Source organism: Balaenoptera physalus (genome assembly GCF_965194825.1).
Source record: "Balaenoptera physalus genome assembly, chromosome: 3".
Taxonomy (NCBI): Eukaryota; Metazoa; Chordata; class Mammalia; order Artiodactyla; family Balaenopteridae; genus Balaenoptera; species Balaenoptera physalus.
The window spans coordinates 163,797,931-164,374,646 of record NC_138890.1 but is presented as its reverse complement, the minus strand read 5'-3'; the positions used below and the strand labels follow the sequence as shown (position 1 = coordinate 164,374,646).

General features: G+C 39.9%; 2 protein-coding genes across 4 annotated transcripts; one reads left to right on the top strand and one right to left on the bottom strand.

Moving 5' to 3' along the window:
- Positions 1-55,934: 55,934 nt before the first annotated feature.
- LOC309656868 (uncharacterized protein) lies at positions 55,935-69,980 on the bottom strand. The gene is made up of 4 exons (XM_082453895.1): positions 66,998-69,980; positions 64,074-64,111; positions 62,369-62,491; positions 55,935-62,031 (listed from the first exon to the last, which is right to left on the bottom strand). The coding sequence occupies exons 1-4, from the start codon at positions 67,081-67,083 to the stop codon at positions 61,940-61,942; spliced, it is 339 nt and encodes a 112-aa protein (XP_082310021.1). The 5' UTR covers positions 67,084-69,980; the 3' UTR covers positions 55,935-61,939.
- A 42,621-nt stretch (positions 69,981-112,601) lies between these two features.
- On the top strand, positions 112,602-533,874 carry FBXL7 (F-box and leucine rich repeat protein 7). 3 transcript variants are annotated; one of them, XM_082453804.1, is made up of 5 exons: positions 112,602-113,136; positions 226,859-226,948; positions 516,719-516,790; positions 522,662-523,273; positions 530,524-533,874. In XM_082453804.1, exons 1-5 carry the CDS (start codon positions 113,100-113,102, stop codon positions 531,258-531,260), a joined length of 1,548 nt encoding a protein of 515 aa, XP_082309930.1. In that variant the 5' UTR covers positions 112,602-113,099; the 3' UTR covers positions 531,261-533,874. The 3 variants fall into 3 exon arrangements, with proteins under 3 accessions (XP_082309930.1, XP_082309932.1, XP_082309931.1); XM_082453806.1 differs by lacking the exon at positions 516,719-516,790 and adding an exon at positions 214,266-214,371 and having other exon boundaries at positions 112,605-113,136; XM_082453805.1 differs by lacking the exon at positions 516,719-516,790 and having other exon boundaries at positions 112,606-113,136.
- The last annotated feature ends 42,842 nt before the right edge of the window (positions 533,875-576,716 follow it).

The following is a 576,716-nucleotide window of genomic DNA, read 5'->3' as shown; positions in this document are numbered from 1 at the left end:
TGTTATAATGTATACATCATGTACTATTACCATCTTAGCCATTCTTAGGTGTACAATTCAGTGGCATTAGGTACATTCACAATGTCGTATGTACATGACTACTATCCATTTCCAGAATTTTTCTTCATCCCAAACAGAAGCTCTGTATCTATTAAACAATATTACCCCATTTCCACCTCTCCAGCCCTTGATAACCCCTATTTGCCTTTCTGTATCTATGAATTTGCCTATTCTCTGTAGCTTACATAGTGGAATCAGACAATATTAACTTTGTGTGTGTGTCTGGCTTATTTCACTTAGCATAATGTTTTCAAGATTCATCCATGTTGTAGCATGTATCAGAATTTTTTATGGCTGAATAATATTCCATCGTATGCATATACCTCATTTTGTATATCCATTCACCTGTTGATGCACACTTCAGTTGTTTCTACCTTTTGACTATTGTAAATAATATTGCTATTAACATTGGTGTACAGGTATCTGTTTGAGTCCCTGCTTTCGTTTCTTTTGTGTATATACTTAGGAGTAGAATTGCTGGATTATAGGGTAATTCTACATTGAACTTTTTGAGAAACTGCCAAATTGTTTTACACAGTGGCTGCACCATATTGCATTCCTACCAGTAGTATACAAGTGTTCCACTTTCTCCAGATCCTCACCAGTAGTTGTTATTTTCCAAATCTTTTTATATTATAGCCATCTGAATGTGTGTGACGTGGTACCCCATTGTGGTTTTGATTTGCATTTTTCTAATGACTAGAGATGCTAGCATATTTTTGTGTGCTTATTGGCCATTTGTATATCTTCTTTAGAAAAATATCTATTCAAGTTCTGTGGTCATTTTGAAATTGGGGTTTTTGGGTGTTTTATGGTGGGGTTTTGTTTTTTTTTTTGGTGTTAAGTTGTAGGAGTACTTATATGTTCCTGATGTTAGTGCTTTATCAGATATATGATTTGCAAGTATTTTCTTTCATTCTGTGAGTTGTCTTTTCACTTTTTTGATAGTCCTTTGATGCACAAATGTTTTTAATTTTGATGAAGTCCAATTTATCTATTTTTCTTTTGTTGCTTGTTTTTTGTTGTCATAAAAATCATTGCCAAATCTAACATCATGAAGATTTCCTTTATGGTTTCTTCTAAGAGTTTTTTAGTCTTATCTCTCAAGTTTAGACCTTTGATACATTTTGAGTTAATTTTTGTACATGGGGTAAGAAAGGGTTCAATTTCATTCTTTTGCATGTAGATATTCTGTTTTCCCAGAACTGTTTGTTGGGAAGACTATCCTTTCCACGTTGAATGGTCTTGGCATCCTTGCCAAAAATCAACTGACCACCTTAGTTCACTTTTGTGAAAAAGCTTATAGCTTTTGAAAAGAACAGAGAAGTCTTACTTTAAAGTATTTGCCTAAAATGGTCAAATCCAAAGTGTTAGTAGTATTGAATTGGCATGTGTTCAGACAGAACCTGAATCTAGTTGTTGGAATCAGGGTATGAGAGTGGGAATTGAGGCTTAAATAATTTTTTAAAATATATGTATGTATTAGTCTGCTTGGGCTGCCATAACAAAATATCATAGACTGGGTGGTTTAAACAACAGATGTTTATTTTTTCACAGTTCTGGAGCCTGAAAGTCTAAGTTTGAGGGGCCAGCAGGGTAAATGTCTGATGTGAGATCTCTCCTCGGGGTGCAAATGACTCTCTTCATGCTGTGGCCTCACATGGCAGAGAGAGAGAGGGAGAGAGAGAAAGATAGCGACCAAGCAAGTGCTCTCTTGTCTCTGGTGCCTCTTCTTGGGGGCACCAGCCCTATTAGATTAGGGCCCCACCCTTATGATCATTTAACCTTTATCTCCTCCAAATACAGTCACATTGGAGGCTAGGGTTTCAGCACATGAATTCTGGGAAGACACAACATTTCGTCTATAACGAGGTACATGGGTCATCTTTTTCGGTCTGCTTAAGTGTGTCTTCATGCAGGTGTTGTACAAAAGAAGGAAGAGCAGTTTCCCCAGTGCTTTGAAATCCAGTGTTGGGGATCTTAGCATCATAGAAATCGAGTGGTGGACGGGACCAGAGATGACCCAATGCACTAGTCCCATTAAATTGGGTGAGGAGACTTTGTACTTGAGAGGTGACACACTTTGCACAAGTCAGACAGCCAGTAACTCTTAGACACAATTTTTAATCAGTTTTTCCAATCTTAAACCTATTGCTCTTTCCAGGCTGAAACGTTCCAAGTTCCATGACTTAGAAATCCTGTGAAATTCACTTTGCCTAAATGGCATGTAACATGTTCAAGCAGGAAGAATGAGCCTATTTATTGCACCAACCATGATTTTTTTACATGAATATTATTCACAGATAGAATGTCAGCTGCCCAGTCAATTTATCTTCTTCCCTGCTGGCAAGAGTTCCAGACTCTTGGCTTCTACTTGCACGTGGGCAGGTATCAGAACTTCCACCACAAAAGAGAAAGAAAATGATTGAATATTATCAGTCTAAAGAGATCGTGGGAACCATTTTATTTCATGAAAACTTGGAAAGTCATTAAAAAATGTTGAGATGTCACAGTGTTAGCCCATTCTTTTAAATAAAAGCATGTCCCTACTTATTATCTGGAAGATTTAGGTTCTGTGTCTGCAGGAAGGTGTCCAACTATAGTCTATTTATTTCCTGTGTGGTGCACATTTTGGGGTCTCAGAGGCAGATCCACATATATCAAGTTCTTAATAGGGCTTTGCCACAGAACTCATTTGACAATGCAAATGAAGGACTTATTTCCCCTCACTTGCTCTTCACGTTTAATGAAAGTAATGTATAGATAAATACTCTAGCTAAGATCAGAGATCTTTTAAGTCTTCATTCAGTTTGAGGCAAATCCGAGAGTCCTCTGTTAGCTGGAGTGGGTAAGTTTGTTGGTTTTCCCCTGACATATAACAATCCCACTCTTTTCATCTTTCTGGCATGCAGTGATTCTGAACTTCTGCAGCGCGGGTCTGTGGATTGCTGATGTCATTCCAACACATGGTCGAAGCCCACTCTGCATACATTATGGAGAGCAGCTCGCGGCAGTATTCAAATTCAACTAGTCTCCCTCACCAAGGGAAATGCAGGGCCTCTAATAAGCCCCATGTGTGTGGAAAACTTGTTGGAAGTTTGGAATTTGCCAGTCTCTGCAGAGGAAATTTCTCTGAAAATACAGCTCTGTATTTGTCATTATGGCATCACCCTGTCACAATTCATGTGCATTTGGGGGTTTAATATTCTTTGAGGAACATCTCCTTTTTAACATACACATAATATTGTGCCATATTGGAAAAATAGGATGTCCAACTCATCTTGGTTTGCCAAGGACTCCCAGTCTTAGAACCTCTTGGGGCCTCAGTTTCTTCACCTGGATCCTTTAGGATTTTTTAGCAAGATGGGTTTTAAGATCTGCTAGTTATGAAAGGATGAGGTCATAAGGGTGGGGTTCCAGTCTGATAGGATTAGTGTCCTTATAAGAAGAGACACCAGAGAGCTCCTTCTCTCTCTCTCTCCATGTGAGGACACAGTGAGATAATGGTCAAGTGAAAGTCAAGAAGAGAGCTCTCACCAGATCCCAACCATGATGGCTCACTGAGCTCAGAATTTCAGCCTCCAGAACTGTGAGAGAGAGATTTCTGTTGTTTAACCATCCAATGTATGGTATTTTATTATGGCAGCCAGAGCCGATTAAGACAGTAGCATAAAATTGTAGGCAAGATCAACTGCTTAAAGTGGATCGATTGGCAGGCAGGTAAATGGCACATTTGGCATCCTAACACCTACGACTTAAAAGGAACAATCTATTTCTAGCAGAAAAAGCCTTTAAGGTTGAACATTTCTAAATGTCAAAGAGCCAGGTTAAAAAAAAAAAAAAACTGTGGGTTGGAAACATAGAGTTTTAATGAATAAATCAGTCCCTGGGAAGTAGATTCCATCTATTAAATGTGAGTCTGAGTCAGAGACCCTGGTATAGAGGAGTGATGTGGCAGTTTGCTACTAAGGTTCAGATCAAAAGCAGAGATCATCAGGGGTGATGCGTGCCTCTTACCAGTGGGTGGGACATTGTACACAACAGTGCTTACCAGCAGGGGCCAGCCATGAAAGAGGTCAAGACAGGACACTGCATAGGAAACACACATTGTGGTCAAGTGGTTGTATATGTCCTTGATCAACACATGAAATCAAAACCAAAAGAGGTATAGGTATAGAACTACTTTCATTACCAGTAGAACAAGTTAATAATTACCCACCAAAATTACTAGCCAGGAAATGATCACTCAGGCACAGAAGCTGAATGCTCTGATACTGTGTCATTGCCAAGTGCAGGGGAAGCCACCGATTCCTTGTCAACTTGTCTAAACAGACTGAAAAGAAGAGTTTTCCTCAAGCTGGGCCAATATCTATAAAATATTATTAGTCAGGGAGAGCTAAGGTTGGGACGTCCAAGTTTGTTGCTCAAATTTCTTAAAAATACTGTGGAGGGGCTTCCCTGGTGGCGCAGTGGTTGAGAATCTGCCTGCCAATGCAGGGGACACGGGTTCGAGCCCTGGTCTGGGAGGATCCCACATGCCGCGGAGCAACTAGACCCGTGAGCCACAATTACTGAGCCTGTGCGTCTGGAGCCTGTGCTCCGCAACAGGAGAGGCCGCGATAGTGAGAGGGCCGCGCACCGCGATGAAGAGTGGCCCCCGCACCGCGATGAAGAGTGGCCCCCACTTGCCACAACTAGAGAAAGCCGTTGCACAGAAACGAAGACCCAACACAGCCATAAATAAATAAATAAACAAATACTTTAAAAAAATATATGTGTTAAATGTTAAAAAAAAAAATACTGTGGAATAACATGCAAATGTACTAAAGTATCGTCCTGCAGTTTTGTTTCTAAAGACCTCATGATTTAATCCTGTGGTAACAGGGTGAAAAAGAACGGCCAAAGAGTGGAAAGTTAAAAATTGATTAGTGGGGAACATGTGGCCATTCATAGCAACCCTGTCTTCTCCCCAAGCATCTGTAGCCAGTGGGAGTGTTGGCAGCCTGGTTTCAGAAACACACTGAGCCCATGACTTCTACATTCTGAAGAAGTATTTTTCAGCCCGCAGCAACCAGGCTTAGCCTAAAAGTTTCTCTTTTTCCAGGGGGGAAATTAAGAAGGATATAAAATCCCCCTTCGTCAGCACCACAAGTTGGCAAAGACCTTATAGAACAGAGAGAGGCAAGAAGCTGATACAGTACAGCACCCACAGTCTGAAGTCAATTCCAGACAAGGAAATGGAGGGGACATTTCTGCGGAAAAGCGCACCTCAGAAGACAGCACCCCTCCTTAGAATTATAATGTCGCGTGACTTCCCTAGGGAGGAAGGGTATAAATTAATATCAGCTCCACATATACTATTTGCTACTTGTTTTAGGTAAATCTGTGATTAAACTATTTATTAAAACTGACACATGTTTGCATTTAAGCATTCCAAATTAATTGTTTTCTTAAAAAAAAAACTAAACTAGAAATTTGTTTTTATGTCGATTGACAAAGTTCACTGACCAGTTACTGTGAGCCAGGCTAAAGACTTTCTATGTCTTGGAAGTAGGGAATGAAGAAGAGGGAGAAATAAAGGTAAGCCTATGCTTTTAGCTTTTGTCCCTGGCTGTGACCGCTGACCCACTAGAACACACAGGAACATGAGGGTCATTTTGAGGGAAGATGATGAGTTCTCTTCTGCACATGTTGAGATTTAGGTCTGTGTGACAGTTAGGTGACAATATCTAGAAGATGGTAATATTTATTATGAGTCTGAAACTGGAAAAAAATGCTAAGGATATAGATTTGGGATTCATTGGCATACAAACATGAACTAGCTGAAAGTTGGGATCAGAGTACTTACATCATCCAGAGAAAGCATAGTGAAAATGAAATGAAGAAAATCCAAGATGGAACCCTGGGGAAAACAACATTTAAGAAAGTCCAGGAAGGAGGCAAAGAAAAATAACAGAGAGAGATGTGTGCAGAAACAAACAAATATTCTGTCACATGTACAAGACAAAGGAGAGGTGTTCTATAGTACAAAATGCTGTGGAATTTTCCAAAAAAGCCAAACCCATTGGCTTTGTGATCAAGCCATGGAGGAACTACAGTGAGAACGCTTTCAGCAGCATAGCGGGGACAGATGTCATGTCACAGCAGATTTAAGAATTACAGGGAGTGATGAAAGGAACACAGCAAGTGTAGAACACTGTTTAGAGGGATTTAGATGCAAAGTAAAGTCTGAAGTATAACTAGAGAATCAAGGGAGGGATTTTATTTTTAAGATAAGAGAAATTTCAGGTACCTATGACTCGAGGCGATATTCCGTTTGGTGACAACCAGATCTAGGATGTGAGCCTAGGGATGGTGAGTGATCAAAAGAGTAAAAGGCCATTGGAATTAAGGAGGCAAGGCTGGGTTTCCAAATGCACTTTCTACATGGCATTGACACGCAGGAGTAGAAAGAGATCACCTGGAGGTCATGTTTCTCCAGATGGGCAATACCTACATAGCTCTAGCATACATAGCAACTTACATAACCTACAGAACAACAGCATATGCTGGCTAAGTAGTTTAAGAATTGTCAGAGAAGAAGTAAGTGGATCAGGTCTTAAAGTATTCAGTGAGTGCAACTGACCAGGAGGTCAACAGACCACAGCAATGAAGAAACATAGGAGGCAATTATAGCTGCGTGGCCTGTATTTCAGAGGGACAGGAGCTCTTTTTTTTAATTAATTAATTAATTTTAAGGTTTTTTTAAAAAACTGAAGTATGGTTGACTTACACTGCATCAGGTGTACAGCAAAGTGATTCAGTTTTATATATATATATTTTTTGCATATACTATATATATATATTTTACATATATATGATATATTCTTTTTTAGATTCTTTTCCATTATAGGTTATTACAAGATATTAAATATAGTTCCCTGTGCTTTATAGTAGGTCCTTGTTGTTTATCTATTTTATGTATAGTAGTGTGTATATATTAATCCCAAACTGATAATTTATCCCTCTCCCCTTTCCCCTTTGGTAACCATAAGTTTGCTTTCTGTGTCTGTGAGTCTCTTTCTGTTTTTGGAAATAAGTCCATTTATATCTTTTTTTTTTTTTTATTCCACATATCATATAGTATTTGTCTTTCTCTGTCTGACTTACTTCACTTAGTATGATAATCTCTAGGTCCATCCATGTTGCTGTAAATGGCATTATTTCATTCTTTTTTATGGCTGACTAATATTCCATTGTCTATATGTACCACATCTTCTTTATCCATTCATCTGTCGATGGACATTTAGGTTGCTTCCATGTCTTGACTATTGTAAATAGCGCTGTTACGAACATTGGGGTTCATGTACCTTTCTGAATTAGAGTTTTCGTCTTTTCCAGATATATGCCCAGGAGTGGATTGCTGGGTCATATGGCAACTCTATTTTAGTTTTTTAAGGAACCTCCATACTGTTCTCCATAGTGGCTGCACCAATTTACATTCCCAGCAACAGTGCAGGAGGTAGAGGAAGGAGCTCTTGAATGAAGAAGTAAAGATGATGATATAGATGAGAGAGTGGCTGGTAGAGAAATGACAACCCTAACTTACTGCCCCTCCCCTCCACTGCCGCCACTGGTCCCTTTGTACAGATTCACTGGTGCCTGTCCAGAAGGGAAGAGTAATGCAGAGCACAGGAACCCTTCACTTATTTAATTATTTGGCATTCACTTACAAAACATTTCAAGGTTTACAGAAACAGTGTGTTTTGGGATAGTTTAAACTGAAAACTTACTGCTTTGTGGACTAAAAAAACAATTTTTGATTTCCTAGTCACTCATTCTGAATAAGAAAAACACAAATGGTTCTACATTCCCAAATGAGAGACATTGAGAATTTCTACTACACATTTTATTCCCCCCTGGAACCTTTCTGACCAGGGTAAGAGATTTTGTGGGAATTGCCAGCAGAGTGTGGATTCAGTTTTGTTTAAGGGGACATTTTAAAAACCCAAGCTTAGCGGGCCAAACCTCACAAAAGATTTAAAAGTTGAAATAAAGGCCCAGGCCTCCAGTGATTTCATTAGCACCCATGGATGCTTTGTATGTGTACATACTCAAGGATGAGCCCAACAGAACAGCTGTAAGCTCCCACCATTAACCTCTGTGCCTGGATATTGCACTTGAGGGGAAAAATAGTAAGAGGCTGCTGGCTTTAGAAAAGTGAACAAAGCAGGTATATCCAAAGGGAGAGCTTACATTGGAATTGTGAGGCCCAGGGCCATTCTCGGAACTGACGTGTCCTGCGGGGGACAAATCAGCTCAGGAGAGAGAATTCGTCCATGGTAATCTTGCATGAATGACATGGCACCTTAAGTGTTCCTAGGGCACCCAGGAAAAAGAATTATTCATGCCTCCCCCATTATTTCAGCCTAATGGCCTAAACCAGTACAGATAAAGGGCTGCCACGCAGCATTCTTGGGGCTGGAATGCTTTGCAGGGCATTTTTTCCCCCAGAGACTCTCTAAATGGAGCTGGGGTAGGGGAAATTGCTGTACATTAATTGGGAAGTGGTTCCAAGAATTAGAATTGGCATGTGGTCAGAGGGTATTGGAGGAGACAAAAAATAGGTGGGGAGATGTCTGGGCAGCTGGGAGGGGAAAGGGAGGAAAGGATAATAGTATAAAAGCCAGGATGTTGCAAAGGGCTTGCTTAGTTGTGAGGAGATCTGAAAGTGGGGAAAGGATGCATCGTCGAGGTAGAAACTCACTGAGATGCGAAGAGCAGAGAAAACATGCCATTCAAAACCAAAAGGATCGGGCTTCCCTGGTGGCGCAGTGGTTGAGAATCTGCCTGCCAATGCAGGGGACATGGGTTCGAGCCCTGGTCTGGGAAGATCCCACATACCGCGGAGCAGCTGGGCCCGTGAGCCACAACTGCTGAGCCTGTGCGTCTGGAGCCTGTGCTCCGTAACAAGAGAGACCGCGATAGTGAGAGGCCCGCGGACCGTGATGAAGAGTGGCCCCCGCTTGCCACAACTAGAGAAAGCCCTCGCACAGAAACGAAGACCCAACACAGCCAATAAATTAATTAATTAATTAATTTTTTTAAAAAAGAATAGTTTAAAACCAAAAGGATCAGTATAGCTGATTCACTTTGTTATAAAGCAGAAACTAACACACCATTGTAAAGCAATTATACTCCAATAAAGATGTTAAAAATAAATTAATTAATTAATTAAAAAAAAAAACCAAAAGGAACTTTGCTGATCAGACCAACTCAGGTGTGCATTCAAAGCATTATTATGCATAGTGAATAAACATGGAATCTCTTTTTATGAACTGCTGACTCTATAATTATTTCAACTCTGTTGCTTTCTGTTTAAGCCTCTTTCACTAATACCTGATGTTGAATGAACTTGTCTGTCACATAGTATATTCAGAGATGATCTATTCTTTGGAGCAGTCTGTAACTTTTAAATTTCTAAGAACTGTGCCTTTAAGATTATATTTTGTGTGTTTCCTATATTATTTTCATTCTCTGTAAAGCTGGAGAAGGTACTAAAAATAAAGCAGATGAGGATCTATTACACTGCTGAGCAAATCAGACAGCTTCTGTTTAGAGAAAAAATATTCTTTAGAGCAAAGTTGGAAAAAAAGGAATCTTCATAGATATTCATTATGCTTATAGAACAAAAAGTCCTATTTCTCATGCCAATTTTGCAGCAAAATATGGCATTTTTACCTCATCTCTGACTTTTGAAAAGTCAAATCAAATAAAAAGATGACACCTGTGAATTTCCATCTGCTTGTTTTGTTTATGTTCCTCCCTTTTGAAATAGCCTTTCCTCCTTTTTCTATGCATTCTGGTTCTTCAGAGCTCACTGACTTTTCACCTCCTCTATGAAGCTACTCTTTGTCATTACTGCCTTTAGTGATCCATCACTCTCACAACATTTATTTTCCTGCAGTCATTTGGTGTTTCATAAGTAAAGGTTCTGTCTTCATATCAAGAACAAAAAAAGCTCTTTGTGAAAAGAGAATGCTATAAAATGGTGACTATTTATTATTTACCTCTGAATTCTCCTCTCTATTTAGCTTTGCAATTTGATGATGCAAAGCTTTGGTGATGCAACTGGTTTACCAGTTGAGGTTAAACTCAACTGGTTTTTTGTTTGTTTTTTAAATTTATTTATGGCTGTGTTGGGTCTTCGTTTCTGTGCGAGGGCTTTCTCTAGTTGCGGCAAGCGGGGGCCACTCTTCATCACGGTCCGCGGGCCTCTCGCTATCGCGGCCTCTCTTGTTGCAGAGCACAGGCTCCAGACGCGCAGGCTCAGTAGTTGTGGCTCACGGGCCTAGTTGCTCCGTGGCATGTGGGATTCTCCCAGACGAGGGCTCGAACCCGTGTCCCCTGCATTGGCAGGCAGATTCTCAACCACTGCGCCACCAGGGAAGCCCTCAACTGGTATTTATTGATTGAACGTAAAAATGTAGTAGTAGCTTTAACATAATTTCTTTAACATAGTACATATATACCAAAGTTTCTTCTCTGCTAAGATATATGTTTTCTATCTGTATGATTCATTTTATTGCCTGAGGTTAAAGAGGCTTATTTTTTTTCCACTTGGGGAAGTCACTGAATAATAGACTGAATATTCGCGATTTTAGAGAATCTTAGGACCATGTTGTGCAACGTGCCTGTCTCCTCTGCTCCACATATTGGAGAGGTTTCATGGCACCTGCATGACTTCAGAAGCAAACTCTGTGGTACTTTTCACCCAATGAAACTGATTGTGGAGCAACAGCACTTTTTACTTTGCAAAGTTCACTTGCTTCATCGCTCGTGTGTTATGGTACAGGGTCCTCCTTACCCAAGTGGGCATTTAAAAGATTACATATAGAAGGAAGACATCATCATAACCAAAAGTATTGACTAAAGTGCTGAGACTGAGAAATATACTCTCTTATCTCCCTTTTGTAATCCACTTGTCCTCCAATTATGTCAGTTTCTCTGTCAGCGTTAGGCCTTCTTAGCTGATAGGCAAATCCTGAGTATTGTGCAAAATAAAATGTAAAAATTAGACAAATCCACTTTACTAAAAATCGCAAATCTTGCAAAAGATTCAGAATTTCATGAAGTCATAATGGATAAAATATGTTTCAATCCTTACATCACACCATACAGAAAAATAAATTCCATTTGGATTAAATATCTAAATTTTAAGTTAGGAAATTTAAGTTAGGGAAACAAATAAGAATATTCTTATATTATTTGAAAGTGGTAAAGATCTCAGGAAGACAGAGTATCCAGACCCCATAAAATAAAGACTAAGATACTTAATAACATGAAAGGATAAATAAATACCACTATGCAGTTAAAGATACAATAAATAAAAAGCAGTAGGGCAGGATAGAAGAGAGGATGAGTTATTAAAGTTTAGCTGTATATAATTTTAGCATCTTTAATGCAGAGTTCACATAGAGAAGCTATTCTACTTTCCATAGTCTAGGGAGGAAGGCTCATGTCATCTACTTATAAATAACTTGAGTCATCCACAAGAAGGGAAACACATTTAATTCCATGGTTAGTTGTCTGCTTGGCCATTATGCTTGCTAACCTTCACCCATTATTCCCTCAGGGAAACGTGCATTAGTGAGAAATTGTGTAAGGTATGACCACATGGAGAAGGAGCAAGGTTGTTCTTCCATTCCTTGTTCTTGAGTGATGTGGAAGACAGATCCCGCAAATTGTTAGGAGATTGAGATGGTAGATAAGATTGTGAAGGGTGGGAGAGAGTGTGATACAGGCTTGCTAGGGATGAAGGTAGCCTAAAGACAGAAAGGATCCCTGTTAAGAGGTCTGCAGTATGATGCTGTTAGCTAGTAATCAATTAGAGGTAGCTGAATCTCACCAATAGTCTCCAAGGCACGGGAGACCTGGCCGCCACCTTCCCTCATTGCCCAAAAAGACAATGAGTTAGAGTAGAAGTTATATTCAACCAAGGAAGATGGCAGCCTCATACATGCAGACAGATAAGGAGCACCATTTCCCCTTTCCCTCCTCCCTGCTCTGCAGGAAAGCCCAGGGAAAGGGAAAGTGGGTGTTGGAGATCAGACACCACCCTCCTTCGCTGCCCCAAGCCTCCTAGGATCTCTAAGTGTGAGAAGGGAGAGGAAGGAGAGTTTTAAGTGAAATATGAGACTGAAATTTCTCAGGAATCAGGACTGAGTCTTTAAAACCAGACATAGTTTTTCTGATAATTCAAAGTTACTAGAAAGTGATAGAAGTGAGCAAATATTGCTCATTAAGGAGTTAATTACTGAGCAGGGAAGAGATGAAGAGAAAGGGGTTCAAGCCTCCTCATTGAACAAATTTACATGTGTCATAACCTTTTGCTCTCTAAAAGAGTTGTTGGGACATCAACTTAGAACCACTAAGAGTAGTTCACCTAGGTAAGTAGCTGCAGGCACTTTAGCAGCACTTTGGTAGCCACTGTTGAGATGAGCAAAGCACCACTTAGAATCACAACTTTTCTCGAGAAGCTGGGCAGAAGGTTGGTTGCGGAAAGAATGTAAAATCAGATCCAAGTTTGGAAAGCACAAGCATCTGATCCTCCTCAGAAGACCCTCTGGAAATAAAGCTGGTGATGGTTATGGGTTTGTAAGGAGACCTCACCCTCTTGGGAACGCCCGCAAGGCTGGGGAGTCAGGAGCTGAGCACCACAAGCCAATCACAGGATCCCAAGCCTAGAGAAGTCAGGGCTGAGTTGGCACTACCGAGGGGTCCTTGCTTCCTCGGAACAAGGAGGTCTGTGATGGCATCTGGGCCAGCAAGGAATCATTGCAACTCAGAAAACAATTGTAGCTTTGAGACGTGACAAGTTTTGTGAGCTAATGAGACCCTAGTCTTTTCCTCACTTAGGCCTGGCAACTTGACAGAAGCCCTACCCATCAGGGAATTGCATCCATATTTGTGCGAGATGGTTCAAAAGTGACATACAGTCTTGCCCACTGAAAAGGCAAATGAGTGCTCAGCATTTAATTGAACAAATGAAAGAGAGAAAAACATTCGTGTAGCCTGCATTGGGAGGCAGTTCATGGAAGTTCCATGAGACAGCTCAAGACCCGGATTTAGGGATGCTCGGCAGTATGATTCTCTACCACTGACTAATTAAAAATCACTGCAGTGAGAGTCATCTGCGTTTGAAACAATGGCTATACAGTGTAGATTTTTTTTTAATACAGTTGGACGATGTTAAGAATGAGTGACTCAAAGTCTTTAGAAGATAAAATGAGGTTGGAAAAAAGGGATAAAGTACTGAGTCAAGTTGTTGAAAATAATTTCTCTGTGACTATACACCCTTTCTGGGAGATAACTGAGAAGGGGAATGCATGGAGAGATATTTTTAACACTCTTGTCTCAAACCATCACCCAAAGTCTGGAACGTCCATCAGAAACATGGCCGACACAGAGACAGGAGATAGGAAAGGTCATGTTGTCTGCACAAGAAATAGTGATGCACCAAAAATGGAAGTTGTTTTCAAGCAATAGAACATCAGCTCCAGGAGAAAAGATGTTTGAACCTTGGCTGACCTACCCTAACAGAAGCCTGCAAGAGTGGCAATGAGTGGATTGGGAGAATGTCAGGGGCTACTGGGACCCTTAAGTGGTCTGCCCTGGAGTCATCAAGTTTTCCCAGACAGGCAATACCTACATATCTCTAACCACAGATATGCTGGTTAAGTATTTTAAGAATTGTCAGAGAAGAGGAAAGAAGGCAACAGCCTGTCAAGGGCTTGGCTCAAAAAGTTTTAACGAATGTTTCCCTCACACGGCAGGATGCACTGCCGTGAAAGGGAAGTGTTTCTGAGATAACCCCTTGGGAGGCAGGGAAATGGACATACCTGTCCTGCTGTTTTGTTTCTGGAGAAGATGGTTATTTTCTTGTAGGCTTGGCACAGGAGACTCCACTGCTGATAGAAAAGTTAAGTTGAGCCTGAAAACTTCAAGAAATGAGAAGGACTCAGGCAGAGATGTCTTGGTTTTGCCAGAGATTAGACTCAGCAGTACTGAGGGCCTCTTATGGCGTAGACCATGGGAAGCTGAAGAAGGGGTGTGTGATTGGCTGAATCATGGCCTCAAAGATGTCCACATCTTAATCTCCAGAACCTGGGAATGTTACCTTACATGACAAAAGGGACTTTATAGAGGTAATCAAGTTAAAGATCATGAGATGGGGAGATAAGCTTGGTAGACCCAATGTAATCCCAAGGGTGCTTATAATTAGGGAGGTAGGAGCGTCAGAATCAGAGAAGGAGATGTCACAGTGAAAGCAGGGGTCAGAGCGATGCAAGACCACAAGCCAAGGAATACGGGCCGCATTGAGAAGCCGGAAAAGACAAGGAAATGAATTATTTCCTAGAATCTCCAGAAGGAGTGCAGCCCTACTGACTCGTTTAAGCCTCCAGAACTGTAAGTTAACAAAATTATATTGTTTTAGGTTGCTAAGCTTGTGGGAATGTGTCATGGAATCAATAATAGGAAATTAATGCAGGGTGGAAAAGACCTGAATGCCTGCCATGTGATCAGAGCTTGGCAGTGAGGGAGACTGGCCATGTCCACACCCGTCACCCTTATACTAGGCCACCTCTGGGTGAATTCAAAGTGAACCCCACCATTAATGCCCTGAGTCCCAAACAAGGAGTCGCGACCCCAAGAGGGACAAGAGCTGCTCATGTCCAGTTCTGTCCTGATGAAGAAGAAGCCAGAGGTCACCCTGGGCACCAGTCCACTCTGCTGGACACAACTAAATCGTGATATTGATATGTTTAATCTCAAGGAAGCAGTTCACCCTCAAGTCTTATGTAACTGATTAAAAACTCTCTCAATATCACAGAAATCCAAGCAGAAATTACAGCCCTTTGGGGCTGAATTATAGTTGAGGAGACTGCAAGGAAGGGTCTGCCCCATGAAGAGAGGCATAACACTGCAGAGTTACCTCAAGAGGCACCCAGGGATATATCTCATACCGGGTCAGACACTTCTGTGACCATAAGAGGTGTCCTGGAGAGGTGGACCAGTACCCCTGAATAAATAGATAACTTGACTGCATACGGAAACTGTAAATCAAGACTAGCTTCTGAATGAGTGCTGCCGAGACCTCCAAGTTCACCCCCAAAGCCCAGCCCCCCTTCTCTCCACCACTGAGTCTCCAAAATTTGTTCTGCACCCCACAAAATTTAGCTCTAGGTCAAAGTTTATTGATCCTACCCGGACAAAACATCATTCCTTAGAAAATAGCATCAGTGATTTCCCCTTAAGGACCTCACCTTCTCACCAAAGGGCTGTTGAAACACTCACCCACTCCCTAGCTGGTCCTGGAGCAGACTAGGGGAGCTGGTTGTGAAAGGGATGGAGGAGAAAAGGGGGAAAGGGAAGTCCGTAGGAATGGATTTTGTGAAAGAAGAGGCATTGGGAAACCCATTTACAATTTGCTATGTGATATCTGCTGCCCCATGAAATCGACGTTACTCGTGAATGGATCTTGGATTTAGGTTTCTCTTTGGGGGCTATAATAAAAATATGAGTCTTGGTCAATCAGGGTTACAGCAATGTTTGCATGGTACAAATATTTAAACTGTGGAGTGTAGCTTAAGAAGTTTTTCTTATGCATGATTTAAATGCACACTGGTTATCTCCTCTAATAATAAATAATAAACTTATTTATTTTTTAAAGTAATAGTTAAATTCTCAAGTCTTCATTTACTTAAATGAATTGAACAAATATGTACTGAGTACTCAGAAGTAGAAAGTGCTTTGTTTTCGTTTCTTAATTTATTGCAAGTTGATCAACCAGGCAGGGCAAACATCGAATGATTCACCTGGGCTGTGCATTTCCGCTGCTAGGGCCATTTTAAAACTGAGAAGCCAACATCTGGGTCAAAGTCACTTTGTGCCTCTCATTGCATCCATGGATCAGCCTTCTGTAAAGCAACCTATGGTCTAACTAGACATTTCTCAATTTCTATTTTCAAATTGCAAGACTCACACGTGTTTTGGGAACCTAGGCATAACCACATTTACAGTTAAATGAAGCATTTTCTATGTAATCCAACCACTAACAGTACTTTAAGTAGAAAGCAATAGCCACAAGGTGTGGTGTAAAGTTTGCAATGCCCTCCAGAGGCCAGTTTTCTCACAACAGGATAATTTCCTAGTGCATATTATCACCAAAATGGCCTGCATTTTTGCAGTGTATAAAAACAAGCATTCTGCCATTTGCAGCAACATAGATGGGCCTGGAGATTACCATACTAAGTGAAGTAAGTCAGACAAAGACAAATATCATGTGATATTGCTTATATGTGGAATCTAAAATAAAATGACACAAATCAACTTATTTTCAAGACAGAAAGAGACTCACAGACTTAGAGAACGAACTTATGGTTACTGGGGGAAGGGATAGTTAGGGAGTCTGGGATTGATATGTACACACTGCTATTTTTAAAATGGATAACCAACAAGGACCTACTGCATAGCACAGGGAAATCTGCTCAATATTATGTAACAACCTAAATGGGAAAAGAATATGAAAAAGAATAGATACATGTATATGTGTGACTGAATCACTTTGCTGTACACCTGAAGCTAACACAACATTGTTAATCAACTATGCGCCAATATAAAATAAAAATTTTTTTTAAAAAAGCAGAGCATCTCCTAAGGAAAAAGAATAGAACAATTTCAGAAAAATCCTGAAACAAAAATCTGATGGAATGCAATCCAAGAAGACCAACCAAATTCTAAAAGAGAAAAGAAAAAAATAAAGAAAAGAAGAAAGAAAACCAAATTTTTCCCCCAGAAATTGACAAAGCTCCTTCAAAATTCAGAAGTAAAATACCAATATAAAAATAAACTTAGGGGCTTCCCTGGTGGCGCAGTGGTTGAGAATCTGCCTGCCAAGGCAGGGGACACGGGTTTGAGCCCTGGTCTGGGAAGATCCCACATGCCGCGGAGCAACTAGGCCCGTGAGCCACAATTACTGAGCCTGCGCATCTGGAGCCTGTGCTCCGCAACGAGAGAGGCCGCGATAATGAGAGGCCCGCGCACCGCGATGAAGAGTGGCCCCCGGTTGCCACAACTAGAGACAGCCCTCACACAGAAATGAAGACCCAACACAGCCATAAAAAATAAATAAATAAATAAAATAAATAAAAAATAAATAAATAAATAAACTTATGTGAAAAGTGTGCCGTTCCCCCTAAATCCTTAAAACAATGTAGTCCAGCCATAGCTGAAAAGCATCGGTTCCTAACAGGGGCAGGACTCAAATTTAAAGAGTGATAAACTCAATTGCCAAACATCTTTGCATGTGAGACTGAAAACAGAGCAAGAACACACAGGGGCGTGCATCCCACAGAATGGGCCAACTGAGATAAATAAACTGCAACTGGCTGGGTTTAAATAAATTATGGTTGGGACCAACAGACAAAATGCAGGGCATTCCAATTTGTTCTTGGGAGGAGATCTCAAATGACCCACAGGTCAGGCAGTAGCATCTTAGTTTGTAACCACCGAGGAGGAAAGCCTCCAAGAATAATGCTGACAGAAATGGAAAGTTTATAAAAGAGAAATGTAACATGATGAGGCCACAGATATTTGTTGCTCCCTGCATCATCTACCACCCTATCCAGCTGGCAGCCAGAGCCCCTGAACCATCTCTAGATGAGAAAATCAGGAGGACCTGGAAGCTTTTACTCAGAAAGGGGTTTTCGGCCTCTTCCGCATGAAGGGACTTTGATGGACGTTCTGGGTGCAAGGAGGGAGGTTATGAACGTGCTATGAGATACGTCCTTGTGTTCAAGGGATTTATGAGATCAGATATATACACACACTCAAGTCTTTACTACAAAGCAGAGCCCATTCAGAGCCATACAAGAAGGAAAAACCCGGTGCCCTATAAGTTCAGGAAAGTCTTGGTCTCTCCGGGTAAAAGTAATTCTGTCCTCTTCTCAATTTCCATAGTACTCTGCCTGTCTTTGATTTCTTGATTTAGAAGAGAAATAACAGCAATGGTCTCACGTAAGAGAGAACAAATGTGTGGAGAATACTGAAAATAGATTCAGAAACAAATGTAATCAATTTCTTTTTTTTAATTAATTTTTTTTACTTTTTTTTGAATTTTATTTTATTTTTTATTCAGCAGGTTCTTATTAGTTATCTGTTTTATACATATTAGTGTATATATGTCAATCCCAATCTCCCAATTCATCCCACCACCACCCCCTCTCCTGCTTTCCCGCCTTGGTGTCCATACCTTTGTTCTCTACATCTGTGTCTCTATTTCTGCCTTGCAAACTGGTTCATCTGTGCCATTTTTCTAGATTCCACATATATGCGTTCATATATGATATTTGTTTTTCTCTTTCTGACTTACTTCACTCTGTATGACAGTCTCTAGGTCCATCCACATCTCTACAAATGACCCAATTTTGTTCCTTTTTATGGCTGAGTAATATTCCATTGTACATATGTACCACATCTTCTTTATCCATTCCTCTGTCATTTAACAAAATATTTATGGAGTGCCCACTACCTGTCAAGCATTGACCCAGACTCTGAGCCCAACATGAGTTTCCTTGTGCACCCTGTGATATAGCCTGCTAATAAAAATGCAACTTGGAAGAGTCTCAAGTTAAAAGTGGTAATATAAGTAAATGACAGTACTCCTTCTATAAGGAGAAAGTAGAGTTTCCTTTCTATCAGGGCTAAGACCTTCCGAAAACATGGAAGCCCCAGAACAATGCTTCCAGCTTGATATCCCCTTCCTCCTCAACTCTGAAAAAAACAAAATGGTGGCCTGATATTGATTTGCTGTATTTCAAAGTGTATAAGTGGGATTGTACATTTATCCACCAGCACAGGACTTCACAGATGACCTTTGCTTTACTGGGAGTCTAATCAAGTTTGGGGGGTTATCTCTTCTTGATCAGCAGATCCAAGGAGAGTCACATAAGGTGGAAATGAGTTATTAACAAATGCAGTTATTTCAACTGCCATTAATATTTTAAGTCATGTCTAAATGCAGAGTAGGTAAGGGAACCTACAGGAATGTAGGTCTATGAAAGACTCAGTTTACTATGGCTGCTGTAACAAATTACCACAAACCTGGTGGCTTAAAACTGTAGAAATTTATTTTCTCACAGTTCTGGAGGTCAGAAGTCTGAAATCAAGGTGTTGGTAGGACTAGAGTCCCTCCAGAGGCTCTGAGGAGAAGCCTTCTTGGCTCTTCCTCCTTCTAGGGGCTGTTGACATCCTTGACTTGTGGCCGCAAAACTCTACCTCTGCCTCTGTTTTCACATGGCCCTCTTCTCTGTGTGATCCTCTTCTGTTTCTTGTAAGGACACATCATTGGATTTAGGGTGCACCTAGATAATCCAGCATGATCTCATCTTGAGATGATAATGTAATTACATCTGCAAAAACCCTTTTTCCAAATAAGGTTACATTCATGGTTCCAGAAATTAGGACATGATCATATCTTTTATGAGACCAACATTAACCCTCTACAAAGACCAAGGAGCCTTGTGGAGAATAAATCATGCTATGGGAAGGAAGAATTCAGGCTTCTAAGTTTGGTCTCAGGACAATGGGTCAGAAGTGTGGTGTATTTAATAATATGCTGATTAAACATATTATTTAATGTATATCAGCTGTATACTGATCTAATTAATCCTTCTTCTAGCGCTGAATCATTGAAATTTCTGTAATGACATTTGAAAAGCTGGTTGAATGGAATGACAAAATGACATTTGTCCCCACTTAGGATGGAGGTTCGTTGGCTCATGGCTTAAAGACAGATGGAGTGAACCCGTCATAGCATCTTTTTATTCCCAGGGCTTAGCTCAGATCCTGATATAAGAGTGGTAGATAGCTAAATTAATCAGTGATCAAAACATAGATCCTAAACTCAGCACCATCTTCAAGCAGTATAGGAAACAGACTCACTTTAGAGCCGTTGGAAAGGAGTAAATGACTGGATGAACGGAAAATTCCTGAAACCAGCAGTTATTAATGACGGGTGTTCTGTAGTCCTCTATGCATGGAGAGTCAATTTCTGTATCTTATTTCATAGGAATGTCCCAGTGTGGTACAGTATCATTTTCATGTAGTGGGGAAGAGAACATAGCATTGCAAGTCAGGTGATGGGGGATCTAGTTCCATGCATTTCTAGTCATGCCACCTTGAGAAAGCAAGGTGTCTCCCTCTCTCCTCACAAGTCAGTGGATGGGTCTCAGTCCATACCCAGTGCAAGCGCACCTGAGACCTCCCACCTGCAGGTCCTAACATCATAGCGGCAACGCTACCCTTCCTGCAGTGTGTCCAGGCGTTTTCAGGGATGGTCCTGAGGCCAGAATCTGTCCTAGCTCTAGCCTAACTCTCTATGCTAACCATGAAGAAGATTGATGGCCGCTCAGTAGACTCTACGCTGACGAGTTGTGTCTTATATATGATGTGCTTCCCAACACTTGCAGTGGGAAGAGGGGTTGGGATATTTGGTCTCTTGTGGTTCTCATGGTGAAGGCTGGCACTGCTGTCCTTCAGATAGGGAACAGGACCCTGAGGTAGACACTAGGTCCTCTTTTCTGTCCAACTCTCAAAGCAACACCCTCTTGTACAAGTTACCTGCATAGCATGTTCTGACATGCAAAGTGAGACAAGATATCAGGATTGATGCCACCAACAGATCTAGAATCACTTCCCTTTCCTTTTCCCTGGCAATGCCCCTAGGTGCCATAAGAGTTTTCACATTAAGTCCTTGGCACATAAAATGGTTAATTACAACCATTTCCTTAAGTATCTACTCTTTCAAGCTGGGCTGGCACATGATGATATGGAATACCAGTTGTTTAAACACTGAAATACTTCTATGTTGGTTAGTGTATATGGCTTCTGCCTTGTGTTTCCCAGAAGCCCCATCCCTGGCGGCTCCACGCCCTCCCTTGTTCCCACCAGACATCCCCACTATTCAGTAGCTAAAATTTACTGCCCAACACAGCAGTTACCCAGAACCCAGCTCCAGGTGTGTGGCCAGTACCCATTCTGCTTGGTCACTGCCTGTACCACACTGCTTGTAATCTTTTGAATATCACCTCTGCTTCTGCGACCTCTGAGCACCCTGCCATTTCTACCTTCAAGGGGTAGTTAGTTGTTCCCCATGATCCAATGTGGTTTTCTGGCATCTTCCTTTCTGAAGAAGAAAGAAAAAAAGAAAAAAAACCCAGGTTAAATTAGTGTTGGGCCCCTGCTAACCCCATGTGTCCACTCTTTTTTTTTTTTTTTAAATTATTTATTTATTTATGGCTGTGTTGGGTCTTCGTTTCTGTGCGAGGGCTTTCTCCAGTTGCGGCAAGCGGGGGCCACTCTTCATCGCGGTACGCGGGCCTCTCATTATCGCGGCCTCTCTTGTTGCGGAGCACAGGCTCCAGACACGCAGGCTCAGTAGTTGTGGCTCACGGGCCTAGTTGCTCCGCGGCATGTGGGATCTTCCCAGACCAGGGCTCGAACCCGTGTGCCCTGCATTGGCAGGCAGATTCTCAACCACTGCGCCACCAGGGAAGCCCCATGTGTCCACTCTTGATCACAGATTTTTCATCTGTAAAATACAGGAGTTGAACTATGATTTCTAAGCCCTCCCCCACAGCTTGAAAATTCCACAATTCCATACTATTTCTAGAAAACACTCATCCTACAAATGTTAATGAATGATGGATCAACAATAGTCTAAAAGGAAAGCTGGCATTAGTTGATTTCTACAATACAGCCATGGAACCAGTGAGTGATGGAATTCTGAACTGGTAGGTAGGAGACAGATCCAGGGTGTTAATTCACTCTTCTGTGGACTGTTGCAAAGAACAGGAGTAAAGCACTGATTAAGGAAACACTCCTCGTTTACACTGCATCATGCCTTTTTGCAGGAGGTGGTAAAGTCAGAGTCTGACAACCTCCATAGGAAAACCACTAACAGACAGAATGTCCTTGAGTGGCACTGTTCCGATGGTTATTTGTTTGACACTTTCTAGACTCTGGGACTTTATACCTCTTTCTCTTATTTGCCCATAGCCTAAGTTTCTTGACCACAATATATCTTTTTTTTTTTTAATTTATTTATTTTTATTTTATTTTTGGCTGTGTTGGGTTTTCGTTTCTGTGCGAGGGCTTTCTCTAGTTGCAGCAAGCGGGGGCCACTCTTCATCGCGGTGCGCAGGCCTCTCACTATCGTGGCCTCTCTTGTTGCGGAGCACAGGCTCCAGACACGCAGGCTCAGTAGTTGTGGCTCACGGGCCTAGTTGCTCCGCGGCATGTGGGATCTTCCCAGCCCAGGGCTCGAACCCATGTCCCCTGCATTGGCAGGCAGACTCTCAACCACTGCACCACCAGGGAAGCCCGACCACAATATATCTTAAGTGACAAATAAGGGGAAGCTTTCATCAGGAAAGACAAAAATTAAAGGACTTGAAAAATCAAATCTTTGTGTAACGTGTAGCTCTCCTAACTTCTGGAACAGTTCTAGTTAAAGGCCTTCTATGCTGTGACCCCTAAACGTCAACTCCTCTTGGAAGTGGGAAACCTATTAATTCTCATGGTTCATCTTTGCTCTTTCCGTTTAAAGAACTCTGACTAGAATGCCAGGAATGCAGATATTTCCATCGCTGAACTGATGCAGAGCGACATAGAAAACAAAAAGAAGCGAAACCTTTAATAAAGACAATCGCTTCTCCTATATCATCCTGTCCTTTTAATTTTGCACTTCCCTAGCTCCTGCACAAAATGGGGTAGCTGAGAGACATAAGTAAATTGGTGGCATTTACTGTATAGAGATTCCAAATGTTTGTTGTAGTGGTGGTTTTCCATTATGAAAAAAGAAGAAAGGAAATGTGTCGGTATCTTATTATAATAGGGGTTGCACTTACAGCTGTTCACAAGTTGGAATATGACAAACAGCTAATTGAATCAAAATATTCTCAGAACCATATTTATGTTGGTTTAATGTATGATTAGCAGTCAATGAGCTTGAGCTCTTAACATCATTAACACTTTAAAAAACAACTGTATAGATTTTGAGAGATTAGTGGAGTTGGGCTCTATTGTAAATAAAAGTTCACTTGGATTGGGTATTTCATGCTTTCTCGAACAAAGGAGGCTGATTTTCCCATGCCCTCTGCTGGGTTCTATTGAGCAAGGGTGTTGTCAGAATTACTGTGTGTGGAACAATGCCGACAGCTGCCAAGTGCTCAACAGTCATCAGTAGAACAAATAAGATGCTTATTCATGTTTAAAAATAAATACCAAATAACACAGACCAGATGAAAGTGACATTTTACTGAACACATAGCATCTGGAATATTTTCTCCATTTTGGTAGGCTCATTTTGGGGTGGAGAAAGCTGAGACTAAAGAAATCCAAAAGAAAAGATGATAGAGTTGCTATAAAGCTGCATGTGTTCTATACCAGTTTGCTTCATCTCTGCGATAGTCAGCTAATAATTCTATAGTCTCAATGGGGAATGTGCCATTTCTCTTCCTTTGTTAGGCAATTCTTGGTGCTATTCCCAAATGGTGGCATGAGGACACTTTAAACTTCAGGCAATCAGTTATCTTCATCTCTTTCCTGTTTAGGATAGAGCAGTATTGCACTTGCAAAGAGTTAAACCAATTCACAGACATTCTCTGGTAGTAATCCTGTAGCACTAAGCTCAGACCTGTGAGAGGCAGATGTGGCTTCTTGTTTCAGGGACAAGTGCATAGGACAGCCCACACAGGGCGAGAGAGGGAAGTACCATCTTTTGAATGAAATCTCTCAGCCACCAAGGGACTGAGACAAAAGGACAGGTAAGGTTTTTTTGAGGAGAAAACCTGAGAATGGTTTAGATCCTGGAGTTAGGTTGACAAAACGGTCTTTCATATTAAGGAATGGGAGATCTAGGGAGTAGAGAATTCTAAAGAGCAGAAAGAGGCACCAGGAGACTCTGATGACACACTTTGCCTTAGGTCTAGTCCACAGGAGTAGCCCCTGAGAGACCACATTGTGATATTCATGGGCCATAGCCACCCTGATTCACAATAGTTCGATGAAACACTCTTCTCTTCTGCAAAGCCAAGGTGTGTAGGACTGACTAGAAACAAAAAGAACAGTAGGAAGTGAGAGGTGGGGAAGAGGGAAGAAAATGAGAAAGAATGCTGACACCCATAGTGTGGCAGGGGAGATAATAAGAACCTGAGTTGGGTGATGCACAGTGAACCCCATGATGATGATAATGATGGGAACCTGGGGTAGATGAAGCAGAGTGAACCCCATGATTACGATGGGAACCTGAGTTGGGTGATGCACAGTGAACCCCATGATGACGATAATGATGGGAACCTGGGGTAGATGAAGCAGAGTGAACCCCATGATTACAATGGGAGCCTGAGTTGGGTGATGCACAGCGGACCCCATGAGGTTGAGGCTCAAATGAGGTCAACCACAAGTACACAAGCCAGAGAGGATTTGTAAAGGAGCATGACGGTTGTGCAGCCATCTGCACTTTATAATTATATTCCTCTTTTTGTACATGGGTGTTGGAGTGCAGGAAGGGATGGGCAGGAGGAAGCCGTTCCTTCTGCCACACCTGAGGATTCCTCAGGGTCTGTTTCAATGAGAAGACATGGCATTTCAGCCCTGGGTGCATAGGCTCTAGCATGGGGCACTTCTAGAGTACATGCTTGAGTATCTGAATTCAGCACTGTATGTCAGGAAACTGAACACAGATGCATTCTCATAGAGAACTGCGGTGTAGCCAGGAATTCAGGTCATCCCAGAACAGCCGTCAGCAAAGACAGAAATTAGGTTGGAAAGAACTGAGTGTGGGGAAGTGAGATGAACTCATGGAGTGAGTTGCTATATCCCCCAAACTTAAATCCATTGTTTGCATTTGTTGCTCTCTTATTTCAATTCGTTATGTACATAATTTCTTCCCTCTGTTTGGTATAACTTTTAGCTGAATCTATATGTTGCCAAAAATCAAATAAAATCTTCATTGCTTTTGGCATGGAATACTAAACGAAACAAATTATCATTTGTTCCTACACAGCTAAAACAGAGATGAAATATATTGAATTTTACATTTAAAATTGCTTTATTGTGCACTATTTCACTCATTCGACAAATATTTAGTGAGCACCTACTATATGCCATGCAGTATTCTAGGGTTAAGGATAAAACAGTGCACAAAGATAGCAAAAATCCTTGTCATCATAAAGCTTATATTCTGGTAAATTTTGTTTCCATAGCTTTATCATAGATAGAAAAATATTCAGTGTATTTAGGGGGCCACCAAATTTTCTCTGCAGAAGGCCACATAGTAAATACATCAGGTTTTTGTGGGCTATCTTTTTGACTTGCCCTGAGGTTAAGCAAGCGTTGGAACGCAGGGAACCCTCCCCACAACAGCTTCTCCTGAGAATCATCTGGTCACAGAAGAGGGCATTTCCTACACAAGAGTCCCATCACCCCATGAATTCATCCCACTTCCCCACGCCCAGTTTTTTTTAACATTGCTTAGTCCTCCTTACAAAAGATAAGCCCTTGCTGCCTGGCCTTGAGACATTTTGGTGTACTATGGTATTACAATAGCATTTGTAGGGTACCTTCCGTTGCATTCATCATTTCAAATAGGGTCCCTCCTTACCTAAATCCAAATTTGGCTTTCATTTGACAGCTAAAAAAAGAGAATAGAAGACCTGTTTTCTCAGCCCACAGCAGCAGGCTCTATGTTTAACTGACATAACCGTCAGTTCTCTGACTCATGGTAGCGAAGAATCTACTCCAAAGAAACTGGGCCAAACTGCAAATAAGACCTGAAAATATGCCAAAAGCTATCATTCCTTCAGCTTTATAGATGTTAATAATGTACCTTATTGAGTCTTAGGCAACCACAGGTTTGTATATTATTATGACACTAGTTAGGTTGCAGCATAATTTTGAGATCAGTCATTTTGAGTTTCAAGAAAAAGTAATTGAATATTTTAAGTGTAGACATGACAAGTTCTTTAAAAGCCAAAAACTCTTACAGCTTTTCAAATTAGAAAGAAAAAAGCCACTGAAGAATCCTACAGGTTTTATTTTTAATACAATAAATGTAGACAGCTATTGTATAAAACAAATAACAAACAAAAAAACACAAAGCTCTTTGAAGTCCTCAATAATTTTTGAGTGTAAAAGGTTCTTGAGGTCAAAAACTGACAGGAAACCACTATTGTAGATGAAACTTGGGTTGATTGTCCCCAGTCCTTTTTGGTTGATTTTTGATATGTTTCATAAGGAGTCAATCCCTGTCTCGGCTTCAGGAAGGAACCCACTGTATAGGTTTGCATCCTTCTGGCTCAGGAAGCTCTTTGCACCAACCTGAAGGGTTTGACCAAAGTTTGCTTGTTTCTTCCTTCAAATATATCATATTGATATTGTAGGGATTTTGTCTTTTTAAACTTTTAAAAATTATTTTCTTCTTTATTTATCTTTCCTCCCTAATTTTGTCTTTATTCTTTTATTTTTCTCAATTTAAAATTTATTCTTTTTTAATTTTTCATTTGTTCTTTACTCTTTCCATTTTATTTCATATTTTTCTTTTCTTAATTCATTTTCTTTTTGTCTTTTCTCTCTTATTTTTTAATTTCTTAACTTTTTATTTATTTTCTTTTTTCTCATTCTTTTTTTTAACATCCTTATTGGAGTATAATTGCTTTACAATGCTGTGTTAGTTTCTGCTGTATAACAAAGTGAATCAACTATACATAAACATACATCCCCATATCTCCTCCCTCTTGCAGCTCCCTCCCACTCTCCCTATTCCACCCCTCTAGGTGGTCACAAAGCACCGAGCTGATCTCCCTGTGCTATGTGGCTGCTTCCCACTAGCTATCTGTTTTACATTTGGGAGTATATATTAGTCCATGCCACTCTCTCACTTCCTCCCAGCTTACCCTTCCCCCTCCCCATGTCCTCAAGTCCATTCTCTACGTCTGCGTCTTTATTCCTGTCCTGCCCCTATGTTCTTCAGAACCATTTTTTTTTCTTTTTTTTTAAGATTCCATATATATGTGTTAGCATACGGTATTTGTTTTTCTCTTTCTGACTTACTTCACTGTGTATGACACACTCTAGGTCCATCCACCTCACTACAAATAACTCAACTTCATTTCTTTTTATGGCTGAGTAATATTCCATTGTATACATGTGCCTTATCTTCTTTATCCAGTCATCTGTCGATGGACACTTCGGTGGCTTCCATGTCCTGGCTACTGTAAATAGAGCTGAAATGAACATTTTGGTACCTGACCCTTTTTGAATTATGATTTTTCTCAAGGTATAGACCCAGTAGTGGGATTGCTGGGTCATATGGTAGTTCTATTTTTAGTTTCTTAAGAGACCTCCATACTGTTCTCCATAGTGGCTGTATCAATTTACATTCCCACCAACAGTGCAAGAGGGTTCCCTTTTCTCCACACTCTCTCCAGCATTTACTGTTTGTAGATTTTTTTGATGATGGGCATTCTGACCAGTGTGAGGTGATACCTCATTGTAGTTTTGATTTAAATTTCTCTAATGATTAGTGATGTTGAGCATTCTTTCATGTGTTTGTTGACAATCTGTATAACTTCATTGGACAAATGTCTATTTAGGTCTTCTGCACATTTTTGGATTGGGTTGTTTGTTTTTTTGATATTGAGCTGCATGAGCTGCTAATGTATTTTGGAGATTAATCCTTTGTCCATTGCTTAAATCGCAAATATTTTCTCTCATTCTGAGGGTTGTCTTTTCGTCTTGTTTATGGATTCCTTTGTTGTGCAAAAGCTTTTAAGTTTCATTAGCTACCATTTGTTTATTTTTGTTTTTATTTCCATTTCTTTAGGAGGTAGGTCAAAAAGGATCTTGTTGTGATTTATGTCATGGAGTGTTCTGCCTATGTTTTCCTCTAAGAGTTTTAAAGGTTCTGTCCTTACATTTAGGACTTTAATTCATTTTGAGTTTATTTTTGTGTATGGTGTTAGGGAGTGTTCTAATTTCATTCTTTTACACATGTACCTGTCCAGTTTTCCCAGCACCACTTATTGAAGAAGCTGTCTTTTCTCCATTGTATATCCTTGCCTCCTTTATCAAAGATAAGGTGACCATGCGTGCATGGGTTTATCTCTGGGGTTTCTATCCTGTTCCATTGATCTATATTTCTGTTTTTGTGCCAGTACCAAACTGTCTTGATTACTGTAGCTTTGTAATATAGTCTGAAGTCAGGGAGCCTGATTCCTCCAGCACCATTTTTCTTTCTCAAGATTGCTTTGGCTATTTGGGGTCTTTTGTGTTTCCAAACAAATTGTGAAATTTTTTGTTCTAGTTCTGTGAAAAATGCCAGTGGTAGTTTGATAGGGATTGCATTGAATCTGTAGATTCCTTTGGGTAGTATAGTCATTTTCACAATGTTGATTCTTCCAATCCAAGAACGTGATATATCTCTCCATTTGTTTGTATCATCTTTAATTTCTTTCATCAGTGTCTCATAGTTTTCTGCATACAGGCCTTTTGTCTCCTTAGGTAGGTTTATTCCTAGGTATTTTATTCTTTTTTTGCAATGGTAAATGGGAGTGTTTTCTTAATTTCACTTTCAGATTTTTCATCATTAGTGTATAGGAATGCAAGAGATTTCTGTGCATTAATTTTGTATCCTGCTACTTTCCCAAATTCATTGATTAGCTCTAGTAGTTTTCTGGTAGCGTCTTTAGGATTCTCTATGTATAGTATCATGTCATCTCCAAACAGTGACAACTTTACTTCCTTTTTTCCGATTTGGATTCCTTTTATTTCTTTTCCTTCTCTGATTGCTGTGGCTAAAACTTACAAAATTATGTTGAATACTAGTGGTGAAAGTGGGCAACCTTGTCTTGTTCCTGATCTCAGTGGAAATGGTTTCAGTTTTTCACCATTGAGAACGATTTTGGCTATGGGTTTGTTGTATATGGCCTTTATTATGTTGAGGTATGTTCCCTCTATGCCTACTTTCTGGAGTGCTTTTATCATAAATGAGTGTTGAATTTTGTTGAAAGCTTTTTCTGCATCTATTGAGATGATCATATGGTTTTTCTGATTCAATTTGTTAATATGGTTTATCACGTGGATTGATTTGCATATATTGAAGAATCCTTGCATTCCTGGATTAAACCCCACTTGATTTTGGGGTATGATCCTTTTAACGTGCTGTTGGATTCTGTTTGCTAGTATTTTGTTTAGGATTTTTGCATCTATGTTCATCAGTGATATTGGCCTGTAGTTTTCTTTTTTTTGTGGCCTCTTTATCCTGTTTTGGTATCAGGGTGATGATACTCATTCTCAACTCATAGAATGAATTTGGGTGTATTCCTACATCTGCTATATTTTGGAAGAGTTTGAGAAGGATAGGTGTTAGCTCTTCTCTAAAGTTTGATAGAATTCGCCTGTGAAGCCATCTGGTCCTGGACTTTTGTTTGTTGGAAGATTTTTAATGACAGTTTCAATTTCAGTGCTTGTGATTGGTATGTTTATATTTTCTATTTCTTCCTGGTTCAGTCTCAGAAGGTTGTGCTTTTCTAAGAATTTGTCCATTTCTTCCAGATTGTCCATTTTATTGGCATATAGTTGCTTGTAGTAATCTCTCATGATCCTTTTATTTCTGCAGTGTCAGTTGCTACTTCTCCTTTTTCCTTTCTAATTCTATTGATTTGAGTCTTCTCCCTTTTTTTCTTGATGAGTCTGGCTAATGGTTTATCAATTTTGTTTATCTTCTCAAAGAACCAGCTTTTAGTTCTATTAATCTTTGCTATCATTTCTTTGTTTTCTTTTTCGTTTATTTCTGACCTGATCTTTATGATTTCTTTCCTTCTGCTAACTTTGGGGCTTTTTTGTTCTTCTTTCTCTAATTGATTTAGGTGTAAGATTAGATTGTTTATTTGAGATATTTCTTGTTTCTTGAAGTTGGATTGTATTGCTATAAACTTCCCTCTTAGAACTGCTTTTGCTGCATCCCATAGGTTTTGGGCCATCGGGTTTACACTGTCATTTGTTTGTAGGTATTTTTTGATTTCCTCTTTGATTTCTTGAGTGATCCCTTGGTTATTTTGTAGTGTCTTGTTTAGCCTCCATGTGTTTGTATTTTTTCCAGATTTTTTCTTGTAATTGACATCTAGCCTCATAACATTGTGATCAGAAAAGATACTTGATACAATTTCAATTTTCTTAATTTACCAAGGCTTGATTTGTGACCCAAGATATGATCTATCCTGGAGAATGTTCCATAAGCACTTGAGAAGAAAGTGTAATCTGCTGTTTTTGGATGGAATGTCCAATAAATATCAATTAAGTCCATCTTGTTTAATGTATCACTTAAAGCTTGTGTTTCCTTATTTATTTTCATTTTGGATGATCTGTCCATTGGTGAAAGTGGGGTGTTAAAGTCCCCTACTATGATTGTGTTACTATCGATTGTGTTTATGGCTGTTAGCATTTGCCTTATGTTTTGAGGTGCTCCTATGTTGGGTGTATAAATGTTCACAATTGCTGTATCTTCTTCTTGGATTGATCCCTTGATCATTATGTAGTGTCCTTCTTTGTCTCTTGTAATAGTCTTTATTTTAAAGCCATTTTTTTCTGATATGAGAATTGCTACTCCAGCTTTCTTTTGATTTCCATTTGCATGGAATATCTTTTTCCATCCCCTCCCTTTCAGTCTGTATGTGTCCCTAGGTCTAACGTGGGTCTCTTGTAGATAACATATGTATGGGTCTTGTTTGTGTATCCATTCAGCCAGTCTATGTTTTTTGGTTGGAGCATTTAATCCATCCACATTTAAGGTAGTTATTGATATGTATGTTCCTATTACCATTTTCTTAATTGTTTTGGGTTTGTTATTGTAGGTCTTTTCCTTCTCTTGTGTTTCCTGCCTAGAGAAGTTCCTTTAGCATTTGTTGTAAAGCTGGTTTGGTGGTGCTGAATTCTCTTAGCTCTTGCTTGCCTGTAAAGGTTTTAATTTCTCCATCAAACCTGAATGAGATCCTTGCTGGGTAGAGTAATCTTGGTTGTAGGTTTTTCCCTTTCATCACTTTAAATATGTCCTGCCACTCCCTTCTGACTTGCAGAGTTTCTGCTGAAAGATCAGCTGTGAACATTATGGGGATTCCCTTGTATGTTAATTGTTGCTTTTCCCTTGCTGCTGTTAATATTTTTTCTTTGTATTTAATTTCTGATAGTTTGATTAATATGTCTTGTGTTTCTCCTTGGATTTATCCTGTATGGGACTCTCTGTGTTTCCTGGACTTGGTTGACTATTTCCTTTCCCATATTAAGGAAGTTTTCAAGTATAATCTCTTCAAATATTTTCTCAGTCACTTTTTTTTCTCTTCTTCTTTCGGGACCCCCATAATTCAAATGTTGGTGTGTTTAGTGTTGTCCCAGAGGTCTCTGAGATTGTCCTCAATTCTTTTCATTCTTTTTTCTTTATTCTGCTCTGTGGTAGTTATTTCCACTGTTTTATCTTCCAGGTCATTATCCGTTCTTCTGCCTCAGTTATTCTGCTATTGATTCCTTCTAGAGAATTTTTAATTTCATTTATTGTGTTGTTCATCATTGTTTGTTTGCTCTTTAGTTCTTCTAGGTCCTCGTTAAACGTTTCTTGTATTTTCTCCAATCTATTTCCAAGATTTTGGATCATCTTTACTATCATTACTCTGAATTCTTTTTCAGGTAGACTGCCTATTTCCTCTTCATTTGTTTGGTCTAGTGGGTTTTCACCTTCCTCCTTCATCTGCTGTGTATTTCTCTGTCTTCTCATTTTGCTTAACTTACTGTGCTTGGGGTCTCCGTTTTACAGCTCCATGTTCGTAGTTCCTGTTGTTCTTCATGTCTGCTCCCAGAGGTTAAGGTTGGTTCAGTGGGTTGTGTAGGCTTCCTGGTGGAGGGGACTGGTGCCTGTGTTCTGGGGGATGAGGGTGGATCTTGTCTTTCTAGTGGGCAGGACCACATCCAGTGGTGTGTTTTGGGGTGTCTGTGAACTTATTATGATTTTAGGCAACCTCTCTGCTAATGGGTGGGGTTGTGTTCCTGTCTTGCTAGTTTTTTGGCATAAGGTGTCCAGCACTGTAGCTTGCTGGTCATTGAGTGGACCTGGGTCTTAGCATTGAGATGGAGATCTCTGGGAGAGCTTTTGCCATTTGATATTATGGGGGGTTGGGAGGCCTCTGGTGGACCAATGTCCTGAACTCGGCTCTCCCACCTCAGAGACTCAGGCCTGACACCGAGCTAGAGCACTAAGACCCTGTCAGCCACACTGCTCAGAAGAAAAGGGAGAGAAGGAAAGAAGGAAAGAAGGAAAGAAAGAAAGAAAGAAAGAAAGAAAGAAAGAAAGAAAGAAAGAAAGAGTAAAATAAAATAAAGTTATTAAAATAGAAAAAAATTATTAAAAATAAAAAAAATAATTTAAAAAAAGAAAGAAAGAAGAGAGCATCCAAACCAAAACACAAATTCACCAATGATAACAAGCACTAAAACCTATACTAAAAACAAAAAACAAAATAAACCAGACAGTCAGAACCCCAGGACAAATGGCAAAACAAAGCTATACAGACAAAATCACACAAAGAAGCATACACATACACACTCACAAAAAATGGAAAGGGAAGAGAGCAACCAAATCAATAAACAAATCTACCAATGGTAATAAGCTCTAAATACTAAACTAAGATAAACATAAAACCAGAAACAAATTAGATGCAGAAAGCAAACCCCAAGTCTACAGTTGCTCCCAAAGACCAACGCCTCAATTTTGGCATGATTCATTATCTGTTCAAGTATTCCAGAGATGCAGGGTACATCTAGTTGACTATGGAGATTTAATCCGCTGCTCCTGAGGCTGCTAGGAGAGATTTCCCTTTCTCTTCTCTGTTCGCACAGCTCCCGGGGTTCAGCTTTGGATTTGGCCCCACCTCTGCGTGTAGGTCGCCTCAGGGTGTCTGTTCCCCACCCAGACAGCATGGGGTTAAAGGAGCAGCTGATTAGGGGGCTCTGGCTCACTCAGGCCGGGGGGAGGGAGGAGTACAGAATGTGGGGCGAACCTGCGGTGGCAGAGGCTGGCGTGACATTACAACAGCCTGAGGCGCGCCGTGTGTTCTCCCGGGGAAGTTGTCCCTGGATCACGGGACCCTGGCAGTGGCAGGCTGCACAGGCTCCCGGGAGGGGCGGTGTGGAGAGTGACCTGTGCTCGCACACAGGCTTCTTGGTGGCGGCAGCAGCAGCCTTAGCGTCTCCTGCCCGTCTCTGGTGTCCTCGCTGATAGCCGCCGCTCGTGCCCGTCTCTGGAGCTCATTTAGGCAATACTCTGAATACCCTCTCCTTGCACACCCCGAAACAATGGTCTCTTGCCTCTTAGGCAGTTCCAGACTTTTTCCCTCCCGGCTAGCTGTGGTGCACTAGCTCCCTTCAGGCTGTGTTCACGCAGCCAACCCCAGTCCCCTCCCTGGTGTATGATCTCCAAAGCCCGAGCCTCAGCTCCCAGCCCCCGCCCATCCCGGTGGGTGAGCCAACAAGCCTCTCGGGCTGGTGAGTGCTGGTCGGCACTGACCCTCCATGTGGGAATCTCTCCGCTTTGCCCTCTGCACCCCTGTTGCTGTGCTCTCCTCCGTGGATCCGAATCTTCCCCCCCGCCACCCCCATCTTCTCCAGTGAAGGGGCTTCCTAGGGTGTGGAAACCTTTCCTCCTTCACAGCTCCCTCCCAGAGGTGCAGGTCCTGTCCCTATTCTTTTGTCTCTGTTTTTCCTTTTTTCTTTTGCCCTACCCAGGTACGTGCAGAGTTTCTTGCCTTTTGGGTAGTCTGAGGTCTTCCGCCAGCGTTCAGTAGTTGTTCTGCAGGGGTTGTTCCACATGTAGATGTATTTCTGATGTATTTCTGGGGAGGAAGGTGATCTCCACGTCTTACACTGCCACCATCTTGAAGGTGCCCCCTCATTCTTTCTTTATGCTCTCCCTTTCATTTCTCATTTTTCTTTTTCTCATTTTTTCATATTCTCTTTTTCTCATTTTTCTTTTTTGTTTTTCTTTTTCTTGTTTTTTATTTTTCTTTCTGTAATTTTTCTTAGTTATTTTTCTAATTTATTTTTTTCTCATTTTCTTAATTTTTCTCATTTTTTTCTTTTTTTATTTAGTTTCATGGAATCATTTTGGTATTTTTACTTTTGTCTGCCTTGTGTTTTGAAGTTATTGCAAAGATAAGTTCATGAAGTGGGCTTCCTTTGGAAGTGATTTTCTTTTGAGGTAATTTGGCCCAAGCCTCTCACCAGCTTTTTCCCATTTTAAGCCTCCTTTGGGACACCTTGACGAAGCTCAGCAGTAACCCCTACATGCAGTGAGGTTGCAAATCACCCACCTCAGTGGAAAGGAAGCTCCTTGAGACCATTGGCACAGGTCAGCTTTCCACATCCTGACCTGGGAAGGGGTAGATATGAATGAAGATCACTGAGAAAAGTAAGATTGAGGAAGGCAGTGTGTCAGCCCAACATAGTCAGATTCTTAGAAGTGACTAAGTGACACGCTATCTTACCATGGGCTACACCAATAGAGTAGAGGTGTTTGCGTACCTGGTGCCTGTGGAAGTATGAAAGAAAAAGAGGCTGAAGGCAAATTCCACCAGACAGAGTCTGCTGTGCAGTACTGACTGTGGAGCTTTATTGCTTGGAGAGGCTTGAAGGCAGAAAGCCTGCTCTTGGTTGGGGCTGAGGTGAATATCAAGATGGCTGACTTTGGCTTCAACGACAAATTCACCTTTGACAAAAAGCTGGCTACCTTCCGTGGCAGTACCCCTTTTATTTTTGTGGTAGTCACCCCGTTACTGCCCCAGAACTGTTGCAGCATAAAAATATGATGGGCCTGACAGTTGGAGCCTGGAAGTCCTGTTATATACACTGGTCAGCTGAGTCCTGCCTTCTGATGGACACAACCTCAAGGAACTATGGAAGCAGGTACTGAGGAACATGAAGTCCTGCACACCAAATCTCTTACTCCCAGTCTCACTACATTCGGGCAAATCATTATGGAAGTTTGTGGGTCATGAAGATGATGAATAAAGGCTTATGTGGATGCACTCTCTGCCTACAAGGACCCCCTGTGGACAAACTTGGTGGTGTCCATGTGTTACAATGGGAAGAGATCCCAGCCTTGCTGGTGGGTGGGCCAGAGGGACAGCAAAATAAAAGGCCATTCTGCTCCTGGGATTCAAGAGCTCAAAGCTGAAGGGCGACATCATCATCTTGAAACCAATCTTCAGCTGGGCTGACCAATAACCCCAGCCTGCAAAGTTCAGCACAGCGGGTCTACCAACCCCAAGCAGGAGGGCTTGCTTCAGCACTCAGGTGGCCCCTGCCGTTCTTACCCACAACCTGTGCTCTACGAAGACTCAGAGTAATCACGCCAGGGGCCCCTACCTGCACACCTTCCCCTTGCGCTGCTGTCTCCTGCTGGCCAGCCTCTAGCAGCAGTTGCTGCAGGCTTCAGTGCAACCCAGCTAGGCCCTTGGGTACCCCTCACAGAAAGCGGTTGAGAGGTGCCTGGGTGGCATGGCCCCCAGGCGAGCCTGTCTCCTCCCAGCTCTCCACCCTCAGCATCACAACCGTCATGGGGTCTCAGCTGGACCATTTTCCTCCTCGGTGAATCCAGTTGCAGCTTCCATAGTGGACAAGTGTAGACCCAGCAGAAATTGCCCTAAGGTGTGACCTCAACACCTTAGAGGCCAGCTGGAGGCATCTGGGGTTATCTTCATCAAGGTCACCTTCAAGTTTGTCCGCACCAATATACCTTTCAGGTATGCCGGAGGGCACCTGGATGAACCTGAACGCTGAAGGTGAAGGCCCAGGCCTCCCATGGTGGCAGTGGAGGTGATGATGAAGAAAAGGAAGATGTCCCGGAGGCCAGGCCACAGTCACTACACTTTCTGTGTAGCCAGAGACCACTTACTCCACAAAGCCCGTGAAGATGAGGTGGGAGATCCGTAGGTTCTAGACCCCCGCATGTGCAGCCACCTGGTATGGAGGCGTCAAACTGTCATGAGGTCTCTCAGCGGACATGGGGTACTTCCCTGGCCTTAGAAAACATTGCCTCCAAACTAGCCAACCAGCTGAAGTGTGGTGAAGCGTTTCACCTGGGTGAAACGGCACAGACTGGCCTGAACACTGTGTCACTCTTGCTCATCCTTCCCCCCCCCCAATCCTTCTCCAATTTTTCGTCGATATTGTTGGGGAGGGGAGCTAGATCTTTGCCCCACGTATCCACCTCTGTGCAGAAACCTCCCGTCCCCCGTCTCCTGATGAGGAGGCATGGGAGAGGGGGAGCAGGGCTTCCCCTTGGGGCTGCAGTTGAACAGAGTAAGCATCTTGCCTAAACTAATACATTGTTTATTAGCAAAAAGAAAAAAAGAAAGGAAAAAAATCCATTCCCTCAGCCACCTTTCCTCTTTACCCCATTGTCAGTCAAGACCAGATCTGTGGGTTTCCCAGGAGGGTGGCTCGGATACCAGGATAGTGAGTTCCCCGTCAGTCAGTGCCTTGGCCAGGCCCACTTCAGGTTTCTACCCTCTCGTCCCCTTCTCCCCTCCAGGCAGGCCAACCAGCAGATGTGGCCTTCGTGGGCTGGAGGCCTGGGCAGCTGGCGGCTGGGAGCCATGGGGTCTGCTCTGTGCTGCCGAGATAAGGGTGGCGGTCACTGCCATTCCTCCTTCCCTAGAGCTGGACATTTCCTTCCACAAGCTTCTGAGAGGCCTTTGATTCTCTCTCAAAAGTGGGCACCATCTCTCCCCGAATCCCCATCCTGGGAAAGAAGGGGGTGGAACCAGGATAGGGAGTGGGGTAGGGTCAGCTGTTCCCCTGGTGACAGGGACCTCGGAGAAGGCTTTGTCTGTAGCCCCCTCACACTTGCTCCCCCTCCCCCTCCCCCATCACCCCCTCCCCTTGCACACACCCTACTGCTTCCCCTTCATCATCTGGGCACCAGTTAATTCCACAGCCGTGACAGCTCCCCACCTCCACCCTGCTGTCTCATCTCTCGGCCTTGCCTTCTCTTCCTGGCACTGTCAGGGTGGGGACGTATGTGGCCCGTGGCTCCAGATGGCTCGCCTCTGTGTCCTGATGGCACTGGCTGGCTCTCAGGGCTTGACTGGGGGCCACATGGCATCTTTTCATTGTTTCCTTTTTTTTAAATTAATTTTTATTGGAGTATAGTTGATTTTCAATGGTGTGTTAATTTCAGGTGTACAGCAAGGTGAATCGGTTATACACATACATATATCCACTCCTTTTTTTTCAGATTCTTTTCCCATATAGGCCATTACAGAGTGTTGGGTAGAGTTCCCTGTGCTCTACAGTAGGTCCTTATCTATTTTATATATAGTAGTGTGTATACATTCCTTTTCTTCTATACTGTCTTTTTTTCTTGAGAAACTGCTGGAGGGAGTCTTGCACAGAGGTGGTCCCCACTGCCATCTGAGTTTTGCATTTTTTGGTGGTGTGTTTTGTTTTTTATTTTTCTTACTACATTTTTTGGATTTATGATGATCCTCCCTCAATTCATCATGCCCACTCCCAGCCCAGTCTCACCTGTGAGTTCAGCCTCTGGGTTCCAGGAAGGGGTCAGACCCTCTCTCCCCTCCGTACCCCGTCCCGCCCTGTGAGGCAGCTCGGTGCTCAGGGAGCAGGAGGGCTTGGCTGGCTTCCCACAGGGTGCGGGGCACAGGGCACCGGAGAGGTGGTCCACTCCCCGCTCCCAGCCTGCTGGCTCCTGCATTCAGTTTCTCTTCTGCATGAAACAGGCGATAAGGAGAATGTTGGGTGGCATAGCTATTCATGACGGTGTGTGGATTTTAGGGGTGCATGAGGTTGACGAGGGAAGCCAGTTACCGTCTGGGGGAGGGAAATGGCTTGAATGAGAATATCCAAGAAACAGCCAAGAGGGATGTTGGAAGTAGAACCAACAGGACTTATTAGATGTGGAGAACAGAGAGAGGGAGATACTCAGGTTAACTCCCAGGTGTCTGGCTAAGGCAACTGGGCAGGTGAGAGGGACCTGGACAGGCTCAGATTTAAGGGGGAAACCATCAGTCAGTTTAGGACACGGTGACACTGAGAACACCGTCACTTGGGCTTGTGACACTGCATGTTGGAGGCGAGGTCGGGGCTGAAGATCTGAAGATAAAGTTGGGGAGCTTCCGCACATGAATATTGGAGATCTGGCGATTGAGGAAATGACCTGATCAGAGAGGGCAGAGAGGAAGGGGGAAAGCGTCTGCACAGACTCCTGAGGAATTCTAACCTTTGAAGATGAGCAAAAGAACACTAAGGCTGAGAGAAACTGAGCGGAAAGGCAGGGACAAAATTCACGGTGCGGTGTCAACAGCCTGCGCTGTCAAGGGATCAGAGAAAGGGTTGAAGGGTCAAAGGTGCCTGTGGAGGGAGGGGTCACCCGGGAGGTTCGGCCTTTGAAGGGAGGAGAGGGCCTCTCTGTGTTCTGCTAGGAGGGAGAAAGGAGATTCCTCTGGATCAGGGGTCCGCAAACCTATAAAGGGCCAGAGAGTAAATATTTTCGGCTTTCCGTGCCATATGGTCAATTTCTCAACAGGCTGTTATAGCAGAGAACAGCCTTAGACAATCAGTGAACAAATGAGCATGGTCTGTTCCAAGAGCTCTTTATTTATGGACACTGAAATTTGAATTTCATATAATTTTCATGTGCCATGAAAGATGATTCATCTTTTTCTTTTCCCCCAATTATTTAAAAATGTAAAAACCACTGTAAGCTGGTTGGCCGTACAGAAACAGGCAGAAGGAGGAATTCGGCTCACTGGCCATTACATGCTGAGTCCTGGTCCGGATGCTGGAAAGGAAGGTGGAAATTTTTATTAAAAGTGGGGTGGGACATGGAGGTGGGGGGACCAGGGGGTCCTGCTCACAGAACTCTGTTCTTTCAGTGAAGTATGAAGCAAAGCCGTCCGCTGAAATTGAGGAATTGCGAAAGGCAGAGATTTCTCATGGAGGGGACCAGGAAGCTGGTGTACAGGAAAAACCCAGCAGCATGTAGAGCGGATGGAAATCCCACAGAGGCGTGACCGTGTTGACCAAGGGGAGGCTTCCCGGAGGCCCTGCATGTACGCTGGGTCTTAAAGAACGATCAGAGATCGTTAATTCATTTAAAAGTGAGAAGGACTATTAAAATCCTGAAGAGACAGAGCAGCGGCGACGACATCCCGCAACAGGCACGTTTTCAAGTGACAGTAACCACATTCCATAATTTTCATAATTTCTGTTTTAAGCAAATTGCCTTTTAATGATACTAAAACAAAAACTGACTGTAGTGTAAATGTCCAGACATCTCCAAACAGGCCAATGAACTGTAATACACACACATCTGGTCAGCATCTGGAGTGCACACAGGACAGAAATTCTTCAGATTTGCTCTGCATGTTAAACTTGGGTGTAGCCGGAGAAGTTCATGCTCATTTCAGGTTCAGGCAAATCTGGTCAATTTGGTAACAGGCTATTGACCTATATAAGGCCTTAAGAGGACCTCTCATTTATAGCTTTTTGTGGAGCCTCGTGTAAGCTCCTGGAGTATGATCTTACCTTTAAACAAGCTCAGCCTTCATTCCTTCTGGAATGCTGCCAAAAAAAAAGTAAGTTGAACTTTGAGTGAAGTTAAAATTTCAGAGAGTGATTCACAATACCACTTTTTTCTTTCAAAACATTTTTAGACTTTTAATTGTAGTAACATAAAATTGTGGTAACATAAAATTTACCATCTTAACCTTTCTTTTTTTAAGGCTTTATTTTTTTAGAACAGCTTTAGGTCCACAGCAAAATTAAGACAGTACAGAGATTTTCCCATATACCCCCTGACCCGACAGAAGCATGGCCTCCCGCATCATCAACATCCCCCGCCAGACGGGGACATATGTTACAACTGATAAACTTGCACTGACACATCGTAATCATCCAAAGGCCATAGCTTACGTTAGGGTTCAGTCTTGGTCCTGTATGTTCTGTGGGTTTGGATAAATGTATAATCACATGTATTCACCATTATAGTATCATGCAGAGTATTTTAAAATTTTAATAATATATTTTATTAAACCCAGTATATCTAAAATATTATTTCAACATGTAATCAATCTAAAAAAATTTTACACTCCTTTTGTAAAGGAATTTTACAAATTTTACATTTTTTTAATTTAATTTAGTTTTTTTATACAGCAGGTTCTTATTAGTTATCCATTTTATACATATTAGTGTATACATGTCAATCCCAATCTCCCAATTCATCCCACCACCACCACCCCCCACCACTTTCCCCCATTGGTGTCCATACGTTTGTTCTCTGCATCTGTGTCTCTATTTCTGCCCTGCAAACCGGTTCATCTGTACCATTTTTCTAGGTTCCACATATATGCGTTAATATACGATATTTGTTTTTCTCTTTCTGACTTACTTCACTCTGTTTTACCATGTCTTTAAAATCCAGTGTGTACTTTACACTTTCAGCCCATCCATCTGGTCACTAAAATTTTAACTGGAAATACTTGATCGATATTTAGGTATAAAATTTTCAGTTGAAAAAGATTCACATACTTCAGTTGTTCCAAACACACTTAAAACAAGCGTCCCAAACACACTTAAAAGATTCTAACAGCTGATTTGAATATCAGTTTTTAAATGAAAATGAAAAAAATTGAAAAAGAGGAAGGTCAGAGATTTCCCGTACACCCCCTGTCCCCTCACAAGTTCAGGCTCCCGCATTATCAACATCCCCACCAGAGTGGGTATTTTTCAGCTGATGAACCTACATTGTTAAGTTATAATCACCCAAAGTTGTAGTTTACATTAGGGTTCACTCCTGGTGTTGTACATCCTATGGGTTTCAATAAATGTATTATGACGTGTGCATAATTATAGTGTCATACAGAGTATTTCACTTCCCTAAAAATCCTCTGTGTTCCACCTGTTCATCCCTCCCTCCTCCCCTGGTTTTTATTTATATTTACATTTCATAAAATCTGTAAGCATTTTAGACCTTATGATACCTCTTTACAAACAACATCCGATTGGGTTCATGTCACATAAAAGAAAGGCAATCTAAACACACCTTTAGGAGGAGATGAAGACTTTTCAGATGATACTCCTGTTTTACAACTCAAAAAATAAACTGAATCATTTAGGGAGAGATCAGAGTTTAGAACTCTTCTTGCCACGTACCTCATATCAAAATAAATCCTGGCTTGTGTATTTTCCTTAGAGGAAGATCTATTATTGTCTCATTCTTATAATAAACTGTTTTCAGTCTTTTTCTTAAACAGGTAGAGCTACTAATAGCCTCAGGCTTTATAGAATTCCCACTCCAAAATGTCTATAATAAATCAAATTTCTTCACTCAGAGTGTACAGCCTCTGAAGGGCCAATGCTGATATGTTGGGTGCAGAGGGGCAGGTCAGACTTCCTAGGATTAGAAAGAAGTAATTAGTAACTAGAGTTAGTCTCCACACTTCCTCACTTTAGACCCCTTTTACCAACTGTTGGAACCAAAGGGAGAGAAGATCTTTCACCTTTCTTTAAACTTTGTTTTAGCTCTATTGAATATTAAAACAAATTAAAGTAAATAAAGGAAATTAAAATAAAGACCGTGGATTTTCCATGAGTACAGACGATGAAGCTGAATTCAAAGAGCTTCGTTTACTTTCCCCAGGCATCCTCAGAGGATTGGGGGTCACATGGGATGAAAATGGGAATTCTTATTTCCTAAACTGATCTCAGATCCCTAGACAGATGGTTTCTCAATGAGAAAACCCAACAAGATTTCAACAAATGTCTTTGTTTTACATCTTCTGAACTCAGGAACCTTAGAATAGCTTTGTGCTCATTTTTATTTCTGGCAAAAAGAAGCTGGTTTGGCCAAAGTGTTATTTTGGAGGGCATTGGCATATTCTTAGGTATAGGATTTGCCTTTTAACCCAAGCTAAATAAAGTCAGACAATTATGGTTTTGGGGTTCTCTTCCAGGAGACAAATCAATATTTTTTTAAAAGCAACATGTAGGCTCTAGTTATTAAAAGATTTGTTCAAGAACATTCATATTCCATAACCTCATGTCAGAAAAATTCAAGCAGTAAGACATCTAAAGAGGAGGCTTTTTGCAGTTTGACTCTTTTCCTTGTTAGCACTTCATAAAAAGTGACAAACCAAATATCCTTTGGCCTTCTTGCATTTACTTCAAACTCTGCCTTATAGTGATTTTTCTCTTTAGATGAGCCCTCATTTATACTTTCTATTTCTCTGAGTTTAAGAGTCTTTGAAACCTACTTTCCTTGTGAGGTACACCATCAGTCTTTCAAAAAAAAGGGGGAACTGAGTGATTTTTCACAGATACAGTACATAAGGCCAAAGAGTCACAACACTTTTCCTGCTTTTCTGTACATCATGCATGAATACGGATGCTATGAATTTCCTTGATTTGGTAACCATAATGCCAAGGAAACATTAATTTATATCTTAAGGGCCAATAGACTAAATGTGGCAGGAAATAAGGTTTTACTTTTATAAAAATCCATTGGGAGCAAAGACATAGCTCAGAACTATCTTGTTATAGGATCTTTTTTTTAAAATAAATTTATTTATTTTATTTATTTATTTTTGGCTGTGTTGGGTCTTTGTTGCTGCACACGGGCTTTCTCTAGTTGCAGTGAACAGGGGCTACGCTTCGTTGTGGTGCGCAGGCTTCTCATTGCGGTGGCTTCTCTTGCTGTGAAGCACGGACTTCAGTAGTTCTGGCTTGTGGGCTCAGTAGTTGCGGCTCGTGGGCTCTAGAGCACGGGCTCAGTAGTTGTGGCACACAGTCTTAGTTGCTCCGCAACATGTGGGATCTTCCTGGACCAGGGCTCGAACCCATGTCCCCTGCATTGACAGGCGGATTCCTAACCTCTGAGCCACCAGGGAAGCCCAAAACGATCTTCAAAATAGCATTCTTTTATATTTAGGGGTATAAATGGCTGGGATATAAAGGGGCAGATGGTGGTAAAATACCCCTACAGGTTGTTATTTTACACTTCCAACACTTGAAGTGTATTCCATCAAGAGTGAAATAAGTCATTTCTTATAATTAAAAGTAGAATAATATGTTTTCATGTATAATTGGATATGTCATGTGATTTTTAGTGGTTTAGACAAAATGAGAAATACAGTTAAACTTTCACTTGGATGGAGGAGATTTTTGCCTGTGATAAGGGAGAGGCAAAGGGAAGTCATACTATTTTACTTATAATTAACCAGTTAGAAAATTATAGAAGGATTATAACTTTCTCCAAACACAAAGATTGCAGCAATTCTCTGTTTTCACACAATTCAAAGCTAGCTCTCTCACAGTGGTAACTTTGCATAAGGAAATGAAATATTTTAAACCAAAAGAAAACCATTTTGAGCATTTCCATATTTTGTTGCTATAGAATGCTCTTTCTCTCTCTCTCTCCCTTCCTTCCTTCCTTCCTTCCTTTCTTTCCTTCTTTCTTTCTGTCTTCCTTCCTTCCTTCCTTCCTTTCTTCCTTTCTTCCTTCCTTCCTTCCTTTCTTTCTTTCTCTCTCTCTCCCTTTCTTCTTCTTTCTTTCTTTCTTTCTTTCTTTCTTTCTTTCTTTCTTTCTTTCTTTCTTTCTTTCTTTCTTTCTTTCTTTCTTTCTTTCTTTCTTTCTTTCTTTCTTTCTTTCTTTCTTTCTTTCCTCTCTTTCTAAAAAATGTTTTTCTTGGTTATTCAACCAAACTTCCAACTAGGCACATCTAGCAGCAATGATGAAAAATGTTTTTTTCAAAACTGAAAGGTTTAGCTGAGTTGGATATCCTGATTTTTGATAAGGCAGTCCCAATGAGGATGGCAGTGCTGTTTTTTTGCAGATAATTTCTCACTTTCTTGTTTCTATTGGCAGCCCAAAGTCCAACCAGGCTGTTGCCTGCAAAGCACCACAGGGGATGTGAAGAAACACGGGCTTTGGCATTCTTTGGGAGATTCCCTGGTGTTGGGAATTCTTTAGGCAATAATATTACAATTCTGACCTTTGAACTATGCAACTGGCAAAGGATTTTTAATTCTTTTCTCAACCGGAGAGACCCAAGATAATGATAGAAACTACAGGAATACCAGAGAGGAGGGGAAAAATGATACCTTTTTAATTTTACAATTTTGTGTATTTGAGCTTCACTTTCCTGAAAGCATATATAAAAAGATAGCCCTTCTATCCTTTTTATTTAAACTAAAGAATAAAAATAGTTCGGATTAACCACTATTGATGTCACTACTCTTAGAATGCATTCACAAGAAAAAGCAGAAGTCTTTTAAAAAACAGCATTATATTAAAATTTGTAACGTTGCTCGCATAAGAAAACTCTATTTTAACATATTTACAAATGATTTAGTTAATGAATTTAACATTTATCAATAAAATAAGTAAATGTAAGTTCCAGGACAGTAAGCACTTAATCTATTATATTTTATTTCCCGGTGTAACCTTAGCACTTGGTACAGTACCTGACATATGGAAAGATTTCAATAAATATTTTTGTATGTAAACAAATAAATGAATATTGAGATTGGCTTTGCATAAAAAGAAGAGATTCACAGGCCCCAAACTTTTTTTATTATTATTATCTTAGTCTTAATGTAACTATAACATTTAATTTGCTATTACTCTTTTTTTTTTTTTATTCAATAGAAGGCCTTTCCTTCCTGCTTTTCTTTTTTTCACCACTTTTCTGTTTTGCTTTGATGTTCTATGATGATTTTTCCCCAGGCCATGCCAATACTCACAATGAACAGGAATCTTTGACTTGCTTAAGCCAATTTGTTTGTTTGGCTTGTTTTTTTTTGGTTTTAATTTTTTTTTCTAGTTTCTGATCAAGCAATGACTTTTCTCTGTCAAGGTTGCTTTTCTGAGATGAAATTTGTCATCATCTTCATTTGAATCTGCTTTCTTAATTCTGATCGTTTTATTTTCAACTTTTAAAACATTTTCCTCCAATTCTTGCTAGCAGAAGTAAATATCAGTAATATCCAATCTTGTTACTTTTGTTTTAGGATAAATGTGAGAATTTCTCCATAAGTAAAAAGCGCATTCTTCCTTTTCTTTTGAACTCAGTTAGTAAATTATTTTGCACATCACAAATAGTTCAAGCTCTTTTCCATCTCTTTCCTGTCCAAATTTGCATATGTTTGTATTTGCAAATGTTGTTTGCAATTATCTGTGGTACTCTCATAAATCTCTTCTTATCCAGTATTTCTTTATATGAAAAAGCTTTCCTGAGATATAATTTATATAAAATAAACTGAACACTATGTTCAACTGTACACTTGAGTTTGAAGTACAATCAAGATAATAAGCCTGTCCATCACTCCTAAAAGTTTTCATGATCTTCTGCAGTCTCTTCATTGGGCCCCTTCCAACAACTTTAATCTTGTCCCCAGGTAACCACTGATCTGCTTTCTGTTACTATAGATTCGTTTGCATTTACTAGCATTTTATATAAATGGAACAACACCGATTGCAATGTCAATAAGAAATCTTAAAGTACCTCACACACAAGGCTCACAAACCAAAATTCATTATCTTTCCTCTACATTTGTGAGATTGCTAGTGTGCTTTCTATTTCTGTTAATAAAATTCTTTTGTTAAGATCCAAACTCTTTTATTCAAGATCAAAACTGGACTTGTCCTCAGTGTTCTTTTCCCTTTTGTCTAGAAATCAGTTTCCATGATGGCCAACTCTGCTTCTGAAAGGTTACTTTCCTATCTCTACATTTCTTTTCCCACTGCACTACCCCTGGCCCTCATCATTTCCTTGGATTATGGCAATATTTTCACAATTGTTCTCTTTGCCACCAATATTTCTTTTTCTCTATAGTCTGTCAGCCACACTGCCACCATTTATTGAGGATTTATTATATCAAGACAATAAAGGGAATTTGTTTCATTCATCTTGGTGTCCTTCCATAGCATCATGTTCTTTTTTGTCACAGCATTACTTTTATAATTATTTGCTCTGTTTCTCTGCCTACACTTCAAGCTTGATGAAGTCATGAGTCATGCCAGTTTGTTATTATCATTTTCTCTCTCCTCAACATGTATCGCAGCATCAGTTACAGGGTCGGTGTTCAACAAGTATTTGTTGAATAAATATGTAACATGTAACTTCTATATTATATCTTTAGATTATTTTTTTAGAGCTCCATTACCTACAGTATACATTTCATACCTATTATTGCTACATATAATGCTTTTAGGAAATTGGACTCAACAACCTTTTTAGATTTAATTCTTTTCACCCTTCCTATAACATCACGCCTTTTCCATTTTTCTGGAATACCTTTCCCTCTTCTCTCTGGCAAATATCTGTTTTTCTTTAAACTGGTCTCCAATGTTTCTCTCCATATTCTAAGACTCCCTGGCCCAACTCTGCATAATTAATCACTTCTTCCTTCATTCTTCTATACACCTGGCCATATTGTACTATGTTAGTAATTGTTTCAGTTTTCTATAACTACATAACAAAACATCCCCAGACTTAGTGGTTTAAAGAGCAACAATTTTTAGTCATCTGTTGTGGTTCTTTGGGTTGGCAGAGCTCAGCAGGATGGTTCTTCTACCCCACATGGTGCTGGCTGGGATTTCAATCATCTAAGAGTTTGACTGGTCTGGAATATCCAAGCTGGCTCACTCATAAGGCTGGAGGTTGATGCTTGCTTTCATTTGGAAGTTTAGATGAGGATGTCAGGTGGTGAGTTTTGGTCACCCACTATATATGTGCTCCATGAAGATTGGGCTTCTGGGAACATGGAACCTGGGTTCCAAAAAGACATGTTCATGTGGCAAAAAATAAAGCTAAAAATGTCTTAAGGTTGAGCCTTGAAAGTTCAGAGCTTCACTTTCACCGTGTAAGTCTCGGGGCTATCCCAGATCCACTATGGAGAGGAGCACACCAGGGCATGAATACCAGGCAGTGTAATCCATTAGGGTCCATCACTGTAGATTTTATGTGTTTATTCGCTTCTGCCAAATTATGAGACATTTGAAAACAGTCAATGTGTTTTATCTTTGTTTCCATAGCAGCTAACATAGTGCCTGAAATAATCATTGTTTGATGAATACTTGTAGAATGTAATGGTCTTACCCCATCCTTCTTTCCCCATTCATCACTGGTTGTAGGCATTCCCAGGGTTGATTTTTTTCACCCTTGTTTCTGTCTATCTTTTTCTTCCAACTTCAGCCATGACGTCTGTGTTTGCTATTCACATCTCTGTCACACGACCTTACACATCTTACACATTTTCCTTCACTCCAGAACAAGGCCTCTCCTCCAGCCACCATATGGGATCACTGGTAACAATAAACCTTCAATTCTTTGAAAGCAACACCATAGGGCCACTTCTACTTTTTTGCCCTCTTTCCTCACTATTCCTCCTCAAGATTAGACATGCTGTTGAGATGTCACAAACTCTGTTCTCATTTCTATTATGCTGACCCAGGCAATCATCCTTGAACAAGCAGAACAGGAACTTCTGGATTCTTCTCTATGCCCCTCTTCCCATCCAACCTAAACTCAAACTCTTTCCCAGTAGGTCTCATGGAAACACCAGCCTCATCAAAGGCTCTCTCCTGCCTCATCCCTCAGATCAGAAAATGCTGAAGGCAACTGGTTGCCTAGCAGTAAACTGTTTTTATCCTTTTTTTAAACTTTTTATTTTATATTGGAGTATAGTTGATTAACAATGTTGTGTTGGTTTCTGGGGTACAGCAGAGTGATTCAGTTATACATACACATGTATCTGTTCTTTTTCAAATTCTTTTCCCATTTAGTCTATTACAGAATATTCAGCCTCGTTTCCTGTGCTATACAGTAGGCCCTTGTTTGTTATCTATTTTAAATATAGCAGTGTGTACATGTCAATCCCAAACTCCCATTCTATCCCTCCCCCCCACCCTCCCCCCTGGTAACCATAAGTTCGTTCTCTAAGTCTGGGAATCTGTTTCTGTTTTGTAAATAAGTTCACTTGTATCATTCTTTGTTTTTTTAGAATCCACATATAAGTTATATCATACAATATTTGTCTTTCTCTGTCTGACCTACTTCATTCAGTATAACAATCTCTAGGTCCATCCATGCATGCTGCTGCAAATGGCATTATTTCATTCTTTTTAATGGCTGAGTAATATTCCATTGTAAACTGTTGAGTGTTACTCTAAGTGCCTTGGGGTAACATTCAACAGTTCTGTAGAATCTGTCTCCACTCCACCAGGACAGTCTCAACCTCTACCTTATCAGGAACCTCAGACAGGCCCGACTCCTCTCTGAGTCCCAAACTCTCTGTGATCATCATGGGCTCAAACATAGGCTTTTCCCAAGGATTTGAGGCAGTATTTTTTGGAATGCTTACAAGCTTTCTTTGAACACTAGAATATTAATAGATTATTTTAGGAGAAAGATATAGATCTGCAGTTAGAAGATTTGGGGAGGTATTCGATTAAAAAATTAGTTTTAATAATCATGAGAATTCTCAGAGATTTTGTTATGCTTATATGTATTGTATCTCTCCACAGAGGAAATTAATGTGTACCGTTCTCCAAATCTTCTTAAATGTAGAAACCCTTTTAAATCCATAAAACATGCCTAGGAAACTGCTGCTCCAGTGAATACTGATTCTAAATTTTTCTTAATGTTTCTGGCATTTATTACCTCTATGGCTAATTTGTGTACTTATTCATGTATTTCTTTCCTTCGGCATCTTTTTTTTATCACCTAGCTCAGTGTTGTTATGGAGAAGGTATAAAATAAATACTCATTAAATGAATGAATAAGCTTTCCATTTCATTGATGAAAAAAACTGGGAAACTTTGAGACTGGGCCAAAGTTTCCTGATTTTTATTCAAGTATAGCAAGGCATTTCCTAGCTAACTGGCTACCAAGAATGAAAGTTTTTACTGCTGAATCCCAATTTTGTGAGGCCTCTGGAATTTAGCTACTCATTTATCTTAAAGTACCATAAAAAGACCAGTTTATATAGCAGTCAGAGGAAGATTATTAAAGCATTCATTTTTCTTTGAAAACTTGAGCAATTTCCACTAAGATAGTCTTATTACATCCTCTAATTTACTTGAAATTACAGAACATCAGACAAATACGGAACTGTGATTTGGTATATTTGCAAGGGGACATAGATAAGAAAGGAGGTGATAAGTTGTTGTGGGTTTTTTTTTTTTTGACTACTTAAAACCATCTATTTCACCCTTCCAATTTAGTTGTAACTTTTATGTTCCATAACATGAAAACAAATAAGTAAATTAAGAACATTATATGTAGACTCTTCTTTTGATCAAGTACTATTTATTCAATCAATAAACAACTATTTATTGAGAAATCATTACCTCCCAGGCTCTGTGATAAGTGATGTGGTTACTGCCATGAATAAACTAAAGGCACTATTGAATATATGATCATGATAATGATAGATGCTAAAAAGGAAAAGTACAGGTTTCTATGCGTACAAATAACAGCAAGACCCTAACTTAGTCTTAGGGCCACAGAATGCTTTCTTAAGAAAGGTCCATTTGAATGAAACTTGAAGGGCAAGTTAAGACTCAGACAGAGAAAAATAGTGGGAAACTGGGAGAAGGCCCTGCCGTGAGAAGGGTCTTGGAGAGTTTGGGAAACTAAAATACAGTTGAAGAATGTTGAGCAAAGAAAGGGTAGCAAAGGCTAGCTTATGGGCCCACAAATGATGTCAATAGCTAATCTCACCCTTTCCTTTTTTTTTTTTTTTTCTCATCACTTTCCCCGAGTAAAAGTTTATATTTTTAGTTTTAAACTTCTTTAGGAAGCGTTTTATTGCAAAGCACTGCTGGTAAACAGAGTAAATGATTCTGAAGCTGATTGCCAACTTTTTAGAAAGCTTGGAATGATGAAGCTTCTGAACTTGGGAGTTTATAAAAGTTTCCTTGGCATTTGAGCATGATCGTCAAGTCAACTCGGATGCCTGGCTTAGGACCAGCATGAATGATTCCTGTCTGGCCGTAACTGCAGCGAGATGAAGGAGCATTCATTTTCTGCTTAAAATTACTCTCAGTGTTGTTCTGCACTGTTGAAATAGCGCTTGCCCTTCACCCCGGAGTGGAAGCTTATAGGTGCTGGGTGGGGTCCAGAGGACCCAGGCATTGCAGTACCACGAGATTCACCTCAGTGTGAAGATGTGATTAAAGTGATCACAGTCAAGGATATCATCTAAAAGAAAATGCGGAAACGTTCAAGCTAAACGAAATCAAATTTGAAGCTTCTGATAGATATTTTGGAAAATTCAGTTTTAGAAGTGATATTTTTAAAAGATTACCTTAAAGGCATTACCAATGGCTTGAGTATCTTTAAAAATTATAATGATGGCGAGATTAATCAAGGACCTAAACATTCAATAATTTTCATTAACCCATTATCTTAGAAAATGTGAAAAAAATTAAAGATTAATAAGAGAGAGTTTTCTGTCAAAAAGTCCCTGGGGTAGGAGAGAGAATGCCACACTCCTGCCCTCCTTTTCCCTTCCTCTCCTTTCTCTCTTCTTTCCTCTTTATCTACACTCATCTTTCCAGAAATTTTTCATGATGGCTTATAAAGTCACATTTGGTAAAGCACTTAATGAGGAAACTGGAGAAATGAGAGAAAAGAGAAGAAGAAAAAAAATAAAAGCAGGGACCACATTAACACCTTCCCCCCCACACTTCTGCACTTGGCTTGGCATTTCCTGGCACCCAGTACAACAGCCTTAGGACACAAATGAACCAAATGCTGGTTGGTGAGGCCAGGGCTCAGGGAAATTTCCCCGCTGGGTGGTTGGTAAAAGTGATGGTGAAAGGGAGCTCATGGAAAACACATGCAAGTGAGGGTAAAATGCTCAACAAAATCACTGTAATAGGTTCAATCACACATATGGTTGATCTGTTTTGAGTCATAGTTCCTGAAGTCCAGCAATGGCCTTGATTCTGGAGTGTAGTTCGGTGGGCCTGAGGGACCTGCTCCAGGTCTGCAATCTTCTGATGGTCAAGTGCAGTCCAAGGACCAAATTTAGTCCTTTTTTTTAGCACTTCAGGGGATAGACGGCTGGATGCACGATCTTCCCTTTGTCTTTACAAAGGCTGAAAAACAATCAGGGGAAAGGAAGTCGTTAGAGATCATTAAGACTTACATGAGAAAGAACATGAACATTGAAATAATGAAAGCAAAATCATAAGAAGGAGAAGCTATTACAGTGTTAGGAGGATATGTCTTATAAGTCAAACAAAGAAGAAAGGAAGAGAAAGAATAAACTGGAAGGAAGTCAGTGGTCCACGTGCGTGATAGAGGGGTTCCTCTGCACCACCTAGTCCCCAGCAGCTGCGAGTGACACAGACAGGGGGTGTTACAGGGCCATTTCCTCGTGACCTTAGTCAGGTAAACAATTGCCTTTTCGGGTCTTCTCACAGAGGCCATCCTGCCTTGATCAAAGAGCTGGCTTTGCAGCCAAGACTCCACCTGCGGAAATGAGTAGAATGGTCTTTTAGTCCTGCCCATGATCAAAACTTCCAGATCTCAGTAAATGAACAGCAGTGCAGGGTGGCAAGTTCCATGCTAGTGTTACGGGCAAAGTGCTAGAGGAGCCCTGGGAAGAACTGATTATTGGCCAATTTCTATGTTAGTTCTATAGTTTCAGAAAGTATTAGGTGCTAATGTTTCTTAGAGAATAAATAGATACAGTTTTGTCTTCAAGTTTAACTAAACAGAAAAATCTTTTAATGTTTATGTTTTCTTTGCAGTTTGAAAAATAATAACTTGCTCTCATAGGTAGTGTAAAGGTCCTGGTATTTTCATAAACGTGTTGCAGAAGATCCGCGGACAAATAAGATCTTCTCCTGAAAGATACGATCATAACTATGTTGATGGAGAATGAGAAACAAGAGTAATATAAAAATTTACATTCTTGCAAAATGCCAGAAATACATGATATGCTGTTAAGGAGACGTTAAAACGTCTGACAATTGCCACCAACAGCCTAGGCATCCGGCTCTGTCGGGGCACCCTACCCACAGAGCTGGTACAGAAGCAGTAGGACCTGAGCTCACACACCAAGGTTTTCACCTCAGCAAAGATTATTTTGTGGCAGGAAGTAGTGCACAGAACTGCCATTTGACAGATGCCCAGCAGCACTGGAGACTGCCATAGACTGAATGTTTTTTGTTCCCCCAAATTCGTATGTTGAAATAGAATCCCCAATGTAATGGTATTTGGAGGTGGAGACTTTGGAAGGTGATTAGATCACAAAGGCAGAGCCCTCATGGATGGCATTCATGCCCTTATAAAAGAGACCCCAGAGAGCTCCGTAACCCCTTCTGTCAAGTGAGGACACAACGAGAAGACTACTGTCTACGAACAAGGAAGTGGGTCGCCATCTATGTACCAGGAAGTAGGTCCGCACCAGACACCAATTCTTGATCTTGGACTTCCCAGCCTCCATAACTGTGAGAAATTAATTTCTGTGGTTCATAACCCACCCAGTCTGCACTATTTTTCTTAACAGCAGCCCAAACAGCCAAAGACTGATACATAGTCAAAATTATATTTATGCCCTATAACATTTCTAGTTTTCAATACGATATCACAGAATTTGTTATAAGCTGTAACTATGATGTTGAAGAACCCAATTTTCATCCCAGCATAGAGCTGTGAAAACCAAGCAGATTGGAATTGCAGTAGCACATTGTTTGCAAAGTTCTTTTAGACCAGTTGTTTTTCGAAAGAAAATGCCATGCTTTTTAAACAGGAAAAGAGAGCAGTGTGACGAACAACTATGGCAATAAGGTTAAATGTGATACACTTAGTATCAATGAATTAGAGGCCCCTTTGTGTTCCCAGTTATTTAGCACCTTGTGTGAGGGCTTCTCTTTGCTTTTATTGGAGGCAGTGTCTCCATTAGGATCAGGCCATGCTTGTTGAGTACAGCAGTAAGCTGAACCACATGCCTATGAACTCATGTTCCAAAGGCTGATGACTGAGTTTTCAATACTCTGAAGAACAAACGAGAATTGCAGACTTAAAACTGAGAACCAAAATGTTAGCACAGATATTTCCCTACTATTTAAAAAATAAATCTTAGATATGATTAAGTATATCATTATATAATATAATAATATATTAATGTATTAATAAAATTTATTAATATCTTAGATATTAGCTTGTTTATTGATATGTAAATAATCATCTATGCCCCTTCTTGAAGTAGCCACCAGATATGATGATTTTGGATTGAGAAGTGTAATGATTTGGGGGTGGATAAGTAAAAGCATCCAAAGATGCAGCAAAAATTTTTATGCAAGTCCCAACCTTGCTACTAATGAGAAACTGACATCATGTTTGTATTTTGAACAACAGTTTATATTGTTTTCTCTCTGAATGAACCCATCTCAAAAACTATAGAGAATCAATGACTTGAACTTGGGCTTCCCTGGTGGCACAGTGGTTGAGAGTCCGCCTGACAATGCAGGGGACGCGGGTTCGAGCCCTGGTCTGGGGGGATCCCACATGCTGTGGAGCAACTGGGCCTGTGCGCCGCAACTGCTGACCCTGCGCTCTGGAGCCTGCGAGCCACAACTGCTGAGCCCGCATGCCACAACTACTGAGGCCCGCACACCTAGAGCCACTGCTCTGCAACAGGAGAAGCCACTGCAGTGGGAAGCCGTGCACCACAAGGAAGAGTGGTCCCCAGTCTCAGCAACTAGAGAGGGCCCGTGCGCAGCAACGAAGACCCAACGCAGCCAAAAATAAACAAATAAATTTATAAAAAATAAAAAGAAAATCAATGACTTGAACTTGATATTCCTACAAAAGAAGAGAAAACCACCTGGAAGTATTTTGAAGTCCCCTGAAATCACTAATAGCCTACTGCAACATCTGGCCAACTTACTGGAACAGTCACTGCCTAAGACACATCATCAGACTGTCAACATTTAAGCCGAGCAGGGAGAAGTGCTAACCCACTGAGCCAATGACAGTTAATTGGTGTCAAAATGAGAAGAAAAATAAATAGGCACCCACCATTCCCATACAGAAGTCTTATCCCTCAAAACAGAGTAAAGAAAACCAGAAAGGATAAACAATTAATTATTATAACATACAATGAAAGAGCAAATTTACCTTACTCTAAATCAGCGATAGGCAATTTTTTTTCCATAAAACCCAGGTAGCAATATTTCCGGCTTTGCAGCCCTACAGTCTCCGTCACACTACCCCATTCTGCCATTGTAGCACAAAAGCGGTCAGAGACAATGCTGGAACAAATGGCATGATACTGTTCCAATACAGCTGTTGTGTTTTCTCTCTCTCTCTCTCTTTTTTTCAAAAACTGGCAGCAGACTGGATTTGCCTAGGACCTTAGTTTGTCAACTTCTGTTTTAGGTTATAAGAAGACTTAATTGTTAGCAAAACCAGATCAAGAGTATAGACAGTATAACAAGTATTTACCTGCAGTGAAGCCATCGAATTTCATAGCTATTTGTACCAATGGCAGAATCTCCAAACTTCTTGGAATAATAGTAATATAAAATTTTAGCACCTAAATGTCAACCAAGATCTGCACTGAATAATATGGTAGCTACTAGCCACGTGTGACTATTTACATTTAAATATACATTAAATTAAATTAAGTATAATTTAATTAAATATAAATGTAATATTGAATTTCTCAGTTGCATTAGCCACATTTCAAATGTTCAGTAGGTATATATGGGCTATAGCTGCCACATTGGACAGCACAGAATATAGGATATTTCTATCATGGTCAGAGTTTTATTGGATAACACCGATCTAGATTACACAGATACAGGTTAGACAAACAGAGAAACTGAAGCTTAACTGTGGACTGTCTTGCTATAAGCCACAGGGCAGTTCAATGGGAACATCAGAAGCCGATCTGAGTTCTTCCACCTCCCAGTATCCTGGGCATAACAGGAGATAATCAGCCAACAAAGAAAGAACAGCGCTCTGAGTATACAATGGGTAGCAACTCCAGACAGAAGTAACATCAGTTGAAGGCCAGGTTATTTAAAGATGTTATGGACCTACTCACCTGAGGCACCAGAATCTTGGTGAAGGCCACATGGATACAAATGCTTCTCTGTGAAAACGTTTAGAAAAGCTCCTTGACATGGGACATAGAGACAGTGGAAATATGAAGATAATCTCCTATTTAGTGAGTTTATATAAAAAGTGGGGTTTGTCTAATACTAATGTCAAATATTTCCCTTCGAAGGAGCAGAGAAACTCCCATCGAAGGGTGGATTAAATGGGATTGTTTCTGACCTGCTTTAAAAGGAGAGATGTCTGTTTTGCCTGTGTTCCTTAGGTTCTATGGGTCCCTTCTATCTGCCTCAAGCTGTTTGTGCTCAAGTTGGAGAGTCTTTTTCTTGCCTAGTTGTCCTTATTCCCAGTCTCTACATGTACATTTACTGAAAACTCACTGTTAAGATAACATCTGTAGTCCCTGGAGGTGTTGCTTCTACAAAATACCTACATCACTTCCCTTTTTACTCAGAAATGTCTTCTAGTACTTTCTTTTTGGATAGTTCTGCATTTTCAGCCTCAGTCATCTGAGTTTTCTCTTTATTGACTTCTGTATTCTGTTTTCACTCTGAAACTGGGGGAGCTCCATCAAACTCTATTCATTTTGGTAGAAAGAATCTCTTTCAAACTAGGTTGGAGCCAAAAGGTGGACCATCTGGAACATGGCACTTTCTGGAGAGCACTGTCTGCATGTGCCTGGGATGTTGCTGTGTAACAACTTGATTGTTACTGCCCAGTGAGTTTTAGCACACACTCCTTGAAAAGTTTTTTCCTGCTTAACTATTATCTTCATCCCAACTATTAAAAAAAAAGTGCCTGACTTGCCGTAAGACACCAAATAGTATGCAAATACCAAATGAGGGTCTTAGGTCAGATTCCCTGGAAAAGACATTGAGGTTGATTAAGTTGGAGGTTGATCCGGGCTGCACCAGCAATAACTCTTGTCCAGAAGTGAGGGAGGCAGTAAGAGACAGAGGGAGACATTGAACTGAGATGCAAAAGAGGCTGCAGCTGATCCAGGAGGAGCTCTCCAAGAACAGAGATGGTCTTCAGTTATCCCAAAGTGAGGCAAAGGGGGCAGGTCTTTGTCTAGCTATTGGATTGGGTTCCCCCAGGAAGGAGGCATAAACTTGAGTGGGGCAGCCCCTTTGGTCAAGGGCAATTTCTAGAGAAGGAAGTAGCTGCCAGCACAGTTGTCAACACTCCCAGCAGCCGGGGGAATGGGTGTGCCAGTCCTGAAGGGGCATCTGAGCAGGGCCTCACAGCATCCACTATAATGAGATGACGTAACAGGAGTTACCAGTACAAAGTAGGTGTTCAATAAATGTTTATTTTTAAAAAAATTCTACTTTAACTCATTTCAATGGAATTTTGTTTTGTTTTGGGCTCATCTCAAATCATGGAATCTTAGTCTGGGAAGATACCTTAAAGATTATTCAAACCAACCCAATGTAAGAATGCTTTCACAAATTTGCACAGTGCCTTGCACAAAGCTGGTGGTGCAAACATTTGCTAGGCGCTACAGACTGAATATTTGTATCCTCACCAAATTATGTTGAAACCTAATCCCCAACATGATGAAGTGTGGAGGTGAGGGCCTTTGGGAGGTGATTAGGTCTCTGCCCTCATGAATGAGATTTGTGCCCTTATGAAAGAGACCCCAAGGAGTTCCCTTGCCCTTTCTCATATGTGAGGACACAGTGAGAAGACTATGAACCAGGGAATTAGCCGCCCCCCCCCGCCCCCCCTCCCACCGCCAGACACCAATTCTGACTGTACCTTGATCTTGCACCTCCAGCTTCTGGAACTGTGAGAAATAAATTCCTGTTGTATATAAGCTACTCAATCTATGACATCTTGTTATAGTAGCCTGAACAGACTAATACGTAGTTATGTGGATAAATATCATGTCCCTGATTAGTGCTTGAAATCCTCAAGGGATAAAGTCTATCTACATGATGCCACACCCAATATAAAACACTTGAAAGAAAATTGAAACTTTTGGTCTAACTACATATGTCTGGAGTATATAACATCAAAAATACTTCTTTATAGCTATAACAATAAATTACTTCATTTTTAGGTGTCTTTTCCTTTCCAACTATTCGACATTGTGTAGATAGTCTTTAGATTCCTTTTAAGGGTGTATGAAGTGAAGCTACATGAATTTTAATTTAGCCTATTGCAACTGGCATTGTATAAAGTAACAGATTTATGCCTAACAGAATTTTTAAAATTACAATAAATTTCTTCAGCATATCATTTACATAAGGCACATCAGCCTGCTTACTGGTACTAAAACAGGAAGCAATATAGCAAATAGAAGTGGCTAAAGATAGCCAAAGAAATAGGAAGGCTCTATGTATAGAAATTTCATCTGCATTTTTACTCTGGTTTAAAAATAATTCATACTAATTATTTAAAATAGATTACTGAGTTCATTTAACTGATAAAAATGGACCTATTTTCAACTCAAGATTCTGTTTGAATGGATTAAAGCAAATAACTTTTGTCTGAATTTAGTTGATCCAAAAGCAGATAAAGAAATGTATTAAAAAATCTGCCAATGTACGAATATAGCGATCTTATTATATACTTAGAACTACCCTGAACTTATGGAGGATTCTGAAAATGCAGGAGGACATGACTGTGCAGAAATGTTGGGGAGTCAAATCTCATGCAGAGGAAGTAAAAACACACTGTAAGTCGGAATAAAAGAACTATCGCTGCAGGATTAACACTGTGGTTTTGTTTGCTAGACAGGTTCATGGAGGCTTTTTCATCCTCAGAGGTATGATTCTTCCAGGGCCCACCTTAGAAGACTGGTTCTTCTTTCAGAGATGCTCCATTTCTCAGCTCATTTCTAGAACTTCCTTAGGGAAATTGCCCTTACAACTGGTTTCACATTATTTTACTATGTTTATTATTTGTCTTTGGGTTTAATCTTGGGAAAGGCCAAAGTAATAAATAAAATCAAATTTAGAAATAATTCTTGTGATCCAAACTAAGTTATAATTAATGAATAATTACCTTTTTTTTTTTTCCTGGAATGGCTCATAGACTAGCCAATTCACTCACTTATACAATTTTATTTAAATTGAGGTATAATTGACATATAACATTGTGTAGTTTAGGGTGAACAATGTGTTGATTTGAGACTGATATATTATATCATATGTTGATATTACATTGATACAATATGATGACAACAGTTACATTAGTTTACATGTTAATCATGTCACATAGTGATCGTTTCTTTTTTTGTAATAAGAACACTTAAGATCTACTCTCTTAGCAACTTTGAAGTACATAACACAGCGTTGTTGACTATTATCACTTTGCTGTGCATTAGATCTCTGGAAATTATTCACCTTCTACTTGGAAGTTTGTGCCCTTTGACCAACAGGTAATCAATCTAAACTCTCTCCCTTTCTCTTCCATAGAAGTCACCCACGTGTGGATCCCAATACTGGGCATTCAAAGATGCCCACCTAACCTTGGACAGATAAGTTGCCAAAGAGTGTTTAAGGAGGAGTCTCTGGTGAGGCACACTGGATAAAGGAAAGCATGGAGCCAAACAATTAGTTGGGGGTCCAAAATGAGATCTAAATTTGAAAAATATGTGGTTTTGCTTTACTCAAATCCCCTATATATTTGCCTCAATTCTCCATTTCAATTGTGGGTTGAGGAAAACTATCTGACTCAGAAATAAGGAGGATAATGAACAAGAAGTTAAGCAAGAAGGAAGTTGAGAGAATGTGTAGATAATGCAAAATAGGGTCGCTAAAATACCACAGTAATTAGAATGGGAATAAATAAACATTCCAGAAGTCTCCAAAGGATTAATTTTTGACACAATTAATTTTATTTGCTCTGGAAACGTGAAGTGGATTTGGTCCTCATCTGGATGCAATTGAGTCTTCTCAATCCTAGGCTAGATAGCTATTTTTCTGCTGATTTTAATATGCTGCCAGTGCCAAAAGTCCTCTGGGTAAATATATCGGATTTATAAAAATGCCCAACAAAATCAAATTAACCAAACAATGTTGAATGAATGACTCACAAAATGTGACATTTTCACCAAAGAAATATTTTTCGCTTTCCACTATATTTAGCTAAGGAAAAAAAAAAAGAAAAATTTCACACAGATCTAAATACTTTGTGAGTTTATTATGAACACATGTACAATGCATTGTCAGAATTTTATATACAGGTAGGTGGCGTAGGTGACCGAAGTTTGGCGCTATTTAAACAATTCTCAAAATAGTTCTTTTTGGGCACTCCAAATTTTTTATACACCCTTCAGAGAGATTATCTGAAGGTTAAAATGCTATAGCATTTTGTTTAGAAAAGCATTGCATGACTCTCTGGTTAGATTGTAGAAAAAGTTTGGGAAACTTAAAATACGTTTTAAATCTGTAGTTCACCAGCTTTTAAAAGAGGGTCCTTTAAAAAAAGTGTTCACATTTATCACTGAAAATAGACCCAGTGTCTTGGGAGGAAGCAAGAAGTGAGAGCTGGTGCTGGTGATGACTTTTACAACAGACTGGAAAACTCTTGTATTAATAGTGATAGCTCAGGGAGGTGAAACTGTTATTATCACGTTGTTTAAACATGAATGGCTTGTTTCAATTACTTAAATCTCTGTGCCTATATTTATGTCAGTATCATAATCTCCTGTTGATACACACATTGACTTCCAACTTCAACAGGCTTGTGTTACATGAAGCTCTGTGAAGCCCTAAGGAGTCATAGAAGTGGGACAGAGGTCCAGGTGGAGAAAGACCGAACAGAATACAGGTGCTATATTGGGGAGAGTTAAGAAAGGATGAGATTTATCTGGGTTGTATGATGAAGATGTTTAGGTAGACCAGAGAGATGCCTCAATTAAGAACCTGGAGACAACTCTGAAATGGTTCTGCTTATAGCTTACCATGGAAGATACACTGTTTTCTTGAAAACCAAAGCTATCAACCATCAGAGGATAATTTAATAAGGCTCTACAAATGGTCACAGGACATTATTTGCCATCATAATCTTTTTCAGGGAAATTGCTTGAATATTTTCTGAGGACATTTCTGTGTAACTGAAAATTCAGAGCTGATTGTAAAAATGTATATTCTAGACTCTGTTTATGGAAGTAGGTGGGATGTAGATTACTCTAACAGTGAAATGGGTACAACCTTTCCTTTTTTTCTCAATTTACTTTTCTAATTGTTTGTTGCTGATATATGTAAATTAATTTAATTTTACACTGACCTTGATAAATTCACCTATTAATTTTAATAATTTATAAAACTCTTATTTGGCCAAGGAAAGAGTTGTATTTTCTTGGGATGATGTGGTCATCTGGGTAAAGTAACCCCATATTTGCTTTTGCCTTCTCTTTGTGCCCTGAATCACTTCCCCTTTCCCCTTATGCATGGGATTGCATAATTTGATAAAGTGTTAGCATGTAAACTTTTCTTCAGGCTCTGTTTTCCAGGGAGCCCAGGCAAAAAGAGTCTTCAAAATTCCTTTTCTGTTTAATGACTCCCAAGGCCCCTTCCAATTTTAATACACTTGCCCAAGGCCATAATGCTAGAAGGGCATGTAACTGAGAGCTAAACCAATCTGTCTGTCCGTTAGCTCCATATTCCCACTAGCCAAAACTTTACTCCAGGCATCTGTTCTTGCCCTGTTCTAGCCCCACTCCAAGAAGGCTTCCCTGTCTGTTCGTGAGAACCATCTGAAGAAGGAGAGAAAAATAGAATTGCCTTTTCATCATGAACCGCTGTGGGCAGAACTTGTCTTCTGCTGCTCTACAAATGGAAATAAACACTCAGGAGTTAATCCTCAGAACAAATGGAGATCTTGCTACAGAATGTTTATTGACAAGCCATTTCCCATTTGAAATTCTTTCCTCTCTCGGTCTCCATCTTGCCATATACTGTTTCCTTTGCTAACTTCTCTAGGCATGTATAATTATGGTCTCCACCAACCCTATCCTCTGGTTTCAAAAGTTACCCTGGGTGTTCAGTTCTAGCCCCACCCATATTGTTGGAAGTTTTCTCCATCAATTTCTTCTCCTCAGATCTCTTTAAAGTGCCCTTCCTAACCAGAAGACCACAAAGGCATTTTAAGTCTAAGTAGATCAATGGATGCTCAGATTCTGTATCTAACAGCTCTTTAATATTTGGGTATTCTTCTCTCCCCAATGCATGAGTGCTCTGAAAATTGGCCATGAGTCCCTTTGGGGAAGGATTGGGGAACTGTCTACCCTTCACTCCACTTACCATGCCTCCCTTTCAATGGCTCTGGGTCTGTGAGTTAACTTAGATCTCGAAATAGGGTGAGGAAACTTGAATTTCCACTGTAGCTGTTGACATCATCCTTCAGTTCATCAGACTTTGATATTTTTTAATTATACCACTCAAGCAACACCATGGTTATCTAAACACTTCTTTGTCTTTTCTGACTTTTCCAAACATAGTTGCTGTAAATTCCTGTGGATCAAACATTGTGATTCCCAGCCCCACTCCAACATCACTGTTAGAATAATTACATCTACTTTGCCTCAGACCAATAAGTGTTGTTACCTAGCCTGGTCACAGTGAGGAGTAGTAGGGACAGACCATTTGAGAAAAAAAAAAGATTCGTATTGAGAGACACATGCCTCAGGTGAAGTCTTTGTACAATCTCCAGGCAAGGGGGGTTTGTTGTCCTCCGGCAGGTGGGAAGGGGACTTCTTTTGCTGACCAATAGAGTTCTGGTAATTGAGGGATCAAGATTATTAGACGTGTTGATCTACTGACATATACACACTGCTATATTTAAAATAGATAACCAACAAGGACCTACGGTATAGCACAGGGAACACTGCTCAATATTCTGTAATAACCGAAATGGGAAAGGAACTTGAAAAAGAATAGGTACATGTATATGTATAACCAAATCACTTTGCTGTACACCTGAAACTAACACAACATTGTTAATCAACTGTACTTCAATATATTTCTGTAAGATCTTATGGAAAAACCCGAACGAACTTTGTGGCCAACCCAATAAAATAAAACTTTAAATAAAATAAAATTCCCCATTCTTACTCTTCATATCAGGTCTCAACTTCATTATGAAAGATCTACGGTGCGCATTTAGTTTCCTTTGCAATTCTGCCATGCTGGTAATCGGATACTGGGTCTGATTTTCAATTTTCATCTTCCCTGTGTCTGAAGGAAGGGAACATTCACTTTAAAGCTGCCAGAGGGGCCCTCGGGCTTTCAAAATGTGATTTAAGTTGGCAATTTGTTGCCCTAAGCCCATCATTTACTTCTTACAAGTCCTCTACTGGTAACAAAGTATCCCCCTCCTCACCATGATCTTTATTATTACGACATCCCTCTTACCAATCAAGAACAGAAGCCACATTGTCTCCTGATGCCCTGCTTTCCATTGACAGTACTTCAATTATCATTAGATGAAAGCTTTAGTAACTGTTACTACTCCATCTGTCCTCCATATCACCTCCAGACAAAGTCCTATCCCAAGGCATGGCTTTCTATGATTGGTTGTCTTAGCCTAGATGCCTAGAATTAGGGTAGAACAAAGTTTACCTTCCTATCTGGTGAAGCAAAAATGAGGGAAAAAAGCAAAGGAGGAAACAAATTCAAGTGTGTGCATTACCAAGCTGGCCACAGCTTTACAGGAAAACATAGCTGGCTATGTGGGTATATGAAATGTCTCCAGTAAGGCAAAATGGAACTCTTATCTCTCAGAACATTCCATTGGAGGTGGGGTGGGAAGATGAACAATGTATCAGCTGTGAAAAGGACACTCACAGTTGCTGCTTAGTTTGCAGTCTAGGATGAAATAGAAGAGAAATGAGAAAATAAATAGATATATGGATTTAAAATGATTTCAAGGTTTTGCCTGACAACTTCAAAAATCTGATATATATGGTGTAAATATCTACCATTTTTGTGATTGGGTTTTATAAAGCCATATAGAAGACTGCCTTTTCAGTAACAATGGTACTTAATGTGCCCAGAGATTGTTAACGTATAATGGAGATGGCATAGCCTCTGATGAAGTCTTAGAGATTTCAGTTTTCCGTGCTTTTGAATTTAACTCAGAGTCAGTTATAAGAGGCTTTCTCCTCTAATTGTTTCAGTAAGGAATATTTCCTTGAAAATACTGTTTAATATACCGTAGCAAAATTTCCACAACTGGACCTTGCTTTATGCTGTCTGATACCTTAAATATTCATGATTTTGTACCTGGGTACCTGAACTGACTGTACCTTCCAATATAAGTAGAAATGTACTTAGTGAGAAGGACAGTGCATAGCAAATACATACTGCATGGAAAAAACAGCTGTATTTTGGTTTATGAAATGTCTCAATTTATTTTTCAAATATTTTGGGTTAGATGAAACCCAACTAAGTTTTGCCAAGAACGTTTCCCCCTTAATTTTTGAAATCATGTGCAATTTTGCAGAAATTTACTCCATATGTTTCTGTTTCATTTACACTTAAATCACCAAAATATTGTTTTGTAAGATCTATTTGATGTCCAAGAAGCCATTTGAATTAGTCCAATACAGTGTTTTTAAACTGAGATATTACTCTCATACCATAAAATTCACCCTTTTGAAGTGTATAATTCACTACTTTTCAGTATTTTTTCAGAGTTGTGCAACCATTACCACTATCTAATTCCAGAACCCAATACAGGTTTTAAACATATTGCCTTAATCGGAAGCTGAACCGTAACGCTAGGAAATGCATGAACGGGCTGCATAGCGGAGTTTACCTTGAAGCTTCTTGACTGGAATTCGATGTGAGTCTTTTCTGGTAAAAAAAAAAAGAGAGAGAGAGAGAGAGAGAGAGAGACTTGTGCCAGCCCTAATACCACAGTCATAAATCAGAAAAATCTGTATTAAACAAAGTGGCTGCAGGACTCAGGGGTTATCACAAGGATGGCCCGAGTTGAAAATTCTACTGCTTTACGGCTCAGACCCATCCCCTTACTGATGGTATTTTTGACAGTTTTTTGACCTGGAAAATCCCAGACCACTGGGTCCTGATCACACAAATTTTGGCTCCAGAGTTCTCCTAGCTCGCAGTTACTACCACATCCAGCTAAGTCACTGCCAGAAAAATAAGAGACTACAGAAGGCTGACTTTGAAGACAGAATGTTCCCCTAGTGACCTCTGTGTATTGAATTTGGAACAGTCTGCTTAAGAAACAATGGGAATAGTGAGTCATAAAACTTAATTTGTTATCTCAGTGAGGCCCTCCAGATAGTATTTAAGGATATTGCTCTATCAGGTTCTTCAAGGATAAAATAGATTCCTGTTGAATACTAATATCCCTCTTTGTCAACTTTAGTTCTCAATTAGGTATACTGGATTTAGAACATGGAAAAAAATATATATATATATTACAATACACAAAACAAAATAGAATGACAGTGCATTTAGCCATATTTCCCAGCTTTTTAGGAATCGCAACACCAAACTCTAGAAATTTGGTCTTCTACGACTCTCGTTTCTTTATTCTACTCAAAATAAGTCATGCTAAATGAAAAAAAAATTTTTTTAGCACCATGCTATTTGTAGACATAATCAACCTGTGAGATTCTGGAGATTTTTCTTTATATTTAACACCCAGATTCCCATTTAAAACATGGGAATTACAATAGGAACCCCATAAAATTAATGTAGAATAAATTAAATGATGACTTACATATGAACAAGTGACCAGCATAGTACCTGGAACAGCAAAGGTAAATAATTATTGAATTTGAACTGAATCTGGGCTCATGAGTTGACCCATGATTAGACAACTAGAATTTATTTCTATATTTGTTCTTCCAGGATATAAATGAGTGCTTTAGTAGTCACTGTTCTTTTCTGTGAATGCATTGCTTCATTTGTAAAATAAACACAATGTTGTATAAAAAGTGGTTTGTGTGTTTTCTATTAAGTGTCTCAGAATGGAACCACCATTTATCATGATCACTGTGAACATGTAGTAAGAAGCTTATTCCAGTAAAGCCTAGCATTTTTAAAAATTAATTGATACAATATCTCATCAATTGTCCTCCTTTCCCATAATAAGCTAAGCAACAATTCTCGAACTCTACAAATCAGGCAAGTTTTGCTATATCCTGTTTTTTTCTTATGTCCCTCACTTGGCAGTACTTTTTGTCCACATGACAACAAACTGTCTGGATGAAAAGTAAAATATTCAATCATCTAGATGTTTTGTCTACACAGTGTTACATGTTTTGATATTATGTAGACAAAACATCCAGATAATTGATTTTTTTTTTCCATTTCATCCAGATGTTCTGGCATTATTTATACATAGCTCACATCTAGTTTACTATTCACTGAAACAGGAAGAGAACACAAACGTAAGAGGTGACTTCGAATGACATGAAAAATGTATCGGGCATTAGATCACAGGTGAGCATTTTCCTGCATGGGAATAATTCATTTCTTGAATATCTATGGTATCCACTTTGCATTTTTGTGGTTCACATATATGAAACATTACCTAGCAAAATATGGTTGGATATACACAATGTCTAAAATACTGATTACAAATTATTTTGGATGAAGAGGGACAAAGAGGAAAGTTTGTTTTGAGTAAACAAATCCCGCAATGTCATGAATGTGGGAGATACTGATGGTTACCTACACAAATCATTCTGAACCATCTTCTCTCCCTTTCTGCCCTCCAATACCAAGGCTGAAAGACCAGACACTTGATTTCTTGGCCTCTCAGTAAGGGGTGGGTGGCCAAATGGCCTAATTTTTGACAATGAGGTCATAAGGGAAAGTGTGCCATGGGATTTCTGAGTGTGCCTCTTGATTAAAAGAACAGCTCCAAAGGAGAGTTTAATTGGTTCTGTTCCTTCTTTATTCTTTTCTTTGTCAAGTGTGGATATGATACTGGAGCTGCAGCAGCCATTTTGCAACCATAAGACAACAAGGATGGAAAACCAGCAAATAGTGGATAGGGTACAATGGACATAAGAAAGAATGGGTCCTTGATACCGTTGTTGAGTTGCTGCTCTATTCTTAGGCCTCCCATCTCCAAACGTTTTATTAAATAAAGAATCAATATCCTTATGCTTTAACTACTGTTATTCATGTATTTTGTTGCTTGCAACTGAGAACATTCCTATCTGGTAAAGTAATGCAGATATTATGTCCCTTTGACACATAAAAAAACTGTAGCACAGACTGCTGAACTGACTTGTCTAATTTCACAACTGCAAAATTAATGTGAAAATAAAACTGGGGCCCAGGTCTCCTGGCTTAAATTGCTTTATGTTCTTGTCATCAGAATACACTTTCTGAAGGCACTAAATATTGACCAGCCAAATGTCCAGGACTTAAAACAAGTGAGATAAAATGTCACCAACTAATAAAGGTAACACTGAAAAACTGTTCAAAGATACTTAAATCAGCATAATGGATTCCTCTTATTTGCTACACATGGGGCATATCACAGCAGCTTATGAGGTTTTAAAAACTGTAGGGATTCAGAATCATAATTCAATATTCTAACACTTGGTTTCAACACAATAATCTCTGGGTCCTGTTTTAGTGTCAATGCAACATGTTGAATGGGAGAAAAAAACATGGGTTTTGAGAGCCAGACCTGTATTCAACTCCCACCTCCGTACTTGCCAGACATGCAATCTCAGGATTTGTACTCACCTGGTCAGTTTCCTCATCTGTAATACTGTGCCAATCCAATGCACCTCTTCAGTTCTTGTGAGGATTAAATGAGATAATACATACATAGCACCTACGTCAGTGCATGGCAAATAATTACAATTTAATAAGTAGTAGCTATTATTATTACTAGCAAATTAAGAAACTAACAGATCTAGATGATACAAATGCCCTGATCAAAGTCGGTGTTCACTACTCAAGTGGCCTTCCGAAGTACGGTCGTGATAACAGTAGATATAACTCCTGATGGTAGAGCTGGGCAAAGGTGTAACTGTGATGCCCCAAGATGTACTAATTTAATGTTAGTTGACTGTGGCTTGTGGCACTTCCATCACGTAAAACGTTCAGGTGAACATTGGGAATCATCTGATTATTTGGTCCTCTTGTTATATGAAAGATCCAAGTGAGTCATCAGACTATCTGAAAGATAAATTTTGGTTTTCATAGATACACTCAACACGGTGAATAACTTAGTTCCGGTCTACATTTAACAAGCCTCTTGTCAGCACCTTGGTAGCACCTTGGTGGTTTATAGCCTGAAAAAGGAAATTAAAGTAATAACAGGGAGCCAAATGCCATGACTTGTCACACATACACACACTGATTTCTAAATTTGAATGGGCTCTCGTTACAGTAAATTTAGCTTACTGTGTGTTTTCACAAAATAACAATTACCCGGGAAGTTCTTTCTGTCCTGAATTCTCAAATGCTAAATAAAACCTTGGGCTCTTGGCTGAAAGGTAGAAACTGCCATTCGAATCGATTCCCAACACAGGGAGTGCAGCTGGAGTTAGAGGACTCTAAGCCCAGCTCCATTATTTTTGCATCACATAATGTTTTCTATAAACCTGGCCGAGGCCCACAAAGTAAAGACAGTTGGTTTTTAGGAACCGGCCTTGATTTTCTGCTTGGGACAGTGAATACCAGGAATCCATTCCTAATGAAAAGCAAACAGAGAATCACTACTTTCCCCCATACATTCCTTACATAGTTATACTTGAACGTATTCTGTGGAGACAGTTTTTTCTACAAGTTCTACATGCAGAGAGTGTGCACAGGAAAGCCTCATCTGGAGGGCTGGAGCTAGAATAACTAACTGGAAGTTAACTCTTGTGTACTCATGAAGCCCTTGAACCTGCACTTCCTCTGCCTTCCCAGAGGTGTCCTGTCCAGACGCATCTTCAATCAAGGACCAGTCAAGTCAACTTTGACTACTCCTTGGGATTTGGAGAGTCACACTGCTCCTGATATTGTCGGCCTGGACCTAATATATTCCTATATAATTCTACATTGATCTTCACTCTATTCTTAGGGATATAGAGGCAGCTCATCCTCTTCGATGGCTAGGCAAACTCGTGATTCCCAAGGTAGGCTAGTTGTAATGGAAGAAGTCCCTGAGTCAGGGCCAAAGCCTCAACTCTTATCTGTTATGCAACTATTTTCCAGCTAGCTCATGTCTAGAAGTTGCAGGTTCCTCATGTCTAAAAGGGCAACCGTGGTTGCCCAGCAGGTAACCAAGTTCTGGTGAGAGGTATTGTCTAAAAACACCTGGAACAATGCCAAGAACCATATGAATGGGAGGTATTATGGAATGCAAAGACATTCTAAAAACAGTTTTAAAACAAGACTCATTTTCAGGGTATTTATGTAAAATTTTATTCTTTTTAATTAAACTTTTTATTTTGAGATGCTTGAAGATGATTCACATGAAGTTGTTAGAAATAATAGAGAAACCTGTGTACCCTTAACCCACTTTCTCCCTGGGTAGGCAGCTCAGGCTGCCATGACAAAATATAATAGACTGAGTGGTTTAAACAACAGAAATTGCGCTCTCATCATCTGGAGGCTAGAAGTCCAAAATCAAGATGCCAGTATGGTTGGTTTCTGCTTAATATTTCTTTTCTTTTAGCCCTTGAAAAATACTGTGGCACTTCCTTCTGGCTTCCGTGATATCTGGTCAGAGAAATCCATTGTCATTTGAATTATTTTTCCCCTATAGAAAAGGTATCATTTCCTTATTCACTGCTTTATAGATGTTGTCTTTGTCTTTAGTTTGCAGAAATTTGACTATAACATTTCTTGGTGTGGATTTGAGTTTATCCTGTTTGGGTTCTACTCAGTTTCTTGAATCTGTATTTTATGTCTTTTGCTAAATTTGTGAAGTTTTCCACCATCATTTCTTTCAGTACTTTCTCAGCCCTCTTTCCTGCCTATCTCTATCTATCTATCTACCTAGAGAGATTTTAAGGAGTTGACACACATATTTGTGGAGGTTTTGCAAGTCCAGAATCTGCAGGGTAGGCTGGCAGGCTGGAAACCCAGGGAAGAGTTGCAGCTCAAATCCAAAGTTGTTTGCTGGCAGAATTCCCTCTTTATCAGGGGAGGTAATTTTTTTCTATTAAGACCTTCAAATGACTGCATGCAGCCCACTCACATTATGGGGAGTAATTTGCCTCACTCAAAGTCTACTGATTTAAATGTTAATCTTATCTAAAAAATACCTTCACAAAAATATCTAAAATAATGTTTGACAAGTGATCTGGATACTATGGCCTAGGCAAGTAGCCACATACGATTAATTATGACAGTCTCCCAGGTCTCTGAGGCTTTGTTCATTTTCTTTTTTCAGTGTGTTTTATCCTTGTTGATGTTCAGATTGAGTAAATCCTATTGTTCTATCATCTTTTTACGCCTCCTTTTCTCTGTTCCCTCCATTCTGCTCTTCATATAGTCCTCTGAGTTTTTAATTTCTGTTATTGTATTTTTAGTTCTAAATTTCCATTTAGTTTTTCTTTGTATTTTCTACTTCTTTGCTGAGACTTTCTACTTCTTTGCTGAGGATCTGTATTTTTTATTTGCTTCAGTCATGTTCATAATTGTTCATCGATGCATTTGCATGATGACTGCTTTAAATCTTTGACAGATAACTGTAGCATCTGTCATCTTGGTGTTGGCATCTATTGATTGTCTTTTTATTCAGCTTGAGAGCCTCCTGATTCTCAGTATGCTGAGTAATTTTTCTGTTGAAATCTGGACATTTGGGGGACTACGTTATGAAAGTCTGGATTATTTAAACCTCTTGCTTTAGCTGCTTTCTCTGGCACCACTCTTGCAGGAGAAATGTGGAGGAGACTGCCTCATTACTTCTGGGTGGGAATAGACAGCCAGGTTCCCTTCTTTGATACTGAGGGGAGAGGAAGTTTGTTAGTGCTGGGCAGTTGTGGGAATTTTCACTCCCAACTAAGTATCTTAACTTGGCTGGAGGGATAGGAAGGTCCAGTACTCTCCCCACTTGGCCTCTAATGATACCACGCTGAGCAGGGGTGAAAGTTCTGACTCTCCACTCAGCCTCCTCTGACATCACTCCAGCTGGGTGGTGGAAGGCCCCTCATTACTACTGGGTTGGATAAAATTCAGCCTCCTACTTAGCCTTCTCTGAAACCACCCCAACAGGAATTTGGGGCATCCCATTAAGGCCTGGTGAGGATGGAAGTCTAGCCCCCCACTCACACTTTGCTGGCGAGAGACTCCCCACTTTCTGGTCTTTTGGCAGAGGAAGTGGGATTTGGGGGGGTGATGTTTGTATCCTTTGGTGTTTACAGGTTTCTGACTTCTTCACTTCCAATTGGGATGTACAAGGCAAGAAGACACCTCTATATTGGTCCCTTAGATCCTGAGATCCCACCCTGACCACCACCTTCTCTCTATCTTTCAAAGTATTCTTACATTTATTTTACATCTTATATTTAATTGTACTTAGCAGGTGAAATAGGGAAAAGTATACTTACTTCATATTCCTGGAAGCAGAAACTATAAAAACTCACTTTTAATGAAGAGAGGTAAGAGGGTAAATGATATAAAATAACAGTTTAATATTATAACTACAAAGGGATTATGGCTTGTCACTAAGCTAGAAATCATAAAAGCAGGTCTTAACCAGACTTTCTTAATAGAATTATAGTTTTACTTTGGGATTCCCCTGAATTCCCATCTCAAGTTTTCTCACAAATATTTTAAGTGTTTGATAGTAGTTGTATCTTTAGTTTATGATGACATTTCAATTTATTCCTTCTAAATTGTGGTATAGGACATGGAAAATATTTAGCACTGTGTTTCTTATCACTAATTCATACTTTCTCTGGAGGAAAGTGAGCTATTTGCCTTCCCTCCACATTCCTGGCCAGTTCCCAACTTTATCACCCATATTCATAAGCGAAAGAATTTAGGGTCACCTTGACTATATGTTTTCAATGAAGTCATAGCCTATACTAAGACCCTTTCTTTTACCCTTTAAAATATGAATAAAACTTTGCATTTTTGTTTGTCAAAACTTGAATTCCGGAAAATGCTTTCATTTCCAAATCCTGAAATCTTGGAATAATTTTATCAGTGAAAAAAATTATAAATTACATAGAAAAGTTTAGGTCTGAATTTTCTTATTCATAAATTAAAGGTACTAAAATTAATTAATTATAAGGTCCCCGCCAATGGTAATCTTTCCACACTTGCAGTTGACACAGCACATTAGTGGCTCAAATGCAATTAGAACTCTCACATCCTGACTTCTATTAATCTGACCATTCTTATGTCCCGCTGCTTCTCCCAGGACGCCTATGAGAAAGTTGGTTTTACCAACATTTTGCTGGTGAAGAAGCAAGTTCATTGATCTCTGTCACCTACTAAGTTACTAACTCATTAAAATTTCTAAGGCAACATAATTAGTAGCTGGCAGAACCAGGACTCACTCTCTTTAAGCATTCTAACTCCAAATGCAGTGTATGTTTGTTTGTTTGTTTGTTTTACTGCATCAAAGTTCCCTTTCTGGGACTGATGTCAAGCCCTGTTTCCTCTCAAAGGATGAACACTGACAAAGTCCTAGAGAAAGTGTCCAAACTCTTCTCCTAATTTTGCTCTGACTATGCCATCTTCTTTCTTAATATCTTACAGTGACTTATATTTACATTTGAGATAAAGTCAAAGATCCTTACAGCCCTCATTAAAGCTCTTTGTGAGGAGGTTTTTGCTCCTGCTTCTTCTCATGATACACTAATGGTTTTCCCTTGAACAACTAGAAAACTGGGCAATCTATATATTAGACAATGGATTTCAGACATTGGACAAAAGGCAGTGCAGCACTGTGATTCCCAAGAAAATACAAACCAATGAAGTGATCCATATAATGGCATCAGCTCACTATCTGGATAAAACTTTAGGGTGTAGCGAAGGGAAGAGGAACCCAAACAGAGCCAATCAGTCTTTCTGAGTTGGCAGGACAAAGTTTGGAGGCTTTGTCCCTTTCTTTTTTTTTTTTTTTCCTCCTCCCCGTCCCTCCCCCCCTGGCTTTGCCCCTTTCATGGGGACAGAGTTGACTAGCATCTTCAGGAAAGAATGCCAGAGAGGAGCGAATTCCATAAAGAAAGGTCTGGATATTTGTGGAGATAATACCTTAACTATTTCACTGAGTATTGATCCCCATATGCAGGAGAGCAAAATACCCAAGGCTGGAGGAAAAAAAAAACAAAACACTCACTGAAAAGCTACGGACAGAACAAATCCCTGAGTTCACACCGAGCTGAGAATAGTTCATGTGCCCACTGGCCAGAGTAGAAAGGCATGTAATAAATGACTGAGCAAGTAGAGTCCACAAAAGGGTATTGCCTTAGTAGTGGGATGAAATGAGCCTTAAACTGCAGGGTGCTCTGGCATGCCCTAACAAGGCACAGATGCATGCCTCAAAGGATCACGCTGATTTCAAATAATACTGAGTGTGAACGACAAAAGTCAAAACTGTACGAAGAAAAACGAAGAAATCTAGCGTCCCAAACCAAATTGTAAACTTCATGATATCCTGCATCCCCCCGCAACGCCCGCCACCAAATATTATTAGGTATGTGAGAAAAGAGGAAACTATAACCTATAACCATAAGAAAAAAACATCCAATAGACATAGACACAGAAATGGCAGAGATGACGGGACTAGACAACAAGAAGAATGTTAAGACAGTTATTGTAAATATGTTCCATATGTTCAAGAAGGTAGAGAAGAAACATCACTATGATAAAGAAATGAAAGATTAAAACAAGATGAAAGGGAACTTTTATAAAGTTGAAAAATATAACATCTAAAATGTATATTACACAGGATAGAATTAGATGAAATAGACACTAAATTTTTAAAAATTAGTGATTTTGAAGACATAGTAATGGAAGCACCCAAAATGAAGTACAGAGAGAAAAAATAATAATTTCAGTGAGTCAGTGACTTGAGTGACAATATCAAACAGTTTAGTAAACGTATAGTTGCAGTTCCAGAAGGAGAGACGGAGAAACAGAAAAAAATGGGGAAATTAACAGTCAAAGTTTTACAAATTTGATGAAACGTATAAAGCTACACATTCAAGAAGTTCAACAAACTCCTATAAAGGAATCATAAAGAAAATCATCCCAAGTGATATCATAATCAAATTCCTGGAAACCAATGAATAAAAGATAATTTCAAAAGCAGCCAGAAAGGAAAAGACCTGTTAAGTATAGAGGAACAAAGATAAGAATGACAGCATATTTCTTAGCAGAAAAAAATGCAAGCCAGAAAACAATGGCAAAATGTCTTTCAAGGACTGGATCAAAAAATGTTAGCTGAAAATTCTATACTTGGCAAAAAAATCTTTTAGAAATGAAGGCAAAATAAAAGCTTTTTTAGTTAAACCAAAATTTAAAAAGTAATTTCCAGCAAGTCTGTACTATAAGACCTCTTAAGGAAAATTTTTCAGTTAGGAGAAAAATAAGAGATGGAAATTTGAATCTGAAAAAAGGAATGAAGAGGCTTAGAGATTGTAAGTAAGTGGATAAAAAATAAATACAATGTATTTAAAATAAAAACAATGTATTGTATGGTTCAAAACATACGAAGAAATGAAATGCATGACAAAAATAGCATAAAAGATCAGAGGGGAAATGGAAGAAGTCTGTTTCAAGATTCATTTGATGTATAAAGAATGATGTAACAGTACTGGAAGGCAGAATGTGGTATGTTAAAGATGTGTGTTGTAAACCTGAGGGCGCCCACAAAAAATAAAAGCAATGAGTTATACATAAAAAGCTAGTTGTAGAGATCAAATCTAATCATTAAATATATAAAATTAATTAAAATAAATCAGAAAATTGAGGAAAAAGGAATGAACAAGAGATAGGACAAATAGAAAATGAATATCAAGGTGATAGATTTAATCACAATCCTATCAATTATCCCATTATTCGCACATGATCCAAACATTCCAATTACAAGGGAAAGATTTTTAGGTAGATTTAAAAAATACTATCCATATATCTAAAGACACACACAGGCCAAAATTAAAAGGATAAAAAATGTATATCATGAAAACCCTAATAAAAATATCTGGAGATGTTTTATTAATATCAAAGTAAATTTAAGAACAAGGAATATGATCAGGGACAAAGAGAGAGATTTTGTAGTAAAAAAAGGATCACTATATCAAGAGGACATAATAACCTTAAATGTAAATGGACTTACAGCAGAGCTTCAAAATGCATGAAACAAAAACTAATAGAAGTAAAAGGAAAAATTTGAAAAATCCAAAGTTATAGTTGCAGCCTTCAACATTCTTCTCGATAATTAATAGAAAGTAGGCAGAAAATGAATATGTATGTATATGACTTTAACTTGCCCTAGCTGAGATTTATAAAACATACCACCAGAAATAAAAGTAGAATACACACTATTTTTATGTACCCACAAAACATTCACAAAGATGGGCCATGTTCTGGGCCTTAAAAAAAAACTCATCAAATTTAGAAGGATTGTAATCATGCTAAACATGTTTTTTGGCCATAATGACTAGAAATCAATAGCAAATGGATATGTGGAAAATGTCAAAATATTTGGAAATTGAAACACACACTTCTAGATAATTCATGGGTCAAAAAAGCAATGAAACGAGTGATTAGAAAACATTATGAATTGACAGAAAATGAAAACATAACTCATCAAAATTTATAGTTACTTTGAGGGAAATATACAGAATTAAAAACAAAGAAGTTCTCAAGCCAGTGTTCTTAGATCCCACTTTAAAGAAACCAGGAAAAGAAAAGTAATTAAACTCAAAGTAATGACAGGGAAATAATAGAGATTTGGGCAGAAATCAATGAAATAGAAAGCAGAATATAATAGAGAAAATCAATGGAATCTAAACCTGGTCCTGTGACAAACATCAATAAAATTCATAAAATTCTAGCCAGATTGATCCAAAAATAGGGGAAAAGAGTCAAATTACCAATATCAGAAATAAAAGAAGGACATCACCACAGACGCTACAGACACTGCAAGACTAATGAGGGAATATTACCAACAAGTCTATAAACCAAAAAATGTGACAATTTTAACAAAATGGACACATTCTTTAAAAGACACAAACTACTAAAGGTCACCCAAGGAGAAACAATCTGAATAGCCTCACCATAGTAAAAACCTTCCCACAGAGAAAAACTCCCAGAATAGATGGCTTCACTAGTGAATTCTAGCAAACATTTAAGGAACAAAAGTGAATCTGCATAAATTCTTCCAGAAAATAGAAGAGGAAGCTATACTTTCCAACTCATTTTATGAAGCAAGCTTTACACTAGCATCACAATCAGCCAAATAGTTATAAGAGATGAAAACAATAGACAAATATTCAGATGAGCATACATCCAAAAATCCTTAACAAAACATAAAAAATTTAATCAAGGAACATATACATATTTATGTAACTATAAGCTATGACTAAGTGGACTTTACCCCCAAAATGCAAGATTGGTTTAACGTTGAAAAATTCTCTTAATAGATGCAGAAAAATTACTGAAAAAAAAATCAGCATCTATTCATGATAAAAAAATTTCAGTAACCTAAGAATAGAATTGATCGTCACGATAAAGGACAGCTATCAACAGCTAACATCAGTATAGTTGTGAGAGACTGCAGTTTTCCTCTTATAACTGAGAATGAGGCAATTGTTCACCCCTCCTATTCAACTTCATATTAGAGGTTCTGTTCAGTGAAATGAGGCAAGAAAAAGAAATAAAAGACATACAAATTGGAAAACTGAAATAAAACTGTACTTATTCACAGACAACATGACCATCTATGTAGCAAATTCTATGGAATCTAAAATAGCAAACTAGAGCTAATAAATAAATTTAGGAAACTCATAGAATCCAAAGTCAATATACAAAAATTAATTGTATTTCTATACACTAGGAAACGAACAACAAGCAACTGAAATTTTTAAAAATGTCATTCTCGGGCTTCCCTGGTGGCGCAGTGGTTGAGAGTCTGCCTGCCAATGCAGGAGACACGGGTTCGAGCCCTGGTCTGGGAAGATCCCACATGCCGCGGAGCAACTAAGCCCGTGAGCCACAACTACTGAGCCTGCGCGTCTGGAGCCTGTGCTCCGCAACGGGAGAGGCCACGACAGTGAGAGGCCCGCGCACCGCGATGAAGAGTGGCCCCCGCTCGCCGCAATTGGAGAAAGCCCTCGCACAGAAACGAAGACCCAACACAGCCAAAAATAAATAAACAAATAAATTTATAAAAAAAAAAAAAAAAAAAAAAAGTCACTCTCAAGAGAATTAAAAATATGAAATATTCAGCTGTAAGTTTAACAAAATTTATGCAAGACTATGTGCTGAAAACAATAAAACATTTCTGAGAGAACTTAAATAAGACTAAAAATAAATGGAGAGATATATCATGTTCCTGGCTCAGAAGACTGTCATTAAGATTTCAATTTTCCCCAAATTGAACTACATTTTCAATATAATCCCAGATAAAATCCCCACAGACTTTTTGTTACATTTAAAATACTCTTTTGTAGACAAGGAAACTCTTTATCATTATGGAAATTCACAGAACCTAGAATTGCCAGAACAATTTTGATAAAGAAGAAGAAGAAAGTTGGAGGGTTTATACAACCTGAATTCAAGCCTTATTATAAACTACAGTAATGAAAGCAGTGTGGTACTGGTGTAAGATAGATACCTAGTTCAATGGAACAGAATATATATAATATATTTAATTGATTTTTGACAAAACTGCCAAGGTAATCCAACAAGTAAAGGATAATCTTTTCAACAAATGATACTGGAAACATCAGCTATCTATATCTTAAAAACCTCAAATCTTAACACATACCATATATTTTATTTCAAATGAATCATGGACCTAAAGATAGGAGTCAAAACTATTAAAATTCCATAAGAAAACCTAAGAGAAAGTTTATAGAGACTCAAATTAGGTAAAGATTTTTAAGTAGGACAAAAACAGTACAAACTACAAAAGAAAAAATTTTAATTGGACTTTGTTAAAATTAAAAACATTTGTTCTCCAAAAACTCTGCAAACAAAATGAAGTCGAGTCACAGATTCGGATAAAATATTTGCAAAGCATTTATCTGGACTTATAATCGACATATATAAAAAAGTCTTATAACCCAATTAAAAAGGGAAAAAAGATTTGAATACACTTAAAATTAATATAAGCAAACAGTAAGGAGTAAATAAGCACATAAAGAGGTCCTCAACATCATTAGTGTTAGGAGAACGTCCATTAAAACCACAATGAGGTACTAATACAGACCCACTAGGTTAGCTAAAACCAAAAGGAGTAACAGCTAAAATTGAAAGGAATTAGTGTGTTGGTGAGGATGTGGAACAGGTGGAATCTTACACATGCACGATGCAAAAGACTACATGCTGTACGATTCCATTTGCACGGAACCCTAAAAAGGCAAAAACATAGGAATAGAGAGCAGATCAGTGGTTGATAGGGTTCAGTGATACGGGGAGGAAAGTGACATTAAAGGGCAAGCTGGGACTTGATGGGGTGAAGGAAATATTCTATATCATAACCATGATAGTGGTGAATGGTTGTATTCATTGATCAAAACTCTTCAAGTAATATTCCTAAAATTAGTGAATATTTTGTATGTAACTTGTACTTCAATAAAGCTGATTCTTTTCAAAGCAAAAGGATGGAAAAAGATATCCCATGTGAACACAAATCCAAAGATAGTTGAAGTGACTGTATTAATATCAGATTTCCAAACAAGGAATATTATTAGCAATAAAGAGGCACATTTCATCATATTAAAGGATTCATTCATCAAGAGAACATATTAAGGTTTACTTGACTGCCTACCCAGTTATTTTTAAGGCTGTTAAAATAGATCTTCCTGGCACAAGTTTACTTCCCTTTAGAAAGAGAGATTCTAAAATGACTTTTTTGTTGTTGATTTAGTGTGGTTTGGAGTGGGGGAGATTTTCTTTCTTCAAATGGTGTGCCTGAATGTTTTCAGCCAATTTCTCAAGTTCTACAGTAATTACATTGGCTGGCTTTGTTCATCTGCTAGATATATTATTAATCGCCTTTCATTCAGAAGTCTGAAACTTACTGGCTTCACTGACAGATTTCCCATGTTACTCAGTAAAAAAGTAACTCAATCTGTCAGAAAACTTCTTTCACTTTGCCACATATTGTAATATTTAGAAAGATTAACAAACTTGAATCACCACGATTGACTCAAATGATGGCCAAAACTAAGCTGGGTTTCCAAAAATGAGAGTTCAGTCTTAGAGCTTCCCCCCTTCAAAATTTTTCAACCTGATGATCAGAGAATCCGCAGCAACTCTGCCTGCTTTTCCACCACGCCATCACTCTCCAAAATGAATCCTCATGTTGTTACCACCATCGTGGTATCACTTGTCTCTACTTTCGCTTATGGCGTTGCCTAAGTTTCTCCCACTTTCCCTCAGCTCTAGTCTATTTCCCTCCCTGCTGCCCTGTCCATGTTCTTTCCAAGCTTCAACCACAGCATCTGGACCCCCCTCTTCTTGCCCAGGTCATGATAACATGGCACCATGGATTTGTAACTCACCTTTGCTGCATGAGGTTTGTAAAACATACTTTCTTCAAAAAGCTGAGGCTGACTTTCACGAAATGAGTGTAATTCAGATGTCCACTGAGGCCACGCAGTCTCTTGAAGTGGAGGAAATGCAATCTGGCTGTAACCCACACGTGGTGGGAAGTCCAAAGCCTCCCTAAATTTGTTACTTCCCGGAGGGCTCATGCTCTCCTGGTCACTTTTGGCTCCTACCGAACTCTTGTTCTCACCTCCCAGAATTTCTCTCATTTCTCTGCTCCATACTGGCTGAAGTGTGGAATGTTACTAATTTTCTGTGAGCCCCCTCACTCCAATAAAAACACTCACACCTAGCATTTAAATATGTAGCAGATCCTGCAAATGGAAAACTTTCGCATTATCCTCTTACTCCAAATTCCCCTCCCATTTTCCTCTTCTCTTCATTTCCCTAGATCCCAATCTTTAAAGGACTCCAGGAAACTCTTCTCCCTTCATTCTCCTAAGCAAACTAGTGCAGCTCATGGGCCCGTAATTAGCTCATGTCCTGCGTATCTAGAGAGGAGATATCTAATGCAACCTAAAGAGAACTATCAATCTCCCTAAGGCAGAATTCCATGATAGATGCTACTTCCTTGTCTTTTCCTACTTTGGGCACAAGATCCAAGGTTCTAGGAGATGAGCACAGTTAACCCGGGCCAGTCATCCTTACATAATAATACCCAGAGGAGGCTTTATACATTAGGGTGTTATGAAATTGACTGAAGATTTCAGACTGGCATTTTGCTGACCTTTGTGAATAGAGCTCAGAGCTCATGAACTGAGAATATGAAATGAAAAATACTGGCACTTGTTGACCTTTGAAGATTGTGTAGCTACTTGTATTCCTTACATTATGAATAACTGGACCCTGCTTTAGAATGAAAACTGGTTACAGAAGGGTGACATTAAAGGTTGTAGTGAGGTTCCTGATATCAGCATCAGTTTCCTCATGTGAAAGATGAAAGGATAATAGCTCTGGTCTAGTTTCCATTTTCTTCTGGGTGATTCAGGTTCTTTTCGTCCTTCAAAGTATGGCTATCATGGAGAGGTCCTTTTCTTAATTTGAGTTCTTACTTGCTACTAATCAGCGATATTTCCTAGTCTTCTAATTTTAACCTCAGAAGGAGGGGCTGCAGCCATCTGTTTCTCTACTCTTTTTGTGTATCTCTAATCTCTGTTAGATTCATCCTCTTTGTGAGACCAGGGTTCCCTAAGCCCTGCAATGACTGTGTGTGTGTGTGTGTGTGTGTGTGTGTGTGTGTGTTGGGATGGTGCACTGGCAGAAAGTACCTCTTTCTACTGGGAGTCTGGACTTGAAAATGATGTCCCAATTGTGCATCCCCATGACAGTTTTTATATTATATTGTTTTTAAAAAGAGCACCAGAAGGTGATATCTATTCAGCCACTTTATCCTAACCCTAGATAATCAGGTGTTGGAACATGAAGCAGGATAGATGTAGCTGCCACTTAGCATTCCTGGTTTGTGCATGAGCCAACAGGGCCATGAGACTAGAGCATAACATTCATTATTTATGTGAGGATCTTATTATCATTGTTATCAGTATTAATAGTAGTATCCGTATTAATTCTGATTTGGTTTTGACAAATCTGCTTTCTAATTACCTTAAGGTAATACATTTTTAATAGAATAAACGCTTTGTTATTGGAAAAGGCTGCATTTACATAATGCCAAACATAATTTTTCCAAACTGCATAGTTGAGATAATAATTTATTACAATTGATATCATGTAGGTTTTGCTTAAATCTTGCCCCCTCTAAATTATTAGTTACTTTATTGAAAGTAAATAGATCAACAGGTTGCTTTACTGGTGTATATTTTCAGCCTGAGAAAATTTTATCTTGAGTCATGATGGCAGAAGGATCCTAGCTCAAGGGTCTAACGTGTATCCACCCTAAGGATCCAGACACACATGGGCTTTCTGGTATGTTTTGTTAACATATCAAAACATATGATATCAAAACATATGATATCAAAACATCAGAGGGCTGATGTGAGAGGGCCCTCTCTGCACAAGAGCCTCCAGGAGAGAGAGTCATCCTTGGGAAAGATTGAGTAAAGGAGTATGAAATTTGTTCATAACAATTGACTAGTGACTATGGTCCACACAATAATGATAGGACAGAATATTCAGGGAATGCAGCCTTCAGTTCAGTGGGTGTGGCCCATGAGCCTGGGAAGCCAATGCATAAGAAGTAGGGCCACATGGCCCAAGTCCAAAGCCAGCCTCACCAACAAGGGTGGAGAAGTCCCTTCCCAGGGCCTCCATAGGCATCTGCACAGACTATGCACCTTATGGTAGGCTGAATAATGCCCCCGCCAAATATGCCTATATCCAGATCCCCTGTTTTGTGAATATGTCACCTTACGTGGTAAAGGGGACTTCGTGAAAGTCATTAAACTTGGTGTGATTATCCTGGATTATCTGGTTGAGGCCAATGTAATCACAAAGGTCATTTTAAGAGGGAAGCAGGAAGATCAGAGTCAGAATAAGAAGAAGCAAGGAAGAAAGCAGAGGTCAGAGAGAAGATGCTACGATGCTGGCTTTGAAGATGAAGGAAGCAGCCATGAGTCAGTGATGCAGGCCGCTCCTAGAAGCTGGAAAAGACGAGGAGACAGATTTTCCCCTAGAGCCTTCAAAAGGAGCACGGGCTCGCCGACACCTTGATTTCAGCCTCGTGAAAATGATTTTGGACTTCTGACCTACAGAACTGTAAGAAAATAAACTAGTATTGTTTTGATCCACTAAATTGTGGTAATCTGTTATACAGCAATACAAACAAATCCACATGTCATGCCCCCAGAGGCCACCATCTGCACAGACGCTGATCTGAACGCTGCTTCCGGGAACTAGGCAGCATGGCTGTCTCTGTAGCCACAGGGCAGGGGAAAGGGCAAGGAAACCGTGGTGCCGAGTGACTCAGGGACTCGAGTTGCATGCTCTTGGGAGTCTCATCCTCCTTCCATCTATTACTTTACTCTCCACCCTCATCTCCACCCTCCCGAGGCCCTTGTTCCCATCTGGCCAATCGGGAAACAGGTGTTGGGTCCTTCCTGGGTACCACCACCCCATCTTCCCAACCTCCATACACACTGACCCAGATGGAGGTAAAGCTGTTGTTTTATTGAAGAGCCAGGAGAGACACTCGTTTCCTCTGAGGATGGGAAACGTCTCACGGTGGGTCTGCAGAGAGTTTCAGGGGAACCCTCTCTTCCTCTCAATGTCCCTCTATCCCTTTGGTCCTCTTTTCTTTCTACATTTCCACTTCAAACCCATTGTCCCTCTCAGTCTGATGACCCAACCCACTTCCTCAAAAACGCCACTAGACCTATCTGCAAAGGAGCCGTGGTCTGCTGCCCCAGCATGGGATTTGCAAACCCTAACCCTTCAGGAGGTAGCTGGATGCTTCCCTTGGACTGGTTCTTTATGTCTCCAAGAGAATCCAGCACTGGCTCTGGACCCCAAAACGGAAGTGAAAGCAGATGCTCTGTATCCACTTTGGTGTCACAGAGTGAGGCCAGTTGGCTCCCAAATGACTTCCCAGCAAACATACCTCGGCCCACATTTGTTTTCTCCCTAAGAAGCACTCAGTCTGAAATCATGTGGGGCAAGGTCTTTTCCCAAACAGCACTTGGACCCCGTTCCTCAGGTAAGTATCACAAAAGTGTGCTGGGCCAAGGAGTCAGGAGCTCTTTGCCATGGCTGCTTTCGTTATCAAGAGGCCTGGTCAGCAGAGAATAATCCAGACACAGCTATCCGGGATACGTGGCACCATGTCCATAGACTGCTTCTGATTCCCAAACTTCTCTCTGGATAGAAGGCAGGGGGTGTCTCGGTAAGTGACCCAGAGAAGAAGCAGCAGAGCATAGTGAATAAGAATTGGTAGGCTTGGACTTCCCTGGTGGCACAGTGGGTTAAGAATCTGCCTGCCAGTGCAGGGGACACGGGTTTGAGCCCTGGTCCGGGAAGATCCCACACGCCGCGGAGCAACTAAGCCCATGTGCCACAACTACTGAGCCTGCGCTCTAGAGCCCGTGAGCCACAACTACTGAAGCCCGCACGCCTAGAGCCTGTGCTCCACAACAAGAGAAGCCACCGCAATGAGAAGCCCGTGCACCGCAACGAAGAGTGGCCCCCGCTCGCTGCAACTAGAGAAAGCCCGTGCACAGCAATGAAGACACAATGCAGCCAAAAATAAATAAATACATTAAAAAAAAAAAGAATTGGTAGGCTTAACGTGGAGCTAGAGGAATGAGAATATGTGCTTATATGAAATGCCCCCAGATAATCACTTTCTGAACTAGTTGGGAAGAATTTAAGGGAGGCTAAATTTCTTGCAATCCTGTGGGCAAGGCCTGAGTCAGAAAAATACTTCTCGATGCTGTTATTTCAAAACTGTTTTTCCTCCAGGCTGCTATATTCTCGAGAAACATATGTTAAATATGTTATTTTCACAAAGACCTAGTAAATCTAATTGTTTGCAATTTGCTTCTTTCTTATTTTTCCCCATTTTTATTCACTGTAACAACATATTGTAATAACAATAAAAGAAGTTAAAAATGAGGGAAATTACCCAGAAATCTGCCTACGAAAGCAATTCTTTTATATTTTCCGTGTTTCCTCCCAGGAATTATCTATATGCTGGCAAAACAGTTCTATGCTACTTCCCAGAATGGAAGATCTAGAGAAAGACAGAGCTCTGCTTCTAAAAAGTTATGAGACATTGGCCACATCACTTAAAATCTTGGGTATCAGTTTTTCATATTTAAAATGAAAAAATCAGACTAGTGGATTTTTTCATGGATCCTTCTAGTTCTAAAATTATTCGTACTTCGTTCCTTGCAACAGAATGAGTCTGCTTTGAAGCATCATGTTTGGGGAGCTGGACATTTTTAAAAGCTGAGAGAATGGTACTGGCAAGTAAAAATGGCAATTAGCAACACCACAAACAATAGACAGGAGCAGAAACTGAAACTTGATAGTAACCTTTCAATAAACATACTTTAAAATAACTGCTTGTTTTGTTCTAATTCTAGAATTCCCCAAACTTGTTTGCAAGACAAAGTTTTTCTAACTGTAACTTAGCCTTTTGTCCTGAAGGCAGGCTAGAGATAAGTATAGCTCCAACAAGAGTGCAGTATAGGGACAATGGCTACTTTGGTCATTAACCACAGAAATATTATATTAATGTCATTAAAAATCAACGAATGATGCGCCTCCTTTTACCATTTTGTGGTTGCATGCTATGCAATTTGGAATGGTGCTTGTCTTAGTCAATTTGGGCTGCTTTAACAAAAATATCATAGACTGGGTGGCTCAAACAACAAACATTTATTTCTCACAGTTCTGGAGGCTGGAAAGTCCAAGATCAAGGTGCTGGCAGATCCAGTGTCTGGTAAAAGCCTCTTCCTAGTTTTCAGAAAGCCTTCTCCCAGTGTACCCCCCATGGCAGAGAGCAGAGAGAGGAAGCCAGCTCTCAAGTCTCTTCTTACGAGGGCACTGATCCCATTCATGAGGGTTCCACCCTCACAACCTAAGTACCTCCCAAAGGCCCCAACTCTCTTAATATCCTCACATTGGGAGTTAGGATTTCAATATATGAATGGGGGCAGTACCCAAATATTCAGTAATTAGCAGAGCTGGACCAAAGCAGCTGTTGTCTCTATACTGGCCTGTCGTTGAAGACACACTTATCTTTAGTCTGCTTTCGCTACTACTTTGAACCAAGATATTCTGGCAATAAGCATGGGATCTTATTTTTAAAAGATGAAAATAACAGTTGGTAGAAATCTTCAAGTGCTTTTTCAAGCCACAGAGTATTTCCTCTCCCCAGCAATTTAAGGAGAACGTATGCTTAGATACATGGATCACAGACACATTCTAGAGCACAGCTTCCGTCAGTAAACCTGGTCTTAAACTTCATGTGCTTCATGACTTTCTACACTGGAGCAGAAAGCACAGAAGATACCGAGCCAGATTATTATTCTGTAATTCTGACCATTTGTGAGTTACATTATACACAGGTATTACGTATCAGAACCATGCCTTCACTTGGCACGGTGCAGTGACAATGCAGATTAAACCTCGGTTACCAAAGAATTGTGCAAAGCAAGGATGTAGTTCATGTGCACATGTTTTAGATAACATGGCACCATGCATAGTGAGAATTGCCTGTACTACAATCCGGACACTTTATTGCATCCTTATGAACTTGCGGTATATACACAAGATTTACCAACATTATTACTCACTGTTCTGTTCAGAGATCTAAAATCAGCAAACAGGACTAACAACGTGGTGAGGGTCATCTTAGCTTTATTGCCAAGCCGTGCTATTTATCTTGACATATGAGCTTTGGCAATTTCTTGGATGTTACAGTGCCTGTGATGCTTTTGATGAAACACTTTGGGATTGAGTAAATTTGATGATGCTAATAAAACAAGAAAATTTATTATACTCTAAATGGCAACTAAACTAGAATTAAAATGCCAACTTGGAGCACTGTGCTGAGAAGCATTCTGAGGTCCCATGTGGATCCCATAGGGAAGGGTATATAACTGAGAGGCTATATAGTCTATTGACAGTGGGAAACATATGTCACATATTTGCCATTCTTATATAAGGAAGACTGTATTACATATCATACTAATGTTAAATCAGCTTCTAACATAAATGCTGTTTATAAAACACAGATAGAGGGACTTCCCTGGCGGTCCAGTGGTTGAGACCCTGTGCTTCCACTGCAGGGGGCGGGGGTTTGATCCCTGTTCGGGGAACTAAGATCCCACATGCCTCGCGGCATGGCCAAAAAATTAAAAATTAAAAAAAACACAGATAGAGAGTTCTGGTGGGATTCACACTATATTCATGTGTCTTCAGGTATAGCAAACCCTGCTCAGGCTGCAGAGACTGAGAAAAGTATCTTGTATGCATTGATGGAGGATCACAAATAAACTCCAATTGCATTCAGCCCAGGAACTCTTAAAGTAGTTGTAATATGGCAATGACCTTTCAAAATAGGTTCTATAATCTTTTTCTCATAAGACATTTTGCCAAGACCAGTGCGTACTGGTCAGATGCATCAGGAGCTGACATCAGTCACCTGGACTGATATCTGATTTCAGCTGCAGATGCATTGGATAGTTTAAATTTAGGATCACCTCATGCTGACAGTTCTTTACCTCAAGCATGTTCAGGGCATCTTTTCTCCTCCGGGAGCCTGGTCATCTTTTCTTTGGGGCATCATTTCTTCTCTGACTCTGCAGGGACTTGCTCAGCCAGCTGGCACACACACGTGAAAAGCGGACGTAAAGTCCCCGAGGGAAATTGCTCAACCAACAGGCGAAAGGAGCCAGCTGGTAAATGGGTGTGATGAGAAAACAGTTATTTGAGTTACTGCCTGGGCATTTTACAGTATGGCAACCCTGCTCACACCCAGAGTCTGGACATTTAGATAAGGACCTGAGCAGGATCCCTGCCCCAAGTTCCTGCTTTGCTTTTCCTGAGACACCTTTTCCAGCCCATGAACAGTGAGTGAGTGACCTTTGTCCCAGCCACCTTATAAGTAGCAGGCGCTTGCTCTCTATCTCCTGCTCCCTCATGACCTGGAATAGAGGACTGCCCTTCCCCAAGCTCATTGCCCCATTCCTGGGATCTGTAAGTAATAAAGCTTGTGACTTGACATCTTTTGTGTGAATGTACTAAAACTCTGTCTTTAATCAAAATGACCCTGGGGTTTTCCCTTCCTCAAAGTGGGAGTACAGATGCTGAGGGACCTACTTGCTGACCCCGTGTGTGGGTGGCTTGAGCCTCCTCATTCATCAGGTCAACATATGCATATGCTTAATTTAATACACCAGCAATGGACCCCCAGTACAATGGGCATGCTGCCTCTCCTTCAGGTGGGCAATTCCAAGATGTATTTTGTACGTGTATCTTGAATTACCAGTGGAATTGAACCTCCACTGCCTGCAGTGATAACCTTGATAATGCACCATTTTGGCGAGTTTTTCTCCTTCCCTGTGTCATTCTCTTCCCCTGCTCACTCATGATTCCTAGGATTTTCTTCCAAATAAACTATCGCATATAAGTCCTTGTATCAGGCTCTGCTGTAGGGGAACTAATGATAAGACAATACTCTTTGAAACTGCAAGGACCATACAGTTAATGATGCTGAAAGTTGCATGATAAATGGATAGTCCTAGGCCTTAGTTTATGAAGAATATTCTAGATTCCATCAATGGAAATAGTATAAGATCCTATTAAGAAGGAAGAGAGCCATAGCTTGGGTCAAAATGGCACACCAACTGCTTGTCCACGCCTACTTGCCATTCCCACCCCAAATTAGCAATGACACAAAAGAGATTATTTATAACAGTGCTAGAAAACAAGGAAATGCCATCAAAGGATCAAAATTTTGGAGGAATCCTTGATTAACAGAAGGCAGACAAGTTTGATGGCACAACGGCCAATGGCACAAGCAGACAGGACTTCTGCAGAAGGTAGAGCCACTTTCACAGAAGCTCTAGCCGAGAGGTAATGGGTACAGGGAGTAGGAAGAGGACCTGCAGCAATTGCTTGGGTGATTGCTTTGGTAAACCACAGGAACAGCTAAGAATGTTCGTGCTTCTCCACCAACTGCTAACTTATATCTAGTGACACATAGACACAGCAGGGCTCTTTATTTCCACCTAGAACAGTGAGTGTGGGCACTAGATCCAGAGAATCAGAGAAGTGCCCAATATGTCTGAGGATACGTGTGAGTAGAGGGAGGGCCAGCACCAGACAATAAGGTACTGGCATTCCCTAGCAGAATAAGATTCTGCTCCTTCCATAACAAATGCTAGCAGCAGTTCCCAAGCAAATTCACAGTTAGGGGCACAGAGAATCTCAACTATAAAGCACATAACCAAGAATTACCAAATATTTCAGTATATCAATATGATCAGTCATCAAATTCAGCAAAGAATTAACACCCAAGGAAGCAGAGTTATTAGCAAATAGAAGAGGACATGAAAGAAATATAATCATATGATAATTTAGCATCTGATAAAAGTGCTAGTCAATTTGTGACAAATAGATGGAATACTCAATAGAGGAAAACATTATTTGACTTGCTTCTTCATTATTTACAACAGAAATAAATTTCATGTAAAATAATAGTAATAGGAGAAAACATGGCTGAATAGTTTTTCCAATTTTGGCATGAGAAAGACCTTTCTAAGAATGACAAAGATCTTACAAACAATGAAGAAAAGTATTAAATAACTGTATTGCAATAAAACTAAAAACAAAGTGAAAAAGTGGAAAAATTTGCAACCTACCTGGCAGAAAAAGAGCTAATCACTTTACACTATAAAGAGCTCTTACAAATCAATGAGAAATTACCAATAATCCAACAGACAAATAAGCAAAGACTACGTAATTAATTAATTTAATTAATAGAAAAAAAATCCAAATGACTTACAAATGTATGAAAAGATCATCCATAAAATTTAAAGCTCTCACTCATAATTACAGAAAAGCAAAATAAACAATGACACCATCTCTAACAATCAAATTTATAAAGATCAGAAAGTTTATAATACACAGTTTTGTTAAGGTTACAAGGAAATAGGCAAATTCTTAGTACAAGCTTTTGGAGGGCAATTTGGTAATCTTTGTCAATGTTTTAAATGTGTATACATTTAGACTTGGCAATTATACTTCCAGAAATTCATCCTACAACTTATATTCACATGATGAGTGTAAAAACAGATGTGTAGACATGTTTACTACAGCATTGTTTGTAATGGCAAAAAAAAGTCTAAATATTTATCAATAGGATAGTAAATGAATGATTCATGCTGATCCATATGGTGAATTATGAGAAAGTGTAGTTTAAAAAGGTAATTCTGTGTGTATGAATATGAAGTTAACCCCCCAAATTTTATGTGAAATAATGAAAAGAAATAACAAAAATAGGCATAATTCAGAAGTACATATAGTATGTCAACTTTTTTGTTTACAAATTTTTACATACCCACATAAAAATATATGCTTTTATATGCATGGAAAATTTCTGGAATTATATACCCACAAAAAAGAAACTGGTGACCACAGGCCTCTGCTGGTCCTAGATAAGAGGAAGATAATTTTCATTATTTGCTCATTGAGGCTACGTTTTTTTTTTTTTTTTTGCTCTTACCATGAGCATAAATCACTTTTTCAAGAAAAATTAAAAAAATAAGGTGTCATTATTAACCTGAGAAAGACAGGACAGGATAAATCAGGAGGAGGTTGCTACGTAAATAATCTGTTAGAGATCTCGGAGATGAAAAATTGCGGTCATTGAAATAAAAAAAAACTAAGAAGATGGAGCTGACTAAAAATACAGATTAGTTAATAAAGACTGAATTCAGAAGCTAAAACCTCAAGTTGTGAGTGTCCACAGAATATAGTGTTAAATAGCACAGAAATAGAAGAAATAGAAGAAAAAATTAAGCAATCTAGAAAATAGATCCAGAAATTCCATTATCTGTCTAATAGGAGTTCTGGTTAAAAAAGAAAAAAAAGAATAAATGCAAATGGAGAGGAAGAATTACTCAAATTAATAGAAGAATATTTTCCATGAGTTTTCAGATGGAAAGAACCATTTGACTGTCTAAGAGTTTGAATGAAATAACATCCACACCTAAACACACTATAGTGAGTCTGAAAGCCCAAAATAATGGGGGGGGGAAAAAATAAGAGCTTCCAAAAAGGGGGGAAATGTTTAACCTCTGAAGGAGCTGTAATTAAGTCACAGAAAGATTTAGGAATACCCACAAAACTTCAGCATGACACTACAGGTGTTCACTCAATAAAGATGTGTCAAAAACATAATATATATGCTCAAAACAACAAAAACAAAAATACCTTCAAACTACCCTAGATTTTCCATATGCTGTTGTTTTTCCCACAAAGATGATCATTCCTGAGCCTCTGCAGACCTGCTAGAAAGCCAGACTGTGGCACGCACTGGACTTATCTACTTGGTGGTACTATTTGGACTGTCAAATAGTATTGACTCCCAAGCCTATAGTGGAATGCTCCTGTAAAAAAATTTGTTTCTTAATCACCGACTCTTCATGATAGAGTAACGCTTAGCCATGCAATATCAAATAACTATGAGAATGGTAGAATGCCATAGAGCTGTATCAATATATTACCAGCTTTGAGTGATCCCATCAATGAACAGACCTCACACAAAGTGCAAAGATAAACATAGGAATAAAAATCTTTCAAATTTTCCTCTACATCTGGATTTTTTAGTACTGATCATACTATTCTTTGGAAACCATTTTATTAGAGTAGAAACACACCTTAATTATGTCACTATGTAGGCCATGCTACTTCCTTTTTCTCATTTCTTAGGTTTGCATGTTTTTTTCCCAAAGACTGGGAAAACAATAGTAAATGTTAACACAATCCACATGTGTCTTGGGAACATATGAAAAGTTTTGGTCAAGACACTGTACTGGGGGCTTCCCTGGTGGCGCAGTGGTTGAGAATCTGCCTGCCAATGCAGGGGACACGGGTTCGAGCCCTGGTCTGGGAAGATCCCACATGCCGCGGAGCGGCTGGGCCCGTGAGCCACAACTACTGAGCCTGCGCGTCTGGAGCCTGTGCTCCGCAACAAGAGAGGCCGCGACAGTGAGAGGCCCGCGCACCGCGATGAAGAGTGGCCCCCGCTCGCCGCAGCTAGAGAAAGCCCTCGCACAGAAACTAAGACCCAACACAGCCATAAATAAATAAGTAAAATTAAAAAAAAAAAAATTAAAAAAAAAAAGACACTGTACTGAATGTACATGTACATTATGGGGGCTGGGGGGGATTTCTTGACTGTGAACGGCTACTGTTGTGTACTGGTCTCAGCCTTTCAATAACTAATGTTGTGGCTGGACCAGCCCCTTGAGATTCATATGACTGCAAGATGCCCTTAACAATAACCACTAGGAAACTTTGACAAAAAGGTTTACTACCCACAGGTTCTGGAAATTACTTGGCATGTCTGGGGCCATGCATTGAATTCACGGGTGGGCAGGGGAAAGAGAGGGAGAGAGAGGGACAGAGAGTGAGCAGGGCCTGGGGTCTGCTTTTATTGGGGTCCAGGGTCCAGGGTGAAGGCCTAGGGTTTCTAGGGCTCATCCTTTATTGGTGATTTTAAAATATAAGAGTGGGAATTTAAAGCACAGGAAGAGAAGAAAGCAAATGGCCCAAATGGTCAGTTATCAAAATGAACCGAGATCTCTCAAAGAATGGGGTGAGGGGGCAGCCGGGCTCTTTACCTAGTAGAGTAGCTGGCGATGTGTTTATCTGAGATAGCCACATTTGAAGTGGATGCCTAGGTAGTCAAAGCTTAAGTTACTTGCATTACAAAAAGAAAAGCCAACTGTCAGGGCTTGCACTATAGCTACTCACAATAGCTCAAATAATCATAGCTCCATCTCAAGTCTTGATGACCATGTCTCTCTGCCAATTCTGTATAACTCAGGGATTGTGTCACCCTATCTGTTCTGAATATGTTCACCAACTCCATGAGCTAGGTTTGAGGAATTTTCTGACAAGGACCTTAGGTGATATATCACTATCTTATTTCATTACCCTTAAGTCAAGTTAAGTGCCCTACAGCTGGTGATTAGCAAATCAAATTTCTTTCCTTTGCTCAATTTAACTCTTTGTATAATAACAGAAGTCAGTTGTGCTGAAACAGTGTCTCAAGATGTGTCTTGACTGTCTTCACGTATACTTTTGGTATAAATGATGTGTATATTTTGTCCACTGAATCTCATTTCAAACAGTTTTATGGAGATGTAATTCACATACCATACATTCACTCATTTGAAGTGTACAATTGAATGGTTTTTAGTATATTCACAGATATGTGCAAGAATCACCAGAGTCACTTTTAAAACATTTTTATTACCTAAAAAAGACACCTTTTATCTGTCAATCCCCTATCACCCCATCACTTCTTCCAGCCCTGGGCAACTACTTTCTCTATACTGTTGTCCCTCAGTATCCACAGGGAATTGGTTCCAGGACCCCCACAGAAACCAAAATCCATAGACACTCAAGTCTCATACTAAAATACCATACCATTTGCATATAACCTATGCACATCCTCCCATATGTTTAAATCATCTCTAGATTACTTATAATACCTAATACAATGTAAATGCTATGTAAATAGTTGCCAACTCATGGCAAATTCAAGTTTTGCTTTTTGGAACTTCCCGAAAATTTTTTTGTTTGTTTGAATATTTTCAATCCAAGATTGATTGAATCCACAGATGTGGAACCCATGGTATGGAGGTCCAACTGTGTACAGATTTCCCTGTCCTGGACATTTTGTATGAATGAAGTCATATGTGGTCTTTTGTGACTGGCTTCTTTCACTTAGCTTAATCTGTTCAAGGTTCTTCCATGTTATAACATGTATCAGTACTTCATTCCTTATTATGGCTCAATAATATTCCAGTGTATGGATATACCATATTTTATCTATGTCTGTTGAGATTTAGTTTGTTTCCACCTTTTGGCTATTATGAATAATGCTGCTCTAAGTATTTGTGTACAAGATTTTGTGTGGGCATACGTTATCATTTCTCTTGGATATATACCTAAGGAGGGGAATTGGTGGGTCATCTAGTTTAAACTTTTGAGCAACTGCCAGACTTTTTCCCAAGGTGATGGCACCATCTTATGTTCCTGCCAACAATGTATGAGGGTTCTGATTTTTCTACATCATCACCAATACTTGTTATTGTCTGCCTTTTTTATCTTGCCACTCTAGAAGATGTGAAGTTGCATCTCATGTGTGATTCTGATTTGCATTTTCCTCATAACTAATGATATCAAGCATCTTATGTGGTTATTGGTCATGTGTATATTTTCCTTGGAGAAATGTCTATTTAGATCTTTTGCCTATTTTTTAATTGGGAGGTCTTTTCATTATTAAGTTGTAAGTGTTCTTTACATATTCTGTATACAAGTCCTTTATCAAAGATATGATTTGTAAATAATTTCTTTCATTCTGTGGATTGTTGTTTCACTTTCTGATGATGTCTTCTGAAACACAAAGGCTTTTAACTTTGATGAAGTCCAATTTATCTCTTTTCTTTTGTTGCTTGTGCTTTTGGTATCATATCCAAGAATCCTTCAAGAATCCAAGAATGGTCAAATCCAACATCATGAAGATTTATCCATTTCTTCTAAGAGATTTATAGTTTTAGTTCTTACAGTTAAATCTTTGATACATTTTGAGTTTTTAATATGATGTGAGGTAGGGGCACAACTTTACTCTTCTGCATGTGACTATTCAGTTGATCCAGTGCCATTTGTTGAAAAGATTACTGTTTCCCAATTGGATGGTCTTGGCATTCTTGCTGAAAATCAGTTCACCATAGATAGGTGGGCTCGTTTCTGAAATCTCAGTTCCATTAATCTACATGTATATCCTGGTGCGAGTACCACACCATCTTCATTACCATTGCTTTAATATAAGTTTTGAAATTGGGAAGTGTGGGTCCTCCTACTTCATTCTTCTTTTTAAAGGTTGTTTTGTGTATCTCATTTTGACCTAATGGTTGGTCTGCTTAAAACCAAAGCACTGGAAAGAGGCAGATTTTTGTAACTCTGTGATGAGCATTTCTGTGATACAAACCCTTACATGCAGATGTGCCAGGGCAACGCCATGTGTGTGTGTGTGTGTGTCTGTGTGTGTGTGTTTCATAATATAAGCATGGAGTGACATCTCACCACTTTTGCTATATTATTGGTTGGAAGCAAGTAACAGGTCCCTCCCACATTCAAGGGGAGCAGGTCTTCCAGAGCTTGAACATGAAACTGCCCTGGGGTCTGTCTGAGAAAACATCAGTGCATTTTTTCACATCTATTTAAATGTAAATAGCAGCAAATTGTCCTTTGCCAAATTATCTCTAAATTAAAAACTTTGATGATTTCAGTAAATATCTGGTAACACTAATTAAAATCAGGTGGGTAGTAAGTGTAGCCCAAACATTTCATTCTGACAAAGTACTTGCAAGCATACACATAAATATGTGTGCACAGAGACACACGCACAAATACATACCAAATTCCACCACCAGTACTATGAATCATCATGGCCCAAAGAGTTTAGCAAACAGAATTCTTCTTTATGCTGAAAAAGTATATTGAAGGCCAAAAATTATCCGAATAATTTATTCCAACATTTTCTCAAATCCTCCACCAGTTTTTCCAATTAAAATTCTTTTTGCCAAAATATCTGGATATCTGGGTCAACCATACATTTCATCTTGTCTTATAAAACTACCTTTTTTGCCATTGTTGATGTCACACTTGAGTCCCATATATGGGCTGCCCAAGTACGTAATAGGGAAGTTTTACCTTACATTAAAAATGTAACAGAAAATACTTGTCGTGGTAAGTATTGCAGCTCTAAATGTTTTGCACCCCCTTTTCTGTTGGTTGGAGTGTTTTACACTTCTTCCCTTTACTAAAATAGCAGAAACATCTGCATCTCCTTCCTCAATCAGAACAATACTTTATGAGTCCCAGATTTACAAACAGTATCAGTTACATGCAGTAAACCTTATTCTTGGTCTTATTAATTACTTTCCATCAACTTATCCCTCAGGCATTTTGGTTACAAAAGCATGCTGACAATCAACAGTAACGGTTTTAAGTTAGTTATTTGACAAGTAGGTCCCTTTGCAAAGAGTTTCTTGTTAATTATTTAAAGAATCAGTGCCATGGGGAGACTGCTTGTTCTCTTGTAAGTCATATTCATTCATCTATAGCTGTTTTTCTCCTCTCCTCTCTCTAATTCTCTACAGAATTTTTAGAAGTCTGAGATACAGACATTCTAAGGTACGTTAAATCGTTTTAATCTGTTATACGGCAAATTCACCCTAAGTCTTAAACCAGACTCTGATCTTAAAGACTCATGTCATTCCATGTACGATTCTCTGACATTAGGTAAAAAAAGAAATGTAAACAATAAGCGTATCACACACAATATATTTTAACAGACCTCTTCGATTGTATTCTTCTTGCATCTCAGTTTCTGGGAAAGATGATGATTGATGAATCATTAAATGCATATGATCTGAAGTTCACGTGGGAAAAAGGTAAATTGGGAAACCTTTTATTCAGAGGTTGTGGGCAAATGATGTGTGAAATTGTTGACAAATTGCCTTCATTAAGCTTTTGAAGTGGACATTTTTTTTTCATAAATTTGGCTTCCTTTCAAATATGACTATGCAGAGTTTCAAGACATTTCACTGTCAAGTTACAATCTGCAACAATATTTGTCCCTGAAAACCTTTATTCTTGAGCAAAGCGGCAGAAAGTTTAAAGTAGGGTTCTCCGTGACAGTACTTACATGGATAATACTCAATTTCCGAGCAAAACATGGAATTCAATGCTCTCCTATTATCCCGCAGATGAACAAAGGGAATAGGAGTGAAGTAGAAAGACCCTTTTTTTTGTCAACTATTGACCTCTCAATAACAAAGCCTTTTGACTAGGGGTCCCCTATTGACCCTTGAAATTATAGTAATTCCATTATAGTTGTCTCTTTTCAGCTCAGTGCCACACAGTATAGTAGATAAGACTGTGGTTTTATAGTCTAACTGTTGGGGGTTTAAATCCCAGTTCTGCTACTTTCTAGGCGTGGGACTTCAAACAACCAGCTCGTTTCTCTGTGCCTCAATATCCTCATCTGTAATTGAAAATAATAATATCTACTTAATAGGACTGGGCTAAAAATGAAAATTCAACATGAGAACATACATAAAGAACTTGTCCTTTACCTGACACACAATAGACTATCGAGAAATGATAACATGTATCATTACATATTTGGAGAATCAGCACAAATTTTGGTCTGAACTTTGGATTTGAAGACCAAACATTTATCTAGGTTTCTGTAAATGTCTGTATTTATCTCTAAGTCCATTATTTGGGGAATGCGCTTTTGGTTTCTATATGGCCTGCCCAATATTTAGGCCTTCTTTCCTCTGGGGATCTTTTTAGCAGAGGATAGATAATTTTGATAACATATTTTTTTCATTCAATGATTCCTGCTTCTTAAAAGGCTTTCCTGCAAATCATGTCTTTTCTTCCTCACACAATTCTGCAGCGTGTGAATAGCCAGACAGGTAATCAGTGCTCTGAGACAGGCATTGGACAAATGAATTCATTACAGACCTTTGTTTTTCCGGAAGAAGTAATCAAATCACTGAGAGGCAAAGTAACTTGGCCAATGGTACATCCAGCCAAATCAGAGCAAAGACTAAGATCCAGAAATCCTGCCACCCAGTCTCCAACTGTCTAAAAGTCTTTAAATATCAATAAATATAAACTGGTGTAGGTCTTATACAAGTGGGTTTATCTGATAGAGCCTGTCCTTCCTAATAGTTTATAATCTGAAAAACATAGAACTTTGACTCAGCTCTTTAAGGAATCTGGTATCATTTTCCAAAATTGGCTGCATTTTCCAGTCTTCAGTTTTGCCAATGAATATCCTGTAATGTGAGATGTGGGCTAGATGTAGTCTGAATCAGCAAGTGAAATATCAATTTGTTTTTAATCCATGGTAAGGAAGAGTTGTTTGGTAAATTCCTGTCCATTTCTCATTGTTTTAATCTACGCTCAGTTCATTTCTCCTTTTGTGTGGTATTCAGCAAGGATCTTATTTTGGAGCTTATGTTTCAAGATTGAATTCAGAGTTTGAACTCTACTGTTTGGCTTTTGGTGTGTTCTTCAGTGATAAAACTTGCTGTATGTCAGTTGGAGGAGAGCAGTCGTGATTGGGAAGTTAGTAACATCCAGCTTCAAGAAAGTCACTATTTGACCAACATGGCTATGGTGATCCCATCAACTCTTCTAAATTCAGACATCTGAATGTTAAAGCGGACTCTGAAGTCCAGACCTACGTGTCCCCTCGGCTTGAGAGTCAAGGTCAAGAGAGGATTCCAGAGATACAAACCACCCTTAGGGGTTGTGTTTCTCCTCTGGGCTACCTACCACCTGGAGGATTTCAGAGTATTGGTTCAGAAGAAAGATGGAACTGTGGTGATTTATGAGGGGCCACTAATCTCTAAGCGGTCTAGATGAGAAGAAGATCTACTCCAGTGATGGCTAGAGTTAGAAGCAGAGTCTCTCAAAATGCCTAATTCTCGATTCATATTCTAGGGAAGCTGAAGAGTATAAAGTCATCTCTATGGACCTGCATGTCCTCTACTGTCTCATGATGCTCTTGGGAGACTTGTTGCTGGACTGACTCACCATGTAACAGTTAGGGTGGAGGAACTGGGAATTGTCACACTCACACACACAAATAACTATACCAGAACCAGCTGCTTAATTGCAAAAAGTACTGAAAAGCACACTATTCTCTGCATCGAGTATCGGGGTGTTACTGTCCCAGCCCTGCTATTAACTGCTTTGCTTACTTTGCAGAAGGCGCTCCGTGGCTCTGGACCTCAGTTTCTTAGCATTTACAGTCTGTGATCATTGCTCCCTCCTCTTCTTCCACAAATCATCGTATAAGTGAAGGAAAAGAGTAAGAGCTATTTTCAGAATTTATTTCAATATTAAAGGAATGACTAGTGTCACTAAAACATAGGACACACATATAATTAATACAAGCTAGAAATGTGGGCTTTCTTTGGTTGCTCCAGATCAGACAAGACTAGCATTTGATGAGCTCTTCTCTTTGGTTACGGAATGTGTATGATAGGATGAACCTATATAAAATTTGAAAATATTTTTAAATGGATTCTACAAAACCAAAATGTTTTTTCTATTTGGGGCTTGATTTAAAATATTTAAAATATCTAAAATCAGTTTCAGTCCTGTCCAACTTTAACACAGATCAAGTGTTTTAAAATATTTATGATAAAGAAGATATTTCCATCTGGGCAGGGAATTTATTACTGGAATATCATACCAATTTGAATTGAAGCCACTGTGAGATTAATTTCTTCTCTGCCGCTGGAATATAAATGTGTTCTGACAGCTGCTTTCTGTAACTGAAGTGTACTTATTTGCATGCAGCATCTTCTACTTAATGAAATCACAAATATCGGAGGAATTTTGAATGGTTTAAGCAACAAACAAAGATTGATTATCAACGCAAGTGCCAACTAGGGGTTTACTATAGGTAACAAAGTATTGGCCAGTGCCTGTTTTGAAATCAACACCGGTTATTCAGAGCTTTCAGAGAGACAATCATGAATTTCAGAAGAACTTGCTGATGTTAAAAAAAAAAAAAAAGAATTACTCAAAGAGAAAAGATGGCCTTGATCAAACACATGTTTTTCAGATTTATTAATGATTAACACACCAGACACTCTCTTTTGGATTATATTGCCCTTTCACTCTGGCTAAGAGCTGAAAAGATGGACATTATTACAGAAATGACATGTCGCAAAAGATATGACACAATTTAGGCATTTATGTAATATAATTGGAGTCTGAGTAGGTACAGTTAGAGGCTATAATTTAGGCATTGATGATGATAAAAGAGAAGGATTTCAAAGTAAGAAGCCGAATTTGTCATGCTTTGCTCGGGGATAGTTGCATCTAATTGAGAGGCTATCGACTCAAGCAGAAGATCTGAAAGTCAGTATAGCTTTAATATAAGTAAAAGGACCAACTGCCCTCTAGAAGCAAATAAAGGTGAACAAACACCATTAAAATTGAGACTAACTGAGAATAAAAATGGTTTATAAACAAAATGATGCCAGATAAAATTCTCACTCTAAGTCTCAAAAATCATATTTTCTTATTTCCCCCTTCTAAGAAGAACTTTACAGCTAGCTGAATACGCTTTTGCCTAGAGAGCCTTCTATTCTAAGTACATCAGCTGCTGCCAGAAGGCATCTAAGGCAGCACTGGAGAGAGGAGAATACAGTCATGAAATCCAAGGTCTAGATGTCTGTATCTCTCTGCTAAGAGTGACTGTTGAGCCAAAAGGAACATCCTGGAAAGAAAAGAAAGGAGGAAGTATGGAAGAAGGGAAGGAACTGAAGGGGATTCTTTCTCTATGTGTATTTAAGTGAAAAAAAGAATTACGCTCAACTAACTGTAAAAGTCTATATTCCCTAAAAACGACCAAGCCGTTCTCAGATAAAAGATAATTATCCACTGTACCTAGTTACAGTGTATTCCTCTCTAGCAAAGTCTCTAATTCTACACTTCAGTAAGGACAGAGCGATTTTATAAACAATGAAAGAAAATTCCATGAGTGGCAAAGTCGAGTGAGAATTAGACAAAGGGGAAAGAGAACAATATTAGCAGGTTCTGTTGCTTGAAATCTAGAATGCTGTAGAATCCTACTGCACTCTTACATTCCAGGGACCGTCATTGTGCATGGTCAGTATTTTCCATACAAATGGTGTTTTTGAGTCGTTTTTGGGAGAAAAAAGAAGGAAGCTATTTTGAAGTATTCAATCACTTAGTTTCTGCATTTGTCAGAACATGGCGCTAAGTATGAGATTATGTGCGGGCTATATTACTCAGAGGTTTTCCTTTATAACAGAAAATCAGATGTTCTTAGGCTTTCTGCTGAGAGACTGGAAAAGTAATATTTAATGCTCGTTAACAGATATTTTCTTCTCCTCCCCCTTTCCTTCTCCCTCTTTTGAACTCCTAAGACCTAATTTTAGGTGGATCAAAAGCGGTCTCTCATAACGTGCCGCTCATCCAACCAAGAGTTACAGCATTATTGAGACTAGTGTTCTAAAAGGGCTGCTGCCTACCTGTCACGTCTGCTCTGGGCACCAGAACCTTCGGTGAAACTATTGTTTGAGGTTCACCTGAATCCCCTATGTGCCTTTACAGTTGCAGAAGAAATGGGCTTGTTTTTTATTTTTAACTTCAGCCTGCATAAAGACAAGGAAAAGTATGAGAATGCCCAGACACCTACAATAGAATAAGAAACATGTCTACTTTACTAAGTAGTTAATGTAAATAAAATATGAAACACACTCATATAAACTTACCCAACCACAAATGCCATGTGAAGCTATAAGTTTTACAATAAAAACTGGGGTTTTACTGTAGCCATGTCATCACCACCCTATGACTCTACCCTTGTTAATTAACAGTCTTATTTCTCTAAACTTGGATCTGCTATACCCACTGTTTTGGTTTTTTGTTTTTGTTTTTTTTAAGGAATATTTTGATCTTTTTTCAACAACATGGACCTCTTTGGAAATGCTATTTTCAATGGCTGCATTGTGTCTATCACATAGAAGGACTATATTATGATTTACGTACCCTTAACTCTCCTTATCCCTTTAACAATTAATGGTAGATTTTCTTCTATGTACCAAGCATAGTTCTTGGTTCTTGGTCTCCAGGAGCTCAAAACTGATTGGGAGACAGAAAAATAAAAAGAAGAGAGGAGCACAGACTTGTTGGTGGGTGAAAGGAGGAGGAGGACACAATGGTGACATTCTGGACTCAGTGATCCATCTCCTTTTTTCATGACTCAATGGAATGGATTAAATGGAGAGAAACCTCTGGTTTCAGCAACTATTGGGGAGATAATAGGACCAAGCTCATATTGTCCTTTTCAGCTGATAAAATCACATAATAGAGCCAATGCCCATTCTGACTACACGCTGTCTCTCAAGAAATTTGAACTTCAGATTTTGATAATTCTGGGAGGGAATTTCACCTTTTGTGTAAATTTTAACCATTTTATGAGGCTTAACATTAATAATCTTAGTTCCCTACTTAGAATATTATTTTTTAAAAATAAAAATACACAAATGTAAAATACCTGTCAAGCCAAAGATAATTTTATATTAGGGACTATTATTGACTTTTTAAATTAGCTATTTATATTTAAATTTCCTGTTCAGAATAAAACTTACGTTACAAAATGAAAGTAGACCAATCTGTTTCCTCAAGATTTATTTATTTATATTTATTGAGATATTACATATTTTTTCCTTCAAAACGTATTAGTCAGTACAGTGATTTTCAAAATTGTTTATAGCTAAGGGTCCTTTAAATTTCTCTAATGGTAATGTCCTGTGAATTAATTAGTAGAACAGCTGTATGAGCTGGTCCAAATTCTCCTCAAGACCTGCAAGATTTTGGGGGAAAGTATTAGGGAAACAAAGAGAATTAAGGCATAAGAAGTGCTGCTGGTTTTTCCTGATCAAGAAAACCAAACATTCTGGATTCTTAGCTTGACTGATAGGAAATAAGCCAGGGGTCCAAGAACAACTGGATTCCCAAGAACTTTGGTTTCAGAAATGTTATGACTTGGCAACTTTCTAATGTTTTATGGGGAAAATGGCAATGTCTCCAGCAGAAATCCCGCTGCTGGCCTTCAAATGGGAAAAGGTGACTGGTAGCTCAGAAAACATTTTCCATGACGGGTTAACTATATTAAAACCGTTTCCCATTTTCCATCCCCAGCAGTAGGGGCTGGGCTCAGCCTTACGTTGGTTGTAATTTGCTAGCGGATGATGCGTTTCCATCTTGGTGGGTGTTCTTCACTGAATTTCTGATTAACTGAATGAGTGAGATCTTTGGGGCCCTGCGTTACAGATGACATGTGAGAGATGTCTGTTTTCCTCTTTCATTTAGTTGCTGCTTGGTTGGAACAAATAAAAGTTAAGGGCAGTGTTGAGGGGGATGAGGATGGCATTGGAGAATGACAGTGCACATTAAAGCACTAAGAAACCCTGCAGAGCAGAATCCTCTTTAACCCAACGTTTACCCAAGAATATTTTTACCACACAGACCCTTTTGTCAATTCTATTTCTTTTCCTGTTCATTAAGCAACAAACTCCAATTCATTTACTCAGTTTGTCACCAATTTATTCATTTATTGTATGCTGAATATAACGTACTGAACATTAAAAAAAAACATGGTCTTTGCCCTCGAGAATCTCAGAATCCAGAAGAAATATATGTAAACAACTTAACAAAAATGATAAGTAGTAATATATAGAAAACATAGTGTGAACAGAAAAATAAGTGACTGGGTAGGAGAGGCATGGAAGGAAGTTACTGACACCCTCAACATGAAGAAATTATTAGAACTGTTCCTTGAAAGTAGAAATTCTTCATGTAAAGAAAGGTATATGGGTTTGTATGTATTTAAGGGGTAGAAATGAGGTTGGGGAAAAGAGGGAGAGAGTTGTTCTTTGGTTGTGAGCCATACTGCTTCTAATCTAAACAGTACTAATAGAGAAAAATGAAACTCAGAAGCAAATGTTCCCTCATATACTAACTCTTCTTTACCCCCAAATCCCTCTGAAGTGCCTTATACGTGTTTTTTATATTATGAGTTCATGAGAAAAGATAGGAGGAAATAAAAGAACAATCCCTTTACATCACAGAAAATAGTGTTTTGATAAAACTAGAAGCTACCATTTCCCAAAGAAAGTGCAAGTAGTATCTCCTTTTAACAAGCTGGTTAGTTCACCAGAATTACTCTGTTGTCACTTTATAGTTTTGCTAAATTGAATAGCCCACTGCTACACTGGAGCCAGGCTAAACTGAAACACTTACTGGAGCTTTAAAATTTTGTTTAGAGAATGCAAATGTTTAGTGTATCGTGTATTAGAAGACAACAACAAATGTTGCTGGGATGGATGGGAACAGGACTGATGTGAAAACGGGAATGCTTTCGCAGTTTAAAAACAGTGGCTTTACTCACTTTTCAGGACTCGTGAATATTTGAAGGCATTAAGAGATATTCAATCAAACTTGCCATGTATACATTATCAAAAATACTTAACTAAAGAATTCATATAGGCAAACTGCCAAAGCTTAGGAACTTCTGCAGAGGGGCCAAACACAACCATTAAACTATGAGGTTCAGTAAGTGGCTTTGTGAATTATCACATGTATGCTAAGTATCTGATTTGGTAACTGACAATGACAATACCAGGGATGCAGAGTGATTGGGCAGAGCAATTAAGCCAAGTGCCTGGGAATAACTTTGTGGAGGACTGGAGGAGAAGCCAGTAATTTCCAACTCTTGGGAACCCCAAACACTTTACAATGTAAGGGGTTTCTGAGAAATTTCTTATCCCTTTTAAACTTGTAGACTGTGATGAACATCCGTGAGGCATTCTCCCCCCGGGGTTTACCAGTCTGTGGGAAGATGTGATAGGCCATGCTGTTAGGAAACCACCCTGCAATTTGGTTGTTAGCCCCTGTGAATACAGATCTGCCTACCCCAAGTATAACCACAGTTATCTCGGAGTAAAAAGCAAAGCAGTAACTTTGGCAGCTGGATGTCAAGACAAACTCAGGAGAAGAGTTAGATAGGATTGGGGCTGGCAGTCCCCCTTCCCCAAACACAGAGGCTAAAAATAATCACTGGTGAAAGTTGGAAAAGTCAGGAAACACACAAAGCAAGAGGGTGGCTCCAGACAAGAAAAGGACTAAGTCACAGAAGATGCGGTGTTGGGGGAAATCATTGGTAACCCAGGTCTGGGGGAATAAGGAAGGCAGGGACAATAAGTTTGAAGAGCGAAAGTCAAGAATCCAGGTTGAGAGTCTGGGAGCAAAGCAGGTAACGAGTTCATATCAATAACAGAAAGAGTGGGTAAGAGTGGATATATGTATATGTATAACTGATTCACTTTGCTGTACACCTGAAACTAATACAATATTGTAAACGTCATGCCAATAAAAATTAAACAAAAAGAAAGAGTAAATACAGATGTGGCAATCTTTTTTTTAAATTTATTAATTATTTTTTGGCTGCGTTGGGTCTTCGTTGCTGCACGTGGGCTTTCTCTAGTTGCAGCAAGCGGGGGCTACTCTTCATTGTGGTGCGCGGGCTTCTCATTGCGGTGGCTTCTCTTGCTGTGGAGCACGAGCTCTAGGCTCGTGGGCTTCAGTAGTTGTGGCACCCAGGCTCAGTAGTTGTGGCTCACGGGCTTAGTTGCTCTGCAGCATGTGGGATCTTCCCAGACCAGGGCTTGAACCCATTTCCCCTGCATTGGCAGGTGGATTCTTAACCACTGCACCACCAGGGAAGTCCTAGATGTGGCTATTATAAGAACTTTGGCTATTTTTCTAAATGAGATGGGAAGACAGAGGAAAGCTTAGAACAGTGGAGGGACATGGCTTCATTTGTTCCAAAAGGGTCATTCTAGCTGACTTTTTCAGGGAATATATGCTAAAAATTATATATTGAAAGGAGAATCAGAGAGTCTAGTAAGGAGGCTATAGTAATATTTCTGGGGCAAGATAGTAGTGTCCTGGACTGCAGAATGGGGGTAGAGACATGAGAGGATGCAGTCTGAACATTTTTGAAGGTAGAGCAGGCATAATATTCTGATAGGTTGTGAGAAAAAGAGAGAGGCCAAGGATGATACCAAGAGTTTTTGCCTGAGCAAATATGAAGTTGGAGTTGCCATTTACTGAGAATACAATAGAAGAAACAAGTCTGGTTTTGGATATGTTGAGCTTGGGATATTTATTAGACTTTCAAGTGGGAATGCCAGAGTCACAGTTAGATATACTGATCTGGAATTCAAGGGAGACCTGGGCTAGAGAATTTGGAAATAATCCTTTTGAAGATCCTTTTAAATAGGAAATAATCCTTTTAAAGCCATGACACTGGGTGAGGTCACTAAGAAAATGAATGCAGATGAAGAAAAAAAGACAAAGACTGAGGCTTGTACTAATTACTCTGAAATCTAGAGGCTGGGAGATAAGTAGGAACACATTAACGTGAAGGAGAAGGGGCTGACATTAAGGTAGATGGAAAAAGAGGGAAGTGTAGGTTCTGGATGCCAAGAGAAGAGAGAGCCTCAAGAAGAAGGGGCAGATCAACTGAGTTGAATGGAACTGACAAGTCGAGCAAGAGAAGAACTGAAACTCAACCATTAGTAAGCAATGAGGGGCTTCCCTGGTGGCACAGTGGTTAGGAATCCGCCTGCCAATGCAGGGGACACGGGTTCGAGCCCTGGTTCAGGAAGATCCCACATGCCGAGGAGCAACTAAGCCCGTGCGCCACAACTACTGAGCCTGCGCTCTACAGCCCGTGCACCTAGAGCCCGTGCTCCAAGATGAAAGAGGCCACCGCAATGAGAGGCCCGCACACGGCAATGAAGAGTAGCCCCCGCTCACCGCAACTAAAAAGAAAGCCCACGCACAGCAACGAAGACCCAACGCAGCCAGAAATAAATTAACTAAAAAAAAAAAGAGAAAAGTAAGCAATGAGGACGCTGACAAGAGAGGCTTGGTGGAGCAGTGGAGGGGAGAACCCAGCTGTGAGAGGTCAAGACAGAATGGGCAGAGGGAAAAGTACAACAGCAACGCAAGAAAAGTCTTTAATGCTAGGCTTCTGGGGTCAAAGGATGGAAGGGAAATTATGCAGCTTGTTTAGAAGATCATAGGATGATCGAGCAAAGTAGGAGAAATTGATGTCTTAATTTAGGATTCTCCAGAACTGGACCCTGAAAAAAGGTTTTGAGTGCAAGTAACTTATTTGGTAAGTGTAGGAAACCCCAGAGAAAAGTGGGGTGGGGAAAGGGAAAGGCGTCTTATCAAGCCAGCTACCACTGTGGGTGCCTGGAGCTTAATCCCAGGGGCAAATGCTGGGAAACAGCATAAGACACAAGCTTCAGAATCATCCCACCCAACGACATGGGAGCAGGGGTATCTACACACTGTTTCTCATCTGTTGTTGCTTGAGGGCTGCCGGGGGTGGGAGGGATTGGTAATACCCAGGCACTTCCAGCCTGCCAAAGTGAGGGCAAAATTTGGGGAAAGACTTCACTTTCTATATGCTGAAGCTTTCCAAACAGATATATCCAGCGATGTTCTTCCCACAAGACCTGACTCATTAACTGAACTGTTGCCTAAAATCTCATTTTCTAGTTGTTCTAGTTGTGTCTAGTTGTTCTCTCAAGTTTAATGTGTCCAAAACAAATTTCTGGGTACCAAAATCCCCCTCCAGACAACCAGTTCTAAACTGCTTCTCCACCATCTGCCCTAACGACCCTCCACTCTCTCTTGCTCAAGCAAAGACCTAGACGCCATCTTTCATTTTCCTCTTTTTTCATAAAACACACAATCAGGTGAGTTTTGTTGGCTCTACCTCCAAAATACATCTTGAATCTAGCCATTTTTTACCTTCTTCACTACTGTGCTAACGGAAGTCAAAGTTCTCTCACCTCTTCTATAGCAGAAGCCTTTTAACACATCTCTGGGCTTCTAAGATCTGCCAGTTTTTCACAATAAACCCTGATGATTTGAAAAGTATCAGTCAGATCAAATTAGTTCTCAACTAATAATCTCTCTGTTTTCCTTATAATTAGAACAAAGTTCAAAATGATTATCATGCTTACAAAATCCTATATAATCTGACTTTTGCTCCTTTTCCAGCAAACCTGTAAAGTTTACATTTATTCACAACATTCTGTCCATATTGGCTGCAGTAGATGAGAATGTTTTTCTTAATTCCTCACTCCCTCCTTCTGTAAAGTGACCTTGCAATGCACAGAAGAGGGTCAAGCATCTCCCTCATCCATTGGATTTGGACTTGGCCATGTGACTTTGGTTTTGATGCTTGTGAAAGTTTAAAATGTGCTTGTAAGTTTTGGCCTGGCCTTTCTGAGTCCTAAGACGCACCATGAGGAGGGCATGCACTAGGGACCCTCAGCCTCCTTGGCCTGGGCTCCAGAGGGATTTTGAAACTTGACCTGAATTCTGGCACCAAGCTCAGCTCACCCACAAGCCTAAATTAAAGTGGCCCTTACAGACCTGCAGACTTGTGAGCAAAACAAATAAGAAATACATTGAGTTTGGGATAATCTGTTACATAACATTATCAGAGCAATAGCTGACTGCTACACTGGCCCCCTTCCTGGCCTTGGAATATGCCAAGCTCATTCGAGTCTTAGGGACTTTAGATTTGCTCTTTCCTCTGTCTGGAATATTCTTTCCATCAACTCTCACATGGTTACATCTCTTCAGAGTTCAAATCTCAGCACAAATGTTGCATCCACAGAAACACCTTCTCCGATCACTCTAGCCATAGCAGCCAGTCACAGAAATCACCTCCTATACACCATTATCTTGCTTTATTTTCTACATAGCATTTTTTTCACTATTTGAACTTATTTATTTATATGTGAATGTGCTTGTTGTCTGTCTCTACCCATGAATGATTCCACCTCCGTAAAAGCAGAGACTTGGTACCTTATTCACTGTAGTAGTTCTACGGCTTGGAACAGTGTTGAATTCCTGCTGATGTGAGTACTGGACCATCCTGGAACTTTGTGCAGCTGGGCTGCAACTACCAGTTATAAAACCATTGGCTATTATCCTAGTTTTCACAACCCTCAAGACCACAAGGCTGAAGTCACGAAGTCTTTTCCAATCACACCCTAAGTGCCCACTTACAGCTGGGAAATGGGGAGAGTTTGTCCAATAGTGAAAGCCCTTGGAGTTTTGTAGAGAAAGGTGACACATATGTGAAAACTGCTTATATCAGGGAATTAATTTATTGCTGCCAGAGAACAAATGCACACGTTTCCACTTTAAACAAATTATAAACTCTATTAAAACTTTTTTTTTTTCAAGAAAGTCACACTGAATTCCAGGAAAGTTTTATATTATCCATAGTTGAGAGAGAAATATTCCTTTGTTATTTTGCATCTTTTCTACATGACATAAGATTTTGGCTTTAAATACAGACTGAGTTTTGATAAAGACATTGAAAATACTATTTCTTCATGTTGAGCAAATGTATATTATTCATATATACAATAGTGTATTTAGATATGATGGAAAGTGAATAGAGTGACATTTTCAGGGGCAAGTAGTATGGAAAATTTTCTGTTTTGTGTATGTATATTTTCTACATAATTTAAAATTTCTCATTTAAGCATCAATGTATTTTAATACTGTTTTTAACTATTAAGGATGGAAATATTATATTATCTATTTTCTTCTTCCTTCTTAAATGAACAAAATGTGTTATCTCTTAGGTATGCAATTGGCTTTAAGTAACAGTTTTTATCCTTCCATTACAGGGACTTTGGAAGTACGAAGTTGCTGGCGTTGCCTCAGGGGCTCTGTATCTTCAGGACTCCAGGTCACCATCCTTACAATTCTCCTGGCATTTCCCTGAAGTTCACAAGATGCTGCCACAGTTTCAAACAACAGTGGAGTTGAAGGTAGGAAGAAGAGGGAAGAAATAGTGGCAGAACTATCTCTGGATTTTATTTCAATAGCAAAAATCTACTCCAGGTGCTCCAAGTGAATTTTGCTTACACTTCCTTGGCCAAGACATGGCCATATGGCCATTCTTAACTACTGGGGCTTTTGGGAAAATAAGTATTTAACTTTTGACCTAAAGAGAAGAGGAAGGCAAGGGAGAAGGGCAGATGTGGGTTGGGTGAGCCCACCAAAATGTATGACATGTAGTGGTTACATGTATTAGTAACAATAAAGTGTTATCTTCAGGGGCTATTCAAGAATGTTAAGCTACATGCATGTTCACCAATATCACTGCTCCCCCTCCCCCAGTGTGGGGTGTTGCTAGGGACAGCAGGCCAGTCAGAGACTACATTTTCTAGACTCCTTTGTGGCCAGATGAAGCCACTGAACGGGCTCTCATCAGTGGAATGTGAGCAGATGTGATGGGGTATGACTTTCCACTTACCCTTTGTGCCTTAAGCCAGCTGCACGTGGACGATGTTGTGGTTGGTGGAGCTATAAGAGCAGAAGCCTGGATACCTGAATCGCTGTGTGGAGCATAATCTCCAGTGGACTAGTCACATGTGCTTAGATTGCTTTATGAGTGAGAAATAGATTTCTATGGTATTAAGCCAAGTCACTAAAATTTGGAGGTTTATTTATTACAGGTGCTAATGTTACCTTACCTAAGACAATAACCCATGCTTATATCACCCCGGATTTTTCATCAGTTTCTTGTTTTTGTTTTCCTTATTCAGTTTTTCCATCTTCCATTTAGAGATTTTTCTCATTACCCTACTTTTAAGGAGCCGTAACTTTTCGTAGTTTCTCAAATATGTTGAGCAATACTCTTTCTAATGCCTTGCTTCTATTTTGCTGTGTTCTAAGATATCAGATAATTAAATATGTTAGGACTCCGAATGACTGCTATAATACTCTGAGCTAAGCACATGAACTTTGTGATGCTGGTTTGGGCTACTGTGGGATCTCGGGTGACTTACCTCCTGATATACAGGATGGTTGCCTGATAAAGGACAAAGCAATATGAAGTTGCATGCTAAATGTACAGTCAAGGGGGAAGTGCAATGGTTTGGTGGAGTATGTGAATATTGTAATATTTTGAATTAAAGCCAATTCAGTATATTAGAATTAGAGCTACTTTGTTTCCCAGAGCTGTTAAGGGAATTTTTGTGAGCAGAGAGAGCTTCAAGAGTCCTATATAAAGTGCCCATCCTATTAAGCTATCTGTTTACTTTATAATGATTAAAATATCTAAATTCTTTATCTAAAATATCCAGCCATTAATCATTATGGCTATGATGAAGATTCATGTGGCATAAATGAATACGTGTCTTGAAATCTAATTAAATTTAGCAGATTTCAAAAGATGTTACACTCTTTTTCAGTTAAATACATAGTATCTCCACTGAAAACCAGGCTTCCTCCAAAACTAGGGTGGCAAGTGATGGCACAAAAATTGGTAGCAGAAAGTAGTGAGAAATATCATAGGCTTTGTAAATAGATCTCAGTTCCAATCTTGCTGTCATCATTATAAGATTTACTAGAAGCACTGTCTGATTAAGTTATGAACATTAAGCGAAACATGCAAAACACTTAATTCAAAACAGCACAGTTGCAATAATAAAATTAATGCGTGTTCTTTGTTTTTCTTTTCTAATATTGCAGATTATGTAATAATATATTAAATGTTCTGGGGTGGGCATAATAATCACTTTTACCCTCATTTTCTATCTGAAACAAATATTAGTCTTGCCAAGAATCCAACTTTATATTTGGGTAATAAATTTATATTAATTAAAAAACAGTACTTCCGCTTTTGGATAATACAGGCATTTCAACACAAATCTATTTCAGAACTGAGTTTTAAAATATTTTCAATGATTGTGGCTTCTTGAAAAAGGCAGGGAGAGAGAGTGGAACAATATTTAAATCATTTTATCTCTTTGTTCAACATTCATTCCTTCTGCAGGTTTTTACTGAGTGAGTACATTGTGTTAGGAACTGTGCTAGTTATTCAGAACCCATTGGTGAAAAACCCGCCATCCTTTTCTCAAGAGGCTTGAAAGGTGGGGTTTCAGTTTGGCAGCTAGGTAAAAAGATTGGAATTTCTTGCTAAAATCATATATGTGTACAATATCTTACTTTTGAAATGCAAAACATATATACATGTGAATACACCTTTATTTTAAGCAGAAGTAGTGCTTTTCTTTCTTTTCTTCCCCAAGATTTTACAGTGACTATGACAACACGTATTTACAGTTTATAATCAGAAGGATGTTAAAAATCAAGTTATTTTTTCTATTTTTGTTTTATACTGGAATTTCTTAAACTGGATTGTCTCTCTTCCCTTTTACGGCAGGCAATAGAGCCTTGAAAATCTTTAGAGACTTTAATTTCAAAGGAGATATATGTGGTTACTCTCTACAATTTACTTTTCACTGTTACCTTTGCTTTGATGTTAAAGGTCCTGGAAGGTGACTCAACCAAAAGGGGAGACAGTGACTCCAAGTTGAATAATGGCCAGGTCAAGAGAAGTAGGGGAGTGGGGAGGAGAGGGCCTGAGAACATGAAGCCATGTGGCACTTACCACGTAGGTGACTTTAGACATTTGAACTGTTGGAGCTTCAGTTTCTTCTCTGATCACTTTCCTGATTTGTAGACGTCAAAAGAGGGACTGAGAGGATCAGGGAGATAAAAGCCTATAAGGAAGCAAGTTGTCAACTCAGTACCAAATATCAAGATGAGCGTCCATCGTTCCACTACTTTACAGTGGGTTAATCTTCAACTAAGTCTCCAAAGAATGATCTGATCCAGGGTTAGATCCAGGGCAAGTCCCTATATGGTGATGGAAAATCACAAGGACCAGGTGAGCAGGGACCCACTTTGGATGAAGCTAATGTAGACATCTGTTCATTTCTAGCTTGAGTTTATATTTTCAGGTGGAGTCTCTGAAAACCCATTTAACTCTTCCACAGTTTTGACACCCTTATTTCCTATACAGGGCCCGTGACACAAGTTTTTAATTTAACTCAACAGATATGGAAAACATATTATTGGCCAGGCAGTGTGCTAGATTATATATATGAAAAGATGAATTGAAATACAGCTCTTAATCTCTTTGAACTGGGACAGCTGAAGTGTTATCGGTACCACACAAAACTATTTAATCCTGTCCTTGAAAATAGATGAATTTATTATTTTTCTTTCAATATATGATCTCTCCGGAACAATAAATCTAGATTTCTAAATTTGGAAACATGATATTTTAGCTTATCTTTAAGAAAGAAGATTGTATTAAATGAAAGGAAATTACCCAAATAGAATCTACAGAAGGTCAAGTCACTGACAATTTCTGCATGTGGTCGCAAGCCTTTTAAGAAAAAGGTAATTACAAAATTCCTGGATCTCCATTCAGGTATCATAAATGCCTATATATATATATATATATATATATAAAATATATGTATCACTATATAAGTTTAATTTAACTTAAAACATCTAACACCTATAAGGAGAAATCGCGCTGTGTGCTTGCTTCCGTACAAAGTAATTTGTGCTGTGAATGCCCCGGTCTTCACTAAGATGCAATGTTATAAAAATCTAGGTATTTACATGGAAAGGGGATAAAACATTAAGCAGAATTTCCTTTTTCCATTTAAAGGAGGGAACACCAAAGGGCCATTTTAAGACTCTAGAAGTGCCATATAAATCTCCAAAAGAGGTTGTAATGTATTAAACAAAGGTTAACACCAACCACAAGAAGAAAAAAAAAAAAAATCATAGAAACGGGGAGAAAATACACTTCCTGGCTCGGAAGCTCTTAAAAGTTCTGAGCCAGGAAACCTTCCGCACCGGGGCGGGGAATCTCTTTGGCTCTGCAGTGACTCCCCGCTAAGCTCCCCTCAAGTTTTCCCTCCCTCGCGTCTCCCCGCCTCAGTCCCAAACGTGGGAGCCACAGGAGGATACCAGCACGCCTACCTGGAGTTGTCAGACAGACTCAGCCTCTGATGCGTGTTGATTTTAAATGCCACCACACCTAAAATAGGCCATATTTGCAGGCAAACGCAAGGGATTGCAAACGACGCCCGGAAGCTCATCTTACTAACTAGGGGCCCAGCCGGTAAAAGAACAATAGTAAAATAGAGCCAAGAGCGTGTTCCTTCGCTCGAAGCGATTCGCTGGTGGCGCGCAGGGCCTGCGCCGAGCCTGGGGCTGGAAGCCGGAGCCCCGAAAAGGCGCGCTGCCCCTTTAAAAGGCCGCGCATCTCCGGGCCGGCCTTCCTCCCCGGGGCTCCAGCTGTGATTGACGCTGGGCGGCGAGAGGAGGCGCCTGGCGCTAACAAAAGTCCGGCCCTTGGGCGAGCGGCGCCGGGCCGCGAGTCTCTGCTCGCTCCGGGCACCCGCAACAAGTGGCCGCCGCGCCCTCCCCCGGGAAGCCGCGGGTGCGCAGGAGCGCCCGGAGGAAGCGGCGGAGCCCGGGAGCCCCGGCCGCCCGCGCGGCTCAGCGTCCACCGCTGGGGGATCGGGGCGGGCGGATGGGGACCCGGCGGCGGCGGCGCGGCGAGCCTCTGGGCGGCCCCGGGGCGCGGGCTCTCCGCGGCGCTGCGCCCGCCGGCCCCGAACGCGGATTCTAAGGGCGGCGGCCGCCCCCCGGCCCCACCCGGCGCAGTCGGGGGTGCCAGGAGGGGACGGAGCGCCCCCTCCCACCGGAGTGCGGGGGCCGCCCCCGTCCGGAGGTCGGCCCCGGAGCGTGGGGTATGCGCAGCTAAAGGTCCCGTCGGGCGGGCTTTCCTCTGGCGGAGCGCGCAGGCGGTGCGCCCCACCTATGGAGTGTCCAGGGAGACGGCGGGCATGACGGCGGCAGGATGGGCGCGAACAATGGCAAACAGTACGGCAGTGAGGGTGAGTGGGCCGCCAGTCCTCACAACTCCCCAGTCGCGCCCCCCTCCCTTCCCCTCGCCCTCCCGTTTGGGAAGGAAGATTCTCGCACGCTGCCGGGGCGCATCCCCATTTGGCACCCTGTCTGGGCCGTCACCTTCCCTTTTGGCTCTGAGTACTTCGGCGCCCCGAGGATGCTTTCCCACCGCGGGGGTTTCTCTAAGCAACTTCCCAGGTTGCCTTTGGGACGGCTCGAGTTGCATTTCTGTCTCTTTCTGAAACCATGTGCCTCAGTTTCCCTTCCCTGGGCATCTGGGGTTTCGGATGATGGTTTGGCAGAGGGCGGAAGACGTTTTGGAAAAACAACGCAGTGAAAATTTTCCCAGGCCTTTGTGCACCAGTCCCCGGGACTCTCCTGTAGCAGGAAAAACTTCTGGAAGAAGTTAAGTTTCCATTCTCTGCTCACTGCCCCCCGAGCTGACAGCTTCGTAAAACTGACCACCTAGGGGCCGTGTGAGGCGAGGAGTGGCGGGGGGCTTTGTCTGGACTCTCTCGGGGCTCGAGACGGGCAGAGGACCATCTGTTACGTGGGGCTGGAAATTGCACAGAAATATTGCCTGTCAAGTGGGAACTTGGAAGTTGGGGAAACTTTAAACTCCACCTACTCCTAAAAGGATGATGGATATGTGGGTTGGCTTCTCCCTCGCCCCTCCCCGCCCTTTGCATAGAACCGTAGTGTTGTAACCCGGTTGATTAACTGCATGCCCCTCATATGCATACGGCAAAGGCATTTCCCGCAGTTCAGTAGTTAGGAAGGTTTGTCTTTTCGTGAACTTGGCTGGAGGGGAGTGGAAGAGACAGGGTCGGTTTTACAGCCTGCCCCCAGAGGACCGGCGGTTAGAAACGGGGTCCAGCGCCTGAAGACTGGTAGGAATGCAGAATGGCTCTTCAGCCTGTGGTGTTAGGGAAACTCCTATCATCCTCTTCAAAACTTTGAGCTGTGGCCGCAGAATGTGGACGCCTCTCCCCATGTTTGCGTCTGTGTTCTTTCTCAGCAGCTTTGTGGAATTACAGCAGAAACCGACACTAAAAAACCGTATCCACAAGAACCTTTTGTTTAAATCATTCTTTTCCAGAGCATCATGTTTTGAATTCCACATATATATATATGAAATATATATATTTCCTTATTCTGGGCAGTTATGTGAAAGAGGTTTTTTTTCCTGACAATTTCTTTTTTAAAAAGTTGAAAGGTGGTCTTTTTAGAGAGCAGCCGTGAAATTATGCCAAAAAAGATTATTGGAGAATCTTGGCCACCCCCCAAAACTTCTTGAAGTAAATGTTTTAAAAAATTGTGGAAAAAAGAAAGATTAAGCGTCCTTACTCTGAGTTATTAAAGAAGCTTTCAGGGAATGAAGTGTGTGCTTGTCAGTTCTGGGTGTGCATACATTATGCCATTTGAACACTGGTAGGGGGAATGGACACCCCAAGAGGAACACAGAGTCACTGCTCTGTGTTCTTCAACAAAACCCCTCACACTCTTCCTAATCCTCTGCAACTTGTTCTGAGATCCCAGCGTTCTCGCATTGTACAGTGTGTGGTGTGTGACTACTTCCTGTCTGAACAGTGGAGGTTTCAACCCTTGGGAGAGAAAAGGAGAGACAGAGAACTAATGTTCTCCAGCTGTTATCCGTAAATGCTACCTCTGCATTTTCACTTCAGCTGAAGCGAAATTTTACTGGGATCTGATTTAGATACACTGTGGACTTTTTATAGGAAAAATCTCTTGGGCTCAGCTGATTCAAGGGGACCAAAAGGAAGCTTTGGGAGGTAACTGAGTTTTGGCTGGAGGGACACGTTGTGTTCAGCGTTCATCAACTCTCTTCAAGTGCATCGCCATTCCTCTGTAATAGGTGGGGGGAAAATAGAGAAATCGAATAACAAGAGCTTTTCAAAAATCTTTTCTCTCCCGAGTTACACTGGGCCTCTCCTAATATATGTCATTATAATATATGTAATGTATTATATGGTTATAATATATGTAGTTGGGTATGGTCAGCTTTATTACATTGTGCTATTGGATGGTAAAATCTATGCAGATAAGCCTTTTGGAATTTGGTGTGTTAGTGCCACACCAAATCCTTATCTAAATCTTTCTTATCTAAAATGTCAACTTTCAAAGAAAGTGAAAGCAACCCCTAGACATAGTATTCCTATTATCAAAGCAGACTGAGAATTAAGAGAGTTTCATAGATTTAGTGCAATTTAGGTGTGGTATATTTCAAATTATCAACAAATGCATATCCACAGAATGGCTCAGTGAGAGATCCCCCAACTATAAAACATTGGTGTTTGTGTATACTTTAAAAAACTGTAACTTCAGTATATTTTACTTACTAGTGGAGCTGACACCACCATGTAAATGGCCCTGAAATTTTACAGATATTGTTGTGAATTATTAGAACTTTCAAAACTTCAGTATTTCATCTGTAATCTCACTTTCTCCTGCTCCTGGAAAATATCTTTTTTGTTAAAAAAAAATATTCCCAAGACTTACCTTAGCAGGTGCAATTCCTACTTCTGTATCATTCCAGGTCCCGCAGCAGCAGTATCACCTGGGAGCTTGTCAGAAATGCAGAATCTGAACCACTTATCACATGCATGTTAAAAGCTCGAGGCAGTTCTGGTATGGGATGCGAAGCATTGATTTGAGAGTCTAGAAATTTGATTCCAGCTTCAACTTAGCTACTGTGACCTTGCTCAGTTGTCCCCAAATCTTAAGGCCTTTCTTCTATAGAGTGAGAATTTTTTTTTTTAATTGGCTTTGTCATGCTCATCCTTGAACATGCAGTCCTTCATTTTAGTTTGCTCTTATAATGCCTTAAATGGACCACTTAACAGAGATTCGCCTTGGGAAGACATGTTGTAATAAATAGGGAAGTTAAGACTATTATTGCCCTGAAATCAGTAGATGCCCCAATCCCTTTGTTATCCCCTTTACCCTCATCTCTGTCTTCCTTACTCATTCCCACTTCCTCTCTTAACTCAATCAGTCTCTGCTTTTTCTCCTGAGATTGAAGTTATGTGTTTATCAATATTGGATGTTTCCAGTGTTTTGTTTTCCTAAATACTTAGTGAACATTCAGGTTGAGGATTTAGTTCACAGCCTTTAGACAGACTTGGATTTTGCTCCAGAAAAAAGTTGCCACACCACTGCTGATGTTCAGCTTTCTAGAAATATAAGCGAATGTCTAAATGATTAGTATGTTCCAGTAAACTCTTATTATGGAGGGCTGATTTTTTTCTCTTTGTCTTCTTTCATAAAATTTAAGTTACAGCCCATGTGTAGAAATCTGGAGAATAAGCTGGGGTGATTAAAAGCCATTAGAACCATTAGCTTTGACTCCAGTTAAACCAAATAAACAAATCTCTCTGTTCAAGTAGTGAGAGAGGAGCTGCCTTTCCTGCCTTTTAAGGTTTCCAGCCTCACCCTCACTCACTCGGTGGTTTCGTTGTTATGTTTATTCTACTCCAGCAGGGCTGAGTCTGTCGTCCTTACACTGTTAACAGCTTCTTTGTAAAATCCTGCCTGTCGTTGAATTGGAGCTGCTGAGGCCTTGTGATGGGGCTTGACCTTGGTAGCTCTGCTGCTCTATCAACGCCCTGAGTCCCTTTTCACCATCTCAGATCTGTGCTTCTCAGATATGTTGCCTGGGAGCATAAGTCATCGCCAGTCCATCACCACTTCGGGAAGCATATCTTGAAAGAATAATAACGATGGCAAGTAACATTTATTGAATGCTTACTTTGTCCAAGCATGATCCTGAGCCCTTCACGTACACTGGCTCTTGTTGTTACCGAGTCCAACCTGACTCTGCTTGCTGCACGACAGGCCAGTAAATCGGGAGACGAGGTACTGAGGCAAGGATAGCAACTTTATTCGGAAAGCCGGGCGCCCAAGAAGATGGCAGACTAGGGTCCCAGAGTACCATCTTATGGGGTCTGGATGCTAGTTTCTCTTATAGAACAGAGAAGGCGGGGAGGTGAGGAAGTAAAATAAAAAGGCCATAAGTCTTGCAAACCATCTCCTGGTTTGGCCAGCCTCAGGGAGGGGATGTGTTACTTTCTTCTTTCTTGCAGCCATTCACAGGTAGGCAGAATGTTTCCCTGTGAACTGAACAAAGGCACTTTAACATTTAGGCAGAGGGGCAGTGTTCCCTGAGGGAGGCCATTAGGTATGCTAATAGCTATAGACAACATCCTTTTAGTGATTATAGTAACAAAAAGCAACAGGAGAGCAAAGGTTAAAGTAAAAGAAACAGATCCGACAGGGAGTCAGATTTTGTTCTTCCCTGTTACAGTGTAATTCTCAGGACAATCCTGATCCTATGGGGCAGGTGTTCCTATGTCTCCATTTTACTGCTGAGGAAACAGAGTAGCGTAGGTGGAATTGGGATTCAGGGCCAAGTCTAAGCCCAGAGTTACTTATTCATTCTTTCATTCAACCAGTATATGTTGACTTCTTATTTCCTACCATGTGCCAGGAACTCCTCTAGATTTTTGGAATACAACAGTAAACAGATAAAGATCCTGTCCTGGTGAATCTTATCTTCATCTGTGTGCACGTGTCCACGTGTGTTGGGAGGGAGGTGAAATGGAACAGTTAACACGTGTGCACACACGCACAGTCATTTAGTAAACCACATGGTAAGTTCTAAGGGGCTAAGTCTCTGCATAAAGAAAATTGTCAAATTAAGACTGATGGGGGGGACTTCCCTGGTGGTCCAGTGGTTAAGACTTTGCCTTCCAATGCAGGGGGTGCCAGTTTCATCCCTGGTTGGGGAGCTAAGATCCCACATGCCTCCTGGCCAAAAAAACTGAAACATAAAAAACAGAAGCAATATTGTAACAAGTTGAATAAAGACTGTAAAAAAATGGTCCACAATTAAAAAGTCTTTAAAAAAAAAAAAAAAAGACTGATGGGAGTTGGGAAGAGAAGGGTGTGGCAATTTTAATTAGAGTGGTCACTGTGGGCCTTATGGAAAAATTGGCATTTAGACTGAAACTTAAAAGAAGTGAGGGACTAAGCCCTGAGGGTCCATGTAGCATGTTGACTGCTCCTTTCAACCACTGTGTTCTACCAGAGTGAATACTCTTTATGCCGCAGGGCTTGCATCATTTCATGCAGGTGTAAAAGTGTAACATCGTCAGTCTTCTGTAAGTAGTCCGCTAGAGTGGAACAGAGTCAGCCTGGCCACTGGGCATATTTTTTGCCTAGCGTCTTTACAAATGTGTTTTATCCAATGGTATTCTAGCAGATGGTTTGTGACTGCTTTTGTAGGGAGGGGAGGGGGAGGCTAGGAAATGCTCTTCATTCTGCAACCAGTAGATGTTGCCTGACTTACTGGATGTGTGACTGCTCAGCCGAAGATCTCTCCAAAGGTCTCTGTAATTCTTAGTTGGATGTAGCTCTTTATCTTTTGCCTCCAGTAAATAAATTCATTCTGATGAAAATCAGAAGATATATCATCGTGATTCCACTGTTTGGCTCAAATCAAAGCATTAGTGACGTTATCAGTACCATTTTTAGTCTGACTGTGTTTTCAGAGATTTGAGGAATCTTTTTGCATATTTTAAACAGAAAGAGAAGAGAGGTAACTTTTCGTTCTCCTTAAGAATCAACTCACGGCGACTTTGTATCAGCTCTCTCTGCCCTTTGAAACAGAATGAATTCTGGGTTGATGCTGAGTAATTGATAATCACTTTTACCCTTAGCCCTTATTGAGTGGTGTGTCTGGAAGTTGATTAGACTACTTGGCTTGGCTCTTTGACTGATGGAAACTCCTAGATATCACGCACCATGGCATTTGGAATGTCGTAAAATACGTGACAGTATCTTGAATAAAATCTAGAGTGAATTAATTCTCTGAATAATGAAGGGGATAAATGAAGTTTAGAAACTTAATACCTTAAAAAATAATATTTGAAGAGCTGTCATGATGAAGGTTAAATTTCAGAGTGCTGAGCAAAGACCAAGATATGTAAGTTACTAGCACGTAGGTGGGTTTGACTCAGTCTGAGGACGAGCTAATGATTAGAGCTGCCCGCATCTGAGACTGGCTGCGGAATGAGGAAGTGAGTCCTCCCACATGGGGAAGGGGGATCACAGTAAAGATTGTTGTGCTAGAGATTTCTGCATCAACTGAGGGGTCTACTATAGGACCCTACACCAAGATCCCTAGCAAACAATTTGCCATGTGCAGTTATTTATTTATTTTTTTAATTGAAGTATGATTGATTTACAATGTTGTGTTAGTTTCAGGTGTACAGCAAAGTGATTCAATTATACATACATACATATCTATTTTTTTCAGATTCTTTTCCATTATAGGTTATTACAGAACAGTTCCCTGTGCTCTACAAAACAGTCCCCTGTGCTCTGCAGTAGGTCCTTTTTGGTTATCTATTTTATATATAGTATTGTGTATATGTTAATCTCAAATTCCTAATTTATCCCTCCCCCCTTTCCCATTTGGTGACCATAAATTTGTGTTCTGTGTCTGTGGGTTGCAGTTATGTTTGATGAAGGGTTATTGTTTGATTTGAACTCATATTGCTACTTCCCCCCCTTAATACGTTTCTATCCTTGTAGTTGTTGAAAAGTACTATCCCCACTTCCTCTAGGTTAATTTTCTCTCTGTTACATGTATGTGTTTATGTCTTTTTAGATATATTTAGATATTAATTGGAAAATCAACTGATTTTGTTTCCCTGCCTTCAGTGGTACATAATCTCCTGAACCAAAAATTGGGTTTGATAAATGACATGTCCTGTTTTCAGTGCAGTAATGGATACGGACTCTACCTACTGTGCCTTTTATTATGACCCTAAAACATGTAGATCTCTTGAAGTTGAAGCAAGACCCTGAATTGCGCTTGTGTTGACTATCTTGAATTAATGTTTTAACTTTGTTGATAAGACTTAACTGGCATCATTGGTTAGTGACGTCTGATCAGAAGCTACAAATTGACTAGAACCTCACAAAGACATCGTCTTTCTCAAGGAGCCCTGACTCCTTTTTGTTCAGCACCATGTCTTCTGTGCATGAGCTAGATGGGCAGTTCTGCCACGTGGTGATAAAGTCCATATCTGCTGAACTTTCCCAGAATGTAGCATTTTTTGGGTTTTGGTTACAGAAATTTAAACCTCTTCTTCCATCTACTCACTGCGTTAAATCTCTAGATAGAATAAGACTTTTGCTTTAAGGAAGTTCAGTATCTAACTGAAAAGCTAGGCAGGGAGGCCAGTGATTTCAGAACAAGACGATAAATGCAGATTCACAGAGGGACCCTACTTTTCCGACGTGCTAAGTGTGAATGTAAGTGATAAGTGGGAAGTGGGCATAAGACTAGAGCAGCTCTAAATAATGACAGCACTGGACGATATCTGCAACTCCCCAAACATCTAAAGGATGCACATATTTTCTAAAACAACGCCAACAATAACAACATATACACACCACTATGTATAAAATAGATAACCAACAAGGACCTACTATATAGCACAGGGAACTATACTCAATATTTTGTAATAACCTATAAGGGAAGAGAGTCTGAAGGAAAAAAAAATATATATGTATACACATTATATAATATATGCATATATATATTATATATATATATATAAAACTGAATCACAGTGCTGTATGCCTGAAACTAACACGGTATTATAAATCAACTATACTTCAATTAAAAAAAGGAAACAGGTAAATTGGAGGGGGAGTCACTTACACTCTTGGGAGAAACTAAATCTTTTGTTAGGAGTCTCTCCCTAATTGTTCCCGAAAATCTTCATGTTCCATTTCGGATGTCGTTTATTCCATGGGAAGTGGTTCTTGTGGGACCTGTAAGCGAGGACCTTGGAAGGCTTCAGAGGAGGCGCAGGGGCATCTGACCAGCCTAGGTCCTCACCACACCTGTACCCTGCAACCAAGGAGAATGGGAGCCTGCAGGCAGATGCTTTTTAAATGTGCCAGTTCATACCCCAAAGACGTACAACTTTCAGACTTCTGACACGAATGATTATGAACCATCTCTGAATTTTCCTGAGTAATGAAATCTAAACACGTGGTCACCATTCTCCCCGTTCCCTGGGTGAAGGAGTGTCGACTTTGTCTGGAGCCGTAAATCTTTATTCGGTTGTGCATTAGATATGCTCACTCTATCAATCCCTATTTAACTTCTAAACCAGTAACAAAATGAAAAACAGTTGTTAACACCGCACGAACTCATAATGGTAACTTTAGAAGCCTTGAGCAGAAATGTTAGAACGTTATATATAACGTGTAGAAATGTTATTAAATGTTATTAAATGTTATAACGTGTAGAAATGTTATTAAAACATTTTTTTGTTTGCTACCCTTTCTGTGGTAAATTCCTGTGTTGCATTTTCCAAGCAGATGTAGCAGTGGAAAGGCAATCAGAATTTCTAGAGAAAAATTTCAGGAATTTTTCTTCTGCTCATGGATTGACCTTCTGGCTGCGAGTCACCCACTTTTTGGCAAGGCGGAGAAGTCAGGAAAAGGCTCCTTGTATGTGCAGTTGAACCTTTGACCCGACGGAGTACTCGAATTGAATCTCAGGAGTCTCTGGGTTAGGTCCAAGTCTAAGGCCAGGCCTTCCACGGTCCAGCTGTCGGAGGTGGCTCAGACCCCAGGGAGAGGATTAACAGGTATGAGACTGAGGGTGGAGGGGAAGAAACATAAATAAGAGGAGAGGAAAGAAGAGGAGAAATTAAGAGAGAATTGGTGTTAGGGCACTGATTGCCTTCTACCGTAAAGAATGGAATCACTGTTCTACTCAGTGCTCTTTTCTTACAAATATCTTAGCTCAAGGAACAAAAGCAATTACTAATAGATACTTGGTAGGCTTGGCTGTTGCCAAGTTTACTGTATTTTCGGTCCTTTCAGTAATAGTAACAATTACTGAGCAGTTAGTAGATGCTACTTCCCTCTCCGAGCATGTTACACACGCTCATTCCTGTAGTTCAAGGCAGCCTGGGATGCGGGCACAGATCATCCCATTTTGCAGTTGCCAACACAGGAGCTTCGAGGCAAGGCGGGCTGACTGCCCAGGGCACAGAGCTGGTGAGTGGTGCAGTCCGGTCTGAAATTCCTGTGGCTGTGCTGGCTTTTGTGCCCCTCTCCGCTGTGCCCCTGACCCCCTCCTGCGTGGGCATGTCAGTTGCAGCCAGAGTCTTTCCTGATCTTTGTTTTGTTTGTGTGTTTCAAAGGATTGCAGTGACTGCGAAGTAGCCCCTTAAAAATGAAAGTGACAGTTTTATGTATGGATGAGGTGAGCAAAAATGAGAAACATCTTTGGAAGGAAACTTTCAACTCACTTTACCTGGCTCTCCCAAGGGACAATTAACTGCTCATTAGGCACCAATCTGCTGACAAATTGGCAGGCTGACTAGTGTCTCTGAGAATGGCAGCCTGTAAAATAATTAGCATATTCTGTAGAGTCTTCAGAGCGCCCAGTAGAGCTGGGAGGCTGTCCCACTTCGCCCCAGAACGTTAGCAAATTATCTTGGTGCCGGGATAGCTTTTGACCTGGGACGGCCACCTGCTCACAAACAAAAGCTAACGGAGGACTGAAAGAGGTGTGCACGTTTTCCTTCCTAAATAGTTTGTAAGTTATATCTTGTATTTCCCTCTGGTTTCAAAAGTACGGATTTGAAACAGCCATTAATGTGGGGAATTATTCCAATATGTATTTGTATTTGCCTTTATCTTTGCTAGCCCCTGGGAGACTTCTCCATGAGGATGTCTAGGAAATTGCTTTGGAAACTATAAAGCGTTTCAGAAATTAATCTCATTTATCATCACAGGGACTGTGGGAGGGGTGTCTGCCATGATCCCCAGTTTGTAGATGAGGAAACTGAGGCCTTGGCAGGTTAAATGATTTGCCTTGATTTTACAGTTGAGAATAGATGGGGTCATTCCGATTCCAAATTTAGTACACTTTCCATCATAATATGGCTTCCCTTAAAATGCTACAAGAAAAAAGAATATAATCATCCTAGGGTTTTATTTTATTTTTTTATTTTAAAAAAAAATTATTTATTTATTTATTTTTGGGTGTGTTGGGTCTTCGTTTCTGTGTGAGGGCTTTCTCTAGTTGCGGCAAGCGGGGGCCAATCTTCATCGTGGTGCGCGGGCCTCTCACTGTCGTGGCCTCTTGTTGCGGAGCACAGGCTCCAGACGTGCAGGCTCAGTAGTTGTGGCTCACGGGCCCATTTGCTCCGCGTCATGTGGGATCTTCCCAGACCAGGGCTCGAACCCGTGTCCCCTGCATTGGCAGGCAGATTCTCAACCACTGCGCCACCCAGGGAAGCCCTGTGACAGTATTTTAAATTGCTTGCACCCAAGGATGAAAGGGGGGGTCTGCAAGCATCCATCCTGTCCTTTAATTGCTTTTGGAGCTCTAGTATTGATAGAAGCAGAGAAGCCTGCTCCCTCTTGGTCATCTCAGACCACAGAGCTGTGCCACTGCTCAAGGGAGCAGCCTTGCAGTGGTAAGATTATCATAATGAGAATGCAGAGTGAATTGTTAGATAAATATTCAGGACAAGATGGCCTTGTTTGTTAGGGTGTCACTTGCTAGCTGATAAAACTCAGCTGGGGCTGTGAGGGGTGTTTGCTTCTGAAAGCTTCTGCTCTAGATGCGTAGAGAAAGTTACTTTACTTTTGGGAGGATCAGAGAATCAACTCTACAATTGGGGCCCATCAGCATCTCTGGAGTCCTTATTGTCTTCAGTCTTCTGGTTTCCTTTGCTGTTGAAGAACCACATTGTTCAGAGGTCTTTGGAAGTGTTGAGGTCCTGGACAGGCCCTTTAGGATGAGTTGCTATCAGAGGTCACTGAGGTTCTGATGTTGGTGTGATAGAAATCCACACTGTCATGTAGCCTTCAATTGCTTTACTTTCCACTCATTGTCCTCTGGTTTACTGTCTATTTTTTTGTTTTTTTCTGTTTCTTGTTCCTTTGTATTTATTTATTGCTCATCCTACCACATGCTTACCTGACATGACTGTAACCCTGTTCACGTGTTAGGTCCTTAATATATTTTTGTTAAACAAATACATGAGGGTGAATCTGTAGCCATGATCTTTATTGGATCTAAAAAAGCCTATGAAAACCCTATCATATTTTCAGTGAACTTTTCTTAGACTTGAACATTTTACTCCTAAAAGAAAGTTTCTCTGGGCATGTTTTCTTCTGAGGATATTCTAACTTGGACTTTTATTTTGAACAGTGTGGATGTATCTTATGGATGAAAATAGTTTAGCTTGTGTACTTAAGGAAAAATGAAATATGTATTTTTTAGCATTGCTGAAAACAATTGCAGAAGACATTTCAACTTCACTGATTTACAGTATTGTGGACTTAATTATTTTCAATGAGAAAAATGAAATATGTATTTTTCAGCATTGCTAAAAACAATTGCAGAAGACATTTCAACTTCACTGATTTACAGTATTGTGGACTTAATTATTTTCAATGAGAAAAATGAAATGTATTTTTCAGCATTGCTAAAAACAATTGCAGAAGACATTTCAACTTCACTGATTTACAGTATTGTGGACTTTATTTTCAATGAGTATTGAGTAGAATGCTGTTTATTTTTTATTGCAAATTGTATTGTTTGGTAATATTTGTTTCAGCTGCTTTGGAAATTGAGTTTACGTGCCAATTTAAGTAAATCAATCTAGAAAGCATTTAAAAATTGATCTCTAAATTAATAAATTACTCCTTTGGCTCTGTTCTCTTCTCTGCATTAAAGGGTTATAGCATTATGAATCCTTTTAAGTTTCTATATTCATCTACTTCATGCTGGGGGCTCTGCATCTTTATTTTTCTCCTTTTTATTATGCAAAATATAAAAGTTATTAGATGTGTCTGGTATGATTGGAATGGTTTCTAGTAGGTCTTCTGTTTCTGGCTTCCCTCCTTACTAAAATCAGAAGTGAAATAATCAATTTCGGAAAAAAAGAAAAACATTATTGAGCTGTAGTGTGTGTATATGTGTATACATACACGAGACTATTTAAATAACCCTTTCTTATAAATTCAGCAAAATCTGTTATTCCTCACATCCGCTTTTTTCTGTAAATGAAGAGAAATATGTAACTTATACGGAATTAAAAAATACAATTAAAATTAAAGAGCCATTTTTTTTTAATAGTATGGTATCTGTTAGAGGAACAGCTTTAGACAAAGGGTCACCGTAAGAATCAAACTAAAGAAGAAGCAAATAGTCCAACACACGAGCTTTCTGAGATGGAACTTGGGATAGAGGTGTCTAGTTTATGAACAGACTTGAAATGGTTCTGTGACATGATATCCGCTTGGAACCGTATGTTTTAGTTTGTTTACCTGAATATGTGTTCAGCTAAGATGAGTGGATATAATCTCTGTTGCTGAGAATTGTATTCTGCATGGCACTGAGCCTGGTTGACGTTTGTTCTGAAGTGCCAGAGCATAAATTCAGATTCACAGGAGGCATTCATACACTCATTTTTGTCTTTTGGTTTCTGATTTTAAAGGTCAACAGCTGCTCCGCTGGTTGGAAAGATTTATGTAGCCCCATTTGGACAATGTATATTGTGGAGACTACTATAAATTTCAAGACTTGACATTTCTGTCCTGAACAGCTTACTTTTCACATCTCATTTTGCATCCACTTTGCCTACTTAATTATATTTTAATAATTTTCTCTATTTTCCATCTCTCCCAAAGACCTCTCCTGTTGACCACCCTGTGAGCTTGTTTTGAGAGACAGTATTTCCTTGGGGAGTCTTTCTCTATTCCTGAAGCCACAACATGAACTGAGCAATAAAAAGCCAGTTCCCTCCCCTTGGTTGTGCTTCAAATAGTCATTTCTTTGATACAGGCTAATAAAAACAGGAAAAGGATCATTTTTAAATGCTTTGGTTGGGGTTGCTTTACTTCCAATAAGGAAAATTGCCTCACAAGGGGGAGCATGGGTAATAAAGTTACAACTAACTGAGTAATTGTGTTCAGTCTAACGTCAAAATCTCCAAGCTGCTGCCTGCAAATCTAATTTAATCGTGGGATTGCTGTGTGTCCACTGTGGTGTGTAGATTTGAATTTGCTGCTGTTGATCAACTCTTCACAGTTAATGGAGTTGAATTTCAAATGCTCCTGGAGAGGTTTGATATGTGTGGGGGTTTTTCCTTCACAACCTTTGTAAGCCTTGAGGTAGGTAATAAAAAGGCCTTTGAGGGTAGACCAAGAATGAAACATGTAATAGAATCTTGGATGTGTTCATGGTGAAATTGACCACAGATCAGCTGACAGTGAAAGAGACTGAGGCACAAAGAAATGAAAGAATTTGGTTAAGGTCATACAGAGTCCAGGTGTTTCTTTTAAATACATTTCTTTCTTACTCACCATGCTTCATGCCCTTTTTTCTTACTTTCAGAAGATTTGAGGTGAATGTAGTCGCTGTTTTCCTTCTCTGTGCAGTTAGCCCCTCCGGGACTGACTCTCTCCTACCCCCAGCATGGCTCAGGGCTTCTCTGGAAATTACTCTCACTCAGGGCAAGGGAGCAGCCCCCATCGAATGACTTTTTGAGGCGGGGGTACAGTTTGGGACAACTCTGAAAAGCCATCTTTGGTCCGGAACTCTAGTTGGCTGAGTCCTATATTGCCCCTGCATCACAGACCAAATTCTGTCTCTGTCTGCCTTCTCCCTTGCCTTTCCTAAGTGTCATGCCAAGGGTACTTCCCAATAAAGCTCCTGTACTTCAAATCATATCAGAGACTATTTACTGGGGAAACCAATAGAAGACAACGGAGAAGCTGAATACGACGCTATTCTGGCAGTGGTCAAGGGCAGGATGCCACTGCTGGGAAAATCATCTTTCTGGGAATCCTGGCTGTTCTTAAAAGGGAGCCTTCATCTGACAGTTAAGAGACATGAATGGATTTTTGCTTGGGGACCTAGTCTAATCCTTTCATTGTATAGATTTAGGAAATAAAGCCCCATGCACTAAAGTAACTTGACCAAAAGTACATAGCTGGTTGGCAAAAGAGCAAAAACAGGCTTATAGTTCCAGGTGCTGTTTTTGAAGAGCCGTATTGGAATTTGTTCAGAGTTGTTTTGCTGCTGTAACTCAGAATTGACTGCAGATGGGTCTAGAGACCATTTATCTGTCTGATCCGTTTGTTCAACTCTGGCGCTGAAGTCAGACATCTCAATAATTTCTCCGTGGTTCTGTCTTGCTGCTTGTCTACTATTCTTTAAAGAGTGATCTCTGAAGCTCACCACAGTTGGTAGTTGAATAGTGAAGAAGAAATGGCGAAGTAGAAACAGATGGTCATAGTTATTACTGCCTGAAATCAGCGTTTTGTGATACTGGCTATTAAGAGAATTGGGAAATTGGCAAGGCTTATTACATGATAGGCCAGTGGCAAGTACAGATTCATTAGGGGAATGAAACATGCAGGGGTGGGTTGAAAGAATCGTAAGCAAAATGAAAAATGATGACAAATTAATATTTAGTCTCCTGATCATCCTAAATAGTTTATTAGTCATTTTATTATGCTCAAATAATGTTCCGTTGAGATTATCAAATGACTGTAAGCTCAGAGTCACTGCGGTCCTGAGAAATTTGGAAGGAATTGAAAAACAAATCATTAGTTTGTTATTATCACTACTACAAGGATCCAGATTTTATATAGTTTCCTTGGCATAATTAACCAGCTACTGTCTTAGAAAATATTCTTTGACTCCTATCATCTGTAAATGAAGTAGAAATTTATTTTATTTGGTACTCAAGGCCCTATGTGAGCTTAGACAGATTCCTTCTCTGGCTTTCTCTCAGGATGCTCTTCTGTATGTACTCCGTACCCTGGCTAAACTAGGAACCTCAGTGTTCCCCAGATGTATCTTTTATTTTCCTAGATTTGTGTCTTTTGTCATGGGTTTTGTTTTTCTTGGACTGTTCTTTCTATTTGATTACCAATCAAGTCCCGCTCAGTTCAGGCCCAATTCAATGTTAGCTTCTTAAATTAAAATTTTCTTTGATTTCCCTTAGATACATCTTTGTTCATAATGCTTATTAACCCCTTACTTTGAGGGAATATGTCAGGTGCTCTCAGCTGGATTTGCTTTTTCTTCCCTCTGATCCACTGTGGCATTTTATTTGTATGGAATTTTTATGTCCTACTTTGCATTTAGCTACTTGCATCTCTCTAATCCAGTAAATCTTTGTAGGTATCCATGTACCAAAATCTGTGCTCGGTTTTGAGGGGTAAAAAATATAAGAAATTGTTCTTGATTTAGGGGCCAGCAGTCTAGTAGATGGAATAAAGTACTGAAAGAGCCATGGGTGGCAAAACTAAAGCATGCGATGGGGGACAGACCTGGCTGTGGTGAGCTTTAGCTGGGGATGTTCACAAGGATTTCTTATCTGAGATGACCTTGAACTGGGTCTGGAAAAATGAGTCAGGGCTTGCCAGGCATGGCTATTAAGGAGGGAATGAGAGAAGGTCAGGCAAGGAGGCAGGAACCAGTGGGTCAACTACGAGGGGAGGAGAGGATGATCTGAGTTCAGACCCATACCGGGAGCAGTAGACCGGTGCACACGGCTGTGAAAGCAGCGTGAAGCCCTGTGAATGGCAGGAGGGCACATCAATGCTTAGCAAAAGGCAGCCAGCCTGGGACAGATTTAGAGAGATTGCTGGCCAGGCACATAGATTCCTCTTCTCTACTCCTTGAGAAGGGAGTGCCATTAATATAACTCCTGGCCTGGAGTATTTACCTGGTTGGTAAATTTAGAAGGAATAAAGTCGACATCTGAGCTCCATTCTGTTTTCCTCTTGGGGGAAGCTCTTCTGCCCAGAAGTAGACCGGCTTTGGTCTCATGCTTGCCAACACTTGGATTCAGTATTAGCCACTTGGCTGTAGACCTTAAGACTATATACAACCTCTGAACTAGAGTTCCTGGAAATAAAGGAGCCATTTTCCTCTCTCTGCCACTCCTCTTTTCTGATTTCCTCAGTTTGTTTTGAATCCGACTGGGAGAGAGGGGTGCTATTCCTGGAGCCCCATGAAGACCCCAACAGTAGTATACGTAGGAGGGAGAAGAACGGCTAAGTGAGGGCAGGTGAAAGCTTGAATTACAGCGGGGACATAATGACTGAGGAAGAAGGTATGGGTTTCAGCAGTGGAAAGAAGGTAGAAGGACTTGGGGACTCATTGGCTGAAGGGGATGAATGAGATGGAAGGTTCTAGAAAGACTCCGCCTTCTGGTTTGGGTGCTTGGGGGCCACATTAGCTCACAGACCTTAATGTTCTGATTGACCTGAGTTTCCCTGAATTGGTTGTGGAGGCCAGGACAGTTAATTTGGTCTTTGATCTCTCCTCTTGTCATCACCACCCAGGATCTGAAGGAATTTTTCAGGGACTGATACACTTGGGCATTTGCTCATCTAAATTGTTCAGTTCCTTTATTAATTCATTTAGCCAGCAGATATTTATTAATCTCCATCTGTCAGGCCCGGGCATGGCCTGCCCATGAGATATCGCGGTGAATAAAACATTCGCTTGTTATCTGCAGACTCAGGGTCTGGTGAGGAAGTCAGAGCATACAGTAGGGGGTTACAGGTTAAGCAGCTTTGGAGCCAAACAGCCCGAGTTAGAATCTGGATCCCACTACTTGCAAGACAGGCGACCTCATTAGAACCTCATTTTTAAGGGAGCTAAGTTGGTGTCTCCCTCAAATAGCTACTTCACACTATTTGTAACTTCTCCTGATTTGGCCCAGTAAACTGGTGGATTGGCTTTGAATAAATTCTTCCAGAAACTTAGAAAATTGAAAAAAAAAATTGCTTTTGGAATTCATTTTTTAAAACAGGAAATTCCTGTCTAAAGCTAGAAGAAGTTGTCACAGGAGCAGCATAAGTTATGCTCTATTTATCCCTCTTTTGGACGATCCCTTTAGATCAGCACTTGATGCAGGGAAGCTAGAGTGTGGTTTATTTTTTGGTAAAGTTTTCATTTTTGAGTTCTAATTGCATGAAGGATTTGAAAAAGAGTTGAGCTATTTTTTTTATTATGGCAAATCTGGATATTCCTGTGAAGTAGAGAGATCCAGTGTTTGTGGGATTTGAAGATAGACCTGGTATTAATAGGGGGTAATATTCTTTTTTTTATTGAAGTATGGTTAATTTACAGTGTTGTGTTAGTTTCAGGTGTACAGCAAAGTGATTCAGATTCTTTTCCATTATAGGTTATTACAAGATATTGAATATAGTTCCCTGTGCTATACAGTAGGTCACTGTTGTTTACCTATTTTGTATATAGTAGTGTATGTTAATCCTAAACTCCTAATTTATCTCCCCCACCCCAGCTATCCCCTTTGGTAACCGTAAGTTTGTTTTCTATGTCTGGAAGTCTATTTCTGTTTTGTAAATAAGTTCAGGGAGTAACACTCTGATTTGTAGTTTTCTATGCCATTTCATACAGTGATGGACATTTTCATGGTTCTAAAACTGGGGGAAAAATCCCATTGTTTCAAGAGTCTTCAATCAATGTGAAATACCATTCACACACACAAATTGGGGGTGTGTGTGTGCGCGTGCACGCGTGCGTGTGTGTGGTGTGTATATATATGTGCACTTTACTGTTCCTATTTTAAAAGTCACAAGATCAAATGATATGCTACGTGCCAGATTCTTGCACATTTATTTGCTATGATTTAGTTTGTCCACCAATGTCCAATCCTACAGAAATTGAAAAGGCTGAATTAGACAGAAGATGGCACAAAAGTAGTGGTCGGGTTTCCTAAAGGGTAATATTTGCTTTATTTAAAATTACTGATATTTAACCAAGAACAAAAATGCCTCAGTTTTGTCCTGTAAGCTTGTTTTCTTTTTCTTTTTTCTGCAAGTGAAGAGAAAAACAGTATCCTTCTGTAAGGAATTTAAGAAATCAATTATAAAGTAGCATTTGTTTCTTTAATAATATGGTATCAGCCCTACAAAGGGAAGTGATGTACTCTCTTTCATGTCAGGGCACCCTGAGTTTTAAAGATGGATTAGACCCTAGAGACGATTAGTATGATTAGTCCAATGCACTCCTTTGGAGATTAACAAGAAGCTTGGGTACCAAATGCTTGAAAAGATACGCAAAGTCCTGTATGAGGTACAGCAGTGAGCGTGGTGGCTAAGGGCACAGACCTGGGTGCCAGACTTCCTGGGTGTCAATTGGCTCTGCCAATTACTAGTCGTGTGATCTTGTGCAAGTTACTTAACCTCTCTGTGCCTCAGTTTCTGCATCTGGAAAATGGAGTTCGTAGCAGTTCTTCCCTCCAAGAGTTGTCAGAGAGTGGATTGAATTGGTAGATATAAAGTGCTAGTACTTGGCATGTCACAGATGCTACTTTCTGATTTACTGTAATCTGCAGTTCATCAAATCTAAGATGATTTGAAGCTGCTGATTTCTTGAACTCAGAACATATGACTGGAAGGTTTCACGAAATTACAGTATGATTTGCCAAAGTGATTTAAGATAATATTGGTTGTAAGATGAAGGTGTTAAGTGGGCAGTGGGAGGGGTGGGGAAAAGGAGCTTAGAGTCAATTAAATAGGTTGTTATTATTATTATTATTATTATTATTATTATTATTATTAACTGACTTAAGGCAGAGTTGGAATTGGAAGCCACGTGTCCTAGTCCAGCCCTTAGTCCATTGTTCTGCAATACATTGTATGTCTGGGCAATGTTTATAAACTAGAGTTTTAGACACTTCCACTTTGGGAAATAAAAATTTTAGCTGTTGATTCTGAGCACACAAAGTCTGCTCCTCTCTGGGTAGTATCATTTGACTTAAAACTATTGCAGCACTGAAGTATTGTAGTTCCAAGTCCTTAAGGACAACTGGGTGCGATTCTCCTAACTTATTAGAAAAAGCAGGATAAAGAAACACCCAAATTCCCGTGTAAGAATGAGCCTCCTCTCTCTGCACCTGCTTGCAGGCTCAGGGGTGATGGAGCTGCGTGTATCTTTCTCTGTTTGTTACTGGTTTGTATTTGGATAGGTTAAATCTTTAAACAGTTATAAATTTCTTCCTACTGAGTGAAGATTCAGATTCAGCTTTTAATAGTAGTTAGAAATACTGTTTTCATTGCTGGTCGAGTTCATCCAACAACGGAGGCTGGAGTGTCCCTTTCAGGTTACTACTAAACTGACTCTGGGGCAAAAAACTATGTCCATTTTATATGTGTCTATGTAAATCCTCCACAAAAGTGCTTAAATGGGAGCTCTTGTGAATACCTTTAAGACTTTGGGCCAGTCACTTCTCTTTGGTTTGCCCCTCCATTGCTAGTTGAGTATCTGTCCTGCTCTAGGCGACTTATCTTTCCTCCCCCTCCCTCCCCGCCCCTCCCTCTCCCTCACCCGTGGTTCCCCCTTCTCTCTTGCCCTTATCCCCCCTGCCACCCCCTTCTTGTCTCAGCACCCTCCCTTCATTTCTGTCTCTCTCCAAAGTTTATATTTGACTGTTGTCTCTGGGCAATGTGCCCAGTTTGGTTTATTTGTTTCTCATAATTGTATTCAGAGCCTCAGCTACAAGTTTCAGATGGACGTTTCCCATGGCATTTGTCTCCTTTATAACACAAGTCTTTTCTGGGAGTTTTGTAGTGTTTTACAATATAAATGCAAACTTGACCTCTCCAAAGTGGAGTTTTACAAAATGAGTACCCAAATTAATCAGAAGACGAGGTTCCAAATCTTAATCTCTCAATTAAGTTTTACTGTCCCAGGTCTCAGTGTAATGGAATAAAGATAGTAACTTATTGGTTAGCCTGATTGTTGCTAACTGCTTTGCATTTGTCTCTCCCACAAAAATATCTTCTGCTGAGTTTAGTTTTATGGAAGATAAATGTATTGATGGTAGTGTAAAAGAATCCCAAGTGTCCTTCATGTTGAAATATAAGCTAGTGTCAGCTTTAAAATGACAACCCTAAACACTGCATACTTTAGTCTCAGCCCAATGTCTACTTCTACTTTGAGAAAATTGTGGTTTGAGGCCTTCTGTTACTCTGTAAAATTCTAGCAAAAGCTCTAAGCTTTAAAATATGGGTCTTTCTATGATGATAATGGGTCTTGCTAATTGTTGTACATCACAACTTTACATGTTCCAGATACTACATTGTCCAATAAAGTAGTAACTGGCCACTGGCCTCATGTGGCTTTTAACTTTTTAATTAACTACAATTAAATAAAATCGTAGATTCAGTTCTTGAGGCACACTGGCCACATCACAAGGGCTCAGTCTCCCCATGCGGCTACCATATTGGGCCGTGCAGATACAGAACAATTCCATCATTGAGAAAGTCTCATTGGACTGTGCTGTTACAGAGGATTTCAGTTAGGGTAAGTGGGACTAACGGATCGATTTCAGTGAGTTTATTAGTTAGGGTAAAACTAAGCTGCTGTAATAAGAGACTACAAAAATACAGTAAATGAAAGAATTTTTAAAAATTATGTAATATTCAAGAGGTGAGCAGTCACGATGGCACATGATAAGTCATACCGGGATATGGTTCCTTCCATCTTTTTGACCCATCAGTCTCATGACATTATCTGCACCTATGTGTCCCGATTTCCGGGAAGATCAAAAAGAACTCCAGGGCAAGTGGCTTTCTTATAGGTTGAAAATGAACCAGACATTGTAGCATCACTTTTGTTCACATCCTGTTGACCCAGACAGAGCTGCACATTGACACCTTGCTGCCCGTGAGGCTTGGAAATGTGGCCTTTTAAAATTATTGCTGCGGAAGAGAGAATGGATTTTGGGGCAGAATCAGCAGTTTTTACCACAAGCTAATGCTCAACGTAAAGAGATGACGTTTAAGGTGACGCTTCCTTTGCCATCGTTAATTTGGGTGTTGGGAGAGATGATATGTGGATTTAATTTAGATGGTGCATGGCTCTCAGCGTTTACTATGTTGTCATTTAAGCAAATATGGGCGTAGAGTTCCAGTAAACTAAACTAGAAGGTTTTACCCAGCTGGTTTTGTTTCACCATCCAGTAAGTAACCTAGTGTGTGGAGTGGCTCCGTCTGGATTCTCATGAAGAACCGCAGACCTGTGACTCCCCGTGGGCTTTCAGCACTCAGTGGATTTGGGGATTTGGAAGATGTGCGCAATCTTGCTACTCTAAGCAAAAGGCTTGACTAAGGCAGTGAAGTGCACTTTGAAGGAATGGATTTTATGGTCCATTAGCGTGAGTAAATGGTGCTTCCTTCGTGGGAGATGGAAGGGCTCTTGTGTATAGTGAACTGATAAACCTCTTGTAGAGAGGCTGGAGACATTCTTCTCAAATTAGTGGAATTATATTTTACTTTCCCTTTTCTATTTTAGAATGAAAATGGGAAATGATTTGTATGTCTTTGTGTGTGATTTCTCTCCTCCTTGCTGCCGATGACCCTCCTCTCTTTTCACCCAGACGTGGTAGGATTATGAAGTTATTAGAATGTACTTTGGCGCATTGGTGTTATTATCAGTTATGGCTTGGAAGAATAACTCGTGCAATTTCGTTAATTTTGGCAGGTCAGTAAATTTCCTCTTTTTCTTATTATAACCAAACGTTGAATTTTATCTTTTCTCAGGTGGTGTGTTGGATTCTACTTTATCTATTTATCATAGGAGATTAAGTTATAATATAGGTAACCTTCAACTTGCCTACATTAATCTTTCTGCAGCTAATTGTACGTTGTAACTTATGTCCTGACCCATGAGGAAGGGACAGGAGTGGCCTCAGGCCTATGGAAAGAGAAGATGCCTGGGTGAGATGTTTGGTGGACCCCCTCCTCCCAGAGCCTGTTACGTTTATCATCTGTTCCACTGGGTTTAGAATTCGAGAGTGTTTTCTCGAATTTCTGATATTGTTTACCTCTCTGCAGAAGCCTCTTTCTATAGCATATATGTCTATCATCTCGTAGTTTGGATCCTGGCTCTGTCAGTTAATGAGCTATATGACCGTCAGCCAGAGAAATAACCTCCCTGTGCCTCAGTTTCCCCATCTTTAACATGAGAATAGCAGTACCTAGCTCAGAGGGCAATTGTGAGATTTTTAAATGAGTTAAAAAGTCCTAAATGAATTGAAAGTTCCTGGCACGTTGTAAGCCCACTCTTAAGTGGTGGCTCTTCTCTGTATTTACTCAATTTCGGTACATCTTTATGTAGAAAAGTAGAGAAACTGTCTCTCTTGGAAAAGGAACACTTGAAAAGGTACCTGTCTTCAAACTTTTAAATTATTTTTCATATAGTTACTAATGAATGAGTCTGACCTCATTCGTTTTTAAAAATCCATAGCAATGCCTTCTTTTTATCATGGTACTTTTAGAATGCGACCCCACCATCTCTAGAATGTTCCCGTCATATTTTTCCATTTTGCAAGTGGGATCATTGAAGCTGGTTAAGTGCAGTCACCTGTGCACATGGACAGAGTTAAGCTGTTGAGTTGTTCCTTAGCCCAGTTACCTGGCTTCCCGGTAGAATGCTTTTTCCTCTGTGCATTGCTCTGTGTGTGTGTGTGTGTGTGTGTATTTACATACCTACATATATATCCAAATACGTATACATCTGTAGCCGAGGGGTCTATTGTGTAAGAGAAGGAACAGGGGACAGAATTCATGACATGCAATATAAGAGGAGTCCACAGAATGTGATGAGAAGGGATTTTAGAACAATTTGAGTTTTGCCGATCTGGGTCCCATATTAAAGATCCTAGCCAGTCAGCAGCTCCCTGACTCAACTCTGGACACAGTCTCCTCCCCGCAAAGTGTTGCACAAGGTCACTTAAAATATAAGAAAACCATTAGAACATATATATGCCTCCTGCTGTTCCGGAGCCGGAATGCTTAGGTTTGGGGTTTCGTAGAGGACACCCACACTTGCACAAACACGGTGATCAGTTCTGAGCATGAAGTCACCCATCAAAAAGTAAAGTACTGTTCTGTGTGCTTGTTGGCAATGAAGTGGAAGTGACGAAAGGAACTGGGGAGATGAATGAGATCATCTGCGGTGGGCGGGGCGAAGGAGGGACTCCTGCTGGGGAACCTGGATTTGGAGTTGCTGTGTAAAGTCAAAGGGACTTTGGCTTGGCAGAGAGAAAGGGCAGCACTTTCTGCCGGTGGGACGGAATGTGTGATGGGGTTGGCATTTGGGAGTAAGTTCCATGTAGGGAATGGCAGGCAGGGTTAGTGGGATGGAGCAGAGATCCTGGGTAAGGGTTACCCAAGAAGAGTCCACATAGATCACCCAATTTACTTACTAGTAAAAACTCTCCTGCGATTTCTGTGTTACACTAGCCCATTCGCTCACACCTTGTCTAGGGAGAAAAGCAGAATGTCTGTTTGTGGGAACAAGAATTCCAAAGGCATCTTTTGGTTGCCCTTAAAGTTTTGGTTAACATCCAATCCTGGGAGGAATGATCAAGAAGCCATTTAATCAGTGTAAAACAATGAGTATCTCATGTCAGAATCTCAAAACAATTAGAGCCTTTTGATTCAAAACAGACCTGGGAGCTCCAAGGAACAGGGCAAGAGCTTGCTGTTCCAGTAGAGGGAAGCCTGCTTAAAAAGCACTGCATCCACAAATAGAAGAGGAACATTCCTGCATAAAATCAGATTCTAAGCAAATGAAGAGAATATGAGCATGTCATCATAGGGAATGGGAAAGCTCATAATCAAATCTAGACTGAGAGAGTTAAGGGGTGTAAAAAGTGTATACTCCACTTAGACAGTCCTGGACCACTTGCTTTCTGGTGCCTGTGAGGATTGTCTATGCCAAGAAAGGATTGTAGCCTTCCTAGAAAGTACTTGAAGCTATTGTCAGCTTCCTGGAGGGCTTACAATGCCCGGGCTCTCAATCTCATTCCTGGGTTTACTTCAGAACGAATCTCCGTTCTCTCAAGGTTGGGTGGAGTCGTGCTAAATCTTGCTTACCATTCACATCGCAGGAGTTCAGTTGGTTTATTGGCCTTTACAATATTGATTGCCCTTTTAGACTGGGTACACTTAGAATAGAAAAAAATACACAGTTTTGCATTTCTTCATTTTCAGGGTTTCTTTTTTCTTTTCTTTTTTTTTTGCTTTTAAACTGCCTTGAGCTTAAAGTAACTCAAAAGTGAGATGAGATTCTTGGAAAATGAGCATTCATCAGTAATGTAAGATATAATAAAACTATTAGGTCTATATGCTTTCCTGCCTTTAGTGATTATATTCTAGTATCACAGTGTCTAAATTTAATTTACAATAGCTGAAAGAGTCCATTGAGGAAGAAAATGAAATATCACTGATGGTTATTTTTTCTTAATATCAGCTTGAGAAATTATAAAATATTTATCTCTGTGACGTAACTGTTTCCAAAAATTACCTACAAATGTTACTATGCCGTGAAGATGTTTAAATTCAATTCATAAGAAATGAAAGCTAGTGTGGTTATCTGTTGCCAACTGGCCAAGTATACGTAGACAGAATATCTCCTTTTACCTTAAAGGAGTTTCTCTAAAATGTTCTCAGATATTTACTACAAAACATTTAGAGGATATAGCTGAGCAAAAAGTATAAAATTACAATTACCATAATCTCACGACCCAGAGATAATCACTGTTAACATTTTAATCCATTTCCTTCCAGTTGTATGCTTCATAAACTTTATTCAGAGAAGTGTTTTGGGGATATTTTAAAACAGAACGTCATAGAATCTTAGACTTGCAGGGTGTCGACTGAAAAAAAAAAAAAGCACAACCTAAAAGCTGAGAATTATATTTTATTCAATGGACTTTCTGAGGACTTAAGCCTGGAAGATGGCCTCTCGTATTGCTCTGGAAGACCGCTCTGAAGAGGTAAGGGTGGAGCCAGGATGCATAGGAGTTTTTGCAACAAAAAACCAGGTAGTTGGAACAGCAAAAGATTATTGTTAATTACAGGAAACCAGACAACTCAAGTTAATGAATTTGTTATTGTTAATTACAGGAAACCAGACAACTCAAGTTAATGAATTTGTTATTGTTAATTACAGGAAACCAGACAACTAGAGTTAATGAATTTAGTGCTTTTCTGTGTGTGGGAAGATGCAAGAGTCTGGGCTCATTGAAATCATTCCTTTGATATGCACCTTAGCTATCTTGGGCCAGTATTCTGCTTTCCTCCATCCTGAATCCCCTAAGGGTGCCCGGGTTGGGGTAGCTGTAGTGGCTGCTGGCTTAATGGCTACAACCTCCTTTGTTTAGTGATAATGGCAGGCAACATTTTTCATCCATAAGGGGATCCTTGATTATCTGGTACAGCCTCTTATCCAAGAAGGAATGTCTTCCATACTGCCTTGATTGGTATATATCCAATATTATGACTCTCAAATTTCTCCTGTTTCAAGGTGCTTTGCCTGTCAGTACAGATCACTTTTAAGGGTAGAATGGTTCTAATTCTTTAGGTATTCTTCGCTAAGACAAAAAGTGTTTTCTTGCAAATATCACTTAATGATCTTAAGAAACACATTCTACTTGGTTCCTTCTCTGGATAAACATTTCCCTTCTGTTTATTTCCATCTCCTCCATGGATTTTGTTAAAGAAAAAATTATGACATTTGTTAAAGAACTGGAAGGCAGGGGGACTATCAATAGGTGTAGAGATCAATCACTGCAATGGGACTTTGCAGTAGGAGAGAGAGATTGGGCTCAACTTGCAATACAACAAGGAAAAGTGGAAATTTATGGTCAAGGGGCAGGATGGGGAGTCAGTGGATGGAAAATTACTAAGAGGAAGCATGAGGGACAAGGGGGAGAGTCTGGCTAACCAACCTAACAGGATTCTTGCTGAGGGCAGAAAGGGTGATCAGCCATCACCTGGGGGACAGTGGGGGACAAAGAATTTGGTCACATATCAAGGGTGGAGGATTCTTGCTAAAATGACTTAACAGGATTCTTGTTAAAATTTGGCAATGCAAAGGATACAGAAGTTTAAAGTCGAGGCTTACTTAGGAAGAGGGTTCAGAGGAGCCTAATTAGAGTTTGGTCAAGGAGAGAATCTTTCACTTGAAGCCCCAGGATGCAAGGCAGGCATTGGATAGGAAAAGCCTTGGGCACCTTCACTAGTCTACTATGACTGTCTAAGAGGGAAGCCTCTGTATGAGCCCAGGAATTTCTTCTTAGCTCATTTACTCAGGACTCAGTTTCCTTAGCTTTCATGTTCCCCAGAATATGTTTAGGGCCCTGTTTGGTAGAATCCAGCCTGACATTTATGACCTTGCTCATCACCCTTCCTCACAAATTAACTCTCAGGTTCCCAACAAAAAGGATTAGAGTCCCCAGGCTAACTGTTTTAACCCAGCTTCTTCTACTTTTTCAAAGGCATGGTTGCAAAAATACTACTTTTCTTTTGTGTTTCCTATTACCTTCCTTCTTAATGCTCAGTTTTCTCTTTTTCTTATTTGCATCAGTATATGAATTATCCCTTTCATCGATAGTGTTATAGACACTATTGGTTGTCTACATATCCATGTCCCCAGCCATCTTGCTAGTAGAAACCCAAAATGGGGTGGTGGTGTGTCAAATTAAAGTAGTTTCCCTAGACTCCTTCATGATTGGAGTAGCTTCATGGCTGCTGTAGTCAGTGAAATGTAAATCAATATCTCTGGGAGTTTTGGGAAAACTTGGCTGAAATTGCAATGTCTGGAGCTGTGGCAACTGTCTTGCAACTCTTAGGTAATACGCATGGTGATGAGATCCAGTGTGCTGAGGAAGGTAGAACAGAATGACAGAAACAGTTTGGTTCCCTGATTGAAACAATAAGTAGTTGAATTAATGCTGCTATTCCTGACCATACTTTGTGTTATGTGAGGAAAATGGAGCTCTTACTAGTTTAAGCCATTTTTAGTGAGGTTTTTCCTTGTATTGTAACTGATACAGATGGTTTACAAAACTATCAACCATCCTGATTACCCTTCTCTGTCCAAACACCACACTGTTGATGTCCTTCTTAGAATATAGACACAGAATAAGACACCATCGTAAAACTACTGCCTCCTATTGTCTGGTGCATAATGGGACTTAATACATATTTGTTGAGTGAGTTACTAAATAAACCTTATGTGTCCATTAATAGGTCCTAAGAGTGTGCTCTTTGAATTTTTAAAATAAGTCAGGTACATGGTTGGGTTATATTAGAGTTTGGCTCAACTAAAGCTTACAGATTTCTCAGCTAAGCAAATTGTGTTAGAGGCCCCTAAGGCCACCTTCAGGCTTGATGATTCACAGGACCCAGAAAAGCTATTATACTCATGGTTACGGTTTATCACAGTGAAAGGATACAGATTAAAATCAGCAAAGAGAAGAGGCTTATGTGGCAAAGTCCAGAGGCAAGGCACAAGCTCCTAGGTGTCCTCTCCCAGTGGAGTCACATAGGATGCCTGATTCTCCCAGCAGTGATGTGTGACATCACGTGCAAAGTGGTGACAACCAGGGAAAGTGACTCTAGCCTTGGTACCAACCGGGAAAGCTCACCTGAACCTGGGTCTTTATTGGGGTTCAGTCATGTAGGCATACAGCACCCCCATGGCTGATGTCAGCTACTCAGATACCAGTCCCCCTGGAGCAAAAACAGGCATTCACCATAAATCCCTTTGTTAGAATAAATTTATCTGGTCACATTAGTCTGGAATGGCTCAAGGTCTCGGGCATACAAAAACATTCTTATCAGGCAGAATATTCTAAGGGCTCAGAGCTTATCTACTACGAGCCAAACAAGGGGCAGACACAGATAAGTAGGAAATGTATAAAACATATATAGTATACATGAAAAAGAACCTAAAGCAAGGGCATGGAAGTATTATGATTTCTGAGTTGTGAGATACATGATTTATTCTTTCCTAATCATACTTTTAATAATTTTCCAAAATTTCTTATTAGAATAAAGGATTATTATAATAAAAAATATTAAATGTAATTTAGGGTGATATGGTGACTTTATGACAACATGAAATGCAGCTCTAAAAATGTAATGTCAAGGTTTGCTAATAGTACTGCTGTTGGACCGCAAACTGAGTATTTTCAGGAATGTACTGGTGGTTTTGGGATGGCTATATGGGACGGGCTCTAGGACGGAGGCAAGTTGACTGGGGTCAGATGAGGGCTTGTGGGAGGCCCAAGTGGTCACGTATCCGGAATTGCTATTTACTCTGCATGTTCGTTATAATGTAATTTTCATTTCAGTTTTAAAAGTTCTGCTCAAGATGTTACCCCGTCTAACCCAATTTTCCGTAATTACTTACACATTCAGCTTAATCAGTCATAATTTATTGAAGCCTACTATGTACCTCAACACTAAATTGATCTTTGTACACTACCATTTTTCTCCCCCTGCTGTCTCTTCCCCTCACTGTTTTTAGGACATGAACTATATCAAATTGAATTTACATGCCTTCCCTTCTTGCCATTGCTCTACAACATGGAGTCGTACTCAGAGAAACCCTTTGTTGGTCTTGTTTGGCTTAGGGTCAGGAGTGTTTGATCTCTGATAAATTACCAACCTCCCTAGACCTTGGTGTTTCCAATCATAAAACGGAGGCGCTTTTAATAAGAATAGCATAGCTTCTGTGAGATGACATGTTCTGTAAAAAATGTTAACATATTGATTGGTATATAGGGAGAGCTAGGTAAAAGTTATTCCTGGTTGTTGTTAAACCTAAGCCATATGCGCCTGAATGTACTTGGTGAATACGTGTTCAGTACTGTGTAGTCCGATACGTCTTCTTTCAGTGTCTGCTTCTAGTAGACACTAGAATGAAGAGCTTTGGTTTCCTGAAAATTCTTAGCATATTCACAGAGTTCCCCATTTTATTTATTTATTTATAATTTTATTGGAGTATAGTTGATATACAATGTTGTGTTAGTTTCAGGTGTACAGCACAGTGAATCAGTTATACACATACATATATCCACTTTTGGTTTTTTTTTCAGATTCTTTTCCCATATAGGCCATTACAGAATATTGAGTACAGTTCCCTCTGCTGTACAGTAAGTCCTTATTAGTTACCTATTTTATATATAGTAGTGTGTACCTGACAATCCCAATCTCCCAATTTATCCCTCCCCCCCTTTCTCCCCTGGTATGCGTAAGTTTGTTTTCTGCATCTGTGACTCTTATTTCAGTTCCCCATTTTAATATTACTAATATTGCCTTCCACTGTTTAAAAAATATTTTGAAGTGAGGATGAACATTTCTTGAATAATCTGACCAAGACATTGTTTTAGTTTGTTGAGAAGAAATAGCTGTGACTGATGCTTCTTCAACAGCCTCTACTTTTCTGGATTTAGCACTTGGATAAAGGCCATATTTCTTTTTCTTTTTTTTTTTTTTTTAACAACTTTATTGGGGTATAAATGCTTTACAATGGTGTGTTAGTTTCTGCTTTAAAACAAAGTGAATCAGCTATACATATACATATATCCCCATATCTCCTCCCTCCTGCATCTCCCTCCCACCCTCCCTATCCCACCCCTCTAGGTGGTCAGAAAGCACTGAGCTGATCTCCCTGTGCCATGCAACTGCTTCCCACTAGCTATCTGTTTTACATTTGTTAGTGTATATATGTCCATGCCACTCTCTCACTTTGTCCCAGCTTACCCTTCCCCCTCCCCGTGTCCTCAAGTCCATTCTCTACGTCTGCGTCTTTATTCCTGTCCTACCCCTAGGTTCTTCAGAACCATTTTTTTTTTTTTTTAGATTCCATATATATGTGTTAGCATATGGTATTTGTTTTTCTCTTTCTGACTTACTTCACTCCGCATGACAGACACTATCTAGGTCCATCTACCTCACTACAACTAACTCAATTTCGTTTCTGTTTATGGCTGAGTAATATTCTGTTGTATATATGTGCCACCTCTTCTTTATCCATTCATCTGTCGATGGACACTTAGGTTGCTTCCATGTCCTGGCTATTGTAAATAGAGCTGCAGTGAACATTGTGGTACATGACTCTTTGAATTATGGTTTTCTCAGGGTATATGCCCAGTAGTGGGATTGCTGGGTCATATGGTAGTTCTACTTTTAGTTTTTTAAGGAACTTCCATGCTGTTCTCCATAGTGGCTGTATCAATGTACATTTCCAACAACAGTGCAAGAGGGTTCCCTTTCTCCACACCCTCTCCAGCATTTACTGTTTGTAGATTTTTTGATGATGGCCATTCTGACTGGTATGAGGTGACACCTCATTGTAATTTTGATTTGCATTTCTCTAATGAGTAGTGATGTTGAGCATTCCTTCATGTGTTTGTTGACAATCTGTATATCTTCTTTGGAGAAATGTCTGTTTAGGTCTCCTGCCCATTTTTGGATTGGGTTGTTTGTTTTTTTGATATTGAGCTGCATGAGCTGCTTGTAAATTTTGGGAGATTAATCCTTTGTCAGTTGCTTCATTTGCAGATATTTTCTCCCATTTTGAGTGTTGTCTTTTTGTCTTGTTTATGGTTCCTTTGCTGTGCAAAAGCTTTTAAGTTTCATTAGGTCCCATTTGTTTATTTTTGTTTTTATTTCCATTTCTCTAGGAGGTGTGTCCATAAGGATCTTGCCGTGATGTATGTCGTAGACTGTTCTGCCTATGTTTTCCTCTAAGAGTTTTATAGTGTCTGGCCTTCCCTTTAGGTCTTTGATCCATTTTGAGTTTATTTTTGTGTACGGTGTTAGGGAGTGTTCTAATTTCATTCTTTTACATGCAGCTGTCCAGTTTTCCCAGCACCACTTATTGAAGAGGGTGTCTTTTCTCCATTGTATATTCTTGCCTCCTTTATCAAAGATAAGGTGACCATGTGTGCGTGGGTTTATCTCTGGGCTTTCTATCCTGTTCCATTGATTTATATTTTTGGTTTTTTGCCAGTACCATACTATCTTGATTACTGTAGGTTTGTAGTATAGTCTGAAGTCTGGGAGCCTGATTTCACCAGCTCCGTTTTTCTTTCTCAAGATTGCTTTGGCTATTTGGAGTCTTTTGTGTTTCCATACAAATTGTGAAATGTTTTGTTCTAGTTCTGTGAAAAATGCCATTGGTAGTTTGATAGGGATTGCATTGAATCTGTACATTGCTTTGGATAGTATAGTCATTTTCACAATGTTGGTTCTTCCAATCGAAGAACATGGTATATACATCTCTCCATCTATTTGTATCATCTTTAATTTCTTCAATCAGTGTTCTATAGTTTTCTGCATACAGGTCTTTTGTTTCCTTAGATAGGTTTATTCCTAGGTATTTTAATTCTTTTTGTTGCAGTGGGGAAGGGGAGTGTTTCCTTAATTTCTCTTTCAGATTTTTCATCATTAGTGTATAGGGATGCAAGAGATTTCTGTGCATTAATTTTGTATCCTGCAACTTTACCAAATTCATTGATTAGTTCTAGTAGTTTTCTGGTAGCATCTTTAGGATTCTCTATGTATAGTATCATGTCATCTGCAAACAGTGACAGTTTTACTTCTTCTTTTCCGATTTGGATTCCTTTTATTTCTTTTCCTTCTCTGATTGCTGTGGCTAAAACTTCCAAAACTATGTTAAATAATAATGGTGAGACTGGACAACCTTGTCTTTTCCCTGATCTTAGAGGAAATGGTTTCAGGTTTTCACCATTGAGAACGATGTTGGCTATGTGTTTGTCATGTGTGGCCTTTATTATGTTGAGGTAAGTTCCCTCTATGCCTACTTTCTGGAGGGTTTTATCATAAATGGGTGTTGAATTTTGTTGAAAGCTTTTTCTGCATCTATTGAGATGATCATATGGTTTTTCTCCTTCAATTTGTTAATATGGTTTATCACACTGATTGATTTGCATATATTGAAAATTCCTTGCATTCCTGGGATAAACCCCACTTGATCATGGTGTATGATCCTCTTAATGTGCTGTTGGATTGTGTTTGTTAGTAATTTGTTGAGGATTTTTGCCTCTGTTGTTCATCAGTGATACTGGCCTGTAGTTTTCTTTCTTTGTGACATCTTTGTGTGGTTTTGGTATTAGGGTGATGTTGGCCTCGTAGAATGAGTTTGGGAGTATTCCTCTCTCTGTTGTATTTTGGAAGAGTTTGAGAAGGAGAGGTGTTAGCTCTTCTCTAAATGTTTGATAGAATCTGCCTGTGAAGCCATCTGGTCCAGGGCTTTTGTTTGTTGGAAGATTTTTAATCACAGTCTCAATTTCAGTGCTTGTGATTGGTCTGTTTGTATTTTCTATTTCTTCCTGGTTCAGTCTCAGAAGGTTGTGCTTTTCTAAGAATTTGTCCATTTCTTTCAGGTTGTCCATTTTATTGGCATAGAGTTGCTTGTAGTAATCTCTCATGATCCTTTGTATTTCTGCAGTGTCAGTTGTTACTTCTCCTTTTTCATTTCTAATTCTATTGATTTGAGTCTTCTCCCTTTTTTTCTTGATGAGTCTGGCTAATGGTTGATCAATTTTGTTTATCTTCTCAAAGAACCAGCTTTTACTTTTATTGATCTTTGCTATTGTTTCCTTCATATCTTTTTCATTTACTTCTGATCTGATCTTTATGATTTCTTTCCTTCTGCTAACATTGGGGTTGTTTTGTTGTTCTTCCTCTAATTGCTTTAGGTGTAAGGTTAGGTTGTTTACTTGAGATGTTTCTTGTTTCTTGAGGTAGGCTTGTATTGCTATAAACTTCCCTCTTAGAACTGCTTTTGCTGCATCCCATAGGTTTTGGATTGTCGTGTTTTCATTGTCATTTGTTTCTACGTATTTTTTGATTTCCTCTTTGACTTCTTCAGTGATCTCTTGGTTATTTAGTAGTGTATTGTTTAGCCTCCATGTGTTTGTATTTTTTACAGATTTTTTCCTGTAATTGGTGTCTAGTCTCATAGCATTGGGGTTTGAAAAGATACTTGATATGATTTCAATTTTCTTAAATTTACCTAGGCTTGATCTGTGACCCAGGATATGATCTATCCTGGAGAATGTTCCATGAACACTTGAGAATAAAGTGTATTCTGTTGTTTTTGGATGGAATGTCCTATAAATATCAGTTAAGTCCATCTTGTTTAATGTCTCATTTAATGCTTGTATTTCCTTATTTATTTTCATTCTACATGATCTGTCCATTGGTGAAAGTGGGATGTTAAATTCCCCTACTATGATTGTGTTACTGTTGATTTCCCCTTTTATGGCTGTTAGCATTTGCCTTATGTATTGAGGTGCTCCTTTGTTGGGTGTGTAAATATTTACAGTTGTTGTATCTTCTTCTTGGATTGATCCCTTGATCATTATGTAGTATCCTTCTTTGTCTCTTGTAGTAGTCTTTATTTTAAAGTCTATTTTGTCTGATATGAGAATTGCTACTCCAGCGTTCATTTTATTTCCATTTGCATGGAATATCTTTTTCCATCCCCTCACTTTCAGTCTGTATGTATCCCTAGGTCTGAAGTGGGTCTCTTGTAGACAGCATATATACAGGTCTTGTTTTTGTATCCATTCAGCCAGTCTGTGTCTTTTGGTTGGAGCATTTAATCCATTTACATTTGAGGTAGTTATGGATATGTATGTTCCTATTGCCATTTTCTTAATTGTTTTGGGTTTGTTATTGTAGGTCTTTTCCTTCTCTTGTGTTTCCTGCCTAGAGAAGTTCCTTTAGCATTTGTTGTAAAGCTGGTTTGGTGGTGCTGAATTCTCTTAGCTCTTGCTTGTCTGTAAAGGTTTTATTTTCTCCATTGAGTCTGAATGAGATCCTTGCTGGGTAGAGTAATCTTGGTTGTAGGTTTTTCCCTTTCATCACTTTAAATATGTCCTGCCACTCCCTTCTGGCTTGCAGAGTTTCTGCCGAAATATCAGCTGTTAACCTATGGGGGTTCCCTTGTATATTATTTGTTGCTGTTCCCTTGCTGCTTTTAATAGTTTTTCTTTGTGTTTAATTTTTGATAGTTTGATTAATATGTGTTTTCACGTGTTTCTCCTTGGATTTATCCTGTATGGGACTCTCTGCACTTGCTGGACTTGATTGAGTTTCCTTTCCCATATTAGGGACGTTTTCAACTATAATCTCTTCAAATATTTTCTCAGTCCCTTTCTTTTTCTCTTCTTCGTCTGGGTCCCCTATAATTCGAATGTTGTTGCGTTTAATGTTGTCCCAGAGGTCTCTGAGACTGTCCTCAATTCTTTTCATTCTTTTTTCTTTATTTTGCTCAGTGGTAGTTATTTCCACTATTTTATCTTCCAAGTCACTTATCCGGTCTTCTGCCTCAATTATTCTGCCATTGATTCCTTCTAGAGAATTTTTAATTTCATTTATTGTGTTGTTCATCATTGTTTGTTTCGTCTTTAGTTCTTCTAGGTCCTTGTTAAACGTTTCTTGTATTTTCTCTATTCTTCTTCCAAGATTTTGGATCATCTTTTCTATCATTACTCTGAATTCTTTTTCAGGTAGACTGCCTACTTCCTCTTCATTTGTGTAGTCTGGTGGGTTTTTACCTTGCTCCTTCATCTGCTTTGCGTTTCTCTGTCTTCTCATTTTGCTTAACTTATTGTGTTTGGGGGTCTCCTTTTTGCAGGCTGCAGGTTCATAGTTCCCGTTGTTTTTGGTGTCTGTCCCCAGTGGCTAAGGTTGGTTTAGTGGGTTGTGTAGGCTTCTTGGTGGAGGGGACTGGTGCCTGTGTTCTAGTGGATGAGGCTGGATCTTTTCTTTCTGGTGGGCAGGACCGCAACCTGTGGTGTGTTTTAGGGTGTCTGTGACCTTATTATGATTTTAGGCAGCCTCTCTGCTAATGGGTTGGGTTGTGTTCCTGTCTTGCTAGTTGTTTGGCATGGGGTGTCCAGCACTGTAGGTTGCTGGTCATTGAGTGGAGCTGGGTCTTAACGTTGAGATGGAGATCTCTAGGAGCGCTTTCGCCATTTTATATTACGTGGAGCTGGGAGGTCTCTAGTGGACCAATGTCCTGAACTTGGCTCTCCCACCTCAGAGGCACAGGAAAGGCCATATTTCTAAGATAATTCCTTGAAGATATATTCTGAAGTCCAAATTATTCTTTGTATCAGATATTTCCTTGGGTAAGTTGAAAATTAAAGGATTTAATTAAGGGTGAATAGAAATCATCCTTTCAAAAATCTTACTGACCACCTGGGACCAAAACTGCCTCATTGGGCTTCCCTGGTGGCGCAGTGGTTGAGAATCTGCCTGCCAATGCAGGGGATATGGGTTCGTGCCCTGGTCTGGGAAGACTGCACATGCCGCGGAGCAACTGGGCCCATGAGCCGCAATTACTGAGCCTGCGCGTCTGGAGACTGTGCTCTGCAACAAGAGAGGCCGCGATAGTGAGAGGCCCGCGCACCGCGATGAAGAGTGGCCCCACTTGCCACAACTAGAGAAAGCCCTCGCACAGAAACGAAGACCCAACATAGCCATAAGTAAATAGGGGCTTCCCTGGTGGCGCAGTGGTTGAGAATCTGCCTGCCAATGCAGGGAACACGGGTTTGAGCCCTGGTCTGGGAAGATCCCACATGCCGCGGAGCAACTAGGCCCGTGAGCCACAATTACTGAGCCTGCGCGTCTGGAGCCTGTGCTCCGCAACAAGAGAGGCCGCGATAATGAGAGGCCCGCGCACCGCAATGAAGAGTGGCCCCCACTTGCCACAACTAGAGAAAGCCCTCGCACAGAAACGAAGACCCAACACAGCCATAAATAAATAAATAAATAAATAAAATAAACCCAAAAGTTAAAAAAAAAAAAATTGCAAAGACAACCCACAGAATGGGAAAAAATATTAAAAAAAAATAAAATAAAATAAAAATAAATAAATAAAATAAATTAAAAAAAAAAACAAAAAAAAACCTGCCTCATTGCCAGAAATAAAATCTCAGTGACCAGTGTCCTTTCTCATGGGGGTCTGTTTCCTTTGGTTGTGTCTTCTAGATCTCTACCCAGAGAACAAAAGCTCTTATGCCTTTAGAGGGGGAAAGTCAGAGTTAAAGATAAACTCACTTCATATCAATGTTATGAATTAGATGCAACCAGACAGTGGTTATGGGGTGAGTGGTGGATTCAAGAACCACTTAGGACTTAACATTGGCAGAACTTCGTTGACTGTTTGGGTATCTGAATAAAGAAGAAGAGTGAAAGAGTATCCCACGTTTCTGACTTGGATGAAGGTTACGTGGGTGTGCCATTCACTGAGAGGCGAAATTCAGCAAGAAGAGCACGATTTGGGGGCAAGATAGTGTTTTCCCGATTTGTTGAGTTTGGGGTGACTGTGGGGTGCCCAAATGGGGATGTCCAGTGGGCTTTCAAGTTCGAAGCTTGGGAAGGAATCTGGGTCAGAGAGATTTTGGAGCGTGATCCTGGCGTTGAAATCACTCAAGTGCATGAAGTTGGCCAAGGAGAGCATTTCTTAGAGAATCACACTGTAAGTCCAGTGCAAGCCGTGCTCTTGTTTTAATGCTCTGCATACTGGGGCTGCTCTATAAACATTTGGTGAAAATGATGAAAAACTCATTGGCTCATGGGGATAAATTGTTTTCTCATTTTGGCTCCAAAGAAATGACAAAACATTTTTGTGGTAGGATAAAGAGGGCATGGCGTGTGGTTATGAGTGATATTAAGCATTGTTTACGTGTAGGGAGCTGAGGGAATTTATGAATGAGTTTCAGAAAGCCCACAGAGACAGGAAATTATATACAGAAATGGGTAAAGGAGACATAATTTTTATCAGATTCTCAAAGCGTCATGAAAGTGGTTGAATAAATGCCTGTTATCCTGGAGGCAAAGGGAACAAAGGTCACGTCGGAATAACTCAGAAAACCAGAAAAATCACCTAAACAACGAGGGATCCCATTTCCTCTGGGCTCTGCTTTTGTGTCCTGTGCTGGTATTGTACAATACTGGAGGAATTTGGGTCAGGAGTTTCATTGTGTGGCTTGGCAGAATCAAAGGCCAAAATATGATTAATTCTAGATGTGGATAATTTGGAAGGATAAGGAATGTAGGGAGGATTAGGGGTAATTTTCAAAATCTGGCTACTTCTTTAGCTAGCGTATCACTCTCTTGTTTACTATAGATGAGACAAGGAAGGTACTTTTGAGAATATTCAAGTATCACTAGTTAGTTAATGTAACCCCGCCCCCCTGCCACTCTTTTTGTTTCCTCTTAAATAGGTTTTATGTTTTAAAGCAGCTTTAGGTTCACCACAAAACTGAGAGGACGGTCTGGAGATATCTCAGGTACCGCCTGCCCCGCTACACTCACAGCCTCCCTCATTATCAGCATCCCCACCAGAGACGTGCATTTGTTACAGTTGGTGAGCTTACACTGACACATCGTTATCACTCGGAGTCCTTAGTTAACGTTAGGGTTCACTCGTGGTGTTGGACATTCTAGCGGTTTTGACAAATATATAATGGCATGTACCCACAATTACAGTATCCTACAGAATAGTTTCATTGCCCTAAAAAATCCTCTGTGCTCCACATGTTCATCCCTCCCTCCCCTCTAACCCCTGGCAGCTGCTGATCTTCTTACTGTCTCCGTAGTGTTGTCTTTTCCAGAATGTGAGATACAGCGGTTGAAATCATATAGTATAATTTGAAAGATCATACTATATGATCAGAAAGAAAAAGATCATCTTCTTTCACTTAGTAGTATGCATTTAAGTGTCCTCCGTGTGTTTTCATGGATTGATAGCTTATTGCTTTTGAACACTGAATGATATTCCAGTGTCTGGATGTACCACAGTTGTATCCATTCATCTACCGAAGGACATCTTGGTTGCTTCCAAGTTTCGACAGTGATGAATAAAGCTGCTATAAACATCCATGTGCGGGTTTTTGTGTGGACATAAGTTTTCAGCTCATTTGGGTGAATCCCAAGGAGTGTGATTGCTGGATCATATGGTAAGAGTATGTTTAGTTTTGTAAGAAACTGCCAAACTGTCTTCCAAAGTGGCCGTACCATTTTGCATTCCCACCAGCAGTGAACAAGACTTCCCGCTGCTCCGCATCCTCGCCAGCATTTGGTGTTTTCAGTGTTCTGGATTTTGGCTATCCTAATACATGTGTAGTGATATCTTACTATTGTTTTAATTTGCATTTCTCTAGTGACATATGATGTGTAGCATTTTTTTATGTCCTTATTTTCCATCCGTGTATCTTCTTTGGAGAGCAACATTTTTAACAAAATGTTAAATTGCAGGTTTTGACTGAGGCATGAAAACACAGTAGATATGACACACCAAAGACTCCAGAGCAAGTACAAATGTTTTTTTTTTTAAAATTATTTATTTATTTATTTTTGGCTGTGTTGGGTCTTCGTTTCTGCGTGAGGGCTTTCTCTAGTTGCGGCAAGCGGGGGCCACTCTTCATCGCGGTGCACGGGCCTCTCACTGTCGCGACCTCTCGTTGCGGAGCACAAGCTCCAGACACGCAGGCTCAGTAGTTGTGGCTCACGGGGCCTAGTTGCTCCGCGGCATGTGGGATCTTCCCAGACCAGGGCTCGAACCCGTCTCCCCTGCATTGGCAGGCAGACTCTCAACCACTGCGCCACCAGGGAAGCCCAGTACAAATGTTTTTAATGACATTTCAAAAACCGTTTTGTAATGCTTGAATCACTCACTGCGTAGGGTCTAAAAGAGTTGGGTTACTGAAGATAAAAAGAGAAGCTATGAAAGCAAATATCTTTAGAGAGAGCTATCAGTGTTACGTGGGCCTCCTCCCCTGGCGCAGAGGGGACAGGAAGGGTGCCTGCCCTTCCCTTCAAGGCCATTTGAAAAGCTTCAACCAGACAACTTGCAGTGTTCCCTGAAGAGTAGGAGGAGTGACAGAGATACAAGGGTCTTTCCTCTACTTGCAGAATCTTCCTGGCTAGCTACTTGAGTGCGTGACATGAGTTGATAGGGAAAAGAATGCTTGGAGTATTTCCCAAGGAGGTGAGGCTCACATGAGCGGAAGCTGAGGACTTAGATGCTGTCAGATAGGCAGCCCTGGGGTTGACTAGCTCTCAGCAGAGGGAAGCTGGCGTTTGGACCTTGGGCTGTAGGAGGAGTAAGTGGCCAGCTAGAGAAAGTGCTCTTCCATATGAGGGGCACTGCTGTGAGAGACACGGAGCTATGGTGAGGAGAGGTAGCCCCCAGAACCTGGAAAAGTGCGCTAAACATTAGCCAGACCCAGGTTCTTTCAGCGCCAGTAAAATAAGATCTTCCGTTCACCTTGTTTCTCCTCCTCGTAGGACTCAATTCCCTGTGTTTTTATCCAGGAGCAATGGGAAGTTTTTTTCCTTTATTGAATACATTCTAAAGGAGTAGTGGAGGACCAATGTAAATTTATACCTTGTGAGTCTTGCTTACTCAGTGTGCAGTTACATACTGAAAGGGTGGCACGATGAGAAAAACAGTTTGAAGGTTGTAACTATCTATAGGAAAAAGTTCTTGATCCTCTTTATTTCTGAGAACGTGATTTTCTTTTAGAAGCAAGTCACTAATATCCTACTATTCTTCATCTGCTAATAGAGAGTGGAAATACCCCAAATGATGCTTTTCCGTGGGTTTGTTATTCTTAGAAAATTCAAGCGAAGACAGAGTATCTTCAGGGGGTATAAACTGAAGATGGCAGCCTCCCCTCCCGTGTCTTATACACAGCATAATTGCACTGATAGGATTGGAGGAGGGAGAATAATTGGTTTTTGCTAAATCATAGGACAGAAACCAACAGATTCAAGTTGACATTGAAAGTCAAGTTTTCAAGAAATTACTGGCATTCATGAGTTCAGAATATTAATGGCAAATGTGCTCAGGGAACCTGATACTCTCTCTTCCCTGTATCCTGGCAGAGCCGCTCTTTAAATCTGTTTAAATGCATCGACTCTGATTATGAAAGGGCCCACACAGGCCAGTGTGCACTTGGAGGGGCTGGTGGGGAGCTGGTGGGTCAGTGACATTGTGTTGGTTCGATTCCAGCTGAAATGGGGGAATCAGTTTGTTTGCTTACTTGTGGGTTTACACAAACGCAGAAAGCATGTTTGGCTAATTCTTCTGTACAGATTTAGAGACAGCGTATATTAGAGGAGCCAGTAAAAAAATGTTGATGGAAGAGAAAATAAAAATGTATTCTTATGAGTGGTAGACAGAGGAAAAATTCTAGAGGATAACTCGGAGGAAAAAGCACATACACTTTTTATTAGCGTACAGAACGCAAATGATTTGCAGATGTTCGGCTGAGCGTTTCACATAAAACATACTTATATACCTGGGCTTTTTTCCCCCTCAGTTATTTTAATAGCTGAAGCATCTTTCTTTTGTGAACAATTTATTCTAATGGCAATAAAAATGCAGCAGCGCAACCTCATTATGCCCAATAGCAAATGACTTACGCGGCGTCTTAGCTTGCTTTGTAGGGTTGAACTCTGATGACTGATGGCAGCCCCGGCTAACCAGGCACTTGGATGAGTGACTTTGTAAGTAAGGAACCATAGGAAAATAGCTCAGCTCTTAAAGTGGTACTCGGCTGTCAAGTTTCTCCTCACCTACGCACAAACCTAAAGTTCAGAACAAGGACGTTGGGAAATCTTTTTGGAGTTTGCCGAAGAGCTTTTTTGTAAGCAGAGTCATTCTTGCTGGTCTGCATGGTACTTTGTTTACTTGCCACCATTTTTAAGTTGACTGTGAGTCATCTGTGCATTTACCAGTTGGGCTGTGATGCTTTTTATCTTCAGTAAAAGCTTCTGTTGATGAGGCAGACAGACTGGGGACTCTTGGTGTCCTAGGGACTCTTGGTGTCCTAGAAGAGGGATTTTATTGGACACTGTATATTTATGTTTTTGAGGGTGTGGGCAGATGCCCCTCCTGTAGTTCATCCCCCTGCCTTGGTGCATTCATGAAAGGAGCCATTTTTCTTTTGTTTTCTTTTTTTTTTAGTGGTAGCAATTTTTTATGTATTTATTTTTTCATCTTTATTGGAGTATAATTGCTTTACAATGTTGTGTTAGTTTCTGCTGTACAACAAAGTGAATCAGCTATATGTATACATATATCCCCATATCCCGTCACTCTTGAGCCTCCCTCCCATCCTCCCTATCCCACCCCTCTAGGTCGTCACAGAGCATCCAGCTGATCTCCCTGTGCTATGCGGCTGCTTCCCACTAGCTATCTGTTTTACGTTTGGTTGTGTATATATGTCACTGCTACTCTCTCACTTTGTCCTGGCTTCCCTTCCCACCCCGTGTCCTCAAGTCCATTCTCTACATCTGCGTCTTTATTCCTGCCCTGCCACTAGGTTCATCAGTATCATTTTTTTAAAATTAATTAATTAATTAATTAATTTTTGGCTGTGTTGGGTCTTCGTTTCTGTGCGAGGGCTTTCTGTAGTTGCGGCGAGCGGGGGCCACTCTTCATCGCGGTGCACGGGCCTCTCACTATCGTGGCCTCTCGTTGCGGAGCACAGGCTCCAGACGCGCAGGCTCAGTAGTTGTGGCTCACGGGCCCAGTTGCTCTGTGGCATGTGGGATCTTCCCAGACCAGGGCTCGAACCCGCGAACCCGTGTCCCCTGCATTGGCAGGCAGATTCTCAACCACTGTGCCACCAGGGAAGCTCCCAGTACCATTTTTTTTAGATTCCATATTCCATACTGCATTAGCATACGGTATTTGTTTTTCTTTTTTTGACTTACTTCACTCTGTATGACAGACTCTAGGTCCATCTACCTCACTACAAATAACTCAATTTCGTAAGGAGGCCATTTTCCCCATTTTTCCAACAGACAGCTCTTAGGCTTTCTTTTGCAAATTGAAGAATACTATGTAAATAATATTTTGATTATTCTATAAAATAATGGCATTCTGCATATAACTCAAATTATTCTTTTAAATTCATTAAAAAAATAGTTAACACTTAGAACTACCATATGATCCACCAATTCCACTCCTGGGTATATATCCGAAGAAAACGAAAATGCTAATCCAAAAAGATACATGCACCCCACTGTTCATAGCGGCAGCATTATTTACAGTAGCCAAGATATGGAAGCAACCTGAGTGTCCATCAGTAGACGAATGGATGAAGAAGATGTGGTGTGTATGTATGTATAGAACGGAATATTACTCAGTCATGAAAAAGAATGGAATTCTGCCATTTGCAACAATGTTTATAGACCTAGAGAGTATTATGCTCAATAAAATATGGTGGACAGAGAAAGACAAATACTCTATTTTATCACTTATATGTGGAATCTTAAAAAATAAAGCAAATGAGTGTATATATCAAAGTAGAAACAGATTCACAGATATTGAGAACAAACTAGTGGTTACCAGTGGGGAGAGGGAAGTGGGGAGGGACATTTAGGGGCAGGGGATTAAGAGCTACAAACTAGTAATATATAAAAAAAATAAGCAACAAGGATATATTGTACAGGGAAATATAGCCATTGCTTTGTAATAACTTTAAATGGAATATAATCTATAAAAGTAGTTTAAAATTTTTTTATTTGTATACAATTTTAAAGGTTACTTTCCAGTTACTACCAAAGATTAGCTATGTTCCCTGTGTGGTACAGTACACCCTTGGGCCTGTCTTACACCCAGTAGTTTGTACCTCCCACGCCCCCCACCCCTATATTGTCCCCCCCCACTCTGGCCACTGGTAGCCACTAGTTTGTTCTGTATATTTGTGGGTCTGCTTCTTTTGTGTTATATTCACTAGTTTGTTGTATTTTTTAGAGAATCTCTATGTTGTGCACCTGAAACTAATATAATATTGTAAATCAACTCTACTTTAATAAAAAATTTTGTTAAAATAAAAATATTTAATACAACTCTTAATTAAGGATCCTTCATTTTACTCTGTTTATGGGTTTTCAGGAAATACAAAGTTGGGTGAAAATCTGATTTCTTGGTTGTCTTTATCGTTGTTTCACGATAATAGCTTTTTCAGAATGACTTTATTATCCATTTTTCCCAGGTAAAGATGCAAATTAAGCATTCTGCTTGATTTAGCCATGGTCACTGGAGTAGACTATGGAGGAACCAGTTTGAGGGAGATGGAAAGCCCTGAAAAGAGCACTTTGCCTTAATTGACAGGGACGATGTCATTAAAAAGGTCGTGAGTCATCATCAATGTTAACTTTCTTTTCTTGCCCTTCTAATCAAGTATTTGTTTAACTTAAGGGAACCTTTTTAATAAAATAAAATGCCCAAAGTACATTTCACTGATTGGTTATATGGTCCTTTTGTAGGGCATCTTGTTATTGTAGCTTAAAATTCTAGATTTGTATATCTTTTTAAAAAATTAATTTTATTAGAGTATATTTGATTGACAGTGTTGTGTTAGTTTCAGGTATACAGCATAGCGATTCAGTTATACATGTACATATATTCATTCTTTTTCAGATTCTTTTCCCATATAGGTTATTACAGAATATTGAGCAGAGTTCCCTGTGCTCTACAGTAGGTCCTTGTTGGTTATCTATTTTATAAATAGTAGTGTGTGTATGTTAATCCCAAACTCCTAATTTATCCCTCCCCCTCAAGTTTCCCCTTTGGTGACTCACAGATTTCAAAAACAAACTTCTGGTTACCGAAGTAGATTTGCATACACCTTTTACTGAGCCATTTTGCCTCAAGGAATCTGACCTGCAGGAAGACTTGTTCCACGTTGTTTCTTTTCAGCCACATAGGACTAAGATGTTTCTTCGTAGGTTTAAAGTCTCCATGACCCAATCTCATCTCCCAAGGGGTAATCTCCTGACTGCCTCTCTGAGCCCCTGGCCCTCCAACCCCTGCCAGTGAGGCCAGTCAGCCCTTGGCAGCTCTCGAAGGCTCTGGGTAAAATCCTGTTCAGTGCTAGGAGAAAAAGAATGAAGGTAAAATGTTTTCTGGTAACCTTCCCCTGGGCTCATCAAGTTGTAAGATTCTGTCTCACTGTATCTCTCTCTCTTTCTCTACCTTCTCTCTCTGTGTGTGTGTGTGTGTGTGTGTGTGTGTGTGTGTGTTCTCATATGTGAGTATGCACTTGCATTTACATTTTCATTTGTCCGAACTATTTGCAAATAAAGCACAGGTGTAATAACGCCTCACTCCCAAATACTCCAGCGTGAATCTCTTAAGAATAAAGCCATTGGGCTTCCCTGGTGGTGCAGTGGTTAAGAATCCGCCTGCCAATGCAGGGGACATGGGTTCGAGCCCGGGTCTGGGAAGATCCCACATGCTGCAGAGCAACTAAGCCCGTGAGCCACAATTACTGAGACTGTGCTCTAGAGCCCGCGAGTCACAACTACTGAAGCCCACGTGCCTAGAGCCCGTGCTCTGCAGCAACAGAAGTCACCGCAATGAGAAGCCCGTGCACCGCAACGAAGAGTAGCCCCCGCTCGCCGCAACTAGAGAAAGCTCATGCACAGCAACGAAGACCCAACGCAGCCAAAAATAAATAAATAAAATAAATAAATTTATATATGTATAAAAAAGGAATAAAGCCATTCTCTTACATAATCACAATGCCAATATCCCACCCTTTCTAGTTGTATTCAAATATAGAGTTTATTTTTCTTTTCATTTTGGGGGATTGAATTATATTTTTTAATATGGGAAACAGTTAAAAGGTTCAAAAGTCAAAACTCTATGTATATAACAAGGTGTAGTGGGAGAAGCATTCCTCCCATCTCCATCCCTTACCCCCTCCCCCTGCTCATACTCATCCCTGTAGAAAGCCATTTTCATTACCTTCTAGTTTACCCTTCCTGTTTCTTTTTGTCCAAATAAGTGTGTGAGCGTGGAGTTCCTTTCTTCTTTCTTACTTACACAAAAGACAGCATGATTTTACATGGTGCTTTTTTTTTTTTAACTTAATACTCCTGGATATAACTCCCTGTATGTTCCTAGAGATCTTTCTCTAAATGAGGACTTGTTAGTTGAAAGGTAATACTTTTTAAGACATCACATAATTGAAATACACATGAGAATTGATGCATCATTATACTTTATACCAGTGACCTTGCTTTATTTAAATTTTTAGAAGAAAAAAATAGCAATTCTCTTAAATATTTATCTTTAGTTAATAACCAAACAGTATGGTTCTTTATATGTTTCCAAATAACTTCCATGTAGATTTTTTCATTTGCTTTCATGTAACTATGGGCATTAAGTGAGAGTGTGTGAATGCATCTGCATTTTCTTGGTTATCCCATTTAGCTGACTAATAAATGCAGGTCCAGAGGGTATAGGAGACTTTTTTTTTTTTTTTAAAGAATTTATTTATTTGGCTGCACCAGGTTTTTTTTTTTTTTTAAATATAATTATTTATTTATTTATTTATTTATTTATGGCTGTGTTGGGTCTTCGTTTCTGTGCGAGGGCTTTCTCTAGTTGCGGCAAGCAGGGGCCACTCTTCATCGCGGTGCGCGGGCCTCTCACTATCGCGGCCTCTCTTGTTGCGGAGCACAGGCTCCAGACGCGCAGGCTCAGTAGTTGTGGCTCACGGGCCTAGTTTCTCCGTGGCATGTGGGATCCTCCCAGACCAGGGCGCGAACCCGTGTCCCCTGCATTGGCAGGCAGATTCTCAACCACTGCGCCACCAGGGAAGCCCCTAGGAGACTTTTCTGCCATCACGCATCAGACCTTCCTATGAACATTCTGCAACCCTGCAATGACAAACTATTTTTAGTCACAATTTTAGCACATTCCGTAATTTTTTTTCCAATATAATTACTGTAACTATCTACCATGGGGCATATGATCATGCATTTCATGTACTTAGACCTATAACCATTGTTATTCCTTTGGCATAGTTTCAACATTTGTGAAGAGCCAGAAATTTCAAACTTCTAATTTTTTCTTGCCTAAATCATTAGTGACCCTTTGTGATGTTAGCAGACATGGGGCAGAGAGATAAACTTCAGAATCCATAAGACCTTTGGCATATTTTGATTGAGACAAATCTGAAGTGTTCCAAACTGCAAATTCCTTTTCTGCTTTTTAAATCATAGATTTAGATACACTAAAGCACGAACAAGGTTACTCTGTTTTCTGTTAATGTCCCCGTGATTTTTATGCCCCTTTATGCAAACAGGGAAGGTGACGTGCTTTCAGAATAGAGGAGAACTGGTTTCCTGAAGTAGAGACAGGTTGGGGATCAGTGCAGAGAATGGGGTGATCTACCAGATGCCCTTTCCATGCAGAAGGGAAATTTGAAGTTCCTAAGCAGTGAAAATCTAAACATAGGTTTAATGGATGACCATTTGTGAGTAATACAGAGGAGAGTTGGCCTTGGAAGAGAGACTTTTTCATCCAGTGTTTCCAAAAGACAATCAGCAACCCCAGTTTCGTCCAACAACTATTTATACAGTTTTTAATATCTAGCAGGCTTCAAGCTAGGCACTGGGGATAAACTGATGAATAAAGCACACTCCCTACTCTGAAGACTAGTCTAGCAAGGGCTAAATGTTTCTCTCAGATTTGGATCTTTATGACTTTGGAAACATGCAGGGAGGAACTGCTGGTGGTCAGTGGGGATTTGACAAGCCAGGGTCTGGTTATTAGTCACAGGCACAGAAGGGAGAAAAGTGAAGGGTCAAGCTCAGTGGGAAGGCTATTGGGTAGTGATGGTTATTGGGCTATTGAGCCATAGATGGGATATCTATTTCTTTTAAAGTCTTCCAAATGTTTTGAAAGGGTTCTCAAAACGAAATAGGCCCAGGAAAGAAATGTACTTGGCCTGCCAGATTTGCATTGGCTCTGTCCTCTGTCAGCAGTTAGACTGCCTCTGCTTATCCATCCATCCATGCTTCTCATCTGTTTCAGTAGGTCAGGGGAACATCAAATGAGCAGCCACTGGAAATACACTTAAGTCGGTCGGTAGATGTGACAGTCAAAGCGTCCTTGCAAAAATTAATTGTTCCCTAAGCCCATTTTTGACAATTACTCTTTTCATTGTATGGTTTGATTTTGTGGTTGTTTCTTATCTAATTTGTCATTTAGACATATGATAATGCCAGCTCACCCATTTTTTGGTGCAATGTCTGCAACACTCCACACACACGCACACACACACACACACAGACACACACACACACACACACCATCCTTCCACACATGCTTAAGTGCCACTAAAGATAAGCAGCAAAGAAGGAAAGATAAATTTACGTTAAGGATTGGGTCTAGGCTTATGCTCATGATTACTTTCAGAGTAAGGTGTAGGTACAGAATTTGCTCGTGAGTGGGGCAATTAAACAGCCCACCGGAGGTCACTTCTAGCCTTGAAACTCTTTATGGCTTCAGAGCACAGCGGAGTGTCCTGTTAACTACTCAGCAGAGTTTGCCTTCCTGCATGAAGCATGTGAACTTCACCTTCATCTGACCTCATTCGTTTTAGCCCATCTTATTTCTTAACTTGTTCAGTTTTTGATTCAGGGGGTCATTATGTATCTAGTGTGCCGAGTAAGATCTACTGACACTTTACTAAGAAGGATTATTGAGATGATCTCCATCCCGAGGAGGGAAGAGAAGGGTCTTCCTGGAGACATAGCCTCCACATTCTGCACGGCCTCTGTAAAGAGAGGTGATATCTCCCCAGTTTACTGTTTCTGATACACGGGAATATCCTTAGAACGATCAGGAAGACTTAAGTTTATTTCTCTCGTGCTGTCCTCTCTGCTCACACTGGTTCCATATTTCCCATCACATGCGTTGTCCTTATTTTCATCATCATGGTTCAGGTACCAATCCGATCTGTTACTCGTTCAGTCAATAAACCTTTATTGAGTACTGGTCCATGCCAGACACTTCACCGGCTCCTTTAGCCTACGTTAACAATAGATTACCTTATGAGGTGGTCTAATGTTTTATTAGCAGATATAATAGTTTATAATTTAGAAATGGAAATCAGGAGTAGTGGAGTAATGGAACTTACTGCCTCAGGACCAGGGATTCAACATGAACAAGACAGGCAGCCCGTCCTGTACACTAGGGTCTGCTGATGGCTTTACCAGCTAATCAGGGACCCCCTCCCCACCAAAACAGTGTGATAAAGAGCTTCTGTGCTATGTGTCTTTTTAATTTGTTATCTCTAATTTTTCTCTGGTGCTGTTCCCTCATGTTCTATGAGGATTGCAGGCATGGTATTAGTATGCCAGCATTTGAAACTTACACAAAAATACAGATTAAATTGAATAATAGCTCTATGCAAGGGTAAAAATATATTTTCATATGATCGTCATTTTCTTCAACCAAATGTCACTGTGTCTTTGCTGCTTTCGATTTTTTAATGATTCTATCCTCAATTTCTCCTTTTATTTACTACTGACACACAATTTGTTGGTTCCTTGTCAACAAATTAATACATATTTATTGAATGGCTATGTCTGGCATCATGGTAGATACTCTGTGGATAAAACAGATGTTTAATATGTTTGGAGCTTGGCTGTGAAGATAAAACTTTTGGTCATAAAATACGTGGAAAAAAGTGTCTAGCAGCTGTGTGTTGGTTATCATTATAATGGCAGTTCAAAGAAAAAGGTAAAGAGGGCTGCAGGAACTAGAGGAATCTTGCAGGAGGAAGGAGTTTAGCTGATCCTGAGTGCTGGGTAGAGTTTAGACCTGCACTGTCCGTGATGGTAGCTACTGGCCACATGTGGTTCCTGAGCACTGGAAATACGGCTAACTGGAGTCAAGACCTGCTGTAAGAGGAAAATGCACACTGGATTTTGAAAACTTAGTATGAAAACACATTTAAAATATCTCCCTCCTTAATATTTTGTATTGATTGCATATGGAAGTCATAGCCTTATGACTATATTGCATTAAATAAAATATATTAAAATTAGTTTTGCCTTTTTTCGCTATTTAAATACAGCTTCTAGAATATTTAAAATAACATGGAAGGCTGGCAGTTTGGCTTGCATCATCTTGTATAGATTCATCTATAGAGAGGAGGGGGCTTTGCAAATTGAATGAGGTGGAGGGGCAGGGAAGGGGGAGGCAGCTGGACCCTAGTCCTGTGGTGTGAGGATGTGATCACGGATGGAGTTGAGAGCCCGAAGAAAGAAGCTTTTGCGCACACTGTAGTTGACACACCGTTGGGAGAGTGGGCAACCCAGGTGGACATTACCGTTGGGCATGGTCTGGCAGATTAGATGTGTTTTTGACTGGGAGGAGAGATTTGGGTCAGAGAGATGGATTTGGAGATGTCATTTTGCACTTAAAATTCCGGAAGGTGCCTGAGGTTCTCACAGGAGAGAGGGGCCTTGGGATGGACCTCTAGGGCTCGGTTTATGAGCTCCTTCCTGGAGGTTTGCATCTGCTGCCCTGTGCCGCCTCTTCTGCTTCTGATGTTTGCCCTCTGGGAATGCATGTTTACAGCAAATGAAGAAAACTGGACTAGCTCTTGGGAAATGTTCCCCTTCAGTTTAGTTCCTAGGGACCAGCAGGGGACTACATAGATGCTTGGCGAGGAAGGTCTGGCAGCTTCGTGCAAAGGCTGGGGAGCCCGGGGACCCGTGAGAGCTGAGTGAAGGACCCATGGGCAGCAAAGGGGGTGTGCTGTCAGGCCGTGCGGGCTGGTTCCCTGGCCCGGACTCCTAGGGGATCCGGGGGGATCCTGGTAAAGGGACCAGGATGACAGACACTGACAAACTGGGAAACATCCTGGCCTGGCATTTTAGTTTCCTGTTTAACCAAGAAAGGACGCTGGGAGTTCTTTTCCTAAGTCAACAATAGACCATCTGATGAGGCAGTCTAATATTTTTAATTGATAGTTAGCTTATAATTTAGAAAGGGAAATGAGCAAGGGAGGAGTGAGTGAGTCTGAATGCTCCCTTGAAGTTAGTAAACTATGGTTTTGAAAGGTAAAACCAAGAACAGTTTGAACAGTGATGCTTTATTCGGAACACTGAAAACCTCCAAAGGTGGACTCCTTTGAAGGACAAAACTCATATCGATGTCTGTGTTCTGGAATGTACATTATAACTTCATCCTAATTACTTCATTGACATACCTCATTAGCAAGAATAAAAGTGATAATAGCTCACATCCATCAAACACAGCTCGCAGGCACTGGGAGGTGAAGAGTGCCCTCCCTCTCTGCTTGTGTTCATGCCTCGCTGGGTAACCATGGGCATTTTGCTTACCCTCTCTGTTCCATAGTCTCCTCACCTAAAAAATGGGTGAAAGAATTGTATCTACCTTCTAGGAATGTTTTGATGACCAAATGAGTTAATACCTAAGGGACATAGAACACATAGAATAATTTCCGGGACATAGGAGTTTGACAAACGTTAACTGTTCACTGAATGCTTACACTTATCTTCTTGGCCTCTAATATAAAGTGGAGAAAATTCTGTGTTGGAGAAGTCAAGCCAGAAGCTGGCAAGTATGTTGTGGAACCAGTATTCAACCCAAGCCTAGCCAGAGTCTCAAGCTTCTTCCCTAAACCTCCTTTTTAAAAAACTAAAAAAAAAAATTTTTAATTGAAGTATAGTTCATTTACAATGTTGTGTTAATTTCTGTTGTACAGCAAAGTGATTCAGTTATACATACATATACGTTCTTTTTTATATTCTTTTCCATTATGGTTTATCTCAGGGTACTGAATATAGTTCCCCATGCTATACAGTAGACCTCCTTGAATCAGTAAACTACAGCATGCGGGCCAAGTGGTGTCCTGCTGCCTGCCTCTGTAAGGCCCTAAAGCTGAGGATGGTTTTCAGGGATGAACACTGCAATTGAGTTAATCATAGGAAACACTACCTTTGAACCCAAATTAAGGGAAATGTTATCCCCACTCCCTCCCAAATAATTACAGTCTCTCATTAGTAGACTTGTGTTCTACAAGTGATTGTACTCAATCATTATTATTGTATTTTGGATTTCATGAATAAAAGACTTGGAAATGTGTTTTCTCTTTTGTAAGTATCTGCATAGTAACCTTGATTTTGACACTAGACCTGCAAAGCCTAAAAGACTCCTTGCTGGCCCTTTCTAGAAAAGGTTCGCTGGGTGCCACCCAAGCCACTCTTACTGCCTTCCTTTCTGCTAGCTACGAGGGCGCTCACTGTAGGAGAAAGTTTGGAAAACCAGAGACCTGGTCATTACAGATAGGGTGCAGGGGACTGAAGCTGGGTATCGGGGCGGGGAGGCGGGGGAGGAGTATGCTTGTAGAAGCAGGGCTGTGAGTGGCCACCGTGCTGTCGCATGTAACGTACCTACCGAGATTTTGGCCGGAACCTGTGCCCAGCAGGTGCTTCTGTGCAAAGGGCTGGGAGGGTATGTTTCTGAAGATCGCTTCTGCTCGGGGACATTGGCTAAATTTGTAGAAATAGGAACATTCTCCCAGATTACACTTTCCTTTCCACCTCTCAGGGATGCTCTAAATAAAACAGGTCCTCTAAAGATGTAAGGCTAGAAGCTTGGCAGGACTTTTCAAAAGCAACTTTAATATTTTTATTTTCCCTTGAAGGAGGCTTGGAAAACTCATTTCCACCACTGAGCTATTGGGAGATACCTGGTGCCTGGAATAAAAATCGTGTAACAACAACAACAACAAAAAATCGTGTAACAGATGGCTTCTGGGCGTGGTTAATGGGCTCTGGTAGCGGAGATGGTGGCATCTGGTGACAAGGAGCCCATGGTGATTTTGATTTTGTGAAATGAAAATAGACCAAAGTGTGTGGAATCTAAAAAAAGGGTACAAATGAACTTATTTACAAAACAGAAATAGAGTTACAGATATAGAAAGCAATCTTATGGTTACCAGGGGGGAAAAAGGGGGAGGAATAAATTGGGAGATTGGGATTGACATATATACACTGCTATTTATAAAATAGACAACTGATAAGAACCTACTGTACACCACAGGGAACTCTACTCAATACTCTGTAGTGACCTATATGGGAAAAGAATCTAAAAAAGAGCGGATATATGTATATGTATAAGTGATTCACTTTGCTGTACACCTGAAACTAACATAACATTGTAAATCAACTATACTCCAATTAAAAAAAAAAAAAATAGACCAAAGAGACGGAATTCTGGAGGGTGTGAGGCTTGAAAGGAGCCCTGAAGATGTTCAGGCTGTGTCAGCCCTTTCATGTCACAGGTGTGAAGATGGGGACTCAGAGATCTCAAATAACCTCTTGCCCAAGCTGGGGAGTGGCGCCGAGGTAGACGCAGGGCTTCTGGCCAACCTCCTCCTTTACTTTGTCGCCGAACTGCTTCAAACCTTTTTGTTTCTGAAACTTGTGTAACATTTAAAACAAGTCCAGATCTCTTCGTGAGGACCCCAGTTCTCCCAAACCCTTCACCAGAAATGCCTGGCCCTCTGTTCCAGAGACTGCCCGCAGGTAATGAGACCGCCGTCACCGTACACCTCACCTGGTTCCTGACTCAGGGCGCCCACCTGGCCTTGAGCTCGCCTAGCCACCATTTCTGCCCCCTGCTTTCGAGCAGCTGAAACAGTTCAAGACTTGACTTAAACAGTAGCCCACGAGCAAATGTTAAAATTGAAATCTGGGCTTTGGGCCATACAAAACAGGGTGGGAGTTTTTATTTTCTGCCAATTTTGAGTCAAATGAACATCCACTTTCTTTAGATTGGGAGAATGAGGCAGAAAACGTCTTACTGGGAAACCCCTGCCTTTCATCTCTAGATGTTTGTTGTCCTGGGCGCTGCTGCAGAATTGTCACTTTACGGCACAAGGACCTGATTAAGGAAAACCCCACCAGAGTAAGCTAAGCCCTGGTCCATTAGTTTGTGTTCATTTGCATGTCCCTTGCTTTCTCAGAACATGTACTTGACCCGGGAGCATCTGTGTTACCATGGAATGCTGTTTCTTTAGCTGTTAGACACCAACATTTGAATAGTTTCCCTCTCAAGGCAGAAAACCTTTGTGTTCTGCGGGCTTCTCTCTATAGAGCACGAGAACCGTGCCTTATTTCTGCACGATTATCCAACTGGTAGTCACACTAGGGGTCTGTCCTGTATGCGTTATGTGGCATATGACCAAGAGCAAGAATTCTACTCTTTCAGCCTTGGAAGGGGATTTTCGCAAGCGCAAGAGTAAACCGTTGCCTGAGTGGTTAAATGATCGCCCAGCCTCACACTGTGAAGTAGCAGCAGAAGGGTGACTGGTGTTCCAGGCTGGGCTTCCTGTTGATCTTTATCTGGTTATTAAAATAATTTGAACTTTTTTTGATATGGGGTAAGTCTTTAACAATTTCCAAAAAAATACATCTTAAGGATCTTTCCAAAGAAATTCATTTTATGCCTCTTCATTATTTTTCTGGATTTGAAGGTGGTGGTGTTTTTGTGTATGTGTGTTTATGTACGTGTGTGGAAATGCAGTACTTCTGACCTCTGCTTCCATCATCGGCTGGCACTGGGAGAAACTTGAAAATCAATTTCACTCTTGGCTTACACGTCCATTGTAAGTCCGGGTTTCTTTTGTGCCCGAGAGTCTCATCTCTTCCTGTTTCTTCAGTGTTCATCTCATTTTCATATCATCTTGCCTATTTCATGGTATCCCTTAGTCTTGGAGGAACTTGTAGACATAAAATAACTCATCCGATCTTCAAAAGGGGACAACGGGTTGCTACTTCCATCTGTTGAAAGCCTTCCTTCCGCTTGTGAGGTGCTCTGACATATGGATTGTCTAGTTTGGTGCTCACAAAATCTGTTGAGCCATTCATGATGGTAATTGCCTTTTTATTTTCAGAGCTCACTTCACTATGCCCTATACCGTCCTGGAGGTTTTGTCTGTTATCCAGTTTAATTCCATTAGCCATCCTCTCATTTGATGGACGCTATTGGCCACTTCCTCCTGTCCTTGTGGGAACACCTGTATCCTTGGCTCTTGACACATCAATCTCCCGGTCTTGCCTCTGCTTCCCCTGTGGACCATCCCGCTCTGTGCCAGTCACTACCCACTGGTCACCCTCTACCTCTCCTCTCCTCACACCATCATCTCTCCCTTGGCAAACTCACCTATGCCCGGGTTTTCCATTAGGTCTACTGGTTGGTCTCCTTGACTCACAAATATATATCTCTGGTCTAGACCTTCTCAGCAGGTCCTACACTCATAGGCACAGTAGCCTTCTGAGATGAAAAGTCAGTCTCATCTTGGCTCTTTCAAAGACACCTTGACTCAACACATCCTTAGTCAAAGTCATGACTTTTGCCCCTGTCTCTGGTCCTTTGCCCTGGACCTTTGAAGCAGCCTCTTACCTGGTCCACCCACATCCACTCCTGTCTCATCCAATACATTCTCCACGATGTGGCCAGTGTGATCTTTTCAAAGGCAGATCCGACTTAACATCTTTTTATCTAAAACTATTCATTAATCTTGGAATACGGATTTTAGAATAAAGATCAAAATACTTATCATGGCCCCCACAGCCCTTGGCATTTTGACCCCAGCCCTCTTATCCAGCTTCATTTCATATTACAGTTTCCCTTCTTTTCTCTGCAATGCCCCCTGCCCACTTGTTTTTTTTTTTGCAGCCATCATATTACCATGCTTCTTCTCTCCTAGGAATCTTTACAAATGATGCTCCTTTTGCCTAGAACGCTTTTCTCTTCCCTCTCTGCCTTGTTAATCTCTGCTTAGATTCCCTCTCAAAACTCCTCTTAAGTCAGCCCCTTTTGAATATATTTTTATCATATCAGGTACTTCTGCAGTTGTAACACTTACCCAGTTGTAATTTTATGTTTATCCTTATGATTGATGTATCCACTAAAGCTTGTATCTTTTTTTTTTTTTTTCTTTTTGGGTGATATGTACGTGAAGTTTATTTTGAACACTGTTATGATTTTGTTTAAAAACAAAAGGCGTACTGGAAAAACTTAAATACAGGAGTAAGCAAAGAACTAAAAACTGTTTCCCCTCGTATTTCATTGCCCTGAGATAACCCATAGTAACGTTTTGGTGTGGCTTTCCAGAAGTCAGTCTGCACGTACGTAAACATACGTGTGTTTATATAAATGGTTGTGGACACGTTTAGGGAAATGGGACCCTCTGTGTTGCTTGCCAGGCTGCTTGTTCTGTTCAGTGACATGCCGGAGACTTCCTTCCGTGTCGATGTACTCTGTATCACCATATTGGACGCCTGTATTGTTTCTGTGATACCCACGTACCGTGACTGACTTACAAGCTTATGTCTTCTACTCTACTGTGAACTCCACAAAGTTGGGGATACTTTCTGGAATATCTAACCATTGTTTTCCCCACTACTTAGCTAGTGTTTGGCAAATAGTAGACACTATATAAATATTTATTGAACAAATGAGTCCCGTTTTACAGATGAGGAAACCGAGGCTTAAAGAGGTTAATTGAAAGCTTACTCAAGTTTCTTAGACATGCATTGTTTAGTTGTAAGTTCTAGAATTCCCCACAAATTAGCCAAAGAAAAGGGGGAAAAAAGGACACAGGGTAATTATTGAAGAATACAAGTGCAGGACTTGAAGCAAGAAGAGAACTCTGTCAGCAACCAGGAGGGTGGTACAGTGTCTCTGTCCTTTCTCTCTGCCCCTGTTCACGGGCTCTTTCTCTCCCTCGGCGTGTGGGGTTCTCATCCTTGCTTCTCTCTGTTCATCTCTGTCCTGCTCGGTTGCAATGGCCATACAGCTCCTATTATATTATCATCCACGTTCAAGGTCTGGGGGCCACTGAACAACTGACTCACAGGGAAAACCATGGGAAAGTTGTCGTGTTCCAATTAAATTCCTGGGAGAGAGATCAGATTGCCTGGGACTTGCTTCCGAATCATTTCTGCCTAATAAGGTGTCCATCCCAGACCCACTCCCTATCCACTGTCCTCTGGGTGGGCCACCTGCTGCCAGTCCTCAGAATGGGTTGGAAGAGGTGATGTGTGGAGACAGCAGCCATCTTCCAAAGCATCTTCCATCACAAAGATGGCAGAGTGGAAATGCGAACTCTGTGGTCTTTGCATCATGCTTCCTGTGTGTGCCCCCAAAGTAAGCAGGTCTCTGTCAAATTCATTTGTGAACTTTGAAATTCTCAGTAAAATGTGTGCTTTGATGTATGACCATTATATCTACCAATGGTGAATGCTCCATATCTGCCAGGTATCTTAAATGCACTTAAATACTTCCTCTCATTAAACTTCATAATAGCCTGTTTTTATCCCCCTTTTGTTGGATGAGGAAACAGAACAGGAGAAGTTAGGTAATTTGATGAAAGATGTGGCACTCGAAATCTTCTGCTTGCAAACGGAAAAGAAATCCTTGCTAAGTTATGAGCTGAGAATATTGATACCTCTTTTACAGTGGCAAATCAGAAAGGAAGTAAGGTATACATGTAAACTTAGTTTTAGGATTTTCCCAATCTTGATGATATTAAGGAACAGCCAACATCTCTTTTGTTTGGAGCTTGAGTTACATGGCGCTCGAGTTACATGGAGCTCATCTCTTCTCAACTTTGAAGTGGCGTTTTAGAGCAATAACCAGTAACCAAAATGAGAAGTCATTAAAGAATCCATATTCTTAACTCTGCCTGAGATATACCATTCTGTCATTCATGTACAGGACTTTTTATTTATTAGGCTTTATTGGCATAGTTCCTAAGCCCTACTAACACGTTAAATACAGAAATGAGACCATTATAATGAGTAAAGGTCATATTAGGAGTCCCTGAAATGTATCATAGCAACAGCATAATGCAGTTTGATTCAGAGTTATACATAATTATATTTAAAGTGAGCTGTGGGTCATTTTAAACTGATATCCTATAGGGTAAGCCTTCTAGAAGTAAGAGGCGTAAGGCATATGACGGGCTTAAAATGACCCCACTTACACCTTTTATAAAAAAGAACCTTACTTTATGTTAGCTTCTCCATCGGTGTCTTGGACACAAGAGTCAGGCATGCTTTATCTGAAGTTATGGGGCCAGAAAGCCGTAGAGGTAATTGAAGGAAAGATGCATGAGAGTCTTGTATTCAGCCGAGTGGAGAAGGCATTTGGGTCTGCTGTTCCTGTTTGGTCACTGGAATTCTGTGGAACCTTGGCGGGGATGAGATGGCTTCTTGGAGACGAGCAGTGGGAGAGCTCTGAGGGCGCAGGTCTCCCCACTCTCCTGCCATCCAGTGTCGAGTGCCTGTAGTTGTGCTATGAAGAGAGAAACATAAAACCTTAAAATAAGGTGACACAAAAGGACAAATATTATATGATTCCACTTCTATGAAATCTCTAGAACAGGTAATTTCATAGAGACAGGAAGTAGATTAGAGGTGACTGGTGATTAGAGGGGCTGGGTGAAGGGGTCATGGGGAGTTTTTGCTTTATGGGGACAGAGCTTCTGTTTGGGGTGATGACAAATTTAGGAAATAGTGGTGACGGTGGTGCAACACTGTATATGCAATTAATGCCACTGAACTGCACACTTATGTTGAAAATGGCAAGTTTTTAATTAAAAGTTTTTAAAGAGTGAAAAAAGAAAAAAAAAAAAACCTGCAGTGGGATTTTTTGCACAGTGGAGATCTTACTTAGGGCATCAACGGCAGGTCGCAGGGCCTCGGCTACTCCCTTCAGGATCCTGAGGAGGTCGGGCTGGTTTTTCCTTTGGAGAGAATGAATCTTCACTTCCCTTCAGAACGCGGAGCACAGATTCTGGCTTCTGCCCTGTTATTTATTGCTGCCAGGCCAAGGGGAGCCAACCAAGGGCATCACACGGGTGCCAGGCTGGGTTTGACTCTAACTGACATATGAGGTTTCTGAGGACTCAGCGTGCTATGCCCAAGGGACTGAATATGGAAATAGCTCGTTTCCTGCATCTGGATTCCAAAAATAACCCCAAGACTCCTAAATAAACTGGAGTCCCTCATCAAGATCCACGCAATGGCACCTCCCTGTAGGTGAGGCCACATATGAGGCCCTTTGGGTACTTGGAATTAAACCCACATTGAATGGTCTCCAAGTCAGACTCGTTTTATAGAGAATTATTTTCTCCTCTTATACTGAGGTTGCTCTTTTATTCTTTAGAGTCTCAGACATAAATTTGTGTGTGTGTGTGTGTGTGTGTGTGAGTGTTCGCGCGAGTGCGGGTAAGAAAGCATCCACAGCTCTGGCATTTATAACGGCGGGTTAGGAGCAGGTACCCTAGAGCTGGACTGTCCAGATTCAAATCCTGCGTCCTCCATGCAGGAGCCATGTCATCTCCACAAGGAACTGAACTCCCCGGGGGTTGTTATAGGAATTAAACGAATTAATACAGATGAAATGCTCAGGACAGGGCCTGGCACATAGTAAGTACTCAGTGGATGTGAGCCATTATTATTAGCAGTCATAGTGGTGGTCTGAGTACTAGTGTGTTTGTTTGTTTGGATGCTATATAAGAAGCAAGTTGTGTTTTGGGAAAGAGAGTGCATAGGAAGATAACATAAAAGGTGGAAATTAAGGACACGTTAGGAAGACATGAAGTGCTGAGAGGTGACACGTGTCTGAAACAACTGGAATCCCTTCAACCTATTGCCATTCAGTTTAATCTAAAGTGAGAGTTGTAAATAAATTCATTTTTATCATTTTTTAGATTCCACATATAAATGATATCGTATGATATTTGTCTTGTCTGACTTACTTCACGTAGTATGATGATCTCTAGGTCCATCCGTGTTGCTGCAAGTGGCATTAATAGACTCACAGACATAGAAAACAAGCTTATGGTTACCAAAGGGGAAAGGGGGGAGGGATAAATTAGGAGTTTGGGATTAGCAGGTACAAACTACTACATATAAAATAGGTAATGCGTACCGCCAGGAAGAGTAGCCCCCGCTCGCGGCAACTAGAGAAAGCCCCTGCACAGCAACAAAGACCCAACGCAGCCAAAAATAAATAAATAAATAAATTTATAAAATAAATAAATAAACAAAATAGATAAACAACAAGGACCTACTGTACAGCACAGGGAACTATATTCAATACCTTGTAATAACCTATAATGGAAAACAATCTGAAAAAGAATGTACATATGTATATCTGAATCACTTTGCTGTACACGTGAAACTAACACAACATTGTAAATCAACTGTACTTCAGTAAACACGAATAGAGAGACAGATAGATTGTGGAAGGGCTATGGTAGTGAATAGATAACATAACCATTTGAAGACTGCAGTCGTGGAGCTAACGATGGAAAGTATCAGTGTGGTAGAAACTCATCTATATGCATACAAAGGGTGTGTGTTCAGTAAAAGGTCCCTGGCTAGGTAGTTGAACTTCCTGAATTTGTTTAAAAAAATGGCATCTGAGAACTTAAGTGACTTACCCTAAGTAATATTCACTTTAAAAGTGATCTGGAAATTTCTCATTGAAGGCCCTTTTCATTATTCTATGGGACAGTTTTCCACACATTTTGTGAACAAGGGATGAAAAAGTTATTTTGCCAAGTTCCTAATTGGTCAGAATGTACCTAGTATTTGATGAAGCAAAACATCTTTCAAAAACCAAAAAAAAGAGGAAGATTAGTGGAGTTAGGGCAAAGGTTTGAAAGATTTACAGCATATTTGTAATTGCTTTGGCACTAAAACACCTGGAGGCATGAATGATAACCGTTTACATTGATGTTAAGAGTTAGAACCGATACTGAATAATGTAAGGCAAAGCAGCATTCAGCAGTGAACACTGTGGGTTTTTTTCCTTGCATGAGAACAAACTGCTCATCCCCTCTTGTGACTTAATGCAGAAACTGACCCCGACATGCACAGTCACTTTCGTTGTTCAAGGGTAACCCTGGTACCTATGCCTATGGTAACGATTGTTATGTGTAAGCCTTAACACTAGCATATAAGCTCATTGACAACATCATTCAGACGTTTGTACCTTCCTGTATATCTAGCAAATATCTTTCATTTTGCTGCTACTCAGTAATTATTTCTGAATGAATAATGGATGAATATACAGTAGAACAAATAGTTCATGCCATTATAGACAATAGATTCTTTTTAATTTTTATTTTATATTGGAGTATAGTTGATTAACAATGTTGTGTTAGTTTCAGGTGTACAGCAAAGTGATTCAATTATACATATATCTATTCTTTTTTAAGTTCTTTTCCCATTTAGGTTATTACAGAATATTGAGCAGAGTTCCGTGTGCTATACAGTAGGTCCTTGTTGGTTATCTATTTTAAATATAGCAGTGTGTACATGTCAATCCCAAACTCCCAATCTATCTCTCCCCCCTACCCTTTCCCCCCAGTAACTGTAAGTTTGTTCTCTAAGTCTGTGAGTCTGTTTCTATTTTGTAAATAAGTTCATTTGTATCATTTTTTTTAGAGTCCACATATAAGTGATATCATATGATATTTGTCTTTCTCTGTCTGACTTAGTTCACTTAGTATGATAATCTCCAGGTCCATCCATGTTGCTGCACATGGCATTATTTAATCATTTTTATGGCTGAGTAATATTCCATTGTATATATGTACCACATCTTCTTTATCCATTCGTCTGTCAATGGACATTTAGGTTGCGTCCATGTCTTGGCTATTGTAAATTGTGCTACAGTGAACATTGGGGTGCATGTATCCTTTCGAACCATGTTTTTCTCTGGATATATGCCCAGGAGTGGGATTGTAGGATCATACAGTAGCTCTAGTTTTAGTTTCTTAAGGAAATTCCATACTGTTCTTCATAGTGGCTGTACCTATTTATCAATACATTCCCACCAACAGTGTAGGAGGGTTACCTTTTCTCCACACCCTCTCCAGCATTTATTGTTTGTAGGTTTTTTGGTGATAGCCATGACCATTGTGAGGTTATATCTCATTGTATTTTTGATTTGCATTTCCCTAATAATTAGCAATGTTGAGCATCTTTTCCTGCATCTCTTGGCCTTCTATATGTATAGACAATAGATTCATAATAGCACCTACCCAAATGACCTTAGTAATACTGAATAAAATGTTTTCTTCGGTTCCTGCTTCAACCTTCCAAATTCTGCTTAAGCTGGGTAAGATTTCTTCCTTAAAATATTGTTAACAATTATTTAAAACATTTCTCTTGATAATTGACAGTAGCCAGTGCACTATAGGTTTAAAAATATATAAATCAAGTGACACTTGGAGACCAGTTCCCTCAACTGCTGTCAAAAGAAACATTTAAAACTAAATGGTTCCAGTCTGACCAGCTGACTGGGCGCTGCACAGCCCACACTTGCTCCTTTGTCCAAGACCTCATCCCCGCCTGCTGATTCATCTCTTGTCAGGTTTGACTTTCTCACCAGATGGTAGGCTCCTTAGGTGACTTGATGTTTTTGTATTAATTATGAAAGTCATAATCGTCTTTACTACTTGTATGAAATATGGGGAATACTAATAAAGTGTAAACCCACAGCCCATCTTAAGGAATAGAATGTTACCAGCACATTCAAGTCCTCTCTGTGCTTTCTGCAATTCCATTGCCCACTGCACGACATCAACCCCGATTTTGTGCTTACCACATCTTTGTTATTCTCTTTCCAGTTTTTCTACTTATGTACGTATCATAATAGTAATTTTGCATGTTTGGAATCTACTGTAAATGGAAACATACTATATGTATTCTTTTATATCTTGTGTTTTTCAGTCAGCACTATAATCATGAGACTTGCTCATGTTGAAGCTGTAGCTATAGTTCTTCCATTTTCACTGTTTTTAGTAATTTCTTGCCTGTCTCTCTCCCTCCTTCCCTCCCTCCCTTTCGTCCATGTAGATTTATTGAATTCTTCTCATGTGCCAGACACTGTACTAGGCTCTGTGGAGAGACACAGCAGTAAATAAAGCAATCTCAAAATTCTTGCCCTCGTGGAATTTAAATTCCAGGTGGGGACACAGATACTAAACAAAATTAATTGTTACCATATTTGTATGTCAGATGTTTGTAATTGTTATACAGAAAGCTAAAGCATGACAGAGGTTAGGGAGCCTGGTATGCAGGGATGATTTTCAAGGGAAAATCATTGAAAGGGATGGTTAGGGAATATGGCACAACTCATTTAACTATTTTCCTGCTGCTGGCATTTGGTTGTTTCATTTTGAGGCCATTATGAACACTGCTTTGTGTGTCTTCAGCTGCAGAGGTACAGAGTTACCTCCCAGGTATATATTCCTAGGGATGGGACTGCTGAATTTTCTAAAGTGCCAAATGGTTTTTCGTTGATAATGATTTATTCGTCTTTGCATCTTTAGAAGCTAGCACAGCGCATGGCACAGAGTTGGGCTAATATTTGCTTGACTAAGTGGAACTTCATTGCAGAAACAGGAACAACAGGGGTTGATATTCAAAATCTCCTTCACCGTGTTGATTGTGCTCTGTTGTCAAGGTGTTGGACCTTGCGTGGAGAGCAGAAATTGGCCTTCCATTTGTCTTCTGTGCTAAATTATTCTTAGGGAATGCCTTCTGACATTTGCCAAGTTCATGTTGGCTGTGACAGTTGGAGTTGCTAAAGCCTCTTTAATAATGAAGGAACCCTGCAAGTAGATTCTAGCTGTTTATTGCAAGTATCTCTCACTCTCCTGTTTGAAACAACCCTTGAAGAAGCCAAGTCCTCTTTATAGGACACCCTCCCCGCCCTTCCTCTGTGCTCCTGGCTTCTGAAGCCTGAGGAGAGACTGTTCCAGCTTCTTGTATGGAATCACAAGTCTCCACTTGAACTTGCCCCTTTGTACATTCCTGTCTGGCTGATGTTTTGGCAAATAGAATGTTACACATTAAAATTGATCCTTGCTTGCTTGTGGAAAATGAATCTAAGGTACTTGGGGAATTATTTGGGCTTGGGAAGGCTTGATGCCTCATAAAATGAGGTTCTGGACTGACATACCCTTGAAATATGTCAAGCCCCAGAGTTGTGTCTCTACTTTCTAAATATTTAAAATAAAAATGGGTGGTTGTATCCAGTCACTCTGTGTATGAGTGTCTCATCATGTTATAAAATGTCCAGTCTCAGCATTTAATATAAACAAATTCATTTCTTATGAAGCCCTTTTGAGACGTGATCATTGGAAACTGTTCATCCTGGTTAGCATGTTTAACAGATGAATTGGGAGTGCTTTTTTTTTTTTTTTTTTTTTTTAACAGTCCTCATTCTTTCCGGTATATATTGAACCCTTTAGTTACCAGCTAACTTTTCTTTATTAAAAGTTGGGGTAAAATATTCTTCCTACCAAAGGGTTCTTGGCATATACGTTATAAGATTCCTGTGTACTTCTCTCTCTCCTCCATCATTACAAAAGTCGTAAAGTGCATTTTTGTCATATTAATGAAAACAACAGAACAGTTGGGCCTTTTTTTCTCATTTTAGTGTAATTGATCATTCTTAAATTTTGACTCTAGCTTTTAACAGTAATTTTCATCTTCAATCTGGTGGGTAGGTCAGTTATGATGTCAATAATATGTGTGTGTGTGTGTGTATATATATATATATGTGTGCATGTGTATGTGTGTATGCATATGACATATTTGGTGAAATTTATTCTAGGTTTTCTCAAAGAAGATGTTAAAAGTAAACGCCAGTGTTCGTGAGATTTATTGAATAAATACATAAAAAAGAGACACACACTCTCAGTATCAGTTAGAGCAAGAAATGAAAAAAGGAATAAAAAAAGCCTGAATTGCCGTTTAGTATAGAAAAAAGTATTAGTCACCATATGCCTGAAATACATTCAAAAGTTATAAGGTTTGCTCTTTTGGTTCCTGTACTTATGATGCACAGCACTGATATTAAAAGGCCTGGTAACAGTTATGTAGTCTTTATTAAAAAAAGTAAACATTTCAAGTCTATCAGCACATAAGAAAAAAGTTACATTGTATTTGTGTGTGGCTTCTTTTTGAAATAAAGATACAACTTGGGAAAAGTAAATAAAACTAAGCATTTATGGATGTTTCTAGTATGTCACTATTAAAATAACAGTAATAAAAATAGTACATTTCCCTATTTTTAGAGAGAAAAAGGCACATGATCTTTCCCATTAAAGTGAATGGCAGTTGGCTGCATCTCCCTATCTTTCTGATATGATTTTTCCATGCCATAAAAGTATGATTAGCTTGTGCTTAACAAAAATTTGTCAAGTTTCCATGGAGAAAATATCTAGTGAAACCTAGACTGTTTCTAACGTGACACCATATTTTTACAACAAAAATGTGAAGCTGAGGAAGGGTAATAGTCACGCTGAAGGAAACCTTCATCTTCATTCAACAAAACAGTTTGATTATATTTGTGAAAGTAGAAAAGGGAAAAATGCAGTCTTTGTTAGGGACCCTCCATGTCGTGTTGTGTAAGGCAAGGTTCTCTAGAGAAACAGAACCAACAGGATGTGTGTGTGTGTGTGTGTGTGTGTGTTTATGTCCACATGCGCCCACACGCATAGGAATTGGCTCACACAATTACAGAGTCTGACAGTCCCAAGATCTGCAGTTGGTAAGCTGAAGACCTAGCAGGGCAGGTGGTGTGGTTCCAGCCTGAGTTTGAAGGCCTGGGAACCAGGAGAGCCAATCGTACAGTTCTAGTGAATGCCTGCAGGTTCAGCACCCAGAAAGAGCCAGTGTTTTCTGTTCAAGTGTGAAGTCAGTGGGAAAACTGAAGTCCCAGCTCAAGGCAGTCAGGCAAGGAGGAGTTCCCTCGTACTCACTGGAAGGGAAGCCTTTTTGTTCTCTTCTCGTCTTCAACTGACTGGACGAGGCCCACCTACACTAGAGAGGGCAATCTTCTTTTCTCAGCCTACAGCTTCAAACGTTAACCTCATCCAACACACTGTCACAGACACATGAAGAATAATGTTAGACCAAATACCTGGGCACTGTGTGATTCAGTCAAAGTGACATAAAATTAACCATTATCCACATCAAAAAAAAAAAAAAAGATGTTATTTTTGAAGGCTAGGAAGAGAAAATCACAGAGGATGGGAGAATAAGGCATTTACAGGAATCTGTCCTGGAAAATTCACATCTCTTCTGTGTCCTGTATTGAAAATAGATTGAAGATGATGTAAAATGCTTCAGGCTGTAGACATTTTAATGTTTTAGTGAGAGAAGAGTGTGGGGTCCAGGTTCACTGTTACATTGAAAGAGAATTTGGATAGGAATAAGACTCAAATTGATCAGGTTTCCCAAAACCTGTGCTCCAGGACCTTTTTAAAACTTTGGAGCGTAAGTAGTAAAAAATAAACAGCTAGCATTTCAATTATAAGTGCATTTGGCAAAGAAGCACTGGCTTCTCTTGTTTTATTTAGGCCGGCAGACTTAGGAATACCAAACAATAGTTGAGTAATTTCCCCCAAGGATGCCTATAAAGCATTTAATTCAGTTTGGTGAACTTGAGTAAGCGCCATGTGCACGGCACTGAGCTGGGTGTGATTATATGGGACGTGACTCGGAGCAAACACTCAAGGACAGAAAGGACCTTGGCTTTCTAAATGTGAACATGACCTTTGGGAACTAGACGCTAGTTCCAACCCTGGAAACTGTGTTTTGTACAAGAAGCAGGCTTCTGAGAAACATATTTTACTGCAAATGAATAGATATTGCAAGCATTTGAAAAAACAAATGGCTACTTTTCTGCAGTCTCTGAAAGAGTTTTGAAGGCCAGGGGCTTCTTAGCACTGGTGTGTGAAATGCAGTGTCCTGCTTTGTATTGCCCTCTTTCGTGACCTATCTGTAGTGACTGGCCTTTCTCCTGGAAACTGGCAGTCGGTTCTGAAATAGATGTGGTATGTATACCAGAGAAAGGTTGTCAGAAAAGGTTTATGGCAGGACCACTTTTTCCCCCAAATTAGACATTGAGTCTCACAGGCTCCTTACAGTGGTGGAGCTGAGGAAACAGTCATTTTTATCAAAGTGACGTGTGTTTACTGCTGATCTGGTTGGTTCATACTGTACTGCCACACTTTCAACAGTTTTAAACCTATAGCACCCTGAGGGCACCAGCCGCTCGCTCTTCAGCATAACTCTTCAGGACTCTTTCCCCCTTGTTCCTTTTTTTTTAGACTTTATTTTTTAGAACAGTTTCAAGTTCACATCAAAATTGCGTGGCAAGTACAGAAATTTTCCATGTATCTTTTGACCCTACACCTGCGTAGCCTCCCCATTTTCAACATTCCCCACCAGAGTGGGACATTAGTTCCAACTGATGAGCGCACACTGATACATCATTAGCACCCGGAGTCGAAGGTTACATTAGGGTTCACATAGATGTTGTACGTTCTGTGAGTTTGTGTAATGACATGTATCCACAGTTACAGTATCATACAAAGTAGTTTCACTGCCCTGAAAATCTTCTGTGCTCTACCTGTTCATGCCTTCCTGCCCCCTAACTTTAGGGGACCTTTTTTTTTTTCCTGTGGCTAATTAATGACTTCCGTACTTTTAGATCTCTACTCAGTTCATACATTTCATCAATACAAAAAACAATTCACTTCTTTTTCATCCAGACTATAGAGGAGAATGTTAAATATTTCAAAATTTTAATATTCTACTGTACAGTTAGGAAGAAGGAAAAAAAAAACCCATTTTTTGTATTGCGAAAATGTATGAACTAAATAGAAATCTATAGAATCACAGAACTGGACTGGAGGGAAAGTTAGTGAATACTGAATTAATTTCTTTCATCTTATACATCAGGAAACGGAGGCCATGAAGAATTAAGGTGTTTGCCCAACTATATGTGAAATATGTCTAAAAATGTTTCCTGGTTTGTAGGAAAAGATGTCTCCAAAGTTTATTTTTCTTCCCAATAAAACTATACTAGTTGAATTGAACTAATTAGAAAATGTGAGCGTCTGCTTGCAGATCAGCTTCAGTGCCCATTACTTGGGGGTCTAGATGATCTTCATTAAGAGCTCCTTTCCTTTTCCTTAAGCCTGTCTCTTTCTTGTCATCAGAATTATGCTATTCTGCTGGATTCGGAGTGTGCACGTCCAAGGTGAAGGAGGTGACCAGGGTCTGTGGCTGTCCAGCTCTACTGAAGGCCATTGGATGGTCCACCTCTCACCTCACTCCAGGCAGCCCCTGCGCACTTGCCAGCTCTCAAAAAATGCCTTCCAGTGTCAGGCTGTAGGGTGTGTGTTTTCTGCTGTCCACACACCCCTCAGCTGAAACTTGGAAGACCAGTTGCCCCTCATCTGACTGTAACTGTGTGGGCTGGTTCCTTTTGAGCTTCTGGTTTATAGCTGTGCTTTCATTTAATGTCATTTATTAATGACATTTTAAATAAAACTTTAAAATGTCATTGTTTCAGCAGCTAAACATCTTTTCTGCACAGGCGATTCAAATCCCAAAACAGAACTGAAATCATAAAACCTAACCAAGAGTTTGATTCTACTATTTAAATCAGCGGCAGCTTAACATGTTTTCTCTCTTTCCAAATGATGCCTTTTAACTAGCAAAGTAGAAACTGAGGAATGCCGTAGCTTGGCCATCGTTTCTTTAAAATTATACTAGCAGCAATTGAAGTGACTTCTGGGGAATCTTCTAAGACCTCTAAACTGTGACCTACCCCACAGTAATTGGAAAATGAACAGGTGTGGCATGCCAGAAGATTAAAGTTTTTGCTTTAAAATAGAGAGGTGGAATAGGGCTTGAGACAGTGATTTGAGTCCAGTGACTTTTCCCCTCTACTAATATGTAAATAGTTTATAATAATAAAATTATTTGACCATGGTATAGACATACTTTTTCAGAGGAAGTATTTTCCTTTTTTTTTTTTTTCCTGTTCCTGTTTACATACATATGAGGTGGTAGCTTGGCATTTTGAGCTGATGACATTTGGATGGAGTTTGTGTGAGTGGGCATGGAATCACCCTGGAACCACCTGGGTGACATAAAGGAGAATAAGGCTTTTGGGTGAGATTCCCTCTGGCACTTGTAGACTTCTGTCTCTTGATCATTAATGTTTTCTCCCATTGTGACGGGGTTTAGCAGTGCCGTGACAAATTCAAGTGCCCTCATGGCTGGGCAGATAAGATGAATGACTAGTTCATCTGATCGGGGCAGGGAGGGAGGGGGGAGGGGTCTTTCACCCTGTTCTTAGCACAGAGATTTAGCCCAGAATTGTCAGAGCTTCCAGGTTGCATTTTCTCAGAATCCCATTTTTTCAAGGGATTCTAAAAAAAAAAAAAAAATCTGTATTTTTATGTGAAATATCCAACTTAAAAAATTTTAATTTAAAAAAAACCAAACACCACGTGGACCAAATCAAAGATGTCTGTGACTCCCTGGTTTGTGATTCTGGGTGTGAGGTTCCCAGGTCTGTCCAAATGTTTTTAACATTTACTACTGGAAGAAACTTGCCATAGTAATTTAACCTTTCTGGGGTGTAGTTTTTACTTTTTAAAGTTGAAGTAATGATGCTTGCTTTACAAAATGATGAGGATGAAATCAGAGAGGGAAAATGGAAACACTTCGTAATTGCAGAGTCTTTTAGAGGCTTTGAATATTACGTGCAAGGACAAAATGTGGTAACGTTCCGAATGGCTTCAGCAGAACCACCGGTAGTGGCCCCGGCTTGTGCCAGCTGCTTCACAGCTGTATCCCACTAGCTAAACGGTGAACGAGGCTAAAACGAGGAGGAACCAACCTAGCTCTTTTGCTGAAATACCAAACAGAGGCCAGTGACCAGCAGCTCTGTTTATTGTGTCCTCTTTGACTTTGAAGAAGAAGATGGGATTTAGGTGGTGGACAACTGACTTAAAGACAGATGTGTCCCTTGGGGGTGGGAATTTGAATTGATGGCTGCAATTCGGGGCTTTGAGGGGCTGGAAATGAGCCCCTGTCATGCTGGCTGGTATGGCTTCACCTTAACTCAGAAAGTAGACGGCCTAAAGCCAGGGTGAGGTGAGGGCGTAAATTCTGCAAACCTGCACTCTACTCCCTTCATGTCCACGCCAAGCATTGTGTACCCCATGCCCCCCGACCCACTCTTGTATAGTCCTTTCCCCTTTTTATACTTTTCCATTTTTGAGGCAAACTCTCTTGATTTATATTAACTCAAGTTTACCCAGGTAAACACAGAATTTTTGTTTGTTAGGGAAGGATCAGGAAGAGACCCAGAGAATATTGTCTGACTGTAGGTCTTGAAAAAAGCCTGCAGGACCCAGAGTTCATCAGGCAAAACTGACCATTCCCCCTCCTCCAGCTTGTGTCCCATAGAACCTGGGTAAGGCCTCTGTTATTGCACTTTTTTGTTTATAGCAGATGTTTGTCTTCTATAATAGACTGAAATCTTTCAAGGGACACTGCTCAAAGGTGATTTATTTTTAACTCTAAGGCCCAGTGAGCAATACAGCAGCTCAATAAATGTTTGCTCAATTGCATTGAGTGACTCTGAGCCCTCCATGTCTTCAAGTCTGTGGAGAATGTGTTTACAAAAGGAAAAGCATTCTCATTCACTCTAGAGAGGGCACAGGAAGGAGTGGCAAGGAATAATACTGCAGCAGAAAGTTTCAAGGAAGGCTTGAAACTGCCCTGCCAATAAGATGGTCAAGCTAGCTAGAAAAATATTTTTTTTCCTTTTTATAAAAAGTCACGGTGAGATGGTAGTTTTAATTTTCGTAGTAGAAGGGGGGAAGAGGGCAGCTGTGATGGCTTTTTTAGTGAAGGTGATGTTTGCTGAAGGGAGAATCCTGTAGTGGGGATCCCTCAGTACTGCAAAGAAGGGCAGTGTTACTGATGCACTGTGGGATTTTCTTTGTTTCCCCCAGAATCAAGATGGTCTTGTGTAAGCAGTGGCTTCTGCCAACGTAAACTAGATACTTTCTGATGCTAGACGATGCCCTGTTCCCCTCATGGGATACCCTTCTTCAGGTGGTCAGCACTAATGAGTAATGTCAACATGCCTCACATCTCTGTAGACCATGAATATAAGGTCATCCATCCAAATTGATAGTTTATTATGTGGTCCTTGATTTGTACTGTCATAAATATAGATAAACATTTGTTCCATTTACATCAACTCCCCCACCAAAGAAAAATAATATAGCTGGAAAAGTTTGAGTCATATAGACATGTCCTAAAGCTGATATATAGACTTGAGTGTTCCCCTACATTGGATATCTTGCTGAGACAGAATGAAGCCCATAATTTCTTTACTTCTAGGAAACTCTTTTAAGACTTCAGAAGGCAATTTATTTTTCCCAGAAATCCTTTGGTAGCTTTTTATTGTCTATACCTGTCCTTATTATTATTTCAAAAATATTGCAAATATTTGGCAAGTCTTATAGGTGCAATAACTCTGTAATAATATATATCTTTTAAAATTCAGAAATATTTTATGAATGCAGAAACTGTGCCATCTCCAGAGTCGTTTGTTATATAACAGCTTTGGCTTAAAAAATAAACTTTAATGCCTCTAGCGTAAAAGTGCAAAGGGAGAAAATATGGTTTGGTTTCACAACAGAAGTACTTACTGAGCAGGAACTTACCAGGTTCCATAAAATAATTCAGGTTCAACCCAATATTCACCAGTGTAAGAGAAGAGTGTTTTTTAGGGTGAAATAAATTCAAATCTTAGCAGCCTTTGGATGTGTCTTTCATTATTTTATGAAGAAATGTTTTGTGATGTGTTAATATTTCTGGACTATTGAAATTAGATTAAGACTAAACATAAACGATGAAGGATTGAAGTAATCCAGTATCTTCATTACTCATGCATGCCCTAGAAGTTTCCATGTGAAGAAAGTTTTGCTTGCCCTAAGGTAAAGTTTCACTCTCTGTTGGTGTTTAATATTTAATGCTGGAGAGAGTGAGAGCGCGGGCCTGATGGTGGGCTGCTCTTAAGCCTGCACTAATTATGGCACTTGGGCTTTCGGCTGGAATGTTCTGGTAGCAGCCAACCTTAGGTCATTTGCTTTAAATAAAACTAGGGCTTTTTGGTGTAGGAGTTGGGATGGTGGAAAGTAAAAAAAAGGAAAACAACATAAAAATGAAACAAATCAACTAGAATCAGGATAAGTACCAAACTAGTTGCTCATATTTCTTAGTTATCCAGACTTGGAATCTTTGTAGTCATCTTTGATTCTACCTTTTCCCTTTAAATTTAGCATATCTAAATTGGAAGATCTCTTGAATCTCTTCCCTGTCTCCTTTAATGGTCTTTCCGATATAATTTTTGTTCCCTGCAGCCCCGTGCTGGGATGATTTAGTGGTAAGACTGGTGGGAGAACAAGTATGACTCAAATACTTGCATCAAGTGTAAGTCAACCAAATGTACAATTGCATCCACGTCAGGAGCTTTCAAAGGAAAGATGTGCTGTAAGAGCCTGTTATAAGGCAGGGAGATCAGGGAGGCTGCCTGGGGGAAGTGATGACTTTACTGGGATCTGAAGGGTGGCTTAGAGTTTAACAGTCCAGATAAGGAGACCAAGCTCTTGGCGGATGGAACCGTGCATACAGTGGCCCTGTGGCGGGGTGAGCATGGCAAACTTGCAGGACTAAGTCATTGGTGGCTGGTTTCTGATGACAGTCAGGCCTTGCTGAGGCATTTTGTACATATCATAAGATCACTAGGAAGCCATTGAAGAAGTTTAAGTGAAGTGGTGATGTGGTTAGGTTTGGAATTTGACCTAATGACTTAGTGTTGGCAGTAGGGAAGCAAGAATGAATTTGGGTCAGTTAAGTCAAGACTGTTATGGAAACAGTTAAGCAAAGGAAAATGGCAGGTTGGGCTAAGGAGGTGCAGATAGAGGGCAGAGAACAGGAGAGATCTGAGAGATGCATGCAAGGTCATATCCACAGGACCTGCTGGTAGGTTGGGTCGGGGGATGAAAGTGTGACATGCAAGTATCTGGCCTGTGTGACTGGATAGGATGTGGTACCGTTTCCAGAGAGAAGGGACAGGACATAGAGAACACTAGGCTGTGTGGGGAATATCGTGAGTTCAGTTTGGGATGTGGTGAGTTTGAGGCGACTTCAACATGTCCAAGGGGGGGAGGTTAAATAGGCAGTGAGTGCTGCCACTCTGGCAGCGAGGTCCAGGAGGAGAATTTCCAGACCACGTGCATATAGATGAGAATTGAAAGAGCAGCCATGAGAACATCCAGGGAAAATAAATTAGAAGAAATGACTACAGGGTGCCCCGCCCCCTGGGGGAATCTGACCTGCGCTGGATGAGCCTGAAAGGGAGTCAATCAGGAGTATTCCCATGGCAACCAAGGGAAGCTGGTGTTTTATTTTGGGCTTCTTGCTTTAGACGTGAAACTCGACTTCCTGCCTTTGTCTCTTCCCTGGATCCTTTATTTTAAGAGCTTATGAGAGATTAATTTTTTGAATTACAGTTTTACTCTTTTCTCAGAAATGTTCAGAGGTTCTCCATTTTGTACACAGTTTAACACCCTCCAAGGTCCGGTTTCCATCCACTTTATTCTCCTTTACTACCCTAGTCAGATACTCTGAACGGAGGGAATTGAACCACTTGTTTTTATTTTCTGCTGTTATATGCCCTTGATTTTCCGTCATGGTGATTTTTTTCTCTTGTAATTTCAACTAGCAATGCCATCCCCACTCACCCACTGTCTATGTCCAAGTCCCCACCAACCTTCATGGTCTAGCTCAAAGGCTTTTAAGAACTGTCCAGGGATCCAGATGCTTATGTAACTGACCCGGATGTAAGCCTGGCCGTTGGTAATTTGAAGAAGCTCTCCCAGATGACTTGAATATACAGCCAGGTTTGAGAAGGACTAGTCTATATGTCTCAGATCTTAATGGGTCCCTAAACTCCCTAAAATGGCAGGACCCAGTTCTCTCTTATCTTTGTATCTCGTGCCTTGAATCCTGATAGGTGTCCAATGCGTATTTATCAAATGAATTGATGATTTATCATTTACAATATCTGAGGCATCTTGTAAACCTTTCTTCCAATATTTCTTATCTATTTTAGTTTCTTGATTATTTTTGGTGACTGTTAAATGTTTTCCCTGTCCTTTCCTTTCTGTGGGTTTCTAAAGTTTCTACATCATCTAGACGTGTCAAATAGACTTTGCTTATACAGGTAGCTCTGCTAAAGTCCCAGTGTATAAACGGAAAATGTCACTCTCAGAAGAGGAAATGCTCTGGAAGCATTTTGGGACAGTGTGAGCTTTGAAGTTTTCCCCCCTTTGCATTGGCCTGGACATACTGCCTCTTGAGCAGAGAACATAGTGGGCTCATTTGAGCACCTTGGACAGAGATAGGCTAATTGCATCTATGGCCATGCAGCATTGAAAGCTATTTGGCTTTATTTACCTTGTTGTCCTTGGGTTAGAATAGTGGTTCTCAATGGGGACGGTTTTGCTCCCTAGGTGACATTCGACTCTCTGGAGACATTTTTGGTTGTCACAACTTGGAGAGGGTACTCCTGGCCTCTAGCTGGTAGAAGCCATGGAGGCTGTTAAATGCAGAGGACAGGCCCTCAAAACAAAGAATTATTTGGCTTAACATCAAAATGTTAGAGTGCCAGGATTGAGAAGCCCTGGATTAGCAAAAGCCGGCTCAAAAAAAATCACTTGTCTGCTTTCTTCCAACCTGAGTTATGGAGCATTCCAGGCTTGCTGCTAACTCATTCTGACATGGAGATGTGTTTTCATATAAATTTCCTCCCGTTGTGCACTTATTTATGTGTTTTTTCGTTTGTGTGTGTGTACTTTGCCTTTTCTGTGAAATATGAAATACATCTAGAGTGTGATTCTTGGATGATCCCCACAAGAGGATTAAAAATCACGTGAAAGACAGTTATCTTCTTGGAGTTTTGTTGGTTCTTTTCAGTTATAACAGCTTTCTGTTTTGAATGATCAGAAAAGACATATGCTTTTGCATTAGAGGAACCTATGGTTAGCCTCATTATTTTAGGTTAGCTGTTTCTTTCTTGGTGGCTTCATATTTTAAGTCTGTGATAATAACTGAGTATTGCTTTACTTTAAAATACAGTTTTTGTTTCTTTGTCCTTAGTATTTGGACTGCTTAGCTGAACATTTCATCTCCTATGAAGAATGGCTGGTAACTATAGCTATCATTTTCTTATGTCTTGCACTTCAGTTGTTTTCAAGCTGGCATGCAATAATATAAGTTGAATGAAATATATTAAATATTGTTTATGTCTATTGGGAAATATGGTATAACCTCAGGCTACTTATTTTGTTTCTGTTTTAGCACATCCAGTATGCCTGTCTCATTGCACACCAGTCTAGGGGGCAAAGAGCTGCAGTTTTCTACAAAAGAACAACAAGAGACCTATAAACCTATAAATTATTGGCAACTCACATCCCTGGTCTTTTACGATACATTCTCAATTCCCTGCTTTAGTTTGTACCATAAGGTTTTGTGTTTGATTTATATTTTTAAATGGGAACTGGGTTTAGTGGTTTATTAAATAATGTCAAAAATAATGTTTGTCAGAGAAATTCTTAATATCATATTTTCTTTTAGGCATTAAAATTGGTTTATGGCTCACTACTTTCATAGCAACATGAAAGATGATGACTTTTGAATCTAATGGTTAAAGTTTCATAGTAGGATGATAACATTTAAGTAGCTAGACTTTATAAATAAGCAAGAAGCTATATCTTTGGAATTAAGAATAATATTTATGTTGTTAGTGCTTAGTGAATGGCAAAATTCACCAGGCAAAGTTGGTGTAGAGCCCTTGCTTAACTTAACAGCTGGTGTGGATCACTGGCATTTAAGATACATGCCTTTAAAAAGATTGATTTTTTTTTTTTTTTTTTTGTCCTTAATAACTTGTTGGAACCATAAAGTTTAGATGAGGTAGTTGGCTGTCTGAAGTTTGGTCCATCAGTTAGAAAAATCATTGCCAAGCGTGTATGCATCTCATTACAGTAGCCATCACTACATTTCTGACACTCTGATGATCTGTTTGTCTGACTTTCCTATTATTTTGTAACTACTTTGAGGGCAGGAAACTTTTTCTGATCATCTTTCTGTCCTGGGCATTTCCTAACACAGTGGTGTGCATATTAGCAAACATTAAAACATTTTTTAAAAAGTTGAATTGAATTGAAAGAAAACAGTATCCATTCTATTGCCATAAAGGCTTTGTGAAACAAAGTCTCCGAAGTTATGAGATTTTATGTAAAATACTTTGAGAAGCCACCTTGTTGACAGTGTCCCCTAAAAGACTTGCTTCATTTTAATCTGCCCACCATGAAGCCACTTGTGACAAGCGTGACTCACTTGCTCATTCCTCATGCTCCAGTACGTAGCTTCTCATTCCCAGATGCGCTGGCTTCATGTGGTTTCTGATGATGTCATCTCACAAGGCATTCATTTTCCGTATCACAGTATGTGGGTTCTTCAGAAGATTGGCTTCCATCATCCTCATTGGCATGAGGGCATTTATTTTCTTTCCCTGGCGTATGTGAGCTTCCTGTGGGCATCACTTATCTTCTAAGGAAAGTCAGACAATATGGAAAATATCTATTTGCTACATGACAAAGAGTAATTGGCTCTCCATTAGCTAGCTGCATTGCATCTTCGTTCTGTAAGACTTCTGAAAAAGATGTCTTCTGGGTGACATCATGATTTTCAAATAAATTAAAATGGTTTCTAGCTGTTTTTGTTTTTGCTCTGATTCAAATAATGAAACATTATTAATATGTAAAACATTGTGTGTGTGTATGTGTGTGTGTGTGTTTACAGGCTTAAAGATGTGATAGTTTAGAGGACTTGAGGTCTAAGTATACCCTTTGTTCAGATTTGTTTTAAAATTGTTAAGAAAAAAGAAGCTGGAAGGTCTGGCTAATTACTTTACAAATACAACCTGTTTTTCTTTGTCAGCTACCATATGTCTCCAAGGAACTCTGCCTTAGTGCTTTTAATCTGTGGTCATGTTTATTCCAAACCCCATATATTATAAAAATAATGATAGGTTATTGGGGTTGATGTCCATGTTTCCTAGCTATAATTATACCCTTATAATCTTGTTTTGAAGAAATTGGTGCTTATGGAGCTGTTTTTCTGCAGCACCTGTGGTTTTTGTCCTTTGGATTCTGTAAGTTGTTTACGGGATGAGTGATCATGGTTGTAATTTGGGTTGTACAGGTGTTTCCCTTGGCTGATAGGAATGCTGTACTTTGTCTGAAGATATACAAATGTTAACTGGCCATCACCCATAACATAAAAGCTTCTTTATTGTACTGGGAAAGTGCCTAGAACTATTCTTGTGAGAATAGAGAAATTTCTGGAACTTTCTGCCAGAAACAGAGAAAATCCTTATATAAAACAGAGGGGTGGAGAACAGCATCTGGGTCATGTTTTGAAATAACTAATGAATTTCTTGAGACAAGACACAACAATGAATTGCAAAAGATCCCCTTTGGGCAATAATTAGGAGGTGGTTTCCAGTAGGCAGAGACTTGATCTCTTAAGAAAAACAGTGTTGTTTCTAGACTGAGTCCAGATATCAAAAGGACATCAGTTGGTCGACTGGTCAGCCTTTCGGGTGGTTTTGTGTAAGCCCAGTGGATTTGGAACTTCTGTGTCTTCTTAGGAAAAGTCTAAACAAACTAACCCATAGCAATGGTCTCAGATGTAACTCTGGGAAGTCTGGAGTGCACTAAATACTCTAAATGCATCATACAGTACTTTCAGCATCAGACCCCTCATGAGATTTTCATGCCCCTCATGATGCTGCAAGAGATCCAAAGTACTTTCATAATTTAAGCAGGAAATAGCACAATCACCATATGTTTAGAAGGAAAATTGATACAATTCCAATCCAATATGAAGCAAACACAGGTGTACTAATTCTGCAAAACAAACATGTTCAACTTTTCTTGTCCCATCTTATTCCCCTCTGAAATTTTTTTTTAAGTTTGGTGGTTGAATTAACTTGGAATGTTTTGAAATGGGCTAAATGTTTATGTATGATTTTGTCATCCATGACATAGAACATCTTGATGAAAAATAAACGACTCAGCTGCTTTAGGCATTCACTGTTTCCAAGTGAGTTACATGTTTGTCATCAAATAGATACATATAGATATACAGCTGTTGCCAAAAAGTGCAGTGTATTAGTTTGGTGAGATTGAACAGTGTCACGTTCTTCGGCATTTTCATCTTTTCAGATTCTGGGTCTTAATGTCTTTAGGCTTAGAGGTTCCTACCTGCATGTGGGAGGGTTACAGTATGAAACAGGAAAGCAGTGGTATTCCTCATTTCATGAAAAGATATAGGAAGAGGTTTTATACCTCATTACTTATGTGTAACCACATTCAAGTTAAGACTCCCCCCTGCTGCCCAACCCCTGCCAGCAGTATTTGGCCATAAGCAGTATGGGAAGTAGATTTCTTCAGGGGAATTTGAATATTTTACCGTTGGGCTCTGTGAATAATTGGTATCCTAGGGGGATGTAGGATTCCAGGATGCTGCTTCTCCCACAGGCTATAATTTGTCCATTAATATGTGGCTTTAGAATATAGCCTGTAATTCCTTATCCAGAAAAACAACATGTCTGAAGGGAAATAATGAAAGTTATAAAACACAGATGCTTCCCTAAGCTAACCAAAATTGCTTAACAGAAGGGCAAGAAATCATATTTCACAATAAAGCATTTCTAGTCTCTTTATTATTATGTCACAGTGTGTTCTAGTTACTGCTGCTGCATAACAAATCACCTTAAAACTTAGTGGCTTAAAACAACAGACATCGTTTTATGATCTCTTTTAGTTTTTGTGGGTCAGGAATTTGGGAAGGCTTAGGCAGATTGGTTCTGGGGCCAAGCGGTGGCTGAAGCTGGAACATTAGGGCTGGAGCAGTTCTGGATGGGGCTGGCCTCTCTCTTTCTCTCTGTCTGTCTGTCTGTCTCTCCCTAGGGTCAGGGCCTCTCCTTGTGGTATCTCCACATGGGCTTCTTTGAGCTTCCTCACAAAATGGCAGTCTCAGAGCAGTCAGTCTGCTTACGTGGTAGAGAAAGTTCTCAAGAGTGGTTTATTCCAGTGAACAAGGTGGAAGCAGTGTTACCTTTCACAACCTACTCTCAGTGGTCATGCAGTGTCGCTTCCCACCAGGATTGAAGGGGAGGGGAATTAGATGCCACCACTTGATAGGGTCTAGAGGGCATGTGGACATAATGCGTCATCCTTTTTGGAAAAATACAGTCTACCATACTTTTCTTTTTTTTTTAAAGACTTTTTATTTATTTATTTTTGGCTGTGTTGGGTCTTCGTTTCTGTGCGAGGACTTTCTCCAGTTGCGGCGAGCGGGGGCCACTCTTCATCGCGGTGCGCGGGCCTCTCACCATCGCGGCCTCTCTTGTTGCGGAGCACAGGCTCCAGACGTGCAGGCTCAGTAATTGTGGCTCACGGGCCCAGCTGCTCCGCGGCATGTGAGATCTTCCCAGACCAGGGTTCGAACCTGTGTCCCCTGCATTGGCAGGCAGATTCTCAACCACTGCGCCACCAGCGAAGCCCCCTACTTTTCTTTATAATTACTTAAAAACAGAGTTTTAGTCTCTGTTCCTGGATAAGCAAACGGAGAAGCCATCCTTTTACAGTCTTTGAACAAGTCTTAGAATATTTAACTCCTTTCTTTTGTAACAGGCAAGTGCCAGGCCGTGCCTACCTGGGGGAAAATAACTGAAGGCAACATGAACATAAACCTCAGGGTCAGTGGGTGTCAGAGGTGCTAGAATAGGAAAGGCAGCTAATGATGATCGTAAGAATCTCACAAATTGCCCTTCCTGTGTGTGTCTCGAGCCCACGATGAGTCTCTTGGCTGCTCATGGTCTATCTCGGGTGTCCAGGTGAGCAGTCAGGAGTCTGAGAGAATGTCTCAGCGACACTTACAGATGCAGCAGTGTATTTAAATACATGGCTAGAAGGAGAAATGGCAGACAGGAGGGTGGAATCCTGGGGTAGTCCTACTTTGAGCTGGCAAGGTGACGCAGCAAATGTCTCTTCAAGATTACAAGTTATGCCAACCCCTAATCATGGTTGAAAAGTTCCAGCATCCAGGGACACATGCCACTAGCTGATGGGCACAGCATTCTTGCTTCCTCACATGTAACCAAGGTCACACTTTAATGGGCATCATATCTGAAAAATCCTCAAAAATCATAGGGGAGGCCACTTCAACATATTGACCAATTTTACCTTGATGCACACTGAGTATTACATTGGGCGTATCAAGTATCATTTGTAATGATCAGCATCAGCAATTTCCCTACTGAAACATTCACTGGCTATTGTTTATTATTTCAAATTAACCTAGAGAAAGCAGCCTCTAGGGCTTGTCTGGAACCAATGTAGCCATTTTTACCAGCTTTATGGGACCCGATCTCTCTGTTGTGGAAACTTCTCCCAGATTAAAACACTTAAGACTCCTCAACAGTCTGTCCCTTTTCAGCTGGAAGACTCTCAGACTTTGGTGTTATAAATAGAATCTCTTTTGCCTGTTTGCCTACTTTCCTCCTTCCCTCCCTCCCTCCTTGTGTTTGTTTATGTGCTTGTGTGAGCATTTATGGGTGTAGTTATGCCTGTGTGTGAATTTATGGGGTGGGAAGAAGGCATGAAGGGTGGGAAAACAAGATTGTTTCTGACAAATACCCAGCTCCCTCCCTGAAAGCCCACGTCTCACAAGGCTGACATAATCCCTCTTCACACAGGCTTGCTCACTCCTTGTGTTACTAACCGGGGTTCCTGGCCTTCCCCAATCAATAGAAACTGATTAGAGGCCAGACAAGAAATTCAGGCAAGGCTTTACTGGGGCCCCTGCTGCAGCAAGGGGGAGGGAGACCAAACAACAGGTTCCATTGCTTGCTTGCTCCCTGAGGGGAGAAGAGCTTGTTCCTTATATGGGGTGAGGATAGGGGTGTGTCCCGGGGTCGGGCTGCAGGGGTGGCTAAGGTGGTTTGCCCAGCACGTAGGTGGTGGTGTGTGCAGGGGGCGTGTACAGGATCCTGCTTTTGCTCCGGGCTCTTCAGAAGTGGCAGTTGGGCTTTTTTGGTCTTTTTGTATCTTTTTGGTTCAGAATTTGCCCCAACTGTGCATGCTTGTTATTTTTAGTCCCTTATAGTTTCTTTGTATTTTGTTGCTCAAGGAGAGGTTTGTCCAGGTGCAAGAACTGCAGCACTTCAGCAAAGGGTCCCAGGTCCCAGCCTGTCTCACTTAACACTAAAATATATTCCAGCTAGATGAGAGATCGAAATGCATACACTGAAAATTGAAGAGGTATTAGAAGAATGTCAGCATGAATTGTTTTCTACTCTGAAATCTAATTGAATGATATTAGGATATACTGAAAGCATACAGGACATGATGAATAAATTTGACCATCTGTGTTCTCCTATGTAGGAAAAGAGGAAGGAGAAATCTGTATGTTCATACAAAGGTAACTGACATGGGTATCACTCCACACATGTGAAATTATGCCACACATGCCATTCTGTAACCTAATTTCATTCGGTAGTGTCATTGACAGATTTCTACGTCAATGAATGCATCACATTTTAATGTTTGTATAATCTTCTTTTGGATGTAAGTGACAGTTTACTTAACCATTTCTGTATTGTTCTCTTTTTCTTAGAAACGATTAGATGCACAGCCTTAGGAATAAACGTTTTCAACTTGTGCAGTTCTTAGGCTAAATTCTGAGAAGTCTTCTTGGGTTAAAGACTATGCTCCTATTAAATTTTGATACATGTTGTCAAATTGGCCTCACACATGGTGACCAGCTTCCCCTCTTACTGAGTGCTGCAGAGTCCTTGTTGCCTGCCTCATCCCACAAATGTGGTTTGGTCAGTCTTTTCAAATCTTTTATGGTCTCACTAACACACACAATTTCTTCTTATTTTCATTTTCATTTTTATTATTACCACTGAGATGGAACATTTTCATATGTTCACTAACCACTTGTATGTTTTCTTTGCTAAATAGCCTAATCTTGTCCCTTGCTCATCATTATGTTGGAGCTTTTATTCTCAAGTATTACATGGTAACTGTTCTTTGTCCATAAAATGTGTTATTCATATTTTTTGTAGTTTTCTTAAAAGTCTTTCAACTTTCTATATGGTATTTTTAGGGTGAGTTTCTTTTTTTTTTTTTTCGTTTTTCTTTTCCTATTTCATTTCTTCTTGCATGTGCCTTATTCTGAGTTTTTCTCTCTCTTTCCTCTTTTTGCTACATAGAAGTTCTACCTTATTATTAGGTCTCCCTTATGCCTCATTTCCGTTAGGCTTTCTCTAATCCAGAGCAGAAAAGCTTTTACACTTGTGTTCTTTTTTTTTTTTTTTTAAAGAATTTCACATTCTTTTATTTATTTATTTATTTATTTATTTATTTATTTATGGCTGTGTTGGGTCTTCGTTTCTGTGCGAGGGCTTTCTCCAGCTGCGGCAAGTGGGGACCACTCTTCATCGCGGTGCGCGGGCCTCTCACTGTCGCGGCCTCTCTTGTTGCAGAGCACAGGCTCCAGACGCGCAGGCTCAGTAGTTGTGGCTCACGGGCCCAGTTGCTCCGTGGCATGTGGGATCTTCCCAGACCAGGGCTCGAACCCGTGTCCCCTGCATTGGCAGGCAGACTCCCAACCACTGCGCCACCAGGGAAGCCCTACACTTGTGTTCTTTTAAGCACCTCTTCAGTTTTCAGTTTATGCATTTTAATGATTCATTTGTCTGAAATATATTTTAGTGGAAGGAGTGAGGTCAAATCTAGTCTCATTATTTTTTTCTAAATTGTTCAATAGTTGTCCCAAAATATTAGTTGAAGCATCTGTAAGAGGGACGGGGTGGGTGTGCGTGCAGCCATTCGCGTGCCTGTGATCGCGAGACCATTACTGTGAGACCCTGAGCGCAGCAGTTAGGGGTCCCTCTTTGCCAACAGTCAGCTCGCAGCGGTCCTCGCGGTGGCAGAGAGTGCGGTGAGAGGTGGATCGGGGCCGGCGGGTGAGCTGGGGGACCCAGGGACAGGCTGAGGGCTGTGTCCTGCAGAGCCTCCGAGCCCTCGCCAGGCCACCCACTGGGCAGCCCAGGCCTTGAAGCAGCAGTGAACCTCTCCCCCATCCTCACCTCTGCGACCTATCGGCAGTGGCAGTCTCTGTGAGTCCATGGAGGCCTCAGCGACTGGAGTTAAGGTAACAGCTTTAACCAGCTTCGGTCTCTCCATTCGAGTTTCAAAAATTGGTCCAGCTTCCATCAGTTTTCTATCCCTAGGAGGTGTCCAGAGGTCAGGGTTAAGTTGCAAGGACACTGTACATCGTTACTTCAGGTCCACCTCTGTGATGGGGCTCTTCCCAAAGAAGAGCAATTGTTGTGAGCTGGGAATTCACCTGATGGGTATTTGCTACCACATGTATTCCTGTTGATCCTGTGCAAATGATTCTCTCCAGTTTACCTGTCAGAACAGAGAGTAACATTTGTTTTGGTGGAGGTTTACGAGAACATGGTGACCTGACCGAGACCTGACCTCAAGAACAGAGGATCTGACACCAAGAAGTTTGCAACCACTAATCACACCCCTCCCTCACCTTTCCTATAAAAGGGCGTTGCTGAAAGCTTTCGGGGAGTTTGGGGTTTTTAAGGCACGAGCCACCCATCTCCTTGCATGGCCCTGCAATAAACCTTTCCCTGTTCCATACTCCAACGTTTGGGTATTGTTTGGCCTCACTGTGTGTTGGGCACACGGACTTGCGTTGGAGAACACATTCACCTTTCCTCCTGTTGGTTCGAAATGCCACCCTTACAATGCACTGAATGTCCATGCAACTTTGAGTTTATTTTTAAACACTTGGATATTTCTCATTGCTTTTGGGACGAAGACTTCTGTCCATAATGGATTTTGAAAGTCTTGCATGATCTTCTTTCTGCCCATACCTTGTCACCGCCTGCTATGCGCCCCAGCATGTGAGCCTTTTTAACTCCTAAACACATTATGCTCCTTTTTTCTTGGGGCCTCTGCACAGGCTGTTCCCTCTGTCTGAGATTTTCTGGACCCAGATTCCTCTTTCACCTTCAGTTACCTCTTAATTATCAAGGGAGGCCTTCCTTGATTTCCAATCTTAGGTTGAGTTTTTTTCTGTCTTTTATTTCACTTTCACAGAACTATATTCATTTCCTTTAGAGTCTTCAGTTATAAACTATACATCTGTAAGTGTGATGCTTTGATTAGTACCTCCCTCCCTCAGTGGGCTGGAAACTTCACTGTGTCAGGACTCTGCCTGATTTTGCTTATACTTATATCCTCATTGCCAGCCACATGGTTGCATTTAACAGAGATTTCTTGGATGCCAAATGAGTAGATGAATGTATGGGTAGACATTCTTTCTACGACTCTTCTATGGGTATTAGATGTTATTGCCCGAGTATGTATATAAGACATAATGAGAAGTTCTGGGCTAAAGTCGATCTCTGGGATACCTTTGAAAAAGGGATTTGTGGTCAGGTCTGCCTGGGTCTTGAAATCTCCTTTGATTTTCAAGCCTGAGTCAGATGCAGATAATTCCTGCCCTTTTTTTGCCTCTTGAACCGGATGTGGTAATGAGGTTTCCTGGGGTCCTGGATGCTCTGGGATTGCCCGGTTCTTGAGGGTCTCTGCCCAGGCTTATGAATCCCGTGATAGATGTCCTGGTTGCTGATGCTGGACTTCAGCCAGAAGTAGTGAACTTCCTGGTCTCCTGGTTTTCCTGGGGGTTGGGGGAGAAAGAATGATCATCGAAGAATTCTGTCTTTATCCTGGGACCAAACTGCAACGCACTGAAACCATTTGATTGAAAAATCCAGGCTCCTGGGAGGATGTTTAATGCCTATGAGAAAAATTTTTCTTTTCTTTTTTTTTTTTTTTCACATCTTTATTGGCGTATACATGCTTTACCATGTCGTGTTAGCTTCTGCTGTACAACGAAGTGAATCAGCTATATGTATACATATGTCCCCATATCCCCTCCCTCTTTTGCCCACAGCCATATGCTATTAAACCAGTTGGTTCTGTGAAGTCATGAACACAGGTGTAGCCAAGCTTCCAAGTTGAATTCCCTTTGAGCCACGCCACTGTAGGGTACCAAAACAGTCAGATACATTTCTTTAAAAAGGTTCTGTGTTTTGTACTTAATTAGATTATGATTCCTCCCTCTTCTTAATTTAAAATGTGTATCTGTGTTTAGTAGTGGGGTTGAGGAGTTGAAGGGTTGCCCCTTGTGAGATTTAACAACTTCTAACATACCAAAAGGAAGGGAGTGCGTTTGTAATTTTTACTAGATAAATGAAAAGACTGAAAAGTATAATGAGGCCAAACCATGAACCTATTTGTACCACATGGTAACTCATTGTCTTTGCTTGTAGAGAGAGAGAGAGAGGAGAACAGTTAAGTGAATTATAGAAATGGTAAGATTTAGAAATGATGAAAAGTTGGAGAAGCCCAGGTTATTGTTAGTTCATGTGATTTCCCCAGGGATATAGAAGCCACCTGTTTACATGGAAAATTTGCCCTCTGAGATATTTTTCAGAGCAAAGAGGATAAGTGTTCACACTGAAAAGTTACACTTCAAAACTATCAATCGTTGTTGTTAGCGAATTTACCATACTATAAGCATAATTGTGGAAGTTAGACTTTTAAGCCTCGTTTACCTTTGGGTGTTATTGGTGGAGAAGACTGTGGATTGTGTGCCTAAGATATGTTGATAAGAAGAGGGAAAATTTGTATTCACTTTTCTTCCATCGAAGGTTCAGATAGCATTCGTTATACCTCCATCAGGTTGCCTAAGCTGTGCCTTATAAATCCTGGTGAGTTGTTAAAACTGATGTAGTTTTGTGCTAGAGTTGTATCACGTTAAGTATTTCTTGTCAAACTCACTGGTATGCATTACACGTGAGCATGTATCTTATTAAATCTAAATCCAGTTCTTGCTCCAGGCTGGTCACCCAAATGTGATCTTGTTTTTAATTGTGAAATGCCAATGAATGGCTGTTCTGGAGGAAGCTCCCCTTCGGCTTGTTTTAAAGTGGATGATGTAAAAATGATTAACTGAGGAACCAAGAAAATATGTGAAACTACAAGGCCTGGAGCCAGTCTCCTAAGTTAGATCCCAATAAGCTCTTACAAATATGTGCTGTCATTGCAAAGCTCATTTTTCCAAGCTAGAGTCTAATGTTAGAGTCTAGCTAAGAACTTTTCTTTTTCTGTGTTTGCTCTCTGCAGAATCTGGGGGATATTAAGATTGATGAAGGAATCAGAGCTTGAGGTTTGGGAGCCAATCGCACTTCTGGGCGATGACAAATCACGCCTTAGTTCCCTTCCTTTATTATATTTATCCTCTCTCTCTCTCCCTGCCTCCCTCCCTCCCTCTTTCTCCATCTCTCTCTTCCTCTTCTCTTTCCTTTTCCAAAGCACAACATGATAGGTTGGAATGGAAGCCCATAATTTTCACGAAGCATTCCCTATGTTAACCTTTGGATGGAAAGCTGAAAACAGAGTTACTGCTTTTGGGCCCTTTACCAGGAAGCTATGGTGGGGAAACCTCTCCTTCCTAGTCTTGGTTGGCATCAGACCTCTAGCTCATGTTCCAAAAGACAATTTACCATTTCATTCAAAGTGAAAACAATAAAGAATTTTCCACAACCCAGATTTAACATCATCATACATCTTGATTTCACTTTCTAAGTAATGGGGTCTTTCAGCTCTCCATCTAAACCACACCAAGCAGTCAGCCTGAACTGTCGAATCCATTCATGGCTATAAACTATCTTGGTAGTTTGTAAACTTCTCTGGCCACTGGCTTTCACAAAGAGAGCCATCTGAAGAACTTCAGTAAAATAGGGACTATTTAAGTTTTCTTTTTTTGCCATTTCTCTTGTGCATGTTTGCACCAGAGAAGAGACTACCAGGGCAGACATTTGGTGAGATTTCAGGAGGTGTCATAAGTTCTGTCTGTTTCTCTCCATCTTCCCTGTCACTGCCTAAGCCAGCGATCATCCTCTCCCACTAGAATTTCACTAGACCCCCAGTGCTTTCATTCTGAACCTCCCTAGTTCATTCAGTATCCAGCAGCTAGAATCGTCTTTCAGAGCAAAGATCTGTCATTCTCCCACTGGAAAACCATCCAGTGATTTCCTAATTCATATGGATAGACTCACTAAAGCCAAATTCTTTATTATTGCCTCTGGATACTGCATGATTTGCCCCTTCCCTACCTTTCCCCAGTTCCTGGAACACAGCTGGCCAATTCCAAGGTCAGGTCCTTTGTAGATCCCAAATCCTTGGCCTGAAGTGGGCTAGTCTCTTCTCTTTGCATGGCCCACTCCAGGGACCTTTAGATTTCAGATCAAAGATTCCCAACTCAGCAAAGCCTTCTATGATCCCTCTATCTAATAAGCTCCCCTTCATTTTATTCATTAGTACCCTATGCATTTCCTCCAGGTACTTGGTTGGTTTTCAAATTCTGTGTGTATTTATTTTTATTTCCTAATTATGTCCTCTGCCTCCCTGGAGGTGGGGATCTGGTTTGCTTTATTCACTGTTGTAAATCTCAGCTTTGGCATGGTGTCTGGTACAGAGGATGCATGGCCATGGTTTAAGTGTCTTGTAAGTTAGGTACAGGCATTGTCCCATTTTACAAATGACGAAACTGAGGTACAGTGAAGTTAAATAATTTCTTCAGAGTCCCAGAGCTAGTAGGAGATAAAAACACAATTTGTTGAACATTAATTGAATGAATGAATGAATGTATCTTTATTCATCTAACATGTGCCTTCTAGAGATAATAGTTTTAGAGATTAAAAAAGAAAATCTGAGAATGGGTCAGCTAAAAGAAAAAGTCATTAAATAGCATGTTTTCTTAGCTAAGGTGAAAGCTCTTCTCATCCTTTCATTCCCCCATCCCCAGCTGTTTAGCATATGTTTTTGTTTTCCAAACATTTTTTTGGTTCCTAAAAACTCTCTGAATTCTGGGATCCTTGACAAAGCCTCACTGTTATGCCAGGTTGAAACTCAGTCACCCATATTTGCTCATTTTGCATCAGATTTACTGTCCAGCAGAGGCAAAACTGAGGTCACTGAGTTAAAACTAGACTCCTACTTTACAGCATTATGTGTGGTGTAATGCTGAATTCAAAGATTTATTATTCAGTGTTGATAGGCTGTGGAGAGACCATCATGTGATTTATTTACTGTCAGAACTAAATGGTCAAGTTTTTCAACTGAATGCTATTATTCCCCAAGTAAGTTATCACTTTAAAAAAGATTTTAGGCTGATTTTACTACACATTTTATAGTATTGATGTGTAAATCCGTGACTCTGGGCATTACAGAAAAACTGTGGCACAAGACAAAATTAGTGTTATAATCTCAACTCAGTAATGGTTTATGTGCATGAAGATGGATATATATATATATACATAAAGTCATATATATACGATTTTGCTCCCAGTTGTAAAATGTCTCTCTGACCTCTATCCCTGTTACGTTTCCATGCAAACCATGGAATAATTACTTAAATATGAGTTTTTGAAGGCCAGTGCCACCAGAACCTCCCTTTGTTTAAACTTTGAAGATTTTAGTTCAATTTCTTTCCTTTTAAAACTCAATTATCTCCTTTTTCCTCTTTCTTTTGATATTGTTAATCTGTTGCCTCTTTATTCTTCATATGGAAATCATTGAACTACCGTGGATCACAAAAACCCCTTTCCTAACGGAAATTTCAAAAGGTTTCTTATTGTAAGTAATGGAATTACTTATAAAATATATTCAGTGAGAAAGAAGGATGAATATATAAGCAGAAGAATAGCAAGACACCCCATGTTCTTGACGCAGACACCCAGTGGCCTTGGGTATTAGTAAGCAGCCCATTTGCACCTGTGTTCCTGGGTGGACACGGTACCTGGGATGTGGGGAGCATGGTGCTGAGTATTTGCACTTAAAGAGCCTGGATGAGTTGCATTATTTCCCTATTAATTCTTTAAATCAGAAGGAATGGCTTTGGAAGCTGTCCTTAAAGAAACCTGGAAGACAGGGTACCTTCTGGTGGTAGTAGAGTCCGGCCAACATGTGGCCCAAGTAGCTGTTTTTGTTTTCTGAACATCCCTGTAGGGTTTCCCAAGCCAGCCTTGGGCTCAGCCAGCGATTCCTCCGTGCTGTCACCAGAGGTGATGACGCGCTGAAGAGATGCAGACGGCGGCTGTGGGCCCTGCAGCCACGTGTTCAAGGGGCTTCTTCATCTGCTCTACAGCGAATGAATAGGACTGTGAAGAACTGGCTAAAACTGGATCCTCTGCGTTTAAAAAGGGAACCAAGATTGGTACTTCATTCACCATCCTGAGGCCATGCCATGGTTTTTTTTCTTAAAGGATTGATCTCTCTTTACAACATGTTTTAAGTTGTCTTTGACCTTGAGAGACGACAGTGGTATATAGACATGTGTGGAAGAGGCAAGTGGAGGGGAGGGAAGCCATTGAGTCCCAGATGGACCTGATCTCTAGGGTGAAGAGGAAAAATAAGAGCGCTTGAGAATCCCACAGGCATGGGGAGAGTGCCAAGAGGGAGACAGATGTGTATGGCAGGGACTGGAGTCCGTTTTCTGGTTGCTTCTTGGTGCAGGCACGATTCAGAGAACCTTCCGTCTTCAACTGCTCAGACATGCAGGCTAGGCAGCGTTTACCCTTCTGAACACTTGAGAAGGTCATCTGGGTGTCACCTGTGACTGTTACACCTGCCTCACCCTGACTGTCCAATCACAAATTCCTGGTGTTTCTACTGGACTCACATCTCTCAGATCCATTCATCTCTCTGCACCCACCACTGCTGCTTTCAGTAACATCTTCCTGAGCAGTCTCACTGCCTCCAGTTGGTCCCTCTTTGGTCCATTCTCCACATGGCAGCTCAGTCTACCTTTCTGCACCTGATATGCCCCTCTGCTTGTTCAAACCCTTCAAAGGGGCCTCACTGCTCCCTGGATGTAGTTCAGTTTTCCCACCAGAATCTGTGAGATTTCAAGATTCATGACCATCTCCCACCTCCTTCCCTTCCTTCACCTTCTCTGGCCCCAGTAGATTATCTGTGGTTCCTGAATGCTCCGTGTTCTCTTTTGCATCTGGATCCTTCACTCTTCTTGGGATGTGCTCTCACCATTATCTAAATTTCCAGATCACCTTATTCCCCCAGCCAAGTCTGAACTAGGTGGGCATACGGTGAACTCCGGAGCACCTTGTCTTTATTCCTGGCATTTGTAGAGAGGATTACGTTGATTGGGTTAGTCCTTCATGAACTGTAAATGTCTTGAGAGCAGAGATGTTGTTGCTCTTAGGTTCCCAGCTCCTAATGTCTGGTCGTTAAAGCAGGGACCAAGTCAGTGTCTGTTGTATAAAGTAGTGAGTCAGATAGCTTTGTTTGGGGAAATGCTTCTAGTTAACAGTTGTATTATTGTTTTACTTCCTGCCTCTTTTCCCATTTGTCTTTACAGCATGAAGAATTCTGTAAAGAAGGCAGATTTTTAATTGTGTGAGCGAGTTTTGGACCACATTGACCACAGCTTGCCCTTTTTATTCCCTTAGTATGTCAAAGACTCGAATCTGGTTTTTCTGAGGCTCAGCGTCTCCCCCGACCTGAATGATTGAGACACCATTTTTTCCACAAGTAGAAGCAGGTTGTGATAGCTCTTGGTTAAGACTGGAGAATTGGGACTTCCCTGGTGGTCCAATGGTTAAGACTGTGTGCTCCCAATGCAGGGGACGCAGGTTCGATCCCTGGTCAGGGAACTAGATCCCACATGCTGCAACTAAGAACTGGTGCAGCCAAAAAACAAACAAACAAACAAACAAGACTGGAGACTTTTACAGGTCATGGGGCAAGCCATTAAAGTGCAAATTTCGCCTTAAAAAATGGAAATAATTTCCTTGTTTAGGACTAGGACAAAGGGGGAAGCTCAGAGTAGCGGAAGCCTTAGGAGTAGACCAGAGTTGACTCTGGAAGTGTCAGCTTCCATTTCTCTCTCCACTTGGCAGGTCCAGGAGCTCAATGACATCAGTCCCCTTTGGCCCAGACCTTGTAATGTGAGTCTTGAGATTTGTGAGAAATGAGATTGGCCCCCTACTTAGCCATCTGCCTACTGTGGAAGGAGGGCCTTCTGAAGGCCACTGCACTGAAGGCATCTCAGAGATTGATAGAAATATTTGGACTCAGTAGGTGCTCATTGACCGCCTGCTGTGTCCATGCCCTGAGGAAATTGGGGCTCAGAGAATCTAAATCGCTTAGCTAGAAAATTCTAGAACGTGGACTGGACTCTAGGTCTTCTTTCTGTTCATCCTCTGCTCCAATTTGATATAGTCCACCTGCAGACTTCATAGTTGTCCTTTTAATTTATGGTGGCTCAGGATTACAGAGAAAAGGTGGACCTGGTTCTGCTCTGGGATGGCATTGCACTGTGACCCTGGGAAAGTTAAACTTCTCTGCCCTGATTCTCTCACCTTGGGAATGAAGATAATAAGGCTTGGCTCATAAGCTTGTTGTGAAGATTAGATTAGATTTTGTATATAAAATCCCTGGTACACTGCCTGAAACCATCAGAGATATTCTTTCCTCCTATGTTTAGAATGCCTAAAATCCACACTGTTTAGCCATTTAATTTCAGGCTCCTCATGTAAAGTATGGGTGCCTCTGAAAGCTTTGTGGTTATGGTGTGTTATTCGCCCCTGCATATGTTTTATAGTAACTGATTTGGAGGCCTCAGTCATCAGAGGGAAGAGAACATCTGTCTACCCATTTAGTCCAAGCCCTTAGTCTTCGTATTTTTGCTTTCTACGTAGATTAAAAAACTGAAATTCTATTAAGTGAAGAAAGTCAGACAAAGACAAATATTGTATGATATCGCTTATATGTGGAATCTAAAAAAAAAAAAAAGATACAAATGAACTTATTTATAAAACAGAAACAGACCCACAGACATAGAAAACAAACTTAGGGTTATCAAAGGGGAAGGTGGGGGGAAGGGATAATTTAGGAGTTTGGGATTAAAATATATACACTACTGTATATAAAATAGGTAAACAACAAGGACCTGCTATATAGCACAGGGACCTATACTCAGTATCATGTAATAACCTATAATGGAAAAGAACCTGAAAAAGAATATGGAGAGATATATATATATATATATATATATATATATATATATATATATATATATATATATATATATATATATATATAAATGGGAATATGAGTAATATATATATATATGTATATGTATAACTGAATCACTTTGCTGTACACTTGAAACTAACACACTGTAAATTAACTATACTTTAATTTAAAAAAAACCCTGAAATTCTACTCCTAACATTTAGCTCAGCTTAACCACGTAGAAGGAAAAAAATTTGGCAGTGAGAGATTATTTTATTATTTGGAGAAATTTACAACTAATGCTGTACTTACTTCACATTTTAGCCTAGAGCTAAAAGTTTCTTTGTACTTGAAAACGAAAATGAAAAAGAATGCTGATGAACGACAGACTCCAGGATAAAATACGCATATTCAAACCCAAGGGAAGTGTCTTCCACATTATGCTGCTGCATGAGTATAATTCTCTTGAATGCTGGGAAGTATTCAAGGATAAGCAATAAAACCATTCTCCTTATAGGACAACAATACAAGCAAACATTTGAAATTTTAGAGCCTTTCAAATGAAAAATGACTGACTGAAGACTAGTTAGCTGCAGTAGAATCCAGCTGGTGAACATTTGCTTACCACTGTGTTCCCTTACGTGGCCCTTCCTCTCTCCCACTTCCTCCAAATACTTCTGTCACTTGCCTCTTCTTTGGAAATAAGCAGACCTTAGTCTTTCTGTGCTCTGCGTGGAATTCTCATTAAGTTTTCTGACACAAAGATTTAGGTTAGAAATTAATAAGCTGATTTTCCCAAGAGTTATGTAAGAAGTTAAATAGCATAGGAGATGGACTTAAAGATGTACAGCTTTGGTTGTTGTTTATTTAATTAGTATAACAAATATTTTTATGCTTATTGGAGGTTTGTGAATTTTCTCTCTTTAGGCTAAATATATGTTATTTCTCTAAACATGTTCGTTGGTAGCTCACTATGACACCGTATGCTGTAGAGGAGAATTCAGTATGTGGGACTCTATCTTGGGCACCATCCAATGAAATTTAGTTACCTCATGCTGATCACCACCCTTTTAGTGTAATCCCCTAGAAATGTTTATAATTAGGTCGAACCATGTCAAGTGGTTGACTTTTGACTCTTTTTTTCCCTACAAAAATGGTGGTTTTTTGGTAACTTATGCAATATTAAAGATCCAGTCGACTGATTTTTTTCCTTAAGCTAAATTATGTTGTCTGATGCCATAATATGTTCTATATACATAAGACACTTAATATTTAGTTGTTGATGGGATAGTGGGCCTGAGTTGATTTAGTGAGACTGATTAGGTAGGTTGTAAGGCATTTGCGTCCACCTCTACACCATGCAGTGAACATAAAACATCATGAGGCTGAGATGGCTGAGCTGGAGGTTTAATGTCTTGGTTGTATATAAAGGGAGGACATATTATGGGTCAAGGAGGTGAAGAATTTCGTAAGGCATTTGAAAAGTAAACAGTTGGAAAGGTTGAAAGTGTATCTGTTCTGATCTTGGAAGGTCAAGCCAGTAAACTTAACATCCACTCTTTGAAATGGTGTTTCTAGTCCTTCCTTGGCGTTGAAGGAGGTAGATTTTGCACGAAGGATGGGACTGCTCATAAGCCATCACCAGACAGTCTATATTCCTAATGCGTGTAATTCAGAGACAGGAAGAGGAGCGTGGATTGCCATTCCCAGCTCACACTGGGGATGGAGAGGAACGGTGCAGCGCATCTGTGGGCTCTGCCTTGGATAAAGAAGCTGAGGATGGGCTTAAGGGACTCATAGAGACTGATGCTTGAGAAGGGGCAGGTCCAAAATAGAGACTCACAGGTGGCCGTGGACATGTTCCAGAATTCCGGTTTTCAAAATTTTAGACCGACCATAATAATCTGTACTGTGGCACACTATATTCCAGCTGCTGCTGACAAAAATGCCAGACTCTCTTCTTTGCATATTACAAAAGTTCTCGATTGCAACAGAAATGCTGCGTCTATCCTCTAATTCTCTGTGTCCATCTGCATCACTAACTTTAGTTACTTGGTTATGCTTCTGCACGAATGTGCACACACTAATGTAGAATCTTGGTCAGTCTTTACATTTAAAAAATAGAACTGCATGTGACAAAGAAGTCCACTGTGACCTTCTTGTCTTCATTTCCCATTTTCTACAACATTGTCTAGAAAGTAGACTAAAGCAGTAAAAGTTTCCTGAGGGTGTAGTCTTTCTGCCACCTACAGTGTATGAGAGGCTATGATCCCAGGGTGTGTTAAGAAGATAGGAATGCCAGTGCAGTGAGAAAGTCTACATAAAAACAAATTGGTATATTCCTGTGATGGCTGTAAATATCTGTTGTGATTATTACATTTTAAGTGCCAAATGACTGTAAATGGTACCAAGTGGGGAGGGGCCCCCGAGACCTGGAGAAGGCTGTTGTGGAAGAGTTGATAATAGATAAGGGTCATGTTTAGGAAGGGAAGAGACGCCATTCTAGGCTAGCAAAAGCATGAAAACAAGGCACGAAGTGAGTTTGGGGAGTTATAGGCAGATCGAATTGGCCAATACAGGGACAAAAGAACCACTTAGAGAGACCTAGTCTGAATTCTTTATACTGATTATTACTGCAAAATAAATTGGACAAAGTGCTGATCTAGGACCTTAATTTTGAAGTATCGATTTACACTCTTGGAACATTATTAACGGATAGCATTTACTGAGCACTTATTATGGGCCAAGCATAGAACTAGGTGCTTTGTAGGTATTGATTCACCACTCTGGGACCTCATTTTATAAATAAGGCCACTGAGACAGAGTTAAGTATCTTTTCAAAGTCAAGGAGGTGATGAATGACAAGGGATTCAAATCCAAGTGCACTGATTCCTGCCCTTGGGCTTTTCCCCAAGAGCCTGTAATAAAAATCTAAGGGAATATAGTGTGGTGACCAAGGTCACTAATGCCTGGTGCTTTCATTTGCAAGCTTTGGGAAGATTACACAATCTATGCCTTAGTTTTCTTGTGTGGACCATGGGGATAGTAACATGGGTCCTATCTCACAGGGTGGCCGTGAGGATTCAGTAGAATAACGGGATGTCAGAACGTGCTCGGCAGGGGCTGGCTGCCATGAGAGAGTGGGGAATACTCAGCCCTAATCTTCCTGCAGGACAGAAGAAGCAATGGAGGCTCACAAATACGAACTGTTTGTTCAAGTACAAAGTTGGGATTAGAATGAAGCCCTCTTGTCTGAAAGAACAAGGGGTCTTGTCTCAACCCCTGCTAAATCAGGATGTGTGGTCATGCCAAAATGGCTGAGGATTGCTTTTGAAATAATAAGAAAAAGACATTTTAAGGTCAATTCTGATGCTTGTGGATGAACAAATTATTTAATTTTGTGTAATAGGAAGATACGTGTGTTTGTACAGAGTGCTTGTTTTGTTTTGTTAATAAATAGGCAACTAATTATTCAGAAGTAGTCACTAATTCTTCACTTCTGTATTTTTAAATACGTTTTTCCCTACATTAAAATAAAGATGGATTCAACTTTCAAATACTCACAAAATTTTATATACGATATATTGCTATTCCTAAACGACTTTTGTATGCTGAATTTATTCAACAACATACAAACAGTCTTGATGATTATCCGTTATCTCAAAATCCCTTTTTGATGGCCCTCCTTGATTTCAGAGACACCAAGAAATCAGGCTCCAGGGGCAAGGCCAGCCCCTCTGCTGGCCTGGCCACCCTACCCATCCAGTGGCAAGAGAGGGTTGGGCTGGAGGTGGGCAAAGCTGGTGAGGCTAAATATCTGACTTCCCTTGCAGCACAGGGGAAAGGGACAGTGACCAGACTCCCATTCTAGATGCTGACTAAGTTCCACGCAGAGATGAGAATGTCAAGGGCTGCCCTAGTAAATGCCCAGGCCTTGGTACCAGTGTCTACTCAGGTGCATCATCTCTAGGATCTTACTCTCACTCTCTCCTCAGGGAGAAAAGGGCCACTTCCTCTCAGCACCCACCCTCTCTTCCTACTGCCTCCCAAGGCTCTCATCCACTAAGCAGGATCAGAGGGGCAGTGCATGCGTGGACCTTCCCCTATCCCCATCCCAGCAATCTGGGTACAGATTTCCCCCTGACAGGGCCAGCTCCTTGAGTTTTCTGCCCTGTGTTCAAAAGGGCCCCATGCTTGGTTTGTTGCTCTGCTGTTGCCCTCTTGAAATTCCTAATCATTTTGTTTTTTTTTTTTGGCTGCACCGCACAGCCTTCGGGATCTTAGTTCCCCACCAGGGATTGAACCCGCGCCCCCTGCAGTGGAAGCTCGGAGTCTTAACCACTGGACCGCCAGGGAAGTCCCAATCATTTCTTAATGAGGGCCCCAGATTTTCGTTTTGCTCTGGGGCCCACAGATGATGTAGCCAGCCCGTGCTGCCTCCTAACATGCTCCTTGACTTTTGTATGTTTACTTTCAAAGGCAAGTTCAAGGATACAGTAGGTAAGAAAGGAGCAGACTGCTTCTGTTAATTTAAGGAGAAGTGGACTTGCTGGGATAAAAAGGTTTAAATCGTATCAAGGCTTTTTGATGTGCATGTTGCCGGATACTTTAAAGTCCTTGTATCTGTTTATTCTTGCAGCCATGCAATGGATATTCTCACTCAAACCATTTTGCAAAGGCATGGACTATAAGTGGTATCTTCTTGTTTTGTTTTGTCTCTTTATGAGCAAGTTAGACTATGTTTCAGCTTCTATTCCACCACTTGTGTTTCTTCGGTGAATAGCCTATTGTCATCTTTTTTAACAACTTATATGCTAGTCTTAGTGTCTTTCAAGTGATTCCTATGAGTTCTTTGGAGAATAAAGACATTTGCCCCTTGTGATTTTTTTCCCCCAAAGGGTTGTTTGGCTTCAATTACATTTGTTGCTATTTGTTTGTTTTTCTTATACGGAAGTTTGAAATTTTTATATGGTTGAATGTCCTGATAATTTTCTTTGTACTTTCTTCTGTTGGTTTTAGGTTAATAGGCTTATAACCTTCTAGAAATTTGATAAATATTTAGTTCTGTTTTCTTTTGAATTTATATCTTGTGAGTTTTATACTTTGTTTTTTGAGTAAGATGAGGATATGATTTTTAAAAAAATAGATACCTAATTGTCCCAGTACCAGTTATTAATTCTTCCTTCTTCACTGATTTTCAGGGTTAACTTTTCTGTCTTCGCTGTTTATATACGAATTTATTTCTGGGCTCTCCATTCCGTTCCACTGGTATTTCTGATTTAATTGGTGTACCTTTATATGCCATAAATGGTGTAGGACTGGTCCATTTCAAAATCCCTGCAAGTTTTGCACACATTTAATTATTACACCATTTATGGATATGATTGGATATTTCACCATATCCAAACGGTAAAATAAAAGCATAATAAACTTGCCCTCAAAAATATTGCAATATACAAAGCAACATTTTAAAAAAAATCAGCATTGTTTCCTTCCTGTCAAATACTGTAAATAAATGAAACCTTCTTTTGATGGCAAATACTGTGGTAAATCAAAGCACTGTCTAATGAATTCAGATTAAGTTCTGTGGTCTTCAGACACTTGCCAGCCTTCAAAAGAAAGAGTAAAATGGGGACTTTTCAAAAAGAAAAAAAAAAAGCATCCCCTTTCTGTACCTCCAAATAATTTTATTTTCTGGTCTATTCTCAGGTATCTGTTTTTCTCTTAACCACTGTCAGATTTAAGTAGTTTTCCTATGGATTTAAAGTATACAAGTGGCATTTTTTTAAAATGTTCAACATTCAGACTCTTTACTAAATCATTGTCTCATACTGATCTATGCTAAATTTATTTTTCTGTACTTGATTCTTTGTATTTTGAAAACTTGCTAGTTTTACAATTTGGATAAACTAAAAAGGCAAAGTCTGTGTTTACCTGATAGCTACTACCTTGTTCATTCAACAGGTCTGTATCGAGGGTCTTCAAGTAGCTGGCACTGTGGGTAGCAGTGATCTCCACAGACAGAGTCCTTCTCTGGGGAACCCTCAGGGTGCATTCCGGGAGGAGGGCAGTTGCTCCTGTCACACAGAGTCTCACGGGCCGTAGTAGAGAGTTTGGGCTTAAGCCAGAACCCAATGGGAAACTGTTAAGGGGTTTAAACTGGGCTGGTGATACGATCTGGTGATGTGTGTATCATCGTCTATGACACCTCAAGAAGATGGGGAAGGAGGGGTAAAAAGGGCAGAGGGGGAAGACAGGGCAAAATATTTAATTCCGTCTCTTTACTGTAAAAGATAGAAATCTGGAGGCAGGCAAGATTATTCTGCCCGTCTCTCACCATACATCTGAAAACATTTCCTTAGCTGTCATCACACTGAGAAAAACAGTACCATCACAAATGCCTGAAATGTTTACGTTTTATTTAAGTAAGTGAAGGCCCTGTAAGTTGCATTCCAACAAAGTCTTTATGAACATACTCGTATCATAAACATCCCCTAGAATTTCCATCAGGGTTCCACAAAATGTATTCGATTTTTAGGATGAGTATAATAATTTTACAAGAAGGTGAATGAAGAACGGCCTGGAGTAGAGGAAGACATTGATGCACAGCTTGAAATGTCAGATCCCCGTGACCTGTTCTTCCTTCAGACAAAATGGGATAGTCAGAATGTCCCTGTCACCTTCACGGATGAAGCGATGCCTTTGTACTAGAAGAATTTGGGACAAGAATTCTAGGGAATTTTACAGTTATTAATCAAGTATCTGTACGTCCAGAAAGAGAATGAAGTAAAGGAACAACAGCTGTTGGTGGAGTATTTGATCTATTTTGGCTAAAAGGCAAAGCTGTTATATTTTCAAAAGAGAGGAGAGATTAGCTCCTAAGTTGCTATATTCAAGAACTATTCTAGTTTCAGGCAGGATTTATTTTGCTTAACGTTTCTTGTTTTATGGAAGCCAGACGTTTCGCTTCACTGGCCCCTGCAAACCTTAAGTTAGGTTATGACCGCAATTTATATGATAAAAGGGCTGTAAATGCAAAATTTAGGGAGAGCGATTTTTTTTAATGCATAAAGCTTTGCAAAATACAACACAGATTGTAGGTGGAAGCTGAATTAAAGTTTTTAAAAGAAGAAAGACCTACCAAGTCATCTGTTCATTGCCCAGAGCAAATTAAACTATTTCACAGGGTCTGGAAGCCTTATCAAATTTATCATGTGGCTATATATACAGCTTCTTATTTTTACTTGGTTGTGCTTTTTTAAAAGTTACAATTCATCACTGTTAAAATAATTACTTTATGCTTATTCCACCTTTCACAGAGTCAGTCTCTACAGGAAAAAATTGCAGCATATTTTTTTCACGTAGAAAAAAAATCTTTAGGATGATTTTTTTTTTTCTTCTTTTTCTTTCTTTTTTTTTTTTGGCTGCACCAAGTGGCTTGCAGGATCCTAGTTCCCGGACCAGGGATAGAACCCAGGCCCTTGCACTGAAAACGCAGAGTCCTAACCACTGGACTGCGAGGGAATTCCCAATTTTTTTTTCTTGAATTCTAAGTTTTATCTTTGTTAAGCATACATTTCTGCAATTCCAACATTGATCACCAGGTGCAGCAGACAGACTCTTCCTTTGTTTCTTATTGGTTCACATAACAGAAATCCAGTAGCAGGGTGAGCGTCAGGACCGATTCGAACTGGTTTGTGTCTTGGGGATGTTCTTACCTGATTTCTTTCTGTCTTTCTGTTTTGCTGTATGCATCTTCATGGTAAGGTGGATGCTCCTTTTTGATACAATATGGTTGCTAACAACTCCTAGGGTTATAATCCAGAGAGAGAGAGCACCTTTTTCCCTACCATTGACTACTTTGACCATTTAACTCTCCCTCTGTATCTGCCTAGTCAATCACTGGTCAGTGAGGATAGGCTCATGTTGATTGGCTTAGGACAGGCAGAGCTCCCTGCTGGAGACAGAGGTGAATTCACTGTCACCCAATCATGAGAGAGCTACACAAAGGCAGGGGGATGGAATGGATTCAGGGTGGGGGCAATCACTGCACTCAATGTACTGCTTTGGCCTCTCCTCCCTTTCAGTTCTGATTTAGAAGGATTCTGGCTATCTGTGAAGTACTCTGTTGCTGCCATTCATATTTTCTCAGTTGCTTTGTGCTCAGAGATGCCTATTGGCAGAAATGGTTACCTCTCCTCCTATGAAATAGATTGGTGGCTTCCCACTGTGGTTCCAAGGGAACCTTCTCCCAACCCAAGGAAGGTGGAAGAGATGTAGGAGGAGAAGAATGATACTCTTAGGGAGCATGGCAGGTAATAAAATTGGGTCTTTCATTTGGGCACTAAGAAAGATCACACTGGACATGCAAGGTCAGAAGTGACACGCCCAAAGGGAAGACATGGCAGTGAAATAACCCAGGAAATTTTTATGTATAAGTTTCTTATATATATATAGAATTTCTATTCAGTTGAGGAAGGAGGAAGTTGGTTAACAACTCTAGCTCTTTCACTTGACCTTTAACTTTTAGGGTCCTGGTTTGTGGTTGTAAAGTGGTTTTTAGTTTTGCTAGAGGGTTGGTAACTTTTTGAGTCAAGGAGGAATAGAGAACGTGGGAGTGGAAAGGGATCTTGAAGACGACCTCCTCCGATATTCCTCTCCCCGGTCTGATAATGCCGCACTGATTGTTGCTGAAAAGTCTTGAGTAGCTTCAGGACCGCCCAGCTAGTCAGGGAGTAAGTGTGGATCCGAGCTATGAATTCTGGTTTCTTCACTTAAGTGATTTCTTAACGGTATTTAGTGCCTGTGTCTTCTCTGTGGCAGGAAAACCTGCTTGTTGTAATCTTCTTTGCCAAGCAGGGCTGTTTGGATCTTTCTTAATTCCCTTTACAGAATTTTGACAATAGACTTCTGCTCATGACTTTCTAATTAATGGGCCATGTGGGATGGGAAACATAATAAGATCCTAAGATTGTCTTGTATTAAACAAGATTAAGATCTGGAAGTATAGCCCTTTTTTTCTCCTTTCACCATTGGTAGACTTACTGCTTATGTGTGAAAGGAGGAGAGTCAATGCCTTTTAAGATTTATTATTCAGAATTTCCACGAATTTGGATAGATCATCACAGATAATTAAGGTAAACACAAATAAACATGCTTTGTATAAAATCCCTAAAATCAATGAGTGGCTATAGGGTACAAAGGTCTGTAATTGTCAGACACAGACTGGGTTTGGGTCCCCTAAAGCCACAAAATATTGCTGCCTGTCCCTTTACAACGCTTTCTGTTGAAAGGTGAAATTGGTATTTTCTCCACTCTTTCCCTGTCCTCAATGTCCTGCAGTTACGTAACCTCTGTCACCAAGATGGCTTGATTATGGAATTGTGTTGGACATGGTGTCTGGCACATGGGATGCTGAATGAATGAGTGGGTGAATCAAGAAGAGGCACTGGGCTTCCCTGGTGGCGCAGTGGTTGGGAGGCTGCCTGCCAGTGCAGGGGACACGGGTTCGAGCCCTGGTCTGGGAAGATCCCACATGCCGCAGAGCGGCTGGGCCCGTGAGCCACAACTGCTGAGCCTGCGCGTCTGGAGCCTGTGCTCCGCAACAAGAGAGGCCGCGATAGTGAGAGGCCCGTGCACCGTGATGAAGAGTGGCCCCCGCTTGCCACAACTGGAGAAAGCCCTTGCACAGAAACGAAGACCCAACACAGCCAAAAATAAATAATAAAATAAATAAATTAATTAAAAAAAAAAAAAAAAGGAAGAGGCACTTACTTACAACTTTATTGTCACTTGAGCCTCTTGATGCCAGGAAACAAGCATGTGGCTTTGAATTTACCCTCAGATCCTGCTGAAACAGCCTTGAACTTCAAAAAGAACTCTTGTCTTTCCCTGCCCATCTGGATTAAGCCAGGCACAGTCTTCTTCATGATCTTTGGGACATAGCAGTCCTTCAGAACTTTGGAGGAAAATCATCGGTGCAAATTGTAGTGAGGCTGTTATTAGCATAAAACTGCCTTGTGAATGACTTGCAGTATGATGGAAATTCTTGTGCCGACGCACTACCCTTTCGCCTGTCTGTGCTCTGATCCTCTCATTACTCTGCTCAGAAACCCAGCTGTGAAGCACCATCTGTCAGCAGCGGCAGCGGCATCGGTCTCAGTGTCAGCTGACATCTGTGTTAACTCTGGAGGACTTGCCTGAAGGCCCTTTCAGGTGGGTGTGAGGCTCGGGGGAGCCAGGCTCCGCCTTGGTGCCTTTGGTGAAATATTGCCTGGCCTTTTCAACTTAAAACCACCTGTGATGGAGCGCCAAGTGCTTGCTTTTCCGCGTGCTGGGAGACTCTTTCAGGACTTCTGCATTCCATGATGCATTAAACCCTATGGCTAATCTTCCTTCTCCTGTCAAAATAATACTGCCATGCAAGGAGACTGGAGTAAATGCTCATAGGATAGACTCAGGGTAGGATTTTCTGCTTTCTGCTTCATTCTGCAGAAAATGGTGTTGGGGAATCTACTGGGTTGAAGAGCGTCCTCCCCCTCCCTTCCTGAAACATCAGAATGTGACGTTATTTGGAAATAGGGTCGTTGCAGGTGTAATGATTAAGATGAGGGCACACTGGAGTAGGGTGGGCCCTTAATTCCATAAGGCTGGCGTCCTTCTAAGAAGGGATACAGAGTCACATAGAAGGAAGACGGCCATTTGATGACAGGCAGAGATTGGAGATATGCTGCCCCAAGCCAAGGAATGCCAAGGATTGCTGACAACTGCCAGAAGCCAAGAGAGATTCTTGGCATGGAGCAGATTCTCTCTAGAGCCCTTGGAGGGAGCACGGCCCTGCTGGCACCTCGATTTCAGACTTCTAGCTTCCAAGACTGTGAGACAATCCACTTCTCTTGTTTTAAGCCATCCAGATAGTGATAATTTGTTACAGCAGCCCTAGGAAGCTAATACAAAGTAGTATACAGTATGTCACCACTGGGAATCTGTATGGATTTTGTAAGTTCTGTTTTGCATGCTCAACACATAGCCATTATGTAAAGACTAACTTTTGGAGTAACATAGATATAACTGGTGCCCGTAAGGAAGGGATAGTGCTTTTTAGGAAATATTATGAGAACAGGGCTATTCCATTAGGAGTGAATTTCCAGTTTATTCACTCAGTCAGTCCTTCAGTCTTATGCCAATTCATTCAACACACATGTACTGATTGACCATAATATGCCAAGCACAGTGCTTGCTTTGGAGAGTAGAGCAGTGAACAAAATAGGTATGGAATCTACCCTTGTGAAGTTGAGAATCCAGTGGAGAAGACAGACTGAGTTTGTTTATAATCAACCTACATATATATATGTATATTTTAACATCTTTATTGGAGTACAATTGCTTTACAATGGTGTGTTAGTTTCTGCTTTATAACAAAGTGAATCAGTTATACATATACATATGTCCCCATATCTCTTCCCTCTTGCATCTCCCTCCCTCCCACCCTCCCTATCCCACCCCTCTAGGTGGTCACAAAGCACCGAGCTGATCTCCCTACATATTTTTAACATCATTATAAAAGAAAAAAGCAGTCATACTAAAAAGCAATGAAATTTTATGAATCAAATAGTATTTGGGAATATCACTTAATGATCCTATTTAAAAACTTAAACCTACTGCATTTATGTTCAATTCTATTTGTGTGTCTGTGTTTTATATCCTCACCCAGTATAGACTGTCTTGTTTTTTGTAGTGCTAATCATAATCCTTCACATACAGTAGGTTTAGCATGTAGTTGCTGAATTAAATTGAATTATTGATTAAGAATAAAAGTAGGGAGGATGGTTAATAATAGCTAACATCTAACATCTATTAAGTATCTATTATATGTATATGCCTTATAGAATTGACCTCATTTTACTCTCATAGCTGTTTCTATGAGTTTATATTTCCCAGTACACCATTTTACAGATGGAGAGACTGAGGGTCTCCAAAAGTAAAAAAACTTCCTCCAGCTCAACCAGCTAGTTAGTGGCAAAGCCAAGATGCGGGTCCGAGCAACGGGCAGTCGGGCTTCACGCCCTGGGCCGCACCTCCGGCTTTAGTCACACTTGCAGCCATCCTGCTGCCTTCCGTGGATTCGTTTAAGAGGGCTGTGTCGGAATCATGTGCCTTCCTTCTTTTTCTTTTTACTAATCACAGCCTCCGGGAGTAATGCAGAAAAGATTGGCTTTAATTGACATTTTGGCTAAGAAAACCTTCTTTCCTCACCAAGGTAAAAAGAGCGTGACACTAGAATGTGGAATGATTACTGATCACTTAAATCATTTCTATATAATTCTTTCTCTCTTTAGCCTTTGGCTTCTAAGCTAATGTTACTTAAATGACTAGATACCCTGCAGGGTCGTGTGTGGTTAAGCCCAGGCTTGCATTTCACATCATGGTTTCACTTGTGTGGTGTTGGAGCGGGGACTCCCGCTCCTGTGCTGTCTGCCTTGAGGCCGAAGCTCTTGCCTTTCCTAGAGAGAATGTGGACCATCCCCAGGTAGAGGGCAAAGGGGACGTCCCCAGGCCATCTCCTGGCTGTCCAGCTCCAATCAAAGTCCCATGGGCTTCGGGAGAGCCAAGCTTTGTGCAGCAGGTGTGTGTTCGGATCCCAAAGCCCTGTGCTGCTCTATTAGCCTCTGTGATGTCGGCCGGTTGGCAGCCCATCCTGGAAGCTGCTGCAGGATCGTAAGTAAGTGGCTCCGGAGGAGCTGCTGACTCAGCCGCGGGGTTGTCCCTGTTCCTCTCCTGGAAGAACTCTGTGTACTGTGTTCGCCTGCTCCAGCCGCAGCCCTCAGGATCTGATTTCAGCTGGAAACAAGCAGCACTAGAAGTTTCAAAGTTAAAAACCACAAGTATTGAATCCAGCACTCTGGCATGGCAGTATCATTCACAGTAGCTACAAGGTGGAAACACCCCAAGTGGCCGTCAGTATGCCCCCCAAAGTGGTACATACACACAGTGGAATACTATTCACCCATAAAAAGGAATGAAGTACTGATACAGGCTACAATCTGGATGAACCTTTGAAAACATGATACGTGAAAAAAGCCAGACACAAAAGGATGAAGATTGTATGATTCCATTTATATGAAGTATCTAGAATAAGCTTATTTGTGGAGATGGAAAGCAGGTTAGAGGTTATCAAGGGCTGGAGGACAGAGGAATGGGGAGTTACTGGGTAATTGTACAGAATTTCTGTGTCAGGTAATGGAAAAGTTTGTAAACAGTAGTGATGGGTGTACAACACTGTGAATGTAATGGATGCCACTGAATTGTACACGTAAAAAATAGTTAAGATGGCAAATTTTATGTTATATATGTTTTTAAAATAATGAAAAAAATGCCAACACCCTGAACCAGATCTTGCATCTCTCAGCAATGAGCTAAGTGTTGAAAAGCATCCTTGGCTTTTCTCAGGCTGGACATAAACCTATGAGAACTGTGGCCTTGTAGGGGAAGGGCCCAGCACACGGGCAGGGTGAAGGAGGTGCTCGGTTAACAGATGTTGTTCCCTGTTTCTGCCTAGACTGCCCCCCAGTTACAGCATGTGTGGCCTGCTCAGTGGCCCTGAGGTCACTTGTTAGGTGCTTTGGAAACTGGAGTAAAGAAAGTTCCAGTTAGGACATTAAATGGCTTGGAAGGGAAAAAAAATCAAAACATGACTGAGAGTTCTCTATTTCCTTTCCTTTCCTTTCTTTTTCTTGTCCTCCTGAGACTGTATTTCCAGTCTTCACCAGGAGAGAACAAAAAATGGAGAAGCAAAGCGAAGGACATCATCTACTGTTCTTCACTCACAATAAAGTGAAGCAGGGGCTCAGGATTTGATGGCCTCCTCATTTCACTCTAGTTCAGCGTCTCCGACTCTGGAGAACTCATCTATTAAATCCCCGCTGGCCTGCAAGAGCTAATACGCGTTCACAGTATGTGTTCAGTTTCTTTCCAAAAACTAATATGCACCTGGGCCAGGGATTAATCCAGATCATTTTTTGAGGTAACTAATATTATTATTCTGTATATACAGACATTTGAACTGTGGATCAAAGAAGATAAGAAAGTATCTCAAGATGACAATCAGGAAAATAACAGTGAATTCAACACACAAACATGACCCACTGCTCCCTTGATCTAATTCTGAGATACAGAAAAAAAAAGAGAAACTCTCTTTCCTTTGGTGTGGACATTTAATATTAAAGCAGACTCTCATGGTGCACCGGCAGCCGCTTGGAAACAAGGTGCCGGAGAGAAACAGGAAATAAGGGGCTAAGGCCCTCACCACGTGGGCCCACGTGCTCCTTTGTAGATTTCCTATCAGAGGTCTGTGGCTGAAATCTGCAGGAATGAGTTCAGTGCATATAGTCTGGAATTGATAAAGGGAGCCAATTTTGCAAGGGATTTCTTGGACTCTTAAGAAAATGTTAGAAATCATAGGACCCCACTGATTCATTTTTCTGTTATGTCTTGATTGATCTTTTCTGTCTTCCCCTTTACCTTCCTCATGTTATCAATAAATAACAACGGAATGTCTGACTGTCTTGTTTTAAACATCTGCATTTGCACAGTCAGCCTGGGCACTGGGAAAGAGAAGAGAGAAGAAACTTAGTGTTGCAATTTTATATATGGGGATTTTTATATTAAAAGAGACTTAGAATCTTATTCTAATAGGATCCCCATTTAATGAACATTTCTCCTTCTCTTCAGACATTGGGAAAACCTGTCACCCTCTAACAGAAAGCCTGAAGGAATCAATGATTGGAATCACATTCTTCTGCTAACATTCCCGGGTTAACAGTGTGCCCCAAGTGACCGAAATGATTGACCCACCAACTAATTTGTCCGTACAGTGGTTCACATTTACACGTGTGTATGTTCACCTGTTAACAGACAATGCTTACCAACTTCAGTGCATTATTAGTCTTCGCTTGCTTTGGTATTTGTATATTTGATACCTAATTGTTTGTTCAATTGCCCTCATTTGGGCCTCTAGCCCACTTGGGAGGAAATTCAATAAAAAGCCAAATTTTACTGTACCAAATCCAGCAGGCACAGTTTGGATATGCTAACAACTCCTAATGGGGGTTTTGGCCATTGGTCAAATAAACAAACTTTCATGTAGCAGTTGGATAGAAAGCAGAATTGCCAACTTTGTTTATGCTTGAGGGATTTTTTTACTGGATCTATAAGGCATGTAGAATTTAATTTATATGTGTATGTAATATTTACTTACTATTATATAATAGTAAAATAATAATCAGTGTTTTAAATTTCATTTCTTGTTTCCTGATAGAAATTGAACGGTGATAAATATGTCAGTAGTAAACAATCATGGTGGATTCTGGCCGGGACCGGATGTGATTGAATGCTTTACAGCCCTTATTAGCTCATAGCAACCTCTCCCACCCTGAAAGGTGGCGGTACAGTTCCCCTATTCTTAGTAGAGAAAATAGGTAGTTGGTTTTGTTTGTTTGTTTGTTTTTATCGGTATTTTATGGATGAAGGCAGTGAAGCTTAGAGAGTTTGAGAGGTCTTCTCCCGGGCATGGTGCACGGAAGTGGTAAACATGGATTTTAAACTCCCGTGGGTCTCACGTCGTGATGGACACTTGTATGTGTCAGCTGGGCCAGGCTGTAGTGCCCAGCTGTGGAATCAGACGCTAATCTAGGTGTTGCTGTGAAGGTGTTTTGTGAATGTGGTTAACATCTGCAATAGTTGACCTTAAGGAGACTACTTTTGACGATTACTGTAGACTGGACCGTGGGCCTTCAATCCAATCACTTGAAGGTCTTAAAAGCAAAATGTGAGATTTACTGGAAAAGAAGGAGTTCTGCCTCAAGGCTGCAGCATTAACTCCTTCCTGAGTTTCCATCCTGCTGGCCTGCCTACCCTACAGATTTCCAACTTGTCAGTTTCAACTATCCTGTGAGCCAATTCCTTTAAATCTCTCTCTGACTCTGTATCTATATATATTATATGTGTTGGTATTATATATATATATCTTTTTTTTTAAAATTAATAGCTACTTTATTTTTTATTTATTTTATTTATTTTTGGCTGTGTTGTCTCTTCGTTTCGTGCGAGGGCTTTCTCTAGTTGCGGCAAGCGGGGGCCACTCTTCATCGTGGTGCGCGGGCCTTTCACTATCGCGACCCCTCCCGTTGCGGGGCACAGGCTCCAGACAAGCAGGCTCAGCAGCTGTGGCTCACGGGCCCAGTTGCTCCGTGGCATGTGGGATCTTCCCAGACCAGGGCTTGAACCCGTGTCCCCTGCATTAGCAGGCAGATTCTCAACCACTGCGCCACCAGGGAAGCCCTATATGTATCTTACATATATGCATATATGAATAACCCTATATATTTATTTATTTATTTATTTATTTATTTACTTACTTACTTACTTATTTATTTATTTATTTATTTATTTATAGAAATAATGCCATAATTTTCCCTGGTCATTACATGTCTCCTGATAGGAGATATTTACACATCTCCTATCAGTTCTGTTTCTCTGGAGAAGGATGTCAAAGCCCGGGCACCATGACACCCATTTGCAAAAAGTGAAAGAGGTTTCCATCTCCACATTACAGGAGATGAAACAAGATTCAGAGTTTGAGAGACTTGCTCATAGATAACGCATGTGGCTTGGAGTTGGCAGAGCTGGGGTTTGAAGCCAGAGACTCCAGAGATGGTGCTCGAAACACTCAAACCCAGATCACTCCAGCTGCATGAGAAGTGGGCAGCCGTGATGGATACAGGACAGGGCGGCTGATGTCTGTTAAGCACTTGTGTGTGATGGTCACCGCACTGAGCACTTTGCCTGGTCCTCCTGGGCTCTTGGTACAGCTTTCTGTGGAGGTCAAGGCATCGGTCACCAGGAGAAGCTCCTGGCTGCTTCTCAGACCGTGTGGCAGATCTGAATCACCTGGAGGGCATGTGGAAACATAGGTGGCTGAGCCCTCCTCTCCCCCCCCCCCCCGCACCCCGTTTCCCATTTAAGGGCAGGGGAGATGAAGCTCCGCCTTCTGTAGTGGGGCTGTCACAGAATTTGTAGGTATATTTTGAAACCAGCGCACCTCAGTTCTTGCTGGTATTAGTGTTTTCTCAGGTCTGGCTGTGCCTCCCCTGCACCCCTCCGTGGTGATCAGCTCTCGTTCTGGCTGTAGAAGGATCACACCCGCTAAGCTGACTCCCCTAGGCGGGTCCCCAACAGACGCTCCTCTGCTTGGGGTCCTGTCGCTGCCACAAGGGATCCCAGGCGACTCCAGGAAGTCGCACCTCAGGAGCTCCCTGAGTCCAGCCAGACTACCCTGCAGCCTGCCGTGGCCGTGCGTCTGGTTGGTGCTGGGGTGTCTAAGGGTGATGCTCTCCGGTGTGCTAATTATAGGGAGCGAGGTGACAGCACCCCTCTGTCCCCAGAGCTGCTCGTCTTTATCTAACACACCGCCCCCTCTCTCTGAGGAAGCCCAGAGAGAGAAACAGGTTGCAATCTGGGTATGTCTTACCTGTGCTTCCCTTTCGCCTGGTCCTTTCCAGTTACTTCCCTAGGCTGGGCTTCCTGCCCCATCTTCCCACCACCTCCCTCTGGTCTGGACTTCCCTTATATAAAACTCCAGGATCTAATCTGACAGGTCTGGCCCTTGATTTGCTAAAGGAGGTGAGATATGTTGGCAGTCCCTTCCTAAGACAATAACTTAGCTTACAAAAACATTGTCACACAGCAGATTTGTTTTTGACCATTAGAAGCCAAGTATCACCTTGTTCTTTCCTTCTGAGTTCCTCCTGTGACAGTTCTTCTGTAAGTGCCCCCTCTCCTCCTGCCCCCAGCACACACACAACTTTTCCCTTTCCACTTGAGCTCACTGGGGAGATGGTTATGCTTCCATAAGCAAGGCAGAAGAGAAGAGCATATTAATAGTATCCAAAATATGCAACCCATTATACTAAGATTTATTGAGTATTTTCTAAATGCACTCTCCGAAGTGATATATCTGCATTATTGTATTTAATGTCACCCCACCCTGTTTATAGCTGAAAACACTAAAGCATCGAGAGGTTTTATAATTTGCTCAATACTAGTAAGTGGCAAATCCAGATATAAACCCCGGCCTCCTGACTCTAGATCCTACACCCTACCCACTTAAGTGTACGTGAAAGCTGGTTACAAGCTGTGAAACCAGATTTAATACAAGATTATATGTAGTTGATCCTCACTATTTGTGGATCCCGTATTTGCAGATTCGCCTACTAGCTGAAACTTATTTGTAACCCCAGAAGGGGACTCACGATGCTTTCATGGTCATCCTCGGATGTGCACAGAGGGTGAAGAATTTGAGTGGCCAGGCGTGCAGGATCCCAGCTGAGGTTGAACAAGGCGACTTCTTGTTTCAGCTCTCATGCTGCGAGTAAGGGTCCTTATAGTCTCCGTAGTGCCACGTGTTTCACATTTTCATGTTTTTATTGGTGAATTCACGATTTGAAATGTGTAGTGCCGAAGAGCTAGGTGTCTGGTGTTCCTAAGTGCAGGAAGGCTGTGATAGGCTTTACATGTGTTAGGTAAGCTTCCTTTAGGCTTGAGTCGCGGTGCTGTTGGCCTTGAGTTCAGCGTTAATGTATGAACAATAAGTAAGGTGTCTGTATTTTTTTTTCTTTTTAAAAAATTTTTTATCTTATATTGGAGTATAGTTGATTAACAATGTTGTGTTAGTTTCAGGTGTACAACAAATTGATTCAGTTATACATATACATGCATCTATTCTTTTTCAAATTCTTTTCCCATTTAGGTTATTACAGAATATTGAGCAGAGCTCCGTGTGCTATACAGTAGATCCTTGTTGGTTATCTAATTTAAATATTGCAGTGTGCACATGTCAATCCCAAACTCCAAGCTGTGTTTAAAAACACGCATAAAACAAGTTTACGTATTGATGGGGTTGACAAAAATGTGATCAGAGGCTCACAGACACCTAATCCTGTGTTTCCCCTCAGAGCAATGATTCCCTGTTGTTAATTCAGTGTTTGCAGAGACTTCAGGGAACATAACAAGAATGGACTGTATCGATCTCTCTGTTACCTTGCTTTCCTTAATTAGTTAATTCGTTAATAAATACTCAGGCATTTAAGAATGCTTTGCTTATCAAAAGGCATACATTCTTAATGGAGGTGATATCACCCCCAAGGGGACAAAAGTTGGTTCTTGGGGTGGAGGGGAGTGAAAATCTTACTCTTTCTATATAAAAAGCATATATATATATATATATATATATATATATATATATATATACACACACACACAGTACATAACAAATCTGCAGTACATCTTTGGTATTACAATTTCAGTTAGAGGGTGATAAGGAAAAATGTCTAAAAAGTTTCCTTGGAGGGAGGGCAATCATGAAACAAAGGTTGAGACACACAGATGTAGGGCACAGTGAATAATACGATGAAGCATCTCAAGTATTTACTAGACTACGCAGCACAGCATATGCGCTCAGTGTTAGCTGTTTATTAGAAAAATCATTATTAATAGTATTTGTTTCCCCAATCTTCTTCCCTTTCTTCACAGACCAGCATTTCCTATACTGCAGATTGTGGTCTTCTGAGGGATCTGCACACACATTTTCAGATCTGTCTGAAAATTTCTCCTGAAATTTGTTGTTTTCTTTTGTGCTTTCATTTTTATGATGATCTTAAAGATGATGCTTGCATACCGGTCCTCTTTGTAGCAGAGTCCCCCCACAAGATTTCATTGCCCAAGTTTGCACCTGGCTTTTAAGGAGGGAACTCTACTTCAGTGGTTATAGGCTAATAAGGAATAAAAGAAGAGCAGACTGAAAGCGCTTGAATGATACAGTCAGAGCAAGTGAGGGCCAACTGACGTGCACCCTGTTGTAGCAGGAAGGACTCCCCGAGTTCAAGTGGATGGAAGTGGTGGGCAGGGCGAGTCCCCACAGGGCCGGGGTAGTGTGGACATGCCCAAACCAAGAGCCCATTGGCTTCAGGAGCTAGTGCTGCATCTACGTTTTGAAAGGCAATGTAATCTCAGCAAAATAACATCATCTGCCAGGTTAAATTAATGCTGTTCATTTGAATTTTATGGGTTTTATTGTTTTCGTGTCCAATTCGTTAGTTTGTTTTGGTCTTACTGTTGAATCAGATCTAAGGCAGATGGAGGCCATCTCTAATTTTCCATTTGTGCATCACAAGTAACAATATGATAAAAATAATTTCTATAAGTTAGTGGTGCGCAGTAATTTTTGTTTGCCATATTACAGTAGTATTTGCTTGACTCAGGTTTGAGGAGAACGACCATGGACTCATAGAATCATAGACTATTTGAGCTGCTGGAAATCACTTAGTCCAACCATCTCCTCTATCAGATGTCGACACTGAGAAGTGAAATGTCCAAAGTCAGAGAACAAGGGAGCAGCAGACTGAGGTCAGAGACCAGCTTGACATACTTCTAACTAGGTACCAGGTCCAACATGTCAACCCCCACCAAGGGTGAACCATGGCAGATAAATGGTGCTTCCTGACTCACATAAATGCTGCCGCAAAGGCCTGACACATACTGATGGAGAGTTTCTGCACTGTCTGCTAACTCTGAGAGAGGAGGATGTGAAATGGGCAGAAATGATGGGAATAACAGAATTGTTTCAGAGCCATAAGTTATAATGAGCAGTGGTGAGAAGAAGCAAAAATCCTGAAGCTCTTTCAATTGAAACCCATTTGTGCTTTTCTACTTTGTCCTTTTTATAGACTATAAACTCACTCTACCTAACTGGGGTGTGTACACTGTGCAGGGAAGACTATTGGAAAACAGTGTTTCTCAGCTTAATGTAAGAGTTTAGATCATAACTTGTGGTGTGAAAAGAGTTCATCTGGGATGTAATTGGTTGGTGACTGTTTTAGTTTTCTATTGCTGCATAACAGATTACCATGAATTTAGCAGCGGCTTACCACAAGATACATCTATTATTTCACTGTTTCCTTGGGTCACAATTCTGGGCTTGGATCAGCTGGGTCTTTTGTTCAGGATCTTGCCAAGCTGCAGTCAAGGTGTTGACCAGAGCTGCTTTCTCATCTGAGGTTGGGGTCTTCGTCCAGGCTCATGTGGGATTGGTAGAATTCATTTCCTTGCAGCTGTGGAACTCATGGTGTTTTGCTTCTTCAAGACCAGTAGGAAGGATCTCTCTCCTCTAGGCTCTTTAAAAGGATTTACTTATGTATTTAGGTCAGGCCCACCCAGGATAATCACCCTTTTGATTAAAGTTAGTGCCATAGGAAATATAATTACATCTGCAAAATCCTCTCACCATTGCCATGTCCTGTTGCTTAGTGGCAAATTGCGAGTTCTATCCATACTCAAGGGGAGCAGGTTACCAAGGGCATGGACACTGGCTTAGCCTGTCCAGGTTGCTACCACAAAATACCATAGACTAGGTGGCTTATAACAACAGATATTTCATTCTCACAGTTTTGGAGGCTGAAAAGTTTGAGATCAAGGTGTCTGGTGAGGACCTGCTTCCTGGTTCGTAGACGGCCATCTTTTCCCTGTGTCCTCATGGTAGGAGGGGCAAGGGAGCACTCTGGGGTCTCTTCAATAAGGGCACTAATCCCATTCATGAGGGCTCTACCCTTATGACCTAATCACCTCCAAAGGCTAATCACCTCCTAATACCATGGCATTGGGGATTAGGTTTTAAGATATGAGTTTTAGGGAACATAAACATTCAGCCTGTAGCAGGTACCATGGGGATCATCTTAGAATGCCATCCACCATGGTCATTGGCACTTCCCTCCCGAGGCAGTGAGTGTGGTTCATATTTGTAGACTTTCATGTGCATTTGGAGAATGTCTGCAATATTAATGTATATGTTCAAATTAAAATTTAGAAGAGTAGAGACTCAGTTGTGAGCTGAGGTGAGGTTATTTAGACCAGGGTTTCTCAACTTCAGCAAATTGATGTCCTGGGCTGCATAATTCTTTCTTATGAGGTGCCGTTGTGTACGTTGTAAGATGTTGAGCAGCACCCCTGGCCTCTACCCACTGAATCCAGTAAGTAGCACACCTTCCCCAGTTGTGACAATTAAAAATACCACCAGTCATTACCAGATGTCCACTTGAGGGAGAGGCGCCCCCATTTGAGAAGTCCTGCATTAGAAAAACAAAGTGGGTTTTTTTTTTGTTCGTTTTAATGAAGAACCCAATAAAGCAGGGAATTTGTTTTTTAAGGTGATGCAGCTGTTTGGAGCCAGCAGGCTCTTGCTCCTTGGATAATGCCTCATTCTTAGATTTGTCTTAATCCTTTATTAGGAAACGTATAGTTTATAGTTGCAAAGAAAAACTTAATACTGTAGATGTGTTCCCCACATGGACTCTCTGATCCACATGTATGCCAAAACAAGATTACGTTATCATATTTGACTGTGTTTTATAATCTTTTCTGAGTTTATAGTCAAGCCATATTATAATAGGGCTTTAGTTCTACTATGACATGGGTCAGATATTTCCCAAAAGATATTTAATGCCTAAAGCAAGGAACCTAATGAACTCCGTTCTTGGTATTATGGCTTCTTTCTTGGAAACAAGTGATACGGCTTGGTAAGGGATGGAGTGCAAGGCACGGTCCAGTTCTGAAATTACAAAACTCAAAAGCTGCTCGTTCCTGTTTTCTCTAGGCAAAGGCAGCTCAAGCATCTCATCCGACGTGAGTTCAAGTACAGATCACACGCCGACCCAAGCCCAGAAGAATGTGGCTACCAGTGAAGGTAGGCATCTGCTCTTCATTATCTCTTGCCCTCTGGTCGCAGTATTGGCTGTGTTTGGAAGACACGTAAAAGGTGTGAGTTTCAGTTCTGTTCTATTGAGTGGAAGCATATGAGATTCTTAAATACGAGAAGGCCAAGGTTTTCCCAGGTTTCTTTTTTGTTGCATTGCTGTCACCGTCTACTAAAGTTGTTTTGATGCGGTTTAAGGTAAATGCTGTTATTTTGTGAAAATATAACAGGCTAACTTTTGGGAAGTGTTTGTGAATGACATAGCTTGTTTTTCAGTATGGAAAACATTATGATTGTAAAATCTTTGTGCTGCAGTTGAAAGTTCCTGCAAGAACTTTCAAAATAGGCACACCTGGAATTCAGGATTTTGATAATGGGAAGGTTATAGTCATGTGATTTGTAGAACCTGAACTAGTCACCAATACCCGGGGAGTAGGAAAACAGGTTTGTTTGATTCTTTAAAGAATAAGTGAAAAGTCCTGCTTGTCAGAACAAAGATTGGTTGCATTGATATTCTTGATAAAGAATTTGACTATATGTAGTAGCACGTGTTGGAATTTAATTGCTTCCCAATAGTTGAGAAGCTTTTCAGTTATTACTTACTCGTTTGAGTGTGGAAATCATTGTTTCTATTGTAGTTATTTAGTGGAAAGTTGACCCAATTATGGAATCGGCTCCTTTTATTTTAATGTGAAACACATTTAAATGACTTCTTTTCTGACGAAGGGTTCTTCCTAAATGAATTGTTGAATGAAGGTCCATGGAAGACACGAATGCCGTTTATAATGAAAGACTTGTGAGGTGTCAGCTGATTTTCTCACGACACTGTATAGAGCCTACTTTCCTAGTGTGCAGGGTGTTGTGGAAACAACATTTCCAGTCCTTGTTTCAGAGGCTTAAGTTCTGCTGCTTGTAATACCGGGAAACGCACTCAGAGCCTGGTGTTGGTCATCTCAGTTGTTCGATTGCTCTTGATCTGCATTACAGGATATGCATTAATGATGATGCTCTACTTCTGTTGTGTGTATCTTCTCTTTGGGTATTCTTTGACTTGGTGTGTTTCAAATAAGAATTACCTTCTCTGGGTTAATTATCCCCAGACTGATGGATAAATAGCTTTTACAACTGGATTGTATTCCCTTGTGTTTAGTGCCTTAGCGTTGTTTTTACCAGCATTCTGCGGCAAAACAGATTGGAGTGTTCTCCTTAATGTAGTGAAGAATCAGGTAGCAATCCAGCTTTAATTTTGTGCCTGTTCGTTCAAATATGGGGATTAGATCATTCTTGAAATTCAGTTAAGGTAATGTGCAAATCGGGTAAATTGATTTTAGACCTTTGCTTTGATTCTTAAAAGCCAGAGTGGAAATCACTTCAATTTAATTGATTTATGATCTGCTCTAATCAGAAATCTGTGTTTTGTAAGATTATCACTTCTTTCCACCATTATTTTACAGTCACGCTTGTCACAGTAATTTGTCTAATTTGAGTGGCTGTGAAAATAGAAAGTTAAAAGTATGTGAAATAATTCTTCTGGGTTTCCCTATCCGGATTTAAGTTCTCTTAATATTTTTTCTCCTTTTCAAAAATAGAAAATACAAAAATATATGAGCTCTGTTGCAAAGGTTGGGGGAAGGGGCCATGGGATTTCATGCATTTTAAAAATGTCTGCTTTTATGCTTCAAAAAAAACTATAAAACTATGAAAAATTTTTTCATTTTTGTTTTGCCATTTTCTTAGGAAGATCCTTTTGGTGTAGGCCCAGTCAGTGTTTCATACATTTTGGTCACAGTGTGTTTTCAGGAGAGAAAAATGGGAAAATGTGTGATGTTGATACGAAACAGAATTTTTAGCAACTGGGCTAAATTGATAGAGTTTTTTCCGAACTCGTTAAGTGGAAGTACCTCGTCGTTATGAAAGATGCGATCCATTTTTTGCTTATCTAAAAAATTTTTATAAGAATGTGTTGTTTTGCTATTTATTTGCATGAATCCATTTTGCCACTGTTTTTCAATCAATGAAAATTTTAAAATATTAAAAAATGAATTTGATGTGGGTATTAGTTACATTAAAATGTGTTTCAGGGTTGTTTGCCACAGAGTGGTCTCGTATTACGGGGTCTAGTTTTTCCAGATAGAAGCATAGTAGCCAGTGCTCATTTTCTCAGTGCACAGATGACAGAGCCCAGGTCCACCTCTCAGGACAAGCAGTCAGGGCATCACATTTTCTGACCTCCACAGGGTGGATTTACCTGATGGCATTAACGGTTCCTCCTACCGGAAAACACCTAGGTAACCACTGTATGCAACACACTGACAAAAGAAAAGAAAACAGAAAGTGGACACCGATTTCTTACACACGCTAAACAAGAGTACATTTAAAAATGCTTCTTTGATTCTCTTTCCACTGTTTTCTAGGACTATATTTAACCTTTGATGTTAAAAAGCATATTGGGTAAGTGGTGTGCCTGACTTTCTGGAAGCTGTATGATTACGGTTATTTTCTTCAGTTCTTGGATCCTCTTAGGATTTTTCATCTCTGAATTCATGGGTATTGTCTTCAAGAAGCACAGGGAGGATCTCAGTTTAAAGGTCTGAGTGATACTGAGTTCTAAACGTGATATCTTTTGTGGAGGATAATATTGTTTTCCCGCAGCTTTTGAAAACCGTGAGTGTACCTGTAATAGCTGGGTTGGAAGCATTTTGGAGCAGTGTTGGACTTCTCCCTGAGGGGCTGGATGAGGAGGTGGTATGTCAGCTCCCTGGGTGGTGGTGTGTGTGTGTCTGTGTGTGTGCACATGTGTGCATTTGTGTCCAACCTCCACAGGGTAGCTGATGGCCCAGGCACTGTCTCTTACTGGGAAACACGTGGGTAACCACTCTATGCAGCGTATGCTGGGAAATAATAAACTGAGGACCTGGGAGTGGAGGGAAGGGAAGGACACACAACATGTGCTAACCTGGGGCTGGCAACAGGGACGGTGATTAACTCTCTTATTGGGGAGACGGCAATGTTCTAAAATTGGATTGTGGTGATAGTTACACAGCTCAGTAAATTTACTAAAACTCATTGAATTTTACACATGAAAAAAGGATTTTGGGGAGCCGCCGCCTGACCTTCAGACTTATATCTAAACCATCACAAACCATTCTTTTAATATGCCACCTCCCAACTCTGAGAGGTGAGAGGCTGAGTCTTGGCCAGTACAAAGTGCAGGGCTGGAGGCTGGAAGCTTCTCCTGATTTGCTCTGGCCTTGGGGCCAGAACTGGCCTGAAAGCCATCATAACAAATCCCTGGACCAGGAGGGTTCATAGCCCAGCATGTGGTGCCCTGGCAGAGTTGACCTGTCATGGTACGTGCATATTCTCCCATGAAGCTCTGGAAGACGGGAGAGATTATAGACCCACAGATTTCCCAACCTTTTAATTAATTAATTTATTTTTCAGCTTTTCTTGGATAGTTGCTAACCTCAGTTCAGATTTTAAACATGTTAGCATCCAACCCTAATGGTTGAGGCATCACATTTATTCCCTCCAAGTCAGATTCTTTGCTAAGGGCTTATGTCTTTGCTATCTAAAGTTGCAGCGTATGATCCGCTTCGGGTCATAAGGCTATTCCCCTAGGATGGTGGGCCCAGATGATGATACAATTTGATTTTAATCCAAAAGAGAATGGCATTTTTTACCTGATGGTAGTGTTCTGTTCCAAAATCTCATGCGTCTTAATTTGTGACTCTAAAGCCACACCCCTTTCAAGCAGTTGGCAGCCTGCAGTGCTTTCTCTCTGATAAGGTATAGGCTTTCTTTAAGACCCATTATATTTCTTGTGACAGTTTAAGTTCCTGATTTCCTGATACTGTAGGGGGTCTGGGTTCAAGTGTAGAAAGCTGGAGAACTTTCCATTTTTTCCCCAACAAAATCTGCATTCCAACATCATAAACCATAGCTTAATTCTTTCCAGTTGTGTTAGTATTCTTTCTCTTCCATTTTTTTCTGTCTTTCTCACCCACAGGGTGTTTTCTCTTGTACTGGAAAGGATGGCCTTTGACCTTCAGCTCTTTGAAAGTCATGTCCAGCTGTGAGCAGAATCGGTTGGATTAGGTTAGATCATGAAGAAGCTTCCTAGAAATAGGAAGCTGAGCTTAGGCTTCTTTCATGGAATGGGCGGGCGGGAAGGGGGGGCAGTGGGCATGAGGGTGTGGCTTTAAGGGTGGTATCTCAACAACTCAGCCCTCTCTTGAGCTGGGGGAAAATGAAGTGGTTAGTTCAAAGGCCAGATGTAGTTGTGGCTGATGAAGAGTCAGCTTCACTCAGCTGCTCTTTAATCACGTTCAAGTTTAGATACTGAACTCATGGACAACACAATTTATAAGTGTGATGGCTGTTTAACCATGTTGGTTATCAAGCCGAGCAACCGTGGAATCCGAGAATTTTTAGAGCTACAAAAAGCCTTGGCAATTTTCTGATCTACTGCAGTCGTTCTACAAAGAAATTCCTGTGGCACAGAGAACTGAAGAGATTTGCTCAAGATTACACACCTAATACATTGTCAAGCAGGAGTCCGACACAGTAATGTTTTGGTGAAAGATGGTCCAATTAGAAAAAAGCATAACCTTTTAAAAAAGCTTTTGCCTTTGGAGCATGAAGCTGTTTAACCCTCATTTGTGCACCCGATCTCTCGCTGCCTATTTTGAGCTGGTTGCAAAGCTGAGGCGGGCTGTTTGGAAGAGTTTGAGAAAGACTGTTGAGCCCCAATAGATCAGTCCTTCCAGTGGGAGGAGGGGAGCTGCTTCAAATGGCAAAAGGATCTCAACCTACTTAAGTAGATTCGCTTCCAGAGATGGAGACACTACCTTTGTCAGCTCATGATTATAAAATAGCCTTTTAGTAGATCAGCATAACATTACATTGTGAAATTGCCCATTTAATTAACTCCCTGAAAGAAGTTCATTTTAAAATATTTCATCCGAAATGAGTTGATTTATGAAGAATTTGAGGTGATATTCTTTCCGTGAACCTAAAATCACCAGTTTATTTATACAGTCCTGGGTTCTCATGTTTTCAGTGTCCAATTTAGACCAATTCTAAATAGAGTTATTTTTAAAATGTCCAGGCATTTGGCTTTGCTTTTATTCTCTTTGTCTTCTTTATATTATCTTTTTACTTCTTGAATGTACTCCTCAGGCAAGATTCACATGAATCACTCAAGAAGAGAAAGATGATACTTTTAACTCAAGGTAGATTCTGTTTCCCAAAAAGGCTTTTTGACTATCCAACAAATTCAACAGACATTTCTCGGACACTTATTTCAGGCTCTTACTAGTACTTTCATGAGCATTATTCCATTCATCTTTGTTTCATCGTCACACTTCTCTTGTGACGTAGGCATAAATGTTTCCATTTGGCAGATGAAAACAGGGAGACTGGGGAAGAATCAGGGTGGCCCAAAGTCGTGTAAAACTGGTGAGTAGCAAAGATAGGCTTTGAGTGCTGAGTGCTAAGATTTATTCTTAATGCTTGTTTTGTAATTGTCATGCAAAAGTAATGAGAATTTCATACTAGTCATTGTTATAAGTTTATATCAAAGTATATTTTGAAAGTACTTATGAGAAGTACCTTTTCAAAAGCCAACTCATAATCGTGTCTAGATTGCTGATATTCTGCATGGAAACACTTTTGTGTCCATGTATAGTCTAGAAAATGACTTCAAATCCTCAGTTATAGAAAGCAAAAGTCAACATTCCAAGTTGCTTGTTACGGCACTGTTGAAGGCTTAGTTTTCCGGTTACCATAACTGTGCCCTTAACAGACTGCACCAGACAGAGTTAGGGTTTGAAATTGATATGTAAGTTAATCATGATATGGGGTCTATAGTGTATGTAATATAAAAGTACTGAATAGTTGTATTGCTTGTTTTCCCTTTAAAACTGAGCCATGGAATTATTCTTAAATTGGAAATGCACACAAGTGGTAGATACCAATCTCAGACCATGTGCCTTGGAAGAATGGAAATGTACCTTGAAGCAGTCTATTACAGTTGAATGAAATTCTATCTATGACACAGGAGCAAATAGAGTGATAACATAGGAAGAGGAATATAAAGAACTGGAGAAAGAAAATGACGCTGAAGAAATCTCTTTTGAAATAGTTATAAAGGGATGACTTCCCTGGCGGTCCAGTGCTTGACTCTGCGCTTTCATTGCAGGGGGCGCGGGTTCGCCCTTTGGTCGTGGAACTAAGATCCACATGCTGTGCGGCACAGATAGATAGATAAATAAATAAAATAGTTATAAAATGACATTTATCCAAATTGGAAGGTAGGGTGGAGGACCTTATGGGGAGGAAGAGATTCCAAAATCAAAAACTGGTGTTTAGGAACTTTTATTCAGTATATGAGGAAGGTGATGACTGATTATTATAGAGCTTTGTTTTGCCTTTAAAAATTAAATTTTAAACTTAACTATCTCTAAAATTTCAGGATCATTTAGGAATGCCTTGCAAGGCTTTAGCTTTGAAGCTTAATGTGTTTTGGTAATTAAATTAGCACCTTACTGCTTCCTGATCAAATTTCCTTTATGGTTGAAGCGACTGCTTAATTGTAAGTTAGGTGACTTTTGAAAAACTGCACCAATTACATCTGGCGATTTGAACATTTCATAGATTTAATGTGCCCAATTTAATAAGGAAGTCACATTTGCATCTGAGGGTTAGTTTAAGCAGAGGAAAGCTCATCAATTCAATATCCAGAAAATGGTTATGTAAGCCTAGAGATGTACATTAAAATTATAAATACCGTCTCAGACTCAAGAAATAAGTTTAATTTCTTGAGGGAATTATCTTCTCAAATGAATTATCCAGAATGGCAAAAATGTCATTTAATAGTCTCAGAAGGAAATTAAGTTTTTCTGTGAGTGTGTGTGTATGTGTTGTGTGTTTAAGGACATTTTAAAGTAATACTTGAGACAGCCAGAATTTCTCAGATCTTTAGTATTCTAATCTCATGTGCAAAATTCTATGTTTATTTCCTTCACCTACATCTTGTAACTTGTAAAAAGGCACTCAAATAATCAATATATTTCAACTATAGACATTCTGACTCATCTAAGTACAACTAAGTGTGTTTGTAATAAAAGCTTGGATCATTCTTAAGATATCAGTAATTTCAGTAATTTAACTAGATGGGAACTTATAAAAGGATGTAATCTAGGTTCAGATACATTTGTTTAGGCCCTGATTGGGGGCTACAAAATGTATGTTAGTCCCAAACTGGTAGCACAGAGAATGATCCCTACCCTTCTTCTGCCTGAAGAATTTTCAAAACTAACTTTGGGTTTAACGGATTTAATTGGAACCCCAACCTGCAGCTCTTGAGTCTCCATCATTCTCTAACACCATAAACAATCATCCTTCACAATATTGCTATTAGCTGTTTTGGTTCCCTGAGGGATTCGATTTTATGACAAGATCCACTGCTTCCAGAACTTTCACAATTACTGGGGGAAATAAACACTTATGAAACAGTTAAATAGTAGTTTGGGGTAGTATGGGATTGTGTCCCAACAAGTGATCTGAAGAAGTGCTGTAGCTGGAGGAGTTGGGAAAGGCATCCTGGGAACCCGGGACTTGGCTTTTGCTGTGTGGGTAGAAGGTGGAGGAGGGTGGAGAGGGTGATACAGCATGGCATGTTAGATTGTGAAGAAAAATCCATTTGGGCTTACGTGGGGGAAAGTGGAGGCTTCTGAACAGACCTTTCTCTGGCAGCGTTGAATAGGGTCAAAAAGTGCGTTGAACACCCACTCTTTCACTGAAACGGTTAGTTATGGAGTGACTGCACATTCTTTGTATTAGGTTTTCCGTGGATCCCATATAATTGGGGTTGTCAGTGACAAATAGGCTATCATTCTGTGACACTGTGCACCCACCTTCTTTGTTTGGGTTATTTGGAAGGTTTTACACTCAGGAACCAACTTCTGAGCTCATCTCAGGCAAAGAAAGAATATGGAGGAAGTTGGGAACCAACGTTTTAGGACAAATATCCTGATGTTGGAAATATTTGCCCTTTACAGTCATGGACAGAATCTGACCTTAAAACTCGGGTTAACATGTCTGTTTACTTCCTCTTTGACCAGGAAATAACTTCCTGAGGATAAACTAACTTCCTCAGGAAGTCCCTGACTTCCCAAGGCTGTTAGGCTGATTAATAAATGAGAGAAAAGCACTTGAGTTGTAAAGGACATTCCTGTACATTCTATGTATTCCTAAAAAATATAGAAAACCCACATTATGGAGGGAATAATATACAAGTAATTTAGAAATTCTTTGTGATCATTAAGAGGCGACTGAAGAATTGTTATAAGGATGCAGTCTGTGGGAAGCAGATAGTAATACAGTCAATAATTATAACTGGGGAGTTTTCAGCTGTTTATAACTGCTACTGCCTTCCAGGGTGGGGTTGGCCACTTGGTACACTGGAGGACATTTGTTCTTCCAAATAACTGCATGTGTTTGAGTGAGTTTCCCGATGTGGGCTTTAGAAAGCTAGATTCCTCTGCACAGTAGAGATTCTGAGCTTCAGAGGAAGGAGACACAGGGGGAATCCAGGGGAGGGAAGAGGGAGATGATGGAAAGAAGAAGGAATCGTGGAGCTGGGGAGATACTCCAACAACCTGTGGGGTAGTGGTGCCCAAAGTGACGCTGTCCTGTGTCCCTGAAAATCGCTAGTCAGTCTTTACCAAACTCACAAAATTCTTGGAGGGAGGGAATTTCCTAGAGAAATCAGTGATGGACTCACTCTTGAGACTGTTCGCTTGCCTTCTTTGTAGTCACTCGACTTACACAGATACAACTAAAGCCAACTTCTAAAGAATCCGTCAACGAACACTCCCTTACCATTAACTTTCGCCCAAATTTAAGTATTCTATTATGTTTATCTTCTGTTGTATATAACAGTATTTTATATAACTTATAGTGACTTATGCAACTTATATTACCTTTTCTCTTTTGACTCTAATTACAAACTCTCACTTTGTTCTGATTATTAATAATTATTATTCTCTTTTTGATCAAAAAGTGGATCTTTTTGGTCTTTGGCTTTTCACAACTTCTGTGAAAAACCTTTAAGCATCTCCTTTGCCCTTCCAGCCCTGTCCTTCATGCTATAAAACCATCCTTGCTTTCTGGCCACAAAAGAATGTCCATCCTATTTTCTTTTCTTCCGCCCAAGACACAGAATAAGTCATGCCCCAAAGAGTCTGGGGCCTTTTAGTGGAGAAATATATTCAAGACATAAATCTGGGAATCAAGCAAGGGGTTCCTGCTGCTGTGGGCTCACTTTGAGTAAAGTTAGAGCAGGGGTAAAAGTATTTCTTAAAGTAACAGTATACACTGATTTTACCAATTTATAGTATTGTATATTATAAATCATTGCTCTATACATATGTTCTTATAGTATGAAATTTCATTTGCTACTAAGAGTTTTCTACTACTCAGCAACCAAACCTATCACCTCTGTTGGGCCTGCCCCATCAGATCTCCAAATATGCTCAGATATGCATGCTCTGTAGCAGTGACAAGTAATAGGCTACAGCTCAATCGAGATGTCAACTGCATAAGCATTTTGTATATGCTTCAATTCATACCTCCACGGTGTCCTTCCTGCACTAGCTTGAACTTCTTTGAGGAAAGAACTGTGTTTTATCCAGCTTTGTATGCCCTGTGGCTACCACAGTATTTGACATGTAATAAACATTTAATACATGTTTATTGAATGAATGACTGGGTTGTTAGTCAAGATTTTAAGGAGGAGTAGACCTCTTGATTAACTTTCCAACTATAGTCATAAAGACCGTACCGACAAAAGCTGTGCAAAACCAAAGTAATCTGTGAGAAGCATAGTTACTTTTTAGAAAAAAGAGTAATGCTATTGCTTAGGGAAACTTGAGGTACATCATGGGAATATTTGCCATCGATGTGTTTTCAGTTGCCTTTTGTGTTAAAGGGACAAACAACTTTTTAGAGCAGAATAGGCATGTTGAAAGGAAGATAGAACAGAAGATATGTCTAGTTTCTATGTTTTCATATGTTTTACTATTTTAAACCAAAAGTTTAAGTTGTCTGAATACTAGCTCTATAAACAACCAGTTTCTCTCAGAAAGTTTTTTAACATTTTAGATCAGCAAATGAAATAAACTTAGAAATCTAAGAATTCTAGGGCTATTCAGCACCCCTCCTTGCAACCTCAATTTTAAGGGACGAGGAAAATATGTTCTTTCCCCTCACCAATTTAATTTTATTAAATCCCTTTTTAATCTCTTTTAACCTCAATACATTGAATTGTTTCAATTCTTCATTTACTGACATCTCAAAGTACCAAATTAGAGCCTGTGGTTCTTTAACTGATGAAATTGGAGAAGTAAGTTTCATTTTATTGGCACAAAATATGGCTGAATTGGCCACTTAACAAACGTGCTCATATTCTTTGGGTTCACTGACTTCTTATGAAGAAAATGTTAGAAAAACCATTCCTAAAAAAGAAAATAATATTGTTCTTTACTTTTTTAAAAAGAATTATCCTAGAACCAACCTTGACCTCAGATTATCTTTTGCCAGCTATATTCTATTTCCTAGAAACTAGGAAACTATAAAGTTCAGATGTTTTGTCTTGCTGGATTGGAACTGGTCAGGATGGAGATTGGGAAGTGAATTCATCCAATCGCAGAGATTTACAGAGCTAAATTCTGGTTAATGGATGTATTTGGAAAATGAAGTTGGAGATTGAACTCTTCATTTAATCTGAATGAGAGGGGAAAAAAACCTGTACAACAAAAATTTTGTGATTTTGTTAACTCCCCATATATATGTGACCCAAGTTACATAGCTTTAATTTTCTTCTCTGTGAACCAGGAATAATAATATTATCTACTTCATGTTGGTCATGCGGATTGAATTTAAAAATTATATTCAGTGTGAGTCCCTCTGCATATTAGCTGGTTTAATTTCATCAGCTTAATCACAGTCACTTTACGTAAGTTCCATATCCAGCCTTGTTCTGGGACAAGAGGACTTTGTATGGAAAAGTCTCCCCTAAATGAACTCAGCATAATTATTATGAAAATCCCAATGCGATTTTTAAAAATATATATTTGTTTATTTTTTGGCTGCATCAGGTCTTAGTTGTGGCACGCGGGCTCTTTCGCTGCAGTGTGCGGGCTCTTTGTTGCGGTGTGCGGGCTTCTCTCCAGTTGTGACACGAAAGCTCACTAGTTGTGGCACGTGGGCTTAGTTGCCTCGCGGCATGTGGGATCCTAGTTGCCCCACTGGGGATCGAACCGACATCCTCTGCGTTTGGAACCACTGGACCACCAGGGAAGTCCCCCAATATGATTTTAATTTTGAAACTTGACCAAATTCTACTTTCTTAACCTAGAAGAATAAATCCAACATCTATATGTACCTACCGTATGTGCATGATGAATTCAGTTCAATTACATATGTATCAGCGTATGGATGTTGAATTACTTATATGTTGAACTCATTTGTTGAATTCATACATGTGCATGTGAGACTATCCAAGAAAAATTTTGGAAACGAGTAATGAAAGTACCATTTCCTTAGTGTCACGAAAATATATTCTGCATTTACAAATATTTAAGAAGTGTGGTATGGTGGAGCTTGGTGTAATGGAACAGAGAGCTCAAGGTAGATTGAGTTATCTGTGGCCATTTAGGATATGATAAAGATGGCATTATAACTGGAGAAGGGAGATAAGCCTTGTCAGTATTCCTAACAGGAAAATCAGCTTCTTATTTTAAAAAAAAGGAACATGGAGAACCTAAGGTGCTCCTGATGCCAAAATAAATTCTTGATGGACGAAAGATTTAAAAGTTCAAATTATATATAGATGACTTGTTTTATGATCTTGGGGTAGAAGAACCTTTCAAAGCATAAAAACAGAAGTGGTCATAAAGCTAAAGGAGACCACCAGCACATTCATGGGGTAGTTCATGCCGTATGGGGTAGAAAATATATTGTTCAAAATATTTATCTTTCTATTAAGCTAAGTTCAACACAGGTTTCTTTTTTATTGCTGGACTTCTCAGAGCTTTTGATGTGTTAGTCTATGTTGTTAATCTTCAAGTAGCATATTTTATTTCTCAAACTTCTTTTATTATACCTCACAATCAGAAAATGCTGATACATGTGAATCAAGAGCCTTAAAAAATGTATACGGACTTTGATCTAGGAATTTCACACTAGGAAATTACCTTACAAGTCTTGAGTTTTATTTGTAGTTATAGTTTCTTAACTTTTATAATATAAACATGTTGGTAAAATATTTTATTGAGACATTTGTGTGTAAAAGTCCTGTTAAGCTATTAAAAACATGTTAGCAAACAATGTTTAATGATGTAAAAAAACATTTATGAAAAATGCAGATTCTGAAGCATCATTTCTTATGTGATCCCAATTGTCCCTAGGATTATATTCTTAAAGGAAAACGAGTGAGGGGGCATATTTCAAGATATCATCAAGGGTTATCGCTGAGAATCACAGATTACATACGATACCACTTTATGTAAGGGACTTGAGCATCCATGAATTTTGATACATGTGGGGACTCCGGGAACCAATCTCCTGCAGATACTGAGGGACAGTGTTTTCCAATATTGTCCAACTTTCCATGTTAAAGAGGCAATTTATAGAAAATTCAATTTGATTCTTTTTCTGTAAGGGTGTGAATGTCTCTTTGGTCAGTTTTTTTTTGTTTTTGGGGATTTTGCTGAATGTGATATGATCAAAAATTCAATTCTTTGATTTTTTTCACTGTTGGTTAATATTTTTGGGTAAAGGTCAACCTTGCTATTTTTTTCCTCCCTGATGCTCAAATATGCATTCAGCCCCCATCTAGGCAGCCATCACTTCCTTTCATGGACTTTTTTATAATAAGTTTTAAAAGAATTTTCTGTTCTTAAAACTTTTTTCCATTAGTTGAACACACTTCTAACAGTTTATCTTCTTTATGTACATTTACAAACTAAGGCTCCAATACATTATTTCATTTTTTTTGATGATGTGTTAATGTAAGGTTTTTTTTGAATTTTATTTTATTTTTTATACAGCAGGTTCTTATTAGTTGTCTATTTTAAACATATTACTGTATACATGTCAATCCCAATCTCCCAATTCATCCCCCCCCCCCCACTGCTTTCCCCCCTTGGTGTCCATATGTTTGTTCTCTACATCTGTGTCTCAATTTCTGCCTTGCAAACTGGTTCTTCTGTACCATTTCTCTAGATTCCACATATATGCATTAATATATGATATTTGTTTTTCTCATTCTGATTTACTTCAGTCTCTAGGTCCATCCACATCTCTACAAATGACCCAATTTCGTTCCTTTTTATGGCTGAGTAATATTCCATTGTATATATGTACCACATCTTCTTTATCCATTCGTTTGTCGATGGGCATTTAGGTTGCTTCCATGACCTGGCTATTGTAAATAGTGCTGCAGTGAACATTGGGGTGCATGTGTCTTTTTGAATTATGGTTTTCTTTGGGTATATGCCCAGTAGTGGGATTGCTGGGTCATGTAGTAATTCTGTTTTTAGTTTTTTAAGGAACCTCCATACTGTTCTCCATAGTGGCTGTATCAATTTACATTCCCATCAACAGTGCAAGAGGGTTCCCTTTTCTCCACACCCTCTCCAGCATTTGTTGTTTGTAGATTTTCTGATGATGCCCATTCTAACCGGTGTGAGGTGATACCTCATTGCTGTTTTGGTTTGCATTTCTCTAATAATTAGTGATGTTTAGCAGCTTTTCATGTGCCTCTTGGCCATCTTTATGTCTTCTTTGGAGAAATGTCTATTTAGGTCTTCTGCCCACTTTTTGACTGGGTTGTTTGTTTCTTTAATATTGAGCTGCATAAGCTGTTTATATATTTTGGAGATTAATGCTTTGTCCATTGATTCATTTGCAAATATTTTCTCCCATTCTGAGGGTTGTCTTTTCGTCTTGCTTATAGTTGCCTTTGCTCCAATACATTATTTATATTCTAATTCATTCTGTATTCATTTACATCGAATATTTACAGAATGCCAGGTATTGCACATGCAGAATGGGGATTCTTTGGTGAGCCAAATAGACCAAATAGACCTCACCTTCTGGAACTTTTCATCTTGTAGGGACTCAGATGTTATATAATCTCAGATATAAATTACATGCTGAGAATATATTCTTCAGTATATGCCTACAAGTAAAAATTTAAGCTGAGGTTCTGAATGATGAACAAGAATTAGCAAGGTAAAGATTTGTTTGAACATAGGCATGCAAGGAGGTGTGATGGCAGGGAGAGTTGTGTTCTGGTTGTCTATTATCGTGTAACAAACTACCCTAACACTTAATGCATTTATTTCCTGTTGCTATTGTAACAAATCACCACTAAACCTGTTATCTTACAGTCGTGGAGGTCAGAAGCCCTACATGAGTCTCAGAGGACTAAAATCAAGGTGTTGGCAGGGAGGTGTTTCTTCCAGAGTCTCTAGGGGAGAATCCACTCCATGTTTTTTCCAGCTTCGTTCATGGCCTCTTCCTTCATCTTCAAAGCCAGCATCATAACATCTTCAAATTTCCCTCTGTCTCTCTCTGTCTCTCTCTGATCCTTCTGCTTTTCTCTTATGAGGACCTTTGTGATGACTTTGGATCCACCTGGATAAACCAGGATAATCGTACCATCTCTAGATCTTAATCACATCTGCAAAGTCCTTTTTACCATGTAAAGTAACATGTTCAAGGTTCTGGGGATTAGGATGTGGACATCTTTGGGGAAGTCATTGTTCTGCTTTTACATTTAGTTACTTCAAACAACAACCATTGTAATATATTTCACAGTTTTATAGAGAGGTTTTTAAAAAAATTATTTATTTTATTTATTTATTTTTGGCTGTGGTGGGTCTTTGTTGCTGTGTGCAGGCTCTCTCTAGTTGCGGTGAGCGGGGGCTACTCTTCGTTGTGGTGCACAGGCTTCTCATTGTGGTGGCTTCTCTGGTTGCGGAGCACGGGCTCTAGGTGCACAGGCTTCAGTAGTTGTGACTCGTGGGCTTCAGTAGTTGTGACTCGCGGGCTCTAGAGTGCAGTCTCAGTAGTTGTGGCGCATGGGCTTAGTTGCTCCGCAGCATGTGGGATCTTCCTGGACCAGGGCTCGAACCTGTATCCCCTGAATTGGCAGGTGGATTCTTAACCACTGCGCCACCAGGGAAGCCCTATTTCACAGTTTTTGTTTTCCCCAATCAGACATTTGGACGGGGCTCGACTATAATTGTTTTGCTCCATGTGGCATGGACTGAGGTCACTGGTGGTATTCAGCTGGTGAATAGGCTAGTCTAGATGGTAACCAATGTGTGCCCAAACTTTGCCTAGGATGGCTAGACTGTCAGTTGGAGAGCCTACAGCTGACCTCTCTGGCAGGATGGTTTCAGGGTAACCAGACTCCTTATGTGGTTGCTCAGGGTTCCAGAAAGAGTCTTTCAAGAGACAGGAAGTGGAAGCTGCCAGTTTAAGTTCTGGGTTCAGATATAACACCACATTTATTCTGCCATATTCTGTTGGTCACAGTGGTCACAGAGTCATCTGGATTTGAAGGTAGGGGCATTGACTCTACCACTACATGGGATGAATGTTGATGTGTTTGCAGTCATTTATATATATATATTTTTATATATGTATTTTTTTAATATAAATTTATTTATTTATTTATTTTTGGCTGTGTTGGGTCTTCATTTCTGCACGCGGGGTTTCTCTAGTTGCGGCGAGCGGGGACTACTCTTTGTTGCGGTGTGCGGACTTCTCATTGCGGTGGCTTCTCTTGTTGCAGAGCACAGGCTCTAGGTGCACAGGCTTCAGTAGTTGTGGCACGCGGGCTCAGTAGTTGTGGCGCACGGGCTTAGTTGCTCCGCAGCATGTGGGATCTTCCCGGACCAGGGCTTGGACCAGTGACCCCTGCCTTGGCAGGCGGATTCTTAACCACTGTGCCACCAGGGAATTCCCTGCAGTCATTTTTAATCTTTAGGATGGATGGGTGGTGATGCATGATTCCATGAAGAGGGACCAACCTGTAGGAAGATCCTGGACCTAGAGGAAGCTGAGGGCTTTCCTGAGCAATGGCCCATGTGTATTTGCAAGACAGTGACAGAGGGGAGAAGGGATGACATCAGACAAGTAGGCACGGCCAGTTCTTGTAGGACCTTCTAGGCCATGTGTAGATTATGGATTTATTCTAAGAGCAAGGAGGAGCCCCTGAGGACCATGAACAGCGACAGACCTGCTCTGGCTGCTCTGTGACCCTGGGAGTGGGCAGTAAGGAAAGCCCATTAGATGTCAGTTGTGGGCCAGGTAAGAAATAAGAGTACTTGGGACTAGTCTGGCTCTGACCCATTTTCAGTCACGTTTTTTCCTAGTAACTTATGACAGAGGAGTGATAATCAAAGTGTAGTCAGCGATATTCTGTGAAACATTTGCTTCTATCAAAGTAGATGTAGAAATTAAGAATGATTAGAATCCTTTGTAACGACTTAACATGCTGCAACATCCAAAGGGATGCTCATGGGCTTGTAATTTGTACATCTGCCTTTAAAAAAAAAACAAAAAACTTTTATGTTTCTCTTCATTTTTGTTGCATTTTACAAAGTATTCATATGAATTGGAAACCTGAAAAAAAAAAGGGTTCTTTCTAACGCCTGGATTGAGAAGCATCTCCTCAAGACACAATCTCTTACTTTAACACATATAGCAGTCTGTTAAAACCCCTGATATTGTGCTGTTTCATAAAATCTTGTCAGTATTTATTTGTCATATGTCTAGTATTTGCATTTTAGAATTAAGTGTTCTCTGGTTGCAGTAAGCATGCAAGACTTCTTGCTCATGGTGACAGGGATGAATTTGTGGTTGGCAAATATTAGAAAAAAATAGATTAAAACAGGGAATCATTTAGAAATTAATATGTAGGCTATAAATGTTTTCTTTTAACTCAAAATATATTCATTCGTTTTCCAGTCTTTTGAAGTTAGGTTTAAAGCTTCTCTTTGGATACGTGACTACTGATTGGATTTCTGCAGTGTTTTTCCTTGCATAGATTATATAGCAGCATATCCTTTATGCTTTTCAGTTTTGATGTCTTTAAACTTGGTAGGATGAAATATACTTTTATTTTTTCAAAAGTAACGGATCCAATAGAAAGAATTGGGAGGAGTACAATTTAAAAATGATATGTTATATAATTAATAATAAATCCACATATTTAAAACTAGAAATGGTGTATTTTTGTTATGATAGAAGGAGAAAGAAGCAGAAATGTTTCATTTTTGCATGTACTGAATGCATAAAATGACACAGTCTTCTGTCTTGGCAGACAGAAAAGATAGGTGTGATGGGTCACCGAGCTCCTCAAATGCTTTATTCTCATTCTGCTAATAAAGAGCATCTGATAAGTTTAGGCACTCTGCTGATAGTTTTATCCCTCAGAAGTTAGAAAAAGTAATGATGGGGAAGATTATAAAATAAAAAAAAGTGAAGAATGAAATTCTGATAATTGCAACCCTTTCCAATGAGCAGAATTTGGAGCCAGTGTGAATGGATCTCATATGAGCTTAGATTTTAAAGCCCATATGAAAGGGATAAAGACAGGTGCAGAATCAAGGGAAAAATAGTACCAAAGCTCCAGGAATGGTGTCAGTGGGAGGAGCATCCCAAATGAGCTGAGAGACAAGAATGAAAAAGCAGAAAACTACACAATGGTATGTTGTTTGAAGTTATGTAAGAAGGTGAAGTGGGAAACATGTCAAAGAAAGCATAAGGCAATGACAGAAGATAGTATCATTTAACAGGTAAGACAGGGAAAGCAGAGCCACAGATGCTGGTCTTCAATTCTTTCAGTAGCAAGGAGCATGTTTTCATAAATGCTGAAAAGCATACATGATAGCAACAGCTAATCTTTCCACAGTGCTTACTCTGTGCCAACCATGGTTCTAAATGTGTTACATATATTATCTTATTTAACCCCCAGAATCAATGAGGCAGGTGCTATTATTGTTACCGAACCAATCCTGGGTCCGCTTGCCTGATGCACAGCAAAGGCAGTCTGCTGACACTGGGTTGTGATGAAGGAAAGCACAGCATTTGTTGCAGGGCCAAGCAAGGAGAACGGGCAGCTCGTGGTCAAAAGACCCAAACTCCCCAGTGACTTTTGGCAAAGGGTTTCTAAAGGCAAAGTGAAGGAGAGTGTCTCAGGTTGCCTGATCAGCTCCTGAACATTCTTCTGATTGGTTGGAGGTGAGGTAACCAGGTGGTATTTTGGGAGTCAACATCATCAACCTTCTGGTTCCAACCAGTCTGGGGTCTACATGCTGGTGGTTAGCAGTTAACTTCTTCCACCTGGTGGGGGGGTTTAGTACCTGCAAAAAAACTCAAGAATATGGCTCAAGATATTATCTATAGCCCTTGAGGAGGAACTAAAAGTCCTTGACTTTGTTTAATGGCTAAATATTATCACTTTGTCTTTCTTGACTGTTTTCCTTTGTTTCTGTATTTTCTCACTTCTCTGATTAAATTTGCTCTTTGAAACTCAGGGAGGGCAGGGCCTAAGAGGCTAAAGCTGTTTTACAAACAAGAGGCTGGGACATGATCTGTATCCGGGAATGCCCCAGAGGGTCCTGCTTTGTTCATTATTAAAACCATTTTAGAAGTGAGGGGATTCAGGGTGATACAGCTACTCAATGCCTTGAACTAAGGCATCCTTTTCTGGACTCCATTCTTTGTTGTAGGGCTCTGTGATTTAAAACTGCAGCTCACAAAAAGTGATGACATGTTTTTAAAAGAATCTTTAAAATGAGTACCAGTCAACAAGTCTGAACAAATCACAACACAAGGGACTGAAAGAACTGGAGATAAAACTAATTATCTGATTTTGAAAATTAAGGAAAGTGTAAAACTCTTGAAACCACAGCCCATTAAGTCTGCTGTATTTATTTGGCTAACCCAGTTTACCAGCTACCCTGTGACAGACCCTGTTCAGAGCATTAAGGATAAGAAGACACAGTAGATAATCATCCTTGCCCTCCAGAAACACAATCTATCACAACGACAAACAAATTAAGTAGAACTCTAGTTCTTTTTAATGTGTTATTTAGAAACCACAATGGACCTAGAGGAAGGAGAGGCCATGCCTGCCGATCTTCAGAAGCTTCTCAGAGGACCTGATGTTTGATCCAAGCTTGCATGATGAGGAAGGGTCCTCCAGTGGGTACTGGAAGAATGAATGGTACCCACCCATGAGGATAGCTAAGTGTGAAGCTGCCAGGGGGTTTGTGAACATTGGTCATCTAGCCCTGGGCTACTCAAAGTGGGACCCAGAACCAGCAACATCGCATCCTGGGAGCTTGTCAGAGATTTCAGGCTTCCCCCACACCTGCCAGATCTTCATTTTAATAAGCTGTCTGGGTGACTGATACGCACATTAAAGTTTGAGAAAGCACTGCTGTAGAGTGAGTGTGTAATTCTAGCGTTGAGTGCACGCAGTAGGTGTTGGTGGTGCTGAGGGGGCTGGACAGCCTGTCTCACCAGTCAGGCTGACTGCAGACCGTGTTTCAAGGGCAATGATGAAAAATCCCAGCGCAGCTCAGCAAGCAGTTTGCACACTTGCTCCTTGCCAGTCATCAGTCTGCTGATCGACCTGTTTATAGATTCCAGAAGCAGTCTTTCATCTGTGTCTGTAGAAAGTAATATTATATTTGTGATACTAGAAAATAGATTTAGAATAAAAACAATCCTCTGGCACTCTCCTTCTTACTTCTCTGAATCTTAACATACAGTCAGAGCCATAGAAACCAAAGTTTGACTCCCTACGCAGGCTGGTTTCCCAGGCAGAATCCGAAAATGATCCTTTAGTGGGAGTTCCCAGTAAGGAGTGCTATTTTGTGTTTTGATCATTGAGGACCTCTCATGTTTCGAGAAACAATCTGATGAATAATTATTGAGGAAGACTTGTATTTTTTTGTTCCTCTCTGGCACTGTGATTTATTCTTAAATTTCCAAATTGCAGAATCCATCTGGCTCTTCATGTCCAGAAATATCTCGAAGACTGAGCTGACATTTCAGACAGGCCTGGCTTCAAAATCAGGCTCCATGACTTATTGGACCTACGAAGCTCAGTCTCTCATTCCAGAAAATGAAGATAAAAATGTTCATCTCTCAAGTTGTTACAAGCATCAGAATATATTCTATGTAAAGACTGCTAAGTCACTGCCTGGCATAGGAGAATGCTTAATGAACAATTGTCATTACTCTGAATAGTTTACAGATTCGTGTCAGTTGAAGTAGACTAACTCAGTGAATAGTAGCAGTCCAAAGCTGGGCGTGGAGGGGAGACAGTGAGTGCCGTGTTGGTGAATTCGGATGTTGTTGCTGCCTCTGACCAGCCCTGCCCTGCTGCTGCACCTACAATGCTGAGGACCAGAGAAACACCTTGCCCCTAATTGGGGCAGGGGCATTTATCTTAGGCTATTTACAAAAAGGCTGGTTTCCTTGGATTGCCTCTTAGGGCATCATAAGGAACTTTGGTGCATGTCTTAGTGTTTGTCTAGAGGTTGGGATTTGGTGTCGGATTGATGTTACACTAGTCTCTATAGTTTCCCAGGGCCGCCAGAACAAAGTACCGTAAACTGAATGGCTGAAAACGACAGAAGTACATTGTCTCACAGTTCAGGAGGCTCGACGTCTGAAATCAAGGTGGTGGCCGGGCCATGGTCCCTCAGAAGCCTGTAGGGAAGAAGCGTTCCTTGCAATGCTGGGTGTTCCTTGGGCAGCAGCTGCAGGCTCTCAGTCTCTGCCACTGTCATCACCCTGCCTGCTTCCCGCACGTGTGTCTCCGCGTTCTTTCCCCTCCTCTATATGAATCAGGCGCCCATAGCTTCAGCACGACTTCATCCTAACTAATTGTGTCTTCATTGACCCCCAGCTCCAAATAAGGCCACACTCTGAGGTAACGGGGCTAGGACTTCCACAGATCTTTTGAGGGGGCACAATTTAACCCATAACAGAGTCTGGGGGTGGGGGGGCTAGTCTGCTGTCTTCCCTGTCCTCAGTGTTACCACCAGGGCAAGTGGAGCCTGTGTCGTTTAAGATGGAGCTGCAGCATCTCACACGCTGGAGCTGGAACGTTCCAGGGCAGATTGCAAAGGCTCCCACAGCTGGCACCTGCTGAGGCCCTGGGGCCTGAGCCTGGGAATACACCCCCGGAGTTCAGGCCCGCTTAAGGCAACCCCCCACTGTCCCCCAAAAGATTCTCCACACTCTCCAGGGATTATTTTACTTCCAGAGATCCATAATCTTTTTCTCTAGGTTCCCAGAAAATGCACCAAATATTAATGTTTTAAGGACCCCTTTAATTGAGCCAGTCCCTCCAGAACCGTCCCGCGGGGCTGCGAGCTGAGGATGGCGCATGCTCGCCCCGCAGGGAGGTGCGATCAAGGCCGAGGCCCAGAGGGGACGGAGTCCTGCACACAGGCTTCCTTCTCCCGGACTCTACAGCCATTTAATTCACTTCTCCTTCTCCCCTGGGTGTGATTAGGGAGGCAGCCGAGGGAAGCAGGGGGTTTTGCTTGCGTGGACCTTCCTTTCCAGGGAAACGGAGGGAATGGGGAGTAATGGTCTCTGACAGTGATGTGATGGTTCGCTTCACACATCCAACTTGACTGGGCCACAGAGGGGCCCAGACGTTTGGTTAAACGTTATTCTGGGTGTGTCTGTGAGGGTGTTCCTGGATGAGGTGAACATATGAATCGGTGGGCTCAGTAAAGCAGATTGCCCTCCCCAGTATGGGGGTGGGCCTCACCCCACCCACTAAAGGCCTGAATGGAATGAAAGGCTGAGTATAAAGGGTTTTCTCTCTCTGCCCGAGTATCTTGGAGCTGGGATGTCGGTCTTCTCCTGCCTTTGGACAAGGAGTCGGAATTGCAGCAGAACTTAAAGCATCAGCGCTCTTGGTTCTCAGGCCTTCGGTCTCAGACTGGAGCTACACCACCTGCCCTCCTGGGCCCCGGCTCACTGACTGCAGATCTTGGGATCTCTCAGCCTCTATAACCACTTGAGCTAATTCCTCATAATGAATCTGTTTACATTTATAATCTCCTATTGGGTGTGTTTCTCTGGAGAACCCTGACTGGATACATGAGTAAACGTGATCTCCCGTATGTTTGAAGATTCAATGAGACTTTGAAAGAGTATTGATTCTGACCCGATCTCAACAAGCTTAGCAGTTAAAATAATGGGCATTTTATAGCTTACAAGAGATTTAGAGACCTTCTACCCCAACCCTAGCCCAATGATCGCTTCCCATTTCTCCAGGCTGCTTTTATCTTCTGGTGAATGGAAAAATTAACATGAGGATGAGTTTTTAACGTTTCTCCAATGCTTCCTGTTTGTTGCAAAAAGAAAAAGAAAATCCCTCAAATCCATGTTGAAAGTGACAGGGTTGTGTAATCCTCCAAGAGCGCCACACGCAGCCAGTTTTGCTGCTGATTGGCCTCTGAGGGTCACAGATATCAGGGCTTGTGCACCTGCTCAACTCAAAACTAGAGAGAGACAGTCCTGCCTAGCCCTTGATGTCTGACTCAGAAGAGCTTGGCGTGGCTGGCGTGACCAGGAATTTGGGGCTATTTAGGAAGTAAAAATTTATGGTCTGTGAAACCTTCTCTTCCTTACCTAAACCCAAACCCTCAAGGGGTGGGGGAACTAACTAAGCCTTTCTCCATGAAGGGAAATTTGGTTGGCTCTAGACCCAGTTACTGCCGCGGAGCAAACCGGCTGAGCCTTCGTGCCCATAGAACAAGACAGACCTCGACAGGATTCCGTGTGGGAAGCAGAGGTCGAGAAAGTCTTAGGAGCACTGGAGTCCATCTCCGAGCTTCCCCTGGTGCTCATCTAACATGTCCCATTCTCGAATGTTCTTCTGTCACAACGTTCACTTGCCCACCCATTCAATTGATTTTGTGATTTTACTTAAAAGAAAAAAAGAACCGTTGCATCTCTCTTTCATACATGAAGTGCAAAACTCTGAGGGCTTCCTACCTGTCTTCTTGTGACCAGAGCACCATTTTACTCATCTCAGTTATAATTTATTTAACAGATTTCATTTGCTTTTCCCCACCTTGTGCATGCACCCTTTTATGTGTTTAACAGTTATTTGTTTAAGAGGGTCTGCAATGAATAATGCAGCGAGCAGCCACATTTTTCATGTAGTAATTTTTTACGAACCATGCAAAGACAGCTCGAGTTTATAAATCTAAATGAACTCTTGAGCAACAAGTGTCCCAATCCTCAAGCGTCCTCTTGGAGCTGCTTCTCTTTTTACATGTTTGAATTATTGATCTGGCCAATCTCATCATTTTCCTTTGCTGCAATATTTTAGGAGAGAGGAACCAGCTAAAAATCTAGCTAGAGATTTGCGTGAATTCTGAGTTTTGGGTGCCAAAAAATTTAGCCAAGAATCACCTTGTCCTGTGTACCATATTTGTATTCATAGGTCAGAACCTCTATGCAATGCCTGTTAAAAACAAACAAACAAACAAAAAAAACCAACAACAACTCACCGTGGCTTCCTCATGTGAAAGGCAGATGTATAGAAAGATCTTGGATGGAACAGCTGATCTTGGGTGGAACCACGTGGGAAGCCCTCGTTGTCCTCCTTTTTACTTTCTTTATCTCTTGCATTGTGGCCAGGGTTGGAAAGGTGGGTGGATGCAGGGTCTAACTTCTTTGAAATGTTAAGTATGGAACCTTGAACCATGCTTTATCTTCCTGGGTCAAGCAAGAATTGAAGGCTGAGCTCAGAGAGTTTGAGGGAGGCATTTGCTTCTCCACAATATAAAGTTGATGGAGATGAAGACTGGTTTGGTTGAGGAAGAGGAAGTGATCCCCACATGCTCAGTTGACATGATGTGCTTTGCGTGTCTCTTGATTGGAAGCGGTGATTGTCTCTGGAAGGATAATCTGTTTCTCACCTGTAGAGGTGGCTACTTGGGCTTGATCTGAGGCCATGTCAAGACCTAGCAAATGAGAGGAATTTAGTCCAAATGAACGCTTGGATGTGTGTATGATTCAATGTTTTCCTTTATTATAAAATCAAAATAAGTGATTTTTGAATTAAACATTATTTTGACAATTTATACTTTCATTCATTAACAGGGATGGTGAGCTTGTCGGGCCACAATATCCCTCCTGGAATTGTCCTTGTCAAATCCATCCTCGTTGATATTTTGCTATTTATACTTATAATTTGGAGCAGGGAGTTAAAAATAGTTGTATTATTGCCCTTATGTGGGAAATGATATAACAGTGATGTTAGAATGGTAACGAGTGCTTTCCAGACACATCAACAGAGATAGAGAGAGAGAGAGAGAGAGCGACTACTCTCTCTCAATATTAGGGGGAGAGAGAGAGCGCACAACTACTCTCTCTCAATATTAAGGGTTTTTAGTATTATTTAACGTTGAACTGAAATTCTTTTCCTCGACAACCAGCTGTCCCCTCTTCTTTATAAATCTTCTCACTATTTTGCCACATAGATGAGTTTGTTCTAGTAACTGTTGTTCATAAGTAGCTCATCTGGTTTCGGGTAGTTTAACTTAAGTCTCTTTGTTAAAATATTGCTAGTTAAATCATTATGCGAAAGGTACAAGGGATAAGCTTTGCTTTTTGTTACTTTTAATGTTTCTTTCCTCATTCCCTTAAGGTGTTTTTTTCTATGGCGCCATTAGTGTTTAAATTTCTATCTCCTATACTTTAGATGTTAGGTGAATGTTTTATTTGATTGGTTCGTGCTAGTGTGATGGGAGGGGTGTGGGCTAGATTTAGTTCAAGGCATTTATAGGCTATGAAATCTTCTAGGTGTAAATTAGGTGCTTTATTTAAGCTATGCTTTGGTTTATCCAAGCACACTTTCCAGTATGCTTACCTTGTTACGACTTATCTCCTCTCATGTAATTGACTAGTATATGTTAATAAATTGTGGTTTTGTCATAGTACTTGAGGAGGGTGAGGGGCGGTGTGTGCATGCTTCATAGCCTTATTCAATTAAGCGCTCTATTCTTAGTTTACTACTAAATCCTCCTTTGGTTTTTAGGTTTCATAAAAATTTTTGTACAGATAAAAGGGTGTTCTTGGTGTAGAAAATGTAGCCCATTTCTTCCCACCCCATGGGTTACACCTTGACCTAACGTTTTTATATGTTACAGTTGTGCTTACTTTTGCTCCTTTTTGGGGTTTGCTGAAGATGGCGGTATATAGACTGAATTAGCAAGGGCTGGTGAGGTTTATTGGGGTTTATCAATTATAGAACAGGCCCTTCTAGAGGGGTGTGAAGCACCGCCAAATCCTTTGAGTTTTAAGCTCTTGCTGGTAGTACTCTGGCGAATAATCTGGTTCCTCTGATTATTTGGGTTTAAGGCCAAGCATAGTGGGGTATCTAATCCCAGTTTGGGTCTTAGCTATCATGTAATCAGGGTATGTTAAAGTCACTTTCGTAGTCTATTTTTACTTTAGTTAGGGCTTTTTACAGCTTAATCAAGATTTAACTTTATTTTGTATTATTCTTTAATACGCTTTATGCCGTATTGCTATTAATTTGGGTCAATCGTATGACCACGGTGGCTGGCACTAAATTTACCAACCCCGTTGAATATGGCTTAGTCGAACTTTCGTTTATGGCTTAGTTCTTATCGCTGCTGTCTCCCGAGGGGGAGTGGTTGAGCCAGGTGTTGTGAGCTACTGGTATAGTGTGCTTGATACGTGCTCCTTTTAATCTTAGTGGTTTAGAGGGCATTCTCACCGCAGTGCAGATACTTGCATGTGTAATTCTATTAAAAACTAATAGCAAGGCTGGGACCAAACCTGTGTGTTTATGGGGCTAGTAGGCCCATCTAGGCATTTTTAGTGCCTTGCTTTAGAGGTTGTTTAAGCTACATCAACTTGCTGTGCACAGATGATGTTTATATGGCTGTGTTGTGTGGTTTGTATCAGATTTAGTATTAAATTTTTGATAAAATGGCTGATGAATCTAGGGGGATGTCTGTCTGTATGGGTGGTGAATATCTAAATAGTTTATTGGTATGATGGGGGTTTTCTGAGGCTGATTTGTTTTGATGGGTATATTATTTTAGACAGGGGAGGGAGAGTGGAATGCTATGTCTACTGCACGTATGTACACATATAATATAGTTATGTCCTGTAACCACTGACTGAATTGCACACCAGGGATTGTTGATGTTGGTAAATAATATTCAATTAAAGTACAGGTACAATTTGCTTGACTGTGTTAAGACCTTTTAAGATCATAGCTGAGTCCAAGCATCCCCCCTAAAAATTAAAAAATGCCAAATGCATGAAATCACAGTTATGTGTGAGCATGGGCTCATTAGTCCATCGAGATGTCTTATTTAAGGGGAAAGAGTGGGCGATTTTTGGTGAGATGACCTTGAAGTAAGAACCAGATGTCTGATAAAGTTCATCCATAGAAACCCCTACAAGTTATGGGCCCGGAGTGAGAAGAGGGACACCTGCCGAGTGGGTGATGGTTTCATGCGGCCTGGTGATTAAGCTCGTGGTCTAATGGACTGGATATGCATGTTGACTGGAATTGATTTGACTCAATGTGCTATGTACGATTAATAATCTGTATGGACTATGTAATGCTAATAATATGATGTACATGCTTAGAAGCATGGGGTAAATGGTGTAATGTACGATTATACGTATAATGTAATATGTACGTATGAGATACATGTACTTATTAATGTGGTAGTACAGATATGCACGATGTACATGGTAGTATGTGATAAAATGGACTGTTTTGATACTGATATAGTACTTAATAATTTTGTAAATGTCTTATAATACAATTTCAGGAAATAGTTTAAGGTAGAATTTCAGCTTTGGGTGCTGGTGGTGAAGTTTAGGGCTTCTTCCTTGAGTCTTAGGGAGGTGTGTCATTCTCCTTTTCTGGTTTACAAGACCAGGGTAAGGTGACATACCACAAAGACTCTTCATTTCAGTAAATTGTTTTCAATGACGCTAGTTACTGGCATTGGCACTAAAATTAAAAGAAAGTATAAAATAGATGCGAGTTGTCTGATAACGATGAAGGGGTGTTCTACAGGTTGTCCTCCAATCCATGTTAGTGTTAGTAGATCTGCCACTAGCCCTCAAAATAAGAACTGGCTGAGAGGTCGGAATATTATGCTTCGCTGTTTGGATGTGTGGAGTATTGGGATGAATGCTAGAATCAGGACTGAGAGTAATAGGGCTAAGACTCCTCCTAGTTTGTTGGGGATTGATCGTAAAATTGCATATGCGAATAGAAAGTATCTCTCTGGTTTGATGTGTGGTGGTGTGTTGAGTGAGTTTGCTGGGGTGTAGTTGTCCGGGTCGCCTAGCAAGTCGGGTGAGAATAGGACTAGTATTAGTGAGGCTAGGATTAGTAGTAGAGCGCCCAGGATATCTTTGATTGTGTAATAGGGGTGGAATGGGATTTTGTCTGTGTCAGATGGGATTCCTGTGGGGTTGTTGGATCCTGTTTCGTGGAGGAATAGTAGGTGGACAGCTGCTAGTGCTGTAATGATGAAGGGGAGACTGAAATGAAAAGCGAAGAATTGTGTGAGTGTTGCTTTGTCTACAGGAAAGCCGCCTCAGGTCCATTCGACAGGAGTGGTGCCGGTGTATGGGATTGCTGAGAGTAGGTTTGTAAAAACTGTCTCTCCTCAGAATGATATATGTCCTCTTGGTAGTACAGAGCCTATGAATGCAGTGGCTGTGACTGTAAGCGGTAGAATAATTCCGATGTTTCATGTTTCTTGAAAGGCATAGGATCCTAGGCCACGTCCTACGTGAATGTAAAGGCAGGTAAAGAACGTGGAAGCTCCCTTTGCAGCATGTATCGAATGATTCATCCGTAGTTTAATGATGTGGGCGTATTCTGCTAGGAAAAATATGGCGAAGGGGCCTGCTGTGTATTCTACATTGAAGCCGGAAACAAGTTTGGATTCTCCTTCTGTTAAGTTGAATGGGGCTCAGTTGGTTTCTGCTAGGGTAGAAATAAATCATATCATGGCTAGTGGTCATGATGGGAAGATCAGCCGTAGTTGCTCTTGTGTTGTGGTGAGGGTTGATAGGGTAAAAGACCTGTTTATTAGGAGTGCAGATAAGAGAATAATTGCTAGTGTTACTTTGTATGAGATCATTTGTGCTACTGCTCGTAGGACCCCAATTAGTGCATATTTTGAGCTGGAGGCTCATCCAGATCATAAGATAGAGTACACGGCTGGACTTGATATTGCTAATATGAATAATACTCCTAAGTTTATATTAATGAGGGGGTATGGCATGGGTAGGGGGATTCATATTGTTAGGGCTAGAGTTAGAGCTAAAATTGGTGTGATGATGAATATGGAGGTGGAGGATGTAGCTGGTCATAGTGGTTCTTTAGTGAATAGTTTGATTGCGTTGGTAATGGGTTGAAGTAGGCCGTGTGGTCCTACAATGTTGGGTCCTTTTCGGAGTTGTATGTAGCCTAGGATTTTTCGCTCTACTAATGTTAAGAATGCTACGGCTAAGAGAATAGGAATGACAAGCATTAGGATGTTGATTATAAACATTTTGTTGGGGAGAGGGTTTGAACCTCTTGAGTATAAAGGCTTAAGTTTTACACAATTACTGGGCTCTGCCACCCTAACCAAACCCTGGTCTCGGGTGGTTATTTTGTGTTTGCTTATTAAGTTGAGATTATGTCATTAATTGCTTTGAAGGCGCTTGTTTAAAGTGGGCCATTTCTCTTGTCCTTTTGTACTGGGAGAAATACATAACAGATAGAAACTGACCTGGATTGCTCCAGTCTGAACTCAGATCACGTAGGACTTTAATTGTTGAACAAGCGAACCTTTAATAGCGGTTACACCATTGGGGTGTCCTGATCCAACATCGAGGTCGTAAACCCTATTGTCGATATGGACTCTAGAATAGGATTGCGCTGTTATCCCTAGGGTAACTTATTCCATTGATCAATTTTTGGATCAATAAGTGATATTATGCTTTGGCTAGTGGGCCTAGGCTTGAATCACTCAGAGGTTTCTCTGTGCTCCGAGGTCACCCCAGTGGAAATTGTCAACTTGTGAAGTTCTGTTGTCCCTTGGTGGTTTCATTATGGCTTTTGAGGTTGATTAATTGAAGCTCCATAGGGTCTTCTTGTCTTATTTTGTTTTCCCCACCTCTTCATGGGGAGGTCACTTTCACTGATTAAAAGTAAGAGACAGTAAAACCCTCATGTAGCCATTCATAAAAGTCCTTATTTAGAGAACAAATGATTATGCTACCTTTGCACGGTCAGGATACTGCGGCCGTTTAACGATTGTCACTGGGCAGGGGGTGCCTCTAATACTGGTAATGCTAGAGGTGATGTTTTTGGTAAACAGGCGGGGTTTGTGTTTGCCGAGTTCCTTTCACTTATTTTAATCTTTCCTTGGCTGCACACCTGTGTTGGATTAACAGTGTATTTAATAAATAGTGTAGTGTTGGGTTATATTTATTTACTGTTAATTATCAGTATCTTATTAGTTGCTGATGTAAACTTGTGCAAGGAGAAATATTTCTTGTTACTCATATTAACAATATTGCTTCTAGAATTTTATAGATTAGTCCAGTAGTAAGACTAGGAGCTGATTTATTTAATATTGAAATTAAGATATACTTATTGTTGAGCTTGAACACTTTCTTAATTGGTGGCTGCTTTTAAGCCAACTATGGTGCTTCCCTGGTGGTGCAGTGGTTGAGAGTCTGCCTGCCAATGCAGGGGACACGGTCCGGGAAGATCCCACATGCTGAGGAGCAGCTAAGCCCATGTGCCACAACTACTGAGCCTGCACTCTAGAGCCCACATACCACAACTACTGAGCATGTGTGCCACAACTGCTGAAGCCTGCGCACCTAGAGCCTGTGCTCCGCAACAAGAGAAGCCAGTGCAATGAGAAGCCCGCACACTGCAACGAAGAGTAGCCCCCTCTCACCACAACTAGAGAAAGCCCACGCGCAGCAACAAGGACCCAACGCAGCCAAAAATAAAATAAATAAATTTATGAAAGTAAAATAAAATAAAATACGCTGAATTTTACAAGGCAAGATTTTACGTGAAGTGCTTTGAGGAAATAAATATTGATATAAAAGGAATATAAGCTGTAGATTTTTAGGGGAAAAGAAAATATTAAGTTTATTCTACCATAAAGGACTGATTTAGCATAGCCAAAGTTCTTTTTCTTATGCTAAAATACACCTAAAACTTTAAGGGCTTGCAGCAATACCTGCAGGATTTGTATATATGCTAAACATAGGTTCATCCATTTTTAGTAATAGATTAACAATATAAAGTCAATATTGGACATGGATTAAAGATAAACATATTAAGATTAGAAAATGAGCAGTAAGAGAGGGAGAGAGAACGCACTTATTCATTACTTTTGGCTACTCGAGTAATGCTTCATTTTTAAGGAAACACACCCTCAGTCTCCAGATGACTTTGGTTTGAGGTTTGCTTTAAGAGGCTGCATTTTAGCTCATCAGAAATGTGCAAGAAGCTTGATGCCTTAATGAGACATGCTGTCATAACAGAATTAATGGCATCTTTGAGATGCTCCTGAGTCAGTGGTTTTCAGATATAGGGAATCTAGTGTACTCGCGAGGAAGTAAACCCCTCCCTCACTACACTGGAAGGAAGAGAGCAACTGAAAACTTCCCTGGTGGCACAGTGGTTAAGAATCTGCCTGCCAATGCAGGGGACATGGGTTCGATCCCTGGTACAGGAAGATCCCACATGCCACGGAGCAACTAAGCCCATGTGCCCCAGCTACTGAGCCTGCGCTCTAGAGCCCACGAGCCACAAATACTGAGCCCATGTGCCACTACTATTGAAGCCCATACGCCTAGAGCCCATGCTCCGCAACAAGAGAAGCCATCACAATGAGAAGCCCGCACTCTGCAACAAAGAGTAGCCCCCGCTCCACGCAACTAGGGAAAGCCCATGCACAGCAACGAAGACCCAACACAGCCGAAAATAAATAAATAAAAATAAAATAAATTAAAAAAAGAAAGACCATTTCTTTCCATCCCCACTTTCATGGCTCCATTTGAGCCTCATCAGAGTTTGCTTTTGCTCCCTTAAAAAAAAGAAACAAAAAACAAAAAACAGAAACAAACAAAACCAAAAAAACCGTTTTTCTTGAGAAGGAGAAACAGAGCTGGAGCAATCAGGCTCCCTGACTTCAGACTATACTACAAAGCTACAGTAATCAAGACAGTATGGTACTGGCACAAAAACCGAAATATAGATCAATGGAACAGGATAGAAAGCCCAGAGATAAACCCACACACATATGGTCACCTTATCTTTGATAAAGGAGGCAAGAATATACAATGGAGAAAGGACAGCCTCTTCAATAAGTGGTGCTTATTGGACAGCTACATGTGAAAGAATGAAATTAGAACACTCCCTAATGCCATACACAAAAACAAACTCAAAATGGATTAAAGACCTAAATGTAAGGCCAGACACTATAAAACTCTTAGAGGAAAACATAGGCAGAACACTCTATGACATAAATCACAGCAAGATCCTTTTTGACCCACCTCCTAGAGAAATGGAAATAAAAACAAAAATAAACAAATGGGACCTAATGAAACTTAAAAGCTTTTACACAGCAAAGGAAACCATAAACAAGAGGAAAAGACAACCCTCAAAACGGGAGAAAATATCTGCAAATGAAGCAACTGACAAAGGATTAATCTCCCAAAATTTACAAGCAGCTCATGCAGCTCAACATCAAAAAAACAAACAACCCAGTGCAAAAATGGGCAGAAGACCTAAATAGACATTTCTCCAAAGAAGATATACAGATTGCCAACAAACACATGAAAGGATGCTCAACATCACAAATCATGCTCAACATCACTAATCATTAGAGAAATGCAAATTAAAACTGCCATGAGGTGTCACCTCATACCGGTCAGAATGGCCATCGTCAAAAAATCTACAAACAATAAATGCTGGAGAGGGTGTGGAGAGAAGGGAACCCTCTTGCACTGTTGGTGGGAATGTAAATTGATACAGCCACTATGGAGAACAGTATGGAGGTTCCTTAAAAAACTAAAAATAGAACTACCATTATGACCCAGCAATCCCACTACTGGGCATATACACTGAGAAAACCATAATTCAAAAAGAGTCATGTACCACAATGTTCATTGCAGAACTATTTACAGTAGCCAGGACATGGAAGCAACCTAAGTGTACATTGACAGATGAATGGATAAAGAAGATGTGGCACATATATACAATGGAATATTACTCAGCCATAAAAAGAAATGAAATTGAGTTATTTGTAGTGAGGTGGATGGACCTAGAGGCTGTCATATAGAGTCAAGTAAGTCAGAAAGAGAAAAACAAATACCGTATGCTAACACATATATATGTAATCTGAAAAGAAAAAAAAAAGGTTCTGAAGAACCTAGGGGCAGGACAGGAATAAAGACGCAGACATAGAGAAAGGACTTGAGGACATGGGGAGGGGAAAGGGTAAGCTTGGACGTAGTGAGAGAATGGAATTGACATATATATACTACCAAATGTAAAATACATAGCTAGTGGGAAGCAGCTATCAGGGAGATCAGCTCGGTGCTTTGTGACCACCTAGAGGGGTGGGATAGGGAGGGTGAGAGGGCGATGCAAGAGGGAGGGGATATGGGGATATATGTATACGAATAACTGATTCACTTTGTTATATAGCAGAAACTAACACAACATTGTAAAGCAATTACACTCCAATAAAGATGTTAAAAAAAAAAGGTCTCTTTATAACTCTTTGTCCTCTTTGTAATGGGCTTATTTGTTTCAATTCTGTGTAAGACTTTACAGTTTGAAAGTTCTGTCCAGTAACAAAATAACTTGGCTGCATTGTTCACTTGAAAATGACAATGTAATTGCCTCGGCTTCCTTTCTAACATGGAATTTTGGCTTGCTTAGAGCTTCTTCTCTGTTCTAACACTCACTCACTGCAATTACTTCATTCATTTATGTTTCTAAGGAACTTTAAAACTCCTGGAGGCAGGTGGGTAGAGGTGGGAGGAGGGGCAGTGTTTTAGAAATCATGATTAACCCACCAAGTTGTTGGGTAATATTGTGAATTCAATCTGTCTAACACTCATTCTCTTCATTTATAAAGTGAGGATAATAGTGCATGCCTCACACCTTGTACAAATCGAAGGCATCACTTTGGTACACTATAAATATCAAGTATAAAGTTATTTTTGATCATTTGCATATAAATTATGGTAGTAATAATAATAAATAGTAAGTAACTACTTTGTGTCTAGAATTATTCTAGTTATTTCCAATTTAATCCTTACAATACTTGAATGAGGTGGCTTTATTATTACCCCATTTTACAGATGAAGAAACTGAGACAGAGGTTAAGGTTCTTGCCTAAGGTTATACTGCTAGTAAGCGGTCACCTTACGAATTGAACCCAGGCAGTCTGGCTCCAGAATGCAGAACTTGAAACAATGCCAAGAAATAATTTTCACCAAGTTTAGCTGGAACCAGGATTGAAAACTCTCTCAAATACTGCCTCTGTGGCTATGGCAGCACTGAATAGATACTCCTACATTAATGGAAATTAAACATTCTCCTTGGCTGATCTTATTCCTCAAATCATTTTCAGCTGTTCCAGAGCCTTGGAATTGCTGGAAATGTTTAAACACCACGTTGTTGATTTAACTTGTTTGTTGTTTTGCAATCCCCTAAAATTCTCTGTCTGTGTTAATGTTAATGGTGTGTCACTGTGTGATACTGAATGGATGACTGTTGTTGAGGCTTATGGATGTTATAGATGCAGAGTCTCAGAGATGTAGATTGTGTTATGACGAGCCCAGCAGACAGTCCTCCGGGGAGTATATGACCAAGTGAGATCCCCCGAAAACTCAGGAGCCTGGAGTGGCCTGGTTCATTCTGGAATTCACTGAAGATTCAGATCAGATTTTGAGGAACTGCACTGGGCAGGGACAGTGTGCGCTCACTATGTTTATTGAATGCTGCCTCTCAAATCATGAAAGAACACCTGATTTAGTCTGGTCTTCAGGTATTAAGTGATTCCAGTTAAAGTTCTCTGATGCCACTTCTGATAAGCTCAGTGTCTGTGAAGTCCTACACTAAATTTGATTGGACCAACTTCAGGATGGGAACAAGAAGGCAATGTGAAGAAAAGAATTCCAATCTATCTATTTGACCTAATAATGATAAGAAAAGTGTCAGTCGTGGATTTATTTAGCACTTATAAAGAAATTTCACAAATAATTGTATTTAATCCTCCTAAATTCTTATGGCTTCCGTCGGATAAGCATTATTCGCCACATTTCCAATGTGAGAAGTAAGACGCAAAATAACCAAACCAGTAAGTGTTCCACTGTGGACTTAAACACAAGCCTTAGGCACCAAGCCTTCTTACTGCCTTATGCAGTGTCTCTTTTATTTCTTGTTATCGTTCAATGCTTAGAGGCAACTGTCAGTTTTCCATACTGTCTCATATAATATGTTACTCCCAAATCCAAATGGTAGACCACAACATTCTAAAATCCATAAGGCAAAGAGGCTAAGTGCTGGAAAAATGGAGTGCTGAAAAGGGAGTATTATGGGTGGAGCTGGGGGTGGATGTAGTGAATTAATTAACATAGTTTGCCCTTCCATGCTTATTCTTTCTCAGTACTAAATAGTAGGCAACAATAAGAGTCCCAGAAAGAATTTTTAATCAAATTTAATTTGTTCCAATGATAGAGTCAGAGGGAATAGAGGAGCATTAACATTTATTGGAGTATTTTGCAACCTCACTGAATGCTATCTAAACGTTGCGTTTCTTCATCTTTACCACAACCCAAGTAGGCAATGGCGCCTCCGTTTTACAGATGAATAAATTTAGAGTAAGAGGTGGAAGTACTTTGCCTGAGCTCATGCAACTTAGACTTTCTGTGCCAGAATTTGAAACCAGAAGGCTGCCTCTCTACAGCCTGGAGGATAGAGTAAGTGCTGAAAACACCAGTCTGCAACAATGTGTTATAAACACTTGCCACCAGCATACATTTTTAATGAAAAGTTTTATACAGGAAATGAGAACATGAAGTGCATAGAATGAATCACCACTTTTTGAATGCATACTTCGTTTTTCTGCTGTTACCTGCTACTGAATTTAGTTTGTCTTGACCACATCGACCAGTGATGTGACTGTAAAATACATTGAACTGTATTTTCACTAATATTTAAGTCAGCCAAGAACTGAGATGGGTTTTGTAGAATCCTGTGTGGTGTCTTCTTCAACATTGTGCCTTGTTCTTGTTTTTGTGTGTTTGTTTTTGTTTTTACATCTGAATTGGGAATGAAGGCACCTGCTTGCCACTAAGCGTACACTTTTAAACGAATAAATTTATTTATTTATTTATTTTTGGCTGTGTTGGGTCTTCTTTGCTGCACGCGGGCTTTCTCTAGTTGTGGCGAGTGAGGGCTTCTCTTCGTTGCAGTGTGCTGGCTTCTCATTAAGGTGGCTTCTCTTGTTTCAGAGCACGGGCTCTAGGCGTGTGGGCTTCAGTAGTTGTGGCACATGGGCTCAGTAGTTGTGGCTTGCGGGCTCTAGAGCACAGGCTCTGTAGCTGTGGCGCACGGGCTTAGTTGCTCCGCAGCATGTGGGATCTTCCCGGGCCAGGGCTCGAACCCGTGTCCCCTGCATTGGCAGGTGGATTCTTAACCACGGCACCACCAGGGAAGCCCTAAGTCTACATTTTTTAAGTCCGGTGAGAGGATGTGTATAAAACCTTCTGAGATGCAGAAAATGAAGAGATCTGTAGCTAGACATACATGAAAGGGCACCAGACTCTGGCTTTGGGCTTTCCATGAAGCGTTTTCTCTTCTACATTTTAAAATTTCTGGAACATTCCTGTGGTGATTATTTTTATCCTGTCTGAACTAAAGCCTAGTTTTAACTGTTCAGTATTCACAGAGCCAAGTGAATCAGGCCCCAGGATGGCTCGAACCTGGCCAGTTGAAGGGCCCACATTCCTTCAGGATAAGGTCTCTGTTACCAACTTCCACATGCATTCATGTGAAGGTTATTTTTCCATTCGGTCTCTCAGCCACAGTAATTTTCCACGTCTCCCATCCTTTAGCCGTATACCCTGTTGAAGACTTCTGGTGAACGATGAACACCAGCTGAAATGATCTTCCCTGGAAACTATGGAGGAATGACCACTTGAACTCAGACTCTGTAACTGTTTTATTGTCTCAGACTGTACTCATCAGACTCCCAGCCAAGTCAATCTCAACTTTTTTTTGGAGCCAGATTTGTTCTTATGCTTTTAGGAAAATGGCCATATTTCCATTTCCTTTCTTGATATACTTATTTTCTTTTTATTGCAGTGCATGTATACTTTGACACTGGAAATCTAACAAGCCTTTCTTATTGGTTGCTCAGTTAGTATACTACTGGTTCAAGTTATTGAGGTGGACAAGTCTTACAGTTATAAAACCTATGTGTACCTAGGGAACAATCAAATAGCAAAGGAAAATTCATGTTATGAGGTCCATCCTGAGAATAAAACAGAAGAGAAGAAGCTATCACATTTTGGCAGGATAACTGTAAGTTAACCGGTTAAACTTGTATCAACTCTCCTGTTCATATGCTTAGGTAAGTATATTTGTTTCTGGTAGTGTGAAGACATCCAAAGATGTTCTCACGGCTTGGCTTTTTAGATATTTACCTTACGAAGGTATAACTGCAGCAGACTGCTGGGGTGTCACCTAGGCAGGACTACATGAAAAAAGATGCTTAGTTTGTTATTCCGATATCACATCGGTCTATGTGTGGGAGTCTGAGGTCAAATAGTTATGGGCTCTACGTAGCCCTCTGTAATCTTTCTGAGCGCTTCCACTTTGTGGCTGGGACTGCTGTGACCCTCCCAGTAACGTTAGCTTTACTTGATCTCCATGGCCAATCTTGACCTTGGCTGGAGAGATTTAAGGAGCTCCAACAGAATTCTCATCTTTACCAAATGACACCTATTTTTATCTGGTTCTGACCTTGTATCCAGTCCTTAGAAGTGGACTGCTGCTTGATTCCAAGACTATAAAGCTACAGGAAGTAAGACAGAAGGTATCAATGCAGAGCCAGACAAATAGACCAGTAGAACAGAAAGAAGTTTAGAAATAGACTTATACAATTGATTTTTGACAAATGTGCCAAGCCAGTTAATTCAATGGGGAAAGGATAATCTTCATGACAAATGATGCTGGAACAATTGGACAGTCACGTGCAACAAAATTAATCCCGATCCTCCCTTCACACTATATACAAAAAATAACTCAAAATGGATTGTAGACCCAAATGTAAGCGTTAAGACTAACAACAACAAACAGACCAAACAAAAAGAGCCCATAGGAGAAAATCGTAGTGACGTTGGTTTGTCAAGACTTAATAAGCTCCTATCTCAGCATTGTGCCTGGTCCCTGGTAACTACAGGACCTGCTTCACCCTCTCCCCCCAGTTTAACGGTCTATACATTCTTTTTTTAAAAAAATTTTTATTTTATACTGGAGCATAGCCGATTAACAATGTTGTGTTAGTTTCAGGTGTACAGCAAAGTGATTCAGTTAGACAGGTACACGTATCTATTTTCTTTTTCAAATTCTTTTCCCATTTAGGTTAGAATGCTGCTTAGAATACTGGGCAGCATTCCGTGTGCCATCCAGTAGGTCCTTGTTGGTTATCTATTTTAAACACAGCAATGTGTACATTCTTACCAATTTTGCTCTTAACCTGTCTGTTTCTATTTTTGAGTATTGCATACTACTGGATTCTCCCCTGCTGTGGCTGTGCTTTCTCTCCCCTTTGGGCTATGCGGTTATTTCATATCTTGCCCTCATCAGCTATGACACCTGAATAACAGTGTACTTTTGCCTCGCTGTCTACATTAATGTTTACCACATTTTATTTCACTCACTGAACTGAAAATGCTCTAATTCCTCATCGTGTTTCATCCCCAAACTTGACCTGCATCAGTTGTTAAATCTTTTCCTGATACTGGCCCCTAAAGTCTGACTAGTTCTTGTCTATGACATGGCGTGGTCAAATTTTCAGAACATGTTGCAATAATGCACCATTTTGCTAATTTGTGCTGGCATGTTATAGATCCATGCAACTCTTTAAGTAGGGAAAGATAAAAGTCTCTACAGCTTAAATTTTCTTTTATATTTGATACCCAAGACCTAACACAGACCTGGATTTTTGTTTTACACGTCCTTGGGAATGAAATTTTGCATTTGCTTTATTTCCCTTTGTTATGTAGAAGCTCTGTTTGCCTCCATTTTCCCTCATCTGTGTGCATTTCTTCTTTCTCTTACATCAATCTGAAATATGAATGCCAACATATCTTCTTTTCATATCTGACTTATCTGCAAATCTTTCTTTTCTTTTAGCATCTTGCTCTGTCCTCCTCAGTACTCATGCTTGTGCCTGTGTTTCTGTTTTCACTTGTTCATTCCTTGTTCATGAGTCTCTCTTCTCTTTTATTCACTTCTGATTTTCTCTGATTTCTTTGATTAAGATAGAAGCAGTTACTGCATCACCAAATGGCTGGATAAAAAGTGATGCCTCATGCACTTCAAGGTTAGCAAATTTTTCTACATGATCTAAATGTAGGCTGTTTCTATGAAGCAGTGGTTGCCTTGACAGTTAAGGAATTTTTCGACTCTCTGATCAGCTGTTTTCCAGTCATGTAAACACTGCTGTACTTGGAGACCATGTCTACGCAAAAGTCTCTCCAGTAGCTTCTACGTTCCCTTGGGGCTCATCTTTTCTCCTCCTTTCTGTCATACTTCCCTGAGTATAAAGAATGTTACTCAAGTCTTGGGCCAACATTTCAGCTCCTGATTCATAAACAATTTTATAAGCCTATCTCATTCTGAATTTGGAAGTTTGTGTGATTACCCACAGGAAAGAAATGCCTTAAGATTTCATTCAAACTCCAGTTTATCTGGATTTGCTGATAACCTTTATTCAGATTCCATTGTCAAAGGACTTCTGACCCATGGCCCTGATTTCCCCTATAGGAATTATATTTCTGGATGGAAAGGTTATCAAAAAATTTCCGAGTAACTTTGCTTTTCATCCATCTGGTACAGTGTATTGTAAGACTACTTAGGCTCTTGAGGAACAGAATTAAATTTAAAGAAGGTATGCTATACAAGCTATTGGCCAATTTTTTAAAAAAAGGTGAAACATGAAGCAAGTTCAACTTCTCAAGAATATCGCCTTTAGTAGAAAAAGTTAATGGAATAAAAAAAGCTTGTTTTATCCATTTGTTCTCACTGCATTTATCTACAGTGATATCATCATTTCCCTTTGGGGGGTTCTGTACAGAAGCTACCAGAAATGACATGTACCTTCAGTTCTCCTGACTTTGCATCACCAAACTGATTTTGCTTTGCCTCAGCATGGTGTTTATTTACAGAAACTTGCCCATTTACTGAAACATGAATGACTTTGACTCAAACTTGGAGAAGCAGTAAACATCATTTAGCCGCACATTTAGCCGCACTGAACCTGTCAACACCTGGGAATAAGGTCATGCAATGGCCACTGTACTTCACGTGAGTCAAACACACCAAGCAGTGAACTAATTAGACTTAAGAGAGCTGGCTTTCATTCCTGCAGACAGTGGAACCAGTTATTTCTTAGGGAAGGGTTTATTTTTACTCCAGGGCAAGGGTCTGTAACTCCTTGTAATACCCCTGAACAGTTCTCCAAATCAGGCCAGATGAAATTGGCAATTCAGAGATAGTTACCTTGATGTGTAAACAGTAGGGTCTTTAATTAGGCTCATTTACATCATTGAGAAAGGAGCCTTGGAATCTATATGTGCAAGGATGAAATTAAAAGAGAATCATCTGCCTCTTAATTCTATATATGAGGGAAATTTATAAAACAACAGCAGCAAACCTTGAAATGGTTCTTAGCAATCTACTTACTAGCCATAAACTGTCTTTCCTATAGTTTGAATGCCTGATGCATATTCGGTAGCCATCTCTCTATTTAAATGTTCTTCATGTCTATTACTTATGGCTCATTTTTATCTTGAATTTAATAACCTGAAGGATTCAAAGTTATTTAAAGGATTCAAAACCTCCAACTATTCCCCAAAGCTGTAATCTCTGAGACAGAAAACTTTCTGATTAGAGAAACAGACACCTGCTTTGGCTCCTTGAAACACTATGAGAGATATTGCCCAAGATTTTTGGTGGCTTTTCTCTGTGTGTATTAGATAAATTTTAGAAGATTAGGGCTTAAAATTTCACTTTAGATTTTAAAAAATCATGTAATAGGATTCTTCCATAAGCCTTACCTTATTTAGATACACACATGTGGGTTCTGTAATTATGTCTCTAGAAGATAAACGACATATTAAAACTTGTTTGTATTCACTTTTATGTTTGCATGCTATTTACATGCTAGAAAATTTCTCAGAATGGGGCTCAAGTGGATCTTACTATAAGCTGGTATATGGTATATGGCTAATTTGCCATCGTATGTGTAGAAAACACCCACATTCCTGGTGTGACCACATTATGATGGTTACTGATGTCAGCACACACTTTAGTCCAAGTTACATTTGAACATCCTGTGTCAACGAATCCAAGGTGTGCAGAGGCTATATTTCTTTCTGTGGTATCAGAATTGATACAGAAATACACCTTTTGACTAAGTTAATCAACACTTCCATATGTGTGGTAGTATCATCAGCAAAGATCCAGCCTACAGTAAAATTTCTTTATTAGCAAACTATGGTTGATCAGTTTGCTTGAAAGTTGTGGTTTCAATGTGCCTGAAATAGTTCAGTGTCCATGGATCCAGACATGTCCACCATTCCCCATGGTCTTGGGGGAGCCACAGGGCCCACTTTTGAAACTTGGAGTCTCGGAACATGATAACAGAGAGAGGCCTAAATGCCTATTACACTAACTCACTCACAGATGTAGGAACTATATAAGGAGAAAGTAAATGACTTACAAACCTGGCATCTCACAAAGCCTTGATGAAAACTCAGATCATTTGACCCAGTTCATTGCTGCAGCCAGTGATACTATTACTGTATCTTGGGTACTCTGCTGTGTACAAAGCATGTTCCCATCACCAGATCCTTGGTGCTGTTGGAGCCCCTAATTTTGATGGTTGAGAGTCATTTTTGTGTAAAGGTGTGTTTGTAATCCTTACCTTGTTCAAAATACTATGAACATTTTACAGAAAAAATTATTCTTCTGTTTCTGTGCCTACCTCTAAGTTTACAATCATTTGGAAATTTTTATTTTGGTTTTACAGAAAAGATTATTCTTTTGTTTATGTGCCTACCCCTAAGTTTACAGTCATTTGGAAATTTTTATTTTGGTTTGCAGTAGAAACTGGAACTACAGGTTCTACATAGAGAAACAGATAATTTCACAATGTTTGCTAAAGACTTACATTTTTAGGTCTAGTTAGATATAAACTTTGAGAAGTTGTGAATGCATAGATTTATGTGAATCACATGTCAAATTGCAGAATAACATTGGTAAGCAGTAAGGATGTACATACACACGTATAGTTATTAGTACAGTAAAGAAAATTTGGAACTACAAAGTCTAGACAATGACTATCTAATAGATGTGTCAATTTGAAGAAAATAATTAGTCTAGTGTATGTGATAATCAGTTTTAATTAGGAAATGGTCGTATATTCCCTCAAACTCATTTTATATAAAATTATCAATATTGAGCACTCTGGGAATTACTTACATGAAGGATAGACTATGCAGTATATATGTTGTAGAATCAGATGCATTTAGAAAAAGAGGCTAAAGTGACATTATAAAAATGGAAGTGAGAAAGATCCCATTCATAATAATGTGGGGAAAAAGCCATGAAATACCTAGGAATGAATTTAATGAGAAAGACTGTGAAGAGCACTATAAAATTATACTGAAAGACATAAAACAAAACCCAAATAAGTGGAAAGACAGACCGTGTTCTGCATAAAAAGACAATATCATAAAAATGTCACTTCTTTTGAAATTAATATATAAATTTAATGCAGTCTCAATCAGAATTTTTTTCTCTTTTGGAACACATAAGTGATTCTAAATAGGGATATATGTATACATATAGCTGATTCACTTTGTTGTACAGCAGAAACTAACACAACATTGTAAAGCAAGTGTTTAGAAGAATAAATGAGTGAAAATTGCCAAGAAATTTTGAAATGGAACGAGAGCAAAGAAGCTTGCCCTCCTAGACATGAAAACCTAATATAAAGCTGCTTTAAATAAAACAGTGCAGTACTGGCCTGCGATAAACAGTTTTATAGAACAAATAGAGATCATTTAACATATAATTAAAGAAGGCATTATAAGTTAGTGAATAAATTATATATTATTCAATTAATGAAATAGAAAGAACTGCCCATACTTTTGGAGAAATTACAACTTCATACTTCATTACATAACAACGAATTACAGATGAATGAAAAATCTGAATGCTACAAAATAAGACCACAACAGTCTTGGAAGACACTATAAGAGAATATTTGTGTAATCATCCTGTGGTGATGGGTTTTTTTTAAGCAAGACCAAAGCCATAAGAATATAAAGAAAAAACCAACATACTTGATTTCATGAAATATAAGAACATATGTGAGGGAAAGTCTCCATGTAGTGGACATTTTAAATGTTTCCTCACTGGCTACCGACTTTTGAATGTCATTCAGATGTTTGGGGAATTACCTCCTTTATAAATTCTGCCTTCCTCAAACAGAAGCCAGAAATCCACTTTCCCAGGCTCCCTTGCAGCTAGTGTTGAGACTGGTCTCACAATTCACATGGACCCATTGTAATTTCTGATTCAGAAAAAGTGAAATGAAGAAGGAGGTGCCTCATGGAATTAATTATATTGAAAGTGACAGAGAAACATCCAGCTGTTGGCAGTGACATCCGGCACATTGGAAGTCGGAAGAGAGCAGTGTATCTGGTGTAACAATGCATCAGCTTAATTTGGACACTTCCCCTAGCTTTGTAGCCTCAGAGATCAACTGTTTGTTTCTTCTTGGAACTTCTGTGATCTCTGTAATACTCTTCAATAAATTATTTTTCTGCTTACACTAGTAGGAGTGAATTGTGTTTGCAACCAAGAATTATGACAGAGTCACTTCCTTAAAAGGACAAAAGACAAATGATAGTCTGGGAGAAGAAGATTACAATCCAAATAACAAAGGGTCAAAACAACTAAAGAGGAAAAAATATGCAAATGATATAAACAGGCAATCCACTAAAGAAAAAAATGCAAATAAAAAGCTGCATAACCTCCTAGATAATTTGGGAAACAATAATAAAATCACAAGTTTCAACCATCACATTTGTTTAAACTCAAAATATGGTTAGAATTAAGGGCTTGTAAGAATGTAGGAAAATAACTACTCTTATACACCGTTGGTAGCAGTGTATGGGCCTGAGGCCTTGTGACCTGGTAATACCTTATACAGTGAAAATGTGGGTACTCATTGATCTGTAGTTTCATTCACAGAGATTTATTCAAAAACAAAAGCATTCAATTTCTAAGATAGGCAAACACAAACACACATAATTCCAAACATAGGAATGTTTATCACAGCTTTCCTTGGAATAGGAAACAACTGAAATGATCATCAGGAGAATGATGGTATAAGGACAGTTATATTTCTGTAGCCTAGAATTCTCTAGCACTGTTTAAGTGGGTCTATCTGTATCAGCTTGGAAGACTGTTCTTGACATATTTTTAAATGAAAATGTCAAGTTACAATCTTATCCCAATATAAAAGATTATATGTGTAAATATATTTCATAAAAAATTAATATTATAGAAGATACATACCAAATTGTTATTACCGTGGAGGAGATGTTGGATGTGGGAAGGAGAAATGATAAGCTTTAGATGTTTCTGTGTGGTTTGCATTTGACACTATTGATTTTATAATCAAAATGATTGTGAAAAATGCTTGGTAGTGAATACCCTGTACCATCATCACAGTTTCACCCAACAGCACATTGTTTGTCAAATGCAGAGGTGTAGTCGGTCATCCACTGTACTTTCCCTGCTCTAACTGCCTGAGCCATGAGCCACAGTGCCCTCAGCAAGAGTGTCCCCATCAGGCAGGGATTCTCAATCCTACGCCAAGCTCTCATAGAAACACTTTGATTCCACGCATCTCATCCCCTCTGAAGAGCACATTTCCTACTTCTTCATTCTTTGGCTTTCTCAGTTTTCGCAAAGGAACTGAATGATTGCCATGACTACCAATCATTGAAACAGATCAAAGTTCAGTGGAAAGGACTTGGATGCTGGATCTTGATGAATTTATTGGGAGAAAAAAAGGCACCTGCTCAAACTTCCTTGTAGATTTCCTTAGGGATGTGCGGCCATTCAGCTTATCTCCCTAAACTCCCATTAAATTATAAGAAGGCAAACACAGTTATTATTAGTTTATTGTTTATTACTGTTCTCGCATTAGCTTGAGATCAAATTTATGACACAGCTGAGTTGGGTTTTAGGGATTATGTGTACACTTCATAGTGCATGAAGGCCCTTCACATTTATGCCCATTTTGTAGACCTTTGAGTGTAACCCAACCATTTTTAAATGCTTCTGCTTCCATTTTATTTTTGCAGCATTTCCTATGACATAGTGTGGCTCTGTCTAAGACTGCGAATCTTGCTCGTCTCACTTCAAATTCCTTTCAAGCAGTTTGCCATTCCAGGATGGAATAACTATAGTTTCTTGAAGTTTCTAGACAGTTTGTGTAATTTTCCACATCTGTTAGGAAGCAATCTTTCATGTTGAGAAAGTCATTCATTTCTTTCCACTTTTAACTATTGGTCTTAGGATGACACAAATGTAATTTCAAATTACAAACGTTCATTGCTAGTATATAGAAATACAATTGATTTGTATTAATTGTTTGTATCCTGCAACCTTACTAAGGTTACTTATTAATTCTAGTACCTTTTTTCTCAGTTCTTTGGGATTTTCCATGTAGATGATTGTGATTGTGTCATACGTAAATAAATGCAATTATAGTTCTTTCTTTCTAATTTGTGTGTGTTCTGTTTGCCTTGACTTACTGCATTAGCTGGGACTCTAGTACAATACTGAATGGAGTGATGACAACATACATTCTTGCCAATCTTAGGGGGAAAAAACACTCAGTCTTTCACCATTAAATATATTGTTAGTTGTAGGTTTTTTATAGACATCCTTTGTCAGGTTGAAGAAGTTTCTTTTAATCTTAGTTTGCTGAGAGTTTTTATTATGAATGGATGTTTTGATTTTGTCAAATGCCTTTTTTTGTCACTGTCGGTCATCTATTGAGATGATCATATGGTTTTTATTTTTCAGTCTTCGAATTCAATTAAGCACTTTTTGAATACTGAACCAACTTTCCATTCCTGGGGGAAAAAAACCCACTTGCTCATAATGTTATCCTTTTACATATTGCTGGATTTAATTTGCTATTTTGTTAAGAATTTTTTATCCGTGTTTGTAAGGGATATTGGTCTGTCATTCTTCTTATCTTGAAATATCTTTGGTTTTGGTATTGCTGATCTCCTAACATGTCTTGAGAAGTATTCTTTTATCCTATATTTTCTGAGAGAGCTTGTGGGGAGTCGGTATTACTTCTTTTTTTAAAATGTTTGGTAGGCTTCACTGGTGAAGCATTCAGGACCTGAAGTTTTCTTTGTGGAAATGTCTTTTAACTATACATTTAGTTTAATGGGTAAATGGCTATTAAGGTTTTTTTTTTTTTTTTTTTTTCTTCAATAAAATTTGGTAATTCATGTCTCTCAAAGAATTTTTCTGTTTCATCCATTTTATCAAAATTATTGGTCCAAAGATTTTCAAAATATTATCTAACTATTCTTTCACATCTGTAAGATCTGTAATGATGTGCCCTCTTTCATTACTGAGATTGGTAATTCTTTCAGAGTTTCTCTTTCTTCTTCTCCCTCTCTTTACTCTCACCCTCTCTGCACATCAGTCTGGCTAAAGGTTTAGCAATTTTCTTGATCTTTTTAAAGGACCAGATTTTGTCACTTTATTATTTTTCTGCTACAGTTGTATTCACTTCAGCTCTTATCATCATTATTTTTCTTTCTACTTACTTGGGGTTTAATTTGCTTTTATTTTTCTAGTAACTTAGGGTAGATACTTAGATTACTGATTTAAGAGCTTCTTTTCTGATATAAGCATTTGATGGTATAAACAAACCCTAATTACTGCTTTTAGCTGCATCTCACAAGTTTTGATATGTGTATTTTTATTTTCAATTCATTCCTAATATTTTTTCATTTTGCTGTGACTTCTTGTGTTATTATTTCTAAATATTTCCTTAATTTTTTTCTGCTTATAAATATATTAGGATTTTCCAGATTTCTTTCAGTTATTGACTTCAGGCTTAATTCCAGTGTTATTAGGAAACATACTTTGTATGATTTCAATCATTTTAAATTTGTTGAGATTTGTTTTATGACACAGAGTATGTTCTAGTTTTATGTTGGCAAAAATTTTTGTGCTCTTCAATGTATATATTTAGCTATTTTGGGTTTCAGTGTTCTTTAAATGTCAATTAGGTCAACTTGGTAAATAGTATTGTTCAGATCTTCTGTATCCTTATTCATTTTTCTATGTACTTGTTTTGTCAATTTTTGAGCGAGGAGTGTTGAAGTCTCTCTAAACTATGGATTTCTTTATTTCTCTTTGCAGTTCTGTTAGCTTTTCTTCATATATTTTGAACCTCTGTTGTTACATGCATACACATGTAGGATTATGGTGCCTTCTTAGTGAATTGGCCCTTTATAATTATAAAACGTCCTTCTCTATCTCAGGTAATATTTCTTTATCTGAAATCTACTTTGCCTGATAATATAGCCATCCAAACTTTCTTTTGATTAGTATTTTCATCCAGTTTCTTTAATCTATCTATCTATGTCTTACTTAAGTGGATTTCTTACATATATTATTATATAGTTGGATCTTGCTTTTAAAAGTCCATTTATTGTCCCTTCAATCTATTTTTTTCCAATTTGGGTGTTCATACTATTTATATTTAATGTAATTATTGATGTGATTGGCTTTCATAGCTATCATCTTCCTAGTCATTTTATTTTCATTCTTTTTGTTTTATTTTCCTTTCTTCCTCTATTCTTGCCTTCTTTTGGATTGTTTTGTGTTGTTATGATTCCATCGTGTCTCTACTCTTGTTTTTTAGTACTCTTTCTTTATTAATTCTTTATTGGCAGAAGTCTCTAGGCTTTACAATATGTATAATTAACTCATTGCCATCTATATTCAAATAATACTATAGAATTTTATATATAGTGTAAGAATCTTACAACAGAACCTTACATCTCCTTCCTCTCTCCCATCCTTTGTGCTATTGTGGCCATGTATTTTATCTCTACATATGTTATAAACCCACAACCCATGTAACTCTGTTGCTTAGACATTCAGTTATCTTTAGAAGTGATTAAAAATAAGAAAAATGTCTTTAATATTCACCTTCACTTTATTTTTTCTGGATTTCAGCATTACCTTTTAAAGATTCAAATTTTCATCCGATACCATGTCTTCTTTCTGAAGAACTTCCTTTCACATGTTTTGTTGTTGGTGGTGGTGGTTTGCTCTTTGATAATAAATTCTGTCAGCTTTTGTTTGATAAAGTGTTTACTGTGATTTCAATTTTGAAAGATGTTTTCACAGGATATAGGATTCTGGGTTGACTGTTTTTCTTTAGTACATTAAGAATGTTACTTTATTTCCTTCTGTCTTGCGTGGCATCTGACAGGGAGTTTGCTGTCATTCCTACCTTTAATTCTCATTTTGTTAAGGTACTTTTCTCCCCTCTGTGGCTTAAGGATTATACTTTCAATAAAAGTAAGATCCAGGATGATGGGGAATGTTTCATGCCTGCCCCCAGCAGTTGCTGAGAACAGCTCTCTCTATTCTCCCAATCTGCCCCCAATTTTTGCCATGAGCACCGGGGTGGGGCGGGGGAAGCCAGTGACAGAGCAGATTGATGAGTGAAACTCTACCCCTCTCTTGGACTTTCCAGCTATTGTGGACTGGCCACCCTCACCCCCACCCCAGTCCAACTGTGGCCTTTAAGAATCCATTACACTTGTAGCTGATTTCTTTTTAGCTATGTGCATGGTGGCCATCTCTTCCTCCCATGCTCTGCAGAAGGCTGTCTCCTGTCTCTTCTGGGAATTAGTTTTGTTTGCTTTATGAGCTCAACTCTCAGATGAGGATCACAATTTTCTGATTTTCATTGCTACAGGGGGAACAGCATTACTTTGCAACTTTCTGCACCCTAATTCACTATCGTTTTGAAGCAGTTCACCATCCTGGATGCTCTTTTCTGGGCAGATTACAATTTGTTTATAGCCCACTTAAATTACCCCAAAATAAAAATAATGCTTCAGGTGAACAGAGTAGAGTAGGGCATATCCATAGCTGTATACTTGTCAGTGTCAATTTAACTTTTACTTTATCATGCATATCATTGGATCATAATGTGTTTACTGTCAAAATATCTTCCAAGTCTTTTTCATATATCCTGCCATTGCTAAGCCATTTCTTCCCAATCCTGCACTTTAAACTGGTTTTTTGATCCCTTGAGTGAAGTTTTACAAATTGTCATTTTAAATTGTAGTTTGGGGATGCATATAATCTCTTCAGATTGCCCAGATTTGGGAGATCCTGATCTTTCATTCAACAGAGTTGCTATTCCTTCAGTAATCACTGTTGAAACTACTGAATAGGTCACAGCTGAGTCCAAAGAGAGATCTGCCAGAGATAACCTCTTCCCAGATTTGATATCCATTCATGAATTGCTACATTCAACTTGATAAAACCCACTTAATCTTATTTTTATCCTTTATTGTTCTTGGTCATATGATTGATTACATGATAGTTCTGAGTTGCTTTCTCAGAAGTCCACATATATTATTCACTATATTTGCAAACTATATTTATTTGTGTAGTAACCCTAAGAATAAAATGAAGTTAGTTGTACATGGTAAAGCCATGCTAGTTATTAGTGATTACTGCTTCAACTTATAGCCAGTTTCACACCATCCCTTAATAATCCATAGTAATAGCTACAGTTTGGAGAGTGCACTTGCTCATTTTTTGAAATCATAACATTTGCCCATTTATTGTCTTATTCTTCTGACATCATTTTCTACAATTATTCCAACATCATGTTCAATGATTTTAGGTGCATGTTCTGTTGGTAGTCTGGGACATTTTTAAGCCGAGGCAGAAAACTAGAACTCACTTGCCTCACATAGCAGCTATTCTTTGTGTGTTTCTTTTTTCTTTTTTGGATTCATATATATTTACCTATTTATGTTCACCATTTTAAAATGGTAGTTCATGTGCATTGTTGGGGAAAACAAAAATAATGTAGGAGCTCTCTCTTTGTCATTTCTTATTATCTCTTGGCTCCCAGCACAGCTTTTAGTCCTGCCTTGATCTTAGTTGATCATTTATTAATTTGACGTCAAGTCTTTGATTTTAACCTCAGTACTCTTTCACAAGTTACATTATGACTTTGTAGGATTACTCTGTGGTGAAAATTGGAAACTTCCTGTACTTTGTTCTAATTTTTTAACAAATAAAAGAGAAAGTTTGGGGGGGATATATTGATGGTCTATAGTAAATTCTAGTCACTGGTTCATAATATTGGAAGCTTAGATATAAAGGATAGTAAATATATACAAACACCAATCATAGGCTAATAGTACGCATACACTGAATGTAGCAGGCAGTCTCATTTGGAGTGTGTTCTTATTTTCCTTTCTATAGTTACAATAACTGCCAGAATGTTGATCAGTCCAACTTAATTTAAACCCATTTGCTTTGGACCAATTCCATCTGATGCAATCAAGCTTCGTTGTCTGAGGTGAGTAGACAGTGGCAGGAAAGAAAACACCATTCAAGGCTAGTGTACTGCCTGCAGGGCACCAGTTTCTAAAACTTGAACCTCTTATTCCTGGAATAGAGGACTATACTTGAAACCTTCAGCAGTGTTTCCTGGAAGTTAGAGTGAGACTGAACTGTTGAGTGTGCATTTCATTTGGGTACCCACCTCGTCCATCTAAGGAAGCTGGCCGGCCGGTTTGTTCTCTGTTGACCACGGCTGTTTGGTGTCTCAGCAGTGTAGTCGCTGATTGAGGTTTGACATCACACACATCCATTATTTTCTTCTCTAAGCCTTCTTCCCTTCTGTATTTCATCTCTCCAGGTAGGTCACCTTCATTCAAACCATCTTTCAAGCTTAGAAATCTCACTTAGACTTGATTCCTCCTTCCTGTGTGCCAGTCTTCAGATGATATCTAGGCCTGTGGCGTCTCCCAAAGAGCCCTGCAATCTGCTCTTTCTTCCCTTCATTCCAATCACTAGACCTTCAGTTTGGGCCCTCAGTCCCTCTTGCCTGTAGGAGCCTTTCACTTGGGTTTAAATCTGTGCCCTGAAATAGTGTAACTTGGGATAAATCACCTCTTTGAGCCTCTGTTTCCTCCTCTTAAAAATGTTGACAGGGGGCTTCCCTGGTGGCGCAGTGGTTGAGAGTCTGCCTGCCAATGCAGGGGACACGGGTTCGAGCCCTGGTCTGGGAGGATCCCACATGCCGCGGAGCGACTAGGCCCGTGAGCCACAACTGCTGAGCCTGCGCGTCTGGAGCCTGTGCTCCGCAACAAGAGGCCGCGACAGTGAGAGGCCCGCGCACCGCGATGAAGAGTGGCCCCCGCTTGCCGCAACTAGAGAAAGCCTTCTCACAGAGGCGAAGACCCAACACACCCAAAAATAAATAAATTGATTAATTAAAAAAAAATGTTGACAGTAATAATACCTATTTCATAGGTAGCTGGAAGTGCTAAGTGAACACAGTAACCCGTCTAGTAATAAGTGTTCATTATTTGTATCCTTACTGCTGCCCCTGCCATTACCAACCCCCGCTCCCCGACCCCACCAATGCTGCAAATCCAATCTGACCAGTCTTCTCTCTACTTAAAATCTGGCAGGGGCTCTCATCAGCTACAAAAGCCAATTCTAACTTCTGAATGAGCCATAAATGCCCCTCTCAATCTTGACTCTCTTTAAAGCCACATCCCTGAATATGATAATCTGTTCTTTATGTCCCTATCTTTCTCCGTGCTAACTGAAACAGCCCATATTCACCTTCTCTACCTGACCAGCTCCTACAGTTTTTCCTCAGGATTGTGTCAAAGATCTTCAGCTGCTTCCCCATATCCATTTCCCCTGCTTCCTTGGTGGTAGAACTTCCAAATTTTAGCATGTTTTGATGGGGAACCTGTTTTCCTGTAATAAAGAATACATATCCCAGAAGCTAGATTTGACCATGTGATTAATCTGTGCCCAGTGTTAGGTAAGTGGATATTGTGTATGTGCCTTCCGGAAAATGTCATTAAAGGGAAGGAGCATGCCCATTTCTCCCTTCTTTCCTTCTTAATGTTGACTGATGGCTGGAACCTGAGCAGCCATCTTGGACCAAGAGGTAGAAAGTCATATTTGAAAGGTGACAGTACAGAAAGATAGAAGCAACTTGGATCCTCATCTGTACTGGCCTACTAGTATGACTTTTGGTACATTAAAAACCCAACAATGTATCCCAATTTATACTGTTATTTTGGGACTTCTGCTATTTGCAGAAGAACTTATTTCTAAGAGATTAAAGTCAAGAGTCATTCTCCAGCTATGCCCTCAACACCTTTTGTGTATCCTGCAATTATATTTTTTATCAAATGACGTATCTATGCTTCATTCAGTTCTCTTATCTGTAAAAGAAGGATGAAAATAAGAGCCTCCACCTGAGGGTTGTCACCATAAGTGAGACAGTAGGTATAAAATGCTTATTAGGACCTTATCTTACTTAGAATGAGTGATTGATAAATATATAGGCTTTATTGTTGTTGCGGCTTTTTCTATCACTACCATTTCCGTATCATACATTAGCAGTGACCTCTTCAAAATCTGGATCTGTGTTCTCCCAATGTTCCAGCTCAGGGTTTGACACATTAAGCAGACGTTAGCTAAGTGCCTTCTATCAATGAGTTTAAAAAAAAAAAAAATGAATGAAACTTGTCAGAAGCGTTGAAGTGTAGAATTTTAAAGCACAACTTGCTAGCCAGGAAAATGCAATTCTCAGACGTATTACTGAGGGAAGCATGATTGACTGATGGCCCCAAGTGCTGTGCTCTGATCCATCACTGCATTTACCCCAGAGCTCTGCCTCCCATGGCTGCTCCCAGCCAATGACTGACCATGGCAGGGATACAGGGTGAGACACAGGACTGTTTTGTCTTTGGCTCTCCGACTCTTCCCTCTTGGCTTTGCCAGAACTTTCGTAGAACTACACTGCAGTTTAAGACTCTTTCTACCTTCCTTCTTCCCATCTCTCCTTCACAAGCATCAGGCATTTTGTTCTGACAGCTGTATCCTCCTGCTCCTTACACGTTTTTCCTCGCAGGTATTTTTCCCAGTAAATCACTTGCGCATCTAATTCTGTCACAGTAAGTTTCTTAGAGGACCCGAACTAACATATACAATGGTCATTATTAGTGTCCATTTAGATTAAGAAAGGAAGCATCTTTATATGAACTTAAATATTGTAGTAAATTGTATTATTGTTTCAAAATATTTGCTGCCCCTTCTTGAAGGAGGACTATGCATCCCTTTTCATTAATTCCCTTGGCCACGTCATTTCTTCTGCTAATGAAATGTGAGTAGAAGTGATGTTTCTTCCAGGTGGAACCTTTAAGAGACATCATTTGGGTTGCCTTGTTCTACTCTCCTTCTGCCACAAAGTTCACAATGCATCCAGATAGAGACTGCGCCATGAGGGTGTGATCTACATTGGTGTTGTATTATTTTATTGTGTTTATTTGTGTTGTCTGAGAGATTGTTTGTTACTGCAGCATAACCTTCCCTAGGTAGACTGATACATACGCTGAATTTAACTTAGTAGAGCAGTCAGCTATAACAGGAAGAGTCTACATTAAGAGCTAAAAGCAGGACCCTCCCATCTGAATCAGGGCAAGAATTTATGTTGAAGTTTCCTGTGAAAGGAAAAGTAACTGATAACATTTCTGATTTTATTATTGATTCTATGAATGGGTCTGAGGTACATTTCTTTCACTTAAAATGAAGACGTCTTTCTCCATATTCTCACATTTGTTTTTGTGCAAGGTGTTAGATCACCTGACTACTTCTTCTAAGCTTTTCTTCAGTGGTACAGAGCCATCCCACTGGTCAGGAGACTCAATGCACAGTTCAGATCCTAGTTTATTATGTACCATGACCACAGTCGAAGTCAGTGGAATAAACAACTCATTTGTAGTTCCCCAAAAGTTCCTCACCCTTGTACACTTACAGCCCTGTGCCTTTTTATCGTGTCCTTTATCTGCTGCGTAATGCTCCCCAAACTCATCTTCTGACCTTACTCCAAGGTGGAGCTAAGTGGAAAGTGGTACTTTGCATTCTCCTTTAATTACTGTTCCACTTCATTTGCATAGATCTTCTTTTATTACTGTATTATCATGATAAGGGGGGCCTCCAAGAGCCAAGGTATCTCAGAGTGGTGCATGTTTTGTTCAATTTCAGCTGTATCTTTGCTCAATTTCAACAGTTTCAAGTCTGTTCTCTGCTCCCCCCACTTTTGTGGTGGAAAGAATGTAAAGTTTCTATAGTTCCCTGCTCTATATTTTTTTGGTCTGCTTTTCACTATGGTTCTATGGTCTCCTAGAGCCATACACTCTTTCCTAAACTCCTTAACTAAATCTCTTTAATTTCCGCTAACCCTGATCCCATCTTCTCCGATATAATCAATTCCAATTAAATCAGTAATGCCACGCTCCGCAGTGAGGATTTTTTCTGAAAGTTTTGCCCGTATTTTTTCAGTCAGTCCTCTGCTGTGTTAGAAGTACCATGTAACATCAGAAATTGTTTTTTTTTTTCTTTTTTAAAAAAATAAATATCAGCTGGGGTTTATGAATTTTTTTTTATTTGTAGGACTCATGAGTAAAAGTTTCCTAACTCTGACTTAGGGTTTGAGATGAAACTGACTCTTCTCTGTTCCTGGATGATTCATTTTTAGGTTCAGTGACCTAACTCTGGAACGCCAAGAGTTCCAGAGTTATGTCAACAGTGGTACACTTTAGAGCTCAATGTTGAATTGGAACCAAAAAATTATTTAGATGATTTGGTTCATTCAACACTATGAAGATCCAACTTTGATTTCTAGGGCCAACTTTAAGGTTTGGTCTGCTCTATTAATGGTGACATGCACAGAGAGAAATACAGAACCCTTTTAAAGCATATTTGAGTGCTTTGGGTCGACAAGGCATCTTATTAACAAAAGTCACTTTTGTCATAAGCGTTTATAGGAGGTTTGAAACTATCGCTGTTGGTGGGAACTACTAATGCTAATAATATTAGTTGCTATACAAATTATCTTGAATTTAGAAAAAAACAACCTGAATTCATGCCATGACTAAACTTTGGGTTGTGTCTATGACAGGGACCTCTATTTTCCCTACTTTTTAGGGAAGGAGAAAACCATGGTATTTAGTCCCTATTTCTTTATATATATTGCTTGGCCATATAAAAATACAGCAAAGAGGGATATTTCAAGACATCTTAATGTTTCTAAATGGATTTCTTCCAGGAACATTAGGAAATAATGCCTTTAAACTACTTGAAAAGGGGGTATTATTTTAAAGAGCTTTAACTCTTTGAAATATCCTTAGAGTTTATTTTATGTGGTTGAAACACTTTTGGCCAGTATTTCATTTCTTTTTCCTCCTGTTTAAAATTAGATATATTAACAGTGTTTTCATTCAGTTTCTAAAAATGATTCTGTTTTCATAGAGAGATTTTATGCTGGAAATAATGTTCTAGGAGGTCCTTTAAAATCTGAAATTGTAAATTCAAAACTGATTTTGTAATTTGTTTTCCTAAATTTAATTCTTGCCAGCTGTCCACCTGTCCTTTTTCTTTCTATTTTGGAAAATGTATTTGATTGCTATTTTTAGGCTCCTTTGAATATTCTACAAGATTTTCCAGGTGACCCAAATACAATTGAAGAGACATGTTGATAGAATATTGAACAGAGTTTCCTTGGACTTTTAAAATTCGTTAAAGTTAGAGAAAAAGGCTAAATAATCTGACTGAAAGTAATACTCTCGTTCTCATTCAGGACTTATAATACTTTAGAAGTATATTCGTCTATTAATCATTTAGTTACAGGAATAATGTTTTGGACTGAATCTTAGTGACTATACCGATGGTAAACATTGATTATGAAACACAGAAACAAATTTTTAAGCAGACATTATTCTTTAGGATGAGTTTTGTCCTTTGGAGTGGTCACATGGTAAGAATGCGCAGTGATTCCAACATGTTACCACTGCTCAAACAGTTTTGGGTCTCCTTGGAATTGTCTTCAGAGTCTCTGCGCCACAGAAAAAAATGAATCTTGAATCTTGTATTTTAGGTACATTTCATTTTTGACCCCAAATTGTACCCCCAAGCCTGATCATCCATTTTATTTCTATGTCTTGGCTCCTCATTTATTTTGTAGTAATCAGTAAACACATCTATAAAGAACAGAGGTTTGTTGCCATTTGTGTTTTAAATGTTTTAAACTCTGAAATTCCAGAAGGAGGAAGTCCAAAAACTATGTGAACCAATGTCAGCATACTGGAAAAGGCATGTAATTCCCTGAGCAAATTACCTTGCAAGGAAGAACATGCATTTGGATATAAGTCTGGTGCGTTGGGGAAATCAGTCTCATTGCATTTGCACTGTAATGTTACAGAGGGGGAAAACTAAGTATAGGCTTTAAAGAGTCCTGCAGGTTAGTCAAAAAGAGCTCCACTACTTGCTAACTGTGTGATTATCAGGTGTCTTTCTGAACTACCACTTCCTCAGTTTTGAAGTGGCATTGTGAGAAGCAACCTTGTATTTTAGGGTAGGCACTGGTGGTGAGCCACTTCAGTGCCTGGGGTCACTCCAGGATCAATAATGGTGCCATAAATGAGGTTGGGGTTATCGGAATGTTTGTACATAGCTGGTAGAATGCTTTATTTAGCTACTTGTTAGTGTAGCTGTGTTATTGGCTATCAACTGTTACATTATGAAACAAATAGATATATGATGAAGTTTCTTGTAAAGTTTTTAAGAAGGACCAGATCCAACTATTGACTACTTAAAAGTCTGTTGCAAAGAAATCAAGGTTTTGAAGGAAAAACATTAAAATAATGATCCATTTGAGAAAAGATCTTTAGAGATTGTTGTGTTGTATGTATAAAGTCCAACCAGACTGGGTCTGAGGTTTCTGTTTGGAAAGGAAACTCACACTATGAACTATCCCTTCACTTGAAGGAAGAACTCCAATCCACAGCAACTCACATAGTTTGGAATTTGAGTTTACCTTAAGAGTTTGTTGGTTTTACCTGGAAAAGAAAAGGAGGGGGCGATTATTAGATCTCAGAGCTATAACAGAAGTCCCCCTCCCCTACCATTAGGTTAGAGTTTAACCCAATCTCTCTTGACCACAAAAATGCACTTGATAATTACATTAGGTAATTCTGATGTTTTGCCATGTATGGGAGATTTTAGTGTTCCCTATATTATCAGAAAGAGTTAAGTTTCCTTAGCTAACTGGAAGGTTTTTATTTTCTCTGACAGTATCACAACATTTCTTTCAGATAGATCATTACGATTCCAGGACTGACCTCTAGAAGGACCCCTTGAATTCACATTACTGCAACCATGTCAGTTTTCAGTCTTGAAGCTGATATCAACAGACTTTCCCTTGAACTGCAACAGACTGGGTCAGATAGATTATCTGCATTTATTTTGGAACACAATAAATTAGCAATCAGATGAATAATGCATCAGTTGCAGTGTCTGGAATGGGAGGTTAACTCCCTGAAAAAACAATTGAGTCAAACTATACCTTATATTCAAAATGTTAAGTTTTATATTATTTACATATTAATTGAAGGCATTTTTGATGTAGTTGAAGTTTAAGAACCAGAATTTTTTATGATACATATTTGTAACCCCTGATTGTTAAAAAATGTTATATTGATATATGCAAGGTTTCCTCCTGAATTTAGGCATTATCTGAAATAAATAAAGGGAGGTAGACAACTCATTAGCTGGGAAACTTTAACAAAGAAAGCAATCTCATATCTCAGTTTTCTGGATATTTTGCATCAAAGTGTTGGCCTTTAAAGGCCTGAGAAGTTTATGTAATTGCTTCCATTCACCATTTCAGTTAGCTCATGTAAGTGCTCCAAAAAACTTATTTACTTACCGAGCTGAAACGTAGGTCTTGTTTTGTGTAGATTATCTGTTTGGAGGAAACAGACCCATTGCTTAGGCCTGTGGTACACTCTGCTGCCGCTCAGTGGGCTTACATTTCCACGATTGCTCATAGATTTGCTGGATTAAATACCTACTAACATGCGGTCCATAACATTCCCATTCTGTAGGTTCTGAGCAGTCTGTCATCTTACTAAGGACACTATTGGAAGGATTCTGCATGGTTTTTGATTGCTTTGAATGACCATTCATTTTATCCTGTGAATGTTCACTCCCTGCCTTGGGATAAAATTTTTGGCATCAAACAGAAGAAGTGTACGGCTGATTTATTCCTTTATTATTTTTCATGCCTTTCAGGTGCTAGAACTTGGCCAGTAGAATGGGGTCTAGAATGGTAGCAGCATCATATGACGAAGAACACGAGGGAACACTAACTGAGACAGGGTCGTTGTAAAAATTGTCACTGTTTCCAGCTGGCTGTTTGTTTTCTCCATAAATCATATACTCCATATGATTGATTATCTATGTGTTCTATTGCTCTGGCTTCCTAGGTCTGCCCTTCCCATCTGGAATTAAAGGACTCCACATAGGCCTCATTCTTAAGTCTTAATGCATCTCGTGTTCTTTGATGCACATTCTATCCAGTGATTCTTAAAACCCTTCACTGACTTATCACATGTAACAACCTTTCCCAAAATGTGTCCCTTGTAGCCGTTATTCAGCATGTAAATATTACTCAAAAATAGTTCTTTGTCTCAATACTGGGCAAAATCAAAGTTGAGAATGGTTCTTTTGGCTGGATATATGAAACTATAAATACAATAGTAGGAGCTGTGATTCTTGGGGGGGTGTGGTAGTTTTTTTGTTTTTTTTTTTAACAAGAGCAACTTCTCAGACATACCTCATGACACACACTTTGGGAAACAATGAGCTAAGATAAAGCTGTAATTCCTTTGCATGTCATACAAGGCTACTGCCTGGCTGAGGAAATTCACCTTCTACCATTCTTGTCCTTTGTACAAGACATATTAGCCATACCAACCTACTTAACCTTTCCCCAAGATACTGCCCTGCTGACCGACGACATGATTTTCCCATCTTCCTAGAATATCCATCCCTACCTCCGAGAAGTCTTCTCTGACAATCCCAAACAGCACCCAGCAGTCTTATTTTCAGTGCTTCTTTGATGCATGGAGTATTCACTCACTGAACATTTTTGAGTTTTGAGTCCTGTTCTCAGGTTCTTATTCCATGGCTTGGTCATTCTTTACTTCCTTGGTCCTCTTCCCTATCACAATCTTAACTCTTCTTCATATTTGCTTTCCTCCTGCCTACCAGAGGGGCCTGCACAGAGTAGGAAATCAGTGTGCAGTGGCTATATTCACAGCCCTTGAATGTCTGGGTGTTATGCTGTGATTGTTGAGGTTACGTTTTTAACTGTGTTAATATTTTTACCTGATACTGTGTAGAGGGAGAGCAGTAAGTCAGGAGATCTGAGATCGTTCATTTCTCTACTTAATCTTGAACATGGAGTCTGACTTTATTGAGCCTCAAGGTTGCTTATCCTTTAAAAATAAGACCGAAACAATCTTGGGGGTACTTTACAGCTCTAAATTTCTGTAACACTAAATCAGATTTGCAGATGTTCTTTAAGTAATGAGTTGGTTTGCAAGCAAACTGGGGGAAGACAGATATTTTTCTCCCTCACTTTTCTCCTCTCATATCTGATGGGACTAAATCCTTTCTTGACCCCATTTTTTTGATCCTTAAAATGCAGCGTGATATTGATGCCAAGGTTTTCACTAGACTTTGTAATTTGAGAAGCACAAAATATGGTTATGTGTTTAAAATAATATGGCAAAGGGTTTTGTTATTGTATTTTTGTAAAATCTTATGCAAGCTTTTTGAAACAATGATTTTTCTGGTGTTTAGTGTCTGTCTCAGACAGTTTGACTGAAAATATTTCTTATGAAGATGAAAACACTCCTCTCAGTGAAATGTTTCATCTTCAGCAGTTTGCCCTGAAACAGCTCATCTGTGTGTCGAGAAGGCTCCTTGCTTAAGGCTCCAGTTACAGAAGTAGAACCATAGGTCACCATACTGTAGGGCACTGCTCTTCGTGAGGGGTTGGACAAGGAAAACGCTTGTTTAAGCATTTGAAACAGAAGATGGAATGAATGCTTTTCAGCTAGGAGAAAGCTCACGAACTGGCCTCCGAGCCAGTGTGCCACATGATAAATCCTGACTGCAGTGGAAGCAGCTTGTCATTAAGTGCGCTACCTGGGAAGTCTCGGGTCTAGCACTCCACACCTGCCATTTTATATTCTTTTATTGCAAAGCCACAAATTAAATATGGTCCTTAACTTTAAAAGCGGCACTTTTTAATGCCCATGTTAAGTTCTTGTGGTGAAAATGAAAATATAAAATACCTCTCTCATGTTGGCTACATCATCGTCATTTCCCTGTCATCACCAACAGAGCAGTAAGTCAAATTTATAGCTCATCAGCACCATGTGATTGTTTTCGAGGTAGATTAACGATTATGAAATATAATTACTGTCCTCAAGAAATTTCTGGAAAGGCCAGATATTGAATATGTAATAGATATTTTAAAAGGTGTGAGCTTTAATTCTCGTCTGTTTCTCAATGAATTCCTTTTTAAGTTTGCGGAGACTTTTCTTTTTCCTTCTGGTAAGAATACTTAACATGAGATCTACCCTCTTAACAAACTTTTAAGTGTGCTAGACAGTACTGTTAACTATAGATACCGTGGTGTACAGCAGATCTGTAGAACTTAACCATCTTACATAACTGAAACTTTGTCCCCTTGGAAAGGAAGTTCCCATTTTCCCCTCCCCTCAGGTCTTGGTAACCATCATTCTACTCTCTGCTTCCATGTGTTTGACTCTTACAAATACCTCATTTAAGTGTAATCATATAGTATTTTGTCTTTTTGTGGCTGGCTTATTTTATTTAGCATAATGTCCTAAGGTTCATCCATGTTAACACATATGACAGGGTTTCCTTCTTTTTTAAGGCTAAATAATATTCCAGTGTATATATATAGCACATTTTCTTTATCTATCTAGGAAAGGCAGATTAAAACCACAATGAGATATCACTTTGCACCTTTTAGGATTTTAAAAAAGAAAAATATTGGTGAGGATGTGGAGAAATTAGAACCCTTGTCCACTGTTGGTGAGAATGTAAAATGTTGCAGCCACTATGGAAAACAGTATGGAAGTTCCTCAAAAATTTAAAAATAGAATTACCATATGAAATACCAGCAATCCCACTTCGAGTATTTATCCAAAAGAATTGAAGTCAGGATCTTGAAGAGATATTTACATTCCCATGTTCATTGTAACATTCACAATGGCCAAGATATGGAAACAACCTAGTTTGGGGAGAACTTTATTAAAAAAGTCATCTATCATCAAAGGGAGAAACAAAGTTTTTAACAGCATGTTTCAGCATGTATATCTCCGACCACCATGTGGATTTCGTTTCTGAGCTACCACTCTGACCAACCATTTTTTTTAATAGGGGGGAAAGAAGAGGACATTAGCAAATCCTGAATTTTTATTCCTCTTCCAGTGTCTTGCCCTAACCTCCCTTTCTCTTTAGCTTCACGTCCTCAGAAAGATGATAGTGTGAAGACCATTCACCTGGAACATTAAGTGTGCCAACCTCTCTTCAATGCTTTGGTCAAAGATGGTCCTGTGACTTTGTTTCTCATCCGTCTTCTGCCTCCTGCATGGGAGATGGAGCTGCCCTCCTGCCTGCACTGACAGCCTTGCCAAGTTGGCCGAGGGAGACTGAAGGGATATACATCTCATTACAGCCTCTCACTGCCAAATTCTAGTCAGTTTCAGCAACATATGTGAAAAGCTCCAAAGCAAACACAGGGAGAGGAAATAAAAATTAAATTAATCCTCTCCAAGGATAAATAAAGCACGGATGCATTGATCTTGAGTTTACAGGATGGAAATCAGAAAGGCTTTGCTCGGTTTTTAATGATACTGGTGTTCAGATTCCTGATTCTTCAACCCAGAAAAAAAGGATACATATAAATAGACCAACAAAATCTAGGTTCCCTACTAATGTCTATAGATGTAAGGAAATATGCCTCAACAGTTGATATTTATAGACATCTTCAAGATGATGTATGTGAGTTAGTCATCCTGTGAAACCAGCCTCTGTTTTGACAGGAGAAGAATCAAACTCTTTCTTTGAGCATATTAATGTCAAAGAACAAAAGGGCATTTGGATATCACATAATTTCAGGCAGATACAAATGGCTTGAATTTCTAACTCCTCATTTCTTTTCAACCTGAGATTAAAAAAAAAAAAAAAAAAAAATCCTCCTAGGGCTTCCCTGGTGGCGCAGTGGTTGAGAGTCCGCCTGCCAGTGCAGGGGACACGGGTTCGAGCCCTGGTCTGGGAAGATCCCACATGCCGCGGAGCAACTAGGCCCGTGAGCCACAATTGCTGAGCCTGCGCGTCTGGAGCCTGTGCTCCGCAACAGGAGAGGCCGCGATAGTGAGAGGCCCGCGCACCGCGATGAAGAGTGGCCCCCACTTGCCACAACTAGAGAAAAGTCCTCGCACAGAAACGAAGACCCAGCACAGCCATAAATAAATAAATAAATAAAATAAATAAACCCAAAAAGTTAAAAAAAAAAATCCTTCTACCTGAACTACTTTTCTATTTTTTATTAAAGTCTAGTTGATTTATAATATTATATTAGCTTCAAGTGTGCAACATAGTGATTCAGTATTTTTATGGATATTATACTCCACTTAGAGTTGTTCTAAGTCGTCATTTTTATGAATTGAGAAAATTGGTGCAGGGCAGGGCCCTCTAATTTTCTTTTCTTTGGATTCTTTATTACCATACAGATGACCATCTGAAATATTTGTGACCAATTCCTGGACTCTTAGTTTTCTGACCAACATCTGACAGGCAGCTACAGAAAGAAATATAGCTACCTACTAACCTGTTTATGGAAGTTGAGTTATTTGGAATCAGCTTAATTGAAAATCTTGGTTGTTTTTCCACTGATCCTCACGGAAAGGCACGATTAAAGAAAACCTTCATTTAGTTTTACTACATGCTGATAAAATACCCTCTGAGTTGAAACCGAAGTCAACAGTGGCTGGGTGACTGTGGACTGTACTTCAGCCAGCCCAGGGCAAAGCTTCTTACCATCTCTATTTTAGATGTGATTACAGTTTTAATTATGGTTTTCCACTTTGTTTTTTGAATAAGTTACACATTATTCTGGTTACTTTGCTAGGAGACTGTCTCTCTATTAATTAAGATTGGAAAATACAGGAATTCCCTTGAGGTACAGTGGTTAGTTAGGACTCTGTGCTTTCACCGTGGTGGCCCAGGTTCAATCCCTAGTTGGGGAACTAAGATCCCACAAGCCACACAGCACGGCTGAAAAAAAAAAAAGATTGGAAAATAAAAGCACCCATAAGGTACTGCACTGATTTCATTTTTGTTTTTTTTCAGAATTTTGTTCCTCTCACACTCAAATACGAAAGCTAAAGCATATTTCCTGAATATAGTTGTAGAAAGTTATATTTTTTCCTTAAAAATAACAATATATACTGCAGTGCCAATATCTCTTGGAAACCTGAGCATTGAATGAATTTTTAGTTGGTAATGGCTTACAGGCTCCTGTTTTTTTTATGAAGTCTTGAGGACTGTGTACTATTGCATAGAATGAGAGTCCATCAACCACATCTAACAACTCAATCGTGAGAAAAAAATGAGATGGTGATAAAACTGAAAATGGAATAAAAGACATTTGCACCATTTATGGACTTGAGAGACAAAGGAAGAAGGTTATTTTTGTGCAATAAAGATATGGTCAAAACTCCTCATTAATTGCTTGGAGAAGCAGAAGGGTAGATAATATATATATCTCGCAGGTGATAGAAACAAGTTTTAATTGAACATTTGTTTGTCTATGGAACAAGTGTCCTCATTCACAACTACATGCAATTTTGTCCAATGCTTTGGATATTCACTTCTGCAAACTACAGAGGCAACTGAGGACAAGGCTGCTGCTACATGATGACTTTATGTGTGTTTTAAGAAGGTAACTCTTCCTGAGACATTTTATTTCTAGTTGTCAGAAAATTATTCTAAGTATTAAGTTCATCAGAAGAAAGAAATGTCACTGCCCTTTGGGGGGAAATTTTTTTAATAAGTAAACACTCATCTCTGGAGGTGATGAAGTTATAATAAAAAACAGATGGCTTAGATGTGAATCATAACTCCTTAGATTTGGTGCTCTTGTGCAATACACAACCTGAATAACTGTACCAGTTAGCTATTTCTAGGGGATAAATACTATAGGAGTCAGAAATCTACTAGTTTCATCTTCCTAACCTATAGTCAAATAGAGAGGAAAGAACCAGGCTTAAATAGATCACATGGTCTTTTATTGGTTGTGTTTGGATTTCAGTAGACTTCTGATTAATATATCCAAAATAGAGGGAAACAGCTGTAAAGATGAGATGTCGGCCAGAAATAATTAGGCAGGTAATTTGTGCTGAATAAATGTTTGCTCAAGCCCATTGCCATCATGAGTGTGAGCAAGCTTTAATCTATGTCAGTGACACTGATCCAAATGTGTGGATTTCTGAAAATGTGTTAGGATGCTCTGTCAGTGCATCATTTTTCTGAATTTTATTAATTGCTTATTAGGTACTTTGATATAGTGCTGAATGCTTTCTATATATTATCTTACTGAATGGCTGTAATAATTCCATGAGGATTTATTTTTAGTTACTCCCATCATCTAAGCTTAAAGATATACCCTATGTGGAACCCAAAGTCCATGCCATTCCTGAGAAGGTGAATGAAAAAAAAAAAAGATTAATAGCTTTTTTATATGCCAGCAAGAATCAGGTGGGAAAATGTAATTATTAAAAGATACAAACAAATGGGTATGCATAGCATTTAAGAATAGATCTGTCAAGAGATCAACGTGAAGAATATGACTAACTTGGTAGGAACATAAATTGGTACAACCTTTCTGAAGGATAATTTTGCAGTTTGTGTCAAAAGCTTTTATAAAAAAGCATACTCTCAAAATAATCAACTTCAGTGTGAGGAATTTATCCAAAAGATGTAATTAGAGAGGTAGCAAAGGATTCTCTACAGACTGATCCACTTTAGCATTGGTTCTGCTAACAACTGAAATAATATATTCATCAATAGGAGATTTTGAAAAAAAAAAAAAAATAGGAGATTTTGTAAAGTGTATTCATATGCAGCTTTAAAAATTATGTTGTAGAAGAAACATTCTTTTGAAAATGTTCCACACATATTGAAAAATATTTAAAGGACATTATTGAAAATATATTATTGCAAATATATAAAATTAAATATGTGTTTGTACACCCACACACATACACAGGGAAAAGACTAAAATGGTTTATACAAACCTGTGAATAGTAGTTACCAATGGGTGGTGCAATAATGGGTGATGTTTATTTTTTCTGCTTTTGTGGATTTTTTTTCTATTTTCTATAATAAACTATATTGCTTTTATAATCAGAAAAAGATGGTTCAAAAATATGGATTTAATATAGTCATTTATCCTATGATTACATTTGAACCAAATATAAAGATGGGTTAATGTTGGTTTTGTTTTCATGTTTACCTCAGTTTTACATTTTCTTTTTGCCTTTGTTAGGAAATACAGGGATAACTAGAATAAGAACAGAAGGAAAAAAGCATTTTACTTTTTTGAAGGTAGAACATAACTGATGCTGCCTAAGCAGGATGATTTCTCTCAAGAAATAAGAAATCTCTGCTTTGTTTCGTTCAGACTAGGTTTATGTAAACACAGTGTGTCAATCACCCAGATAACTCAGGTCTGCATTAGTCAGAATATGCTAACGATTGTAACAAACAACACCTAAAATGTTAGTGATTTAATACAATAAAAGTTAATTGCTTGATTACTTCATAGACCATTATGGTCAGGGTCAGGGAAGGGGGAGGGAAACTCTGTTCCAGTGTCATTTAGACATTTGGGAACCCAGGCTTTGTCCGTCATGGTCAACACGTGGCCTCCAAAATTGCCACAGAATAAGAAGAGGTAATCTCAGGCTCCTGCAAGCTAGTTTATTGCCAGGTATGAGGTGGCCTCAGTCACCTCTGTTCACATTCCATTGGCCAGAACTCGATCACATGACTGTAGTTAAATTTAACTGCAAAGGAGGCTGGGAAATGTAGCCTTGTTACTGAACACAAGTTCGTGTGCCTGACACACAGTGAGGCCAAATAATACTGAAACGTCTGAGTCTGGAGCAGAGAAAGGTTTATTGCAGGGCCATACAAGGAGATGGGGTGGCTCGTGCCCACAAAATCCTGAACTCCTTGAAGGGTTTCAGCAAAGAATTTTTAAAGGCAAGGTGAGGGAGGATCGTGATTAGTTGTTGAAAAACTTCTTGGTATTGGAATCATTTGTTCTTGTAGCTGTCCACGTAGGTCAGGTCAGGATGTTCCTGTAAACCTTTAATAAAACAAATGTTATTCTCTGTTCTGCAACTTTTTATCTTTATATGAATGGCCTCTTAAAGGTCAGAGCCCTGAGAATAAGCTATCTTGTATATTTCAGGCTATAGGCAACATTCTTTTACAGAAGGTGCAGAGCCAGCATAGCTAAGCACAGGCAACAGAGCACAAAGGTTAAAGTAAAAAAAGAACAGATCTAATATGGAGTCAGATTTGTTCTTCCCTATTACAGTCTTACTGTGTTTCCAGGAGGAAAACGAAACAGGTCGGATTAATATATAACACATGTCACTACCTCATCCACCTAATATATCATCTTACCCAGATAAAAAGGATATTTTGTCTTTAATTATAGAGAATGGTATTTCAATACCCTATTTTACTTTGGCATATAAGTAAAATGTTGCTTTTAAATTTTATTCTAATTAACTTGCCTAAAACCATTTTTTTTTTACAGTACATTGTTCTAAAACTTTTATATCAAGCTGAGAAAAAAAACAAACTATTTATCAGGGAGTCATTGATGCCCAAAACATGATAACATATTTCCCCTGACAGAACTCCCAAATGGCACTTGGTTAAGAGGAAATGTTTGTGTAGGCTACAACTTAACGGATGGATACAGTCTGTTACCGCTGGCTTCCAAAGTGTTTATGTCTGATTGGAAACTCTTCAGCTTGTATCAGATGCTGGAAAAACACTTTATTGTCTGAGATATTCTATTTTTTGAAGATGGCAGTAAAAGAAAATTTGAACATATGGAATTACCTGGTTCCATTTTTCAGATCTAGAGCTTTAGGCAATGTCTGGTCATAATAAGTAAACTGTAGCTTTAATTATCCTTTTAGTAATGTTTACGGAAACCAAGGGCAGGCTGTAAATAGAATAAGAGAGCACAATAAAAGGTGAAGGCATTATTGCTGATATTGCTTATTCTTTTGAAACATAGGAAGTTTCCATTTCAAATGTAGAATTAAACCACTGCTTCAGGAGCATCGAGAGTTAGTTACTGGAGACCTAAAATTTGTCTTTTGTTTTTCGTGAAGCTCTCAACTGACAAAGAATGGTTTATTGTTGTTTTAAATTAATCAGCTATAAATGTGTCTTTTCAAATGCTGTTACCATACCAAGGCACTTTTGGGTCATGTAGATTTTTACCAGGAATTGTGTGTGAGATAGATTGGTTCAACATGGCAGAGTAGAAGGACGTGTACTCACTCCCTCTTGCGAGAGCACTGAAATCACAACTAACTGCTGAACAGTCATTGACAGGAAGACACTGGAACTCACCAAAGAAGATACACCACATCCAAAGACAAAGGAGAACCCGCAGTGAGAGGGTAGGAGGGGTGCAATCACAATAAAATCAAATCCCATAACCTCTGGGTGTGTGACTCACAAACGGGAGAAAAATTATACCACAGAAGTCCACCCACTGGAGTGACGGTTCTGAGCCCCACGGCAGGCTTCCCAACCTGGGGGTCGGGCAATGGAAGGAGGAATTCCCAGAGAATCAGACTTAGAAGGCTAGCAGGATTTGATTGCAGGACTTCGACAGGACTGGGGGAAACAGAGACTCCAGTCATAGAGGGTACACACAAAGTAGTGTGCACATCAGGACCCAGGGGGAAGGAGCAGTGACCCCATAGGAGACTGAACCAGACCTACCTTCTAGTGTTGGTGGGTGTCCTGCTGAGGCAAGGGGTGGCTGTGGCTCACGGCAGGGACAAGGACACTGGCAGCAGAAGTTCTGGGAAGTACTCCTTGGCGTGAGCCCTCCCGGAGTCCGCCATTAGCCCCACCAAAGAGCCTGTAGCCCAGTGCTGTGTCACCTCAGGCCAAACAACCAACACGGAGGGAACTAAGCCCCACCCATCAGCAGACAAATGGATTAAAGTTTTACTGAACTCTGCCCACTGGAGCAACACCCAGCTCTACCCACCACCAGTCCCTCCCATCAGTAAGCTTGCACAAGCCTCTTAAATAGCCTCATCCACCAGAGGGAAGACAGCAGAAGCAAGAAGAACTACAATCCTGCACCCTGTGGAACAAAAACCACCTTCAAAGAAAGACAGACAAAATGAAAAGGCAAAGGATTATGTACCAGATGAAAAGAACAAGATGAAACCTCAGAAAAACAACTAAATGAAGTGGAGATAGGCAACCTTCCAGAAAAAGAATTCAGAATAATGATAGTGAAGATGATCCAGGACCTCGGAAAAAGAATGGAGGCAAAGATCGAGAAGATGAAAGAAATGTTTAACAAAGACCTAGAAGAATTAAAGAACAAACACCTAGAAAAATTAAAGAACAAACAGAGATAAACAGTACAATAACTGAAATGAAAAATACGCTAGAGGGAATCAATAGCAGAATAACTGAGGCAGAAGAACGGATAAGTGACCTGGAAGACAGAATGGTGGAATTCACTGCCGAGGAACAGAATAAAGAAAAAAGAATGAAAAGAAATGAAGACAGCCTAAGAAACCTCTGGGACAACATTAAATGCACCAACATTCACTTTATAGGGGTCTCAGAAGGAGAAGAGAGAGAGAAAGGACCCAAGAAAATATTTGAAGAGATTATAGTCGAAAACTTACCTAACAATGGAATAGAAATAGCTACCCAAGTCCAGGAAGCACAGAGAGTCCCAGGCAGGATAAACCCAAGCAGAAACATGCCAAGACACATAGTAATTGTAACTGACAAAAATTAAGACAAAGAAAAATTATTAAAAGCAATAAGGGAAAAATGACAAATAACACACAAGGGAACTCCCATAAGGTTAACAGCTGATTTCTCAGCAGAAATTCTACAGGCCAGAAGGGAGTGGCATGATATATTTAAAGTGACGAAAAAGAAGAAACTACAACCAAGATTACTATTGCTGGCAAGGATCTCATTCAGAGTCGACGGAGAAATCAAAAACTTGACAGACAAGCTAAAGCTAAGACAATTCAGCACCACCAAACCAGCTCTACAACAAATGCTAAAGGAACTTCTCTAAGCGGGAAACACAAGAGAAGGAAAAGACCTACAAAAACAAACCCAAAACAATTAAGAAAATGGTCATAGGAACATACATATTGATAATTACCTTAAATGTGAATGGATTAAGTGCTCCAGACAAAAGACACAGGCTCACTGAATGGATACAAAAACAAGACCCATATATATGCTGTCTACAAGAGACCCACTTCAGACCTAGGGACACATACAGACTGAAAGTGAGGGGATGGAAAAAGATATTCCATGCAAATGGAAATCAAAAGAAAGCTGGAGTATCGATACTGATATCAGATAAAATAGACCTTAAAATAAAGAATGTTACAAGAGACAAGGAAGGACACTACATAATGGTCAAGGGATCAATCCAAGAAGAAGACATAACAATTATAAATATATATGCACCCAACATAGGAGCATCTCAATACATAAGGCAAATGTTAACAGCTATAAAAGAGGACATTGACAGCAGCACAGTAATAGTGGAGACTTTAACACCTCACTTACACCAATGGACAGATCATCCAGACAGAAAATTAATAAGGAAACACAAGCTTTAAATGACACAGTAGACTTGATAGATTTCATTGATGTTTATAGGACATTCCATTTGAAAACAGATGATTACACTTTCTTCTCAAGTGCACACGGAACATTCTCCAGGATAGATCACATCTTGGGTCACAAAGCAAGCCTCAGTAAATTTAAGAAAATTAAAATCATATGAAGCATCTTTTCCAACCACAACGCTATGAGATTAGAAATAAATTACAGGGGAAAAAAACGTAAAAAACAAAAACATATGGAGACTAAACAATATGTTACTAAATAACCAAGAGATCAGTGAAGAAATCAAAGAGGAAATAAAAAAATACCTAGAGACAAATGACGATGAAAACACGACGATCCAAAACCTATGGGATGGGATGCAGCAAAAGCAGTTCTAAGAGGGAAGTTTATAACAATACAATCCTACCTCAAGAAACAAGAAGAATCTCAAATAAACAATCTAACCTTACACCTAAAGGAACTAGAGAAAGAAGAACAAATAAAACCCAAAGTTAGTAGAAGGAAAGAAATCATAAAGATCAGAGCAGAAATAAATGAAATAGAAACAAAGAAAATGATAGCAAAGATCAATAAAACTAAAAGCTGGTTCTTTGAGAAGATAAACAAAGTTGATAAACCTTTAGCCAGACTCATCAAGAAAAAAAGGGAGAGGACTCAAATCAGTAAAATTAGAAATGAAAAAGGAGACGTTACAGCGGACACCGCAGGAATACAAAGCATCCTAAGAGACTACTACAAGCAACTCTATGCCAATAAAACGGACAACCTGGAAGAAATGGACAATTTCTTAGAAAGGTATAACCTTCCAAGACTGAACCAGGAAGAAATAGAAAATATGAACAGACCAATCACAAGTAATGAAATTGAAACTGTGATTTAAAATCTTCCAACAAACAAAAGTCGAGGACCAGATGGCTCCACAGGTGAATTTTATCAAACATTTAGAGAAGAGCTAGCACCTATCCTCCTCAAACTCTTCCAAAATATTGCAGAGGAAGGAACACTCCCAAACTCATTCTATGAGGCCACCATCACCCTGATACCGAAACCAAAGATACTACAAAAAAAGAAAATTACGGACCAATATCACTGATGAATATAGATGCAAAATTCCTCAACAAAATTCTAGCAAACAGAATCCAACAACACATTAAAAGGAACATACACCATGATCAAGTGGGATTTATCCCAGGGATACAAGGGTACTTCAATATAGGCAAGTCAACCAATGTGATACACAGTATTAACAAACTGAAGAATAAAAACCATATGATCATCTCAATAAATGCAGAAAAAGCTTTTGACAAAGTTCAACACCCACTTATGAGAAAAACTCTGCAGAAAGTGGGCATAGAGGGAACCTACCTCAACATAGTAAAGGCCATATACAAGAAACCCACGGCAAACATCATTTTCAATGGTGAAAAACTGAAAGCATTTCCTCAGGAACAGGAACAAGACAAGGTTGCCCACTCTCACCACTATTATTCAACATAGTTTTGAAAGTCCTCGCCATGGCAATCAGAGAAGAAAAAGAAATAAAAGGAATGCAAATTGGAAAAGAAGTAAAACTGTCACTGTTTGCAGATGACATGATACTATACATAGAAAAATCCTAAAGACTCTACCAGAAAACTACTAGAGCTCATCAATGAATTTGGTAAAGTTGCAGGATACAAAATTAATGCACAGAAATCTCTTGCATTCCCATACACTAACAATGAAAGATCACAAATAGAAATTAAGGAAACAATCCCATTCAGCATTGCAACAAAAAGAATAAAATACCTAGGAATAAACCTACCTAAGGAGGTAAAAGACCTGTACTCAGAAAAGTATAAGACTGATGAAAGAAGTCAAAGATGACACAAACAGATGGAGAGATGTATCACGTTCGTGGATTGGAAGAATCAATATTGTGAAAATGACTATACCACCCAAAGCAATCTACAGATTCAATGCAATCCCTATCAAATTACCAATGGCATTTTTTACGGAACTAGAACAAAAAAATCTTAAAATTTGTATGGAGACAGAAAGACCCCGAATAGCTAAAGCAACATTGAGGGAAAAAAACAGAGCTGGAGGAATCAGACTCCCTGACTTCAGACTATACTACAAAGCTACAATAATCAAGACAATATGGCACTGGCACAAAAACAGAAATATAGATCAATGGTACAGGATAGAAAGCCCAGAGATAAACCCACGCACCTATGGTCAACTAATTTATGACAAAGGAGGCAAGGATATACAATGGAGAAAAGACAGTCTCTTCAATAAGTGATGCTGGGAAAACTGGACAGCTACATGTAAAAGAATGAAATTTGAACACTCCCTAACACCATACACAAAAATAAACTGAAATTGGATTACAGACCTAAACGTAAGGCCAGACACTATAAAACTCTTAGAGGAAAACAGAGAGAGAACACTCTATGACATAAATCACAGCAAGATCCTTTTTGACCCCCCTCCTAGAGAAATGGACATAAAAACAAAAATAAACAAATGGGACCTAATGAAACTTAAAAGCTTTTGCACAGCAAAGGAAACTATAAACAAGCTGAAAGACAACCCTCATAATGGGAGAAAATATTTGCAAATGAATCAACAGACAAAAGATTAATCTCCAAAATATGTAAACAGCTCATGCAGCTCAGTATTAAAAAAACAAACAACCCAATCCAAAAATGGGCAGAAGAGCTAAATATACATTTCTCCATAGAAGACATACAGATGGCCAAGAGGCACATGAAAAGCTGCTCAACATCACTAATTAAAACTACAATGATGTATTCACCTCACACCAGTTAGAATGGGCATTATCAGAAAATCTACAAACAACAAATGCTGGAGAGGGTGTGGAGAAAAGGGAACCCTCTTACACTGTTGGTGGGAATGTAAATTGATACAGCCACTATGGAGAACAGTATGGAGGTTCTTTAAAAAACTAAAAATAGAACTACCATATGACCCAGCCATCCCACTCCTGGGCATATACCCTGACAAAACCATAATTCAAGAAGAGTCATGTACCATAATATTCATTGCAGCTCTATTTACAATAGCCAGGACATGGAAGTAACCTAAGTGTCCATTCACAGATGAATGGATAAAGAAGATGTGGCACATATAGACAATGGAATATTATGCAGCCATAAAAGGAAATGAAATTGAGTTATTTGTAGTGAGGTGGATGGATCTAAAGTCTGTCATACAGAGTGAAGTAAGTCAGAAAGAGAAAACAAATACCATATGCTAACACATATATATGCAATATAAAAAAAAAGATTCTGAAGAACCTAGGGGCAGGACAGGAATAAAGATGCAGACGTACAGAATGTACTTGAGGACACGGGGTGGGGAAGGGTAAGCTCGGATGAAGTGAGAGAGTGGCATGGACTTATATGTACTACCAAATGTAAAATAGATAGCTATTAGGAAGCAGCCAATAGTACAGGGAAATCTGCTAGGTGCTTTGTGACCACCTAGAGGCGTTGGGATGGGTGGGTGGGAGGGAGATGCAAGAGGGGATATATGTATATGTATAGCTGATTCACTTTGTTATAAAGGACAAACTAACACACCATTGTAAAGCAATTGTACTCCAATAAAGATGTTATTAAAAAAAAAAAGAAAAGACACATGCATCCCAGTGTTCATTGCAACACTATTTACAATAACCAGGTCATGGAAGCAACCTAGCTGCCCATCAGCAGACAAATGGATAAAGAAGATGTGGTACACATATATAATGGAATATTACTCAGCCATAAAAAGGAACGAAATTGGGTCATTTGTAGAGACATGGATGGACCTAGAGACTGTCATACAGAGTGAAGTAAGTCAGAAAGAGAAAACCAGATAATTGTATATTAACGCACGTATATGGAATGTAGAAAAATGGTATAGATGAACTGGTTTGCAAGGCAGAAATAGAGACACAGGTGTAGAGAACAAACGTATGGACACCAAGGGGGCAAAGGGGCGGGGTGGTCATGGTGGAATCAACTGGGAGATTGGGATTGACATGTATACACTAATATGTATAAAATAGATAACTAATAAGAACCTGCTGTAAAAAAATAAAAAAAAATAAAAATTAAAAAAAAAAGGAATTGTGTGTGAAAGTGAGGCTGGGCAGCACCAGAGGTGAACAACTTCTGGGAACCATGTAACCCTGGTAGGCCATGCCCTCTGTTACCCCGAGACTGGACTCTGCAAGAATTTCCACCTAAAGCTTCCTGATATACTGCATCTGACCCCCAGGTCCCACGGGTGAGTCCCTTCTTTAAGGCGGTATAAACTATGCATTCTGGGACACCATAAAGAAGGTGGAAAGTTTAATGTATTTGAGAATGAAAGAAATGTGTTTCACAGCAGAGGTCCTCCTGGAAGCATGACTGTAAAAAGTAAGCCATAATAACATGTAATGTTCTCCTCATAAAAGCACAGGCGGTGAGAGGCATGGCTTTTAAAGGAATTAAGTAGTTTTAGACCTAGAAGAGTGATCCTTCTCTTGAATAATGCAAGTTAGAGGAAAAATTGTTCAGCTCATTATTTTACCCAAATCCTCACCCTTAATGATTTTATTTTGTAGTTTAAGGATACGAAGTTGAAGTCCATCACTTCTTTCACCTTCCTCCTACATGTTTGGATCACTTAACTTCCTTAAACTGCAGTTTCCTTGTATGGAAAATGAAGAACCCACAGGGCCTCCCAAGGGCTCTGTGCAGAGTAAAATTTAAGAACACAAAGCCTTTTTAAAAGTTGAAGTGATGAAATATTTTAACAATTTTCCCACGTTGGTTGAGATAATGTAGACAATTTTCAATACAGTTTAATTTTTTTTCATTGAGATATAATTGACATATAACATTATATTAGCTTCAGGTGTACAGCATAATGGTTCAGTATATGTATATGATATAGTTTACATTTTAATCGTAATATGCTACCGTTAGTTCGTGCTATCCACCCCTGACTCATCCCTCTTTTCATCCATCCATTCATTTCCCAAATAGTTATTGCTGATGTGGTTCTCGTAAGTCCCTGTGCTAACTTACGGGGGTACATAAGTACCTGCTAAGTCTAAGTACCTGCTCCCAGGGAATTTATGGTCTGGTCTGGTGCGGCAGGGAGGCAAATGAGATTATGAAGTGATGCATATAATGAGAAAGATATATGCTAAGTAGTATAAAGAAGAGGTAGGTGGTTTAGATCCCACCTTAACCCAACACTTTACCTGATAGCGGTGTCGTTGTAGACAGAAGTGTATCTTCAACAACAACAAAGCCTTCCTCTTGAGTATGACCAAATAATAAAATTCATGAATGCATTTGGGGAAATGATTTTTCAAATTCTTAATTATGTTCATACTGTGAATATAAGCGGGGATGCAGTCTATGAACATGACATTAAGTACCTATAAGGTACAAATGCATCTTGTATGTGCTTTCTGCGTTTGCCTACAGGGAAGATACAAAAGGATTTGGAAGCAAGTAGAGGTACTGCAGCTGAATGGAGGGGGGCGGGTCTCAAGATTATATGAAGAAGAAGGTAATCATAGACAGCATCTCAAAGCACACATCGGGAATAACTTTACCTGAAAGGCTGCGGTGACTATTTCAGGTGAAAGGAATGGTATCTAGTATAGTTCACATGTCAGAAAGAAATGCGTGCAGGGGATAGTAGAATATTCCATCTATTTCTTCAGTGCTGGCAAAATAGACTGGATGTTTTGGAAGGCTACAAAGTGCAGGCTTTTAAATACAGTCATACCTGAGTTCCAATCCCAACTCTGCTACTTACCATATGTATGACCTTGGCCACTTCTTTTAACTGTTGTGTGCCTCAGCGTCCTCATCTATAAAACGGGGTGAAGTGCCTTATTCGCAGTGTTGTTACCAGGATTCAATGAAAGAATATATAGGGAGAGAATTTAGCACTATGCCTGGCACCTAGGAAGCACTTGATAAATGTAGTTATTATTATGGTGTGTTCTGCATTAGACCTTGCTATGTGTTGTTATGACCTAATCTCAAGTCTGCAGTCACCAGCCTGGTAGTCAAGGTAGGCAGCTGAAAGCAGAGCAGATGTGCAAATGCACAAAAACCATACCTGGAAAAAAAAAGTTTTTAACAATGTCCCTGTTGGTCTCTTTGTCAGAGAACAATGACCAGATGTGGTTTTTCAGGAAGGCCCTTACAAGGGGGATGTGGACTCTATATATTCAAAACCTGGTATTGGACACTAGTTCCAAATGCATCCAGTTTAGCCAACTGAATGGCTTTTCACTGGGCTACCTGTTCACTCCAAGTACTTTAGAATGTAAGCAATTTTGTTAGAGACCAGAGTTCTTGGCCTTCCTCAATCAATAGAAATCGGTAAGAGGCCAGAAAGGAAATTCAGGCAAGGCTTTATTGGGGTCCCTGGGGCAGCAGAGGGGAGCGAAAACAGGTAAGAGTTTCCCTTGCTCACTCCCAGAGGAGGGGAGCGAGCTGGTTCCTTCTATGGGGTGGGGGTAGGGGTGTGTCCAGGGGTCAAGCTGGAGGGGTGGCTCAGGGGTTTTGCCCACCCCTTTGGTGGTCTTGAGTGCAGGGGGCATGTGCCAGGACCCTGCTTTTGATCCCTACACTGTGTTTTTGCTCTAGGCTCTTCAGAAGTGACAGTTGGGTTGGTCTTTTGGCTCATTGCCCAGAATTTGCCCCAACTGCACATGTACACAGTTATTTTCATTCCCTTATAGTTTCTTTGTATTCTGTTGCTGGAGGAGACATTTGTCCGGGTGCAAGCATTGCAGCACTGCAGCAAAGGGTCCCAGGCCCCAGGTCCCAGCCTGTCTCAATTTCACACTTGCTGTCCTGCCCTTGATGTGCAGGTGAGATGGATTCTTCACTGAGGTCCTTTAAGATCATAAAGAACTAAGTTTATCTTTCTGTTATGTTGTCCATTACACTCGGGTTTAGAAAGCCCCATAGCTGACAGAGCCAGTGCATTTACATAATTAACTGTGTTAGATAAATCTAACAGTATTTAAATTCTCTACTAGCAGTGCAGTAAATAGGCTTAGTATCAAACCAAGCAACCCCTCTGTGGTCCCTCTGTCTAAACTCCCCCATCTTGTTTAGAAGCCATATTATCTGAGCAGGGGCCTTGTTCCTACTCAACTTGCATTTGCTTGGGTTTTTTTTTTCCCCTCTCCCAACTACTCCCTGTGTAGCAATGAACAAAGTATACTGACCTCTAGGGATATTATTTTAATCGTTGCATTTTATCTAAGACTTAAACACACAGAATTTAAAAAACCTCAAATTGTATAAGTTTCAGTATAATTTAGAAGGAAAAATGGACTTTTTTGGACCTATATCTTTAGTTACTGGAGTTTTAATAGCTTGGAAGTGCAGTGATGCTTGAAAATGTAAATTTTTGGAAGGAAGAAGGTTCGGAAATTGTGACCTACTTAACTTTTAGTGGATTGGACCATTGAGCCAAGAGGCATGGTGACCACCCTCTGGGGGGCTTCAGACATGGTGTTACGATTGTCAAACTCCAAGCCTAGGCTAGTTACAATTAAGTGAGGATAATCTCCATCTGGGACAGAGAAATTCTAGAACCAGTCACGTGGGTTTACATCTATGTAGTGTTCCAGGGGAGGCTGTCCTCATCTCTGAACTCAAGGCCTGGCAGGTTGTGGATCTTACGTGTTTGTTGAATGAATTAGAATACCATACTGTCTGCTTCCATAGTAAAATTCTCTCTTGCCCCCTTAAAGGCATAATAAGTGAAATCATTAGAGAGAGTCACAATCCAAGGCCACCCTGGATTAGAATAGGTGGCTGTAATAATAACAAAACCCCTTTACTGGAAATCCTATATTTGGAAAATTATTAGAAATAAGTCCACATGGCTGATTAGAATTCAGAAGCCCTAATTATAACTACTGCCTTTTCCTTTTCAGACTTCTGAGCTTAACTCTTGCTATCCTGTATCACCTTAGTGGATCCAAATTGTGACAGCGGAAAAAGACATTCAGAGACCAGAAGCCCTGATGTGAGCGGCCAGTGCCCCTTTCCCACTTAAAGCTGCTCCCCCCCGCCCCCCATTCTCATTCTGCCACGCTCCATCAGAGAGGCCTGCATGAGCTTGTTTTTACTAATTAGTACCAATTCTAAGTGCATTTAATGCAGTGTGGGAAGAGAAATGGATAATCATTTCATAGACCTGTAGGACCTCCCGTTTTTGTTGTAATAGTGATACCACTGGTCCGGTGTGATGGTTCTTAGCTGGTACAGCACCGCTCTGAAAGCAGTGTGTGGGTCAAACTTGTGAGTGTGCACTTGGTTATCGTACTGACTGGAGAGCTACTGGAATTCAGGAGAGGACAGGGGTGCTAGTGGCCTGCAGTGCATAGAGGAGTTTTGCATAACAAAGACAATGAAGAAATGTTTGTGAGGTTATTGGACGTTCAAGTAGGTTAAAAAATATTGTTAATAATTATTTGGGTGTAGGATTTAACACCCATGTCTATGTAAATATGAAGTTTTTGGGTTTTTGTTTTTTGGGGTTTTTTTTTGCGCAGAGTGAATATATGTTGAATTTTCCAGGAATGAAACTACCATGTATATTGAGGGACGGTAGGACTCGGAGTCGGAATTTCCCCGGGAGTTGCTGATACTTTCAGACAGTCCCATCCATCACAGCTGCTGTGCTGCTGTGGTGTAACGGGCACCAACGCCTCACGCTTGTGTCTGCATTTGTAGCTGTTGCAGTCAAGGTGAAGTACGCAACTAGTTTTGCACCTTCCTGGGTAGAAGAACCCGACAGATTACATACTTAAAGGCATGGCATTTTATTAGTATTTACTTTTCTTCTATTTCTCCTATGTTTATATAGTTAGGGCGTTATATTATTTCTTTTGAAATTATGTATGAAGGTCAATATCTATGAATCTCATTTTAGGATAGCAAAGGGGACGCAATCAAACATTTATTACAGGAGTGTTGGGTTCTGTTGGCAATGGCAACCACTGATTTAGAGCCTATCATGTCTCTGGTACTATGATTATCCTTTACCGGCAGTATGACTAGTTTACAAATCAGAAGACTCAAGCTTGCTGAGTGAAAGTCATAAACATGCTTGTAGGTGGGAGCAGGCATACAAACTTGTGTATATCCAGTAAGTCAGACAACGCTCACAACCACTCCACAGTCTGCTGCCAGTCAGAGGCTCTGCTGCTGCCTTGTCATCAGCCAAAAGCAAGGCCACATTCTCGTCCCCCATAAAGACTTCCCGGTCTGTACCTGAGGGCTCTCTACGTAGATCAGCCAGCACCTAACCCATAAGCGTCCCACTTGAGGAAACATGCACAGTGAACTTGGGGAACCACGTAGTGTCCCTGAGGCTAAAGGTTCTTGACCTTCAAGACCAGAGCACTCTCGGTGTCCGTTATGAATAACATTCAAAGTTGATGACAATGGGGCTGATTCTGTAACTGAGTATGTTTACATATGGAGGGAGCACCAGGGGAGTTTTGTTTGGTGAAGTAAAAGTGGAGCTGGTGAGGCTCAGAAAGACCACCACACAGAGAGATGCTAGGGGAACATTCCAGAAGAAACCACGCTGGGTAACTGGTCCAGAAAGGATGGTCCTCTTCACACCCAACTGCCAAGGACAGAGCTAGTGAGTTGGGCCTCATCCTCTATCGCCCAGAGTGGCGAGGCTATTCACGTGGAGGACGCCACTTCCATCACTGCCTCTCCCAAGGCTCCTGCAGGGAGCTCTGCCATCCACCATGACCAGTGCTGTTGCTACGAGCTGGACTGGCTTGTGTGTCACACTGATGCCCAGCAGTTTTCTCTCTTTCATTGTTCTTACTCCTTTCTCTGTTCTCCTAAATATAATTACTATTGCTTCTCTTCAGGTTGACAGGCTTCAGTTATTATATTTTTTAGAAAAACTCATAGGCAGTATTTTCCAGTGTGATAGAAAGAGCTTGATGACTGATTCCTTTGATCAACACGTCTTGATTGTCTGCTCAGTATTTCATTTAGCAGCTCAGATCAATAGCCACGACACAACCTCTGATAACGTGCACAGTATCTTCTAGGCTCTGCGTTCCTCTGCCAGCTCTTGCCTTGGGCAAGATCCTCACCCCCTTTGTGCCTCAGTTTCTCATGTGTAAAATGGAGAAGTAACAGTGCCTCATAAGGTAGTTGTATTGATTCACCGAAGTAAAAGCACTTAGAACAATACCTAACACAGAGTAAGTGCTCAATGAATTGATCTAGTAGTAATAGAAGTGGTTGTAAAAGAAGATTAGTCTTAGTTGCTCACAACTGTCTTTCACAGTTTTGCAGAATTTAAGTGATTGGCCCGTGAAGAACCATTCAGCTAATAATGGATAGAATCCAGGTTATCTAAATCAGGGTCTCTCAACCGTGGCACTGCTGACATTTTGGTCTACATAATTCTTTCTTGTAGGGCTGTTCTGTGCATTGCAGGACATTTTGCAGTATCCCCGGTCTCTACCCTCTAGATGTTAGTTACATACCTAAAGTTGTGACAACCAAAAACGTATTCAGATGTTGCCGAATACCCCCGTAGATGACGGTTATGTACAAAATTGCCTCTGGTTGAGAACCACTGGTGGAAGGCAGTATTCTGCCTTTTTCACTATCCGCATCATGAAGGAAAATCCTTTTTTATATTTTTTTAAACAGATGAGCTAAGTGATGAGGCATTTCTTCACTTTAGAAAAGAAGCTTTTGCTTTCAAAAGCTTTCAAACTATGTCATTACTTTAAATAATCAGCTTGGCGGGTATAATCAAAACCCAATTCAACTAAAATAAATAATCATATGCAGCTAGAACACTGTCCCTCTGGTCAGTGAGTAGAATAAATATACTTTGTTCTTCCACATTCTCTGGTTAACGCCATGGGAGTGTGAAAGCAGTCTTGAGGAGATACTGGATTCTTCTAACACACAGGCTGCAGGGGCTCTGGAGGCTGTTATAACCGTAGGAAGAGATGAAGGTTTGGAGGAGAAGGAGTGGGATTTCTGTGCATAGTGTCATCAGAGCATCTCTTTTGTAACTTAAGGGAAAGGATACTTCCTCATGTTTATTTAAAATACTCGATTTTAATTTTTAAAAGTGGGACATTTCCTGGGGGATACATCCATCTCATCCTTCTCACCAAGATTTCCTAGCCAATCATGTCACCCTTATTCTGCACTGGGCACCCAGGACAGTGTCTGGGAGACAGCTGGCCTCTGCTGGTGTCTGTCTGAAGCCACGGGAGGTCACATCACCCTTTTGGGTCAGGTTTTCTCCCTGCCTTTCTTCAGGACATCATACAGCAGACGATGCCCGAGAAGCCTCATCGAGTGGTGTTATTTGCTTCTAAGGGCAAGTCATACACCCCCTTGATGTTTTGCGTAATGGGACCAACAGTGAGGACCGACTGATTTCCATATTCTGACCTTTACCCCTAAAGTTCTAAACGTGCTTGTTGCAGGTGCTTCTCTAAGGCTTTCCTATAAAGTGTGAGCCTGTGGTGTTTTATTCCTTCTGCCGTCCTGTCCCTGCTGTAGGCGGCCGATGGAGTTCAGTCTCCTCTGGTGGATTTTCCTGTTCTTTTGGAGGTTGCTTCATCGCCCGAAGTCCCAGATGCTTCAGACTGTGATTCAGTGGGGAAAGTGTCCCTCTGATGATGGTTTCCTTTTGTCCACTTTCTTCCCTTGAGCATGTTTAAGTTTCAGTCACCGTCAGGCAGCAGAAATGGGCTCTTTGAGGCTAGCTGTGTTATGATTTACCCCTTAGTTTTAAGGTCTCTGATAGGCGTTTGCTTGGCCTAATTCTCTTAGAATGATCCAGGGAAGCCTAACACATTCCTTGTCATTCCATCCTCATCTGGGATGAAATCGACTGGGAAGAGGGAAGTCTGGGAGTCAGTGTCATTCAAGGAGGAAGTAAATCCAGAGGGGCTCTCCATACCATTGAGACTGGGTTATAATGAAAGATCAATGAAAGAGGGGTGGTTTAGGTTTCTGACAAACATCGGTGATCAGGTAAGGCTGATGTGAGATTATGGAGGACTTGTGATCTGGGCGTGTCTGCGTTGCTGTGGGCAGAAATGGTGCTGACCATGTGGGGAAAGGGCCAGGTCAGGAGAGTGTAAGTGAGCGCGTGGGCCCTCAGGTTAGGCTGCTTGAATTGGAATCTAGGTTTTCTTCCCTTTCATAGGTGTGACATCCTACAAACAGCTAAATATCTGTGTCTCTGTTTCCTCATCTGTAAAATGGGGATAATAAGAGTACTGACTCCGTAGGGATGAGAATTGACTGAGTTAATACATTTAAAGTAATTGTAAAGAATCTGAAAAAGAATATATATGTGTATACATGTAGCTGAATCACTTTGCTGTGCACTTGAAACTAACACAATATTGTATCTCAACTACACTCCAATATAAAATAGAAATTAAGGGAATTCCTTGGTGGTCCAGTGGTTAGGACTCTGAGCTCCCACTGCAGGGGGCACGGGTTCAATCCCTGGTTGGGGAACTAAGATCCCACAAGCCGTGTGGTACGGCCAAAACAAAACAAAACACTACTATAATAAAATAAAATAAAATAAAAATTTAAAAAAAAAGTACTTGGAAGAGTGCTTGGTGCCTAATAATAGGAAGTGTTACCTCTTGTTATTAACAAGAAATGGCCAGGTTATAAGGAGTGCCTTTCTCAAGTCCACTGCCTTTCTCCCCACTTAAATACTAACACCTATTCCACCCTTTATTCCACCCTTTATTTCCCTCTGTTGTTTTTCTTTTTTAAATTTTTATTGGAGTATAGTTGATTTACAATGTTGTATTAGTTTCAGGTGTACAGCAAAGTGAATCTGTTATACATATACACATATGCACTCTTTTTTTATATTCTTTTCCATATAGGCCATTACGGAGTACTGAGTAGAGTTCCCAGTGCTATACAGGAGGTCCTTATTAGTTATCTATTTTATATATAGTTGTGTGTACATGTCAATCGCAATTTAAGAGCCATCCATTTAATATATTTCCTTGCCTCCCAATGCCTCTCTCTTGGGTAAATATCCTGGTACTGTCGAGCCTGGTCTTCTTCTGGCCTTGGAGTTAACAGAAGCAGCTAGCTTACTCTCCAATCCCCTTTCTTCTGATGATAGACCCTTTTACCCCGGCCTTAGAATTGGGGACCTGATCCAGGTGTGACCAAGAGGCCTCATCTGCTACAAAAAAAGATGTTTCGAGGGTTGTGCCTGTGATATCTGGTGGTCAGAGCCCTTCTAGTGGTTGCTATACACACACTGGACTGAACAGATTCTCTCTTTCTGCTGCGGCTACTAAGCTGGTGGTGCCAGCATCAGATTTCTTGTTAGCAGGAAGAGCAGTGGAAGCAGACTTAGGAAGAGGTGAAGAACAAGAAAGGGAGAGGGAGCTGACTGTGTTAACGCTCAGCTCCAGCCTGGAAGCCACTGCTTCCTCCAGCTTCTCCTTCTATTCTGTCACCTACCACCCTTCCTTCCTGGAGTCAATGCATCCCCTCCTGCTTAATCATGTTTACGTTGCCTCTTGGTTCTGTGAACCAGTTAGAGACTAGAGCTCAAAAAAAAGGGCCAAGGGGCTCCATCAGGGCAGTGACAATGTTTTACTCATCATTATGATGCCAGGGTTTCGCCTAGCACCTGACTTGGGCAGAGGAACTGCCTGGGTCCCTAGGAGAAGGAGAACTCCCAGTGTCAGAGCTGAGACTCCCTTCTCCTGGGGTCTTAACTTTGGTCAGTGATTGGGACCAGAGAGCAAATTCTTGTCTCCTGTGAGTAGAGCCACCTGGGATATTCGCCTGGAACAGGTGACAGTGGATGCCACCAGGTGTGGGATTTGCTGAGAGCCCAAAGCCATCTGGGCTTTGGTACAAAGCCACAGGTACAGACAGGTTCCACCGTGGTGCCTGGGGGGGGGGGTCTTTTCTTTTGGAAATTTTGGGTGGGATCCGTATTCCCTTATTCCCTAGCTCTTTTAACTTGCTCTTTTAAAATATCTCCCCCTTGCATATATATGTCTTCTTTTTATTTTTCATACATCTTCACACCTTTCATCTTAACCTCACCATAACTAGCAAAATCGTGGGACAATTTGGAACACTGGTGTGAACACAGATGAGACACTGATGCTCCTGTAGTGAAACAATCTAGGGTTAAATGCCTGAGCTCCCTCTGTCCCCAGCGGGACACAGGCATGACGGCAAGGACAAGGCTGAGGTGTGAGTAGCGCTACCTGACAAGACAGGATGTGTTCAAGTGCCCAGTGCACTTTATATTTTACTAGAAAGTGTTTAATACTTTAAATAGACTTTGGAGGTCAGCTTCCAGGAGCCCCAAAGATCAGATCGTCTTTTCCCAAATAGCTATAGCCTACCCTTGAGGAATGGGTGTGGGACACGGGGATGTAAGCCAAGCATCCTCTGTCATTTTGACACCTTTATTAATGTACTGTGGTAAGGAATGAAGTAATCTATTCAGACATGTTTTAGCTAAGCCTGGAATATACATTTTTAAGGCGGGAGTAGGGGAGGGAGTTGAGTGGAGGAAAAACAAAAAGCTAAGGGGAACTAAAAAAAAAAATCTGGATGGACTTTGCAACCATAAATGGTAAAACTAACCCTGTTCCACTGCCAGCTACAAGAACAGCCGAGTAAGGTTTTGATTTACAGGGACAGCCCAGCAAGGGCCTTGTAGAGAGCTTCATGCCTGCTATAAAAATGTGATTAGCTATAAAACAGAGAGATTTAACAAGAAATTTAAGCATAGGCAACAGACCTACTCAAAAATAAACAAAAACAGAAATTACTGCCTTCTTGTCTAACCCAACTCGATAAAGACCAGGATTGGGAGAATTCCTTTTTTAGACTTGTGGTATAATTAATGACTTAACTTTTAGATTCAAAGGAAAGAAAAAGGAAAGATGACCTTGAACTTTGCAAATGACTTCAATCTGCCTTTTGTCTGCATTTCTTGCATTTGAGGTGTGCATAGTCCTAAAGCATGAATAGGAGTCCTGCAAAGAACAACTCCCCATTTTAGACCCTCCCTGGATGCCCAGGCTGGGGGGAAATAGAAGTCGGTGGGAGCATTCAGGGCCTCAGGAGGGGAGAGTGTTTAAATCTGCAAGTCTCTCAGCCCCTGTGCTCTTTGTAGCCTGTCTGCATTTGCTCTGTAGCAAGTCTGCAATGCAGCCCTACACTGCTGTGAAGGTCGTTGGCCAGAGGCCAAATTGGTTCCAAATGATGGTCCTTTTGAGAACGAGAGGCCCTCCTAAGTTAGTCTGAAGAGGTCCACTGACTGAATATGAGTATGAATATTTAGTTAAAATATTTGCACATCTAGTTCAGGCACCAGGGTGATTTCTTAGATACAACAACCGTGATCTATGGATTTCTCACTGTGTGTTAGTCAGCATGCAGAACTTTATGTGGATGATCTCTGTATCTCCCAACAAACACTCTGAAGTAGGTTTTATTATCTCCATTTTACAGATGGGGAGATCATATCCAGAGAGATTATTACACAGCCTATAAACGCTGGAGTTGGGATCAACCCAACCTGTCTGAATCCGGAAATCAAGCTCTTAACCTCTATTCCAAAACAGTGATGGTGCTAATGACTGGCCCGGGGTTGGAGAGTAGAGCTCCAGCTGCAGTTGCATTCTCTGTCCTGCAAATACCAGGTCTGCTTCCATTCTTTGCTTAAGTCTGATGCAATTTCAGGGCAGAAACCTTTGAAAGATTTGTTTCGTTGCATGAGAGGCATGCCTACTGCATCCCCAGGCCAAACACGAGGTTCCCTTTGCTTCTTTTTGCCACCCCTTGTCCTTTGTGCCTCTGTTGCTAATCCTTGTTCTCCTGAGTATATTTGGCCCCAAACTCTTGCTGTCTGGGAGTGAAACACTGCTTTATTGGAAGACATATGCTATGGGGTGGTTAACTGTAATTTCAGGTTCTTCCATGATTCCAAAAAGCACTAGTACATTTTACTGCCCTAGAATACATAATTTAATACTTTTTAAACATGAAATGATCATTGTCATGCTTTAAAGTTGTAGTTGTCTTTCTAAATGTCAGTTTTCTCCCCATAGCCTTATACATTGGGCTCGAAAGGGAGGAAAGGGATTATTTCAAATCAGAAGGGTTTACAGACACATTCTAGAATTTAAAATAGATAAAACCATGGTATGACCTGGTTTCGTTTTCAATTACTCCTTGTCTTATAAGTTGAATCTCCACCTAAATCACTGATTAAGACTTTAATCCTGTGTGTGCCATGCTTACAAACTTAATTTTATATTATCATCATTCCATGCAGCTGGCTCCAACTTCGTTAGGATACTGCTTGTGGTCAGGTTTTACCACTATTGGAGTTTTAAAGGGGGCCTTCTATTAAATGAATGCTCAATCTACCTTTTTAACATGGCTTTATAACTAGAGCAGACTTTCCCTTTTCAAAATGGCTTCAGTGCTGATTTCTATCAGAATAAGATCAATCTGAATTGTAATGTGGGCCTTGAGAACCTGTGGAACCATACGGTCTTCCTGGAATCTCATCCTCTCCCACAGTTATTCATGGGACGAATGCCAATTTTAGTTAGGGGTCCCTTCTTTGGAGGTCGTTTCTCACATCCTACATGGCTTCAATGCCGCACCTTCCCCTTTTCCATAGCACCTGTGTGCCTTTAGCATGACAGTTTTGCCTTTACATGGAAATGTTTGCTTAAGTTTTATTTCCCCATTGTCTAGCACATAGTAAGTTATCAATAAATGTGTTGACTGAGTGAATGAATGCATATGCTTTTACAAAAAAAGCAGAACATTTAAGAGAAGTTTGTAACTCAACACCAGGCACCTTATCGGAAGATCTGTGAGTTGTAGGTACGTGTTAACAAGGTCCATGTCAGTGTGAGATCCTGTCCTTATGGGGACCTGAGTGACTTCTAGAGGAACTGGTATTTTTGTTGGGCCATAAGGAATAGATCCTCTCTGGTTGTGAAGATTGACAGAGAAATCATGCCAGGAGCAAGGAATGACAAAACTGAAAGGTCTAGAAAGTCTAAAAGCACAATTCAAATTCAAGAATAGAATGTGAGTAGAAGAGAGAAACTCATCTAGGAAGAGCAAGAGAATGATATATTTTGGTGACACATTTAAAGTGTCTTACATGTCTGAACCAAGGAGTTATATTTAATTTTGAAGGCAATCGGAGAGCAAATAAAAGTTTTTGAGCCAACGCATGGTAAGATTCGAAAAGTGCTATGAGATTAATACAGCAATAGCATGTAGTATATCCAGGGATAATAAGAAGTTGAATGGGTAGAGAAGTCTCCTAACAGTCTATTTCTACATTCTAGGTTTGAGGTAAGGAGACATAGATTGGGAGTGGGGGGAGTGGGGAGAGATGCTGGAGGTGACAAAGGCATTTTTCTTAGAGTTGGCACGCCATGTATACACACAAGGCTTAATTAAGCTAGCAAAGGAACTCATTTTTCTCTCTCTCATATATCTTAAAAACTTGCCTGAAAAACAGAATTGTGAAATTCTTTTTCTTTTCCCCATAGTGTGTTTAAAAATGAGCAAAGAAATCAACTTTCTATTTTAAAGCCAATGTGGTTTGGGATTTTATTAAAACTAACCAGCACCCTAAAGCAAAGAACTAATGAAGAAATGCTATTTCCCAAAATTAACCAATTACTTCAAACTTGTTATTTGGGTAAAATAACACTATTCTCTTGAGACCTACCTTCTCATTTATATTTTCGATGGAAATTTGGTGATGATTCAGAACGCTTATAATAACATGGGAAGTTGCAGTGTGAAATCAAAATATTTCTTCCTGATTTTTAATATGTCTTCCAGAAGTTGAGACACAGGGAGTGTAAGTAGAAGCCAAACAGAAAGCAATAGAAGGGGGAGTCTTTTAATAAAAAACACCGAGAAACAGATCATCTATAATCTCTTAAAAAATAACTGATGGCTATTCTTCAAATGGTTATCAAGGAGTATTATAAAAGCATGATAACTTCTAGAACATGGTAGAGTCAATTCACATTCCAACCCAGTAGCCATCACCTAAATTTAAGTCCTGTCTTCAACCTTGATTTCCAAGTTGCATACAAATTTTGCATATGCACATGTGCATTTGGGGAGCATGTTGACATTTTATTAGTTTATCCAAGGAGTCATAATGGCTAGTTAAGAACTTCAGAGCTTGAGTAGTGATTCTCAAGAAAATCTCTTTTATCCTTACTCATCAAAAGTGAAATGAACAAAATAAAGATGGTGTGCTGTATTTTTTTGTAAATATAGAAGACTATTTTACTCCTGATTTTATGTGAAATAGTGATGATAAATTCTAGTTGACAGTATTAAGTTGTCTTTAATTAAAAAAGGATTCTCTTTTTCTCTTAGTCTCTCTCTAATATCCACAGGGCCCAAATGTGTTTGCTATATATACAGTGACTCACAATTAGCATTATTGAGTTCAGTTACTTAAGAAAGAATTTGGACTGAAAGTGTACAACACTTTTCCACAACAAATGTTGACGTCAAAGGATTGCTGAATAATGCTCAATTAACTCTAAATCAAGTTAATCAGGAAACTCTATTCTTTTAGACAGGGTAGGAAGACTATAATTGCTGGAGTAGCCTAGACTTCTTTGAAGTAATTCAGATTCTTTTTTTTTTTTATTGAAGTGTAGTTAATTTACAATGTTTAGTTCCAAGCGTATAGCAAAGTGATTCAGTCACACACACACACACACACACACTTTCTTTTTCAGACCCTTTTCCATTATAGGGTATTACAAGATATGGAGTATAGTTCCCTGTCCTATACAGTAGGTCTTTGTTGTTTACCTAGTTTATATATAGTAGTGTGTATATGTTAATCTCAAACTCCTAATTTATCTCTCCCCCCCCATCCCCTTTGGTAACCATAGTTTATTTTCTACATCTGTGAGTCTATCTATCTATCTATCTATCTATCTATCTATCTATCTATCTATTTATTTATTTATTTATTTGGCTGTGTTGGGTCTTTGTTGCTGCGCGCAGGCTTTCTCTAGTTGCGGCGCATAGGCTTCTCATTGTGGTGGCTTCTCTTGTTGCAGAGTGTGGGCTCTAGGCACGCGGGCTTCAGTAGTTGTGTCTTGCAGACTCTAGAGCATGGGCTCTAGAGTGCAGTCTCAGTAGTTGTGGGACACGGGCTTAGTTGTTCCGTGGCATGTGGGATCTTCCCGGACCAGGGCTTGAACCCGTGTCCTCTGCTTTGGCAGGCAGATTCTTAAACACTGTGCCACCAGAGAAATCCCTCTATTTCTGTTTTGTAAATAAGTTCATTTCTATCATTTTTTTAGATTCCACATATGAGTGATATCATGATTTTTGTCTTTCTCTGTCTGACTTACTTCACTAAATGTGATAATCTCTAGGTCCATTCATGTTGCTGCAAATGGCATTACTTCATCCATTTTTATGGCTGAGTAATATTCTATGTATATATATATACACCACATCTTCTTTAATCATTCATCTGCTGATGGACTTTTAGGTTGCTTCCATGTCTTAGTTATTGTAACTAGTGCTGCTATGAGCATTGGGATGCATGTATCTTTTCAAATTAGAGTTTTCTCCAGATATATGCCCAGAATTGTGATTGCAGGATCATATGGTAACTATCTGTAGTTTTTTAAAGAACCTCCATACTGTTCTCCATGGTAGCTGCACCAATTTACATTCTCACCAACTGTATAGGAGGGTTCCTTTTTCTCCACACCCTCTCCAGCATTTATTATTTGTAGACTTTTAATGATGGCCATTCTGACTAGTGTGAGGTGATACCTCATGGTAGTTTTGATTTGCATTTGTCTAATAATTAACCATATTGAGCATCTTTTCATGTGCCTACTGGCCATCTGTATGTCTTCTTTGGAGAAATGTTTATTAAGGTCTTCTGCCCATTTTTTGATTAGGTTGTTTGTTTGTTTGTTTTCTGATATTAAGCTTTATGAGCTGTTTGTATATTTTGGAAATTAATCCCTTGTTGGTAACATCATTCGCAAATATTTTCTCCCAGTCCATAGGTTGTCTTTTAGTTTTGTTTATGGTTTCCTTTGCTGTGCGAAAGCTTTTAAATTTATTAGGTCCCATTTGTTTATTTTTGTTTTTATTTCCTTTACTCTAGGAGACAAAACCAAAAAATATTGTGACAATGTATTTCAAAGGGTCTTCTCTCTATGTTTTCCTCTGGGAGTTTTATAGTATCCAGTCTTACATTTAGGTCTTTAATCCACTTTGAGTTTATTTTTGTCTATGGTGTTAGAGAATGTTCCAATTTTATTCTTTTACAGGTAGCTGTCAGTTTTCCCAGCACCACTTATTGAGGAGACTGTCATTTCTCCATTGTATATTCTTGCTTGCTTTGTTGTAGATTAGTTGACCATAAAGGTATGTGCTTATTTTGGGGCTTTCTATCTGTTCCATTGATGTATAGGTCTGTTTTTGTGCCAGTACCATACTGTTTTGATGACTGTATCTTTGTAGTATAGTCTGAAGTCAGGGAGAGTGATTATTCCAGCTCCATTCTTCTTTCTCAAGATTGTTTTGACTAGTCGGGGTCATACAAATTAAAAATTTTTTCGTTCTAGTTCTGTGAAAAATGTCATTAGTAATTTGATAGTGATTTCATTGGATCTGTAGATTGCCTTGGGTAGTATGGTCATTTTAACAATATTGATTCTTCCAATCCAAAAACACAGTATATCTTTCTATCTGCTTGTGTTGTCTTCAATTTCTTTCATCAGCATTTGATAGTTTTCAGAGTACAGGTCTGTTGCCTCCTTAGGCAGGTTTATTCCTAGGTATTTTATTCTTTTTGATGCAATGGTAAATGGAATTGTTTCCTTAATTTCTCTTTCTGATATTTTGTTATCAGTGTATAGAAATGCAACAGATTTCTGTATATTAATTTCATATCCAGCAACTTTACCAAATTCATTGATGAGCTCTAGTAGTTTTCTGGTAGAGTCTTTAGGATTTTCTATGTATAATATCACGTCATATGCAAACAGTGACAGTTTTACTTCTTCTTTTCCAATTTGGATTCCTTTTATTTATTTTTTTCTTCTCTAATTGCTGTGTCTAGTACTTCCAAAACTATATTGAATAAAAGTGGTGAGAGTGGGCATCCTTGTCTTGTTCCTGATCTTAGAGGAAATGCTTTCAGCTTTTAACCATTGAGTATGATGTTAGCTGTGGGTCTGTCATATATGGCCTTTATTATGTTGAGGTAGCTTCCCTCTATGCCCACTTTCTGAAGAGTTTTTATCATATATGGATGTTGAATTTTATCAAAAGATATTTCTGCATCTTTTGAGATGATCATGTGGTTTTTATACCTCAGTTTGTTAATGTGGTCTATGACATTGATTGATTTGCAGATATTGAAAAATCTTTGCATCCCTGGGATAACCCATTTGATCATGGTGTATGATCATTTTAACATATTATTGTTGCATTCGGTTTGCTAGTATTTTGTTGAGGATTTTTGCATCTGTGTTCATCAGTGATATTGGACTTTAAGTTTCTTTTTTTGTGATATCCTTGTCTGGTTTTGGTATCAGGGTGATGGTAGTCGCATAGAATGACATTGGAAGTGTTCCTTCCTCTGCAATTTTTTGAAATATTTTCAGAGGTTTGGTGTTAACTCTTCTCTAAATGTTTGGTAGAATTCACCAGTGAAGCCGTCTGGTCCTGGACTTTTGCTTTTGGGGAGTTTTTAGATTACTGATTCAATTTCAGCACTTGTAATTGGTTCACTCATATTTTCTGTTTCTTCCTGGTTCAGTCAGGAGATTTTACCTTTCTAAGAATTTGTCCATTTCTTCTAAGTTGTCTATTTTATTGGTGTATAGTTGTTCATAGTAGTCTCTTATGATCCTTTGTGTTTCTGTGGTGTTGGTTTTAACTTCTCTTTTTTCATTTCTGATTTTATTGATTTGGGCCCTCTTCCTTTTTTTTCTTGATGAGTTTGGCTAAAGGTTTATCAATTTCATTTGTCTTTCCAAAGAACCAGCTTTTAGTTTCATTGATGTTTTGTATTATTTTTATAGTCTCTATTTCATTTATTTCTGCTCTGATTTTTATGATTTCTTTCCTTCTACTAACTTCGGGTTTTGTTTGTTCTTTTCTCGAGTTCCTTTAGGTGTAAGGTTAGGTTGTTTATTTGAGATTTTTTTTCTTGTTTCCTGAGGTAAGATTGTATCACTATAAACGTCCCTCTTAGAATTGCTTTTGCTGCATCCCATAGGTTTTGGATCATTGTGTTTTCACTTTCATTCATCTCTAGGTACTTTTTGATTTCCTCTTTGATTTCTTCAGTGATCCATGGTTATTTAGTAGCTTATTGTTTAGGCTTCACATGCTTGTGTATTTTGCAGTTTTTTTCTTGTAGTTGATTTCTAGCCTCATAGCATTGTGGTCTGAAAAGATGCTTGATATGATTTCAGTTTTCTGAAATTTACAGAGGCTTGCTTTGTGGTCCAGCATGTGATCTCTCCTGGAGGATGTTCCGTGTGTACTTGAAAACAATGTGTATTCTTGTACTCTGCCTTCAGGAGGCTCTGAGACACTAGGTCAGAGGAACTCAGGAACATGGAGGTTTTTTTTTTCTTAAATTAAGCACTCCCAAGTTGGTTCTAAGGTAGGTGTCCTCAAAGCACACTCTGATCATCATTGGATGAAAAGGTAACTGTAGTAGTCCACCCGGGAGAGAATAAACATCCTTGTCCCTTCCTGGCTTCTGGTGGTGGCCATCAATCCTTGGTGTTCCTTGGATTGTAGCTGCAGTCACCCCATTCTCTGCTTCTGTCACCTATGACACTGCCCCTGTGTGTCTCTTTCCTCTTGCTAAAAGACACCAGTCATATTAGATTAAGGAATCTTTCTACTCCAGTATGACCTCATCTTTACTAAACTAATTATCTCTGCAAAAATCCTATTTCCAAATACAGGTCACATTCTGAGGTGCTGGAAGTTAGGACTTCAGCATATCTTTTTGGAAGACTCAGTTTAACCCACAACAGAGGGAGGAAGGGGATGTGGCTAAAATAGGTCAGGGATTCTGAAGTCAGAGTCAGTAACTGGTCCAGCATGACTCTCTAAAGGTCTCTTGAGAAACAAGCTAAAATTACAGGTTTCTTTAACCTGACCTCCAGAGTCTGACTTAGGAAGTGTGAGATTGTGCCTTAGAATCGGTATTTACCGCTCTGCAGGAAATACCCACGTGGAGGAGCCCTGCCAGAAGCATTCACTAAATTGATGTTTTACGAATGCACTGGGTAAATGATAAGTTATGACCACATAAAGCTTATGCAATAAGCACATGTAGCCACGTGTAATATCTTCACAGTGCACTGCCGCCATGTGTTCCTCTATTCTGGCAGAGGCAGGTAAGTGGTGTTCACAGATTATGCTTGTTGAACTGATCACCCCGTGCTTTTAAAGAAAATTAAAGCTCCTCTTAACAGCAATTGTTTATAAAATTAAGCACAGTTTCGATGTTTTTGTTTATCCACTATTTTAATTATCAAAGGAATGAGGAAAATTGGGTCATTCACTCCCATGATGACTGTTTTCTTTTCATTAATAGTGGCAAAAGCTCTTCTTGAAGTGGAACCAAAATGCAAATATGAGCTCACCCAGGCCTTTAAGGATTTCAGGAGGCCATGCATTTGATCAAAATTGCATGTTTAAAAATCCTACTTTCAGGATAGAATACAGATAAAATATAGACGGACTGAAGCTAAAAGCGCTCTTTGCTGCAGACACACTCATAATATATACATTGTTAATCCCTGATCATTTCCAAGTAATTGTAGGCTTCTTCATGGAACCAATTTTCTGTTTTGGAGACTAAGATAATTCAAATTGCATGTCTTTAAGTATGGTAATAAGTGGAGTCTGCCAGTGGTTGCTTTATAACCAATTGGATGTGAATGTGTGTGTGTCTTACAATCTAGAGTTTTGTATTTAGTCCTTTCTTTGGCAAGTGAAGTCACACCAATTTAAGTATTAACAAGTGTGTCTCAGGATCACTGAGTTGCATGTTGAGTGGAATTTATAATTTTTATTATGTTGGCTGTTTCAAATAACACATTTTGAAAAAGCAAATGTGGTTGATATGTGAATCATTTGTACTCAGTTCATAGTTTCCTTTGAGTTTTTTTTACTTATACTTGTGGTCCAAAGGGACTTTTTTCAGTAACAGTGTTATTGTTACTGATCTGCATTTAGTTTGCAAAATTCCATCCAGTATGTTTATTTGCCTCTCTGGTGATGTGGCATATAAAGTGAGGTATAGATTTTTGATGATTCTTGGCATGTCTGGTGCATAAAGTATTTTGCCTAAATCATTATCTCATAGAAAGCATTTTTAGTATGAATTAGCAAATTTTAAACAAGTTTGTATATGGTATGCATAGATGTAGATTTAGGAAGAGTGCGACAGGATGTAGATGAGTCTGTGAACTTTCCTCAGGGTCAGGTTGGCGATAGAATTGGGAAAACTATTCCTATTCGTAGTATCTTTTTGGTTCTATTCTCCACTGAGACTGAAACCTTGATTTCCAGATTCTTAGAGAAGGGTTGCATATTTTCTTGAGGGATCCACTATTCTTCGTGTCTCTGCATCAATAGTCATCAAAGAGAAGCAGGAGAATCTAAGCTGAATAACACGCACACGCCAAATAGTCCAAAGACCAGCTATGGTATTCCACGTAAATATTTAGACCTTCACTGGAAAACAGTAGCTTCAGGCAAAGAGTAGCATATATATTATAGTTCAGTCTCAGAATTAACCGGCTGTTCATCATCAAGTCATTGGGTTTTCTCACTTTGTTGTAATGGTTTCCTTTTGGCTGCAGCTCATCTTTTTTTTTTTTTTAACTTTAGAAACTGTATTTTAAAAAATTAATTTATTTTTTAAATTGAAGTGTATTTGATATACAATGTTGTGTTAGTTTCATCTTCATCGTCATGCTTCAGTTCTTTCACTGGTGTACTAATTAATTAACGTAAAAATATTTTTCAAATATGATAAATAGTATAATGCAATGAAAGAGGAAAATGCAAAAACTAGTGCATAAGGAAGAAAATAAGAAATCCATAGGTTGTAAGACACTCCTGGTGAAATGGACAATTATAATGAAGATACTCTTGGTCTTTAGAATATTTATTGGTTCACCATGTATTTACTGAGCATTTCTGTGTATCGGACATTGTGCTGACAATGAATGGAACGTGGTTTTTGCTTTAAAGACTCACAGGTTGGGAGGAAGTTAGTTAAGTAGATGAAGAATCACAGCATTGTGAAAATACGACCTTAGAGAAAGGAGGGCTGTGCCGTGGAGCACAGAGGCAGTTGTTCTTGAGAAGTAAAGAAAGTCAGGTCTTTGGTTTGCAAAGACCAGGTCCACTCAAATGAGCTCAAATAAAAATGGGTCATTGAAAGACATGAGGGATTTTCAGAGAAACAAAATGCAGAGGGTGTCTGGTCTCAAGAGTAGCCACTCCACATCTGGCTCTCTCCATCTCTAAGTGGTCTCATTCTGCTTCTTTCTACATGTACTTTCTCCAATACCAAGTCACTGGTATTTTATAGAACAACATACTTTTTTTAGTAGGGTCTTCTTCTTTTTTTCTTTTGTTTTAAATAAAGTTGCCTGCGGTCATCTTCAAGGTTGCATTTTATGCTTAACAAATTGGAAATTATTGACATTTCCAATTCAGTCTTCTCTGTAGATCAAAATATTTATAAACAAGAAAATACTCTTTACAGTTTCTTAGGTACCTGCTAAGTTTGGAGCAAATTCTGCTAAATAGAGTTTATTCTTAATTCTAATGTGTAGTATTTAAATATATAACTATTTCAGCCTGAATGTTTTCACATTTTATTTACAATGTTAATTTTTTCATAGAGTATTTTTTATTAAAATTTTTTAATTGCAGTATAGTTCACATACAATACTATATTAGTTTCAGGTGTCCATCATAGTGGTTTGACATTTACATACATTATGATCACCACAGTAAGTCCAGTAACCATCTGTCACCATACAAAGTTATTACAATATTATTGATTATATTCCCTATGTTGAAATTATATCTCCGAGATTTACGTATTTTATAACTGGAAGTTTCTACCTCTTAATTCCCTTCACCTATTTCACCCAGTCCCCTCCCCCTCCCCCTTCCCCTCACCCTACAGTGTTGAATTTTTAAATTGAGTTTACAGGGGTCATTCACAGTAATGCCAGATGTTTCACCTTTAACAGAATGAATTTCCAAAAATTTACTTTTGATTCTATGAACTGGATGAAGAAAACAAAGTTATTATTGGAATTAACTTTATTTTGCATTTGAAGTCTCAAATGATATTGACGAAATTTGCATTATTTAACTTTTGAGAAGTTCTTTCTCTGCTCATGGATCCAACATATGGACAGTTATTGCTTCACTTTTTGTATATGCATGAAACAACTTGGAACTGAAAATAAGCAAAAGTAATTCAACAAAGCGTTGAATGGTCTAAATGAAAAGTCAGGGTTCGTGGACTAATGTGATACACCTTGCACAGCCACACATGTTAACTTGTCAATTTTAGGCACAGTCTTCCTAAAATAACTTCTAACTTTTGGTAGCAGTTATAATGCTTCTTCAGTAGATCGTGTGTCTTATGGATTTCATAAGGTCAAAAAAGTTTTGGTAGAGTGCTGAGGCCAGAAACTAGATGATAAAAATAGGTGCTGATTTTGAAGGATGTGACCCATTTGATTCAAAAGTGGAGTGTTGGAATTTTATTTTTAATAATATATTTTATTTCTTTTAAAAAAAATTTATTTCTTTTATTTATTTATTTTTGGCTGTGTTGGGTCTTCACTGCTGCATGTGGGCTTTTCTCCAGTTGCAGCGAGCAGGGGACTACTCTTCGTTGTGGTACGCGGGCTTCTCTTTGCGGTGGCTTCTCTTTGTTGTGGAGCATGGGCGCTAGAGCGCAGGCTCAGTAGTTGTGGCGCACGGGCTTAGTTGCTCCGCGGCATGTGGGGTCTTCCTGGACCAGGGATCGAACCTCTGTCCCCTGCGTTGGCAGGCAGATTCTTAACCACTGTGCCACCAGGGAAGTCCCAATAATATAATTTTTTAAATAATATAATTTAATGTGCATTTCAGTCTCCTAAGTGTCAGTGACCTCACTGTAACTCAGAAAGTATATAGCATTCATAGAGTAAAGATACACAGTAACAAATGCAATTATATTTTCCCTGAGAACACAAGGATACAACCAGCTAATATTGAGCAGAGCAGATAAACAAGGTCACATTCAGGCCGTGGCAGGTCCTAAGTGTCAGCCCTGAGGAGTAGGCTGGCATCTCAGCGCAACTTCCTTCCCCGTGTTCTTTGTCCTTCAGTGGCCTGGGTTCCTGCTCTTTCTGCCGCTGATGCTGGTTCAGGGTGGAGTGGCACAATGTGCTGGGGGTCCACTGAGAAGGGTCAACCTAGAGGAGGAAGATGAGGGAGATAGCAGCTCTTTCTGGAAGGGTGAAGAGTTTACCCTTCGGGTCATCCGATTTAAATCTTGGCTTGTGCTGCTCATGAACTTGGTGACTTAGGGAAATCCTTCAGTCTCTCGGGATCTCAGTTCCCTTATTTATAAAATGAGGAATTGGCATGATGACCTCTCTAACTTTGATAGGCAAAGACTCCAAGTTCTGGGACTTCTCCGGTGGTCCAGTGGTTAAGACTCCACCTTTCAAAGCAGGGGTCGCGGGTTGGATCCCTGGTTGGGGAACTAAGATTCCATGTGCCTTGGGGTATGGCCAAAAAATTAAAAGTAAATAAATAAATAAATAAAAATAAATTGCACATCTCTTTAAAAATAAAAACAACAAAGACTCCAAGTTCTGTAATTCAATGGCAGAACTCTTTTTTTCCTTCCTTCCTTCCTTCCTTCTCTTCTCTTTCTCCTTCCTCCCTTCCTTCTTTCTTCCTTCCTTCCTTCCTTTCTCTCTCTTTCTTTCTTTCTTTCTTTCTCTGTGTGTTAGTTACAGAAACTATAAAACAGTAACATATTTATTTTGACCTTTGAATGTAAGACAATTCTTTGAGGTAAAAAAGTTTTCTTCTGAGATTATTCAGGTAGAATCTTTGCATTCAACATAGGGATTCTGAAAGACAATTACAGAAAACAGCTATAATGCAGAACGAACTCCTTGTGGTGATGTCAAATCCAAGAAAGATTCAAATCCTCTGACAGTTTTCCACCTCCATCAGTCATGTCCAAGTCAAGACATACAGCATTTCTTCTGTTTCATCCCTTAAGTTGGAGTTAAATTCTGCTGGAGACTACACTGCATGTTTTTATTTATTTTTTAACTCCAGAATGCTCTTCGTCATCTGACAGTGCACCATATTAAACTACTTAAAATGCTTTGTGAATGAAATCACATGTCTGAAATGTGGTGTCCGTTACCAGAGCTCTTGAAGGGCAGGCTTGGGTTTAGTCCGTCTCCTTTGTCTTACCTAGTTTCTCAACCCCGGACATTCTTTTTCTCTCTCTTAAGGCAGATTTCTATGCATACACAGTTCATTCAGATTGGTAGGGTGGATTGGGTAAAAAAAAAAATGATGTGGGCTATTTTTACCTGGTTTAAATGGGTTAAGAAGAATCATGGTAATCAGAGCTTCAGGGCTGCCCCACCTCTGATTTTGCATTTTCTTTTTTTAAAAAAATTATTTATTTATTTAATATTTTATTTATTTATTTATTTATTTGGCTGCCTTCTCTGTGATTGAAGGAGAAGTGCATTGAATTTTCATAAACACGTAATTATCTAACTCCTTCCCAACTTAACATGTTTTGACGTGAAATCCTTAAATACGTATTAACAATCTCAGCGTTAGAGGCTAAGTACTGTAATGTACCCATTTAAGCTCATGTACACAAGCATGTGAACTCACGAGGGCAGGAATTCCTGTTTGTTTATTGTTATCTACCTTTTGTCGTCAACAGAGCTTGATGCATGAGGTTGCCAAATAGATTAAATTAACGAATGTGAGGGTAACCCATGTCCGCTGGAGGGTGAACACCATGCCTGTTTTGTACAGCTTTGTAGCTACAGCCCCTAGAACGGTGTCTGCGTCTCATTTGTCAAGTGAATGAATGGACTTAGGGATTTGGTCCTTGCCATTCAAGTCTTGTTTGGGAGGCAGCTTGGCAAAATACTAAAGAGCAGTCAGTACTAATTAGGTACCACAATGGTAAATAATCACCGGACACTCATATTTTAATTGTCCAAATGGTAACATAAAAATTGTTCTAGATGTTCAAAGTCGGAAAATAATATATAACATGCATTACCCCCAAAAGACTTTGACATTGTTGGATTATTTTTATTTCTTTATGTATTGAATAAATCTTTGAGTGCCTCTATGTTCCAGGCAGTATATCCGGTGCTGGTGAGTCAATAGTGAACAAAAGAGATATAGGTCTTGCCCAAATTGAACTCATAATCTAATGGGGGAAACAGTCAAAAAAAGTAATAAATAAAATGTTAATTTTTGAAGGGAAAAATGGGACGTTGCGATAGAGAATAACAGAGAATAGCTACGCCAGAAAGGATAAACTATAAGAATGGAACCTTTAAGCTGAACTTAAAGGGTGAGAAGGAGTCAGTTCTGTGAAAAGCATCCCAGGCAGAAGTATGTGTGCAAAGGCCCTGAGGCAGCATGGAATTCAGTCACCAAGAGAGCCGTTCTCTATGGGAATAAAGAAAGAGGCAGGTACTGAAGGATTTTGAACAGGAGGACATGGTAAACGAATGTACCACGATGAACATGATACAGTGACATTTTAAGACATTCACCCTTGCTCAAAAGTGGAGAATGGATTCTGGTGCAGAAGAGTGGAAGTGGGTGTTTAATAGTTCATCAAAGAAACGATGGTGAACTTGATTAAGGTATGTTGACTAAACAATATACGCACAACCTGAAAGTTGTGAGTTATGTTTTATTTGGTGGGAATTTGTAGGACTTCAAGCCAGGGAGGCAGCGTCTCAGGTAACCCTGGGAGAACTGCTCCGAGGAGGCAAGGGGGAGAGCCAGGATATATAGTTTTGCAACAAAGGGCAGTTAGTCTGAACATCAAAAGATTATTGTTAATTAAGGAAAACTAGGTATCTCAGGTTAAGGAACTTGGCGCTTTTCTATGTATGGGAAGATGCAAGAGTCTGGGCTCCCTGAAATTGTTCCTTTGACGTGCACCTTAGCTGTCTGGGGCCAGTGTTGTGTTTTCACATCCTGAGTTTCCTCAGGGCTCACCGTGGGGAGTGGCTGCAGTCTGATGGCTGCTAGATGGCAGGTGTCCTTTTCCTTCCTGAGTTCCCTCGGGGCTCACCAGCTCACTGTTGGCAGTGGCTGCAGTCACTGGTGACGGTGACATCGTTTGTTTACCGATACGGCCGGCAGTAACCCATTCATCAGGCAGCAGCGGTGATGAACACAAGGTATGGAAAGGTTTGAGGTAGAATTAAAGAATTTACTGTTGGAAAAAGAGTAGAAGAGGGTTAAGGGAGAAGGAAGGAAGGAGGAATTCTCCTGGGCTCCTGGGTGAATTCATGGGAGATAGCAGTGCCCTTTACTGAGGTGGAAAATACTGGTGCAAGGAGACAGATCTGGGGTGGGGAAGCGTGGATTCAGTGGTGGACAAGTTCAGCTGGAGATGTCTGCCAGATGAACTCAGAGATGTCAGGGCAGAGCGTGGAACTAGATTGTGAATGCGGATCTCAGAGGAGGCCTCTGAGCTGATGATATAGACGTGGGAATCTCCGGCATGTTGAGGGCACGGCGATGGAGGACCAGCTGGGCATATTAAAATTCAAACCTTCAGTTTACAGAACATCTACCTGGGGCAGTGAACCCAGGAAAGCGCTTTTCTCCATGCCGCATTATTTTACCCAGTCTTTCACTCTTCACCTGGGCTTATACTTTCTCTACTTGCCCTAGGACCCCTGTCCTTATGCATTCACTCTTCCTGACCTTGACTCAGTTCTTTAGTTACCTCTCTCACCTGCCCTAGTTTATCCTGTCATCTCCCACCTTTCTGCTCCAGCCCACCCTCCTTTCAGTCTCCTAACCTGGTCGCTCTCATCAGCTGCTTTTCAACCTTTAGACTCTCACTGTCTGCTACATACCACATTCTAAGTCCTGCAAATCTTTGAAGGTGTGGCTTCCTTTCCAATATTATTATATATCTCTCAGTACATCAGTAAAAATGAGTCTGCATTCCTACAAGAAGGAGGAGGAAGAAGAACGGAATGGGGGGGGGATTATTGGTTATAGGGCATTTGTAGATCAGGTTCAATTTGCATGTGAATCAGGCAATAGAATTTGTTTTCATGAGACATCTCCCTCAAATTTTCAAGTAATGTCATGAGATAGAAACATTTTTTTTTACTAGGAAGATAAGATGCTAGATGATCAGGTTTCCTATTAATACCGAGCAGGACCCTGTGGGGCTCCTGGGCACAAAAACCTTTGTGTCCCCCATTTCTCGATTATAGGAAATAGGCTTAATTCAGCCTCCATGACCTTCCCTGAGTTCCTATGGGCAGGTTCAAACAGTTGCTAATTAGGGAATGGAGAGGATGCAGGAGACAAGGGAGGAACAGTCAGAAGAAACAATAGCACAGCCTTGGGGCAGGGTCCTGGCTCCCCAACAAGGGATATACATATCTTTGAGCTGTTTTGCAGATACTGAAACCCCTGCCAGGTGGGAGAAGTTAAAAAGGTATGGCGCCCACAAGCAGGTACACCCCAGAGGGGTTGGAACCAGAAGGTGGATGATGCCGACTCCCACTTACCTCCCCACCAACCAATCAGAAGATTGCCCATGAGCTGATCACGCCCTCTTTGAACCATTACTATAAAACTCCTCACTACCCCCTCCAAGTTGGGACACACAGTCTTGAGGGCATTCGCCCGCTGTGGCCCCCTTTGCTTGGCAAAACAATAAAGCTATTCTTTTCTCCTTCACCCAAAACTCTGTCTCCAAGAATTAATTCGGTGTTGGAGTACAGAGACCGGATCCGGCTTCACTATTACCATTTGAATTCCCTCTCAACACCATGAATATCCATAGTAGTACAGTATTTGATATATTTTAAGTTCTTAATAGTTACCAATTAAATGAAATTTGTTCTGTAGATATATCCAAAGGTTATGAGAAGTATCACTCTGCGATACCTTATACCACCACTCACTTTAACTGTTTACACCCTCAATCCTATATCTCTGTTGCCCATTTATCTGCATCCCCCCCTTTACTGGGCCTTGACGTCAGAGGTTCCAAGATTGTAACTTTTCCCCCAAATTACCATGCCAATCTGATGAGCAATTGTTTTAAATAGAAGTATAATTGACCTACAACACTATGTTAGTTCTAGGTGCACAGCATAGTGATTCAATACTTCTATACATTGCAAAATGATCACTGTGATAAGTCTAGTTACCATGTGTCACTACACAAAGTTGATGAGCAGTTTTTTAAAGAACTCACTTTATAGTAATAATTTGCATCTCCTGTAGGCACGTTGAATTATTGATTACAGATCTTCTGGTGTTCATTCCTGAAAGTAAAATCAGCTAATCATCTTATTCAAATATTTTCCATACTCTCAGATCCAGAAAAGACCAGTGTATGCAAATTGTACAAGTATTTTCAATATTCTTTACTACATGTAAAATTTCAGAGTGAAATCCACTTTAAGGTATCCATTTAGCCTGGGGACAGGGATTTCATCTGTTAACATTTTGCTAGATTAAAAAAAAGTAATACCACGATAGTCTTTCTAGACTACCTGGATAACAACGTTTCTCTGTGCACATATCTCATTATAAGTAGCTTTCATTTTTAGTAAAGAAACTATATAGTTTGAAAAAAATCTAAAGAATAAAAATCTAATGTTTTTAAACTGTATGTACTCAGGATGAACACACTACATGCTTGTTGGTGACACTCTGTGCAGGGATGTTGTCATTTGGCTCTATTTCCGTGCAGAGGGATCCAAGGCAAAAGAAGGTTGACCAGCTCTTTGCATTTGCCAGGTTGAAGCCAGGAGCTTCATGAGGAATAGGAAGACTCTTTTGTGATTCCCCAAACACTTTGGAATCAGAAGAGGCACAGAGCCCCAGAAGGCTGCCGTGTGACAGCGGAGTTCCAAGAATGTTGTCACAAAGAAGGACTAAGCAGTTGTGAGAAGGAAGGGTTGACCTGTGACTTCCTAGAACCTTCAACGTTAAAACCTACTGGTTGGATCTGTTAGGAAATTTTTCCCAGGAATATAATGCAGTAGGAGTCAGAAGGTTAGACAGAAGCCAGTTACAGAAATGGGTTTTATTGTTTGTTTGCTAGATCTGTCTATAAACCATATACAGTGTGTTTGTGGGAGGGACAGTGTAGAATATGTCAACCTATCCACCATTCAGTGCTGTGATCATGCAACCTTTCTGAGCCCAAATATTTTTCCTGACCACTCCCACCATTGGATATTGACTTCTTCTCATACTATTTTCACCTCAGTGTGTTGCCTCCCTTAAAGGGCTATACTACTTTTCCCGCCAGTACAGAATTTCCAAAGGAGAAACCAGGGGTCTGTCTTGCTCTTGAAGTGCTGTGTTGGAATATTGACTGTTCAATCACCTTCAACAAATAATAGTTGAGCACCTACTTTGAAAGTTCTACAGAGGACAAAAGTGTAAATTACAGACCACAGGGATGTTTGTCCATCTGAGCTGGATGAGTCAGGCCAGTTCCTATGCCCAAAATCACTTCAGGGTTTCTTGAAGCACCTACATGCCCTTCCGTCTTCAAGGGAGAGCTTGCTTTAGCCACTGTGGGATTGTGTAAGTAGCCAGGAGTAGTGTCAGGAAACTCTTCTCTATGTGTCTCCAACCTTCCCTCTCTCCACCCTGTGTCTTTCCTCTTCTTTCAGCTCTCTCCCTTTACCTTTATTTCCTGTCCCACCTCTGTATCAACACCTCCTCTCTTTTTGTTCTTCTGCTTTATTTTGCTGTCTTCCTAAACTGGCCGACAACTATTTTTATTTGTATTTCTCTGCCAAGCTTTGGATATGTATTTCCCGAAAGACCTAAAATGCTTTTCTACTTGCAGTTTCTCTCTCCATTCTAAATCTCTTCATGCCCAGGGGCTGGGTTGGTGTCTGATTAGGAATGATACCTGTCTGCCCTGGTTTCGAATCAGAAGAACATCAGTTTGACATCTGAAGACAAATCACAGAGCTACCCAACCTTTCCCAGTGTCATCTGCTCACTGAGGTGCTTATACAAATAGCCCCATCTCTAGAGATGGGGAAGAGTTCAGCCTATTACCTGGTTCCCATTTCTCAGCTAATGGGACAGAGGCACAAACCTGTAAAACAAGTAGGTTTGTTTCCAAATGAAAACCAGATGTGCTGAATCCCACTGGAGTACTGGGTCCACTCTCTGTCACGTGTCTTAGCAAGTGCGGAAGGGTGCCCTTACCTAATTTTCACTACTAATCAACCCCAGCATTCCTTTACCTGAAAAATTAGCAATCCAAATAAACTTTCAGTTACTGTAGCTGGAAATTACAACCGCTGTCATGCAAGGAGCTGAACTGGAGTGCCACATTTAGCTTCTGATGCCAAATATCACATTGCCTGACATCTCGATGCTGAAGAGTTCTCTTTGCCAGTTAATTTTTGCTTTAGGGAATGAACAATCAGTTATCAGATCCCCTGAACACTTGTATAAATCTCTGAGACAATATCTTCAGAAGGAAACAGTCCTTTTTTTCCCTCTTTTGCTTCAAGAAACTTGTGCCAATAATCAAATGTGCTTTTATTCTCAGTTCTATTCACGTGAATCCTCCAACTTATATCTTTTTCTTTCGGGTTTTCTTTGTTTTCAGACCAGAAGAGCACTTTTAAGTAAAATTTGTGGAATTTAAAAATGCCCAAGGCTTAATAACACACTATTGGAATATTTGAATATAGTTGAATTTACAGCAGTAAAGTTATGTGTTGGAGGGTTGTTGGCAAGGGATAAAGGTTGGAGTTGTCCCAGGAAACATTTTCTCACATAGTTGGTCATTGACTCAAATGGCAAGTGTTCTGGAATCATACTCACATGACATTGGTGGGTCTCTGGAACGAAGAAGTTAGTTCCTTCTTATTGAAAGATCAAGAAGATGTGTTTTAAATGCAGCACCTGCTGTCTGTAAGATGCCAGGGCCAAGACTGGAGAAGTCCCTGGAGACACATAAGACCTGGGTCCTGCCCACAAGGAACTTACAGTCTAGTTGGGAAGTTAAGACATTACATTGTGGTCCCAAAGACATCATTAAAGAGGCAAACATTCTCGCGTCTACCTTCAAAATACACAGTCAGGGCATTTCTTACCATGCCCATCGCTGCCACCCTGCTCTAAGCCACCGTCATCTCTCATCCCGATTATTGCTGTAATCTCCCAAGTGGTATCTCTGTGCTTCCACCGTGGCCCTGTTTAGCCTACACTCAACAAAGCAATCACGGTGATCCAGTTAAAGAGTGAGTTGGATCATGTCAGTCCTCTGTCGAAAGCCCTTCGAAGCTCCTGGACCCACTCAGTAGAGCCAGTGTTCTTGCAGTACAGACAAGGGTCTACACCCAGTCCAGCCACCCACACCTTCTTTGACTCTCTGCTCTCAACTTTTACCAGTTTTCCTCTTGCACATTCTGCTCCATCCATGCTCTCACCCCCTTGCCTTTCCTGGAGTACACCAGGAATGTTGCGACCTCAGGGCCTTTGCACTTGCTCACCCCTCTGCCAGGAATCCTCTATCCCCTGATGACTACTCACCCCTCACATACTCAGGTGTTCACTCACAACGAGGACTTTTTAGACCCCGTTATCTTAAATTGGGCTCTCGTATGCACCCATGTGCGCACGTGCCCTCGCACGTACACACATACACACACACTTTTTTTTTTTAATTGGAGTATAGTTGCTTTACACTGCTGTGTCAGTTTCTGCTGTACAGCAAAGTGAATCAGCCATTCGTATACATATATCCCCTCTTTTTTTTGGATTTCCTTCCCATTTAGGTCACCACGGAGCACCAAGTAGAGTTCCCTGGGCTATACAGTAGGTTCTCGTTAGTTATCTATTTTATACATAGTAGTGTATATATGTCAATCCCAATCTCCCAATTCATCCCACCCACCCCCCCTTTCCCCCTTGGTATCCATACGTTTCTTCCCTATGTCTGTGTCTCTGTTTCTGCTTTGCAAATAAGATCACCTATACCGTTTTTCTAGATTCCACATACATGCATTAATACACTATAAAAAATCTGGAACCCTCCCTGAATGTACGCGTCATCCTTGCGCAGAGGCCATGCTAATCTTCTGTGTTCCCATTTTAGTATATGTGCTGCCGGAGTGAGCACCGCACGCACACTCTTGCTTGCTTTAATTTTTTTCCATATAGATATCACCATATGAAAACCTAATAGTTTGTGTGTTATCTATCTTTTCCCCAGTAGGAGCTAAGGTAGTTTTTTTTTTTTTTTTTCAGTTTTGTTTGCCATATCTTTAGCACCTAGAATGGTGCCTGACACACAGTAGGTGGCCAATACATATTTATTGAATGATTATTTTTATTTTGAGCATGAGGTGTTGTATTCGTTTCTTTGGGCTGCTGTAACAAAGTATCATGAACTGGGTTGCTTAAAGCACAGAAATTTATTGTCTCACAGCTCTGGAGGATAGACATCTGAAATCAAGGTGTCTGCAGAGCCATGCTTCCTCTAAAAGCTGTAGAGGAGAATCTTGACTTGCCTCTTCCAGCTTCTGGCAGCCTCAGGTGTCAAATTCAGCTGCAGCACTTCAATCCCTGCCCCCGTTGTCACATGACATTCTCTCCTCATTTGGGATGGGGTGGAAGGAAAGCTATTCCCTTTTATGTCGTCTCACCTCCCTTTTTCCTCTAAAATTTGACCAGACTAATATCCCATCAATACAGCTCTGGTCTAGCATCCACTCAGACCAGAAACCTTCAGCATCTGTAAGTTGTCTAAATTCTCCAGTCTAGAATTTGAGGTTTTCCACATTCTGTTTGCCATCCTCCATCACATAACCTGTGACCTCTCTAACTTGTAGGATTTGCTCCTCCCCATAGGTACCCTTTCTGCATCCCCACACATGTCTCTTCTTATGCTTTTCTTTCAACCCTTCTCTAGTGAAACCATTACATAAAGACTTTCCTGCCATCTTCCTTCCTAAGTCCAACTTCTCCCATCTTCAAAGCATGCATGCAAGATTACCCCTACCTTTTTGATGGCATTCATTATTTCCTATCCTGTCTTTTAGGTATATGTGAATGAAGGTTTTGTCTCCTCTAAATTAGGATGATAAACATACCAGTAGCATGATTTTTTGGTTGATAAAACTTGTCAGAAGATGGTACATTTAAATTTTAATAAAGCTTTTGTTGTTCTGAATCAAAGAATGTGAGGTTTCAGATGTAAGAACATGTCTTTCCTCAGTTGTTTTCTGAGATAGCAATACACAGTGATGAAATGAGGTCAAGATTCAGAGGGAAGGGTTTGAGAAAGAAGAATTAAGAAATGTGGAGGAAGTTGGGTGGATGTTAAAAAGTCTGTGTTAGGAACTTCCCTGGCGGTGCAGCGGTTGAGACTTTGCCTTCCAATGCAGAGGGTGCGGGTTTGATCCCTGGTGGGGGAGCTAGGATCCCACATGCCTCGCAACCAAAAACGTAAAACAGAAGCAATATTGTAACAAATTCAATAAAAGACTAAAAATGGTCCACATCAAAAAAATCTTTTTAAGAAGTCTATATTATATTACATGTAGCCACCTTTGGGTCTCTTTTCAAGCACCTACACTCTCTTTGGAAAATAAATTATTTTACATATTGTGGTATGCCAAATAATGTCCTCTGAAAGATGGCCCCATCATAATTCCTGGAACCTATGATATGCTAAGTTACGCGGCAAAAGGGACTTTGCGGGTATGATTAAGTTCAGGATCTTAAGATGGGGAGATTATTCTCGATTAGTCTGGCTGGATCCAGTGTAATAACAAGGATCCTTATAAGACAGAAGCAAGACAGTCAGTCTCTAAGAAGAAGATGTAATGACAAAAGCAGAGAAGAAAAGAAGGCTTCATGACAACAGAAGCAGAGAGATATTGAAATGCTGGCTTTGAAGGTGGAGGATGGGGCCATAAGCCAAAGAATGCAGGTGGCCTCTAGACGCTAGGAATTGAATTCTCCCTTAGAACTTCCAGACAGAATACAGACCTGCTGACACCTTGATTTTAGGACTTCTGACCTCCAGAATTATAAGATAATAAATTTGTGTTGTTTTGAGTGACTTAGTTTTGCAGTAATTTATTACAGTGGCAATAGAAAACTAACACATATTTTAAGGCTCTGACAATTAAAAGCAGAGACCAGGGTTTGGCAGTCTTTGCTGTAAAGGACCAGATAGTAAATATTTTAGGCTTTGTGGGCCATCTGGTCTCTGTTACAATTACTCAGCTCTGCCATGTAGCATGAAAGCAGCCAGAGACAAGATGTAAATAAATGGCAGTGGCTGTGTTCCAATAAAACTTTATTTACAAAAATAGGCAATAGACTGGATTTCGCCCATGGGCTGTAGCTTGCTGATACATGGTATAAACCAATGCCTCATCATTGTTTATTGTTTTAATTTATACTTCATCCTCTTCTGGAATCTTATTCCTGTTTATGTATGCCACATGACCCACTGAACAGAACATTCAGCAATGGTCTGAAATTGGTTCTCCAACCAGAAACATTAAGATTTTTAAGTGAAGATGAAGCTTATTATTAACATTCTACAGTCATCTTTAATTCCTCAGTACTTGCATATTGCAAGAATTGTATCCTAGAGGTGTAAATAGCAGTGCTAAATGACTCTGGCTTGATTTGCTCAAGTTAGAAGACCATACTGTATTTTCACAAAGCCTCCAGAATTTCTAATGCTAAGAATATGCACATCTCATGAAAATGTATTTCATCAAGCACTGTCTACAGAGGATTAAACTAAACTGTAAAACCATGTTTTTTGTGTACAGACTTCAGGATTGCTAATGCTCTTTTGTTTATAATTTCTCCCTGGGACATCTCTCTTGAGGCAAATGTTCCCTCAGCAGAGGAGGTACTGTACAGACAGTGTGATTTTTAGCCAAAAAAATTGCTGCACGTGGGGATTCTTATTAGACTTGTGTTGTACTTCTCTTTGCTTTGTGAACCTGACCCCAAACATCTGTATAAATGTGGCAAGTTAAAACAGCTTGCTTATACCTGGCTTGCCAAATACAGTTCTGTTTTCATCATGTTTATATCAGGATTACATGACATTGGCCCACCTCCCGTGCCTGCTGGCTTCCTTCTCCTTTCTTCCTTGTTCATCATGCTGACCTCCAACCTCAACGGCTCAAACCCAATCCTACCCCCTCCATGGTCAGGCCTGCATCATCACTACTTCCTCTGCAACTTCTCCTAACATTCTTCTGGTCTATATGTGGATTAGTTAATTCATGTCACATGAAGCTTTACTGTTTGCATGATTTTTGCTTGCACCCTACTAAATTATAGATGCTCCTATTCAGAAACTAGCTTATAATTATATATAGTTCCTAATACTTGGTATAATATTAAATAAATATTATCTGGCTTATTGATTGCTAGATATTTTACTTAATTTGACTCTTTGGATTTTTAAAAAATATTTTTTAGAATACTTTTAGGTTCACAACAAAATTGAAAGGAAAGTACAGAGAATTCCCATACACCTCCTACCCCTACACATGCATAGCCTCCTCTATTATCAACACCACTCACCAAAATGGTACCTTTTTTACCAAGGATGAACCTACATTGACACATCATAATCCCCCAAGGTCCATAGTTCACTTTAGGGCTCACTCTGGGTATGTGCATTCTGTGGGTGTGGACAAATGTATAATGACATATATCCATCATTATAATATCATACAGAGTATTTTCATTGCCCTAAAAATTCTCTGTGCTCTGCCTATTCATCTCCACCCATGCACTAACACACATACACTCCTGGAAGCCACTGTTTTCTTTTTTTTTTTTAATTGTCTCTATAGTTTTGCTTTTTCTAGAATGTCATATAGTTAGAATCATAACAGGTAACTTGTTAGATTGACTTCTTTCACTTAGTAATATGCATTTAAGATTCCTTCATGTCTTTTCATGGCTTGATAGCTCATTTCTTTTTAGCATGGAATAATATTCCATTGTCTGGGTATATACCACAGTTTATTTATCCATTCACCTATTGAAGGACATCTTGGTTGCTTCCAAGTTTTGGCAATTATAGATAAAGCTGCTATAAACATCTGTGTGGACATAAGTTTTCAGCTCCTTTGGGGAAATAACCAAGGAGCACAATTACTGGATCATATGATAAAAGTAGGTTTAGTTTTTGTGGAAACTGCCAAATTGTTTTCCAAAGTGGCTGTACCATTTTGCATTCCACCAGCAGTGTATGAGAGTTCCTGTTGCTCCTCATCCTTGTCAGCATTTGGTGTTGTCAGTTTACTGGATTTTAGCCATCCTAATTGGCATGTAGTGCTATCTCGTTTTAATTTACGTTTCCCTGATGACATATAATGGGGAGCATCTTTTCATAAACTTTTTAACCATCTGTATATCTTTTTGGTGAGGTGTCTGTTAAGGTCTTTGGTCTATTTTTAATTGGGTTGTTTATTTTCTTATTACTGAGTTTTAAGAGTTCTTTGTATATTTTGGATAACAGCCCTTTGTCAGATGTGCCTTTTGCAAATATTTTCTCTAAGTCAGTGGCTTGTTTTCTCATTTTCTTGATGTCTTTTTCAGAGCAGAAGTTTAAAATTTTAACAACGTCCAGCTTATCAATTATTTCTTTCTTGGACTGTGTCTTTGCTGTTGTACTTAAAGTCACTGTCATATATAACAGCGGTCCCCAACCTTTTTGGCACCAGGGACCAGTTTCGTGGAAGACAGTTTTTCCACGAACATGGGGTGGGGGGATGGTTCAGGCGATAATGAGAGTGATGGGGAGCGGCAGATGAAGCTTCGCTCGCCTGCCGCTCACCTCCTGCTGTGCAGCCAGTTCCTAAAAGGGGGTTGGGGACCCCTGATATACAAGGTCATCTAGGTTTTCTCCAGTGTTGCCGTCTAGGAGTTTTATAGTTTTGTGTTTACATTTAGGTCTGTGATCCATTTAGAGTTAATTTTTGTGAGGCATGTAAAGTCTATGTCTAGATTCATTTCTTTTTTTTGCGTGTAGATGTCCGGTTGTTCCTGCACCTTCTGTTGAGGAGACTTATCTTTGCTCCCTTGTAGTGCCTTTTCTCCTTTGTCAAAGATCAGTTGACTATTTATGGGGGCCTGTTCCTGGGCTCTCTATTCTGTTCCATTGATCTATTTGTCTGTTCTTTCAACAATACCACACTGTCTTGATTACTGTAGCTTTATGTTAAGTCTTGAAGTTAGGTAGCATCATTGTTCCAACTTTGTTCTTCTTCAATATTGTGTTGGCTGGTCTGTATCTTTTGCCTTTCATATAAACTCTAGAATCAGTTTGTTGATAATCATACAATAGCTGGTTGGATTTTTTATCGGGATTGCATTGAATCTGCAGATCAATTTGGGAAGAACTGACATCTCAGCAATATTGTATTTCTCTATCTGTGAATACAGAATATCTTTCCATTTATTTAGTTCTCCTTTAATTTTGTTGATCAGAGTTTTGTAGTTTTCCTCACACGGATCTTGTACATTTTGTAGACTTAGGCTTAAGTATTTCATTTTTGGGGGGTGCTAATGTAGATAACATTGCATTATTAATTTTAAATTCCCTTTGAACATTGTTGGTGTATAAGAAAGCAGTTGACTTTGTTATATTATACCTTGTATCCTTCAACCTTGCTATAATTACTTATTAATTCCAGGAGTTTTTTGCTTATTTTTTCAAATTTTCTACATAGAGGATCATGTCATCTGCAAAGACAGTTTTAAGTCTTCCTTCCCAATCTGTATACCTTTTATTTCTTTTTCTTGCATTGTTGCATTAGCAAGTACTTCCACTGTGATGTTGAAAAGGACTGGTGAGAAAGGACATCCCTGCTTTGTACTTGATCTTAATGGGAAAGCTTTGAGTTTCTCACCATTAAGTACGATGATAGCTATAGGTTTCCTGTAGATAGTCTTTATCAAGTTGAGAAAACTCCCCTCTATTCTTAATTTACTGAGAGTTTTTATTATGAATGGGTGTTGGATTTTGTCAGATCCTTTTTCTGCATCTCTTGTTGTGATTTTTTTTTTTCTTTTTTAGTCTGTGATAGATTACATTAATTGATTTTCAAATGCTGAACCAGCCTTGCATACCTGGGATAAATCCCACCTTGTCATGGTGTATACTTCTTTTTAATACATTTTTGGATTTGATTTGCTAATATTTTGTTGAGGATTTTTGCATCAATGTTCATGAGAGATATTGGTCTGTAGTTTCCTTTTCTACTAATATCTTTGTTTAGTTTGGGTATTGGAATAATACTGGCTTCACAGAAAGTATTCCCGTTGTTTCTATCCTTTGATAGAGATTGTAGAATTGATGTAATTTCTTCTTTAAATATTTGGTAGAATTCATCAGTGAACCCATATGGGCCCAATCCTTTCTGCTTTGGAAGGTTATTAATTATTGATTCAGTTTCTTTCATATTGGGTTGGCCAAAAAGTTCGTTTGAGTTTTTCCTTAACATCTTATGGTATAGGCCTATTCAGATTATTTATTTCTTCTTGTGTGAGTTTTGGCAGATTGTGTCTTTGAAGAAATTGGTCCATTTCATCTACTTTATCAAATTATCAAATTGTGGGCATAGAGTTGTTCATAGTATTCTTTTATTATTCTTTTAATTTTCAATAAGATCTGTAGTGAGGTCCCCTCTTTCATTTCCAATGTTACTAATTTATGTCCTCCCTCTCTCTCTCTTTTTTTTTTGTTACCTTGGCTAGAGACTTATTTTTTTATTTTATTTATTTATTTATTTATTGGCTGCGTTGGGTCTTCGTTGCTGTGTGTGGGCTTTCTCTAGTTGCGGCAAACAGGGGCGGCTTTTCACTGTGGTGGCTTCTCTTGTTGTGGAGCATGGGCTCTAGGCATGTGGGCTTCAGTAGTTGTGGCACACAGGCTCAGTAGTTGCGGCTCATGAGCTCTAGAGCACAGGCTCAGTAGTTGTGGTGCACAGGCTTACTTGTTCCGCGGCACGTGGGATCTTCCCAGACCAGGGCTCAAACCCGTGTCCCCTGCATTGGCAGGCGGATTCTTAACCACTGAGCCACCAGGGAAGTCCCAAGGCTTATTGATTTTATTGATCTTTTTGAAGGACCAGTTTTCAGCTTCATTGATTTTCTCTATTGATTTCCTCTTTTTCATTCATTGATTTCTACCCTAATTCTTAATATTTTTTCTGCTTACTTTGGATTTACTTTGCTTTTCTTTTTCTAGTTTCCTAAGGTGGAAACTTAAATTGTTGATTTTAGATCTTTATTCTTTTCTAATCTATGCATTCAATACCATAAGTTTCCCTCTAAACACTGTTTTTGCTGCATTCCACAGATTTGATAAGTTGTGTTTTCATTTTCAGGTAGTTCAAAATATTTTTAAACTCACCTTGAGATTTCTTCCTTGACCCATGTATTTTTCAGAAGTTTGCTGTTTAATCTCCATGATTTTGTGGTTTTCCAGTTAACTTTCTGTTTTTGAATCCTAGTTTAATCCCATGTGGTCTGAGAGCAGGCATTGTATAATTTCTATTCTTTTACATTTGTTAGGGTGTGTTTTATGGCCCAGAATGTGGTCTACCATGGTGAATGTTCCATGTGAGCTTGAGAAAAATGTGTATTGTGCTATTGTTGAATGAAGTAGCCTGTAGATGTTAATTATATCTAGTTGAATGATGGTGTTATCGAGTTCAGCTATGTCTTTACTGATTTTCTGCCTGCTATATTTGCTCATTTCTGAGAAAGGGGTTTTCTTTGGATTATATTGAGAAATATGCTACTGATTTACAACAGAATTTTTATTTTTATTTTACCTTTTCAGTTACAGCTAGTGTTCGCTTAATATTTTAGAGAAAGCAGTCTACTCTGATTTCCAGATTTGCTTAGTGGCTGTCATTTATGTTAAAAATCATATTGGATGATAACATTTAATTAATATCTTGGAAGCAAAGAATAATGAGGATATAGTCTTGAACATTTTTGATTTGCGCATGACTTTACCTAAACTATTCCAGAAAATTAAGAATCTTTATTATCTTCAAAAACTTACAGAGAAAAAAGTCCAGAGTCTCCTGACATGGACTGATTTTAGTTTAAATAATCTGCCACGTAAGGCCCTATACATTGGCCAGGCCTCAGTGAATATGCCACTTGGTATGGAGAGCTGTGTTTGGCAGTGCATTTCTATTTTCTTTCCAGTTCCCAGCAACACCTGGTCTTTCTATTCTGCTGTCTCATAGGGATGATGACCATGTTGTTGGTCTAGTTTCCTAGTGTATACTTTAAGCCACCCAGCAGATATAAAAAGTAGAATTCTACTGAGATTCCATTACAAACTGTTCTAAGGATGTTCATTTAAAATGCGTAAGTGCTGAGCACCGAAACCATCCTTTTTTTTTTTAAGTTCTCTCATTACCTACTCCACTGAAAAAAGTTATCATGATTTGTTAGTGAAGTAGACATTCTGATGCCCAGAGCTATTGCAGACCAGTGGTCAGGACATAATAAGAAACTACACTAAAAGTGCTTGCTTGCCATCTTCCATATTGTACTATTTGAATGAGTGAGAAAAGGTGAGTGAAAAGTTGACTGCAAATAATTACATAAAAATAGATACAAGGCATTGCTCCACAATATCACTTCTGATATACACCTGTCCAGGATATATAACCTTAATCTAAGTGTGAGAAAACAGACATTTCCAAATGGAGGAATGTTATGTAAAATAATTGATCTGGGCTCTAAAAAATGCGAATGTCATGTAAGTCAAAAGAGTCTGGGGGCTATACTACAAAGCTACAGTAATCAAGACAGTATGATACTGGCACAAAAACAGAAATATAGATCAATGGAACAGGATAGAAAGCTCAGAGATAAACCCACGGACATATGGTCACCTTATCCTTGATAAAGGAGGCAAGAGTATACAATGGAGAAAAGACAGCCTCTTCAATAAGTGGTGCTGGGAAAACTGGACAGCTACATGTAAAAGAATGAAATTAGAACACTCCCTAATACCATACACAAAAATAAACTCAAAATGGGTTAAAGACCTAAATGTAAGGCCAGACACTATAAAACTCTTAGAGGAAAACATAGGCAGAACACTCTATGACATAAATCACAGCAAGATGCTTTTTGACCCACCTCCTAGAGAAACGGAAATAAAAACAAAAATAAACAAATGGGACCTAAGGAAACTTAAAAGCTTTTGCACAGCAAAGGAGACCATAAACAAGACGGAAAGACAACCCTCAGAATGGGAGAAATTATTTGCAAACGAAGCAACTGACAAAGGATTCATCTCCAAAATTTACAAGCAGCTCATGCAGCTCAATATCAAAAAAACAAACAACCCAATGCAAAAATGGGCAGAAGACCTAAATAGATATTTCTCCAAAGAAGATACACAGATTGCCAACAAACGCATGAAAGGATGCTCAACATCACTAATCATTAGAGAAAGGCAAATCAAAACTACAACGGGGCTTCCCTGGTGGCGCAGTGGTTAAGAGTCCGCCTGCCAATGCAGGGGACACAGGTTCGAGCCCTGGTCCGGGAGGATCCCACATGCCGTGGAGCAACTGAGCCCGTGCACCACAGCTACTGAGCCTGCGCTCTGGAGCCCGCGAGCCACAACTGCTGCAGCCCGCGCACGTAGAGCCTGTGCTCCGCAGTGGGGGAGGCCATGCAATGAGAAGCCTGTGTGCCACAGCAAAAAGTGGCCCCCGCTCGCTGCAGCTGGAGAGGGCCTGTGTGCAGCAGCAAAGACCAAATGCAGCCAAAAATAAATAAAATTAAATTAAAAAAATAAAACCTACAATGAGGTATTACCTCACAGCAGTCAGAATGGCCATCATCAAAAAATCTACAAACAATAAATGCTGGAGAGGGTGTGGAGAAAAGGGAACCCTCATGCACTGTTGGTGGGAATGTAAATTGATACAGCCACTATGGAGAACAGTATGGAGGTTCCTTAAAAAACTAAAAATAGAACTACCGTACGATCCAGCAATCCCACTACTGGGCATATACCCTAAGAAAACCATAATTCAAAAAGAGTCATGTACCACAATGTTCATTGCAACTCTATGTACAATAGCCAGGACATGGAAGCAACCTAAGTGTCCACCAACAGATGAATGGATAAAGAAGATGTGGCACATATATACAATGGAATATTACTCAGCCATAAAAAGAAATGAAATTGAGTTGTTTGTAGTGAGGTAGATGGACCTAGAGTCTGTCATACAGAGTGAAGTAAGTCAGAAAGAGAAAAACAAATACCATATGCTAACACGTATATATGCAATCTAAAAAAAAAAAAAAAGGTTCTGAAGAATGTAGGGGCAGGACAGGAATAAAGGCACAGACGCAGAGAATGGACTTGAGGACACGGGGAGGGGGAAGGGTAAGCTACGACGAAGTGAGAGAGTGGCATGGACATATATACACTACCAAATGTAAAACAGATATCTAGTGGGAGGCAGCTGCATAGCACAGGGAGATCAGCTCCGTGCTTTGTGACCACCTAGAGGGGTGGGATAGGGAGGGTGGGAGGGAGACGCAACATGGAGGAGATATGGGGATATATGTATATGTATAGCTGATTTAATTTGTTATACAGCAGAAACTAACACACCATTGTAAAGCAATTATACTCCAATAAAGATGGTGAAAAAAAAAAAAAGAGTCTGGGGTAATGTTCTAGATTAAAGGATCCTTGATCAGATCCTAGATTCAAATATAAAATAAAATAAAATAAACTTTCCCAGCTTTACAGGACATTATTGAGCCAATGGAGAAAATTTAAATATAGAGTTTCTATTGACAAAGGTATTTGAATCATTGTTAAATTTTCTGTGTATGATGATTGTATTGATGTGATGTGGGATATTTCATAAGAGGGTATATGCTGAAGTATTTTTGAGATTTAGAGTCACAAGATTTGCAACTAACTCTCAAGTAATTCTCAAAAAGAGAGTGTTTATATGTGTGTACACCTATACATACATACACACATATGTACACATATACTTGTGTATTATTCATATATGTAAATGTAAAAGAGAGAAAATGTGTAAATATTAACAATTGGTAAATCTTGGCATATAGGTGTTTGTTGTACTATTCTTCCAAGTTTTTCCGTAAGTTTGACATTTTTCAAAATAAAAATTTGGGGATAAGTAGACAACAAATCCCGAAGGGTCTTTTCCCCAGGCTTTTGTTTGGACGTTAGTTAAGCTTCAGATAAACGAAAGTGGAAAATCCTCAAGCTACCCAAATAAATAATCTGTTCTTATCTTTTACAATATTTGGATATTTTAGTACTTATAGACAAGGCCAGTTGAAGACTAGCTAAATAAATATCTTTATATATTTGACCCTTTAAGGGATGACTTTAAATAAACAAACAAATAAAATAACAGCCAAGCATCCAGGCATTGTGATAATCACAAGTTTTTGATTTGGAAATGTTTCCCAGTTTGAGAGTTATTGCTTTCAGCTGTAATAATAACGGGCTTTTCCTCTAAGGGAAAAATATGTGATGTTTAAAATAAATATCATCAGGACAGTTTTGCACTGTTGAGAAAACATAAATGACCTTTTTTTCTTTAAATATTCAGATCACCCAAAAGTCTCATGAATGTGTATTGGGGGAGACAGAATTTCAACTGACTGAGAGGTGATAAAAAGACTGGTTACAAGAGGGCTTCACCATCGTTTTAAACAGCTCCAAAGCCCTTTTGTTTGTGGCCTTCGCACAAGGAGAAGCTCAGAGTTTTGTCCAAGCAAGTTGGCTTTATGTTCCTACTGAAATCTGCATTTTGACTGTTGAACACAATTCAGGATGGAACTGTAAGCTCAGAGGATGCCATTACTTACTTCCTAGGAATTGACTCAAACCAGTGTTGTTCTGAACAGTGTGGTATCCTAAAAGGGTTTACACATATCTCCAGGCAACAGCCAAAGACTTGAAGTTATCTTTTTTGGTGAGATTTCTCATCCTCACTTTTTGTCTTATGAGAAAATAGTAACAAGTTTCGTCTTTGTTCCCTCAGTCTGACATGATAAATCTTTCAGCAAGAAGATGTTTTTCTTTAACTGAAAAAATATCCAGAACTATGGTGAATATCATTATTTGAGTAGCCATGATTTTTCTGACATCATACTAGTTGAATTACCTACAGTTATGTGATACCAACACCACAAGAGCCGTGTAGGACAGGTACTGTTATTTTACAGAGAAGGAAAATTTTACGGCTAAGTTAGTAGGTAGTGATTGGTCTGGTAATAATCTTGCTATTACCACTACAATATACTGCTTCCTGCAAATGGAGGATATTTATTTTCTTTTATTCCATTATCCACTTAGAAATTGTGACAGCATACAGGAACACAATCAAATGAATGGAAACAAATCCTTTTAAGGTGGCAATTTTATTTCTTTTCTCCACCAGCTGGTCAGTTAGGTCTTTTATGAGCGTGTTTATCTTTCTAAAGTCTTAACACAGATAGACATTTATTTGTCGATTAAAATCTGTAGCACGAACTAAAGGAAATAACAGACATTCTGCAAGAATGATTAATGTCAAGGTAGCTTGCCTTGACTGAGGCCAGAGATCATGGGAGAATTCAGCTGAGTTCTCCAGAATCCTCCTTGGAAAAGAGAGAGAAACAGCAGTGAGAGAATCTGAAGTAATAGGCTTATCAACTGATATCCGTTCACTGACTCAGAAGTACTTGGCAGGTGAGAAGTTGAGTGCATATTCAAAATCATTAGCTACTGCTTCTTGTTTGTTCACCAAACATTATCACCAGTTCTGTGCCGGGCATCGGGCTGTGTACTGAACTCATTCAAGAGTCACCGAGTTGTCTGCAAGTCTAAATCTTCAATCTCTGTTGAATTGCTATGCATAAAGTGAGATGTTAGCAAGAAAGCATAATACCTGTACTAAACCAGTCATTTATTAGCAATTATGACTATTAATTAGCGTCATCTTCCAAGTAATGCTAGTAATGAAGAGCCCACATTGTGAATGCCCCCAGGACATTTTCCTTGAAGACTTCCTTTGGAACTTTTCCTGAAAGCATTCAAGAATCATATGGAAGACATCCAGTTAGAAACTTTCATGTTGTAAACGTTAAGCTTTGATTATATTTATCTTGGGTGGCTGAGTAAATTACTTGACTTTTCTCCAGGCTTAAAATGGTGTTATCAAACCACATTGTGCCTGATTACATGGTCCAACTCTGTTGTGAACCCTTTCAAGCATGCATGTAGGTTGTAAATATTGGGAAAACGTTTAATAATTCATTAAAAATTCATGTTTTAAATTGTAAGTCTGATTTTGCTTTCGTACCTAGCTTATTTTTTTCTCTCCCATTTAGTAAATTCAGCAATCCTCACTATCTGAAATGTCGGTGAACAATTATTTTTTCTAATATGGCAAATCATTTTGTACATTAAGCCACCAGCTTTGGCAGCAGTGGCTTCATTAGCTATCATCTGTTGTTAGCTGTTTCCTTTCAAAATGATTTATTGGAAAGGGTATAATATTATATAATTATGCAGTGCTTATCACAGCTTAATGTGAGATTTTCCACCTAAATTGGTAGTTACCCCTGCTTCTCTGAAACACACACACGCACACACACACACACACCCCTGGGAGAAAAATGCCAAAATTCTAAAACCTTACATAATAGGCTCAGAGAATGAGCTTATTCTGGGACAAGCTGGATGTTTTTACAGTGCAGAATGCTTGTTAAATAGAGGCAGTGATGACTCAAGTGAGAAATATGTTTGAAAGTAATAATTTTATATACAGTATTTTTTCTTCCTCTATTAAATTTTATTCATGGTGCAACTTTCTCTGCAGAACAGTAATATCTGTTTTTAATTCTGGAGTATTTTATTGTTTAAAAAGATCCCATCTTAAATTTCAGATGTATAATTTTGCTTTTATGATAGAATACGTACAAAAGTTGTAACTGTTTGATAAAGGAGGTTTGTATAATGCTCATGCACACACGTCTTTGAAGCTCAATATTTTATTTTATTATAAGGACTAGGTAAATTTTCATTTCATTTTCTGCTTGGAGACTACATATGTCTTGGATTTTTCAAAGAACTGTTTTGTAGTGTGAAATCTACACTGTTAAACAGAACAGTCTCTTTCTAAATTCCTTTAGGCATGTGACTTTAAGAGACCTGTGAATATTTAAAGTGATAAGAGTTCCAAAGCTTGTGGAGCTGCAGGATCTGTAAGTAAAGGTCACTCACAAAACCTACAAATACTCTGCCTAAAATCATAGCAAACAAAGATCAGAACATATGGGAAAAATTAGTCATTTTAGGTCCTACCTTTTTATTTGCATTTCAAATAAAATTATTTATATTCTCTTTTCCCTCTTTTTCTCCCTTCTCCTTTCTCCTCTGCACTATCTTCAGTTCTTCTCTCTCTGTTTATTTCCATGATAGTACAAAAATAAATATTCCCCAACTTAAAAAAGAGAGAGAAAACCGTTTTTTTGACTCTCAGACCCAACTATGCCAATTCTCAGCTCTCCTTTGTAGTTAAACTTTTCAAAATATTTTCTTTTCATATTGCCTTTTATCCCCTCACTTCCCGTTTTTTAAATCTTTTTTTTTTTTTTAGATGTTAACATTGTAGTGATATTTCCCCAGGCATATTTTCAGCCCAGATAAGGACACTTTTTAAGTACGATTGCGTTGAATACTATTTTATTGTACTTTTTAAGTACAATTGCGTTGAATACCCAGATCATTTTTGCTAATATAAAAAACTGCAAGTATTGCCTAAGAATGCACATAATTGTGCACCTAGCATACTTCTTTCTTCTTAAGAAATATTTTATGATGAAATATTTCAATACTTCCAATAGCAGGCTTTCAGAGCCAATTGCAAGAGTACAGCGGAGGCCTACCTACCATCTGATGAATATTTAACAGGTATATGTCATGCTTATGTCGACTGTCCCCCAATCTTCATTCAGTATTTCTTCATAACAACCTGGGAGGCCAGGTTTGAATTTGATCTTGGTGCCTTATTCATACTCATATCACCGCCCCACCACCCCTGCCCTGCTCCCTGCCTTATCCTCTACCAACAGGAAGCTTGCACATATACACTTAGACAGCACAGCCTGCATGTCTGGGCTCCGCGCCCAACCCACACACATAGTTGCCCTTGGCTATCCATCAAGGTTACGGGTGCACACAGTAACGGCACAGTCTGCTACTGCAGGGATAGACCCAGGGAATAGATTGACACAGTCCCTGGAATTGGGCTGTGGCCACTTGGGCAGCGCATTCCAGGGTCCAGGGTATCTGAGTGTGGCTAGAACAAGGTGCAGGCATCAGGTGGACACATTCCCTTGGCTGACTGACTTCTTATATACATGCCGTCAGAAGATTTCCATAGAAATGTTCATAATAGCATTGCTAAAAAAAATCTGAAGACAACTCAGTTACTGGTTGACAGGACATTGGAAACTTATGTTACATAATGGAATGCTATAATGCAGTGAAAATATGTATGCATATATTATAAATATTTTATACAATATTATTTATGGGTGAATTTTATATAACCAACTGATTATCACAGAATGCTTTTACTGATTTTATTATATCTGTAGCCAACCTATGGTTGCAATTGATGAATGATTATAGTACTGACTACTGGGTGATTTCTTTGCTTATGTTAACAAGTAATACAAAAGTGAAGTAAAATGTGTTTTGGAAATTCACCATTTGTCAGTGACGTTAGTGACTTCTTTGTTAAATCAAATAATAACATTTGAATACTAGAGGACTATTTCTTATTTTTTTGTTCTATTCACGAAGTATGACTATAGGCATGACACACTTTTAAGTCTAATCTGCATAATTAACAGTTTTTTTATTATGCTCTTAAGGATAGACAATACACAAAACAATAAATCAAGCCCTGATTTGTAGTGTTGAAAATTTCCTTGGTATAAATACTTCCACAATTGCCCATTTCACACTACTGACATGGCATTGCTGAACACAGAGCTGGGAAAAGGCATGCTGTGGTCCACATTACATCGTGTTTCCACCACACAGATCAAAGGACATAAATGACCTCAGGAACATGGTGTTTAGTAAAATGTAGTAAGATCATTAAGAAGTGATGAATTTTGAGTATTTAGTTCTTTTGTTGTTAATAAAATTTACTTAATTGTAAGTTTATGCAATTTACTTTTTAATGGTTATATTAACAAATAGCTTGCAAAAAATTTTTAAAAATTAACAATCAGCTATTGGTTCAAACCAGCTCCAGTACAGTATTGCCCAACACCATTTACTGAATAGGCTATGTCGGTCATTTCTGGGTTTACATTCTATTTTATTGTCCTCTTTGTTTATTTCTGCTCTGATAGAACACTGTATTAATTCATGTTTAAAATTCAACTTGGTATCTGGAAGGGCAGTCCTTTCACAGTTTTCTTCTTCAGGAATATCTTGGCTGTTTTTGTTGGGGGCTACCTTGGCACTTTCCTTGCTATGTATACTTTATTTTGTGAATTTCACAAAAATTTGGAATTTGGAATGCAATTGCATTGAATCTTAGGTCAGTTTGGTAAGAACAGACATTTCTATGATGTTGAGTTTTTTATTCACTAATATTGTATAGCCCTCCATTGTAGGTCTCTTCATGTTTTTAAAATAATCTTAAAATGTTTAAAACTGTTTTTACAGTTTATTCTTAAGTACCTTATATTTTTGGTTGGTGGTATAGAGATTTTTTTATCTTCCTTTTTTCTTTTAAAGTCAATTTAGTTGAGGTATAATTTACATATGATGAAATGAACCAAGTATGTGAAACCATATGAAAAATCATATATACACAGTTTGATGAATTTTGACAAATGTATAACTCATGTAACCACCTCCACAATCAGGATGTAAAACATTCCTGTCATCCCACAGTGTTCCTTATTGCCTCATTTCAGTCAAATCCCCCTTTCCTTCCAAGCCCCAGGAAACCACTGATTCATTTTCTGTCACTATAGATTAGCTTTGCCTGTTCTTGAATTTCATATAAATGGAATCATACAGTATATATGTACATTTTTGGGGTCTGGCTCTTTTTGCTGGGTCTGATGTTCTTTTTCAAACATTTATAAACTTGCTGATTTATGGAAATGAAATCTATGTTTTGTGAAAATTCTTCTTACAGTTATTTTGCTAAACCCTTTTGTTACACCCAATAATTTATCTGAGATTATTTTGGGTTTTTTTTTAATATGAATAATAATAGAACTTGGAGATGATGACATTTTGATTTCTTCCTTTCCAGCCCTTATACTGTTTATTTATTTTTCTTGTCTTATTATGCTAGCCAGAGTATCCAATGTTAAACTGAAGTTACAATAGTAAGCCTCATCATGTTTTTCTTATTCTTAAAGGGAATGCTTTTCCATATTTCACCATTAAGTTTAGTGATTGCTGTGGGTGTAATATAAACAGGTTTTGTTAGGCTTACGAAACATCTTTCCATTCTAAGTTTGCCAAGGTTTTAAAAAGTCATTATGGGTATTGGATTTTATTGAATGCTTTTTACTGTAACTATTAATAATCATTTTGTCTTTTAACATCCTTTTTGCATCTATATTCATAAGTGAGCTTGACTTCAAAAAGCAGGGCATGGCAAACTTTTTCTTAAAGAGTCAGATGATAAACATTTTCAGCTTGTGGGCCATACAATTTCTATCACAACTACTCAGCTCTGCTATTGTAGTGTGAAAGCAGCCATAGATAACATGTAAACAAATAGACATGGCTGTGTTTCAATAAAACTTTATTTACACATATAGGCAGCCAGCCTGTTGACTGTAGTTTGCTGACTCCTGTCAGTAAAACAGATTCAAAAACTTTTATGATGCTAGGACTTTTTATACTTTCTGTGTCTTCTTGAGTCAGTTTTGTTGTTACATTTTCTGGTATTTTTTCCATTTCATCTAAGTTTTAACATTTATTTTATACCTATTTTATTTGTAGTTCTCCTTTGTTTTATTTCATCACTTTTTTTCTTAACAATATGCTTTTGTTTGAGACTTCTACCTTTCATCTTGATCAGTTTTGGAATGTTTGTTTTATTGATGATTTTTAACAAAACTTTAAGCACAGCCAAGGAAATGGTGACCTCATGCTTTTCTTCCACTTAACCCATAAATAAGTTGACTGATCTATAGATGGTAGATCATTCCTCCATCTGGTTTGTCCATCTCCACTCTATGTTGTGTCCTTTCTTAAACTACATACTTAAATGAAGGTGTAGATATTTCTCACATGGAAGAAGATCATTCTTCATTAAATAATACAGGATATTGGACCTCTGTTAATAGATAATCAGAGCAAGTATTCTTTGAGCACTCAGTGTATGCCAGGCACTCCACTAAGTGCTTGACACAGATTATCTCACCTAACCTTCACAACTATTCTACTAAATTTTACCATTACCTTCCTCTTTGCATGTAAAGAAACAGGCTTGGAGAAACTAACGGGCATAAAGAAATAATGGTGGACCAGGATCCCAAACTTTTGATGCATACTTTAGTATCTTAAGAAGACATGGCCATTAGAAAACAGTATTCTGCGAAGAAAGTCTAGACCAATTATGTCCTGCAATTTAAGTTTTAAAAATGAGATTCTAGCTTGTAATCACTCTCCTGTGAGTTCGATCCTTGTTTAAACCTCTAGGATCATATATCTGAATGTAACTAAGTAAGGGTCAGATCATGAACTGTGGTTTTACTTCTGTATAATGTTTTATCATTTTCAAAGGCGTTTACAATATCTCATGTTATCCTCATAATATGTCTTTGAATTAGTGATAATTATTTTTCCTATTTTAGAGTTAAGTGCACTGAGGCTAAGAGATTTAAGTATCTAGGTCAAAGTCACAAACTCATGGGTGGTGAAGCTCAGATGTAAACAAAGGTTTTCTGACTTTCCATGTTGGAATCTTTTCCAATACAGCATGGATCAGGCATTCATGAATCCCTGCCTGAAACAGCCAAATGATTTGACTCTTACATCATCTGATTTGCTCAGTGTTGTAGAATTAAGGATTGGATGATGACTGATTTATTAGTGTCACAGAGGACTGCAGTATATGATGTGTGTATGGATCTAATTTAGTGAAATGAGCAAAGTAACCTCTATAGAGTTAATGCATGATAGAAATGCACTGAAAAGAGAACTAGAACATATATAATTAAAGAATCTGTTTCTCCACTGGACATAACAAGCCAGGAAGGATGACAAAAATGTTTGTGTCAATTCCTTCAATAGGCTATTTCCACATCAACCAGGGCTGTAGATACTTGGTGTCAATTTTTGAAAGTTTATTCTTAGGTTTCTGAATTCATTGTTCTGGATAATTTAGTGTTCCCTTTTTCTTTTAACACCAGCAGAGAACTTGTACACGGATAACTTCCAGGGGCCTTTCACTGGTGCTATTTCCCAGAGGCCCATCCACTTGATGATGGCTTTTTAAAATGACTAATGTTCCAAATAATGATATGTAAAATATGTTATTAGCCTCTTTCCCTGACTATGACTACCTTATAAGGAAGAAAGAAAAAATACCGTGATTCCAAACCAGCACTAAATTGATTTAATAGAAGTTCACACACAAAATTTATTTGGGAAAAATACGTTGGCATAATCTATTAGTAATGATATGTATCTTTTCTTTAAGGCAGAATTGATACTATGATTGTACACTGGTGTATGTTATACACAAACATAAACATTAATAGTTAAATAGTAATAAATAGTTACATGTGGCACACAGACTTAAATACTACTAAATACTAATGACAATTTTAGTCATAACTAACATTTTTAGTGCTTACTGTGCTCCAGGCAGTATCATAAGGGATTTAATTTGATTCCCACAACAAACCTAAAAGGTCGGTACTAGTGTTATCACCATTTTACAAATGAGAAAAATGATGCCCGAAGAAGTGATGCTGTTCAGCCAGTTCACACTAATAAACGACCTGGCTCTAGATTCCACATTCTTAACCATGTGCAGTGATGCTGGATGATGCATGATGAGAGGGGATCGGAAGCAGAGTTTCCATGACAAACAAGCCTCACAAAACAAGTGCAAAGCATCCCAACCGCTAATGTCCCATTATCATGTTAACACGTTAAGAGGCCAGGAAGTTATTTGTATTTAGAATTCTCTTGAAACACAAGATGTAGAAATAGAATAAATTTTAAAGACATTTTTCCTGTTTCACGTAGTCTACACTTTCTGACAGCAGAGAAATTTGGAAGAAATTTCTCCCAAACTTTCATCTAGTTTTCTTTTGCATAGATGCTGTGAATCTTCTAACCGATTGTGTTTGCCTAGTTTCTTTGGCTACTAGGAAGTTCAGAACCAAATGTACAGCCTACTTGTAAAAATTGTATAGGATTAAAGGATGTCCAGGTATTAATCGTATCTTGGCTTTTTATTATTTTCTGCTTCATTTTTCATGGGTCCTGGTTTCTTGAGCTGTTTGCTTTTCATTCTGTTGAATTGTAAAAATTCCTTCAAGGCACCTCAAGATCTTATGGAGGTGTTTACTAAATACATCAGAAATATGTAAGATAAAAATTCAAAATATGTTGTTTTATTTAAAGTCATAGAATTGTCATAAACATAGGACCACTGAGATTTTCTAACTGTTAAATGACAAGAGACGGTTAGTTTAGTTTGGTTTTGTTTTGGGAACAGAGTGTAGATATAGTCACATTATTTCATGAAAGCTTGTCTACGTTCCTACTGTAAAAATGTTTTGTTCTATTTTGGAGAAGCTATTTCTAGAGTTCATTTTTCCATTCACAATTAGGTGTGTGACCCAACTGGATAGTTTTCTGGTGCCTGATAATGAATGTTAAATTTGAATTTGTCCAGACTACTTCATTGCTTCTAAAATAGTGTCATTTTGGATGACCTAGTAACAAACCTAATCCCCATAACTTTTTACTGACATCAGAATTGATTATTCTAACACTTTGGAGGTAGAAACCCCATGTTGATGGTTCAGACGAGGTTAAGAGGTTGTATTTTAAGCGAGGTTGCTCAGCTCTCTTGGTAGTGATGCCCGGGGAGCATCTCTATCAGTATGGCCAGGAGGGAACGGTTTTTCTAGGCACCACTGACCCCTGAGATACAACCTGGTAAGTCCATTCTTCTTTGCAAGAGGGAAAGTGGTTGAAAGAAAAAAAGAAAATTACTCCACAGTATCCCAGGGAGGGGAGAAGAGGAAGGATTTTAAGCGGAAAAAAGGACCAAGAAAATATTGCTTCTGGAGGAAAAAATGAATGAGCATAGGACACAGATGACCAAGACAAGTCAATGCAGAGCGTCAGCCTTCCGACAGCCCTCTTTTTTTTTTTTTTATAACAAGTTTATTTGTTTAATCCTAGTTACTTTTTTCTTTTTTTAACTCATCTTTTTATTTATTTATTCATTTTTGGCTGTGTTGGGTCTTCGTTTCTGTGCGAGGGCTTTCTCTAGTTGTGGCAAGCGGGGGCCACTCTTCATTGCAGTGCGGGGGCCACTCTTCATTGCGGTGCGCGGGCCTCTCACTATCGCGGCCTCTCTTGTTGCGGAGCACAGGCTCCAGACACGCAGGCTCAGTAGTTGTGGCTCACGGGCTTAGTTGCTCCGCGGAACGTGGGATCTTCCCAGACCAGGGCTCGAACCCGTGTCCCCTGCGTTGGCAGGCAGATTCTCAACCACTGCGCCACCAGGGAAGCCCCCGACAGCCCTCTTGAATCATCTCTGTGACACGGGGTGGGTCACAGAACACGCGGTCCCCTGTTCATTCTGAGAGTTTCCTGTTGGTGAGTCGAGATGATGAATTTGCTTGACAGACTGAAGTCCTGCGTGTGCTTAGAGCACAGAGGGAGAGGAGGCTCCTCCGGGGCTCTGATCCCCTCGCAGCCACTGGCAGCTGCCTTTCTCTTGGCCAGCTCCTCGCACTTCAAGGGTCCTGTGTGGTGCGTCGGGCGCCAGAAACAACAATCACGTCAAGTCGCACTTCAGGACTGAACAAAGTTATCTCTGTCCAGCACGTTTCCAAATGCGGTGCAAAAATAAGGTATGAACAGATGGACGGATTTTCTTGTTCCATGTTCCTCTGGTGAATCTTATGAGCTCTTTTGCCCGTGGTATGTTTGTTTTCCATACTTGAACATTTTTTCCCCCGATATAAAATTCAATATTTGAAAGTTGGTTCTGGCAAAGTTGACCAAGTAATTCTTAGGTTAATTCTACAGATGTGTTTATTTATTCACGTCTGAAATACTTTCTTTCCTCAAATTACAGGGCATGTCAAGAGTTAGCATTTCTTTCAGGATTTAAGGGTCACTTTGTTTGTTAAAACCAACCAACCAACCAACAAAATAAAAGCAAGAGAAGGAGAAGCCGGATTCATACAAAAGGAGTATTGGGGTTTTATCATTTTTATTAATTGATGCACTAAATAACCCAATAGCAATGAAACTATTCGTAGTAATTAAAATGAAGCCTTTAATGTTTATTCTTATTTATCTCCTTTATTTATATTTTCATTTACTCTACAATGTTTTAATTTTTAGGTAAAATAAGAAAGCCCCACATGTCAGATGCAGGACTTCTGTATTTATTAATTTGCAGAGGTACGTGTGAGGTCACTTTGAGCTCCATTTTAAAGGTAGTGGGGGGCTTCCCTGGTGGCGCAGTGGTTGAGAATTTGCCTGCCAATGCAGGGAACACGGGTTCGAGCCCTGGTCTGGGAAGATCCCACATGCCGTGGAGCAACTAGGCCCGTGAGCCACAACTACTGAGCCTGCGTGTCTGGAGCCTGTGCTCCGCAACAAGAGAGGCCGCGATAGTGAGAGGCCCGCGCACCGCGATGAAGAGTGGCCCCCGCTTGCCGCAACTAGAGAAAGCCCTCGCACAGAAACGAAGACCCAACACAGCCATAAATAAATAAATAAATTAATTAAAGTAGTGGGGCTTAAGGTCAGAATTAAGGTGAGTGGTTTGTAAATTTTAAGATCACAATCTATGGAAACCCCACTTTGTCTAAACTGCAATAATTGCATGTTTTGAACCACAACTTAATGCCAAAAAAGGATTCCCTCTCGGGTGCACTTTCCTCCTTCAACTTCCTAGTGTCAAATACAGAAGACAGAATGCTATCAAGAGTAATGATGTTAGTGTAGGAAGGGAGGGAGGGAGGGAGGCACAAGAAGGAGGGGATATGGGGATATATGTATACGTATAGCTGATTCACTTTGTTATACAGCAGAAACTAACACAGCATTGTAAAGCAATTATACTCCAATAAAGATGTTAAAAAAATAGAAATAAAAGAAAAAAAAAGAAGAGTAATGATGTCGCCCTTGGACTTTAAGGCAGAAAGACCAAAGGAGCTTTGCACCTTCAGGAATTCCCTCTCTTTGGGGATTAAGTGATTTCAGATTGACTGTTCTATTTAGTATTATAAAATGGTTTCATACAGAACAATTACAGGCAGACCTAGGAGATACTGCCGGTTCAGTTTCAGACCACAGCAATAAAGCGAGTCAAATTTTTTTATTTTCCAGTGCATATAAAAGTTATGTTTACACTATATTATAGTCTATTAAGAGTACAATAGCATTATGTCTGAAAAGTGTACATACCTTAATTAAAAATACTCTATTGCTTAAAAAATGCTAACCGTCATAATAACGCAGCATGCTAATGCAAGTTTGCCACAATTTTTCAATTTGTAAAAAAAAAAAAAAAAAAAGCAAAACCCACACTATCTGCGAAGTGCGATAAGGCACAGCACAGTAAGATGAGGTCTGCCTGTATACTTTTTAAAAGAGGTAAAACTATCCAAACGTCACAAAAATAATAATCACATTGTGACAGGCACGATAGTGAGTGCTGAGACAGTGCTCATTGACTTGGACCAAGCGTAAATATTAGAACTTACATTTAACATGCATACAATTATAGGAAAGTGAAATTAGTGTATTATCATTTTTTTTTCCAAAATGATTAATGGAGTCCAAATAACACTCATGAATCTAGCAAAATATTTGATGAGTATTTGCCGTGTGAAGAGTGCTGTACTGGGAAGAGTCAGTGCTGCAAAGATGATTCCACCATAACAGTCGTAATGTGACCTATCCGTCTGTAGAAGGGGCAGAGACTGGAAACTGGGGTTTGGCATGAATCTGATGTAACTAAAATGTTTGCTGGGTAGCGGGGTGCAGTGGAGGCAGCATGCCTCCCCAAGAGCAGAAATTAAGAAACAGAGTTACCAAATTAAGAAAAAAAGCTTTAGCGATAAGTGGCAGGGTAGTGTTTTGCAAGCGTATTATTTGCTATTTTAATGCTTTTTTCCCCTGTAGTGTAGTGTGTGCATGTCCTTGCTGCTGCTCAGGCCCTCGTCCTGCTGCCCACAGCGAGGCTGAGCACCCTTTTCTGCCGCTCCTGCTACACGAGCCCCTTCCTCTTGCCGCCCAAAAGGCTGCTGCCGCTTGGGCTGGGCTGACTGTCAACTTCCCCCAACTACGCTGGACAGAGCGCGCGTGTCTGTGGCAGTTCACGTGTCCTCGTGGTTGTGGTCCCAAAGCTCGTGATGCTATGCGTTGTTTCCTCTCCCTGGGACCTCCGTGGGACATGCACGCCCCCCCTGACTCAGCCCCCTCTCACCACACACTGCCCCTCCTCTGGGGCTGGCAGTCACGTCATGGATTTAAATTTCCCGCGCTAGATGTTACTGGCTGGCTAGACTTCAGGCGAGGCATTTAATTTCTCTGATCTGGGTCCTTTTCTGAAAAATACAGATTGTTATAAGCTTTCATAGGACTGGTGTTGTCAATGTCAAGTGGGTAACAAGTGAGAAAGACCCTCCCAGAGCCTGTCCCAGAGCAGACCCCTCGATCTCAGTGAACCCTCTCCTCCGCATCCTTCCCTTCCTTCCTTCCAATTTTCTTTATCTGTTTGTTGTCTGCTGTCCTTCTTCTGCCCCACTTCTTTTTCTTCTTTCTTCTTTCCTTTCCTTTATTATTATTATTATTATTTTTGAGATATAAGAACCACAAAAGAGGGACCATGTTGTATTCTGGGAGTTCAGAAAAGAGATTTGACCGTTGGAGGCGTGAGAGAAGTATTTGGGGAGAGCCTTTAAGGTAGGTCTTGAAGTTAGTAGACTTTAATATGTAGAAAGGGAAGAAAGAACGCCTAGACTTTGAATGGAAAGCCAGAAACATCATGGAGGCCTTGTATCCTAGTTCAAGTGTTTGTACTCTAGTAGGCAGTATGGAGCCTTTGAAGATTTTTTTTTTTTTTCCTTCTTCATCATGTCCTAGGTATACTTCAGCGGGGTTGATGCTGAAAATGGCATTCTTGATTCACTGAATGGGGTGTGGGTGAGGGAGACAGTTTCAGAGGGTTTGAATTAGGATGATGACAAGTGAAATAGAAAGGGCTGTTGAGCAATAAATCGCGTTCTCAGTAGGACTCACAGCTAATTGCATGTAAGGAGTAAAGCATATGGTGGAAGCAAAAGTATTTGAGGTTTTAAGCTTAGTCACTAGAGGGATAAAAGTGACATGATCAGGGAGAGGAGATACATGGAGAGAAAGATGTTTGCAAAGGAAGCTTAAGGTGTCCGCTAAAAATTTGGGATGTCGGCTTTAGGAAGTTGTGGGAATTAAAAGCCTTACATTCCACAGCTGTGTAAGAGCCACTTTCATGGCTTTTGGAATAGAGGTTAAATGACTGTCAGAAATGTCCAAAGATAATAAATGTCAGAATCTTCTAGAAAGGGTCTGAGATGAGATGATCTTAGGGATAGTGAGATCTGTTTTTTGAAAGGTGAGAGATGATCCAGAGGAATCAGAACAGGAAACTGAGCTGTTCAGAAGGACGGGATTGTGCTCAAAGAAGAAAGGTGTGCTTGAGTGTTTCCAGTACGGTGATACGCTGACTTTCAGGAAGGTGGGAGATTAAAAGCTGTTGGGTTTATTAACAAGAGGTCACTGGAGACTTTTAAGAAACAGTTTTATAGGGTAATATTTTGCAAACCAAGTGTAGAACAAAGTATAGCACAGTGGTTCATAGTAAGCCCTAGAATTTGATTTGATGGTTTGAAGCAATCCTTGTTTCCTACTAGTTGTTTTCACTGTAAGATCTGGTGTCTTTCTAGGTGTTTCATCCAAAGAAAAAATAATTTGTAACTATTCTTGTTTTCTCAGATTAGCATTCAAACTACTAAAATTGCAAATTCCGAAGCGTAGTTTTTCTGAAGCTCTTAAATTTAACTCAAACTATCATTATTCTGTATATAAATCTGGTACAGTTCAGCAATCACTTTCAAGGGGACCTTCACAACTTAGTTAATTAACTTCCACTGAATGTTTAAATAGCATTCATAAATTTAACATATTCATTTCTATTTTTTAAGCTTTTCAAAGGTCTAACATAGCAAAGAGTCCCAAGTTCTGGAGAAATTTACATAAATATAATAAATTTATAAGCATGGTGACCCTTAAGTTCTCATAACATTACAATATTATTTTATAAACTAGTGAATTTTTCTTATACATTTTTTATAAGTTTATAATTAAAAGAGCAAACCTAAATAAATCACCCAGTCTTAAATTTGATAAATACATAACACAGCACATGTACACAAATTACTCATAAGCACAAATGTGTTAATGCATTCGGCTTATTTTTGCTTTGTCATCTTTCTCCCTTACTCTAAACTTGACTGGTTTTAAGAAAATTTATACACTAAGGAGACGATCCTACAACCCAAGGTCTGGTCTTCGCAGCAAGAATTTCCTTTGCCTTCCTCTAACTTAAAAGCTAGAAGGTGAAATATTCAAACTCTGAGCTTCTCTTACGGCCACAGGGGGCCACTTGACACACTTCTGTCTGGTGGAATATACACAAGAGTTCCTGTCTACTTACGGATAAAAAGGCACCAAATATTTGCTTGTTACCACAGATAATGGGACCTGGTAATTATCATATCTGAAACTTATATGACTCTCACTGTATTCCAAAAACCATTGTATCTGCTTTCTGTGGTTTAACTGTAATATCCATAACAACTCCACGAGGTAGATACAATGATCATTTCTTTTCATAGAGGAGGAAGTGGCAACAGAGAGGTTACTAACTTGTCCAGAGTCACACAGATAATAATTGGACAAACTTCAGGTTTGAGCCCCAGCACCCTAGTTCAGAGTCATCTTCACCCCTCCCCCATAGTCACCTCTCCCTGGTCCTTCCTCTGCTGGGCACCTGAAGCTCTTTGTTGGATCTGTTCTGCAACATTTATGACATACTGTGGTTTTTATGCATCTCCCCTATTGGTCTAAATGTTCCTTGGCCATGTGCATCCCTTATACCCCACACACAGCCACAGAACTTGTCTGCTCATAGATGTTCAACGAATACTTCAATGAGCAAATGACCTGAGATCTATAACATTTCAAATGTCACTTAAGTGGACTTACTTCAAAAGCCTCAGAGTGCCAACCCTAGAGGATGTTCCTTGAAATTTAAAAAGGAGTAAATAGAGTAGGTAGAAAAGTGGCTTTTTTACTCCGGAAAGAGGGTGTCACTTTGCCTAATGACTACTTTGTGCAGTGTCATCATAGAGCTGAGAAGCCCCTCGCCAGATCTGGTAAGGAAGGAGATTTTCCATTGTCCCTTTGTGTATTTCTCCATAAATGACATTGTCATTATCTAATACTTTGACAACTGTCTGAATCAAATAGCCTGTAGAGAAATAAGACAAATAACAAAGCCCTTTTCAGTTCTGTGATTTTCCTCAAGGAAAGCTAATGTGTGACTGGGCGCCTGGGTCCCCATGTAGAGCTGATGTTTGCCCGCAGATGTACGAAAACAGTACGACAGAGTCACCAGCACCTGGGATATGGTCCGTAGAAAAGGGATGTCATTTACATGTTAGGACATGTTCAGCTTCATGATGTGGATGAAATAATAATGTATTAGAGTTCTCCAGAGAAACAGAACCAATGGGATATGTATATATGAAGAGATTTATCATGAGGAATTGACTCAGTTATGGAGGCTGAGATGTCCCACCATCTGCCATCTGTAAGCTGGCGTCCAGGAAAGCTGGTGGTGCAAGTCAGTACAAGCCCAAAGCCCTGAGAACCGGGAGTGCCGCTGGCCATATCCCAGCTCAAAAAATTAGGCAGGAAGGGCTGAATTCTGCTTTCTTCTGCCTTTTTGTTCTATTCAGGTCCTCAGTGGGTTAAATGATGGCCCACCTGCATTGAGGAGGGCAAAGTGCTTTACTGAATCCACCAAAGCAAATGCTATTTTCATCCAGAAGCATCTTCACAGACACCCCGAGATACAATGTTTAGCCAAATATCTGACACCCTGTGATCCAGTCGGTTGACCCATAAAATTAACCATGACAAATAAATATGTAACCCTTGGCAAAGTGTGTAAACGTTATGTCCAACAAGCATGGCTCATGGCATATATTTGTTAAGCAAAGTCCTTTTGTCTTCCATGGTCTCTTCGTTACTCGGTAGGGACCAGCCTTTCTCTCCCTGGATGAGCAGTCACAGGGACCCAGACTTCTCAGTCGCTCTTAGGTAAGATGCAAAGACAACCTTATCTCAGTAACTCAATTGTCTGGGGCCCTTATAATAATGAAGGCTCCGACCTGATGGAAGCTGGGTTACTCCTTCCCCCACTGGGTGGCTACAGATACAGGAAGCAGAAGTTCTTGGTTTCTTCTCCCATCAACCTCCCGTTTTCTAACCTGGGATTTCGAGACCTTCAGGGCGGGCGTGGGGAGGGGGCAAAGGCGAGGGGACAGGAGGGTTCTCGCTGACGGGTGTTGTGGTGGCATCGCTGTCCCCATTGTCCGGACTCAGCAGATATTCAACACCGACTCTTCCTCCGGTTTCCCCCACGTCCTTTTCCACAAGTTCTGCACAGTGCGGTCCCTTCACTTGAACACGCTGGGTCCCCGCTTCGTCAGACCTCAGCTGAAACGTCCATTTAACATCATGTTACGAACGAATTTCTTCAGATACACTGGTCTTCCATTTACTCTCTAGCCAGAGCTCCCTATTTGGGCACAGACTTCCTCAGGCTTTACTTGAATGCGTTGCCATCTTCATTTCACCTTTAGAACGACCTGTGTTTGTTACAACTAGCTTCTGAAGATGTGGCTGAAGAAAAAAGACTATTGCAAATAGGCACTAGTCACAAGTGAGAGTGTTTATATATCTAATAGGAAATTACGTTTGCTGGCAAACGTTTGTGTGTTTCCCTGTCTCCTTAAATCCCTGCTTTTTGGGTAAAATGGACTCGAGATGGCTAACCCAGAGAAGGAAATAAAATCAACAGAGAGGAAACTGGGCAAAGGGAAAGCAAAGACAGAAGAATAAAACACAACGGAGGAATAGGTAGTATTCACAAATGCTTGGCATTGCCCGTTTTGTCAGAGGTGGTCACAAATTTGGCTGAATTCCTTAGTTGTACAAAGAGAAAGGTAATCAGTTTCACAATTCAATGTATTTATAAGACGTAAAGAATGTAGTTGCTCAAGATGATCAGATATTTTCCTAAGAGAGGAGTGTCTCCTCTGTGTTCCCGTGGTGGGGATACTGTACAAGGGGGTCGACTAAAAGGCAGTGTCGTCCACAAAAGAGCACAACCCAGATGCTCGTGCTTGTAACATTCCTCAGTGCACACAGAAAGCCAAAGATTCTTTGTGATTTAGAAAATATTCTTATAGCTAGAAACATGATGCTAAGTGGTGGTGTTCCTGTAGGCAAGCCTAGTGTTGGGCCTTCACAGTTACACAGACACACTTGGAGTCTCTTGATATATATTTTTAATTTCGGTGACAGTTCTGCCCAATGTTGAACGTAATAAGACCCCCTTTTGTTGGTGATTTACCCATTGGATAGATATGAGTGTTTGTGTGTATACTTGCAACTTCTTTCTCACATAGTTCTCACATGAATTTCCAACTTAAAAAAAGGATTTTTCTTTCCAAAAGTTGTGGATTGGCAGTCAGGGTGAAATTGTATATTTAGGAAGTCATTCTTTGGCATTGAATTCATTTTGTGGGAGATTTAATGCTCCTTCTTTGCTCTTTGTTTTTCTTCTTTTCCTGGAAAAGGCTACTCTTGGGTGTAAAAAAGAGTCAGAGATTACAGATTTTTAAAAAACATCTGGCTCTGTGCAGTGAATATTAATGTGTGTGTTCTCAGAGGCTGCCTTAATGAAAAAAGCAAGATGGGAGGCAAAGAAAGAAGGAAGATATCGTATAGTCCAATTAAGTTCTATAAAGAAAATGGAACCATTCTTAAGAGGCTGAAAAAAAGAACCTTTTTTCCCCCTGAGAAAACCAACAGCCCAGCTGGAACAGGATGACCTCACAAATATAAAGCAAATCCATTGAGTGTACTAGGGCGCCACAGTCAGGGGACAGATATACTAAGTCCCTGGTCTGGGTAGTTAAGATTGAATAAAAATCATAAGTAACGATTTTACTGAGGCCAGAATGAGCAGCGTGCTGGCACGAACTCAAAGCTTAGAAAATGAGTGAATTATTAATTGTGCACATAGATTTCTTAAGTCCATTTCTGCTTCGTGGACACTTTCTGCTGTTTTCAGAGATTTTTTTCGTCCGAAACTACTTGATGAGATTACTTATAGGGGGTATATATATAAATACTCCCTGGTGAGAAATACAAGTGGTTTTGTCTTTAATAAATCAAAATCTGAAAAGCATTTCCTAAATGTTTTCCCCTGTGGTGGTGGAGGAGAGTAATATATCTTAATTTTGAAGCCATTCAGACATTGGAAAATAAGGAGACTGGAGAAAAGAGCAAACCCATCTCTAAAAAGGAAGACTCTAAACTCATTCAAACCAATGAATTACAGAATTTGGCCGATGAAAAGTAGTTTCACTGTTTTCGCAAACAGGTGTCGGAACTAATAAACCTGTCCCGGAAAGGCAGCTTGGTGAGGGAGGGTCTTCTGTGTGCTCTGTCGATGGCTGTGCCCTTCCCTCCGCACCCTCTGGAACAGAGTCCAGCACGTAGTAGATATTTGATAAATATCTGTAACATGAATGAATGAGCGATAAGCCTAAGTAGCAAAATGAATGAATGGATGAGGGCTGTCTAGTAGAGCCATGGGTGACCTGTGCCGATGAATGGATGAAACTACATTGTAATTAGCCTTGAAATCATTTGTACTTTTATGGCTTCCTCCCTGGTATTAGAGAGTTGGCATTCCGAAAAATTTTAAAGCATTTTCCTTTCAATCTTATATACACAATTACATTGCACTTTCCAGTATTTGCTGAACAAAACGCAAACTGTTATCACAAGATAAGAATCAAGTGAGTCTGCATTGATGTATTTCTCTCCAGTTCACATTTCTGGGGCTCATTACTGAACAGTCTAAATATTAGTTATAGATATTTAATTATTTGGCAACCATGGCTGTGAGGGTGTATAGTTTTTCCATAAAAATGTCAAAGGAATAATATGAATGAATAATGAATGATAAGCCTAAGTAGCAAAACCCTTGTGTTAGCTAATCACTGTTTTTACTACTTTCTGTATTCATAAACATGTTTGAGATAAAATAATTCATTCGAACACATTTTTGGGTCTCTGTTCTGTGTCAGGCATTCTCTAGACACAGGAGAGATACTGGTCAACAAGTCTAAACACTTGCCCTCCTGGAGCTTACATTTTGGGGGAAGGGAGAGGTATTTAACAAATTTTGAAATAATTAAATCATATTACAATATTTAGTTATGATGCATTGATGTAAGAGTGATTATGGTGAGGCATGGTAGTATTGCTACATGAAATGGGTTCTTGGGGAAGCAAGGGAGTTAGACTTGCAAATGTCTAGGGAAAAAAGTGTTTTAGGCAGAGGGAAGCAAGGTGCAAAAGCTCCTAAGATAAGAATGTGCCTAAGGAGTTGCCAGCAGGAAGATGGTCACAAGTGGGGTAAGGATGGTGGTGGGGCAGATTGCATAGGGTCTCCCAGACCATGGTAATACTCTGGACTTTGTTCTAAGTGTGATGGGAATCTATTGGAGAATTTGGATCATGGAGAACTGGATCAGGTTTATGCTTTAAAACAAACAAACAATGTAACTGCCAGGGTTAATACACTATATAATGGGCAAGTATAGAAGCAGGGAGAAATAGGAGAAGGCTGTTTCATTTTTCCAGATGAGAGAAGATGATGGTTTGAACTGATATCTTGGTGAGATGGTGAGAAGTGGTCCAATTTGAAATATCTGTTAGTGCCAGAGCCTCCAGGAATTACTACTGCATAGGATGTAGGGAGTGGTAGAAAGATGGTAGTCAACAATGATCCCTAAGTGTTTGGCCTGAAAAATTGGGTGGGTGATAGTGCCATTTAATGAGCTGAGGAAAACTTGGGCGGAGCAGGATTGGGGAGCATAAAACAAGACTTCATTTCTGATACGTCACTTTGAGATGGTTTTTAGACTTCCAGGTGGAGAGGTGAGTAGGCAGTTGGACGATGAATCTGGCTGGAGATGTAAAATTGAATGCCAGCGACATAGAGATGGTGATTTAAAACCACGGAATTAGATGAGATCATCTGAAGGTGGTTCTTCTCGAAGTATCTCTGATCTCCGCTAAAGAACCTTTGTTTTTTTCTCAGTTGCTGTGGATGAATACTTTGTCAAATACAGTAAAAATAAATGAAAGGGAAAATGAAATTAAAAGTGAAAGAAAGAAACACAAAATGCAAGTGCCCTCTTTTAATTTAATTTTGTTTTTGCTGTTACATTTAACGGACATGAAATTTTGTCAAGTTGCTGTCAAAGCTTCTGAACATTTACTCTGAGTTTTTTTACTTACCTTGCCATGCACTGATAACGAAGTGTCAGAACAAGCCAGGAATGAGTGCAGAGAGAGAAGAAGCTTTGGGCCTCCCATGTTAGCCCTCAGCAAGATGAGGAGGAAGGTGGGAAATCATAAGGCTATAGTTCCTAGAATTCAGATGAAGAAAGTGTTTCAAGAGAAATGAGGCAAATATATAACGTATGCAAAGTAGACGTTCCCAGGCATCAACTAGAATGATCAAATGGGCCAGAATGAATGCAAAGATGTGCTTTTGCTTTCACCCGTTCCTTTCCCCATAAGCTTTCATGAGGATGCAGTTCTACCCATCTTCAGCCTTGTCTCTGCAGGGTTCTAAGATGCTTTGGGGACAAGCCTGAATGCAGAAGCTCAGAAGAAGAGCAATAGAATCCATCGCCAAGGTTAGAGTGAGATCAGAGTTTTAAACATCTTCCTGCCTAAAAGCACAAGCCAAGTGACCTAACTCTTAAATTGGAGGCTCTAGGGGTTCAACATGGCCATTGAAGTCATTACCAAACCAACCATTTCTATGTATTTGGTTGTCCCTCTTTATTATTAGCAGTAGATATTATTTCAGCCAACACATTCACTGAATCAGGCCAACAGTGTAATGGTACTCTTGATTTCTCAGCAAAGATTGTTTTTTCAGGCAAAGGGAAAAAAAAAAAAAATCTATGGACAATGGTTAGTTGGTTCAAATGCACACATGTGGATCCAACCTAAGATTACTACCTTATGTGGAGCCCAAAGGGAATTGCACAATCTAGATTTTCCATCTGTGACTTCATTCACTGACTTAAAAATATTGCCCCATATTTTTTGCTTAGCCTGGTGCTTGTCTCTGCTCATCCCCCCACTCTCCTACCATCCTCTGTTCCCCAACTGGGGCAGCTGAACTTGGACCATTTTCCAGCTTGATATTAAGGCTTCGACCCGTTCTAGTACTTTGTGGTAATTCTTTTTTAATTACCCATGAATATCTAAGTGTCTTCTGGCTCCACCTCAGTCCCAGTAGGGCAGCTTCACCTATGTCATTGGTTCTCAACTGGGGGTGAGTTTGCTCCCAAGGGAACATTTGGAAACATCTGGAGACATTTTGTTTGACTCATCTGGGGGGTGGAATGCTACTGGCATTTAGTGGGTGGAGTCCAGAGACGCTGCTAAACATCCTACAATGCACAGGGCAGCCCGTGACAACAAAGAATTATCTGGCTTCAGATACCAATAGAACCAAAGTGAAGGAACCTCAACCCGTACCTGGACATTGATTCATTCATTATTTACACTCCGTGCTAATGTTTCTCTCCACTTAAATATCTTAGATACTTTCAGTGACTGATTATATTTAAGAAATAACAAAAGAAAAAGAAAAAATGATGACCCAAACTGCTCAGAGCATCATGTGGGCTAGTTAATAGCTACATAAGGAGTAGGGCTAACATGTCTTCGTAATTTCAAAACTTCCGATTCTGCCTGTGAGTTAAATCTGTAAGAACTTGGTGACAAATTTGGTAAAGGGGTGTCCCCAGTCATTTTTTGCAGTCATTTTTCCTGCAAAGCATTATTCATGGAGGAAAACCTCAGTAATGAAATGAACTGACAAAATGTTTGAATTGTAGAATGGTTTTGGTGAAATGCATTGCATTACTTCTGAATGCCCCCTGCCTTGACCTTCCCAGCTCACCGAAGTAACCTCCCTGAGGAAGCTTGCCTTGGCAAAGCCCTGGGGACTCCTCTTCCTCTTTGGCTGGATGAATTGCAAAAAGGCACCCTTCTCTGAGCTTTGCGCTCTCAAGCCAGGGTCAGGTTTTGATGGGTACACGCTGGCTGGCTTCCAGCCTCATTTTGCAGGGCGCCAGGTGCTTTTGTACGGGACACAACTTGCACAGACCTATACAGCAGCCCTGCTGGGGCACTGTCTTTATGATGAGCATGCTTTTTGGGTTTTATTTACTGGGCAAATATGTGTGAAGTGCCTACTGTGTGTCCATTGTAGGCACTTGAGTAGGCTGGGAAATAAAGTGGGTAAAGATCCCCACCCTCAAGGAACTTATATTCTGGTGGGGTTTACAGTCTAATGGAGCTTGTGTTTTAAGTTTGTGATGTTAAAGTTAGTAATGACTGTATACTCTGGGTGAAAGATAATAAACTGCTGAAGATTTTCATCATTAGATGCAGAGAGTAGTGGCCTGGTTTCAATCTTACCAGCGCCCTAGACTGGGCTTTCTTCCTGCAGCAGGATGTTCAGCTGACCTCATCCTGAGGTCTAGCGCAACTTCCTTCTTGCATTACTTGCTGTAACACTATTCTCTGCCCTCAAGCCTGGGCTCGTGGCCTGGCTTGGTGAAGAAGAAAGCATTTTACCCCCTGCCTGGCTCTTACCACTCGGAGCAGCCCCACCTGCAGATCCTGGCAAGTCTCTGATTGAACATTTGACTTTCAAAGCTCCATTCTAAATTTATGAGACGTTTCCTGCCTTTTTGGTGTTGTTTTGCGTCTTTTGCCCTTGGGTACCCAAAACCTGTGTCTTGGGCCATATTGGTCAGGAGCCTTCCTGTGTGTTTTTTCTGTTTGGGGGTTTGGGGGTTGCTTTTGGGCAATGTCATGAGTGGCTGCTTTGCTCCAGTTTTCATATGTCACTGACACCATCCTTTTAACTGTAGTCTTAGAGCAAAGCCTGTAAGGGACAGAAAACCAAAAATAAAGCTGATAAAGCAGGCAGCAGTGAGCAGCTCCTGTGAGTGGAATGCAGCCCTGAAGTGTGTTTGCTGAGCTGTGAGTTACCCTCAGACTTTCCTTTAATTTCTGGAAGGAAACAATGCCCAAACCGACATGATATAAATTACTAAGCTCGGTCATTCCTGTTCTAGAATATGTCAAATTATGTCTATCACATTGAAAGGGAAAGATGAATTAATTTTTTCCAAAGGACAGAAGTCATTTGTCATCATTCAAACATATTCCTGTTTCTGTGTTTTGATTCCGAGATACTGTAGCTTCTGGGGATTGTGTGCTTTCAGGCAGATATTGGCATGATGTTCAGTCAAGCTAAACTCCTAGTTTCTTCTTTGTTTTTGAAAACTTACCTTTTGTTTCCATAAGGCTCTGGCCTTATGGTACAACTTTTCTTTTTACCTTTTCTTTGGTCAACTTTTCTTTTTACCTATAGTACAACTTTTCTTTTTACCTTTTCTTTGGTCAACTTTTCTTTTTACCTATAGTACAACTTTTCTTTTTACCTTTTCTTTGGTCCATTGCCAGGTGGTAACTAGAATTTGGGTGGCGATGACGGGGACCATCAGGAGACGGAAAGATGTATGTAATGTGATAGAGTTTGAAAGGAGGGTTCTCACGTGAACTTTGAGGTTCGGATTAGAACTCTGTTGACTTGGAAGCCAGGCCAGACTTCCTGTTGCACAGGGAGCCATCTCTAGGTATGGGTTGGTTCCGAAAACCCTTGGCTATGATGATTTTGGAACCTACTAAGGATTTTTGATATCTTCTACATGAGTTTAGACTCATTTGTAAAGCTTGAGAGTATTTGAGACCATAGGATTCCTGTATAAATTGAATGGAATCACATGCCTTTCCTATCATTTTAGAGAGTGAGTATTGCAATAAGTAGAAGTCGGTGAGATTCAGGGCTCGGTGTCGGTTTTTAACAATATGTATCAAGGAGAGGAATGCAGCGGGCACGGCCTGCGACAACGGCTCATCTTAAAAATGCATTCTTATTTAGTGTTTGGAGTATTTGCTCCCATTACTTTTGTAGTGGGTTTAGATATGAAGTTATATTTTTTTTCTCAGATTAATGTGTAAGTAAGAATGTGTTCCCTGGATGCATAAAGATTACCCAGCAGCAGGAGGGCAACCCAGGAGTTAGCTGCTCAGCAGTTGGGAAACTGGTGATAGATTAAAAATGGATAATCCACAGAGTGAGTAAAAATAAGGCAGAGCTGCACATCCCCAATGTCGTTCTCCTTCAATATCATTTCACGGAATGGGGAAATAAAGTATTTTACCTTGCTAAGTAATGATAAGGTTGGTAGTAAAAGAGTAAGTTCCTCTTGCAAAAATTTTAATATTTTATTTCTCATCCATCTTCAGAATTTAGCTTCTCGTGCTCACAGTTTGCAAGTAACTCCACATGGAGAATGAACCTAAAATAAAATCTTGTGAACAAAATGAAAAGCAGCACGTGCCTCAGATGTGTTCTCCGCAGGCATGTGTTACAGCAGAAGGAGCTGAGATGGATGAGTGGGCTGTTAGCCTGTGCTTTGTCATGAAGTTTTCATGGACAGAAAATGTCAGGTAAAGGGAACCTAGTGTGAGAAATAATCAACAAAGCTGAGTTTCCCAAAGCATTTTATTTTATTTTATTTTAATCTCAAAATTTTGGATTGCTCCAACCCACCAGTACCAAGGCAAGTAACAGGATGTGAAAATTGAGAATTTCAAATTACTAAGATTTCGGATTTTAAAAAAAAGCCTGGGCACAATATGCGTCTTAATATGCAACCAAAGAATTTGTAAACATCTCACTGAATCTGTAGGGGAAGATCTTAAAGAATATAGGCAGTCAAAGAATGATAAATGGGATTCAGTAGGATTGTGTCATGGTTGCTAATTTATTATGTATCAAAATTCATAGTGTATTGTTTACTGGCTGTACTTTTTATTGCTCCATTTTTAGGAAATGTATGTATATTCATAGAGACTTGTATAAATTCAACCCCAACGTCAGTCCCCCAAACTTTCTTTTGCAGTCATGTCTTAAATTCATCAACTATGAATTATTATCCTTCTAGAAAGTTCTGGGGGAACTGTGAACTACTCCAGGGACGACTGTACTTTCACTACCGTCCTTCATTCTTGTTGCAGAATGATGTGTCCAGGGATTTGTCCTCGGTTTAATCAATCTTTTTCTTCAGCAAAATGTTGGCTTTAGGGCAGTGTTGTTTCTGTTGTGATAAGCCTTTGTACATTTCTGTCACTTCGATTCAAGTAGGACTTGGCTGTTGAGCTGTAGACTCGGGGGCTGCGACGCTGCTTGCACAGAGGGCTGGAATCTCGGGAGCAGGTGTGGGCTGGACACCCCGCCAGACACACGCTCTCTAGGACACACTCTTCTTTATTTCCTCTAGTGTTTGTGACTGATGAATTCACTAAGCACTTGAATATCTGCTACTTTATTCTTTCAGCAGACAGTTTGTTTATTGAGAGCTTATTTTGGCAAGTGAATAATCAGCTCTCTGAACAAGCTCAAGGACGATCAAGGGGAATAATTGACCTCAACTTTCGATGATCCCCATTTTTAATGTTAGTATTTGTGACTTTGCAGAGCAGTTGATCCCAACCGGCTTGCTTTCTTCCCAGTCTGTGAGAGTACATCAAAAGCTCTGAAGTGCGCTTAGAAATCAAGTTGTAAAAGCCCTCGTTACTGTCAAAATTCTATGTGATTTTTAAAAATCTGCAGCTAAGGAGGTGTGGACAGGAGATTCTCATGGCCCTTTGTTCTAAAGACGGAACCCATAAATCTATGTTGTATTGCTTTTCCCTCTTCAGAACTTTAATTAGTACAGATTCATTACTTGTGTTATTATTGACCACTGTTAATCAGACGTAGTCAAAGGATCTGGTTGTCCTAATAGATATGTTTATTGTTTCCTAGAAGATTTAGATGTTTGCAGGGAGGGTAAAAATAATGGGATCAAGCAATGGCACATGCCTTTAGAGTAACAGCCTTCAATTCTCACTACCTCCAAGATTTATATTTATATTTATAAAAGATTTATATTTACTGGCTTGGGTTTATTAGTTTGGGACAGGGTCAGCAAACTATGGCATAATGAACAATAATGCTGTTCTGGAACCCGGAAAGCCCTGGATTATCAGATGTGGGTTTTAGCCTTGACTTCGCCACGAACTTAGGTGTGAAGCCATGGATAGATCATTTAACTTCTATAGTCTCAGCATTCTTATCTGAATGAATAGGTTGGGTGAGATCAGTGGTTCTCACACTTGAGTGTGTAACAGGACCAACTAGGGGGCTTGTTAAATTGAAATCGCTGGACCTCACCTCCGGATTTGGTGGAGCGGGGGTGGCCTGAGAAGTTGCCTTTTTAACAAGGTCCCAGGTAACGCCGGTGCTCCTGGACCACGAACTACATTTTGAGAATGACTGGCTTGGTGATTTCTCTGACTACTTCCAGCGCTAACTGTGGATGACTGCTTCATGCCCAGTGGCTGTAATAGCCTATTTGGAGCTTCTGAATACATTGGCTCTGGAAGGTGCAGTTGGGGAAGTGTTACCAGTAGACCTTAATAAGGACAGAAATTTGGGTCTATTCAGTGGTGGGAAGGCCCCAGATATTAACAGTAACCCTAAGCTAGCGGTGAAAGACTCCAATAAGTTGGTGTACAGGAGTTTAACAGCAGGAAGACCACAGTGGCGGTGGCTAGAGGGAACTGGGCATTTACTTGGGGTGATGAGTTTAGTATAAATGATGTGACATACTTCAGCCAGTTTAGGGACATTGGATACAGAAAAAAAGAATAATATGATTTCACAAGACAGTCACTGCCCTGCCAATACTCTTCGTATTTCTAACATTAATGTAACTTTTACTATCAATGAGAAAACTGTGCTATCCTACAAATAAAATTAAATTAAGCAAGCTGTGGTCGTATCTGTATCCCCACTATCCTTCAGCAACTGTGAAATAAATCCATGTGCACAAACATGCACAATAGTAACTAAGAATAGTGTTGGCTTTTTTCTTTGTTGTCTAGACTCTAACTGGCTCTATTAGTGATTCTGGAAAGCATTAAATCCTTGGCTTTTTCGAACCTTGCCCACAATAGTATTAAGTTGTTTTCAAGTACATCTCACTTCCTGCTATTAGGAAAATTCTTGCTCACTCCAAGGACCAAAGTACTTGACTTTTAGATGCAGACTAGGAAATGAGAGAGGGACTGATTAACACAATTTATAGCTGTAATTTGTTTTGGGAAGATAAAGGGGCATGGCTGGAATTTATTTCTGAATATTTAGGAAATTTCATCTGCCCCAGTTGTTCAAGATTTCTGATTTGCTGAAACAGTTTCCAAAACCCCATAATGTTCCTCAGATTTTCATACCAGACTATTGGCTGAAAACAAGTTTGTCAATACAAACTCTGTACATCTTAGGGAAGCCTCAGCTTAGAAGAAATTTTTGTAATTTAGTAGATAAAAGTGGTCCTGTGTGCACTGGCAAAAAGAATGTGATTGAGAAATATCAATAGATCCCATCCAAGAACATCTCTAATTGAAAAATAGGATGGAGGCATTGAAAATATGAATGATCAAGCAGGCATAAAAGATGGATATCCAAGGGCTGGCTGGATGTACTGTGTGTCTGTGGGTGTCTGTGTGTGTCTGTGTGTGTCTGTGTGTGTGTGACTCTCTCTCTCTCTCCCTCTCCTTCCCCTCTACAAATAAAACTTACATCATCTACCCATCACATCGGAGGGCAGTTTCTGCACACCAAGAAGCATAAAGCTTTCAGCAAATAGTTATACTTTGCCTGGGCAACCAGGCTTAGGAAACCTCAGTTTGTGACTTAACCAAAGACAATTTTTCAAAGGGCATCCAGGAGAAATCTCCTTGGCCCCTTGCCCTTCCTTCCTCCATCAGGGTGAACACTCTCCATGATATCTGGAAATAACCAACAACAGAAGGCGACCAATACAGATTCCTAGCCAGTAAGAACTAGCCAGACATATGTTATCAACCAGTGTATAAAACAAGGCGACTAGTTCACAGGTTGCTTTGAAGACAACAGCTGGAGTAAACTGAGAAAGACTGGCACAGAAGAAATCTGTTGCATTCCAGTGCCTGGGCCAGAAAATACTTGTTGCTTCTGTTGAATCAACTGCATTCTGGTTTTCCGAAATAGTGGAGGGGGATGTCGGGGCAGGGGGAGAAGAGGTGATCGGCTTCCAGACTCCCCTGCTGGCTGGTTGCATTCAAAGCATCTAGTTAATGAGAATTTGGCGTAGAATAAGTAAATTGGTATTTCCAGTATACTGAGAATTTTCACAGTTCCAGAGTTATTTGTGAAGCAGTCCAATCTAGTCACTGATTTGCATGTTTCTGAAATCTTAAAGGATTCTCCCAAGACCTGGCTCAGATTTTTTTCCATTAAATCTAGATGGTGTTTTCAAATATTTCACTCCACTGTATTTCACTTGAAAAATGTAAGCTTCATACATACCACTTAATTTCTTACATCAAGAGGAAGCAAAAAAAGAGCAATCCTCTCCATGTTTCGATTTTCTATATTTCTTTCTGCCTTCGTGTAAAGGGAAATACTTTATTTAGTTTTATGATAGCATACCTATACATTTTCAATCTTATTTCCTCCCCTCCTTGTAAGAGTTTCAGTGTCAGCTGAAAGCAAATTACCTCCTTTCTATTTTCTTTCTCATTTTCATAATCGATTACTATCCATTTGGAAACATTTGGTCTAATCAATAATGATGCTTCCAGGTGACAAAAATATCAATAGCAAAGGGTTAAAAATAATGAAAAGGGCATCCTGATATTACTTCTTATATTCATTGAACCAAATTGTTCTCAGTCCATCCTCTCCCCAAGAAAAAGACGGATTTGAGTTGGAGTGTTCAATCCAAATAGCTCTGTCTTGCTCTGGTTTATGCCAGGGTCGTGCAGTGTAAATCACAAGAAAAGTCTTGAAGTCACTAAGTGTTGAGGCAAATGGATCATTCTTAGGGTATCAACGTTGGATGCAGATAGTTTAAAGCCATATGACCCTAGTTTTACTAGCTGTGCTGTCCTTAACCAGGAAAAAGAAGGGCTTCAAAGATCAAGTCCCCACAGCAATACAAGGGTGTCCATTTGTATGAGTGGGTCATTTTTAATGACTTGCCAACAGCCCCTTGTAAAATGAGCGGTTGAAGTCGTTAAGAGATCAGTTTCCAGTCTGATCGTTCCCTCATTCTCAAATGTGTTAATGAACTCAGTGTATCCTTGAGATTATCTAATATGAGAAATAACTTTGATGGACAAATAATAAGAAAGGGGAAAAAACTGTTTTTAAGATCTACCAAACTTAAAAAATTTGCCAGCCTCATTTTTTATTTCTCTACAAAGAATTAGGGTCAGTAGTCTGAGCAGAAGAGTAAATAGGAAGGTTTCTAAGTATCTTTTGCTGGGGGAGTGTTAGAGGTGGGAAGTGTTCCTTTATGTGGCAGTAGTGCCTGCAGAGAATAGATTAAATGGTATTTCTGTGAACCTCAGAAAGTAAATCAGGGTGAGGAATCAGGAATAAATGAACAATAGCTGCCTTGTCATTTCAAATTCTGAGTCTTACTCCTGCTTCAGAATCCTTTCCTAGAAGAGTGTGTGTGTTTTTTTCTTTAAAGGCAAGTTTTGTGGTTAAGAAAAGTTATCGAAGAGATGGTGAAATAACGCAAAACCAGAGAAGCCTTTGCCTTGGTTCAAGGAGGCCATTAGGAGGAAATTGACTAAAGCTGTGCAGCTCTGAGACCTGGCCGCTTACATTCCTTTACATTTTTTGCAGAATGCTTCAAATTCTTCCTATACTCCTAGGAGGCTCTCAGACTTCAGACGCTAATCCCAAGTAGAGTCACAGAGTCCGGAAGACATCAATTCACTGTGACAAACAGAAAGCTGAAGGGCATTCCTGGCAAAACCCTATGTAGATTTATTTTCTCAACAACAACAAACCTTCCTGACCAGAGGCTTTGTGTTGTTACATTATAATAAATGTAGAGGTAATAGACAAAAGAATCAAGATTTTCCCTGTATTCCAGTAGCTGCATGATGGTGGTAAGCCCTTGAACTGCTGTTCTCTCATTAGTAAACTAAGAATGACTAGAATTTCTACTAAAGCTCTTTTGAGGATGTAAGGAGGTTACATATATGGACATGCTTCATGCACTTAAGGCATCCCACGAATCTCAAAGGGCTGAAGGACTGAGCTAAATAAGAACAAAGCTTCATTCAGCCAACATGAAGTCATCTCAACCAACCCCTTTATAGTACACATTCATTTTCTACCCACAACTAGTTGATTCTTGTTTTCAAGTTAACAGATTAGTCAAAATGGTTTCCTTTTCTTCCTTTCTTTTCCCTTTACATTCTGTTTGGCTTTGTTGACACCTATTTCATGGTCAAATTATGATAATGATGGGAGAAATAGCAGGAAAGAATTAGGAGATCTAAGAGCCAAGTAAAGCTGGCAGAGTGAAACATAGTGATAAACCAGGGTGGGGTTCCCATTCCTCCAGATATCAGGGACCCCTCTGTTTAACATGAAAATATCTTGAAAATCACCTTATGCATTACTCCAAAATCAAATAAATGTCAACTGGTTAAAATATTTAAAGACTCAGGGGAAAAAAAGATAAAAATACTATAAGAAAATATAGTTTAATATTTATATAGTTTTGAGGAGAGAAAGGACTTTGTAAACATGCTGCCAAGATCAGAGGTTACAAAAGCAACTATAATATACATAGTTTCATATCTATATCATACGTAGCTATAGATATAACATTATGAAGCTTGCGCATAAAATATAACTAAATGAAAATAAAGGTAGCTAAGAAAATGGAAAAAAGTATTTGCAACGTAAGATAGTGGCAGTATCTTAATTTATAAAGAATGCTCAGAAAACCAAAGAAAGAAAATCCTTTAACAGGGGAGGTCAAAAAAAGACTATTCACCAAAGCAAGGGGAAATACAAAGGATGCAAAAACCTACTGTAAAATGTTTCTCTTCACCAACTGTTAAAAAAAATGCATTTTAAACAGCAATGAGATACTCTCAAATCGGTATTGATTTTTTAAAAAAAGAGAAGAAACAGGGTTCTGTGCGATGCTGGTGAGTAAAAGAGAAACACGCTATCTCACAGTCGCACTCTTGGGGTGGCGAGTTGACGGGCTGTCTTCAGGAGCAGCCACTTGGCCACACACGTTCAGACCTTCCATAGGTCATGCCCTTTGGTCCAGCAGTTCTGCTTCAGGGAAAACATTCAATGCAGAGAACCCATTTTATATGCAGTTATTTGTCTATGGGAGTGGTTCCCAACTGGGAATGATTTTGTCCCCCAGGGAATATTTGGCAGTGTCTGGAGAAATTTTTGGTTATCCCAACTCGGGACAGTTGCTGCTGCAGCCAGTGGGTAGAGGCACATCCTGCAATGAGCAGGACAGACCAGCACGAAACTAAGAATTATCCAGCCCGAAGTGTTCATAGGGTTGACGGTGAAAAATCCTGGTGTACATGGATGTTTAATAAAGTGAAAAACACCCCAAAGCAAAGGGCTGGCTAAATATATCGTGGTGTTTCTGTGTCATAGACCGTTTCACAACAATTAAACTGTTACAGAAATATATCTATTAATATAGAAACCTTTTCACAACGTATTACATTTTAAAGCCAGTCCCAAAGCAGCATGATCCCATCTTTGATTAAAAACATAGACTTGGTCTTCCGTGGTGGCGCAGTGGTTGAGAGTCTGCCTGCCAATGCAGGGGACACGGGTTCGAGCCCTGGTCTGGGAAGATCCCACATGCCGCGGAGCAACTGGGCCCGTGAGCCACAACTACTGAGCCTGCGCGTCTGGAGCCTGTGCTCCGCAACAAGAGAGGCCGCGATAGTGAGAGGTTCGCGCACCGCGATGAAGAGTGGTCCCCGCTTGCCGCAACTAGAGAAAGCCCTCGCGCAGAAACGAAGACCCAACAGAGCCAGAAATAAATAAATAAATAAACAAACAAACAAACAAATAAATAATTACTTAATTAAATATGATTAAATATACCCGTAGCCGAGTGTTTACAGGGGTTGGCTCCATGTAGTTGGGTTTGATCACAGGTGTTCTTTTTATTTATCTCTTTAGCCTGGTTGACTTGAATTGCCTTCATATTAAGAAAAGAATTAAGAAAGCAAATTCTGATAAATTTTAAAAGAAAATCCTATGGTGGATTTTTACATGAGTTACCATTTTAGTATGTATTGACTGAGAAGGCACACATGATAAACAGCCACTATAATTTTATTAAATCTTTAAAATATATGTTTATTATCAGAATAGACACTAAATGCATTTGAAATATGCTAACGTATTAGCCAACAAGTTAGTATCTTTTCTTGCATTTGTTAAAATAATTGCAGCCCCCGTATAAGTTTGAGGTAGACATTATGAATCCTTGATCATCCCATAAGGTGTTTACAAAGGTGTTTGCATTTTATACACTAACAGTTACTTTCTTAGGCTTTTCCTACCTAGGGAATTGAAATAAGATTGTGTCAGAATGCTGAAGCTATTATTATCATCCTGTGTTAGTATAATTGTATTAATGGCAGGCCATATTTTTAAACCTGTTAAAAGTGAAAACATAAAGTGTAAACAGTAGGGAATCCACAACTAACATGGAATCCAATCTTACCAAATGATTTCATAATAACTTTTCTCACTGATTTGATTAAAACTGAACCATGGACTTGAAAGGAGGCTGTGATAATGAAGTTACTTTTCATTTTTCTTAGATGTGATCTTTCCCAGACTTCCACTGACCGTCTCTGAAATAACTTTTAGTACATGATGTTGACAAGCTTCTAAATTTGAAGGAACATTTTACATGTACTTATTAAAAAATAATTATGCTTTGACATTATGTTTTGTGAAATCAATATATATATATATATATTTTTTTTCATTCTGGGCTCAGTACTATATGTCTTGGAAATGTAGATGGTTTGTTATGACCCTAATCATCTGTTGAATGTTTAATATGCTATTCTCTGGAGGTGCTGATGACATTGATGTCAGTAGATATTAATTCATATATTCACTCATTCTCCTGTTCATTAAATATTTATTTAGCCACTAGTACATGCCATGGCATTGGAAATATGACAAGGAACAAAACAGACAATATCTCTGCCCTCACGGGGATTAAATCTGTTGAAGAGTGGTGTCTGGTCATGAGGAGTTCCGTGTCTAGTTACGGAGGAGACAGGTATGAAAGAAAATATCTCAGTACAATTTTGTAACTGAGGTTTGTACAAGGTGCTGTCAGAGCTCAGCAGTGAGAGATCTAACCCAGCTAAAGACAAGCAAACCTGAGTGAAGACTGCCTGGTGGACATGATCACATAGATGGAAACGTAGGCATTTCCCATGGGGAAGATTATGGGAACAGGTGCCAAGGGTAGAGCTTGGCATCAGCAGTGGCATGCACTGCCCAAGAAGAATAGACCTTTCTCCTGGAAATGGAATGTGAGTAAAGCAAGGTCCTCAGCACATAACTAAGTAGTATCAGTAATGAGCCAATGACTGCCACAGACGTACATCATTGCAGAGCCGGAGAGATCTGTGCGATTATTTGCCTCGATCATTTGTTTTTTAAAGATGAAGAAAAAACTAGGATCAAGAACGTCACAAAGCAGATGTAGGGCAGGACTGGAAACACCTTCAGCCTCCTGCTGGGGCAGGGGTCAGCTGCTCTCCTTATTGTCTGGACAGTTTTACACCAAGTTACACACATTGACAAGGCACGCATGTACCACACCTAATCATCGTTCTGTGATTATTCATATCGTATAGAAATGATTAACTGTGGTATTCCCATATATGAAATAAAGATATATTACTTGACAATGCATTGATTATATATTCATTTTCAGGCACATCTTTATTGTATATACACAAAGTACATTTGAATGTCTGAGTATTGGAGAAGCAGAAAAACATGTTAAGATGGGAGTCCTGGATGGAAGTATTCAAGATCCACCGTGTTTTAGGTAGATATCTGCTGAGATATTCCACAAGCTCACCATCACCTAATAGACTGGAATTTACACAGGAATTAAGCTCTTTGACTTTTTGTTGCTGTTTCAAACAGTAGGTGACCAGGCACTCTGGACCCAGGACTAACTATTTTGCAGAGCAAAGATGTCATCCCCATAACCAAGATCAAGCCAGGAAGGTGGGGACCAAGGCACTGTGCAGGAGTTCACTGCAAGATTTACTGTCTCCCTTTAGAATCAAATGGCAGAGGGAATGGGATGGCAAAAGTGATAGTAATGAAGATAAACTTAAAAAACTAAGATACAGAAAGTCACAAAGCAGATGTAGGGCAGAGCTGGGAACACCTTCAGCCTCCTGCTGGGGCAGGGGTCACTGCTCTCCTTATTGTCTGGACAGTTGTACACCAAGTTACATACATTGACAAGGCCTGCACCTACCTTTAAGTCATAGATTGTCTGGATCGATGAGTTTATTGAACAAAATAATTAACTCCCACATAGCAAAGTGTCAAATGAGAAATATTTTAGCAACTAAAAATAGCTAGAGAATAAAGCAGAAGAATAAGCAGACATTTGTGTTTCAAAGTGACCATGGACAGTTACAAGAATCTTGCATGAATGGAAGATGAAAGAGGTAAGAATTGTGAAAATCATTCATCTTTCTTCTGGACAACCACTTCCCTCTCCTGGCTGTTTTGTCCATTGTCTTGGTTAGGTACAGTGTTTGTGCATGCGAACAGAAGGAGTATTTGAGAAGTAGAATTATGTTGACATTGGAAGCAATTTGCTTCTTCCATTTCCTTTCCATTGCTTCAGTGTTACTTTCTGAGTAATTTACAGCATTAATTTTTTAAGTAGGTAATTTCCTTTTCCCTGTCTTTAAAAATAATTGTTTATGGCTGACTTGGTGCCAAAAATATCACAGTTAGCTTTCGGGTAGGAGAATGCCTTAAACCAGGGACTCCATGCTCCCAAAGGTGTTCATGTGCATGAACAGTGCCTGGCGCTTCATGGCTGTACATCTCTGCTCTTCTGGGTCTGCAGAGAGATCTGCCTAAGCCCTGTGTCTTAAGCACAGGGCTTCCTGGTTCTTCACAACCTTGAACTTGGTGAAGTTTGTAAACAAAAGATGTATTCATTTCATTCCATTGAATCTCTTCATTTCTGCAACTGCATCATTATTTACTTCTTTTCCTAGAAATCATTTAAAAGCAAACCCTAGTTGGAAATTATCTTAAAATATGTTTGAATCACTTTTTAAAATAAAAGTTCTCCAACTTTCTTTAACAGATGTGGGCTCCCAACATGAATATGTCACAGTGTTATCAATTGCCACATAACAAATTACCCCCAAACTTAACAGCTTAATGCTATGCACATTTTTTATCTCACAGTTCCTTCATTAAGAGAGGTATCAGTTTCCAAACACTAGGCTGCATGTTTGTAACCGAGCTTTGTACTGCATTGTGGAAGCCTCTGCACCACTGTTCGTATCACATGGCTCTTGATAGACGTTGCAAAGTTCTGTGGGAAACGTAGATTCAACTCCGCATCTTCGAGGCCCTCGGCCTCTTTTTTCCTCCAGTGTGGTGTGTTTCAAAATAAGGAGCCACTCTTGGGGCAAATCATCATCACCTGTCAGCTGGATAAAGCCATCATCACTAATGTTGCTAACACCTTTCCACCAGTTCAGACAGACTGTCAAACCAAAAAACCGTCAATCGGTTATTTTATTTTTCATGGCGAAATTGTCTTACAGCCAGTTAGTTATGCGGAAAAAATGTTTGCAGCAAAAATGCTGCAGCACACATGGTTATGGCAGAAGAAGCTTATGGCGAAAATTCCGGGCATGGTCTTAGACACGTGTGCACCCTTCTACACTGAATTATAATAGTCTTTTGATATGTCGGTCTCCCTCACCGCTCACAGAGGTACTTGAGAACTAGGATTACGTCTTCATTTTCATATCCCTGGACAGGAGTCTTATATGAAGTAGGCATTCCATGAACGTTTACCATTTAGTTAAGCTATATGGAACTGGCTTGTCGCCACTGGCTTTAACTTGTCTTCATCACCGCAGAGTGGAGGGGCAAATATAAGTGAGGATTCAGGAACCTAATATTTTAAAGTCTACCTTCAAGTTTCCACTTCCATTATTATGTACCAATCCATGATTGTTTTGGAATAAAACTGTTCTTACTTTAAAATTGACTCTCATTAGAGTATATTTCCTCTTCCCAAATAAAAAAGGGATTAATAACTTTCAAGTTATTCTGTCTCATATTTGATTTTTGTTTTTTTCTCCACCTTCATCAAGCCAAGTAAGTGGGGGAAGAAAATTGAGGTTTTCTAATTGTTAGATGTTAATGAAGAAACTCAATCCGCTGTAAACGCACCTGCTACATTCTACCGTGACGGACACGGCAATCTGAAAAGAGGATAGTTTTCCTCTAAGCATCCTTGCTTTTCCCTCTCACACCAATGATAAATAATTGTTTTCAAAATCTACAGTTTTCATTTAAAAGTGTCTTAAACTACTAGGAAACAGTTTAACACTGTTTTACTCTAAGGATGATATCCATAGCATACCACAGGCCAAAATTAAGGCTGGGCTCTGATTTGCTAACGTGGGGTTTGTGTCTTCCCCAGGAATCGCAGCCTTTTCAGTGTGAAGAAGGCTACATGGAACTGTTTTTCTAAACCCCAGAACCACAATATATGTTTAGCATATGTTTCCCTGCAACTTGGTTGTGAATGTATAGAGCTACTCTAGAAATAAGCAGAAAATGGGACACCAAACCCAGCAAGCATATATATAAAGAACGTTTGCAGAAGGTTCATTACAGTACAATAAATGCAACCAATTTCGCGGAGACCTGTTCTCTCGTTTCTTACTGCTCGTCATTGCTAATTCACTATTATTTTCAACATTATTCTGTTAGTTATATGTATATGATGAGGCATCAATATTATCTAGCACAAAGAGATAAATATTTGATGACAGAAGCAGATGCCACTAGGAAAGCATACACACAGATTGTACTTAAATAAACTGTACGGTCGTTCATAACATGACTATTTTTTAATCTAACAAAGGAATAATATATGTACATATGGCAAGAAATTTTGTCACGTTCATATGTTTTTACTACTTTTTGTCAAGTTTCCTTAAGAACAATTATCCCCCTTTGACCTCTTCAACATCATAATAACAATATTCAAAGATGCAATACGTCCCTTTGCTTTGGTTAACAAGTACACGGTTTAACCAGTATCAGAATTAGAAATCTGTTGTTATTTTTTGTTTTTCTACTGGTGTAGAGGGAAATGAATACCTTTAAATTATGTTATCCTTTTTTCATGTGCTTTGACACCCTTTTATTCTAAGGGTAGTGTGAACTCTAAAAGCAAGTACCCATCATTTGCTTAAAGAGTCACATTGTCACAGGTTTGCTCATTCTCAGTCCCCAGAATAGAAGCGTAGTGTAGAGCACCAGTGGAAAGCAAAGAAGACCACCTATATTTAGAATTTTGGACCTCGGTAAACTGTCGTCTTCTGAGATCGTGCCGTCAGTAGTGATAGTACAGGCATTGTGCTGTACTCAGAGTGTGCTGAGTTTCTCCATTAGCGCTGTGCCAGGCAAGGCTCCACTCCGAGCTGCATCCCTGGGCCCTGCGGCTGCAGTGGTGCATGAGACAGCAACTGGAGGACGTTGGTCTGCGCTAAACATAGAGATGTAACGATACATCAAAGCCCAGAACTGTGGACATTTTGATGCATTCGACTCCCATCTCAGGGCAGTCAAGTCTCAGTTTATCGAAAGATCAAACAGAGTCAAGATGCCTCGTTTAGGGAAATGCTGCCGGGTATTGATCGAAAATATTGGCATAATAGTTAAGTTCATTTGCCAAGATCATAAATCATTCTAATTCCATGACCAGGCAGGCAGCAGGGCATCCAGGCAAGGAGACTGCGTGGGGGGCCCTGGCTGAACTCTCTGCTGCTTTGCCACATGGCCTCCGGCGTGCGGCTCCCTCTGCGGCCAGCTGCCCCCTCACAGGGGAATGTAAGGACGCTGCACTTCCAGGGACAGCCCAGCACTCCGTGTTGGAATTCTCTAATGAATGATACTGTCCCTATTTAGCTAATTGTCACCATTCGAGCATATATCTTTAATGTATCCATCTGGAACCTTCAAAGTCGACCCTCTGTGGATATGATGGATGCTTATGTCATGGGCAAGAAAATGGTCCAAAGGAGAAATTTAACATTACCCAGACGAGATGCAGAAATCCCTCATTAATCCATACTGTACTCATCTGTAGCTTGATCATCTGTACTTTTTGTTCTGAAATGTACATGTATTCTTGATGTAAAAGAATATTTAGCAAATCAACATTTTAATCCTCCAGGCACCACATGGTAATGGAACTTTCGTATTCAATACAGCACATTCCAAAGACTTCAAAACAAATGGCTCTGTTGTTGTCACTACATCGAAATAGTAAAAATTTCTAGTTGTGAAAATATTCCACATCCAGATTGGAAGAGGCTAAGGAGACATGACAAATAAATGCAGTGGGATCCTGGATTGGATCCTGGACAGGGCAGTTGATGAAATGTGAATAAAGGCTTGCAGGTTAGTTTATAACACGGTATCAGTGTTTATTGTCCTGGTTTTGATTATCTTTCTATGGTCATATAATATGTTAACATTTGGGGAAGTGGTGGGAAGGGTGTATGAGACCCTACTGCGCTATTTTTGCAACTGTTTTGGTAAATCTAAAATCATCTCAAACTAAAGAGTCATGAATCAGGTTTGTCACTGTCCTATTCATCTTCAAATAAGTCAGTTTAGAGAATTTTTATACAGTACTGATCTCTAATTGCAATTTAATAAGCCATATGGAATCACAGGCTATTAAACCTGGATGGATTTATTCAGTTTATTGGTGGGGGAAGGATGAAAAAAGCAGTATTTAACAATTAGTTACTAGGTGCTAGGTTGTCGCCAACTCAGTTAATTGTCTCCCAGTATTCCCTGACCTATTCTTTCTTGTCACCCAAACCCTGATTTTATTCAGAGCCACATGTGCCCAGTCTGGGTGATAGGTCATCCTCGTCTCTGGGTTCCCAGTCTCCCTTGCAGCTAGGGTGACCATGTGAGGCAGTTCTGGCCAATAGGATAAAATGAGACGATGCAGGAAATGCTTTGAGGAAAACTTTGCTTTGCTGACAAAGAGAGCAAACACATCTGATTCCTCCCTTCTTCCTCGTTTTTACCTACCTTGAATACAACTATGATGTATGGAATTCTGGCAGCCAACTTGTGACCAAGAGGCAGTGCCCAAGAAAACTACAGAGATGCCAGCACCAAGGTGATAAACCAACCAGCAGCTACCTACCTCTAGACTTTTTGATATGAGAAGAAAATAAACTCTTACTAGTTTAAGCCAGTATTGTGGGGTTTGTTATTTGAAGTGAAAAATATGTCTAATTTATCCAAAAGTTTTACATGAACTATTTCATTTCATTTGTACAAACATTCCTTTGATATAGGCATTGTCATCCTACCCATTATACAGATTGAGAAACTGAGGCTTATGGAAGTAATTAGACTCTAAGTGTGCCTAGCCCTAATAAGCCTCCTTCCTTTTCTGCTGCAACACACTGCGTCTCCCTGGTTATTTATACACACTGGGGGGCAGTGAAAATTCTAGATTATGAAACTTGCCCAGAGATACCCAAGTAGTGAAGGTTGTTGTATTAAGGCAAGTCTTCAGATTTCCTTAAAGCCTGGCTTTCTGTATAGCTCAGCAAAAGCAAGTAAGGCTTACAAAGGAATTTCCACATCTCTGATACAGTTTTATCATCCCACACTCCTGTGGGACAGTTAGAACTAACTTTCTTCCCTGTGATTTATAGTTTAGTCTTCTCTGCAACAAAAGTGGTGTGACCAGTCCAAGGTCGCATAGAGGGTCATCAGTGGACCTGAGAGGGATATTGGCTTCTTGGCACCTTGCTAGTCTGCTCTAATGCATGACATTTGCTTTCACCTTTAATCACTGTGAGCTTTTCCCTAAACAGTACATCTTATTGGCACTTTCATTCTTCACTGTGCTGCGAAATGTAGCCCTGCCTGCCCTGAAATGGAGATCAGGTGACTCAAAACAGTGGGGGAACACAGTTCTGAATATTTTTAGTTGGACTTAAGTTCATTTTCTTTTTAACTAGAAAATTTATGTCCAGCACATCTTCCTGTGTGATGTTACTTTATTGGGTACGTACTTACTGAGCTTGTGCTACACTGAGGATATGTATAGGAAATTCGAGAGGTGATCATCAAAATTAAATTAAGAAAAGAAACTATCCATAAATGAACTAAAAGTCTCATAAATTGATGAATTATGCATGAAAATTACAGGAGTAATATTAGCACATATACTCTACTCCTATTTTTCTAGCAGCTTCCACTTCCTCTTCTGCTCTACTTAATGGTACAAGATAGTTAAACCCAAAGAACATGTTATGTACACAGGTTTACATGTGGTAGCATCCTTTGTATTTCCGGAAACTGAGCTGAAGAATACTTGGTGTATCAGAGAGAAAGGGGGCTTCTGAATCACTGTTCAATTTCAATGAAAATTCTGTTCCCTTGGCAAGGGAACAAGCAAAACCCTATCTTTCCAGGACATGGAAGACAAACTAAAGACAATTAGCTAAACTAAAAAGTTTTCTGTACTCTCTCGAATCACTGAAAGGCATGACTGAAAAAGCATGGCTTTGGCGTCAGATATTTTAAAATTAGGCCCCCTGCCTCAGACACTCAAGCTATGTCAACTTGGATCAGTTACTTAGACCTCTTAAGTCTATTAAAATGAGAATAATAATACCCTCTTCTTGATGTGATTGCATGAATTTAAAAAATATTGGCATAGATTCTAGGACAGGACCTAGCCAGACAAAATAAATGATTGGAGTTAGTGGAAGAAAGAGCTAGGTTGTATCAATCTTCTATTCACCGCTCCCCTCCCACCTCAAATACCCTTCATTATTCCCCTTCTTGTTTCCACATTGGTTCTTTCTATCTCTAGCTTGACATATAGTCTTTTAGCACCTCTTCAATTCTCTGAAGACCTCAGTAGCGACCAGGATCTATGAAGATCATGTGACCCTTTTTTTTTCAAGGACTAAAATGCTTGACATTTAAACAGAAAAGAAAGGCCAGATTAATGAAAAATGTTCCTTTATTTGCATTGCATTCACTTGGTTCCACCCAACTTTATTGAACTGGGCCTCAACTTAAATATTTTACTTTAAGCACATTTTTTTCCGAAACTTAGAGAATTTTTAAATAATGAAAGAAATTACCAGTGGGCTAGAGGACAGTCTGCTGAGTTCCATACTGATTGCCATTGGTTATTATACAGCAGAGTTAGGGCATTAAATGAAGTGTGTGGTTTATATGCTTCTATATAATCTATTCTACTTGGGAAAAGGGGATGAGTAAAGGAAGCACATATTTATTGGATGTTTCAGTCCTTTTAAGGAAATGGACAGAGGAAAGCGGTGATATGGAAGTCCTTCCACTCAAATACTCCCATGTTGCTTGATTCCCTTCATTTCTCTTTACACTTGGGTTCTTCTTGTGGATCTTGTATTAATTTTTTGTTGCCGCTGTAGCAAATTACCACAAACTTAATGGCTTTTAAAAATGCAAGTTTACTCTCTTACAGATCTGGAGGTCAGAAGTCTAAATAAAGGTGTTGGCAGGGCTGCGTTCTTCCTGAGGCTTGGAGGGGAGAATCTGTTTCCTTGATTTTTTTCAGCTTCTAGATACCACCTGCATTCCTTGACTTATTCTCGCTTCCTTGCTCTTTCATCACGTCTCCTGCCACTAACTCCTTCCTTCCTGCCTCCCTCTTATAAGGACACTTGTGATTATATGGGCTCATCCAGTTAATCCAGGAGAGTGTCCTCATCTCAATAGCCTTAATTTAACCTGGACATTCCATTTACCGTGTTCCGGATATTGGGACTTGGACATTTCTTTGGGGACCATCACTCAGCCTACCATATATATTGACCTAGATGTGGTTTTTATTTCAGATTTTACTGTTTCTCTGTGAGTTTCTCTTTCCCAATTTATCTAGCTATGGCCCTGGACTTAAAAATGTGTTCTCATCTTTGTAAATTTGACCCCTGAGCTTGGCATGCCCCTGCCGTAATAGGGAGTCCAGATTTCTGGCCTGTCCTGATAAGTTTTTCCAGACCATTGTCTTTCTAAGGGGACGACACTTTAATGAAACCATTAAATCTGGTCGTAGGAAGAATTTTGACAGCCTAAAAATTAAAAAATAACAATTTAACAGTAATCCCTGACTAATTACCGAGTAAGATAAGCAACAGTTTTTCCTTGCCTTCTCTGGTCCTGGCTATTGAGTTTGGAGGTGAGGGCAGGTGCCTCTGCGGTTGTTATCCATGGTCCTGAACCACCCCCCATGCTAGGGTTCAGTTCTTCCTCTTGACCCTTGGGACATGAGGGACTCCTGTCCAGTTTCTCTGCTTCTCCCAGAAATTCCAAATAGGTGAGGAAAGAAGTACTTAGGGTTGTGAAGGGGGCTTAGAGAGAGAGTATAAGATGGACAGAGGCTGTTGGACATGCATACCCCTTGACAGGTTGCCAGGTAGAAAATAGAGAAACATTTTCTGAGATAATTTTCAAATAATTGCAACTAGAAAAGATATCACAACTAAACCTTACATAAGTATCAGATAACTAAAGGGGGGGGAGTAGGACATTTGTGCTTTAAACAATGTAAAGGGTGCACATGTCAACCTTTGGGCCAAAAAAAGAAAAAAAAGGTAAAAATGTAGTGATTATTTGCCAAAAAAAGTTCAAAAATTTTTTTGTTGTAATTTGGTGGAAAACACTACCTTGTGTAATTTATAACCCATATTTTTTAGTATAGTTGATTTACAATGTTTCAGGTGTACAGCAAAGTGATTCGGTTACATATATATATATTTTCAGATTCTTTCCATTTTAGGTTATTACAAGATATTGAATATAGTTCTGTGTGCTATACAGTAGGTCTTTGTTGCTTATCTATTTCATATATAGTAATGTGTATCTATAATGTATTTTTTATGCCATGTATTTTGACAGCTCTATTACGTTTCTGGAATTTACTCTGCATCTCCCCCACTCATTATCACACACCGTGGAGGGGACAATGTCATTCCATGAATTTCTTTCACTCTCCACCCCTACTCCATCAAACACAAACTATATTTTTGACCCCTTACCTTATCTGTGATATTCATTATGCATTGGCTTCTCATCTTTCAAACCTCCATTCTTTAAGGTTGGGATGGAATGGGAATCAGGAACAGATTTTGGGTGCTGAATGTGTGTGATTCACATTATTTTGTAGGAAAAAACTACGGATTTCACAAAACCAGTGCTTACACATTTGCTTCAGCTAATTCAGAACTTCAGTGAGGCACTGAACAGAAATTGGGTCAGGCATGTCTGCTGCGCACAATTTGTGGTAATTAAGAACAACAATAGTCTTAAACATGTTGATAAGGCCAAAGCAACCCCATTGCAACTACATTATCAAAACATCCTGACTGTTCTTCCACACTCCATTCATCATAGACATTTACTTGGACATACCAGTGATTCTGGACATGCAGGTGCAACAATACTCTGATTATGTAACTTTCCACCTGAAACTACTAGGTTTTTAAAGAGTAAAGCTTAAAACAGATTTCAGTGTTTATTATTTCTCAGGATTAAAAATAGACACTTGCAACATATTGTGAGTTTCCTTAATGCAAAATGTGAGCCACCGTTTTTTGTTCTTGTATTTAATGATAATAATAAGAATGATAATAATAATACTAATGGCAATAAAAAATAAATCTGATTCCAGAGCCTTTTGTTAAGTGAAACATTACAGGAAGAAGTCAGGGTAGATACCTGCCAACACTTGGGTTAATAAATTGTGAGTGTACTACTCTTGGTTGCGTAATTAGCGTCATCCAGAAAAGTGTAGTAGGTTTTATCCTAATTGCTGTTACACCCCAAACCACATTTTGCTTAGGGCACACCTCCATTTTATAGCTAGTTAATAAAGAAGACTATGGTAGGAAGTCCATGTCGCCATGAAAACAACCAATTAGAAGTGCACCCTGAAGAGATGGAAGACAGCTGCCAGAACTCTCGGGGAAAAAAGTCATCTGGGTTGGCAACCTATAAGAAACATGGCAAAGCTTAAAGCTTTTGCCAGCTTCCCCTCGCGTTGGCCGGCAAGTTTCTATCTCAACAAACATCTTCCACCCATTTGCTAAGTACTGCATCTGTAATATATTCTAAAAGGTTAATTGTGTCTGGGGCTCAACATATGTGATGGTGAGGCAGGAAAATATTCTCACATTTTTTAGTATAATTTCTCTCATATGTTTCTTATAACTTCATGGCACCGACATCAGCACAAGAGAAAGAAAAGACCTGTAAGTGGGCTAGCTCCTTTCTAAGTTCAGAAGTGTATTCATAAGTTCTATTTTAAATACTCCTATGTTATACAGAACATTATAAATTGTTATGTATAATGCTAATATTTACAAAAGTAATCATTATAGAACTTAAATAAAATATGTAAGCCACCAATTTGAACGTTGGTGTTTAACCCTCTTTGCCTATGGCACTCCATTTACATATGTATCTTAATTTCTACTTCCTTATCACTCTGTAGATTATTGTGCTTTGTTTTCTGGAAGCTCAATATGTAAATATAACACATTCCCAAAATAGAGAATTAAGGCAAAGGTAATTCACATTAGAATATTTTTCACACACATTATTCCATTCATCCTATTAACAGCCTAGTGAGGGAGAATGTTTGCATTTCCATTTTGCATACAAAGAAAGTGACACATAAAAGTTTCAGAGACTTACTTAAAATTACAGTTTGTAGTTAGTAGTGGACCTAGGGGCAAATGCCAACCTTGTACCCCAAGACCTAGCATTATTTTCCCGCTGCAGTATGGCTCCCTGCTAACTTAAATTAATACACTTGGATATCAACCTTGAGTAAATCAAATAATGTAGTTCTTAAATCTTCCCTCCAAAAAATGTTTATAGTTGAGACTCATCAATGAGTAACATACAGATAATGTATTCCTTGTATTCTACCTGTGTCTTTTCTCTTATTGGTAGTTAATTGGAAGGCAAAAGAGTAAAATTGACAATGATGGGAATCACATTCAATTAGCCTGAAATAGTAAAAAGCTGCTGTGTTCAAATCCTCTTATTATGAGATTGTCAGACTCACAAAATTACAATACATATGGCACAGTTCTGAATAGTGAAAGAGAAGTTGAATCAGAATTTAAAAGCTTGATACATAGAAAATGTGGGTCCTAGGAAACACAAGAGAATTTCCCTTTTAAGGAAATGGGATACATATAGGGTACAAACCTCTATTCTCGTAAAAAGAAAGAAAAAGAAAAAAGGAAAGAAAAAAAGTGAATTCCAAGGTTGAGTAACTTTTTTCTTATATCGGCATAGTGCTCAACTGTGCAAGAAGCACTATTTAGTCTAGGACAACGCTAATTATCTTCTCTGCCTCCATGCTGGAGAAGTGTGGGAAATAAGTCACATAACTCACTCCCTCCTACACACACCAACAACTAACCAAACAAAATCAACCTGCATAAAAAATACTTTGAGAAAGTTATAGTATTTTGACTATACCTTTATTCAAGATGAGTCAAAATTTTTAAGTGCAATCAACAATGAACTTAAATATTTCCCGTATTTTCTACCTAATTAATATGAAGAAATCATGGGACAAATTTATGAGTATCTAAGATGCTTAGCAAATTTAGTTATCCTTTCTCAACAATAAGGGATCATTATATAACTTTCACACACTGTAATATATTTTAGGTCATTCAAAGGATATTTTTGGTTAAAGTCCTATTGCATTTTTATTCCCCTCCCTTCATATAACTCCCATTCTCTTCAAACCTCCAACCCAGTTCCTGTATCAAGAGATAACTCCATCTCTCACTTTACTGAGAGAATGGTCTCTGCCCTTTCCATCTCAACTACTCTCCTTCTCAACACCTTGCTGTATTTTGGCCTTTCTTTCTCTTCAGTTTTCAGTGGTTCTCTACCCTGGGTGCACAGTAAAATCACTTGGAGAGCTTTTCTGTGTACCCACTCTAGACTGATTAGTTAAGAATCTGGACTGAGAACCACTGACCTAATCTTTTCTACTGAGAAGAAACTTCTTTATTAAAACCAGGTCTCCACCTGTGGTGCCTTCTCAAGACTACTGCTCCCTGAATCACGTCTCTTTCTCGTCTTCATCATTCTTCTTCTCCAGTGGTTCACTTTCCTGATCCTGCTAAGCAGTTCTGTTCTTTATGTCTCCCCAGATTAGTCCAAGAGTCTTTGTAGGTAGTGTGAATTCCTGAGTCTCCATCCCCCACCACAGAATGTAGGGATAGCTGCAGGCGCTCCAGTCAGCTTTCTAATACAGTTGAAATGGCTTCAGAAAGTCATACTTCCAAAAGACCAAGAATCTAGAAGAGATTTTAGCCAGAAATAAACATTAATCATGCCCTAAGATACAAAGGAAGGGATGGTCTCACTAACGATAATGTCTTACAATTGTAGCGCTTTTCTTCTCAAGATCAGATGCTTGTTATTTCCTACTAAATATATGCGATATGAAGTTCACGCTGAGAGCTTACTTTCAATGGACTTTTTGTTTTTCTCTTAGCTAGTGGGTAAAATCCTTATTTATTCAGAATTGTCAATGCGGTTGACAACATGTACACTTATGGTGGGTCTTATTACTGCATCTAGAACAGAGTAGAAAAGCCGTGTCATTAAAAATGGAAGAGTGGTTTGAGAGCAATTATCTTCTTGTCTGTCACAATAAGTGACTTTTCAGGAAATGTGGTTCCCAATTGTTGGTTTTCTGCCATTCTGAGTTCTAAGGAAAATTATCCATGGCCCATTAAAAAAGTGCTTTGTAGCACTGAGATAAAATTTTACATGGATTAAAATGATTTTGAGTATTTTACTCATAATTCATACAAAATAAATTTGAGTACGTATTTTTGAGCATTTTGAAGTCTTTTAGGTACAGTCAGCAAATTAATAGCAATATAGTAAATTACACAATAGACATCTGCATGGCCTTTTTCAAAAGTGCTTAAGACTTGATTTATGGCTTTTGCGTAAGAATCATCATGAAAAATTGATTTATTCTGTAGCAGAACTCAGTAAGCATTTTTCTTATTTCAAAAAGCAATTTTATTTTAAAGACAGAACCACTTACTTTTGGAATATTTGTTTCTTCAGTAAAGATTTCTGAAATTTCCATTTATTAGTCTTCTCTCCCCAAACCTAATCATCCCTACCTCATTCCAGATGTCCTACTTGTGTTTGTCAAAAATGTATTTGAAAACTAATTGCCACATCATGTGGGTATCAAATTAAATAAATGATTTCTCTTTGGCCAGTTGTCTTTTGGAACATGAGCTGCAAAGGAAGCCTGGATTTGCCAAGGAGCTTGGGGTTGGGGGGTAACTGGCTTCCACTCTCCATTGCTGTGTCTATATTTCTTTGTTGAACATAAATCAAATTATGGTTGATTTCACTAAATAAACAGCAAAATTAATGGTTAATAGTCAGTGTATAATCACTCATCCAAAGTAAAAAGCTAAAGGTTAGCTGTGGTAACCTGTTTACATTTACTGAACTGAAGGAAGCCATATTTGTGTTACTGGAAAGAATCTTAGGTAGAATCCAGGGGTGAAGGGAAATATATAGAGATAGATATAAAATATGTTTATATTTTTAATTTATTTTATTTTATATATATTTTAACATTTCAAATCATTTGAACTCCACTAATTCAGAATGTACCATAATTTGAATTGGAATTGCCCAAAGATTACCTGCTTTATTTTCTAGAAAAAAAAATTAAGTCCATTAACCCCATAAACCAATTTCAGATTCACTAAGAAATAGGAATGGGTTTTAGAAGGTTGACATGGCCATATTGTTTCTTCAATAAGCACCTCCAAGATAGGAGGTCAGTGAGTTCTGTGTGTTTTATTAAAGCAGATGGAGTAGAGATTTGGGGAACTGTGATTGGAATTATTACATGAAAGATGAAAATGATTTTTCTATTCAGACTTTTCATAAAACTTTGCCCTTCAATGAATCTATATTAATATAGTTTTAATATTCTGAAGAATTTAGTATAGGAATGGATGAACTGGAATTTAGTATACAAATGAATGAAGAAGAGCAGCCAATTAGTCAGATTTTTGAGCACCACCAGAAGCTGAGTTTGCCTCTGCCATGCCGCACCAAAAAGTTAGGAAAATTCTAGACTTTCTGTCTGGTGCAAAAGCTCCTTTTGGCTGTAAAAAGTAGTGCTCTGATTCCATTTATCCTGAAACTGTTGCTATTCATGACCTCATTATCCCCTCCTTAAACTTCTTGGCCAGGCTCTGTTTCTAAAACATGCTGCATATGCAGTTATAACAATGACTCCCAAGGGTCTCTTTTATTATATCTCTCCCCCTTTGTCACCATGGTCTAATTTGAGTCAGAGGATAGAGGACTTCAGGAAGGATTTGTCCAATAGAAATGGAACTGATAGTATGCCTGTTATGTTTGAATATATTAAGACAAATTCTGCAGCCCTAGTGGAGATTGAGTTTGTGATAAATAAAAGGATAATCAGAAAATTGAAGCAACTGATAACTTTAGAAAAATTTAAAAATTGTTCAAAAAATAAAATACCATCATGGTACACCACAATCATGTTTATGAATGGTATTTCCATACCACTGAATACTGATTTAACCAAAAAGTATGACATAACTACATTGGGAGGATAGGGAAGGGAGAAGTGTGTGTGTGTGTGTGTGTGTGTGTGTAGGGTGTTGTATAAAAGAATAAACTGCCATATTCGGTAATAGGGAACCAATATAAGTGTCCAAAATTGAGAAATAGAGAAGTGCTTTGTGAACATGTTTCGTAAAGTGAATCACAGGAGATTCACTTAGGAGAGTTTTAAGTGACTGCCTAAGGGGAGAAAATTTAAAATATATAAGTATATTTTTAAAATATATAAGTATATTTTTTTTTTAAGACATTTTTTTTTAAATTAATTAATTTATTTATTTATTTATGTCTGTGTTGGGTCTTCGTTTCTGTGCGAGGGCTTCCTCTAGTTGCGGCAAGCGGAGGCCACTCTTCATCGCGGTGCGCGGGCCTCTCACTATCGCGGCCTCTCTTGTTGCGGAGCACAGGCTCCAGACGTGCAGGCTCAGTAGTTGTGGCTCACGGGCCTAGTTGCTCCGCGGCATGTGGGATCTTCCCAGACCAGGGCTCGAACCCGTGTCCCCTGCATTGGCAGGCAGATTCTCAACCACTGCGCCACCAGGGAAGCCCTTTTTTTGATTTTTAAAAATAAAATTTTTTAAATGTAAATGAGAAACCAGGAAGCGGAGACCATATGTGTAGCTCCTAACAAGTGTTTCTGTAAAGGAGAACGTAAAGATGGGGCTGATGCTAAAGACATCTGAAGAGTTGAGGGATGACCTTTTCTTTAAGGGGAAAGATTGGAGTGTGCATTTCTTGTTGATAGGATTGAAGAGTAGGAATGGAGAGATTGATAACACAGGAGAAACAAAGAAAGATCAAAGAAGTATAACTCAGACCTACAGCCAAAATGAAGACATTTGCCTATGAAAAGATAAGGGATGTTTCCTCCATTCTAAGAGGCTGGGATGTGGCCAAGGGTTGGGAGATATTTGAGAAAAAAAGGATACTTAAAGCAGAAAAGTGAATTTAGGAAGGAAATGTAGTAGGGTTACCAGGCAATACTGAGACTTTATTTGACATTTGCAGTCATAAATTTAAAGTGAAACCAAACAGCTGTATGATATTCCTCAGCAACATAAATCAGATAATGTGCAGGCAGAGAGAGGGTGGAAAGTTGGAGCAATTATATTTGGGATTTTGACAGGGGATTACGATAGCAGAACAGAGAAGCAGGAGAGTGACAGTTTTTGCATGAGTGTGACAATGGTGGTGGGCCAGGGAATCCAGGCTGGGCAAAGGAGGAAGTGAAAACAAAAGATGGCTGAGGAGTAACGAGGAATAGTGGTAGGGTTAGTAAATTTGAAGGTCAGTAAGGATGAGAAATTGGAGTCATGGACTGCCATCATTTCTAGTAAGTGAGCTGGAAGGTTATGAGGGGTGGTAGAGAACTAGGAGGTGACGGAGCTCCCAGAGATGAGCAGGTCCTGGATGTGATGTTGGGAGTAGATGACTAAGGTGGGTGGAAGAAGAGGCCGTTGGAGGAGAGGTCAAAGAACTGAGAAGTCAGGATCCTGGACGCTGAAGTGTCCAAGAATGATCATTGTGAGTGATCCAAGAATGAGATAAGCAACATGAAAGCAGTGAGGGCCAAGCGTGGTGTGACTGGTTGGTACGAGTCTCCAAGGGGCATGACATTGCGAGAACAAGGGTGATAAGTGGTTGAAAGGAGTAGCAAGGAGAATAGGAGGGTACCTACCCCAACTCTAAGCCCTGAGGTTCAGGGGATCCTGGAGAAAAGACATCATTCACTGGACAGAGATGCAGAGGAAGGAGTCGTCCGGGGATCAGTTAACATAACAGAGGTGAAGGGAGCATTCAGAGTAGGTAAGGAGGTGAGTTCGGAAGTTAAGGGTGTGTGCTGGATTATTGATTGAGAGCACCAGCAGTCACAGTGGGAAGGTTTAGCCAAGAAAAGAAGAGTGAAGTTTGGGGTCATGTGACCGGATGTATGTGAATGGTGATGAGAGTTAGCAGATTTCACAGGAAGCTTGAACTTTGGATAGTGGCTAAGGTAAACAGGGATGTGGGCCACAGTGAATCCGTTTGGAGAGTTTCTTCTCCGCAAATGGGCACTCGGTTCTAGCATGGCGACCCAAACTCTTAGCTTGGTAGCACAGTCGTGACTGTCCCTCCCACAGCCTGCATTGTTACAGCAGTTCTGGGTGGCTGAATTCGCCACCTCCCACAATGGTCCTTGTCATTGCTTTGGGGAAGCTTCCTTTAAAGAATGTAACAGTGTTGGGATGATTTAGGTGACAGACCTGGGCACCAAGGCTGCCCTGATCATGTGAAGAATTCCCTGACCCCCTAGCGTCATGACTTACTCTATGTTGTGTAGGAATTCTCTCTTCTCTCAAAAGGCACAGTTCTCATTCACCTAGGATGAGAGCAAAGTCAGGGGAGAACCTGGGAATGTTTAAAAGAAGTCTTCCCTTTAAATTTATTCATTCACTTATTCAGTAAGTATTTGTTGAACATCTACCATGTAACAGGCACTACACTAGGTGCTGGGCATATAAGGAGGCAAAAAGGATAAGGACCCTTGCGGTAACAGAGTTTCCATTGTAGTTAACATTCTAGAACTCGGACAATAAACAAATTAAACAAGTAAACTGTTTGGATGTTAAACAGTAAAAAGTGTCACCAAAAAATTACAGGGAGATAGGAGGTTGTGGAAGGAAATGCAATTTTAAATAGGATGGTCAGGGAAGACTTCATAGATGACAACATTTAAAAGAAGACCTAAAGGAAGTGAGGCAGCAGGCATAGGGGTAGCTAGGGGAAGAGGTTCCGGCAGAGAAAATGGTGCTGAGGTGGGAGTGTGTCTGAACATCAGAAAGGAGGCTCCAGTGTAGCCGGAATGGAGAAAATGTTTGGGACAGTAGTGGGAGATGAGGTCAGAGATAATGGAGGGAAGGGGTCCAAATCCTGGAGGACTCTGGCTTTTATTGCGATGACACGGGGTGTTATCAGAGGATTTGGGGCAAAAACAATAAGAATCAACCTAAAAGTCACAGGGATTAGTCTAGCTTTTGTGTAGAGAACTTGCTGAGGGCAAAGTAGGATCAGGATAACCAAGAAGAAGGCCATTGCAATAAACTTGCAACAACGCCATTCAAGTTTCCATTGTTTTCAGTTAATTTCTTAAGATTGTCTTGGATTTTATAAGGTCTCTTTAATCATTAAGAAGTATTTCGGGCGATTGGGATTGACATGTATACACTGATGTGTGTAAAATTGATGACTAATAAGAACCTGCTGTATAAAAAAATAAATAAAATTAAATTTAAAAATTAAAAAAAAAAAAAAAGAATGTAACAGTGTGATACTATGTGGACATGAGAGGAAGAACCAAGAGTGGCAATCGTGACTTTGTTACCACTCCCGCTGGTAACCTGGGCAAGTCATGTAACTTCTGTGAGTCTCAGATTCCCTGTTAAAGAAGAAAATGAGATAGCCCTGTAGGTCCTCCTCAGGCTTAACTTTTGTGATTATAGCATGAAATATATTAAGATATGTTTGTAGCACTTTATTTTTTTTTAATATTGATTTATTTATTTGGCTGCACTGGGTCTTAGTTGCAGCATGCGGGATCTTTAGTTGTGGCCTGGGGGATCTAGTTCCCTGACCAGGGATCGAACCTGGGCCCCCTGCATTGGGAGCGTGGAGTCTTAGCCGCTGGGCCACCAGGGAAGTACCTGTAGCATTCTAAAATTAAAGATTTGGGCCCATATCATCAGACAGAAATGCTCAAGGATATTAGACTTAGAAAGAAGCACCCTTGGTGGGCTACCTTTTTTGACATATGTACTCTGCTGCCGTTTGTGGCTGAGAGATTGACAGGACAGATAAGAATATATATTCACATATATATGTATATGATATGTGCGTGTGTGTGTCATCACTGTAATTTTGTTTTTGTTTTTTTATATTCCTTTTCTTTTCTTCTTTCGTTCGTCTGAGGGTGGGTGTACCTGTTTCCATGAATCAAGTCTGTAACACAGCCTTGGATGTGATGAAGGAAGCTTCTATCTCACCAGCACGCGATTTATGCAATTACCGGCATTTCAGAAAAACAGCTTATAATTATGAGGTTAAAAAGAATCACTGCTTGGACTTCTTAACCTCCCATCCCCACGTGTATGTCGACATTTGTGTGCTCTGCACTGCCCTCACCAGAACACCATGGGAAGACAGGGTAGCGGCCAGCTGTGGAGCCTTCTTCTGCAGCAGAGGTGAATTCCACCACGGTCCTCATTTACACGTGCGTCACACACACAGCCCACCATCAACATCTCAGGGTGCGAGGCAGGCTCCCTGGTCACCTTTGCATCCAGTTGGTTAGAAACTTAGACAAGCTACTTTGACGTGAGTCATACACAGAAGAAGAGAAGTAGTAGATGGGAATGGTGAAGGTGACTTCATCCTCTCTAGGAGTCTAAGCCAATCACCGCTTCCCTACTCCCAATTCAAGGAAAACAAACGAGCCTCATACATGGAATCTAGAGCCCTCCTAATATTAAAAGTCACATGACTGATGGAAAGAAGATGAAAAGCAGTGTGGATTACCATGTTGAAAACAGAGATGAACTAGCGGCTTGTTGTATTATCATATCAAAGAGCAGACTGTCCCAGTGATAATTCTTGGGCAAAGGAGATTCAGGACATTTTCGATTAAACCTTTTTAAGTGGCATTGCAGTTCAGCTGCATCTGGTATATATTGTGGCCTGTTTACTCTAACTTTGCAACAGTGTGAAATCCCCAACTTTGGATGTGGCAGCATGTGGCCCTGGGTGGCATCTGTAAAGCAATGACACTTCCATATTTTTACAATAAACAGAAAATACTTTATGAAAACAATATTCAATATTGGAATGACTCCATTTATCTAACTAATTGGGCTAGACTGTCTTCATGAAATGAGTCCTGGAACAGAAAAAAGCAACACGCAGAAATAGCTTCTGTTGTGTCCTGATTTTCTAAAACTTGTCTTCTCCTAGTGCAAGTGCTACTAAATAAAGTCCTCACAAGTTCTAGACTTTTCCATAGGTGAATTCTCACAGGAGAATTCTCAATAACTATAGCAATACTGAAATTAATGGTAGATAGTACTAGAGGGTTTTGGGGTTTATTGTTTCCTCTCTCTCTCCTTTTCTTCCTTACTTTTAGAATAAAACAAAAGTGTAATATTATAGAATTCGCCATGACTGGACAACCAGTAAGTAGAACTAGAATTCAAAGTAGGTCTATCACTGCCTAGATTTCACTTACAAAGTTTTTAAGTATAATTGTCGGTTATATTTTTTGATATTTCCTATTTTCTTAAATTGCCCTCTGTTTCCTGTCAGATTATTATGTTCTTTAAATGTCCTGACAGTATTCAAGACTCTGTCAGTGCGTAATATATAGACAGTGACAACTCCCACTGTCTCTTTCGTACTGGGAGGGTCATTCAATACCTAATAACGTCAACTGGCAGACATGTAATCCTACACCAGAATGGAATTTGTGGCTTGGCATGAGTTTAATATGGTTGGTAAAAAGTGAATTAGGATAGTTTGTAGATACTTTTAAGTCTGTGTTCAAAAGTTTAATTTGATTCAGTTTAATCAAACAATTGATTACTAAATGCATATTATGCATAAAGAACTTATAGGTACAAGTGGATGCGAAGTATAGTGGTAGCCCCCCAAAAGGTACATCCGTGTGCTAACCACCAGATCCTGTAAAAATGACCTTATTTGGAAAAAGGATTGTGGCAGATGTGATTAAGTAAAGAATCTCAAGATGAGATCATCCTGGATTATTTGGGTGGGCCGTCAACCCAATGATATAAATCCTTATAAGAAACCCACAGAGGAGAAAGATACAGAGCAGAAGTCCGTGTGAAAGTGGAGGCAGAGACTGGAGTGATGCAGCCACAAGCCACGGAACACCTGCCACCAGGAGCTGGAAGGGGCAGAAGGGTTCTCCCCTAGAACTTTCCAACAGCGTGCAGCCCTGCTGACCCCCTGATTTCAGACTTCTAGCCTCTAGAACTGTGAGAGAATACATTTCTGTTGTTTTAAGGCACCAAAGTTGTGGTAATTTGTTAGGGCAGCCCTAGAAAGCTAATAAAACAAGCAGAAATCAATCCCCAGTGAAGAGTTTATAATATGTAATATATGATACCTGTGCAATGTTAAAGGCGTTACAGTATAGGAGAGAAGAGAACTTATTTCAAATAAAGACAGCTGGAAAGGCCTTTCGAAAGAGGTGTGCCTCGATCGAGGGACAGGAAATTTCAGGACATAAGCAGAGCTAAGACAGAGGGGGATTCAGGAAGATAAAATATCTGAGTAAATGTGGTACCGTAGTTGGGTCCTGAGAAAGGAAGTGATGTAGTCCAAACTTCTAATACCATGAGAATTTGTGTTCAGAAATGCAGAAAGCCTCAATTTGGTCAAACAGAGAGGTCCTTTGTTGCTTGACTTAGATTATAGAGAAACCTACACATCCCACCTTCTTCTATCTAAAATTAAACTGACTTTAAAACATAGATTTCTGAAGAAGCATGGTAAAAATAAAAATTAAATTCAGAGAGGAAAGAAATAATTTCAGGGATGTTCCGAAAGCTCTATAATGCCTTGGATGTGCACTTATTATAGTATTTAACTTACACTAATTTCTTTTTACACCATTGCTTCATACCCTGTGGCCTATCTGAGTAGGGAGATGCATGCTGTGTTAGTTTCCTAGGCTGCTGCAACAAATTACCACAAACTGTGCAGCTTACAACGGTGGGGTGTATTGGCTCACAGCTCTAGAGGCGGAAGTCTGAAATCAAGGTGTCAGCGGGGCTGCACTCCCTCGGAAGGCTCTAGGGAAGAATCCTTCCATGTCTCTTTCAGCCACAGGTGATCCCTGGCACTCCCTGGAGTTCCTTAACTATTCGACACATCACTCCAATCTTTGCCTCTCTCTGCACATGGCCTTCTTTGTGCCTCTGAGTTCTTTCCTCTTCTTATAAAGGCCCAGCCTAATCCAGTATTACATAATCTTAACTAATTACACTTACAAAAACCCCTATTCCCAAATAAGGTCACATCCTGAGGTTCTAGGTAGACGTAAATTTAGGGGGAACATACTTCAACCCAGTACACATCCTATTTACGTTTTAAGCTGTAGGGCCTAGTCCAGTGTTGAATGTAAAATTGGTAACCACTAATTTTTTGCCGACAAAAGAAGTAGACGTGTAATGTTCGTTAATTATGGGAAATCGCGAAAAAATAAAACATAGACTATAAAACAAGAGAAGAGAAGGGGAATCGGAAGGGAGAAGAGAAGCTTTCCAAGTGTTGCCTGGAAGCGTGAATCCAAAATCTGTAGGGTCTACGAGGTCTCTTAAGATTTGACCCTGGCCTTCCTCCTCCCCTCTGGACCACCCTTCTTCCAGATTCTTCAGGTCCTGTACCCTTCACCTGAAACATCCCTCTCTCTACTCTCCACTTAACTAACTCATCCTTAGCTCGTCGGCTTAAATGGCACTTCTTCAAAAAGGTGGCATCTCCCCAGATGCTCTGTAGGACTTGGTATCTTTCCTTTATTGGCAGCTATCAGAGTTTGGAACAATATTTTTAATAATGCAATCATTTGTTTAATGTCTCCATCTCCATCAGACCAGGAGCTACATGGAGACAGGAGCTTACCTAACATGCTCAAGGAAGTATCCCCAGCATCTCGGGTGTATTTCGGGTCCTTCTATATGACAGCTCTTCAGATATTGTAAGACTATCACCATGACTACCCTAAGGCTTCTTCCCCCTGAGTAGACCACCTGTGTCCTTAAGTGAACATACCCTGTCCTTTAAGGCAACCTGATGCTCACCTCTGCCCTGTACCTGCTGAGCACACAGGTGAAGCACAACAGAGTGATGTTCAAGGCCATTAGCCGCCACTACCCTGGCAGGTGTGCAGGCTGTTTGTGCTGATTCCGTCACGAATGAGCTTTGGGATCACAACCTACCTGGTGCCCTGCTGTGTGTTCTATACAAAAGCGTTGGCTGTGTGGGTCTCTCCCACCCTCTATGGACCCCAGCATCACCCAGCTCTGTGGCTCCTGCCTCTCTTCTTCGCTTCAGCTTGAAGCCAGCTCCCTGGCTCTGGTTCCACGGCTGGTGGCCAGCTCTGGGGCAGATGGGGTAGCAGGCAGGGTAGACCAGGGCTGCTACAGGAAGACCATCAGACCAGGCTGTGAATCGTTTCGCTGTGAATCGTTTCACTCTGCTGATGACTTGCCTCTGAACCTTCCAAAGGGTAGCACTCAAAATAAAATAATGCTTTTTTTGTGCACGTGGCAGGCCTGGGAGTCTTCGTGAGGGGCAGATTCTGAGCCTTGAACTTGCTCTGATGCTGCATAAAGACCCCATTTTCAGCCCTCTAACACTGCTTGTTCCTATTTAGATTACCATTAACTAAAATCTCCAGATCATCTCCACACTGAGGCTAAATGACAATTCTCCTTGAACTCGTGAAACTATTTTTTTAACATCAGACTTGATTTTAAAAATTATTCCTACCACATTTCATGTGTTGAAGTCGGTTCATCCTTGCATTAAGTTGAGATCGCTGTACATGATTTTTTTTTAACTTAAAATCTGGCTGGTCCATAACAGAAGGAAGCTAGCATCTCTTAAGCAGAAAAGCCCTTCCTCTGAGCAGATTGTGGAATCCAACTACCTAGAGCTCAATGCCACTTTCTCTACACTGGCTGTCTGACACTGAAACTTCTTCAACCTCTTCAACCTGTCTGTGCCTCAGTTTCTCAACTGTAAAATTAGAGACTAATAATATCTACCTCAAAGGGGTACCGTGAGCTTTAAATGAGGTAGCTCATGTAAAGAGCTGAAGAGTCGTGGCTGGCGCATTCTTAGTGTTAAGTGCACGTTAGCTATCATTCCTGCGTCTATTTATTATTAAAATCACCCACACCGGCATTTTCCTTAGCAAATCATTTTATCAGATGACTGCTAGCCTGGTCTCTGCCCAGATCATTAAGTGCTGAAGAAAACTTCCTGTTACGAAGATTCCTCTTGCCTCTTCCTTATCATCATCAAATTATGACATGCTTTGAAAGTCTCACAAATAGGCTACATCCTTTTGATAACAACGTAGTGTTTGAGAAACTCCAGTACACCTGATGTTTTAGAGCAGGCTTTCCTAAATGTAATCTCTCTGGTCCCAGAAGGAATAAGAGGCATCAGACTCAGCTCTAAGAGAGGAAAATCAGGAAATAGAGGTACAGACCCCATTTTCCAAACTGTGATGCATGGACACATGATGTTGATGCGTTTTCTCTGAGAATGGTTCTGTGAGGACATCTGTTGGGAAGATTAGATTAAGTAAATTAAACAGGCTTATGTTAAGGCTCTGGACTCCTTAAAGTCCTTTTAGCCATGTGGAGTCCATGAGGTCCCAGTGTCCCTCTGGACGGGGTGGTCTGTCCAGTAGACAGAATGTGGCTGTTCTGGATTCCTTGCTAGTCCCGAACTAGCCATGTGTGTGAGGGTCGGTTATTGCACTTATCTGAGTCTCATCACTCTCAACTCTAAAATGGGGATAATACCTGCCTTGCAAGTTTATCAGACCGAGGACAGACGACTTAGGTTAAACTGCTGAGCGCAGTGTCGAGCTGTTAGTAGGCTCTCAATAAACAGTCGCTGAACTTAATACTATAACTTGGAATCAGGATTTAAAATAAACCTGTGATTGGGTCTAACAAGTTTAGCTCTGTGGTTCTTTGTTTCAGATATTCTGTGATCTTTACACATTTTCTTCTCTCCATGAATTTCTCTCCAAAACTTGGTTTGGGTAAGTCCAATAAAACCTGTTTTATTCTCACATTAAGACACCTACAAGGGATGTATGTGCCTAGTCATGTATCTAAATAGTAGACAGTACACGTTCCACTAAAGCTTATTTCATGCTTCAGATGCCAGCTGGGGTCCAGAAATGATGTGTGTATGTAGAACACTCAAACAAGGCAATTGGAGAGATTTTCCTAGAGAGGACTTTGCAAAGTTGAGGGCAGGGTTAAAAGGGACCTGCAAAAGATGGGTAGTAGCCTGGGCTAGCTCTTGGGCCTGGGAGGGCAAAGGCAGGCAAACCCCTGGGGGTTTTGCCAGGACTGGGAGAGAACTGTAGATATGTCTCAAGGAGAAGCCTTTGGTAGAGAAGAAGAGGCTGAGTGGGGAGGGCGTTGGATAATGAACGCTATGACCTCTCCCTTCCTTTGCCCTCTCTGTTTTTGCTGGGCTGCCCATTGGTCAATTCCAGCTAGGAGCCAGACAGCAGAGGATCCTTGTTGTGTAGATGTAACCCTGAGAAGTCTGGCTCCTGGTCACTGAGGAGGGTACGGAAGGTTCCAGAGTGAATCTGGTGGAGCAGATGCAGAACATTGACTCCAAAGAGCATCCCATGAAAAAAATCCAGTTAGTACCTACTCTGCAAGAACAATAGGTAATTTTGGTTAATGCCTAAAGGGAGAATCATTTTGTCATCTGGAGCTTTATCAATCACTAACCATAATGTTATAATAATAAATGGCAAGATCCCACCTGATATATTCATAAAGTTAGGGAAAATAACAGAGAAATGCAATTATAATGCATATGCTGGCTTAGCTTTCAGGCATTTTATGTTAAAGCAAGCTGTCCTTAACTCCACGAATAAATGATGCTCATAAAGTACCTTGGGGGGGAAGTGGGGGATGAGAGGAAGCAGTAATTAGGGCATTTTCACTGTACTTTTTCCTTTCAGTTTCATTTAGCGTGTATTCAGTAAACACCAAGTTAGTCATGCGCTGGTCAATTATAACTCAATAAAGTTGAGAAAGAAAAAAAGTACCCCTTCTTCACACCCCCACTAAATAACATGAAGTCTATTGCTTGACTTTCAGACATTTCAACTTTCAAATGTTTTCCAGAATGCCGTGTGGACATAAGTAGGGCACAGTCACCTTTCCAAAGAATGGACTGTAATGCAGTGAAATAGACCTTTCTGGGTCATCTACCAGCACAAGAAGCGGGTTTGCTGGATCATATGGTAGTTCTTCTTTAATTTCCTGAAGAACTGCTATACTGGTTACATTCACAACATCTTCACCAATGCTTGTTATCTCTCTTTTTTTTTTTATGACAGCCATTCTAACCGGTGTGAGGTAATATCTCATTGTGGTTTTGATTTACATTTCCCTGATAATTAGTGATGTTGAGCACCTTTTCATATATTTCTTGGCCATTTAAGTGTCTTCTTTGGGAAAATGTCTATTCGGATCCTTTGGCCATTTTTTAATTGTTTTTGTTTGTTATTGGGTTTTTTTGTTTGTTTTGTTTTGTTTTTGCTGTTGAGTTGTATGAGTTTCTTGCATATTTTGGATATTAACCTCTTATTTAGATATGTGTTTTGCAAATGTTTTCTCCCATTCCATAGGTTGCCTTTTCATTTAGTGATGGTTTCCTTTGCTGTGAAGAAGCTTTTTTGTCTCCATAGTTCCATTCATTTATTTTTGCTTTTACTGACTTTGCTTTTGGTGTCAAATCCAAGAAATTATTGCCAAGGTCAATGCCAAGGAGCTTACTACCTATGTTTTCTTTTAGGAGTCTTATGATTTCAGGTCTCACATTCAAGTTTTAATCCATTTTGAGCTGATTATTGTGTATGGTGTAAGATATGAGTCCATCTTCATTCTTCTGCACGTGGATATCCAGTTTTCCCAACACCATTTATTGAAGAGACTATCCTTTCCCCACTGAGTATACTTTTACTCTTGTCAAATATTAGTTGATCATACATACAAGGGTTTATTTCTGGACTCTCTATTCTGTTCCATTGGTCTGTGTGTCTGTATTTATGCCAGTACCATACTGTTTTGGTTACTATAGCTGTGTAGTATAGTTTGAAATCAGGAAGTCTGTTGCCTCTAGCTTTGTGCTTCTTTCTCAGAATTGCTTTGGCTATTAGAGTCTTTAGTGGTTCTATACAAATTTTAGGATTGTTTTTTCTATTTCTATGAAAAGTGGAAACAAAACTCCCTCATGCTTATGTCCACTAAAACCTTTACTCACCCAGATGGATAAATCACTAAGTTTATGATGCTATCTTATTCTAGTATATTTGACTTTTAGCAAGGTGGGAAGGAATAAGCATTCCCTGTTAATCTGGAGCATAACATGAATGTATCTATTGGCTAAAAGCAGAGTTGGGTACACAGAGTCCACTTTTATTCCAGAATGCCTCTCTATACATTTGTGACAGTCCCACGGAAAGTTTTTAACACTCAGACTGTTTCCAGCATATCTCAAATTGCTCTGTAAATTATTTAATCCAACTACAGTGACATCTCCTGGCCAAGATGAGAGCTAACTGATAAACATCTTACGAGGTGATAGAAAATGACAAGACCTAAACGAAATAAAAGATATTTACCAAATGTTTTGTTTTAAAGCCATCAGCAGTTTATATGTTCATATTCTCATTACCCCCATGTTCAGCACCATGAATAACAAACTGGGAAAGCTCAGAACTAATAATATCTTCCTTGACTAAAGATGGGTAAATAAAGCAAGAAAAAGTGCTTTAAAATTGGCAAGTCCTTGTGGGAAATATTGCCAGAGCCCTATAAATGCATAGTGAGGATTTTTGCTCACAGATTCCAGGGCCTTCCCTTATCTTTTGGTGTGAGTAGGGTGACTGGCTTTGTGAATACTCTTTTTTTTTTTTTTCTTAACAATTTTGGGATACAAGGCTAACCAGTGATCACACAATTGTGTGCTGATTTTAGGCTCCTTTATTCCTGCTTTGCAACAAAAAAGCTATTGTTTGCAACCTAATAATATTGTAAGAGGAGAGAGGGGGGAAAGAAACCAAGGTCTTTCCTCTGTAGATAGAAATTTGGCTTCAATACAGGCCGGAGAGAGCAAGCAGGGTGCATTTCCTGTGGGAAATACTTTCCAACTTTTTTTTTAAGCTTCGTTTCTTAGTATGATGCCTTAGCATGAATTGCTCTTGAAACTTTAAAAGACATTTTAAGATTGAGGCTGGTGGATAACAGCTTTGCTAGAGGAAGCCTTATGTTTGATTCTGTAGCTCTTCATCTCTCGTTACACCCCATGCCCAGTCTGGTTTGTGTTTGTGTGTTTTGTTTTTCTACAGCCTTCTCTTCCTCCAGGGATCCATCAAGAGCAGTTCAGGGACTGGAGAATCCGTGGCTCTGACAAGAGTGGATAAAAAAACCTCTGAGAAATGATGGGAGTTGGGGGGGCGCAGGTGAAGAGGTAGTAACACAGAATTAGAAAGCCTTTCTTCTTATATCATAATTTGACTAGCATTTTTCTAAATATGTAACTGTTTGCAGTTCAGAGGGATATAGTCAAAAGATGATTAAGTTTTTCATACCAGGGTTTTAAATATGTATCGATTTTGGAAGCCTAAGGTAATTATCAAGATTTGATGCAGTTTGCAAGCCTTAAACTGTATAGAATTCTAATGAAGATGTGCCTAAGAGCCAGACATTAACATTATCATGGCAGTACCTTTTCTGTGGTGGAAACTTTAAAATCCATGCCCTTTTAAGTGTTGCTAATTTGAACAAAGTGTACTTTCCTTCAGGACTCAGTCACAAAAATTATCTGCAAACAAATGGTGTGTTTGATCATTAAAATCAGCTCAAGGTTTTGCTCCATGAGTTTTTTCAAGAGATGAATATGTATAACTCCATTGTTCTTTATTTTGGAGGCTAAGTGGAGAGGATGGGCGAATATAATATTTTTATTTTAAGTTAGAAGGAAGTAAGCACACATCTTAATGTTTTTACCTATGCAGAGATCCACGTAGGCGTGAGCATCTCGTTGATTTCAAAGGCACACTCATCAAATTACTACCATAAGTGTAACAGAGGAGAAGAAAAGAGAGGCACATTTTAAAACTAGAATAACAGCAGGGCCCAAACTATCAAGTTTCTTATTCTCAAAAGCTTTTGTCATAATTTATAATCTAATTTTCTAGTTTATGACCTTACAGGGTATTTTTCCTATTCAATGGGCATATTTTCTTACTAAAGTGATACCCCATTTGAAGTCAAGCCACTGTATGGATCCATTGTATCCATTGTAATGTTTCAGTGCCATTAATTCTCCATCCAGAAGATTGCCCAAAGAATAAGTCAAATCATGAATAAATCTTGAGATGTAATAGGATTCTCAAAATCAACTCTGAAAATCTTTGAATGGTTTTCTGCCATAAAAACCAATAATGTCTCGTTAGATAAGGAAAGAGACATGGGGACTTTGCTGTGAATCATGATGATGATAAGAGCACGTTTTCCAATAGCTAGCCAATGGGGAAGACAGAGGGGAGGGGAGTCCTCTAACTGTAGGGGTCAGCAAACTATGGCCCACAGGCCAAAGCCAGACTGCCAGCTCCTTTTGTAAATAAAGTTTTATTGGAACACAGCAATGCTTATTTGATTACCCATTGTCTACAGCTGCTTTCGTGCTATAAGGCAGAATTGAGTAGTTACAACAAAGACTGTTCAGCATGCAAAGCATAAAATGTTTAATATCTGTTTCTTTACAGAAAAAAAGTTGCCAACCCCTGCTCTGCTAGCTTGTCTGTTTAGAATCTGCACTGATTACTGACCCAAACTTCCAGATCAAAACAAAGAGTCCTAAATAATGACATAATGACGCAGGTAATTGCATGAGAAAAAAATCATCAAAGCAGTTGGATTTTATACCCTGCTGTGACATCCACTTCTTATATGGTTTGCAAATGAGGGAAGCAGCCAGAGCTTTTAGCAGCTCAGCAGTAAATATTTTTTTCTCCAACTGGCAGGATCCAGACTTCACTAGGATTCACTGTGCCAGGGCAGTGAGGATTATGGAATTCCCTCAGCTGCCTGAGGTGCTATCATGTTGCCCAAGTCAATGCCAAAATGAGGCACAGACAAGGTGGCCGAGAAAGGATTTGAGAATGTGCATAATAAGATCAGGAACTCCTCATGTGGGAGACTCAGAGTTACTGCAGAATGCTTGTTTTACCCTCACCACCTTTTTTTTTCATGCATATAAGGGATAGTTGAAGAAAGAGCACAACTATCCTAATTAGCATGAAACAGTACACATTTTTGGCTGATTTTTAAAGATTCAATTATTTGAGGAATCTACACTACAGAGTGGATTTCAAAAAGAGATACAACACAGCTAAGAGATCATCTTGGCTATTCTCATGAGTGTAGCTTTGAAAGGGATTCAGTTAAGCCCTGTAGATTAATCTCCTTGTATGTTTTGTTCTACCTTTGTTCTACCAAGGTAGAACAAAACATACAAGACTAGGATGACCAATATAAAAGGTCATCTAGTCCCAAACACTCTTAAGAGTGGAAGTGGCATTAATAATAATTAAGCTGGTCACCAGGTGTAATGCAGGACTGTCCCATATGAACCTGATGTGTGGTCTCCCATATAAACATAATCATGGTGGCGCCTGTTACCGCCAGTGGTTTCAAAGTGCTTGGCTTCAGGGCTGAGCTGGAACGTGCAGTGCCTGTGTGAGAATTACAAGAAGGCACTGCTTTCTGTGGCCCGCTAGAGATAGGCTCCCCTTCCTCTGGGTAGGTGCAGCCCTCCTCCATAGGGCATAACTAGCTGAGGGGCAGATTAAATCTCAGTCCCCCAGCTGAACCCCTGGCCAGATATCTGACAGGGCACAACGCTCAACACCGGAGTGGTAATGGTAGTAAATCTAGGTTGATGGGGATGAATCTTGTTCAATATTTGCAGCATTTCAGCCTTGATCTAAAATCAGTACTACCTGAACTGTTACATTTTGGATAGATGGAAAAGATTAGATTGTATTAAAACAAATTAAGACAGATCTTAATAACAGCTTACAATTTAGACAAGAAATGTGTGATGTCTGTGTTTTTAAAAATGTAAGTTTAAGCTCCTGAAAGAAATTATATATTCTGAAACTTGGAGTCATCTATATCACAGGAAATACTGGCTTTTAGGTTTGCCCAGACCTTTTGGGGCCAAGTACTTTGGATTTTTTCCACTTAATTTTCCAGATAATCGCTATGGTTCCTCCCCATTTCTCCCTTAATACACCCCAGATGACAGAAAAGAGGTAGCAAAGAAAAATGGGAGCTTTGAGATAGAGGAATAAAACAAGATGGCCTTCTCATTAAGAGCGTCGGTGCCATTTCATCTAATTCTTCTGACCACAGACCAGTTGGTCTGCTATTGTCTCCATGTTCCTGACAGACCCTAAGCTTTTTATTTGGAAAGACGGATGACCAAACAAGTCTGCCTTGAAGCACGTAGACACCCACAGGCTTGCCAAGACCCTTCACACTCAGCTGAGTGAAGACTCTCTCTCCTTTGCTCAAGGCTGATGGAGAAGCAAATAAAACCCACTTCAGCACTTTATGTTTTTCCTTTCTGCCAGTTCCCCTTTATCTTTGGGTTAACTTAATTTCTTCCATTTATGAACCTGATAGTTTCCCCACATTGTTTTGAGCTTCCTTTAACACTGATAAATTAACTTTTTTGTAACGATCATTTTGTGAAAAAAGGGAGAATAAGAATTAATATTTGCAGATGTAAAAAAAGTCTTTAGGATTCACTAAAACTAGTAACGGTGGTAACATTAGGAAGAGTTTGCTGAACAGACTGGAGATGGTGTTAGAAGAAGACTTTGTGTATCTTGGATTTTTTTCACTTATGGCCTATGTGACTTTATTACCCATTTTTAAAAGCTAAGTTAAAATATTTTTTTAAAATCAAAACAAAAACAAAAGACAGCAGCAACTTGAACAAATGCTTGATCAGCAGTCTCTCCCACAGGGGAATTTTGAAGGTCTAGCAGACATTCACTCTTCCGAGAGCATGGGGTTGGCACAGTTATGTCAGAGCTCTACATAAATTTGTATCTGTAACTTTGCCTGGTCCACCTCGGGGGAGATGAAATTTCCTGTCTGCAAGTGAGGATTCTGATCTAGATTGAAAATTAAGTGTAATAATGTACCAGCTTTTGTGATACAATATGGTGCCTTGAGGCAGTCCCTTTGCCAGAGCTTATTGCAGGTAATCACACATTTTCCTACTTACTGACAATCGAGTGTAGTTGGGACTCACTCATAAGACAAGCAGTGACCCGAGCTGAGCCCTGGCCGGGCAGCAGAGCACCAGCGAGCAAGACCTTCACTCTGCCCGGTAGAGCCAGTGTAATTGAGGAGATGGTGATCTACATACACCGCGTCAGTGCGCTGTCATGGGTGAAATGTACAGAACAGGAGACGGCTAACGGTAGAGTTATATGTGAGGACAGGAGAAGGAGAGACTGTCCTCGCCTAAGACAGATCAAGGGAGGACTGGGCCAGGCTCATTCCCATTGGAAGTGCAGTAAAAGGTTTTTTAGGCGCCTCCCCATACCCTCTTGGGGAAAAAAAAAGGTCACAATGTTGTGTCTCAAAGGCTGAGGGAAAATGTTCAATGCACAGATTAACATCATATCCTTAGAATGCCCATTCCATTCTCCCTGCAAAACACACTCTCTAGGAGTTTCATTGGTACTTCATGAGGAAGTTGACCAACTCTAACCAGGGCAGAGTGTCTCTTTCCACATATCACTCCCAGCATTTGAAATCAAGTAGTGTCAAAAAAACGTTGCTTTCATTTTGACAAGAAAAGATATGTCCCTTCTAGAGCAGCGTAAAGAATTTTCTTCACTGTAGATTTTTATCAGCAGATAAAGGATCTCCCACTGGGGTATATAGTGAAGAGAGCAAGCCAGGGTTTTGAAATATTCTTTCCTGGCTTTAGAAATATTCATTGAGGGGCGGGGGTGCAGGAGATTCTAAGCCAAAATGGTGAACATAATAACTTCATTCCATACTTGCACAGGAGTTTAGTCTGCCAGCTGATTACTAATACATTTGATACATTTGAAGCATTTGTTGAACTTTTTGAGAGAGGTATATTTATCTTCATTCTATCCATGAAATTCAGAGATGTTAGGGACTTTAAGTTAAAAGGCTTAGTCTGATGGAGTATTCTTCACCTCAACAGAAAAAAAGAGAGCAAAGATGACTGAAGGTCACACGCATGTGATTAAGTTCCCCCAGTTCCCACCTTCTCCTCCCATTGTACTCATCCACAAGTCCACTTGGCTCTACCTCCAGAATCTATCTTGAATCTGAGTACTTCTCACCGTCTCCTCTATGACAACCACTCCAAAAGGACTTCATCTCACCCCTTCTTTGGATCTCACCTCCTTTATTCTGACCCCAAACAGTCCACTTTCAGCCCAGTAGCCATAGTGATGATTTAGAAGCATTGCAAGATCATGTCGGTCTCTGCTTAAAACTGAATGCAATTAAGGTAAAATCCATGCTCCTCCACAAGGCAGGGGGATCTATACGGTCTCTCCCACTTCTAAGTCCAGATCTATACTCTTAGGTCTGACTGTTACCCTCGTTCACTGCCATCCAGTCATTCATCTCTCTCTCCCTTGGTCATGCTAAGCTTGGCCCCCCACACCTGACATTTGCACTGGTTCTTGCTTTTTCTTGAATGCTTTTACTCCAGAGTTTTACTGGGCTCCCTCCTTGCAGTTTTGGCTTAAATAGCCCCTCAGAGTGGCTTCCTCAACCCTCCTAGATAAACCAGGACTGCTCTCAACACTGCCAAGTCATCCTTCACCAAATTACTTTATGTTTTCTTATTAGCAGTTACCTATGTCTGCAGTCATATTGTTAATCTGTTGGTGGATTTCATGTCTGTCTGTCACTCCTCGGGAGAAAGTGAGACCCTTGAAGACACATCATCTGGTTCTTGCTGTATCCTCAGAGCTTTGACCTGTATTATAGCCATAGTGGACCTTTGATGAGTATTTGTGGACTGGCTGACTTCTAGCAGTTTTATACTCAGACTTTGGAAATTAGCCACTTAAGAATATTTGATCCGCATTTTATCGTGAAATATACCACGAGTATAACCTTGATCTCCTAATATCGTAGATACTTATCTATGTAACAATGGGTTTGAGTCAGATAAAACCAACTTTGGCATTTCCCATAATCACTTTGTCCTGTTCTTGAATACAACACTGTCTTGACCATGCATTAAAGAAAGAAGAAGGAGACGAAGGAGAAGTAGTAGAAGGAGGAAAAAAGGAAAACTGTACCAAATGAATGGTTGAAGGAAACTGAGTCAATTTGCATGACTCCAAGCATAGATTATCTTGCCATAAATTTCATACTGAATTTGGGAATTGAAATTGCATATTATGCTCAATTAAATATTCTTTGCTTCTCATACTTCTCTCTTGCTCCCCCCCTCCTTTCCCTCCCCCTCTTTCTTCTTCTTTCTCTTTCTGTAATTCCATCAGTGTTTCAGAATTTGTCCCATTCCATGCAACCCCAAATGGGAAAATTCATTAGATGATCTCTACCTCTCTCCAAAAGCTTTCTTATTTTGTTTAGAAATAAATAAGGAGGATGAATTTTAATAGCATCTCTTTCACCTGCTCCTGCATCCACAGACTTGTCCCTCGACCAGTGCAAAGACCCTGTGTGAAGGGGAAGTCAGTCACTCCAGCCTTTGTGCAGGGGGGATCACACAAATGGGAGCCCCATGTTTGAGAGACAGGACTTGGACATTCCGTAGCAGCCCTCCAGAACATTCCATACACATCTTTGTGTCACTCGAAAAAGAAACAGTCAGACACCTCAGTGGAATGGTGATAGCTCTTCTTTCTGAAACAAGTATCACAAGATTCTTACCATCACTTGTAGTTATTTGTGACTGTTTCTTCTAACCCAAATATTAAAATAATTGATTTTACACTTCCATATTGTTTGTTAACACCAGAATATAGTTTTGCAACTTATTTTTACTACAGCATTCTTACTCTACTTTTCCATATTTACAATAAAATTTTAAAAGTTGATTATTGTATTAGTTTGTTAGGCTGCCATAACAAAGTACCACAGACTGGGTGACTTAACCAACAAGAATATACTTTCTCACAATTCTGGAGGCTGGAAGTCCAAGATCAAGATATCAACAGGGTTGATTTCTTCTGAGGCCTCTCTCCTTGGCTTAAAGATGACCACCTTCTCCTGTGCCTTCACATAGTCTTTCCTGTGTGTGTGTCTGTGTCCTAATCTCCTCTCCTCGTATGGACACCAGTCATATTGTAGGGCCCACCCTAAGACCTCATTTTTACTTAATTTTCTCTTTAAAGACTCTTATCTCCAAATACAGTCACATTCTGAGGTATTGGGGGTTAGGACTTCAGTATATGAATCTGGGGGTGGGGTCACAGCTATATAGACACTAGAATAGAGAAGCATATTGTTCTGAATTCCTTAGCATGACTTAATAGCTGTAAGGAGTGAGGAGGGATGATATCTCTTTTAGATCCTGAAATTTCACTCTTCCCAAATAGAAATCTCTTTGAATTTGATAACTATAAATACTCTATGCTCTGAATTTATAGTCAACTATCATATTAAATATAGTAGAAGGTTATATTAAGATACAGCTTTTTAATTTTTATGGATTTTAGTTATTTTATGGATGTAGCTTAAGCTCTATCTCCAGGCCGGGTCTTCACTGGGGAATCATATAATGACATCTAATTACAAAGGTCTTTGAGAAACTGTATCACCACAGCCATTGAGAAGTTTTCTAAATCGTCGATGCAGGGCCCCAAAGGCCCTATTTGACCCTTAAGGTTACTGAGTATCAACCATAATCAATTCCAGGAGAAAATAATCCATTCGGGGGAAAAAAATGGTTATTGAATCATAGGATTTTAAAAAGAAAGCTAAGTCCTTTATGATAACTTAAGTATTTGATGGGATTTACTTAATCATTCAACTTCTGAGATTGATTAAAAATCGATATCTTAGCTTTTATTAATTTATTTTAAATTGGAAAATTATTTGGGTATGAAATATGGACATGAATGACTCACCTTCCTTTTTCAGCCTATGAATAAATAGGAAGAGAAAAGTGAAGATGGATTTTTATCCTATAGCCTTTATGTTCATTTCTCAAGTTGGCATGCTTTAAAAAAATCTCAATCACAGAATCAAACTTTACAAGTGATGGAGTTCTTCGAGATCATCTGATCTAATCCTATAACCGAAAGGCTTAGTAGCTAGACCCAGGAAAGCCAAAAGGACTGAAGTACAGATTGAATAATTTAACAGAAATATTTAAAGCTTAAAAATAAACTTGTTTAATTTGTCCCAATCATTCTCCAGTTTGCTTGTTTATAGGCTACATAAGTGAGTTGCTTTTATTCTCTAAAATAACATAAAGTCTGTCACTTCGGTGCTTTTGGTGTTGTTTCCTCAGCCAAAGCGGAAAAATTAACTGCCTGTTCACACTTCATGTGTTGATTTGCGGATGGTTCATCTCAAAAGTACCTTCCCGTGTATCAGCTTAAACTAGCTTTGACAAATGTAAATACAAAAACCAAAATAAAATCTCTGGCATAGCCTGAAAAAATTAGAGTAAATAACTTAAAAAATAAATTATTGTTTAAAAACAGTTTGGAAATGAGGGAGTTAGCAACGGATGGGAAGGAGTTTTAAGATTTTGAGTGGAGAAGTGACGTCAGGACAACACCGTGGATTTCTCTTCCACGCTGGGGCTCATTTGAGAGGATGGGTGTTTTCATAATTATCAGGTTGGGACATCAGGCATAGAACAGGGCTTTGCCCAACACCCTGGAGACATGGCCACCCTATTCTTTAGGAAGATTAGCCCAGCCCAGATCTATGGGACAGACGGGACCAATTGTGGATTGGTAAGTATGTCTCACAAATACACCAGCTAAACAGAGTGGAGGCTTACCTGTGTCCAGAAACAGCTCTCTCCTGGGACAAGTGACAGAAGCAGCCTAAAGCAAGGAGACAGTGATTTGCTATGTGACTTCCCCAGTCGTCAAATGTGTCCTGTCCTGTGAGGCTTTTTCTAAGTCTATGCTATGACATGATTGCATTTCTAAACAGTAAATATATATATATATATTTTTTATATATATGTTATATAAAATTATATAATATGTTATATATATTATTTTTATATATATAGTTATATATATTATTATAAATGTATAATTATAAATATATATTATATATAATTAAATATTATATATATTGTTATATATTATTATAAATATATAATATATAATAAATATATATTTCTCATTATAATATATGTATGTATTATACTGAGAAACAAAAGTGGACATTCTGGCACATGGAGTTAGGTCACCCTGCCACCCTGCCTTTAGAGGTCCTCCATACACACACTTCAGAGATGCGTGGTCCTGCGTGTGCTGGGAAGGAGAGGGCCGTAGAGGGGGAAGAACTGTGCCCCGGACACCCCGGAGAGCTGGCTTGGAGAAGGAAGTAGCCTCACTGTCTAGAGAGGAAAAAGGCGCTGCAGTCACCAGTGGGTGACAATTCAGCACATTCTGATGCAACGTTGGTCAGAGTATTTCAGTGCAGTTTTCTGACAATCTGGAATATTCAACATTCCTGAGGAAGAGAGTTAAATTGCAAACTGGTTTTAATCAAATTTCCCCTCACGACAGGGACTTACTTTTGCCTCTGACCCCTGCTTTCCTTTTACATCTCTCAAGAAGGTGTCATAAATTGAGCTTCCAAATGCTCAAGATCCCTTCCAGAACTAACTCCCACTCCTGTCTTTGAATCACAATATACACAGATGTCTAGCCGCGAGGCACCCCCCAAAAGCACTTCAGGGCGGTATCTTTGCCAGTGGTCGGGAGTAAGCCCTGAGCCTGACTGGGCAAATCCACGGTACAGCGCACTCCGCTCTGAATTCACGGCTTTCCAGAGCTGGAAATCGTCGGGCTCCTCGGCCGGGTGAAAGCGAAGACGAGCTGTCTGCTGTGGGAGCTCTGACTGTCTGCTGGGTCTCCCTGTGACCACAGCCCAGGACCTGGCAGTTGAGAAAAGACAGCTGTTCCAGGTCTGTCAGCAGCAGGGGGCACATCTGTGCTGGAAATTACTCAAACAGTCCCGAGGACCGGATAATTTATCATTTTCCTTTGCCCCAAATGAGCTGAAATACGTGTGTGGAAGTGATCTAGTCCCTCGCCTGCTTCCTGTGGAGTCCGCAGTGGGCATTTTTCTTTAGAATTTCTTCATTGTCTTTCTCAGTGTCCTATCAAATTCTGAAGATCCCCTCCAGGTCAAGTGTTCCGTTGACCAAGTCTTTATATTTAAGGAAAATAAAGGGAACTCCTGAATTTATTTAAAATGCATTTCCAGTTGTAAATCCTTCTGTATCCAGCCATGTACTTCTGATGGTCAGTGGTAGTTTCCCCAGAGCCCCTTCCTCAAGCTCAGCCTGGACTTGCCCCTCCGCCGTCTTCAATGGATGCCCTGGGCATGGCTACACGTCTTGCACAGGATAACCCTGGTATGTGGTAGTCAGACCTTCAGTAACTATTAGAGTGAAAGATGGCAGGTTGGGCCCTGAGAATAATGATGGACATGACATAGCCTTGGGCCCTTCTCTTTCCCTAGTCAGACTCAACACATGAAGAAATAATAACAGCTTGATAAATCATGATATAAGAGAGATTTGTCCCAAGTGACCCAGTGGTGAGCCCCTTTGTCTGAGTTTCCTTCGTAGGTGAAAGTTCGGAACCTCCACACAAGCAAGGACTTGGGTGCTTTTACACTCTGCTGTTGCCAGCACTTGCATAGCTCCTGACACACAGTAGGGACTCAAGGTGTGGAATGAATTTACAGCACAATTTGTGAGTTTGTGCAGGGATGTTTTGTTCTGCTAACCACTGCCTTTCAAAATTCATGTGGGTAACTTAAAAGAAATTGCCTTCATTAACTATATTATTTTGCCCATCCTCGATCTCTGAAGACAGCTGGCTATTATTTTCACCCAATAAACCATCCAAACCCCAGCCATTTTCTTTAAGTGGAACTCACAGAAGGAATTGCTCTACCTTAATATTAAACTGCCATCATGGATGTAGCTGTGTAGAAATATTTTCTTGCTAGTGGGCAACCCATGTTCGTCACCATGTGAAGTTGCTATATTTAACGATAATGTGTATCAGTGTGTCCGTATCACAAGCATCTGTATAATCACATATTCTAAAGCAGATGGTGTATGCATATTTGGGGGATTGTTTATGCAGATGGTTACTTGAATGTTGAACTTCAGAATTTCCTGTGGGAACTCCTCATCCTTCAGTGCTCTTGGACTACCACAATGGGTACCTTTTGACTCACTTTATCAGGCAGTCATTGTGGTGGCTAAGAGCTTGATCTGGATTAGAATCCTAATTGCTAACCCTCCTTAGAATTCACTTCCTCCTGAAAAAAGAAAAAGAAGATGGCCACTAATTGGATCGACTTCGTAGGGCTATTAGGTGGATGCAATTTGATGGGGTATGTAATAATTTTAGCACAGGGCCTAATACAGAGTGGACACTCAGTAATTAATTATTAGCCATGTATATTAATATCTCTAGAATCTCAAAGAACTATTAATAAAATAATCATTTATGCATATAAATGCTTGATACTCCTAGAAAGATCAAATCATTTTAAAGAAAAAAATAGCTTTAAACTTTTTGATAGAAGAACAAGAGGTAATACAACAAAAGAGGAGAGGAGCTAGGATTATTCAACTAATCAGTGAACAGAGCTGAGGCATGAAGCTGAAATGGAAGGGCAAAACATGAAAAAAGATGACTTGAAAGGCGTTTCTTTTGCATAAATGAAGACATGTTGACATGCCCATTTGAAACACAGTATCTGAGCGTTACAGTCTTTTAACAGCCAAAGCTGCAATGCTTGACTCTCCCCTAGTGTCATAAATGACACACGTAATTTGAATGTACAGCATTGAATATGGATTTCCAGAATTTCTTCAGAAACACAAAATATTTTGTTGGATTGTTTAGCAAATAACACTCTAGTCTTTTTTGGGGTAATATATTTTTTAAAATTTAAATACATATCAGTAAAGAAATCAGACAATAATGATCTATGGTTTTCATTTTATGCAAAAAATAATAGGGGAAATACTTTATATTGAAATGTATTTCTTACTGCTTCATGTTTTCTAGATTTCTCTCACCACAAGTGATATTAAGAAGGTGAATAATCACGTACCTTATTTAATATTGAAAAGAGTAAAACATGGGACACAAATTTGACCATATTACTATGAATACCATGATTGCCAATTTTATTGGCATCATTATTTTATCGGCCTTAGATTTGTTCAGTGAAAGCTGTAATATAGTTAGTTCTGGTTCAGTTGCCACTATTTTTCTTTTATGTCACTTATATAAAAGAAATTTTGTTTCACTTAAAACTGAAGTGAAATAATAAATGGTATTGATATTTAATACTTCTCTCTCTCCTCCCAACTCTAAAATCCAAGAAGCAGATCTATCTTGCTTTTTCTGTGTGTCCACTGTTTAGCACAGTTCTTGGTACGTAGTAGGCATTTAACAGATACCTCTCAAGTAAATGATCAAACAAGATGTAGATATGGAAATGCTACATTTGCATTTTTACCCTTTCCATCTTTCCTAACAAAAGCAAACACAAAAATTGATCCTTGGGCAAAATTAAAAGAAATTGTAGAAGTATCTCTAAATGTACGACTCACAGGCAAATAAGAAACTATGATCCTCACAATTATTAACCACACTATTAGTAGTAGTTGCTCATATGGTGGGATGCAGAGGCCAGATAGGCCATGGGCTTTGTGCTCTCCATTGTACACTAATTATAGAGATATTTTTGCTGTAAGATAGTGTTCTGCTCCAATAAATCTTTCGGTTGTGTGTATTAATTTGCTCTGGTTGCCATAAAAAGTACCATAAACTCAGGAGCTTAAACAACAGACATGTATTTTCTCACAGTTCTGGAGGCTGGAAGTCTAAGATCAAGGTGTCAGCAGAGCCAGTTTCCATTTGAGGCGTCTCTCCTTGGCTTGCAAATGCCTCCTTCTCCTTGTGTCTTCACGATGGTCTTGCCTCTTTGTGTGTCTGTGTCCTAATCTCTTCTTCTTATAAGGACACTAGTCATATTGGATTAGAGGCCACACTAAGAATTCATTCTAACTTAATCACCTCTTTAAAGACCTTATCTCCTAACGCTGTCACATTCTGTGTTACTGTACTGTACTGAGGGTTAGGACTTCAACATATGGATTTGGGAGGAATGCAGTTCACACCATAGCAATGTGGTCATGAAAATCTTCCATGATCAGATTGGTTTGAGAAATGCTTTGGTGAGACCAGATTTAACAGATCCTTTTAATATGCTGCCATGCGCTAGGAATCTCCAAGAGAAAACTACAGGATGCTAGTTTTGCCCAGGGAAAAAAACAAGCCCTCCCTCACTCCAATAACATACACTGTCAACACTCCAGGTCTTCCCTTGGAACACCCCCTTGGCAAATCACAGCGGTGGCCCAGCGCTGTGTTGGCAGCCCTGCATCTGAGTGGTGCTGTTACCGAGGGCTACTGATCTGTCTGACCCCAAGCAACCCCGTGACGAGTCCAGTTGCATGAGCAATTGTTTCCAACTCTGTACCATCTCCACAACACATTATGAATTTGACACAGGACTTTTCTTTATACATTTAATAATTGTTTCTTAAGTTATGACTTTCCGTTTTTGCATTCTACCAACTGGTACCAATTTTTCCACATACTTCCTCACTCCAAGTGAAGGTGTACTGTTGACATCTTTCTCTATAGGCGTTGGCATTCGATAACATTTTTGCGGCTAATTATCTCATTGTTTGAAAGGAATGAAGAAAAGAAGAAATGCAATGAAATGCCTCTTGGAGAGAAGGAAACATAAATTTACAACTTTGAATAGGGTTTCAATGTAGAATAGCTGTCCAGCCTCCATGGAGACAGAATTCTTTAAGCACTCATTATACAAGCAAACTTGCTAAGCTCTTTAGGACATTAGTGCCTTTGATAAGGATGTTAGCAACTTTTCCCTGAACTATTGCATATTTATAGTGGGTCCTTAGCGGAGTAGGGGGCCTTGTGAATTAATCCCTATTTAATGAGAAATATTTGAAGGTGATGAGAGTCACATGCTGCTGATGGGAAAACTCTGCCTTGATAGATTATTTTTGGAACGTTAAAGTCTACTCAGTCAAGACACTTGACTATTTAGGGCAGGACAGTTTTGTGAGAGACTGAAATAAAATATAGAATTTATACTCAATTATTTTCATCACCTATAAAATGCGCTGTGTTTGCTTTAAGGGTTTTAAATTTTCACACTTTCTTGCTTTCATCAGACCTCAGTAGCCTACACTAAATCAAATGGCTATATATTGAGTTTTGGCTGAAGGGTGTTTTTAGTAAGGTGACAGCCAATGGCTGCAATTGAGAAAATGTAACTTATTTTAGATTAATTTGTAATATATGTTTCATTTCAAACGGTATGGAGAGAGCTATGAAAAGACGTTTGTATGTGAAAAGTGCTGTTGGATTCTCACCAATGTGATGCAAATTATCCATATCTACCTCAAGATTTAGATACATAATTAAAATGTTTTTAGGTACTTGGAAATGTTTGGACATTCAAAAAGAAATTATCATAATGAAAACTATTATTATTATTTCTTTAGACTTGACCTTATCACTGATACAAAGTATTCAAGAATTAACTGGTAGAAATATATTGCCGAAATAACTTGCTTCCCTTTTAGCTCATCTACTACTCTGTTCTGTTTTTGGGTATACAAATAAAAGGTGTTTAATTTCTTAGTTTTTCGTCTATAAATTTAAGAAAGCCATGAGTGTGTGCTGGTAGGTGGGTATGGTAAAATCCATCAGGATTTCTTTTCTTTTTGGAGATGGATGGCCCTTCTCATGTTGTCAATGTTTTTTGGTTTTATGTACCTGTAAAGGCCATGCCTTTTTAAATTCACTGAACACACAGTTAATTTGATACCCAAATCTGGATGTAAACATGACAATAAAGCAGCATAATTTAATAAGACTATTGGATGTGATATTAACTCGCCATGAGTAAAGTTCTAACCTTTCCTGCCCACATTTTCCTCATCTACAAAATGAGGAATTATCCAAGACCTTGCCTTAGTGCTGACCTCATTTTCTTCCCTGTTTTGCACATCCACACCCAAATTTAAAAAACAAACATTCATTCAGTTGTTCACACTATCGTGGCTCAGATGTTTGATATATTTTAGATGCCACCTTTAAACTCAAAGTTGATTTAAAGATCTTGCACTGCAGCTACTTAATTTTTTTTTTATTGTGAAGGCCACAAAGGTGATCATCTATTCAAAACTGGGTGTTATGAAATTTATTTATTTTGTTTTTTTCATACAAAATAATTGCATTGAGGGTTTTGTCCGAAAATAAAATGCAATTCCATAACAAATCAACCTTTGTCAGAAACCAAAGTTTAAATGACAAAACTCCTCCTAATTTCTGTGTAGGTTGTTTTTGTTCCTTAAGTCCATGAGAGGCTTGTGGTTGAATGTGAGGTAATGGTAAGTTTGCCGGGCTTTGAGTCCAAAGACCTGGGGTCGGGTCCCAGATTCTGCTGTAAGCATTGGGCAGGTCACTTACTCTGACTGCACCTCAGTTTTCTCACCTGTAAAATGGGAATGACATCCCTTATAACAGTCAAGAAGTGGTGGGAGGAAGTGCCTGAGGCTTTGCCAGTGACGAATGCATTAGTCATAGGGAGCAGACAGGTGTGCTTTTACATGATAAATGAGGTGATTAGAGACTTCCTTTCCTAAATGCATGATGTTTACCAACTTAAAAAAAAATTTTTTTTGATTTTTGTCTGGATCACAATCCCTGATCAGCTGGTAAAGTTGTCATAGATAAGGCAAGTTTAGGGTTAGCATATAAGACTGAGGATTAAATCGGTGAGAAAATTTAGAGACTGGCATTTCGAGACTGGATACCAGCAGATTCCACTTGGAAATAATGGCAAAAGCTGAAAATGGCAGCTTCAAGTGTTTGTGCTTCCTTTATAGCGATTCTGTACAACGTAGAATCGCTGGAACCCAGGAACCATAGAGAGGGTCTGTGTGACAATAGCTGGTACTATGGCAGGCATTCTATCATTCTTCATCACCAATATACACACATAAATACAATGCTAGTAGTATATATTATTATATATACATATATAATAATACACATATACACGTACGTATATACACATGCATACATATATACACATAAATACAATGCATACATATATACACATAAGTACAATGTTAGTACATATTATTATATATACATACACATATACATATACGTATATACACATGCATACATATGTACACATAAATACAATGCATACATATATACACATAAATACAATGCTAGTAGTATATATTATTATAGTAAATAGCATGTGTGTAGTATTTATGAAGAGATAAAATCTGGCAAAGCACTAGCTATACTAGGAGAGAGTCCCAGATCATGTTCAAATGAGAACCTAAACATCCGTAGACAGTAGATATACTGTGGCCTTTTCTTCCGGTTTTTCATACCAGTGAAAAAGATCATTTTAAATTTATCTTTTCATAGCTAGACATTGATATAGAAAGGAAAACATCGTATTATTCCTTCTTATCCAATGTATCTTGCAGGAGAAGCCCATCTCTAAGCTCTTCAGTAAATATTTATTAATTCAAATTTATTTATTAAGACTTTTGAGTACTAAGGTGGCTAAATTAACCCTTTCTTTTAGAAAATCATGAAGGAATAGGCTAAAAAGTAAATTTTACAAAACTTTAAGTTTTAAATGATACAGAAAAAATAGTGACCTAATTTATCATTTTTAAATGTTTTCATTATTCCTTAACTTTCTGTATCTAAATGTCAATTTAATACTGGTCATTAAAAAGCATATTAGAAGAAATTATGACATAATAAAATTTGGTGAAACTTAAGTCTTTATACTGAGGTGAATTTGAGTGCTCCAGCATTTCTTGTAATATATATCATTCAAAATCCCCGTGGGATAAATTATAAAAATGGAAACTGAGAACATACTCTCTATTCATTTACCCACGCATCTGAAGTTAGCCTTGTTTTTAGCCAAATGCATAATCATTTCCAAGGTGAAGAGCAGTTAACCCAGTGGCCTCTTAAACATTAAATTCCATTAAGTTCACCTCTGAACAATGGCCAAAGTCATTAGTGCATCTTCTCAAAGTGCTTATTACTCATGTGCAAATAAGTTTACTGATTTAGATAACTTCCTAAAGCCAATCAGAGAAAGCCAATTAGCTACAGAAAGAAGATGATGATCTCCATAAAGAATTGACAAACTTTGTCTGCAAAGGGCCAGGAGTAAATATTTGCAGCATTGCCGGCCAGCCTAACTACTAGGCTCTGCCTTGTAGCTTGAGAGCCACCAAGAGACAACACGTAAAGAAATGGCGGGGGCTGGATTTGGCCTGCAGACCTTAGTTTGTTCACAGGGTCCTACATGATAGGAGAATAATTGTACTTTCTAATTGCATTGTTGCAAGTAAAAGGTTTGTGGCTCCATGAAGTCCTGGAGCTGTATGAAAACTGAAAAAATGTAATCAGTCATCTGGATACCTTCAGCAAAGTCCAAACATCTGGATGTTTGGAAATCTAAAGTTTAAAAAACACCTATTATGTTATCATTATGATTATTACTAAGCTTTTGTGTACTTCATTCCAAGAGTGATCTCAACATATTTAAAGAGCTGGAAACAGAGTGAAATTGTACCTTTTTTCTTTTCACTTTGAATCTGATATTTTAAAACAAACACCAATGGAGGGGGAAAAATGTTTCCAGTAAAAGATAGTGTATATTTTTTAATATCAGATACTCTCTTAAAACCATCGTAATTAAAGCCACCATAGCACTGAGTCTGTTTGATATCAACCAGTTTGCAAATTAAAGTTTCTTTGTTAGGTAGACATAACCAACCCCAGGATAACACACACGCATCCACATCCTTCCCAACTTGATCCCTATCTGGGTTCTAATGCTGGTAATCTTAAATGATAGAATGAGGAAATACGTCCTATGCAAAAGTCTTGTTGTGATTGCTTCTCCTTTTCAAAATATTACTGGAAGACAAAGCTGGGCCCCATATTGAATTCTAGAATGAAAATAGACCAGCTCTGTTTATTCAGAGTCTAGTAAAAATAAATACTGGGATTGTTGTGTATTCCTTGCAAATGCTAGATCACAAAGTCATTGTTGGTGTGTTTGTGGAATGAACTCCAGCCTACATCTGGGAGGCCCTTCACACTTCATGGTAGAAGAGCCTTTATTATTATTTTACAGTATAGGAAAGATGAGTGACTGCACAGGTCTCTTGTCGGTGCCAGCACTGTACCTTACATGGCTGCACTCACGCTGAACTGCCCAGGCACTGGTCCTGTCCTTGTGTGGAGCCATCCTCACCTCCTCTCAGGTACCCTCATCAGGAGAGACATCTTTCTACCCAGGGAAGCTCCTCCTGGCATCTGATTCTGGATCATGTCCCTTCCTCTCTGCTCTTAGAGGACCCCATTGGTTATCTCTTGCCTTATCTTCCCTTAAGCTTATATTTTCCTCTTTTTTTATTTAATCACAAAAAGTTATCCAGACCTCTCTCATCTTATATCCTCCCTCTCTCTCTCTCATCCCCGTCCCTTCCTTCCTCCACTTGCCCTCCTGCAATTCAAGCGCTATTTTTTGTCCTCTGTGCCTTCAGGGCCAAGTTCCACCCGAGAAACCTCTCCCAGATCTCAGTCCTCCTGGTCTCCTGGACATTTGTGGGCTTCCTCTATAAGCATCCAATTTCAATTTGCCCGTTTTTTTTTTTGGCCGTACCGCGTGGCATGTGGGATCTTAGTTCCCCAACCAAGGACCGAACCTGTACCCCCCTGCAGTGGAAGCATGGAGTCTTAACCTCTAGACCACTAGAGAAGTCCCCCATTTCATTTCCTATCAACTGAATTCTCTCTTCTCAGTCTTAGGCCTTTTTCTTTTTGAAGACTTGACCACTCCCTAGTATCTAGTGGTAGTTACGGATTTTTCCCCATCAGAAATGATGATTGGTCAGGAAGGGGCACCTGAGCCCACACGGGCCAGTGAAGAAAGAATGAATCCCAGGAGTTGGCAATGGTCCAAAAAAAATCAGCTCCCTTCCCCTATGGTCTCAAACCTGGCTGCACCTCAATGTTTATCTAAAGAGACTTTAGAAAATACTGATTCCTATACCACCACCACCCTTCTGCCTTGAAATCCCCATGTAATTTGTCTGGAGTAGTAAGTGCTCTAATAGAAGTGAGCTACTGACTTATTGGATGCCTTCTTCTTGATGGCAAGAGTACCTTGTATTCAACTTTCCTGTCCTATCCACTGACTGGGACATGAAACATGGTATGTCCTCAGTAAATCGTTTCTAAATTGGATAGCTTTGTTGTGAATTAATTTCTAAAGAAATCGTTGGCAATTTCATTAATTAGAACCATAATTTTACTTATATTTTCGACTAGATATGTCTTTACCTAAAAAAGTTTTTTAGATTATTAGCATCAGTCTTCACCTTGTGAAGATTTTTTTTGCTAATGTCTTACTTGTGTGTGAATCAACATCTCCTATAATTCCTGAGGGAGACCAATCTCAAAGTTCCTGTAAAATGACAGTTCTCAGGAAAGTGTTGTACAAGGAGGAGCCCATTCATTCTCCTGTCCAATGTACCAGGCTTGGAATTCCAACTCTGCCACTTACTGGCTGTGGGATGGTGAGCGATTTACTTAAGATCTCGGAACGTCATTTTACTTAGCCATGAAAATGAATAACTCAGCAATGGCGAATGTGTATGGGACACTTGCTTGGTGGCTCCCATTTTACTCTTTCTCTTAACTGACCCTCAGAGCCCTATGAGGAAAGTAATACCATCACATCATCACCACCACCACCATCCCTGTTTTACATATTTGGAAATGGAAGATTAAAGAACTTTCCACACTTTAAAGGATTAGAGAAATTCCAGAGCCCTCACTTAATAACCACCAAAAAGTCAGGAGTGGCTTTTCTGAGATTTCAAGGGGATGAACTGAAAGTGCCTGAGAAAGTCCTCATGTTGCCCTCATAGCACCTGGATGACCTCATCCCTAATTTCTCAGTTAGGAAGAATCTCAGCACCCCTATTAACTTGATCTTGGGGATGGACGTGAAGGCATAATAGTTTAGACGGAGCTCCTATGGCTGCCTCAGTGAGAATCATCCTGTGTGGGGTTTGAGGTGGGCCAGCCTGAACCCAAATGATGTCCTTCTGAAAGCCCGCCAGGGTGAGTGTGCAGACCCCAGCAACGAGGGCGATGGTACTGCTCTCTGATGAGCAAGCTTGGCTGTCCTTTCCTCTGGAGGAATTCCTGTCAATCCTGGTTTATGAAGCCTGGATAGTTCTCTGTCCCATGTTTCAGTGGGGTTCATTTTTTAAATTATTGCACTCAGCAAAATCACCGTTTTCCCATTGATTCTACTTCCACATAACATTAACATTCCAGTTGATGTTATTTTTCTCTTTTAATGGCTATCAAGATTTGTATAGTAATACTAAAAACACGTACATATTGCATACTGCATGTACCACATACTGTTCTAAACACTATAAATGTATATTAACTCATTTATTTTTCATAATAACCCTATTTGCTCCCATTTTATAGATTAGGAAACTGAGGCACATGGAACAAGGGTTTTCAGATGTTAGTGTGCATCAGAAATCACCTAGAGGGCTTGTTAAAATAGGTTGCTGGACCCTACCCCCAGAGTTTCTGATTCAGGAGGGCTGGGGTATGGTCTGAGAATTTGCATTTCTAGAAAGTTCCCAGGGCAAACTGATGCTGATGCTACCATTCCGGGGACCATGTGAGAGCCAGTGAGATGGGGGTAACTTGCCCAGGTCCACACAGCCAGTAAGTACTAGAGGCTGGATTCGAACGCCGGCAATCAAGTCTCAGAAGCCTTTGCATTACCTTGCGTAATAACTGGACAGGACTCTCGTGCCTTTGTAAGAAGAATACCTGTTTCCATATAACCATTTTCCACTTTTTTGCATAGAAATACGCCCGTTTGTATGGGTGTCTGCATACGTGTGGATGAATATACACGTGTATATAAATAACCAGACACTCTACTGAGTCCAATTCTGTATCAACCGAGAATAACCATTAGCAAATTCTTTAATCATTCTTATACTTACTTTAACAATTATTATCATTAGTTTGTTTTAATAACAGATCTCTGAGCTCATCACAGTCATTATGACCTGTTATTTGGAAATAATGAGCTTGTGTTTCAAAAGCATGTGTAATCTCATACTTATTTCCTAGAAGTAAATCAGACTCTATACAATTTGACATAATGACAAGTGTAATTAACGCATTAGAATTCTAGTTTCTTAGTCATCAACTCGACCCCCTCACCAGATTCATAAATCTCTGAGGTCTGTGAATGAAGTGTGGGCAGCCGTGGCTTGGAGACTTCCCGAGCTCTTCGACTCAGTTGTGGGCAGCTCCACTTGTTTAGAAACTCTTCCCCACAGTTAGCCCAACCCTGCCCGCCTGTGAGCTCCATCTGTCCTACACCTCTGGCGACACACGAGTCCTTTTCATGCGTCACATGAGAGCGTCTCAAGTGTGCAAATACTCTACCCAAGGATTCTAGTCTTCAAACTGTGCCTGCCCTCTCATCAATGACTCCCCATGCACCAAACTTGTCTTCCTGTCTCCTGCCCTGCCTGCCCTGGGCGTGCTCTAACCTGGCACTGTCCTTTCTCTCCTATATGGTGTCCCAAAGAGAATGAAATATTCCAGAAGATACCCAAGAAGAGAATCATAGCCCTTGATCTGGAAGTGGATGCTGAGATTAAATGTAAACCGTTTTCATTGGCAGTTTCCCAAATACATTCTGAAAATGTTTGTTCCCACCTGGCTGTGGTTCATTGTCTGATTCCAGGCTCGGGACTTCCTGGCACTGGATGTGATGCCAAGGTTTTCCTTTTGTTTGTTTTGGTTGTGATTGTGGCGCCCTCTGCTGTTCTTCATAGTCCTTAATGTTTGCATTTTCCAAGAAAAAGCTAAGTGCGATTCAAAGGAGAACATAACATCTGTTGATTTAAAACAATGATAATTTTCTTTTTCGTGGTAGACAAATACTGTAAGCCCCCTTTACCAGTGTTGCTTGGTCTAAATAACCCAGTTTCACCACTGGCTGATGTTGGAAACACAGGATTTTTTTTTTTATATTAGATCTTTGGAATTGATCTAACGAAACAGTTTCAGGGGCTTCTAAGTACTTTTTGAAAGCTGTTATCTGGAATCATAAATTCTCAGAGCTCAAAGGCAATTTTAAAATGACCAAGCCAGTCTTTTTACAGATGCAAAACCAAGGTTCTGAGAAGTTAAAAGAGTTTCCAAAAGGCATAGCAGTGTCAAAGCCATTCTGCAAGTTTCAGATGTGAACCTAATTCATTGTGATATGTTTTTATTTTAGTAAATCAAATATATTAATTTTGGAACATCGGATACTATAAACTTTCTGGGTTTTTTATTTTAAGCCAAAATAAATAATAAACATTTAGTTAAAATTTTGTAGTAATTTAATTATTTTGGCATTTATTTAATAAAATCCATAAGCTATGAAGAGTCCCTTAAAAGTCCAATTTTCAGCATTTATTTTCTTATGTTTTCTTGTTATGCTTGCTAATGCAGCTTCTGACAGAAGTAAATATATTAATAGAATTGCTGTAGCCATTCTCATTCGTATATGATTACTAGAAACCAAAGAAAGTTTGGAATTGGTCCATAAATGTTAATATTATCTGAATTGAATCCAGTAAAATCATCTTTATTTGGAAAAAAATGACTTTATATGGAATATAAGTTCTCAATCCAATAAAACACCACATATGTTGCTGTAAAATACCGAATAGAGCTTACAACTCCTAACTAAAGTAACTTTGCAATTTACTTATTTAGGATTGTTTGAGGTTTTCACTGGCTTCGAGCCAAAAGAAGAAAAGATCACACATGCATTTGAAAGTAAACCTGTCATATTTCTATCAGAAGTAGAAATTATTCCAATTCCTATTGTAAAATAAAGCCCTGAGAATTTTATTTTAGATGTTTCCTAATTTCTGAATTTGCATGCATTCAGGTCAGTGGAAGACATTACCTTTTTTTTTTTTTTCTGGATACTAGCCCAGGTCTCTTGCAATTTTGCTAAATCTATTTTTCAAAAAATTTGAAATGCAAATGGATAAAAGTAATTCCATCAAACAACTTAAGTTATAGAAGCAGAATTCTTTAGAACCAGAGGGGATTGGAGCCATTGTCAACCTCAGTTATCCCTTGAGAGATGAAGAAAAGGAGAAACTCAGCAATTGGATGACTTGACCAAGTAAGAACCAAAGCCAAAAAGCAAACTTAGGTTCCACTGATTCCCAGGCCGGTGCTCACTGCACTCTGCCTAAAGTACATCATCTAAGCCTCCTTATGGAGCTTCCAGTGAACTGAAAATCACAAGAAACATATTATGGAAACTTGAGGACACAGTTGACATTTCTTCCCTAGTTAACAGGGGCAAGGTTGAAAGTAAGACTTCTCTCGAGAGCAAAATTAAATGTACTGAAGCCAATGCTTTGTGATATTTTTGGTATGTCTGACCAACATCCGCATCAGTTCATTCTTTGGCAAAGTCTATTTCCTACTCCTTAGGTGTAAACTAATATACTTGAAAATATTAGAGAAAAATCACATTTCAAAATATTTTAAAGACTCTTCACTTAATACTAAATGTCTAATGTTGACAAACTCTCAGAAAATGTAGATGAGCTTTTAAGACGTAAGTACTTTGAGAAAATAGTTGTTAGAGGGTATAAAATTCAGGCTTTTAAGTACAGGGTAAGGAAAGCACCAACATTTTCTGTGATCTTTTTGTTCTGTCCATCATACACTAAGATCTAATCTCGTGCCTAGTCTGTTTCAGCAAAAGAAAGAAAATAATATTAAAAAGCAGAGAGGCCTGAAATAAGAGAGTGTAACTGTGTTCCTTATACTCATCTCTTGACATTGTAGAGAACCAGGCATTCTCCTCTGGGCTGCTTCAGTTCTTCATACTAAGAATGTGCTCAAGCAGTGATGGACCTGGCTCCCCAGTGATGATGAGAAGCAAGGTTCTCTCCATTTCACTGTCAGCTTCACCTACAACAGCCTTCCCAACTTCCTACCCTATGAACGCTTCCTTGGTCATTAAGATTTAGTTCAAGTCACATCTCTTCCGTGAAGACCTTCTTTTAGTCCCTAATCTTGAGCTGGATAGCTCTTCTCTGCTCGGCACTTATAGAGCTACTGTGTATATCTCCACCCTAACATTCAGTATGTTGCATTTAAATTTTGTATGTGTCTTTCTCATAGATCTGACACATACGAGGTACATAATAAATGGAATGATGTTAAAACAGAAATCTTCATTTTGGCACTTGTAGGTGCTCTTTAAATAGCTATATCAAACAAATAGCAGGTCAAATCGTTTGGAGATTAAGGGGCACGCATTGTAACCAGTTTATCTTGGAAAGCTCACCCAGAATTTCATTGCTTAAAATTCAATACTCTGTGAGTGTCTTAATGGCTTCAGTGGGCAATTGGTAACACCTGCTGTGGATATTTTCCAGACTAAAAGTATATATAATACTCCATGCCAAGGAGTGTTAGGGACCTGGATCAAGCATTTGTGCTTGTGCTCAAGCAGCTCAAAACTGTTTTCTCTGGAAAACCTTGGCGCTTTCCATCCCCACAAGATGGGAAACCATCTAAGCTTGGGGGTCCAGGTTTAAAATAGTTGATTTCATAAGAGAACGTTTACTTTAATTCTCTGTGCTTCCATTTTCACACCTGTAAAATGGGGATACTAACTACCTCATGAGATTATTGCTGGAATTAAAAACACATAAAAACATGTTAAGTGACTGGCATAGTCAGTGCTGTGTAGGTGTTGCTGGTTGTAATTAATATAAGATTGAATTAGGGGTGCCAGATTTACCAAATAAAAATATGGGATACCCAGTTAAAACAACACATAATTTGTTTATTACAAGTATGTCCCATGCAATATTTGGGATATACCCATGCTAAAAAATCATTGGCTATCTGAAATTCAGTCTAAACTGGGTGTCCTGTATTTAATCTGGCAACCATAGGCTGAATGAATGAATAAACCTTAGCTGGAGTTTAGGAATGTAGCTTTAAAGGGTTGTTTTTAATCAGCCGAATAGTATGTATAAATCCACTCCAGCAGGGACCTTCAGTAACTAATGGAACATCTTCTGAGATGGTTTCTTGACCTGTCACACTGTAAGCTCAGGTAAGGAGGTAGGAAGCACTTGAAAGTGAGTTGAAACAAAGATTCAAAATTCTGGGGAACCCTGTGGGCTTTCAGTGCCAAAGTTTAAGTTTAGCTTTAGTCTCTCCCTGACCTGCAGTGGTATTTCTGTTTGGAAAGGCCAAACAGAATTTGTAGTAGAAATCTTAGAGTGATATCCAGAATGTTGCCATTCTGGGTATCATTGGTACACGTGTTTACCAAATCATTTGTCAATTGACTAGGAAAAAACATCTCTGAATCTGAGAAAGGATTGGAGACAACGCAACCAATGCCCTACAGAGTCTGTCCATGGACGGTTTCCTACCTTGCTTAGTACTTTATAATTTCTTAGAAGTTATCTGGCCTTTGAGTTATTAGAATTTTTTTAACAGCTTTATTTGAGTATAATTGCTTTACAATGGTGTGTTAGTTTCTGCTTTATAACAAAGTGAATCTATACATATACATATATCCCCATATCCCCTCCCTCTTGCGTCTCCCTCCCACCCTCCCTATCCCACCCCTTTAGGTGGTCACAAAGCACTGAGCTGATCTCCCTGTGCTATGCGCCTGCTTCCCACTAGCTATCTATTTTACATTTGGTAGTGTATATATGTCCATGCCACTCTCTCACTTCGTCCCAGCTTACCCTTCCCCCTCCCCGTATCCTCAAGTCCATTCTCTAGTAAGTCTGCATCTTTATTCCTGTCCTGCCCCTAGGTTCTTCAGAACCTTTTATTTTTTTAGAGTCCATATATATGTGTTAGCATATGGTATTTGATTTTCTCTTTCTGACTTACGTCACTCTATGACAGACTCTAGGTCCATCCACCTCACTACAAATAACTCAATTTCGTTTCTTTATATGGCTGCGTAATATTCCATTCTATATATGTGCCACGTCTTCTTTATCCATTCGTCTGTCAATGGACACTTAGGTTGCTTCCATGTCCTGGCTATTGTAAATAGAGCTGCAATGAACATTGTGGTACATGACTCTTTTTGAATTATGGTTTTCTCAGGGTATATGCCCAGTAGTGGGATTGCTGGGTTGTATGGTAGTTCTATTTTTAGTTTTTTAAGGAACCTCCATACTGTTCTCCATGGTAGCTGTATCAGTTTACATTCCCACCAACAGTGCAAGAGGGTTCCCTCTTCTCCACACCCTCTCCAGCATTTATTGTTTGTAGATTTTTGATGATGGCCATTCTGACTGGTGTGAGGTGATACCTCATTGTAGTTTTGATTTGCACTTCTCTAATGATTAGTGATGTAGAGCATTCTTTCATATGTTTGCTGGCAATCTGTATATCTTCTTTGGATAAATGTCTGTTTAGGTCTTCTGCCCATTTTTGGATTGGGTTGTTTGTTTTTTTGATATTGGGCTGCATGAGCTGCTTGTAAATTTTGGAGATTAATTCTGTCAGTAGCTTCATTTGCAAATATTTTCTCCCATTCTGAGGGCTGTGTTTTTATCTTGTTTATGATCTCCTTTGCTGTGCAAAAGCTTTTAAGTTTCATTAGGTCCCATTTGTTTACTTTTGTTTTTATTTCCATTTCTCTAGGAGGTGGGTCAAAAGGATCTTGCTGTGATTTATGTCATAGAATGTTCTGCCTATGTTTTCCTCTAAGAGTTTGACAGTGTCTGGCCTTACATTTAGGTCTCTAATCCATTTTGAGTTTATTTTTGTGTATGGTGTTAGGGAGTGTTCTAATTTCATTCTTTTACATGGAGCTGTCCAGTTTTCCCAGCACCACATATTGAAGAGGCTGTCTTTTCTCCATTGTATATTCTTGCCTCCTTTATCAAAAATAAGGTGACCATATGTGTGTGGGTTTATCTCTGGGCTTTCTATCCTGTTCCATTCATCTATATTTCTGTTTTCGTGCCAGTACCATACTCTCTTGATTACTGTAGCTTTGTAGTATAGACTGAAGTCAGGGGGCCTGATTCCTCCAGCTCCGTTTTTCTTTCTTAAGATTGCTTTTGCTATTCGAGGTATTTTGTGTTTCCATACAAATTCTGAAATTTTTTCTTCTAGTTCTGTGAAGAATGCCATTGGTAGTTTGATAGGGATTGCATTGAATCTGTAGATTGCTTTGGGTAGTATACTCATTTTCACAATATTGATTCTTCCAATCCAAGAACATGGTATATCTCTCCATCTGTTGGTATCATCTTTAATTTCTTTCATCAGTGTCTTATAGTTTTCTGCATACAGGTCTTTTGTCTCCTTAGGTAGGTTTATTCCTAGGTATTTTATTCTTTTTGTTGCAGTGGTAAATGGGAGTGTTTCCTTAATTTCTCTTTCAGATTTTTCATCATTGGTATATAGGAAGGCAAGAGATTTCTGTGCATTAATTTTGTATCCTGCTACTTTACCAAATTCATTGATTAACTCTAGTAGTTTTCTGATAGCATCTTTACCATTCTCTATGTATAGTATCGTGTCATCTGCAAAGAGTGACAGCTTTACTTCTTCTTTTCTGATTTGGATTCCTTTTATTTCTTTTTCTTCTCTGATTTCTCTGGCTAAAACTAACAAACTATGTTGGATAATAGTACTGAGAGTGGACAACCTTGTCTTGTTCCTGATCTTAGTGGAAATGGTATCAGTTTTTCACCATTGAGAACAATGTTGGCTATGGGTTTGTTGTATATGGCCTTTATTATGTTGAGGTAAGTTCCCTCTATGCCTACTTTCTGGAGGGTTTTTATCATAAATGGGTGTTGAATTTTGTCGAAAGCTTTTTCTGCATCTATTGAGAGGATCATATGGTTTATCTCCTTCAGTTTGTTAATATGGTGTATCACATTGATTGATTTGCATATATTGAAGAATCCTTGCATTCTTGGAATAAACCCCACTTGATCATGGTGTATGATCCTTTTAATGTGCTGTTGGATTCTGTTTGCTAGTATTTTGTTGAGGATTTTTGCATCTATGTTCATCAGTGATATTGGCCTGTACTTTTCTTTCTTTGTGACATCTTTGTGTGGTTTTGGTATCAGGGTGATGGTAGCCTCGTAGAATGAGTTTGGGATTGTTCCTCCCTCTGCTGTATTTTGGAAGAGTTTGAGAAGGATAGGTGTTAGCTCTTCTCTATATGTTTGATAGAATTTGCCTGTGAAGCCTTTTGGTCCTGGGCTTTTGTTTGTTGGAAAATTTTTAATCACAGTTTCAATTTCAGTGCTTGTGATTGGTCTCTTCATGTTTTCTATTTCTTCCTGGTTCAGTCTTGGAACGTTGTGCTATTCTAAGAATTTTTCCATTTCTTCCAGGTTGTCCATTTTATTGGCATATAGTTGCTTGTAGTAATCTCTCATGATCCTTTGTATTTCTGCAGTGTCAGTTGTTACTTCTCCTTTTTCATTTGTAATTCTATTGATGTGAGTCTTCTCCCTTTTTTTCTTGATGAGTCTGGCTAATGGTTGATCAAATTTGTTTATCTTCTCAAAGAACCAGCTTTTAGGTTTATTGATCTTTGCTATTGTTTCCTTCATTTCTTTTTCATTTACTTCTGATCTGATCTTTATGATTTCTTTCCTTCTGCTAACTTTGGGGTTTTTTTGTTCTTCTTTCTCTAATTGCTTTAGGTGTAAGTTTAGGTTGTTTATTTGAGATATTTCTTGTTTCTTAAGGTAAGATTGTATTGCCATAAACTTCCCTCTTAGAACTGCTTTTGCTGCATCCCATAGTTTTGGGGTCATCGTGTTTTCATTGTCATTTGTTTCTACATATTTTTTGATTTCCTCTTTGACTTCTTCAGTGATCTCTTGGTTATTTAGTAGTGTATTGTTTAGCCTCCATGTGTTTGTATTTTTTACAGATTTTTTCCTGTAATTGATATCTAGTCTCACAGCTTTGTGGCCGGAAAAGATGCTTGATATGATTTCAATTTTCTTAAATTTACCAAGGCTTGATTTGTGACCCAAGATATGATCTATTCTGGAGAATGTTCCAGGAGCACTTGAGAAGAAAGTGTATTCTGTTGTTTTTGGATGGAATGTCCTATAAATATCAATTAAGTCCATGTTGTTTAATGTATCATTTAAAGCTTGTGTTTCCTTACTTATTTTCATTTTCGATGATCTGTCCATTGGTAAAAGTGGGGTGTTAAAGTCCCCTACTATGATTGTGTTACTGTCAATTTCCCATTTTATGGCTGTTAGCATTTGCCTTATGTATTGAGGTGCTCCTATGTTGGGTGCATAAATATTTACAATTGTTTTATCTTCTTCTTGGATTGATCCCTTAATCATTATGTAATGTCCTTCCTTGTCTCTTGTAATAGTCTTTATTTTAAAGTCTATTTTGTCTGATATGAGAATTGCTACTTCAGCTTTCTTTTGGTTTCCATTTGCATGGAATATCTTTTTCCATCCCCTCACTTTCAGTCTGTATGTGTCCCTAGGTCTGAAGTGGGTCTCTGGTAGACAGCATATATATGGGTCTTGTTTTTGTATCCATTCATCCAGTCTGTGTCTTTTGGTTGGAGCCTTTAATCCACTTACATTTAAGGTAATTATCGATATGTATGTTCATATTACCATTATCTTAATTGTTTTGGGTTTGTTGTTATAGGTCTTTTCCTTCTCTTGTGTTTCCTGCTTAGAGAAGTTCCTTTAGCATTTGTTGTAAAGCTGGTTTGTTGGTGCTGAGTTCTCTTAGCTTTTTTTGTCTGTAAAGGTTTTGATTTCTCCATCGAATCTGAATGAGATCCTTGCTGGGTTGAGTAATCTTCGTTGTAAGTTTTTTGCTTTCATCACTTTAAGTATATCCTGCCACTCCCTTCTGGCTTGCAGAGTTTCTGCTGAAAGATCAGCTGTTAACCTTATGGGGATACCCTTGTATGTTATTTGTTGTTTTTCCCTTGCTGCTTTTAATATGTTTTCTTTGTATTTAATTTTTGATAGTTTGATTAATATGTGTCTTGGCGTATTTCTCCTTGGATTTATCCTGTATGGGACTCTCTGCACTTCCTGGACTTGATTGACTATTTCCTTTCCCATATTAGGGAAGTTTTCAACTATAATCTCTTCAAATATTTTCTCAGTCCCTTTCTTTTTCTCTTCTTCTGGGCCCCCTAGAATTCGAATATTGGTGCGTTTAATGTTGTCCCAGTGGTCTCTGAGACTGTCCTCAATTCTTTTCTTTCTTTTTTCTTTATTCTGCTCTGCAGTAGTTATTTCCACTATTTTATCTTCCAGGTCACTTATCCGTTCTTCTGCCTCAGTTATTTTGCTACTGATTCCTTCTAGAGAATTTTTAATTTCATTTATTGTGTTGTTCATCATTGTTTGTTTGCTCTTTAGTTCTTCTAGGTCCTTGTTAAACGTTTCATGTTTTTCCTCCATTCTATTTCCAAGATTTTGGATCATCTTTACTATCATTATTCTGAATTCTTTTTCAGGTATACTGCCTATTTCCTCTTCATTTGTTTGGTCTGGTGGGTTTTTATCTTGCTCCTTCATCTGCTGTGTGTTTCTCTGTCTTCTCATTTTGCTTCACTTAGTGTGTTTCGGTTCTCCTTTTTGCAGGCTGCAGGTTCATAGTTCCCGTTGTTTTTGGTGTCTGTCCCCAGTGGCTAAGGTTGGTTCAGTGGGTTGTGTAGGCTTCTTCTTGGAAGGGACTAGTGCCTGTGTTCTGGTGGATGAGGCTGGATCTTGTTTTTCTGGTGGGCAGAAGCTCATCCGGTGATGTGTTTTGGGGTGTCTGTGACCTTATTATGATTTTAGGCAGCCTCTCTGCTAATGGGTGGGGTTGTGTTCCTGTCTTGCTAGTTGTTTGGCACAGGGTGTCCAGCACTGTAGCTTGCTGGTCGTTGAGTGGAGCTGGGTCTTAGCGTTGAGATGGAATTCTCTGGGAGAGCTTTCGCCATTTGATATTACATGGAGACGGAAGGTCTCTATTGGACCAATGTCCTGAACTCGGCTCTTCCACCTCAGAGGCACAGGCCTGACACCCGGCCGGAGCACCAAGACCCTATCAGCCACACAGCTCAGAAGAAAAGGGAGAAAAAAAAGAAAGAAAAAAATAATATAAAATGAAGTTATTAAAATAAAAAATAATTATTAAAAATGAAAAGAAAATTTAAAGGTAATAAAAAAAGAAAAGAAAGAAGAGAGCAACCAAACTAAAAAACAAATCCACCAGTGATAACAAGTGCTAAAAACTATACTAAAAAAAAAAAAAAAAAAAAAAGATAAAGAAAAAAAAACGGGCCCACAGAACCCTAGGACAAATGGTAAAAGCAAAGCTATACAGACAAAATCACACAAAGAAGCATAAACCTACACACTCACAAAAAGAGAAAAAGGAAAAAAGTATATATATCTACATATATATTTTAAAAAAAGGAGGAAGAGAGCAGCAAAATCAATAAACTAATCTATTAATGATAATAAACTCTAAATACTGTACTAAGATAAACATAAATCTAGAAACAAATTAGATGCAGAAAGCAAACCCGAAGTCTACACTTGCTCCCAAAGTCCACCGCCTCAATTTTGGGATGATTCGTTGTCTATTCAGGTATTCCAGTGATGCAGGTACATCAAGTTGATTGTGGAGATTTAATCTGCTACTCCTGACACTGCTAGGAGAGATTTTCCTTTCTCTTCTTTGTTCGCACAGCTCCTGGGGTTCAGCTTTGGATTTGGCCCCGCCTCTGCGTGTAGGTCACCTGAGGGCCTCTGTTCTTCACTCAGACAGGACGGGGTTAAAGGAGAAGCTGATTCGGGGGCTCTGGCTCACTCAGGTCGGGGGGAGGGAGGGGTATGGAATTTGGGGTGAGCCTGCGGTGGCAGAGGCCAGCATGACGTTGCAACAGCCTGAGGCACGCCTTCTGTTCTCCCGGGAAAGTTGTCCCTGGATCACGGGACCCTGGCAGTGGCGGGCTGCACAGATTCCTGGGAGGGGAGGTGTGGATAGTGACCTGTGCTTGCACACAGGCTTCTTGGTGGCGGCAGCAGCAGCCTTAGCGTCTCATGCCCGTCTCTGGGGTCCACTCTGATAGCTGCCGCTCGTGCCCGTCTCTGGAGCTCGTTTAGGCAGTGCTCTGAATCCCCTCTCCTCGCGCACCCAAAACACTGGTCTCTTGCCTCTTATTCAGGTCCAGACTTTTTCCCGGATTCCCTTCCATCTAGCTGTGGTGCGCTAGCCCCCTTCAGGCTTTGTTCATGCAGCCAACCCCAGTCCTCTCCCTGGGGTCTGACGTCTGAAGCCTGAGCCTCAGCTCCCAGCCCCCAGCTGCCCCGGCGGGTGAGCAGACAAGCCTCTCAGGCCGGTGAGTGCTGGTTGGCACTGATCCTCTGTGTGGGGATCTCTCCGCTTTGCCCTCTGCACCCCTGTTGCTGCGCTCTCCTCCGTGGCTCTGAAGCTTCCCCGCCCACCCACCCCTCATCTCTGCCCGCGAAGGGGCTTCCTACTGTGTGGAAACCTTTCCTCCTTCACAGCTCCCTCCCAGAGGTGCAGGTCCCATCCCTATTCTTTTGTCTCTGTTTTTCCTTTTTCCTTTCACCCTTCCCAGGTACGTGGGGAGTGTCTTGCCTTTTGAGAAGTCTGAGGTCTTCTGCCAGTGTTCAGTAGGTGTTCTGTAGGAGCTGTTCCACATGTAGATGTATTTCTGATGTATTTGTGGGGAGGAAGGTGATCTCCACATATTACTCCTCTGCCATCTTGAAGGTCTCCTCCTAGAATTTTTAATGAAATAGCAAAAGTGAAGTGTGAGGAACGATCAATAGTAGTAATATACCCTTTTTAAAAATTTATTTATTTTATTTATTTTTTTATTTTTGGCTGCATTGGGTCTTTGTTGCTGCATGTGGGCTTTCCTAATTGTGGCGAGCAGGGGCTACTCTTCATTACAATGTGCAGGCTTCTCATTGCAGTGGCTTCTTTTGTTGTGGAGCACGGGCTCTAGGCGCATGGGCTTCAGTAGTTGTGGCACACGGGCTCAGTAGTTGTGGCATGCGGGCTCAGTAGTTGTGGCTTGCGGGCTTAGGTGCTCTGCGGCATTTGGTCTTCCTGGACCAGGGCTTGAACCCGTGTCCCCTACATTGGCAGGCAGACTCTCAACCACTGCACCACCAGGGAAGGCCCAGTAATATACTGTTAATTTGAGTGGTGATTCATGACCTTCAGAAGCCTGGACCGCTGCCTTGGATTATTAGGTTTTTAATATAGGTTTCTTTATAGAGTTGTGTTAAACAGCTAATTAAATAACGGTGAATTTTCATATCATTATTTAATAATGACCCAAAACTAACCCTTCAAACTTCAGAGCCATCTTAAGCCTTTCTTTCTACCCTTGTAATCTATAGTAATTATCTTTGATTTTTTTTTTAATGTGGACCATTTTTAAAGTCTTTATTGAATTTGTTACAATATTGCTTCTTTTTTTTTTTTTTTTTTAATGCTTTGGTTTTTTGGCCACAAGGCCTGTGGGATCTTAGTTCCCTGACCAAGGACGGAACCTGCACCCCCTGCATTGGAAGGCAAAGTCTTAACCACTGGACCGCCAGGGAAGTCCCATCTTTGATTTTTAATACAGCTCATTGGTTACAATTTTTTTGTTTTTCTGTTTGCTAAGCCATTTATCTCTGGAAAGTTGTAACTACAAAAATACTAAATTTATAGAATTTTTTTTAAGTTTTCTTATACTTTTGGAAAGCTAGCAGCTGCCATTCAAGTATATTTAAAATCCATGTTTCAAAACCATCTCAAGAAATGAATGGTTAAAAGGAAACATGGGTTTTTTTTTTCACTTTTATATTTTTTCCTAATGTTCGGAGTCACCCAAGTAACATATGGTAATGATTTAGGATTCTGAATCATATACAATTATTTTCATCTTAATAACATTGACTCTCTTTGCTTTAAAATTCACCAGTCGGCATATAAGTTTGCCAGTCCACACTCAATCTGTATTTTCCTAGAATTGCTCTTGAAAGTATGAACATGAAATGTTATTCTACTGTCGGACCATAACATTGAAAACTTGAACATCAAGACTTGCGTTTGAAATATTGTTTTATTAGCACAAGAATAATACGTGGCACTTGGGTATTTCCTGTATGCGGATCCTGCAAAGGGGTTCTCTGCAGGTTTTCTGCCTTCTAGTAATGTGATTATTTCGGTAATTTAAATTAAAACTGAAATTCAAATCATTGGCATCTTGAAATGTGCCCGGAGAATGACATGTGGGGTTGACAGTGAACAAAGGTACACTCATGTCACTTGTCTCTTGGCCTCATCTCTCCCTGCTTAAAACCCTCCCCTGCAAAGCTGGATTAATCCTGAAGCCAGTGAGGCTTACACTTCAGCATCCACACTTGCCTGGGTCTTTCCAAGGTCCTGGGAAAGATATAGAAATGGATTCACTTAGACTTCAGAAAATTTTGCAGAAGGAAGATATTTCGCCGCAATCAGGCAGGAGTCCAGTCTCTTTCCTCTTCAAGTTTAAAGAGGACTCCCTCCAAATTGCACAAACCTCAGGCCCCACGAAACTGGGATCCAGCCCTGTTCCCAAGATAGAGCTCATTGTTTTAATTACATATCCAGGATTCTAAGTGAGGTTGAGCATTTTCTTAAGTTATGCCTATTTGTTACATGTTGGCCTTGGAGCCAGCTTTGGTCGCTGTCACCTCTGCCCCAGGGGAGAGTAGGATGGTGAGAAGAAGCCTCCCCTGGAGCCCAGCATGGCCCGTTCTGGGGCTGGGTCTCCTCTCTCCTCTCCCCTCTTCCCTTGTGCTTTTAGGGCCAACTTTCCTGCAACGTTTATGCCTGGAGAGACTCAGACAGGAAGTTCTCCATCTTGGCCTCTGGCTCTTTCTCAGAAAGCGAGGACAGAAGGTGAAACACAATGGCAACCTTAGCCTGCATACCGCTAATAAAAGTAGTGCGATCACAGTCATCACCGGAATCCTTCATGAACTGCTGACCCTGACATGGTGCCTTGGGTTCAGGCCCAGCCCTGGCCTGACTGGCTAACTGGGTGCTGTGAAATTTGTGGGCTGCTTTGCTGGAGATCCCCTCCAGAGTTCTCTCTTTCTCTGCCGCAGCAACAAGCCGTATTCCAGGTAGCATTCTGAATCTCAGAGGGAGAATAATGGGCATACAACCATGCCCATGCAGATGTTCACCCTCATGTAGATGAATAAGGAATACATCTTTACTGTATGAGCCACTTAGATGCTGGGGTTGCTTGCTACTGCAGTGCAGCCTAGCTCATCTTGACTGACACACTGTTTAACTGTTTAAGGTTCCCCTTTGCTCTCCACTTCTCTCTCCCAGCAACCTGTTGAACCCATCAGATATCAAACGGGTGCCTACTCTAGTCAAGGTTCTTTCTAGATGCATAAAATTCAAAGAGAAAAGCATCTTAAAGTCACAGTCTTCAAGGAAACGTCTGTCTATGGAGGAGAGAGATACTCAGATAATAACACAGGGCAGAATGCAATCAAAAGAGTAGCTAGTTTTGCTAAAGATCCTTAAGATTCGTCTTAACTTCAAGTGAAATAATAAGCTTTGGAAGCTCAAGGGAGATTGCGTGTCAGTGGTGGATCTGAACCCTTCCTGGCGATAGTGGCTTTTCAAGCTGAATGTTGCGGAGGATGTAGATGCGGGGGGGGAGTGTGAGTTAGAACACTCTCAGGAGGGGGTATATGAGGAAAAGGAGGGAAGGCAAGGCACCGGGCACCTTACCATAGTGCAGATTCTGCACGTTTTGTACGACACAGACTCATCTGATACTGTCAATGATGCTAAATGGTATTATTCCTATTGTGGGAAAACCGAGAACAGGAGACAACCCCAGGACACACTGATCCTACAACCAGGGAGCTGAGCCAGTGCTCCCACAACGTGACTCAAGGAACAACGGCCTCACTGGACGTCAGCATCATCCCAGGGAAAGGGACATCTGTGTTTTAATGGATTTTTTATGGGCAGACACTCTAGGAAAACACCAAGAGGTTCTCCTGTCCCACACAGAACTCTTATCAAAGCTCTAATAGGCTGATCTGCAGGCTGAGCCTAGAGGTCTGTTTTTCAAGTTGTGTTCTCTGAAACTCACTCTAGGAAACACTGTTCCCATCACCACACCAGGCTGCTCTCATGCAGGGCAGTGAGAATATTCCCCTTTGTGGAAAGTGGTATAAATTCTGAGAGGATGCGGAAAGGGGGGATGTGGTAGGATATGTGGGGCTGGGAGCTGGCGTGCAGAGACCTGCATAACATCTTTCATTAGGAAAGGAGATAACGGACATTTGTCTGTACACGTGGAAACCCTAAGTTGTGACTCACTCTCTACAAAGAGGTGGCCCATGGTCCTTGCTCGTCTGGCCCCCACCCTGCAGGACCTCTGCTGTTCTTTTCACCCCAATCCCTGACCTTCAGGAGAAGTAAGCCGCTATCGGTCTTAACACAGGCCTCCCTGCTTCAAGATTTATGGTGTGAACTCTATGCTCTAAGTACTCCAACCTTTGGTTAATGGAAACCACACATCTTTTTCTCACTGGAAAGGCCCAGGCCTTTCTTGTGACTTTAAATTATTTTGACTTTCAAGAATACTGTTGCCTCTGCTGTGAATTTCAAAAGACTGTTTTGAGCTCTCCCTCTTTCCCTCAGGGCAGTTATTAGAGGAAGTTACCTCTGCTGCCTCAATAGTGGAGAAAAGGATCATGGGAGCTAGCAACCTTGGAGAATAGCAGTCCTATAATATCATAAAATATGATTTCATTACATCTGTTTAAAGATTGTTTTTACAAATCCTAGAAGTTGTACTTCCTAGGGGATAAATCAAGCAAGAAAAATCATTTGTTCCTTAATAAATATCAGTGTGTTATTCCTCAATGTGAATTTATATATTCAAAAATAACAGAATTTTGAACACTTCTCAGAAATATGATGAAAACACATCATGATTTGATTCCACGTTGGGTCAGATGATCCTTTTTCATACAGGACACTTCAGATTAATCATCTTCAGAACAGCTAGTTCAATTAAGGAAGTTGTTGCAAGTAGAACAAGGCAAGAGAATACAGACACTTGCGAGACACACAACACCGAGTTAGTAGGAATTCTCTTGGTCCAAATGCAGAGAAGAACCAAGGCAATAAAAAGCCTCAGAGGCCTGTATCTGGTAAATTGGGAAGATCGAGTCAAAGCAGGTTATCCAGTCTGCTTTGCTGTAATCGACCAGCTCCGGTATCTCCCCTCTGAATTTAATTCTGAATTTAATTTGGGCAAACATGGAGCCAGACTCCCTGTCTAAAGCAATAGCCGCACAAGGCAAGTCTTTCCAATCCCACCCTTGGCTTTGTTGTCAGCTGTGTTGGGCCAGGTTTTGTCATCTGTCCCTGTGATGCACAGAGACCCATACTCAAGCTAAAAGAGGTTGTACTGAAAGGAGATTTGTTTATCTTCCCATCCAGGTCAGGAATGGCACCTTCAGTCCATCACTTTTCCTCCCTTGCATCTGCTTCTTAGTGCTGTCTGAGAGGAAGTGCATGAACAGTCTAAGATTTTCATGATGTTATTAACTGCTTTGACACAAGTAATCATTTTCATTCGAAATATATATTTTGGTAACATATTTATAGGGAAGAACTGTTTTCTACTCTTAGAAAATAATAGCCATGCTCTCTTGCATCAGAAATATCCTGATGCCATTTTCACTGTCTAGGTAATTTTATATTTATCAAAGGGTAAACTATAGAGCTACCTGTAAATAAAGCATTATTATCTTCACTGTACTTACTAATCTATTTTCAATTTCCAGGAAGACACTTACTGGGAGTTAAGAAAAGTTAACTAAAACTTGGAAATAAGGCAAAGCTAGGGGAGCGTGTCATTTTGATGCCATACAGAAACATTGCTTAACATGTTCACCCAAGGATCATATTCTTGTTTAGGGAACAAGTTTAGGTAATTTTGTTTGACTCGCTGAGTGCTATTTACTAAAAGACTAGATTCTATGAAGTTATATGTTAACATGTAGATTTTTAGCCAGTAGCGTTCAAATGATTTCTGTCTGCAGAAAAGATATCTTCCCTGTAGGGAATCAGTTGTGCATCAGGTCCAGAAATCTTATTACAAAATTATTTTTCCTCTGACTATATATTCTTACTCTCTCTTGAATCCCTGTTGCTGGTTCCCTCATTAAAGAGTTTTTTTAAAAAGTTTACATTTATTCATTTTATATTTATATGAAAGTCATGTTTTTAAGGTTTTGAAAATTATACTTTGACACAGGTAGTATATAGATTTTTTAATAGGATCTTTGTCTTCTGTGAAAGACACATACATAAAACAGATAAAAGTATTGCTGCTCTGAATCTGATGGCTGAAAGCACTCCAGACAACCTTAAATGTACGTCTCTCTGATTATAAATTCTATGGCTTTAACTGGCTTCTCTTTCAAGAAGTTCAAATCATAGCTCTGCCACTTAGAAGCTGTGCAAACCTATCAAAGTTCTTAATCCTTCAAGGTTCCCGTTTCTTCTTCTACAGCGTGTGTTTTATAGCCTTGGAGCTGAAAACTTGGCCTTCTGGAAGTATGCAGATTACAGAAGTGCTCCTTTCTCAATAAGATTTACGTTATGCAAGTGGTATCTATGAAGACTTAAGTAAGCAATAGAAAAATTAGCAAATTCATTGGCTACTGATTTGCTTATTCTTTAATTTCAGAAGCTAAATGTTAATCATACTTCAGAAAGAAATATTTCCAAGTAACTGGAGCTGGGCTAGTCATTGTAAACTACAGTTTCATCTTTTAATGGTCACTTTTGCTTGGTAATCAAGTCATGACTTATCAGGGATATACATCATTAGCTTCTTTCAAATGTAAATAGTGGGTAACATAGGAATCATTGCTCTGCCCTTTTAGTAAATATTCTGATGTAATGCTATAATTTTTAAGGAACCCAGCATTAATAAACACTCATGGCTAGATTTGCATTGAGGAAAGAAATGAAATGGCCTGTATTTTAATTCCATTTTCTTGTGACTGTGATTTCCTACTGTACAGTTATGGCGTAAAATACAAGAAGAAAATAAAGGAGTAAAGTGATCGAATGGCTAGACCTTGGATGAGAAAACAAAATCTTATTTAGAATTATAATCTGTAATGATGTATTATTATGTGTAATTATGCAATAGAAATATTAGAATCATGCATAGAAAAGACATAGAGGGCACCGTGGTTTTGAGGGGAATGTCTAGGCATTTTACTTGACACATCCTTTTTAGCTTCGCAAGAGCCCTAAAGGGTGGGTATTATTTTATTTTATTTTATTTTATTTTTGGCTTTTAAAATAAAAACATTTATTAAAAGCGTGTTTACTGGTGAAAATTGAGGAAGTGAGAAAAGTACAAAGACCAAAGTAAAACCACCCATAATTCTGCCTCCCAGAGGTAATCACCATAGAATTTTGCTAGAAAGCCCTTTAAAATACAAGAAATGGAGGCCCAGAAAAAGTGAGTGAGTTTTTGAGAGCCACACAGTCTAGGACAGGATGGGGAGGACATTTGATGTTAAGTCAGTCTGACTCCAAAGCCCATGATCTCTGATTACAGCACAAGAAAACAGCACTGAAAAGAGAGTTTCATACTGCAGTAGAATTCTGTACATTATGTCACAGGACAAACCATCTTCATGTACTTTTGCTTTGCCTATCAGATGCTGTCATCTTTGTCAGGACCTTCTTTTAAGTAGTTGTAGCCCTTTTGAATTCTCAGGTAACTGAAAAGAATAATCTTTTTTTTGTAACACCCTGGGTAATTTTATGACCTGCATGCAGCTAAAGAACTCTGGACAGGATTTGGCGCACAAAAATACCCCAATCCTGGTCCAAAGGTATTCATTTTCACTTATGCTTATTTGGGTTTTACGAACTCTTCCCCCCACCCCAATAACATTCATTCACTCATTCAATAAATACTGTCTGCTGGGGACTGTCCTAGGCGCTAAGGATATCGTGGTGACAAAAATCCAGATGATCTTGGCCCTCATGGTCCTTATATCTTGTCATTGCACAATATTCTGCCAACTTCATTCATCCATTTATTCATTCATCAAATATTTATTGCACACTTACTATGTGCCAGAAACTGTTTTCAGAGCTTTGAGATGCACCAGTGAACAAAATAATGATCCCTGTTCTTCTGGAACATGCATTTAAATAAAGGAAGGCAGACAGTATTCAATGGACATGATAAATGAGAAATATTATATAGTACTTTGGAAGGTGATAAGTGCTATAGAGAAAAAGGAGAAAAAAAAAACAGATCATATGAAGAGATTGGGAAGATCAAGGTGGGAGGCAAGTGGGTTGCAATTTTAAATAAGATGTTCTAGGTCAACCTCATCGAGAAGGTGACATTTGAGCAAAGACCTGCATGAGGTGGGGAGTGCTGTAGATTGAATGTTTATATCCCCCCAAATTCACATGTTGAAATCCTCACTCTCAATATTATGGTATTAGGAAGGAGGCCTTTGGGAGGTGATTAGGTCATGAAGGTGGAGCCCTCGTGAATAAGATTAGTGCCCTTATAAAACAGACTCCAGAGAGCTCCCTAGCTTCTTCCTCCCTATGAATTACAGTGAGACGATGGCCATCTATGAAACAGGAAGTGGGTCCTCACCAGACATGGAATCTGCTGGCACCTTGATCTTGGACTTCCAACTTCTAGAACTGTGAGGAATAAATTTCTCTTCTTTATAAGCCAGCCGATTTATGGTATTTTCTTATAGCAGTACAAACGAACTAAGACAAGGAATGAGCTATGTAGATATTTATGATGAGAGCATTCCAACAAAGGCAACAGGCAGTGCCAAGCTTGTAAGTGGGAATAAGCCTCGTGTGTTCAAGGAACAGTGAGGAGCAGTGTGCTGGAGCTAAATGGAAAAGAAGAAGAATTGTGAGAACTGAGTTTGAGAGGAATGAGAGGCCAGATCATGTGACATGTCATACAGCAGTTAGTCCAAGACACCCTGCACGTTTTGGAGCAGAGGACAATGTGACCTAGTCTCTGTCAGCTTTGAGCCTTCTGTCAATCAAGCACCATGACCATCCTCATTGTACACTATGATGGAAACTTTGAGAGGAACCTTATCAGGAGAATTGGGGTAAATCAGCTGTCAACTGTATCTTCACCTTTTGCCCAGGCAGGACCTCCTCTTAGATATCTTGAGAGGTTTTGGCTTCTTTTGCTACTTCACTTATAAGAAAGCACTGAGGCATCCAGACTTTGCAGCTTTAGATCTCTCCCTTATGTCTAGCAGACAAATACCCAGAATTACATAGAATTAGATAGCCTAGAGCCAAAACATTCTGTCACTCATTAATCTATGACACTAAGATCCCTGATATTCTGCTGACATGTTTTCTTAGTCAGTTTGGGCTGCTATAACAAATATTCATAGACTGGGTGGCTTATTAACAAGAGGGATTTATTTCTCGCAGTTCTGGAGGCTGTGAAGTCCAAGACCAAGGCTCTGGCAAATTCAGCTGCTGGTGAGAGCCTGCTTCCTGGTTCCTAGATGGTGGTCTTCTTGTTGTAACCTCACATGGAGGAAGGGGTTGGGGTGCTCTCTAGGACCTCTTTTATAAGGGCACTAATCCCATTCATGAGGGCTCCACCTTCATGACTTAATCACCTCCCCAAAGCTAATCACCTTCTAATATCCTCACATTGGGGAATAGGTTTCAATATATGAATTTGGAGAGGACACAACCATCCAGTCTATTGCCCAACTTGGACTGAAGCCATCGTAACATTCAAATTTTAAAATTTAACATGAATTGAAATACTGCAAATAATATTATTTGATAAAATTAGACAGTTGCTTCTTATTATAATTGATTGCTAATCCTTTGATAAAGAATCCTTTCATAAAGCAGTAAACCCTCAATTTATTTTTAACTGCATATGTTGGATAAAATTAAGTGTGATACTGGTCTTTTCAAACTTCACAGAAGAAATTCTAGGACATTTTAAAGGATCTGAGACACACAGTTCTGCCTATATGTAGCTGACATACCATCAAAAGGAAAAACAACCATAAATATGCTTTATTTCAGTTCAAAACAGCTAATCAAAGACCACAGTTAAGTTTAGTGAAGATAAACTTGTTTTAACAAGACATTTATGTTTGGTTACAATGGACATTTAAAACAAGCATGCTTAGATTGAATCCAGCAAAGGAAAAGTGAGCCAGATTCTAGATAGAGCTGATTTAGACCACCCTCTGTAGATAATCTATTACCTAATCACTTCCTTTTTTGGTTATTATTATGATAATGATTAGCGTTAAGATCTAGTCAATTTCTATTGATTGGGGAAGGCCAAGAACCCTGGTTGGTATCAAATACAGTGCCCAGTCTCATCTCCTTTTCTCTCTCCCAGGTAACCATTGCTCTGAAATCTATCACCATAGATTAGTGTTGCCTGATCTTGAACTCAAAAATGGGATCCTGCAATACGTAGTCTTTTGCAACATAATGTTTTTGAGATTCCTCCATGCTGTGCACCTATGAGTAGTTTTTACCATTTTGTTGCTGAGTCATGTCACTGTATACACAGACCACAACTCATTTATCCATTCACTTGTTGATGGACATTTGTGTTGTTTCCAGGTTTTGCCTGTAATGAATAAAGATACTATGAACAACAACAAAAAATGATATTATAAGAGCTAAGGATGGCTAGAAGTCAGGTTGGTCAAAGACCCAGAATACAATGCATCTTCCTTGAAACTAACTTGGTAGGGAGTCAGGAATCGGAGGTCAACATCTGACAGCGGCAGTTCTCAGGGCTGTGGGTTCCTGGATGCAGACTCCGTCCTCAGTGGTTATTTGCATTGCTCTCAGATCAGCAGTAGTTTTTTTTTTTAAGAGAAAGTTTTGAAACTTAATCACTCGGCACAAAGCAAAAGGAGGATAAATGGATAAGTAAGTTTTGTTTGGGAACAAAACAAATATACTCATTCCTCTTGGCATGTCTAAGGCCATGAAGAAAGACAACCATTCAGTCCAGTGTGTTGGAGTTTGGGAAAGGCATATGGTGGGCTTCACCTGCTGTGGCTCCAGACTCACCCGGGCGGCTCAGTCCCCGCCTTAGGGAATTAGACAAGCACACCATGGATGGATCCACTGACACTATCTTCAATGCTAAAATTTTTTAAATCTACAAATATTTGTATCTTTATCTCAGTACATTTGTCTGCTACATTTGGCTGATAACCCCAGCGCCTTCTTGAAAAGCTTTTTTCACCCTTGGTTTCCGGGTCTTTCTCTCCTCCCAGAACCAAGACCATCTTCTTTTACTGGCATCTCTTCTCCCTTGACTACACATTTGAAATGCTAATCGTCCTTGGAGGGTCTTTCTGGACCCCTCTGTTTTTCTCACACTACACTTTCTAACACACCCTTCAGAGTTTTAACTACTTAAAAATTAACAACTTGAAAATTGTGTGGAAAATTATCTTTAAGCTTGACTTTGCCCCCTAAATTCTGTAGATAGCTCTATCTATAGGTATATTGATAACAGTAACTATTACTAAATAACTATAATTACAGATTTGTTTGTTTTTTCAAAACACGTAGACCCTATGAACCATATAATTGTATTTCCAACATGCCCTTTATGAACGGCTTTTACCCATAACTTTTTAATATGTATTCTTTTTGCTTTGTTTTTCCTTCACTGTGATTTTCTCATTTTTTAAAAAAATCTTGTTTTCCCTGAGTACTATGCAGGCCAAGAGCTTTTTATGCATTGCTGTGCTGCTTAGGTTTTCTCTGCTATGAATCACCTCGTCATATACTTTACCCATTTTTCTATTAGGTCCTCTGTTTTTTGGGTTTTTTTAATTATCTCCCAGTGTTCTACTGAGCTTAGACTTGAGGAGATACTTCAGAATAAGTACAAAACATTTGAAAACCCTCCTGATTAAAAATGAATTATTTTTAAAAATTTTCCCAATTAGACATTCCTTAAGGACGCCAACCCTCTTTTCTGGGGGATACAAAAACCCAGAAGAATCAAGTGTCAAAAATCTTCAGTGGGGCTAATGTTAATTCATGATTTCTCAATTTGTTAGAATGTGTATCTCTTAAATTATGCTATCAAAAAATGATTGTTTTTAAATAATTTTGAAAAATTCTGCATATTCTGCATGGTATGCATGCATGATATGATATACATCGTATGATATACATCAGTTCTGCATGTGTGATATACATTGATACGTGAAGGCTCAGAAATCCTTAAGTTCTATTTCCAAGCGTAATGCATTACAGATCCTTTTTAAAATATCTGTTGTTACCTTCATCCCAGGGAACTAGTGTTCTCTGGAGGTCCCAGTCCTGCTGAAATCATAAGAATTTGCCAAAGGGAGGTTTAGATGGAGTATGAATGAAAGGGGAAGCTTGTACCGTGGAACAGACAGTGTGGGTTAACTAGTGGCTTCAGAAAGCCAGTGAGAATAGCTTTTGTTGCCGTAACTCTTTCAAACGTTTTATGGAAAATACATCATATATTGATGATTTAATCATGACAAAGAAAAATGCATTTTATGAACAATTGCTTTTCACTGAAACAAGTGAGAAAACAACTACAGCTTCTTTAAGCGGTACCATATTTTGCTAACCATGATTTGAAAAGAGAAAAGAGACTATGAAAGTACCTCTACGAATAAAAAGATATGTTTTGAAACATCCTTATTTTGACCTCATTCTTATAGGTGATTCTTTTTATAATTTTCAGGAAACATCTTTTATGCCCACTTTCCTCAAATTTTCTACATCTGTATAGGGCTAAGAAATATGCGTATTCTAATATAAAATGATGATTCGTATAAGCTTTTGCTTCTGTTAAAAAATATATTCCCCTCTTCTTCTAAGATACACGATTTAAAATAAAGGTTCTCATTTTTATCTGCCCTTATTACTCTCCCTTTTACTTCATAACACATTTCATGCACATACGTTTATGTGTTTATTCGCTTATTGTCTGTCTGTCTTTCTCTATTAGAATGAAAGTTCCCTAAAGTCAGAGATTTTTGCCTCTTTTTTCCTCTGCTGTATCCTTCCCACATAGTAGGAATTCAGAAAATATATAAATGAATAAAAGCATATGAATATTTCCTTTTATGTGGTTGATTGGTCATAGAGTTAAAAATATGATAAAGTCCCATAGCCTAAGAATGCAAAGAACAACAGTTTTCAGAAGACAAGTGAATATCCTTAAGTTGCTCTCCTCAAATTCCTGTATCTAATGAATGAAAGTTTAAAAGAGAACTATAAAGCTCTCTAGATTTTCTAAGAATTCCAGAAGATTGCAAATTGCTGAATAATTGTCTTCTTTTGTCTGAGTTTTAAAATCTTAAAGTTAATTTAAATATCTCAAGAAGGTGTCATATGAATAATCTTTAAAGAAGAATCAATGCACAGTGACAGTAAAAATATATATATACTTTCCAAAGATTAGGCTAAAAATTATAGTAACTACTGCTCTGGAGAAATGCCATACGTTCGAATTTTTTTTTAATTTAAAAACTCCTTCCTTCCTTTGATGGATATAACCTTGCCAGCAAGGCTAAAGACACCACTCCCACCTATGACAGTTTAGTATTGGAGTGGGGAGAGCCTGAGAAGGTGGAAAATTTGAATTTCTATTGTTTTAACAGCAGGGGGGAAAGTAATTGTCAGTAGATGCTTTGAATTATGTACAGATTGGCCTTTTATTTTGCTTCAGTCCTTTCCGTTCAAGTGCCAGGGAAGGGGAAGTATTACCCCTACTATTTACATCAGAGGTCTGCTTTCACTTAGCAGCTTTCACTTGCGAAGCAAGTCTTGCCTTCTTTCTAGGGCCTGAAAATTCACTGTGAGAGGAGTTGAAGTGACTCCAAGTAAGGCAGGGACATTTCTGGAGTCAGCCCGGCTCCCAGCACTGCCAGGGGCCGATCCCCTTGGGCAGTGAGAGAAAGCCAGGCGAGGTGTCCAGGCCGTCTTCGTGCTGGAGGAGAGCTGGGGGCACAGTGTACGGTAGGAATGAGCTGAATGAGGAGGAATGTGCAGGGCTGGGGAAGAAGAACAGTTCCTCCATCTCCTTCAGGGTCCCCACCTTCCAGACAGTATCACTCAGACCCCAGGGCAGGATGCTGCGGGCGTGAGAGAAGCCAAGCACTAGGAAGGGATGCCTACATCAGGGCACGTGGAGAGACGGAGAGAGCAGAAGGGGGTGTGCCACAGAGGGGACCCGTGCTTGGCACTGGTCAGAGTTAAAAGGCATTATTTTTGTCACAAGGGATAAACCGTAGTCACTCACAGAACCTCCCCAACTCAAAAAAAAAAAAAAAAATAGTCACTCACAGAACCTCCCCAACTCAAAAAAAAAAAAAAAAAAAAGACTTTGGAAGTAACTAAGAGTCACAAATACAAGAAAATCCAAATGGCTAGGGACCCTGTAGGAAAAGATCCTTTTTCTTAAGCCACCTCGGCCTCAGGATCCAACTTGTTCCCTCCTTCCCTCGGGTTGACACACAGACCTCCAGCTTAGCCCCCAGCCTTCGTGCTGTGCCCCTAGACACCAAGCCGACCGGCTGGCTGGACCACTTCCTACGTCCTCTTCTATGCAACTTGGTAGCTAATCGTGCTGATTCCTCTGACTTATCTACTGTGGGAAGATAAGTCCTTCTGAGAAATGGGTTCTTTCAAATAGAGCGGAAAATATTTGGATGATTTTGTTCTTAGCACATGTTTCTGTGTGCCCTCCTGATGTGGTAAATTAATCCAGAGTTTCTAGTTGGTTTTTCTGCACACGCCAGCCCAGTCCAATGTGAGGTGCACACAGTAAACTCCACTTTGTGGGTGGTAGTGTAGAATCGATATTCTGATAGGATTTTGAGCATCTAGGTTACAGTTTCACTTTTCCAACTAACCAACCAGCCCTCTGATCACCAGTCAAGTAGCAGACTCACTGAGACCCAGTTAGCTCCTCTTGTCACCTGGGAAAATTAAGACTAACCCACCAGGTGTAAAGAAATGAAAAAGCTCATATTTGCTAAATGAATATCCCTCAAATGGAAAATATGATTAAGAATGTTCCAATAACACAGTAAAATGCATCATTTATATTTAAAGTGGATTAAATATTATTACCTCATTACTTACCTTCTTTTCGAATATAAAATCAAAGATTGCTTATTGTAATGTTAAATGGAAGTATATAAATAGAAGTGAATAAAGTAAAAAGCCACAGGCAACTGCCTCATCCAGTTCTCCAGATATATCCACTGTGGCGTGTTGCTGTTATCTTGATGTGTGCTATTCTAGACATTTCTCTATGAATATACAATTATTCAAATAGGCATATAACAATTTTTTTAATCAAGCATGGGATGCTTGATAAAAAATGCTTGATGCTTGATGCTTTTATCAAGCATCACAATTATAGATATTCTCTAACCTGCTTTTCTACTCATTGAAATATTGAAGTCTCCTCTCTGTGTCCATGTCTTATAAATATCAACCATCAATATCTAACTCATTTTTTAATGTTTTAAGAATATTCCATCAATTTATTCAATTTATCCAACAAGTTGATGGACACAGTTTTTGATTTTCATTTTGATTTTCCACTATTATATATTTGTTTTTAAAACTTCTTCATGACTAAAAACAGGGGCAAAAACAAAAAGTTCAAAGGCTAAAAGAGAGAGAAAAAAAAATAGTTGCAAGGCATAAAAATAGAGTAAGAGTTCTGTTCCATAATACAAAAATAAGTCAATATGAAAAATTAAAAACAATCCAATTCAAAAAGAAAGCAAAGGATATGAAAAAGGTAATTCACAGAAGATGTATGAGCACATGAAATTATGCTCAGTTTCTTTCTCAAAGAAATAGAAATTAAAACTACAATAAAACATTTTTCTCCTACCAGATTGGAAAAAAATTAAAGGATTTGATCATCTTGAATATTGATTAAAATGTGAACAAACAGCAAGTCTGATACACTGCTGGTGGACTTGTAATTGTCCCAACCTCTTTGCAGAACAATTTGGCAGTATGGATCCAAAATTTTAAAGTATGTACTCTTTTTATTTATTTTTAAAAATTTTTATTTATTTTCATTTATTTATATTTTTTGTTTTGTTAATTAGAACTTTATTAAATTTTTTATTGAGTGAAAGATTCTTTAAATTCTATAGTGCATTACAGTTTTCAAAAGTTTCACACACATGATTTCATATAATCCCATAATAACCCTTTTCTCCCTCTACCCCTATATTGCCCCTCCCCCTTTCCCTCTCCCCACTGGTAACCACTAGTTTTTTTTTTTATATATGTGAGTCTGCTTCTTTTTTGTTTTTTGTTTGTTTTATTTACCAGATTATTATTTTGGGTTTTGTTTTGTTTTGTTTTATTTACCAGATTGCACATTTAAGTGATAACATACAGTATTTGTCTTTCTCTGTCTGACTTATTTCACTAAGCATAATGCCCTCCAAGTCCATCCATGTTGCTGCAAATGGCATTATTTCATTCTTTTTTATGGCTGAGTAGGATTCCATTTTATATATATATAATATATATATATCTATATATCAGATCTTCTTTATTCATTCATACGTTGATGGACACTTAGGTTGCTTCCATACCTTGGCAAAGTAAATACTCTAGCCCAGGGCACTAAGCAGAATTCTAAGATCGTCTGCAAGATCCCTGCCCTCTGTGTACAAGCCCTGCATATGTCCCTTCCCTGAGTGTGAGCAGGACCTATGTATAGGATGGGATTTCACTCTCTTGTTAAGGTTGCAGCATATAGTAAAGATGAAGAGATTTTGCAGAGGTAATTAAGATCCTAAATCATTTATTTTTAATTCAATCAAAAGGGAGACATCCTAGGTGGGCCTGATCTAATTAGGTGAAAGCCCTTAAAGGAGAGACTGGCACCTTCCTAAAGAGAGGGATTCTTGCTGGCCTTGAAGAAGTAAACTGTCATATTGTAAGGGACCACATGGCAAGGAACTGCAGGTGACCTGTAGGAGCTGAGAGTGGCCCCCAGTGAGCAGCCAGCAAGAAAACAGGTTCTACCACCACAAGGAACTGAATTCTTCCAACAAACATGTCAGTTTGGAAGGGAATCCTGAGCTCCAGACAGGACACAGCCCAGCCAGCACCTTGATTGCAGCCTTGGAAGACTCTGAGCCAAAGACCCAACCAAGACTCCTGACCCACTAAAACTGTGAAATCATGAATGGTGTTGTTTAAAGCCACTAAGTTTGTGCTTACTTGTTACACAGCAATAGGTGACAAGTACACCCAGCAATTGTGCTTCTAGAGATATATCTGACAGAAATTCTCTGATGAGTCTATGGTGTTGCATGTACAATTATCTATAAATATCCTTGAATTATCTATAATAGTCTAATCTTTCTTGAAAACTTAGAAGTCTTATCCAGCTCTTTATGTTATCAGGGCCACCTCAGTTAATTCATTTTTCCATTCTTAAAGGAAACTTAAATGCCTTTCCATTCTTAAAGGCGCAATACTCTTTGAAACCAAGAAGGTTTTGTGTGTGTGCACAGATGTATGTTTTAATGGAATTGTTTAACTGAGAAAGAACTTCAAGTCAAAAGTAAAGCTTTCGAAGGCAATGAAAGTAACTGCAGGATTTTGTAATGACTGAGAGCCCAAAATTTGTTTTGTGACAAAGGAGTCCCTATTGCTTCTCCAGAAACTCTAGGGGTTTTATTGTTATTTCAAACAGTATTTTTCGGGAGCACTGACTCCCTGGCTGTTCAAAAGGAAATAAAACCAGGGGTTAATGTTTTCAAATGCTATTGCCTGGAATTATTTTCTATTCTGGAAAAGTAAATCCAAGATGGCAGTTGCCAAGACTGAGTATGTTTTTTGGGGTATTCTTAAAACTGAATATATAAATTATTGCTCTAGTTATGTGCAGTTTAATGAACTCTACTGAAATACGGTTTATGCAGGCAATTCTGCCATGCATTAAAAACCCTTCATAGCTTTGACCAACTCCTAAATTTTATCCTTTGGTTTGTGATTTAAGTATTTGAAAAAAGCCACCTGTAAAATGTAAAATGAATGCAGTGTGTGACCCCTCTCTTGACCTGCCTATTAAAATTGAGTGTCAATTTTTCTTCTTTTCCTTGTATCTGAAAGAGACCGTCCAGAAGTCTAGTAAATATTTGGTGAATAAATGAATAGACGAATGAATGAATTCGAAGAAACGAATCACTACTAATTCAAAATGCAAACTTTTTACATGTTAATTTTGTTTTTAATCTCTTGAAGTGAGACTATTAATACTATTAAGACAGATTGTCTGAATTCTATTTACCTGTAAAAACTTGAAGTCCATTAAAATCTTTCTGCTTTGCCTTACCCGTTCTCAGAACTTAATAGGTATTAACTCATTCAGTTCTCCCATGAGTGAAGTACTCTAATTGTCTCCATTATAGAGATGAGAAAACTGAGGTATTGAGTGGTCAGTCATCTTGCCTGACAAGCTAGTTAGGTAGAGGGTGGGCTGAGGATTTGAATCCCAGCAGTCTGGTTCCAGGACCTGCCTTCATAAGCATCAGCAATTCTGCCTGTGGACATCAGAGCTTAGATATCCTAGGTATCCACATACCATAACATCATGGAAACGTGTCATCACAATTAAAGCTGTTAACACAATTTTAAATTAAATTAGTAATGATTACTTTTTAATATGGGAAAACATAAATGTCGAGGGTTAGTGAAAGTATGAAAAGAAGCTAAAGCAACATGGGCAATGATAAGAAAGTATTTGAAACCTTTGAATTGATAAATTCCAAGAGATGCACACATGTGATTCCAGGTTGAAAAGCAGTAATTTTGAAGAGAAATGGTACAATATTCTTCCCCAGTTGGGCTCTAAGTGTGAAGCCCCTTGTTCTAGTTTCTCTTGTATCCTTCCTTGCAGTGTAGCTTCTATCTGATGATGTCTTTGGACCACAGCTTCTGTAGAGACAGGGACATGTCTTTGAAAGCACCCCAGATCAGGTAAATCAGTCCTGGATTTTCAGGTGGGAGGGTTCACAGGGAAACCACTTTCACAGCCATATAAGCTGAGATCACCTCCACGTCATCTCCAGGATGACAGAGATAGAAGGGCCTCTTAAAATACAGACATTTGTTATAATTATTGATATTATCATTTGGAATTAAAACTTTTTCATAGAACTTACGTGCTAAGCATTGTAGCAAGTACTTTCAAGCATTATCTCATTAATTCTCACAGCTTCCTCCCCAGTCAGCTGGGGGTTACAGCCAGCTAATTTCCTTTATCATCGGGGTTCAGATATCCTAGTTACAACCTAAAATCTGAATATACCATTTGCTTCTTACCTGTACCTACCATTTCCTCTCCAGGGCTCTCATCCAGAAAATGAAAAAAAAAGAGATATGAGCTATGCTTTTGATTTTTTATTTTCCTGAATCCTTTTCTAGAAAATCCTGGAGCGTTGTCAGTGCTGGCTCTTCCCTTTGACTGTGCTGTGAGCCCCACTCATCTTTTCCTCCTGTGCGATTTGCCTCTGTCCCCAGCATACAGGCCTCCTAATTTCTCTGCTCCTGTAGCTGCTCTGCCTCTTTCCAACAGGGCTCGATTAGAGTGCTGTTTCTTTTTTCTTTTGAAAACATAGCTCTGCAATGCAGCCCTTCTTGGTACAGAACATGGCGTTGGAGCTATTATGTGTGTAATCAGCGAGGATACACACGCCCGGCCACTTCCTGAAGCACATGTTGCCAGGCCAGTTCACAGTCACTCCTTTTTTTGGCATTCCCTTGTCTGTTTGCAGAGTCTTACCACGGTTCAAAGAATTTTTCATCTGTCAAGTACTTTCCATTTGAAAATGATGCATAAATGACCTCTTTTCCTGTTTTAGTCTGTATGCAAAATGGAGTCCAAGTTGAAAGCAGACTTTCTCTGAGAATCACTCCACAATAGCATGTGCTTAGGTCACTATAGCACCTGAGCTTAGGAAAGCAGCCTATTGGGAGCTTGACCTTCTTTCCCTGTCCTCCAAGAGGCTAGAACTCATTTTGTCAGCAACAGACCCCTTTTGAATTAATGAACGAATGGATTGTTCCAATCATTTCTTATGTACTCTGCAGCATAAAGACACTTTTTTCCTCTTGTTATGCCTGAGAGTGAGAGTTTTAGTCACCATGAGTCTCTTCGTGTACAGTAATTCTCAAGGCTAAATCCATAGGAATTGAATAAATCTTGTCTGCTGTGTCTATTGACTTATAGTTTCAATTCTTTCCTAATTCTTTCTAATAGTCAAGGTAGTTAATGTAGTTTGGGGGAGCTAAGCATATCTAAGGGTAAATGCGAGCTTGTTCATTGATATATTCATGGAAATAAATAGCAAAATGGAAAAAATGAGTCTATAAACTATAATAAATGTATAAATAATCTTAGAAACCAGAGATGTTTCCTACATGCAGTTCTCCAGTGGCCTCCTTCTAAGGCAGGTTCTCGATTCATGAAAAGACATAACGAGTTCACTTTTTATTGGTGAAGGGTATGTCTAATGGATACTAAAGAGGAACCCAGAATACAAACCACTAGGCACAAACGACCCGTCCTCTCTCCTTTGCATGCCCTGTCGGTTTCATCAAGGTCCAAGCTGACTAGGTCTATGAGTGTGTAGGGAGATGATACCATGGTGAAAAAAGTCCATCAGTCCGTGCTAGATTGTAGTTCCCTTAGCACTGGTCTTGCAGACTTTGGAATATCTTTCTCTGCTATTGGATTGGTTACAGTGGAAACAGAAAGATCTTAATCATACAAAATAAAGATTTCTATTTGTGAGCTCAACTATTGGATCTGTCATCTTTCATCAGAAGAAAAATGGGGGAAATCAAATACTTTGTTTTGTTTTAACCACCCAGAGAAGGAAGAGAATACTGTGTGGGAAATCAATATATCTTACTTAGTCCGACAACCCCTCCCTCTGGAGTGTGTAAACGATCAGGGACAGGCAAATTACTTTTCCATCATATTTGGCACAAAACTACCCTGGTGAGTGAGGAGAAAGGGAATCATTTGATAAGATTTGGAAAATACCATCTGTTTTTCTTAGCATTTCTGGATGAATTTATCAGGCATCCTGTAATTTACACTTTCTGTTGAAAACTATAATTGGATACCCTGCATGGACATGAAGCCTTTGGGTATTTGTCAGAAGCTATATGAGGACCGTGCCATTTAAGAAGGCTGTGTTTACAGTCAAGGGTAGGATCTGAAATGTTCAATTGTTTCCTCCCTGGGAAAAAATGGCTCTCTGTGCCTACAAAGAGTGCTTCCTTGCTCTGTGAACTTGCAACTAAATGTTGATGTTTAGACACTTCCAGTTCTAGGATTCCATGACTCTGAGATTATTCGTACAAGTTCAGTCTGTGCATTGCGCTTACTAGTTGCCAAGCACTGTGTAAGGGGTGAGGGATATACAGATAACTGAGACGTCTTTTCCTGAAAAAAATAAACCAGATATCCAGGGTGAAGAGCAAACACAAGTAATCGCTGTCAATAGCTCACACTTGTTGAGGATTACTGTTTTAAGTTTTAGATATATTGGTTTATTGACTCCTCCTCTCTGTAGGGTAGATTTTAGTATTATGTCCACTTTGCAAATGAGGAAGCTGACCTTGCTGGCGAGCGAAGGAGCCCGGATTTGAACCCAGGTGCACTGGCTCCCACGTCTGTGTTCAGAAACACTAGGCTGTGATACAAATGCAGTGGTTAAACATGTAACCACTGTGTACCACGGAGCACAGAGGAGGACCACCTGGCCCGGCACATGGCGGGCTGGGGAGGTCGAACTCAAGGTAGAATCTCCAGCTGTGCGTCTGGTCTTTTCAAGGAGGCTCCATCTTGAACAGAGATTTAAAGGATGATAAAGTGGTTGCTAGTTGAAGGAAGAGACGTGAAGAGACTCCAAGGGGAGGGCATAGCTCAGCAAAGACCCTGAATTGAGAAGTGGTACATCGCCTGATGGGAAGGGTGGTGAGAGGTGGAAGAAGTTTGTCTATTTCTGGGATCTGAGTGACTAAACGCAATTCTGACCAATCAGGATGGTGATATAGACGTTTCACATGGAGTATCTGGGAGGAGACTTTGTGGAGGAACAAACATATCACTGCCTTTCTGAAGTTTAAGCCCTTCGTGCCCTGCGCATTCAGGCGTACTGATGCTCAGGTACATTGATGCTTTGACTTGAGAGTAAAGTCTTTCAGGGCCCTGGATTATTAAGCACAGGGCAGGAAGGAGCAGGGCTTGAAGTTAAGGGTAAGGATTTTGTATTGATATTTATGCTCAGGACTTGAAATTTCCCCTACGTGGGTAGTTCTAGAAAAATTCATGTGGCAACTGTATGGATCTTGAATGTGTTAAGGATACAACTCTAAATTTCACATCTAGGACATTGGCTATCTTCTTGAATGACATACAGATATTTGATCCTTTCAACTCCCTTAAGGAACGGTGACAGAGATGTAACAGGTTGTTTTCATCAGCGTTTAAAAAGTTCCTCTCTGCCAAGCCATTGGACCAAAACATTCAATTGAATAAAGTAGACCACTTGAGAGTTTCCTTACTCTGATTTCATCTTTCTGCCTTCAGAGAGAAATGGTTCTGGCACCAGAATATGAAGCAGAAATAAGAGAGAGAGGCAAAGGAGTTGTGAATCCATATAGTAAATAAGCATCTGTTAACAATTGATCTGAAAAATATTTATGGAGGACCTGAGCAGGCTAGGTTCATTTGGACGTGCCACATTAACAAGTGTTTGTCCTCATAAGTGTGTACGTTTAATAGTTGACTATAATTAATAGGTCAGCCTAAACGTGAAAGAATCAAATTCCAAAAACATTTTTTATAAACATCCTGTTACCCATCATGTTAACTATCCTATTTTTCTATAGAGTTTGGAATCTGTCAAAGTAATCTTAGGCCTGTTTGCCCTGTGAGCTTACCTGAATGTTAATTACATTAGCACGCCTTGGGGGAAAGGAAATAAGGAAGACTTTGAGGTGAGATATCTGGTTCAAGTTCAGGTTCAGATCAGGTGCTCTCTTTTTCATCCTCTCTGAATATGAACATGCTGAGAGTGTGAGACTTCATTTTTTTGTCACATGCTCTCCCAGCTGCTTCATATTTTGCTTTCAACATGGAGTAGGTCATTCTGGCTGAAACTGGCCACAGACAGCCCTCACCACTTACAACAATTTCCTACCGCATGAACTTAACCTGAATTTTTGAGTCAAGTTCTATTTGGAGGGGGCAGTGTGACAGTTACTCCTTTCTCTTAAAAAACACACAAAAAAGTTACACTACTTGATTATAACAGTCGCAGGCAAGCCTCAAAAAGCAGATACTATTCCCTAAATAATACTGATCAACTTCTTGACTAATGTTTTGCTTAATTGTTTACAATGAAACCAGGGTACCAGTCCACTGTTGTGATGATAAGACCAGTGTATTTCCTAACGTTAGAAACAAGTCAAAATCCATTGTTCTCACTTCCTGCACAGAGTTTAGTTGACCTCATCCAAATTAGGAAAACACGTAGCTTGAAGGTTTGCCCTGGTAATTTTGATAGAAAATAAAAGCAAAATGATTATCAAAGACCTTGGTTATTTTTCACTGTTGCTTACTTCTATATATTTTTAGATGTAAGTAAATAAAATGTTGCAACATTTACTGTGTATTTTTTATTTCAAAAGAAATATACATTTACAACTTTTTAAAGGTGTAAAATGAATTCAAAAGAAAGAAATTTTTCTGTAAGTTTACATTTTAAAGATCTGTTAATATGCGGAAGAGCTTTTTCTGCATATGTATATATTTATATAAATGTACATAAATACATATATTTATAAACATTTATAGTGAAATAACCGTTACTTCACTCTGCAGTGATTTACTGGATTACAGATGGGTTGGGACACGAAAATTACATATATATTTGTCCTGATAGACCTACTGTAAAATTGCAGGGGTTTAACCATTTCTTTCACACTTAAGTTACATATTTTCTTAGTCCCTCTAAAATAAAAACGATCTTAGGAAACATGATACAGTTAAAATTAGGATATCACAAATTTGGTCTATTAAATTTGTGTCACTCATAGAGCTAAATTAAACTCTTTGTCAAGAAATATTATTCCTATCTTTTAAGTTAAACAGCATAGTATATAGATATTTTGTAATTAGCATGAAGTGGAGGGAAGAAAACTAACATTTATGAAACATTTATGGATGCCAGGCTTTGTGTTAGGGAATTTAAATCTCCTTGCAATAATGAGAATTCAGTATTATCCATTTGACAACGAAGGGAACTAAGATTTAGAGGCTTTCAGTAGTTTTCCCGTGGTCACACTGCTAAAAAGTTATAAAGTTACAGTTTGAACTCAAGCTTGTTTGATTCAAAGTCTATGATTGTTCTTTTAAAAAAAAATTTAATAGCTTTGTTTTCCTAGCTACCAAAGTAATGCTTACTTAGACTTTAAAATACTCAGAGAATAAAGAAATATGTAACATAGAAAGATGAAGATATCCATAATTCCGTCCCCAGAATAACTACTGATAATTGTCGGGCATATATTTTCTGCGTTTGTGTCTTATGTACCTGCTAAAATACACATGTATTTGGTATTGCTTTCATTCATTTTCTCTTTTTCCCTCTTTCTTTTCTTTCTTTTTTTGATGAGATTATGCTATGCCCACTGTTTACAACTTGTGCTCTTTCCACTTGGCTGTTTACTTCCATGACTATCAAACTCCTTTTTAATGGCTATAAACTAAAGTAACATTATTTATGATAAGTAATCAGTTCCTAATAAATGCATATTTAGGGTCACTATAAACAATGTTTCAATACATGTTCTTATACATTTATCTTTTTGCATGTATGCAAGTACTTTGGTAAGATAAGCCACAAAAAACAAAAATTGCTGAGATTAAAAGTATGCACACATTAAATTATAAACAATATTGCAACATTGCTTTCCAAAAAGATTTTACCAGTTTTTAGTCCCGTGGCATCATGTAAGTATGTCCCTGTCCTACTGCCCCAGCCATCATTTGTACACCCTAACCAAAGGAAGGGAGTTCAGGAGACTGTTCATCTCTTTCATTTTACTAACCAAACACTGAGCCTGAGGGATGCTTACGGTTTGCCTATTACATCATACGTATAGTAAGACGTGGGTTCAAGCCCAGCCAAGATTATAGCATCAAATACATAAAATAGAATAATAATGATAGCTTCACTTTAGAGTGCCAACCACTGTTCTAAACACTTTTAAAATCCTCTAATCCTCACAACAACCCTACCAGTTGGGAGCAATTATTATCCTCAGATTGCAGATATGGAGACTGAAGCACTGAGAGGCTAAGTGACATTTTCCCAAATCAACACTGTTAGAATTGGGCAATGTGGTCCAAAAGTCCATGTTCTTTACCTGCATACTGTATATCTGTTTTATACTTATTTTCTACTAATTAAGTTGTTCCCAAGAGTTGTTTGAATCAAGTTGCCCAGCAAGTCCATAAAGAAGTTATAAGAAATCCATATGTTGCATCAAATACAGAGAAAGTGCAGGATGAAGGATTTTGAGTTAAAAAGAACGCAAGTCACGCATGCACGAGTGTGTGTGTGTGTGTGTGTGTGTGTGTGTGTGTGTGTGTGTAGAGGAGATCGTGGAGCTCTGGGCAAGTGGAGGAGCGCATGCCATCAGTTCTGACTGAAGAGAACTGTAGCTGGAACTTCTTTGGAGTGAGAGCAGAGACCACAGCCCCCGCTCTCTGCTCGCCACTTGAGTCATAGATCTAGCAGGTAAGGGAGGGCTGTGAATTGAATATGAGCCTGGGGTATAACCTGGACCGGAAAAACCTTCACGACTGAAAGTGACTGAAAAATGAGGCATCCAGTAAGGTGTTTCCTATGATTCAGTAGAGAGAACACAATTAGTAAGTTACCAGGGAAATCTGTTCCAAGTTTATACCTCAGTGAGTTGAAACTTCCCACTCAAATAGTTACACAGCTCAGTGTTTGTTTCTTATGGGCACACAGGGATCTCATTCCTTCGAAGCCCACCTGGGGTTAGTGGGCGCCTGAGAGCTTGGATGGACGTTATCTGCCTGCTGTAAGGGGCCTCATGCCTGCCCCCTGATGTTAAGCAAAATGCACATCCTTCGGAACTCACTTCCATCTACCCTCAACTCCATAGCCAGGCCCCCAGTCCTTCAGGGATCCTTTCCTCTGCCTGAACAACACTGGGCATCTCCACTGCTCTGCCACCTGAGGACCATTTTCCTCCAGCATTCCATGGCGTCCTGGCATGTCTGTCAGTGCCAACGCTCTGCAGACCTTAGCCAGGGAAAGGGCCACCAGGTTTCACTTGTCATTTGCCACAGAACCTGATGACACAGGAAGTCTACGCCCTACTCACGTTTTGCAAGTTCTGTTCTTTAAAACTCCCCCCTCTTCTCTTTTCTTCCTCCCCCTTTCCTCTTCTCTCCTCCTTTCCTAAAAGCAGCCCTAATATGGGCCCAGGTTGCAGAAGATTTTAGTGAAATGAACTCAGAGTCTCTTCTCCAGGCTGCCATTCCACAAGTCTTTGGAAAGCTATGGTACCATTTGGTTCCAGTGGCAGGTCCGTCTATGAAATGAAAGTCTAAGAATAGATATATTCCATATGTTATTTACATTGAATGGAAGCTGTGCTGTCAAGAGTGAGGGCAGAGAAGAGTCCTGTAAACAGCTCTGTTCTCCCTTGTTACACCTGGTACACATCTGTGGAACCCTGGAGCCCTCAGGAACACAGTTTGAAAACCACTGTTCTAGAAAGAGGAACTATTCAAATTTATTAGTAAGGGAGTGAGTTGGTAAAGGTAATGAATGTTTTCTTGTGATCCTAGGCAAAGTGAGAAACCAGCAAGATTGGATTGTGATCAGAAAGCACATTTATTATGCAGAAATAGACAATTTCCTTTCTCCCCCAGCAAAGTCCTGAATCTTTTTAACTACTAACAGATATGTGCAAAGGTGACTTACAAAGGGTGATTTTCAGTATATAAAGTACAGTTTCTGATACACGGGTGTATATGTGTATAATTATTTGATACATGTGTTCGAAATGTTTCTGTTTCAAGGACCTAACAGCCATAAATTGAGGAAATAGAAACAGACAAGTTAAACAATTGTTCCGAGCTGGCACACTGGCTCAAGAAAATGTAGTATTCATCAGTGTGGCAATTGGGATTTCTTTCCAAGTTCACGGCTGCATATTCCAGTCTTATTCCATTTCTTTTTTCACATTAAAATTCTACAACACTCCAAGAGAATCATAGCGAATTTCAACCTCTCAGCTATTAGAGAATGGAAAGATGGAGGGAAATATATATATATATATATATACACACACACACACATACACACATACATATATATATATATATATATATATATAAAACTTATTTAAGATGTGTCAAACACTCAAACAATTCATCCTATGAGAAATTACCAAAAATAACACATTGTCATTGATAGCAAAGATAAGGGACTATTCTACACTAAACTCTTCAGCCAGTATTTGAGTCAGGAAAGGTGTTCTTTTTGGTATTCACTGGATGAAAGTAGGGTTTTTAGGAGGAAGTCAGCGGTTTTGCAGCTTAAGCCCCGTGGCAGTTAGCTCCAAGGGATCTAAGAACTATAGAATTCTCTGATGGCATTTATTGTTAAGTACTGTGGTTATACAGGACAGGCAATACCCTTATATGAACAGTAACTTCATTTGCAGAGAGATGTTTTGGTGGGAATTATCTAATGTATACATTTGTAAGACTTTGTTTTCAGCAACTTCCAACTGTGAATTCATAAGGGAGCAAGCTGCCTTGACCAGATGTTCGTTTTTTGTTTAGCTTTTCTTTTCTTTTCTTTCTTTTTAAAAGAGCCAAATTATTTTGATTCTATAACCTGATGTAAGTTGTTTGCCTCTGCCTCTTTGGTTAAAGTCAACATAGAACCATTTTTCAGATTTTACCATTCTTTTGCTTTTAAACTTCTGGTGGATTGTTTTATAGACCCGTCTTTACTGTACTTATGGGACACAGTGGATCACCAGAAATTTAATGTAATAAAATATCATTTCATAGCTATGAACTAGAATGTGATTAATAGACAATTCGGTCTGGAAAGATTTCCACTAACATGCTCAATAAATATTCCATATATAATGTATGTTTTTAATATACTGGGATTTAAAAAACATACCTTGGATCTTCTCCCTCCTCTTCCTCATCTATGTCATTTAAATGACATTAAACCTATGTCAATTAGGTTTTCAAAGCCAGCCATCATGATCAGGTGATGAACAGAGATCAAAGAAACCAAGTGAGTAGATGGCACATGACTCAAGGAACTGATAGATGGAGACTTTGAAGGTCCCCAGAATTTCCACCAAGACTGGAGTCAAGAGAAAAGACACCCAGACAACTACTGGGCCCAGACTGTACCATGAGCGTCTTATCTTTCTTCCATTCCATTCTCCCAGTAACACATGAGATAACCATGAGTACCCAATTCAGAGATCCTTAGCCTAGAGTGATGTTGCCCAAAGGGGATACTGGGGAATGTCTGAAAATATTTTTGATTGTCACAACGCCAAGTGTGCTGTCGATATCTGGTGGGTAGAGTCCAGGGATGCTGCCTGGGTTATCATACCCCAAATGCCCATAGCGTCAGGCTGAGAAACCCTGTCCATTTTTTACAGATAAGGAAACTGAGTATCTAAAAGGTCCATAAACTCAGGCCTGACGTTCTTTTTTTTCTTTTTTTTTTTTTTATTTATTTATTTATTATTTTTGGCTGTGTTGGGTCTTCGTTTCTGTGTGAGGGCTTTCTCTAGTTGCAGCAAGCGGGGACCATTCTTCATTGCGGTGCACGGGCCTCTCACTATTGTGGCCTCTCTTGTTGTGGAGCACAGGCTCCAGACGCGCAGGCTCAGTAGTTGTGGCTCACGGGCCCAGTTGCTCCGCGGCATGTGGGATCTTCCCAGACCAGGGCTCGAACCCGTGTCCCCTGCATTGGCAGGCAGATTCTCAACCACTGCGCCACCAGGGAAGCCCAGGCCTGACGTTCTTTATCACTAGAGTTCATTTCTTCTTGAGGAATCAGAAATAAAATCAGAACATATGGATCAACATCCAAATACAGACAATTATGAATATTAGGAGACTGTATCTTATAGGGATTGTGGAGCAGTTGAAGAGTTGGATGCAGAAATATTAAATAAAAAGGAAATTCTTCTGGAAAGTCAAAGCTCAGTTAGAATGACTTGAGGAAATAACACCACAACACATAAATTCCTATTTTCAACCAATTTATTAGTCATGAAATTTCACTCCTTATGCTCTCCTGTTTACCTAGACACATATTCTCCTGCTTGACAGCCTAGAGTTGCCAAAATTTATTAAGAGTAGCAAACTTTGATCAAAATCAAATCAAACATTTTATTTTACACATTTTCATTTTTACTTGACAAATATCAAGAGATGTCCTCTGGCCATCCGGCTTGCTTCATTTTCTTCTTGTTATCTCTCATCAGAGAAGTCCACTGCGGCCAGGGTACCAATGAGGGATCTTGATGGAGCCTTGCATATGATATTGATAGAGCCTAGTTTTACTGACAGCATTTCACACTTTGGGAAGTTGGGTTTATTTCGCTTTCTAATGAATTTATTCAAATTTAGGTTCTTGGAGCCTATCTTTGAAAATTTTATTCCGTCCTCCCTCATCTTCTCATATTGGTCCATCAGCATATTAATTTCCCTTAACCTGGCTTCTTATTTCCACGGTCACTATCAACAGATCCAAGCCCTCCTTAACTAGTTAAATACTTAGGGATAGTGCAATTCTTGACATTGGACTCCTCTTGGAAAATGACCAGACTCTGGACCCAAATGACCCGTAGGGTGTTAGCACTGACAGAAGCCTTAGACATTGTCTAGTCTAGATTCCTATTTGTATGGTGAGAGACGATAAGATCCAACAAGGTTGAGTGTCTTGGCCAAGGTCGAATAGCCCATTAGCAGTCTCGGTGAGACCACAGTCTTTATCTGCTGATTCTCATTTCCAGGCTCTCTGCACTACACTTTTTGACAAAATTCTTTCCAATAACAGAGTTCGCTGGAATGTGTTTCAAGATAATATTTGCTAGGTGGTAGTGAATTCTACTCCACAGAATATACTGTAGATTCCAAAGTGGCATACTTCTGCTCACTGTGTGTTCTTTAACATATTTAACATATTTTTGTGGCTTATTAACTCGCCTTGCCAAGATAACGCCTGGTTTCTTAGGTTCTGGTGTGACATGGTGAGACTGAGACCCAGCCATTGCTCCAGCACTTGAGCAGGGAGTGCCTTGGCTGTCACAGACTTCTTATAGATGAGGCACAGTCCCTGGCTCCCAAGGAAGGCTGCCTCACAGGCCACATATGCAAGAATTTTACCAGAATGACAGATGTTTGCTTTGTCCATACTTCTGTTGTCTTTTAAAAGAGCCACAGCAATCACTCAGACTGAAGAAGGAAAGCAAGTCCTGTGTTCTCCTGACAAACCAAAGCCTCTTTTGCTCAACCACCTGCAGATTTGAAGGTACATCTTTGTGTACTGGGTGTTGGGCCACACGTTAATGACAGTCACACGGACACTCAGACAAAGCTCATCTGTCCTGACTCAGTGGGAAAATGCACAACACTTGGTGATTCTCAGAGCCCTTGAGCATGGAGGATTGGGTGGAAGTAAGCCTCATTTCCCACACCTTCCAACCTCTGCTGTTAAGACCAAGCAGAAGGGGAAGCACATGTTTTTCTGGAACACAGCGGCAAGGCTGTCAACAGAAGAGAAAGAGCTGGTACTGTGGTCCTTTTAACCTTGCTCGCCCTGCTGGTGTTCTCAAGTGGCGGATTGCTGACCACGGAAAATCAGCCACCCTCTGTAGGAGTTGCCCTCTGCAGTGTGGCACATTCTTGATGTCCCCTTCTGGAGACTGTGGCACATGCCCACCCTATCATTATCTGCCGTGTTCCAACGCCCTTTGTATAAGAAGCCAGGTTGCATTCGCCTTCTACAAACACAAATTGATAATATGTGATCTGCCAGACTTCGTTTATTAATTGAACAATGTTTATGGAGCACCTGCTACAGGCCCGGTGTAGTAACTGGCATGAGATAACGTGGCGAAGTAAACTTACGGATAGAGTTAGCACTGACTCTCTTTGGGAGTGGAAGAAAGAGAATGGAGAGATGATGTTTACAGAACATCTACAAAACCCAGGCACTTTATGTGTCTTATTGCACTGAGTTCTCACAAGCCTTCTGTTATTAGTCATTATTATTACCAATTTCTGAATGAAGAAATGGGCTCAGATATGCTATATAGCACGCCCAGGTCTCAAAGCCAGTGAGTAGAGAGCCAGGAAGGGAGCCGGATGTCACTCTTTTCTGTACTTTAAGTGACTTCAGTGGAGGAGAAAGCTGCCATGCTGAACAAGAATGTGTCTCTATAGCATCTGGATGGGATGGGAATGGGCAAGGGGAAGGTGAGCAGCCCTGAGCTGGAACACAAGGTGGGAAGCAGAAAGGAACCTCAGAGTCCAGATGGTGGGAAGGACGAACCTGGGAGAAAGAGACTCTTCCCCCCTACTCTCCACCCTCTGCCACATCCAAAGTGTGAGGCTGGCTGCTCATTTCGTCTAAGGAAGTCCCTGGGGGGACTCAGGCATTTTCGTGTATGTTCGTGTCAGTGTTTGTTGGGAGCATTTTCTTCTGTATGGGCGTGTGTACACTCTGCACATAGATATCTAGGTTAACGGTAATCCCCACGTGTTATATACGGCAAAAAGTTTAAACAATGACCTTTTCTACTAAAATTTCCCAAAGGTGCTGCCAGGTGACAGATTATCCACTCTAAATTAGTTCTTATTTCATCTGCTTTCTGGAACCAGTGCCAATAAGTACTGTAGTTAAAAACCCAAGAGTGGAAAGCCAGAAAGAGAGGCCATGAAAGGATTGAGAAAATCCCTAATAATTAAGGATTTCCAGTATTAAGCTTTTCCACTTGGCGCATGTGCTTTGCAGTCATCATTTGATTTTTAAGAGCCCATTTTTATTTAAGAAGAAGAAGTGTTGATGCCTTTTCTTGTACCAGAGAGTATAGAAAAATTCAAGGCAAAAATTTGACAGGTACCAGGTGAGTTTGATCCACATGGACTTTGTTTTTAAAATATCTACATGGGAACCTCAGAGAGTGGTGGAGGTGACCTCACTTTGATGACAGAATTCTCCTTATTGTCTCTTTACTGTCCAACTTACTGTTTCTATGTTTCTGGAAGCCGCATCACTGATCTTCCAAGGCTGGAGTCGGGGTGGGTAGCACATCACTGCTGCTCTCCTGGCTAGAGTGAGAGAGAGTGACGAGGAGTAAGAGGTGCTGAGAATGAATGAAAACACAGGATTAGCTCTCAGGTCTCCCAGAGGGAAGGAATAAATCTTGGCAGAAATCATTTAACACAAGCGTCACAGAGCAAGTGGAGAAACTTAATGAGAGAAGCCGAAAAAGCAGTGCAGATTTCTGTTCATGTGGAAATGTAGCCAAGACTTATGATTTAGGTTTCAGTAGAATGAAATCAGTAGATTCAGCAGAATCAGTAGATTTTTATTTCTATCACAATCAGACTTCAAAAATATTAAAGAAAATATTATATTATCTAAGATATTTTCCCACTACAAGAAATAGAACCCACTTTAATCTAACCTTAAGCTAAAATAGAATCTATCGTCTGGTGCAGCAGAAAAGTTCTGGTATTGTCTTGCTTTCGGCTAGCTAAATTCAGATGTTCCGTGAATGGTCTCAGAGAACTGACTGTTCTTCCAAGCCTTGGCTCTGATTTCTGCACTATCGCTTTCGTTCAGTGAATGATTCTCTTTACAAAATGGGAAGAATTACTATTTTAAACTTAAGTGGTCCTAAAAACTTAAACTCTCATAAGGAAAGAATCAATTTTTGGCCCTAAGCCTCCATTCCAGTATCCAAAAGGTCTCTAATAGGTGAGCAGGCATCATTTGTCCAGCTTCTGTGGGAGAGATGGAACCCCTTGACTGACAGCTCCATCCTACTCCCATGAGGTTGAGGAGGGGCAGGTCCCAAAGGAAGGCAAATAGGAACCATCGCTCTCCACTCCAGACCTGCAGGAGATCCTGATGCCAAAGGGGGAGAAATGGCTTAGAAAGCAAATGGGAGCTTACCTGAGTGTAGGAAGAGGACATTCACTGTTGGGCAGGCTCTCAGGAACCAAAGGGAGAAATATTTGAATTGGGATTAGACTTGTCAGAAGGATTCAGAAGCAAAGATGACTCCACCACTTCACTCCTACGCTGCACAAAGCTGACCTCTCCATCAGCACTTCCCGCATCTATGGAGGGAGCTGACAATTGATGACAGGTCTCTAACTCTCCAAACATCCTCTCTCCTAATCCCTTCACAGCCTTACTCAGCATTTTGTTCTCTGTTCTCCGTCTCTGGATCTCTCACTCTTCCTCCTCCCTCCCTCCCTCCGCCTCTTCTTTCTCTTTAAAATAGCTCTTTGAAAACAATATACAATAGTACCATTTGGGGAGGACAATTGCTTTCAATCCACTTTTGCTTAGAGCTGTTTTCACCATAATTGTTGCCGAGATGAAATACTGACCTTTCCATGTTGAGAAAATTAAAAGTGCCTCAGGGGTCAGAGAAAACAATCCCATAAATACCAGCTGCAGGGAAAATGCCCACATAAAGGGACTGCTCCCTTCCTGACACCACAACATGTAATTCTCTAGTTTTCCCAGAAGAATAGATCTCCTACCCTGTCTTATTATCTGCAAAGACACCAACAATGGGACCCCTTAGCCCAGAAGGCCCACAGTGCCAGCCAAGTCTCACAAACAATTGTGCGATTTCTTTTTCCTAAGACAAAATCTACAACACCAAATTCATTACCGAAGAAAAGGTCATCTCTCCACAGAAATGGCACACAAATGGGACAGATGTAGATTTTGCTTTCGATTATGCAGAGAATGGCTTCAATTCTCTATTTGTTCTCTGGAATCGCAACAATGAGCCACCAAACAGTAATTATTAGGTGAGTGAAGTTAATAAACGCTACTGAGACAAGATGTGCCCTCAACCCCAGGTAGAATTAAAGGGCTGATTTCAATGTGTAATATATGAGAATCAACAAAACATTTACAGGTTATAAATGCATATTTATTGATACACTAGTCTACACATATGTGCATATATCCATGCACATAGCAACATGGGATCAGAAATTTCTGGATGCCATTTCAATGAGAAATGGTTCCTATATTTATAACTTCAATTTGATTGGTGACTAATGCCCATCACTTACATGAAATGAGGTAGAATGAGCCATTTTTGCCCATACCTAACCCGAAAGTTTAGAAACATGTTTCTAATGTTAGAAACATTAGGAAGATGCATTATGGTAGGAAAATATATTTGGAGTGGGTTAAGACATAAAGATGTATGAATTTTCCAATTTACATGAAGTTGAAATATTTAAATCTTTCTTAATTTGAAGAACTCATAAATTCAAATCCATACATTTCAGGATAAAGCTCAACACTAACTGTGCACTGAAGCTCCCTCTCTCAGCCCTGCAATCACTCCCTCCCTCCCCTTCCCCAAAAGCATGTGTGTGAGTTATTAGCAGGCAGCTCTTTGAACTCAGCATGCTGTTTATCAACTCAGTGACTGTTCAGGGCTGCCTCTTTCTGGAAGACCCTGCCCATCAACTCTGCCTTTCTCCTGAATATCCTGCAAGACTTAACTCAAGCACACTTCCTACTGAAAACCTTTCTTGACAGTTCCCCAGTCCAAGGAAAATGGTGGCTAGTCCCATGGATAATATTTATCACATAGATTGATCACATAAACCAATCAGAGTAGTGATTGGTTTACTTGCTGTTCAACTACAGTAGAGCATCTGTGTATCTTAAGTAATTCTGAGGTTAATTTCCCTAAAGTGTCCTTCTGCGATGGGCAGAAAAATTGCCTCCAAAATGTCCACAGGCCAATTCTTGGAACCTGTGAATATGTTACATTACATGGCAAAAGGGACTTTGCAGATGGAATGAAGGTTGTGGAACTTAACATATGGAGGTTAACCTAGACAATCAAGTTAGAACCATTCTTGTCACATGGGTCCTTAAAAGTGGAAGAGCGAGACAGAAGAGGTGCAACCACAGAAGAAGAGGCAGCAGAGATTTGAAGCCTGAGAGGAACTCATACCTGCTATTGTTGGCTTTAAAAATGGAGGAAGGGGGCTACGAGCCACGGAATGTGGGATCCTTTAGAATCTGGGAACAGCCCTGGCTGACAACCAGCAATGCAACCAGGACCTCCAACCTACAAAGTCCTACAACCCTGAAGGACTGATTTCTGCCAACAACCTGGATAAGCGAGGAAATGGATTTCCCCTAGAACCTCCAAAAAGGAATGAACACCTACGGACACCTTGATCTTCTCCCAGTAGGAAGCATGTTGGGTTTCTGACGTACAAAGCTGTAAGATAATACATTTGCATTATTTAAGCCCCAAGGTCTGTGGTAATTAGTTACAGCAGCAATGGAAAACTAATACATGCTCTCTGGCATGGACTTGGACTCAGAAGGCCTGTGTTTGGTGCCCAGCCCCAGTGCTTATGGTAGTGTCATCTTGGGTATTGAACCTCAGGGACCTCATCTGTAAATGGATAAAATCTCAACCCATCTCTTAGGCCTCTGTGCGGAGAGCCTGAGAAAATACAAATAAAGCACTCAACGCATGGTGGGCCCATGAGAGTTTTTCCTTCTACCCCATTGCATATCTATGAACCCTCGGCCTAGAAGGATCTCCCTGCAGGCGTCTGCATGACTCCCTCCCTCACCTCCCTCAAGTTTCTGTTCAATGGAACCTTCTCAATGAGGCCTTCCTTGGTGACACTATTCAAAATTTCAACTTCTTCCTTCACCCCCAGCCCCATCACTTTCTAGGACTATTTCATGCTTTATTTTTCCTATAACGTTTATCACTAGAGTAACCGTGTGTATCGGTTATCTGTTGCTATGTGACAAATGATCCCAAAACTTAGTGACTTAAAGCAGTCCATATTGATTTGATCTTAAGTGTTCTTTCCACACACATGGGGATGGATGTGTTAATTAACTTGATTGTGGTAATGTGGGTATATATCACAATGTGAGTATATGTCAAAACACCTTTTTATACACTTAAGTATGCATATATGGTTTTTACTTATCGAGTATATACCTCAATAAAAATGGAGAAAGCAAACAATACACATTTATTTTTTCACTGTCTCTGGGTGAGGGGTGCAGGCACAGGTTCTCTGTGTTCTCAAAGCTTCAGGGACTCTCACGAGGCTGCAGAGTGTCAGCTGGGGCTGGGGTCATCTAAAGGCTCAGCTGAAGAAGTAGGTGATGGTTGTCCATAGTCAGCTCATTGTGGGTTGTTGGACTGAGGGTCTCCCTTCCTCACTGGCTATCGGCTGGAGGCTGACCTCAGCTGCCTGCCACATGGACTTCTCATCAAAGCAAGCAAACCTAGAAGGCAAGAGAGATTGACAAGATAGAAGCCACATGCTTTTATAACCTAATCTTAGACATGATCCCATCCCTTTCCCTATATTCTATTTCTAGAAGGCCGTCACTAAGTCCCTCCCATACTTAAGAGGAGGTGATAACATAAGGGTGTGAATACCAGGAAGCAGGGGTCCTCAGAACCCATGTCTTGGCTTCCCATTAGAATCACCTGGGGAGCTTTTAAAAATATTGATGCTTTCTGGTTTCTGGTGGAGATCCTGGGTTCTGCTTTCACTTTGGGGGATTGGTGTAGCCCAAGGTCTGGTCAGCCAGGAGACATCAAGGGTACCTAGGGCAAAGGGAGGAGATGGATAAGAGCACCACTGGCTTAAAGGAATCTATTAAAAGAGAGGTACATTTCACCTCCTCCAAAATTTAACAGAGGGACAGAAGAACTCAGCCTGGCTTCCCTCCAGCTTCTCTTCCCTTCCTCACACTCTCAGTTGGCTGCATGGGTTGCACTTTGGGTGGATGGAAGGCCATGTAGTATGATACAAAGGCAACCAGAAGAAAGAGGGTTTTCTGCAGGAAATGAGTGGTCTAAGCGCTAGAGAATTCCTCAAGGACTTGGAGATGTGGAAACTAGCTCATGATCTGAGAGTGAATTATAAATAATTTGAAGATTATTCCCAGGTTGTCAGGGTTGGAGATTAAATTTTGAGCCAAAACTGTCCCATGTGGTTGTTGAATCTTCCATCTTCAGGCAGAGTTGCTGGGGAGCATGGAGGGTGATTTGGGAGGAAAGGAGCCATCCGTGGGCAGTAGGTTAGGCACTCAGATAGACATTTTTGGTAAGATGTCACTTTGAGTTTATGATATGATGCTATATTTATATGTATAGGGATTTTTTTTTAATTTTAAGCGTAACTACCTTTTTTATTGAAGTATAGTTGATTTACAATGTTAGTTTCAGATGTACAGCAAAGTGATTCAGTTATATACATATATATATAGTGTGTGTGTATATATATATATATATATACATATATATATATATATATACACACACTATATGTATATCCATTCTTTTTTTTTTAACATCTTTATTGGAGTATAATTGCTTTACAATGGTGTGTTAGTTTCTGCTTTATAACAAAGTGAATCAGCTATACATATACATATATCCCCATAGCTCCTCCCTCTTGCGTCTCCCTCCCATCCTCCTTATCCCATCCCTCTAAGTGGTCACAAAGCACGGAGCTGATCTCCCTGTGCTATGCGGCTGCTTCCCACTAGCTAGCTATTTTACTCCATTCTTTTTCAGATTCCTTTCACCTATAGGTTATTACAAAATATTGAGTAGAGTTCCCTGTGCTCTACAGTAGATCCTTGTTGGTTATTTTATATATAGTCATGTTTATATGTTAATCCCAAACTCCTAATTTATCCCTCCCCACCTCCCTTTCCCCTTTGGTAACCATAAGTTTGTTTTCTGTGTCTGTGGGTCTATTTCTGTTTTGTATATAAGTTCATTTGCATCCTTTTTTTTTTAGATTCCACACCTAAGTGATATTGTATGGTATTTGTCTTTGGCTGGCTTACTTCACTTAGTATAATAATCTCTAGGTCCATCCATGTTGCTGCAAATGGCATCATTTCCTTCTTTTTTATGGCTGAGAAATATTCCATTGTATATATGTACCACATCTTCTTTATCCATTCATCTGTTGATGGACATTTAGGTTGCTTCCATGTCTTGACTATTGTAAATAATGCTGCAATGAATATTGGGGTGCATGTATATTTTCGAATTTTGAAGACATACAGATGGCCAAGAGGCACATGAAAAGACACTCAACATTGCTAATTATTAGAGAAATATATAGGGATTTTATTAACAGAAGTAATGGCATGTACATAAACAGGTTCCATTATGGTTATTGTGTGGGTGACTTCAGTTCCCCATCATTTGTTAAAAAGCTAGCTCCTTGGACCTTCTGTGCAGATTTTATTCAAAAAGATGTGGCTGACATTGATGGTGAGGTATTCTATGAGTTGTCTGCGAAGACAGCTAAAGGATTTGTGTGGTCCTTTCACACTCATGTTGTGCTCATGGTCAAGCACTTCTGGGAGCCCGTGGGCTGTGATCTGGTCTGCATCTGTGGAATCAAGCTACACTCACATAAGGCTGAAACCCAGTGTCTTTTAAGGAATAGGCCTGAAAGTCTGGCAAGGCTAAAAGTTCATGCAAGAAGCTATGTGACGAGACATGAAGCAGGATGAAGCATTAAAGATGAACTGCAACAGCAGTAGAAGAGTGTATTCCTTCCAAGAGTTTACTCGTTATAAGGATAATGCTTCTCTTTTGCAGAGATGTTAAAAAAATAAAACCAAAAAGACAGCAATTTCTTTAGCAGCCATGTGATTAAACCAGCAGGAGTTTAGAAAGAATTACAAATTATTTTAAGGGGAAAAATCAGTGCTGCAGATGGGCTCAGCAATGCAGAAATAATAGTAGTCTAGAAATTAATGTTATTACTAATTTTCTCTGTTTGGCTTGTTAATTTCCTCTATTACAGGATCTGTCTGTTGATACGTACTGCGAGATGGCTCCAAATAATATTTTGAAGTTACTTCATTATTCATTGTTATTTACCTTGCCAAGTACACAGATCTAAACAGTGAGGAATTAGAATGACAAAGATAGATTGTTCATATTTTGCTAATTGCATCTCTTTAATCTCTATGGAATTTAAATATGATTAAATGAACCCTTGACGTAAATTAACAACCAACACAAAGAAAATTAATCTCTCTGTTGCTATTCATATGAGTCTAACTTGTCTTTGAATATCATATAATAAAGTCAGTAGAGACTATGCAAAGTGACTAAGCTAAAGTCTCCCATTCAAATCCTTACATGGGCTGCATTCTCTTTTCATAACCAAAATATAATCATGGAGTAAGTGGGGGACCTTTTGGATACTTGGCAAAATGTCTACATGTTACTAAAGAGAAACCACTACAAATGTTAACAGTTGCAGGTGTCATGTGAATCCAATGACAGCTTTTCAGTAGGAATAGATGCTATAATCTGGGGTTGGACTTGGCTTTGGTACTAACTATGTGATCAGAGACAAACCAATTGGCCTTTATGAACTGGTAAAAAAAGGTAGTTGAAATATGCAGTTAGCTAAGAAGTTGAACTGATCTCTAGAGAAGCAAATGCACAGAGATATTAAATACTTAAAATCTCTGCTCTTTGACATGAAAGTTTACCAGATGAACTTGGGTTTTGAATGTCCTCTCAACCTTTCTTTTATCGATTCCCAAACTAATTATTAATGCTTTCCTATGGATAGAGTTCTGAGTTCCACACTAATAAATGAGTTTGCTTCTGGCAAAGCATGACGCATCACGTAATGAAAAATGTTTTCCAAGAAGTGTTACCTGAGTTTGATTTTGTAATTATTTATTTTAAGGAAACTGAAATAAAAGCTCCCATTTATCAAAAATAAGTGGAATTTAGACTAAAAATATGCTTGACTATAAAGCAGAAGTTTTCAAAAACGGACATAGGGTAATAGTTTCCTATTTTAAGAAGTAAAGGAAGTTTCCTACCTTGAGGTTCATGTGTAGAAATTGATGGGGTTTTACGTTTCAGGTATTATCTGCTGGAGACTCTCTGGAATATCAGACTCTCTAGAAGTAGGACCAGACATGGATCATTTTTCTAGCTCCTTGGGTGCTTTTAATATGTAGCCAAGGTCAAAAACTGTTGCCCTGAACTCTCTCATTCCCAAGCAAACTTGCTGTCAGCTATCTGGCTATTCAGACCAAAGTGAGTAGGCACATGGATCCCTGCTAATTCACCAGTAATAGGTGATGATTTCATTGTTTCTTTTCTCAATAATTATTTGCATCATGATAGGGAACCTATACAACCAGCAAAGCCCTATCTTCATGATTTGTAATTTCAGGTAGTTTGGGTTTTTTCATCCTTTTACCTCCTTGCAGCGATCATACATGAGGAAATTTTTTTAAAATTTTTTTGATGTTGTAATATTCTGTTTATTTTCCCCCTTAATTTTTTTATTGAAATGCAGTTTATTTACAAGGTTTTGTTAGTTTCAGGTGTACAGCACAGTGATTCAGTCATACATATTTACATATATTCTTTTTCAGATTTGTTTCCCTAATAGGTTATTACAAAATATTGAGTAGAGTTCCCTGTGCTCTACGGTAGGTCCTTGTTGGTTATTTTATATATAGTCATGTTTATATGTTAATCCCAAACTCCTAATTTATCCCTCCCCACCTCCCTTTCCACTTTGGTAACCATAAGTTTGTTTTCTATGCCTGCCTGTCCATTTCTGTTTTGTATATAAGTTCATTTGTATCTTTTTTTTTTTTAGATTCCACATATAAGCGATACCATATGATATTCGTCTTTCTCTGTCTGACTTACTTCCACTTAGTATGATCATCCCTAGGTCCATCCATGTTGCTGCACATGGCATTATTTCATTCTTTTTTATGGCTGAGTAATATTCCATTGTATATATGTACCACATTCAAGGGTCTAATTTAACAAAAGGCCTTTTATTTTCTGTTTTGTAAATAAGCTCATTTGTGTCTTTTTTATTAGATATAAGCGATATCGTATGATATTTGCCTTTTGACACAAAACGTGCTAGCTGATCAAACAGTAAGTTCCGATTATATTACAATGCCCAGAAGAAACTTGAAGGACAGCAAACAGGTTCTCAGAGTTTGGAAGGGGAAAGAAATCCTCAAGCCTAATTCCCTTATTTTCTAAATCTGAAACTTTCCTAAAAGACCTGGATAGCCCCTGCATACACTGTAGCATGAGGGGGAGGGCACACATCCCGGGGCGAGCTCACACCACTGTGCGCCTTTCTTGGTCGGCTGAGCAGGAAACTGCCTCTGTCACCCATTACACGGCAGGAGGCTTTCACTAGAGCAGCCTCCTACCTGGGAAATCAGCTTTGCGGGGCTACATTCTTGCTGAAGATCACAGAAGTGTGAATTCCCAGGATAAATTCCCCTCAGTGTAAAAAAGCACAACATGGGAGACCAGTTTCCTTCATAACTGTGACATACAGCCTGCCTACTGGCCCATGTCACTTAAACTTGTCAGAACGTAGCATAAAATGTTCATCCGTTTTCAGCTTGATTTTGGAACTAAACTGGAGTGTCTTTACACATACGATGGCACTGTGGGGAACAAGACGAAAAAGAATTTAGTAGAGCTGGGTTAGTAATGGCGTAATAATATGCATAGGAATACCAGAGTGTTTGTAAACAGACATAGATTGGCCAGAGTTAATGAGATGCCAAAGGCCAGGACAGCCCATCTTCTTGATTTTGTCTTTCAAATCCATATCAATTACTAATGGTTCTTAATTTCAAGCAATACAAATCTACCAGCTAAGAAAGAACTCACTCAAATAATGTCAAGTAGGTTAACTTTCCAAGAGAGTCTGAAACTGAGGCCCAGGAGCTCCCCTCCAAAGGTGTTGGGCCATAATCATGGCAGGATACTGGCCTGGTGAAGGACCACGCCCACCACAGACCCCTCCCAGGCTGCTTCTAGAATCCTGGTTATTATTGGAGGCGGGGTGTGCCTCTGTTGCTTTCTCCACTGTTTACTGGAATGACTCTGTTCTCTCTGCTTCTTCTCATACCTAACTTCCATTCCACATCGCTGTATCTGATGGTCAAGCCAAGGTCATGGGCTGGCCCTAAGGTTTGTTTTCAGTGCCTGTGGTTAGTGGGGTGGGCATGCCACCTCAGGGGAAGGGGAATTGCCCAACACAGGAAAATGTGCCCATGCACTACAGTCCTAACTAAAAGCTACTGTCTTCTGCCGCTGTGTTGCTCCAGGTGGGGTCTACAGACACGTACCCACCTGTGAATTGCATGACCAGATGGCAAGGAGACAAACACAGGAATGAAACGAAGCTTTCAGAAATATTTTATACAGCCGTTTAGGCTTAAGCTTTGTGTATCTTTATTCCATTTTTATTTTATTTTTCTAGTAATTTATTTTTATTAATTTTGCAAAAGTATTGGTCAAGGACACATTGGACACAAAAAGCTGGTGTCTTAACATAGGGAGTTTGAGAAGCACTACGCCTTACCATATAAATAATGTGGTTTGTAATATATGCTTAGTAAAATAAATTCTGAATCACGTAGGCCAGGGAAAGTTTTATATTTTCATTTAATAATAAAAAAACATATATTGAATACTTATCATATCGTTCTGCCTGTCTCTACGGTATGCCCATTTAAGCTTTACCACCCTGTGAGACTGGTACTATTTCTATTCCCACTCTGCAGATGAGAAAACTAATCAACAGAGATTAACTTTCCCTAGCATTTTGTTTCCAGAAATTTCCCTCTTACCCACCAAACCACACTACCTTCTTGCATGGAGGCCCCTACATAAGGGCAGCCCGGAGGTAACTTAATAGTATTCTTTACTGTCAGAAGTCGCCTTTAAAGCACAGATTCTTTGGTCAGATTCACTATTCTTCTGAGTAAGCTAAAAACCATTTTTAAAAAACAGTGACTCCCGAGATAGATGATTTCACTGTTTTGCTGGATTTGTTGCTTTTGTTTCCAGATTTGAGCAAGTTCATTTTTTAAAATCCTTTCACTTTTCTACAGTAACCATGTTATCACTCTCTACCAAATTACAAGTAACTCTTTGCTGAGACTCAAATCCCTGGGATGTCTGTGTTTTGCAGCGTCATAGAGAAAGTGGAGCCACCAAGCATAAGATCCCATAAGAGGCTGACAGAAAGCACTCACTCCAGGTCATCTAATGCTTCTGGTGTCATGACCTATCAGAGACAAGGATCCCAGCACCTGAAGGGTCCGGGCCGGGAGACACACAAGGAGCTCTTGTAGGACCTGATCTAGGCTGGTGTCAGAGTGCAGAGCTTTCTAGGTGCATCTGACTTGTCTAAGGTGTGGTCTTAGGAAATGTCTGCTCTCCAGGACCATGAATGAAACCAGCTCCCCCGTTCTTCATAAACAGCCAAGACTGCTATAAAACCCACATTTCAGACCTGGCAGAAGTCACTAGACAGAACTGGAAATACATTAATGATCCAAGGAAGGGGATATTAGCAATGAAGTCAGATGACCTCTAATGCATAAGCACAGTCTCTTCTCAGTCGATTCCCCTTAGAAGAAAAGCTTGCTGTATGGGCACAGAACTGGTTCCTTCTCCTTGGCCAAAACCCTAAGGCTAAGCTGAGGTGAAACTCCTGAGTTTGCAGAGTAGAAGTAACTCAAGTGTGGAATCACCAGGCAAGGCAGTTCTTCTGAAGCCAAACAGAGCTCCAATCTCTGAAATGCATGTAGAAAAAATGATACAGCATATTTTATTAAAATATGTATTATTAACTAAGTGTATTTTCTCATGTCAGTCCAGTCATTTTCAGAAATCAAGCTAAGTCCTAGCCTTCTCTCTCCTAGTCTCAGACACGTTACCATAAATTATCTCATCTTCAAGATGGCGGCCAACTCACAGCAGTTGAAAAATTCTTCCATGTAATTAAAACTACCCTTTCCATATTTATCATTCATATGTTAGGCTGTAAAAGCGCAAACATTTGCCGTAAGATAGGAAATATGAGGATATTTTTATCTACATTTTTAGTGTTGAGTATAGATGCTGACTAAGAGCATTGTGACAGGGCAGGAAATTCAGAAGAATACACATTCCCAAGCACTTTATCCCTGACAGGGCAGTATTAAGGTTTCATTTGTTTTCTTTTTTTTTTTTTTTTTGGTTTTTCCCAGAAGAGAAAGTACTACCAATTTACCCCACTCTTATTGAAAATACATCATGAGATACTCAATGGTTTCTAAACCCCTGTATAGAAAAGCTATTATTCACCAAACAAGGTTTCCCACACATTGGTTTCTCATCACAACAAGTTGTATGCATAACAATTTTGAGTGTTGTAAGAAAAGGGTTTTATAACCCCCAATTGGGCATTGTGAACTCACTTACCACTTTACAGGTGGTGAGACCGGCATCTTTTTTGTTGGAAAGATTTTGTCAGCAAGTCCAAGATGTGGTCTTGGGTCTATTCCCTTAAGCCTTAGATCAATGTTGACCAAATTACCACTTTTGTTGGTCATTCAGTTTCCTTGAACATCTGGAGATTATATTTCAATGGTGGCAGAGGACAAGAATATGTAGCTGGGACCTTAAATCTAATTAAATCCTAAAATCCACCTTTTTTTGAGAAACTATTTCATGTAAAGATAATTTGTTTATAAATATCAAACTATCTGCCCAAATGTATAGTACAGGTTCAAGCATAGTTAACTACCTAATAAATGCTTATAGAATCAGTTGTTTACCAAAAAAAATAATGATAATGGTAATCACGCAGCCAACTAACTGCATTTATCTTGATTATCTATTATTTTGATGCTGAAATGAACAAACAAAACTGGGCTAAGAGGGACAAACACAATTTACTTACAAATGAATTCAATGTAGATAATTAAAAACATCAAATACAAGATGTTAGTGGAGAAAAGACAGTTTTCTGAGTACGGAATTCAGTAGGTAAAAACAGTCTTATTTTATTGGGAACATTTTTTTACTGTTTGAATTACAGTGAACCTAACAGATTCTTTTAGAAATGGAAGAGTGGTGGGATTCAAAATAAAACATTCTCCCTCCCCAAAAAAGTGGAAGGGAACTTTTAATAAATTGTGTATGTGGATGTTCACCATTTTGAAAAATATTCAGAGTCTACCAGCTAATGATGGAGAATGTTTTTAGAATAGTGTATTGGCTACCTATTGCTGGGTAACAAATTACCCCAAATTTGGTGGCTAAGAACAACACCATTTATCATTACACAGAGTCTGTGGGTCAAGAATCAGGCACAGCTTAGCTGTGCCCTCTGGCACTTCGTAGAGACAGATAAATCGCAATCGGATATCATCTGTGGCCGTCCCAAGTCTTGCTGGGGAAGCACCCCACTCCACGCTCCCTCACATGGTTGTTGGCAGAACTGAGGGCTACAGTTCCTCACCAGCTGTTAGCTAGAGACCTCCCTTATTTTCTTGTCACCTGGGCCTCTCCTTAGAGCAGCTCACACATGGCGTCTGGCTTCATCAGAATAAGTAAGAGAGAGAGCAAGAGAGAAGGCAAGTGACAGGTAAGTCACAGTGCTTTATAACCTGATCTAAAAAATTTTATTTTTTAGAAGCCTGTAACTAGGTCCAGTCCACACTCAAGGGGAGGTGATGACACACAGAAGTAAATACCAGCAAGGGAGATCACTGAAACCCATGTCAGAGAGCACCTACCACAAGTAAAGATTGATTTCCACTTCAATGGTTGCAGAATGAAAGGAGGAAGATCAAAGAAATGGTTAAGTTCCCACCATGACTACCCTCGGAAATATTAAAAATTTATAAGTCATTGTCTTTCTAGGACCTGATTCAATTTCTATGACCGTATGTATAGCCAGAACCGGGCAAGTTAGCAATCCCTATTATCATTTAGTCTTACTTTTTAAAATGACATTTTCTTGTTTAAAATGTGTGTGAGTAAATTACAGAAAGAGAGCAAGAAGAAGGGAGAAGGGGGGCTGGAACAGTCCGTACTAAATGCAGACTGGATGTTGTGTCCCCCTTTCTGTTTCTTCGAATCAACTGAAAGAACCGTGAGGAAGTAATCGTGAGCTCTGTGTGATTGTGTGGGCGCTTGTGCGTGAGTTCCTATGTGTGCATATGCATGTAGGCATACATATTTTTACAAGGAGAACACGCACGGGGAAAGGATCCGTGTCCCAGTGGGTGGCCTTGTATATTTCCCTTGCTCCTCTCTCACTGTGGCCGTAAAACTGGGCAGAGGGACTTCTAAAGTTATTAGCCACTGCCTTAATTAGCCTTGTCTCCAAAAGACATTTCTCTGATGTATGCTATTTTCTTTTTTCTCCAAACAGCAATCTCAGTGGCTATGACTTAGTACATATTATATTTTGTCTTTAAATGGAGGCTAACTTCAGTAATCTCGAGTTATATTTTGTCTTTAAATGGAGGCTAATTTCAGTAATCTCGAGTTATATTTTGTCTTTAAATGGAGGCTAATTTCAGTAATCTCGAGATATATTTTGTCTTTAAATGGAGGCTAATCCCTACATTTCCCTTTATTATGCTGGTTTATGAATGACCATCCTGCCAGTAAGGCTTTTCACCCCATAAACCAAGGGTCTTCCACTTCGTTAATTAGCAGGGTACAAGTAGTGTACGCAGAGCCAAGGAGAAGGTCCTTTTCTAATAAAACCTGACAAAACTTTGGAAGCTGCATGTGGGTCTGCCTTTGTGTGTGCGTGTACACGTGCCTGTGTGGCCCAAAGTCTCAAAAGCACATATTTTCCAAGAGTCGTGGCTCTTAAAGCAACATGGCTGATCTAACAGTCACACTCTCCCCACAACGATTTAAAGTGTCGTGAAGATTTTTTTGCGTGGAACAAGTTCATTGTTCAATTAAAAGGCCAAACTCTGCTTTGTTTTGCATTGGGGCTGGAAAGAGGAAAGAGAAGAAAAAGCTTAACCATTCAAGAGACAGATAAATTGCTTTTTCGAAACAGACTCATTGCGTTTATAAACGTGGGTCTCCCATAATTTTAAAAAAAATCGTTTATATGTGGGGATGAGCCTTATAAACGGTACAGCCTAGTCAAGGCTATGGTTTTGTCCAATGAAAGGACTGGACCCGACAGGACCACCAGTTGTTCTGTTGTGTTTTGGAAGTTTGATCCAAGTTTACATTTCCAGCCAGTGTTTCACCCTTTGTGTTTATGGCAGCACAGAAGAGCAAGCTCTGGGAATTTCTCAAGGGGAAGTCAGGGGGCAGTGTGCATTGTCACAGGAGAAAGAGAGCAGGGGAGGGAAACAAAGCCACATGCGGGAGGGAAGGCAGGAGGATAGGTGATCCCTCTTGGCTTGACATTTAAATACCAAATTGGATTCTCCTACATATCAAAGGCGAAAATATTTTCAGTGTTTGGACATATGCAGGCATTGCTAAATGGAGATTTAAGTCTGAGAAAGGACCTCAGCATCAACCATTTGCACAGCTGTTGTTGGAAATGGCTCCAAACCATCCCAATGTGTCTAGCAAATGTAAATATTGACCATGTGCACTTCTAGGCTTTGTGTAGGGTTGTCCCTGAGGAGAGTGAGCTAATAAGCTTACTAAACACACATTATGATATTAACTGCCACCCATGACGGTTTCGTGCACGAAATAGCTCTTTTGTGGGAATTAGAAGTATCGCATGTGGTTATTTTGGTAAACTCAAGAGGAGTGACTATGTGTTAGTGTCTGTGAAACTGTTTTAAATACATAGGTGCTTTTTCAGTGGAGAGAGGAGAAAACACCAATGTTAAAATGCCCGAGTTAGCTTATCCCGGGATTCTCTGTCGCCCCCCCTCCCCCCGTGCTCGCATGTTCTCCCGCTCACCATCCACCTGCCCTTCCAAGCCCTGGGACACCAGCTCTAGGGTTGAGCCTCTCTATGTTTGACATCATAACAGTGCCAAAAGCTCTCGAGATCCCTGATCTCTTTTCCTCAGTGAAAATCCCATGGGTGGACAACCTGAGAGGCCAATGTAAGGAGATTTTGTAAAGCGCATCCCTAGTAACTAAAACTAACTTATCTTGCATTATCATCCAGGAACTTAAGAGCTCTTAATTTACTTGATGAAGTGGTTCTTGTGACCCCCTGTAAGTTCCACATAAAATGTTAATACAAATGCCTTCCAGAAACCACTGAATTTTTTTCCCCCATGATTTTTATCTTTGTGTGGTGACATTTTAAAGCTATTAAGTTCTTTTTTTAAAATTTTTATTGGAGTATAGTTGATTTACAATGTTGTATTAGTTTCAGGTGTATAGAAAAGTGAATCAGTTACATCCACTCTTTTTTTTTTTTTAATTTATTTTCTTTTTGGCTGCGTTGGGTCTTTGTTGCTGCGTGCGGGCTTTCTCTAGTTGTGGTGAGCGGGGGCTACTCTTCGTTGGGGTGTGCGGGCTTCTCATTGCGGTGGCTTCTCTTGTCGCGGAGCATGGGCTTCAGTAGTTATGGTGAGTGGGCTCAGTAGTTGCGGCACACGGGCTTAGTTGCTCCGCGGCATGTGGGATCTTCCTGGACCAGGGCTCGAACCCGTGTCCCCTGCATTGGCAGGCGTATTCTTAACCACTGCGCCACCAGGGAGGTCCTATCCACTCTTTCTTAGATTCTTTCCCATACAGGTCATTACAGAGTATTGAGTAGAGTTCCCTGTGCTATACAGTAGGTCCTTATTAGTTTTCGATTTTATATATAGTAGTGTGTATATGTCAATCCCAATCTCCCAATTTATCCCTCCCCCCTTTCCCGCCTGGTAACCATAACTTTGTTTTCTACACCTGTGATTCTATTTCTGTTTTGTAAATAAGTTCATTTGTACCCTTTTTTTTAGATTCCACATATAAGTGATATCATATGATACTTGTCTTTCTCTGTTTGACTTAGTTCACTCGGTATGACTATCTCTAGGTCCATCCATCTTGCTGCAAGTGGCATTATTTCGTTCTTTTTTACAGCTGAGTAATATTCCATTATACATATGTACCACATCTTCTTTATCCACTCCTCTGTCGATGGACATTTAGGCTGTTAAAGCTATTAAGTTCTTAAGAGAATCACTTGGTCAGGTTTGGAAAAAATCTTATAAGGAGAAAAGTCCAAGACAAATAACCTTCTGCACCTGACTCCATTCTGCCACCTGTGTGTACATTTTCATGTCACAAAAAATGGCAAATTTGGTCTTTACCTTCCTAAAGCCTATAGCAGTGTTCAGGCAATACTAAAGCTCCTTTCCCCATTTAGTTTCTTCTTTGTTTATGCCTGGTCTCTCTGTATCTTGGATATCCATGACAAAGCCAGTGGGACAAACAAGCAGAAAAGAAAAGTGGGGAAAGAGGACATTAATGCCCTCCCAGAGACAATGGATGGTACTAAGCACTGTGAAATTTACTAACAGCCGGCTACAAGCCAATGAAAACACTCCACTTTGGGGTTCAGTGGTTGAAGATTAACACGCCAAGAGTTTCTTCTTCTCTTCAAGAAGCAGCATCTTTCCTTCTTGATGTTCCCGCAAACAGCCCTACCTAAGATGAAGATAAGATCCCTCCTCGTGTGATGTATCAGGAAGCTTGCACATGACTTCTGATGAGCTTCCTCACTGAAAAGCAAAAGCTCATGTTTCTTAGAAAAACAGTGAGCAACAGAGATTTTTCCTAATGAACCAAAGCGAGGGAACGCAGGAGCACCTACGGTGTTTTTAGAGTTAAAGCAGCAGAAGCTACATATGACTAGAATCAGGTGAAACTTGCATTAAAGATATGCCAGTGGCATTCATTTCCCCTAAATCAGTGGTCCTCCAACTCTCTCCCATATTAGAACACACAGAAGCTTTGAAAACCTCCAGGGCCCATGATGTACCCCATACTAATTAAATCATCATCTCAGGAGGTTGGATCCAGGCATCAGTGCCTTAAAACTCCCCACGTAATTTCAGCAAAGGCTGAGAAATCAGTACACTAAATTGAACACTTTGAGTGTCTGCAAGTATGGGGCTCTGTGCTTGGAGCATTTCTATCTCCAGGGTCCATTTATCCTTTCCTTCCACAAACATGTGATTATTCAGCAGCGACTCCCAAATAAAAACCAAGGCAAAGACTTGTGAAATCAAACAACAAACAAAAAATCAGCTAGGTGCCATAACCCAGGCCAATTTAAGAAGGAAGGTGGGAAGCAGTGGACCGTTCGTAACCTGAGATATATTTCTCATAGTGCTGACTTTATAAGGGACAAAAATTCTTGGGAATAGCAAGCTTCATGCTCTCATCAAGTAAAGAACAGAACACTGACAGAACTCAACCTTGGTATCCTCTAAAGATGGTCTGAAAATAGAAATCAATAGGCGACTCCAACAAGAAGTTTGATTTTCTAGCCTTACTTTTCAATATGTGAACTCTATATACTATAAACAAATCCAGAAGGAGATCAAGATTAGTTTATTAACTAATTTCTGGTGATCGATTTGGTGATAATATTTTAGATAAATTAAGATTACTTGAATAATGATATACTAAGCAGGATAATCTACACAATTAGAAGAATCTAAAAAAACGCTAAAATCTATCATCTCTGCAGAGAGAATTCAAGCTTAATTTTAGCCAGCTTATTCTTAGTATTTTCTCCACATCATTTACACTTCTCTTCTGGTATTGTTGTACTGTTGTTGCTATAATCTATTACCATTTGGATTCTTCAACTAAGTTGAAGTAGTATTTATTTATTTATTTATTATTTCTTTTCGGCTACATTGGGTCTTTGTTGCTGCACGCAGCTTTCTCTAGCTGTGGCGAGCGGGGGCTACTCTTCGTTGCGGTGCGCGGGCCTCTCATTGCAGTGGCTTCTCTTGTTGTGGAGCACGGGCTCTAGGCACGCGGGCTTCAGTAGTTGTGGCTTACGGGCTCTAGAGTGCAGGCTCAGTAGTTGTGGTGCACGGGCTTAGTTGCTCCACGGCATGTGGGATCTTCCCGGACCAGGGCTTGAACCTGTGTCCCCTGCATTGGCAGGCAGATTTCTCACCACTGCACCACCAGGGAAGCCCCTAAGTTGAAGTAGTTTTAAAAGATAACATTAACACTTCCTAATTCATCACTTCCTAATTCTACCGTATGCCCTCACATATGTCAGGCAAGTAGAATCTTTTTTTTATATATATAACTTTATTGGAGTATAATTGCTTTACAATGGTGTGTTAGTTTCTGCTTTATAACAAAGTGAATCAGCTATACATATACATATACCCACATATCTTCTCCCTCTTGAGCTTCCCTCCCATCCTCCCTATCCCACCCCTCTAGGTGGTCACAAAGCACCGAGCTGATCTCCCTGTGCTATGCAGCAGCTTCCCACTAGCTATTTTACATTTGGTAGTGTATATATGTCAGTGCTACTCTCTCACTTCATCCCAGCTTCCCCATCCCCCCATGTCAAGTCTGTTCTCTACGTCTGAGTCTTTATTCCTGCCCTGCCACTAGGCTCATCAGTACCATTTTTTTAGATTCCATATATGTGCATTAGCATACGGTATTTTCTCTTTCCGACTTATTTCACTCTGTATGACAGACTCTAGGTCCATCCACCTCATTACAAAAAACTCAATTTCATTCCTTTTTACGGCTGAGTAATATTCCATTGTATATATGTGCCACATCTTCTTTATCCATTCATCTGTCGATGGACATTTAGGTTGCTTCCATGTCCTGGCTACTGTAAATAGAGCTGCAATGAACACTATGGTACATGACTCTTTTTGAATTATGGTTTTTTCAGGGTATATGCCCAGTAGTGAGATTGCTGGGTCATATGGTAGTTCTATTTTTAGTTTTTGAAGGAACCGCCATACTGTTCTCCATAGTGGCTATATCAATTTACGTTCGCACCAACAGTGCAGCAGGGTAGGGAAGTAGACTCTTAAGTGTCTTCAAGTTCTTGCTCAGGTCAGGGATGTACTAATTACTTTTACTATAAGCCTAATCTAGGGTCAGTAGGTTTCTAGTGATTTTTATATTCCATCCTCTCCTTAAGTTCTATTCTCCAGATCAGAGTGGTTTCTGTTGACATTAAGTCACTGCGTTTACCAATTAAAATCTTGGAAGGAAAAAGAAATCCCAAATATAATTTCCTATATTTTAGAATTAGGAAACAAGTATTTATTAACCACATATTTTGTGCAAGCTGGAGACACATCAGGAAACAAAACACAAAGTCATTTGAGCTTACAATCTATAAAGGGAAGCACACAATTTTTAAAAATTAATGTATTATATATGAGGTGGTAGTAAGTACCATGCAGATGAAGTGTGACTTATGTTTTTGGTTTTTGTTTTTTTAATTAATTAATTAATTAATTTATGGCTGCGTTGGGTCTTTGTTGCTGCATGTGGGCTTTCTCTAGTTGCGGCGAGCGGGGGCTACTCTTTGTTGCGGTGCGCGGGCTTCTCACTGCAGTGGCTTCTCTTGTTGCCGAGCACAGGCTCCAGGCACGCGGGCTTCAGTAGTTGTGGCACGCAGGCTCAGTAGTTGTGGGCTCTAGAGTGCAGGCTCAGTAGTTGTGGTGCAGAGGCTTAGTTGCTCCGCGGCATGTGGGATCTTCCCAGACCAGGGCTCGAACCCGGGTCCCCTGCATTGGCAGGCATATTCTTAACCACTGTGCCACCAGGGAAGCCCCTGACTTATGTTTTAAAGAGCTTCTTGTGGAAGGCTTCACCCAGGAGGTAAGCTATGAGCAGAGACAGGTGGCGCAAGGAGTAATTGAGGGGCTTGAATAAAAATACTGTTTACACAGACACAGGTGGGGTTAAGGGGAAGGGATGGTGAGCACCAGGGGCTAGCTACAGAGGGAAGCCGTTACCACGCACAGTCCTGAAGGGGCAGAGGAAAGGCGTGGTGATACTGGAACCTGGCAAGAGCCGTAGCCAAGGGAGAGGGGCTGCTTGTCAGCAGAGGGGGCTGCAGGGGAAGGAACGCAGCCACTGCCCAAGCCCCCAGCGGGAAGGGGACAGAGGGGTGAGGAAGACCGACTCTCCCCGCCCCTTCCTGCATCCCACAGAACAAGGGAGCCTGGTAAAGCGATGCATAGAGGTCAGCCCCCTGCAGCCCAAGGAGCAGGGCTCAAGGAAAGCACCAAGGAAAGGGGGCAGATGGTGTGAGCCATCCCACGTTCTGGGGACAGCACTCCAACCGACCTCGGGTGGCCTCAGCCTGCAGCGGCTTGAAGCAGGATTTGGTTCCCTGGCCAGAGATGGAAGTCAGGCTGCAGCGGTGAGAGCGCTGAATCCTTGCCATTAGACCACCAGGGACCAGTGACAAGGCCCTGGCCCTACAGCTTCGCAGAAATGAATTTCCACAGAGAAACGGAAAGCAGTGAAACAAGGAAAGGGTTTTATTAGGACGAGAAAGAGTACGTGCGCACAGACACACGGGCGGGCTCAGAGAGAAAGTCGCGCCCTCGTGGTAGTTTGAATCACTTACATGCGGCATTTCTTCCGGGTTTCCTTTGACCATTCATCTTGCTTTGCCTGGTTCTGAGTCCGTATTTGGTGTATCTCAGGGTCCTCCCCTGTGTGCATGCACATCTCTTAGCCAAGATGGATTCCAGCAAAGTGGCCTATGGGTAGGTGGACATCACTCCCCTTTTGACCTCCCAGGAGCTTTTCTGCGCATGTATAGACGGGAAGGTCTCCTTGACCTCGAGAATGAGAAATATCTGGTCTCTTATCTGGGCAGGGCTCAGCTCCTCCTCCTCTTCAGCTTGGAGTATCTGTACACAGCTGGACAAACTCCAGCTGTTTAGCCTGGGGCCCATCTATCTCCTGCCTCATGATCAGCTGGAAGGTCCTGAGGAGGGGGAGGTGTGCTTGACACATCCTAGGAACAGGAAGGGGGGCTCCAGGACATGATCTCAGTGAGCAAATGGAAACACTGTAGGAAACTGGGTCACTGAGGTGAGTAGGGGTCGAAAACGTAGGACCATTTGGACTCTACAAGGACTTTGTCTCTTATTTTAATTGAGGTGAGACGGAGATACTGGTGGAGAGTTTGGAGCAGAGGAGGTACAGGCTGCTGTGTGGGAAGCAGATTCTAAGGGGCTAGAATGGAAATGACTGCAGTCACTCAGAGAAGAAATGAATTAAAGTCTCTCTACTTTGCATTAAAGAGGGAGACTCAAGCTCAGTCCGTGTACCCAGTCCCCAGTCGTATGGAGGCATGATCACGCTTGCATTTGGGCAAGAGTTCAGTCCATCGTGGCCACAGACAAAGTGCTACCAAGTCCAAGCTCGCCCTGCTCGCCGCACAACGGGCCAATAAATCAGAGAGGGGGTGTAGAGGCAAGGGATAACGACTGTATTCAGAAAGCCGCAGACCAAGAAGATGGCAGACCAAAGTCTCCAAAAAACCATCTTATCGGGGTTTGGATGCCAGTTTCTTTTATAGCACAGAGAGGGGGAGGAGATGAGGAAGTAAAGTAGAAAGGCCATAAGATTTGCAAATGTCCCCTGGAATGGCCAGCCTCGGGGAGCGGATGTGTTAATTCCTTCTTTCCTGTAGCCATCCACAGGTGGACAGGGTGCGGAAGCTTCCCTGAACAAAGGCACTTTGGTTTAATATTCAGGCAGAGGGGCAGGGTTCCCTGAGGCAGGCCATTGTATATAGACAGCATCCTTTTAGTGAACAAAAGCAACGGGGAGCAAAGGTTAAAGAAAAAGAAACAGATCCAACATGTAGCTGGATTTGGCTCTTCCCTGTTACAAAAGCATGTTCACATTTGGAAAAGCTGGGTGTTTGTTTAGCCCTAGGCTGACAGTGTCCACCCAATATCAGTCACTGTAACAGATGTGTCAAATGGACTTCTGGAATATTTGGTCAGTTTTTGTAATACACAGCTCATAGAGAATATTCTAATAACACAAATAAGCCGTGACAAATGTATATTCCAGGGTAAATTGAAATATGTAGTGGGTAAACCATTGGTGCATTCTGAGAGCCTGGAGTGGGCAAAATAGCCTCTAAAATTACCCAGCTGATAATTCCAGCAGTGGGATGGGAGAATCTCACCCAGTGTGCAGATAATGGCCTTGAAGCCGATCTATGTATCCCGGCTCTGAGAATCAAGAGTGGCATGTGATCCCAGGTCCCCAGCCCAGGTGCCCACAGGCCAATGAGAACAACTCCTGCCACTTCCTTCCTCTTCTGACCCTTTGAAATGCAGATTACCTGGACAGCTTATTCAGGCATTTGTTGTTGTTGACAAATAGCAGAAGACCAGCAGGCCTGTTCCAAGGCTACTATTTACTACTTCTCTGTATACCTTAGTAACTCAATCTGAAAATGGAAAACAAAAACAAAAAAAGCTAACTTGTCCACCTTAAAGCATTAAGTCTGAAGGAACATAATATACCTAAAAGTGATTTATACACTATAGTTGGCAAATGCAATTTTCTCTAATTTAACAAAATCTGGGGGAGAGTCTTCTGAATTCCACAAATGTATCAGAATCTTCTATCCAATCACCCAGCTTGATGCTACAAGAGACAGAAAGACTTCAAGGAGCTAAATCTCAACCCATTTCTTTATTCAGCAAATTCTTATTGAAAACCTCTTAAGTGTGAGGCACTTTTGTAGATGCTAGGAAAACAGTTATGAGAAAGATAATCAGGGTACCTATTATCGTGGAGCACACAGCCTTGTAAGCAGGAAGACAAATGAATGCCTTAATTAAGATAGGAAGTGCAGGGCTTCCCTGGTGGTGCAGTGGTTAAGAATCCGCCTGCCAATGCAGGGTACACGGGTTCGAGCCCTGGTCCGGGAAGATCCCACATGCCGCGGAGCAACTAAGCCCGTGCGCCACAGCTACTGAGCCTGCGCTCTAGAGCCCACGAGCCACAACAACTGAGCCCAAGTGCCACAACTACTGAAGCCCATGCGCCTAGAGCCCGTGCTCCGCAACAAGAGAAGCCCCCGCAATGAGAAGCCCGCGCACCACAATGAAGAGTAGTCCCCGCTCGCCACAACTAGAGAACGCCCACACACAGCAACAAAGACCCAACACAGCCAAAAATAAATTTAAAAAAATAAAAAAAAAAAAAGATAGGAAGTGCGTGATGGTTTAAATGAGGCATACCTTATATGTTGATGGACCCAGGAAATAGCTCATAAAGAACATAGTACTTGAGTCAGGTCTAAAAAGATTTTCAAACAACAGCAACATAAATGCACGAGATGGAAGAGAAGACAACATGTGTAGGAGAGCATTTAGATCATGCTCTGGGAAACAGTCCAGTTTTCTTGAGGTTAGGCCACACCAAGGGAGGTACCAGCAGAAAAGGTTGAAAAATTGTGTTGAAGCCCCAGCAAGACCAGCCAGCCTTAGCTGGATAGACCAGAGTTTATTCTGAAGTCAGCAGGCAATGGGGAAAGCAATGTGATTGATCCAGCCAGAATGGTTTAGAATTGGAAAAGAGTAAAATGCGTGAAACCCATTGGCAGAGCATCACGCCATTAAATATTTTTCATAAGTCACTAGGACTCAAATAATAATGAAACACACTGCAAAGCAGCATGCAAAGGTCATACGCTTATCATGGATATGTAGAAAACAAGAAAAAGATATCTAGCCAGAGTCTTCTACCCCCACGGACCTCCCCACCTTATAAATATCATGCTTTCCAAACTTATGAATATAAAGGTCTCTCTTTAGCCTTGTTTAGTATAGTTACCACATCCGAAGTGGGAGAAACCAGGATTCTACCTATATACAGAGCACAGACACTCACAGAGTGAATCCAGCCCCGGCCAGAATCTCACAAGCTAAAACATTTATTCACATAGCAACTACCATCAGCTTCCCATTTCTGGTGGAGCAGAAATGACTCAGCCTCTTTCTCCCCAGTCACGTTGGAAATTCTGTTGATTTTCTTAAAAACATGAAGGAGAGGTCATAAGCAACAGGAATCTATAAACCCAGCCATGATTTTAGGTAATAGAGCAGTGCCAGCTAGCAGCTGGATTGATAGAGAGACCCATAATGTTTATGTGTGTGAGAGAGAAAAAAAGAAAAAGAAAGAGAGATTCCATGGATCAGGCAGCATAAAGAAGAAATGAGGAGTTGTTTGACTAGAGCACTCATCATTCTCAAAGGACATTTGTGCATTGATTCTAACAAAATTTTCCTTGGGTGTAGATAGGTGAAAAATGTTTTTATGGTTAAATTTAGATGTTAGCCTCAAGCTAAAAATGTGTCAGATGATGCAGTTCTCCACCTGAAACAGTTTCCATAGACACGTGGATAAAGCTCACTGTATTCTTGGCTCAACCAATCCATTGTACCCACAGAAGAACCGCAGCTCAGAGCTGTCTTATGAAGCTGTTCCATATCACATGCATTTCTCGTGCCGTTCCCTCCATTTATTTCCCCTTTCAGCTTGGAAGTCACTTCACTGCACCTGTTCATCTTTTGTCAAGTATTTATTTTTTGGCCAGCTCTTCCTGTTTCTTATAAGGATTTTTCTTTTTTTACCTTTCTTTTTGAAGAGGACTGAATAATTCATAGAGCTTTCAAAACTAAGAGAGAGAGTGTGTGTGTGTATATATAGGTGTGTGTGTGTATATATATATTTCTTATGTATATGTATGTATGTATGTGTATATATATTTATGGGACAGAAAAGTCATCCTTACCACATTTCTAATCTAAGCATAGTCCTTTCTCACACCGCTGGCCCTGTACCACCATATTAAGATCCGTACTGTGGAATTGCAAAGAAAGAAGAAAAATCTACTTTTCTTGGTGCTTGGGTCTATAGGGTCTGTTTATGTGTATAAGACATAGATTTTGTAGATAGATAGATAGGTAGATAGGTAGATAGAAAGATATAGATACACACACACTCACATATACAACACATACCCACATGCTGTCAATCATTACAGTATTTTTAACTCTTAACTTTTAAGTATCCTGAAATACTGTTCTGTTTCCAGGGTTCTGCTGATTGAAATGATAGCGTGTAAGATCATGTACACAGAAAAGGGTTGTAGTTGATATAAACAGATTTGAAAAAGCAACTTTTTAAACACTTAGAATTTTGGTCTGAACGACTTGAGAAAATAATCCAGGAAACAAAAAAATATAAAAATACTGGTCCATCAATTCTTCAGACACAGGGAACGGCTGTGTCAATGTATTAGACAAGCCTGGAAGGGTCATGCCATGCACTCTGCCCCAGTCAGGAACTATGCAGAGATCTGAAAGAGAAACCTGAGCCAAAAAACCAATAAAATAAATCATTGATGGAAAGAGAAAAGAGCAAGATCTCATAAGGATCTCTGTATAAATAGAATTGGTAAAGGTTGGAGCTTTTAATGGGCTCATTAGAAGAATGTTGATGGTAATGATCAAAGATAAGAAACTCATCTTGAAAGCTGTTTTAAAGATACACACCTAAGAAAATGCCACCAAGTTCTTCTTCAGGGTCTTTCATGCGGAAATTTGCCTCTGGTACTGAGAACTGTAGAAAAATGAAAGAAAGTATGATATGTGAACTCAAGAGCCACTTTCCATGGGGGATGGAAAGATTAAGTGGTTATTAGGAGAACTGTTTGGGAGCAATCCTGCTTGGGGGAACCTCATATCATCTGTGTCCACAAGAATGTAATCAGTTTATTCACACTAAGAAGTGAATGATTGTTAGTGTTTTGCATTCACCTCTTTCAGAGATACCCTCATTTTTTTTTTTTTAATTTAAAAGCCATTTATTAGTTCCTTTTTCCATGCAATTTTTCTGTTTTTTTTTTTTTTAAAAAACATCTTTATTGAAGTATAATTGCCTTACAATGGTGTGTTAGCTTCTGCTTTATAACAAAGTGAATCAGTTATACATATACAATATGTTCCCATTTCTCTTCCCTCTTGCATCTCCCTCCCTCCCACCCTCCCCATCCCACCCCTCTAGGTGGTCACAAAGCACCGAGCTGATCTCCCTGTGCTATGCGGCTGCTTCCCACTAGCTATCTATTTTACATTTGGTAGTGTATATATGTCCATGACACTCTTACCCTGTCACATCTCACCCCACCCCCTCCCCATATCCTCAAGTCCATTCTCTAGTAGGTCTGTGTCTTTATTCCTGTCTTGCCACTAGGTTCTTCATGGCCTTTTTTTTTTTTTTTTTTCCCTTAGATTCCGTATATATGTGTTAGCATACTGTATTTGTTTTTCTCTTTCTGACTTACTTTACTCTGTATGACAGACTCTAACTCCATCCACCTCATTACAAATACCTCCATTTCATTTCTTTTTATGGCTGAGTAATATTCCATTGTATATATGTGCCACATCTTCTTTATCCATTCATCTGTCGATGGACATTTAGGTTGCTTCCATGTCCTGGCTATTGTAAATAGAGCTGCAATGAACATTTTGGTACATGACTCTTTTTGACCTATGGTTTTCTCAGGGTATATGCCCAGTAGTGGGATTGCTGGGTCGTATGGTAGTTCTATTTTTAGTTTTTTAAGGAACCTCCATACTGTTCTCCATAGTGGCTGTATCAATTTACATTCCCACCAACAGTGCAAGAGTGTTCCCTTTCCTCCACACCCTCTCCAGCATTTATTGTTTCTAGATTTTTTGATGATGGCCATTCTGACCGGTGTGAGATGATATCTCATTGTAGTTTTGATTTGCATTTCTCTAATGATTAATGATGTTGAGCATTCTTTCATGTGTCTGTAGGCCATCTGTATATCTTCTTTGGAGAAATGTCTATTTAGGTCTTCTGCCCATTTTTGGATTGAGTTGTTCGTTTTTTTGTTATTGAGCTGCTTGTAAATCTTGGAGATTAATCCTTTGTCAGTTGCTTCATTTGCAAATATTTTCTCCCATTCTGAGGGTTGTCTTTTGGTCTTGTTTATGGTTTCCTTTGCTGTGCAAAAGCTTTTAAGTTTCATTAGGTCCCATTTGTTTATTTGTGTTCTTATTTCCATTTCTCTGGGAGCTGGGTCAAAAAGAATCTTGCTGTGATGTATGTCATAGAGTGTTCTGCCTATGTTTTCCTCTAAAAGAGATACCCTCATTTTAACCTGAGGTCGCAGGAGGGCATCTCCAAAGACAAAAGTCCGTTATTGGGGGCAGAAAAGGGAAGTGATCCTCTTCACAATCCTAAACTGTAAGCACAATCCTCTCTCATACAGCTGGCCCTGCACCACCATATTAAGATCTGTACTGAAGAATTGCAAAGAAAGAAAACAGAAAAATCTACTTTCCTTAGTGCTCGGGCCCATGGGGTCTGTTCATGGTGCTACCAACAAAGACAGCCATCGTGAGAGAAAGGATGGCTGGTGGGATATTAAGCAAGAGAATCACTTCCTTCGGAGAGGAATTTTTTACCTTCTAATTGAAATACTTTATTATTACCAGCAAACTTATTATTATGGATTCCCTATTGGAGTCAAAGCACCATATGAAAATAAATCAAATATCAAACATTGAGAGCAATGTTTGAGCAAACATTGTCTTACTGTCTTACTTACTGTCTTACTTAATGTCTTACTGTCTTACCCAGAATGTCTTACTGGGTGCTAGGATGCAAATTTAGGTGTTTATTGTCAGATAATGGAATTCATTGTTTTTTAAGAATTGGTGTTGAAATGTCATTGTCCAGTTCATTGTTTTCACTTATGCACAAGCTAAATTGAAGCAAAAAGAGAAAATGGTTTGTGTATTTGTCATACCTTGAAGTGCACTGTACATAATCCCAATCAAATAACAAACATTGAAGTGCACCATTCGTAATCCCAAACATTGAAGGGCACCATACATAATCCCAATCAAATAACAAAAGAATCAATAAAACGGAATCCTATGATTGTTGAAATTGAAGCTGTGTTGACTGAATGTAGACAATTTGGTTCAACAAAGGAGAAAATCATTGTTACTCTAACTTCTGATAATATTTATTAATGTATGTACCCATTGGTCCAATTAGTAGATTTCCACTTTTCTTTAGAACAATTTTACTTCACAATCTGAAGGTAAATTAGGTGAATAACTTGTGAAAAGGGCTTACTTAAAATTAAGAATCTTTAGAAGGTAGAGTACCCTGGATTCTTATTGATACCTAAGTTATTCCAAAGAATATCAAGTAGAAACCTACTTAGCTTCAAAAACATGTAGAAAAATCACAGAAATCAGAAATAGATTGTTTAGTTGCCACTCCAGAAATAGATTCTTCATGGGCTACTCCAGTTTCTAAAAGCCAACTACTTCACCACCAGTTTACTGAAAGAAGATGCCAGAAGCCCCAAATATTCCTTCTCTTACTGTATTTTTTAATTAATGAGTCATAATTGATTTCCCCACAAGATTTGTCCTGAGAAAACCACAGAACATTAGAGCAAACAAGAACCTGATAAAGCCAGAGTTAGGTTATATCACTCAGTTTCACATAGTGCATTACCCTTTTTGAGTACAACCAAGGCCTAGATAAGTCTCCCATCTCTAGAAGGATGTTTTAATCATACTCAGCACAATGTACTAAATACTCAGCCGTGAACGTGAATGATTGGCTTTGCATTCTTAATGACTTTTAGGCAGGTGTGATGGCCATGTCTTGCTCTATATTGTACAGGTTTATTTTTTCAGGTTAATATCGTTCATTTTAGAACGCAAGTGTGAAGGGAGTTTAACTGCATTCTTCAACAGTTAACTTGCTTTGTGCAGACTGTCAAAGGGAATGTGATTATAGGATGACCAGAAACCTGCACTTCATTAGGAGCCAAAAGCCTTCCACTCCCAGTAACCCTGCTTCTCTTTTCCTGTCCAGTCTTCCAAATGGGGAACGTACATGCAGCTGCCTCGCATCTTGTCACTCCTGGCCTTCTCTCTGTGACCGTAGAGTACGCAGTGACAGTTTTATATTGGTTGTCTTGCTTTCACATGGCTGTGCTTTTTTTCCCCTTACAGCATATGTTTAATATTTAAGATGGGACAGAATGTTTAAAGTTGTGGCGTTATCAGTTTGTTTTCCTTAGAAGGCACAGATGCCCCAATATGCGAAGTCCTGGAGCTCTTAACATCCTCATGTCACAAAGTGCCCAACTTTGCATCTCTGTTTACACAATTATGATTATCTAAATGGTTGAATGTTTTGAGCCAGCACATTTTCGCTCTTTGTGGCCATTATGTTGATTGAAGACAACTGAACAATATACAGGGAAGAATTCGATGCTTTGATTAAAAGAAAAATGTGTCCAGATGACTTGAGGAAGCTGGTCAGTTCCCCACATGAGATGTACTTTGGCTTAAGTAGTGATGCTGGTATTCACAGTTGGCCCATGATTGAGTGGAGGGCTTACTCTTTAGGAGAGAACTTGCTAGCTTTCTTTGTGGGGTCCCACATAGGTCTCCAGTTGGCTTGTACAGCTCAAGAGGCAGCGGCTCAGTACAATTCTTTCACCAAGTCCCCTAGACTGAGAGAAGTCACAGAGCTGTCCTCAGAAATCCAACACCATGTTGTCACTGTCAGTCCTTCCAGGCCAGTTCAGTTCTTGCCTCTTTGATCTCTGGTGAGCACGGTGTAGCCTCTCAACAGAAGTGCGATGATATTGATGGTGAAGTTTTCAAGTGGTAGGTCTAGGCAAGCAGATCAGAGCAAGCCCTGAAGGACTGACTGGTAACTTGCCTGCCAAATGTCTAGGTCAAGGGCATTTCCACAAAAGGGCTGGGAGAGGAAGACAGCAGTCACCACGCTGATGACCTCTGGGCTACTTGCAGAAAATTCAGCAGGTTGAAGCCCAGACAAGCCAAATGAGTACACTGAGGAGAAAAGTCCATTTCAAAGGATATATTAAACTCCATGTGCAACATTTCAGGAATAAAAGCGTGGAAAATGGGACCCATCTAGGAAAGGAAAAGTTTCTTAAAAGATCTGACTCTCAGTTCTTTAGTTGAAGGATCTGACAAATGGTGCCTATCTAGAGGTCAATTCCCATCCCTTACCATACCCTTTCCAGTATTGTGCCCACTGGGTGCAGACTATTAAATACAGGAGTTGGGAGGAGGGGGTTTAGATGTAAACATCACGAAATCTGATGAAGGCTCTCCTCACCCTTTGGTATTCTGGCACACTTCTCTCCAGAAAGATCAACACCTTCTTAGTTGCCATAGCTTTATCTTTTTATGGCCTCTGGTCTCTGCATGCACATGAAAACAAACTCTTTCGGACCAGCAACAATTTTTCCTTTCTTTGTGCAAAAATAAGGAGGAGGTAGGAAAACCCAGAATTTATTCAGACATTTGACTTTTTTTTTAAACATTGTTTTAGTTCTCAATTTTGAAAGATAGAACCATGAAGAGATATTTTTGTGGAATCTCCTTTAAAGGAGATTATACAACTTTGCAATGTAGCAACCGCCTTAATGTTTTGTTTTGTTTTTTTCTGTTTCTCATGCAACTCAAAATTTTCAAAACAGATTAGAGGTCAGAGTGCCACTAATTCATTTCAAAGAAGTCCAGCACATGGGGCAATAGAATATATATCAATACTTGTATTGTCTTCCACGCTTTCACAATCTAGGGATCGAAACCTTGGACAATGACTTTCTCTCTTTTTTTTTTTTTTTTTAAATAAATTTATTTATTTATTTTTGGCTGAGTTGGGTCTTTGTTGCCGCGTGCGGGCTTTCTCTAGTTGCAGCGAGCAGGGGCTACTCTTCGTTGCGATGTGCAGGCTTCTCATTGCAGTGGCTTCTTTTGTTGCGGAGCATGAGCTCTAGGCACGCGGGCTTCAGTAGTTGTGGCACGCGGGCTCAGTAGTCGTGGCTCACGGGCTCTAGAGCGCAAGCTCAGTAGTTGTAGCGCACGGGCTTAGTTGCTCCGCGGCATGTGGGATCTTGCCTGAACAGGGCTCGAACCTGTGTCCCCTGCATTGGCAGGCGGATTCTTAACCACTGCGCCACCAGGGAAGCCCAATGACTTTCTCTTTATGTAACTTTTGGAAACTACATTTTTATAGCCCCTGGAAAGAGAAAGGAAGAATTGGAGAAATAATGGTTATTTTCGGGACCTAAGCTTAAGGTTGACATTGTGAAATACAGCACCCTTAGAACATCCTATGGTAGTTGCTACATTTCAAGGTACAATATGTTATTATCTCTGAACCTTCATAGGTACAACTTTCTATTGTGTTTATAATTTTTATCACTGAAGTCATAGGACTACTTCAAGCATTATTTTTCTTGGCTACTCTAATTTAAAGATGTATTCTTGTATTTTGATAGGCTTCTAAGTTTTGAGCCAGATTTGTTCGTACTAGGTTATCTGTTTAGTCAAATGTAAATTGCAACAGACCCTTTCTGACATTTTGTGTACTTATTTACAACGAAAACATACAAAACTCATAACCCTGATGTGAGTACACAATGCTCTTTGTTCCCTATTTTGAGTAGGTAACAATGCCAAACTCTAAAGAGGGGTAAATTATAAACGTTTTGTGGCTTTTGTAGCAAAAACAGAGGTTCTTTGCAATGGTTAAGTATTAGATAGATTATGGTTGTGATGGGTTGCTTCTAATTTTATTTTGATCGTTACAGAATTCAAATCATAAGAAGAAAAACTATTTCCAGGGATAAAGGACAGCTCTGTTCAAAGCTCAAAATTAGTTCCAGGACGAAAGAGTTATATTAATAACAAACCACACATTTGATATCTTGCACATTAATCTTGGTCCTAAATTTTTCCCTAAGAAAATGAAATCTCTATTTCATAACTATTTGACTGTATTTATGTGGGTTATTTTTTATAATGAAGAAAAGTGTGTCCTTTACATTACATTACTGGCCAAAGATGATTATTAAAAGTACAAATACCTGACCATTTCTTTGTGGCTTGTGCTATATTCTGTGATGTAATTAAGTATCATAATAGTCAGTCACTGAATATTTAACTGTGTTGTTTCATAAGGCTCTTGACATGGCTGAAAAAGCCAAATGGACCATTTTGCAAAATGCAAAAATCATCTTTTTATTTCCTTGATCCATGAAGCCAATCTTTTAGCTATCAACCATGAATTTTTTTGTTATTCAAAATAACCTGAAATTAACTCTAAAACAATAAAACATTGAAATTTCTTAAAATCTAAAATTAAGGTGCCATTTTCAACTTATTTTCTGGTTTTGAACTGTTTTAAGAGATTTGATCTTCTCCTTAACCGAAAAGTACTAACTCAGTGCTTAGAGGCCAACCTGCACATCATCTGACCCAGAATGAGGAATTTTTTTAAGGGTGTTCACCTTGAATGAGCCGAAACAATTCCTGCCTCAAGGCTTCTATCTGCTCAACCTCTGAAGCATACATCTGAAAATGTTTTTATCATCCTTGGAAGTAATCTTTGCTCCTATTAATTTAACAAAGAGAGATTTTAAAACCAGATGAGTAAGTGTAACAACACCAAATCTTGAGAAAAACCCAAGCCACCAGCCTGGCAAATGTCAAATTGTTACCATTTGCTGGTAAAAAATAAAGTATTTTAAGTTCAGATGTAAAGTAATGAAAGTTAGCAGACTGGTCCACCCATGAGAACCATCTGGATATCTTGGGTTAGGGGAAGCAAAGGGAAAAATGCAGAGGGCAGGATGGAGGGGGTAAATCCCGAGTTACCTCCCAGTCTACTCACGGGCCACCACCCACACCCTGACCCATGTTCCAAGGTCAAACCATGGCCTCCTGGGGAAACTAGAACTGTAACCTACTAAATATGAAACATCCTAGTATACGAAATATCCATATGTTATAAATGATGAACCAGAATCTACCATTTTGTTTGCTATGACTAAGTCTTGAATCTTGATTAAAAGAGAAATAAAGGAACACGTTGTCCAGAAAAGCTATTTTCAATAGAGATCATCTCCGATGTATCAGATGTATACATCCTCCCCTCCTGGTTCCCAACCCTGACCCCAAGCATTTTTGTTTTAATTATCTCAGGATTAAGCGGGAGCTTTCAGCACTGATTATGCTGAACCGCATGCTATAATTAGGAACTTACGTTTAGATTTATTTTTTCAATCTTCATCCAAATGCTGCTAAGAGATATACTCAATAAGTATACACTTCTAGGTATCTTTCTAAAGAGAAAAATGACCCAGAAATTATGGACTGGTTGGGATATGGGTGAATTGGAAAGTTGATAAAAGGTCCTAATTCTACAGAAAAATATGCAGTTGGTGTGGAAGGATTTCCCAGAAGTATTTCACTTTGCTTGAATTCTACGCTGCAGCCGAATTTCCTTAAGGTTGTTATTCATTTCCCTTTAAAATGAGGACTTCCTAAAACAAGTATGAATTAATAATGTAGTCCAGAATTGGGCCCATGTGAGCCAGCCATGTAAAGTACTGCTCCCAAAATCCAGGGGCCCATTGAAAAGCCAGTCTTTGTGCTACTGAGTATTGGGTCTATTCCTTGAAATAACCCTACCCTGTAGGGTGGCCCTGGAGTCTCTCAAGCAGAGATTATTTTTTTTATATATCTTTATTGGAGTATAATTGCTTTACAATGTTGTGTTAGTTTCTGCTGTATAACAAAGTGAATCAGCTACATATATACATATATCCCCATATCCCCTCCCTCTTGAGCCTCCCTCCCACCCTCCCTATCCCGCCCCTCTAGGTGGACACAAAGCACCTAGCTGATCTCCCTGTGCTATGCGGCTGCTTCCCACTAGCCATCCATTTTACATTTGCTAGTGTATATATGTCAATGCTACTCTCTCACTTCGTCCCAGCTTCCCCTTACCCCACTGTGTCCTCAAGTCTGTTCTCTACGTCTGCATCTTTATTCCTGCCCTGCCACTAGGTTCATCAGTACAGTTTTTTTAGATTCCATATATGTGCGTTAGCATCCAGTATTTGTTTTTCTCTTTCTGACTTACTTCACTCTGTACGACAGACTCTAGGTCCATGCACCTCATTACAAATAATTCAGTTTCGTTCCTTTTATGGCTGAGTAATATTCCATTATATATATGTGCTACATCTTATTTATTCATTCATCTGTCGATGGACATTTAGGTTGCTTCCAAATAAGTCCTGGCTATTGTAAATAGTGCTGCAGTGAACATTGTGGTACATGTATCTTTTTGAATTACGGTTTTCTCAGGGTATATGCCCAGTAGTGAGATTGCTGGGTCGTATGGTAGTTCTATTTTTAGTTTTTTAAGGAACCTCCATACTAGTCTCCATAGTGGCTGTATCAATTTACATTCCCACCAACAGTGCAGGAGGGTTCCCTTTTCTCCACACCCTCTCCAGCATTTATTGTTTCTAGATTTTTCAATGATGGCCATTCTGACCGGTTTGAGGTGATACCTCATTGTGGTTTTGATTTGCATTTCTCTAATGATTAGTGATGTTGAGCATCTTTTCATGTGTTTGTTGGCAATCTGGATGTCTACTTTGGAGAAATGTCTATTTAGGTCTTCCACCCATTTTTTTTTTAAATTAATTAATTTATTATTTATTTATGGCTGCGTTGGGTCTTCGTTGCTGCGCGCGGGCTTTCTCTAGTTGCGGCGAGTGGGGGCTACTCTTCGTGACGGTGCACGGGCTCCTCATTGCGGTGGCTTCTCTTTATTGCCGGCACGGGCTCTAGGCGCGCGGGCTTCAGTAGTTGTGGCTTGTGGGCTCTAGAGCACAGGCTCAGTAGTTGTGGCACACGGGCTTAGCTGCTCTGCAGCATGTGGGATCTTCCCAGACCAGGGCTCCAACCCATGTCCCCTACATTGTCAGGCAGATTCTTAACCACTGCACCACCAGGGAAGTCCCATTCTGCCCGTTTTTGGATTGGGTTGTTTGTTTTTTTTGATATTGAGCTGCATGAGCTGCTTGTAAATTTTGGAGATGAATCCTTTGTCAGTTGCTTTGTTTGAAAATATTTTCTCCCATTCTGAGGGTTGTCTTATCGTCTTATTTATGGTTTCCTTTGCTGTGCAGAAGCTTTTAAGTTTCATTAGGTCCCATTTGTTCTAGTTCTGTGAAAAATGCCATTGGTAATTTGATAGGGATTGCACTGAATCTGTAAATTGCTTTGGGTAGTATAGTCATTTTCACAGTGCTGATTCTTCCAATCCAAGAACATGGTATATCTTTCCATCTGTTTGTATTGTCTTTGATTTCTTTCATCAGTGTCTTATAGTTTTCTGCATTTAGGTATTTTGCCTCCTTAGGTAGGTTTATTCCTAGGTATTTTTTTCTTTTTGTTGCAGTGGTAAATGGGAGTGTTTCCTTAGTTTCTTTCTGATTTTTTGTTGTTAGTGTATAGGAGTGCAAGAGATTTCTGTGCATTAATTTTGTATCCTGCAACTACCAAATTCACTGATTTGCTCTAGTAGTTTTCTGGTGGAATCTTTAGGATTTTCTCTTTATAGTATCATGTCATCTTCAAACAGTGACAGTTTTACTTCTTCTTTTCCAATTTGTATTCCTTTTATTTCCTTCTCTTCTCTGATTGCCATGGCTAAAACTTCCAAAACTATAATAATAATGGTGAATAATAGTGGTGAGAGTGGGCACCCTTGTCTTGTTCCTGATCTTAGAAGAAATGCTTCCAGTTTTTCACCATTGGGAATGATGTTGGCTGTGGGTTTGTCACATAAGAGTTTATTATCTTGAGGTAGGTTCCCTCTATGCCCACTTTTTCAAGCAGAGATTATGAACTTGGACTAAAGCAGAAACTCGCCATGCAAACGTATCCTAGGTCAACTTAAGGTATCCATCCACCCACCAGGCTTCAAAGAGACCCTCAGGGGTTTCCCTGGTGGCGCAGTGGTTGAGAATCTGCCTGCCAATGCAGGGGACACGGGTTCGAGCCCTGGTCTGGGAAGATCCCACATGCCGCGGAGCAACTGGGCCCGTGAGCCACAACTGCTGAGCCTGCGCGTCTGGAGCCTGTGCTCCGCAACAAGAGAGGCCGCTACAGTGAGAGGCCTGCGCACCGCGATGAAGAGTGGCCCCCGCTCACCACAACTAGAGAAAGCCCTCGCACAGAAACGAAGACCCAACACAGCCAAAAATAAATAAATAAATAAATAAATAATAAAGGAATTCCTTTAAAAAAAAAAATGAAAAAAAAAAATGATTAAAAAAAAAAAAAAAAAAAAAAAAAAAAAAAAAAGAGACCCTCAGTAGGTAAATAAAACAATATTTAAATGTACGAAGTTCCTTTATTGGTCCCTTCTCTATTTGATAATATGGAGAGAATAAAATATTTCTCTATATCATTGGGTCATTGGTTTTCCCAAGCACTAAAAAAATGATAATAGGAAAATTGTATTTATGAGTCGATATTTATATAGTACTTAGAACAGGGTCTTATATATAATAAATACTTTATACATTTTTTATATTAAAAGAAATTGTAAAGAATTTAAACAATGGTGGATCATGTTTTCAAATGGTTAAGGAAATTCAGGAATTTGCTTTGCTTTGGAAACAATTCTAATTAATTGTTGATATTTTACATGCTCATAAGTTTACTGGTGATTTCTCTTTTTTCTCACTCGAGAGTTGAATGTGTGAGCTAGACTATTGCTCCCTGTAGGGCCTGTTTTCTGCTATGAACTGAAAATTTATGTTTCTCTTTACCAAAATCTAAATTCAATACTATACTATCTGTTGTACTTTGAAAGATGCAAACATTGGAATTTTGTAACTATTCATGGAGAAATGAGGCAAAAGCATTATCTGACAATTGAAGGTAGAAAGCAATTAAGGCAGCCATATAAAGTACAACTTGAAGTGGAAAATTATGGATGGCAAGCCTTTTCATGGCAATCTATGTGTTTTCTTGTCTTGTCAAGACAAAACTGGCTCATTTCCCAAGCTTTGCAAAGCTATCCATGAGCTCTCTGGAAAACAGCAAATAAATATTCCAGTCTCTCCCACACTGTCAAGGAAAAGCCAATTCCGATTATTACAATTGATGGGTGAATCAGTTTTGGGGAAAAACAAAACACAGACACATACAAAAGTTCCTGTTCCATCTTAGGTAACTAAAGTTAAACAGAGTACATTTTAAAATTGTGGGCCAATATAGAAATGTTATTCTTTTTTTCATTTATTGTGAGTTTTCATGTTTCATTGTTGTTAGAAGTGAGCAGTGATGTGACTCATCTACAACAGCAGGTACCGTGAAGAAAGCACTAAGAATTTGGCTCTCAGATACTTCAGGTGATGTGAGCTGCAACAGATTGTTTTTGTGTGTGCTTGTGTCTTTTTAAATATCTTCTGAGTAGACGAATATTTTATTTATTTATTTATTCATTTATTTATTTATTTATTTATTTTTGGCTGCGTTGGGTCTTCATTGCTGCGTGTGGGCTTTCTTTAGTTGCGGCGAGCGGGGGCTACTCTTTGTTGCGGTGCGCGGGCTTCTCATTGCAGTGGCTTCTCTTGTTGCGGAGCACGGACTCTAGGCGTGCAGGCTTTAGTAGCTGTGGCTCGCGGGCTCTAAAGCACAGGTTCAGTAGTTGTGGCTTGCAGGCTTATTTGCTCCATGGCATGTGGGGTCTTCCTGGACCAGAGCTCAAACCCGTGTCCCCTGCATTGCCAGGCAGATTCTTAACCAATGCGCCACCAGGGAAGTCCAACGAATATTTTTAAACTAAGTGTGTATGCTACCTCAGCCTAAGTTAAGTGGAGGACCAAAGAAAAAAGACCTAAAAATGAGATGTTGATGAAGCACGGAGATGTTCCAACTCGTTCAGTCTGAACCATCTGGTTGCTCCAAATACCAGGTGTCCCCGACTTAAGATTTTCCAGCATTACAATGGTGTAAAAGCGATATGCAAATTTTGAATTTTGATTTTTCCCAGCCTGGCATGATGCGGTGCCACGCTCTTTCATGATGCTGGCTAGCGGCAATGAGCCAGCTGTCAGTCAACCACATGATCACGAGGGTAAACACTACCCAGACCACTATTCTCTTTTTCACTGTCAGTACAGTATTCTATACATTACATGAGATGGTCAACACTTTATTATAAAATAGGCTTTGTGTTAGATGATGTTGCCCACCTGTATTCTCATGTAAGTGTTCTGAGCATGTTTAAGGTAGGCTTGGCTAGTTATGATGCTCGGTAGGGTAGGTGTATTAAATGCACTTTCAACTTAAGATATTTTCAACTTATGATGGGTTTATGGGGACGTAATTCCTTCATAATGGGAAGAAGATCTGCAGTTCCGATAAATATTTCCAACTCCAAACAAAAGAAAACTGAAAGGGGTTTGTTGTAGGGCCAAGCAAAGAACATTCCCTTTTGCTCATTAGGTACACAGTTTCTTGGTGGCTGAATCCAGTTGCGACTCCTGATTGACTTAGAGATGCAGGAGAACGGCTCCTGGACTCAAGGTGCTTGCAGTCTGGTGGGTGGAGAGACACTGTGTGAAAAGGGCCATGGTACAGATACAATTCTGTGAAACAGTAAAAGTAGTTAAATAATTCAGCCTGGGTGGATCTGGAAAGGCTTGACAGAGAAGCTGACATCCTATGGGAATTTGAGCAATGACTGGGAATCAACCAGGTAGCCTGGGGGGGAAAGAACTTCTAGGCCAGGAGAGCAACATGAGCACGTGCTCTGAGATGTGAACTTGGGGGAAGGGTCTCCTACACACTCTAAACAAGATTAGACTTTGTTACCTAGGTAGTGCCTAACACAACGTCTGGCACATAATAATCATTCAGTTAAAAAGTATGGGAAGAACTGTACTGGTTTTCGGGGCTACCGTTACAAAGTACACGAACCAGGTAACTTAACAGAATTTCTTGTTTCACAGTTCTGGAGGCCAGAAGTCCAAAATCAAGGTGCTGGCAGGAACACGGAGAAGGATCCTTTCTTGCCTCTTTCAGCTCCTGGTGGCCCCAGATGTTCCTTGGTTTATGGCAGCATAACTCCAGTTTCTGCCTTGATCTTTATACTACCATCTTACCTCTGTGTCTGTTTCTGTGTTTTCTCTCCCTGTGCCTCTGTTTTCTTTTCTTGTAAGGACACCAGTTATATCAGATTAGGAATCACCCTAATTGAGTATGACTGCATCTTAACTTGATTACATCTTCAAAGAACTCTATTTCCAAATAAGGCCACATTCACAGGTACCAGGGGTTAGGACTTCAACATAACTTTGTAGGGGACCCAGTTCAAACCCCAACAAAAGGTACGAGCCATTCAAGGTTTTGTTGCAGAGGACTTGGACCATATTTTAGAAAATTGACTCTAAATGCAGTGCCAGGGCTATATTAGAGTGCTGGAGAATTGGAAGGAAGACCAGAGTAAGGACTATCAGTCAAGGAGTTGTTGAGAGAAGACAGAGATGCTGAAAACTTGAACTGAGGAGGTAGCAGTGGAGACAGAGAAAGGGAGGGGAGTATTAGCTCCATAAACTAATCAAAGTGAGGGACTTGACAACTTATTAGATATAGGTAGGATTCAAGGTGATTCCCAGATTTCCAGCTTAGGAGGCAAACTTGACCAGCAGTGATACCTTAACACCAATACAGAAAGTAACAGGAAAAGGTTGTTTCCCAAAGGATATTGATGCATTCAGTCTTGTACATATTGTATTGGAGATACACTTGTGGCAAAGAGTTAGTATAGATAGCATTGTCCAGTAGAACTCTCTACAGTGATGGAATTGTACTATATCGGTGCTGTCTGGTACAATAGCCACTGGCTACATGTGGCTAGTGAGTCCTGAAATGTGCACACAAGGAGCTGAATTTTTAGGTTAATTTTAATAAATTGAATTTCTAGTAGCCTTAGATGGCTATGGCTACCATAGTAGGCAGTACTGGTCTAGCAGGTATTTGGCTATATGCGTTTAATGTTTGGGAGAGAGACGCAGAAAGAGCATGGTCTAGACTGGAACTTGAGTTTCAGGAGTCATTAGCTTAGAGGCAATTGCTGAAGCCGTGGTGTGAGTGCATGAGCCCACGGTGAGGAGGGGGGCAGGTGCTAACAGAAGAATTAAGAATGAAACTCTGTGGAAACACTGGTGTATAAGTGGTGCACCACGGAAGAGGGTGAGAAAACAGCTCCTGAGAAGGAGAAAGGAAAAGCAGAAGAGAGAAAGGTGCTGCAAAACCAGGGGAGAAATTTCAAGGAGAGAACAGTCCACCGTGACATAAAAAAGAAATTTTTATAATAAACTATGAGAGTAGACTTTCACCATTACAGTATTCTTTTGCCAGTAAATGCAGTGCTCATATTTTGTTCACCAAAAGTACATTGTGCTCTAACCATGGATTTTATATATATTCTATTTATCTTTATTCTCCCCCTATTACCCCCCATTGACGTGAAAGACATTTCAAAGGTTTGTGGTGGCAACAATAAGAAATTTATGAAGATGGGACTATACATGAAGTCTAGTGGGGCAGGAGAAGATGGCCAAGAGACTTGCTCACTGGAAATCCAGAAGAGTATGGCCCTAAAAACTCAGCCCCAGAGCAGGAGGGCCCAGAAATTCTTTCCCATGAGGTCCTCAGTAGAGATTTATAATTTTTGTCAAACACTTCTACAGATAGCAATATCTTAACCTTTCATGGACTGTACCTAACTACTCTGTAAAGTGGGTGGAATTATTTCCAGTTCACAAAAGAGGAGGTTGGTGGCCCCTGGAGTTTCAGAAACTTGTCTCACATGATGCAAGTTGCACATAGTAAAGCAGAGGCAAGAATCCAAGTTCATCTGTCTTCAATGTTCTTTTCACCTTAACAGTGTTTCCTAAACTTGAGACATTTACAAATGCCGTCATGATTTTTGCCATATTTCCTCACACCTGTACTATTAAATACTATCACTTAATATTTTTAAAAGTAAACTTAAGTTATTTAAAAGCCAAATATTCATAACCTTACTTGAAAGACCAGTATCGTTAGTCATAATTAAATGATTTTTTAAATAAGAATAAATTATAAAGAATAATTTTTTAAAAACATTAAAATGTTATTAAATGCTAGCTTAATACTGCTGCCTGTCAAAGACTTTGAATCTGAACCTTTCTTTTTATTAAAAAGGAAGATTAACAAATGGTTAAAGAGGTTCTAAAAATATGCTCTGCCAAAAGGAGAATATCTCCTCACCTTTTGAAAAGGGTTGCATCTAATAGCAGTGGTACTCAGGGATAAAACATCCTACTTTCCATTAAAGAATAAATAGTATAAGGTCATCTCCCTTTGCCATTTTACAGATTTTTTAAAAAGTACTAGGAAGTCATCATTTCAACAAAAAATAAAGCCATAAGGAGGCTGTGAATTATAATCCAGGACTCTTACATAGTTTCTGAGGCCACTTGATATTTCCTCGGGAATAAATTGTCTAAAAGATCCTTTCTAGATACTCAGTGTTGCAGGTGAAATCAATCTGCACTATAGATTCCCAAGGTGCCATTCTGTACATTTCATTGATTATATTTATGGCTTTTAGGGCAACATGGGTTAAAAGCTTCCTTAGCAGTGTGACTGTTCTCTCTCTTTTAGAGGAACTAAAGGACAAAATAGACTCCACACTCAAATCAGTTTAGAGTCAAAAACTGGATAAATTGAGGAATTGGTGTTAGGCATAAAAATAGAGCCAGGCGTTGGACTAGACTATATCCCCTGATATGAGAGGACCCTCACGCCCTTGTCAAGATTTCAGGGACCAATCACCATACCTCTACCTTTATAGGACTGATCCAGGTGACTGACAAACCAGGGTTTTTGTTCTTTCGCAGAAGTCTTAGCCATAATCTGATCCTGGGGGGTGCCACCTTCTGAAGGACATTCCCAACAAGAATCCTTGAGTCCTAAAGGTAACTCCTTCCAGGTAAAATGCAGGATTGACCTTGTCTGTATAAATTTCCACTTTATAGCAACCAATACCTCAAATAAGTTCTAGGGTGTGTCTTTGATGTGAACCACATTAAAAGAAAATATTTTGAAATAAAACAAGAAGAGAAAGATCTCTTAGATTGTATTTTTTTTTCACTAGCTAGGTTTTATGGATCTATTTTTTTAAGCTTGAGTTTAAGCTAAGAAAAGAAACTTTGCTTTTTATGGCAAGAGTTCTTGAGTAGAAAGGCAGCTTACAATGGAAAGCATCTTGCACAAAAGTTTTGGTAATCAGAGGGGGAAAATGCAGAATAGCTTTGTAAATTTTGACATTGAAAGGCCAATGCAATGTAAATATGACTTCCTAGAGTGTAAACAGCAGTGGTTTGAAAATAAAAACTTGTACAAAACAGGCAGCTATCTAGTTAGAAGAAAATGTGTCTAATAAGCATGTATGCATGAGATGCCTTGAATATTTTTGATACTGTACTATAATTACTGAAGAGGTAAAATTTCTAGGACCTTTGAAACCATGAGAATAAAAGTTCATAGGGTTTTCCCTCCAGAAAAAGACAGCTATACTTTTTGGTATTCTTCACATATTTAATTTAACAACATAAAACACATCGTTGGCACATAAATCACGTACTTGGAAATGTTTGAAATTATTAATGGAGCCACAAGTTCTTAAACTTTAAAGTATCCACTGTCTCTTATTTTAGACAACAGATGAAAATATCAGTATAAAAAAGTATAATTCTATTAATTTGATTTAGGATCTCCATTGTATGAAATGAAAATTAGTCTCATTTTGAGAAAATCCAAAAGTTTACCAAAAATATTCTTTAATTCAAATGTTTTCCACTTCTAGGAGATTTTATATTCACTGTCCTTACCTTGGACTCCTGAAAACTGACTATTTTTTCAGACTTAGACATATTTTTCTATCCTTTTCCATCCTGGATTTTGTGTGATTCAGTCACATTCTCAACATAGAGTCTTTTTTTCTCTCTCCCTAAAGGCTACAAGCAATTGGAAAGGGCAGAGTCTTTGCTGTGGACGTACTTGAATGGGGCTGCAGTGCAGAAAGGAGGTGGGTTGGGAACATTTGCTTTATAATCTACTCAAGTGCAAAAACTCCTCCCTTCCAGACCACACTGGGCACTCAGGCAACAGTAACCATGTGTGTTAAATGATCCAGTGAATAAATGAATCTTCACTTTCTTTTCTGCCTATAAATCTGTAATCCAAGAATCTGCAGCATCCCAACCTACTGAATTTTCATACCCAGTGTCTATCCCTATGTATGTATTCCTTGCAGTTTATTCTGTATATTTTCCTGAAGACATCAGTGGTGTGTGTTTTTATGTTCTGTTTCGGTTTGGGGGATATATCCAGCTTCCTGATACCATTAGGAGACACAGATAGGCCACAAAATACATGTCCTATTGCAAAAAATTGTTTGTTCGTTTCTCCTTAAATTCTCCCATTCTGCTTTCATGACATTTACATGTGTTCATCTCTATCTTTCTTAGAGTCTTACATATTCATAACTGACAACCTCTTTTCCAATTCCATTTTTATATGTGAAATTAACCAAACATGTCCTTTTTTGCAGATTTTATCATTTTTCCTTTTATAGCTTTGTCTGTTTGTCCATCCCTCCATTCACTGATCCATCCTACAACGAAATAATTCATTGAGTCTACCTTTAACTGATTCCGTTATCAATTCATGTGTTTATTTTTGAAAAAAGGTTTGCTCATAGATTGTCTGCAGAGTAGACAGCAGTCTTGGTAAATTTAAAAAGCCACCTACCTTTTACATTCTGGAAATTTTTCATATGTGATGAAGATGTATTTGTCTCCTAAGAGTTTGGGCATTCCTTGTCCTGATATTTCAGGGGATATTTGATCTTCAAAGAAGTGATCCAAGCGGCTTTTGCATACCCCCTTTCCAGTGATTCTTGCCAAGAACTCTATGGGTGGTATCTGCGCCTCATGGCCATGTGGATGCCATAGAAGCAGCAGGGAAGAAGGGCTTTTAAACAAGCTACTCTGTGCCATTTCGTGATCCCCATTTCCAGTTATCAAAAGGACTTCTCAGAATTTAAGGACACTTAATGCAAGCATCAGTAGATTTGATTCTTGATAGAAGCTTTTGGAAGTGTATATTTCACTTGGTACTTTCTGCCAGTGCTATTTTCCCTGCTCAAAATAATGCCTGGCAGGGTAGTTCTTCCATATATTATCCATGCATCTCACCATTTGCCTAGGGGGGACAGTAAAGAAAGATGTAGTATAATGGCTAATTTTTATATAAATGTATACAAAAGTGTACAATGTAGTAAAAGTAGCGATAATATCCTCGCAGTGATTGTTACACTGTGTTATCTCCCAATGGGTATCACCCTACTGCTAAGATGAACAGGTTGAGTTTGCCCTCAAGACATCAGATAGGTAGAAATTCACTTGGAATAGGTATTCAGACATGAAAATATGTTCACTCCTACAAAATATTCTAAAGTCATATTCTAAGTTCATATAAAGTCATCTTTCTTTCTGCTTCTGTTTGTCTTGCAATGTCACAAGGCCACGAGGAGGGTTCCAGGTTTCTTCTAACTCTCTCGTCTTAATATTTGTCTTTGATCCTGTCCTGTCTGAGTGTGTGTCCAGGTATCAGGGCATCAGCATCCTTGTTTCTAAGCTCTATCAGAAAAATTAGCAGCTGTTGCCAATGTCCATTTAGCTGCCAGTCCCCTGAAAAGGACATAGGAGAAAAAACTATGTACAAAGAGAGCATTAGGTCCTTCCGCGGTGCCATGGGCACATGGAATGCGTGACTTGGTAGCGGAAATGGTCCTTGTTTGGAATTTGAAGCCATACTATCTTTTCCTGGCACATAGACATTCATACTCTAGGACTCTTGATAGTTCTATACGGAAAAAAGTACTTCCTGTTTATATAAATCATACCTTGTGGCAATAAATGGCTCCAAGTATCAAAGGGTAAAAGAAACTGTGTGGCAAGCTATGCATATTTTTTCCATAATAGCATTTATTTCCAAATTAAAAATATGTGCTTACGGGTATATGTGTGCATGTATTCTGCGAAAAAAATATATTTGTATATTTCTATTTCCCCAAATATATATGTTTCTTGATGTAAAATATCAAGAAAAGATACTTTGTGACAACATCTAGATATAAATAGCTCCAGGTGTTATTTGCCTTAGTCTGTTCAGGCTACTATTGCAAAAAGGCACTCGGTGGCTTATAAACAACAAAAATGTATTTCTCCCGGTTCTGGAGGCTGCAAGTCCAAGATCAAGGTGCTGGCGGATTCGGTGTTTGGTGGAGGCCCACTTGCTCGTAGATGTCTGCCTTCTCACTGTCACCTCACGCGGCAGAAGTGAGAGCGAGCTCTGTGAGGTCTCTTTTATAAAGGCACTCATCCCATTCATGAGGGTTCGCCTCTCGTGACCTAATCACCTCCCAAAGGCCCCGCCCCTAGTACCATCAACTTGGGGGTTAAGATTCACTCAACATGATTTTGAGAGGGCTAGACACATTCAGACCATAGCATTACTCATCATTCTTCATTATTTTTATAATTATCGGGTGCTATTTATTCAATTATGACAAACTGTATCCTTTCAAAAGTTCTCAGAGGGTTTTTGACCTACTGTAGAATAAATAGGAAAAACTCAGAGAAACCTGGTGTACGCTCTGGAAAGAGACACATCCAGGTTTCCTGGCCGAAATCTCCCAGACTGCCCTACTCTCCTCCCACCCTGGGGAGCAGTGCAGAGCTGTCATGAATTACTGATGAGAATCCTGTTGCCAAGCGCTAGAGAGGAGCGCCATTACTGTGCTCCTGAGTCTCCCAGGGCAGAATGTTCCCCACGGAGGTGCCAGACTGCCATCTTTTTCTGAGTGTGAATTCCCTTAATACCAGGGCATGATTATTGGCAAAGAAAAGAAAGGAAGAAACTAAAAACGTTACTAAATGCACAGCCGTGCTAGGCAATCTGGATGCATTCCTATAATCCAGCGCTGGGAGTATGAAAGAGCGACGAAAAGTGAACCCGTTATAGATGCAGGTTTTAGGAATCCACCTCCACTTCCATCGTAAGTATAGTTCATTCCTCGGGGGCCTAAATCAAGCCGTGCAGGTCTCCACAGAACAATTAAGTGTCTTCTCTCTCAAGACGAACAGAATGTAGGCAGGCAGGAGAGAGATTTCAGAGCCCTCACAGCTGCTAAAATGTCAGAGCTGAAAGCCTAAGATTGCCCCTCCTTCCTGGTCCAAAAGAAGTTGTTCAACTGCCTAAGAAAAATGGTAACTTCAGAGGCAATTCTTGGACTTTATGTAATGATGGTTAGTACCATGGTAGTTTGGATGGCAGTTCTGAAATCCCTAATTGGTGTACACTTAAGGTTTTCCTTAAAGATTTACTGTTTATTGTAGCTGATTACAAAAGAGAGAAGTACATATTTCTTTTCTTATGAATGACTTAAAATGCAGTATGTATACCACCTGGGATAGAAAAGTACATGCCAAGCTAGATATTAATCCTCTTTAAACATATAAATATTTCCTTTCAATTCAAGACATTTATGTGCACCTACTATGTACCATAAACCTATGTCAGGTGCTGCCAGGACACAGATAAGAAAAGGATTTAATCCTGTCTCAAAGGAGTTTTTAGTGTAATAGAAGACATACCTGTCGTCTGTTGCCACAGCAATACTGTGGTACAAATCATCCCAAAACTCAGTATTCTAGCTCCCACGTCTGTGGTTCATCTGGGCATCCGTTGACTCCAACCGGGCTTGGTTGAGCTTGGCCCTGAGCTGCAGGTTGGGGCCAGTTCTGTCTGCTCATCTGATGAGATGATGGGCCTCTCGTCATCCTAAGATGAGTGGACCAGCCAAGCATGTTCTTCCCATGGTGCTGACAGAAGCAGGTGGGCAAGCCCAACCACACAAATGGCTTTGGACAAATCACATCCCCTAATATTCACTAGCCAAAGCAAGTCACATGGCCAAAGCCAACATCACTGGACCGAAGAAATATACTCTGCCTAGGAAGACTGCAAAGATACATGACAAAGGATATGGGGATACAGGGAGAAATGCAAAAGTGAGAAAAATAATACAATGAGGCACATTAGGGAAAGATAAATTCACACATGCCTGTATAACAAAGGGTGGGAATTTCAAAAGGGAAGGGATTAATTATATCTCAAAGACACTAAGGAAGTATTCTTAGTGGAGGTGACATTTGCACTCAGTCACAAAAGGTGTTTGCATTTCAAGAGGCAGACAAGGTGTATGTATAGGTGTGTCGGGGGGAGAGGGGTGTACAGATAATAATTTAAGGATGCTCCAAGAGCAATAGTGGTGGACATGTGTAGGACAGTCTCAGTGTTAGGTTACAGAGAAGTAAATTCAAAAGAAAACATAGAAGTAGAAAAAGTATATCAATAAGAAAACTACAAGTAGACGGCAGAGATGTCCTGTGTCAGAAGTTCTTGTGTTATATGTTATTGCCGGAAGTTCTATGAAAAGACAAGTGTTTGAAAATTCTGAAGGTACGAAATGTGAAAAAGCACACAAGGATAGAATTTTTGTTTAAGTCTTTAGAGCTATAATTACAGCTGGAAATGACTTAGAAATTATCTAGATCAACTCACTTATTTCACAGATAAAGAAATATGTATTTTGGAGGTAAATTCATTCTCTCTCTCTCTCTCTCTCTCTCTCTCTATATATATATATATAAATGTATATTCACACATCTGTATGAAATATATAAACATATTTAGAAAGAGAATAAATGTCTTCCTAAATAAATCTATCCATCTAAATATGTAAAATATATACTATATAAATATATTTATATAGCACGAGAATAAATTCTTCTGTATATATGTATATATGTCTCTCAAGGTTGGGAGAGGGGCAGCTATGAAATGAGCAGACTTCTTAAAGCAGTATTCTAAAGAACTCTCAATCCCTCATAAACTTAAAAACCACTTGCATCTTCATCAAGTGATCTTTCTGGTTCTGAGGAACAGAATATGAGTCACATTATTCAAATGCAAAGGGAGGAATGATTAATAAGAAGGAAAAATAAGTATTGCCACAGATATTCAAGGCCTGGAAATACCATCTGAGGTGCCAGGTCTAACGGAGGAAGGAAGCAGGGGCTCCCCAGAACTCAGACCGCAGAGTTTGGGGTACCGTTATCAAAAGATGGGGGACTGAACCCCAGGGGGCAGGTGAGGGCAAAGACAGCAAATGTTCTCTATACCCGCTGGCCAGGCTTCCCCTTTTGTGAAACACATTCCCCTCATTCGTAAATGAAGCATAATCATCTGCCTAACTAAAGTATAATCAGAAAGGTAAATCAGTTTGTGTTCATAATATATGAGCTTTCTTCCCAGTATAGAAATAATGGAACTTTGAAGTTGTGCCCTTTAGATAATCACCATTAACGTAGATCAAAGGTCAGCAAACTATAGCCCTTGTGCCCTTTAGATAATCACCGTTAACATAGATCAAAGGTCAGCTGGGCCAAATCAGCTGATCTGTTTTTACAGGACAAATTTTATGGAAAAATAGCCACGACTGCTTGTTTACATATTGTTTATGGCAGCTTTTGCACTAAAACAGCAGGGTTGAGTAATTGCAGCAGAGACAGAACCCACATGGCCTGCAGTGCCTCAGCTATTTCTTATCTGGCCTTTTACAGATAGTTTGCCCACCCCGGGTGTAGATATTGGAGGATTAGCCCTTTTCTGGAATGGGTGAAACAGGCATGTGCTTCCACTTCCGGTGATGGATTCAGCAGGGGTCGGCCCAGGAAGGATGTCAGTGGCATGAGTGTCACCTCCCTTGCCTCCTTCCCGGGGCTCCGCTCCGGCCATCCTTAACCCTTTGCTCTATGTCCTTTGCCAGACTCCGACCTGAGCATGCGCACACTGAGCACGCCCAGCCCAGCCCTGATATGTCCACCCAACCTGCCGGGATTTCAGAATGGAAGGGGCTCGTCCACCTCCTCGTCCTCCATCACCGGGGAGACGGTGGCCATGGTCCACTCCCCGCCCCCGACCCGCCTCACCCACCCGCTCATCCGGCTCGCCTCCCGGCCCCAGAAGGAGCAGGCCAGCATCGAACGGCTCCCGGACCACGCCATGGTGCAGATCTTCTCCTTCCTGCCCACCAACCAGCTGTGCCGCTGCGCCCGCGTGTGCCGCCGCTGGTATAACCTGGCCTGGGACCCGCGCCTCTGGAGGACTATCCGCCTGACGGGCGAGACCATCAACGTGGACCGCGCCCTCAAGGTGCTGACCCGCAGGCTCTGTCAGGACACACCCAACGTCTGTCTCATGCTGGAAACCGTAAGTGTCAGTGGCTGCAGGCGGCTCACGGACCGAGGTCTTTACACCATTGCCCAGTGCTGCCCGGAGCTCCGGCGGCTGGAAGTCTCGGGCTGCTACAATATCTCCAACGAGGCAGTCTTCGATGTGGTGTCCCTCTGTCCCAATCTGGAGCACCTGGATGTGTCAGGTAGGTGGCCACTGACCTGCCATCGGCAGGCCCTTCCCAGTGCACCATCCCGAACCCGTAAAGGACACTGCCACCTGGGAAGGGTCCCCCTTGTGATAGCCAGGGGTCAGGAGGCTGACTCTTCTCCCTGAAAAACTGTCTTTACGGAATCATGACCCTGGGGGCCAGAGGTATGCCTTTCATCAAATGATGTCAACTTCTTAGAGGAACTAGAGGCACCTTTTGTCCGGCAGTTCAAGTTGGGGTGACTTTTAAGTGTGTCTTTCCTCCCCATCCTTCTCAAAGTAATTTCAGAGCAACTGTAGATAATGGGAACTAAATATCTAATCACAGATAAATAGGAACCCACTCTCTAACTCAAACGGAGGTAGTTTAGAAACTGCCCTGACGTCCACTGGTTACTGTTTCATGGAGCCTGAGAGCTGTGTGTAAGCTGATTCTGTGTTGTGGCCTGTGATTGTGATTGTTCACCATTTTGCAGACATTGGGGAAAATCCATCACGGCCAAGCATCTCTTCATATTTCACCCCTACTCTCCTCGCCCTTGGGTTGATTTTGCATCTTTTCTCAAGCACAGTTCTCAATTAGTAGTGCAAGGTTAGGGCCCCCCAGGGAGAGCCTTTTTAGTTCCTTTTAAAAATGAAGGAAATCCCAGCATGGCTGCTTTGCTTGAAGCCCTCTCTCAGGCAGGAAGAATTAAAACCCAGACTCATACTTAGGCGCCAGACGTGGATCCAGCCGGACTGACAGCCTTTCTTTATCTCATTCACTGCTCGGTCAGAAGACGAACATTCGAGAGGCTGAAATGTGTAAGATGCATCAGGGAGTTAAAGAAATGAACAGCGTGAGCTACAACCTCAGGGATTTTTTGTTGGGGAAGAGGGTCAAGAAGTAAAAACCACTGTGACGGGTGAATAAACAGAATTGGGGATTTACAAGCATCTGAGGTAAATGATACCCTCCAGCAAAAGCTGAGGTAAAAGTCTCCTCTCTGAGCTCGCGCTCTCTTTTGAAAACCGACATCTGAAAATATCTCAGATGACAGTCAATTATTTCTCGCAGATTCTTTCCCTTGCTGGAAAGCAGCTCTTTGCCCCCCCTCCTTCAGCTGGCTCCAGGACGAAGCCGTAGAAACCTTATGTTCAGTTCGTCATGAGCAGCTGTTGGCATAAAGAAGCAGGAAACGAAAAGGTTTTCTTACATTTTCCCCCCAAGGAATTCTGGAAAAAGAAAGCATTGTGATGTTGTAGAAACTAGTTTCAAAACTCTGTGATTTGGGACAATTCACAGCTTTCTCTAGATGTGTTTCCTGTTCGTTTAAAAAAAAAAAAAAAGGGGGACGGGGGGCGCTAAGGGATTGGATTCTTTAAAAGGCTAGGATTGTGAAGCTTGTGGGCCTCTTTCATAAACACCTCATTTTCTCAGATTAGAAAATGACTCATTTTTGGAATCTTCATCTTTGTTAAAGGGGCACCGCGTGCACCCTCAGTACAGGCTGCAAGTAATTGTGTTCTGTCCTTGGAGTCCGTTTGAAATTCAGAAATGCAGAAACTACTTTGGCTATTTGAGAATGGAAATTTCTGGGCTTCTAGCCTGAGTGTATGGATCCTGCTTGGTCCCTTTGCTAATAACCATTATGTAAGCCTTGACGCCCTGCGTCTTTATCAACCTGCCCCATTGCAGAACCTAAAATATTTGTGTATCTTCCTCACATGTCTTCCGATGACACGCTGTGATCTGGGTATATAAAGACTGTGTACACGGGGGAAGCTCTAACTCACCGAGAGCACATAATTGTAGATATTGGCAGGAGTGGTGAAGGGTATTTTCATGTAGATGAACTTGAAGGACCCAGCAAGCCATAGGGATGGATTTGTATCACCACCTCTGAACAGTGCCCTCCGGTTCTGAGGGAATCTAGAAATTGTGATTTCACCTATGCCTTGTTCCCTTTGGTTCTCACAGCTGGCCTCTGACAGTGACCACCTTCTCAATGGCAATAAACTTGACTTTGGAAGACTCATCGCTGGTCTAGAGCCTAATTCCCCCAGAGGACGTGAGACTGCCCCTCCCATCCCTTGAAAGTTGTCTTTTCAAGTCATTGAAAGTTACTATAACTAGCTCTAGTGTTTTTTCATTATCACTTATTACATTTTATTAAAGTTTAGTCAGGGTTCTCCAGAGAAATAGAACCAATAGTATATATATCAAGAGATTTATTAAGAGGAATTGGCTCACACAATTACGGCATCTGAGAAGTCCTACGGTTTGCCGTCTGCAAGCTGGAGACCCAGAAAAACCAGTGATGCAGTTGGTCTGAGTCGAAAAGTCTGAGAACCAGGGTTGCTGATGGTGTAAGTCTCAGTCCGAAGGCAGGAAAAGACCAACGTGTTAGCTCAAACATTGAGGCAGAGGGAGGGTTCTCCATCCTCCACCTTTTGTTCTATTCGGACCCTCAACAGATTGGATGGTGTCCATCTGCACTGAGGAGGGCAGACTGCTCGACTGAGTTCCCTGGTTCAAATGTTCATCTTAACCAGAAACACACTCACAGGCACACCAGAAATAAGGTTTAGCCAAATATCTTGGCATTTCGTCACCTAGTCAAGTTGACACATAAAATTAAACATCACAATTAATAACATCTTTAAACATCAATGGACTATATTAAGACTAACCAATTTTTAAAGTGTAAAATCTTGTGATTATTACAAGTGAAATGGCTTCAAAAGGGTCCCCTGTAATTGGAGATCTGGGAGTCCTCGTTACTACTCTTCCTAATCTTTTATATCAGACCAGTTGAATCCTGTCCCTGTGATTCTACTTCCCCAGAACCTTGAGTCCGTCCCTCTCCCCTACCTGCCAGCCTGGATGCATGCTTCCCCCATCACTGCCCCTACACCCATCTCAACCTCATCAACCCGCCCTCCACACGGCCAGCCTCCTAAGGGATGTCTTCAAACTGCAAGTCTAACCATCCGTTTTCCTGCATAAAATCTCCAATTCCTCCTCATGACATACAGGAAAAAGTTCCTCAGCAGAGTATATATGGCCCTTCATGAGCTGCCCTTTTCAAGTTCAAACCTCACGCCTTTCCTGTGGAACCTCAGTGCTCGCTTCTGTAGAACCAGTTGCATTTCCCAAACACATCATGTCTGTGCACACTGTGATGTGTGGGCACTCTCTGACCTGCGTGCCATTCCCTCCTCTGCCCCCTGCCTCTCCCCAGCAGCCCTCTTAACAGATTTCTCATTGCTGGACCCCCAGTGCAGCATCCCTTAAGTAAAGCCTTCCCTGCCTGATGCCCGGTAAGCTGAAGGTTTCCTCCCGGGTGTCTACCTTTTGAGTATAAGCAGGTAGAGTGTTACTGGGTTTTGCAACTTTATACTTGTATATTCCCAGATTCCTTTCTCTCAATTCATTACGAGCTTTATATGGGCAAAAAATGAGGCATATTTTATCTCTGCACTTTACGATATTGTAATTAAGTGAACAGAGGGGTGTCAAAGCCCTAAACAGTCATCTTGACCTCTGAAGGATTCAAACAAAGTTGTCATTGGTTAATACTCTGAGCAAGCATTTAGGAAGCTGTGTGCAGTAACTAAAACTTCCTCACCAGTAAAATTGAGTTCGTTGGGAGGATTAAATGAGTTAATTCATGGTAAGTCCTCACATGTGTGTTCTGCTGAAAACCATGTAGTAAGCATTCAATAAATCATAACTGTTATCATCATTTTTGGATTGTCATAGTTATTAACATGCTTGCAAGGCAGTAGTTGGTCTTCAATGACAGTAGTTGGTCTTCATCTGGCCTTTTATATCCCAGAGAAGTAGATATTACCCCAATAATGAGAGGAAGTGGTAATGAAGAGCATATTTGTGAAAGCTGAACCAAATCTGGAATTAATTGAAGATATCCCCAGATTTGTTCAACCCATACTCTTCACTCTCTGTTGTGTAATATCCCTACTCCTTACCCTGAATGTTAAGGCAGGCCCCCAAGATCTGATCCCAATGGACCATTCCCATCTTAGTTGCCATTAAATCCTATGTTCTAGCCTATCAACACTCCTCACTCCCCCTCTGCCTCTATGCTTTCTTGTCTCTCGAATTTACTCATACTATTACCTTATACTACCTGAGCTCCGTATCTGTGTATTAAAATTGTTTTGCTCTTCCAAGAATCCCCATATAGGTATCACCACTCCCAAGACTTCTGATGCCCCAGTGTCTAAATATTCACTTCATGCAGACACATCTACTGTAAATCTCTCATGCAATTCATCAATTGCATGCTATATATACCATCCCTGCTATATTAGAAACCTTGGATCAGGAAACTTTTCCCTAGTCTGACTGTACAAGTCCTATAATCTCACTGAATCTGAGATGCCTCATCTTTAAAAACTGAAGTTTAAATTGAATGATTTCTCAGGTTCTCTCCATGTCTGTTACGTATGAATGCATCTACTAGCCACAGATATTACCTACTGAGCCATGAACCAGTTTATTTTCTTTTCAACCCAAACTTAGCAAATCTGTAAGAATTAAGGCTAAAGCTTAAATTTTAAATTATTGATCTAAAATGATGCAAGCATATCAAAATAGTGTCTTTACCAAAACTGAGCTCAGCTAGCATTTCATTAAATTTGGGGCTTAGTTTCAAAAACCAAGCATATATTGATATTTCCCTGGACCAAATAGAGTATCCTCCCTGGAGTGCAGCAGATTTTACTAGATTTTTTTTTTTTAATAGGAAACTGGAACTAAGCGTTTAGGAACAAATGTTGTCCTATGATCTTGAAAAACGAAGTGCCTTCACAGGCATCGCAAATGGGCAGCCACTACTGTGAACATATAAATTCAGCATAAGCAGGATCACAGTCAGTATAAAAAAGAAATTCAAAATAAAGGAAGATTTCAAAGTTACAGTTGAAGGGTACCAACCACGTTCCGCAAAACCACGGAGCCCACTGGAGTAGTGTGGGCAGCCTCGACAAGCTGCATCTTTGTTCTCCAGTGTTGGAGTATATGCTTTGCTCCTTCCTGAAATTCTTTGACTTGGTAGCACATGGCTTCTGAACCTCATTATTCCCATGACCTGAACTTTATAAGAGTTTCCTGGGCAGCCTGCCAGGAGTGGGAGGAAAATTCCCCGTTAGCACTGTCACGTGGTCGTTTAGGAGCCTTGGAGATGACGTCATCAACCAAGGCACAGAGCTGCCAAGGTTGAGGCACCTGGCTTTAGAGCTGCCAGAGGGATTTAGGGAAAGCAAAGAGAAAATGAAAAGTATATATGCGGTCTGTGTAGCAGAATGAAATATATGTATACATATACATTTATTTATATAATGTGGATCAGCTATGGATATTAATTATATTCATATGCGAAAAATATACTGTACATATTTTAAAGAGTAATAGCCAATGAACTGAAATACACAATTAAATGAGGGTTTCATATGTCATTATATATTCATTATATATTATATATATAATATTCATTATATATAAAATATATAATAATTATATAATATATAGTATAAATATATGCATATAAAATGCATATACACACAGACATTCTTAGGGGAAGGGAGGTTGGAAACAGTGTTTCGAGAGGCATCTAAAGATATCTTCCTCAGCACTAACTTCCTTATCTGTAAAATGGATGTTTTTAAGAATCAAGTGAGAAAACGTTTATAAAAGCACTTTGTAAACTTCATAATTCAACATAAATAAGAGGCATTATAATTAACTATAAAACAGACAATCAGTTTTTCAATGTAGATATACATCAGCTACGGTCAAAGTCCCGAGGACATTTAAATGTTGGAAGTTGGATTATCCCATCAGGTCTTCTTGGAAAAGACTGTACGCACTCTATAAATCATTCATTCATTCAGCAGATACTCGGTGAGCACCAGCTGTGAACCAGGTATGAGGGATACAGCGGTGAACAGTGCAGAGTCCCTTTTCTCAGGAGCTTACACTCCAGAGTGAGGACAGCAAATACATAAGTGAATAAATAAATCTATAGTTGCCTCAAGGTGATAACAAGTGCTGAGAATAAATGGGGATACCAGTTCATACAGGGTGAAGAAGGAAGAATTGTCCAATAAAGGGACACTTGCTCAGAGACCTAAGAAAGTGGAGGTGGCCCATGGCGCTATCCAGGGAAACCCTGTCCAGTGCACACATGCTGAGGCAGGGGGGCACCTGAGCCATCTGGGAACCAGCGAGGGGGCCAGTAGGGTTGGAAGAGGGGGTAAGAGATAAGGGGCACGGGGGTGCAGGTCCTTGGAGGCCCCTTTCGATTTTACACGTGGTGTGAGATGGGTGCCTTCTGAAGGCTTTGAGCATGATATAGATGGAATTCTGTTTTCCAGAATCTCTCTGGCTGCTGTGAGGAGAATAGACCGTAGAGGGTAAGGGCAGGGCAGGGAAACTGGTTGAGGGGCTAGAGGAATAATCCTGATGACACAGTTGTTCTTGCCTGACCAAAGAGGGTTGAACTGAATCCCTAGACGGCCACCTTGTTAGACTAATAACTATTGATATATACATTTGCTGTAGTTTTCAAAGTACGTCCGTATCCATTATCTCTCGTTGCATCCTCATTATACCCCGTGGAGGCACGCCAGCTACTCATTCTCATTTCAGAGGAGAGTCTTGAGACTCAGGAAAGTTAAGCCTCCGGCCTCAGGCCATAAAAAGTAGATCTGAACTGGTCTGTGAGCCCCAAGCCAGTGTTCTCTTTCTGCCACACCCAGGTCGTGGCCAACCCTTCTATCTCATATCTCACTTCTTTGGACCAGACCATTGTAGGGTGAGAACTAACCTTTACTGAGCTTCCCGAACTTTCCAGGGCCAGGGCAGGATATTTACACACATGGTCTCATTGCCTCTTCACAGCCACCTTGCAGGGAACGTGATCGTCCTTATTTTAAGACAAAGGAAGTGCCGAGAAGGATTGATTTGCCCAACGTCAGGCAACTAGTGATGGATCTGGAATTGGAACCGTTATCTTTCTGATTCTAGAGCCCCAAAGCCTCTTAAACCCAAAGTCGTTAAATGATGAACATGGAAAGCCCATTCTTGCGTTCCTCCTCCGTCGGGGCCGGGAAGGGAAGGGGTAACCTCAGGACCTGAATCCAGAGAGGGGTAGGAATCCGTAAAGGAGTCCCCCAGCTGCGCCCGCACCCCCCATTCTCGGAGGTCGCTCTGAGCGTGTGTTCTGTCTCTTCATGTAGGCTGCTCCAAAGTGACCTGCATCAGCTTGACCCGGGAGGCCTCCATTAAACTGTCCCCCTTGCATGGCAAACAGATCTCCATCCGCTACCTGGACATGACGGACTGCTTCGTGCTGGAGGACGAAGGCCTGCACACCATCGCGGCGCACTGCACGCAGCTGACCCACCTGTACCTGCGCCGCTGCGTCCGTCTCACGGACGAGGGCCTCCGCTACCTGATGATCTACTGCGCCTCCATCAAGGAGCTGAGCGTCAGCGACTGCCGCTTCGTCAGCGACTTCGGCCTGCGAGAGATCGCCAAGCTGGAGTCCCGCCTGCGGTACCTCAGCATCGCCCACTGCGGCCGCGTGACCGACGTGGGCATCCGCTACGTGGCCAAGTACTGCGGCAAGCTGCGCTACCTCAACGCGAGGGGCTGCGAGGGCATCACGGACCACGGCGTGGAGTACCTCGCCAAGAACTGCGCGAAACTCAAGTCTCTGGACATCGGCAAATGCCCTCTGGTCTCCGACACGGGCCTGGAGTGCCTGGCCCTGAACTGCTTCAATCTCAAGCGGCTCAGCCTCAAGTCCTGCGAGAGCATCACGGGCCAGGGCTTGCAGATCGTGGCGGCCAACTGCTTCGACCTGCAGATGCTGAACGTGCAGGACTGCGAGGTGTCCGTGGAGGCCCTGCGCTTCGTGAAACGCCACTGCAAGCGCTGCGTCATCGAGCACACCAACCCTGCCTTCTTCTGAAGGGACAGCTTCCAGCCGTCGCTGTTTTCATACAGACATGAACAAAACAAAATGTTTTTTCAAAGCAGCATATGTAAGCGCCGACACCCACCCGTAACAGCTCTTTCTTCCAGGAAGGTTCTTAGGAATCTGGCTTTTCTTTTTCCTAATTTCTCATGGGCAACAGAGGTCCAGGAAAGGAGGCTGGGGGGGGGGGGGGGGCGCACATTTCTATCGCAGCCAACGGTTTTGGGGGGGGTCAGGTCATTTGTAGGCAGTTTCTCGTCTCAGAAAGATGTACCTCAGAAAGTGGATTGCAGTGTCTTTAGGAACACGCCTTTTTCTCTCTGTCTCCCTTCTCCTGGCCACAGCCCGAGGTCTACACCCTGGTGCCTCCTACCCCACTCCTCCCTCTCCTACACCAACAGCAAATTATCAGAATAATAATGCTCTCCAGACCGCCTCCTCTTTCAACTGCTTGATTGGCCTAAAGCACATTTTTCAGCCCCACACCCAAGCAAATTCTTGTTAGATAAATGTCACAGCACCTGGTATATATGAAGCGCTTCTAAACCTTTTTAAAGAATCATTGGTGGCAGGCAGCACGGTGGAGGAAGAGACCTGCCTTGTTCCCCCACCCCCCAGCTCTGCCACTTACTAGCTGTGTGACCTTGGGCGAAGCACTTGACCTCTCTGGGCTTCGGCTTCCAGCACCGAATCAGAGGCCATCCTCTGATCTAATCGAGGATTAGCTTCATGCCCATTTTAGAGCTGAGGGAATAGAGACATCAGTGAACACAGCCTCCTTGGCATAGAGCACAGGAGACCTCTGCCTCTTCCAAGGGTGTTGATTCTGTGGATACTTTCAGGAGACACGCCAACACCAGCGTCCTGTATGTCCTTCACTCCGGTCTGAGTATCACTCACAGCCTGTTTGTTTTGGTGAGCAAGTCTCTTGGTCATCTTCTCCTGCCCAGCTAGATGGGTGGTTTCTGTACACAGATGCTTTTGGCATCATTCCACTCCACACCATCGTATGGAGGCCATGGGTTTCCTAATCCCAGCAAAACCCACATCCCCCAGTCAGGTTGATCTTTCTGAGTGGTTTCAAGTAGGAGGAAAGACACTCATAATTTTTAATTAACAAGGGAGGCCCAAGAGAACACATGCCCTCGAGGGTTTTTCGAATCCCTCTCACTGCACACGTGGCATGCATGCACACATCTGCCCTGCAGCTGGGAGGAACAGACGCCTTGGTTCTTTGTCATTCAGATCACATTTCCACTTTTCTCATCTATTTGTTTCCTTGTGCATCCAGACTTCATCTCATGAAGCTTGTTGGGGTTAAGTCATAAGTGTTTAATCGTGCAGATTGACACCTTGTGTGCCTTCCCCTGTGACTGTTTGCATGTCCTCTGTCAAAGACGCAGAGCAGACTTCCAGGTAGTTTAAATCCTCTCCACTCAAAAGTGCCACACAAATGGAAGAAGGAACACAATGATAAGACTTAGACGCTGGTCCACCAACCAGACGCTTGGAATACAACGTTAAAGTCATTGCCAAGTGCGCATTTTAAATGGTCCTATTTGGCTAGACATCCATTTGCTATCCTCATTCGTGTGAAGTCAGGATGCCAGAAATTCCATTGCTTGTTTTCATGAAATTTAATTGCTTTTTGTTAATAAACCCATGACCTCTCTTAAATTATTCTTTGGCAACAGCCCTTCTCCGTCACTGTTCAAACAGTTCATCCATTTCTTTCTCAAAGGATCCACCACCCAAACCCAGAACCTCTGTGTCTCCAAGTCAAGCACGTGGAATGGGTTTCAGATCGAGCCTACACCCCACTTGACAACTGCACTCCTACGTGCCTTTGTCCTATGTTGAGAAGCAGGAGGTAGGGTGAGGTGGCATCATATGAAATATGACCTCCTCTCCAATCAACACCGTCAGCAACTTAGAGGTGCACTCAAGGCTGTGTGCCATGGGGGCAAAGGAATTGTTTGGCTGGGGATAGTATCTAGTGATGGTCACAAGGTTTAGAACCGTGAAAGGGGTTGAAGGTAGCATTTCCCTGCTGTATGACTTGTGACCCTGTCTAAAGCTTCAGAATTTGAGAGTCACAAAGGATTGTGCCTAACCCCTGGCACTGGAATCTTCCAAGTGAGCTGGTTTAATTCTCCCGGAATGAGAGGAGAGATCCAAAATGGCTCCCAGAACCAGAGAAGGGGCATCCCATTCCAAATACCTTTATCACCACCACCTGACCACAGCACCTAACCCGTCTTCCCGACATGAGACAAAGCCGACTTTCACACCGATTGCCCAGCATGCACTTGTCTTTCCCAGTTTCTCCCCTTTCCCCAGTCTTCTCTTCACGCATTCTGCTTCCCCTGCTTGTAGGGACCTATGACCCAGGTTCCTGGGGAAACAGCTCAGCAGAGTTTTAGAGACGAAGCAAAAAGCCTCACTAGGAAATTGATCTGTTTTTGAACATTGCTTCCTTCCTGCCTCTGCAAAATTGAATGCTCGTTGTTGTTGTTTTTTTAATTCTGATGTTCAAATCACTGCGTGCTGTATGACTCTAAAAAGCCTTAATTTACTACCACCAAGAAATAAAGCAATACGTTGGTAATTGGGTTAAGCCTCATTTAATACCCTGGCCAAAGGAGCCTGGTGTTCAGATGGTGACAATCAAGAGTGAGGGAGACACTTGCCTCCTGTCGAAGTAGAGAGCAGGTCGGGTCACTGCAGTTGTCCCTTTAAAGTTGCACCCATGGTTTTGTCATTCCCCTTAGTTCACTGCCTTTAGCTGAAAATTAGCAGGTAAGTGAAAAATCATTACCTTCACAGTTTAGTTTAGGTCTTCAATTCCCTAACGCACCCTTTGGAGTCAGGTGTGTTTCGGAATTTACAATTTTTCACATTTTAGGAAGTTATCTATGGCGTGTTTTGTAACACCCCTAGTAGAATCTTGGAGAGCGCTCTTAATAAAGGCGCTACTGCTTCTACAGCAGGTGGATGTGCATAGTCAACTACATAAGATTATTAGAGGCTATAAATAGCCTTGTATCCGTTCAGGTCAGGTTTTGTCACCAAATTAACTTGTGCAAGCATAACGAAGAAAGCTTCTATTTTAGCAGAGCTTTCTAGATTCCAGAATTATACATAAGTAACTGTGGCCCTGAATATACTTCCCCTGGCACTGGTTACAAACATGGGAGAAATTTTCAAAATTATGTTGACCATTGGTTGTTACAAATTGTTTTAAAAAGTCTTCGAGCATTACGACCTGGGAGAAGAATATGGCAACTTGCTCTAAAAGGAAAAATTATCAGTCAGTTGGAGAAAGAGAAATGCCGAATATCTCTTCACCCAAACCTTCAGATCTGAGAAATCAATATGGCGGAAAGTAAGTACTGACTGATGAATGGCCGACTCCATCTTTAGCAAGTAAAAAGGTTTTGAGATACCGATTTTAGATGTAGTTGTCTTCAACCTTCTTCTTACCCTATGTGAGCTGCTTAATGACTCTCACGTAAACCAATGAGACTGTTAACTGCTTTGGAACGTTAACTCGAAGGTAGACAGACCCGTGCAATTCTTGTCCAGATCTCAGAATAAGGTTAGCAGTAAATAAAATGCATTTGCCCTGGAGGTCCATGATTTCTTATACTGACATTTGTTGAGAAGTAGAAAAAAGGCTTCAAGAAGTTTGACGTCCAAGAGCACGCAACATGAAACCAGAAAGACTGAGTATTTTTAAGGCGAAAAATAATGCAGTAAAATTGCCTACTGTATCTAAATTTCCACAGAAAAGTCACCAAAAGTAGTGCATTTGTTCAATAGCTGGCAATCATTAGTTCAGGGAGAAGTTAATAGACAGTAGAAGAGGGAGAGAGACTCTTTAGGGACTAGGTAAATATTGCGTGAAAACATTCACACAGACAGTCTGTGAAACAAAATTGGTTTTCATCTTGCACGCTCTTGGTCAAATGGTTCCTTCGTTTTGCTCCGTACACCAACAGGGGCTCCTACTGTTGCAGGAAGGAGCGGTGCAGGGGAAGGGGAGTGCCTGTCGCCATCTGTCTGCAGGGAATGCTCATGCCGTCATTGAGACTTGCCTAAACACAGCTCCAGTTGTCCAAAGAGCAACTCAGGCACGTTTCATTAAGATGACCAGCAGGTGGGCAAAGTTGTTCACTCCAGGGAAGAAATACTCTCATAGACACTCAGATTGGGGACACACCAACCAAGAATGCACTCAAGACGTGATTATTTCTCCTTCTTTCCTTGAGTGCCTCATTATCTCCTAAAGCCACAGGTCCATTTCGTAGAGTCCTTTTTTTTTTTTTTCTTCTCAAGTCAGCAGATCAACTTGCGTTTGAAACCACATGAGATGAAAGATCATGGCCATTTGGGAGATGGATATGGCACCATCCCTGCCTGTCAACAGCACAGCTGTGACATCTTTGGCAGAGCTATCCTAGGAAATACGTACAGCTAGAATGCTGGTCTCGTGGAGCATCCAGGAAGGCTACATTTAAGCTCTAAATTGTTGCTCAGGAAGTAACAGTCAACATCATCCAGGTATCAAAGGATGGCTTTAAAAGATCATTAAAAAATAAAATTGAAAACCCTGACCTAAATATTTCCAAATCTGGTCTTTTCTATATCGTAGAATGTTTCTCCTTCTGGTCACTCAGCTACTGAATTTTATACCGATGAGATCAGTACGTCTGAATTCTCTCCTGGCCCATGTGATGATCAACATATGATGGAAACTGGATGTTGCAGTCCAGTCTTCATGAACAGTGAATCCCCAGGGAGTGCCGATCATTTTCTTCTGAAGGAGCAGGTGGTACTCAGCATCCCTTAACTCCTTTAACGAAGGTTTATTGACCAGGTACTATAATAGGTTCCAGGTGAATAAGAAACAATATCCTTACGCTAAAGGAACTCAGATCAAATAATATCATGTAATGAGCTGGAAGGTGGAGAAGGGAATATACAAAGGAGAGTGGCAACACTTTTTCATTCATTCATCAAATAAGTATTTTTTAAGAACCCAGTATGTGTCAGGCACCGTGCTGGCACTGAGAGTCTTGCCCTGACGGTGTTCACCAAAGAAATAATTTTCATCATTATATGGAGAGAAGGATAAAGCTTAGGGACTCCTCTCAGGGAGAAGATCCTTGAGCTGGATTTTATAACTCAGACAAGGTGAGCTTCACAAGCCGTGATGCACTTGAACATCCGAAACATGGAGCTCACTCAGGGACAAAATATTTGATAAAGTTGATGAAGCAATTCCTCTCTACTGTAGGTTAAGATAATCAGAATATTAACTATACTAACTCTAGGTTAACTTTGCCTTTGCCTTGAGTTAGTCATATGGAAATAGTTCTCTTTTATTCTAAGGTCATCCCATAGATTAATGCCTGCATACACGTACACGCTCTCTCTCTCTCACACACAATACGCACATAATCTAATTTTTAAAGGATGGGAACATTTTGCAGAAACAACACTCACACATAATTTCTGGGACAAACTCTAAGAACCTCAAAGCAGCTTGACTAGCCTCCAAACAACATATGAAACAGCAAACAGTCCAAACACAGCCATAGCTCAGCAAAACTGCCATAATAATTTCCACAGGATCTAGCTCAGGGAGGGGGAGATAGCAGGTACCCCCCTCAATAATCCTTGGATTCTTCAGCCAACATGGTGCTCTTTGGTTTTACCCTAAGCATTATGCACTTATGATGGGAATGGTCAGAGAGAATAAGCGATGCTTCTCAATGTACCATGTCTCTATTAAAAACTGGTCTGTGTCAATAATCTGAAAAGTACTGGATGGCCCAAGTAAGATTGATTAAGTAGCTGTTAAAATTTCCAAGAAATGGATTTTACTTGTAAATTCACTGAGGCTGGATTCTTTGAAACCTCAAATTTTATCAGGGTTGCAAATGTGAAATTATCTGCCCACAGTAATAATCAACTAAACAGTGAAATCCATTAGAAAGTGGAAGAGTGATAGGAAAGCTTTTAATCCCTGTTCCCCTGCAGTCACAGGCAATAATCCTCCTGGTTTTTCAGAGCCCCAGAGGTCTCCCAAAGTCTGAGTAGTAGACTTATTAAGCCCATTTCCAGATAAGCACACAAAGATACAAGGGAGAGGATTTCTAATTACAAAGATTAACCAGTAATTGGTACTTCCTCCTTCTCTAATCTTCCAACAACCACTAATGAACACACAGCCACCTTGTATAAAAAAAAAAAAAAAAAAAAAATCCGGGTTTCACATCCTGAATGTATTCTTCACGGGTGTTTACATTAAGAATTTAAACAAACTTATCATGGTCTTTTTCATTTAAGAGAACGTAGATAAATGGACAAAACTGTCACAACTGATAAATATCCTTCTTCATTTTATCTCAAAGCCTTTCTTTTAGAGATGGAGACCAAAATAGACATGATTACCTTTGTACAATTTTACATTTTTATACTTCTAGTATAACTGGAATGCATTGTGTTAGATTTTAAACTGTGCAGTCTCTCATTTTGCAGTCCCACTGCCTAATAATGGAGAAATGTGAGAAATATTGGTTTTTCATGCTCCCTTGCCACTTAGTAAATCCCCTGAAGAGCTCATTTTGCTGAACAGATCCTTGTCTTAGTAGAAGATCCAGAGAGGGAGAATTCAGACCATTTCTCTTGTTCTCATTACATCCACGCAGGCCAGCATGTGATTTATGACATAGTTGATCTGTATGAATGACGTTCGTGAAGCACAAGCTTTCCATTAGCTACTTGGACTGTGAGACTCCAGTTGGCTCTCTTTTATGTTCATAATTTTTAAACACCCAAAGAATAATGACCACTGGAAGTTTGGAGACCAGGAGGCTATGGATTTTTTTAAAATAAAATAAAAGAGAGAGAGAGGGAAAAACAAAAACAACAACAACAAAAAACCTTCAAATAATGACCTCTAACTCACATAATGAAAACCAAAATCTCCTCCGGATTTCCAAGCTGGCATTGTTTCACTGGTACCCTCACCCTGGGGCTCCTGTGTGTAATGTTTCTTTCAAAAATAGTGCATACGGGAAAGCGATGGGAAATATAAACACCGCCACGGGAGGGCATTAGTCTCCTTTCCTTTTAAAACGTGTGCTTAATCCCACATGCACGTGGCAAAATAACCTCAAAGCTGATCATGTTATATAACGAGTCCTTTTGCTTTTCAAGAAGAACAGCCACATGTTCTCAGGTACTGTCTCTGTTTCTTTAACTTCCCTCACCCGAAATTCGTTGGCCTTGTGGCTTCAGGGCTCCGACGCCTACTTCTTCACAGCCAATAGCTTGCTCTGGTCACGGAGAAAAGTGACCTTTCTTATCTGATTTTCTGCTCAATGCAAAGTATTATATCAGCAGCTCCACAGCAAAGTTCCTCTCCAGGGCTTGGGAACCCAATGTTAAACCTTGGGAGTAGCTGGAATCCAGGAAAGGCCTTGGGAGAATTTGGCTGAACATCTCTGTTGGCTGAAACTAAGAAACACTGAGCTAATGCAACTCTTTAAACTTTTTTGAAGGTTACTATGTCTTGATTTGAGTGAGATAAATTTTATGTACTTAACCTCCTTTTTCACAGTACTGCCCATTGAGTTCTCTGTGGCAACTGATGAAATACAGATTCAAGTTTAAGTCCTGTTTTGTTTTGGTTTTGTATTCTTCTGTATTTTTTTTAGTTGTGCTAGGTGGGTTTGCCTACTCTTATGTTGTAAACTGTTTTCAGAAGATGTGTCCCTGGGTTGGATGGTGGGGTGAGGTGCATTCTCTGGTGATTTCAAAGACCTTCTCAGGCAACACTGCTAAGCATGGGTAGCCCAACGTTCAGCAGAAAATACCACTGTCAGAACGCTGGAGCAATTTGTCAGGGCCACAGAGCATTTTTGGAGATGATCCTGGAAATATAACGAGCCTTGATCTGGAAGACCACAGAGGTATTCCACTCCATTCCTCCAAGTTGAATTCCAAACAGTATGCAGAGACTTAATTACCCCATAGCTATAAACTACAAGTTTAACAAATTTGGAGGTTTTTTGTTTTGGGGTTTTTTTTTTGCCAAACCCTAAACTTCATGATCTATTTGTAGATGTTCCCTCATCATTCATCATTTCCTATTCATTTCCCTGGATGGTCCTGCTTGTGCAGTGTTTACAGTGGTAAATTTTGCTCCCGTTAGAATCCAGGGTCCCTCATATAAATGATTAGTGACCAGCAGCAAGTCTCTTGAAAATGGTTACAAAACTACAGGTAAGCCCTCAATAGATGTGGGCTTAAAAATTTGAAAAAATTTCAAAAAGCCACTGAGAGAAAAGTGTCAAGGTTCTTTATGACATTTTGCTTCTGGTAGAACATCACAGGAACCAATGGTTTGTAGGTCTTTTGTCTTGCTTTTAATGAATGCCCAAATATATCCTTTCTATATGTCCAGGAATGGACTAGAAATACAAATCACTGAACTTTTTAAAGATTAAGTTTCATTTTAGAAGTGTTCCAACTTTGGCTGAAAGGATTACAACTAGATATTTCTCATTTCACTTCACCTTGGTCATAGGAAGACCTGCTGGTCCCACAGCTTTATATAACTTAAAAAAAAACCTTTGCTTTATGTTTGGGTTGTAATAGGTGCAATAGACACGGATTGTGTAGTAGGTGAGCTCTAGGTATCATTGATTGTATTCCAAGATATCATTAGCATCGAGATAAATTTAAGTCTGCTTCAAGTTAACATCAAGCAGTTAGCCTCAGTAGGATTTATGCACATCTGAACAACTAATCCTTCAGAAAACTACTTTTAACCACCGTCCTTCTGATTTAGCAGAATCCGAACAAAGAGTAGAAGTTCTTACAGGCCCTTTTTCCAACCTTCCTAAAACCTCTCCCCACCACTAATCTGAAAGCAGAGAGTCTTGCCAAAGGGCTCAAACCAAATGCACTTAGCTCATTTATTCTCGACTTCCTTATTAACAATTTCCAAATGTCCCTGAATTTACCTTGGTCTAGCATTTGGAATGCCTCTAAGCTTTCTACAGTAATTTCTTAATGTCTCCACCAGCATTCCTCTTGTCATTAGAAGTCCGTGGTAGCAGAACTTCAATCTGCTCTTATGCTAAGATCAAGTCCCTCCTACAGACTTCAAAAGAGCAAACACAGAGATACTCACCAACTCTGCCCCTGGCATATATTACAAATACAAAGAGAAAAAGTTGCCTTTAACTTTTTATAACATGATCAGATCTGATCAAGTTAATTAATTATCAGATTAGGATTTAAGAGTCCAGAATTTGCTTCTTGGTTCTGCCACTGATTTTCTGTTCATGTTTGGAAGAATCGTTTAATTTCTATATGAAAAGATATGACAACAAGAGTTAAGGGGTCAAATTTTTTGGAAATATCACCATTGTTCATATTTTACATGACAGACTGGTTTTCATACAAAAAGATGGTTGGGTAGGTGACAGATTGATAGATGATAGATAGATAGATAGCTAATATAAACACACACAGACATGTATATATTTGGTCGAGGAGTACCCAGCATGGATGCCACCTCGTAAACGATTCTGGTGTTTGTGAAATTCTCACTTGCTCAGTATTTTATTTAGCTTTTTGAGACTCAGAACAAAACAGCAATGGAGCCACATCTATCAAAAATATTGAGTGCTGCGTCTGCCCTCAATTTTTATCAAAATCACTCTAAATCTTGCCAATCTGTCCAACTAAAAAGAGTAAAAGAATAGAGATATTCTACTGATGCTGGAATAAGGACAAGAAAGATGTTTGACTCAGCCAATAAAATTGAAACCCTATAGGAGAAAGCCAAGGGGATAAATAACCCATCTGAATTAGGATGCAGACAGGACTTCATGGCTTAGATTTTTTTTTTCTCAGCTCTGGTTACTAGGACTAAAGATGAGGGTATTTGCTGATGGCATCCAAAAGTCTCCCCTTTGCCAAACACAATATTTTTTTCCAATGTGGTAGTGAAATGTGTCTTTTGTACTGACTTTTAAAATCCCCTAGCCAGATTTTTTTCTGGAAAAATACAGCAGAATGAATACCATTGATAATCAGAAGTAGCCAGCATTCTAGGGAAACAATTTCCAAAGAACACAGCTACATTTTTGTATGTGCTGCCTCTTAGTGTTTTCTTTTGGGCAGAGCAGTTAGATCTGACTACGGAAAGACATAATTGAAGGGCAGGCTGAAGACGTGAAATATTCTAAAGATGTCAAAGAAATACTTGGTTATGTAGGTCTTATGTCGCTACTATTACTTTATTTTTTAAGTGGCATATCTGGGAATGTGGAGTAATGCACAGGAAGAGGGAAAGGACTGCTATATATAATTTGTTCAGATCAGAGTTTTTATGAGCTCAGTGACACCAGAAGGACAGATATCCACAGCTGACTTGGTTAGGGAAAGCTTCTTTGAGATGATATTGCAGCAGGAGAGAAAATGCATTTGCATTGCAGCAATGCAAACAATTTGCAACTGAGTGCTGTTATTAGTTTCCTATTATAGATTACAAAATACCTCCAAATTGGGCAATTTAAAGCAATAGACATTTATTATCTCAGTTTCTGTGGGTCACAGAACTGTATTACAACTGTATCACAAGTTCTGTATCTCACAGAACTTGGGAGCAGTTTACTGGGTGATCCTGCCTCAGGGCCTTTCAGTTAAGATATCATCCTTTGTTGTAGTCATCTGAAGGCTTGGCAGGTTGAAGAATCCACTTCCAACCTCACTTGATGGCTACCGGCAGGAAGCCCTGCCGTATAGGACTCTCCATGGGGCTGCTCATGACATGCCAGCTGGTTTCCCCTAGGGTGAGTGAGCCAAGAATGAGGATGAGAGATAGCAAGCAGGAAGCCACGTGCCTTTAATGACCTTGCCTTGGAATGACATACTATCACTTCTGCTGTATCCTATTGGTCACACAGACAGACCCCGATACAATGTGGGAGAGAACTACAAAAGCCATGAATTCCAGGAGGCAGGGATCACTGGGGGACTATCTTGGAAGCTGGCTACATAAAATATATAGCATCCCATTCTTTTCTTTTTTTTTTTTTAACGTCTTTATTGGCGTATAATTGCTTTACAATGGTGTGTTAGTTCCTGCTTTATAACAAAATGAATCAGCTATACATATACATATATCCCCATATCTCCTCCCTCTTGCGTCTCCCTCCCACCTCCCTATCCCACCCCTCTAGGTGGCACAAAGCACCAAGCTGATCTCCCTGTGCTATGTGGCTGCTTCCCACTAGCTATCTATTTTACATTTGGTAGTACATATTAGTCCATGCCACTCTCTCACTTCGTCCCAGCTTACCCTTCCCCCTCCCTGTGTTCTGAAGTCCATTCTCTAGTAAGTCTGCGTCTTTATTCCCGTCCTGCCCCTAGGTTCTTCATGACCTTTTTTTTTTTTGTTAGATTCCATATATATGTGTTAGCATATGGTATTTGTTTTTCTATTTCTGACTTACTTCACTCTGTATGACAGACTCTATGTCCATCCACCTCACTACAAATAACTCAATTTTGTTTCTTTTTACGGCTGAATAATATTCCATTGTATATATGTGCCACATCTTCTTTTTTTAACATCTTTATTGGAGTATAATTGCTTTACAATGGTGTGTTAGTTTCTGCTTTATAACAAAATGAATCAGCTATACATATACATATATCCCCATATCTCCTCCCTCTTGTGTCTTCCTCCCACCTCCCTATCCCACCCCTTTAGGTGACACAAAGCACCAAGCTGATCTCCCTGTGCTATGTGGCTGCTTCCCACTAACTATCTATTTTACATTTGGTAGTGTATATATGTCCATGCCACTCTCTCACTTCGTCCCAGCTTACACTTTCCCCTCCCTGTGTCCTCAGGTCCATTCTCTACCTCTGCATCTTTATTCCTGTCTTGCCCTTAAGTTCTTCATAACCATTTTTTTTTTAGATTCCATATATATGTGTTAGCATACGGTATTTATTTTTCTCTTTCTGATTTACTTTACTCTGTATGACAGACTCTAGGTCCATCCACCTCACTACAAATAACTCAAGTTCGTTTCTTTTTATGGCTGAGTAATATTCCATTGTATATATGTACCACATCTTCTTTATCCATTCATCTGTCAATGGACACTTAGGTTGCATGTCCTGGCTATTGTAAATAGAGCTGCAGTGAACGTTGTGGTACATGACTCTTTTTGAATTATGGTTTTCTCAGGATATATGCCCAGTAGTGGGATTGCTGGGTCATATGGTTCTGTATTTTCTTTTGAAAAATCTTTGTTTTGCCAACTCCTAAGCCCAGATCATCTCTAGACATGCCATTGCATGTCCAAAGACTCACTGATGGGCTGTGCTATAATGCAGTAGCTTACTCAGTGTCTCAAGATTTCTTTCTCCCACTAATAATCACTCCAAGGAGAAAGGAGTTTTCTAAGGATGTTATGTCCCCAAAGATATGAAGTATGCCAAATGTTCCCCTTATAACACTAATGTTAGCTATGAGACAGATTTCATTATAAAAAATTACTTTCATTAAACCTATTTGAAGACACTGTCTATTTTATAATCCACTACCCCTTATTCAACATCTGACACTCTTAATTCACTCAGATCTCTGCAAAATGTCTCAGGCAATAAATTTCTTCTTGGGTTTAGTTCCAGGAAAAAAGTGTACTCTCCAGGCAAGCTTGCCTGCTTTCTTTAACTGTCCATGAAGATAACATATCTCAGTGTAATTCTCTGTCTTCCTTCATTTCCAGGAAATCTAGAAAATAATTAAGGCCAAACTATAATCTATAGCTCCTTCTAGGCAATTAGTAACATCTATTCCTTTTCTAAATTTCATATGATTATTCTTTTTCTCTTTTTTTCATTATGTTTAAAGTTATATACTACCTCCAATCCTTTCACAGTAGGCAGGATTTATAGTCTAAATAAAGAGTAAGTTATGACAGCTTCAGCCAAGAGCAAATGATTTTTGAGTCAAGGTCCAAAGTTGAGGTCCATATACAGAAGACTGTCACTCAGTTCTAGTGGCAACACTGAAAATGCAGGACTCTTAGCTGATACCGCCAGTATCTTGAGGAAGAAGCTGTCTTCTCTGTGTGTTCTTTTCTGAAAATCATGGAGCCAACAGGAGATGATTCAGATTTGTCTGTCCTCTGAGTCAACTTGGATACTATTTGTTACGTCCTGAATTGTGTCCCTCCCCTTTGCAAAATCCATATGTTGAAGTCTTAATCCCCAGTAAGTCAGAATGTGACTGTATTTAGTAATAGGGTCTTTTTTTTTCCCTGTATGCTCTCAGCCATTGCATTATTTATTTATTTATTTATTTTTAATTTATTTTTTGTCTGCGTCGGGTCTTAGTTGCAGCACGTGGGATCTTCACTGTGACATGTGGTATCTTTCATTGCGGTGCGCGGGCTCTTTGTTGCGGTGTGTGGGCTTCTCTCTAGTTGTGGCTCACAGGCTCTAGAGTGTGAGGCTCTTAGTTCCCTAACCAGGGATCAAACCCACGACCCCTGCATTAGAAGGCAGATTCTTAACCACTGGACCACTAGGGAAGTCCCGGTGATAGGGTCTTTACAGAGGTAATTAAGTTAAAATAAGTTTATTAAATTGTCTCTCAGAAGAAACAATGATGTGGACACCTGGATCTTGAATTTCTAATCTCCAGAACTGTGAGAAAATAAATTTCTGTTGTTTAAGCCAGCCAGTCTGTAGTACTTTGTTATGGCAGCCAGAACAAACAAATACACTCTTATAGCCTCCCACAAAGGAGTAAAAAGTGAAGCCTTCAATATTTTCATAATCAGGGTCAAACCATAATTGGCCACAATTTGGTTTGAAGATATGAAATCATGTACAGACTGAGTACAGGGAATAGAATGGCAGGAATCCTGCTTATGGTTACCAGCTGCATCCCTGGTGAACTTCTGGAAGTATCTAAAGCATCGTCTGAACTCTGCTGGGGTAAGGTAATGCTAACAATGGGGGAGGGGTATCAAAGGGAAGATTGTTTCCTGTAAGACCCAAAGCTTGTACTTCTCCATCAGTTCTGAAGTACCATAGTTGGCTATGTCCTTTATGGCTCCAACTCACCAATTGTCATCTTCTGTTCATCTTTTGAAATAGCTTTAAATCACTGCATGTGTTAAATTGCTTTTTTAAACCTACAGATGGTAAGGGGTATGTGACCTTCTCCTGGGGTCTGAGGGAGACACCTTGAAATGTGGACATGATAAGTCAATATTCATGTTAAGATCACATTGACACATCCTTCTTGCTTCCCCAGGAGAGACAGAGGAGCACTTCTTGGCCCAGAGGATGTTTGCAGTAGTACAGGTCTGCTGACATCATGGCTGGATAACATTTCCCGCATCCAATTTGATCTTATGATCTAGTAAAGGGAGGACTGCCAGGGAGAGGTTGAGGAGAGGTAATGGGTGGAAATTCAGAACCAGGAAAAGTTGTCCCCTGCAGATAAACTAAAAGACACACAGATATTTCCTTTTCTTTCCCACTTCCTTTAAAAAAAATCTATAGTATTTCCTTTTCAGAAAGGAGATAGAAATATTTATGCATGGTGTTGCTGGTGACATTCTATTTTCACCTTCAGAATGTGGTGCAGACAGAGCTATTCCAAATATTTTCATGCTCTTCTGCCAGTAGTCAACCTTGATAAATGAGGGCCTATATCCATTTTCTTCTGATCTCTGCTAAATGTACGTCATGATATTTTTCTTCAAGATATAAGTTGAACCTATCCATGAAGGATGCATGCCTTTCAATGAAGAAAGTAGAATGCTTAACCTCTGACTCACGTATATAGGTGCCGGGCATATATACATCTGAGGTATTGATGGATGGTGTGTCCCTTTGTCGGTGCCAGCTATGATGATAGCAGGACTCATAAGTGTAGTTCATCAGCTACCATGTCTTGGCTGGAGGGACCAGGTAGTATGAATGGTGGCTATGAAAATCCCATCACTGTCGTCATCACTCATCCCCTATACCATGACTGGCTGCTTTCTGTAACTGCTTCCTTCATCATTTTATTAGAGCAAAGAAGCCATGGCCACAGTGTGGGGTTCACTGCCATGTCCTGAATCATGGAGACACCAAGAGTCTTGGCATCAAAAGTAGCCGTTCTATGTTAGCTATAGGACTCTTGGCAGGTCACTTAATCTTTCTTTCCCCAATGGCCTCATCTTTCACAGGTGGGAACTTGGCCCTGACCTCTTCCCTAGGTTATAGGGTAAGAGATGATAGATAAAAGTGCTTGGTCAACTTTGAAGCCCTATAAAAGGGTAAGTAATAAGTAACTTGTTTGCACTTCCAACAACATCTTCAGGATGCAAATGCAAAAAAGATCTTGCATCTTTTCATGCTTTGCTCCACCAAACTGTTCACAGTTATCTTCAGGAAGGCTCTGATCGTGTCTCTTTTATTTGCATAGATTTCTGGCTTCTTAATCATGTGATATTGTTGCAGCTATCCTCAGACGCCATGCCTGAACTCAAGAACATTGACTATAATTCAATAGCGGTGAGGTTTGATTCGAGTACTGATTTATTTGCTTTCTTACCACAATTAAGTTCTTAATGAATACACTCATTTATAAGATCCAAACTGAACCTCAGTGTAGCCTATTCCCTGAAAAGATCCTAAAAGCATATTGATTCTGGCTTTCAAGAGAGCCTTCTACAAAGGAAAAGCATTAGACTAGAAAATTTTGTATGAATTTTTTCAATTTTCTTTCTCATTCTAAAGCAATCTAGGTTCTGTATCTCAATATCAAGGGGGTACTCTTTTAAAAAATCCTTAAGTTTAATTTTAACATGTTTATGGCTCAAGAAGGAGCTTTGTCACTTAAATGTGTGTTTGGTAAATGGTAATTCTTCATCTACTACGTAAGCAATTAGCTAGGCTTGGTGCAGTTGTGAAAACTTAAGAGTTAACTTAGCCTTTTGGGATTGATTTTATGACACTACCAAATTGTCTTGAATTTGGTTATATATCACTTTCCTACGCAAAGAAGCTGGCTCTTAAACAGGCACAGTAATGTTACCGGGAGAATGGAAAGACTGATCACCAAGCACCTTGGTGTTTTAATCCCTGGAAAACTGTATCTCAAGTCTTTTTCTGTTCCATCAATTCTGTTCTGTTTTGGCCTATGACAAAAACAAAAATAAAAACATGGAAGACAGCAGTGGCATAGTGGTGTCGTCTGAAAAAAAAAGAAAATGCACAGCCTAAAAGTTGAGAGTTATGTTTTATTCAGCAGACAAAAATGAAGATTTAAGCCTGGTTCACAGCATCTCAGATAGCTCTGAGAAACCGCTCCGAAGAGGTCAGGGAAGAGCCAGGATATATAGGAGTTTTTGCAACAAAGACCAGGTAGACAGAACATCAAAAGGTGACTGTTAATTAAGGAAAACCAGACATCTCAAGTTAATGAGTTTAGAGCTTTTCTATGTATGGGAAGATGCCAAGTCTGGGCTCACTGAAATCATCCCTTTGATGTGCACCTCAGCTCTCTGGGGCCAGTGTCCTGTGCTTTCTCATCATGAGTCTCCTCAGGGTGCACTGCTGGGGGTGGCTGCTGGTGGCTTGATGGTCACAACATCCTTTGTTTATTGATACAGCAGGTGGCATTCTTAGCCCGTGGTGGTGACAGGGAAACCCAGGAGAAAGCGAAGTGGCAGTGACTGAGAGGTCTAGGCAACTCTGACAGAGGTTCTAACCACTGCCAACGACTCTGGCCACGTTCATCAATGAGGACAGAGGTGGCCCACCAGGCACACCCAAGGTCTCTGCTCAGCCGGCAGCACCCGACACTTGAGCAGCGCCAGCTGTGAGAGCAGGTGAACACAGGAGACCGCAGCCAGATGTGGAAGAGGTGACCAAAAACGGACTAGGGCTTGTGGCGGAGGTGGGGAACATTCACTCTCTCGGTGGATGTCGGATAGAAAGGGGACTCTGGGCTCGTGAGTTCTGTTCACCTATCCTTGAAAGGCCTAGAAGAACATTCGTGACCCGGGCTCTCCGAGTTAGGCACCGAGAAGGAACTGTCCCAATAATGGATGTAAGCCAACAGAAGGAAGCAAAGAGTAAACCTTTGTTATATCATAATTCCACACTTTTCCCACACTAAACGTTTCGTGATTAATTTTTTCTCAAACCATTAGTACACAAAATAATACCATAAAATGCTCTTACCAATGATATTGCAAACAATGTAATGCCTCATGGTGACAATCCAGGAGAAATTTTAAGATTTGAACATTCCATCTGCTTTCATTCTAGCTAAATGAAACTTTAGTGTCTTACACAAGTTTCAGTCAGAGCAGAAGGAAAGTAAACTCTAAAGAGTGTAATCAGACACCTCTGAAAACTCACAAGTGGGTTTAGCCTGCACATTTCAAATAATCCCCAGGAGATCCAATCAACCAGGAGCTTTATTCTCATTCCACAGGGATGCAAAATTTTCTAGCATCAGTAACACTGGACTTGAAAATTGAAATCTATGAAAATTATCCATTAGGAGTAAAATATGAGAAGTTATTCTATTAGGGTGAGGTGTAACATTGAGAAACAGACTTACCTACTCAATTCTATGCTATATCTGAGTGTGATTCTAGGGACAAAGAGGCTTAGACATCAGTGAGCACAAGCTCTTTGCCATAGTAAGTTGTATCCTCCTTTTCCTGAGAAGTTTCCTTAACTTTGTACTTCTGGGAGCAGGTCCAGCCTCAGACCCTCCCCCTCGAGGGTTCCCGGGTTTCCTGTGAAAAGGCTCCAGCCACTTCCTCAAATCCCTGCAAACCCAGGGAGAGGTGACCATTTCTAAGTTCCAGATTTCCTAAGTAAGATCGGGCCTCCACTGCTGATTAAGCTGGGTGACATGGGCAAGGTATTTAACCTTAGTTTCCTCACCTTGAAGTAAGAATAAAAGAATCTACCACATGGGATCATTGTGAGGGTTAATTAATACAGGTAAATCAGAAGATCACTCAAGTGATTCCTCACAGAAAAAGTAGCCCGGCCCCAAAGTTACTTTATGACTACCTAAATAAACACACTGTAGAGAGATTAATTTTATTTTCAACTCTACTTCACCAATCACCCTTTAAGGACCAGTGGTTTGAGGACTTTAGAAAGCATCACAGTCACCTGGAGGGATTGTTAGAACACAGATTGATGGGCCCCATCCCTGGATCTTCTGATTTTGATGGAGCCTGAGAATTTGCATTGCTAACAAATTTCAAGGGAATGCTGATACTGCCGATTTGGCGACCACACAGTGAGAACCATTGTTATAGACCATTAATTTTGTTAGATATTCTCTATGTCAAGCAAACTCCTTTATTCTAATTGGGACAAGATCAGGTTAAAGCACATTCGTCTATTTATGATTCTTTTCAAATAACTTATAAGAATTTATAAGCAAAAGTATATTTTCTAAGACTATTTTCTAAGTTATTTTCTTTGACTGGGAAATTCAAGAAAGAAAGTGACGACACAGATATGAATTTGATATTTATAGGCATCACCCAAGTTTGTTCAACTTTGAGTATCAATTATGGCTTGTTTTATGTCTACTGTTTTTATTTACAAAACCAAATGAAAAGCTGGGTCTCAACTATATGTTGGGAATTTATGAGGCTGTGGAACAGATGGTACAATCAAGGGCCTAAAGACCTTTTCTTCACTTTCTGCAAAGTGCCAGCTGCAAGGTCTTCTGAGATCACGGGGAGAAAGAAAATCTCATCCTCTTGATGGAGAATGAAAATCCCCGTATCATTTACGAGACTTGGAGAGGAAGTGGCATTTCACTTCATGATACGGAGAAACACATACATAGCTCAAGGACCCAAAACTCTGAGCCTGCCTTCCATCACGTTACACACAGAGAAGGGACACAGACATGCCAGAGATAGTCTATATTGGATGCAGATGTCTCCCAAAGAACAAGTTTATTCTGTTAAACTGCCACAGCAACACCAGCTGCTTATGAAATCATGAGGAGAGAGAGGTGAAGAGGGTTACATGTTCAGACATATAGTTAAAATCACTTTACAAACCTCATTATGTCTAAAGAAGAACAAGATGAAAACAGCCGGCTTATAAAACCAGACTCGCCAATGAGGCCAACCATCCCCCACTCCCTTGAACACCATTTCGGCAAAATATATGTACTAACTGGAGAATTGAAGCAATTACCCAGAGCGTCCAACAAAAGCCCTCTTTGATGCAATCAAGGGCCTGACTTAGTAGGCAGACGTAACTTATATAAATGGAATTGAATCTCATCCCCTTATCACACAGGATGTGTTCAGCCTTCACATTTTAAAAAGACATCTGGCTAACAGTCCTTGAAGAGAGCCCGCCCACCTTCCTCTAACATTCTGCTTCACTTTCTGATTTTTCTGGCTAAAGAGCCACGCATCTTCAATCAATCAATGAATTAATACTGATGCCTACAGCTCTGAAAAGAAGAACGGATGGGCAAATATTTCCAGAATTTGAGGGAATGTCCAATGACTATAAAATTGATGGAAATGTGCATACTTTCTGCCTCTGGCTCAGAAAGATAAGAATGGTACCAATCAGAGGATTGGACCATAGTGTCTCATCTGCATGGAAATGCCAACTCAGGCTCTACATGTGATTTTGAAAATGTGATAGTACCTTTATGCTTAAATTCATTGGAGAATGAGATGCGCAGGAAACTTCAGACAAGAAGAATGAAGCTTGGAAGAGGAGGTGACCCAGGTAAAATACTCTGCATGCAGCCACAGAGACAGCACCGGTAGTGGGGCCTCCTGGGGGGTGAGGCTCCTCCTATGATCTTTTTCTTTAAAGCATCAGCCAGGGAGAGAGACTGGGACGGTTAGTATAAACGTATAGATCCACTACCCACAGTCACACCACCAACTTCACACAGGCAGTTCTGGTGTCCAGAAATCTTCCAACTACCCCTTCCGTTCACCCGAATGACCCTACACACATTTTGTCTCAGCCTGGAGCTGGTTTCCCCACAGAAGCCTCCCAAAGCCGAAGGGAAGGGAAAGTGTCCTCTGGCACCTCTCCTAGCCCACCATCATATTAGTTATATTTTATTGTGGTTTTCAGGTTTCCCAGATGTCTGGAAGCTCTGTGAAGGCAGGAGCCAGAGCTCGCCTTTCTGATGCCTGGTGTAATAGCTGATCCAGAGTAGCAAAAAGAAGTTGCCGAGAGAAATAAAGAAGGAATGGGAGTTGAGGTATGAATTTCAGACCACTCTCAAGCTGTAGCTGTAAGGGCCTTCATAGCAGTCAGGGTTGCCATAGGAATCAGATATGGACATTCAAATTAGGATAATTTGAGTATATATATCAGTCAGGGTTCTCCGGAGTAACAGAACAAGTTGGAGAGATAGATGATTAGATGACAGACAAATAGATAGATAGATGATAGATAGATAGATAGATAGATAGATAGATAGATGATAGATAGATCGATCTTTTGAGAGAGATCTTTTGAGAGAGAGAGAGACATGTTTGATTGATTTTAACGAACTAGCTAAACAACATTGTGAGGACTTGCAAGTCTGAAATCTGTAGGGAAGTGCCATAGGCTGAAAACTCAGGCAAGATATCTATTTTACAGTCCTGAAACAGAATTTCTTCTTCTCTGGGAAATCTCAACTTTTGTTTTTAAGGCCTTCAGCTGATTAGACAAGGCCCACCCATACTGTGGAAGAGAATCTGAATGTAAAAGTCAACTGCTTGTGTTAATCACATCTACAAAATGCCTTCACAACAACCTCTAAACTAGTTTGACCAACAAGTGGGCACCATAGCCTCACCAAGTTGATAATGACATTACTGTGTAATTGACACATTTCAGAAAGAACTATTTATAAACGTAAGGGAAATAAAAATTGATAGTAGAGCACCCTGGGGTTAAAAACAAGAGGGCTGTTATTACCCTCAGGCCTGAAAAGGCAAGGGAGGGAGAGGAGAGCAGTTGCCAGAATCTGGATGGAGAGAGCTCTGTGACAGGGATGCCTTAGGAGGACATGTGACCTTAAGTCAAGGGACCAGCAACCTCAGGGAGGAGCCAGAGGAATAAGTACCACAGCCTCCCTCTCTCCCTGCCTCCATTTTCCTGCTGGAGATTCCTATTGGCTGAAACTAACTGAAAACCACAGGCCAAGGGAGCCCTACGAACTTCAAAGCAGCCCGTGGGCAACAGAAAATATCAACAAGACCTTGATAAGCAACCACACTGGCAGAGCCAGAAAATGATCTATATCCACTGTGTAAATTACCAATGGGTCTGATTATAGCTCAGATAGCCAGAGGATGTGTCAACATTAAACACAACAGACTTAGATAAAGGGAACACCATCCTGAAGACGTAGAGAGGCAAAGAAAAAGTTCTCTAAAAAGTATTTCACTGTAGGTGCTGCAAGAAAATTCTGGAAATCTAGCATCAACTAATGGAAGTAAGAAAATATGATCTTTCTTTATGAAAACGAAGAAAAGGCCAGGAGATAGAAGGCTGAGGAGAAAGGGCACAACGACATGAACAGCAGATACATGGGACAGGGAATTATTATAAGGGAGTTAGCAATATAATCACAGAGTTAAATTGTCTACCGGAGGGGCAGCAAAATACAGAACTGATGATGTAAAACATAAACGAAGTGATACGGAAAAGACCCTGGCGAAACTCTACAGAAGCAATAATGAAAGGCATATTTGAGAAAACAACTTTCGTGTTGATAGACTTTGTTGAGTTTGAGCTTCAAAATGTGAGGATGCAAATTTAAAAGGTTTACTGTGTTCCAGGAAAAATAACAAGAGACACCTACATCCTGGCAGAAGTTTTGAATTTCAAAAGTAAAGAAAAATTTGATAAGCCTCTGGAATAGGTTGAAAAGCAGTTGTCCAGCAACTCTTAGTACAGTTGAGAAGACCGTCTGCACCCTAAGAAGACACCTGAGTCACGTGCACAGAGGAAAATACGTTGTCTGTGCATTTTACCTTGTCAAGATGCCCAAGAGAAAGACTTAAACATTTAGTCACTCACAAAATGACCCTGGGATTTTGAACAGTTTCAGTTGGATGAGAGATGAATCGGAATGTAATTCTAACATATATATGTATATATATAGTCTACATAGCGCAACTTATGCTAACATAACTAACAACATAACATAACTATATTGCTTTCTACAAAGTAAACCAGATCACGTCTGTCTGACTCATCTTTTTACCTCACCCTTTCTAGACAACTGAGAATGGCATAAAAGATTTGTTAAGGTTTCCCTTCCTTCGCATTCATCCCAGACCTAGAATTGAGAAGTTTCCCATGTTATCAGACCATTCTGCACCTCAGGGGTGAAACTTGACCCTGGAATGCTTTCCTTAGTTTAACTCACTTAGTAACAGCCATGATTAATGACACCTGAGATCAAAACTGTTTTTATTTGTGCCTCCCCTTGTCAGCTGTGGTTAAACTCTTAAGTATTGGGGACACTGAATTAGAAGGAGTGTTAAAGTTTTATTTGTTTCCTTTATTCATAAAATTAAAAGTGCATAGACAATATAATGCCCAATTGCATTGCAAGTTACTTGAGTAATGATTTCTGGCCCCTTTAAAATTCACGTTGAAGACAGCAGTGATTGGCGATTTTTAATTAGGAAAACCTAATAAATCCACTCAGGGATTGATATTAGCTGCTGGTGAATAATTCTTTACGAATGTCTCCTACAGAATCTATAAATGTCCCCTTGTTAGTGCTTAAAATCAGTGTGCATGGTATGGTTTCAACTATGTGTCTTTAAAAGCATAGAAAAAGGCTATAAGAAAATACACCCACAATATTAACTAGCAGCTGTATATTTTCAATGTTACGAGTCAGCATTCTATAAGCATTTCTAAGTTTTCTACCATAAACATGTATAAATTTTAAGTCAGAAAAAATAAACTCAAAAAATTCAGCATATACAATATGTTATATACTTTAACACAACCACCTAAAAATTCACAGCAAAAGCTGGAAAGGAAATAAATCAAAATGTCAACAATATTTATCTCTAAGATGTAGAAATAATGGAAATGTATTTTCTTCATTTTTGTAATATTTTAGACTTTTGAAAATAATCATGTTTTAGATCCATAGGGATTAAATTAAAGAGACAGAGAAGCACTTTAATAATGATTTATCTTTCTTTGGGGAATAACTGTATGAAAGAGTTTCACTGAAGAGTTCTATAACCCAGTAATAATAGAAATCATACTCATAATAACAAAAAGAAGTAATATTTATATGAATGTTATTATGTGCCAAGCACTATCTAAGCATTTACATTTTTTGTCTTATTTTATCTCTAAAACAATCTTATGAGATGGATTGCTACTATGATAACCATTTTACAGATGAGAACACTAAGGCTGAAGGGGAGGAAAACGGAGTTTGTCCAACAGCTAGCAAAGAGTGAGGTCTATGTTTAGACCAAAATCTCTGGCCTAAAAGTAAAAGAATAAAGATGAAAATGGAATCTATGGAAGAGGTTCCCTCCTACCCAGGTCAGGATCCTTTACTTATACCAGATTAACTTCTAGAAGAAGGGCCGTCTTCCAGCCTAGACAAAACCCAACTCATGAACACCTAACTTATTGTACTTTCATATGGGCTTTACCTGTACACTGACCCATGCACATGGGGACACGTGAATGACCTGAATTCTCGGCAACCCTAGCTGACCCCTTTTCTCTCTGTGTTTGTGTAACCCCATCAGTGGACCCCTTCTTCTTAGCCCTTCTCATCTTTGTAAGCTTACATTTATTTGTGAGATTATTTTTAAGTTATGTCTTTCTGACTTGACTGTTGGTACCGTGGTTACTAAGATAACCAGAGTCTATTTCATCTGTATCCTGATTTGTTTAGCACAGTACCAATTTATGCCTGTTTTACTGGTATATTTATTAACAGTGCCCCTTTCGCTCTCAAACAGATCTGATTTGGACAATGAATTGTGTGATAAGCCTATTTTAGTTTAACTGTATCCTCACTGCCAAGAATACCTGGCACATTTTGAGAACTTTCTATATATGTGTTGAATGAATAAATGAATGAATGAATGAATGAACAATACCACTACCATCTGGGAACACAAGTTGCAATTTCTCATTTTTCCAAGTGCTAAGCAAGACCCTTCCCTTGGGAGGTTCTGCGGGGTTAGTACTCATGATGGTGAATTGAAGTGACACGTCTAGTCCCCTTGTCACTTGTGTCAGTCGCGGCTCATCCAGAGAGCTAGAAACACTCAAGTTACAGAACTATAGGAATTTGATCTTATACAATCATGGGAGAAGCAGGGAAGTAAAAGTCCAGGAGGGGAGATGCATGGTGAGGCAAGTCACCAACCAGTCAATCCGTGTGAGGTCAAGTGTGTGTAGCCACCAGTGTGGGTCTACAAAGGGGAATCTCCTGGCAAGGCTTTAGGAGACACAACGACATTCAGAGCATAATGGCCGGCTTTCCCCACTGCCCTCCAGAGCTCGCATCAATTCATCTTTGGCCAAGTGCAACTGAAGACCAGGCAGGGAACGAAAATCTGGGAAAGTATGGGTTTTTGCCTAACCAAGTTGACACAGCACAAATCAGCATGCTTTTCCTCTGTCCCCTCTGTCCACGGTCACACACTCTTCTTTTTACCTGCGGCGTTCCCAGTCTTTGTCAGTATCCTACAGACTTTTCAAATGATCCTGCATTTTGTTCCTGGGAGGAAATGCCTAAGGTGGTTTGCCCCAATTCCGAGGTTTTCTCTAAAAAAATTGAAGGAATATTTCTTCGAGTCCTCTGTGTGCTCATTACCATTATTGGTTTTTTTTTTTATATATTTATTTATTTATTTATTTATTTCTGGCTGTGTTGGGTCTTCGTTTCTGTGCGAGGGCTTTCTCTAGTTGCGGCGAGCGGGGGCCACTCTTCATCGCGGTGCGCGGGCCTCTCACTATCGCGGCCTCTCTTGTTGCGGAGCACAGGCTCCAGACGCGCAGGCTCAGTAATTGTGGCTCACGGGCCTAGTTGCTCCGTGACATGTGGGATCTTCCCAGACCAGGGCTCGAACCCGTGTCCCCTGCATTAGCAGGCAGATTCTCAACCACTGCGCCACCAGGGAGGCCCACCATTATTGTTTTACCTTACAAGGCTTAATTGAGAACAAGACTGAAACTTAGTGAGCAAAATTTTTCCAGGAAAAAAAAAAACAACAAAAACCCTTCCACTTATGATGGTGGGGTCAGTATTATGCTTATCCTGTGGCTTCTATTTGTTTCTGTGAGCTCTCCTGGGGGTGGGAGGCAGGGAAGTGTAATCACTTGTATAATGTTCCCTTTATCAACAGGAAGGAAGAAGAATACCTGACTTTTAAAATGAACTTCTAAGTGAACTCAAGGCACTTAACTATTTTCTTTTTAGGGAAGATCCCAGGCCTGGTTGAAGATGTCATGCTTCAGAGTATCAGATCATGAAGAATGTCCACAATCCTTCCCTGGCTGAGCTGCCAGATACCAAGTTAGAACTGGTGGGAGAAACGTAACACCTGGGGGCGGGCTTGGGAGTGAAAGCCAGCTAGCACAGCACTGATACCCATTTGATAGGCAAGTTTATTACTAGGACTGTGTGGCCATGAATTCATACTCAGAATCACAGAGGCGAGAAGACTACAAAGATCAATTAAGAAAGAGGGAGAGGGGCTTCCCTGGTGGCGCAGTGGTTGAGAGTCTGCCTGCCAATGCAGGGGACCCGGGTTCGAGCCCTGGTCTGGGAAGATCTCACATGTCGCAGAGCAACTAAGCCCGTGAGCCACAACTACTGAGCCTGCGCGTCTGGAGCCTGTGCTCCGCAACAAGAGAGGCCGCGATAGTGAGAGGCCCGCGCACCGCGATGAAGAGTGTCCCCCGCTCGCCGCAACTAGAGAAAGCCCTCGCACAGCAACGAAGACCCAACACAGCCATAAATAAATAAATAAATAAATTAATAAATAAATAAGTAAATAAATGAGGGAGAGGCTAAAACTATGGGTATGATTTGGAACTCAGATAAGGTGTAGGAGCTACAGTTGAGGCAGAGCAGTCTGGATTTCTTCTGTGCTGATACTGACTGCCCTTCATCCTGAGGACCTACTATTATGACTGTGATCCCTCTCAGTGTGTCCCTGCCTCTCTGCTTTTTGTCTCTCTGTCTCGGTCTCTGTCTCTCTCACACACATGCGATCATTTGCATGCGAAGTCTGAGAATAGAATAAGATATTCAACAAACACAGACCATACCAGGAATTAGCCAATCTGCGCGCTGGCAACCTACAAAAGCCATTTGAGAGTGCTCTGCCTTTGTAAGGCCACTGATGACATTTTGATTCACTATATTGTGTCTGCTTGTACCGCTGTATGCCAGCCAGTTTGACTGTGTTAACAGGCTCACATTTGGTGAGCCCAATCTGGGGTGACTGTATTTCCAAATGTAGAGGTTCAAGGTAGGAGGTAGACTGAGACAGTGTCAAGAACATGACTCTTTGTTCATACTCTATACATCTCTGCCCTCTGTCTTACCAAAAAACCTTGTCTGCCCTTCCCTTATAGTATCCAGTCTTTGCTATCATATGTTATAATAATCTATATCACATCTTCTCTCTCTACTCAGACATAAAACTCCTTTAGCTCAGAATTTGTATCAGAATTGTCTTTTTATTTATCATAGGTGTCTGGTTAAGTATGCCTAAGTAATCAAACAATAGGTTTTAGGACCTTGACATTACTTAACAAAACTCAGTTTCATTACTGTTCTAGCATTTATGTTATGTTTTCCCTATTAGTTTATGGTTTTCTTATATTTAATGCCCATTTTCAATAATGGAGTACTTGAGGAGGATAGTCTTTCCTATTCATTTGCGAGAGAGCGCTGTTGATGTCAAGATGTATTACCTGGTTATGGGGTAAAGTCTTTGAGTTGCCAGTGAGGGTTTAGATGCACAGTATGTCATGGAGGATAAAATATTGCCTCTGAGTCAGACAGACATGGCTTCAGAACTTCACTCTGCCATTTGCTAATAGTGTGACTCTGGACTGTACCCTCATGTGCAAAGTGTGATGATAGTGCCCATCCCTTGGACTGGCTGTGGAGAAAAAATAAGATCTATGTTAAAACCTTACCACACACAGTTCATGCTCAATGCATGGTGGCGCTAGGAATTTTTCTAAATTTCAGGGTCAATAAAGTAATTTTTAAAATCACAAAACTCCATAACTTGGAGTAAGTGCATTAAAAAGCATCATGGGGCACTTTTTACTCTGAGATCTGATATTAAGTTGGACGTGTTCCAGAAAACAAGGGATGCTTGTGGTAGGTATATTTCTAACTTTCTAACGATGACATCAAGGAACACAACCGTGCCCCCTCACACAATGCAAGGGGGGTTTGTGGCCAAGAGTGAGCAATGGCCACCTTGGAGTGGCCACCTGAGCTCTCTAATGCCACAGGGAGCCAAGATGGCAGCTTGACATCCACCCCACCACCACCCTCTTCAACTGCATGCTCCAGCTTCCTGTGAACACACCTCAGAGAGATGAGTAGAGTAGATGCCATTTTTATAGTGTCCAGGAGGCCAAGAATTTAAGGGGTGTGAATATGGCTACCAGGTAGTAAAATTCCAGAAGAAAGCTAAAAGTCTTGGTCACATGTCATCTGTCAGCTCCCTGGGGTTCCTGCAGATATAGGGCTGAGTCACAACAGAGTGTGGAAAACAGGAGAGGTGTAGAATGAGGCTTATTGACCTTGAAGTGGTGTACTTTTTATGCTCTTACCCTCCCCTACCCGCATCTTTCCTGTGTGGCTCATGATAGCAAATAAGGATATAAAATAGAAAAGGATCTCTCTGCTATATGACACGCTGTTCCTCACAGGTGTGATTGTCTTCCCAAAGCCCCCTCCCACTGGCTTGTACAGGAATCTTTACATCATCCTTCACCCCTTCCTTCCTGTGATAACTTCGTGATGCATCAGCTCAGCTAGGCTGAACTGCAGTCTCTGGAATTCCCTTTCTAGAATGTCTGTGGCTCGGATGAGTTCAAGGGCTAGCTCTCATAAGAGTTGGAGGATGGAAGAAAGGCAGCAGCCGTTCTCTAGCATACACACACCTTCTCTGCGGTGTTCAACCAAACACTGTTCTAGGTGCTGCTATGAAGGGATGTTTTACCTGTTAATTATATCCTTAATCAGTTGATTTTATGTTAATCAAAAGGGAGATGATCCTGAGTGGGTCTGAAACAGTTGGAGGTCTTTTCTGAACCCAGAGACTCCAAACAGCAGCAGAGTTTGCAATTAATTATTCCCCTTCCTCCTGGATCTTCCCTCTTAACTGCCTGTCTGTGAGCAATAAGCTTTAACCCATGCTCAGGGGGTTCCTTCCTGCTCGTGATCTTCCCTCCCTGACTTCCTTTTCTGTGGTCCTTGGGCTTGCTTAATGCAGCTGCACAACTGTGAAGGCAATTCCAAATAATCAATCCATATATAAAAACCATACATCCTACTTGTTCTGCTTCCCTGGTTGAACCTTCACAGGTATACTCCCTCTTAACCCTCATCATCCTGTCATTCACCAAGTCCTGTCGATGCAATTCTTCCTTCTAAGTAGTACCTTAGTATCACTGAAGGTGACACTGCCACTTGGGGAAGCCAGTTCCAATTTCTCACTTCTCCCAGTGCTAATGGAGGGTAATTTTTTTCTGTGTTTTCCACTGCCACTAGGCAAGTCCAGAATATTGTCAGCTCTCACCAGAATGACTAGAACAGCTTCATGGTCTGCTACTCAGCAAGCCACTCTTATCCAACCTACTTTCTTCATTGAAGACAGGGTAAACGTCCAAGGATAAAAATATGAACAATATGAACGCATCAGCCTGACTTAAAACCCTTCTGTAGTTTCCCAGTAGGTCGAGTCCAAGATCTCTGACATGCCTGTAAAGCTTCTGCACTACCTGGCTTCTTCCCACCACTGCACTTTCCCTACATGACACGCTACCTTTTCATTGCTACCTAGTGGCCTGAAATGTCCTGCCAATCAATATTCCCTACTTAGTAGGCAAAATAATAATCTCCCAAAAATGTCATATCCTAATCCCCAGGACCTCAGCGTATGTCACGTTATATGGCAAGGTGGAATTAAGGTGGCTGATGGAATTAAGGTTGCTAATCAGCTGACCTTCAGGCAAGGTGATTATCCTGGATTATCTGGGTGGGTCCAGTGCTATCACAAGCATTCTTATTAGTGAATGAGGGAAGCATGAGAGTCAGAGTCAGAGTTTAAGAGAGATTTGAAAATGCTGCAGGACTGGCTTTGAAGATGGAGGAAGAGGCCACCATCAAAGGAACAAGGGTACTCTCTCTCAACTAGCCCAGTTAAGACCTATTTTGGATGTCCAACCTCCAAAATTGTAGGTTAATAAATTTGTATGTTTAAAGTCATCAAGTTTGTAGTCATTTCTTAAGTTACAGAGGAAGGAAACTAATATAACCTCCTGCAGAGGAAGGAAACTAATATATCCACTATTGGAAATTTGTGCAGCAGCAAAACTCTAAAATTGATGGAAAATGCTATTAACTTCTAATTTTTTAAATAAAAATAATTACCATCTACTATACCATTATTTTCATTAATGAAAGGACTTTTTAACTTCTTATTTTGAAAAAATCAAACTTATAGAAAACTTATAAGAAAGTCAAGGAACTCCCATTTATACTTTAGCCAGATTCACCAATATATAATTTTTATATATATATATATATATATATATATATATATAATTTATATATATTCACCAATATATAATTTATATGTATATATAATTTATATATATTCACCAATATATAATTTATATATATTCACCAATATATAATTCATATATATATAATTTATATATATTCACCAATATATAATTTATATATATAATTTATATATATATATATATATATATATATATATATATACACAAATGCAAACAGTTATCACTGCAAAGGGAAAATTTTAACACAAAATAATTAGGAAGGATGCAATCTCAGCAAAATGGAAAATCTCACATATTTAATAACTTCACAGTATCATCCTTACATTTTCCTCGTTTTATCTTGGAAAACTTTATTATGGAGCAGTACTGGTTCATGGACGAGCATATGAAAACCATTGTAAAGTCGTACACTTACTTTTAAATGCTTCATTTTCAGGGACGCATTAAGTCCTGCATTAGAGTTAATTTCCCAGTTTTGGTCCCTCTTGAAACCTGAACTTCTTAGTGTCCGCCATAACGTTTGCATACTGGCCCCATACCTGCTAGACTGTAAGCTCTTTTGAGGACAGGGGCCATCATCTCACCTATCATACCATCTGCTTAGGACATAATCTGAATAGAAGACGTACTCTTCAAAAAATACTTATTGATCATGTTAAAGAAATGACAAGGTGGCCTGTAAGGGAAAAGAATCTAAAAAGAAAAAAAAAGAAAGAGTGGATATATGTATATGTATAACTGATTCACTTTGTTGTACACCTGAGACTAACACAACATTGTAAATTAACTATACCTCAGTAAAAATTTAAAAAATAAGATAAAATAAAGAAGAAAGGGCAAGAAAACAGATTAAAATACAGATTATAAAGTACCTTAAAAAACTGTCACTGTATGAATCCATAAAACAGATGTCAAACTCAAAAGGCAACAAATAAATCTGCTATGAACATTTACGTACAAGTCTTTGTATGCACATATAGTTTCTTTTCTCTTGTGTAAATGCAGAGGAATAGAATAACTGTATCATAAGTTAGGTGCATGTTTTCACAGTGGTTGTAGCATTTTAAATTCCCACCAACAGTACATAGAGGTTCCAGATCCTCCTCATTCTAGCAAACACTTAACATGGTCAGTCTATTTAATTTTAGCCATTTTAACGTGTATGTAGTGGTTTCTCATTATAGTTTTAATTTGCATTACTCTAATGACAAATGACATTTAGCATGCTTGTTTGCCATCCATATATCTTCTTTGGTGAAATGTTTGTTAAACTCTTTTGCCCATTTTTTATTTGTATTTTTAAGCTTATTTTTGAATTTTGAGAGTTCATATACTCTGGACACAAAACCTTATAAGATGTGTGCTTTGTAAAAATCTTCTACCAGTCTATGGGCAGGAGTTGATCACAAAATGAACCTTTGGGAATGGTAGAACTGTTACATCCTAATGGTGGTGGTTTGCGACTGTATGCATTTGGAAAATCTGTAGATCTGTACACCTGCAGGCTGATTTTTATGGTATATAAAGTATATCTCATTAAAAAATACTGTCTTTGCATCAAAAACTATAAGCCAGAGGATTCTGGGAAGATGGCAGAGTAGGAAGCACCAGCAATCTGTTTCCTTATCTAGAAAACAATTGCCCTGGCAGAGTCTCCTGATGTAACTGTTTGCAACTCCGTAGTCTATTGAAGGTTTGCAATTTCAAGGGAAAGTTTTGGATGGTACATTGTGGTTAATTTCAGTCAATCTCAGCTCTTAGCTTCACAGCAACTACCCATCTCCCACTTCCCATGTGTTCCTGAAACAGTTTGCACACATCTTGCAGGAGCCAGGGTGGGCGAAGAAGACTCAGTCCTCTAAATATCAGGGATCTGTGTCTGATTGCTGATTGATGCTTCTAATCACATAGGTGCAGAGAAAGAAGAGGGCAGCCATTGTTTCAAGCCCCTCCCCCTCCCATTGAAATGACTTCCAGGGGAGTTAAAGTACCAAAATCTTCTCCCTAACCTTCATATTTCTCTTTTCCCCCTTTGGGAGCTAGACATTAAAGACAAGAACATTCAAAAGCAATATATAGGAGAAATTAGAAGGTCACTGGGCATACACAGGGAAAGGCACAGATCCTGAGAACACCTGAGATGACCTTAAGTTTACACCTCATGATGATCCTCAGGACAGAGGCAGCCTACAACAATTAAAAAAAAAAGACAAACAAAACCCAGCAAATTCTAGGGAAGAGGAACTGTCTGATTTCCAGAGTTACCACATTATTAGATCCAAATATCCAATTTTAAATTAAAACATCACCATGTATACAAAGATACAGGAAATTAAGGCTATCGAAAGGGAGAAAAAACAAAAAAACAAAAAAACCAGAGAAACTATGCATGAAAAAGACCTGTTGGTGAATCTACTAAACAAAGACTTTTGGAAATTATTGAGTCTGAGGTATAAAAAGAAAAAATATTGCAGAAAAGTCAACAGAGACTAAGGGACCTGTGGGACACTGTTAAGTGGACCAACATACACTGTAGAAGCCCCAGAAGAGACAGAAAGGGGCAGAGAGAATATTTGAAGAAATAGTGTCTAAAAGCTTCCAAAATTTGATAAAGACATGAATATAAACATCCAAGAAGCTCAATGTACTCCATGTAGGATGAACTGAAAGAGACCATCAAACATTACCATCAAACCATCTAAAGACAAAGACAAAAAGAGAATCTTGAAAGTAGCAAGAGAAAAGTGACTCATCAGATACAAAGAGTCCTCAAGGATTATCAGCAGATTTGTCACCAGAAACTTTGGATGCCAGAATATAGTGGGCTGATATATTCTTAATTCTAAAACAGAAAAGCCAGTCAACCAGGAATCCTATATCTGGCAAAACTGTCCTTCAAAAGTGAGGCAGAAATTAAGACAAACAAAAGCTGAGGGAATTAGTTACCATTAGATCGCCTCTTTGAGAAATGCTAAACGTAGTCCTGCAGGTTGAAATGAAAGGACACTAGACAATAACTTGAAGGCATATGAAGAAATAATTATGTCAGTAAAGGTAAATACATGGGCAACTATAAAACTATTGTAACCATGGTTTGTAACTCCACATTTTGTTTTCTGCACAACTGAAGATAGTTATGCATTAAAAAATTACTAGTTTATGGTTTTGGACACATAATTTATAAAGATGTAATTTTGTGACAACTTAAAGGAGTGGGGAAGGAGCTGTAAAGAACCAGAATTTTTGTATGTTACTGAAGTTAAGACAGTATAAATTCAAATTAGAATATAATAACTTTAGAATGTTAAATATAACCCACATGATATCCACAAAGAAAATAGATACACAATATATTAAAAAGAAAATGAGTAAGGAATTTAAATATTTCACTGCAAAAAATCAACTAACAAAAAAGAAGATGGGGGCTTCCCTGGTGGCGCAGTGGTTGAGAATCTGCCTGCTAATGCAGGGGACACGGGTTTGAGCCCTGGTCTGGGAAGATCCCACATGCCGCGGAGCAACTAGGCCCGTGAGCCACAACTACAGAGCCTGCGCATCTGGAGCCTGTGCTCTGCAACAAGAGAGGCCGCGATAATGAGAGGCCCACACACCACGATGAAGAGTGGCCCCCACTTGCCGCAACTAGAGAAAGCCCTCGCACAGAAACGAAGACCCAACACAGCCATAAATAATAAATAAATTAATTAATTAAAAAAAAAAGAAGATGGTAAAATAGGAAATGAGGGACAACAAAACTGTAAGACAAATAAAAAACAAATAGCAAAGTAGCAGAAGTAAGTCCTACTTTATCATTAATTACTTTAAATGTAAATGGAGTAAACTCTCCAATCTAAGAACAGAGATTTTTCAGAATGGATTAAAAAATGATCCAATTATAGATTGTCTATAATAGACTCACTTTAGTTTCAAAGACACAAATAATTTGAAAGTGAAATGATGGGGAAAAAATTCCACACAATTAGTAAATCAAAAGAGAATAAAGATGATTATACTATTAGACAAAATAGACTTTAATTTTAAGAATGTATAAAAGACAAAGAAAAACACTGTATATTAATAAAAGTTTCAATACAGGAAGAAGATATAACAATTATAAACATTTACACAGCTAATAACAGACCATCAAAATATGAACCAATAGTCAAGTTCACTATCAAAAAGTGTCTTTCCTTCAAAATATAATCCTATCTTTGGTTTGGAAGAATTAATATTGTTAAAATGGCCATACTACCCAAAGCAATCTACAGATTTAATGGAATCCCTATCAAATTACCCATGACATTTTTCACTAGAACTAGAACAAATACTCCTAAAATTTATATGGAACCGCAAAAGACCCAGAATTGCCAAAGCAGACAAAAGAACAAAGCTGGAAGCTTAACCCTCCCATATTTCAGACAATACTACAAAGCTACAGTAATCAAAACAGCATGGTATTGGCACAAAAATAGACATATGGATCAATGGAAGAGAATAGAGAGCCCAGAAATAAACCCACACACCTACAGACAATTAATCTTTGACAAAGGAGGCAAAAATATGCAATGGTGAAAAGACAGTCTCTTCAGCAAGTAGTGTTGGGAAAGTTGGACAGCACATGTAAATCAATGAAGTTAGAACACACCCTCCCACCATACACAAGATAAACAAAATGGCTTAAAGACTTAAATATAAGACATGATACCATAAAACTCTTAGAAAAGAACATAGGCAAAACATTCTCTGACATAAATTTTAGCACTGGTGTCTTAGGTCAGTCTCCCAAGGCAATAGAAATAAAAGCAAAAATAAATGGCACCTAATCAAATTTATAAGCTTTTGCACAGCAAAGGAAACCATAACCAAAATGAAAAGACAACCTATGCAATGGGAAAAAATATTGGCGAATGATGTGACTGACAAGAGCTTATTTCCAAAGTATACAAACATCTCATACAACTCAATAACAAAAACAAACAACCCAATCAAAAAATGGGCAGAAGACCTAAATAAACATTTCTCCAAAGAAGACATTTAGATGGCCAATAGGCACATGAAAAGATGCTCAACGTTGCTAATTATTAGAGAAATGCAAATCAAAACTACAATGAGGTATCACCTCACACCAGTCAGAATGGCCATCATCAAAAAGTCTACAAATAATAAATGCTGGAGAGGGTGTGGAGAAATGGGAACCCTCCTACATTGTTGGTGAGAATGTAAATTTGTGCAGCCACTATGGAGAACAGTATGGAGGTTCCTTAAATATCTAAAAACAGAGTTACATATGATCCAGCAATCCCACTCCTGGGCATATATCCAAAGAAAACTCTACTTCGAAAAGATACATGCACCTCAATATTCATAGCAGCACTTTTTACAATAGCTAAGACATGGAAGCAACCTAAATGTCCATTGATAGATGAATGGATAAAGAAGATGTGGTATATATATACTATGGAATATTTCTCAGCCATAAAAAAGAATGAAATAATGCCATTTACAGCAATATGGGTGGACCTAGAGACAGTCATACTAAGTGAAGTAAGTCAGAGAAAGACAGATATCATATGATATCACTTATATGTGGAATCTAAAGAAATGATACAAATGAACTTATTTACAAAACAGAAATAGACCCACAGACTAGAAAACAAACTTAATGGTTACCAAAGGGGAAAGGGGATGGGGGAGAGATAAATTAAGGAGTTTAGTATTAACAGATATAAACTACTATATATAAAATACATTAATAACAAGGTCCTACTGTATGTATAGCACAGGGAATTATATTCAATATCTTATAATAAACTATAATGGGAAAGAATCTGAAAAAGAATATATATATATATACATATATATACACACACACACATATATATATTTATAACTTTGCTGTACACCAGAAAGTAATACAATATTGTAAATCAAGTATACTTTAATTATATATATATATATATTCCTATCTCTTTTATTTTCTAGACCAAAGTATCTAGCAGCTGAAATCATGAGGACATATCTACCACACCACAACATAATTTACTTCATCAAAAACTTTTCTACAAAGCCATCATGGGAAACAGGGGCTTCTAGAAGTGAATATATCAGTTTATCCCTTAATAGTGTTTAATAGTTAAAGCTTTTCTGACTCATCTATGCCCTTACATGACTAATTTCTAAACCACCAAAGAGCCCTACTTATTTTCTCCCCACCAAGCATCCTTCCAACCTGTGTATAATGAGATGAAGTTAAAAGATGTCAGTGAACATATTAATTTTTAAAAATCTCAAACACATAAACAGGCTTTAAAAGACCATATGCTAGTCTTCCTTAGTTTCTAAACCACAATATATGCACTGGGAATGATTACTCCAAAGTCCTTGTGATAAATGAAATCCAAGGTGGTTCTACAAGTGATGAATTTATGATGGAAAAATAATTTCAGTCATTTATTTTCTTATCCTAGGGTTTTTTCCATCCAAAAAATACATGGGGGTGGGTATAAAAAAGAAAAGAAACAGAAGGCATACTTGCAATGTTTACAAAGCAAAAAAGAAATGTTATGGTTCTGTGAATGAAGAATGTTTTTACAGTATTTCAGGCTTGGCAGGACATCTGGCGTGGATGTTATCGAGGGCTTTAGAAGCAAATAGATAAATTCTGCTATCGGTTCCCTTACTCCGCTACCATATGGAAATCTTTTTCTTTTTTCCTTTATTCTATTCATTATTGACTTGGGAGAGACAAAATCAATTAAAAATTACTTTGTAAACTCTTTCCTACCCAACTTTTGGATTGCCTAACATTATGGTCTGTTTTTAGTACATAGACTCAGTTCTGGGCCTCAGCTTCCTTAAATAGGTTTCCATGCATTGGCTTAAATCTTATATAGAAATCAGACTTTTAAAAAAGTAAGGATCTGGAAGGCTCAACATTGTTAAGATGTCAATTCACTCCAAATTAATCTGTGCAAACCAAATAAAAATCTCAGCAAGTTGTTTTGCAGATAATGACAATTCTGATTCTAAAACTTACATGTAAAGAAAAAGGAACTAGAATAGCCAAAGTCAATTTGAAAATGATAAAAGTTAGAACCCACACAATACACAATTTCAAGACTTAATATTAAGCCACATTAATCAAGACAGCATGGTATTGGTAAAAGCATGAACCACTAATGGAGTCTAGAATCAATGACATCCCAGTAATAATGAAATCTCCTAGAGCCCAGACTTTGTTTCTAAACACCATTTTTAATGATGAAAACCAGAACTTCTTGTAGAAGTAGTTGATTTCAAGGGTGGGGCAGGTAAAATATAAGATGAACGTGAAGCATCTTGTGGTCCAGAAGTAAGGAAGTGCTCAAAAAAGGACTGGAGCATGTCAAAAGTTCGTAAGAGCCAACCTAAAAGAGCTCCCAATATCTAAAGCTGGGACAAATTAAGTAACAAAATAAATAATGATGGATTGAATTATAACCAATAGAATACAATAAGCAAAAAAAAAAAAAAAAATACAATAAGCATCCATGAGTCCATAATAACTTCAATCAATAATTGAATAAATAAATAAATGAGAGAGGACAGCTCTTCCAATTAAGAAATATGGAAGAGATGATGAGAACAGAAATCTATCACAGTAAAACTGTTGCAGGCAAGATCTACCAACGAATGCTAAAATTAATGGGCAAAACTTTGTGGAGAAACACAGTATTTGCCTAGTCTCAAATTATTTCCCCCAAAATCTTTATTAGTTCCAGAAGGAAAAAATAGTAATTTTAAAACAGGAAAACCTGGCAGATAACACCTTAGCCAGTGACCAAGGTCAGCATCACCAGTAAGAAGACATATTGACAACATGTACCCCCTGGTACAATATATTAAGAAGGGCTCATCCTCTCAGTCCTACTCTTGCAAAAAATTCACAAATTTAATCTATTTATGAAAAAACATTAGACTAATCCAAATTGTGAGATATTCTACAAAATATCTCTCTAATATCCTTCACCAGTGCCAAGGTCCTGGAAGACAGAGAGAGAGGAACCCTCACAGACTGGAATCCTGGGTTGAGTTATGGGCCAGAAAAGAGCGTGAGCAGGGAGACTGTTGAAATCCAATTAAGTCTGTAGTTTAGTTTAAAAAAAAAAAAAAAAAGTAAGGGCCCAGGTGCTGACTCTGTAATAAAATTCCCCTACTTACCATAATGCAGTCCTAAAAAATAGCCCCCATGGTGGGCTACAGTGACTATTCACTGCATTTAGGAATAAAGAATAAATAAGGATGTGTGAACAGATGCTAATAAACGAAAGCCTCAGAAATTGCTGCTAATACACACTCAGCCCAAAGAGACAGCATCATGTAACCAAAATACTTCCACATTTCATCACCCATTGACCTCCTCTCTGTTCTCACTGGTCTAAATCTGTTGTTCTCTCTCTCCTCTTCCCATCTGTCTCGCTTTTTTCCTCTTCCCTTTCCTTCACCCAGCCTTCTGCATTAAGACATAGTATAGAAGTGAAGTATACTTTTAAGTAACTGATATTATCAAGTTTTATAGCTTCTTTACTTAAGCTTTTAAAAAGTTTCTCTCTTTCAAAATAAAAAGCTAAAGCCGTAGTAAGGTGATTGTTCTTCCATGTAAACCTTAAATTGATATAGCATGTGTGAGGTTATTGGCTCTTGATAGAAAATGTTTTCCTATCTCCGGCAAAAAGCTTAGAAGTCCATTCAGAATGATGTTGTCAGAGTATCTTTTTATGAGATACTTCAAGTAGACCAAAAAAAGCACACAAAGATTTTATTCTTTACCACTACAAATCAACCCAGTTTTCAGCTGCTTATTCATAAGCATGCTGCAATTGAACACAGTATATAAATGGCCAGATAAAATATCATAAGTAATTGTAAAATATGATGTTTCTTTTTTTATAGAAAAGCCCTAATTTTATTTTGAATGTCAAATAGATATTTTATTTTTTATTTTTTTATTGGCGTATAATTGCTTTACAATGTTGTGTTAGTTTCTGCTGTACAATGAAGTGAATCAGATATGTGTATACCTATATCCCCTCCTTCTTGGACCTCCCTGCCACCCGCCTGCCCCATCCCACCCAACTAGGTTGTCACAGAGCACCGAGCTGAGCTTCCTGTGCTTTATAGCATGTTCCCGCTAGCTATCTATTTTACGCATGGTATGTATTACTTGCGAAAAAGAGTTAATTGAATTCTGCTACGTTTGCTTTTCCATCGCTACTACTTCTTTAGAAAAACAAATTCTATTGAGTGCTGATATGGTACAAATTAGGTAGATGAGAGGTGCTCTGAGTTAGCTACCCCATAATTTATACCAAAATTAACTTCAAGTGGGGCTCAAGCACTTTCAGAATTTGGCTGTCATCCTAAATGCCTTCACTGGGGGATGCAAATGTTATTACTTTTTTTTTTCAATTTGCTGCTGATTTCCTAAGTTGAATTACCTCTAATTTAGTTCTGAAAGAGTTTGATCAAGAGAGATCCCAAAGATCGAGGAGGATATGAATCTATGTTCTGAAAGTGAAATCAAATATAGTATATCTCAAATATATTAGTATTAGGTTTCCTAAATCTATTCTTTCTTCACTCCCCAATCCTGCCTACATCTGGCCCTGGACTGAAGTAAATGCCAAATACAGGAAAAGAGAATGAACTCCAGGTGTCTGTGTATAAGAATGGGTGTGCTGGACGCATGGGCTGGGGGAATAGGGAGTGGACTGCCGGGATATCTTTTTATATTTACAATAGCCTGCTGATTGAAATTCCCCAGCTATACGCACAGCTCCCAACCTTATTCTTACTGTGAGACAACCAAAATAACTAGACATTTGGGGAAACCTGGAACATGAAAGAGAAGGATCAAGATACAAAATTCTGACCCATAGATGATTCGAGTAACTAAAGGACACATTTTAAATCCTTCCACTAGTCCCTGAGAGAACTACGAAAAGATTTTTGCCTTCATAAACAAGAGTAGGGAAGTTTCAACAAATTAAAATCACGATCGCTCAGATTTTAAAAAATTCAATAGGATGGTTGGAAAATACATTTAAAGGATTCTGTTATTCACTGCAAGAGCAAAAAGATATAGAGACCATAATTATGGGAGATATGATGAGGGACATAGAGATTAAATCAGGAAGTCTCTAGCAAACAATGATAGCTGCCTACTCAACATCCATTCTCCATTTCTTTCTTATTAATATTTAGTTTAAAGGGGGCCTTGATGGCTTTTCCCTTTCCTTTCACTCTTCCTTCCACTTTCCGACTGGACCACAGGAAGGATACCTGGAGAGGGAGAGGCCACCTTGGGATGTTGAGGGTGAAGGGAACATGCTAAAAATGATGACCCAGGAAAAGGGAATAAAAAGAATGACGCTGGGTCTTTATAGCATTGAATGAAACATTTCGGCAGGTTTCTGTTTACCTGGAAACAGAAATAATGTTATCTGATAGAATTAGAAAGCATTAAGATAGTATCGTTCATTATTCATTAATAACATAACATTATTCATTTATAACATTCAGATAATATCTAAATAATGTCATCTGGTACAACATACAACATTCAACTAATAGAAAAAAATGAGTAAAGTGGGAAGGAGAAGGAGGTGGGGAGGAAGGAGAAAACAGAGGTGAGGGATTTTTAAAGAAAATTTTTTTTAATTCCAAAAGATGAAGGGATACAAGTGTCTTACATTTGGAAAGGTCTCCCAAGTGCTGGAAAAATTAATGACAAATGTCCACATTTTGTACCACAAGGATAAAACAATTATCTTAAGTTTCCTGAGAGAAAAAAGAATATACATAATATAAAAATAAAATTGAAGAAAAAGTTTAAGCTAGAATTCTTTGCCAGAGGCTATAATAAAACATTTTCAGACATACATGGACTCAGAGTTTCCCTCCCATACAACTTTTCTTAGAAGTTGGGTCAGAATGTACTCAAGCAGAACAGTATAAACCAAGGAAGAAGTCAACATGGATGAAAATATTCATCTAACCCAGAAAAGCAGTGAATAACAGTCTTAGTCTCAGTCTGATGCAGAGCTATCAGTTCAGATTAAAACACATAAGGTGGGCTTCCCTGGTGGCGCAGTGGTTGAGAATCTGCCTGCTAATGCAGGGACATGGGTTTGAGCCCTGGTCTGGGAGGATCCCACATGCCGCGGAGCAACTAGGCCCTTGAACCACAACTGCTGAGCCTGCGCGTCTGGAGCCTGTGCTCCGCAACAAGAGAGGCCGCGACAGTGAGAGGCCCGCGCACCGCCATGAAGAGTGGCCCCCGCTTGCCGCAACTAGAGAAAGCCCTAGCACGGAAACGAAGACCCAACGCAGCCAAAAATAAATAAATAAAATAAAATAAAATAAAATAAAATAAAATAAAATAACAAATGTTCAAGTACAATTGGTGTCTAAAAAAAAAAAAAACACACACATAAGGTAATGAGAAACTCCAGGGAGGAAGATAGTTGTAGAACAAATACAAATTAGAATAGAAAGTCAGTAATTTTCCAAAAAATTTAATGGATTCCATATGACAGATTTTATGTACTTATTAGAAAGGTAGGACATACTAGGGCTATGGTAAGGAGGGCATATATTTTGCATTTCCCAGAGAAAGAAAGTACCCCGGGAAAATTTTCAAAACAAAACCAAATACCTTGTACAAGAAAGAAATGAACCATACATAAAGTTGACCAAAACGTTGCCTGATTTTGAGCAATTCCAAAGAGTAAGAAACAGAATCTGTTTTGACATGCTTCTTTCATTGCCCTGAAGATTGCAGTATTACAACTTCAATTCTATGACTTGATGATACTGTGAGCAATATTAATGTCATCAAATAATGTAAGTATTGATTTTCAATTTTTAGACACAACCTGTGAATTAATCATGGAATGCTTACTAACATTTACAAAACAGAGTGTAAATCTTATCGATTTTGACCTTGGTAAAGTACAGCTGAGAGAAATGGGAAGGTAGAAGAGGGAAGAGAGAAGGAGAAATAAATAGTTCTGCTGATACCCTCACTTTATAAGGTGGAGGGTTGAGAGATAATGTCTAAGGAAGCTGCGTGGTGTGGGAAAGGCATAGAACCTGGAGCCAGACTGCCAGAGTCTTACTCCAGCTCCATCATTTAATGAATACAGGCAATCTCTGCAACCTGTCTGAACCTTGGTGTCCACAGATGTTTGAGAATCAAATGAGGAAAGTCTCTAGCAGTGGCAGATCCTCAATAAATAGGACACCTGGTTCTTCATGTCCCGCACAGCCTGGGACCTTCTTAAGAATGCCACATGTAACTCTTAAAATAAGAAACTAGAAGAAGGGATTATTAATTAGAATGGTACAGAAAAAAATAAAATGAAATATCTCAGAAACAAATTTTACGTTGTTGCTGGACTACAAGGTAAGTTTTCTCAAACCTTTGAATTAGGAACTTCTTTCAGGAATGGATAATCTGATGTTCAAAGACTTGTGTGGGAGAGTATGAGGATGTTCATCATAGCATTGTTTATATTAGTAAAAAAAAAAGGTAACAAGGTAAATGGGCAAACACAGGAAATGCTTAAATAAATTGACATACCTGTACACTGATATATGACATTAAATAGTAACTTTTTAATGATTTGGGAAATACTCATGATACAATATTGTTCAAATAACTGGATTGATTAGGATTCTCTTTTCTTAAACATATGATAATGTTTGTCTTAGTCAGCTCAAGCTGCTATAAGAAAATACAGTAAACCGTGTGGCTTAAACAATAGACATTTATTTCTCACCGTTCTGGAGATCAGAAGTCCAAGATAAAGGTGCTGGCTGATTTGGTTCCTGGTGAGACCCCTCTTCTAGTCTTGCAGCTGGCCACCTTCTTGCTATGTCCTCACATGATGGAGAGAAAAGGTGAGAGAGAGAGAGAGAGAGCTCTGGTCTCTCTTCCTCTTCTTATAAGGACACTAGTTCCATCATTCATGACCTCATCTAAACCTAGTTATCCATCCCCCAAGATCTCACCTCCAAATACCATCACACTGGGGGTTAGGGCTTCAACATATAAATTTTGAAGGAACATAAACATTGCATAACAATGTTGAACATTTATTGGATATTTAGTGGGTGTGAGATAATTTTTTGAATTTTACATGTATTAATTTATTTAAATCTCCAAATCACCCTATGAAGTAGATACTCTTTGTGAGCATGTGTTGAAAATGTGCATACATACTTATATACACACACAAATATACATATATATACATGTTTACATACATAAACATATGTTGTACATATAAACACATTATATGTGCATATACATATATAACTCTGTGTGTGTGTGTGTGTATGATTTGCTTACAGTTTTTTCTTCCTCCCTTGCCTTGCTCTAGTTCCCCCTTCTTGGGAGTGTGTTCCCTGCCCCCACTGACTCTGATTGGTCATGTAAGTAGCTTTAGTTAAATGAACTCCTACCAGATGTGATGTGAGCAGACAGTTTTAACTAAGCTTGCCTGGTTTAGCTTACCTTCTCTCCTTCTGCCATTACCAAGAGAGGAAGAGGCATTGGGTATTCACTGAGCCCAGAATGAGACCTGAACTTGCCTACTTGCCTAGAGACAAGTCAAGTGAAACTGACTCAGCCCAGAAAGATAAATTCCAGCCAAATTATTAATCTATACATTCACGATGAAGAAAAAATAAATGTTTGTTGCTGTAATCCACTGAGATTTTGTAGTTCTTCATTAAGCAGTATTACTACTGTAACAACTGACTAATACAACATACCTTAAGAAAGACTTTAGTGATAATAATCTCTGGGTAGCAGAATTGTGAATGATTTTTATTATCTTCTTTATAGTTGTTGAATGACTTTAAAACTATTGTGTTTTACTTTGTTTTGGTTTTTTAACACTTCTTTAGGTAAAGCACATTGCTTTCACATTTATGTTACGTATTTGTATTTATACACACACTTGTCTTAAAATCGTTTTGATTTGGAACTTTTGGTATCGTATATTAATCAATGTTTATTCAAACTTAATTTTAAAATTCCACTTGTTTCATACCTTAAAATGTCAGAAGTTAAATAATCTTCTGGCTCAGAGAGTCACTTAGATTTTTTTGAAAAACAAATTGAGGAATCAGTGAATTGCAGAATACCTTCCTGGGGATACATGAATTTCTTCAAAATGTCATAAGGCTGGCATAATAAGTTGCTCATGGAGAGCTCATTGTTAGAGCCACAGCCTTACAGAAAAGGCAGTCTTAGTCTATTTTAATTTATCTAGAATCCTGAATGAACTTTAATTTATACAACCACTGGAACATCCCATGTGGATACGTTTGTTGAGCTGTGATAAATCATGGTGACCTTTGAGAACATTGGTGAAGCATTTGATGAAGCAGCTAAAGGAAGGTAGTTCATCAACAAGATAGTGTTAAGCAACTGTCCAGAATCCAAATTTATTCTTCATGCTGCTTCTGAGTTACTGTCCTAAAGTCCCTTGAGCAAGAAAGGCCAAGGCCAATTACTTTGGCACAGGGGAAAATCACGAGTTAGCTTCCCCACTGCCATTTAGGTTTTCCCTTTAGCCTCTCGCTCTCTTGGGCAGCTTGGACTAAGAGTGACATTTGGGCTGGTCCTAAGAAGTACACTAATAAAAACATAAAATCCATCCTTAGAGTGTTACAATAATTTTTCTCATGTTGACCTCTCCAACAAGACTTTAAGAACCACTAAATGATCTCAGGTAAGAGGAGAATAAAGACCCTGAATCTTTTGAATAGTTTAAGTGTTCATCATAATTCCAAATTTTTCTTATTATCTACTTTCTAGTGCCTTCTTTCATCACAAATAACATTGGGCTAAAATAATGTACAAAAGTCAAAATTATGCAATGCTTTGCCTGCTTTGGCTTCCCCTGGACTCAATATTCTCCCCTTCGAGGGCTGTTTAAAGTAGATAATAACATGAATTACAGAAGACATGGTGGGATGGCAAGAGTGTCCTGTTGCTCATCAGGAGATCTTTTCAATGTCTTTTCCTGAAATAGAAATAGTTCAAACTGCAGATTGCCTCGTGAATATTTGGGGGTACTGAGAGTATAACTTTCAACTAAGGAAGCAAAGTGTATATTCACCTTATTGATTTTAGTAAGACTGTTGACAATTTAGAAATTATTAAAAGAAATATAGAGTTTAATTAACTTTCTCATTGAAAGTGTTTCTTCTTTGGATATTATATTAATATCTCTGATAGTTCCTTTATACCTTTTTTGCTTATCTTCTTTTTTTCTCTTTTCTGTTCATCCATCTCCATTTCAGTTCAATTGTTTTCTTTTGCCTTTTCCCAATTTTCTTAGGCAAGTTACAATAACATGTTTCTCTTAAAAACTCAAATATTGTTTTTTAAAAAAGGAAGCAAATAAGGAAGGAAGGGAGGGTGGGAAGAAAGAAAGAAGGAAGGAAGGAAATTTTTCTATTATCTACCCATATTCA

Excerpts from the sequence above, each read along its gene's own strand:
- LOC309656868 (XM_082453895.1), bottom strand. The coding sequence starts at position 67,083 with ATGTATGTATTATCTCATTTAATCCTCACAAGAACTGAAGAGGTGCAT. Across the intron at positions 64,112-66,997 it reads CAGATGAGGAAACTGACCAG|AAAAGACTCACATCGAATTC; the intron begins GTGAGTACAAAT and ends TTTTTTTACCAG. Across the intron at positions 62,032-62,368 it reads GTTGAGACCTGATATGAAGA|AACTCTATTGGTCAGCAAAA; the intron begins GTAAGAATGGGG and ends CTCAATTACCAG.
- FBXL7 (XM_082453804.1), top strand. The coding sequence starts at position 113,100 with ATGGGCGCGAACAATGGCAAACAGTACGGCAGTGAGG. Across the intron at positions 113,137-226,858 it reads CAAACAGTACGGCAGTGAGG|GCAAAGGCAGCTCAAGCATC; the intron begins GTGAGTGGGCCG and ends TGTTTTCTCTAG. Across the intron at positions 523,274-530,523 it reads GGAGCACCTGGATGTGTCAG|GCTGCTCCAAAGTGACCTGC; the intron begins GTAGGTGGCCAC and ends CTCTTCATGTAG.